Source organism: Mya arenaria, chromosome 4, assembly GCF_026914265.1.
Source record: "Mya arenaria isolate MELC-2E11 chromosome 4, ASM2691426v1".
Taxonomy (NCBI): domain Eukaryota; kingdom Metazoa; phylum Mollusca; class Bivalvia; order Myida; family Myidae; genus Mya; species Mya arenaria.
Genome location: NC_069125.1, coordinates 66,443,737 through 66,967,634, shown reverse-complemented (window position 1 = coordinate 66,967,634; position 523,898 = coordinate 66,443,737). Strand labels below are relative to the sequence as shown.

Here is a 523,898-nt window from a genome sequence, read left to right as displayed (position 1 = left end):
TTGATTGGTTCCGAGATCAAACACGAAGATGGTGTTCAAAACAGTTGCTTATTATCATCATAATACAAGCGTGCTACCAACGTTCTATATACGTGTGCAAGGCAGGCTACTCGTAATTAACCGGTTCAGTCTAAAACGCGGACTGCACACCTTAACATATCAACATCCTTTCTTCTTTAAAAAGATATGACTCTAATTTAAATGACATCTTACTAAATTGTACCTGTCATGTAAAAAGTTAAACAGACATACATTGAAACGTACCATTGTGCTATAGATCTAATCAAATCATAATACAAGTCTTTTCTTTTTTTTAACTCCTAAACTACACCAAAAATGTCTTCTAAAATCACTCAAGTAGTTCTAATCTATCGTAACCTGTATCTTTCTATTTTCCATTAGTCTTTCAAACATGTAATCAAAATTACCAATACTCAGAATATAATACAGTCTTAACTTTGATTGAAAACTTGCTTAACAAGAAAATATTGAGTCTGCTTCTTGCATTGATTTAATCAGTAATTACCAAAAAAGAATATTATGCCATTTCAACCAAATATTAACATAAATTTAAAAATTTTAAACTAATGCACATAACTAAGAACACAAGGGATTATTATGCCCTTAATAACACTGTGTTCTTGTTAACACTGATGCTTTTCGTTGAAAACTATTTCGCCAACTTTCTGGTACCCACTGGACATATAAGAAACAGTCAATACTAAAAACACAAGGGATTATTATGCCCTTTAACACTGTGTTTTTAGTCACACTTATACTCTTCTAGGTACTTGGGCGGTCTTCTGATTCGCACCGGCCTTGTCGTTATTTCAGTCGTTTCTGTCAGCGCCTCATCTGCATGAACGGTCGGTCTTGGTGAAACTTGGTCACTGATATTTGTTTCTCCACTCAGTTCAGGTAGTCTAACGGGAGACAAATCACGCATTCGAGTGTTTATTTCTGTAGGCCTAATGTGAACTCTATTTCTCTGGTATTCGGTACCTTCTGGATCTGTGACACCCCAGCAAACAATTGACGTTGGATAGACGTTGTAACAACGTCAGAAACTGACGTTGGATAAACGTTGTATATTGGTTGAAAATGAAAGTTTTTTAGACGTCGAAATCACGACGTTGAAACAACGTCAGAGTTACGACGTTGAAACAATGTCGGAGTTACGACGTTAAAACAATGTCGTGATAACGACCAAAATCCATAGCATAAATATGCATACCACACAGGTAACAGGTAATTAGGAATTACCGCAGCATTCACCTACATTAATTAACAAACAACTCAGAGGATGTACAAGTTTTATTTTCACAACAAATCTGTACAGACACTAAAAGTATTGGATGATAAAGGCACATTAAATTATTAAAATGACACATTGTTAATTTATAAGTTTAGAGATGTATGTTAATTAACTTGTGTAAATAGTTCGTCGTCCTCCACCTCCTTGTCTGTCTGGAGCGTACTTCAGACAGGATCCAATTGCCCCATCAACCTCATGTTCAATAGCAGTAAACATAGTGACACTTGCTGAAATACATAACAATCTTGTCAAAAAAATTTATATTGACTTGAAACTGCTGAGAGTTTTGATGTCAAATTCCACACAACAAAATTTCCCCAGTTTTGGTACAATTTTTGCTGTATTTTTTTCATTATCTTTTAATTGTTTTACTTATTTCAGTTACTGGAATCTGTGATCAAAGCTATCGCGTATGAAATCAATTCCAGTGAATCATTGCTTTGTTTTCCATGAGCGGGCACTAGTGGTATTTTTATAAGAGGTGAATGCACAAGATTATACCTGGTAGTCACTTTAATAATAACATAATTAAATGATTACCGTCAAGAAGCAGATTTGACTTGGCAAGTATTACCTTGAACACCTTGAAAAACTGCTTTTGGAAAGTCATTTTCTCCTTTTCCCCTTCACGGTAAAGCTAGGCATTACATCATCCGTCATAAACCTGTCAAAAAGGGGTACATAATAATATGAAATTAATAACAATATATACAATTTTGCTGGGTGACATTTGTAAAAAACATGGGCCTTTCGGACCCTGATCAAAGATGAAAATTACACAAAAACTAATAGTATTTACAGACATTATTCAAGAGAACAATTAACATTGTTTTCTCATACAAAAAAGTACAAATCGGCGCGATGTCAATTGAGGGCGAATCGGGTTGAATTACATGTATGCTAACATTTCATTGAAACAACCTTGTAAAACCTCATGAGCAATATGGCGGATCGAAATGGGTTCAAAATTGCGCGCGTCTATTTTAAGATAAGGAATTAAACATGCATTTTTTTAGGAATTATCTAAATGACATGATTAGAAGCTATCGATATAATTATTTATGCTATTTTTTGTTGAACAAGATGAATTTTAACAACAACAAAAAAAGAAAGAAAAAAGTATATAAACATGCGACACCATGCGGAAATTCCAATTACAGAAACCAAGGGCACAGACAAGGGAAGCAACTTGAATAATAACATGATCGAATTTTAATATTTATTTGCAGCAGTATCACGATTTTCGAGCAACTTCTTGTTACATCATGTGTACATCATGTATTAACTTGAAAAATACAACTTATTACAAACAATAACCAAATCACAACGTCGGTTCGATGTCTAATTGCGACGTCGGACTGACATCGTGATTTTGACGTTGATACAACGTTGTATTTAAGTCGCCGACGTCGCGACCTAAATCCAACCTATATCCGACGTTGATCCAACGTCATATGTTTGCTGGGACAATGTCGTCGTTCACTCGACTTAAGAATCAGTCCCTTTCGCCATGGTTCATGCGTGTATCTCTTGAAATACACTGACTGTTCTGGTTTCACTTTCAGCAGATTTTTGGATCTTTTGTCATAGTATTTCTTCACACTTTCTTTGCGCTTGAATCTTGATTTACACGGCTTCTCTGTTTTGCAAACACTCGGTATTTGAGTACGCAATTTTCTGCCGAACATCATTTCTGCTGGACTTTCACTTGTGTCTTTTCTCGGAGTGTTTCTCAGTTCCAGCAAAGCTTCATATGGATCTGATTTTGTGTTTACACATTTTATCATCATGTTCTTTGCTATTTTCACACCTGCTTCCGCCTTTCCATTCGACTGCGGGTGGTGAGGAGAGGTAATGTGATGCTGTATACCCCACCTACTGGTGAATGTCAGAAACTCTTGTGAGCTGAATTGAGGACCACCGTCACTGACGATCCTTGCGGGGATTCCGAAACGCACACACTGTTTCTTTAGTTTCTCAATAACACTTTTTGACGTTATAGCACTAAGCAGCTCTACTTCAATGTAATTCGAGAAATAGTCAATTGTCAACAGATAGTGTCTGCCTTCGATTTCAAACAGATCCATACCTACTTTTTCAAAAGGATATTTTCCATCATCATGCTGTTGAAGTTCTTCTCTAGTATTTTGTGGTTTTCGTTCCATGCAAGCTTCACACCTTTCAGCTAACTCTTGAATATCTTTGTTCATACCGATCCAAAATAAAGTGCCTTTCGCTTTTCTGATCATGCTATCGTGTCCAGTATGTGCACTATGCAAACGCGTCATCATGTCTTTTCTCAGTGCTTTCGGACCTAACACTGCTTCTCCTTTCAGGATCACACCATTGTTATGACTGAGTGTGTCACGCATAGCAAAATATGGACGTATCGCTGGATCTACTTGTGCTTTGTCTTCAGGCCAATCATTAATTATTGCATCAATCAACAGCTTCAAACTATCGTCTCTGTCAATTTCTTCTCTGATCTCAATGATTCGAGCATCAGGAATATGCTCAAATGTGCTCAAACCAAACACTCGAGTTCTTGTCAGTTCATCTTGTTCTGATTCTTCGAAATTACGACTTAACGCATCTGCGATCACTAGCTCTACCCCTTTTACAAAATAAAATTCGATATCGTAACGAAACAGTTTCATCAAAATCTCCTGAAGTCTTTTTGGTGCCTGACTGAGAGGTTTCTTTAGTATGGTTTCTAGAGGTTTGTGATCATTTTCAATCTTCACCTTTCTTCCGTAGGTATATTGGTCGAATCTCTCCAAGCCATAAAGAACAGCCAGAGCCTCTTTCTCAATTTGTGCCCATTTCCTTTCTGTCGGCTTGAGAGAACGGGACGCGAATTCTATTGGTCTACCGTCTTGCATGAGAACAGCTCCTAGTCCGTCTTTACTACTATCTACTTGTAGGGACAGTTCTTTGTCTGGATTGAAATAAGCCAGAACCGGGGCCTCCGTCAGCTTCTTTTTGACTTCACATAAAGCTTTCTCACAGTCATCTGTCCATTTCCAAGGGACATCTTTACGAGTCAGGCTTCGAATCGGCTCCAAAGTTGTTGACAAACTTGGAAGAAACTTGGCCATGTACTGAATGACTCCGCACAGACGTTTGACCTCGGTGACGTCTTTTGGAGAGGCCATGTTCAAGACAGAGGATATTCTGGTTTCATCCGGTAAGATACCCTCAGCAGTTATTTTGTGTCCATGGAAATGTATCTCTTTTCCTACTGCTTTCTTTTCTTCATTCAGCAGGATATTTCTCTCTGCACATCGTTTGTACAGTGCTTTCAGTTTGCGGTCATTGTCTAATTTTGCAGCGTCCTCATTATTGCCACATCCAACAATGATGATGTCGTCGGCAATGGTAAATGTACCATCCAATCCACTGAGCGCTTCATTCAGTTTTCTTTGGAAAATCTCACTTGAAACTTTCAGTCCAAGAGGTCAACGTAACCACCTATACCTTCCATAAGGAGTAATCATTGTGGTCAACAAACTTGACTCTTCATCTAGTTTGCAATGCCAGTATGCTTCTTTCACATCTAGTTTTGTGAACATCTTAGCATCATGCAATTCAGGAAGAATGTCTTCAAGCACTGGCAGCTTGTAGTGCTCTCTCATCAATGCCTGGTTGAGAGCAGGGTTTCCACATTTTTCTGCAAGTAAAATTCCAGACTTTTTCAAGGTTTTTTTACAAATTCCAGACTTTCTCTCAACCTTTTTTCACAGTTATTACAAGATAACATTTCAGTGAAATATTGGCCATTTTTAACATTTAATAAACAACTTGTTAAATAACATCAAATGTCATTTTCAAAGGGTTTTATTCTCAAAAACAAAACCTTTCACTTTCTGAACTTCTTAGACATGTATTGAACAACATGATTAACCTTTAGCATGCTGAATACTATTGACTTCTGTGAACAGTGTAAACACCGATTAGCTGGCATGATCAGGGTCTAAGCTACTTGGAAACTTCAAGGCTTACCTACTATCTGTGCATAGAGCAGTGTGGACCCTGATCAGCCAGACTGGTTTGGTGCCGGCTGATCTCCGTATACAGAATACCAATTTTCATAATTAGTAGATAAATGCATGCCTAAGGTAAATATAATCAAATATCACATTAAAAAAGTTTTACTCTCTGAACAAAAACTTACTTTCTCAACATTTTCTAAAGCTGCACTCTCATAGATATACTTTTTAACAATTTATTTTATTTTTTGTCTAAGATGGAGAAACTTTTGACGTAAATATCTGCAAACCAACGATAAAAGATTGCCGACAAAAGATCAGATCCCTGATTTTCATATTTCCGTTCGAAAATTTATGTTTATATGGTTGACTAACGGTTAAATATTTTTTTAACTTAAATATAAATATCTGCGATCCATTTTTTTGTCAGCAGTCTTATATAATTGGTTTTCATGGATTTTCGCCAAAATTGACTAGTTCCAAGACAAAAGTAAAAAAGTTGTCAAATTGTTCAATCCGTGAGAGGGAAGCTTTAAACATTTACTGAACAACTTGAACTCATAACATCCAGTGTCATTTTAAAAGAGTTATACTCTCTTTAAAAAAATCTACTTGCATCAGTGAGCATGCAATACAGCTATATCTGAACATCAATCTTCATTAATCCATGTTCTTTGCTTCAACTATGGGTGAAAATGCAAAATAAGTGACTTTTTTGCACAAGTTTAAAACTATTATGATGTCTACTGGCCAAAGAACTGTGGTCTTCTCAATGTCTATAAATTTGAGCAAGATCAGTCTAATAGATTCACACTTGAATAGCAAATATTTGTCAGGCTGTGTACATAGCACTTCGCAGACTAGTGCGATAATTGCAATTAGCATTCATGTATGTTATTGACAGCGTATGTAAAGTTTATTTTAATGAACTAGGGCCAATTTCACGTTAAAAATATCTTTCGATGAATGCAGAGATCGCTAATATACATGATCAATAGCATACTGTGGACTTAAAAGATCGTTGTAGCCGCTCTGATCAGTCTATTCAATACAGAACAGTGTCAGATGCAAGCGTCTAGATGATCGAGACTACTTACTTTTACTAGTTTCGTACCCAAAACGGTTCGAACTTTTATCGGAAAATTCAAGGCATTTTAACGACCGGGAACAGACTTTATGATATTCCCGACTTTTTCCCGTTTTCCCGGTATCGTGGGAACCCTGTGAGAGGCTGTGGATCGATGCACAGACGCAGTTTTCCATTTGGTTTTCTGACATCAGCCATCTGGCTCACCCATTTTGTCGGCTCTGTAACTTCTTTCAATATGCCACGTTGATCTAGACTGTCCAAATCTTGTTTTACTTGGTCTTTAATGGCTAATGGCACATTTCGGCAAGGCAATGCTTTCGGGGTAGCATCTTTGTCAACTTTTAAATGGACTTCTCCAAGATCACCATTGACAGTTGGGACTTTGGAGATGAATTTGTCAGTGTTGAAAATTACTAAATTTAGTTCTTGAATAGTTTTCAAACCCAACAAGCATTCATAGGTATTTGGCACCACCACAAAGTCAACATCATGGCTCTCGTCTGTTTGCGGGTTTGTCATGCTAAGTGTAGCACAACCCAACGGTTTCATTGCAGAGTTGTTCCACATCCGCAAATTTATGTTTGTGGCCTTCACTTGCTCTTTCTTTACATATTTTTGACAAATGGTATTGATATCGGCTGCAGTGTCTAACTGAAAGTTTATTTCACAATCATTCACATTCATTTTTGCCGATTCTTTTGCTTTGTTGTTATCATTGCTAGCCAACAATCATCACTGTCATCTTGAACATCAGGTTCTTCTTTGTTTACTGCATGTACTTTCTTACACATTTTCTTCAAATGATTTCTTCCTCTGCACGCATCGCATGTTTTCCCCCATGCAGGACACTTTTCTTTTTTCATTTCATGTTTGTACCCACAAAATCCACACGTTTTCTTCTGCGTATGATTACCCTGTTCTCTACGCGGAGTGACATAATTATCTCGGTCATTTTCTTTTTTCTTGTCATTTGTCACTTTATGTATTGTCTTTTCTCGAAGTTCACTGACATGCTTGTTTGATTGCTCGAACGCTCTGCATATTTTAATGGCCTTTTCAAGTTGCAAATCGTCTTCTCTTAACAGAAGTTCTTGCAATTTGCCATTTGCACTAAACACTATTTTGTCTCTCATCATTCTGTTTTTCTCTTTAAAATTACATGTATCTGCCCTCTTTCTCATCTCAGTCAAAAACTGTTCAAACCCAGAGGATATTTCATATTGAACCGACCAGAATCTGTGAGTTTCAAGGACTTCACTTTTGCGAGGATTGCAATACTCTTTGATTTTCTTGAAGACTCACTCAGGATCTTTTTTATGATCGTCATTTTCCCATTCAAATTGATCATAGATCTCTATAATGCTCGGACCCGCACAGTGTAAGATAACGGCTACCTGAGTTTCTTTCTCCTTTTCATTTACGCCACTCGCTGTCAGGTATACTTCCATCTGACGTTTCCATTTAGAAAAGTTCTGTGACACATTATCATCGGTGATATTCAGTTCGGCAGGCGCTTTGAACATGGAGGCCGCCATCTTGATTTTGCCTTATGTTGATTGGTTCCGAGATCAAACACGAAGATGGTGTACTGAGCCAAAGCGTTCTTCAGATATTGAATGTGAACCGATTTTCAACTGAAGGTCACCACGACAATGACCTTTGAAACAATATCCTGAAAATAAATAGAGAGTTTATATCATGGTCATGACCAACCTACGTAGAAACTTTAAGATCACTGGGGTCTAAGCGTTCTTTATATATTGATCGGTAACCGATTTATTTTCATCAAATGCCTTACATATTTTATTGTTAATGTCAATCAATGAACTGAACAAGTGACCAGGCAAAAACCAAGATTGTAACTTACAAAAGAAGATTATTGGCATGTAGATAATTGTAAACATATTTGAAGGCAATACATTCCATTCTATTTTCTACACAGCTAATTAACGAAATAAGACGATTTAAAAGTTTTAGTGTGAGTGTTTTCAGGATCAAAACTACTCGTAGTTTAATCGTATTTTATTGTATATAATATGTACGCACGTCATATAAATCATTTCGACAAACAACATAATTATACAATTGGGTTGGGCAACAAGTTATAACAACGTTAGAAAATGGCCCTCCCGGCAAACTACGATTTTATACCGTTCTCTTTCGTGCAAGCTTATCTGATACCTTGACAGATATTGTTATTGTTTTTCGTGTGCAGATCGCCAGTTTTTGGACTAAATCGGCAAATTTAGGAAAAAGCTTGCTGGTTCATTCTTACTGCTCTTTCGTGGGTCAGTAGAATGTATATGCATGACTATTTTTTTATGCAGAGCTTTAAAGACGCTGCCAATGTTTTTGAAACATGACTATAAGAATGCAGTTTACTAGCATACCACATTTGAGGTACCTGTCATTTTCCAGTTATTGAACGAAATCGGATTTTCAGCTCAAGGTCACCGCGACCTTGGCCTTTGAGAAACTGAGGTCTCTAGGCCTAAGCGCTTTTCAATTATTGATAGGAAACTAAGCATTTTCAGCTTACGGTTACAACGACCTTGACCTTTTACCCAATTACTTCAAAATCGATCAAGCGTTCTTCATGTATTGACCGGAAACCGATTTTCACCTTAAGGTCACCACCAGCTTGACGTTGATCTACTGATCTCAACATTAATATAGCTCATCTGCTGGTCAATACCAATCATGCTACCAAGTTTGCGGTCCCTGAGCCAAAGCGTTCTTCAGATATTGAATGTGAACCGATTTTCAACTGAAGGTCACCACGACAATGACCTTTGAAACAATATCCTGAAAATAAATAGAGAGTTTATATCATGGTCATGACCAACCTACGTAGAAACTTTAAGATCACTGGGGTCTAAGCGTTCTTTATATATTGATCGGTAACCGATTTATTTTCATCAAATGCCTTACATATTTTATTGTTAATGCCAATCAATGAACTGAACAAGTGACCAGGCAAAAACCAAGATTGTAACTTTCAAAATAAGATTATTGGCATGTAGATAATTGTAAACATATTTGAAGGCAATACATTCCATTCTATTTTCTACACAGCTAATTAACGAAATAAGACGATTTAAAAGTTTTAGTGTGAGTGTTTTCAGGATCAAAACTACTCGTAGTTTAATCGTATTTTATTGTATATAATATGTACGCACGTCATATAAATCATTTCGACAAACAACATAATTATACAATTGGGTTGGGCAACAAGTTATAACAACGTTAGAAAATGGCCCTCCCGGCAAACTACGATTTTATACCGTTCTCTTTCGTGCAAGCTTATCTGATACCTTGACAGATATTGTTATTGTTTTTTTGTGTGCAGATCGCCAGTTTTTGGACTAAATCGGCAAATTTAGGAAAAAGCTTGCTGGTTCATTCTTACTGCTCTTTCGTGGGTCAGTAGAATGTATATATATATGCATGACTATTTTTTATGCAAAGCTTCAAAGACGCTGCCAATGTTTTTGAAACATGACTATAAGAATGCAGTTTACTAGCATACCACAATTTAGGTACCTGTCATTTTCCAGATATTGAACGAAATCGGATTTTCAGCTCAAGGTCACCGCGACCTTGGCCTTTGAGAAACTGAGGTCTCTAGGCCTAAGCGCTTTTCAATTATTGATAGGAAACTAAGCATTTTCAGCTTACGGTTAGAACGACCTTGACCTTTTACCCAATTACTTCAAAATCGATCAAGCCTTCTTCATGTTTTGACCGGAAACCGATTTTCACCTTAAGCTCATCTGCTGGTCAAGACCAATCATACTACCAAGTTTGCGGTCCCTGAGCCAAAGCGTTCTTCAGATATTGAATGTGAACCGATTTTCAACTGAAGGTCACCACGACAATGATCTTTGAAACAATATCCTGAAAATAAATAGAGAGTTTATATCATGGTCATGACCAACCTACGTAGAAACTTTAAGATCACTGGGGTCTAAGCGTTTTTTTATATATTGATCGGTAACCGATTTTCAGCTGAATGTAATCTTAAGGTAACAACAATATTGAATTTTGACCAACTGTATGACCTCAACATTAAAAGGCTTTATCTGCTGGTCATGACACGCCAGTCTACAAAGTTTAAGATTCCTGGACCTAAGCTTTCATCAGATTTTGATCGGAAACCGTTAGGGTGTATGGAGGGACAGATGGACGGACGATCAGATATGACACCCTTTTGGGCAAAAAAAAATCCCTTGCAGGAGCTTAAAACGAACAGTTATACGATTCATGTATTTAGTCTTAGTGAAACTGGCTTTGAATGAATAAAGGAAATTATATACTCTTCCAGTTTATAATGGGTATGATAATATAAACAGGACCCTACTTGGAAAAAGAAATTCAAAGTAATTATAATCAGTTTAATGATATTTACTATAAAAATAAGCATTAATGCTAATAAAATCCACATGCTTGTATACTCCAAAATTAGCAAGAAAGAAATGGTTTGAATAAACAAACTGTTTTGTATCGAAGGGAATGTTAGAAGTACAATAGATCAGGGTCCGTGTTACTGGAGCATTTTTAGTAACTTTGAATATTTAAAATTAATTATAATTCATAAAAATGATGTATTAAAATCAAATTAGAACAGGATGTTTTAACTGCTTTAACATAGAACTAATAATAATATTGATGTTTTTATCTAAAATAAACCACAAGTATCGTATATGTTTAAAGTAATGTAAACCTATCATTGTATGTATATCCAAAAGACGTCTCTTTACTTTTCTTGACATTTTTAACTCCAGGTTGATATTTATTTTGCTTTTTTCGCAATAAAAACATGACAAAAAACAAAATTGTAGTCTAAATTAAGCACACATAACGTCACTACGATATTTTCCTATCACGTGACTTTCATAATGCAAAACTTCCATATTGCTATATATACAAATAATTTTCATATATTGAGAAGTAATCCGTTTCAATATTTTGTTCAACAAAATAATCATAGTTACACTGTTTATTTCATAAAAAATATTTCAATTGAAAACTAAATCATATTAATTTAAAGAAAAGGGAGATGATCAGACAATGATACGGTCATGATTATTCCGTATTTGGGTCGAACAGTTCCTACATGATATCATTTATACTGTTATATGCGATGAATGGTCACTGAATTCTCAAGTTTACCCAATTGTTTGAAATCAGATAATTTGACCCTTTATAAGTCAGTCTGATATGGAGAGGCGAACCTTTCTTCGTGGGCTTGTACAATAGTAATCATAGTCCCTGGCATTTCGTGACAGGTTTTCAAATATTCCTTATGCTATCCTATTAAAGAAACCAGCAAAATAACCCTTTTTATCTCCTGCCAAATGGCAAAGGGGATAAAGTAGTGGAAGGTGTGCGTGTGTGCGCGTGTGTGCGTGCGTGCGTGCGTGCGTGCGTGCGTGCGTGTGATAAAAGTATTAGTATATTGGATTATAATTAAGCTTGTGTCTTATGATGTGTATATTTGTCTAATCATTTACTTGTTCGCCAAAGATAATTGAGCTTACAAACAAACTTATCATATATTATTGAATAAACTCTTCTTCTTCATCATCATTATACGATATAGATTGATGCAAACATTTTTTAAATTTAATGCATAATTATTCAATGTATAATGCACTAAAATATGTTTTGCAAAAATCCTCTACATCAGGACCTTTTTTTTCAATCGTATTTCGATGCTCGCTCGTGTATACGTTTTATATTTAAATGCGCACAATATCAGTCGTTCTAGCGTATATTTTTTTGCGAAATTGTAAGTAGGGAAAATGTTCAGTCCGGAAGCAAAAAGCAGATTTTTGATTTTTTTTTTTTTTTGTATTTTTAAAGGATATTTTGACCTGAATATTCAGTGATATAAACCAATTTACCAGGTCTAATTACCTTCGTAAATACAAAAAGAATCCGCCATTTTGTTTTGCACGGAATATGCCCCACATTTAAAATTCCGCAAAAATAATTTACGTAGGACCCCCTTAATATCGGTTGATACAAAAAATGCACGACTTGTAGATTTGGTGGCATTGATTATGTTCTTCATGAAAAAATGTGTAGACCGATTTAAATTGTGAAGGAGTATTACCATATAACTAACAAAATATCCTCATTGTTTACCAGATATAAGGCCTCAGCAGATATTGGCTTGTGCTCCTTGACTAACGGACGAGCGCTGTCATCGGCAAGGTAAGTTCTTCTTCTCTGGTGATTCATTCATAGAATTAAAACTTAGTTTTCCAACAAAATAATTTTGCATGTTAAGATTATAAGTATCTTCCATGGCCGAGAGTGTAAGATAGGTTCATCCAGACCCGAGCGTAGAGTGTTTTGCAGAAAAGAGGTTTACCGAGTCTTACACGAGTGGCTATGGTAGATGCTTTTTCTCCCAAATCAGTAAACAAAATTAAAAATGCATTTTTTGCTGAAACTATTTTGTGCGAAGTGAAAATAAATGCGTATGGATATTTGATAATTCGTGGCGCGCAGTGATTCAGATTATGTTAATAGTCAAATCGGCCTTTAAATAGTTCTGAGGAGAATGAATCATTATTTCTTGAAAGGTGCGTGAAAACTTTTTTATGGAGATATTTGAAGCGAGAAATAATTAATTAGTAATCTAAATATTGCTACAAGACAAGGTTTCTATGATGCTACAGACGACAGTCTTCAACAAGGGAGGTAATTACAATGTGATGACCATTAAAAAGGAGTTCCATACGGGCGTTTATCTTTCTCCGTGGGCAAGATAAGGATTTCTAGCATGGTTAAAATTTTGGATCTACTTATCTGAGGTTGGAAAAATGTTGATATATCTAAGCAGAACCGCCAATACCCACAGACTTCTTTTAGCACTTCTTTCAACACTGTTATGTACGACGCTCACGTCACAAAATGCTCAGAAAACTATTGTGTTTCAACATGACTTTGAACGGCCAATATATTGGCATTTCAACCTATATGTACGGCACGTAAAACGTCGATCAATAAGAAGTCTTCAAGTCGAATATTTTGAGAAAAAAAACTGCCAACACATTAATTCAAAAATAATTTGAGCCATTAAATATACATGTCTTGGTTAATTAGTCATAACATTATTATAATTTTCTCTAATTGGTAGTAATCAACAGTTATGACAACATTATCAGACATACTATATCAGTTGTATATTTCAATAGAGCTGTATTTTTTGTTGTACGCATTTACCACTGGTGGCTGACGATGTCAAACCGCGAGCCGTTTCGTTACGAAGACAGGTATTGGTTTCGTTGTGAGTATATGTTTACACACACGCCTTACACACGCCTGTGGTTACTGAAATGCATAACTGTTCATATAGAGGTAAGAGTATTTGTGTGAAAATGTAAGCTGTAAATCTTTACCAATTGTTAGCAAAGCAAACATGTGACTAATTTGCAGTTTTTTGACCGTAAGTTGATTAAAATCAGACAGTTTCTTTTTTAATGTGTGGTTTTATACAGCAAATTCATGATAAACACAAGCATCCGTTATTAAATGTTATTATTTTGCTTAAACTTTCAGCTTTTGAAAACGAGTTCAACATATTTTTGGACTGTACATGTTCTTCATTTGATTTTATGCCTCTATTTTTACAAAAGTTGCCTTTAATACTCGGTCGTGTTGATAAGAAATGAGTATGGGTTTTCTCTCGAAGTCACCGCATTAGGTATGGGTTTTCAACTGAAGGTGTATGTGTTTTCTATTGAAGACATCAACAGAATATGCCTAGGTTTTCTTCTGCAGCCATTAGATAATTATACATGTGTGCTGATCTTTAATATAATTTAATTTGTTGTGTTTAACATTAGGGAAAGATGATTCATTCTCGTCTGTTTAAGTTTCACTTAAAAGCATTCGTCTTGGTAACTTTTTGCATTGATTAAGCATACATCTTTTGATGTATAGGTCTTTAATTATGTAATTAAATCCAAGTTAATCATAATTCCTTTTGATTTATTTCAACATCGATTTGATGCTTCGGCCTTATACACTCGTAAATCATCACTGAGCTTGGCTGTAGACAATCTGCATTTTCTTCAATCAAATGAAAGAAATTCATCCATCGTGTAAACGACCACAATCGACTAAATGAGTGGTAACAGATGGCAATAACGTTTTAAGTTGATGAACTACCATTTGAACAGTTTGTGTGTCCGCCATTACGGCATCAGGGATGTCATTTGCATTTTCCATTCGTTCATACTCCTCAATGTCGGGCTCTGAATCCGAATATAACACTGTGGTGTCCAACAGTTCTGATAAATCAGCAACTGAATTTGTTGCCTCAGTTGAAGATAAGTCTTCGACATGTTCTTGGTCGACTTCTAATTGTGAATATAATTGACGTTGAATTGATTTTGATGGTGTGTTGATTTTGTGTAGTTTTCGAACTGGGCTGTCGCTGGCTGTAGATTCGGTAGGTACTATCATTTTCCCAGATTGGGGGTCAAAACTGATTTCTTTGCCGGTAACATTAGACCCCAATACATTGTATGTCCTTTGGCGATTACTCCTCCCGTCAATCGACTTCCACATGTAGGACACCTTTTCTGCCGGGTGATCCTCAACACAATGACACACGGTGTCTTTTATGTTCTCAAATGTAAAGTCATAGTAGCTGCACATAAGATTCTGAAAAAAAGAAAATCGACTTTGTAACGAAAAACATACTATTTTGTTGTATTTCGTACGAAAACCTAGACACACTCTGTGCGAAACATAGACACAAAACTGATGTAAATTGCCGATTTAATAATGTTTTCGTAATAACAGAGACATCTTATTGTAGCAGGAACAAATATTCACTGATATCTCGACAAGTGACTATTTCTTTGATTATTTTATCTTACTTTTATACCGCTTTGCAAATAAACAAGGATTTGTATGTAACACATAGTAATTAAACACTAATAAAAACAAAAAAATATTTAAGAAAAAACAAAATGTCGCATATAGGGCATACACAAACATAACATACACATTAACTCACCATTTCTCTGTAACTATCCAAAGATCCACACCGAAAAAAAAAGCAAAATATATATTAAAATGTGTAAACCGCATATGAATGCCACGCTAGATGTAAACAAATTCTCACAACGAAAACATTACCTGTCTTCGTAACGAAACGGCTCGCGGTTTGACATCGTCAGCCACCAGTGTTTACCATATGTTTATTTTGTTGTAAAGGTATATCAATCAAAACAACCATTGTGATACATCATTAATTTATTGCAGTTTTCTATTCGGCTTTGCATACTATGCCAATACTTGCACCCGAACGTTGATTCAACCAATTATCGGAGAATGCCCTAAAAAGACGAAAGACGAAATTATTTCAAATCACGAACAGAACATTGCCAAGAACTGACGTACTATAACGGATATAGCATGAGTATAGTTATTCGTATTTAATACTGCGTGTTTCGTCGCATATGGTTTAGTTGAAAGAGTTTGTGTTGCGTTAAGGTATTTAAAATATCACAGGTCAAAGTTATCATTTGCTTACAGAAAAAGAATTATTTGATATGACCGTTATTCCGTCATACTAGTTTGGCAAACCTAGGTCATTAAACAAACCAAACTTGAGAGGCATAAGTGGGATTTTAATTTTCCTAAGACAAAATTCAGACCTGAGTGATGCGATGGCCAGTCAGGGTGAGCCCCAGCGGAATATATCCCACGGAAGTAGTGGATGCAGGGTAGCGCATGCGCAATGCCGTTATTGGAGAAGTCGTCAAACCTCTCAAACATGGCGGCCTCACTGTGCCCGTGGACGTGACACGTGTTGTCCGGGAAGAAAGAGGTCTGACAGAGGGATGTCGCCTGTAATAGAAGCGCCGATTGGTGTTCAGAGTAGAAAAACAACAACCTCAGAATCACCGGCAGAATAAGTTTTGTTTTAATCAATGCACGGGGGTGAGTGAGGGTGAGAGTGGTTAAGATTAGCTGCATGTTTTTACTATCAAATTGAAATAAGTACGTACATTGTATATTAAATTAAACTTATAAAATACGCGTATATGTGCATCTACAGTGTATGCCACTAAATCTTGATAAACGTACGCGGTTAGTGTAGACGGTGGTGTAGATGGGTTTGCCGGCCGCCAGGGCATGATCATAGCCGGCGTGCCGCATCCGGTCGGCTATCTGCGGGTGGATGATGTAGCCCACCTGTACAAACACAAACGTGCTCATCATAAGAAGAAGCATTTTTTTTAAAAAGTGAATAATTGCAGGTTATTAAAAACTAAATACTAAAAAGACAGACAACTTATATGACCTGGACATCAGTACTGTCGAATATATCAATCATGTGGTGGTTAGCGTTATATGTATTTCCCCGCCACGTGATGTCACTGGGTGCGCCGTCGCATATGCCCCAATGCCAGCCCATGGAGTAGTGTGTAAGCAGGCGACCGTTTGTCTGTTTTCCCGCCTCAAGAGTGATCTCAGCCAGGGCGTGAAGGTATTGTGTTCTCTCGGCATCAGACTTACACTTGATTCCGGCATAAGCTTCGTTGTTCACGGCAACGCCATCGAAACGCTCATTAGGATTTCCTGGAATAAGTTCATGGTAAATATTATCCAGCAGATTGCGATGTAATCTTGACAATACAGCGTTTTTGTTTTGTACGAAACTTCGTGTTTGACTTGATTCAGAATAGGCCAGCAATGCAGCATCATTATAACACTTATAACTACATGTATAAAGAATTTAATACTTGCACAGTGGTCGTTGTAGTGGACGATATACTGGACAAGACTCCTCTCGGACACGGCCAGGTCGCTTACTGCGTATAAACCGTAGATCTTCAGGTTTGGGACCTGGAATGTAATGACCAGTAGGTATACACAGACTGTTCTGATTAATCAACTTATAATATTCTGATAAGTGCTAAAATGCAACTTTATAAATTATTAGTCCCTAATTTCTGAGCCTAAATTATGCAAGTAAAACGTAAAAAGTAATCGGATCTGTACCTGACTGTGTCCCTCAGACAACATTAGTCTGACAGTAGAAATATCGGCACTGGAGCAGTCCCCTGTCTCCTTGGCTCGCTTCAAGTTGTGGTGGACGTCGCTTACAAAGATGGCGGATACTTCCCGCCCCGGCAGGTTGCACGTGTTCCACAGCCAGGCGCGCTTCTCTGCCGTGTTCCATGTGTGCGTGAAACACGGGCCTCGGGAGTCCCAGGCGAGGAACTCTGATAGACCACATCCGCTGACTCCCTTGTCGAAACCATCCGTCCACACATACATGGCGTACTTTTGACGAGGCGCCCGGACCCCCCGTTCACAGACGATCATCCCATTAGCCATCAGCAGCAGCAAAAAAGACAACAGGATATATCCATGTACGGAAATCATCGTAGTGGTCAGAAAGTTATCGTTGAAATATTCTGCCAATTTAAGACTGTCTTTGTGACATGTTTAGTATTTAATTCCTTTCATATCAATTTCTAACTATAACGAACAATGCTTCAATTGTCATACAATCTAGCCTACAGAGGTCAATGTCGTGTTACAAGATCTAGATTGGTTGATATGATAGTCATAAAGCAATACGGCTATTTGAAAAATAAAGGCGCACCATATATGTTGGTGAAACAAAATAATAATTTCGTTTTTTATGCATTAATATGTTTAACTCATTTGACTTAAATGATAAAAACAAAAAGCGTACTGCATGATGTGTGTACGAAAACAAAAAGATTAGCCTTAAAAATAATAAACTATTTTATTAATTATAGCTACGAAGCCACAAAGTCCCCAGCAAAAAGTGCAAAATGTTGCCAATATTTAAACAATTCAAACAAATGATTTAAACATGATTATGCATTATAATTAAACATATAGTTTTTGCATCGACCTATATGTGCGCATTTAACAAGAGCCAGTCACTGCAACCTTTATTACCGACCAACCAGTAAAACATGTTTGACTTGTTCACAGGGTTTTAAGGGTTTTAGATGAGTCTGAACATTCAATTTAATAGTGTGTTTGTCTCCCAGATAATACGCCACATGGAAGTATGAATTTTCGAGTTTCTTCGTAACGAAAATAATGTTAAAATTGTATAAACATCACAAATGGCAACTGATTTTTTATTCGACGCAGACGATTACCATTTAGTTTTGTGTAAGACGATTAACCATTTATTTTTGTGTAAGTACATATAATTATAAACCAATCTTGACTTTTGTAGTGGTCTACATTTCAGTGTGTAAACTTACTACTTAATAGGCCATCCACTGTTAATATATATATCCCTTTAACTGATTTCAATAAAGAAAACTGATTTACTCGAAAAATGTATTGGAAAACATGAGAAAAACTGCCTTTTATTATTATACAAGAATATATGCTTTCCGGTGATTTATACGGCTTACTAGTGAAACGAAAATGACATTTCACTGTTTCAAACAGAGAAATAACATTTCGATATTGTTCACTGTTTTGAAATTATAGCCCACTCTCACTTCAAAATCAAACGTCAGTGCGCACGGGGCTGGGACAATTTTCCAATGACGTCATCTACGAAATGACGTTGCGTTCGCATACAATTTGTCGCACTTTTCTGAATAACTACAAAAAAATGTCATTTTATATCCCTTTTACTAGTTTAGGCATATAATTAGAGGGAAAAGTGTTGCTTTCAGTGTAAGGTCGCAATATATATTTCACCTCGTGGACACCTAAAGTAAATATTTCACTTCAGGCCTCGCCACTCGTGAAATATAGCTTACTCGGTAAAATATAATTACAAAAATGTATTACGATCTGACACTGACACAAACTTTTATCACCTATTCCATTGAACAAAATAAATTGTTGACCACTAATACTTGTTCAATTCAATTCACTCAAAAAAGTGGCGAAAACAAGGTATAATCTGACATTAGGATAATTTCAAATTACGACTAAAATCGACTTAGTTCTTTAATGAAACGGCATCCTTTATGCATTGATTAAAATCATAAAAAGAACTTTCTTTAAAACGGTTATTTGATGGGCTTTTTTACATTACAGTCACTGCAGAATCATGTGCGTATTATTTGTCAAATCCGCTTCGTAATGCATTCAGTCTCAACTTAAGTTCAGCCTTTAATTGAATTTAATGTAGATATATCAACTGATTTGACGATAAACAACATTCTAAATAATCCGGAAATGTAACTTACTGTTTAAATGTTACTAACTGTTTAGGGAAAATGACATTTAAACAGTTGATACATAAAAACACCAGGACAATACATCGACTGGACTGGCTGGAATGTTGATTGGTTTACATTAATCCAGTGATCAATCGCACGCAATGTTCTTTTTTAGTAAATAAATTAAATTAAAAAAATATTAATACACACTCAATAATACTGTATTTATTCAAAACTAAATTAATTAATACCTAGAGACAACACGTAGTCATATTTTAAGTAATAAAGACCTTGATCTTGTTCCCACCAACCCAAGAGAGCAATCCAAGGCTAAGTCTTCACTTAATATACCTACACACCAAGTTGCATACATATCATTTTTCTATGTTTAGCAATAACCTATAATGTACGTAATCATACTCACCCATGTCTTCAAACAAGTATCAATAGTACACTCCAATCTTAACCTAAGCTATTGAGCGAAAACCATTTACAATTTCAACGACCTTGATCCCACCATCCGAAAAGAAATCCTAAGCTACGTCAACAATTACGCTTCTTACACAACAAATTTCACCACTATACATTAATTGTATACTATAACACTATAACTGTATACTATATATACAAAGCTACATCGCATTAAATAATCTTCAACTCAAGTTACCGAGTGTAAACATTAATTTCTAGTTTTGAACAGTAACTTTGACACAAAAAAACAAAACAAACTTAAGCTACATTTGCACAAAGCTTCCTTAAAACTAACTTTTATCACAATACATGATTTTTATTTAAGTAATTAAGTTGAAACCATTTTTCTTAGTAACGGCGACTTTGAGCCTATTGACCCAACTTATCAATTCTTAAACTAAAGTAATAGGGCATATTTAAACCACCTGTTCACGCCTCATCAACCGCGTACACAAATTTAATAACCACGATTTTTGAAATGATCAAACTATGATCGTTTTTAGTGTTTCATTAACAATAATTTACAACGATAAACGAACTGACAATTTTCACTGTCCTGATACAACATTAAAAAATATACTTTCACTTGTAACACATGCTAATTACCCTGTTCCGCGAAAATATACTGGTGACTTGGCTTGAATTTACATGTGACTGGGCATGACTAGTTAAATATTTGGCTGTAAATGATAAGTTTGCTCGGATGTTTATGTGAGCGCCTCAATGGGTATGAAAGAAATAAACGAGGTAACCTGGGTTATACAAGGACATTTATACCAGTATAACATAGATGATAATGTCCCTTGAAAAATTACTTCCTGCTTGAATGCCATCCGAACCGAAAGTGCATGCACTCTTAAACATATATATGTTGATTATTCTATTTAAGGACATGGAAATAGACGATTGAAAACCGGACTTTTAAACGGCACATCTGCACCATGTCGGATAAACTGCTTGTGGCGGCGATAGATTTCGGGACGACGTATTCCGGTTACGCTTTCTCATTTTCGCACGAGTATGCCAGCGATCAGACCAAAATACAGACCAATACATGGATAGGCGGTGGACACATATCCCTTAAGGTATGTATACCATAAGTCTTAATTAATTTATTGACACAATCACGTTGTCCATGATCTTGCCCTTTGGCTCACGCAGCTACAGTTTGTCATATTGAAACAACATATCAGTATTTCAAACAACACTGACTGTTACATTGACCTTCGCCTTATCGTAAACTTTAAGTGCATTTATTCGAAAGCAAACCGTACCACTGTATCACTTAAGTTATAGGATTCTAGGTAAAACATTTTTTGCTCAAAATTGTGCTGGATTCACTGATCTAAGAACAATACGCAACATCTTCTGGTCAAGGAGAACCTTACTCGAAAGATAATGTATATAGCTAGCACTTTAGTTGTCGAAACAAAACGAACACGGTCATATATCTGGTCAAATACAGCCTGTTGTTTATGCTTCATGTCAGTTTGTGCGGAATGCGTATTTTAAACAACATTCACAATGGCCTTGACCTAGACTTACTGACCCAAAATACAATCAGATTCATGAACTTTACTGATTAATTACAACAAATCAGTGACGTTTCACTGTCCTATGCTAAACCATAATTCATGTTCGGACAAAGATTGAAAACTGGTATTGGTCACGGCCTTTACCTTTGGCCTACTGGCACCCTAAACGATAGGTCATCTAACGGTCAAGGACACCCTTCCAGTGAATTACGATATCACTAGATCAAGGCTTACATAGATGTTTTCAAAACTATTGTTGGCTGTGGCATATACAGTGTAGTCAACTGATTCCCACAACGAAAGGGGTCATTTACTGCTTAATTGCAACCTACCATGTTCAATGTTTTGACTCCAGTTGTTTTAAAATTAGCATTCGGAAAATCATTGATTACCGACCAACCAATTGACAGACCAACATACATCTGCAAACCTATATATGCCCTTTTTATTTAAAGGTGAATATTTAAATTGATGATTTAAAGTACATGTACGTTGTATCATAGAACATATTTGCAACATTGGCACGATATTCACATGTGTTTAAGGCGCCGACGAGCGTGCTGTTCACGCCTGGGAAAGTGTTCCATAGTTTCGGGTATGAGGCGGAGGACAAGTACTCGGAACTGGCTGAGGACGGCCACCACGCAGACTGGTTCTACTTCCGCCGCTTCAAAATGATGCTTCACAACAATGAGGTACCAAGGAGGGTATCTACATGCATTTATCGATCCTAGTTTCTAATCTAGATATACTAAACGTAGAATTCTGAACTCTTTGTTGAATGTCATCTTCTTGCTAGTTGAACTATTTGAAACAAGTGTAAACGCACAATGTTTTGCAGTTTTTGTTTTTCTCAATATAGGCGCTATCCCGGAAGACACTGCTCGACGACGAGCACAAGAAGCCACTGGAGGCATTGACTGTCTTCTCCGCCGCCATCAACTTTCTGCGCGGGCACCTCTTTCAGACGCTTTTGAAACGCGTGCCTGAAATCGAGGAGGGCGACATCCACTGGGTTCTCACTCTACCTGCCATCTGGAACGATTCTGCAAAACAGTTCATGCGACGGGCTGCTGAAATGGTAAACACGTCGAATGAGATGTTTAAAACACGCGACTAATAAAGCGTTATATTGTTTGGAAACATATTTTTAAATCTAGCTTCCACATAATTATTTTCAATTTCTTTTGAAAGGGAGGTTTACGGAATGACCGTCTGATTCTAGCCTTGGAACCTGAGGCAGCCTCATTCTGGTGTAAAACACTGCCGGTAGAACGTCTCACCAAATCGGGAGGGATGGACATTTTCCAGCCTGGAAAGTGTTACATAGTCCTTGATCTTGGAGGTACACACGTTTAGTGTTTTTCAAGCATCTGATAAATATAATGTGATTAATGGCATAGAAATAAGGGTGAATGTGCATAGTGAAAAAGTATCATGGCAATATCTTCATTTTTGATAAATCAGGGGCACATGACTAATTTCTCAACCCACTGTGAACAATTTCTTACCCGCAATTTGAAAACTTTGCGAAGATTCATATGGTGGCATAAATATAACTGCCGTAAGATAATCTGTTAACGTTTGCGAATTGTTTCGTGTTAACCACTTAATGTTCGCGATAATTATCTAGCTAACTAGTTAATATACGTGTTACTTTTTTGGTAAAATAAATATCATAAGACTAAAACAGACTTGAAAATGCCCAGAAATGCCACCTATTACCTTTTTTAGCTGTACAACTATAACAGGTTCAAGCAGTAACTGGTTATCTAGTTATGGTTTTGCGAATTCCACTTTATAAGTAGCATACTAACTGGTTGACTAGATATATTCGTGTTACCACTTGATCTATAATTGCACTTTTCGCTTCAAGCATGGTTTTGCGAATTCCACTTAGTATGTAACATAATAACTAGCTAACTAGAAAAGATTCGTTTTACCACTCATCTATTAATGCACTTTTGGCTCCTAGCAGTAACAGTGGTTAACTAGATAACATATCTTTCCATACCAGTTAACAAAAGTCTTGGCCGTGCGGTTGTCTGAAAAGAAGATTTCCAAAATTGTTTCATCGAAAGTATCAAAGAATATCGAAAACTTGTGACCCCTGTGGCAGAGCCATTTTCCACCCCATGTAGATGATTCAAACTACCTTGGTTAAGGACCACTATATGAGGTTGCATATCAAATGTATAGGGCTGGGTCTTGCGGTTTCAGAGAAGACGTTCTCCAAAGATTTGATTTAATAAATATACAGAAAACATGTGACCTCTCGAGGCGGGGCCATTTCTGACCATATGGACAACATTTAAACAATATTGGTAAAGGACCACTAACTGAGGTTGCATGCCAAAGAAATCTTGGCCTTGCGGTTTCAGAGAAGACGATTTTTATAAGTACATTTTGTAGATTTTTTATAAGTACATTTTGTATATTGAAAGCTTGTGGCTCCTTGGGCGTGGCTATTTTTGACCCAAGGTACATGATTTGAAAAATCGTGGTAAAGGATCACTACATGAGACTGCATACCAAATATCAAGGGTTTTGGTCTTGCGGTTTCAGAGAAAAAGATGTTTAAAGATTTAAAATGTTGACGCTGGATGACGGACGACGGACATTGGGCGATCACCAGAGCTCACTTTGAGTACTTCGTGCTCAGTTTAGCTTAAAGTGTATGGCTAAGAATGAAATAAATATTTAGGACAATTACCTGCAAGTGTGACCTTGGCCTTTAAGTCACAAAAAGAATGCGCGACACACATTTTCATCGTTTGCTACAATTATGGGAAGTTTAATTTAAATCACAAAATAAAATCGGCCGTATATAGTGCCATGTAAGTGCACTAACCGTCGAAAAGAAAAAATAGGCAAAAAATCAATGAAAAATAGCTAGAATAGGTACAATAATGGTGTACTTTGACTAAAAACACAGTTTCGAGTCACGTAATTTTCTATTTTCACTTTGTTAACAAGCAATCGTTCAGCTTATATACATTCAATAACTTTTTTGTTAATGCCTCTAGAAACAGAAACATAGGTTAAAAAACTGATAGAAGCTTACACGTGTGGCCTCCGGGTAGGCGTATTTATATTGCGAGAAAAGTGATAAAACTTACTTACCAGGTGACAATATTCTCCCAAAATACCAAAATCTCTTTGAACACCGCCATTTTATTCCGCATCACACATTTCCCTCACACAAAATTCGGAAAACACAAAACACGCTGGACCCCCTGTTAATTAAGAGTTCATTTCTAGTAAAGACTTAGTAAATCCGACTGAATATATATTTAAACAATTTGTTAAAACGTTATATTCATTATTATATTTCTCACTTATTGTAAAATAAATTGGGTGTTTGTCGGTAAGTGCTTGAAATTCACTGAAATGATACATGTGTTTACCACTGTTTATTATTCATTACTGCTTCATATGACGATTTATTTTTGACCCTTTTTTTGCTATTTGAATGATAGTATACATGTGTGAATTGTATACATGTGTTTAACATAATTAACATGTTTAATTATTCATTAATACTTTATATGACTTGTTGTTTATCGTTTTTGATGATATTTGAATAATAGTATGTATACATGTGTGAATTGTGTAAAGCTGAATGTCAGTGTGTTTTGTTCTAGGAGGCCATTTTGAAAATTACTTCAGCATGTTAACGATATTTTGAACTTGTGAATCATTTTTAAGTAACATGACATGTTATCAAACTTAACCCATATGTTACATTCTCATGAAGGTTGGTAATTTAATGTAGCCACGGTTTTAACGAAATTTTGACGATGTACCCAACCCATTGATCTGACATAACCCATAGTCGAAACTGACCTAGGAAACAGTTTAAGGAAAACAAACATTTTCACCAAATTTCATAAAAAGTCAGAAGATAATTTGCCCCCAGTCATCACAAGGCATTTTAAACATGACTTGGCTAAGAATTCACGCACGCACGCACGCACACTTGTTTTTAATGCAGATTGGGTAGAAAGTGTGGTCATTGGTGTGCTTATAAGGTGTTTGAACAATTGATCTAATGATACATTTTCCCGCACAAGACATGTAATCAAATTTGGTTACCAGTACATTTAAAAACAACAGCATCATTCTTACTCAGACTAGGAGATTCGGGTTCTAGATGTTGACACTTTATTTAATTCCCTAGATTTACCCATAATGGATATACTAGTCGTTAAACTTCTGAACAGAGTGGGTCAGGATTGTGGCGTCTAAAGTGTTCCAAACAAATTGTGGACGACGCTGGACGCATCTTCAACGATCCTCATACCTCACCCAAGCCGGTCCTGTTCAGATGAGCAGAAAGTTCTCATTTATTGCTTTCTTTTTACAGGTGGGACCGTAGACATAACTGTGCATCAGGTACAGGGTGACGGCAGTCTGACAGAAGTGGCGAAGGCCAGCGGTGGCGCATGGGGCGGTACTCAGGTGGACGCACAGTTTCAGGCTCTACTCGAGGCACTCGTAGGAAAAGGCTTTATGACCGAGTACCAGAAGGAGTTCACCGGTGATTTTCTGGACATGATGAGAGAGTTTGAGGTGAAGAAGCGGACAGTTACCAGCAACAAGTCCGGGATGATTACCATGAGAATTCCGGCATCATTGGTGTCAAACTACAAGACGAGGAAGGGGAGACTACTCGTGGACGATGTAAGAAAAAGTGGTCATGCTGGCAAGGTCGATTTCAAGAGAGACAAGATCCTGATCGACGCAGAGGTTTTTAAAGGCTTTTTTGATAAATCTGTTCAAACAACAATCGCCCATGTACGGGAAATCCTCAAAGGTAATGACTTTCGATCAATTGATACGATGCTGCTTGTTGGTGGGTTTGCAGAATCTGAAATAGTACAGAACAAGATAAAAGAAACTTTTCTAGATAAGAAGATAATTATTCCAAATGATTCTGGTCTAGTTGTCGTGAAGGGTGCAGTCCTTTTTGGCCACAACCCGAACATAGTGACGTCCCGTATCAGCAAATACACATATGGAACTGAGATCATCAACACATTTGTTGACGGGGTTCACCCCGAAAAGTACAGAGTCTTTGAGAACGGAAGGTACAAATGTAGATATCTGTTTGAAATATATGTACGAGCCGGTGAAGCAGTGCCAGTGAATGCTGTCGTGTCTATGGATTTTATATCCGATACATTCGACGTTGCCGAAGGAGTTGGTATTTATGCATCCTCAGACCCAGACCCGCAGTATGTTACGGAGAAATCCTGCTTTAAGCTAGGAAGCATTGTTCTTGAGGAGGCAAGGCATAGACTTCTCAATGAAATGCAGTTTGGTGGCACAGAGTTCACACTGCAGATTACTGATTTAGAGACGGGGGTGAAGCGTATCAACTGTTTCGACTTCCTTTCGCATTAAAATCGAACCAAGCAAACTTATGTAATTTGTTTAAATTATATGCATTCATTTACTGTGTGTGCTGACCAAGAAGCAGACCAATTGAACTTTTTACGAACATTGTGTTATATGAACATAAAAAACATGTGTGATAATGATGAAATGTGATACTAGTAGCGTCGACAAAACAACCCTGTCTTCCACATTACACTGGGTTCTGTATCGGACACATTATTGTTCTAGGATGAACAGTGGTACAAAGTCTGCATTAACCTAGTGGAAGTATGTGCCACCCATATAACAGGGAAAATCAAGACAGCATGTATTGTGCACTTGTATCTAGTCATTATTCGAGGTAAATTTGCTAAAAAAGTCAACATATTGAAATTGATGCATTATTAATAAACACAAGAACACAGCAAGCAGATGCCAACACATCCCTGTTAATCTCAATTGACCAAGGGGAATAACTTAACTATCATTTTAGCCAGATTGATGTGCCTTGCTACAAAATGTTATTGTGTATACTTTTTTTGAGTAATAACTTCGGCTTTTAAAGGCTTTACAAAATATCACTGGAAGCTTCTGAACACAAATATACGTATTCAGCTAACAATTTAGTCATGCCAATTTTACATGTAACTGCTTTCAATGTGCTTGTATCAATAGTGTGCAAAAATAAAGACTTCTTAAACAGTATACAATTTTTAGTTGTCTTCTGTATGCCGGTGCGCTGTCGGCAGTAAGCGCTGTTGGCAGTAAGCGCTCATCTGATATAAATGTTATACCCCCAGCACTTGGAAGGGTTTTTTATATACACCCTGTCCCGTCCGTCGGTCCGTCCTATGCCATCGGGACAAGTTTGCTATTCTCCATAACTCCATATGCTTTTAAGGTAGTACATGTACCTTCAAACTTCATACACATATTGACTGTCTTGAGGCAAAGAAACATTATTATTTGTATGATACTTTTAGAAGTATTGCCCTATTATTTTTTGTACTTATTTTAAACTGGGAAACATCGACTTCATAGGTTTTTGAGGTATTGACTTCAAACTTCGTACACATATTGGCTGTTTTGAGGAAAAGTACTGTGCTTAAATAACATTATTTTGAATATGGTATTATTTTATTGTTATTGCCCTTTGATTTGCTTTATTCTTCTTTTATAGCTTCCCTTTTAATAACTCTACATGTTTTCGAGGTATTTGACTTCGTTAACATAATGACTGTTGAGGAGAATTCCTTCACTTTCTCTACTAAGTTTGTGTGAAATGTGAACAATATACTTGTTTAATAATGAAATAAAAACAAAAGTTCAAATAAGAGAATACTTTTACAAAAGCGTCGCCGAGCGAATGCCAACGCTCGTCTGTTATTTTAAAGTCGAAAACGTGAATAACTATAATTTTTAAAGCCAGAGTCAACCGAGCCAGAGCCAACGCTTTTGAAAATCCAAGATTTTTTAAAGCCTGGATTTAACAACATTCTGTTCAAATAATTATCTGGCAGTTGCGGTCTGTCGTGCTGTTTTTTTATCAAAGTAAAAAAGCAGAACTCAACTGCAACAAAGATTACAACAAGATATGTCACAGTCACTTGAGAAATGCCCCCGATTGGGCCTTGTCGGGCGGATAGCCATTATAAGCCATCTAATGACAGTCAATAAGTCATTTCCCATAAAATGTCTGTGTGTTAGCTATTGACCTGTTGGGTTTTTTGTTATTGGAATTGATGAGTTATAGTTTCAAGTGAAACATGTACGCATCCACCCAACAGTGGTGAATTGGTTAAATGGGTAATAGGTGGTTTAGACGAGCAAAACATTTTAGTTATTTATCTTTTGTTAAATACCTGCTTTGAGCGATGACCATGATTGTAGTCAATTTTACATACTAATGCTCGGAGAAGAAGGTAGTGTGGAAGGAACAGTTGCTGTACTGATACTGAATTTCGCTTGGTATGGACACCTGGTCTAAACAGAATCCTGTTTCATGAGATGTCTTTGGCTGCTTAAACTTGTAAGAATATTTGTTCAGCAACGAGTTTGATGCCCAAAAGTACAGTCCTAAGGCGTCAACAGTTGAATCTCACAATAACATTTAATGCTGTCCACCTTCATTGAACTGCAGCAAGCTTTCAAGGTAAGCCAATAGTTCAAAATTGTTTGAAACGGCCGATGATCTATATATCAGTCCACGGATGTACCCTTAGCAAACTGTCGAAATGAGTGTTACATAGCAAAAGTATAATATTATCTGGTGATCTACATGTCTTGACCAACCTCTCGAACAGGTTTGAGAAATGTTAGTCAAAGTGTCTGTTTATATTTATCAGACAGAGTTATTGTGTTCAAGGTCACTGAGACCTTGCTGACCACAAAATAGATAAGACCCATCTGCTGATCAGCCACTCTGCCAGGTTTGAGGACCAAAGGCCTAAGCATTCTTCAGTTATCGATCAGAAAAGCCTTTATGTGTCTAAGGTCACCGCAACCGTTGACCTACTGACCTCAAAATCAATAGGGGTCACCTGCTGGTCATGACCAACCTCCCTGGCTAGTTTGAGGACCATAGGGCCATAGGACCAAGCATACTCTAGTTATCAATCACACAAGCTTTTTATGTTCAAGGTCACTGCGACTTAGACCTTTGACCTACATACCTCTCTTCAACATTTGAGTACCTTGGAAGGCCATGACTCGTCTGTTCTTGTGTTTAGTAAAACGAGGTAAATAACTCATTAATTATTAAAGCCAGAGTCATGCACCTTGCTTTACATGTGCTCATCATTTCTGACAACATGTGTACCTAGTTTCATTTGAATATCTAGATCTTTTTTTAGTTGTGGCCAAGGTTAAAAACATGGAATTTTCCAAGTACTTATTTTCATTTTTTTAAAAACTGAGCTAAAAAAAACAACAACAATGTGTGATGTTTAGAAATTGGAAATATCCCTGAACAAATTATAACATGGCTTATGCAAGTATGCAATTAACAGTGATTAGAATCCAACTACTGATAAGACCACTTGAAATAAGATTTGAAATACCGTATAAACACAAGCTGCAGCCAGGACAAGCCAAAATAAAGGAATTTTTACCAATGACCATTTTGTGCGTTGAACTACTGATATGGGTCTTACAAGTTAATCTTAAAGCAAATTTCACCAGTGACCCTAGAGTGTGACCTTGACCTTTGACCAACAAACATGTTTCTTGCTGGTGGCACGCCACCTTGTCATGGTCAACATATGTGACAGGTTATTTTAAGATCCCCTGATGCATGGCCAAATTTAAGCCCGGACAAGCCAATGAATTTTGACCAACAACATTTAAGTGTGACTTCAGACCTGCATATTGCACATAACAAACCACTGTCTTGTCATGGTGAACATTTGTTCCAAGATTTTTTGTAAAAAACCTTATGCATGGCTGCAGCCTCAACAAGCCAAATTACACGCAATATTTCATAATCCCCTTATCCATGACCAAGTAACCACCATGTCACAATTGAAGACGCCAAGGCAACTGGTTGAACCCAACGTCATACCCAATTTAATTACCTAGGGCTTAGGAAAATTTGGTTAAATATCTGAACAGTAAAACTTGTTGGTTAAAGGTTGAACAACAGCTATATTACAAATCATAAAAATAGTTGTTTAGATTATTATAGGTGATGTATAAGTGCTTACATCTTTTTTTAAAGGCAGGAATATATGCCTTGGAGTCATTTGTATGATATGATACCTGTTCAATGAATGTCCAACTTTAAGCAACATTTAATTAATTTATGATATCATAATGAAAGCAAATAAAAAGCTTATAATAACACTATTGAGTCTGTCCATATTTAGAGACACCAGAAATGTAGCACCTGAAGTGGATACCAACACTTGTCCTTATTTGTCAGTTTCTCACTTGATCAAGGAGCAAACAAGAATTGTCTCAAAAGCATATTTTTTTATGACATATTCTGCAAGTGCATTTACAGTATACAGTATGGGCATATGACATAACAGTGTCTCATAAGAATATGATGATTTATAAAATACTTCTATATGTACAAAAAGGTAAAGGTTTTCATAACAACAAATAATGTGAATACATGTTTTCGTACTTGAGTCTTCAATTATTTTTATATTTTGCCAACTGAGACCTTCTAAACAAATTCCCCTGAATTCCATCAAAATCATTCGCTAATTAGCTATTGCATGACACTACCGCCTACAACAACACTTTGCTATATAATAACTTCTTAACAAACAACCTAAACAATAATATTAATAACTGCCATTTTTATTGTCATACTGCAGGTTCAGCCCCTAACAACTACATGTATAATTTATTCTTCATCATGTCTTGTGGAAAACCATTTGCGAGTTTGTTGGAAATGCTCCTATAACTTCACCATCTGCAGCTTTAAACTCCGGCAATATTGATGTGCTGGATTTATTCTCACCTGTCAAATAACATACTTATATATATCAAGCACTAAAACTTTATTTCAAGAAAAATTAAGATGTCTTTTCTTCAAGAAACTGCACTCTATAATATATCAGCAAAAGGTATCTTAAAGTGAGTTTTGATGTCTGATGATATTAATATCAAAGCAACAAAATACTTGCATAAGAAAATCTGATGACATCAGCATTTGAAAACGTATAACATCTTCAGTACACCGCATTTGATGAATAATAGTAGGTGCATAAATATTTCTTGCTGAAGTTTTTACAAGGACAACTCAAGGCTGCTGTATTGTACTTTCAGATTGTTGTAAACAGTAAATATTACAACTTGTCTGAATGTGTACCTGTAGCATGCTTGTGAATCTTCTCAGCAAGAGCAAGACCACTGACTGCAGCTCCTTGAATACAGGGGGAGGTCAGCCAGTCTCCACAAATGCCCACATTACATCTACCATCGAACACACACTCCTCCCCTCCCTGAAAGTGGAAATATGGAGCTTAAATATGATAAGAACTATACATTTATAAATAAGACTTTTGAATAAAAATTCTTTATAAAAAGCTTATTTGAAAGTCCTGAGAGCAAATACAACTTAGTCAGTGATACATCAAACAAAAATAAGAATCATGATAACAAAATCTTTTAAAGACTTATGATTTCATTTCATATTTTAAACCATACTACATTGTCTCATTTCTGAACTATATACCACAGAGGCACAGACCTGTAAGACATTGAGAGGGACAGCTGCACCCCACAGTTGTACACGGGTGTAGATGGGTTCCGGAAGGCAGGTCACGCCAATAACACGCCTCACCCCCTCCAGTAGGCGGCTCTTAACCTCCCTCTCCACCCCAGGTGGAATGTTCTCTTGAGAACACTTGTGCCTAAAACATTAATTCATTTGATTTTCAAACGTTTACATTAACATATAACTTACAACTTATGAGAGTTGGCTATGAGAAATGGTGAACATTCAAGACTACTAGTTTCCATAGACTTTTGACAACTGAATATTAATAAATTGTCAATCTCCTTTGGAAAAATGACGCTACTCAAAATTGGGAAAATTTACAGTGTTTCAGGTCTATTTAGGAATTTGCATGCCAAGTTGCTTTCAAATAAACCCTTAAAATTTGCTATAATGTAAAAAAAAATTAAGAACATGTAAGTACTGCTATTAAAAATACCAGTCTTACATTTACATTCTGAAATTATTTTTTTTATAAAAATAGTAAAGAAAATAATTTAGTTTTTTTAATGGTATTTTTTTCTGGTGATTGAGAAAAATATAGACAAGATTTCTTTGGGAATGGGGCCGATATTGAGTTCTTACAAAGGGGCTGTAAAAAAACTGAATATAGAATTTACTTGGTTCCAAACTGCCTTGTGCTGAAGACTGTCCAGCATTCTTGCTGCGGAGACTGATGGCCATTAGACAGTTTTGCTGTGTTGTTGGCCAACCAAGATATATCTTCATCATCAAACACATGTGCACCTGTTATCCAAATAACAACAGACTTGCAATAACATTGAGCGCTGCATTATTTCAAATACAGAAAACTGGAAAATTGTTGTGGGTTTCAGAGTAAGATCAGTAATTGCTGCAGATACTTGTCTTATATAATCATGAAATTTAACAAAGAGGTTCAAGTCCCACCTGGGCACTTTCTCTATCAGAGTCTCTATTAATGCACACAGGTATTGGTTTCTACCAAAAAGAGCAGACAGGAGCGTTATTCTATACAATATAAGGTTTGTCATAATATTAATGCGCTAATAAATATATTATAAATCATAGTACATGTAGAATAAACCGATCCGGAACAGTTAACATTCAGATAAAATGGCTACCTTCAAACTTGAGCTCCAGTGATTTGGGGAAGCATACAAGAAGGGCCCAAATTGAGCACAAGTGCATTCTCTTGTCCTTTGGGTTCAGTCTATCACTAAATCGCACCTGAGTCAACTTGTGAACAGCTGCTGCACCAGCATTTGACATGAGTTTATCTGCACATTTACCATTGTGTGCAATCACTAGATAATCAAACATGCCATGTCTGTCCACATTCCATTTTCCTGCAGTGCCTTCCCATACAACGTTTCCAGCCCAAGTGCCTTGTTTAACATTCAATGTCTCTGCTAAACATTTAGGAATATCCTCCATTCCAGTTTTCCCAATGAAGGCCTGTGTTAAGTTCTTATCTTCAGTAAATTTGCCTCTCTTTAATGTTCCAAGTTTTCCATGCCATATTTTTATAGCTCCTTTTCTGTCCAGATAGGAGACTACCTTGGCAAACCTATATTATACCAAAAAAATAAAATAAATATATTTAATTGTTAATTGTATTAACTTCCTTTTGTAATTGTATATTAACCTTAAATTGTTCATATATGGAAAACATTTAAGAATGATTTGTTTTAAATTCTTATGTACTTGGGCTAAAAAGACCCGTACAGCTTCCATTTCCATAAAATGTACGTACTGAATGCTACTCATATACCTTAAAAATGAATTCAATAGAATCATTCAATATTTTGTCATTATTACATACCTTGAATCACTTACAGTGAAGTATTGAGCTGAGTGGTCAAAGGTCTGTAGCCTGCCAGAGATGTTCACGTGCCGACTAGAGCACCTGCCTCCTGGGCCATGTCTACCTGTCATGGAAAACTGGCAGTAATCCATCAAAGTTATGTTATCTTCCATATAATGGAAAAAAAATAATTAATCTAGCTCTAATTTATTTTACACACAACCTCAATTTTTCAATTGCGACTACACAAACGTTTTAAAAAAAATTGTGACAGCATTTATATATTAAAAGGCGTAGTATGTAACATTTTTCATAAGGCTTCTTGTCAACACAGTGAACAATTTTATTTGTGAAAATTACCTTGACAGACAACACTGAACATAAACAATACATAAAAAATTATTTATCTACCCTACTTTTATGGCAGTGAAATAAAAAGGAAACTCTACTTTTTATCTAAAATTAGTTTGAAACTATTTAACAGAAGTTCAATTATTTGATATGACTTACCTGTGTCAAACACAACAACATTGGAAATACCAAGCTGAGCCAGTCTGTTGGCGCACACCAAGCCCGCTATACCTCCACCAATTACAGCCACGGAAGGTCCGCGACTCATTGTTTAAGTGTCTGCAAGACAAACAGATTACTTATGCCAATGGATAATCAAATAACAAATAGAGAATAATCCAAGTATATAAAGAAATCTACTTTATTACTAATATCAGATTAAAAACAATATTGGTTTGGGGTACCCCAAGTATTCGATTACACACTGCACTTCATCATTTCATTTGGACTCTTTGAATATCATCAAAGATTAGTTTGCAGTGGCCTTCACACAGTCCAAATAAGTGTACGTAAAGATAAAAACATCCAAGATTTTTAATAATGGCAAATCTCACTTTATCAGAATTAATCAAATCCACAAAATAGAGTCTGATTATTTAGACTAGCAGTGGTCTGCCAAGGAGTTGTTCTTTCAGCGGCCAATACTTCCATTACTTTATCTGACCTGACAACTGTACAGGTAAGGGACCACTTTGTCGCCTGTCCCAGTTCTTTGCTCACCCTGGAAATCCCCCGTTTGGCAATTTCATTATGGTACAATTGTTTTTTCAAACAAATGATAGTTTGTGTTAAAATGAATCTTCAACATACATGAAGAAGAAAACCTTATATTTTTCTCTGAAATAAGCAATACGATAAAAATATTTTGTTGTCAGCAGGGAACATTTTTTTTCAGATATTTGACAATTTTCTATACTAGTTCACAGGTGTCCGTTACATTGTTTTGACCCCCAACCCCCTTACAAGCCAACAGAAGAAATATCTGTTATTAATAATATTCTTTGTCACAGATCTATGGGAAATTGTTAGAAGTTGGATATAATGTCATATGGTGTACAATATTTGGGTATGTTTGAGAGATTTTGGATATCTTTTACTTGGTGGGTTGTAGATAGGGGGAATTAGTAGAGGGGGGCAGGGGGTCAAAACAACCCAACAGACACCTGCGTATTGATTGAAGGCACAAGTCTGTTCATTTACTGTTCTTTTTATAATAGCACAGAAATTCTTTTTTTAAATTAACAAACATAATCAATCTTATCATACTGATTTTTAGATCAGGGGTTTAACTTTTCCTTGTGAAATTTCATATGAATTATTTATTATTTTTCAAGTTATTCATGAGACCTACATTTTCAGTCGCAAGAGCAGCACTGTTTCATACGCTCATTAATTTACAGTAATGTATTTTCCATCATTTATTTGATATATATAACGTTAAATGCCAAATAGAACAGGTTACATAATAGTTTATTCATCTGACCAGCTGACCACTTACCAGGTTATGTAAAATGGAATGGTGGAATCAGCGAATAAAAGTTGAAAGAACGACACTTGCACTAGAATTAAATACACTAAATTAAGCAGATATCTTAAAATTTAATTTAGCCTGGGAGTAAGATTGTAATTGACCTAAAATTAAGTAACTCACTCTTCGCCGTTCTGTTATAAGTCGATGTAACTAACTTAAATGTAGCAATTTCCCGTCCTACGTCCGTACCGTATCAATTTGTCTGAGGTTCGCATATTCAGAAAATAAGGTCGCGCCTGTTTGATGGTTCAAGCATCTTAATTACGGCTGAAGTAGCAACACAAATACTAAAACATACAACTTATACAGTAATTACGCACCACGCCAGTAAATTTCATATGAACTGCGCATGCATACGTGCGCACGAGAAATCTATCGAATGGCTTTATTGTCGGTCATCGTGTATAATTAAATTGTTTTGAAAATGTGGGTGTAATTTCCTTCCTGAGACCCGATTTTTGTATAATTTGTGTGCGAGTCCTGAATACTACTGATTTTTCTAACAAGTCCTGAATACTTTTAAGCACATTTCTGTACATTATTAAACAATCGTGTATTCAATTGGAACACCTCAGCCATTATCGAATCGAAGCTTGCCGGAGATAGCCAAGCCGTTACGATTGGGGTATATATATATATATATATATAATATGTAGATAAATATATTTATATATATACCTTGAATATATTAAATATATTTATCTTAAATATAATATGTATTATATTTAAAGTAAACCGTTTGTCGTTTGTGGGGGTCAGCTTTGACTCATTTTTATTAAAAATTCAAGCATTTTCTATGGAAACGTGACTGCTACTCTTTCGCTCGGCACGTTGCACTCCTTGTCATAGCACTTGTCTTTGCAAATATGTAGAGTGAGATTTATTCTGACCAGCGGTGTCCTCAGACACAAATATCAGGACTACGGCATCACAGACTAGTAGCATAACCAATCCGATAATGTTTGGAATTGAGTCTAAAAGGTGCATATTACTTTAGACTGGCTCTCTGTACATGTAGCGCCATTTTGTGGCTAACAAGATCAGAGGTAATGAGTTAAAGTTGGTGGACTGAGGATAGTTATAATCTTGAAATAAGCCTAACATCATATTTCCCACACCTCGACATATAACATGCATTCTTGCATACCAGACAATTCTGGATAATGTTGGACTCAATCATTTAACCTATTTTATCCATATAAACTTGGACCAACAATCTCAGATAGGAATGCAACTATGTTACGACTTATGTGTCAGGGTATATTTAATTCACATAAGATTCTCAAACCACTGTCTCTATATTTAAAACTGTTGTCTGCTACTTTTTCGGAGGAGGCCGTTATAACTGAGCCGTTATAACAGAACACACTATAAATAAATAAAATAATAGAATTGTGGTGCTTTTTATTTTGAACCAAGAATTTTGTTCATTAGAGATAACTTATTTCTTTCGATTCTTTAAGATTTGGAATAAAACGTGCTTTAGCCACGGTGAAATACTTGGACGTATACTGGTGTATGTTTGAAAGATTTTCGATAAAACCTGAATGTGACAGAAAACTATATCACTGACATTTTATAAATGCAATCTTTGTGAAAAAACGCTATAAAATAAATAGTCAAGAAGATTTTATTGTGAAGTGTGATATGTGAATCGAAATGCTGGACCCATAAACAATGATATCCAATGGTGTTGATCTTAATTGTGCAATATTTACCATACATAAATGCATTCCATATATATTGTACTCATGCAGCCTGATATAAATGGCATCTTTCTCTAACAATCAACAAAGGCCTCAGCCATCACAGAGGGCAGTGTATTCCCCTAATAGAACACATACAGATATGTCTGATCCAACTTCGATTGGGTCTCGGTCAGCTCAAGCCATGGCTGCAGCGGCAATGTCCATGCGGGGACAACCTCAATCACACATGAATGATTCGAAAGCAAAAACTGTGTTGAAGGAAGCAGTAGATGCAGTTGTTAACAGTTTCGCAAAACATACACAAGGATATGGCAGAGGTAATTATAAATATTTCGTAATTTAATGTTCACTAGATTAACCCTGTCCTGATAGCCCATTGGTAGCTACTGGCTAAGGTCACAAATCTGAACACTTTTTGAGGTTTTTCACAGTTATATTGGAGAGTTTTTGTTGTAGTAAGTTAAAAATTCGTATGAAACATCTTTGGTTAATGTGACAACATCTGTCAAAGTACTGATTCACAATCTCATCAATTTTATGTCGAAAATCGTTCATTTTATAGACAGTAAATAACCCCTAAATTTATGCTATGGAGGGCACAAATACCGATCACATGCGAACCGAAAATACATGGTCATACAATTATAATTAATAAGTATGCTATATTAAATAAACACTTAGCTGTAAAGTTATTTATTGTTTCCGATGTTTTTCAAAACATACAATTCAAATGTAAAGCGTGATTTCTATTTATAAATACCTTGAATGTAGGTCAACATATCTGCAAAACCTAAAGATGCGCGTGCGCCCTCTGACGTCATTCCCCCATGTGCTACATTTTGATCTTTAAGATATAAACATTGAATGGCATTTTTTTAGAAAAATAATTAACAAAACAAGATGAAACTTCGCAAGTGTGACCAAGGCGAGCCTCTATATTGATCTAGATCATCGAATAATTGATCACGGTAAACAAACGCGTGTTTTAGCCGGTGTTCGGGATTTGTGCCCTGTTTGGAAATGTACCGTCAACCAGTACAGTAATGTGCATTTGGGGAACTTTTTAACATTTGGACAATCATAATATCCTCATTAATGCCACAAGTACACCAAATCATACAAATGTGAACTATATTCTTTGACTGTAATTACACTGATATGTTAAATAAACTAACAAAAGTTACACATTAATGATTTAGTAGCCAAAACCTTTTTCTAATTACACTAGATTTCCATGAAAACTGATACAGATTGGCTCCTGTCAACTTTTCATTGCTACTTTGGTTTACTGAATAAAATTTGTATTAGTGAGCTAATGAAGACTATAGGCATGTGTGTTATTACCGTAAGATATTCTAAGTGCTATGATTTCGGCTCAGAAAAAAGGAAGTCCACTTTTGTATAGAGTTGCCAAAAGAAAACATAAAAAGATTCGGAAGCAGCTGTTTTAATAGACTAGCCCAGGGAAGAGTATCCACTTGGTCAGCAGTAGGTTGATGGTTCTATTCAGGCAGCCTCATACCAAAAACTTTTAAAATGGTACTAACTGTAGCTCTCTTGCCTGTGTCCCAGGGCCCTTTTCTTTCATTTTTTTATATTTAATAGATTCAAAATTTCTCCCTCAGGATGAAAAATTAAAAAGTCCTACATACTATTCTCTCTTAAAGTGTGAAATTATATTGATAAATGTAAAAGCAGGAGAAATTCTGTGAATAATCATGATAATTTTTCTATTTTTAGTAGAAAATATTATTTTAAAAATTCCCCCATTCGAAATTCCCTCTTCAATGGACTGTGGCCCCTTTCCCTAAAGTAGGGGTGATGGCCTTGGTTGCTCAGTATTAGAGGGTAGTACTGGGAAATTTGGATTTCTAAGTATTGGTAAAATACACCTTTTATGATCATGTACCAGGAAAATATTATCGTTTGTATCCGTGCTATTTTAGACCAGTATGTCAAAGAACCAAGGGATCTAATTATCTATTTAAATCTTCTCTATTTTATTCAGCAAATGTCTACTGAACATGTACTTCCTGATGAAAAGTTGGATATTAATGAAACATAGATGAATAGATTAGGTTTTTACATTTAATTTTATGCCGACACTAAGGTGACTGAGCAAACCATCATCTATTATGGACTAGCTGTCTTTAATCACACTAGTAACTTAGATTTATAAAGATGCAGAACAAACTAATAGATATAAATATTGCTTCTAAGTAGTACTTTGTATTAATTTTTTTTTTTTTTAACTTTCCATGGTAGTTAGTATACGGTAATCATCTCGTAATCATAAAAAGGAATCAAATTATCAAGCCTGAAGAAATCCCTCATTTTGATAGGTATTTTTCAAGACATTCCAGAGTCAGATATTCAGACCCTACCTTGCGTGAATATTCTTTCAACAATCATTATATCATTTCCGCTGTTTGTGTAAAAAAATATTCTAGTTTTTAATATAAGCTTGATTTTTTTTTATAAAAGGTATTTTAATGAGTTAAATTGCATTCCTGTATGAGTCTTAATAATGTTAAGTAAAACCCCATCCATTCATGAAGCTTGCATGGTATATTATACTGTAACAAAACATGAAGATCTTGTACCACAATGACTCTCCATTCACAAAAGAGAACAGATTGCAAAACCATATAATAGCTATTGGGTGTCAGTTTTTATTGTCCTTGAATCAACACTGCTCTCTCCATATGAAATTTGAAACACACTCCTTTTTATGGGGAGATGATGTTTAAGTTTTTAACCATTTTAATGGTGATGAATCAGTGCATGTTCAGTGACCGAAAACTCCTGCAATCATTAAGAATTACTAATATGTATAATTATCACAAAATATTTAGCAACTGTTCCTTTAATATCTAATCTTACATGTATGTATTGTATGGCAAAACAATCAATTTTTATGTTTCTTAGGTCTTAAAAACCAGAAAAAACAACATATATTTTGTAGGTAATAATAATGAACTTGGTACTGTTAGTTACTGTAAGATGCTATAACTGTTATGTAACGTTACCATAATATTTTTTATACCATATGATGTACAAGCCAAGATACAGGAGTTATGTAGTGTGTTGTTTGTTTCAGTGAATGTTGTTGAGGCCCTACAGGAGTTCTGGCAGATGAAGCAGGACCGCGGGGCCGACCTAAAGAATGGGGCCCTGGTAGTTTACGAGTCCCAACCTGCAACCTCTCCACCATATGTGTGCTTTGTCTCTCTTCCTGGTGGAAGCTGCTTTGGCAGTTTTCAGGTATAACAGCATGAAACCCAATGAAAATCAGCATGTCTGAATTCTAACGGAAAATACCAGGGCTAATTGTGACTTTAAATTTTTAGATATTCATTTTTCAGACATTCTGTAGAATATTCAACACATATACCATTTGACTGTTGTCATGGAATCAGAATAGTCAATACATGTGTATAGTGTTTTTGCAAGACTTGAAAATGGGCAGAGGCTGCAGAATCAGGGCAGGGTACTTAGTGAGAAATGGGCTCATTGTATTGCACTGTCGGCCTGTAAAGATCCTAGGTATTCAGATTTTGACAACAAATTTGGAAATTGTGTTTCATTGGAATTATTAGTATTAAGGTTTACTAAGGTCAAATATGTAAAGTTTTTATGTACCCATAATCACACAAGTTTTTTTTTATATAAAAATGCTGTTTGATTATCATAAGCAATGAAGGCGAGAATAATTCTGTTAGGGCAAAAGGGTACACATCTGGGTCTAAAAGGGGGCTCAGGGCAAAAAAAGGGCAGAGGGAAGACATCTTCTAAAACTGCTTACCTGAAACCCTAACTTATTTACACACTAGCTAAAGATGGAGTGCTTGTTGATTTAAGGAATTTATTTTTGTTTTGAAATCATTGAAGGAATGCCAGTAAATTTTATGATTTTTTTGTCTTAAACATTTCTTACAATGCAAGTTAGATATTGGTCTTCCAGGATTAAGATGACTGTCAGTGATTGCGTTTAATACTAAATAGTTGAGCAACTTAACCACTGCAGGTAATATTACCTGTTGTCAATTACCTGAACATGAATAATTAATGAATTCATTTGAAATATTCCGGTACCATGAAAAACTAATCCTGATATTGTATACATTAGGCCACACAAAACTGTATTTCGTTTGTCAGATTAACATAGTACTGCACCTACATGTATTTTTCGGAAATTACCAAAAACAATTTTTTTTCTCTAATTTTCAGCTTTATGTTACTGCTAATGAAAATCAGGATGATAGGCATATTTTGACATACCTAAATACCCCCAAAACACTTTATTCCAAAAACCATTGTTGCATCAAATTAAGCAGGACTTTTTTGGATACGTACATATATTTATAACAACAGTGGTCAAGTTTGAAGGGGAGAATTCTTCAACAATTTTGTTCTGAGTAGCTGCTATATTGAAAAAAAGATTGATTGCTTTCGACTGCTGGTGTTTTAGATCTAAATGAGAATATTTAATTTGTATTCCTCCCACTCACTGCAATGGGTTTTTTTCAGCCAATATCTGTAGAATTTATTTGATAGTTTCTAAAGGTAACTTCAATTTAACATGTAATTGTTTGTATATACATTGTACAGGAGAAGTTCTTTGTAATTTCTTGGTTTAGTCATTCACATGTACTTAATGAAGGCCATGGATGAAACATTGGATACACATTACAGAGTAATGACATACTTTATTGACTATTTGAATTTTATCATACTTCTGTTAAAGTAAATAGATAAAAGTATTGGTCAAGTAAACAGTTGACATGACCAGAGGGATTTGCTGTAGATTATGTGTCGAAACTGTGGTCAAATTTGATAAAAGTAATCCAGGCAGAAAATTGCCAGTTGAAGTATGCATTAAAGTATGCATTAAAACCATACTGGCTTATAATAATGAATGCCCTGTCTTCTTTGGTATAAGTCATTTTCCCTTGCATTAATATGTTTAAAGTATTGCATAAAAAATTTGTTATATTATATGTACACAACCGAAAATGATATACCAATGCATGGAAATATTCAAACTATGAAAGGGAAGATTCAGTTGGAGACAGTTTAATGATACCTAATTGAGAGCATTTATTTATTCATGTCACAGGCGGTATTCAAGCCAGCTTTAAAGACATCAATAAACAAACCTTGTCAAAGATAAAACATGCCAGTGTGGATTAAATGAACTAAATTGACAAAAACTACCATCAAACATGAAAGAATGATAGAAATTCAAAAAAATGTGTATGATTATAAGATGTTGTGATTAATCTCTACCTATGGCAGTTTAGGGCAGAGATCTAGCTATTTCACCTCATTTATATTTGGACCTATGACAAGATATTAAATTTAAAATTAGGTTCATTATCATTGCAAATGAATGGAGAATGAAATGATTGAAACTAGCCTTATGTGCTATAAATCATTAGTTTAAATGTAAGGTATGAAGGACAAACTGAGATACATGGTCTAACTAATGTTAGGTCATATTGATATATTAATTGCAGCATGTAATGATGGTGTAATGATGGTGTATATTATTATAACCTTGAAACTGTTTACCTTATACTGGTACAAAATGGGCTTGCATTTGATCACTTAAATGTACATACCACAATTATATATTAACTTGTGTATATAATTATCAATCTTGACCAAGAATCCAAACAGAAAAACAGTGTCATGCATTATTATATTATATAAACATGTGTTGCATGACAGGGTATAATAACAGCATAGGGAATTCGGCCCCATTCCCCTTCGCAAAAGGTATATGTTTAATAAATAACAGCCCAAAATTCCCTTCTCAAAACTATTTAAAACACGTCATTTTGGGCTCAGTTGTGTTTCAGTGATGGTGGTTTCTATACACTGAACTGGTTAGGCAGGTTTCCTGTTTGAAAAGAAGTCAATATGTACTAAATGTACGGTATTTTGTAATTAATGTAATTAATTGAAATTTAGCCTTAAGAGGAAATCAACATGAAATATCCTCCTCAAAAGAGCACATGCACTAATCCCACTTAACTGGGAAATTGCTCTGGAAATGTTGACTGATGAAGAAGCACAACCCTAAGTACAGTACATGAACTTCGACAATGATCAGAATGCACACTAGAAAATTCATTGATTTATATCAAGCCAGGCTTCCATGTTTTTTGTACCTTACATTAGAATATAAAAAAATCAGACTAGAGCTTTTGCGAAAATCCATGGAAACCAGTTATATAAGACTGCTGACAAAAAATAGATCGCAGATTTTTATATTTAAGTTCAAAAATTGATGTTTTACGCAATTTTCTTAAACTGTTAGTAATGGTTTAAGCCATAAAACAATGGTTTAAGTCATAAAACATTAATTTTGGAATGGAAATATGAAAATCTACGATCTGATTTTTTGTCAGCAATTATATATCATTGGTTTGCAGATATTTACGCAAAAATTTGCTCTTTCCAAGACAAAAAATAAAAAAGTTGTAAAAAATGGTATACAGTTCTGTGAGAAAACAGCTTTAAATTCTGATTTTCTAAGAATGCTTTTTATTCATCTGCTAATAATAAAAGCAATAACTCCATTTCAGCATTGTCCAACAAAGGCTGAGGCAAGGCGAAGTGCGGCTAAAATTGCTCTCATGAACTCCGTTTTCAATGAGCACCCATCAAGGAAAATCACAGATGAGTTCATAGAGAGAGCTGTAAGAGATGCCTGTGCATCTTTCAAGGTTCGTGGTTTCTGAATTTAACAATCTGAATATCGAATAAACAAAAATATTAACCATTTCTTATCTTTTAGTAACAAAAGAATTGTACATGTACTGTGTTTTCTAGCTGACCATGAATTCCATACAATTATTTGCTCTAATAATATGCAATGTATACATTTTAGGGTAACTTGGAGGAGGCGGACAATCCAAACACTGGGATTGGAGCATTCCGGTTCATGCTGGACTCGAACAAAACTCGCACGATGCTGGAGTTCCAGGAACTGATGACTGTCTTTCAACTGCTACACTGGAATGGCAGCCTGAAGGCGATGAGGGAGCGGAACTGTTCTCGACAGGAAGTACTCTCACACTACACACACCGTGCACTCGACGATGACATGCGCTCACAGATGGCTCTTGATTGGATCGCCCGGGAACAAGAGAGCACATCCATCATCGAGAGGGAGCTTGAGATTGCAGAGCGTGAGTTGGAGAGTGCGAGGCTGGCTGGTCGGGAGCTGAGGTTCTTCAAGGAAAAGCGTGACATTTTAGTGTTGGCTCTCACGCAAATTGGGCCAAATGATAGCATGGCGTAAGCAGTAACATGTGAAACATACTGACTCGCAAATGCGAATGCCTTTGGTTGGGATGGACTTAGATGCTGAAGTTGTTGATAACACTATGCAGTTGGGACATCAATGAACTAAATAAAAGATAGATCTGATACAGTGAAATATTATGTATTTATTTAGTAAAATTGTATTGCTTTGTACATAATACTTGTGAATACAATTTAAGCTGCTTTCCTGATATGATTCATTTTCTGATACTTGGCAGGAATGAAATTGTTTGCCATGATATTTGAAGAATGAAATAAGATTATAAGATTTTTTAAAAATCACCTGTCAGTTCGGAATTTGAAATAACTTAAAAAATATAAAGAAATTGCAAAATAGCTGGCTAATATTTATAAAATTTTGAGCAAGCTTTGAAAACATAGTACCATTCCAGGGCTTTCAGGCTTGTGCTTATTTTGACTTTTGTACAAATGGCTTCTTTCCCCTTGCTTTGTGTACTGGTAGCTAGAATTCTAAATAGACTGTGTTCACAAAGTTTACAGAGTAAATTTGTTAAGCAATTTGATATTTGAAGTTCTAATGCCAGACAGTTGTGAGGCCTTCTTCTATATTGAGCAACAACTGTCTTTCACTAAAACTGCAGATTATATGTTTTTATGTGCATTGTCCTATGTTGGTGTAGAAGAAATATATTGGTTGTTAAAAACAGAACTTTTGAAAAATGTTTATTTTTTCATGTTCCTCTTTCGCTTAGTTTTAAAGGCTTAGTGTGTACAAAGAGACAGACTCATTCTTGATATCAGATTAGGCCCCTCTACTGGAAATTGTGACTAAACTCATTAAAAGTTTTAAATATTTAAATTGCTAAGTACACAAAAAAATATTGTTCTTCTATTGTACAGAGGAGCCATTTAAATAACTTCACCAAATAATTACATGTAGCCTTTCTCATGTACTGTATAGTTTGTGTATCTTTGTGAAGATATAATTGTGTAAAGCAGATTATAGATTTGTGAACAATTTGTTAATTTATAATCACTTTTTACCTTCTGCATTTATTACATTTTTTATGTATGATAAATCACTATTTACCGTCAACTATTGAAAGCATGGTGAATGAATTATGTTAAAATCATCATCAAAATTGTATAATGTGACAATGTCAGCGAAAATATCAGTAATTGAGTACGCCTCTTGAAAAGACTCAACATAACACTACTTGTTCAGAGAAAAAAGGAAGGGAATTTACTTTAAGTAAAACTTGCCATTTTTCAATTTGATAACATTTTCATAATATCAATAGTATAATTTATCCTTTATACATGTTATATTTCGTCTGAACTTTATATTGTATATAAGCGTATACAAATATATTCTTTCTGAATATTTTTGCAAATAATCATATTTTTGGTGTTGTGATTTTGATTGTGAATACTGTGTACTGTACATGATTGTATATTTTGTAGATGTACATTGTGATTTTATCTGCATTTATTGCATTTCTACAAACCATTCATATTGTAGCTGTCATTTCATCTTCCTATCCTCTCATGCATAATATATAAATAAGGATTATACTTGTATTAAAATGTTCAAGCTTTTCTGCCTTTCTCTTGTTTTTATTGCGATATTCATGTATTCATAATATAGCTTGTAGGTGCTGTGCTAAAACTATCAATAATGTTAATCATCATATGGTACTAGTACATAGTTAGTATCCAATCATCATGAAATTTGGTGACGGTGTTTGTGGGCTGTCTATGACGTGTTGATTAAACCTTTTTTTAGTTTAAACTAATTTATTTTACAGTGATTATGAATCAAGTTATAACTTATTACAACATTACCAGGTACATGTATATAGAGGATAATTGTTTGTTTCAGAGCAAGATTGAGTGAGCACCAAAGCTGTATTTCACATGATATAGCCACTCATGAAATATTGACTTTTGGTATTCACAAGGTGAAATATTTTGTGATCACAAACAGTTTTCCTTTTTAATACATGCCTAAAAATATATAAAATGACAAGTTATTGTAGTTTTTTTTGAGAAAAGGATGCCAAATTGATGTTTGATCTGGAAAAGAGAGCGAGCTAAAATTTCAAGACAGTAACAAATATTTATTTTCACTGTTTGAAACAGTGGAATACCAATGTACTTGTCTGGCTTGGTGACCAGAAACCAAACTGGCTAGGAATCCAACCTGATTCGACAAAGTGAAAAGCATGTGCTTTATTGTTAGATAAATTGATTCAATTACATAGGAGTAATTCCTCTTTTACATAATAAAACAGTGGAATACCATTTTTCTTTCACTGATAAATCTCTATAAATCACTGGAAAGCATATAATATATTCATTGTAATTCATTAAGTCATTTTTTCCTGGGTTTGTTTATAATTACAGCAATAATAACACTATAATTATTAATCACGTGTTTCCAAATTTTTCACCCTACAGTATACAGTTTCAATAAAAGAGTTAATCAAGGCAGTATTCTAAAGTTTTTTGAAGATGGCACCAGAAATATTGCAAAAAATAATGCTTCTAGTGTTCCCAAGGTTTTTCTAAGATTTGACTTGATGGTTAGTTTTTGACCCCATTTGACCTAGTTTCAAACTAAGCCAAGATTTCATGGAGGCAAATATTCTGATTAAGTGTCATTAAGAATATTGCCTCTGTTTGTCCAAAAGATTTGACCTCATTACCTAGTCTTTGACCCATGTGACCCACTTTTAAAGGCTCAAAAGATTACATCAACTGAACATTCTGACCACAGATTGAAGAAATTCTGATCAATCAATACCACTAAATGGTTCCAGACATGATTTTTCAAAGATATGACTAAGTAACCTAGATTTTGACCTCCTGTGACCCAGTTTCAACAAGTCAAAGATTTTATCAAGGAAAATATTCTGATTAAAATTCATAAATATTGGACCAGATATATTGCCTGATTTTTTTTAAAGATTTGACCTAGTTTTTGACCCAATGTGACCCACTTTAAATTGTGGTGAGTTTTCATCAAGGGTAACATAATCATAACAATCATAATCATGATGTGGTTCCAGACAAAATATATTTTTTATCAACTGTCTCAGTTTTAAATTATTCAAGAGTTCATCAAGTGATTAATTGTGAACCAAATATAATGCCTCTAGTGTGTTACATTTTTCTTCTAAGATTTGACCTAGTGACCTTGTATTTGACCCCGCATGACCCACTTTTACACGTGGTCGAGATTTCATCAAGTGGAACATTCTGACCCATTCAGATCAAATTTGAACATAATCTGTTAAAATCCTGCCATGATATGGTTCCAGAGAGAAAAAAAGACAGACAGGAGGGATAGAAAAATGAAAGCACAGAAGGATGAAGGGACAACACAAAACAATATACCCCTTCTGAAAATAAACTTTGTTTCGACAGGGGATAAAAGCTTTAAAAAATCTATTATCACACACAGACCGCAAGATTGTGAACCTTAGGACAGCCTTTGCTTAAACTGTTTTATTTAAAGGGACTGCACTCCGTATGATGAAATAGCGAAAAAAGAGAGAAAATTGTCGAAAAACTGACATAAATTTGATATAGATGTGTACAATGCATTGAAACTTACTAACTGAAGTACCACATAGTTTACAAATAATCTATTTTCGCAGTTATTTTGTTTTGTTTTCATTAAAAAAGATTACTAGGTACCGGAGTATGACTACCTAGTAGAATTAATTCCTTATGCGTGATAGGCTAGTCGATGTTAAAACATGATTTTACCAAGTTAGGTATATATAGCTTAGATATTACAACCGTTTAGGGTTAGCCTTCGTAGCACAGTGGATACACCACTGGATTGCAATTTTGGCGACACATGTTCGATTTGTTACAGAAAAAAATATTTTTGGTGCCAATCTGATGTATAGCTGCAAGGAACAGGCCATCTTTCACTATTTGGCTACATTGAAACAATAATTAATCTAGTTAGATGTATATAATGATTTGGAAATAGTTTGACAGGAGTGGTCCAATTTTTATTTCAACCGGTTGTATTTTGTATAGAAGGTTTGGATCATAAAGCAGACTTGGTTTGCCCGACATTGTTGTATGGGATCCTCTGGACTGTCTGTATCAATAGTTTAAGACCATTATTATTACAGGTATATCAGGTTCCATAACTCTCCCTCTAGTTTTACTGCAGCTATTCCCTCTTTCTAGCTATCAAATTTACAAAATAATCATACCAAAATGATACAAGATAGTAAAGGCATTCTATTTCTCAGTCAAAAAAGGGCCTAACTTAATAATCATCACTCAATAGTTATGGGACTTGCCTTAGATGTGAGTGTATTGTCTCCAGCAACATGCTTCATTGAAATATCTTTTAATGGTTTTTGAGTTATGGCAAACAAAGGTAATAAGGTTTTGGATAAATCCTGAAATCCCGAAATCAGGATTGAGAGCTACTGTACAGTTGTCAAGTTTGTTTTTGCTGGAATTTGGCACTTAATTAGTAAGAAGGATCTTGAAGTTGATATATGACTTAAGAAAAAAATTCAACAGAGGTCGAATTCTCTTAGCACTGCTTTGGGCCTGAATCCTTCATACTCAAACTAAATTGACAGGATTGGAATCTTTGGTCCGTTATCAACTCTGTGACCAAAATTCCAAGTTTTTGCATGGGACAAGGACACCAAGCTATGACAATATCAAACACAGATGACGTTAAAATTGCAAAATTGTTTTTTTATTCACACCTTTATTTTGTACAAATGCATGTGATACTGACGAATCAATGTTAGAAGGCACACATATTATCCATTTAACAACATGATTACTGAACATGTATGTATGTTGTACATGAAGTATCTGAAAGACAATAGTTATATCCATCAGTTCATGTTATCTGATATTCACACATCAGTTAACCTCATAAAACTATCATACATGTATACAGATTCAGAAGAAATGTACAAACAAGTATACACTTATTATGAATGTTTGAAAGTGATGTTTAATATAATGAAACTGCTTTATAATTTATTTACAAAATGATGCTTTCAAACTTAAAATGCAATTGCAAATTCTGACTCATAATTTTTTTATACTACATCCATGTGTAAGGTATAAATCTGAGTAGCAGATTCTTTAGAGAGCAATCCACCTCAGTCTTAATAATTTGAATACATGTAGAAATGCTCAACAGGCCTGACATTTTTAGAATACATTATTATGCAGTTCGCTCTCTAAAACATTCGGTCTGTGCATTTCACATACAGTAGAACTATAGAACTCAGTTTTTTTTTACAATATTTTTCTATGTTATTTAACAATTAACAATGAAATTTGAAGTAAGTATTTTTGGACCTCACAATTAATACTGAAAGAAGGTTGATAGAAAAATGATTTTCCAATTCAATAAGTAATAATTTAAGAAAAATATAAAACAAAAACATAACTTAAATAAAAATAAATGCATAACTTAGTGTCGAGCATCCTAAGACATTTGGAAAGTTTAAAATCATTTTGTCCAGTTGTTTTTGAAGAAACATTATTTCAGCCAATTTTCATAACATTTGATTAAAAAATATCACCAAAACCCTTACTTCTAAAACAATTTTGCTAAAGACAGCTCTACAGTATGTGAAACACACAACGGTTTTGCTGTAGACAGCTCTACAGTATGTGAAACACATGACAGTTTTGCTGTAGACAGCTCTACAGTATGTGAAACACACAATGATTTTGCTGTATACCACTCTACAGAATGTGAAACACACAACAGTTTTGCTGTAGAAATGACATGAGTACGTGTATGTGCTAATTTGCTAAATGTATAGCAATTCATAATTGTTTTTACATGTATACGCCATATTTAAAATTTGTATGAAATACAGCTGTTTTACAATAAAATATATAAGGAAAAAATTAACAGAACTACCAATTTTTTTTTATAGAATTGGTGAATATTGTTTGCAGTTCAAGTATGTACCAATATTCACAATCTTTGATAAACATATCATTACTATGTCCTGATTTACAAATATTTTCTCATAACTGCTTATATATAATGATATTGCACATTGCCATACATGGCAAAGTTTAAAACAAATATGAACACCTTAGTAACTAAATCTAAATCACAAATATCACGGCGTTTAAGCACAGCTTCCATTAAGAATTTAAAACTGACCCTTTGCAAATATCATTCTTAAAGAAGCAGCAATCACCAAAATGTGACAAGACATTGTTGATTGGGTAGTATTGACTAATTTGACACAAAAACATATATACTTGTATAAAAGCTTTTCAAGAAAAATGCAAATGCCTGATTGGAAATGAGGGAAAATCTTTTTCCATAAAAATTACTCAACTCTTAATCACAGCTACACATGTTGCAATAGATCTCATATAGGTTTTTAAGTTTTGAACCTAAAAATTATTTTTTTTAAACATTAATTGTTTTGGTTTTTGAAACAACTTTTGCACTGTAGAAGGCTCTTAAAGTAAGATTGGCAGCAGGTTTTTAATATGTTGAGCATCCAAGCCATGAATTCACCATTGTAAGTTTTATCCAATATCACGAAGGTTTTTGTACTTCCAAGGATTTTACTTTGAAAGTTTTGGCTTTTTTGGGGGAATTAATGTGGTGGCAATCTGTCTAAAACAGAAGCCCTGTGTATAAGTATCCCAATAAGTGTCCTTTTCGTTCTGTTGTGCTACCATCCAAACATGTATTCCATTGCTTTACTCATAAAACCAGTGTTTTTTCTTGGCGCTTGGCTGCTCTGTATCACCTGCAAATGTAGTAAAAGTTGTGTCAGACATATCCTTGTACAGTGTACAAAGCATGAATATCTACCTTAGCAAAGTTTTCATGAATTGATTTCCAACACAGAACGAAATGTGACGAATAGAAAGAAAATATATTTCCAGAGTAAGACAGGGGAGACTATGTAATGCCATTATACAGGTTTATACCTAATATAAGTTATGGTTCTATAAGGTAAAATCAAAATGAAAAAAAAAATTAAATGGACTACCTCATTTTCACTCTTTGCAGCTAGATAGGCGGCAGTCAGGGGGCGTATGGGCGTGTTCTTGAGTTGTCCTGGAGTTGAGGGGGAGGTGACCTGGCCCAGCCCAAGGTTGGGGACGACACCCGGGGTCAACATCAGGCTCTCATTTTCCTTCTCTCTATGATCAATTCCCATCACCTTCTGTATACACAGCAATGATAGCAATGTTAACTCATTTCAAATTAATGCATGGACTTGTTGCAACAAAGCATGTTTGTCATTGCAAGGGACAAATCTTGACAATAAACATCATGGAATTAAAACTTTAAACCATGGAAAAATGACAGATGACAGATGCATTATTACATCCTAAAAACAAGGCTCAACTTAGCCAAAAAATAGCCCACCTTGTCTATGCAGTGGGAGATTCCGACCATGATGTTGTTTCCTAGGATCTTGCCATTCTTACTGAGGGCCTTCTTGGCCTGGATCTTGGACTGGTAGTGAATGTGCATCCAGTTACCTTCACTCGATATCTGAAACATGCAATAGAAGTGGTCTTTTGGAAACATCAAACCTTGCAAAAAGTAAATACATTTTAGTTACATCAATTCCTTCTGAGCCAGCTTTTATTTTCTAAATAAATCCTTGGCAAATGATAGTTGAATGGCAATTAAGATATTTAAGAGGAATAAAAATTAAAGGCATGCTATTGAAAGAAGAGTTGAGACAAGGAAGAGGACATTCAAAAATAACAAAAATACATCTAAGTAGAAAAACATTAAAGAACCTGTCAAACTGAAAAATCTCCTGCTGTTGTCGGAGAACTGTCCCCACAAGCATTCAAAGCACAAGATGGTATAGATACTTTAAGCAGAGTTCTCAATAAGTTATGGTTGAACTGTTTCAAAAACAAGACAAACAGCCATAGTTCTTTAAAATATTGCAGCAACTGATAAGAAATGTGACTTTTTGCAACATACCCCCCATCTGACAAACCAACTGTATGGTGACTGCAATATAACTCCCTTCAAACTTTATTTGTTGAGGTATAAAATGCCACAAGATAAAAGATTATGTTCTTCCTTGTCAACTGTATTCGGATGATATACTTACAACATGTTTCAGTATATTTCCATACTGGGAGAACTGTTGAAGCACATAGGAGGCTGCAGGTGGTGGAAATCTGTATCAACATTAAACATACATGTGGTAGAATAAACAAATAGACTCACAAAATAGATGCATACAGTTATATGCTTCTAATGTCATAAAATACCTTTACGTTCTTTAATGGATAATGTAATGCAGCCTTAGATAAAGATACTGTTAAACAGGAGCTGCCAGTAAGACAGAGTGCTTCACTTTTAAACTGCTTTGTCTATGACAATGATAACCATGTATCTGCTTGCTTGTCTGATGGAATTAAACACTACAGTGAACTATTATATAAATTGCATGAAAGGTATTTGAGATATGACCAAAATTCCCTACTTGCCGTAAAACTTTTACCAAACTTTCTAAATCCAGGGCCAGTATTCAATATTGATCTTATCCTTATCCTTAGAAATGCTTCAGTGATTCCATTCAGCATAATTGTCAGCTAAATATACATGCCAATCAAAGCACTTAGTTTTTAATCTTAAATTTAAGTTCAATATAAGTAACAGTTTAAAGCCCCAGGGTCAGGGTCCATAACTTCAGATCAATGAGAAGTGCCAGGTATGTAACATATTTGTCTGAAGGCACTGAGCACTAGGGTAGAATGTCAATGTCTAAAACAAGTCATTCAGGGGCGATATTTGTATTGAGGATCTTATACGAGTTGCCTTACTTTTCTTATGAATGACCTTGAACATTTGTGTGACGTATCAGGTCAATTGAAAGACTGGTTTATGACAAAGATGAAAAAAACAACCTCCCTTTTAACTGTAAAAGGATGAAGGATGAGTATAATAGCACTTCTTATACATGTGTTTCAAAAAGTCGAGCTAAAATCCTCTGCCATATTTTTTTTTTTTAACTTTATTTGTGTATGTCACTTACCCAAACACTGTAATCCATGTCTCATCAAGGAAATCATCAGTGGTGAGTGACTCCCTGTAAATTAATGTGGCCTGTATTGACTACATGCATGACTGTATGTATGACAGGACAATGTCAAAATGTGTTGTTGTTTTTGTAAAAAGGACAGGATACCCTATTTTACGAGACCACAAGTAAAATTTATAAATTGAATAGCTGAACATGGAGGGGTGAAGGCAGAAAAGTTCAATGTGATATTCAAAAACGAAGGAGATAACACCTTTTCACTCGAAGCCCTTAACACAAGCCATGCAATAAACAAAATATTCTACAATTTTAATGGTGATTTGAGAGGAATAGAAACAAATTAATTTCATAAGCTCATTTTTAAACTCTCATGTCCAAACTCTAAATGATGCATCTTTGAAAATTTCCATACCCCTGTGTATAGAAAGGGTCGATCTGTGCAGGGGACATAAAGACTCTGGAAACGCCCAGTCCACCCTGGTCCGGAGTGTGGTATATAGTCTCATGCAGGTTCGCTGACAAACCTGCTCATAAAAAAGTGTTGTCCCAGCACTTAATTCAAAAGATACTAAAACTGGTATTAAGTACCAGTGATATATAATTCCAGTTGTGTACTCCAGATAGTCTATATCTTTGTTGCAACAAATCAATATAAACATGTATCATCAATGCAACCTGTTTTTAAACAACTAGACAATAATTTCAGTAAAAGTATGCCTATAAAATAAACTGTCTGGAGCTGATTGTGAAAATATCATATAGATGTTGCAGAATCCTACCAGCATTGGGAGGGGCAGTGTGAACACTTTGTTGTATCCCACTTGTAGTGGGTGGGGTTGGTGTAAACACATTTTCCAGTAACCTACCAGTATTGGGAGGGGCAGTGTGAACACTTAGTTGTAAGTTGTAACCTACCTGTAGTGGGTGGGGTTGGTGTGAACACTTTGGTGTAGCCTTTCTGTAGCAGGTGAGGTTGGTGTAGCATTTGCAGTAACCTACCAGTATTGGGAGGGGCAGTGTGAACACTTTGTTGTAACCTACCTGTAGTGGGTGGGGTTGGTGTGAACACTGTTGTATCCTACCTGTAGTGGGTGAGGTTGGTGTAACATTTGCAGTAACCTACCAGTATTTGGAGGGGCAGTGTGAACACTTTGTTGTAACCTACCTGAAGAGGGTGGGGTTGGTGTGAACACTTTTGTTGTAACCAACCTGTAATGGGAGGGCTTTGTGTGAACACTTTGCAGTAACCTACCAGCATTGGGATTGGAAGTGTGAATAAATTGCTGTATTTTATCTGTACTGGGAGAGGCTGGTGTGAACACTTTGATGTAAACCACCTGTAGTGTTCGGGCTGGTGTGAACATTTTGCCGTAATCTACCTGTACTATGAGGGACTGGTGTAAACACTTTCCTGTAACCAACCTTTATTGGGACAGGCTGGCACGAACACTTTGCTGTAACCTTCCTGTAGTGGATGGGGTTTATGTGAAAAAATGCAGTTATGTACCAGTTTTGGGAGGGGGAAAGTAAACACTTTGCTGTAACCTACCTGTAGTGGGTGCGGTTGGAGTGAACACTTTGCAGTTACCAACCAGTATTGGGAGGGGGCAAATACATGAAGCAGGTGAGGCTAGTGTGAACACTTTACTGTAACCAACCTGTAGCTGGAGGGGTGGAGAGGACAAAGCCGTTTCATACCTGTAGAGGAACCTTGTAACATAGCTTAAATAGGAGGGGCTGGTGTGAACTGTTTACTGTGGCCTTCCCTGGAGGGGCTGGTGATGATACAGTGCTGTAACCTACCTGTTGTTGAGGTGGTTGGTGTGGAAAATGGTGTAACCCACCTGTAGAGGGTGGGGATGGTGTAGACAATACTGTATCCTACCTGTTCCAGATGGGATGGTGTGCACAACGCTGTATCCTACCAGTATTGGGAGGGGCTGGTGATGATACAGTGCTGTAACCTACCTGTTGTGGAGGTGGTTGGTGTGGAAAATTGTGTAACCTACCTGTAGAGGGTGGGGATGGTGTAGACAATACTGTAACCTGCCTGTTCCAGATGGGATGGTGTGCACAACGCTGTATCCTACCTGTATTGGGAGGGGCTGGTGATGATACAGTGCTGTAACCTACCTGTTGTTGAGGTGGTTGGTGTGGAAAATGGTGTAACCCACCTGTAAAGGATGGGGATGGTGTAGACAATACTGTAACCTACGTGTTCCAGATGGGATGGTGTGCACAACGCTGTATCCTACCTGTATTGGGAGGTGCTGGAGTAGATAACACTGTAACATACCGGTAGTGGAAGAAGCTAGTGTGAACACTTTGCTGTAGCCTACCTGTTGTGGGAGGGGCTGGTGTTGATAATCCGGCATTTCTGCTGGAATACTGAAACATTAAACAAAATTCCTGAAATTTAGGAAGAGACAACTTTTCAAACATAAATCTAATTATTAACAATAACTTTTTATTAGGGATGGAAGCGAATATCCGAGTATCTGGATATCAGGATATCACTTAAGTATTCGGATACCAAAATGGGTATTCGAATATTCGTTAAGAATTAAAATTTCAATAAAATAGCTTAGCTGAGACATAGCAATTGTTATAAAACTTTTCAGATGAAATATTTCAGGTGATCAACAGTGTCTGTCGCGAAGCGGGTATGTGTCACAAATCGTCTGCTAATTGGGTGTTTGCACAAGGCGTGATATTGTGTCCTTGTGCAGCACCCTGTGAAGTTCTATGACCTTGTTTACAATGACAAGTGTTGTTTTATGATCTCAGATGTGCTTAATTGACACTAATTGGTACTAGTTGATATTAAACGGATTGATTATTAATCCGTCTGATCACAAGTTAAGGGTCGTGCAATCAAAGCTATTAATGACCAATCGTATTTTTGATGAATATGCATGAAGAAATTATTGCTATCTGAACAATAAATACAAAAACAAATTTGTTTATCTTTTCACTTTTCAATCAAATTTCCATCATTTGCATCTTGTAATTGTGTTTTGAATTATTAATCGTTATTCTTGTATCATCGCCTCAACAGTAACATGCTGGATGCTATCTTGTTTCTGAACAAGAACATGCGTTCGATTAAGAAAGATATCGAATGAAAACTGTTGTGAAGTATTCGAACATTTCGGACTTGAAAGTAGTGTGGGTACAGTGTTTAATTAAATTATCAAATATATTAATGATTTATTTCCTATTTAGTATTTATTCACGTTTTATTTTGTGTAGTGTATTTTATTTTTCATGCGATATGTAAACATGTTTAGTTTATTGATAAATAAAAAAAGTACACACATGTAAATGAAGAAAAATCAGATCGTCTTTTTGTCTTCTTATCTTTTCCGCAATTATATCCTTCATTACAAAACACCGCAGATATTGTAGGTATTGCATTAAATCAAACAATGTAATGAAATAAATTTACAATCGACTATTAAATAATCAAAGCGTCATTTAACATGAAACCTGCTGATAAATAACAAACTCAAAAGCACGTCACGTGACGTGGCAGTAACCACGCAACCACCTCAGCCGAAGTGACTATCAAATTCGTGAGTTGTTTATGTGGTATTCATCATGAGTTTTATGAAGTAAAATGAGTTGTTTAGCTTTGATTATAACATTATAAATTATTAAGACTGAGAAAGAATAAATGAAAAAGTGAAATTGCCATATAACGAATTATAAATTAAGTGCACAATGATGTCAAAAAACCGAAGGTGAATGACATATAATAGGAAATTTACTAATTATGAAAACAATTTGATACGAGTATCCGTATAGTATTCGAATACTTGATACCGATTTGGTATCCGGTTTCCATCCCTACTTTTTATGAAGAAAGAACACTTCAAATATTTATGGTAGTAATAAACTAAAACTAACATTACATTACTTCATTTACCTGTGAGGGTGTACTGAAAGGGCTTGCTGATCCGGATTGGGCAGGGCTTGTTGTCTGAAGCAGGCTTCTGATTGGTGGAGCACCTGCCTTCTCCTTCCCTCGAATACTTGTGTCCAGCCTTGGTTGCATAATTAAAATTTGTAAGTTATTCATAATCCAAAATTGATCATGCTACAATTGTACAAGTTTTTGATGTTGTTTCATGCGTTTTTAAAAGTACATGCAATCATTTTGCATTAAATATAGTGAAATAGATGTTAATTTTTCATGAACAAAATACTAACCATTTGAAAGTGTGAAAATGTGACAGTTTCTAGAACATTAAATTATGTAATGTAATACTATTTCAGAAGTGCTTTAAAAATATGGGACATTGCGAGTTGTAGGAGACAGACACATTGCATTGTTATATGACCTTTGACCTCCATTGACCTGAATTATAATCATGATGAATTCTCTCTAGACCATCTTCATAAGGTCTACATTGGTAATTTACTAATTTGTTTATTTAAATTTCAATAAGATATAACATTGGTCTACAAATTATCAAAAGCAAAATGTTATACTTTAAAACAAAATCCAATTATTGCTGTAAAGTAAATCAAGATCCGGCTATAAATTCACTGCACAAAAGCACACATAACACAAACTCACCTTGGTGTAGCATGATGGCTGGATGACTGGGAGGTGAGGGAACTGGGCCTATGTGATGAACGTGGGGGGCTTCCACTCCCACCAGACCACAGCCGTGAAGACACAGGCTGAAATGGGCCAGAGAAATATCACACAAAATATTATTCCTGAAATAAAAAGAATTCAGAAAACTATGGCTAGGTTCTGGTAGAATTATGTTTTTAATTTTTATGAGCAGTAGTTTTTTATGTTAAGCATTATATGTTTGACTCAGATGAATCATCAGTTAATTGTAGTATTTTTGCAGAACATCTAAAATAATTGACAAGGTATAATTTTGATCTACACTTATGTTTATGGTATGCATGGTAATAATACCCAATAACAGGGAGTTTATCTGTGTTTTATCTTACAGAGTGTGACATGGAGTCTCCCAGGAGGTAGCTTGGCAGGTACTGGGAGGTGTGGCCAGACCCTGGGCTGACAGGGCTCGTGGGCGTGCCCATTGCCATTGGCTCACTCCCATGGTGACCTGTTTAAACAAATACTATCCAGGTGAGTAGCAGGTACATGTCATGATTGATCGCTTACTTTCCATTTATCTAACCAAATTACCAATCTTGTGTGGCTATAGTCCTTTTAAAGCCCATTTTTAGGTAGAAAATGCTGTGTACACAAATACATTTTTGGCACTCTTGACATTTTGTTCCACTGCTATGCGACTTAAGCATTTTTTTTACACAGGACATTTTACAACATCCTCGGCATCCTCGCATATTCATAACGTATATAATAATATTTTCATACTATCATATGCATGTAGGTAAATCAGATATTAAAATTTGGGTCCTGGGTCCCGACAGTCCCGGGTCCTGGCAGATAAAAGCAGTATTACAGGGCTTGACGCTTATTCTAATACTTGGTTGCCCTTCGGGCAACCACCTAGCCATTTTCACTTGCCCGAATGGATTTTTTACTTGCCCATTTTTTTTGGGCTCATTTTGTTGTTATACTTCACATCAAAACCCATTTCCAGATTCAACCTGCACATCAGGGCTTGCTGTATTTGAAATAAATCAGTTGTCATGAAATTTGTAACTAATAGCACATACATTCAAATTATTAAGGATGAAATAAAATTGAATTATTAGAACGAACAGTCAATCTCTTATTATCTTAGCCTTGTAATCTTACATTTATTTTGAAGTAAATTACAATTTATCGCAATGTAAAGTGAAATCGTAAAGTTCCAAACACCGAGCATCCGAAAATTGGAGCAGTCCGAAAAATAGCCAAAATGACCATTCTCGCTGTGTCTGAGTCCAGGAAAATTGTTTCCCCAAGACTCGACCCAGCGTCGTTTTCGTTTCTTTTCATAGCTGGTCTTTTTCTCGGATGACTTAGCCGTTTTTCGTTTGAAACATCAAAAAAACTTGACAGTGTCGACTGTCAAAACACCATTTGTGTACATTGTGAGGGCATTAACTGGAATGTTAGCTATATGGATTTGGTGCAGCTCATGTGATTGGCCTACGGATCTAGACGGAATTACTCCAGCTCTATCTGAAAATATTTGGCAGTCTTCGCCATCGTAGTTTCGAATGAAAATGTCAGAGGAGCTCCGTTTGGCCCGATTTTTCGAGTCAACAACCAATGAGTGCATTAGTTTCGGTTTGATTAATACTCTCCAAGAAGGAGAGTACGGACTACTATTTTTTACCCGAAAAGTCGCCACTATGACGAGTTTTTTTTGTTACTGCCTGATCGGGCAGGTAGATTCTAAAAACTACTGCCCGCCTGCAAAAATTACTTGCCCAGGGCAATCGGGCAGTGGTTAATGTCGAGCCCTGTATTATCTGTCTGCTAGATATACTTAGCGCTCGGATAGGTGGGATCTTGGCTAGGGAAACACAGTTGAGTATGGACGCATAGTAGTCCAAATAATTGTGCATATACAGATTTTTTTACGATTTTTTGATATGGCAAATCTGTCACGTACAAATTGTTTTGAACCATAAGTGGGTCATTATTCCGGTCGGGATTCCGCATTTAAGCATATTGGGTCTATAAAATATAATAAAAACAAGACATATTACCAGATAATGTTATTTTATATTAGTTCCGTACAGAAAAAAATAAATATCCAACAAATAATTATGATGTGTTTTTCTCCATTCCATGCTGTCTAAACATAACGATATATACATGAAGGGCAGGTGCAAGGCTGCGGTTCACAGTTTTACGACAATCGGATCACTTTGGCCTTGGTAAATCTTATTTCTATATTCCCCCCTCCCCTGTTTTTGCACAAACCCGATTAGACGTTAGGGATTGGAAGAATCCCGTATAACAGGTCTATTATTTTAGACTAGGACGCATAGCATCGCAAAAGGAGAGGAAATTAAAATCACATGTCAATATCCAAATATCTGAAGTGTTTCAAATGACATGGTATGGCAGAACTGGTAGAAGTTTATGTACAGTACTGTACATGCTGTAAGATGCTGCCAGTTTGCTTTTTTTAAAGATCAATTCAAATAAATTCCAACGGCAACCATCAGTGAGAATAGATTTCAAAAGCTGACAGTTTTTATAAATAGGTTTTAAAAAATTACCATGTGAATCCGGAGATGTTGCCATCATATTTTATTTAGTAGCAGTTTTGTTTTTTAAACGAAAATGAGTATTGACTTTTTGATAAAATATTTAGATGTAAGAAAAGCAATCTTGTTCTCCGTGAATGTTAGATTCTATGAATACTAATCAAAATATCCATCCATACGCGGCTGTCTCCCCTTATAAGTAGGTTGTGGAGTTTTTCAAAATGTACGTTTAAACATGTCATTAAGGGAACCTGTCCACTTAAGATGCCATATAGCTTATAATTACCGTAGGTATTAATTAACTATGATTGCAATAATGTTCACAACAGAGGTAAGCCCATCAGCTGAAACTTAATGTGTTTTTGTTTAAAGTGACCATTGGTATACAGATTGTCCTTAAAAAATACTTCCTCACAAATTTACCCAGAACAAAACTTCAGTCCTCGGACGTATAAAGACCAACATGTGTAGTGCCGGTGGGTAGGGGTAGATAGATAGATGTTTTAATGTATTTCTCCAGCAATGTAGAACATAACATATTTATAACACATAATACATTAATATACAGTTCACATATAATTATAACATAGAACAGAATAGGTAAATGAAATGCATGAAATCAATTTCAGGGTACGTAACGCAAAGAATAGGAAATAATTGCCATGTCCCTACACTTAACCTACGTAGTAGATATATAGATCATTATTTCATTCCTGCATTTAGATACGAATTATGACAATGATAAAGAAGTGATATTTATGAGTGCAGTTAATACAGTGAAATAAATAGTTACTTTTACAAAAACAAACAAATTTAAAATTTCAAATGAGAGTATGTTCACACCCATTGTACATGTAATTAGGCTTATGTGGTGAAAAGGAGCATGTATCCTGCTGTGAAAATTTTGGTGCCGTCTCAGTGAAAATAATTACTTGACTATGGCCGCAGAGCGTAAATGATTGGAAATTGGACATCGTTTCTATGAATTATTCTAAATAATGCATATGACCAAATTTATCATACTGTTTTGCTGAGAATAATAACATTTCTAATAATAATAATAATGTCTGCTGAAAATCCTGTCCCGTCCTGCAATATTTGAGTTGCTCACGATATATTTGATTGAGACTCCATATAATACATGGTGGTTTTTTGTTACTAATGGAGGAAAACAACCCAAACTGTCTCTATAGCCCTGATAGATTTCTTAACGAGTTTTTTTCACGTACACGTCTCTTAAAACATACCATTTTGGGATCGGGGAGAAATCCTGTCATTTGACGTATTATCAAGGAATTCATGAAGTCTGTACATAAACATTCGATTAATTTTTTTCACGGAGTCCAGTTTACAAAGTGTCTGAAGAACAAAAGTTTTCGTTTGTCTCATGATTATCATGAAAAATTCATCAACGATAATTGACCATATTTATACAAATTGTATTAAAAACGTGCTTAACGTTCATGTAACACCATTGTCATTAAGTAATCAGTTTCCAATATGTTTCACTGGACATAAGATAAATAATTTCAAATGTTTTGAACGAATTGATCACAAAACGATATCTTACCGATGTTTTAAGAATTTCAATGAACAATCATTTCAAAATGATCTTATCTCATCAGGAGTTGATATGATTGAAACAATAGTCAATCCGAACGATGCTTTAAATGTATTTTATTCTATTGTAAATCAAGTTTTATCTAAACATGCTCCTATTAAGCAAAAAAGAGTAAAACATGATTTTCAACCTAACTGGTTTACTGATATAATAAAAGCAATGATATTTGAAAGAGACAAGTACCATAGAAATGGTGAACACGACAAATATAAGATATTAAGAAATGAAATTACAGCCTTAATTAACAAAAAGTAAGAAGGCATTTTTTAATCAAGCGGTGAAGGATAAAAAGGATCCAAGCTTTATCTGGAAGAATTTAAAGGATATTTCTCATTTGAAAAAAATAGCAAGATAATTTTACCGGAGCAACTACAAATTGGTGATAGAGAAGTTTCTGGAGGACTCGATATTTTTAATGAACTTAACATTCACTTTACCAATATATCAAATATAATAGAAAAAAACGCCCTTTACACCCGAACGTTTTAGTAAACTGAAATATGACCTAAACGTTAAATTAGGGCACAAAACGTTCGAATTGAATTATATATCACCACTTGAGGTAAAACAGATCATTGATAAACTTGATATAAGTAAATCAACTGGGATAGATGAGATTGGCCCAAGAGTAATTAAACATTTTGGTGACTTCATCACACCATGCATTTCGTCTATTATAAATATCAGTATCATGAACGGAATATTTCCTGACTCCTTGAAAACTGCACGTGTATTACCTTTGTTTAAATTAGGATGTAAAGATGATCCAAGTAATTATCGTCCAATTTCGATATTGCCAACAATATCAAAAATATTTGAAAGGCACATTGCAAACCAAGTTCAAGATTACTTCCATTCTACAAACATTATACACACTAAACAGTCTGGATTTAGGAAAAACCATTCCTGTTGTACAGCGTTAACAAGTTTAATAGATGCATGGGTAAAAGATATTGACAGTGGCAAATTTGTTGGTGCTGTCTTTCTAGACCTACGAAAGGCATTTGATCTAGTGGCTCATTTAATTCTACTACATAAATTAAACTTGTATCATTTTTCTGAAAATTCGATAAAGTTTTTTAAATCCTACTTATCTAATAGAAAACAATTAGTTAAAGTCGGAAACATACAGTCTGGCTTGCTTCCAATATCATCAGGAGTACCGCAGGGATCCATGCTAGGTCCACTGCTGTTTCTTATCTATATCAATGACATTGCGCTTTGTAAAACGAATATAAACATCGATTTATTTGCAGATGACTCAACATTGCATGAAACCGGTAGTAATGTAAACATCATTGAAAGTAAACTACAACGACATCTTGATCTCGTTGTCGATTGGTGCCAAATAAATAACATGTCATTGCATCCAACTAAATCCAAGTGTATGGTTATTGGAACTATATATAAAACAAAAAAAAGTTAGTAAATTAAATCTTACAATCGATGGAACAGCATTAGAAAATGTGACTGTGCAAAAACTACTTGGAATCTATATTGATAATAACCTAAAATGGCGTCCGCAAATAGAAAATGTTCTGGTTTCTGTTTTTTTATTGCCCAAATGTTCAATCATACAAACATTTATAAATGACATAATTATATATGTATACCATTTAATACAAACCGTTATACTAAATAATATCAATGTAAACAAATAAATATTGATCTAACTCTTTGTTTGAAACTCCTATTAGCGTTTGGGACTTGTTTTCAAATAAAAAAGGTAGACAAAAAAAAATGGGAGAGGTGGTGTGTATTTGATGTTTCGGAATAGTGTTCCTAATATAAATGTTAAATTTAAAAATGAAGAAAAAACACCTTCTAACTTTAAAAAACCTACTTGCTTTAAAAAAATGGATCTTATAAAGTACAGTTCTTTGGTGGATATTTCATTCAAATGCGCTTTACAATACTACTATATACTGGAGCTGTTTTACTAAGATAATAAGTGCTCTAATTGTTGCCATCGTCTATTATAGGTGTTGATTTTATTCTTCATTGTTGCTATTGTTTTCTCTATTTTTAGTCGTTTATTGAGATATTGGACAAACATGGCACATGTTGGTATTTTTCCTTCACATTTTGATTTAAAAATGAAATATTTTCCTAGAAGTATCATAAAATTTATTTGATAACCAAATTTTTCTTTGTTTGGCATTAAATCACAAAAGCTAATGGTTTTATATGATAGTTCTCTAAAGCTCAATTCATTGAAAGAATTTGTTATGAATGTTCTAAATTCACCCCAAAACGTCTGCGAAATATGACATTCCCAAAACATATGGATGTTTGAGTCGATGTTCATTACACAAAAATCACATAACCTTGATGCAACAATATTGTACGTGTAAAGCTTATCATTGTTTGGAAGGATATTCATTATGTATTTATATTGAAATTCCCGAAGTGTCGTATCTATTGTTAGTTTGAGCGCCTGTGTGTATACATTTTTCCATTGTATAGAGTTAAGATCAAATTGAGATTCCCAGTTTTCTTCTCGAGTTCTATTTTCAGGTTTAAGTTGTATAATAAGATTCTTGTAGACTATTTTACTAATTTTTGTATTTTCCTCCATTTTATCTACAAAGTAAGTCGGTGTGTTATATGATATGCCTTCATTTTTCAACCGGGTTTTCCAGTCATCAGGAATACTGCTGATTAAAGCATGGTATTTCAAAAAAATCATGTGTACCAAGATCGTATAGTCTCGATAAGTCGTTAAAGTCATAAAAAGTTTTTTTTCTGTAGTCATACAAATGTTCGACATATTTTAGACCCCTATTATGCCATTCTTTGTAAAAAAATGTTTTATTATTAGGGAGTTTTATTTTGCTGTTGTTCCATATAATTTCTTTTGCTACGATCGCAGTATCCGTCTTATATGTAAACGATGCCCATGATTGTATGACTTCTGTGAGAAAAACAGATTTTAAACTAAGATTTTGAGTGCTTTTCGGATCCATACAACTTTTAAGAATTAGATCTTCTCCAACTGTTTGGTCATTTGCATATATAATTTAACCCATATAGATTGTTTGTTTAAAACAATTCTTTTTACCCAGCTTGCTTTAATTGCTTTGACAAAATAGATATATTGAGCATTTTTAAACCACCATTTTCATATTATTATTTAAGTGGACCTAATCGTAAAACTGCACATTTAGCTTTATTAAATGTTAACCCTGAAACTTTTCCAAAATCGTTTAGACTAATCATAAGCTCTTCGAAAGATTTTTGTGTTCCATCCATAAGGAAACTGGCATCATCAGCAAATAAGGTTTGTTTCAGTTATGTATTATGTACATTTATACCTTTAATATTTTTGTTTGTATTGATTTCAACAACAAGCGCTTCTATACAGATAAGGAATAAGTACGGAGATAACGGGCATCCTTGGCGTACACCTTTTTTAATGTTGAAAAAGTCAGAAAGATAACCGTTGTTGGTAACACAAGCCATTGCATTTTTATAAAATAATCGAACCCATTTAATTATATTTTCACTGAAATTAAATTTTCATTAAAAGACATTCAAACATAAATTTGTGACCTAAGCTGTCGAATGCTTTGTTAAAGTCTGAAAAAAATATGAGCCATTTATATCATTTTCATTTACAAAATTAATAGCTTCTTGTAATATACGAACATTTTCCCCAATATATCTTCCTTTTATAAATCCTGTTTGTTCATTACCGATTATATTATTTAGCAGGGTTTTATCCTATTAGCAATTGCTTTTGAAGCTATTTTATAGTCAATGTTTAATAAGGAAATAGGTCTCCAGTTATTGATGTTACTTGTGTCCTTGTCTTTTTTTGGAAGAAGTGTTATGACGCATTGTCTAATGAAAAATTGAGAGAGGCTTTTAGATAAGTTTTTATTTCATTCCAAAACATTTTGTAAAATTCTGCAGTCAAACCGTCAGACCCTGGGCTTTTATCAAGTTTCATATCTTTAAGAGCATTATAGCATTCAGTTTCAGATAAATGTTCGGGATGCATGTTTTCTTCAGTAACAGTGTTTGTAATATTTGTCAGAAATCGTGAATTAATAGATTCTTCTATATTTTCGTCCTGTCTGTAGAAAGATTCATAATACGACTTTACATACTCTAATATTTTATGTCTATCAGTTTCAGTATTTTCATTAATATTTAATTGTGTGATTGTTTTATGCTGTGCACGTTTCTTTTCTAAATTAGCGAAATATTTTGTGTTCTTTTCAAAACCTTCTATCCATTCTTCTTTAGACCGTAGTAATATACCTTTTATTTTTTCTTCATTAATTTTATCGAGTTTTTCTTTTTCTTGATTAAGTTTATCCAGTATTTCGGCGTTGTTCGATTCCAGAAGTTCTTGTTCAATTTTAGTAATGTTTTTCAAAATTTCATGTTCTATTGTTGTTTTCTTTTTATTGCTTGAATACTTTATAGATTCATCACGGATGCGGCCTTTAATTATTTCCCATAGGGTATTTGGGTTTGATTCTCTATTTAATTCTACGATCTCTGTTATACATCGCTTGATTTGATTTTGAAAATTGTTATCTGCAAGGATTGAGTTATTAAATTTAAAATATCCTGGACCTCGGTTATTTTCATTTAAATTAATTTGTATGCTATTTTCATTTAAATTAATTTGTATGCTTACTAGTGAGTGGTCAGATTTAAAACCTGGTTTTATTTTGCATGCGATAACTTTATTGAAGAGTTCATTTGATGCCAAAAAGTAATCAAGTCTACAAAAAATTGTTGGTTTGCTATTAGAGTGCCATGTGTACCTCCGTTTGTCTTTATTTTTGACGCGCCATATATCACACATATCATAACTTTCTAGTATGATGTTAAGCTGTCTCCTGCAATTGTTATGCGTTGTTATGTTACCGTTAAGTTGATCTACTTTAGGGTCTAAAACAGTATTAACATCACCACCTATTAAAAGTGTTTTATCCTTGTAGAGGTCAATATGTTCTTCTAAAGTTTGTATAAATTCTAAATCATCTGAATTCGGACCATAAACATTAATAACTATTATACTCATATCATTTATTTTGATATTTAGAAGCTGTAATCGGCCTGGTATTATTTCTTTATATTCTTCAACTGTAATTGATGTTTGTATTTAAGAAAATTCCCACGCCCTTACTATTTGTACTGTCTCCACTAAGAAAGCACTGGCCTGCCCAAGGTTTCTTCCAGTCATCATCATTATTTACTGTATGAAAATAGAAAATGTTTGCAAAAAAATAAACTGTAAAATCTCACGTTTGAAACGTCTATTGTTCTACCTCCACGATGAGATGAAACGTTTGTTTTACAATGCATATATCCTTCCAATTTTAGATTGTTGTTGTCATATTTGGGGCAAAGGAAACTCAAGTTACTTACATAAAGTTAAATCCTTGCAGAATAGGGCTGCAAAAATCATTCTTTAAATTCCTAAACGATCATCTTCAAACGGATTGTTACAAGAACTTCAGTGGCTAACGTTAACAGACAGGTGTAAATATCACTGTGCAACCCTTGTCTATAATACCCTTAGTGGAAAGGCTCCGAGGTATATGTCTGAATTGCTAATCTTTGCAAATAATGAACACTATTCTCTAAGATCAACTTCAAAACAAGATTTAGTTTTGATACAAACACCGCGAACTAACTATTTCATGGATTCCTTTTCGTACTACAGTATGAAGGTTTGGAAAACTATTCCGGATGAGATACGAAATACAAAAAAGTTAAACACATTTAAGCATAATTATAAAGTGCACCTCTTGAAATGTGCATATCATTAGTTTCAAAAAGGTATATCATCTTTTCATTATCTTAAAGATTGAAATAACTGTTGTTTTATAAATTGTTGTGTTTTATTGAGTGTCTGTCGGCGTGTACATGATGTATATTGAAATAATTGTTATGTTAATTAAACATTATTTGTATAGAATAATTATATTCAAAACATCAAAAGTGCTTGTATAGGAATGTATAAGTGCGATGCAGATGTGTTATGATTTGCCAAATACATTTTGTTTTTGTTTGTTAATTTTTCTTCATAGAAGGCCACATTGAACATATGATGTTGTTATGGTTGAACCTGTAATTATGTCATAATGTGTTTATACCTTCTCTAAATAAAGATATTATTATTATTATTATTATTATTATTATTATTATTATTATTATTATTATTATTATTATTATTTAGTTAATAGATAAAATACCGATAAAGCCTAGTGCCACGTCTGATCTACATGCACGTGAACATCATTCAATCATTGTTTATGGACACGATTAAGGGAGTTTATTTGTGTTTAAACTACGATAATGTTCCAAAACTCGCAATCGTACAAAGCCTTTGGAAGAACTATGTTTCATGGTAAGGGAGTGGATACTTCTGTCATCTGATGCTCCGCAACATGTAAGACTGAACTAAGTTTTTCTTAATTTACTGCATGCATCTTCTAAAATTTTATTTAAGTTCATAATTATACTTGTCGCATAGAACCCCAAGATGCACGTAACTGACTGTTTATTCTAAACAGTCGGTTCCTAAACATCACGATCGTACACTACGTGAGATTATAGACTTTGACACGTTTACTACAACTACTTTTGTTTTACTAACATTATACTGATATTGTCCTTTGATTGAATTAGAATATCAAATGTCCATAAGCTCGCTCAGGCCACTTTTGCTGAGTGAGAGTAGTACCATGTCGTCGGCGTAACTTGGACAACCTACACTGTCATCTAATATAGTCGAGGAGTTCCTTGATTTCTAAATTGTGTACATAAGATTAATAATTTCAAGGAGATTCAAAAAATGGACTCTGAACAGCATTGGCCCAGCCTCGTTTATTGCTGTAAAGGGAACCATTCGGATACCTGTATTCATTGTATTCGTACGAGAACTATTAACGTTCTAGGACACATAAATGCAAACTTTTAACAAATATGGGTTGACAACGGCATCGTATATCTATGTATGCAGAATTGTAAAATTAACATGATTAAACGCCTGATCGACATCAAATGAGCACGTATACAACTTACCATTGTTTTCCCTTGTAAAATATATGCTAAAAAATGGTGTCATGATACAACTAAAATGTTTTTTACGTATATGACATAGGCCAGAACGAGGGTGTGTAGTCAAGTCTACAAAAAGCGCAACTTCTTGTCCAAGTCATTCAATCGAGCGACTTGTCAAGGTGCATTGAAATCCTGTTTGAAGGCAGATCTCAATTATCGAATCACTGTATGGGAGATATAAAAACAATCACGTACGATGGCAGAGCTAAAATGTATCCATTTATTATTAATTGTGCCACATGATCAGTTTTTAACTCATACTTAATTCATGTTCTAAGTTTGAAGTATTTATCTTTGATAAATGCCAATATCAGATTTCGTTTTCGGATACATATTAATCACATTTGTCACAGTTTTTGGATGAATATACATCAGATATAATCGACCCTCTTATTCAAGTTTCTTCGATACGGTGCATGCACCTTACGACTGAGTTACTTTGAAATGAAAAGTCCCCAAACTGTTGATAAATGGTTTCTTTTTATATAAAGATATCTTATATTAATGACAAGAAAGTCGCTGAAACATTTTTTATCAATCTCATGCCCATCCTTTTGCGAAAACATCGATCGGTATATCAGCATACATTAATCATATCAAAATACTAGGTCACCGTTTTACCTGTTTGAGTTTTATTAGCTTCGCCTCATTTTCATTAAATTAAAAGTGTATAGTTTCTAAAATGAAAACAAACGCTGAACTGAAAATTTTCAGAAATTTACTGGATAGGGTACCTAATTTTTAGAATTTTTAGATCAAATTCGCATGATATGAACGTGTTTTTTTTTACATCCATATATCTTCAAAACTGAGCTTAAATGATATATATTTTTATGTTATGGATACCAGAAGTTCGCGAAACGATCGCCTTACCAATGCACAACTTTTGCATTAACTATCGTTAGTCATTGTGACCTTAGTATGACCTTATTTCGTCTTTTTCTAAGGCAACACATGCAACAAATCGTTATTCTTATTAAATATCCCATAAAATTACCAACCATAATATGTCAGTCACTGATGTTTGCATAATCGTTTTCATTGTAGTTTGGTTTCTATAAAGACCATTTATCGGTCAAAAAACTGTTGTTGCAAATATTTATAAACTATATAAACTTGGTTTAGAGGGAGGGGCGCATGTTAAAAGCGTCCACCACTAAGCTACGTCCCCTTAACGTCAAATCCTTAACCCATCCCGTATATCATGATATAATACTCTCTTTTTCAAATAAGAGAGCGAGGGTTATAGGTAGTTTCGCGATACGTGGGCGCTAAATTTGGATTTTTTTTCGGATTTGTTGCATGTTTGTTATTGCGAAAATCATCCTTGGGGATAAAAACCCGTTTAACGTTACACCGTTTATATATTATTAATTATGGTTTAAAAATCCTCAAACTGATCTCAATAATTATTAAATGTTCTCCTCAGTATTGATGTGCGATATAATAGATGATGGGGCATAGGACACCACATCGGGTTAGAGGAAAGCTCGAAACCACCTATATTTTTTTGCCCCGTATATCCAATTTCGGGTCACGTACTAACCCCGTAACGTATATATCTCATCAATAAACAGTTTGCATTGATCAAGATGCCATCACTATCTGGGATATGTTTTATTTATTCGTCGGGTCGGAAAATAGAGGCCATTTTGGTACGATATAAAGATGAGCGACCCAATGTATGGGGTTACCGCGAGACCTGTTCTAACCAAACGCGTTACGTCATTCACGTTGGAGGCGTCAGATATACTGCGATACGGTACAGATTCGCTTTGCGAAATATTGATTCTTTTTTAGTATAGAAAATTAATACTGCGTCATTATTTTACCCGTAGTCCTGAGTCCAGTAATACAAGAAAGGCATGAATACGTCTTCCAAACAGTTATTTATTGGCATAATGTAGATAACTAACAGTTGCTGTAATTACAACAAATTTTATATTGCCATATAGTATGAACAAGTCAATGGTATACAACTATAAACTATGTTTGTTCCAACAATTGTGAGTAAGTATTGTTGCGATGTCAGACGGATGGTACTTTGTCCAACTACGACGAATTTGATCTTTTTTGTATCTAATACGGATTGTTATAAGTAAGATGATAAAATCCACTATGTATAAAATACACCGCAGATATATAATAAGCATTCAGGGCTCAACAAAGAGATGTTTAATATATTTCTACACGAACTTTTTTTTAAACCAGATCACATATTGTAAGACTAAACACGGGCTCAAAGAACATATGTTTAATATACAAGCCAACACATATAAGTTAAGACTGAACTTGCGCACATTTACACAAGCTGTATTCAGAAACCAAAGTGTTTTTCCGTAGCCAGCCCTCTATCTAGTGGTATATGGTACACATGATTTCCTGGTATTCCAGACGAACGAGGGAACGGTCGCTCAACAGCCTTTCTTCATAACATTTTCAAACTCTCCCCTATCCATGAAACCAGAGCCATCCGCATCCGCTTTCTGGAACTGTTCGTCTATCCTCTGAATATCCTTATCAACTGAAACAGAAATAAACTGTTTTATATGTAGTATAATTGCACAACATTTTTAACGATCAACTGAAACACAGTGGAATAAAACGTCGTTTGAAACAATTATACTCGTCAGTGCCTTCGATTAAGGTGTCTGTTATTTTTCATCATGATGAATATAATTATCCGTACAGTTATTTTTGATAAAAAAAGAAAACGTGCTGCTATCTCGAAACTATCAAATTAAAGGGCATATAACATTTGAGCTTATATTAATGGAAATAAGATGACTGAATTGGACTTACGAGCTCCAGTTTCCTTAAGGTAGTTGATCATCTCATCCCGGCTAATTTGGCCAGAACCGTCCCTGTCCGCAGCCGCAAAAATATCGGCCACTGCATCCCTATATCGATGTAGATATTGGCGTTATCGGTGTATGAAACACGTTGTTTTTAAGATATGCATAATGTTTTGTGTCTTTACTGTATACGTTCACGAAAAACGTTTACACAATTATTTACAAGTCAGAGTAAAATATGTCATTTCAAGCATAACTAATTACAAAGCAACGAACAACTCACTCTCTCGCTTTCTTGCAGACTTCATCGACAAATTCGTGTCTGCTTATTTTTTTGTCGCAGTTTTTATCAATGTCGGTGAAGATGCTCTAAAAAATAAAAGTATTTTTTTTAAATCTTGATCAATGCTGTATGGAACTTTCTTTTGACTAATCATAGATTATGGATAAATAATATATGAAGATGCAGATAACGAAAGAAATACAAAATCAATACTTACAATGCACTTATCCTGGCTGTAGCCGCACTGTTCGAGTTTGTTTATCAGCTCCTGGATACTGACTTCATCATTACCATCTGTATTAACCTCGTCGAAAAACTTATTGGCCTGCTCTTCACTGGGAATTGGACGGGCCATGCTGATTTTTCCTGGATAGGTAAGAAAGAAAAAAAACCAGTCGGATTAGTGCGTGTCTATCATATTAAATATTTTAAAAAAACTTCCGATCACTTCAAATATGCATCCCAAATACATCTCAAACAAATAATGTGCCCATCGCTAGTTTACAGTTTGATATTGAAATAAGTTTTTTTATCATCTCGGACCTGTGTAAAATAAAACGAGCGCAGACAAAATTAATTTGTTTTTTATTAGCAACGCGAGACTTAAAAAGTATGCTGTGGGCGTTTAAACGGGTATATCGAGCTTTAAGTCAAGGTGCATTTACGCCCACGTACGGTAGCATTAGCGGTACAAAATGTGAAGCCTTATATATTTCTAAACACCAGAAAATAGCAACCAGTTTCTAAAATCACTTTATTTCCAACTGTTAATAAGTGAAACAGATGTAATAGGCCTCAACTGTTACTTCATTAAAAAAGCATACTTAATGACTAAACTTGTACTTAAAGCGGAGGGCGTGACCGCTCGACAAAATGTGTTTTTATTTCTAAACATTTAAAATACGTACAACAGTAAACATGTACAACAGTATATAACACATACAATACAAACAATATGGTTTACTATTAAAATGCCAAAAACTATCATTTTAAAAAAAAGTACTGTAAAAGTTTACTTACTGATAATGCGCAACTCCAAAATAAAACACTGAATGCGTCAACGATCAGGTCTAGAGTGAACCAGCTAAGGGCGCAATAAATTGTTCACATCCATCCACGCAGTGTATAGATCATAGATGGATGGTTAACCACTCGCCCCTTTGCTGTCTGAATGAAACGGAAAGTTTTCAATGGACGTATGTTACGACCTTACATAGTTTCACGATTACAAATTTTACGTGTTGTATATACCAAAACCACAAAGGCGTGTAAAATATCTTCTCAATATTCATCTATTTTATGCGATCGGTTTTGACAAATTGCCAAAACTGAAAATGAGTAGTCGATATTTCTGTCTGACCAGAGGCATTCGGGATTGTTTTGGGGCAGTACTTTCTTAATGAATTATTTTATCATTGCGCTCTCTCAAATCGGCGAAGTTCACATATTGGACAAGTAGCACGAGCAGCTTTTAGATTGGAATGGGCACGTTCATTATCATAAGCTAGTATTTATCACAGTGGCTTGATGACAAAGGCTCATTAAAGTCACAATAAATAATTTCAACTAGCCAAAATTATATTTTATACATACTTGAACATGTATATCACCAAAATAATACATTGCCATAAACATAAACATTGCGTTTCTGCAAACAAATTTTAGGTGTTAAATTGCCTGCAAGTAATGCTGCTATCTATGGTGAACTTGGAAGACGCCCGCTATTCATAAATATATATTATAGAATAATAAAGTACTGGTTTAAGTTGCTGTGTTCAGAGAATTGCATAATGAACACATTATATGTATGTTCCTTGAATGATTTACTGAATAACAAAAATAACTGGTTGTCAAATGTGAAAAACTTGTTGTATATATATGGTTTTGGTGAGGTGTGGGAACAGCCATATTTAGTTGATAAAGATATATTTTTACTAAGCTTTAAACAAAGATTATATGATTGTTATATGCAAAACTGGAGAGATGATATAATGAAAAATTCAGTATTAAATGTGTATAAGGAAATTAAGGTTAGCTTTGAATACGAAATATTTCTTAAAGGTAATATTCCCCACTATCTGTTAAAATTATTTACACACATGAGAATATCATGTCACAGTCTAAGAATCGAAACTGGGCGATATGGAAGAAATCGCATTGACAGAAATCAAAGATACTGTGAACTATGTGATACTGTGGACATAGAAGATGAGTATCACTTCTTGTGCATTTGTAATAAATATAAAGTTATACGCAAGCGATATTTACCCAAATATTATATTGAAAGACCTAACATGATAAAATTTTTAGAGTTGATAAACACAAGAAATGAGACACTCATTCTGAAAATAGTGACTTTCATAAATTGTGCGCGTAAAATACGAACTAATTTGTTAACTCAATGATGTGTTGATGTTGTTTCGTTGATATTGCTTTTTTGTATCATGTATGTTTCATAAAAATATGACTTAAAACTATGCTATATGCTCATAAATTGAATATTTGTTATCATTGATACAAGTATAATATTTCCTTTGATAATATGTTTTGATGCATGTTCTCCTTAGTAATAGTATATATTTGATATGTTTGTAATGTATTCTAAATGTAATACTAAATGGTATATTGACTATTGTATATATGTATGATCATGTTGATGGATGATGAACTGTATGTTTAAATCCAAATAAACTATTCTTCTTCTTCTTCTTCATAAAACGAGATTTGACAAAATTCAAAAATACCATATATATGGTATTTTTGAATTTTGTCAAATCTCGTTTTATGTTTATGGCAATGTATTATTTTGGTGATATACATGTTCAAGTATGTATAAAATATAATTTTGGCTAGTTGAAATTATTTATTGTGACTTTAATGAGCCTTTGTCATCAAGCCACTGTGGTATTTTTTGTTCGATTATATCAATCAGACTATGAGTAAAGTTGGCCGTATGTAAAAGCTCAATTCCATGTCAGACCGAAAGGGGAAAGCGCAGACATTCTGGTTTTGAAATAGAACCAGTTATGTATGATTTTGTTGTAGTAAAAACAAAACAACAAAACACAAAACAACAAAAATGGCATAGTATAAGGATTAACATGTTGGATAAACCGGATGTAAACTATAACAATAAAGTTGATGTAGGACCAGTGCAATATGCAGTATAATTTGCATGATGCAACCTGCAGTCATTAAAAAGGCATCGGAAGAGGTGAGCACAATCTCATTTCATTAGCATATAAGCAAGCAAATTGTAGCGTTATTTTGGGTATAATATATAGATCTGCACACATCCGATTGAAACGTTAACCAGCAAAATCAACCAAGATGGTTCTTTAGAATGTATCATAAAAGATTAGCATACAAAAAATTCACGTGTTAATAAGCATAATTCAACATTTTGTATAGATACTTATTTACAGATGATCACACAATCAATGCTCATTTAAATTAGCAAACTCTAAAGTGTTTTATAAAGATGAAAACACGACCAATGCCCAAATAAATAAGCATAATTTACTTCTATGTATAGGTTCTATATGTTATAAACGATAAACTCACAATTAATGCCTATGTTAATCAGCTAATTGTGTAGATAGTAGATACACTCATAAATCAGCATATTTCATCATATTGTAGAGAAACTTATTATACAGATAAACAGGGCCTATGTACAGCAGCATAATTCAGCAAATTGTATAAATTCTTAGAAAGATGAGCACACCGCTTATGATGCCCATGTAATTTACCATACTTCAGCAAATTGTCCACACGTAAATACTTTAAAGGTACAATACCAAGATAACCATATGCCCATGTAAATCAGCTGGATGCAATAATATGTATATAAGAGTATATCTGAAGTATATTATACAGATGAATGTTAAACCAACGCCAATGTAAATTAGCATACCCTAGCAAATTGTACAGATATTTATCGGTATCCGGACCAGAAACGGCACACTGGTATACAGCCTCCAAAATATTTCATCTTATATACTGGTTAAACATAAGAAAATATATACTAGCAAAAAAATATATCCATAACTTTTGGGAAAAGACAAACAACCGATGCCTCAATAACCATTCATTACTAAAGAAGGAATGGACATACAACTGAAATTTGAAAATGTATTCAGAACATGATCAGGATTGGAAATAAGCACTTAATTAACACACATCCGAAAATCCATGATAACCCAAATATTCATCCATTTTGAAAAGAATCACAACCGATATCCTAAAATCCATTGTACATAGGCACACAGCCGTAATCCGACAGTCCATGCATAATTCAGTTATATATGTCGGTACATAAAATATAAGCAGTAAAAACCGAAATTATTGACTTTTGTCCTAAAACGTATTTAAACAAAAAGGATATGTGTGCTGTAGAATTCGAAGTGCATGCCGCGCAGCAAAGAGAACAACATTTTGTATGTATGCTATAAATTGTAACAAGAGTAGCAAGAGAGACATACATATGCAATTGACATCAATTTATAAATGCTTATATGAAAAACTACAGAAACAAGTACAGTAGTCGAAAGTTTAACCATAAACCCCATTTAATGGCATAGGGTCTACGCCAAAGACATTGAACACAAAAACAACCGCAAACCAGAAACATGGAACAACAGCACACTATTACACAAACAACACACTACATCACCGCCTTGGAACGATCAGTAAACTGTAAATTTACTGGGGGCCTAAACTAGTCTGTGTGCACAACCTCACTCATAAAAGACTTGCATAATGAGATACTATATTGATCAAACCATGTTTAAAGAATATAATCGAAGACAATTTATATCGTTGGGTAATAAACATGTGCCCTGCAGAGAAACAGAAGAGATCATACTGCTAAAACCAGCAGTGAATGCTGCCAGATGTAAAGTGCGACTATTCCCTGTTGAGCTGTTTTCTTATCTATTGCCAGTCTAGTTCTGCCTGTAGTGTCTGAACGATATATGATATATGGATTGGGGTGTTTCTCATCTTAGGCCATATTATGCGAATATACATCAGTGGTAAACGGCAAACATGCCATATTAACACTGATACACTCTTCTTTCAGTAAAAAGTAGAAACAATAAATAAAGACATATACAGTAGTGGCAAGCCATTTATGAAATGTACATGGTTTAGGTAATCATACTAGAACCCTGTGAAAACATTAAACTACTGTTACTTATATCTTTTTGTGTATTTACTTTAACATATAAACATTAATATGTGTGACTGGACGACCTAAAGGCCTAGTTTAAGGATTGTTTGGCAGGACAATCCCCTGCTGTGCATCTCCTGCTAATTGCACTGATATCACAGTAGGGGCCAATTTCCCGTTTAATTGTTTATTGGCTCAGGGCCATTTAGGGTCCATTTCTATAATAAAACCCCCAAAACTGCACAGCAGGATATTCAGATCGGAGATTTGATAAGATAATTAGGCAATTAGATTTAGATCAATACACAAAGGTTGTGTACAATACACGTTTTTTTATTCTGTTGTTACCGAAACGTTAGGAGTAACTACCTTTGATCATTTGTATCGAAGTTTTGAAATTTGCTTTTTTCTTTATAGTTTTCCAAACATCAGGCGATGACAGACAATATTTAAATCCAATTCATTTAAAGGGATACTGAAATAAACTATAAACCGTTTAATGTATTTTTTTGTATAGTGCACGATTCCGTTCGAAGCATTAAAACCACGTGTCTAATATTAGCCAATCAAGGCACTCTTACTCCATCACTATTCGTTGATATATAAAGCGGAACCACGCTAAAATTTTGGAAAACCACCTCCTCCTCTCCAACTGCATAAGACATTGGCTCGCCTCACTTTTTTATTATACAATTTATATTTGCGCTCTCACAACCGAAGTTGTAACAGCTATTGGATTGAAAAGGGCTGGTGCATTTCAGTGGCGTCGTTTGGCCAAAATTAATGTTTAAGCCCCGTTGTTCTAGGGCCCCCGGCTCCCCCCCCCCCGAATAGTTTTGAAATCCTATATCGCCGCAGCTGTATTTTGGGGCATTTTTGAGGCATGTTTTGAAGGAAAACAAATTTTATTATTTTGCACTTTTTGGAAAGCTTAAAAGTATATTGCATATATGTTTTACAGCAGTTCAAATTTTCAACCAAAAATAAATTAACGATAATTGAAAAACTCTCCGTACTGTATTCAGAATTATTATTACATGTATTAATAGCAAAGGCCGGCTACACTTGCTTCAGTAAAAGTTTAGCTTCCTGCACTTCCTTGAAGCTAATGTATTTATATCTTATTTAAGATGACATCCTGTCTGTGCTCATGGTCGACCGCAAAAAGTTCTTGATTCGCTTCATACAGTAAACGACCTTTCGCATGATGCTAATGTCGCTGGCATTGTCAACAGTACTCCGAAAATGCTATAAATACTCGGGTACAAATCTTTGCTCGTTTCCGCGATATTCCACCGAACTCTCCACCTCGCAACTTCGTTACCGAAAGCTTCAAATGGATGCTGGAGATCTGGAGCATATGCGGCATATATGGACGGAAGCATTTCATCTTGTAAACCTGGCAATCGGTTTGGCAGAAGATACTGTGCCGCGGGGCGTTCTTCGGTGCTTAAAATGCGGGTCTCCATCAGTTCCAGTATCAAATGGTCAAGGAATACATTGAACAGTGTTATTCTCCAATATTCGGAAACTGTATCTACATCCTGCCTACCAGCTCTTCTTTGTCTCGATGGGAATAAATCAAATTTCGCGGCATTATTTGTAGCTTTTTCATAGAGAGCGCCCCGCACGTCTGGGTCGTTTCGCTCATTATTCATTAGCTGAATGACGACCTTAGCCTCACCAATTGCATGCAATAGATCATTATCATCTTTTTCCAATAGGTTTGTTAATGCAACCGTGGAACTTAAGCACATATTCAGCCACAATCAATGCTATAATGAAGTCAAAGCAAAGTATTCCTGCCAGATTTTGCCCTGCTTTGTTATCTCCGTCGTCATTTAGTGTTTCAAGCGTATGAACTACAACGGGAAATGCGTTATTGAACGTCGCCAGGGAATTATTGACATCATTGTTCGAACACAAGGAATATTGGAGCTGTGAACCAACGCGAGATTTAGGCAATGAGCTTTGCAGTGTACGTAATTGGCATACGGTGATCTTTCACGAACAAGAGCCTGAACTCCTCGATATTTCCCCGACATGTTTGATGTCCCATCGTAACACTGCGCTCGATCTGTTAAGACATCAAGGTCGTCTTCCTGTAGAAATGACATAATATTGGCACAAAGTTCAATCCCTTTGACAGAGGCACACTGATCCAAGGCTAAAAAATTCCTCTCTTAATGTACCCTCATTGTCAACAAATCTGACACAGAGCGACATCTGTTCTTTAGTTGATTTGTCGGAAGCTTCATCTTCAATTATTTCAAAGTATGGACAGTCGCTTAGAATCCTTTCCTTGACCTATTCAGTGCAAATGTCAATAAGTTGTTTTGGATGTCAGGAGAAGTGTATTTGGCATTATGTTGTACTCTAGCTATGTGCTCCAACAGAATTTCATCATTGTGTGCAAATGCAGTAAGTATTGCGTAGAAATTACTAGTTTCATCTGTATGCCCTCGTAGTGGTATGTTTTGCTTTGCACAGAGAACTATTATTTTAATCATTTTATTAAAGAAATGTCGGTTGTTGAACTGAGTTGTTAAACTAGTACATCTTAATTTAACACAATTGTTTCGTAAGTAAAACAATAAACATTTTATTTTTCAAAAATGAAATAAAATAGATCAAATGCAAATTTAAATTAAAATCCTCAATAAAAGCAGCAGATACATATTTATTATGAGTGTTGGAATTATTTTATATCAAGCGCTGTTCACACGTCGCAAGGTCAGACGCATTTATTTTAAAACTATGACACAGAAATGCAGTAGGCATTCCGGAATGGAAATGGGTGGGATAGACTAGACGACCAGGTTTCAGTCAGAAGACGTCGCTTTGTTTCCTCATCAGTGACACAGAAGCTAGAACCGCCAATATCCGGATATGCAGGGTCCTGGTCGGCCATGTCACGCATGTCAAACGGTTACAATTTAAAATCAAGCGCTCAAAAAAACTTTGATCTGACTTCCTTGGTTGCTTGGAAGTCTCGTTACAACACTACTTCGAACCAGTTCTGAAAAGCTTCGATATTTTTTAAATTGTGTAATAAAGCACGGAGTTATGTTCATATTCGATGGGTTCGCTGCTGATCGAAACTATACCCCTTACCCCCTCACGCTTCAATTTTTATTGCATTTTTGATTTTTTTCATTCTTGAGAAAAATGTGCAGGCACGTGCCTGCAGTGCCTAAAGGAAGCTACGCTTTTTTACACCAGCCAATATTTATTGTATGATTATATAATTAAGAATATGAGTGAAACAATAAATACAAGTCCCATAAAGTTGGGCGTACAAAAATTTGTTGGTGGTTTATTGGCTGTCCAGATATGGAAATATAACTTAAAAACGGCATTCTAGAATAATTCAATTCCAACACGTGGTGTTATTATTTCCATACATAGTGAAACCAGGTTATCCATTACACCGGAAACAATAGAACATAAACAAATTTGATACAGTGTATCGTTTGCGAACCAAACGGTCCCTGCGTTTATAAACAGTTAAATAAAAATACTGCATCTTTCATATGCTATTAATTATATACTGAAAAATAATATAATAAACAAAAATGCCGCAATGAAACGCCATACTGATTTGTGTAAAATATTTCGTTTTGACTGGTTTTAACTGGGTGGGCGTAAAAGTGGTACGGGCGAATAATAGGTCGCTAACCAGTATGCATATTTTTATCATATCTTACGAACTGTTTTTATTTCTTCCATAGCTCTACTATACCAAAGTGTTTTTACTTGTAGTTTACATGATAATTTGAATAAGTTATTAACTATGTTATCAGTGTTGTTGTTTTTTCGATAAAAATGGCCAAGGAGTTCCAAATGATAAAGTAAAATATTATTAAATGCGTAGAATCTGACCGGTAAACTTATTGACTGGTTTCTAAATCATGTAAAATAAACGTTAACATCTACATTAAATTATTGAAGTCCATTCGAGAGGTGGTGTCGTCTGTTCCAAAGCAAGGACAAAAGTCGCCAAAATGCCAAAGAAAAACAAAGAAAAAACTGTTTCATCTGTAGAGAAGGCGGAAAAATCAGACCAATACATGTCATCTTCTCAAAACAGCGACCAAAGTAATAGTCCATTACGAGGTAAACTTCATTCAATTATTTTTGCGTAGATCTAAAGTCTTAGTCTAGCCACAATATAAATGCGCGTTTAGGGAACTTTTTTAACATTTGGATATTCATTTTGTTCCCTAAACGCCACAAGTCGACTGATCCATATCAATGTAAAATATATTCTTCAAATATTACTCCACAATACTAAACACTTCACTGTTAAATTGAAACACAAAAGTTTCCAGTTGCCTAATTCCGGATCAATTTTGAAGTTTTCTTAAAATATTGTCATAATTACTGAACATAAGTGCATGCAATTTTAATAGAGAAATGTTGAGTCCTATATCAACGAAAATGGAAAAAGAATAAAAGAAAAAACACAATTAATTATAATACAATATTCAGTACGAAATAACGGCATAATCGACGTCCAAAAACCTGATTCAGTGCCTAAATATTCAGATTTTTTCAAAGAACAAAGTAAACATCATCAAGTCAATATACAAATATTAAAATGCCATTTAAATGAACATCATGTATTACATGTTTAACCTGTATATAAATTTTATACTTCTCTGAAGTATTTGTATGTGTATTTTCGGCGTATCCGAACTACTAATTTGTCCGAATTTGCAAAATTTTGAAAGTACAAATCTGCTTCATTTTTGCTTCATTTTCATATCAAATGTTGCACAACACAAAACAATGACATCGTCAATTTATTTACTTTATACGTAATTGGCATTGTATTTCGTGATAGACGATAAGTCATAAACATCGTATAGAAGGTCTAGTGTTTAAAGATAACCCTGTCGAACCTCAATATAAAAGCTCGCGCTGTTTGACGTCATCTCCCACGTGACTAAATATTGACATTTGGGAAAGCGAAAGTTTAGAGGTATTTATTTTGGGTTATACTCGAATAGCAGCACTTTTGTGTTGTTTCTGTTGCTATGGAGGTCAGTTGCGTAGACTGTGATCATTCTAAATTGATCACGGTCGCCGAAACGCTTTTTAAACGATTACCGAATATTTAGACAAATCCGGAATTAGGCAACTGCCCAGTACACTTAAATTAGTTTAGCCAATACCTTTTACTTATTACACTTAAGTGTTTAATGCAACACAAATAATTACTTAAATTTAGATCGACTTTTGTCAAAAAAGCAATCTAATTTTGAAACCATCTAGCAGGTGCCCGTTATCTTTCTGCTCAATATACTTAGTGCTGGGATCTGTCATTCTTGGCTAGGAAAACAACAAGTGGGATATGGACGTGTAGAGTCGCCAAATCACAATCGTCAAAGACCCTGAAGCGTCTGTTTATATGGACTAGTCTTATTCCAAATAATTTGTACGTTGACAAATTTTTTTACGATATTTTGATATGGCAAATCCTTAATGTACAAATTGACTTTTTACTCACAATTTTTTATTCTTACTCGCATTCGATCCCTGGTTGTGTTTACTAGAACGTTAATGGTAATCAGTTGTTAAGTCACCTTGGAACACGATACTTTAAAATGGTCTGGTGAATTATCAATATACAGCATTATAAAGACTTGATCATAAAGCCTGGATAGAAATAACAGATCCATCCTCTGGCTTTCAAGTCTGGCTTTTATGTTAGGCTGAGCTACTTTTGCTTGGAAAAGCCCTCCTTTCCCCAAATATTTTGTAAAAATAGTTTGAGAAATAATGTTTTTTTTTCATAAATGCATTGCTTGAAATAATCAAATGCTTGATCTCCATGTTAATCAAATTCTAGTGTGTTTGTGTATAATGCAGAAGCTGATGCTTAATAATAATCGACTGGCGGTAGGAATGGACTGTTCAAATGGCATTTGAAATGGTTCAAATAAGGTTTCATTATAAGGTTTATAGAGTACCTTCCTCGTTGTTGTTGTCAAATTTAGTTAAAAATTCAATTTCAGTTTCATTCATATACTTCTGAACTTGTATCCTCTGTACAATTGCTGTTTACAAACATACTTGTCTTTTTTGCAGGTGAAACACCAATGGTTGTTGGTAAAGGCAAAAAAAGAGCATTTGACCAAGCTAATGAAGAGCCCGAGGAATTTGGGTGTGTAAAATAATATTAAATTTATTTATATTATGTAACTGATGGCCATAAATTTAATTAAATGAATCAAATTTAAGAAGAAAAGAAAAACAGAAAATATAGTATGGATTGAAATTCATGTATGTATACAAGTCATATTTGCTATAAATAAAAAAATACTTTCATGCTTCATATAAGGCTAGTCATCCTGAAGAAAAAAACAACCTCCCACCCCCAAATAAACAACAACAACTAAACAAATACTGAATGAATGACATCCTCAGAGGAATATAGACACCAGAGCCGCCTTAGTTCATTCTAGGGAATTTTTTGGTGCATCTATTAAATACAGGGTTACAATCTTGTTATCAGTAATTAATATTTTCCATAAAAGCATTATTTAGTAATTAGTCAAAGGTTATAAAAATCACTATATATGTATCACTTAAAGTGTGTTGATCATGGGAATCGAACAGAATTTTTTAATATTAAATGCCAAGAGCACTTACAATTGTAAGTACAATGTAATTTGAAGCAATTGTTGTTGTTTGCACTTCTTTGAAGTCGGAATTTGATTATAGTAAAATGAAAGTAAAAATATTTGGCAAGAATGTTGATCATATAAAATGGATAATTTTTCAATCCGCAAGCCCAAAATCTATCTGTCCTCGTACGCTAAACATAAAAACAATTCGGTCGCAAAAGTTTGTGGGGTAAGTTTCTGAAGTTCATGTTTACTTTCGTTTTGAGGATCAATCTCAGGGCTTTTTCTATAGTACCCACGGGTCCGACTATCGGACCCATTCCCAAAGCAAAATATAAGATATTTTTCCCAATCTTCAGAAAAAAAACCCAATCCAAAAAAAAATTTTTTTTTTTAGAAATTATTTTTTCCTGTACTGGTTCATTTTCAACATCCTAATAATTTATGTCATGTGAAGTTTTTTTGGTAATTGAACTCAGAAATCATTGATTTTCATCACATTCAGAGATCGGAAATATGAAATATTATCTGTCATGATTTATTGCAATAGATATTTACACCCCAAGGATTGATATTTCAGCCATTGCGGGTCTTTTAAAGGGAAAAAAAAACTAATATTAAATCATTACCTATTTCGCAGGAGACTAGACAGCTTTTTCTTTTAACTGTAAAATTTCCCAATTTTGGCATTTTCACGACGCAAAATTTCCCAAAATGTCTAGGGTCTTTTTCCCAAAATGGGCAGAAAAAGCCCTGTAATCTTTTTCAACAGTTAAACAAACATCCTTGTGAAAAGTTGAAAAAAATATGACAGAAGATTTTTAGCAGATTTTGGTCCAAAAAGCATTTGCATCCTCTATTGCTACTAGCATTTAACATTATTCCATATTTACTAGGTCACATAGGGTGAAGTGTGAGGCAGTGACCACCATCCCAATAATTCAGTTGCTGCTGCGTTATTTTCATTTCATTTAAAAGAAAGATGAAAATCTTTTTGCATTTTTCAGACAAGGATTGCAGAAGATGCTTGAGTGTTTCGGAAGTAGGTATTTACAAACATGTGTTTTAATTGTCAATAGACCTGAAGAATAATGCTGTATGATCATTATAAGTCACTGACATTCTCAGTGGGCAGGCAGATCCAGTATAATCCGATATGATATATTTGATCAGCCTGATTTAAGTTCAAAAGGCCTTAGTGAAACTTTGAAACTTTACAGCTTACACTTACCAAAGTTCTAACACATCATTTTGTTTTCTTTCGTGAAATGTCATATGAACAAAACAGTATAAATAAGAAACAATAAAAAATATCATAGATAAAAAGAAAAAATCAGCGATCTATTGTGGTATTGACCGAAATCGAAAATCACAAACAAGTTTAGCCTAATCTGAACCACACAGATGATTTTTTTTTCCATATGTAAAGCATTTTTTTCAATATTATTTTTGTCAGTATTGGGTGTGACCTTCCCCCTCTTTTTGACCAACTTCAGCAGCGACTTCACATAGACATAGTAATTATGGAATTGAAAAGCTCTAGTTGCATTTGTTGTTTATATCATTTTTGCATGCTGAAAATGTTAAACATGCACTCTTTATAGTTTTATTGCTTCAGTATGTTTGAGGTGGCAGTGGAGAAGATAGGAAAGAAATTATGCTATAAGACAAGATATCTGCTTTTTCATAATTTGAATTAAAAACAAATCCACCAAAACTAGATGTGTCAAAACCTGTTGGTGAGTGAATACGCCATTAGAACACTTGGATCAAATACAGAAAATCCAGTGTTTTACATAGGAGACTTGATATACATGTGTAATTACATGTAATGTAATTAAGTTAATGGTTAATAGTTTATCAGGGGTTTTGGATGCTTCCTTTGGATAAGATTATCAAAAGGAACCAAAGTCAAGGGAATTTGGTGTAAGGTCAAGGTCTTTAATTGTCGGAATTGTCTGCTTGCTTACTAAAACAGTTATTTCTGATTATCATTTTACTGAAACTTGATATATGTACATTGATAAAGCCAATCCATATAGAGTGTACAATAAAAGGCAGAGTGTGGTTAAGTACTTATTAGAAAAAGAAGAGTGGCTTATGACGAGATTGTTCAGATGGTTTTTGCCACCCAGATAGATGGAACTGGAGGTTAGAAATAAGTTCCGCACATTACATTGTACACAAAATCACGTAAATTAAATGCATGTAGAACATGCACACACATGAAACTTCATAGGAATGTTGTTCAGCATAGGAAATTGAGCTCAAACCATTTCTGTGACATTTATCTTCGTCTTTAGAACAAAAGTTTTGGCCCTTTGTCCGTCCTGCTTTTGTGTCCTGTCCATAACTTGTTATTCATTGTGGGATTTCCAAATTATTTTGCAATAGTGAACACCTTAAGCTAACGACATGTCATACCCTAAACCAGGTCCCTAGCTTCAAGGTCAAGGTTCTTGCGTACCTCAGAACTTTGCAGATTTTATATATAAGCCATACCAGGGCTTGATACTAACGTTAACTGAAATGGTAACAAGGTTACCCCTTTTTTGAGCACTGCCTACTGATAACAGTGGTTCATGTCCAGTCAATAGCATTGTCATACATAGTTTGATTTCAAAATAATTTACATTAATGACCACCAAAAAATAAACATCTGTCACACGCAAGACCTTGGACAGTAGCATCAAGGTCACCTTTTAACATTGTTGGTTTTGCTATTTGAGCTTTACAAATAATAGTAGCTTGTTTCTGGTCTTTATCTTTGTCATTCATGGTGGGTTTCAAAATAATTACTAACCACAATGAGATGAGGACATGTCATGCGCCACACGCGAGTTCCTAGCTTCAACATCAAGGTCACTTTGCTCCTCTTGGTTCATGTTTGGTCCAATACAACCATTCATAGTTCTCAAAATCATTCAGCATAAGTGACCACCATATGAAGACAACATCCTGGGTCTTATAGGGACTAGACACCGGAATGATGGTCCCAAAATAATCAAATACAATATTTCCGCAAAATAAGCCAAGATTTGTCAATACAAGGTAGAATGTGGACGATAATATATCACTTTACATGGTTTACAAAAATATACACAACGATCATGTTGTCTCACATGCTGTCTCTGCTGAGTTTCTTTATTTAAATATATGTGAACACCTTGCAAGTCACGTGATGTTTCACACACTCAGGGATCAAGGAAAATCGTCAGTCCAACTGTCCTGACAGGTAAATTTGGACTCGGTGCAACTTTAATTGTAATGGATTCGGTCTGTCTGACCGACAGTTTTCACATTCAGATGTAATAAAATAAAGAAGCTGTAATGTTCCTCAATTATTATACACTGTTTAAAAGTCTTTTCTTCTAAAAAAATACATTTTTTTGTAAATGATATTGTGAATGAACTATTTGATTACTATCCCAATATCTTATTTGGTAAAGTGAAAATGTCAGATGCTTAGTGCACTAGTCAAACATTATGCAACACTCAAATGTTCCGAACTCTAATCTTACCTTTTGGAACATGCTTTTTGATTACTAAGTAACAAGTACAGGTGCGAGAAATACACATCGCCACAAATTCAACCAATCACAATTTAAATTAGTCAGTGCAAGACTGTCCAAAAATGGCAATGTTAAAATTTTACTTTCTGACTGACAAATTTCCAGCGACTGTTGGACTGAATGACTGATTCTTTTTTAAGTTTGGCGATGTCAGCACACTAACCTGTCAATAAACGTTTTAGTCAACATGCTGTCATTTTAGCTGTGGAAATCACTTTTAAGTCTCCATTGACCAATTTCATCACCTATGTAAATCTGTCGGGTCTGTGTCTATGTTGTTTTGCTGCTTCACAGTAGTTTTCCTCTTACTAATGCACTGTCCTTCCATTTGGGAACCCATGTTGTGTATATATTTGGCATGTGAAATACATGCAATGAGTTTCTTTGAATAAAGCAACATTTTTTTTTTAAACTTATTGGGCAAAATCTGCAAAGACAAATGTTTCGTGAGCGATGTGGTACATCAGCAAGTATTAAAGATTCAATGCGTTGAACACAACAATATCAATTTTATGGAAGTTTTGGTAAATTTTCTTTTTTTCTTGCAATTTTCTCAATTAGTGTTTTGTTTCTTTAAGCTTCACGGTCATGGTCACTTGTATGGCTGAGTCAAGGTCAAGAATTAATATCCTTCATAAAATCTTTAAACATACATGTTATGAATTTATTTCAATAATTTCCTGAGCCATCACTTCTGCAAAGCTCTAGTGTTGTTTTTCTTGAAAACACATTGTTCTTAAACATGTGCATATATGCACAGTTTTAAAATTGATTAACGGGTCATTTGTTGTCTCTATGATTACAATTGTTCCACTGACCCATTAATATGTTTTCATGCACCAATGACAATAAGTCATTATTTGTTTAATCTTCAAATGAAACTCATGGGGTTTGACTCTTTCCTAGAAAACAACAATTTTTACTCCAAAACTAATTTCTTTTTGTTTTGTTTTAAAGGTGATTACATAAAGAATTCTCTTAACAATAAGAGAAAGCGCCTGGAACAGTTGACTCAAGGAGCTTTGCGAGCCAGCAGCAAAACTGTTGATGATATTTGGAAGGTCCAAACAAATGAAAGGTAATTGCATATACATGTATTTATATCCAATCCCTGTGACTGCATAGCGGCATTTATATATATAGCCCTTTTTAAATCATTAGGTTTAAAACAAAATGGCTATGACTGAGAACTCAAAAACAAAAAAGAATTCTATAAAGTTTGTTTCTTTACTACAACTCTTCCATATAAAAACAGTTTGTGGGTCCATTTTTTATGGAAAAAAAGCTACAACAAGGAAGCATACTATAGGTAATTCTTTTACACATTTGGGGAAAAAGTATATAATTATATATATCAGCTTATAGCAGTGGGAATTGGGCTGAAACTTGGCTGCAAAATGTTAAAAAAAAACCCAACAATCTTCACTCAAACATTATTGATAAAACCTATTAATCAATCTATGTTAAGCATGTTACATTAAGTGCATAGGCAATACAATTGGGCTAAAATAATCAATATATTTACAAAAGGTAAAAAATTGTGTCCATAATGGTCCATGGTTTCATCAGTATAGTCAAGTGAAAGAGTTCCTAGAATATGTTTTGACAAATATTTCCAGATAAATTAAGGATAAATTACAACATTTGAAATGCATAACTTTTGTTGATATAATTCCTTTAATAAATTGATGACAAAGAGTTAATTTTTTAACATAATCCCCATTAGTAAACAGGTTTGGCAATCAAAACTTAGTTATCTACTAATTTGTTTGTTTTTGTTAAAATATTAGAAAATGTTGAATCACTGCGGAGTTTGTGTTTAGACTTTTACCAGTCAACATGACCATTCCTCCTCTATGGTGATAGTAAAAACATTATATGAAATGGGATTATTTTTTATAAATGTGCCATTGGGAACAATACAGACTAGATTGCTTCTGGAATAGGGATGATATTGGACCATACACAAGGATTGCATTTGGGGTAAGACAGTCAATGCGAAAACTTTTTCTAGCTCATAGGACATTGCGACAGACAAGGACCAAATTTTTACCTGTTGCAACAACTTTTTACCTGTCGCAACATTTTTAACCTATCGCGACATTTTTTACCCGGTCCGACAACTTCTACCCAATACAATTAACTCTTACAATACTGAATGCATTGCTTATAGCAGTTACAGTGACAAAGACTAATAGACTATTCTAAATTATTTCATTTATTTCATATACACATAATTTCAAAAGATTTTCTTCAACACTTTGATAGTCCGCAATCTTATCCTCTGAGTCTGTTTCCCCAAACATGTCGCTGATTTCATCCTCCAACAGATCTGCCATGGCCTGCCTTCTTTCCAAGATGAAACAAACTTTCTGTGTCTACAGGGGGTGTTTTCTTTTGCTCTGCAGATGAAATTTGCAATTTACGCCCTGGCTGAGCATCTTTTGAATATTTTAAAAAAATCATCTGGAATGCTTAATTGTAATCGTAGTTCGAGAAAACACTAAAATATAATTATTTCAGAACTGTCAAAAAGTTTGTCTGGAGAAATTGTCACTTGCGTCTAAAACGTGATTGTTTCTATTAAGATCCTTTTAATTTAATAAATAACACAAGCTAATGACAAAAAATACTTGCTTATTAATACAAATTAAGACAAACACACTATAAAATAACTAATAATAGATCGAAAAATACAACCTTTTACTTCGATTGACGTGACCTCGGTGATTTTGACAAAGACAAACAGAGCGGAACGCATATGTAATAAAAATAACGATTGGCTAAGAAAATGTCCGTGAACCAATGAAATACAGCGACGCTCTCGCTTTCATGCTGAGCTAGTCGTAACCGAATGTGAGCGTAGTTCAAACAGAGCTAGCTTTAACGCAAACGTAAACATGTGACATGAGTGAATAAAAATAGGTAAAATGCAAATCTCACTGAAATGAAAGTGTTTTTTTTCATCAGGACATATAAAATTTCCTGACAATAAATGTCCGATTTTGATTTCTTTTCACTGCATTTTTTTCACTGGAAATATTTTCGGCGGAAACAGAAATTTCAGCCGGTCATCACCGAAAATTACCGGACATGACCGACTGTCCGACGGACATTGGCATTGACTGGTATGTGGGTCAACGTAATGTTTACTAAACATAGAAAACATATTTTAGCTCAAGACACTTAGGAAGGCCTGATGTACATGTATAGTGATGAAAATTTGTATTGCATTTTGGGTCTACTGGGTAAAAAATTAAGTTTGCTGTTACAACAAAAGGAAAATCAGTTTCTGCTCAATAAATGAAGTTGGTGTTGAAGTAAAGTGATAAAACAATGTGTGTGGCAACCTAATGTGAAATCTTACCTTGGGATTTTAATGCCTAGTTTCAAGCAATTGAATGTACTTGACGCAAATGTATATGATCCAGAATTCGTTGTGACGGAATTTCTGTTACATCTCAAAATGTTTGGTGTCCAAAATTTCATATATAGCCTATGCTAAAAATTAACATAAAAAAATATTTTGAGGAAGTATACTTAAAGTTTTTGCCAAGCTGGCAAGGTAATACAAGAAAGGCTTATCATTTAAAAATTCAATTTTGTTTTCCACAAATTTTAGAGATGTAACATAGACTACACAGCATTTGTATTGCTATAGATGTATATTTTGGTATATTTTAGAATTTCTAATTATTAATTACATTTCCTTTAATGCTCATCTACAGAATGAATTCTCTTAGCCCTTGTTGTGAACTGCCAACATATTTCAAAAGATGCATTTTGTTAAGAGCTGATGTAACTGGACATCAAATCAAATATATTTTTCATGACAATCTCATCTGAAACACACGATTTGTCAACCTTATATACTTACTTCTATTAGCTTTTGAAATAGAGTGATATTAAAATTAATATCAGTTATTTTAGAAGTTAATTACAGCAACCAAGCAACAGAATTGATAGAAAGAAGATGTAACGGTGGACACCAAGAAACTGGTATGTTTGTATTTTGTGTTCTTATTCAATAAATGCATGCTCTCCCACGATATGGATTGCTCATCATTTGTTAGACTGTCCAAGTATTAGTATTTAACATTATGTTCTACCATTAAATGATCGAGAAATGGTCGATAGGGCGTAAAACCCAACCAAACCAACTAGCCACAGTAGCTGCTGCTAGTAGACTAATAGATTTATCACTGAAGGTGGTTAATACCCCGAAACACCACTTGGCCCTATATGATCAAGATGTGATGTGACATGATGACATGCATGAATCACATAGTCCCACTTCACTAAGTGAACCGGGGGGTATAAATACAATTTTCAGGTGTGACAGTTATTCCTTTACTCCATATATACGCATTTTAACGCATGTGCGACCAGTGTAGATCCAGATCGGCCAGCACATCCATGCCGTCTGATCTGGATCTGCACTGGTAGCATATCGGTTATAAATAACCTAATGAATCTAAAAGGGAACAGTGTAGATCCTGATCAGACGACACAGATGTGCCGGCTGATCAGGATCTATTCTGTTCGCCCAGGCAATAAAGGTGTATCTATGGAGTGAAGGGTTAAATTAGCAATTTATCACTGAACTCACCCAGAGCTGGTTTCCGATGGCATAAACTGCTCAAAGTCCTCGGAGGTTTTCTCCACTGGGTCTGGGATATCATGGGGTTGCTCTTTGAAGACATCTGGGGCTCGCTTCTCCTTGGCATCTGGGGATGGCACATCAGGGGTCTCTGGGGCTTGACAGTGAACGTCATGTGGAACTGGAAGTCTGGTGATCTCTGTTACTATATCTTCAGAGATTTCCATCTCTGGCTTATCTGCAGTATCATGGTTCTGCTCTTCAAAGACATCTGGGGCTCGCTTCTCCTTGGGCTCTGTCGATGGCACATTAGGGGTCTCTGGGGCTTGGCAATGAACGTCATGTAGGACTGGAAGTCCGGTGATCTCTGTTACCATATCTTCAGAGATTTCCATCTCTGGCTTATCTGGCTTATCATGGGGCTGCTTTTCAAAGACATCTGGGGCTCGCTTCTCTTTGGCCTCTGGCGATGGCACATCAGGGGTATCTGTGGTTTGACAATCAACATCATTTGAGACTGGAATTCCAGTGATCTCTGTTACTATTTTTTCAGAGACTTCCATCTCTGACATGTGTACATCTAGATCATGAATGGCTTTCAAAATGGTGTCATTAAAGGGGTCATCTTCCTCATGCACAGATGAATCCAATATATCAAAAGCGCAATCAAGGTCGATGTCTGGTGTGCTTGTTAATGGCATCAGTACAACAAAGTGATTCACTGAAAACTCTTTTTCAGGTACCATTACTCCATCGATGTGCGTCCACATGATGTAGACTGGTTCTTTTTCACTTTTCTTATTTTTGTCTGGGTAGAATACTCGATGCATATCGTTGCGGACAGTGTGACTTCCGTACTCCGGATAAACAGAAAATACAGGGCATGACAAAATGTTGGCAAGACTTGCCAACTGCCACATACCCATGTAGGTTCCATTTTTGCAAATTGACAAAGCCTCTTGCTCATATAGTTTTCTGATGCTTTTTTTTATTCAATCGAGTCCCCATGTAAATACTGGAATATGTAGCAAAAGTTTTTGCCACATCATCATTTGGATTCATTCCACCCTCCAAGTACGTATTATCTAAATACAACTCTTCATTTTGAACCATTTCACACACTATTCTCTCTCTCTCATTTCCACATAATGGTCCTCTGTTCCATATGCTAACAAACTGGCTGAACGAGGCAGGCAGTTCCCGTCCGCTTGAATTGTAGCTGGATATAAGCTTTTCGGAATATCACCAGGAACCAAGGTCATGCTGTTTTTGTCAATAGTTTAGGCTGTGTTGTAAAACGTCTTAGTCGTGTTCTGAGGCAGAGGTTCGAACCTTTTCTTTGCAACAACATCTCGGAGATCTTTCATTGTTGAGCTATCCGATATATTCAGCTGATCTTTTCCAACTGACTGTTTTCCTTTGCTCTGTTTTGTCTGCTTCTTATGCTTATTTCCAACTTTATTTTCTGTCTGCTTTTTATTTCCCTTATCTTTCATTTCTTTAATCTGATGCTTAATTCTCTTGTCACCTTTAAAAAGGCTATGGGTTTTCCATTCACCAACATACTTTTCACTTGGGCAGTTATCTTTTACTTCACCAAGACACACATGGCAAAAGCAACTCAAATGTCTAGTTTTTACAACTCCAGACTCTACTCCTCTGACAGAGTGTACCTTCCGAGTTCCTTTTATTGTCTCAACCTTCCTATCAGGTTCCTCTCTCAAAACCTCCTCCTGATAGAAAATTACTCTTTTCTTGTGTTCACATTTAGAGCCTTCATGTATTGTCAGATTTTCCTTGCAGTAATCAAATAACTGCTTAGCATTCTGAATAGTTCCTTTTCTGCTCTTCACATGCAATTCTGCTTTCTTCTTCATTTACCCACCCAACGCATCACATGGTGATTTGCCATGCCTTGAATCGAAGTAGGCTCTTTCCATACTGTGTGTCTTTGTCTCAGAAACATGGAGAAATGGTACTTTTGATTTGAACTGAGAAGCCGAACCATCAGAAAACTGAATTTCTTTAGAGACAGGTACATGCTCTTGAACGTGTTCCGCCATTGTTTTCGAGAACTGGTCAGCTGCCTTTGCATCATGAGTCAGGTCTGGGGATATGAAAACTGCAGACCCTTGCACTACTGAATTCTTACAGTCTGGGCATCTGTAGTATCATATCATTGAAAAATCTGTTACCTGGTTGTAGTTGTAGTATGCAGACTGGATTTCATCTTGATGTACACACCGGTAGTTTTCCGCAAAGTCGGCTATAGTAACCACAACCCCTTCTGGAACTGACTTGGACAGATCATTAAACTGTTTATATTGCCATCTGGCAATGAACAGGTGGTTAGCAAGAAAATCTACACCCTCTACAAATTCATCAATCAATTCACTCAAAGTCCCACTTTGCTCTGCTAATACCTGTCGTTTTACTTCCTTGCCAGCGGCAGACCCCACTATTCCCAGTTTCCATCTCTTCCATACATACACTCTACCAGTATCAATGACAGCATCAACAAGCGGATTGAGGTAAGTTTTCATCTTTTGTTTCCCGCAAGCGCCACATTCTCTTTCCAAACATTTACGGTCATGGAACTCATCATTTTGCTTGTCGCAAAGAGTAATGTCTACTGCATGGTATTTGCTTTCAAAGGTACTTTCAATGCCATGTGATTTCAATGCCTCATTGATAACTTCCAATTTAAATTGAACATTAAGACAATACTCACACAAGCATGATGCAAATTTCTGTTGTTTAACAGTAAGAACCTCTTTTGGTCGTAATTTACGGAAGTGACTGAGCGACACTTTCAACCCTGGATTGTCCTGTAGGAAACGTTTGTGTATTTGCGGCAAAGTTTCAGTTAACACTCTCTTCTGCTTCAGTGTCTTGCTACTGACGGTTCTTTTCATGGGTAGAGTGACCGATTCGTATTCGTAAAATCTCTCAATATGTTTCACTGTATCTTCATTGAATGCATCTGTCCTTTTGGCATTCTCCAGCCCATTCTTTTCAATTTCTGACATGCGCAACCAATGTTCCCACTTAATTTCCAAGGCTTTCCTTAAACTGTGTTCAACAGCATACTTCCCAACTAAAGTGCGAGTTAATAACTGATCACGACTTCTACCTTCTTTTCAGTTCACTTAAAGCTCTTTTAACTCGAGCAACTATTTTTGAATTTGTCTCATTCTTAACTTTTGCCTCAGCTGAAGGAAATAGACCTGTTTTCAGCAATGCATTCTTTCTTCTTGGGGTTGCATTTTGCACGGCATGATTAATCCTTTCTGCAAATTTCTCTGGTTTTATAGGTTTGTAGTTGGAGGACTTTTTTGGAGTTTGATGTGAGGGAATATCTTTTGGTTGAGTGTCAAAGCAAAGTTTCCTTTTTGACGACTTGTACCTTTCTCTTCTTTTTTCCTTTTCTCTGCCCTTGGCTTCATCCGACATTTTGCTTCTCTGTTCTCTCTTCTTTCGACGCCAGTACTACCGCATCTTGGCAATCTTTTGCCGGGTGGCAGGTTTCTCAACAGAACCTTTCTGTTTCAGACGTTTGAGATTTCTTCGATATTCCATATATTATACTCCTTGGCTGTTTTTCCTGTTCTCTGGTTGGAAGGCTTCTCACTATCTCCCGTTTCTTCAGATTTCAATTTCACCCGAACGCTGTATCTGTAAATGCAATGAAAACACACCATGATTAAGCCCTTCATAATGCCGCATCAGGCAACAAGAGGTGGAACCGGATGCTCCTGTTTGGGGACAAAGTTAAGTCTATAAAATAACTAAATGAAATAAACAAAATTTTGTCACTGGTAATTTTTTTGTTAACAAAAATAATCAAATTTACTATAAATGCTATGTTTTGAATAATGAAGTTGCCTATTATAAGCTTTAAAAGATGAAAAAACGAAAAAAACACAAGACGTAACATTGACGTCATGTTTTGTATCCATGTTACATCTCGAATTAAAACATTAAAACCAACAAAATTTACCATAAACATTTACAGATTACAGACACAGTAGCATGTATTGCTCTTGAAATACTCAAGTACAATTTCATTTAAAAAAAACTGTGTAAAATAAAAACAAATTAAGCATTTCTAAAATAAGATGTAACTTGGACGTTCGTAATTGATTTTGAACGTAACAAAGACACCATTTTGGTTTCCCAGTTACATCCTGAAAACATTTAATGAAAAAAATAAACTAAATTCAATACACAGATTCAATTATTTTCTTTAACCCTTTCGGCGCCAAATAAATAGTCAAAAGTTCCTCTCAGTGCCAAATTAATTCCTGGAAGTCTAAGAGAATTCTACCAAGGTTATTCACTTGACCATAACTTTTTTATTTATAAAGCTTTTCTCTTCAAATTTTCACAGTAAATTAATTAAATAATATATTAAACAAAAGATCAAAACAAATATGATTTTTTGAAATTTTATTATACAAAATATTTAATAAATTACATAATAAATTTAAAAAAATGTCATTAAGTTCATAAATATTTAGTGATTACATTTGTGTACATATCCTTTCTTTACTTCTTATACAATAGAAAAAATGACTATGTTAAAATGAAAACATTTTTGCTTATAAACAAATCTACATGTGTACAAACAACACATCTAGATAGTTATGCATCAACATTATGGAGCACGCGTCCAGCTTCCTGAAAGTTCTTGTTTGTGTGAATGACACGGGGCTGCCCACATAGGAATGTTGATAGGAATGTTGCACTTATTGCATTTAAAATATGTTTGTTTTATACTCCATCCAGGAGTCTGTCTGTCACTTCGCACTGCACAATCTGGTCGATGCTTCTTCTTTTCGAAATCCCCTCTCCCGATCGCTCTACCTTGTCCCCTCAACCTCTTGTCCGTGGTCTTAAATAAATAATAAATAATTCTATAACAGTCATAAATCAATATAGGCATATGTTTAATTATCAAACTGCATTATAAATTGAGAATTTGATCAAAATAAGCAGCCAGAACTCAAAAACAGACGAATTTGAAGATATCATAAAAAAAACGACGGCCAACCTCTCAACCTACTGGGAAAAGTTTCATCCATATATTTTTTTTAATTTAGACTTTTTTTATTTATATTATATTGAATTACTTAGCTGCCAAGTGCTTATTTATTTATGGTATATTTGACATTTGCATGGGGATAGAACATCAATAATAACAGAAAAAAGCATTATTCAAACTAACCTGAAGGTGTTTGTGGTCTGGATGACGGATTTGAAACAGTTTTCTCACTAATATCGTCACCCGAACTTTCATTTGACATATCCGAATCCAATTTCAATGTCCGGAATATTACTATTACTGTCATTTCAGATCGTATTTAGCACTTCCTTGCAAGTATAAGCCCGCTTCCTTTTCCTGGAAGCCATCTTGAATTGTCCAGATCGCTCTGCGATTTTAATTCACTTTAGAAGACTGTAATTAATTAAATTTTACGTGAAAAATTATTTGAGAATGCGGAAGTAACATGAAAAAGCCTCGTTCTGAATCGAAAGTAGAAATCACTCGGCTCTGTAATAATATTTGAGCGTAAAAATAGCGAAAACACTACCCTATCGTTTTGTCGCAAATATGCGACTTTGGCGGTCAGCCTAGTTGTCACAATTATGCGACTTTGGCGCCGAAAGGGTTAACAGCATTTAAGAGTGCCAAATCAGTTTCAATATTACATGAATACACAATAAATGTAAAATTATGAACCTAGACTTTAAACAAATATGGCAAGACGTAACTTTGACATAATCAGTTAACTGAAAACATAACAGTGACGACATTGTCAGTGTCAGTGTTACCGCTTATATGTGATTATAATTTTCAACATAAATTTCAATGTAAATGCACTATTTCTTGACTAAACATGGACAACATCTGGTAACTTACTCATAAAATCAAATTTCTTAAATTTCCAAAATGTTTTTTTTTAAATTGAGTATTTATCCCTATGAGATGTAACAAGGACCCTATTGCTTACTTGTCAGACGTAACATGGACATTAATTTCTAGTGTCCAGTTACATCCACTGGCTTAGACATCAGAATTATACATGTTTTGTCAAATTCATTTCTTTTAAAACAGTTTTATTACAGTAGAATGTTACATGTACTCCGATAGTATTTAAATTAACAATAACACCTGAATGCATGGAAAAAGATGATGTGTATATTTAAGATGTAATTTTGGCATCAAAAATAGAACTTCTCAGTAACAAAGACACAATTCATGGTATCCATGTTACATATAAGAAAAATAGTTTTAGAAGTACAACTTGTAGTTGATTTTGTTTTGAAAATAAAAGAAAAACTATTTTTCAGGCAGAAATGGATTGAAAATTTCATTAATATTTTGTTCTTATATATATATGAGCCAACATTTACTTATTCTAAAACATGTGATGTAACTTGGACACTGCTGTTTTTCTGACTCAATTGTTGTCAAAGTTACGTCTGTTTAAAAAATGCTTATGTCTATGAATATTGCAATTTTAATTCCACGTATTGAAGTCATCTTTCATTTGTTTGTGAACATAATCAACACAGGCACATATGCATCAGACAACATTCGCCATAGTATACAACAATTACAATTAATGACATTTTCATTTGAAAGACGTAAAATGGATGCAAAGTAAAGATTGATCATCTTCACTGAAACTTTCATTTTTCGTCGTCCTGTATACATTCACATCAATTTTCGGACAAATATCACACAATATTTTCGTAAACTTTAATTCAAAACAATAAAACATTAGGTAAAGAGTGTCATGCCACTGAAAAATAGGTATAATCAAGGCTATGTACAGTTATTTCAGACGTAACTTTGTTTACTTACCGCGCCGTCTGTGGAAAGTCGCCCATATTGATAGCTGTGTGTAAACGTATGGTGTCGATGCGTTCTACGTCATCAATTACTGTGTGCAGGTACTTTTCGGCGCGCTTGTTTGGAGGCGCAAGTTCGTGTAGACTGGTTTATCACAAATAAATCGATCATTAAAGACGTAACTTTTTTGGACACAAAAGGCCACCCGTTTTTTATGTTCAAAATAGCCGAAAGGTTATTGTGACTGCCAAATAAATTTATACTTATGAAAGTTGTTATTTTGAAGGCAACAAGGTACCATAGTAAGCAATGAGTAGCCAGAGACCTTTGTATTAGAAACGTATGTTCCTACAGACGTAACCAATTGGACACTAAAGTTACGTCACGAAGAGCAAAATTAAAAATCTAAATTTATTAACCACTTTGCAGAGGCTCTGTTTATTTGTAATAATTTTTTAGGAAAATCACCTCTTTATTCAAAATACTTCATTGTTTGAGATTACTCGGAGTTCAGATCCAAAATTCATTTAAAATGAAACTACCGTATTATACCATGTATAGGACGCTAGCATAGAATATAAGGACGCAGGCAAAAAAATAGTTAAAAAACGGGTAAAACCCTTTAATATATAAGATAGGACGCAGAGGAAAAATGTCAAAATCGGAGCCGAAAAATTGAGGTTGGTAAATTATTTATAACATATATTGGAGTAAAAAAAAAATGTATATAAGGCATATTTCGATAACTGTCTTGTGTATTTCGATAATTATCGTCGTATTTCGGTAATTTAACATTTCGGTAATTTAGTGTACACAACAACAGGGATAATTCTATGTAAGATTTTCAATGAGAGAATTGCTACCATTTGTCCAAAATTGGTGAGAGAATTTTAATTTCAGTGAGATTTTTATAATACATGGATAACGCATTGAAAAATTAATGCATAACAGTAACTTTATTCATAAATATCAATACGGTATATTTACAAATTTACAATATATAGATATATAGATATGATATATACATTTGTTTGCCTAGAAGATAACGCTTGTTAACAGTTCCGTCATCATGAACATTCATATCTCATCATACTTGAGCAAAAAATAGGATTTAGCCATTTTAGCTGATAGGTGCATTGACTTTTTTGGGGGGAGATGAAGGCTTTCCATTTTTGTTTTCATTTGAAGCTGGTATTTTATTTTGGTCCAGAGACTTTTTTCAAGGAATGCAAACAACGTTTTCTGATTTGACATTTTGACGCTTCCGATATTGTAGACGCCTTTAAAATGCAGTGGCATGGACCTATAAACCATGGATTGGCAACTCTTGTCTGTGTTTATGCGATTAGCTCAAACTCACGCGTGCAGCGAGATTTCATTCCGAGAACTTACCGTGTGGTCATTTTCGAGACTACCGACATCGGCTGAATATACATGTAGGAAATATTAATTAAAACTAAATATAAACTTAATCAGGAGCATATTAGGTCCTGATTAATTCTTCGATAATTAAAGAAAATACAATAACGACAAACTACAAATATATTACATGGGACATGTCGATCGGTGTTAAAAAATAATTATCAGCAGAGCTGGCGGAAATAACCGAAGATCTCCGATAATCACCGATCGGATATTTGGCGGAATTTTTCGATATTTGCTGAGTGCCCGCTAAGGATTGTGGGTAAATCATTATTTCTTATCGTTTCACCAATATCGGGCAGTTGCCAATCCATGGTTTATAGGTCCGTGGCAGTGGTAACCTGTGTAAACAAAATTATTCCGGGTCGCAAAACGCTTGAAAACAAGTGCGTGGACGATATCGATTAAAACATTCGATAATACAAATGCGTTCAATGTAGGGGAGGCAATTCGTCCGTAATTCAATTAATATAAACAAAAAGCCATCAGCATTTACAATGCTTTATTTTGTAAAACAACAAAAGGGAAAAGACACAAAATACACAAACTGCGATCAAGCGCGAGAATATCTCGCATTTATATGATTTGGGTGCGATTTGAGCGATTTTTATGCGAGAAATCGCAGAAATCGCTTACTAGAATTATCCCTGAAACATCCCTGATATAAGTCTTGGCATTTTGAGAACATTCACGCATATTATAAGACTTATACAAATGCTGTAATAGTCCCGACACGCCTTCTGACTGACAGTCAACCATTGCAATAGTTCCGACATGCCTTCTGAATGACAGTCAACCGTTGCAACCGTTGCAAAACTGTGTAGCGTCAAAACTGATGATTGTTTTGATAAGGCTTGTCGCTGCGCGGAATAAAGCATGTCGGGCATAATTAATGCTAGTCGGTAATTATCCTTACCAGCGGAAGGCACGACGGGTAATGTGATAACAAACAACCATACGGTATGACCATCGCAATAGTTTGTTCTATTGATGTTTTTCTAATGACAGATAGCGGGTGTTTTTCACACCTTTGCACATTTAAAAAGATTTGATAGTGACAATAATGCTACTTTGCGTTATGCACATTCCTTTATTAATTTTTTAAAACAGTATCGTACAAAAAAAAGTTTTGTAAAATATCAAAACATTAAAATCATGAACAACGATTAATTGATATTAACCTCCTTTCCCGATTTTCCGTTGCCGTTATAACTCAATCCAGTTAAAGTGCTGACTCACATCGAGTTTTTGTAAGTAGCGTTCCTTTTGTAAAAAAGTAAACACTCATGTTTGTTTTCAATTTATTTTTCAATAAATCATTTTAAAGTAAACATTCAATATATTTCTGTGTGTGTTAACTTGCGTGGTTTAACCTATGTCAGTTGTTCTCTTTGATGACGCAGTACAGATACCTACTATTACCGCGTTCTTCCCCGGTCCGATATTTTCGACGTGAAATGGATTTGGAAAAAAACAGATGAAATTCTAATACCATAGAAAGGACGCAGGCAATTTTTAAGACGAGAATTTGGGGTAAAAAAGTGTGTCCTATGCATGATATAATACGGTACATGAAAAATTTATAAAAAAAAAATGTCCCACTTTTCATCACCTAATGTGAATTTTTTTACCGATTATGATAAGCATAAATAATAAGTACACTCGAGAATATTCGTCATTTATTGCTGTTATCAATGGAATAATAAAATACATGCACAACCAACAGGAAGTTGAGGTAAACTGGGATTCTTTGAGATGTAACAATTATTTGGATTAAAAGTCACTGTTTTCGCTGGTGCGCACGTTCCGAAAAAGCCATATTATATATAATATAATTTATTTGTTATATTATTCATGAATCTAGCGGTGTTATTTCTGTAGTACAACGCGATTTTAATATTGTTCTGGTAATGGCAATCTAAGCGAGATAACTCACAAAAGTCACTCTACTTGCTTATAAAAGTTGTCTGTGCTCTATAACTTCAATATGTATATACGTTCTGAATAATATTAATACTGTAGGACTTGATCAATTTTATCAAAAATGAACGTTAGGCAAAAAAAAGAAATACCTGTGTTTCCGGTGACCCAACTGACCCTATTTTTTCCTCGCCGACCCTAATCTTATTTTTAGACATAAAAGTAAAAAAAAAAAAAATTATATCGTTTTAAATATATCGTCATTATGTCGTTCTTTGTCTTTTTATGTACCCGGAGAATAAACTTTCATTCCTTATTATGTATTACTGAGACACTATGTCAAGAGGAATACAATATGGCGGAGGGCGGCGAACCCTGTCCGATATCTTCAAATTGGCAAACGCATGTTACGGTCCAAACACGTGGTTAATCACAAGAGACATATTTTGCAGTCTTTAATATCAAAATATTTAGGATTATAGCTCGCGGTATTAATTATTCATGTCCAAAATAAAACTTTCTTTTTACGATTAGGCATTGCGTATATTCAATTCAACATTTTATTGCATTAAACATATCAGACATGTTTATAGCAAATACAAAATACATACATGTGCAAGGCATGGATTTAGACACAAATTGTTTTAACAGAAGAGCAAAACATTTGTTTATGGATACAAACAACAACATACTTATTAGTTTCTTAAGATGTTTGCATAGTATATAAATTTTGATAGATTAACTAGAGATTTATTTGAATTGTTAGATAACAAATTAATAAACTTTTGCTTTGTTGGCCACGTGTAGTAATATCTTTTAATATATTTGGCTCTTAAGTCTGCGTATTTCGGACATATTAGTAAAAACTGATATTTATTTAAATCATTCTTTGGTTGCAGTAGATGCATAATCTTTGAGATCTAGGTGTATAAACGTATCTACCAGGTTCAATTTGTAGATCATGTGATGAAACTCTAAATTTTGACATTGCTTTTCTAAGTTTTGAATCTTTTACATCATAAAGGTAATTTTCTATCCGAAATGTATGTTTAAACAGACAAGATGTTTCAAGACGTCCTGAGTTATTTATAGATGAATACCAGCTTTGGTGATAATTATCTAGTATGCGCTGTTTTATAACACTTAAATCGATAAACATATTAAACTGATTCTTCCAGAAATAGCCAAGCCCGTGTTTATAGAGAATCTGTTTAACTCTGAATGCCCAGTTACATCCCTTATAGTTAAGTTCATTATTAGTATCATTTTTTAGCATATTATATGTTTTATATATTAAGAAGTTCTCATTTAAAGTAATTAATCTTATCCAGTACTTTATAAGTAGTATTTTTCTGTGTATTGACATCGGTATTCGACCAAGTTTACCATACAGAGCCTCGCGATTGGTAGAGCGTCTCACACCTAATATTTTCCGACAAAATTTCAAGTGCAAAATTTCTACATCCAGTCCCTCATAGTAGCCCCATACTTCTGCCCCATAATTTAGTGTTGGTAATATATCATGCAGGCTTCTTACGATTAAGCTTTGCTCCATCTAATGCAGGCTACTTGCCAGGTTCCAATACACATTTCACTAATCGTTACATTAATTTATCCGCAATTATCAATGGTTATTTATTTCGCCTTATTAAAAATAAGTCCCATCAACTGAAATCCAATTAAAAACCTTCGAAAGTTAATGACACATTTGTTGGAATGTGTCAGCTGCAGATCAAACGGTACTATTTGTGACGTCAGTGTACGAGCAGTGATAATATCAAAGGCTATGGTTTGTATTTAATTCGGTCAGTCGGATACCGTACGATCCCATTTGATTGCCAAGATTTCGCCTAGGCTGGTAAGAAAATACCATACTATCGAAAAAATAATAATCAATAATTGTCGTCTGGGAATCTTATAACAATGACCGAAATGTTTGAATTCACTATAAATATGAATGAAAGTTTGATTGTACGAAAATAAGATAAGTAAAATAAATCCATATCCGCGTTTACTTGTTCTATTTTTAACCTACCTCCACTTGAAGGCCTACTTTAAGGAGCTCACAGTTGACAAGAAAATCGGCGATTTTCCTCATGCAAATTAACAAATTAGTTGATAATTGACTGTTTGGGTAGAACATTATCACAGATCTGTAGAAATTGAAGTGCTGGATTTGTTTTCTAAAAACTGATCGCGACTTATAAACGAGTATTGTATAAAACACCAGATTTCATGGGCAAAATTGGCGGGAAAATACGGTAGTCGAAGGTGTTTTTCTGTGACTTTTTGTAAATTATGAAACGCTTAGATATAACAAAATTGTTATGATTCAACAGAAAATTGCATGATATGGAAACTGTAAAAAAAAAAAAAAAAAAAAAACAATCCTGACTGACCGACCCTATTTTTTTTCGCCATATCACCTGAAACACAGGTATATTTTTTTTTTTGGCCTTAGTAAAAATACTTATAAATGTTCAATTCATACAAAGTCACATAAGTTATATGTTTGCTGAGTGATTATTTTATCAAGTAGTTCTTTAATGTAACTATTGTAATTACTTCAGTTGAAATTGAGATTTATTACTTTAGCAAACGTAACATGGTTCTGCACTGAACAAAGTCTTGACTCAGACTGACTGCCAACAAAAATCATGGCGCTTTTATACTCGCACAGTTGGCGAAACGCTACTGCCAAGAAAATGTTGGCAATGCCACCCAAAAAGTTGGCAGTGCCAAGAAAAATGATGGCAGTGACAACGATTTGAATGGCAGTCATGTGACTGCCACAAAATAGAACGTTTATAGGAATCAAAGGCAGCCATCTTGAAAAATATGTAACTGATACAAAGAAAGGCTCTGAACATAGCTGTAAGTTTTGGAATGTAAACATAAACAAATCAAAAGGATGAGTCACCTTATACATGACTGCACTTGACCTTAAAAGAGCGGAAGTTGCGCAGAATAACAAAATGGCTGACATTGTGCGAGTACAGAAACTTTACGATAAATAATGCTTGAAATATGGATATAACGTCGCACCAGCGGTGAGGAAAACAAATGCATTTTAACACCAACATATCGAGAAAAGCTATTGTTGAACGATTTAAATTTAAAAGCATGCATCTGTTGAAAAAGTTCACTAAATGCTTACAATTACCTGGTGGGGTATAATTTATCTGAAGTGCACTTTCGGCAAATGTAAATACAGAGTCAGTTCATGATACTTTTACCACTCCGAATGTCATCATGTTCTGAATAAAATCGGGTAAGTGTTAAATAAGATAACTTTAAATATAATAGGTTACATTTATAATGTTTAGATTTCCTAAATTTATGCCTTTTATGCCCACTAATAAAAGGGATGCTCCTGCAGCCTTCAATTTTTCCTGTTAACATGTCCCTTCATATGCTTAGTGTTCTCCTTATCAGTTATCTGCTGGTCCAGATGATTGACTGCATTCAATTCTACAAAGCTCCTTTTTTGTTTCATCCAATGCTTTACAAACCCTCTGAAACCCGGAGAGGAACACTGTGGTCTGTGCCTTTATGGCTGTAACAATGTTCTTTTCCATCGAAGCCATAGCCTCATGCAGTTGCGTTGGTCTTTTGATGTTGTCTGCTTGGTCTTCTCCACATGTAGGCGTTTTCCCAAGAAATAAGGGGTCAGTCAAGTCTTGCAATGCTGGCATTACAAGAGCCTGTTCCGTAGGCCTTTCATCTAGACAAGGGGTAGGTGCAAGGTCAACTGCCTTTCGCTTCCTTTCATAAGAGGGAGTACGTGTTTCTGTCTGCGGCCATTCTGTCTGCTTAAAGATGGGATTTTTAGGAATGTCCCCAGCAGTTTGGAAGGGCGGAAACGAATTTTCCATGAAGTCATCGACCTCTGTTGACGGCATTTGGATTCGCTGATCACTTTGGGAACAATATCATACATTAAGACAGGCTCAGGACCAGTATAAGTCAGGCCATTCTCTGGGACATCATATGGTTGTTGGACATCGCTGCTGATAGCAGGGACAGAATTTTGTCCTGACTGTAACTGGACTTTCGGTCTCTCCTGTGCTGGCATCTTACTAGCTAAATACTCCTTTAATGGGACTGCTCCAAAGTCGGGCACATTCACAATTGGCTGAAGTGCAGGCCTGAATGACAATAACGAAGACACTTTCGGTGGTGGTGGTCCCTTGGGGCTTGGCGCAGTCAACTCGAATGTGTGGTCCTGTCCGTTGTTGTTATGAAACAGGTCCTCGTCAAAACCTACGACATGTGGTGAAGGCACATCACAATCAATCATGACCATGCCCTTGTCCGTAACATACCAAGGATTCGTTGATGCCCTTAGAATGTCCTTCAGCTCACCTGTTGGTCCGTTATTCTTGACCTCATTGATGTGTCCCCTGTAGCGTTCCGTGTGGTTCCACAGGGTGTTTCTGTCCTGGCATCGTTTGTCTGGATCTGTAAAATCAACAATATTTTCATAACTCTTTATATACATTCTCTGGAAGACTCGCTTGATTGCCTTTACCTCACTGAGTATATACGCAAAAGTCGTACACGCTATTTTGTTAATCGCATATGTTTTGTTTTTGTGTTTTACAACAGAAATGTGTTGTTTTATTCCTAAAACGTTCCACAAAATCTGCCGGCTGGACGCTCGTTTCACCATTATTTTTTTTATTTGTTTGTACTCATTTATTACTCTTTATGTGCATCTAGTATGTACATTTACAGTTTTCACAACAATATTCAACTTCTTTTATATGTTAACGGTTCAACAAACTTTCAGCTCATGTATGATGTTTGCATGTAATACACCAATTAACACTGTTGTTGAAGTAGAGTCTTGAGGTCCGTCACCCACTTAGAGGGGGACCTCCCCTGGTACAGCTTCAATTTGTCATGGTTAAACACTTTAGTGGAGCGGAGCCCTGGTCAGTGTGGATGCTTATAGGAGTGCCCCATCTTGCCACTATGTCATTAATTATCCTTTCTGCACACACGACTGGCTTCGGACCGGCCACACCTCAACGTACTTGGTAAAATGATCAGCTGTGACAAGCACGTAGCGGTTTCTGCGTGGCGTAACCAGAAGTGACCCCATAAAATCCAATGCGAGGATGTCCCATGGAGCTCCGGCCCCAAAATGACCCATAGGTGCAGGTGGCTTCTTCTTGGAAAGTTTGTCTGCCTCACAAACATCACAAGAACTGACGTAAAGCTTAACGTCATCCTTCATCATATACCAATAAAAGCTTTCTAAGAGTTTTGCCTTAGTGGCCTTAACCCACATATGCCGGTCAATCCATTATGGACAAGCCGCATGACTTCATTTCTGAGTTCATTTGGTACAACCATCTGCGGTTTCTTTTCTGGAGACTGTTTACGGAAAAGAACACCATCAACTAAGGACAGATTTTCCCAGATAATATCATAGTGCCTTGCTGCCAGGCTCTTGGATGCCATCTCTTCTCTATTTGGTTGGCGCGCCTCTAGCATCCCAGTGTAAACCAGTTCAAGATCACAGTCGCGGGATTACATGTTGGCGATATCTGCAGCTTGGTAACCATCTAACCAGTTGCAAACAGCTGTGGGTTTTGATGGTTCGGTGGATGATGTTGACGGCTTTTCAGCATCCACCGCTTTGACCACCAATACAGCGTTTTGGTCACCAACATCTGGGGGTTCGATAGTTTGGGCCCTTCCGGAAACGAATGATTTCTGGGCATTGATCTCTTCACCTCTGACTGGAAATGGTGGCTCTAAGCGCATAAGCTCCGCCCGTCATTTGCACTTTGAGTATGGACCGCATTTAAGTGGCTTGTCGGCGTAAACTGCGTCGCACATGCAGTCGCTGGGAACGAGACATCTTGACAACGCGTCACAATGACCTTGAAGACGACCAGGCCTGTACTCAATCTCGAATTGATAGGGCGCCAATATTTCCAGCCATCTAGCCACTTTACCATTAGGCTCCTTCAGCCTGAATAACCAAACGAGGGCCTGGTGGTCTGTTCGAACCCGGAACTTCTGGCCTAACAGGTATTGGCGAAAATACTGAACAAAAAAGATGACTGCCAACAACTCCCGCTCTGTTACACAATAATTGTGCTCCGCTCTGTTCAAACCACATCTTGCAAAAGCTATAACTCGTTCTCGACCATCTTGCAATTGAGCCAGGACCCCACCTATGCCAGTACTGGAAGCGTCAACATCTAATATAAATTGTCCAGCATCATTACGAGGGTAACCCATAATATCGGGACTTGTCAGACACTGCTTCAGTGTGGCAAAAGCCTGTCGATTTTTGTCAGTTCGGTCACTGGATGGACGATCTTTGCGAATTTTTTCTAAAAGTGGCGGTAATAAGACCCAGTGGCTACAAATTGTTTCACTTGTTTAGCGTTGACTGGCCGCGGCCAAGCCAGAATTTTGGCCACATTAGTCGGGTCTGGACGCAAACCCTCAGCAGAGACCACATGTCCGAGAAATGTTACTTCCATTTGCAATAGCTCCTCACTTCTCCGGCTTTAACTTCAGTCCGGCTGCTACAATGCGGTCTAAAACCTCTGCTGCTCTGGTCATATGCTCTTCAAAACTGCGGCCAAAGACGATGATGTCATCTATGTATACCAGACAAGTGACCCACTGGAGCCCTTGCAGTGCGAGCTCCATAACCCGCTGAAAAGTCCCGCTTGCATTAAGCCAAAATGGCATACGTACCATCTCGTAGTGTCCGTATTTACAGCAAAATGCTGTTTTCGGGATGTCCTCCTTTTTTTACTGGTATCTGAAAATAGCCACTTGTAAGGTCAAAACTACTAAATATGGTGGAACCCGCAACTGCGTCGAGACAGTCCTGAATTCTAGGCAAAGGGAAGCCGTCTGGTTTCACCAGCTCATTGACCTTTCTATAGTCTACACATGGTCGTATTGCACCTGACTTCTTCTTAACAAGGACAATTGGTGAGGCCCAAGGGGAAGTGCTTTTGCGTATGACACCCTTCTGGAGTAAATCCTCAACTGCCCTTTTCTCTTCATAAGCATTCGCAATTGGAACTCGTCTGGGTCGCTGTTTTACTGGCGGGGCCTCACCTGTGTTGATAGGGTGCTCTGCTAAATCAGTGAGACCCAAATCTCATTCATGTTTAGAAACCGCGCCCTCGTACTTCACCAAAAAACCTGACAATATCTCTTGTTCCCGCTGACTTCTGTCTGTCGCCGACCTCTCAAACAGAGATTTCAAGTGATCAGGAACCTTTGCAACTTCACCCCGCATTTTCACACATACTGGCTGCACATCAGTCGCGCTTCTGATCTGCACCTTTCGGACCCGGTCCGCATTACTTTCCTCCTTCGCATCTTTCTTAGGAGCCAAAACACTTACTACAAGCTCTACTCGCTCAGCCACTCCTATCTCTGCATCCTGTTTAAGGGTTGTCGCAGTAAGGAATGGGTGAAGTATTCTCACCTTGCAGGTCGTAGAGCCGTTGATGTCAACGAGGGTAGATGCCATCAAAAGCGGGGACCTTGTCTTGAACAATCTGTGGCTTCCACAATGTAGTTTGCCCTCTCGTCCAGGTCATCCTTCTCTATCCTCTTAACAAAAACATCAACCACGGCTTCTGACTGCGCCGGCAATCAAATGTCCTCTGCCACTACAACTTTCCTCACCTTTTGTAGATTACCTTTCCGCAAGCAAGGTATCTCGCACCCATTAAGCAAAATAAGGTATTTTCTTATGTCAGCCGGGCCAACGTTACTGCCAACCAGCACGTCATAACCAAGAAGCGCATTGTCTTCTATCTCCGCCACTGCGAGCTCTTTCTCCATAACTAGTGGTCCCAAGGTAACCCTAAACATACCTTTACCCCACTCCCGAATAGGAGCACCGCCCGCCCCGCGAAGAAGAGTAGACCCCCTCAACACCGGTCGTTCTTGGTCACTTATCTTGTTATACAACTGATGCGATACGATTGTTCTCGTCGCCCCGGTGTCTGCAGTGAATGTAACTGGAACACCATTCACCTCCACCGGATGTATGTACCATCGCCAAAGTCTGTATGCGTCTCTCCGCTCTTTAGGACCCCCGCCTGCAAGCTTGCATTATCTACAAAAATATGGCCTTTGACTACATTGTTCTTACTTAACTGGACCCCCCTCTGGCCGCGAGAGACGGTCCCTGCCTGTTTAACCCTTTCCCTCATGTCAAATCAGCCATATTAGGCCTGCCACTGCATGGCTTATCAGTACATTGATAACCAGTAGCCAATAGATAATAAGCCCCTATAAGTACCCCTACTGCATAGGAGATTATTGGAGAATATTGAAAAATTGCCCCCCATGCATTTCAAACTTATTTTTCTAGTATTTCTTTTGGTTTAATCAATTATAGTTCAATATAGAGTTTGTTGGTAAATGAATTTCCAATCCAGTGGTATAATTTTTATTATGTTGTCTAAATTATTTGGTTGAATATTTATAGAAAAACAACTCCAGTGAAAAATTGAAGATGTTTCAATTGATTTCATATTATACTATATTTATTTCAATTGACACCTATGCATAACAACTTTAATATGTTGTAGTATTTCTTTTGATTAAATTAATGGTAGAAATTCAAATAATGAATATAGTATTTGTAGTGTATTAAATTTCGAATCTAGTGATCATAGTTTAATCGAAAAAGGTTTTGACAAACAAATATTCAAATCACAGAAATCATGCATTGTTAAAAAATAAACACAATTTTATTGGGCAAACAACAAATGTTATTTCTGATTATTGTTCTCATAAATAAAATTTACATGTCCGTTGTTTTGAAATGAATTGAAAAATATTGTAAATATTAAACTGGCAGTTTGAAAAACTTTGGGGACGTACTAGATATTGCCCTCAACAAGCCGAACAACTCGAATTTTTAATAGTCAGAATAGCTGTTTAAATTAAATTTAGTGATTCCGTAATAATATAATAATTAAAATCTGTCAACACAAGGCAATAAATCAAGGTCTGAAATGCATGGACAATTACGACAACATTCTTGTGTATTTATCGAGATCGAGAGAACACACGTTTTTACAGCTGTCAAACTGGGTCATATCACATATCCAGTAATATTATTATTATCCGTGTATTCACAACTAAATACTAACTTTGATTAACAGACGTAAGGGGACATTTTTATTACCGGATTAACATTCCATTTTTGGAAACAGAAGTGACAAATGACATGTGTTTATTCAAGCCAGACTCTTGTTTACTACATCGTAAATCAGCCATTTTTACACATTTCTAAAGCATGACAGGTGACGTCATTAGCGCGTGATCAATAGGATATATTAATATGATATTAACCCTTACCATGCTGCAATGTTGTAAGTGTAGTTCAGTGCTCACTGCTGAGTTGTTTTGAGTGAATGTTAAATATATCACCCATTGACTTTAAAAGAATACAATTTAAATAATACTTGTTCTACAACATTCAAACTTTCAGACAGTGATATTGAAATGTTAAAGTTTTAATTAAGCTATCAGTAATTGAAATTGATTCCACGGTAACCATGGAGACAATTTCTTGTCTAAAAATTATACTTTTATTTTGCATATGCTATTGTTTTTCATAAAAACACATTTGTGTTCATCAATAAAATCCATCAATTGAAGAATTTTTGGGTAAAATGAAGATTCACATTGATATTGAACGCAATTAAATGAAAACTTATGTTATTGTTTATTTTGGACAACATTTGTTATATGGCGTGTGCTACAATATAATTGAAAAACAGCTGTTTATTGGAGAGAAACAAGCAAATATGTCAATGGTCATTCATTTGTTTTTTCTAGCTTTAGTGTTCAGATCAAGAATACAATACTATGAAGCAACAAAAACCTTTGTGAGAAAGTTATTCTGCATGTTCCCATGGCAACCAATCTTCTTTATTTGATATTCATACCAAAGTTAAAGAATTTGACCAATGTTCAGGTTTTTTATTGACTACATTACCATTATTTTATGAATATGTATCTGCTTTATCTAATTTAATGTCATAATAAATAATTTTCAGCAAATAAAAATTCACATTACGGTATTTTAGTGATGCTTAGCTATGGAAAGAAGAACAGTTAACAATATACTAATGGCACAGACCTGATACCCTGTTTAAAGGATCACAAAACAATAGTCCAGTATGAAATTGATATTACAATATTACTGAATGGGAGCATGATTGATAAATAAACATTCCACAATTATGTATCTTTCAGTCATTTCATTTCAATTTTAAAAGGTTGCTATGGAAACATCAACTATGTTTTTTTTTTAAAAGAACAGTATACCAATAAGATACGATTCTTAAGTTGTAGTCATTTGAGACTGCATAAACACAACATGAGACAATGAATCAAAAACATGCTTTTGACCAGTATTAATTAAATATTATAAGTACAATCATGTTTCTTAAAGGAAACAAATGTTTATATTTGTTATTTCCAACCAGCGACTGAACTAGTCTTCTTTAGTAGCAGTACTCAAGACTTGGTTATAAGGACAGTATCAAAAGTGCATATGGTATATAATTAAATGAGCTTTAAAATAGTGACAGGATAGAACCAATACTTAAAAACAAGTTGCCCATTGTACCCACTGACTGCACTAGTGGGGGATGTGCACCAGGCAACGCCCCTCACATTGTTCAAATTTACTTCTTCTATATCAGAGAAATAAGATAAAAAGTAATTTTATACATTCAAAATGCAACATCTCAGACTACAAATTGCTTACATTTTTTGGGGTGGGGTGGGGGGGGGGGGGGGAAAGAACCCATTTTATGCCATCCACCCTGGTACCATTGTAAGTAGTTAATTTTGTAATTTATTGAATTCATAAAGGGAGTGTTAGTTAAAACTTATTTATTTTCACAATTGTGAAACAAGTATTTGCAACTCTCATTGGCACAATGATACCAGAGAGTGGGTCTTGTGTACTAGGGGAAACTGGAAACCCCGGAAAAGAAGCCCACTCGTCCAACTTGGTGACCACTAACCAAACTCACACTCGCCTAGGCTGGGAATTGAACGCAGGTTCTCTATGAGAGAGGCGAATAGGAAATTCCTATCGAGCCCATTGGTATAGTTCTATACATAACATATCATATAGCTTTCTTATTATTAAACATGCAAGTGTTACTTTATTTACAGTTTAAAAAATACTTGCTCTGCCTTAACAAATCAAATAGTTATAGTTCTTGGATGGCTGTGCATAAATAATTTCATTGTAGGACTGTATATTCTAATACATTTGATATTATTTCATCTTATGATAACATTAAAACAGAGAGAGATATACATAGAGAGATATACATGTTGTAAGCAAACTATCATAATTTTTATACTTTAACTATTTAGTTATCAGGTGGTTTAATGTTACCGAAGGGCCAACAAAATAAAGCACCCATTAACATGTCTGTATTCTCATGTTTCAACACCATACTGTTTGTACATATTTATAAAATGCAATGTAAAGTTTGGTAAAAATAACTGCAACTTTGAAGAAATAAAATGTATCCACCTTTCTTACAATTATGGCAGAATGTTAAATCACATCTCTGCTTAAAGTTACTTGCCATTTATGCAATGATTTAACTTGTCATTAATCTCAGAATTCTTGTGCATGTATGCAAAAACATAATTTTGGTTCATATTGTAAATGTTGATGAAAAGCTCTCATGAGATGCAACATGTTTTGCCTTTTTTATTTAATAACAAACATTGATTTTAGTGACAAAGAGTGTGATTATTTCCTTTTTTTATTTATTTTTTTAAATAAACATGTAAATCCATATTATGTAAGGTAGTTTTTTTCTGTGTTAAAATTCCTTAATTAGCTGTTATCATATGACATATATAATAAATAAATTCATAAGAATGGTAATTGCCAATTACATTTTTTACATTTGATTTTTTTATTGATAAAAGTAATGTTTCATTTTCTGTATAAATAACACTATTGTACATCATACTCATAAGGAATACATTTATAAGTGACAATAGAGGTGTTTTGGTTAAGGGGTGTTTATTTCATGCTTTGGTCCTTTTTTCCCCTTGTAAAACCTTACAGGTATTTTGCCACCTGGTGATTGGGAGGGGGGTGGGGGCACATTACAAAAATAAGCAGTGTTAATATGGTGTTTTGTTTGAGGTGAAGTTGTCCCACATCCTTATGTGTAAGCTTGGAGCCTGTAATTAAGGTGTACCTTAATTGGTTTGTTAAAATTAAAATCTACTCTACTGTAACATTCTCCAGATGACAGCAGCCAAATGTATTAAACCAGTTAATTCGTTTTAAGTTTAAAATGAGTCGAAATGTTTATTAATTGGTCAACATTCATCAAATAGGCACTGTTCACCAATTTAATTATAACTATCATGTGTAAAGTAACCAAAAGATTACATGCGGATAATTGGCCCCCATATGACTTGCGGATATGTAAAACAGCATCCGATTAAAGTAAAAACTTGTGACATTTTTGAATGAACTATTGTTCTTTTTCGACTAGGGCTAAACGATAGCAGTCATATCATTCTTTGTATAAAATAATTAATTAAAATATGCAGGAGTTGTTAAAATAACAATAGCAATAAGCATTGACAAATGTAACAGCCGACACTGGTAAACAATAACTGTCACGTGATTGTTGTTTTATCCCCGCCAATTTAGGTCATGCAAATATTGTTGTTTATAGATAAAAAATAAAAGTGTCAGCGGCTGCCATCGAATATGTAGACACAAATATCTGTAAATTATGTGTAAGAAAAACATTTTATAACATTTTATGGTTAAATATCAAATAACAGTGCTCTAAGTGTGAGTGGTGAAATCGAAAGTAAATTTTCTAAGTTGACACCGGTGACCTAGTTTCACAATTTAATCTCAATTTCGGACGGTGGTGTTTATGGATTTTAAATCACAGAATGGTTTGGAAATACTTGTCATTGAGTCAATGTAAAGCTTGTGTTTATTCTAAATTACATGTTTATTCATGTTTGAGTTAATATAGTGTAAAAACAATGAAAGAGTTGAACACATACAAGTGTCATTGACATTTACTGATGCCGGGATTTGTAACTGCATAACATTTAGATAAAACAATACGGAAAACTATTTTGAATACGTCCATTACAATTTGTAATGAACTTGACATTTCACTTTAAGTGAGATTTGTTGTTGTAATCAAGGAATAGTCTTTAAAATGAAAAATAAACAAGCATAAAGTATAGATGCCCTGTGAACGCATACTCAAAATGGCGGAGTTGGGAGAAAATAAAAATATCCGATACATAATTATGGATTTCTCTGTCAGTTTACTATTATTGGTACATAAAATTAAGTCACATGCTAGATTTATTATTTTGCTATGTGATTTTTATGTACTGATGTGGTAATTTGCTGCAAGATTAGAATTTGAAGTGGATTTGTTGAACATCCCATGGTAAATATCCCGGTCCGAAAATATCCGGACTTAGCATGGATCGGGTTACACACAACTCGGTCCAAATATAATCGGACCCCGCATGGTAAGGGTTAATTATTGGTAGTTTAAAATAGCTAGTGACGTGTATGGGGATTTTCCATTAAAAAAACGAGACAGGCACGCGTCAAGCATGCGCTGTGAACTTTGAAGGCATGTTTGACCTCTGTCTCTTTTAGTCGCGATTTTCCGAAAATCTTGAATAATAACATCATCTTTTTTCATTATTTATTTAATTATCGATGTTTATATTACACAAAAATGCATTTGTTGCGAAAAAATAAGCAACAAATATGTTAATAAATGACCGTAAATAAGCATGGCACATTTTGGAACAATCATGCGGGAATCGATAGAGGGACATTTTGGAACAATCATGCGGTAATCGATAAAGGGACAATTTGAAACAATCATGCGGGAATAGATAAAGGGGCAATTTGGCACAATCATGTGGGAAAGGGTTAAAGCCCTGTTTTCTTGTTTCTCAGTGTCCATACCCCTCTTTTCTTGCTTCACCACACGTTTGTTTAGGCACTCCCTGGCGTAATAACCTTGCTCATGACAATTGAAGCACTCAACGTTGTTGCTTCTCCTCCGTGGCCGATTTTGCCTCGAAGCCTGTTCTAAATGTTCAACTCGCTGCAACAGTCGTTCTAGAAGCTGTTGCTGGTTGTCAGGTGATGCGGGTTTGCTCTCATCCCTCCGTTTTGCTGTCTGGGCTTAAGGTCACAATGTCTTTACGTCCGCTGTTTGTCGTAACTGTAACGTAACTCTTCACTCTCACCCCATAGCTCGTCAACGTCAAAAGTGCGTCTGGCTGCATTTCTGCCCCTATCACCCCTCACTCCAGCCTTCATCTGTATCCAGCTCACCACGTGGAACACGGTCTCATCTATATTGCGCGGCTCCTTGTTAAACTCTAGGGCAAACCTAGCTTCTTGATCTTGCAAATCGTTAAAGAATCGCCTAGTGAGAGCTTCGTCCCGTGTACGCCTGTCCCTATGCCGATGGGCTTTGTCGTAAAGACGCTTTAATTTGGACGCGAAATCTTCAGCGGTCTCACCATGTTTTTGGTATCGTCTGCTGAATCTAACAGCAAACAATTGTTCTGTTACGGTATAGACTGCCTGTTAATTCCCCGACTAGGGCCTCATAATCACTCGGAACGTCCGCTGATATCTGAGAAAACACAAACTCACTTGTCGCCCCTTGATCTTCGGTAACAAATTGTCTAGGTGCTCTTCAAAGTCCCAGCCTTATCGGTCAGCAATTGTCTCGAACTTCGTTAACCAGGCGGTCCAGTTTTCTTTTCCCGTAAATGGTGGCAATTTAAAGTTAGGCTGGTTTTGTCGCCTGTCTCTAGACGCGTGTCTCCTCGCCTGTCTTTCAAATGCCATTTGCCAGTCCAGCCTCTCGACGCCATAGTCGTTGTCCATGTGGCGGGCTCTCATGTGCTCGGGGTTAACAACCTCACCCCGTCGGATGTTATGGGATATATTTGCATCAGCTCCCCATCTGTATTCATGTGCGGCTACTTCTGGTTCCGGGCCTCTCATCGGTCAGTATCTCTCGCTGGTATATTGCGCTTCCCCTGGCACATGTGCACGCTGCGCCTCTTTTAATACCCGTAGCTCGGTGACCACCTCTTTCAAAACACCAGCCATGTCTGACATCATTGCTGACATTTGCGCCTGGGTTGGTTCACTTACGTCAGGATGCGTATGCCGCTCATCAGAATTTGCGTTGCGGTATGGGCTGCAGTCGCCACCCTCCTCTTGTCCACCGGATTGCTCTCGTGCTCCCATCCTTGTTGGGCTTCTAGTTCTGGGGAAAGAACCTCTTCGTCGCTTTCGTGGCTTGCCATGTTATGCGTAGATGCGTTTCACTGGAATGGTATAGAATAACCAATCCCACTTCTGACACCAAAATGTAGGGGGCTCGCCCTAGTTTCACGCTTTTGAATGTACTTGAAGCAAATGTATATCGCAACTTGACTTCAACTTCTTGTGGGCCGTGCGAACAAGCTCACCTTGGCTCTCAAGTAACCAGCTCAACTCTGATATTACGCAGACATTCTGTAGTTCGTACCAATTTCAACCACGTATTGAAAACAGTTTATAAGTTTTAACAGTTTTATTGCATTAATAAAGGTGGAACATCACTCGAACTGGGTACAAATGTTTATACAGAAATATTATGTATTTATATCATAATATTTATTAAAAGTCACTATGTTTTCGCTGGTGCACACGTTCCGAAAAAGCCGTATTATATATAATATAATTTATTTGTTATATTATTCATGAATCTAGCGGTGTTATTTCTGTAGTACAACGCGGTTTTAATATTGTTCTGGTAATGGCAATCTAAGCCAGATTACTCACAAAAGTCACCCTACTTGCTTATAAAAGTTGTCTGTGCTCTACTGGCTAAGGTCACAAATCCGAACACTTTTTGAGGTTTTTCACAATTATCTTGGAGAATTTTTGTTGAAGTAAGTTAAAATTGCGTATGAAACATCTTTGGTTAATGTGACATCCTCTGTCAAAGTACAGATTCACAATCTCACCAATTTTATGTCGAAAATCGTTCATTTTATGGACAGTAAATCACCCTTAAATTTATGCTATGGAGGGCACAAATACTGAACACTTGCAAATCGAAAATACATGGTCATACAATTATAATTAATAAGTATGGTCCATTAAATAAACACTTAGCTGCAAAGTTATTTATTGTTTCTGATGTTTTTCAAAACATGCAATTCAAATGCAAAGTGTGATTTCTATTTATAAATATCTTGAATGTAGGTCAACATAACTGCAAAACCTAAAGATGCGTGTGCGCCCTCTGACTTCATCCCCCATGTGCTTCATTTTGATCTTTAAGGTATAAACATTGAATGGCATTTTTTTAGAAAAATACCTAACAAAACATTAGATGAAACTTCGCAAGTGTGACCAAGGCAACGCGTGTTTTAGCCGGTGTTTGGGATTTGTGCCCTGTTCGGTATAACTTCAACATGTATACACGTTCTGAATAATATTAATACTGTAGGACTTGATCAATTTTATCAAAAATGAACGTTAGTAAAAATACTTATAAATGTTCAATTCATACAAAGTCACATAAGTCACATGCTTGCTGAGTGATAATTTTATCAAGTAGTTCTTTAATGTAACTATTGTAATTATTTCAGTTGAAATTGAGATTTATTACTTTAGGAAACGTAACGTGGTTCTGCACTGAACAAAGGCTTGACTCAGACTGACTGCCAACGAAAATCGTGGCGCTTTTATACTCGCACAGTTGGCGAAATGCTACTGCCAAGAAAATGTTGGCAGTGCCAAGAAAAATGATGGCAGTGACAACGATTTGAATGGCGGTCATGTGACCGCCACAAAATAGAACAGGAATCATAAACAAATCAAAAGGATGAGTCACCTTATATATGACGGCACTTGACCTTAAAAGAGCGGAAGTTGCGCAGAATAACAAAATGGCTGACACTGTGCGAGTACAGAAACTTTACAATAAATAATGCAAGAAATATGGATATAACGTCGCACCAGCGGTGAGGAAAACAAATGCATTTTAACACCAACATATCGAGGAAAGCTATTGTTGAACGATTTAAATTTAAAGCATGCATCTGTTAAAAAAGTTTATTTAATGCTTACAATTACTGGGTGGGGTAAAGTTTATCTGAAGTGCACTTTTGGCAAATGTAAATACAGAGTCAGTTCATGATACTTTTACCCCTCCGAATGTCATCATGTTCTGAATAAAATCGGGTAAGTTTTAATTAAGATAACTTTAAATATAATAGGTTACATTTATAATGTTAAGATTTCCTAAATTTATGTCTTTTGTGTCCCAAGATCTTACTCCAAATAATTGTACATTGACGGATTTTTTTACGATTTTTGATATAGCAAACCCTTCACGTACAAATTGTTTTGTACAAAAAGTGGGTAGTTATTCTGATCGGGATTCTGGGTTAAAGCATATTGCGTCTATAAAATATCATAAAAACAAGAAATATTACCAGATTAGATTATTTTATATCAGCTCCGTACACAAAAAATTAATATCCAACGAATAATTACGAGTTTGACGGGTTTTCTTCATTTCATTTTGTCAAAACATAACGATATATACATGAAGGGCACCTGCAAGGCTTCAGGGCACAATTCTAAAACAATCGGAACATTTCGGCCATGGCCGAGTTGTTACGATTGTAGTAACAAAGTCTACCTTGCAGCTTGTCGGAGTTGGCCGAGTTATTACGATTGGGTCAAGTTGTTCCGCTTGGCATAATTGTTGTCTGTATCGTCAACTTGCGTTTTATTGGAATTTAGGTAAATAATTAGAGGTTTATACACGGCGTAGCCGGACTGTTGAGTGATAATTGGCCCGAGTGACTCATAATGGCCTGAGATCTAGTTGAGGGACATTATGAGCACGAGGGCCAATTTTCACTCAACGGCCCGGCTACGCTGTGTATTAACCTCTTTAATACATGTTTGTTTTTCTTATTTTGCAAGTTTAAAGTTTACCTGCAATCCAGTTGTGCATTCTCATTTCGCTTGACTACGATGAGATAACTCACTCTCAAATTAAATTGACTTATTATTATTAAGTTTTTGAGAGTGAGCCAAACAGCCAAACAACATTTTGTTGTCACATTTATGTATTGTTACTGAATAAGGAGTGGCTGGCCATGACAAGTTCAACTAAGTGGGAGACGTGAATAATAAACCACAGTCAGTGAAAAGGACATTTATTCAATGTCAAAACAAAATAATAAATACAAGTTTGACATCCTCGTAACATATTATTCACGACTAGCACATTGGGCGTCCAAATAACCGCCCAATAATGAATAACCGTGTAACAATCTAACCAAAATATACTAGAACAAATGCCTAAACATGTATATGTTTAAAGAAATGAGTTGATTGCACTACGAATATACAACATAAATAAATGCATAAAAATAATATATACATAGATTATTTGAATATGTATGGAGGTGGATTTGGGAGGTGGAGGAAAATTATGCAAAATATTTTGCTCAAAATATGCAAGCATGTATCTCAGAAGATTTTTCTAGAATGGCTGACGCGGGAGGCTAGCAATAGGCTGACACCCACCACGTGACCACTGGTCACGGCTTGGAACGCTGATAAGCCAAGCACACACCACGTGACCACTGGTCACGGCGTGGAACGCTGATAAGCCACGCTTTAGATGTAACCGGTTAAACCCGCACATTTAGCAAGGGGTGATTCAGTACAACCCGCAGATCCATAAAACATTTTATGTCGGCATAAAATTATATTTATGTATTGCTACTGAATAAGGAGGGGCTGGCCATGACAAGTTCAACTTAGTGGGAGACGTGAATAATAAACCACAGTCAGTGAAAAGGACATTTATTCAATGTCAAAACAAAATAATAAATACGAGTTTGACATCCTCTTAACATATTATTCAAGACTAGCACATTGGGCATCCAAATAACTGCCATAAGTGTAACCACACGACGCCCAAAGAGAGGATTGTTGGCATGGCACTGCGCCGTAGATGTTGTTAAGGATGGTTAGCTTATGAGGCTGGGAACCTAATCTGTGTGAATTCAATTTTAACATATACGAAACCAGTTTAATTTATGTTTTCCTATATAACGTGAAAAAAGAAAATGAAATGAAAATCTATCAAAAGAAAAACACTTTGACAACGTACTTGTTATAAAGGCTACGGCATAGACATGTTAGATAACATAGCAACACTACACACATATGTACAAGTTACAAGCAAAAACAAGTGAATACAAACAGTTTTCTTACACAGTACACAATAAAATAGAACCCCCGCTTTTCACGATGGGCAACACAGTTAAAATTGGACCTCCGCTTCGTAACGGTAGGTAACACTGTTAATAAACATATTTATATAGAACCTCCGCTTCGTAACGGTAGGTTACACTGTTAATAAGCATAATATTATTGAAAGTAGGACCTCCGCTTTGTAACGGTAGGTACCACTGTTAATGAACATATTGAAATAGAACCTCCGCTTTGTAACGGTAGGTACCACTGTTAATAAACACATTGAAATAGGACCTCCGCTTCGTAACGGTTGGAAACACTGTTAATACAAATATTAAAATGGGACCTCCGTTTCGTCACGGTAGGTAAAACGTTAAAATGTTTACCCCTACTTTATCACAGTGAGTAATAGACATAGTTTGACCCCCCACTGGGTCATTGTAGAAACAATAGGAACAGGTAATGGCACACTGAAAGTCAGGGAGCAAAATGGCGACCCCGTTCCCCTAACTGGTAATAGGCACTGGTTTCGGACGGATGTACTTTAGATATGCATTAGAACGCCAGCGGCCATGTTGTTGAATCTGTGTTGCAGGCATATGCAATAGATAGGCGTGAGTAGTGCCTCCGATCTGCAGAGAATGACTCGTAAAGCGTTTTGGGTCAAGATTACATTTTATAACGCATTGCCTTAAAACCTGCGACACGCAGATGTAGTTATTGGAATGCCATGGGGGTGATGAAATAGGGGGCCCTGATAAGCGCATGAGCGGCGTAGATAACGAGTTACAGCCCGAACCAGACAGAGTGATTTTAAAGGCTGTCGGGACAAGGGAATCCTGGCGCCCCGACCCTCGGAGTGTTTATAAGCTTGTAACTCAACCTGAACACCGGATACTTTACCGTTTGGGTATTCAAACTGAATGCCTGCCTTTTGGATCAAATTGTTTTGACCTAACTTTGATAATGCCAATTCGCCTATGCGGAATAGACCGAAAAAAGCAACCAGTATCATAGCTTTATATAACACCGCATAATAGCCGTTCACGCAGACGGATGGTAAATAAGAAATTGTTTTCTAGGTCGTTGAGGCAGAACGCGAGCCGTTTGTCTTTCGCACCATCACGCCGAAGACCGCGTAACAATTCGGAAAGTTTTGAATTTTATTAACAAATGCAATAGCAGATACGTATGATGTGACTGTAGAAGGTTTGAGCTGACGATGTTGACAAGTGGCAATAAACTGTGTAAGATGTACTACTGGTACGGGCAAAGGAGCGCATTGTGGGTAATACCGTTGGTGAAAGGCCATGTAATGCTTCCAAGCATTTCTATAGCTATTCATCGTGGAGGGTGCCAGAGACGTATTAAGAAGGGTACACACCCTGTAGTTCAGAAAATTGTGGTCAGGTGTTCTGGCACCAGAGTTGCACCAGAGTTGAGTCTATGTCCATGTGGGGCGCTAAATGACGGAACTTGTCGACCTGAAGGCGAGAAAGTAGACCAGGTAAAACATTTTTTTGCCTGGAATGTGCTCCGACTTCACCAAAATATTGAACTTCATACACGCTATTACCATGCGACGGACCAAAACCATAATATTCGAAACTTTATACGTTTGTCTATTAATTATATGTGTGACAGAAATGTTGTCAGTGTGTAACACAATGCAACGATTTTGTAACTGTTGACCTCATAGCTCCAAAGCCAAAACAATAGGAAAAAGTTTTTTTAACGTTATGGCTGTGTTTGTGCAGATACTGTGTTGAAAGAGGTACATGCCATTAACCAAAATTCTGTGTGTAACCTGTCCCATGGCAAAGGTGCAGATGCTCGGGCCATACGAAACTGGGTGTCGTAGAAAGCAAATGCAAGACCTGGGCGCTGTGAAGCGATATCCCGAACTATCTCCATATACTTCATGAGCTGGGATGTCCATGACTCAATGGTAGTAATTTTCTTAGCTTTGTGTGGTGGTGAGATAGATATATTGGATTGATTGTCCGCATGTAAAGAAAATGTTGGAGATTGGTGTTGATTGATTGATGCCGGCAGAAGCGAAGCTATGTCCATATATTTATGTGCCCAGATAGCTTTTTGGACCGACTTCTTTATTTGCGACAGGATTGGGGAGCTAATAGGCTCAGAATATTGAATTGGTGTGCCATTACCTGTTATTAATTCCGAGTGTTGGCGAGAAGGGTAGTCTGTGTCTTCCACAGTGTCGCTAGTCTGAAGTGTCGCTTCCAGGAATATGAACAGTCTGAACACCTCCAGGAGGGATAGACATTGTGTGGATGGTTGATCTTCTCAGACGTGAACTGTTAGGGTTCGGAGGGGCTCGGATGACTATCTCAGCTTCACTTTCGGAATCTTCATGAGATAATGCTATGAAGTGATGATTGTTCATCGATGTAGAAGATACAGACGGATTTGCCAGAACCGGTGCTTCTGCCTCCGCCTCACAATCAAAATTGTCATGTGACAGCAAAAGCCTAGTATGTTTTGACACGTTTGGAAAGGTATCTGGAAAAGCTGTGGCGCTGGCCGTTTTCTTACTTCTAGGCCGTCTAGTCCGCCTCTCAGTTGCCACCTTCTTATTTCGTCCTGCAGTCAGGGCATGACGAGAGTTGTCTCGACTTGTTCCATGTAGTGGAATTGGTGCTTCTTTGTTAGTGTCTGTGTCGGGGCAGCAAGGACAACTAGATACTGTGGCAGCCTTACGTTTTTGACGCCGCATCTGAAAAATATCAAAACCTATAGAAAAGAACCATGCACCGCACAAAGCAACAGAAAAAATGTCATGCTGCACCGAAGAAGGTTGACCCGCGCCACAACGTGGTCACAATGTGCACCGCACAAAGTCAAAAGATGTGCACAATGAACTGAATAAAAACATGACCCGCGCCACACCGTGGTCGCAATGTGCACCGCACAAGGTAAAAAAATGTGCACCGCACAAAATAAAAAAGTTGACCCGCGCCACACCGTGGTCGCAATGTGCACCGCACAAGGTCAAGAAATGTGCACCGCACAAAATAAAAAAGTTGACCCGTGCCACACTGTGGTTGCAATGTGCACCGCACAAGGTCAAAAAATGTGCACCGCACAAAATAAAAAAACTGACCAGCGCCACACCGTGGCCGCAATGTGAACCGCACAAGGTCAAAAATGTGCACCGCACTAAATAAGGTTGACCCGCACCACACCGTGGCTGGAATGTGCACCGCACAAGGTAAAAAATGTGCACCGCACTAAAAAAAAAAAATGTTGACCCACGCCACACCGTGGTCGCAATGTGCACCGCACAAGGTCAAGAAATGTGCACCGCACAAAATAAAAAAGTTGACCCGTGCCACACTGTGGTCGCAATGTGCACCGCACAAGGTCAAAAAATGTGCACCGCACAAAATAAAAAAGTTGACCCGCGCCACACCGTGGTCGCAATGTGCACCGCACAAGGTCAAGAAATGTGCACCGCACAAGGTCAAGAAATGTGCACCGCACAAAATAAAAAAAGTTGACCTGTGCCACACTGTGGTCGCAATGTGCACCGCACAAAATAAAAAAGTTGACCCGCGCCACACCGTGGTCGCAATGTGCACCGCACAAGGTCAAAAATGTGCATCGCACTAAATAAGGTTGACCCGCACCACACCGTGGTTGGAATGTGCACCGCACAAGGTCAAAAATGTGCACCGCACTAAAAAAAAAAATGTTGACCCGCGCCACACTGTGGTCGCAATGTGCACCGCACAAGGTCAAAAATGTGCACCACACTAAATAAGGTTGACCCACGACACACCGTGGTCGCAATGTGCACCGCACAAGGTCTAAAATGTGAAGACTGCAAAAATAACAATGACCACACCGTGGTCACATTCCAAAGCCACCTGCGGACACCTTGTGCACCACACAGACAAGAACATGAGCATACCCCACTGAAAACAGTGAAATCATGCCGCACTGTGGTAACAAACAATATTATTCAATTAATAAAACTGTTAAGATGTATTTTCAACTAATCAAACTGAAATATCAAGCATAAAGCTTATCGTAATGGAATATCATTGACGAAGTTGAATATTCTTCATAAATTAAAGAAATGCAAAGCTATTCCAAACTTTTGCGTAATGTACCAAGCTAGTTATTGAAACATAAAAACTTAACTTGCGTATCACTTGACTGTGGTACTGAAGGCTGCAACTATGGCTGCCCGAAGATTAGACAAAAGTTTGAACTGCCCGTCTCTGGAAAGGTAGCAACCATCCGAACTGAAGTGTTTTGCCTTTGCCTCTGCCGACCAAAATCCCTTGAATCGCCATAGATATGCACGCCCATGAAAACGGGAATGCAGATTGATGTGAAGTTGTATGTTCAAAGCATCCACTCGATCATTAAACCACTCAATGTCAACTGGGTAGCGGATTTGCACAGATGCTGGACATCGATGTAACACTTGGCATACTATGACCTGTGTAATGTTCAAAATATGAAGTGCACTGTCAACTATATCACAAATTTGATTTGTAATGCCTTGCACGGTTAATTTAGAGTTATATACGTCATTAGTGCCAATCAGTAATATGAGAACATCCGGAGAAAAGTCGGCCACTCTTCCAATTTTAGTTTTGAGAACCGCTGCTGAGGCCCCAGGAAAGCCAGAGTACTGTATCATGGGTCGTCCGTGTAAACCTAATCTTTCTCTCGAATGAAAGTTCGAAGTCGAGATACAAAAGAATGTCCAAAAATTTGCCCTTTCATGGGCACGGCCATTTTAAATCGCTTATGTCCTTACGACACACATGTAGGTCAAAGACCCTTACATCCACAGGCTGAGTAATCCGTTTTCTAAATAGCGCAAACCGTACAATGTTTCACAACGTTAAAAGGCATCGGAAGGTTGAGTCATGCAAATAATCGCGAAATCCCTGTACAAATGTGTTACTTTATATATGTATTAATGTGTTTTAATGCATTAAATGCTTGTTTTGTGCAAAATAACTTTTCACTTACATGGTAAAATATGAATATAAACCTTCATGATCGATTTCAACCATAAAATACTTCACTTGATACAATTTCAATATTTTTCAAACACCCCCGGTTTTTGCACAAACCCGTTTAGATGTTAGGGATTGGAAGAATCCCGTATAACAAGTCTATTATTTTAGACTACCCAAGATCTGGGCACAACAATATTTAAGGCTTTTAAGTGACTGATTCAAAGGTGAAAATTTACACAAATTCAGTGGTTGAAATTAACACAAGTCCACAAGCCCTGCACTAGTAAAATGTCTTCCGGGCTTGCTCAAATTCTGAATTTTATATAGCATGGCTTGTTAGAAAATTTGATGCCAAGCTATAGCATATGAATTCGGGCTTGTTCATCCAAAAGTCTTATTTCAATGACTGCCAATTGGACTTATTCATAATGACAAAGCTAAGTTATGGATAATTGTACTAAAACACACACTTAACAATAAATATACAATAAATAGACATTTAATTACAACAATGAGAAAACCACAAGCAAATTCCAAAGCCTACCCATATCTTACCCATTTCATGAAATGAATATATTAATTTTGAACTCATTACTGTAGATCAAAGTTGTGACCTTAAATGAAAATAAACAACACTCAAATTATCCAGAATGCTTGATCCTACAGTCATTAAACTGATTGGAATAATGATTGTGAATTATCATGCTCCCAAAAAGGTGAGGCCAATTGATTTTGAGGTCAGTATATCAAAGTTCAATGTTGTGAACTTAAATTGAAAAAAACAAACTCAAATTATCCAGAATGTTTGATCCTACAGTTATCAAACTGAGTAGGAATAATGATCATGAATTGTTATTATCCCAAAAAGTTGGGGCCTATTGATTTTCAGGTCAATGGTCACTGGTGAAAGTCATTGTGACCAATTAAATAATTGCAGAATTATTGTCTAATCTTCAAAAACACCTCCATAATCCTAGTTTATAATGATATATCATATGATGATATATATTCATGTATTGGTAGAACAAAAATGTATCTTTAATCTAAAACATGTTTTGCTAATCCAACAGAACCATTACAGTATATAGTTGATATGACCAGCCTTTTAAAATGCTCTAAATATCACATCCTTTGCAGGCAGAGACTACAGGAAGAGTACTACAAGCAGGTGAATGCAGTATTCCAGCAATGGGAGTCAGACTTGGACAAAACCAAGGACCAGGAAGGAAAGCTTGCGGTATGCAAATATGCAAGATAAGCAAGTGTTGGTAGTCTTTCATTTTTTTAATCATATTCTAATTCATTTTTTTATGAGGGCATAAGTTGCTATATATTTTAAATGTAGCCATTGAAAACACATCTTTATTTTAGATATTAACATTTAAAGTTATTGTTACAAATACCATTCACAATATTCTTTTACAGTTGCTCTTCAAACAGCAGCAGAAATTATTTGAACAGGCGAGAGCAGTCCAAAGTCAGAGGCTGAAAACAATCAAACAGTTGCATTCCCAATATGTGAAGGTATTGCTGGTCTTGCAAATGATTATTCACACAAATTATCTCCAAAGATTTACTAATAAGTGTTTATAATAATTAAAGAATTGGCATTGCTGCAATCTTGATTGACGTTGTCGTAATCAATTATTTAAAATACTATAGAGTTGTTGATCTTTGATTTTTTAACCATTTGGATCCAATTATTTTTTTCAATATATGATTACTTTCACCAAATTTATATTCTCTTGTAGATACTGCAATAATTTATCAAGGCTAGATAAATGAACAAGTCAGAATATGTATACACACAATCATGCCATATTTTTGAGGTATTTTGTTCAGAAAAGCAGGGGATTTTGACTTAAGCGAAAGGGATTTTTAACTTGTCTAAAACACATGCCGCCAACAAGGGTATTTTTCCTTCTCCGATCAAGCATGGTCACTTATTTTGGTTTAACTACTTTTAAAAGCATTTTATTTAAAACTATTTCTTTTTAACTGAAAAGCAATGTATTGAACATGTATGATTTGCTTTTTTTATGCCTCCCTTCGAAAAACCGGAGGTTATATGGCTTTATACATGTTGGTTTGAAGTGGAATTGGTTAGTCAGCGGTATTCCAATTGATAACTAGAGAACGCTTCGACCTAAGGTCAAGAAACTTAGTAGGGAGGTTTATCATGAACAGCATATGACCAATATTGATCAGTGGTCACAGTCATTCTGACCTTGAACACAAAAAAGCCTGTCTGATTGATATATAGAATACGCTTTGTCCTACAGGCAGGGAGGTTGGTCGTGACCAGTAAATGACGCATCTATTGATTTTGAGGTCAGTAGGTCAAAGGTAACGGTTGTGATGACCTTGGACTCATAAGTTTGTCAGATTAATAACTAGGGTATTCAGGGTCCTATAGGCCTAAAACTTGGTTGGTTATTGACAAGCGACTGACTCTGATTGATTTTGAGTTCAAAGGTCACAGTCTTGGTGACTTGAACACAAAGGAACTTGCCCATTGATACATAGAGCATGCTTGGTAATATGATCCTGAAACTTGGTAGTGAAGTTGGTCATGACCCATATTGATTCAGTCATCGAAATTAAGCATTTAGATGAACAAGCCCGAATTCTTATACTTTTGCTTGGCATCATATTTTTGAACAAGCCCTGCTATATAAAAGTCAGAATTTGAGCAAGCCCGGAAGACATTTTACCAGTGCAGGGCTTGTGTTTATTTCGACCACTGTTGATTTGGGGTCAAAGGTCACTCATGGTGACCTGAACACAAAAAGCTTGTCTGCTTGAAACTAGAGTTTGCTGGGTCCTACAGTTCTCAAACTTGGCACAGAGGTTTTTCATGACCAGCAGATGACCCCTATTAATTTTGAGTTCAGTTGGTCGACAGTCTCGGTTGTGGTGACCTTGGACACAAGAATCTTGTCCATTTTATTCCTAGAGTATGATTGTTTATACGGTCCTCCTGGTAGGAATTGTGGTCATGACCAGCAGATGACCCCTATTGATTTTGAGGTCAGAAGGTCAAAGGTTACTGTGACCTTGACGCAAAAAGTTTGTACAATTGATAGAGTTTAGTTTGTTGAACAGGCTATGGTCCCAAAACTTTGTAGGGTGGTTGGTCGGGACCAGCAGATGACCCTTATTTATATTGAGGTCAAAGGTCATGGTGACCTTGAACACAAAGAACTTTTCCAGTCGACAGCCTAAAGTATGCTTGGTCCTACTATCCTTGAACTTCTAGCCATTTTGATCATAACTTTAAATTAACCCATAGATGTTTAATGCAAAATGACGAATTGGTTGCCAGGGGAACATAAAGATGTTAAACATCATTTACCTCTTGTGCTCTAATAACGACTATCCATCCGATAAGGCACGATTGGGGCCATTTGTCAGGTGACTGTGACAGCAAGACTGGGAAATGGATAAAAATTCTAGGGTATTTTTCTCCACGATGGCGGATATGCCATGTTTGTGAATATGGAATGAGTTGTAATTATAAAATTATGCGATCAAAATGGAAATGAGGAGTTAAATGTACATGAAATATTTGATTATTTATCGATCATTAATTGCCAATAATCGGTGTTCAATCTCCGATAATCAGTAGTAAAATTTGTAAAAAAATTTAAACCTAATTCCCTCGCATTATGACTATTTAGCTACTATTATAGACTGTATAGCTGGATGAATTGCAAGTTTTTATTACATGAAAATGGTGGTGTTATAAAATTTCATACATGTGCATACATGTAACCCAATTTTTAGCTCACCTGTCACGTAGTGACAAGGTGAGCTTTTGTGATCACTCTTCGTCCGTCGTCTGTCCGTCCGTCCGTCCGTCCGTCCGTCCGTTCACAATTGCTTGTGAACACAATAGAGGTCACAATTTTGACCTAATCTTTATGAAACTTGGTCAGACTGATCATCTCTATAAAATCTAGGTCAAGTTCGATATTGGGTCATCTGGGGTCAAAAACTAGGTCACTAGGTCAATTAGTAGAAAAACCTTGTGAACACAATAGAGGTCACAATTTTAGCCTAATCTCAATGCAACTTGGTCAGAATGGTCATCTCTATAAAATCTAGGTCAAGTTCGATATTGGGTCATCCGCGGTCAATAATTAGGTCACTAGGTCAATTAGTAGAAAAACTGTGAACACAATAGAGGTCACAATTTTAGCCTTATCTCAATGCAACTTGGTCAGAATGATCATCTCTATAAAATGTAGGTCAAGTTCGATATTGGGTCATCCGCGGTCAACAACTAGGTCACTAGGTCAATTAGTACAAAAACCTTGTGAACACAATAGAGGTCACAATTTTAGCCTAATCTCAATGCAAGTTGGTCAGAATAATCATCTCTATAAAATGTAGGTCAAGTTCGATATTGGGTCATCCGCAGTCAATAACTAGGTCACTAGGTCAATTATTAGAAAAACCTTGTGAACACAACAGAGGTCACAATTTTGACCTAATCTTTATGAAACTTGGTCAGACTGATCATCTCTATGAAATCTAGGTCAAGTTCGATATTGGGTCATCTGGGGTCAAAGACTAGGTCAGTAGGTCAATTAGTAGAAATACCTTGTGAACACATTAGAGGTCACAATTTTAGCCTAATCTCAATGCAACTTGGTCAGAATGATCATCTCTATAAAATTTAGGTCAAGTTCGATATTGGGTCATCCGCGGTCAATAACTAGGTCACTAGGTCAATTAGTAGAAAAACCTTGTGAACACAATAGAGGTCACAATTTTAGCCTAATCTCAATGCAACTTGGTCAGAATGATCATCTCTATAAAATGTAGGTCAAGTTCGATATTGGGTCATCCGCGGTCAACAACTAGGTCACTAGGTCAATTAGTACAAAAACCTTGTGAACACAATAGAGGTCACAATTTTAGCCTAATCTCAATGCAACTTGGTCAGGGATGTTCCTTGCATGAAGCTCTACCAAAGTTGTTCAAAGACATGGATTCCATGCGAAACTCTGGTTGCCATGGTAACCGATAAGAAAAACTTAAAAAAAATTCTCCTCCAAAACCACAAGGCCTAGAGCTTTGATATTTGATATGTAGCATCACCTAATGGACCTCTACCAAGATTGTTCAAATTATGCCCCTGGGGTCAAAAATGACCCCGCCCCGGGTCACGTGGTTTACATAGACTTAGATATGGAAAACTTAACAAATCTTCTCCAAAACTAGAAGTCCTAGGTCTTTGATATTTGGCATGTATAATTACTTTATGGACATCTACCAAGATTGTTCTAATTATGCCTCTGGAGTGATAAGAGGCCCTGCCCGGGGGTCGCAAGTTTTACATAGGCTTATTTAGTGAAAACTTAAAATCTTGTCTAAAACCACAAGGCCTAGGCATTTGATATATGGTATGTAGCTTTACCTTGTGGTTCTCTACCGAGATTATTCAAATTATGCCCCTGAAGTGATAAGAGGCCCCACCTAGGGGGTCACAAGTTTTACATAGGCTTATATAAGGAAAGTGTTTAAAAATCTTCTTGTCTGAAAATGCAAGGCCTACGCATTCAATATTTGGTATGTATCATAACCAAGTGGTCCTCTACCAAGATTGTTCAATTTATGCCCCTGGGGAGAAGAGGCCCTATCCTGGGGGGAGTCACAAGTTTTGCATAGGCTTATATAGAACAAAAAACTTCTTGTCTAAACCAACAAGACATTGGCATTTTATATGTGGCATAACCTAGTGGCCCGCTACCAAGATTGTTCAATTTGTGCACCTGTGGTGAAAAGAGGCCTCACCCTGGGTGTCACAAGTTTTACATAGGCTTATATAGGAAAAAACTTTAAAATTTTCTTGTCTGAAGCCACAAGGACTAGGTCTTAAATATTTGGTTTGAAGCATTGCCTACTGATAGGGTCATGTGGGGTAAAAAACTAGGTCAGTGGGACAAATAAAAGAGTGGCCTCTAGGGGCCATACTTTTCATTGGATCTTTATGATAATAGGTCAGAATGTTCACTTTATTTAGCAAAGCTACAGGTGAGCGATACAGGGCCATCATGGCCCTCTTGTTAGTTATTTGTTTTTATTAAGGATTAGACATTCAGTAAAAAATATATCTAATGCGAGGTCTACAGTCTAATATATATGCTATACACCAATTAGGGTCTTGATGAGCTGGAGAAGAGCCACCAGAACCAGGCTGCTAGTGCCAACGTGGAACTTAAGAAGGAGATGAGTCTGCTTCAGAAGAAGATCCTCATGGATACTGTAAGTTGATATATGTGTGATACTGTAAGTTGATATATGTGTGATACTGTAAGTTGATATATGTGTGATACTGTAAGTTGATATATGTGTGTCCTTAAAAAGTCCTGTTTCTTCAAAATACTGTGAACCATACATGATATAAAGAAAAAGTAACACTTATTTGTATTATGAATCCATTCTTTTTTCATAGAAATAACTTATAAAATCAGCAATTGTATAACGTTTAATGTCAATTAATGTTTCAAAAACTCTCATACTTTTGTATGACGGAAGAAAGTGAACATTGATATCGTTATTTTATTCATTTTTATTAACAAAGATAATTTGTGTTTTTTGAGGATGCTTCCTGTCACTGTTATTAAAAAAAAATGTTTCATTTATTTTTCAGCAACAACAAGAGATGGCGAATGTGAGGAAGTCCTTGCAAACGATGCTGTTCTGAACCCACTCCATGATGTTATTAATTAACTCCTGCTGTTATGTTTTATTTTATGGCGGGACTTGTATGCAACCATTCGAAAATCGCATTCTAATTGAAATGTACATTTTGATTCTATGAAACATAATTAAATTAGATAAGATCATGTGAAACGAACTGTTGTTGATGTGTACATATAATGCAAAACTGGTTGTTATTTATTTTTATGTTGTCCTGTGTACCTTTGTTTAAGATGTTAATAAAAGAGTTAAAATCAATCGATGAATGAGTCGTACATGTTTTATATTTTATTAATGATTTAAGATTGACGTATGATTCAGAAATTTCATTTTCATGGTATATACATAGTGGAAGTAATCATCGCAATACAGTTTGTAGATTAACTATTCCAAATGTAGGAACTTGGGTGTGACGAATCCCGATCAATGCTTATCGATCTACTTGATAAATACTCGATGAACATTTGATATTTCATTTTCATGAAGTTATTTCTGCACACAGTAATTATTAGTCGATGAACCTAAACTAAACGGACTTTAAACTACCTTGTAATAAGGTAAGAAACAAAACGTTTTCTATAGATTAGCGTTAATATTTCTGCCATATACATTATATGTCATGTAAACACTTGCTGATTTAAGGGTGAAGTTTAATTCACCAAACCCAATGTTATCCTTCTGGGCTACCTTTTTGTGTAGGCGTCATTAAATACAAATGTCAATACAAAACAATTTTCTATCATCGACCTAACTTTTACGTTTGCCAAACCATTTCTTAAATTATGAAAATGATACACAAGTACTCAAAAGAGTGGTCCTTTCATTAATCTAGTTTGCCCTGAATCTATGATGGGGGACCAGTACCACCTTAAGTTCGATGCCTCAAAGGGCCAGGCGGTGGATGAGTACCTGGAATATCGCAGGTTTAGTAAAACAGCAGTTTCTTACATGAAATACAGTATTCAAATTGATGATCTCACACATAAAAATGAAGGCCCGAATAAAATGTTTATCTATTTCAATAAATTCATACCGAGTATCCAGTACATGTATATTTTACAGAGAACTTCGCTTTTTTTAGGATTGTGGGTGAAGATGATGGGGGTAAACCCTTTACTCCAAAGGAGTTCGAAGAATACAAGAAAAAAGTTTTACCAATGGTATGGTTTCATGTCCGGTTGTTTTGTAATAATTGCGGAGTAACTCTTGTAATGGATTAGAATTGATGTATTAAAACAAGTGCACTTTCGTTGGGTTATTTCTGCCGTATACCCCACCCACTATAAGATTTCGTGTTTATTTTTGGGTTGCAGCGTATGAAGAATCGACTCTACACGGCCTTGGCCGGCCCTACAGGGATGGACTGCAAGCTGGTAGGACCCGAAACGCCCTGCTTCTGCAAACACAGGTGAGGTGCGACCTGACGGACTCAGTAGATACAGTTGCAGTTTAACTAAAAAGATATACTCTGTAATGTATACGATCTAGTTTACTGTTCATTTTAGTTCACTATTCAAAGTTCCCCCATCATGTGTTCACCTACACATTTTGTGGTGCTGGTGGTGTTTTGTACGAAAACATTATTCGTGTAAAGTATAAAGTATGTTGAGTAACGATGTATATTTCCAAATAATACTTAACTGAATTGGATTTTGTGATGCATTACAGATACAAACAGCATAAAACCGACTTCGAAGCGATTCCAAAGGAGCGGCCAATCAAGCTGCCTTGCCGCGCGGCGGGCTGCAAATGCGCCAGCTACCACTACGTCCCTCTCAACGGCAGTCAACCGATCCGCTGTCACTGCAAACATACTGCTGACGAACACAAGGAGTTCGGCAAATTTGTTTGCACTAAAGGTAACAATGGTTATGGTCACTACTGTGGTGGCGGGTTTCGGAGCAGAAAAATGGTCGTCGGGTATATGCAACTGTACAGCCAAAACCCGTACACAAAAATATAATGCAGCATGGCAGTTGATATACCATGTAAGAAATTTATGCAATTAGTTTGCTAATTTTGTGATGTTAGAAAATAATATTCATTTGACCCTGAATATGAATATTTGGACGACTGACCTTACAGCCGGTTGTACAAAGTGCACGGGATTCAAGAGCTCGTTCACATGCGGTTGCGGAGCGCCGGTAAGCAGTCACACGATGATCGTGGAGACGGCCGATGAGCGGGAGGCGCGCGGACATCCGCTAGGGGAGGCAACCCCATACGCAGCTATGGGCGGCATAACTGGATTCTCTTCTATGGCCGAAGGATACATGAGATTGGATCCAAGTGGCAAAGGTAAGTTTTAAAATGATCGTTTAAGAAAAACATTGGTTAAATTTACATAAAACTTACGGTACGCATGTTTACGGGACCATTACTTGCATAAGCATGTGTGTAACAATGGCCATATCTTAAGCTTTAATAAATTTGAGTGATGTCCCTTGATCGACTGGATAACAAATAATGATCTTCTGGTGCCTTTGTTGAACGTAGACCTTTCCGAAAGTTCATGTACTTGCTTGTTTATAATGTGAAATGGTTTATAACATACCATTTTCTAGGTGCGCCGAACAAGGGTTTCCTTGAGCAATCGGTGACGTCGGCAGACAACCCATTCTTACGTTCCAACGTACAGGCCATGAAGCAACATCAGATGAAGAAAAATGCTGCAGGTACGTACAAAGGCATGCATTGAAATCGCGTGTTTGTTTTCCTTATAACTTATAACATACTGCGCACAAATCGTGTAAATGCAGCGAACTAAGCCCTTGCATCAAACTGCCAGAGCTAACTTATAAGCGTGACAGGGGGTGTAGGAAAGCATCCTCGTCTATGCAATTTTAATACACAATCTCAAAAAAGTCATTTAAGCTGAAATAACATAAGAAGCAAGATTCATAAACGCTTTGAAATCACTTGAGATAGGGTATTTTGTTCATAAACCATGGCTGTGCAATGATAATTAAGTTTGATGTCTGTTCCACTGACAAACTTTGTACAAATTATGAGTACATGTATTTGCTAGATATCGAGCGAGGATTGAACCCATCATTGTTGGAGTCTTCCGTGCGAGACAGTATAAACGCCACCACATTTGAAGTTTCATCGATACGATACGCTGAATTTAGCATACCTTACTTTATAATTGTAAAATTCTATACCAAGAAATCGTTTTAAAATTAACGCTTATTCCGCTTGTAATCTTGGAAGCTTTAAAGTGACACCGATTGGTATAAAATTGTGATTAATCGCGGTTGTAATATGCAAATTCATTGTTTTCATGACATCCTGCATTTTATACCAGCATGTTCGGTTATGCATTTTGCAATTAATTATTTATTTACTTTGTTGTCTTAACTGTATCCAATCGCTAGCTTAGAATAACTGGTTTATTTTCATTGACGTTGATGTTACTTAAGATGTAGTAAATGTGTCTTCATCAGTTCAAGGAAATCTGAATATTGTTCTACTTAATCAGTGCGCGATATGAAGACACCATGTTGATACTTAAAAATACTTTAGTACAAGTATTTGTGTTTCTTACAACAGTTTATTGAGTCTGATAAAGTTTCATCTCATGTGTTTTCCTTTTTGGGCGTGGAGGGCGGATAGAGTTTTTATGGTCCACTCGCCTCGATCATGACTGCATTATGACTTGACCCCCCCCCCCCCCCCCCCCGTTTAGAAGCCTTAAAAAGGGGGATTTACTCTCACACTTGAATGACATCCGGAAACGTGACACAACAGAGATCAGAGTAGATAGAGAATCAGCCCCGGTTTAATGGGGACCGACCGGAGGTGGGCGCGTCACCTTGGCACCATAGACTATATATCCTATCCCATGATAATCTGAGACGAATGATGCGTGATAATTGTTTTCCGTTTTAGAAGGTTCTTAACCTTAGAAGAGTCAAGTCAATTATGAGCTTCCGCTATTTCGTCAGAATGTATTTCCTGACTGCAGGTCTGACTGGTCCCGACGATGAGATTTTCGACGACCAGGCTGAACGCGTGTCTGCCATGAGGAGACCGGGAGAGGACGACATGGCGTATTACGAACGTAGACACCAAGAACGGGTAACGCACGGCGCCATTGGCGAAGTCTTGTCAGAGATTACGCATAAATAACATCACTTGCATTATTTTAATATCCAGTAATAATACTTGAAGGACAGAGGCATATAACGTAGACACCAAGAACGGGTAACGCACGGCGCCATTGGCGAAGTCTTGTCAGAGATTACGCATAAATAACATCACTTGCATTATTTTAATATCCAGTAATAATACTTGAAGGACAGAGGCATATAACAAAGGACGTCAAATAACAAACTTGTAGTTTTATTGTTCCAAACATGTTTACGGTACTTTGTGTATACTAGTTTACAATTCAGAAACGAAACAAAGTATTGTGTAACTATACAAGCTAAATGTTTATTTTGGTACTGGTAAGAAACACAATTTACAGAAAACTGGAAAGTAAAAATGCAACAAAACAAATGGAATTGAAGTATGTGTATAACTGTGGTTTCAGAAGGCTGCCGGTGACATTGGTGGAGCACCGGAAGTACAGATGGGCAGATTGGAGATCGGCTCCCGTAATGTAGTACAGGAGAAACCAAGATCCGGAAGGAAACACTGAACCCATCAGACAACATATCTGGAGCAGCCTCATATAATATATGCACTAAGTTTGGACTTCACTTGAAGAGTTAATCTAATGGTATTTTGTATGAAGAGCCACCATGTTAATCAGAATTGTTTTTGGTTTACATGTTATGTTTATTTCTATTTGTTTTTATTTATTATTTTATAAAATATAAGTAACTATTAACATGTCATAGTCGGTTTTTATTAAAAATATGGGGTTACTTGTCTTTCATATTTTTAAAATAATGCCCCATAATATTTAGCATTTCATTGTTCAGTGTTATTCACTGATAGAATATATAATTATTCTGGGACCATCGTATCAAAGGGCGGACGATGAATATGTGTAAGATCGACATATAGATAAGCAAGTGTAAGAAATCGAATTATGATTTAAACAAGTAAATTCAAAATAAACCTAGTGTAGCATTTTCAGTCTGACTATTTGTACCAAAATATATCTCATTACGACCGGTACTAAACGGACGGACGTTGCCATGGAAGGGATTGTATGGTCCCATTCTTCATAACCTTTGAATGGTTTGGAATAAAAAAGACTACTTTTTGTGCATGGTGACTGGTAATTTTCTGCAATTCGTATTGTTACTTAATCGTATTTTCATGCTTCATTGTTTCATAGTATGTAATTGTATAAGATTTTATACGTCATGTTTAGTTTTTAAACCGTAAAGAGGTGAAAGTAGAAGGTACAGCGTGACAAATGGAAACAGTTGATACTTATAATTATATGAATGATTAATCAATTGTGAATCACCCTTTTTATGTAAATTGTTTGAGGTGTACATACTGAATTTCTAATTTCATTTTTCTCAAACACATAACAATTGGTTTAAGTCACAGTACGATGACACATTTTGCTTCAACATATTGTTTCAATCACGGTTGTTTTTTTACAATATATGCTAACTTGAATGGTGCTCTGTTTTTGTGATATACATTTCTTTAGAAATAAAACAAGAACATTTAATTAATAATACCATAATTTATTAATTGTATATCCGATGTGTAAACCCTGGTCACTTGGTAATTAACGTGTTCTAATGATTACAATTAGCTCGCCGTTCGCGAGAAACAACCAAAATTGAAGTACGACCAGTGTGATAAAAAAAAAATCCGAAGTTTCAATCACTTGCCGACAAACACACTTAATTATATGCTTGGAAAACACACACACTGTATCCCGACTTGTCCATTGTTGAGCATCGACGGTATCTACAAAAAGTCGTTGAAAATAAATAATACAAGAACACTGCCGAATAGATGTAACCCAAAATTGAGCGAGATGGATGATGCTACGCCAACAGGTCCACCCTTCGATTGATCTGATTTGCCGTCACGTCCTTCGTCGCTGGAATCAGTTGTTTGAGGTGCTGCCTTAGTTGTAGTTGCTTCCGTTGTTTTGGTTATAGGTTTCGGTGTTGTCGTCTTTTCAGTAGTGGACAGAGGAGCGATGCTGAGGTTTACGATTGGAGTCGGCTCTGTGTGTCCCAGTATCTCTGCGGGTTCTGTCACAAGCAGTGGAGATTCAGTTCGTGTTGTCATGTTCACTATTTCTCTGAAATTGTAGCATGGTCGAACCATTATGGTTTTGCGTCCCATAATATCCTCAGTTTCCTGCATAAAGTAATAGGAGCAGGAAAACTTGGAGCTCCTGAACCGGCATTTTCGAAGAAAAGACGACGGCATCGTTGGAAAATCATATACAAGCTTAAAATTTGCCATGTTTGAACAAGTGTTTGGGCAAGCCATTATAAACGCCTTACATTCCGCGCACTCTCTGTATGTATTGCAGAACCCAAGTGAATGGGAAACTTCGCACGTGAAACCAGAAAACCCGGTTTGGCATTCACAAACTCCATCCCTACAGAGTCCACGGCCGTTGCATGGATTTTCATTAAAGGTGCCACACGCAAGATTTTCGTTAATATTGTTTTCTCTTCTGTTGTCAGAGGATCGAACATTATCATTTTGTGAAGACGGTTCAGTATTCGGAAACACATTTTCACCGAAATTATCCCCAAGACCAAAGTCTCCGCTTGGTTGAGAGGGAAGCTCCTCTGCATTTTCGGCTGTAGTGGGCGCAGTAAACCCAGAGAAACCTGTTAACCTAGGCAAATCAAACCCAGATAACATTGAATGTTGATCGGCTAAATCTGCCCCATTCACCTCACATTTGAGTCCGTAACGGCCCGGGTTGCAGGCACAGATGCCGCTAAGACACCGACCATGTCCGTTACAGGGCTGACCATTCTCTCCACGACACAGTGTATTCCGATATAAATCCTGCAGTGAGCTTCGCAGGTCTCCGTGCCGTTCAGAAGACCCGTGGGTCGGCCCATGTGACACAGCGACGCACCAGCAACAACATGTCACAACAGAGAATAAACCATACAATCCCATTGTCAACACTTTCCAAACGGTTTTCACCAACAGTAATACAGGAATATAATATGAACGTTACTTTTTATTGATTTCTATTTTCTATCTGTAATTATTTCTCTACATTGTCTTAAGAAACTTTTAAAACGAAATGAATCGAGCTTCTATTTCAGTGTCTGACGAGTTAATTGCGCGTCTGTTTGATTAATGAAGTTGCGGACGTATGCGTACGTACAAGTAAGTGGTGTGTGAAGAAGCGGCTAAACAATAAGTAGATGGTTTATATCTTTATAAATTATGGCCTGACATTTAAAAGAAGACTTATTATTGGATTTTAAAATTTCATCGTTTTTAAGCTAATCACATTTCGAGACACTGCACGTGTGCTAAAGTAAAGTGCACAAATAAGTAGCCGGTGATTTAAAAAGGTTAATTAAGAAAAGTGCAGCGAACATTCTTTGAATGCTTAAAAATCAGTAAAAATAGTGGCTTACAAATACCGAAATGGAAAATGAGTTATTAATTATAGGATGAGAGAAGCCAAGCGCTTTTGTGATAAAGTGCTGCGAATTTAGAAACGCGGTTCCAATACTGTCGGGTATGTTTTTAATCTCAATCTGAACTAATTTTACCACATCGCATTAAAAATAACATATGAATTTAAGACATTCTAGCATATAATATGCTGATGTATGCCTTTGGTCAGGATTCCAAGCGAATACTATTTTACAGCCAAACATGTACTATATTTGAGTACAATTCCTTGCGGTTTTTTTACAACTACTCAAGAATATGTTTGGCTCAGGAATTAAGTTTCTTTGAAATATTGACAAAATCTTTTAACAACAAATTCTTTGATAAATACGTTTTCAAAAATTATAAAAAAAACATGCAATATTTTAAATCATACTATGTTTTTATGTGGTAAATTGAGTTGAGGTTGAGACTTGACTTGAGTATTTTTGTGATATTGGGGCCTGTTATTTCGCTGTATCGTGACATTACTAGGGTTACACAGGGCCAGTGTCTTAAAGTATCGTAGGCCTTGATTAGCTAAATTTGGTCGGCGTTACGAATGGCCACTTTTGCTGTCGCAACTTGCGTGGTATCGTAAACAGTTACCGGCTGTGCTGTATGTGCAATAAGAGTTCCTCCTATCTCTTAGATAACCGATCATCATCATTCCATCCACACTTTATCATGAATTTTGCAATAATACCAATTTATGAAAAAAACAACATCGAGACACTTTTGTCACCGTGATTTATATACATGTATATATATATATATATATATATATATATATATATATATATATATATATATATATATATATAATTATAGTAGTCTCAGATGATCTCGGGGTAACAACCGTGTTAACACGTATATACTATCTTGATAACAGTTTTATGGCTTTTGAATAAATGCCATTTTTACATTCAGTCTACGTGTTTGTCACAGACCTTTAGGTCCGTGGTGTTTGTCTTTTTTCTGGCTTCATCAATACGAGTTCACCTTGGACTTTTGTTTTCGTTCGAACCTCGAAGTTCAATATATGAATAGTAGAGGCTAACCACTAAGCGGTGCCAATACAAAAAGTTGCTTTGTTTACGTTTCTAGTAATAGTTTGTCAACTTCTTTTACTTTGGTGTTTATACAGAGAATGGCGAATGACAGTGGCCAGAAACTGTTGCGATCTTTGAAAAATCAATATCCTACCTATGTTAACTTTGTTAATAAGTCTGGTAGAATGGTGTACTTATTTTGGTTAGATTATCATGGCAAACTTGTTCGGTACGGTCACATTCCACCGAGAAAAGGCACATCAATGGACACGTACGTGACCCATCCCTGGATAGCACTTGACGCAGTTACAGGGTACCCCTTGATGCTGAACGGTGAACGGGTGTTTCACCCGCAAGTGGAACGGAACGGGAACGTATATCACGATAGAAACAGAGAAATGGTCGACATTCATATTCCTGGTAAAGTTCTAATGTTCTGTGCATGAGTATGTACAATGCAGAAACAGTTTGGACTGTTTTTTAATGTCACAGCCGTCATGTGTTTAAGATATCAACGATCATTCAATCCAAAGATCGCCAAACAATTGTTTTACGCGTATTCAAACTTATTTTGATGCTAGATATTCATTAATCGTGACGATGTTATGCTCGATGTTTTTGAGATTGGAGGGTTATTCTTTGTATTCGGTAAGATTGGGACAGGGGCAGGAATAGGCTTTATTCCTTGTACGTAATTAATATGGCGCTCGGTACCCGTTCTTGTAAAAGTAGTTCGGTTGACACATTGAGAGGAACGACTAACGTTCTTGTAACGGTCAATAAAGAATGAAAATAAAACCATGTATACATTGTTTATACTAGGGATTTACTTTTATGTGTAGCATATTTCTCATCAATTTCGTTAAAATGGTATCAAATCCCTATTCTTCTAATAAGCAACTCTTATTAACATAAAAATATGTGTTTTAGTTTAAAATATTAATTTTACAACGATTGTATAGGCCCAACATTATATATTAATCACCCTTGATGGCACGATTTTACGCGAGATCACGGTCTTGTGTTGTTGGGGAAACTGGGAGTACCCGGAGAAAACTCACTTGGTCAGTTTTTAACCACAAACCAATGTGTTTATCAGTCACTGTCATAGTAAAATCCAAGTTTTTGTTTATCTACCATTCATCTTCCCAAAACACTTTACTTCAAATAATTATATGTTGCAGTTTACTCCCTGTACCGTCGGTGCCTCGAGTCGGTGTATCTTAACTTTCGATCTGAAGATATCGCCGATGCCAACATCCCTGCACAAATGAAGGATATCCTTGCCAAGATAAAACCGACGCGAGACTTTACCAACTATGAACATTACCATAGCATTCATTACGAGAACTTTGGTGACAATGGTAATGATAATATACCTGAAGATGTGGACGAACATGATTTCGATGACAATGTTAGTGACAGCAGCGAAGATGAAGAGGAAAATGGTGCGTTGTACAATGCTTAAAATTGTGCAGGAATAATTACAACATAGACCTGTATTATTTGTGATATTACTGTTCTAATAAAACATATTTAGGGACCCGCAAAACATGCAGGTGCCATAAAGTTATCAACCGTTCGTCCATCCGTCTGTTCTCATGTTCTCTTAATAACTTAAATAACTGTTCATACATTTGATCACAGTATGAACATGATCAGTTAAGTCAAGTAGCATAACTCTTACATAAAAGGTGACATATGTATGGCCATTTGTTAACTTAATATTTTCAATTGCAATGAAACTTGAAACATAAATTGACGGCGATGTTGCCTTACACATTTAAATAACCATAATTCTGTGAACGGTTGTTCCAAAACCATAGTTCTAAAACCCATAGGTCCCATGGCTACCTTCCTGTCATATGTAATATGGTTTGAGCTTGCTAACCCGTGTAAGGGCTTAATTTAGAAACTGTATTGGTATTGCCTTTGCTTCCAGAATTATAATATACAAACATTTAAACTTATTGTATTATTTGGAATTTTTATTTGATATGTATGTCCGTTATTCATGTCGGAAAATAGTTCATTGAGCTAATGTTTCTTGTTAACACGTACCCGACTTGATTAAATGTGTATTGATTGTACACAAACGAGTTGCATATAAATAAATACCAAAAAGAAATAACATTTTAGAGAAAAAGTTAATTATCTATGAGCAACATTTTTTATTGTTTGGCCCATTATTGCATAGTCGCCCAATTTGACGTTTTAACATACCTGCATTGTATATAAGATCGTTGTTTATAATGTTATACGATATAAAAAAAAACAATCTCAACAACATCATTCATATTCGTTGCTCTGTTTCACTTTCAACATGACTTCAAATACCCACCCTGTCAAACATGCTATTATTCGTGGCCCTTGTTTAATTTACACTGTTCAGTAAAAAGGTGCAACAATGTATTATTATTATTGATATTAAACTTTTGTTATTGATTTTAATTCCTAAGTGCAATAAAACTTACAACCAGATCAAGTTCTGATTAGTCATTCCCTGAATAGTCTGTACAGTAATGTAGATCCAAAAAGATGGGCAAGTTATAACCAGGTCCGGTATATATCACATTCGCTTTATGAGATTAGTTCACGTTCGTTTTAAGATAATAGTCTGCAAGAAATACATATGCCATGAACAGTCTTCTGTCAACTCCGGGTGGAACGCAGAAGTGATGACGTTTCCTTGTTTAGCGGCCACAATGACGTCGTCCTCAGCGTCTGGTGCCCTTGTTGTTGCAAGAACTTGTACGTCCGAGCTTAACACTTTCACGATGGCTGGTGCTCGAATAAATACGCCTGGAAACGTGTCATATCCTGTAACAACGCTGAAATGTTTGTCTGTTATTGATACTGGTGCCTCGAAACTTTGCAGTTGTCGCCCAAAGAAATTTCTTGATACGTCCATGTCCATAACCCCAAGCTGAAAAAGTAGCATGTTTGCAACATTCACAAATGCTATCTGTTACGAAAGTGATAAATATACTCGTACTTCGTTAAGCAATGCAAGTTAATGTCACCATACTTACCGAAGTTTGTCCTCCGAGCTTTTGGTTTTCGGTGACCTTTGCCAGCAAAATCATTCCTGCACACGTGCCCCACGTAACGTGGCGCTCATTGAGAACCCACTTTCTCAGAACATCTTCCATATTGTTACGTTTAAGGTAAATGCTTATTGTTGTGCTCTCCCCACCTGGAATTATTAATCCCTCCAGACTGTCTGTTATGTCACCTGCCGTTCGAATCCCATGCACGTGGATCTCGAGGTCCAGTGAACTGGCGGCCTTCTGCAGGGAGACCTTGTGCTCCATAAAAGCCCCTTGAACTTCCAGAATGCCGACGTTCACCGGAGAGACATCGGTGTGACTAGTGCCCGCTAGAGGCATTGTACTCGATCCTGAAATGTGGATACAACCAGTTATTAGGTATGATTAATAACCATTAATGATGGTTAATGTTCATACTGAAACATCATTTGCAAAGCAGCTCTAGTTATGAGTCATTAAGCACACCTTTTATTGACGACGAACTCGTAAATATTTATACTCATGAAGCATTCATATATTTCCGAAAGTTAATAGTGATAGTATCATTACTATAATTATAAGAACAACAACAACTTTATCGAAAATAAAGATATGACTTGATGAGTAATATTAAATAACTTACTTTAAAGACGAAATCAACTGTATAAAGCTTGTTCTAATTATACACTGAGGTAATTGATCTTTGTGGCTGGTTCAATCCTGTTTCATACACCTTGTTTGATACTTTAGAATGGCTTTAGTGGCATAGAGAAGTCTTTCATAAGACTTGTTTATCACACGTTTTAATCCTGACATTTGGTATATATCAACAAAGTTGGCTTATGTAACTGCGTTCTTAGTCCTTATATAAGCTAGGAATATTTATACAGGTTTCGCACTGATACTGACCATTCTTCATTCGGGACGAACGGATACCAACCGCAATAATGACTGAAAAGATAACTAACGGTAAGTCTTGTTTCAACGTTGATTAAAGCACATAAGTTCTGAATTTAATTTTACATTCGTCCGAGTACAGATTATATTTATTGATTTGCCGATGGTCTCCTATTAGTAATTTATGTCTTAGTAATTTCCATATTACTTCGAATGTCTATAAACCAGCGTACATGTGAGTAGGGCATGATGAATGTACATGTACATTGTATGTATATAACGGTTCATTTTGTCCAAAGTACGTGATGCTTGATGATAAACAATAATTAATTGGCAGGGCACGTAGGAGTTAATGTAACAAACTTGGTGCCGTCGGCAGAAGGTGGGCGGGGTCGAGGTCAAACGGGGACGTTCAAGGTGAAGGCGGGCCTTGCACAGATGACCAAGGGCGGCATTATCATGGACGTCACGACGGCGGCGGAGGCCCGCATCGCCGAGGAGGCCGGGGTGAGTTTCAATGTTGAATTCGGTTGGAATTAATACATTTATACGACGCACTATGTAATTGTCGAGTGTTCGAGTGGGAACACTTGTAATTTACGTAAAAAATGATGGAAATATATTTTCTTCCAGGCATGCGCTGTGATGGCATTAGAGCGTGTTCCAGCTGATATCCGTCGTGACGGTGGTGTTGCGAGAATGTCAGATCCCCAGGTGAGGTTTTAACCAGTCTATTTCAACAATAATATACAATTCGTGGTTCTTTGTTGTCGCTTTAAAACTAACAAATAAGAGGGTGATGAAAAGAACAATATTTTTCAGACGAAATTTTCGTACTACAATCTTATGCACCAGTCATTTGTAATCACGCACCCCCACCCTCCCCCAGGTCCAGAGAATAGCGGGGACTTTGACTTTCGGTCCAGCCAAGCCCGGGCAAAGTCTCCGCCCTTCGGGGACAATTTGCTGGTAAAACGCCCGCCAAATGTCCCCGCACCCAAGACCCTAGATAAGGCAAATTTCCCGCTAAATTTGGCGTGAAGACAAAACCACGACAGTCAACCGGCAATGCGGGGCCACCTGGAAAGTAAAAACACGGCCCATTTCCCCGGCTATCCCCGGTATACCCCCGGACCTGTTATAATCGTTTTGGAAAATATTGTTAAAAAACTGTCAACATTAATCTATTATTAATAGGCCTAGATAGTGAAGTGTTTCGAATGATAACTTTCTTAAATTAATTTCTACTAATTGACCGATGCAGTGAATTCTCATATACATGCATATACTTTGTCATAGATGATTAAGGAGATTATGTCTGCGGTGACGATCCCGGTGTTTGCGAAGGCGCGGGTCGGCCACTTCGCGGAGGCCCAGATTCTCGAGGCCCTTGGGGTCGACATGGTGGACGAGTCGGAGGGTAAGACTCCAACGACTCTAAATAGTCTTCTAGAAGTTCATGCGTATTCCTCAAAATTGCCTTGCTGTATTATTGTTTGCTTTTCCACCATATATACATATTTTAATATATGCCCCTTTTGCTTTATAATAAATGAACATCAGTAACACATGCTAGGATATGACAATTGTGTATGCACCTTTTATGCCGATGTTTTCTGCTGTTTATTATTGGTGTCTGGTATTTTGCCATGGTAGAAATTGTATCATGGAAATCGCTTTCTTCAAATTATTGTTTGACACGAAATTTCAAATATGGTTGATCCTTAATATTCGATATTTTACCTCTAACAAATGAAAACTGCAGTTTTGACGCCGTCTGACGAGGACAACCACATTAACAAGCACGCATTCACGGTGCCGTTCGTGTGCGGAGCGCGAGATCTCGGGGAGGCGCTACGCAGGATCGCAGAGGGGGCCGCCATGATCAGAACGAAAGGTCTGGCTGGAACAGGTAATTTTCGTTTGACATGTACAAAAGTAAGAATACGTATTGTTGTTTTTTATTTTTACAACAAATCTGGCATAAAACATTTTGCTTTTCACGTTTTCTGCCTATTCCCCTGGCCTGGGTCACTTGACTGCTACATGTATTATAATGGAATATAGTAAAATTAATCTCGTGCCTTCAGGTGATGTAGCAGAAGCTGTCCGTCACCAGCGGATGATTAATAAGCAGATCAAGGTTGCACAGGCGCTTGACGCAGACGAGTTGTATAGCTATGCCAAGGAGCTTCGAGTTCCCATCGATCTCCTGCAAAAAACCGCTGAGCTAGGTCGGCTGCCTGTGGTCAACTTTGCCGCCGGAGGCATTGGTAAGTTTCAACGAATTTGAAGCTGTTGTTTTATATCAATTTGTTAAAACTTTTGTTCTCGTTTATTTGTCCACATAGAGTACAAATCGATATATACGTATCCTTTTGTATGTTAAGCACGCACACGCACACACGCACACACACGTTCGCAAATTGCTAGTTCTGCTTAGCTTGTATCAGCACTGCCTGGGATCTTGTAAGAAATATAAGCTGATTTAAGTAACTGCGTAAAAAATTACACTGGTTTTTGAATAACGTATGAAAACCCTACCTAAAATATGTTTAATTTCTGAAAAGGGTCGAACATAATTCGGAACCACCTAATATTGGTGCTTTGGTAATTTAAACAGTATGGAAGTGAAAAACATTTAATCATCAAACTTTATATTAATTTGTGACCGTGAAGTGTATATCATGCAGTTCTTTTTTATAATCATTATAATTGATTTTTAAGTATACATGTTTGAAGCAAGTAATTTAACTGATCATTCTGAACCCTTTCCTCGTACAGCCACACCGGCGGACGTGTCGTTGATGATGCAGCTCGGTGTTGACGGTGTGTTTGTCGGCTCCGGCATCTTCAAGAGCTCCAACCCGGCCCCGCGGGCCGTCGCCATGGCCCAGGCCGTCACCCACTACAAGGACGCCAAAATTCTCGGAGAGCTCAGTACCAACCTTGGAGATGCGATGATCGGCGAGCCGCGCAATGAGGCCATCAAAAAGTATGTCAACAACTACACGAAGGGAAAGACGGACATGAGCAAGATCTGGAACGCCACACTGGGGACCCCAGCCGTGTTGGACAATGCTTAGCATTATTTTAAGACCGAGTAAAATGTGATAATAAGTTGATTTTGCTCAAAGTGCAAGTATAAGTTACTGTTAAGGAAGGGCAGACAATTGGTTCTTTCATTTTGACAGCGCTGACAAGCAGTGGAAACGATTTTACTATTTATGTTACTTGTACAATTGGACTGAAAGAATCTCTGTTTACTTATTTTGCTGTACAAGCAAAACTTATTTTAATAACATGTTGATTTACTGACGTATTCAGAATGTCTTCTTAGTTTCAATTGTAACAAGATATGTATGTCAATCATTATGCCCCATAAGCGGCGCATGGTCAGTAATATGTGGAAGATTGAATAAAGGTGTTAAGAAGAAATACTTTGATTATTAATAGTTCCCATCAGTTTTCAACATATATATCATATAGGTTATGAATACGCTGGGATACGAAGAATGGTTTTCATTAAAGTGAATACGAACATTTGGACATTTGCACTGCGGACCAAAAAATACATGATTGTTGACCGTGACGTTGACATGTGACCACTAAAATGCAAAATATACGTTGGAATGTAAGTATGTTCACCAGAAACAGTCTCAGGTTCTCGTAACAAGAAGGCCTTACTTGATTGCCACACAATTCATTACAATAGTTTTTTTAGATGAAAGTTGAACAAGATATCATTCTGACCGAGTTTTTGGAAATTCGGGGAAATGTAGCATCTACCGTTTATGCCATTTTTGTCGTGCCGGCTTGCGGAGAGCTCCTGGTGAGGCGACTGGACACACAGGACCAAGGTCTGTACATTATTGCTCAAGGCCGCACTTACCGGTCAAAAGTTGAGATAAGTACTGATGATAGTACTGCCTATCGTTGGGTCGCCTCTTTGTCAAGCATTACAAAATTTACAAGAAACTCAACATAAATGTTTATGAAGATGAAGTGGCGTGTTGCATACAAGTCCCAGTTCTGTACCGCAAAGGTCAAAGTCACACTTAGATGTTATATGTCGAAATGAGTCTTGTCGATAGGACTAGTCTAGAGTGAACCTAGACCGGGCTCTATTTTCACTATCTGCATTATAGGATTTTCAAAAATCTTACAACGGAGGTTTACCTTGATGAGGCGGAGTGTCGCAGGATCCACGTGTGTGCGTCAGAATCTGTGCATCCGTCGTTTTGTTTAAGTGCATATCTTTCTTATTGGTTGAAAGAAGAGATGTCCCTCAATATTTAAACCTACACCTCTAAACATAAAGATGCACCTCTAAACTTAATTAAGGTGCATCATTTTATATAACACCTAGTGGAATGCAACCAAATTATATGTCAAAATAAACATATTTAATAGTATCTGCTTATTGTTCAACTCCATGTTATTCTGTTTTGTAAGTGTATGGAGGAGCATTATGACTGCCAAAGGCTCTTTCAACAGGCTCGACATGTCGCCATGAGTTTTACCTTATTCACCTCGCATTTTGACTAAGAGCTTAATTTGACCTACATTTCTTTGAAACTTATAGGTAGGTAGGTCGGGTTTATATTTTTATAATGCAAATTGTTTCTGGAGATTTTCCGTTACCAAAAGCTATAAGTATATGCTTAGGAACATCTATACAATCAGTATTAGCATCACTTCATTTTTAACCTTTGAAATAAAAGTCAAACAAATGATAAAAAATATTTCCCAAGGCAATAAAAAGGTTTAGTGTCGGTCAAAAAAAAGGTAGGTCGATCACCTTGAAACAAGCATTATTATTTTAGCCTAATATTGACTTACTTTATTACTCTTCATGAATCATAACCAAATCTGCCAATGTTTCATTTTCGTGAAAATTGAATGAACAAATTAGATTTCAGAGACAAACATACCGACTAATGACTAAACTTGAAGACTTGACATAAGAATGTTGCTTCTGGTGTTGACAAGTAAACAGATGATGACACACAGCAACAACATGCTCACCCAGAATGTGCACCAAAAAAGCTATGAATTTAAACTTGTATTTCACAAACTATTATTTGTTCAGATGAATATCAGAGTCATTTCTGATATAAAATCTACCTGAAAGACACGGAAACAAGCAGTCAACTTTGGTCACTATTTTATTAAAAGGCATGCCACTGTGTTAACAAAACAATGTACAGTGAGTTAAAACAGATAGTTACGTTTTTTTTCTATAACAACTACATGAAGATCACTGTTAAAATTTAAAACAACAGTCTGTAGACTATAATTTACAACAAAAATATCATATGCCAGCTCCGACATTACCGGTGTAATCAAAAATTGATGAATAATTTACCTAGCATTTTTATATCCTTTCATTCAAAGTACAATGTTTACATTTCTGACATTTTTTTTATCAGTCAGGACGACTTATAGTATTAATGAATATATAAATAAATTAAACATGCACTTGTCCAAAATTGAAATAAACAATAACATCTAATCAGTCTTTATACCACACTTAACAAAATGTCAAAGGTCCACACTAAAGACAATTTTTAACAAGCCGGACTGCAATAGTGAAACAGTCATCGAAATTAGACTTTTGGATCAACAAGCCTGAATTCTTATACTATTGCTTGGCATCAAATTTTTTAACAAGCCCTGCTATAAAAAATTCAGAATTTGAGAAAGACATTTTACCAGTGCAGGGCTTGCGGGCTTGTGCCAAAATCGACCACTGGTGAAAGTATGTAATATTCATAACTACATGTGCAGCCTCTTCAGGATGTATCTAAAGGGAGAGCAATATTATTATCTTTTTAATTAAAACATTTCATTTGTCTTTAATTTTCGCAGACTACTAAAAAATTTACAACAAATTTCATTTCTTATTCTTTTAAAAATTGCTCTGGTAACATTTTTGTAAAATGTGATTTGAACCCAATAAAGGCAAAATATAAATAATAATCGGCTTTGTCCAGACAATTCTAACGTTTGTAAGATATCAATCTATGTGTACATGTACAAGTATACAATATACAGTGCGAACACTTAAAAATCAGTCAAAAAAAAAAGTGAACTTATAATCTATATTCACTTGAGATATTATTTTCGAACAACCAATACATTAAAATAATGCAATATTAGTTTATCATTTCATTTAAACTTTTTAAGATAAATAATCAACAATTTTTTTACATAAAAAAAACTATGGTATTATTTTTAATATTATATGTCAATTGTGTGCAATCCAGTCAACAAAAAAACCTTAGGTAATTAACTTAAAAATGTTAAAACAAGGTAATGAGCTACTTGTTATGATGTATGTATATAAATAAATAAAGGACACACCTCTTGACATGGAAATATGTAAACAATATACAGAGGATAATGGTTTGTTTCAGTGTGATAGCAATTTATTTCTGTGAGCACCAAAAGTTACATTTCATAAGTGGCTATGCCACAAGAGAAGTATTTACTTTTAGTGTTCAAAAGGTGAAATATATTGCAAACTTACACTAAAACAACTTTGATTATCACTTACAATTCATCAAACATAAAAATTTATCTTTAATTGGAAAATTACGCCAAATGTAAGCCAAGGACGTCGTACCTGAACTGACATCATTGAATTTTCTGTCTAAAATATTTTTTTGTTCTTTTCTGTAAACATCAAGACATACAAATTAAACATACACTTACAACAAATCATACAAAATGAACAAATTGGTTCGGCTGCAAATTATAACAAAATTATTTTCAGAAAAGATTTCTTCCCACCACTGCATGCCCTTAAGTTAAGTGTTACAGCAAAATCAGGGCTAAAATGAGAGAAACCATAAACTCACAAGGATTGTTATGTCCCGATTTAATCAGGATATAATTCACTGTTATTTTCAAAAAAACACTGAAAAACATAGACAAAGCTAACATTTACATTAAAAATCCACATTATATTCTGACATCTATGTTATTTAATAAAAGTTGTCATCAAGTATGGGCATTTTATTAAAAATACCTGGACAGTTATCAAACAATAAATTCTAAACAAAGCATGCATCCCCAAAATAATATAAGAGTTTGAAATAAGATAGAAATAAAGGACTGTCACAGTGCCTTATTATACCCTCAACTTTCAATTCTTATTTGCAATGACAATCAACAACAATGCAATTTGTTCAAATTGTGCAAGGCATAAAAACAAAAAGTGATTTGTTTCCATATGTCTCTGTTAAGCATTATCATCTATGTTGCTTTTGTTGGGGTATATTGATATTTACTTCTTCACCAGACGTCCCAAACCTTATTTTCATTAATTTGGGACAGACCTTATTTTGCACCTGGATTAACCTTCTGCAGCTTGATTCACTGCGTACCTTCCCCTTGTGCTGGGGGTTTGGTCGGAACTTGGTACAAATAAGTGGACTTTCCTCTTCATCCGAGTCACTGGCATCACTCGAGTCTGGTGACGTTGGCAACGAGGATTGGGGGGATTCCAGCTTGAAGTGAACGCCGTCTGAAGCCTCAGTGTTCTTTAATTCTTTCATAAGCTGTGGGTCTTTCCGCATTTTAATTGTTATTTTCGGAACCTTTGGTGACATGCCTGCAATTATTTTTTGGTATGTTTTTACTCTTTCATTAAGGGAATTAATTCTTTTTTCAAGTGGTTCACTGACATCTTCTGAGCTATTATTACTAAAGTTCAATTTCCTCTTGCGTTCCCTTGAGTTAGTCCTTTTGTTTTGTGTAAGGTCATTTAACGACCTTAGGCTGCCATTAAATGTGACACCATCTCCAAGTCCTTCCACGTCCACATCTTCAGTTTCACTCTCACTGTCAAACCCGTTATCACCAGAATTTGCGCAACCAAAACGTTCAAATACATTGTCATTCTTGAATGAAATCTTTTCTCTCTTTGATCTGTGTGAATGTTTTCGACTCATTATTTTCAGACATCCATTCTTATGACCTGATTTTAAGATGTGTTCATCTTTGATATCAACCTTGGGGTGGTCAGAAGAATTTCTCTCTTGTTTTTTGTTCCTTGGGCTTTGCCTCAAAGGTGACTGAATGTTTTTTAAGTTTTTATTTGTTCTTGTGCTACTGCTCACAGTTGCATGATGATTGTCTTGATGCTGCGATGATTTGAAAGCTTCTAGCTTAGGCGTAACCCTGCTGTTTTTGAATGAGGTATCTGACTCTGGATCTGTGTCATAGGGGGTCAGGTGTGGCATATCAGAGGGTCGGGATTTCAAATGTCCGAGTAGGGTTGGGCAGTGCTGCCTGATACTGTCAGAACTGTTACTGAGGTCTACATTGTCATAACTGTCAGCTGTTACACAACTTTCTTTTTCTGTTTTCACATCAAACTGTAGCTGAGTGAAAATGTTTCGTGAATCTTGTTCAGATTTAAGATTAAATATAATGTCAGGATCCCCTGTTTCCACAACACTTATATTTGAATCAGACCTGCTGATTAACTGATTACTAATTATGTTTCCATCAGCAATACTGGAGTCTTTGTTCACAAGTCTTGGACTATGCCTTAGCCCTGTCCCTGGTGAATCACCATGTTTGTCCATTCCATATTGAGCACACTCGACATCAATTTTCAAAGGCTTAGCAAGTTTGTGTTTCTGAGATCTTCTAGAATATGTTGAATGACTATGTACAAATGAGCTTATATTAACGGCTGATTTAGAATGAGTATTTCTACCATGACTTTTTGATTTTCCTGCAGTTATGTCCCTTAAAGGATTGGATTTTTCTTGTGTATTGTCTGACATGTTATTTAACAACTTCTTTTGTGTTTTTTGTCTCTCTTTACTGATTGTGGAGTCAGGTGAGAGACTTTTCAGGTAGGACTGAGAAGACACATGTTTTCTGGGAGATAAACGCAGCTCAGACACCTTGATGGGTTGATGTTTGTGTACCATAGCCGGTATCTTCCCTCCTAAGTCAACTTTGGGCTCGGGAAGGCACTGTCCTTGGGCGAGGATGATTTCTGCATCATACCGGGTGATCCCCCGCCGCTTCAACTCGGCCTTGGAGAGAAGGTGAGCCTGCTTTTTCAGATTCCCATCTCTAACATCCCAGTTTTCTAAACAGAAGTATTTTTTTTAAATAAACATTGAAAATATCAAAATGAAAATGTATGGTATATCTAAAAGACTTATATCTATGGCCAGTCCAACAATGTTGACCAATCCCACTACTATGGTTACATATAACATAAATGATCACTAAACTTAACATGATCTGAAAAACAAGACATCTTCAGCACACAGAACAATGTGCCAGTTTTACTGAAAAAATAAAGACTACCTGTATTAAAAGATTAAACTCAATCGTTTTTTGGCAAACAAACAAACCAACCACATCCCATGAAAGGTCTCCATAACACTTCCTATATACCAAGATTGGTCACAAATCTTATTGAAGTTATTCAGTACCAACCATTTTTCTCTTAAGTTGAAGTGACCTTGACCCTTCGACCCCTAATGCAATTCCATGAAAGGTCTCCATTAACTCAACCTAAATACCAAGTTTGGTCACAATATGTCAACCCTAACAAAGGTATTCAGTACCAACAGTTATCTATTTTTAGTAACAATGACCATGACCTTGACCCTAGGGGGTCAAAACACAATCCCAAGAAACATCTCCACAACTTTTTCAGTCGATCAAGGGCCATAATTTGTATTAAGGATAAAATGGAGTTATGTAACCTAAGTGTGTGATGGCTGTAAACAACTATGTTAAGTATATAGTCAATTGAATAAAGGATATAGAAGTAATTAGTGATCAATTATTGTGTAAAGTTTGAAGTCAATTGAAAGAAGGGTAAAGAAGTTATTAGTAAAAATCCCAACTTGCTTTAAACATTAACCTGACACAATTAGCCCTAAAACTTTAACATAATTTCTTAAGTCAATCAGGGGCCATTATTTGTATTTATGATAGTATGGAGTAATGTAACCTCATTGTGTGGTGGTCCTGAACAATGGTGTGAAGTTTTAAGTGAATTGAATGAAGGGTATTGGAGTTATAAGTGAAAATGCCAACTTGTCCTTAAACTTGAACCAGACGCAGATGCTAGGGCAAGTTGTTTAGCATCCTTATTCTTCAAAAAGTTAATCTTAAAACACACCATTATTCCCCATTACTCCATTTGTATCTCCATATTCCGTCTTGCCGAAATGGGCCTGGCTCTTCATCCTCTGTAAGCGATCATCGGTGTCTCTAAGTCTGTAGCCTTTTTCCACCTCTGGACTCCGCGGATCTGCTCGCCTAAATGCACCCATCTTTCGCCTGCATTGGAAAGTGAAATTAATTTCATGATTTTTTTTCTGTAAAAATAACTTTAACAGCTTAATGTTACTGCGTTCATATTATGTTTTCTTTTTCAAAACAACAAGCCCTATGAAAATGATCAAATCGGGGTTCTAACAGCTGATAATTGTCAATCCTGATAAATAGAAGGGAGCTGCAAGTGAAGGGAAAGTCACATTTTGGCACTACAGAAACCTTTTAAGATCCCATCCCCCCCATTATATTAACATCAATCTCAAAGAGCCCCTGAAGCCTTTAAGTACGGAATTTTTAAACCTACTAACACATGTGATTTTCGCTGATTTTCAATTTTAACTGCTGTAATAAGTCAATTGGGTAATTCTGAACCTGATAGAAGAAACAAAGAATAAAATGTTCATCAATAAATAATCAGGGGGTAACAGTGATCTTCCAATCACACTGACCTCTCACATGTTTCACATTCACACAGACTGTTACAGTCCCCGAAGAAGTCCTCCCCGTAGAAGCAGGTGATCTCCTCCCCAGCCTTTATATCCCTTAGAACCTTCACACATGCTGTGTCTCGACCAGTGGATACAAACTGTAACACACAAAACTTATTATGCTGAATAATTTATTGGTATACAAGATTTTAAGATGTGGTCATGTCACAAGAACATATTAATTATATTTTTAGAAGAGAACAGATTACAATCAGGTTAGCCTCTATCATAGTACTATCTGGCTATAGTAAATTCATACCGATTCGGCAAACCAGCTATTTTCACATCCTCCCTCCCCCCCGACCAAAAAGGAAATAAATGCTATATTTGCTAAAAGTGTTTTCAACATGATTATTTCTTTATATATTCTTCAGAGGAGATACACAAAGCAATTTATCCAACCTTGCAGTTTGCTCTGCAATCATGGTTGATGAAGGATGCAGGGCCCAGCCAGAGCTGTGCACAGTTTTTCCTGCAGGAGAACATGACACTGAAGTCATTCACGCCGGGAGCCAGTAAGTCAGCTTCCTCTAGCTCTGTCAACTCAGCAATACAGCCAATTAGCATCTCTATCTTCTCATGCTTTTGCCTGGGACAAAAAAGTTCAACTATCAAAAAGAATTACATGAATGTGTATATCACCAATTGAATATGAATATATACAACTAGAACTAAAACACAAAACTTTTGTTTGTTGCATTTTATCATGAAGACAAGCAATAACCTCATAAATTATTAACAGTGTTTTACAATATATGCTGCTTTGCTTAATATTGTGAGAATCAAAGTTGTTCCTACCAGACAGAAAATAAAATAGTACCAGTCTCTTGTTGCACATATTTTGCCTCCCATGTGGCCCTCCATTGCATATCTGCTACAAGTCTGAATTTCAAACCCCGATCTCATGTCAAACATCTTCAAGTAGCGGTGAATCTGCAAGGAAGAGATTATACAACTATTTATTTCATGCTTTTGGGTTGTTCATTGAAAGATAATGGTGAATTATATCCTGATAGACTCATTTACGCAACAGTAAGTTTATCGAAATATGATTTCACTGCTTTACTTTTTTTTAGCCCATTTCACAATAAAAACATGCATGTAATCCATACAACTTTCTGGTGTGGCTAAAAATTGGCTTCAAATTCAATATCAATCATTTATTGATTGAATGAAAATGTTTGTTTTAGTGAAGGATTATCCTCTACATCATACAAATTGAAACTTGATATACTTCTCAAAAGTGTATAGGCTTCATTTTATGAAAAAAACGGAAAAAAAAATAAAACTATACAGAATGTATATTACTTAATTACAAAACTTATATGCCCTTGCAAACAGAAAATAAACAAAGGTGTTCACATGGTTTTTAAAGAGGTCTTGTTCATGGTCATCTTTGTCCATAAGGAAGTTGCGAACCACATCAACAGACAACATTTCCATGTAGGCTTTTTCATACTGTTGATGTTTTTTAAAGCGTTCAATAATTGTCTTGCATTCATAGTCCTGCTTCTTTTTTGGTGTTTCATATCTGGAAGTAATGAAAGAAAATGACAATTTTCATAATTTATCATAATTTCTGATAACAATGACTAATAAGTACCATTTATAAGTGCAAGACTGAAAAAGCTTTAACCAAGTAAAGCAAATAATTATATCTCTGGTATGGGATGTTTGGCATTTCTACTTCTACGCTGGAGATCCATGCAGTCATTCTTGACTATGTGTGTTTCTAATACTATACAGACTGACATAACTTAATCAATGTGTCTATTCTTTGAGCGCACTTAGATCAGTCATATTATAGAGTACATTGACAGTTTTACCTTGTGTTCATCTTATGAGTTTGAAAGCCAAGATAAGCATCCAAACAAACAGCATTTGCCAGGTCATCATATTCACAGAGCTGTCTTGACGTCATCCCTGTGGTTGGCGCATGTCTCGCACCACCGCTATCAATTCCCATGATTCTATAAACAGAGAAAAAAGGAATTGAAATACAACATTTGCACATTTGCAAGATGCAGTAAAAAAACTATGCTTAGATATTATGATTGTGTCTGAAAAAGATAGGGCACACAATTATGATTAAAAAAACTGCTGTTCAACTGTACTAATCTTTAGATTTTATTTCGTAAGTGAATGAGGCATGTAATCCCACATGATAGTCTCAACTTTAAGATGAACGAGTCAATAATAGTAATGTTTAAACTCTCGCAAACATGGAAAACACAAATTGATAGGATACTTTTGTTGTGGTTGTTTGATAAAAGACACCGTTAAAAGAAGGAAGTTTTTTTTCATATCCTGCTGAATACACGATATATTCTTCACCTTCCAGGCACAGGTAAATTTCTTTGGCAGCGGTCAATTCAAATGTATTTTAAAATGCATTTTATCTGACACTTAAAGGAAGATGTTACCTCGATTATTTCGGAGACACGGAAACAGGAGTGAACCTAGTGCTGAGGTTTATTTATTCATGCGCGATACAATATAGTTCTGTACAAATCCATATTTTGATCTTTCCTTAACCTCGTTGAAGATTTTTTTACCAATAAAGAGTTTATCACTTGTCAACCCAAGTGCTTGGCGTATAAAACGAGCATATTTTTAATGGACTTACCTGTTGTAATAATTTAAAAAATGTGATACGGTCACCAATAATAAATATGGAGGGAAATTTGATTGTTAATACAACATATTTATCGTGTTTAATTGTTAATTCGTAGTCTCATGGATCTTGTTTCAATTTGAAACGATTGTGCTTAACATTTTTTTCATTCAAATTCTTACAAATATGAACAGTTGTCCTTGACCTTCATGTAGTCGTGTGCTGTGCTTGATACGACCTACTTTTATAATGCAGTATTGCATTATATGATATCAATTATTATATCTATCTGCTTATGAAAGTCTGATACTGACCAATCCTTTTTCGTCAATATGCTTTAAAATTGAACTCATTATGTCTCCCCCTCTCTGGGGGAGACATATTGTTTTTGCCCTGTCCGTCAGTCCGGTAGTCCGGTAGTCCGTCAGTCCGTCAGTCCGTCCGTACGTCACACTTCGTTTCCGATCGATAACTGGAAAACCGCATGACCTAGGATCACCAAACTTGGTAGGGAGGTTGGTCATGAGGTGTAGAAGATCCCTATTGTTTTTGGGGTCACTAGGTCAAAGGTCAAGGTCGCGGCGACCCCCAATGTAAAAAACATTTCCGCTCAATATCTTGACAATGGTTTGACCTAGGTTCACCAAACTTGGTAGGGAGGTTGGTCATGAGGTGTAGAAGATCCCTATTGTTTTTGGGGTCACTAGGTCAAAGGTCAAGGTCGCGGCGACCCCCAATGTAAAAAACATTTCCGCTCAATATCTTGAGAATGGTTTGACCTAGGTTCACCAAACTTGGTAGGGAGGTTGGTCGTGAGGTGTAGAGGATCCCTATTGTTTTTGGGGTCACTAGGTCAAAGGTCAAGGTCGCGGCGACCCCCAATGTAAAAAACATTTCCGCTCAATATCTTGAGAATGGTTTGACCTAGGTTCACCAAACTTGGTAGGGAGGTTGGTCGTGAGGTGTAGAGGATCCCTATTGTTTTTGGGGTCAAAGGTCAAGGTCGCGGCGACCCCCAATGTAAAAAATATTTCCGCTCAATATCTTGAGAATGGTTTGACCTAGGTTCACCAAACTTGGTAGGGAGGTTGGTCGTGAGGTGTAGAGGATCCCTATTGTTTTTGTGGTCACTAGGTCAAAGGTCAAGGTCGCGGCGACCCCCAATATAAAAAACATTTCTGCTCAAAATCTTGAGAACGGTTTGACCTAGGTTCACCAAACTTGGTAGGGAGGTTGGTCATAAGGTGTAGAAGATCCCTATTGTTTTTGGGGTCACTAGGTCAAAGGTCAAGGTCGCGGCGACCCCCAATGTAAAAAACATTTCCGCTCAATATCTTGAGAATGGTTTGACCTAGGTTCACCAAACTTGGTAGGGAGGTTGATCATGAGGTTTAGAAAACTCCTATATTTTGGGGGGTCACAAGGTCAAAGGTCAACGTCGCTGTGACCTCTAATGTAAAAAAATATTTCCGTGCAATATCAGGAGAATGCTTTGATCTAGGTTCACCAAACTTTGAAGTGAGGTTGGTCATGATGTCTAGTTGATTTTGCAATCAGTTGGTCAAAGGTCAAGGTCACTGACCTTGAGGTGAAGAACCGGTTTCTGCTCAATAACTCAAGAACGTTTACACCCAGGAACTTCATACTTGGTATGCCAGTTAGTCATGACTAGTTGATGGCCCCTATTGATTTTGGGATCCATCATTGATTATTTCTCACCTACGACCACACAATGGGGGAGACATGCGCTTTTTCTAAAAAGCAATCTCTGGTTTTTTTTGTAAATGTATTTATTTTGTACATTATGAGAATTATATTCAACCGGTAGACCTAGAGCTGACAGTTGTAACAAGCAAATTATCTTTTTTTTATAATAAAATTTATATAGATCTATTTATATAGTCAAACAACACCTGGAAAGTGTCCTGTAGCCAAATACATTTAAGATTGTTACCAGTAGCTATTAAACCTTGCCCAGTATCACACAAATGAGAAATACAAGTCATATATAGACACAGTACTGGGCCACTACTGGTCAAACCCAGGAAACTTGGCTCCCATGAATCTTCTTTTCTTTTCTTTTTCTTTTAACTATCAGCACATTTAAGCACAGTCATTTGATAGGAATGAACCCCTTTGATAAATCTGAAGAATTTTTTTTTAGGCTAAATGTCACTTTATGTTTTTCATTTGACACCAAAGCTGGAGTTCATTCCTATCAAATGACTGCGTTTAAGAATCAAGAGTTCTGTTCGAAAAGAGCTGCATGGTTAACACCCGGATCCGTCACTAGCCCTATCTCACTCGATATGAATAGAATACACCTGGAAGCACTATTTCAGACTAAAAATAGCCAAAAGTGTCATGGGTGAGGCCTCCCTAAACACATGCATAACCACATATCGTGCATTTTTTCGGGTTTGGGTGAGTGGGAGTAGTTGGTGTTACTGTACATGTACACCCAATTAAAGTTGCGCTCAAAAGTTACACCCCCTGTTTGCTAAATCCTGAAGTGAGTTTAAATAACTTTAAATAATAAAAAAACTACCTGGGAAAGTGATTGTAACAGTTGTAGGCTCTGTAGTGTACGTTGTATTACAGAAATGCCAAGCAATGTAGAGATCAAGGCCCGAGTAGCGGATGTGGAGAGACTGAAGCTTGCAGCCCGGGAGTTGAGCGGCGCTGACCCGGTCCTCATCCGTCAGGAGGACATATTTTTCAATGTTCCTTCTGGCAGGCTCAAACTGAGGAAGTTACAGGCGAGTTTGAATTTATAATATGTAACATCATTGTCAGCAAGTGGAGGTTTTAAGGCTAATAGTACTGGCTTTTTGTGCAAGTAAGGTTTCTTTAACAAGGATATCTATACTATATGAATGTATACAGAAGTTTGGAAAGTTATCATTAGGATTTGAATTGCAGGATACGCAGTTGTTAACATATTCAGATGGAGTTCTGTTGATGTTGTTGAGTTTATAAAGGTCTGCCTGCGCCCTATAGTAGATGCATTATGGCGTGACCCCGTCAAATCCCCAAGTGGGACTGAAACCTATTTTTGAGGCCAAAGGGGGAGTTTTCCTGACAGCGTTCTCACAGGTTCATAGTTTATATATCTGTTACGGGTTCAAGTTTCGGGATTTGCTGAAACTAATGTTGTTGTAACTTGTAGTCCAACCAATTTGTTCTTTTCGTGTGATTTGATTGTAAGTGTATGTTTCATTTATATCTTTGTGATTACAGTACAATATGATTAAACTAAGTTTCGGGCTACTGAAGGGGCATTTTTGTAAGTGATCGGTGCGCAAAGTGTGTTTCCTCTGGTCATGCAATGTATGCACTGTTCTCAAGTTGGATCACGTGCAATTTTATTTCAAATAAATTCTCATTTTAGGACCAGAAGTCACAGCTGATTTTCTATGAGAGGAGTGATCAGACTGGTCCAAAGTTCAGTGACTACTGCATTTCTCAAACAGATGAACCGGAATCACTTCAGGTTTCTATACTCTATCTATGCAGTTATAATAATAATACATCAATATTTTAAAATCGCATTCTTCATCAGTTTTAAATATTTATCTATTTTGTCCATTTGCATCACCATAATATTGGTTTCTCAACATGCAGGCGACGCTGGTACGGGCGCTGGGCATGAAGGGCGTGGTGCAAAAGGAGCGGCTGCTCTACATGGTTGGGCAGACCCGCGTGCACTTGGACAATGTCCAGGACCTCGGAGACTTCATGGAACTTGAGGTACATGTTACATGTGCAGGGAAAGCATTGTGATAGTCCTTATCTTGTGGTGCAGATCTTTTTGTTTTAAGAAATGGGAATTCGTCGACCGGCACGTTTGTGCGGGGTTGTTTTATATACAGTCATACTTGATCATTACAATGCTTAGATCAGAATCCTAACTTTTGACATTTACCATGTTAGTTTATGTGTGTGTGTCTGATTGCAGGTTGTGATGCAGGAGGGCCAGAGCATGGAGGAGGGAGAGCAGATTGCCGCCCGCCTTATGGAGCAATTGGGAGTTGCCAGGGACCAGCTCATCTCCGGGGCATACATGGACCTCATTCTCAATAAACAAACTAAAACTTATGCTTTCTTATTTTCCTTGTGTATATAAATACTACCATTAACCTAATAAGTACCTTACACTACAATAGCCTAGTAGTGTGTATGTTAGTACATGTAAGTCAATTTTCTGATCATGTCATGTCAAGCATTTTTTGGGATTGGCCGGTCACCACAAAAGTTTTAATCCCCAAGTGATTGTGTGCCATGCATCACACCATAAATCAAGATCAACTCGGCCTAGTGGCTGTTGCTGCCCTAATAGGGATTTCAAAGGAGTAAACGGTGTCTCGGTCATATTTCAAACTTGACAGAATTGTAGGGCACTATGAATGTTTCTGTGCACCATATTGGTTTTCCAAGCTCAAAATTCACACCTGGTAGTCCACATGAATCAAAATTTAAGAACACGCAAAAATATAAATGCGCAAGAGTGATTAATGAAGTTGTCACCATTCATTTTGCTCTGGTTTTCTGATCCTAGCCATGTTACAGCAAGACAACACTATTTGAGCCGTTAAGAAAACTGAAAGTATGGTTGGAAATGATCTATAAATAATGCAGTTCAATTTGAAATATAACCATTTCAGCAATTAACAGTTTACCGCTTGTAAATGTTGGAAAGAAAACAACAACAATATAATATAAGAGCATTTATTTAGTATAATATGACCTATAATGACAGGATGATGAGGCCGAATATGTTTAACAATACATATACCTAGAACAGAATTAACAACAATTATGTTTCTATAACAAGTCAACATTTAAAACAACAGCATCAATAGTGTTTATATTATAAATCATTTCTTGATCCCTTACTAAGTATACCAGCAACATATTGTATTTTATGTAAGCTGTCAACAAATTAATTCGGCAAACTTAACGGCATAACAAATAACCTCAGATAATAGCATATTACTAATTCCGTTAGTAATACTGATCTTAATGTGATTTAATAAGTTCAATTTAACTAACAAAGCTACAGCTGTGTAATTTCAATTATAAACTTACAGCACTAACTTGAACCCTTTAAATGATTTTCAAAACTACAATTAACTGCTGCTTTGGAAATTGCACATGCTCATTTGCGTACAGTTAACTTTTTGAAACCAGAAAATTTGAAAATGATATTTGCAGCAAAAACAAACAATACATTATGTGTATGTTAATAAAGCATCACAAGTAACACAGAATTTGTATATTTAGTGTGTTTTTTTGGTATAAAAGCACATTTATTATGTAAATTCTTACTCTTTGGTGAGCGAAGTTCATGTAAATTTAGTATCAGAATTTGGAAAGGAAAGGTGATAGTAGTAATATAAAACAGGCATTTTATTCCTGCCAAATTGCACATTCATACAAATACTTTCCACTACAAAAGGAATACAAATACTCGTAGACCCTTTTCCATAAACATGCACTGTGCCAATGCACACAGCTTTTGGAACATAATAAACAATGATATTGACACAATAAATGTAAAGGTCAAACATGCTTTTGAAAGGATAAAACCAGATAACTTGTCCTGCAAAAACACTTGATCTTTTAAAAAAAAAAATACAATTTCACAATCAATGGTATATGAACGATGGTCATCATGTTATTTGATGAACACATCCTACTTTTTAGACCTGTAAGGCAACCATGTCAATAACCTACAGTATACAGTGTACAGTCAAGCACATAGTATATTATTTACTGAAAATAGTGAGCCCTGAATGTTCAAAAAGAAGTTGAGGAAATACCTTTCAAGACAATCAAACCACATTTATAAAACATGTTCACAACACAGGGTTTGCGAACTTGAAGAATCTGAGTATTGGATATACATAAAGTCTGTTTGGTGTTTACAATAGCAGTCAGCTTTAAGGCAACATAAATCAGTAGCAGCAATACAATGCTTAAATAAGCAAGTTAGCAGTTTTCAGCTCAATAGACTGTCAACAAAATATTTCTGAAAGATTTTTTACATGCTTTATTTGAAACAATTGAGCAAAGTAACTATGGTAACCATTTATGTTACCTGGCAAAATAAAGTATACAAAATGATACACAATTTACAGTAATGGAAAGGTACTGTTGAAAGGACAGAACAATTAACTTTCTGAACATTTGCAATAACATCTGCTAGGTAACGACATTAGTATTAAACATTGCCAGGTACATTATTTTTGCCAAACTATAACAAACCTGAAAAAGAAAATTTGCTGGGTTCCAACCCATCTAAGTAACATTATAAAACTCTTAGGAATATGAGAATGCCAATATGAACGATACCCATTATTATAGCTTTACTGTTCAAGATAAAAATATAATATTCAAGTTTGTAAGAAAAATTTAACAAGAGCGCAAAAATATGTCCGTCCTTGTTTTAGGACACCAAGTTTGGCAATAACTGGTTCTATGTTAGCTAAATTTTGAGAGTGAACACTGTTAATAGTTTTGCCAATGCAAGGGTCATAAATCTAGAGCAGTTGAGGCATGGCTGGTTATCAAACGTGACCAAGACATTCTGCCCATTTATATTTTGACCAAATTTGGTAATGATTCGACAAAGGCTTCTAAAGTTATTGATCTTGCAAGACCAATTTTAGGTAATTTATATTATTAAAGGGTGATAACTCTCCAGCCGTCTGGCTAGTGATTAAACTTGTCTGAAATATTATGCAAAAATTTGATGATGATTCGACAAAAGATCCTAAAATTATTGATTTGGTGAACATACTAGATGTTGACCGCCGCAGGTGAATCTGTTATGTGTCTCATTCTATGAACGAGCCTATAGAAATACATCATGTCATGCTCTATTTAGAAACAATATTATTAATAGGCATAGTAATCAATAAACAAATTATGAATCAATTAAACATTTGAAGAAATGCATCACATTATCGAAGTAATAATAAATACAGTAACTCTTGCAAACCAAACTTAACTACATTGAGCACAATCAACTCGAATATATAACATGGTATTATAAAGAACAGTGACTAGTTACAGCATAAAAAAAAGTATAAGACAAATAAATGCATGCATGAACCAAGTAACGTATACATGTATACAAGAGAACAGATTAAATGCCGATAGCCTAGCCCCCATCAATACTAGGCTCAATATATGCCATAAAACCCTAGCCTCTACAGCTCTTGTTGCTATCTGTGCCAAAAAACTCTAGCCCCCACAACTCGAGGCACTTTTAAGTGCCAAGAAACCCTAGCCCTGTCTTCACTAGGTGCTATATGACCCATGGAACCCTAGCTTCCTCTACACTATGCACTTTATGTGCCAAGAAACCCTAGCCCTGTCTTCACTAGGCACTATATGTGCTGTGGAACCCTAGACCCATCTACAACAGGCAGTATATGTGCCATAGATCTCTAGCCTCCTCTACAGTAGGCCCTGTATGTGCCATGGAACCCTAGACCTCTCTACAGTAGGCGCTATATGTGCCGTGGAACCCTAGACCCCTCTCTCTACACCAGGCAGTTATGTGCCATGGAACCCTAGCCTCCTCTACAGTAGGTGCTATATGTGCCGTGGAACCCTAGACCCCTCTCTCTACACCAGGCAGTATATGTGCCATGGATCTCTAGCCTCCTCTACAGTAGGCGCTATATGTGCCGTGGAACCCTAGCCTCCTCTACACCAGGCAGTATATGTGCCATGGATCTCTAGCCTCCTTTACAGTAGGCGCTATATGTGGCGTGGAACCCTAGCCTCCTCTACACCAGGCAGTATATGTGCCATGGATCTCTAGCCTCCTTTACAGTAGGTGCTATATGTGCCGTGGAACCCTAGCCTCCTCTACACCAGGCAGTATATGTGCCATGGAACCCTATACCCATCTACACCAGGCAGTATATGTGCCATGGATCTCTAGCCTCCTCTACAGTAGGCGCTCTATGTGCCATGGAACCCTAGCCTCCTCTACAGTATGCGCTATATGTGCCATGGAATTCTAGCCTCCTCTACAGTAGGTGTCTACAGTAGGTGCTATATGTGCCATGGAATTCTAGCCTCCTCTACAGTAGGTGCTATATGTGCCATGGAACCCTAGCCTCCTCTACACCAGGCAGTATATGTGCCATGGATCTCTACTCCACAGTAGGCGCTATATGTGTCGTGGAACCCTAGACCCCTCTACAACAGGAAGTATATGTGCCATGGAACCCTAGCCTCCTCTACAGTAGGCGCTTTATGTGCTGTGGAACCCTAGCCTCCTCTACAGTAGGCGCTTTATGTGCCGTGGAACCCTAGCCTCCTCTACAGTAGGCGCTTTATGTGCCGTGGAACCCTAGCCTCCTCTACAGTAGGCGCTTTATGTGCCGTGGAACCCTAGCCTCCTCTACAGTAGGCGCTTTATGTGCCGTGGAACCCTAGCCTCCTCTACAGTAGGCGCTTTATGTGCCGTGGAACCCTAGCCTCCTCTACAGTAGGCGCTTTATGTGTCGTGGAACCCTAGCCTCCTCTACAGTAGGCGCTTTATGTGTCGTGGAACCCTAGCCTCCTCTACAGTAGGCGCTTTATGTGCCGTGGAACCCTAGCCTCCTCTACAGTAGGCGCTTTATGTGTCGTGGAACCCTAGCCTCCTCTACAGTAGGCGCTTTATGTGCTGTGGAACCCTAGCCTCCTCTACAGTAGGTGCTTTATGTGCCGTGGAACCCTAGCCTCCTCTACAGTAGGCGCTTTATGTGTCGTGGAACCCTAGCCTCCTCTACACCAGGCAGTATATGTGCCATGGAACCCTAGCCTCCTCTACAGTAGGCGCTTTATGTGCCGTGGAACCCTAGCCTCCTCTACAGTAGGCGCTTTATGTGCCGTGGAACCCTAGCCTCCTCTACAGTAGGCGCTTTATGTGTCGTGGAACCCTAGCCTCCTCTACACCAGGCAGTATATGTGCCATGGAACCCTAGCCTCCTCTACAGTAGGCGCTTTATGTGCCGTGGAACCCTAGCCTCCTCTACAGTAGGCGCTTTATGTGCCGTGGAACCCTAGCCTCCTCTACAGTAGGCGCTTTATGTGCCATGGAACCCTAGCCTCCTCTACAGTAGGCGCTTTATGTGTCGTGGAACCCTAGCCTCCTCTACACCAGGAAGTATATGTGCCATGGAACCCTAGCCTCCTCTACAGTAGGCGCTTTATGTGCCGTGGAACCCTAGCCTCCTCTACAGTAGGTGCTTTATGTGCCGTGGAACCCTAGCCTCCTCTACACCAGGCAGTATATGTGCCGTGGAACCCTAGCCTCCTCTACAGTAGGCGCTTTTTATATGCCGTGGAACCCTAGCCTCCTCTACACCAGGCAGTATATGTGCCGTGGAACCCTAGCCTCCTCTACAGTAGGCGCTTTTTATATGCCGTGGAACCCTAGCTCCCTCAACACAAGGAACTATGTGCCACGGAACCCTAGCCTCCTTATTTCTAGGGGCTTAATGTGCCTGGTACCAGTCTATACCATGTATGCCTTGTAACAAGTGGCCTGGTATCACAGTCAAGTTTCTGTACATATTGATAACGCATGTGCATAATATTGGTTCTCAAAATTGCCAAGAGTATATTCTATTGCATTTTCATGTAAACTGATGATTATTTACAAACATGAAATGTACATGAATATGATGTACTGCACCATTTATCAACTACATCTTTGAAAAATGACAACAATCTCAATCTTTCTTAAGTATAATCTCTTCTTTCTATTTATTATGTATGAGGAACACTAGAGTTTCTAGGTTCACTATTGCCTCTTGATCTAAATCTGAACAAATATTCAAAATAACTAAATATATATCTTTGGGTACATAAGCACTTTCAGTTATATATCATCTGGGTTATATCACTGAACTAATCATTTACTGCTGAACATAAATAACTGATTTAATCTTAAATGTACATTCCAAATAATGTAACTAACAGTAATTTTGTAAAGGCTATAAAAAAAACAATGATACAACAATAACAAGAGGGCCATGATGGCCCTAAATCGCTCACCTGAGTAAAAGAGTTTAACCTTTGTAATCAATATAGCTTAATATTTGTTCTCAAAGAATATTGGCTGGTCACTTTTCATTAAGTTAAATGGATGTTGCACTAATTAGTACGCCATTCAATATCTCTGTACGGTTCCATCAATATGCAAATATGAAAATAAAAGAGACCAAACAAAATTATTTTAATACATTTGAGAGAAGTCTATGCAAGGGTGCTTCAGACCAAATTTGGTAAATATCCATCAAGAGGTTCACAAGAATAATCGTTTTTTACTCTATTTTTAGCTAAAAGGGGCCAAACAAAATTATGTGAACAAATTTAAGAGAGGTCCATGCAAGGACACTTCAAACCAAATTTGCTGAAGATCTATCAAGGGGTTCATGCGAAGAAAATGTTAAGTTTTTTTTTACTAATTTTAGCTCTGGTGGCCCTTAAAAGGGGCCAAACAAAATTATTTGAAAAGACCTGACAGAGGCCCATGCTAGGATGCTTCAGACTTGAAGATCCATCAAGCAGTTAATAAGATCAAGTTGTTTAAAGGTTTTTCTATTTTTTGCTCTGGTGACCCCTAAAAGGGGCCAAACAAAACCATTTGAACAAAGTTGAGAGAGGACCATGTAAGGATGCTACATATCAAGTATGGAGTCATTCTGACCTTTACTTTCAGAGGAAAAGATGTTTAAGTGACAAGACAATGTAAAAACAAATGACCCCTGAGCAAGGCCAATTTGACCCCGGGACAATAAGGTAACCACTAAGGTCCACTAGGTAACACTATATACCAAATATGAAAGCTCTAGGTCTTATATTTTGGAGAAGAGGATTTTTAAAGTTTTATTATATAAGACTATATAAAAATATTGAAAACCTAAGCCTATGAACACGGGGCGTGGCCAATTTTGACCCCAGGGCTAAAGTTTGAACAGACTTAATAGTGGTCTGATAAACAATGCTTCATACCAAATATCTAATGCCTTTGCCTTTTGGTTTCGGAGAAGAAGATTTTATAAGTTTTCATCATATACATATATAAGGAAACCCATGACCGCCCGGGTGGGGCCATTTTTTGACCCCAGGGTCAAAGATTGAACAATATTGGTACAAGTCAACTAGATGATATATCATGCCAAATATCTAAGCTCTTGTCACTACTTGATTTTACGTGTGTATCTATATATGTATATTTGTTATTAATTGTTGTATGTGGCCCATATTGAAAATTGGTATGTGTACTAAATATGTTATCCAGTTTAAATTAAGACGTTACTTGTCTTTGTGAGTTCGGAGAAGATTTTTTAAGTTTTCACTATAACACATATAGAGAAAACCCATCAGCCCCGGGGTGTGGCCAATTTCGACCCCAGGGCCATAATTTGAACAAACTTTGTAGAGGTCCACTAGACGATGAATCATGCCAAATATCTAAGCTCTAAGCCACGTAAGTTCAGAGGAGATGATTTTTGAAGTTTTCACTATACACATATAGAGAAAACCCATGACCCCCGAAGGGGGTGGGGCCAATTTTGACCCCAAGGCCATAATTTGAACAATCTTTGTAGAGGTCCACTAGACGATATATCATGTCAATTATCTAAGCTCTAGTCCAAGTAAGTTCAGAGGAGAAGATTTTTGAAGTTTTAACTATAAACATATAGAGAATACCCTAACCCCCCTGGGCGGGACCAATTTTGACCCCAAGGCCATAATTTGAACAATCTTTGTAGAGGTCCACTAGACGATGAATCAAGTCAAATATCTAAGCTCTAAGCAACGTAAGTTCAGAGGAGATTTTTGATTTTTTGATTTTTTTTAATATAAACATATAGAGAAAACCCATGACCACCCAGGGGCGGGGCCAATTTTGACCACAGGGCCATAATTTGAACAATCTTTGTAGAGGTCCACTAGACGATGAATCATGCCAAATATTTAAGCTCTAGTCCAAGTAAGTTAACCCTTTACTTCATAGATACGCAATTTTACTTATCTATCCATAGCTTCATAGATACGGATCTTAACGTTTTATCCATAGCTTCATAGATACGTAATCCTACGTATTCGTAATGTAGGGGCATTTATTTTCATACCTGATGCTTGTTTATGGGCTATAAATTCATATTCATGAAGTATAAACATCGATAAATACAATGCACTAAAAAAAACACTATGTTACTATTTAAAGAATTTCGGAAAATCGCAAAATAAGGTCACTGGTATCAAAGATGCGTAAAACGTTGACTGCGCAGGTTTGTGGGCATTCCTGTCTCGTTTTCCTCGTGGAAATTTACACAATACTGCAAGTTATAATTAACTACCAATAATACAACTATATTTTATTGATCACGCGCCTGACGTCACAGGTCATGGTTCGAAAACGTGTCAAAATGTCGGCCATGTTGGATAAACAAAAAATCATCTGGCTTGTATAAACAAAGGCCATAAATCATTATATGGGACATATGTGTCACTTCTGTTTCGCTAATCCGGTCATAAAAATGCGCATCTGCTTCTACAAATTGAAAGTAAGTACAAATGTGTTATAAAATAATGACTATCCCTATTGTTAAACTTTGACATGACCCAATTTAACATCGATCAGCTGTTGAAACACGTGTTTTCGAATACACAAGAATGCAATGTAGAGCTAATTTCTGCCCTTGTTAACTTCAGTTTAAAACAACATTCCTGAATGATGTCATTTATATTTCAGTGTTTGTCTGACGAATCGGAACATTCTGGCTTCAATTAAAATGAGTTTGAGACATTGAGTACGACGTCGAGAATTCAGACCTCGGCGTCACGCACACAAGGATACGAGAAATGAGGATTTTTAAAATCAAACCCAAATGACAATACATGGACATGCAATAAACGATATAAATTTAGTAAACAATAACATGCAGGCCTCATTTAGTAGTTGAATAATAACTTTATTTGTTCATTGTAGTGTTAAATAACCGAAAGTTATACGTACTGTGACAGTTGATCAACTTTTTTTTTCTTCTGTATCATATATATAAATATACCGTGCTTCTTTGTTGTGAACTATTTTTTAATTCTGTCCATCTTTGTTTCAATTCAGGTTGCATTAAATGAATTATAAAAATATGTTGTTTATATAATATTTCGTGTTATGTTTGATAAATAAAAGTGTAATAAAAATTAATTTTCATCAAATTTGACATATTTTTCTGTTTGTTTATGAATATCATGCGGAAATAATTTAGATAACAAAATAAAATTTATATGACTGGATTGGAAATTTAATTCTCTATAAACTTTACATTGATGACTTATTGATTAAACCAAAAGAAATACTAAGAAAATAGGTTTGTAATACATTAGGGTTAAAATTCCAATAATATCAATAATCTCCTATGAAGTAGGGGTACTGATAAGAACTGATAAGCCATGAACTGGCAGCCTGAAATGGCTTAGGTTTACATGAAGTAAAGGGTTAAGAGGAGAAGATTTTTGAAGTTTTAACTATAAACATATCAAGTATACCCATGACCCCCCGGGGCGGGGCCAATTTTGACCCCAAGGCCATAATTTGAACAATCTTTGTAGAGGTCCACTTGACGATGAATCAATCCAAATATCTAAGCTCTAGTCCAAGTAAGTTCAAAGGAGAAGATTTTTGAAGTTTTCACTATAAACATATAGAAAATACCCTAACCCCCCGGGGCGGGGCCAATTTTGACCCCAAGGCCATAATTTGAACAATCTTTGTAGAGGTCCACTAGACGATGAATCATGCCAAATATCTAAGCTCTAGTCCAAGTAAGTTAAGAGGAGAAGATTTTTGAAGTTTTCACTATAAACATATAGAGAATACCCTAACCCCCCGGGGCGGGGCCAATTTTGACCCCAAGACCATAATTTGAACACTCTTTGTAGAGGTCCACTAGACGATGAATCATGCCAAATATCTAAGCTCTAGTCCAAGTAAGTTCAAAGGAGAAGATTTTTGAAGTTTTCACTATAAACATATAGAAAATACCCTAACCCCCCGGGGCGGGGCCAATTTTGACCCCAAGGCCATAATTTGAACAATCTTTGTAGAGGTCCACTAGACGATGAATCATGCCAAATATCTAAGCTCTAGTCCAAGTAAGTTAAGAGGAGAAGATTTTTGAAGTTTTCACTATAAACATATAGAGAATACCCTAACCCCCCGGGGCGGGGCCAATTTTGACCCCAAGACCATAATTTGAACACTCTTTGTAGAGGTCCACTAGACGATGAATCATGCCAAATATCTAAGCTCTAGTCCAATTAAGTTCAAAGGAGAAGATTTTTGAAGTTTTCACTACAAACATATAGAGAAAACCCATGACCCCCCGGGGCGGAGCCAATTTTGACCCCAAGGCCATAATTTGAACAATCTTTGTAAAGGTCCACTAGACGATGAATCATGCCAAATATCTAAGCTCTAGTCCAAGTAAGTTCAGAGGAGAAGATTTTTGAAGTTTTAACTATAAACATATAGAGCATATCCATGACCCCCCGGGGCGGGGCCAATTTTGACCCCAGGGCCATAATTTGAACAAACTTTGTAGAGGTCCACTAGACGATGAATCATGACAAATATCTAAGCTCTAGGCCAAGTAAGTTCAGAGAAGAAGATTTTTGAAGTTTTCACTATAAACATATAGAGAAAACCCATGACCCCCCGGGGCGGGGCCAATTTTGACCCAAGGGCCATAATTTGAACAATCTTGGTAGAGGACCATTTGGTGATCCTACCTACCATATATCAACGGCCTAAGCCTTGTGGTTTGGGAGAAGAAGATTTTTAAAGTTTTTCCTTTCCATTGCCATGGCAACCAGAGTTCTGCATGGAATTCAATTCTTTGAACAATTTTCAAAGGGGACCACCCAAGGAACATTCCTGTGAAGTTTGGATGAAATTGGCTAAGCGGTTTATGAGGAGATGTCGTTTAAAGTAAAAGTTTACGGACGGACGACGGACGGACGGACGACGGACAAATTGTGATCACAAAAGCTCACCTTGTCACTATGTGACAGGTGAGCTAAAAACAGTAAAAATGTGACATTCAGTGGCAAATGCATTAAACTGATAACAGTAATAATTGATATCTGGATTAAAAAATATCTGATCTTCTTCAATTCGACAAATAAACTTCCCTATTGTTATATATTTCATCCATACAGTTTGAGTTTTGCCAATGTAAAAAGGTTGGTTCTGAATCTTGGATATGAGGTTTCAAATGACATCATTTATTGAAAAAGTAAGTAGATATGAGTTGCATGAAACATATTGAGGTGACCATGTCAGCCATCGTGGTTGTTGCTGCAGACAGTATTAGTGAGTATTGGTTCAGCAATAATGGTTGTTATTGCAGAAAGGTTGCGACTGTTTTCACCATCATGGTTGTTGTAGCAGAAACATATTTGTGGTAGTTGAGTCAATCATCATGGTTGTTGTTGCAAAATGGTATTGGTGGTGACTATGTCAGCCATCATGGTTGTTGTTCCAAAATGGTATTGGTGGTGACTGTGTCAGTCATCATGGTTGTTGCTGTAGAAAGGTATTAGTGGTGACTGTGTCAGCCATCATGGTTGTTGCTGTAGAAAGGTATCAGTGATGACTGTGTCAGCCACCATGGTTGTTGCTGTAGAAAGGTATTAGTGGTGACTGTGTCAGCCACCATGGTTGTTGCTGTAGAAAGGTATCAGTGGTGACTGTGTCAGCCACCATGGTTGTTGCTGTAGAAAGGTATTAGTGGTGACTGTGTCAGCCACCATGGTTGATGCTGTAGAAAGGTATTAGTGGTCACTGTGTCAGCCACCATGGTTGTTGCTGTAGAAAGGTATTAGTGGTGACTGTGTCAGCCATCATGGTTGTTGCTGTAGAAAGGTATTAGTGGTGACTGTGTCAGCCATCATGGTTGTTGCTGTAGAAAGGTATTAGTGGTGACTGTGTCAGCCACCATGTTTGTTGTAGCAGAAAGGTATTAGTGCTGACTGTGTCAGCCATCATGGTTGTTGCTGTAGAAAGGTATTAGTGGTGACTGTGTCAGCCACCATGTTTGTTGTAGCAGAAAGGTATTAGTGGTGACTGTGTCAGCCATCATGGTTGTTGCTGTAGAAAGGTATTAGTGGTGACTGTGTCAGCCACCATGTTTGTTGTAGCAGAAAGGTATTAGTGGTGACTGTGTCAGCCATCATGGTTGTTGCTGTAGAAAGGTATTAGTGGTGATTGTGTCAGCCACCATGGTTGTTGCTGTAGAAAGGTATTAGTGGTGACAATGTCAGCCACCATGTTTGTTTTAGCAGAAAGGTATTAGTGGTGACTATGTCAGCCATCATGGTTGTTGCTGTAGAAAGGTATCTGTGGTGACTGTGTCAGCCACCATGTTTGTTGTAGCAGAAAGGTATTAGTGGTGACTGTGTCAGCCATCATGGTTGTTGCTGTAGAAAGGTATCAGTGGTGACTGTGTCAGCCACCACGTTTGTTGTAGCAGAAAGGTATTAGTGGTGACTGTGTCAGCCATCATGGTTGTTGCAAAATGGTATAGGTGGTATCTTAGCAGTCATCATGGTTGTTAGTGCAGAAAGGTATTTGTTGTGACTGTTTCAGTCATCATGGTTGTTGTTGCATAAAGTATTGCCATCCTTCACCATTCCCAAAGCAACAGCTGCTTCAGATATCTGAAATAATCATCAAACAGTTGGTACTATGTTGTACATTTATTTAGAAAACATGTAAAGATCACAAGATAGTGACATAATACTTTGGCCCTTCAAAAAATATATAGATAGTTGTTTGCTGCAGTGTAAGATTGTAATATATTTCACCGAATAAGCACCAAAATTTAGATTTCACGAGTGGCGTAGCCACGAGTCAAATACTCACTCTTGGTGTTATCGGGGCTTTTATTACCATAGTGAGTGACAGAAATGTATTTTTCAGAAAAAAAGTACTATAAATTACATGCAGGGTAAGAGATACCTCTTTTTGAATCGTTTAATGTAAAAAGTTTAAATTGTCATAGAAATTAAATTCATGTTGTTTTTATAACTTAAAGGGCAATAACTTTGGACTCACTTCAGAAAAAACCTTGCATGAGCACCATAACACTATCTTCATATACCGGTATACACATTTCCTATAAATTTCATTAATTTCTGTCTTGTATTTATCCGGACGAACAGGCAGAAAAAAGACGAACAAAACAAAACTTATACCCCCCTGGTGGGGTATAATTGACTACAGTTGTTTTGATATAATATGTGATATATATCTTAATTAAACATGTAATTCTTTTCTTTATACAAGACGCATAAGAGACCTCTGTACCTCCGGGGCTGTATTCATAAAGAATCTTACTTAAACTGATCAAGTTAGCAGAAAATTGCATTTCTTTTCAAAATGCTTACAATGTTTTTACACCAAATATATGAAAAATAAGCCAGAACATGTTCTAAATAATAAATGCATGGGAATAATTTTAATGAAAGGTAGAGTATATTTGAAATATCTGTAATTGATAAAAATTAAAACATTTTATGAAATCAAAACTTTTCTCTTAAAGATGTTTTGTTGATATATATACATACAGCCCCTATTTTAAGATCAGCCTGAAAGTAACCTGTAATGTTCATAAGACTGATGCACCCTATATATAACCTTTTATAATACAGCTTTTAACATCATCCTGTCTAACATCAACCTTTATACTACATTCTAACCTGTAACAAGAACTGTGTGAACATGGAGTCTGCACCTGTCAAAGGTTACACCTGGGCTCATAAGATGTCTTACTTGTACACCATGCAATGTCTGGCCTATACCCTCATGTATATCTGATGCCTTACCTGTCGCAGGTACTCCTGGCACTCCTTCTTTGCCTGTGCCAGCAGGTCTGCCTGACCCTGCAGCACTCTTATGTTCCACGCAAAATTCTCTATTGCCTGAAACCATAACAAGATGATTGAGGGTATTTTAAATAAAGATCACATCATTCTGTTACTTTTTCCCACTGAAGAGACGAGAAAGTACCGTAGGCTTATTGATGTGATGTATAACAGAAATGATGTTGATAATAAAATGACCATCTTGTGCTGAAATGTTCATAAAAATAGTTGGTTTTAAAACTTCTGTATGCTTTAATGCCATACTGTATATCCACCTTTTAACTAACAGTCATTTTAAACTCACACGGAAAGTATGTATTGTTAACAAATAATAAACATGTATGTTTTGCTATCACTTTCAATTCCATGCATGTCTTTTGGTAGCAATGTCTTAAGGATATATTCAACTTAATGTTATAATTATAGTTAGAACATTTAAAATATTTTGGGTTTGGTGGAGCGAGCAAGCCCTTCTTCTTTTTAAGACTTCATATAATATGTTCTTTAGTCTTAGAATAAGGCATGTTTTCAATTGGTAGGGAACAAATTGTGATGTCATGTCTGTTAAATTGTAATATTGAAATTCTTAACGATTAAGCATGGCACCTCCTGGAAGCACATTGGTGAATTGCCTTGAAATGTAGGTTATAATCTAGGGCAGTTATGAGCATGGGAGTGTATGATATCCATACCTTGGAAAGTTTCTTGCCCTTAAGTCCAGCCTGCACGCTGACTGTCTCCAGTTCCTCGTGCCACTCAAGACCTGCTCGCTGGCTCTGCAGCAACTATAAACACGCAAACAACGCATACTAGTTAGCTCTTTTGTTTATTGACACATGCTAATATATCAATGTTATCTTCAGATGTACATAATGGATAATTTATCAATTCTGGTTTACTCTCTGGAAAGAGCTATTAAAGAATGTACAACAGGTTCACTTACTCTTTCATAAACACCATCTGCACTGTCTATCAAACTCTTACAATCTGCCACCAACTGCAAGAAAAAGAAAGTCATCACCTTTACTTAAAGTAATTCAACTCCATCAAAACAATATGTTCTTTAGAATGGTATACCTTTGACAGGTCCTTTTTTCACAAATGCCCAATTTCGCAAGGTTTAATATTTGCAATGCCATTTTTCAATCAATAGCAAACGTCATTTCTAAATTAAAAACATAAATAATGAATTTGAAACCCTTTATAAATTAAACCATAGCAAAATTTAACGAATGAAATAGAGCTAATACCCAGGAGCGAATACGCCCACAAGCTGCCTTGACACAGGAGTGGTATACTATTTCTTTGTAAAAGGGGCAATAAAACATTGGTGGATTGTAAACAGAGTCAAACTTAACCTGTTTTTTGTTTATAGTTTTATACATGTGTACCTAATAAAAACTGGAGTCCATTGTATCTGTCATGATTTTTCATCTGGACACCAACTTTTGGCAAATTGTAAGTAGAAAAGGAGCCATTAACAGTAAAAGTTTGGTAATTTGTGAACAAACCAAATCTGACCACTATTATATGATGTTAAACTGGATAACAAAAATCACTTAAATCTGCAACCTTTAAATGATTTAATGTCTGGACAGATATTTTTGATAGTCTACAGTAACTTGTATTTTATCATAAACATCATGTAGATATGTTAAAGCTGCACTCTCACAGATCAAACGTTTTGACAACTTTTTAATTTGTCTTGGAACGAGCCAATTTTTTCGAAAATCCATGGAAACCAGTTATGTAAGACTGCTAACAAAAAATTAGAGCGCAGATTTTCATATTTAAGTTAAAAAATGGACGTTTTATGCATTTTTCTTAAACCGTTAGTAACAGTATATGCTATAAAACATTAATTTTTGAACAGAAATATGAAAATCTGCGATCTGATCTTTTATCAGCAATCTTATATCATTGGTTTGCAGATAATTACGCAAAATATTTCTCTTTTTAAGACAAAAAATAAAAAAGTTTTAAAAACGGTTAATCTGTGAGAGTGCAGCTTTAAAACCATAACCTAATCTAGTCATTTAACTAGATTCTAGAAAAATAATCTCTTTATGGTAAAACAATGTGCCGTATTTCCCCGACTATAAGGCGATCTGCTTATAAGACGACCCCCTAACTTTGCCCATGAAATCTGGTGTTTTTGTCTAGACTTGTTTATAAGACGGGGTCTATTTTTAAAGGAAATCCAGCACTTGAATTTTTCCAAGTCTGTGTTAATGTTAAAGCTAAGCAGTCAATTATCAACTAAATTTGTTAAGGGTTTATTTAAAGTATCATTTTTTCTTACAGCCAAATGTTCATTCATATTTGTAGTAAACTCAAATATATTGGCCATAATTTGAAGGTTCTCAGACGAGGATTATTGATTATTATTTTCCAATCATATGGTATGTTCTAACCAGCCTAGTTGCAATCTTGGTAGTAAAATGAGATCATACGGTTAAGACTGACCTATTTAAACTACAAACTATTGCCATGCACCTTTGATCTTTCCACAACTCGTGCTGTGACATCTCAAATTTTACCGCAACTGACGAACACGACACAGTCCATTACATGTGTTAATAAGTTGAATTTTCGCAGTTGTTTGTTTGGATTGCAGTGAATGAAGGGACTTAAATTAGGAGAAATAAATAACCATGATGATTGCGGTTGAATTAATGTAATGATTAATGAAATATGTATTGAGACCTGCCAGTTAGTCTGATGGGTGTGATCGTGTCACTTTTATTGGGGCGTCATCAACAGACAATAAATCAATCGAATACTGTATGTTGAATATTCCTGATTCTGACGCTATTCTTTCTGAGTTTCTTAAAGCCTGGCTTATAAGACAGGCCCCCTACTTTAAGGTTAAAAATAGGTACTCAATTTCCCCGTCTTATAGTCGCGGAAATACGGTACTATCATATACGTTTTCAATTTAAATTAAGACAGTTTAAAGGATCCTAAGATTCATCAAATACAGTCATATCCATAGTGTACTCATATTATCAAAGGAAATTATCGAAGGACATAAGCCATAATCCTCGTGTACTCACATTATCAAAGGACATTAGAGCTTTCTTGAGGATGTCTGGCAGGTTACCCTCTGCATCTAACACTGGATACTGAAAGCAGGAAAAACGTTTATTGTATTATTATTATTTTAAATAACCGCCTGATATATTGAGTCAAAAACACCATTACTAACACAGCTTAATAAGTTGCTTCATTAATTTTAAATGAGACTCCTGGGCAAACATGTGCAATTTAATATTTATTTGGAAACAGCTGTACAATTTACATCCATGTCCACTCTTGGAAGTCAGGATACACATATCAAAAAACAAAAACATCTTTCAAGCCCAAAGCAATTAGCATAATTATCATAAATTAATACTGACTACACATGTTAGTCAAACGCTGTATATTTCTGTACCTCTCCTTGCATGTAGAGGTTTAGCACTCCCTGCTCAGATGAGCTGGAGACTCGTGTGTTGAGGAGGCGGATGCACTGTTTCAGGTTGGCAATGGGAGATAGACCACACATTTCCTTGAAGTCTGCCAAGGCCGTCTGTACATTGTCTCTCAGGTCCGTGCCATCTCTCAGGGGCTGGATGGCAATCTGGGATACACGAGTACAGGCAGTCTCACTCAATGTTTTGTTTGGATAACAGTAGATGGACTGTTTACATTAAGAAGATGTAATGATAGAAGCAAATAAGACTACAGTCATGTACATTAATTGCAGTACACATGTCTGAAAGTGAGCAGATGTAAAGAAGAGACTATTAATTTCTTAATGGTATGGTCATTTTTGTTAAAATCTTGTTTTTTTCATGAGTGTACTTTTTCTCTTGGAAAAAACATTGTCTAATGTCAACTGACGTTACGACAATACTCTCCCACAAGGACTTTTTTGTGTTTTGATTTCCATAAAGACTCTAATTAAATGACAACTTATACAATTTTGATTGCTGACAAAATGAGCCACGCCTAACTGAATATCTTCTGCTTTTTTGTAGAACAGAAAAACCTTAAACAAACCTTGAATGTTTCATCAATACTTTTTACGCCAACTGCTTTCATGCTTGCATAGTCTCGTTTTCTTTTGGTCTTCTTCACAGACATCCCCCTTTTATGTGCCTTCTACAGTGAAATTATGGAGAAACATTTTATTTACACTTGCGTAGACACATTATGGTTAAGAGAAATACATAATTTTCACATGGGCAGCTCAGAATAAAAATATAATGAGAAAACTCATCCTTTCTTTCAGCAGGTACTTTGACATACTTCTATTAATAAATTCTTGTCATGGAAATTGTCCTAAATTGTTTTCACATATATACTGTAGATAAATGTAGACATCCTTAAGCAGTGCACACATTGACATATTACTGTAAAAGTAATGTAAAAGGATTAAGTTTCCCCCTTAGCTTACCCCGCCCCCTCTCTTGTTGGTGATGGCAACATGGATGAAGAGACAGCAGTTTTCTATTGGTTCCCCTGTGTTTGACAGCAGGCGGATGTGCCGATAACCTGCACATAGGCAAACATATTTGTCTATGGGATTGTCAAATACTTGAACATTTGTATAAACATAAAATTGTGGCTACTATATCTGTATAGGTTTAGGCCAAATGTAGTTATTGACACATCATGACAGTTAAATCTATTTCAGTGAAAGAGTAAGCTTTTTGTTTCCAAATCGAAGCTTTCAACATGGAGCCAAAAACCACTTCTAGCAATAAACACTATCATAAATCAGCTTACCTGTCTGCATGCATTCAAATGGTATGGTGTACTGTCCGATGAACTCATCACCAATATAGTCATCATCCAGCACAGAGAAACGAACTAAGGCAAGCTCAGGCAAGTTGATCTGGAACTCAAAACTCTCATCAAACACCGGATTGTAGCCTGAAATAGCAAACATCAGTATTTAATCTTCTGATATGAAACACCAGGTAATCAGCAATATCAATTATCAAGATGTAATCTGTAAAGTCATACAAGGGTTGTAACCGCTTTAATATGTGCTTAAAAGGCAAGCCAGCTGAGTAATTCTTCTAAAAGGCTTCTAGCAACTGAGCAAAAAAAATACATAGCGTAAAATCTTTATAGCTTTACATCAGATTAAATACAGAGGCACATCATAAATCACATTGTGCAAGTGATGCACACCATCTGCTCATTACTAAAATATTAAAGAGCAAGATTCAAGAAATACCGCTGGAGTAGAGTCCAGACATGACACATCTTTCTCAATACTTCAAACAATTTATTATTTGAGATAGATGGCAGTATCGTCTTAAATTATTTTTGTTTCTCTTCAGCAAAAAATATTCTAAGAAAAGCTTTATATCAAACTCAAGTAAAGATAACAAATGAATCAGACCTCAAGAAACTTAGCCTTCTAAATTGAAATCATGTTCTATAGGTGAAAGTTATCCATTGAAAAGCTTAATCCAGAGCTCTCAACAGAACAGACAGAGTTGAGAAAATTAGAATTCTCTTAAGACTAATTGCACAAAATGTTTAGTTTAAACATATTTATTTTACAACGATTATGAAACAAGTTATTACAACATTATATTAATCACTCTCGTTGGCACGATTTTACGCGAGAGTGTGGTCTTGTGTTGTGGGGGAAACCGGAGAACCCAGAGAAAACCCACTTGTCCGGCTTGGTGACCACAAACCAAACTCACATGCGCCCAAGCCGGGAATCGAACCCGGGTCTCCTAGGTGAGAAGCGAGTGCGCTAACCACTGCGCTAACCGGACAAAATGTATGTGACATTAAGATGGAAATTGAGCTAATTTCGAGGAATACCATGAGAGTCAGAGAAAAATCCAAGGAATGTATCAGATCCCAAAGGAAAGCAAGCATAAGATAGATGGTATTAATGTTAACAAAACAAGCTTCAATTCTAAGATGACATTAGAGTTAACAATGCACGCATCAGATCGAATATGACATGAGTGTTAACAATGCAAGCATCAGTTTGCTGATGACATGAGTGTTAACAATGCAAGCATCAGATTACTGATGACATGAGTGTTAACAATGCAAGCATCAGATCGAATATGACATAAGCGTTAGCATAGCAACCAAGCAAGCATCAGATTGGGTACTACAGTTCAATAGTTTTTAAATACTCAATACTCCATTAAAACTAGTGTTGATTTTCAATGAATCAATATTTAAAAAAAAAGGAAACTAGAGCTGGCATAGAGAACAATGCCCCAATTGGGCATGGATAGCAATTATTGGAGTGCAAGAAATGTTTGTAAATCTTCCCTTATGGCAGTAAATTAATCATTTCACATTCAATATCTGTTGAGTAATTTAAGGTTATGACTAACTGCATGACCAGGCATATTATAGCTATCCATTGAACAAGCTTTTTGCGTTCAAAGTGTCCATGATCTTTGACCTCCAAATCAATGGGGGTCACCTGCAGGTCATGACCAAGTTTCTCTAGTTCTCAAACAGACAAGCTTTTTGAGTTCAAGGTCACCTCAACAATAACATACTAACCTTGAAACGGGCTACACATGGTCTACCGACCACCCAACCGATAGACTGACATGTAGCAATAAACCCATGCTTTCTCAAAGTGGGTTTAATAACCAAAGACAATGGCTAATCTTTTGTCCCAATCAGCATGTTTAGTGCGTTAAAGCGATCAGACTCACCATTATGTGGGACGGTTTTGGTCCTCTCCTCTGCACAGTCTGCTGGAATACCGAATATCTCTATGGTGATGTATGGGTCAGTCACGTCACCACGAGCACCAGAACCTTTTGGCTTCGGGAAGTATTGACCACTTATAATCTATAATAAAGTGATACATCTGTACTACAATATTTTTTTATTTCAGTGTACAAAGTTCCCTAGAAATAAATCTAATCAGTTTTGTCTCAAACAAAGTCTTATGATCAATTACAGATGTTTTTCCCTGGATTATCGAAAAAAAGAGAGAAAAAAAATCTATATGTATTTAGCTTCATGTTGTTTCCATCCAGATTATAAGATCAGCTTACATCAGATGTCAGTGTTCTCTTGTTCATATCTCAGAGAGGAAGCAAGACCAAATAAGTTTGATAAGGTCAGAGAACGCAAACAGGCAATTAGTACACAGACAATACTAACTAATGAATCACCTTCAGTTCAGCTTTATATCTGTTTTGCATTGTATTAATAATTCTTTGTTTTACCAAACCTTATCACAACTTTAATTGCACTTTTAAGTGCACTCATCTGCCTGTGTTTCAGCATCAAATCTGTCATAAACAGAACACCTTACTTTTGCCCATAAAATATATTCTCATACCGTATTATATCATGCATAGGACGCACTTTTTTACCCCCAATTCTCTTCTTAAAAATTGCCTTCGTCTTTTCTATGCTATTAGAATTTCATCTGTTTTTTTCCAAGTCCATTTCAGGTTGAAAATATCGGACCGGGGAAGAACGCCGTAATAGTAAGTATATGTACTGCGTCACCGAAGAGAACAACTGACATCTATAGGTAAAATCACGCAAGTTAACACACTCAGAAATATATTGAATGTTTACTTTAAAATTATTTATTGAGAAATAAATTTAAAAAAACACGTGTGTTTACTTTTTTATAAAAGGGACGCTACTCACAAAAACTCGATGTGAGTCAGCACTTTAACTGGATTGAGTTATAACGGCAACGGAAAATCGGGAAAGGAGGTCAATATCAATTAATCGTTGTTCATGATTTTAATGTTTTGATATTTTACAAAACATTTTGTTGTATGTTACTGTTTTAAAAAATTAATAAAGGAATGTGCATAACGCAAAGTAGCATTATTGTCACTATCAAATCTTTTCAAATGTGCGAAGGTGTGAAAAACACACGCTGTCTGTCATTAGAAAAACATCAATAGAACAAACTATTGAGATGGTCATACCGTATGGTTGTTTGTTCGCACTTAATCCGACGTGCCTTCCACTGGCAAGGCTAATTACCGACACGCATTAATTATACTGACATGCTTTAATCCGCGCAGCGACAAGCCTTATCAAAACAATCATCAGTTTTGACAATACACAGTTTTGTTGCGATTGCAACGGTTGCAATGGTTGACTTTCATTCAGAAGGCATGTTGAGACTATTACAATGGTTGCAACGGTTGACTGTTAGTCGGGACTATTACGGCATTTGTATAAGTCTTATAATATGCGTGAATGTGCTCAAAATGTCAAGACATATATCATTGTTGTGTATGCTTAATTACCAAAATACGACGATAATTATCGAAATACACAAGACAGTTATCGAAATATGCCTTATATATAATTTTTTGTTTGTTTTTTACTATAATATATGTTATAAATACTTTACCAACCTCAATTTTTCGGCTCCGATTTTGACATTTTTCCGCTGCTTCCTATCTTATATATTAAGGGTTTTTACCCATTTTTTTGCCTGCGTCCTATCTATGCTAGGGTCCTATACATGATATAATATGGTATGGTGTTGTTAAAAAAGTTTTCACCTCTCTCTTAAGAAAAAGAAACAAAACTTATTGTAGAAAGTATTTGATATTTATGATGCAATCAAGTGAATTTAAAAAAACAACACAAGTGCTTTTAAACATCGAACCACACACAATTATTCTGAAAATTTGTCAGAGCAAATGCAAAGAATAGTCTTATCATGATAAAATTCCAAACTGAGAATCAATCCACTAGCTGCCTGTGTCATACTACCAACCTTTATATGAAGAATCTGTGGCGATACACCAGGAATGACATCCTTAGTGTTTGCGCTAAAGTAGGCTATCTCTTCCCGCATGATAGCAGGTTTAAGCACAAAGCCACAGTTGCCATTTTTATGAAACCAGCCATTGTACAGGTCTATCATCAGGCCGGGTGTCTGGTAGTTCAATGCAACTGAAATAGGGAGTCATTCTCTTGAATGGCAACTTCTTTCTTAACAATGCCATGTTAAACTATTTAAACAAATTCTTTAACAGGAGATTAACTTTACAAATAAACATTCTTCATTCTAAACAAAAAATGACAATTTACATTTGGTGGTATTACACTGAACAAAACTCAGTAATAAAACATCTGCTGAAAATTCCCATAAAACGCTATGGAACTGTTTTAATAACATTACAACATAACCATGTAGCTAAATAAAAAATAATTTACAAATTATTGCCATCACTTTTTATTTAATTTTTCAAACTGATAGAGCAGTTATCAAAATAAGCTTACAATTCTGTAGCAGACAAAAGTTTGAAGAGTTTTCTCAAAATCTGAACTAGACATAGCACATAAGAAAGTATTACAGCCATAATGCAATGTCTTATTGGTTTTAACAATTTCTTAAGTCAAGTTAAAAACAAGAGGCACATCAGTGCCTGTGCTCCACTGGCCAAAAGGTTCAAGCAAAGACCACCTAACGAACATTTTCGTCAAGTTTCATAGAAATACAATCATCAATTTTTGAGGAGAAGTTATTTAAAAAAAATTTTTACTTTAATAGCTCTGGCTGCCATGTTGTGCAGTGGACCGAAATGAACCCAAGGAACATTTCTGTCAAGTTTCATCAAAATCTGATCATCGGTTAACATTTAATCTGAATAGATTATGAAGCAAATATCTAACCTGAACAAGAACTGACGAGATAGAATCGACTTGGTGTTTCACTTACACTTTTCGGCCATTTAAGTTACTAAAAATAGCTGTTTCATAAACTTTCAGAATGTCACTTAAACGAAAATTAATGTTCAGTCTATATATACTTTCCTATGTATAAATGTAAGGTTTTTAAATTGATCTTTTTGTGAGAACTTTATGCTTATATGTTTACTCATAAATTATTATTGTTTAAAAATTATTTAAAGATGCTATACATGAAAAATTAAGACATTATTTTTTTTTCTATTAAAGGGAGGTAATTCAGTAGTAAAATGTAATCAAAGCTATTAAAGCATGGCATTTCTTTTCTAACCATGTTGATATTATTACAGTCTATTCAAGCAAGATGCCTTTTGTTTTTACATAGTACCCATAGGTTCTGAAAAACAAGGAGCACTATTCCCAACAGAAGGATGTCACTCCCTATCACTGCATGAGCATCATAATAAAGAAATGTTTACTCAAACTGCAAGCTGCTCAATTGAAATAGGTATTTACCTCAAGCATACAGTTTTATAATGTGGCAAAATAGTCGGACTACTAGATTGTCATTCAGACTAGTAAAATATGCCATTATGCTAGTCCAACTGGCTAGTAGGTTAAAATGTTTTTCGTGAAGACTGCGGACGAGAAGTCCTTAAAGGTTTTTCTATTTTTAACTCTCGCAGCCATGTTGTGCAGCGGACCGGAACCATTTGGGCAATTTTGGTTAAAGGGCATTCCGATGAACATTTATGTAAAGTTTCATCAAAATCTGATAATCGGTTTCTGAGAAGATGTAGTTTAACGTTTTTTTCTATTCTTAGCTCTGGTGCCCATGTTGTGCAGCAGACCAGAACTGTTTGGGCTATTTTGGTTAAGGACTACCCAAGTAACATTTCTGTCAAGTTTCATTGCAATACGATCATCGGTTTCTGAGGAGAAGTCGTTTAAAGGTTTTTCTATTTTTACCTCTGGGGGCCATCTTGTGCAGTGGACCGAAACCATTGAAGCAAATTTGATAAAGAACCATCCAAGGAACATTTCTGTTAAGTTTCATCAAAATCTGATAATCGGTTTCTGAGAAGATGTAGTTTAACGTTTTTTTCTATTCTTAGCTCTGGTGCCCATGTTGTGCAGCAGACCAGAACTGTTTGGGCTATTTTGGTTAAGGACTACCCAAGTAACATTTCTGTCAAGTTTCATTGCAATACGATCATCGGTTTCTGAGGAGAAGTCGTTTAAAGGTTTTTCTATTTTTACCTCTGGGGGCCATCTTGTGCAGTGGACCGAAACCATTGAAGCAAATTTGATAAAGGACCATCCAAGGAACATTTCTTTTAAGTTTCATCAAAATCTGATCATCGGTTTCTGAGAAGATGTTCTTTAAAGGTTTTTCTATTTTTTTGCCCTGGCAGCCATGTTGTGCAGCGGACCAGAACCATTTGAGCAATTTGGGTTAAGGACCACCCAAGGAACAATTCTGTCAAGTTTCATCAAAATCTGCCTATCCGTTTCAGAGGAGATGTCGTTTAAAGATTTTGCTATTTTTAGCTGTGGCGGCCATATTGTGCAATGGACCAGAACCATTTGAGCAATTTTAATAAAGGACCACCCAAGGAACATTACTGTCAAGTTTCATCAAAATCTGCCGAACCGTTTCAGAGGAGATGTCGTTTAAAGATTTTGCTATTTTTAGCTCTGGCGGCCATATTGTGCAATGGACCGGAACCATTTGAGCAATTTTGGTAAAGGACCACCAAAGGAACATTCCTGTGAAGTTTTGTCAAAATCCGCTTATCAGTTTCAGAGGAGATGTCGTTTAAAGTAAAAGTTTACGCACGCACGCACGCACGCACGCACGCACGCACGCACGCACGACGGACAATCTGTGACGACATAAGCTCCATGGCCTTCGGCCAGTGGAGCTAATAAAAAAATCTGGCTTCTTCAGCATAAGCCTTATTCAAGGCAGTACACACAAAAATTATGATAATGGTAGGTTTTACATTAAAGCACCGCTTTTCAGAATACCGTTTATCCAATATTATCACTATTTCTAAACAAAAAATTGGTCCTGATTTTATTCCTTCTTTTATTTTAATCAATAATAATAGAAATCGCTATTTCGAAATAATAGCTGTTTCGAAATAATAGCTGTTTCGAAATAAAATCTACGGTCCTGATTTGGTATTTCACACCAATATATTAATATTAAATATGGTAATTATTGTCACATGGATTGACCAAGGAATTTTTTTAAACTTGGAGTTACGTCCTATGGTACCCACAATATTAAATAGATTCATGAATGTTTGAGTATTTGATTGGTATGAAGAGGTCCTGTCACAGCATGACCACTCACCCATCTGGCATCCACAGTTCCACAGGTCCTGGGGGTTATAGTTGCTTGAGTCCACCCGCATACCATTAGGGTAAATACGAGACACAAAAGTCTTGTTGTGGTTCACAAACTCCTCTGGACACGAGATCGCAAGCTTCAACGCCTGAGACTCACTGAATGAACACATCTCCCAGAAGTGTTCTGAAAAGCAAGGAATTTCATAATTATGGTATATTTTAACAATTGCAATAGATCACGCTTTTATATGTGTGCTAAATTGTGTATTTGTTCATTCAAATTTTGTGTACAAAATTATTTTCCAATAAAAATGCTAATTCCTTTGTGCTTCCTCATATCACATGTGTCAACTTTCAATCACCTCAAATCATATGTCAATTTTAAATCACCTCACATCATGTGTCATTTTTAAATAACCTCATATCATGTGTCAACTTTCAATCACCTCATTTCATGTGTCAATTTTAAATCACCTCATATGTCAATTTTAAATCACCTCACATCATGTGTCAATTTTAAATCACCTCATATCATGTGTCAACTTTCAATCACCTCATTTCATGTCAATTTTAAATCACCTCATATCATATGTCAATTTTAAATCACCTCACATCATGTGTCAATTTTAAATCACCTCATATCATGTGTCAATTTTAAATCATCTCATATCATATGTCAATTTTAAATCCCCTCACATCATATGTCAATTTTAAATCACCTCATATCATATGTCAATTTTAAATCACCTCATATCATATGTCAATTTGAAATCACCTCACATCATATGTCAATTTTAAATCATCTCACATCATGTGTCAATTTTAAATCATCTCATATCATGTGTCAATTTTAAATCACCTCACATCATGTGTCAACTTTCAATCACCTCATATCATGTCAATTTTAAATCACCTCACATCATGTGTCAACTTTCAATCACCTCAAATCATATGTCAACTTTAAATCACCTCATATCATATGTCAATTTTAAATCACCTCTTTTCATGTGTCAATTTTAAATCACCTCATATCATATGTCAATTTTAAATCACCTCATATCATATGTCAATTTTAAATCACCTCACATCATATGTCAATTTTAAATCACCTCACATCATGTGTCAATTTTAAATCATCTCATATCATGTGTCAATTTTAAATCACCTCACATCATGTGTCAATTTTAATCACCTCATATCATGTCAATTTTAAATCACCTCACATCATGTGTCAACTTTCAATCACCTCAAATCATATGTCAACTTTAAATCACCTCATATCATATGTCAATTTTAAATCACCTCTTTTCATGTGTCAATTTTAAATCATCTCATATCATATGTCAATTTTAAATCACCTCACATCATATGTCAATTTTAAATCACCTCATATCATATGTCAATTTTAAATCACCTCATATCATATGTCAATTTTAAATCATCTCATATCATGTGTCAATTTTAAATCATCTCATATCATGTGTCAATTTTCAATCAACTCACATCATGTGTCAACTTTCAATCACCTCATATCATGTCAATTTTAAATCACCTCACATCATGTGTCAACTTTCAATCACCTCAAATCATATGTCAACTTTAAACCACCTCATATCATATGTCAATTTTAAATCACCTCATATCATATGTCAATTTTAAATCACCTCTTTTCATATGTCAATTTTAAATCACCTCACATCATGTGTCAATTTTAAATCATCTCATATCATGTGTCAATTTTCAATCAACTCACATCATGTGTCAACTTTCAATCACCTCATAATCATGTCAATTTTAAATCACCTCACATCATGTGTCAACTTTCAATCACCTCAAATCATATGTCAACTTTAAATCACCTCACATCATATGTCAATTTTAAATCACCTCTTTTCATGTGTCAATTTTAAATCATCTCATATCATATGTCAATTTTAAATCACCTCATATCATATGTCAATTTTAAATCACCTCATATCATATGTCAATTTGAAATCACCTCACATCATATGTCAATTTTAAATCATCTCATATCATATGTCAATTTTCAATCAACTCACATCATGTGTCAACTTGCAATCACCTCATATCATGTCAATTTTAAATCACCTCACATCATGTGTCAACTTTCAATCACCTCAAATCATATGTCAATTTTAAACCACCTCATATCATATGTCAATTTTAAATCACCTCATATCATATGTCAATTTTAAATCACCTCTTTTCATATGTCAATTTTAAATCACCTCACATCATGTGTCAATTTTAAATCATCTCATATCATGTGTCAATTTTCAATCAACTCACATCATGTGTCAACTTTCAATCACCTCATATCATGTCAATTTTAAATCACCTCACATCATGTGTCAACTTTCAATCACCTCAAATCATATGTCAACTTTAAATCACCTCACATCATATGTCAATTTTAAATCACGTCTTTTCATGTGTCAATTTTAAATCATCTCATATCATATGTCAATTTTAAATCACCTCACATCATATGTCAATTTTAAATCACCTCATATCATATGTCAATTTTAAATCACCTCATATCATATGTCAATTTGAAATCACCTCACATCATATGTCAATTTTAAATCATCTCATATCATGTGTCAATTTTAAATCATCTCATATCATGTGTCAATTTTCAATCAACTCACATCATGTGTCAACTTTCAATCACCTCATATCATGTCAATTTTAAATCACCTCACATCATGTGTCAACTTTCAATCACCTCAAATCATATGTCAACTTTAAATCACCTCATATCATATGTCAATTTTAAATCACCTCATATCATATGTCAATTTTAAATCACCTCTTTTCATATGTCAATTTTAAATCACCTCATATCATATGTCAATTTTAAATCACCTCATATCATATGTCAATTTTAAATCACCTCTTTTCATGTGTCAATTTTAAATCATCTCATATCATATGTCAATTTTAAATCACCTCACATCATATGTCAATTTTAAATCACCTCATATCATATGTCAATTTTAAATCACCTCATATCATATGTCAATTTTAAATCATCTCATATCATGTGTCAATTTTAAATTATCTCATATCATGTGTCAATTTTCAATCAACTCACATCATGAATCAACTTTCAATCACCTCATATCATGTCAATTTTAAATCACCTCACATCATGTGTCAACTTTCAATCACCTCAAATCATATGTCAACTTTAAACCACCTCATATCATATGTCAATTTTAAATCACCTCATATCATATGTCAATTTTAAATCACCTCTTTTCATATGTCAATTTTAAATCACCTCACATCATGTGTCAATTTTAAATCATCTCATATCATGTGTCAATTTTCAATCAACTCACATCATGTGTCAACTTTCAATCACCTCATAATCATGTCAATTTTAAATCACCTCACATCATGTGTCAACTTTAAATCACCTCAAATCATATGTCAACTTTAAATCACCTCACATCATATGTCAATTTTAAATCACCTCTTTTCATGTGTCAATTTTAAATCATCTCATATCATATGTCAATTTTAAATCACCTCATATCATATGTCAATTTTAAATCACCTCATATCATATGTCAATTTTAAATCACCTCACATCATATGTCAATTTTAAATCACCTCATATCATATGTCAATTTTAAATCAACTCACATCATGTGTCAACTTGCAATCACCTCATATCATGTCAATTTTAAATCACCTCACATCATGTGTCAACTTTCAATCACCTCAAATCATATGTCAACTTTCAATCACCTCATATCATATGTCAATTTTAAATCACCTCACATCATATGTCAATTTTAAATCACCTCATATCATATGTCAATTTTAAATCACCTCACATCATGTGTCAATTTTAAATCATCTCATATCATGTGTCAATTTTCAATCAACTCACATCATGTGTCAACTTTCAATCACCTCATATCATGTCAATTTTAAATCACCTCACATCATGTGTCAACTTTCAATCACCTCAAATCATATGTCAACTTTAAATCACCTCACATCATATGTCAATTTTAAATCACCTCTTTTCATGTGTCAATTTTAAATCATCTCATATCATATGTCAATTTTAAATCACCTCACATCATATGTCAATTTTAAATCACCTCATATCATATGTCAATTTTAAATCACCTCATATCATATGTCAATTTGAAATCACCTCACATCATATGTCAATTTTAAATCATCTCACATCATGTGTCAATTTTAAATCATCTCATATCATGTGTCAATTTTCAATCAACTCACATCATGTGTCAACTTTCAATCACCTCATATCATGTCAATTTTAAATCACCTCACATCATGTGTCAACTTTCAATCACCTCAAATCATATGTCAACTTTAAATCACCTCATATCATATGTCAATTTTAAATCACCTCATATCATATGTCAATTTTAAATCACCTCTTTTCATATGTCAATTTTAAATCACCTCATATCATATGTCAATTTTAAATCACCTCATATCATATGTCAATTTTAAATCACCTCACATCATGTGTCAATTTTAAATCATCTCATATCATGTGTCAATTTTCAATCAACTCACATCATGTGTCAACTTTCAATCACCTCATATCATGTCAATTTTAAATCACCTCACATCATGTGTCAACTTTCAATCACCTCAAATCATATGTCAACTTTAAATCACCTCACATCATATGTCAATTTTAAATCACCTCTTTTCATGTGTCAATTTTAAATCATCTCATATCATATGTCAATTTTAAATCACCTCACATCATATGTCAATTTTAAATCACCTCATATCATATGTCAATTTTAAATCACCTCATATCATATGTCAATTTGAAATCACCTCACATCATATGTCAATTTTAAATCATCTCACATCATGTGTCAATTTTAAATCATCTCATATCATGTGTCAATTTTCAATCAACTCACATCATGTGTCAACTTTCAATCACCTCATATCATGTCAATTTTAAATCACCTCACATCATGTGTCAACTTTCAATCACCTCAAATCATATGTCAACTTTAAATCACCTCATATCATATGTCAATTTTAAATCACCTCATATCATATGTCAATTTTAAATCACCTCTTTTCATGTGTCAATTTTAAATCACCTCATATCATGTGTCAATTTTAAATCATCTCATATCATGTGTCAATTTTCAATCAACTCACATCATGTGTCAACTTTCAATCACCTCATATCATGTCAATTTTAAATCACCTCACATCATGTGTCAACTTTCAATCACCTCAAATCATATGTCAACTTTAAATCACCTCACATCATATGTCAATTTTAAATCACCTCTTTTCATGTGTCAATTTTAAATCATCTCATATCATATGTCAATTTTAAATCACCTCACATCATATGTCAATTTTAAATCACCTCATATCATATGTCAATTTTAAATCACCTCATATCATATGTCAATTTTAAATCACCTCACATCATATGTCAATTTTAAATCACCTCACATCATGTGTCAATTTTAAATCATCTCATATCATGTGTCAATTTTCAATCAACTCACATCATGTGTCAACTTTCAATCACCTCATATCATGTCAATTTTAAATCACCTCACATCATGTGTCAACTTTCAATCACCTCAAATCATATGTCAACTTTAAATCACCTCACATCATATGTCAATTTTAAATCACCTCTTTTCATGTGTCAATTTTAAATCACCTCATATCATGTGTCAACTTTCAATCACCTCAAATCATGTGTCAATTTTAAATCACCTCATATCATGTGTCAATTTTAAATCACCTCAAATCATGTGTCAATTTTAAATCACCTCATATCATGTGTCAATTTTAAATCACCTCATATCATGTGTCAATTTTAAATCACCTCATATCATGTGTCAACTTTCAATCACCTCAAATCATATGTCAATTTTAAATCACCTCACATCATATGTCAATTTTAAATCACCTCTTTTCATGTGTCAATTTTAAATCACCTCATATCACGTGTCAACTTTCAATCACCTCAAATCATGTGTCAATTTTAAATCACCTCACATCATGTGTCAATTTTAAATCACCTCATATCATATGTCAATTTTAAATCACCTCATATCATATGTCAATTTTAAATCACCTCACATCATGTGTCAATTTTAAATCACCTCATATCATGTGTCAATTTTAAATCACCTCACATCATATGTCAATTTTAAATCACCTTTTTTCATGTGTCAATTTTCTATGTCATCAAGTCATGTGTCAACATTCAATATCCTCATATCATGTGTCAATTTTAAATCACCTCATATCATGTGTCAAATTATCAAGTCAATCAGTCATTATGTCACTGTTTTTTAATAAAATCTCAGTTTTATGATGTCAGCGGTCCATATAGTATTTTTGCAGGTCTGGATCTTTCCAAAAATATATGGACCGCTGACGTCATTAAACTGCTGAGAGCTTGGTATAATATAAGACATATGACACACCACTTCGGACCATATGCCATCATAAGGACAGGCCATTCAGCCCCTGAATGTGAATGGACCTTGGCTAACACCTCAGTCATATACACTATGGGATGCTGACTGGCCCATCATTATAATGGCATATGACTCTCAGTGCTCTCTGATATTTCTTAAATAAGCTTATTCTTGTTATATGACACCAATCCAGACATGCAATATCATCTGAATAGAAATAGATAGGTGGACAACCGATATTGAAATCTTGGGACATTTTAAGTCATCGATAATGGGTTTTACTTGAATCTGGTGACAAAATATCAGTCTGTTTGTGTTATTTATCTTTTATCCCTTCCTGCTCTAAAACCATACTTAGGATTTTTTTCCCACTTATACTTAGGTGCTCAAACCGATATGTGTCTAAACTAAGACTAAAAAAGTATGTTAGCAAGAAATCCAAATGTCTGAGAAATTTATTTTTGAGTAAATCATGGCAACTTAAACTCAAAAGGTTTAAGACTAAATTTAAATGTCATATTGAATTATATTATTTTAGCAATGCAGAAATGCAGAAGAGCATTATGAAAATATATGGAAAAAGTGAGTCAAGTCAAAAGCACTTAAAAGCAATTCCATCTTATCAAAACATAACAAGAAAAAAATGCCTTCTTCAAAGTCTTACAGTCTATAGTTGATGTGAGTTTTTTCCCCAATATTAATCAGAGCCTCTCGTTCAGTCATATTTACTATGGTATGGTAATCTCTTCTGGCTTTCAACCATGTCAGGAGAAAACTATTAAGTTCCACAAGCTGTCAGATCTAATCATAAAATGTTATGTCATAAACCAAGAAGGCCAGTAAATGAACAAGGAATTAGCATGCTGTGTACTTACGCTTCTGTACGGAGACTTGGAAGTCCTCAAACCGTGTTGAGACGAAGTAGTTTACAAGGTCAGACAACTCCCTGGCTAACTTGTGACGCTTTTTTGCTCCTTCCTAAAAGTACATGTATGTGTTAATAATGTGGCATTAATTCTTTACATCTCATTTCATAAGACATAATATATCAATATGTGTTATAAAATTGACATTTCATTCTCAGAAAGATGAATTCTAGATGGGGCATGTTTGCATGAAAACTAGCCACATTTTGTTTAGGAAAAACATTCATCACTTTCAAAAATTATCTATATAATTTTTACCAAATAAAACATGGACTAAACACTTGCTATTCACAATTTGATTAAAATTGACAACACTAGGAGACAGGAATGTTTTTTAAAGATTCAGCGACACCCATATGCATCCTTACTGACCTAATGGATAAAATAATTCCAAACAATTTTGGATAAAATCCACCAGGCAGTGCATTCAGCGTAATTGGGGAATTAGAATTGCAAATGACATTGAAAGTCTTTATTCTGCCAATGCTATCTTCTCTGTTTTTCTGCAAGTTTCTCCGTATATGCCATCTTACAAATTGCCATTAATAAGTTGTCCATGACTTTAAATTAGAATATGAGAACAGTTCAAAGGGGAACTAATAATAAAAGAGCTTGGAAAACAGCGTTTAATCACAAGAAGAGACTTAGTAGTCAGTAACTGACAATGTACTTCATCTCTTTTGAGAATTTGTATCATGTGTTCTGATTTTTATGGAAACTTGACAAAGACAATATATAAGGTTATTCCCTAAAGATGTTTGATACTTTCCCCAATGAATAAGGATTTTATTCCTGATCAGTCTTACTCCATTTTACCCTGTCATGGTTAACATGCAACAACAGGACATAAACAGAGCCATCAATCAAGAGAATCAGAAAACCTTTCAAAGCCTTTCCTGATGATCGATAACTGCTACCTGTCTATTAAATGTTTAAATCATTCAACACATCACACTCATTGGAATGAATGTTGTGAGATTTTTTTCACTGGATTTTGATACAATATTGAGTGCTTCAGATTGTACACCAAACACTTGTCTTTTGCAAACAGGACAATTATTAAGGTCAGAGTTATGGGCCTTGCTTAAAATATGTACGTATTGTCCTTCGTATCATTTATTTCAAGTTTCATTTGAATATCAGACCACCATTTTGCATCAGAATACTTAAACCAAAACTAATAGATCATCATTTTGCATCATCGGCCTAAACCTAGTTTAAGAAATGTAAGAAAACAATCCCCTGCTGTGCATCTCCTGCTAATTGCACTGATGTCACAGTAGGGGCCAATTTCCTGTGTATTTGTGTATTAGCTAAGGGCCTTTTAGGGTCGACTTCTATTATAAAACATCCAAGACTGCACAGCAGGATACTCAAGATCGGTGATCTGATAAGACAATTAGGCAATTAGATTAAGATCAATACACAGAGGTTGTTTACTATACACGTCTAAAATATGAGCAACAGGAGACTAAAATGACAAATAGAACCCCTTTACTATAACAAAATATCGGTGAAGGAAAAATAATTTCATATGATTAGCTTCTTTCTTTTCATCACGTACATAATAATACCAATTGTTTACTCAAAGACTGTCCATTTTAGGTCATGTATTATATCCAAATAAAATTCTATTTATTTACAAATGCATTGACTATGCATATTCACTGCTATTAGACATATGTTTTTTTTGTATCTAAACTGTAAGCACATGAAAAAACTAGAGCTATCACTGAATGTGATTCATTACCCGGACACAGCCCTTATAAGAAATGGCAGTGAGATATTAAGAATCCCACCCAAAACTGACAATGCCATAGATACAGTTATTGTTCATGTACAAAGCACTTCATCTCATTGTGTTTTACCATTGTATGGAGCTTAATTGAATTCCATCCAGTAGATTGCACACCAAAGTAACAAAGGGCAATAACTCTGTAATTAAATTAAATAGAGTTATTATAAGTTCCTGTACACTGCATTTCCTCTCATTGTGCTTTACCACTGAATGAAGTTTTAATAGATTACATCCAGTCGTTTTCAAGTTATTGTCCATACAAGAAAAAGTAACAAAGGGCAATAACTATGAAATTAGGTGAAAAATGTGTTATGGTTATTGAACAATGCAATTACACTTATTGTGCTTTACCATTGTATGAAGTTTAATACAACTGCATCCAGATATTTCACGCTATGCTCCAGACAAGAAAAAATAACAAAGGGCAATAACTCCGAAATTAGCAGGAATAGAGTTATGGTCCTTGTACACTGCACTACTTTTCATTCTGCTTTACCATTGTATGAAGTTAATTAAATTCCATCAAATAGTTTTCAAGTTAAGCTCCGGACAGGAGAAAGAAACATAGGGAAATAACTCTGTAATAAGCTGAAATAGATTTATGGTTCTTGTACACTGCAATTTCTCTTATTTTGCTTTACCATGGTATAAAGTTAAATGAAATTTCATCTAGTTGTTTTCAAGTAATGATCGGGGAAAGAAAAAGTAGCAAAGGGCAATAACTCTGTAATTAGTAGAAATAAAGTTATGGTTCTAGTACACTGCAATTACTTGCATTGTACTTTACCATTGTATGAAGTTAAATTCAAGTAGCTTTCAAGTTATGCTCCGGACAAGGAAAATTGCAACTGACAGACCAACCAACCAACTGACTAACCACAGGGTGACTCCAATATATCCCCTCAAGCTTAGTTGGTCTGGGGTTTAAAAATGTCTTTGAAAAGAGAACTTTATTGATTTAAGGCAAAGATAGTTTAGATCATATTTCATTTAAGCCATCAAAGACATTAGCTGTTGGATGAGAACTTATTTAACCATTGGAAGTAACAGAAGATACTTCATTGGAAATGAGAAACTCAATAATTATGCAAGATGCAAAATATCTCTTCTGCCTGGAGACAATTAAATGAACATGGTACCTTGTGAACTTGACAATGTAATTAGTTCCATTAGAATATTAAACTGGCATAATCACCATAGTTTTCCTACAAATATTCGTGATCTGCTTTAATGACTGAAAGTTTGCTATAATTATTTAAATATGATTGACAAGTTCATCTAAATGTCTCTGAATAGTCCTTAACTAGGTTTAAATATACTACTGACAGGGACCAGTTGTTCTTGTCAGGAAAATTCTGTATTTCATACACTTTAATAATGCTGCTTGGTAAATGTTATCTTCATTACGTGTAAATTACCAAAGAAACAATCTTATGAAATGAACAATCTAGTAGATGTAGTAATGAACTATTTCAGAAGATATATAACAAATTATATGCTATTAGTCCAGCCAACAGTGACATTTGTACATTTAAAGACAAAGAGGTTTATTCATCAGAATCAGAGGCTCAGATGGGAATGATTTTGAATATTATGTTCTGCCCTTCTTACCCCATGTCTTTCCTATCAGGGAACCTTATCATCTCATGTCCTTATTCATCCACCTTTTATAACTTATATCTATTTCCATGTGATGCAGAAACTCCCAAGAAATGACAACCATTATCATAATGCAAATCTAAACATCAAATACACCACCCATATTTCAGTCAAGTACACTATACAATTGCCCATATTTCAGGCAAGTAAACACTATACTTTTATCCATATTTCAGGCAAGTATACACTTCACAATTATGTCAACAGGAATAAACACTTTCTTTTTCTTTCCTTGTGAGCAGCGTTGCACAAGCGAGTAAGCATATCATACCTTTTTGCTGTTTTTCCGTCTTTCAGATTCACCCCCCTCATCTTCGTCTGTGACCTCTCCCTCATCGCTCAACTCCTCTGCTGGCAACTTCTTACCCTAAAGCATCACAGAAACCTCAGAAAATATTTCATCTATTCGCAGATTTTCACTATCACGGTCAACACAATGAATTTATAGACTGTCTGTGTTCTACAGAGTTTATAATTTTAGGCCCTCGGAGGGTGATCATGCAACCAAAAAATTATGAATGTTTAATCCTTCAGAGAGGTTAACTCTACGAAACTCTGCAAAAACTTGAAATGAATCTATGTTAAAATAAATTTTGTTTAAATAGAAAATTCAGTCAATAATGATGGCTACAGTAAATTACTGTTATCATTTTTCCTCTGCCCTTTTAATTTATTTTTTAGATCCACTTCTGAGAAAATGATTGATAATTTTAAAGCATATAATGTGTATAATGTAAAAACAAATAACTTCTGAAGAAGAAATAATTATTTCTTGCTAATCTCATTAAATGCTAAGTTCTGCTGCATGGTCATAAAATGGAACAATTTCCGACGCTACTGTTTATATCAAACTCTGCAGTAAACAATAAACACGGAGGAACTCTGCGGATTTTCAGTGAGGGAAACAGTTTAAAGCTCAGAGGAAATCATCGACTTTATCCCCCAGAGTGAGCGAGGAAATTGGGTCTAACTCGTTGAGTGTACTGTACGTTATGTTAAAGTGCCCATTTACCTTTATAAGTATTTTATCTCTGAGATCGTGTGGACTAGGCAGGGCAGTCCTGGACTCGTCAATCCTCTCTGTGTTGAGTTTGTCACCGAATATTGCGATCATGTGAGCAACCATCACTTTCTGCTGCTTCACACTACAGTGATTCTCAATGGACAATATCACAGGGTAGCTGAAATATACAGTATGAAATGGCTAATACCTTCGCACAATATCACAGGGTAGCTGAAATATACAGTATGAAATGGCTAATACCTTCGCACAATATCACAGGGTAGCTGAAATATACAGTATGAAATAGTTAATACCTTCGCACAATATCACAGGGTAGCTGAAATATACAGTATGAAATAGTTAATACCTTCGCACAATATCACAGGGTAGCTGAAATATACAGTATGAAATGGTTAATACCTTCGCACAATATCACAGGGTAGCTGAAATATACAGTATGAAGTGGTTAATACCTTCGCACAATATCACAGGGTAGCTGAAATATACAGTATGAAATGGTTAATACCTTTGCACAATATCACAGGGTAGCTGAAATATACAGTATGAAATGGTTAATACCTTTGCACAATATCACAGGGTAGCTGAAATATACAGTATGAAATGGTTAATACCTTTGCACAATATCACAGGGTAGCTGAAATATACAGTATGAAGTGGTTAATACCTTTGCACAATATCACAGGGTAGCTGAAATATACAGTATGAAGTGGCTAATACCTTTGCACAATATCACAGGGTAGCTGAAATATACAGTATGAAGTGGTTAATACCTTTGCACAATATCACAGGGTAGCTGAAATATACAGTATGAAATGGTTAATACCTTTGCACAATATCACGGGGTAGCTGAAATATACAGTATGAAATGGTTAAAACCTTCGCACAATATCACGGGGTAGCTGAAATATACATACAGTATGAAATGGTTAATACCTTTGCACAATATCACAAGGTAGCTGAAATATACATACAGTATGAAATGGTTAATACCTTTGCACAATATCACGGGGTAGCTGAAATATACAGTATGAAATGGTTAATACCTTTGCACAATATCACAGGGTAGCTGAAATATACAGTATGAAATGGTTAATACCTTTGCACAATATCACAGGGTAGCTGAAATATACAGTATGAAATGGTTAATACCTTTGCACAATATCACGGGGTAGCTGAAATATACAGTATGAAATGGTTAATACCTTTGCACAATATCACGGGGTAGCTGAAATATACAGTATGAAATGGTTAATACCTTTGCACAATATCACGGGGTAGCTGAAATATATAGAAAGAAATGGTTAATACCTTCGCACAATATCACGGGGTAGCCGAAATATATAGAAAGAAATGGTTAATACCTTCGCACAATATCATGGGGTAGCTGAAATATATAGAAAGAAATGGTTAATACTTTCGCACAAATAAAGAAAATAGACATTTAGCCAGTAACAAACTTAGGAACTGAGACTTGCAAGTCACATGCTGTACCAACTGACAAGACTTAAACTGCCCTTCACCCATATCTTGTACCTTTCAGACCAGCAAATTACTACATTAAGATACACTCATTACTGTGATAGAACCATTGTATAATATAAGTTCTTACTGTGAGGATTGAAAGGCATGTTTATTGATGGCCTCTATCACATATCTGAAGGAGATTTTGGAAGTGAGGGTGTGGCCATGGTAGATGACCGGCTCATCATTCGCCCCATCCCAACAGTCCACTGGAAAACATAGCTGATGTGTTTATGGGTGAAGTAATACAAGGCATGCAGTGTTAATGTTAGGAAAACATTGTGTGGGGTAAATGTCAGAAGATACAAAAACCTTATACATTTTAATGTCACTTGAAGTCTTCTGGCATTGACCTCACAAATCATTGTTTTATCATTATGTACAAAATAAAAACACAGATTTAAAATGATGACTTTTTACACTTTGCTTAAAGTTTCAGAAATTAACGTCAGCTGAATTGAGAAATGTATAACAAGAAGCATTAAGATTGTATCACTAAACCTTAAATATTGAGGCTTTGTCAGCAAATTATGTGTAATTATGTATATTCCAGAATAATTCAGCTTGGGACATATTAAGACAGCAGACAGACAACAATGACTCCCTAAACCAAAATAGAAGAAAACAAAATCCTGGAAAAACTCATCAACCAGCCCAGACCAACACAGCTCTTTACATGCTGCAATAAAATTATACAAATTTGTCAAGAGGTCATTTTTACTGCTCTATTTGTGAGATTTACCAATAAAGGCCTGCAACAAACAGCGAGAGAGACCGTAGGATAATACCCAATGATTGGCCATGGCTGAACTTTCCATTACTGTCACATGAAGTTAATCATAAACATAAGCCATGCTCAGTAAACATTTGAGTTCTATTTTGGGTTCATAATTAACACCAATAAACCTAGCATTCAATGGTGCAACACAAAGAGTTGCTTTTTTTTTGCACTCATATTAATTATTAATATTAATGGGATAATAGAAGTGAGCGCTACAATATTCAAAGGTTGATTTTTCTTTATTGACGTAACTTTATCTCATTGAGATGAAGTTTATTATGCCATAAATAAGGCTTGAATTTCCATGCCCTGAAACTGTTAAGTGTACCTCTGAAAACTATTAAAACAATACAAATAAAACAAAACAAATCAAGCTGAAAATATTCTGCGAAAAATCATTATTCTCTTTCATGCTTGCATTTGCTTTACCAAGATTACTCAAGCAGTAATAATCAAAGAAGACAGGATCATTGGAAAACTGACAAAGAAAGTAAGTGAATTCACCTCAAGTTATCAGGCATAATAAAAATACAAGTATGAGCTAAAATTAGTCGGTTTGAGAAAAACTGAAGAAAGTGGAGAAAAAAGAAATTTGAAAAAAACAACATGTTGCTTATTTCACTTATTTTTAAGGGCTTAGCAATTTCCTGATCACAGCTTTTGAGTGTAGTGATTGGGACTCACATTCGATGCACCTGCAGCCCTTGTCAAGGACTCGAATGTACGCCTCTACACTGGACGGTCCCTTCAGCTGGTCCTCCAATAAGTATCTGTAACACACATAATACATATATGAGGGCTGTTCATAAAGTTTGTAGATCAGAGCTTATTCATTCCACCAATTTACATATTACATATATAGTACCTGCAACACGCATAATACACATATATTACCTGCAACACACAAAATATACATATATTACCTGCAACACACATAATACACATATATTACCTGCAAAATACATAAAACACATAAACTACCTAGAACACACATAAAACACATCAACTACTTGCAGCACACATAATACACATCAACTACATGCAACACCCATAATACACATAAACTACATGCAACACACATAATACATATCAACTACTTGCAGCACACATAATACACATAAACTACCTGCAACACACATAATACATATCAACTACCTGCAACACACATAATACACATCAACTACCTGCAACACACATAATACACATCAACTACCTGCAACACACATAATACACATCAACTACCTGCACCACACATAATACACATCAACTACTTGCAGCACACATAATACACATCAACTACCTGCAACACAAATAATACACATCAACTACCTGTAACACACATAATACACATCAACTACCTGCACCACACATAATACACATCAACTACCTGCAACACACATAATACACATCAGCTACCTGTAACACACATAATACACATCAACTACATGCAACACGCATAATACACATCAACTACTTGCAACACACGTAATACACATCAACTACCTGCAACACACTTTATACACATCAACTACTTACATAACACATAATACACATTAACTACCTGCAACACACTTTATACACATCAACTACCTGAAACACTCTTAATACACATCAACTACCTGGAACACATATCAACTACCTGCAGCACCCATAATACACATCAACTACATGCAACACACATACCGTATTATATCATGCATAGGACACACTTTTTTACCCCCAAATCTCATCTTAAAAAGTGCCTGCGTCCTTTCTATGCTATTAGAATTTCATCTGTTTTTTCCAAGTCCATTTCAGGTCGAAAATATCGGACCAGGGAAGAACACAGTAATAGTAAGTATCTGTACTGCGTCACCGAACAACTGACATAGGTAAAATCACGCAAGTTAACACACTCAGAAATATATTGAATGTTTACTTTAAAATGATTTATTGAGAAATAAATTGAAAACAAACATGAGTGTTTACTTTTTTACAAAAGGGACGCTATTCACAAAAACTCGATGTGAGTCAGCATTTAACTGGATTGATTTATAACGGCAACGGAAAATCGGGAAAGGAGGTAAATATCGAATAATCGTTGTTCATGATTTTAATGTTTCGATATTTTACAAAACATTTTGTTGTATGTTACTGTTTTAAAAAAATAATAAAGGAATGTGCATAACGCAAAGTAGCATTATTGTCACTATCAAATCTTTTCAAATGTGCGAAGGTGTGAAAAACACACGCTGTCTGTCATTAGAAAAACATCAATAGAACGAACTATTGCGATGGTAATACCGTATGGTTATTTGTTCACACTTTACCCGTCGTGCCTTCCGCTGGCAGGGATAATTACCGACACGCATTAATTATGCCTGACATGCTTTATTCCGCGCAGGGACAAGCTTTATCAAAACAATCATCAGTTTTGACAATACACAGTTTTGCAATGGTTGCAACGGTTGACTGTCATTCAGAACGCATGTCGGAACTATTGCAACGGTTGACTGTCAGTCAGAAGGTGTGTCGGGACTATTACAGCATTTGTATAAGTCTTATAATGTTCTCAAAATGTCAAGACTTATATCATTGTTGTGTACACTAAATTACCGAAATACTAAATTACCGAAATATGACGATAATTATCGAAATACACAAGACAGTTATCGAAATATGCCTTATATACATTTTTTTTTTTTTACTTCAATATATGTTATAAATACTTTACCAACTTCGATTTTTCGGCTCCGATTTTGACATTTTTCCGCTGCGTCCTATCTTATATATTAAGGGTTTATACCCGTTTTTTCAACTATTTTTTTGCCTGCGTCCTATCTATGCTAGCGTCCTATACATGATATAATACGGTAATACACATCAACTACCTGCAACACACATAATACACATCAACTACCTGCAACACACATAATACACATCAACTACCTGGAACACATATCAACTACCTGCAACACACATAATACACATCAACTACCTGCACAATATCATACACTCAGCAACTACCAACAATATGCATCAACTCCTTCAACACAGATCAACTACTGCAACATACAAGTCATGTATGTCACATTTAGGAGTCAGACAAATGGTAGAATGAAAATATCACAATATATTCAATTTCTAGTTTTTATTCTTTATACCAGCAGAGTTTTTTAGTATTGCAAGTTTTTTTTCAATTACATTAATTTTATATGCAATTTATTTAGAGTGATTCAGTACCACACTGGCAGAATTACTGTCAGCTCACTGTGAAAATAAGAGATTTATCAAGAGTTGATTAAAGTCACACAATAAAAGACTTTGAAGAACTTTGTCACCTTTAATGCATAAATAGAAAAGCTTACACAAAACAGCTAAGCCTTCCGTCTAGTTTTAATTAATTGTGAACCTCAACAGGACATTGTATTTCCATGAGGAGTGTTATCTGTGACTTACGTGTTGTGAGAACTCGCGATGAAGTAGTGGCAAAGAGGATGCGTCATGTCTTGGCAAACAATGTGGTGGTCCGGATCAAATATATCACATTCATCAGATAACAGGTAATACGTGAAACCTGCACATACAAATATGGATTAATTACAGAACTGACAATATATTTGGTTCCACATCTTATACTTCATACTTCTTTACCATTTTTTTTGAAAAAGTCAAAATAATGTCAATATTACCAAAAAAAAAATATCAATAGAAAGAATTATTGAGTTAGAATATCAAAGATACTTCAGATAACATTATACACAATTTCAAGACAGTATTGTGTAAAATTAATGTAGAACAAGGAACAGTTTACTAGAAGCATGTCCTGTGAACAGTTATGTCATGTGAATAGGTATATAAAGCCATCCAAATAATTATTAGAATTTACATAGCTATTTTATATTTACATTGATTGTTACGACTACATGTAAAATTCCAATATTTAGGAGCAACTTTATTTGACAATATCTCATTCATGTTATTAAATATTTATTCTTTCTGTGGTGTCATCAGAAGAACACCCACCAAACTTACCATCAATGCCAAGTCGGCCTTTCCGCTTCCCTTCTTTCGATGGCTCAAATTTATTGATAACTTCTAAACACTTCTCTTTTGTAACTCTTTGCATCTGAAGGAAACAAATTTTAAGATGAGACATGTGGTTTAAGTCATAGAATTACACTTCAATGTATACACTTTATAATCACACTTTAAGATCAATGACTCTTTCCACAGGTAAGTTCTGAGAAATTCTGAGAAAGGCCAAGAGTTGTCCTTGGGGTGGGAAAAACAAAACATGCTGATGTAGATTAAAAAAATGCATGGAAACATTATCTGTGGTACCCGCTATCTTGTTTTATTAATCTTGTATCAAAGCAACAGAAATAATGGAAGGCAGACATTAATCATATTCTTTACATTAGGCAGTCACGAAGACAAATGGGAAAATATACACAAAAAACTTCTGAAATGCATCCAACATAAGTTTCTCACAATACTAAACATTTTCTGGAAAAAAATGTACCAGGGTAAGTAAGCGAATTAGTCTTATCTCTAGACCTGAACATCAAGGATCAGAAAGTGGCTTACATGAACAACCACATGTTTCTGCAATTGATATGATCTGATAATCTGATTTTTGTACAGACAAAAAAACTTTTTCTTACACAAAAGGGACAAGGTGCTTTTCCCCTGATACATTATACATACAAACACTGTCACCAAGTTTCATCATTATTGGATAATAGATACTTGAATTATTGTCTGCACAGGACATAAACCTATCACTCTAGAGTTACTGCCATGATTCACCCCACAATAAAACTTAACCAAAAGATTAAATGTAAACAAACACTGCCGTCAAGTTTTATGATGATTGGATAAAAAAAAGCTGCCTTAATGAGACTGAACTTTCTAGTTTGTAACAAATATGGTATAACCTTGGAATTATTATGTTATTTATCCAACAATCAAATTTGACCAAGACATAATGCCCACAAACACTGTCACCAAGTTTCATAATTGGTAAGATAAAAAATGAAACGTAAAAGGTAAAGTTAAGCAAATGTCTACACAAGACACAAACCTACTATTCATTAATGTAAAAGGCGCATAACTCTGGAGTTATAAGGTGATTTACTCACGATCTAACATGGCTGACACAGTGTTCTCAATAAGAACCGGCTGCCGGCCAAAATGGACAGTTCAAATGGCAATAGGGCCAGTTCAAATTTGGAAAACTAAATGAATTTTCAGTAGAATAAGTAGAAGCTGGTCGGTTACTTTACCATTTGAGACGGTTTAACCGAAACTTATTGAGAATCCTGCTGACACATATACCCACAAACACTGTCACCAAGTTTTATCACAATTGGATAATAAATATTAAAGTTATTGTCTGCACAACATTTTGTTGATGCCTCAGACACTGACGCCTCAATGTACACCATAAGAAATACCTCTAGGTCGCCTGATATGTACTTTTTTTAACTATTCACTAATACCAATCTTTCAAATGTACATAATAAATAATAACTCGAAATTGCTTACTGAAAAACCGCTCGTGTGGTTCTTGCTGAGAAATAATGATGGATATGAAGTTTGTACTTTTGGACTGGAGACGAACCAACAGTGACCTTGAAGTTTGGCTGATCTCAAAATTGAGGGTCACCCACCGGCATACCTAGTATGAAGTTCTTTGGTGCAAGTATTCTTTAGTTATTTAGCAGAAACAATTTTCAGCTTAAGGTCATAGACAACATATTGTTTCACCTGAAGTTTTCCACAATCTTGACCTTTGCCTATCGATCTCAAAGTAAAAAAAGGTCATGTACTAGTCCTTTCCAAGTCGCATACCAAGTATGAAGTTCCTGGACCTAAAAGATCTCCAGTTGTTGTGTGGAATCCGTTTTTTCACCTCAAGGTCAATGCAACCTTGCCCTTTGACCTACTGCTCTCAAAATCAATAGGCGACATCTACTGATCATGAACAAGTGTAAAGTTCCTGGGCCAAAGGGTTTTTACATTTTTGAGCGAAACCGTTTTTTTCACTTAAAGGTCACTGCAACCTTGCCTTTGGCCTACTGATCTCAAAAGCATAAGGATCATCTACTAGCCATGACCAACTAGCATACCAAGTATGAAGTTTGTGGGTGCAAGCGTTCTTTAGTTATTGAGCTGAAACCATTTTTCAGCTTAAGGTCACAGACAACATATTGTTTCACCTGAAGTTTTCCACAATCTTGACCTTTGCCTACCGATCTCAAAGTCAATAAGGGTCATGTACTAGTCCTTTCCAACTCGCATACCAAGTTTGAAGTTCCTGGACCTAAAAGATCTCCAGTTGTTGTGTGGAATCCGTTTTTTACACCTCAAGGTCAATGCAACCTTGCCCTTTGACCTACTGCTCTCAAAATCAATAGGCGACATCTACTGATCATGAACAAGTGTAAAGTTCCTGGGCCAAAGGGTTTTTATATTTTTGAGCGAAACCGTTTTTTTTTCACTTAAAGGTCACTGCAACCTTGACCTTTGGCCTACTGATCTCAAAAGCATAAGGATCATCTACTAGCCATGACCAACTAGCATACCAAGTATGAAGTTTGTGGGTGCAAGCGTTCTTTAGTTATTGAGCTAAAACCATTTTTCAGCTTAAGGTTACAGACAACATATTGTTTCACCTGAAGTTTTCCACAATCTTGACCTTTGCCTACCGATCTCAAAGTCAATAAGGGTCATGTACTAGTCCTTTCCAACTCGCATACCAAGTATGAAGTTTCTGGACCTAAAAGATCTCCAGTTGTTGTGTGGAATCCGTTTTTTCACCTCAAGGTCAATGCAACCTTGCCCTTTGACCTACTGCTCTCAAAATCAATAGGCGACATCTACTGATCATGAACAAGTGTAAAGTTCCTGGGCCAAAGGGTTTTTATATTTTTGAGCGAAACCGTTTTTTTCACTTAAAGGTCACTGCAACCTTGACCTTTGGCCTACTGATCTCAAAAGCATAAGGATCATCTACTAGCCATGACCAACTAGCATACCAAGTACGAAGTTTGTGGGTGCAAGCACTCTTTAGTTATTGAGCTAAAACCATTTTTCAGCTTAAGGTCACAGACAACATATTGTTTCACCTGAAGTTTTCCACAATCTTGACCTTTGCCTACCGATCTCAAAGTCAATAAGGGTCATGTACTAGTCCTTTCCAACTCGCATACCATGTATGAAGTTCCTGGACCTAAAAGATCTCCAGTTGTTGTGTGGAATCAGTTTTTTACACCTCAAGGTCAATGCAACCTTGCCCTTTGACCTACTGCTCTCAAAATCAATAGGCAACATCTACTGATCATGAACAAGTGTAAAGTTCCTTGGCCAAAGGGTTTTTATATTTTTGAGCGAAACCGTTTTTTTCACTTAAAGGTCACTGCAACCTTGACATTTGGCCTACTGATCTCAAAAGCATAAGGATCATCTACTAGCCATGACCAACTAGCATACCAAGTATGAAGTTTGTGGGTGCAAGTGTTCTTTAGTTATTGAGCTGAAACCATTTTTCAGCTTAAGGTCACCGCCAACATATAACATTTCACTTAAAGGAAGCCACGAACCCTGACTTTTGGCCTAAAGATCTCAAAATATGTAGGTGTCATTACCTACTCATGACCAATACTCATACCAAGTATGAAGTTTCTGGACCAAAAGGATCTTCAGTACTTGAGTGGAAATCATTTTTTCACCTCAATGTCACCTTGACCTTTGACCTACTAATCTCAGAATTAATAAGGGTCAACTATTGGTCATGACCAATACTCATACCAAGCATGAAGTTCTACAGTCCAAGCTTTCTATAGTAATTGAGCTGAAATGAAGTGTGACATACAGATTGACTGACTTACTAACTGAAAGGGCAAACACAAAATGGGGGAGACATAACTTTTCATTTGGTCATTGCTTTATTCTTTAGGACAAATCATAATAATAGGTTATATGTAATTCTAAGCCTTTCAAGGGCAAATGATAGCTCACTTAATAATAAATAAAAAGCTTTCAATTCAAATCCTTGATCCTTTTCTCCGTTCCATGGATGGTGAAAGCATCCTGACACAATATTAGATAGAACTGAAAGTGCTTCTACATTAAATAATTATGAGAACAGCATAAAATGTCACTTTTATGGAGGAAAAACATGAACATGTCTGTAGGAATCAATAAGTTTTGGAATTATTTTACTGCTTTTCTGGAACAAAAAAATTGGTGAAGAAATTAGACATAAAAGATATGGGAGATGTGTTTGCTGACTCTGAACATTGCCTTTACAATTGAAGTTATCAAACATACCAAAAGATACCTATTTTCTTTGAGATTAAACATCATAAAATTAAATCCTACCAACGTGTCAAAGGCTATACATTTATGAACCAATTGAAGACCTTATAAGAAGCCTGTGATCTGCACATGGCTGCCTGTTACTACAGCATCCTAAATATCACAGGAGACAGCATCTTGGACACATCATATCTTTGATTAATTGAGAAGCTTAGATCAAACATTCTCTCTTAGACTCACAAAGCCTTGATTAAACACACTGATAAGATTATTTACTGAAATAGGATTTTCTGTATTCACAGACCTTGTGGCTCCTTTATCAAAATGATTTCTGACATCTTCTAGAATAAATTCCCTTTTTAAAATGCCTTTTATTTGGCATGTTTCTCTTTATAAACAAAGATAATAATTCCAATTTTTTTTAATTCTCCATGCCGTAAAATAAGGTTTATCTTTCAATATATAAAAGCTGCAGAAAGTACTAACCCCTTGTTCTGCTTCTAAAAATAGCAGTAAATCATCTGTTGAAAGATAATCTGCATTACTTGCATATCTGAAATAAAAAAATATACATGTTGCTATTATCTGTTTGACACCTTGAAAGGAAACAGCAGGAAATTTCATATAAAGATTACCAAGCTTGGTAAACAAAAGGGTCACGGAGCGATTGTCAATGCTTGTCTGTTTCTGTTTATTGAAGCTTAAAAAGGGGCATAACTTGAGAAAATTTAAAGTCAGGTGTATGGGTCTTGGCAACATGTACATTTGTATATAAAGTTTCATTTGAATATCTTCAATCCAAAACCTCAATTTTATTTTTTGTAAATCAGATGTGCTAAAAATACACAACTGATGCAAAAAGAAAATGGAAATTGTCCTCATGCTTTGGATTTTTCCAGTTAACGCACTTTGTCATGAGCTTTCACATGCCATATGACTGAGCCTTTTTTCTCTTCTTATTTCTCTATTTTCAGAGAATATTCAATATGATGGCATCACAACCAATCTTTAGTTTGTGAAATTGATTTGAAACTAGCTTGACAAAGATCTCACACTCACAAACTATATTTACATGATATTGTCTGAAAAGTTGTTTATTATGAACCATGGCCTGTTGTTGAAGGAAGAAAATGTGAGAGTTTATGTTTTTGAACTTTCATAATTAGATAAAGAGATTGAAACAGAGTGCTCTAGTTCAACTGGTACAAACATCTATGTCAATATTAGAAAGAAGTACTATGTATGCAACCAGGGGCAAAACTGGGGTATTTTGAACTGTACACCTGGACAATCTCATGCCAAGTGTCAACATACAATGGTCTTTCTTTACTAAGGTCAAAATATGTTATATGGGATAGAAGCAGGGGGTGTCCCATGACTTGTTTTTGAAGAATGCAGTTATAATGGAACTATTTTCATGTATCCTGAACACTGATATTCAGTCATACTACGACAAACTTAACCAGTAAAAAGAATATATAATAAGTAGTATACATGAACAGCCAACACCCCCTTAGGCTTCTATTATAACTTTTGATTTCGAAATATTTGCCATTTCGATAGAACCTAAAATCATTTGTACACCCAGGCATACTGGAGTATGCCTAGGTACGCCCCTGCATACTCTTTCCAAAGGAGTATCAAATAAACTTGAAACTGGGAACATACACATGTTAAAAATGAATCTTAAAATTGTGCACACAGTCATGTTGGTGCATGCTTTTGCATGGATCACAAATGGTTTCATTATTTATACTTACGGTAACAGAACATTTTTTTACCTGACTAGAAGGAAGTATATTTCTGGCCGTGTGCAGATTTCCTTGAAAAGTGAGATGAACTCGCTACTGCTGAGGCGGCCCCTTTTGTTCCCTTCATCTCGAGCCAGCTCCATCTCCTGGAAATAATGTAACATTTTATCATTACATGTCTCATACATATTTTTTCAAATCTATATTAGCTTCATTATGAGGACAGCTAGTCGATATTAATCAAGTCAACTATGTTTTCCAAGAAGAAATCAGTGTTCTTGTGTCCTTTTTGAGAGGACAAGAGAACATATCCCTGGTGGGTCTGGCACCTACAACTAATTGAGTGAAAGATGAACATATTACCATATAGACCACTCTCATCCTTTGCTTTTTAATACTGACATTGGTCATATCATATATTATCTGAAACACTTTACCTATTGACTTTATTTTAAATACATCTATTAACGTTAAAAACACATACTTTTCCTTTAATGTGACAGTGAAATTTAAAGTTAGGAAATGACTGAAGATGTTTTGTGAATATCGGCCAAGGTTAAGTTATATACAGATTAGAGTTATGAGAGCTACAGTCCAGGAGTAATTAAATAAATATTCCTATAAATATTTACACTTCACAAAACCAAACAATGTAAGTGCATGAAGAAGGTTTGTTTTTCTTTTAAAGAAACAGTGCTTTATATGTTCCTGTCTATTCCCTATCTCTCCACAGTGATCAGTCTGACACAAGAGTACATGAAGTTGTCCAACATGACAAATATATTACTAGGAAATGTTTGTGCCATCAAAAGTCTCAAGTAGTGAAGACTAAATGTACGTTAAAGTACAATCTAAAAACGGCTGCTGTTTTCTGGAAAATGAATATATCATGATAGACTGCTCAATTCCAACAGTTTCTCTAAATATAAATCTTAACATTTTATAATCAAATACATCAGTAGATATAAATGTGTTCCTACCAGACTGTTTTATTCATTCTGATTGTTTAGAGTGTAAACGTTCCATCTTCTTCTTCATTTAACTGTCACTTAGAACCTTCTGGCTTTCGCCACATGAATTATTCACACAAAATAATGCTTAAAGGGACTAGCTCATGGTTTGTAAAATGCACTCTTTTAACTATTACGAAATAAAGTGTGGCAAATCATTAGGAGTGTTAAAACTAAGATACTGACACCTGGAACCATTCAGCAAAAGGTAATATTTGCTCAAATAGTCTTTGAAGACCACAATTTTCAATCACGTTATTAACAGCATGAACAATTTCATTGTTGCATAATTGGTTGATTGACATTATCACCTGATGTTATGAATGTATTCTTAAAAGGTCAAAATATACATATACTGCCGTAACAGTCCTATGGCCTAATGGATTAGGCATCGGTCTTCTATTTTTTCGCATCCTTTCCAACGTGGGTTTGCACCACACTAAAACTGATATATTTAATACTGTAATTGTATTTTTTTCAGCATTTTTTCCTATCATAGACTAAAATAATGATAAAATAAGCTTTTTCAGATGAGCGAGTCCCTTTAAAAAATGCATAACATTGTTACAATTATTGCACTCAACTGGAATGCAATATTATGCTATGCCATTTGTATCTGCAATCAATCAATCGCTAACAAAGATACCTTCAATTTCGTGGTAATTCTGGCAGTCGTTACGTTGTTATTGAGTTTCTGCATGAGTCGAATCACCTCATGCTCCGACAGCGTGTCTTTGTCGTCGTTAGCTGCAGACGTGAAAACCTCATTCAACCAGCTGATTTGAGTTAAGCAAATTTTTCCAACAACTAAACACGAATTCCCCATATTTAATATGTTGCCTGCTTGGAGCTACAACGTTTTGGAACAAATTATTATTAAACGTAGGACTAAGGTAACTAGAGAAAAATGTTTAACTATTAAACTTGATGAAGTTAGTTCAAACATGTTACATAATAGAGGTGGTCATATTTGAAAATATAAGGGCAGTATTTCCAAAGGGAATGTTACAAATATTTGATACGAAATTATTGAGTATACAAGGTGAATATTTGGACAAATAAAGGGATGTAACACATGATTAAAAGGTGTGATGAAGTTGCTTATTGAAATCAGCACAGATATTATGCATATGAATATTGGGACCACATTTGGTAAGGATAGGATAACAAATGCACAAGTTAAAGAGCAGACAAAGTGTATTTGTCAAGCTCTAACAATTCATGGGTCATAACTCTTACATAAATAATGCGATCTGGTATTTTATACAAAACAAATGTGATATTACCCCCTATTATCCCCATAGTAAGAGAATAAACAAATTGAATTTGGTCATATTTTGTCAACTCAAGGGCTATAACTCCAGAGTAAATGGTGTTATCTGATTGTTGTTTGAACTTGTTCCAGATGTTATGACTTTAAACATTGTTACCAAGTGTTGTAAAGATTTGATAACGAGGCTTATATAAGAGAGCAGACAAAAAAGATACAATTTTTTTTGGACAAATCAAGGACCATAACTCCAGATTTATTAACACAAACTGGCTTTTGATCGAAATCAGTCGAAATAATATGACCATAAACATTGTAACAAAGTTAAGTAAGCATTAAATAAGTGATGCTCAAGTTGACTTTGGTCAAATATGATAATCCAAGGGTCATTCCTTATGCAATCCGGTTGTTGAGATATTACGGTATGCCAATTAATATTGTAACCAAGTTTGGTTAAGAATGGATAAGATATGCTAGTTAGAGACTGGATATGAAAGTGTAACGCCAGCTAGACTACAATAATGATGGTGGCAATGATGATGGACGAGATGATCTCCATATACTTTTTTTTAATGAGTTTCAACTTATAAATCTATATGCAAATCATTTAAAAATACAAACAAGAGCAGCACTAATGGATGTTAATGCTTAATTAGTTATTAAAAGAAATTTAATCCGCATAAAAATAAAAAAGTTGAAAAACATCAACAATTGTATATCAAAAATACTTTTGTTTCAACTTAACATACATGGATAAAATTCATACAATGTACAAAGTAATTCAATACAAAATTATCTCAAAAAGGTAATAGTTAAGATCATGAATTTGTTTATGGTTGTCTACTTATGTGATTGTAATAAAATATGACTCCCTTTGGTTCTTATTAACTAGTTATACCCTTAATATTAGCAAGATCACATATTTCTATACGATTAACACTCAACTTCTCAAAAAAGTTTTCAGAAACTGAAGGCAAAGACCTCAATTTGAAATCCATAAGGAGCCATTTAGAATGTAAAGCCTTTGAGTCCAATCATTCACATATTGACTTTTTTGCCCAAAACTTGGAAAATAATGGCTCACTCACTGTCAAGAGTAAGGCTTGCCAATGAGCTTACAATGTTTCTCATTTATCCAGAAGTAATTTTTCATACTCCATTTAAATTAGTCGGCAACAATTAAGATAACCACTGTGATGCACAATTCCATAGTACTCTCTACATGGTTCAGTTTTGATTATAAAAAAAATGATGAATGATTGAAATTATCTCTCTGATTATTGCCAATAATCAATTATGAATTTTCATTCCCCAGTTTACTTAATAGGAACTATATTGCAGATATTGCCAAGACAAACTTTTAACAAATATCCTATTTCTGAATTTGACCTTTGATCTACCGACTCAACATCAACAGTTCAAGGGCAACTAAAGGTGGACATAAATATAACGAAGGGCCATAATTCTAGTCTAAATTGATGCAGCGAAACATCCTTTCTTTTTGGTCTTCTGCATATGATGCTTGATCAGCTATCAAAGTTGGAAGCACTAGCGTTAAATCGATTCATCATTCAGAATGCACAGACAGACTCTATAAAAAAAAATATTATGACACCACAACTTTTTTTGTGAGGGCTTAAAAAAATACTTTTTTGGATAAAATGTGACAAACACTTTTTATAGGTCATATCATGAAACTATAAATTAATTTAAGCTTACATCCATAAACTAGATTTATCGATAGCATCCTTACTGCAACTCCCACTAATGTCTGTATAAACAATCTCACACTTCTATAATGTTAGGAGAAATTTTATTGCAGAAATATCTGCAAAAGATTTAATTTAATGCTCAAAGAGGTAAAATTTCTTAATAATATTAGACGATATTTGGCATACAGAATATGAAAGGCGTTTCTCGACAGGGCGTACCAAATTTGCAGCCTTCGTCTATCCAATCTGTGAAAAAAGGAACCACCTAGATAAAACAAATTGATGGAATTTGAAAAATTTACAGATACATCAGATATATTCAAAAGTAGTGATAATACAAACTCATACAAAAATAATGTTGCCTATTAAGGAATATTTTAACAACCAAGCTAAAAATAATACTTGAAATTTTCACGAGTCTCCAGGCTCTGCATTGGTAAAATGTTTGCCTGGCTTGCTCAAAATATAAAGTTTATTCAGCTAGGCATGTTATAAATAACAAGAGATGTTTGTCAAACATTATGCCCCACTGAGCGCCATGTTGTCAGGATTATATGGACAATTGAATGAAATATGCATGGACCGAAATGACAGCTGATTTGTCACTGACATTAGACGCCGTTGAGGCAGTTTTAAGATTATGACCATTCAAAGTGTGAGGATAGAATGTGTTATGACCATGACCTTAGACTCTATGACCTCAAAAGGTGTCATCAGCTGGTCACAAAAAATCTAAATGTCAAGTTTGAGGGCCATGGACGCAGGCATTGACAAGTTATCACACAGACAAGTTTTTTTGTTCAAGGTCACTGTGACCTTGACCTTTGACCCGATGACCCCTAAAATCATAAGGGGTCATCTACAGATCAGACGCAACATCAAATCAACTTTGGGAGCCATGGGTGCAGGCATTGTCGAGTTATCACTCGAAACATTTTCGCATTCAAGGTCACTGTAAACTTGACCTTTGACTCGATGACTCCTAAAATCAATAAGGGTCATCTTCTGGTCAGGCCCAACTTCCATGTCAAGTTTGATGATCATAGGTTCAGGCATTGTTGAGATATCACTGGGAGAAGATTTGTTAAATTTTTTGCGTTAAATGTTACTGTGACCTTGACCTTCCCCGATGACCCCCAAAGTCAAGAGGGGTCATCTACTGGTCAGGCCCAACCTTCATGTCAAGTTTGATGACCATTGGTCCAGGAATTGTCGAGTTTGCTTTCAAGGTCGCTGTGACCTTGACCTTTGACCCTTTAAATCAATAGGGGTCATCTACTGGTCAGGCTCAACTTTCAAGTCAAGTTTGAGGGCCATGGGTGCAGGCATTGTTGAGTTATCACTCGGACAATCTTTTATCATTTAAGGTCACTGTGACCTTGACCTTTGGCCCAATGACCGCTAAAATCAATAGGGGCCATCTACTGGTCAGGCCCAACCTCCAAGTCAAGTTTGAGGACCATGGGTGCAGGCATTGTCGAGTTATCACACAGACAACCTTTTAACATTCAAGGTCACTGTGACCTTGACCTTTGGCCTGATGACCCCCAAAAACAATAGGGGTCATCTACTGGTCAGGACCAACTTCCTTATCAAGTCTGATGACGATAGGTGTAAGCTTTGTTGAGTTATAACTCGGACAAGCTTTAAAATTATTTTACCATTAAAGGTCACTGTGACCTTGACCTTTGACCTGATGAGCCTTAAAATCTATAGGGGTCATCTACTGGTCATGCCCAACCTTCATGTCAAGTTTGATAACCATACGTCCAGGAATTGTTGAGTTATCACTTGGACAAGCTTTGGTCTACCGACGGACTGACAGACTGACCTACCGACCGACCGACCGTCTGACATGTGCAAAGCAATATACCCCTCTTCTTTGAAGGGGGGCATAATAAAAATACATTCATATTAAAAAAAAATTAACCTTAAGTGTGTTTTTTTTGGCCCCCCTTAAAAAAAATCTGAAAGTTTCATATCAAATAATAAATACTACGTATTTACTTGAGTATAATTAATATGAGCTTAGCTACATTTGTCGAAAGGATACTCATCTCTCATTTGCTGCATCTCTTCAATGGCCTCTGGGGCTGAAATAAACAATGAGATCATAGAGATTACATCATAACGCTAGCACTATCTTCCTGTCATCATGCCAATGAGATCAAAACATATTACAATATTAGACAGTCTTTTTATCTGGAGTCATGCAGCTCATGAGTGAGGTTTAAGCAGGAAGGAACACTTGATTTGTACAGTCCAATTAAGGAAACAGGTACTTGACGGAGGCAATATCTTACTAGTTAATACACAAGTATGATGCTATAAGCAACTTTTTCAAGCATTTATTCGGTTCTGAATTTTGTAACTCACTTTTAAAAGTGATTTATTTGATAATGAAGAGATTTATTTGATAATGTAAGAGTAATTTGTGACAGTGATGTACAAGAAACCTACACATTTTGTTAGCATTTATAAACTATAAATCATGAATAGAACTAAGTCAACTATACCAGCTCTAAGTATTAGAAGTCAATAAACAGCCATAACATGATGTGGTAAGGGATAAAAATGATCGCATATTCGACACAAGAAGAAATTTGAACGCAAAGCTCAAATTGAAGGGTCCTCTAAGCAAGTAGAAGGAAATAGACACTAATTATTGATTAAAACAGTTGTCCCTTTTGGTGTTCATTAGCAACCGGCTGCATGCACACTACAATAGTAACAAAATGAAAAAAACCAACAGCCTTTAACAACGTTGGCATTAATATTCATTTTTTTTAGGCTAAAAATAGGAAAGTATGAATCTTCATGTCTTAAATAATGAAAGGGTTTGCAATATATGACTGGTCAAAAGGAGTTCAACAATAATATGAATCATGAATATTGCATTGACCCAGTCACCTACAGTTATAAGTAGGTAAAACAGTCTGTAATTGAATTGATAGTTCATAGATTCACCAGAAGAAAAACAAGCCCATCAGACCATTATACAAAATCATACTATTGACAAATTTTCTTCTATCAGAAATCAAACTATTTTTGGTATGTGGGAGTTTCTGTTAAGCATGGACAATTTCACTGATCTGTCAACAAGATCACTTTTTTCCATCTTGAAATGTATTGTATTTGAGTTTACTTGTATTGTAATGTTGAAACATCAGACATTACCTCATTTGCACCAAACCTTACCTTTGATTTGGTTTGTGAAACTATTTTGAGCCTATCAAGGCAGCTAAGAGTTTAATGAAGTTTCATATGTAACCCTAAAACATTCTTTGAACTCTTCAAGATATCAAACCAACAAGCATCAAACAACAAATTACATTTCTACAGCTGTTTCATCATTTTAGCACTACTTACTGCTGGTGTTGCAGTTGCTGGAGCGAGTGCCGGTGTTGATGAGACAGGTGAGGCCCGTTACCCAGATATTCGCCTCGTCCGGGGTGTTGGCAATCAGGTCCATCGAGTCAAAGTTGTCTCCAAACACAATAGAGAAAGCGCACTCATCCGGGTAGATCCCTGCGATCTCCTTGTTCTTCAAGGCATCTGTGGTCTTACCACTCCGCACCTCCTTAATGGAGAACAGCGGGACTGAAAAAGAAATTGAGCTGCGATGAGTCTTAGAGAGAAAACCAAGTTTATATATTTCATGTTCCTGGCTTCAGTCTTTGTTCCTAAAGCCCCGGTCACACCAACATTGTGAATGTGATGGGCCATCTTCACTACTGATTATATTTGCAACAGACTGGCTATTGCTGGGACTGGTGCAACTACTTCTGCCCATATTTCGGATTAAGTGTCGTTGATCATTCAGCCATAGGTTTTGCAACTTCCCAGTAATTAAAACAGCAACATATCGGCTGTTCACCATAAAAACGGTAATAGGCTTGAAATTGATCAAGATTGATCAGTGACTAAATGGGGACTGTTCGATGACTAATTGTCGATCAATCAGCAATCAAAATAGAATGCATATAAAAAGATGTCTTTCATAATCAAACCTATTTTTGCAATAAGATATTAACAGCAGAACTATTTATTACTGCATGTGTCTAAATGCAAATTCTACGGTTGATATCATGATGGAGTGCATACTTTTTTCTGGCTTTTATGTAGCACACGGATTGGAAATAATTGATATAATAAAAAGTTGTTCATGTGAACACTGTAAATACTTGTGCCAAAATGATGCTGTTGTGCCAGTTTATACATGTTGATCAACAGCGAATAATTGGCACATCCTTAAGCTTGGAAACCACTGAAATCGATCCACAACCAGTCACCAAAGAAGTGATGGATGGTTACCATTTTGATCATCACCAATCAATTTCAGATAGGTCGCCACAAGAATGCAAAAGAGTCAACATTCCTGTCTGCGATTAAAATATAACCACTTGGAGACTGTAGAAGATGAATGAAACCTTTGATAGACCAATTTGGTCACAGCCAGTCTTTTACATTATTAAACTAGAAGGGCCGCAATGCGACAAAACCAGGTTTTTGTTATGGGCAATCAGAAATTATAGCCAATTAATTTGTTGTATGAGAAAGTTCAATCTGCAGCTTCATATAAGCTATATTCACACTAAGATTCATCACTATCCATCAATTCTAACTAAGTTGTTGGGCAGAAAAACATTTTTCTATTTTTAGGAACAGTGACCTTGACCCCACCTCCCAAGCTAGCTCTTCACATAAGCTACCTTCGCTCTAAGTTTCATCCATATCTATCAATGCTTACTAAAATTATTGGGCAGAAACCATTTTTCTATTTTTAGCAACAGTGACCTTGACCCCACCCCCCTCAAAAGAAATTCCAAGCTTGCTCTTCACATAAGCTACTAGTACCTACACACAAAATTTCGTCAATATCTATCAATCCTAACTAAATTTACTGGGCAGAAACCATTTTTCTATTTTTAGTAACAGTGACCTTGACCTTAGCTCCATCCCCCTCAAAAGCAATCCCAAGCTAGCTCTGTACATAAGCTACCTACACACCAAGTTTTATCAATATCTATCAATGCAAACTAAACTTATTGGGCGGACACCATTTTTAAATTTTTAGTAACAGTGACCTTGACCTTAGCCCCCCTCAAAAGCAATCCCAAGCTAGCTCTTTACATAAGCTACCCACACACCAAGTTTAATCAATATCTATCAATGCTATCAAAAGTTATTTGGCAAAAAACATTTTTCTATTTCAAGTAACAGTGACATTGACCGTAGCCCCTCCCCACTCAAAAGCAATCCCAAGCTAGCTCTTCACATGCTACCTACACACCAAGTTTCATCAATATCTGTCAATCCTTACTAAAGTTATTGGGCGGAAACCATTTTTCTATTTTTAGTAATAGTGACCTTGACCTTAGCCCCTCCCCACTCAAAAGCAATTCCAAGCTAGCTCTTCACATAAGCTACCTACACACTAAGTTTCATCAATATCTATCAATGCTAACTTATGTTATTGGGCAGAAACCATTTTTCTATTTTTAGTAACAGGCGACCTTGACCGTAGCCTCACCCCCCTCAAAAGCAATCCCAAGCTAGCTCTGTACATAAGCTACCTACACACCAAGTTTCATCAATATTGGTCAATGCTAACTAAAGTTATTGGGCAGAAACCATTTTTCTATTTTAAGTAACAGTGACCTTGACCATTTTTCTATTTTAAGTAATAGTGACCTTGACCTTAGCCCCTCCCCACTTAAAAGCAATCCCAAGCTAGCTCTTCACATAAGCAACTTACACACCAAGTTTCATCAATATCGGTCAATGCTAACTAAAGTTATTGGGCAGAAACCATTTTTCTATTTTAAGGCCTAAAAAAAAAATATACATTTGGTTCGGGTTACCCGACCCTACCTACGGAATAGGCGCCGACCCTAACGTTTTTATAGTCAAAAAAAAAATGAAAAACTATAAAAAAAATAAAAAAATAAAATAAAAAAAAATTCTTTTTTTTTTTGCTTTTCAATATGTAGTTTAAAACCTTGATTATATATTATATAGAAGATAACTTTAACACCATTCTCCAATGATGAAAATGACATTCTTATATAAAGCCTAATAAAAAAGAAAAAATAAAAAAATAAAAAGCCTACCTACCCTACCTATTTTTGAAAAGGATGTAACCCTAACCAAACAATTTTTTTTTAGGCCTAAGCAACAGTGACCTTGACCTTAGCCCCTCCCCCCTCAATAGCAATCCCAAGCTAGCTCTTCACATAAGCTACCTACACACCAATTTTCGTCAATATCTATCAATCCTAACTAAAGTTATTGGGCAGAAACCATTTTTCTATTTTTAGTAACAGGCGACCTTGACCTTAGCCCCACCCCCCTCAAAAGCAATCCCAAGCTAGCTCCTCACATAAGCTACCTACACACCAAGTTTCATCAATATCTGTCAATGCTAACTAAAGTTATAGGGCAGAAACCATTTTTCTATTTTAAGTAACAGTGACCTTGACCATTTTTCTATTTTAAGTAATAGTGACCTTGACCATAGCCCCTCCCCACTCAAAAGCAATCGAAAGCTAGCTCTTCACATAAGCAACTTACACACCAAGTTTCGTCAATATCTATCAATGCTAACTAAAGTTATTGGGCAAAAACCATTTTTCTATTTTTAGTTACAGTGACCTTGACCTTAGCCCCACCCCCCCTCAAATGCAATCCCAAGCTAGCTCTTCCCATAAGGTACCTACACACCAAGTTTCATCAATATCTATCAATGCTAACTAAAGTTATTGAACAGAAACCAATGTCTGAAGTCCGCCCGCCCGCCCGCCCAACGACAACCTCATTCTAATAACCCGGTTTTCGTTGAAAACCTGGTTAAAAACTGGCTGTGACCAAATGCTGTGAAACCTTGTAGCAACCTCAGCAAGTTAACCTTTCAGATACCTCTGAAGCCTCTTTTTTGTTGAAAAGGTCACTTCACAGTTGTAATGTTGGTGTGACCAGACATTAAAGGACTTTTGTTTCATACAGTTGTTCACCCACCACACATACAAGACAGGCAACAACACCATTGCCCTTGTTCATATACAATAAAGACTCTCTTCTAGACAAAACACATTAACCATTAAAACTATTTAAAGTTATTGCTGCAAAAAAATAAATTTGGCTACAAAAACTTCATGCATATCTTAATTGTTTCTCCAGATTATATTATATGATGAATATATTTGGCTCACAGGAAATTATTCATATTGCCAAAAAATTTCTCCCCAAAGAGAATGATTAAGTAGGCAGGAGTACAAATAGGAGATATATTTTGCAATACAATAAGAATATCAGTTAGAATGATGGAAAACAATTTAAGAACAAAGTTGCAGTGGATATTGTGTTAGTTTGAAATCCATATTGTGCTTAAGGTTTTTTGCCATTGGCATTCAACCTATGAGCAATCTAGGCATTGAACTGCACATCCACTGCACTATTGAATATAAATACCTGACCTTTGATAATCTTTGTTCGACCTTTACCATGAGACCACATCCTGAGGCATATCACTCCTACGCACAGGGTACAGAAGGAAGAAAATTCAGCTCTCTATATGCTTATCAAATAATACCATGAGCCAATTTCTGACCACTGTGCGCAAGAGTGATATGCTCTGATATTTCAGTTCCATTTAATACCTTATATGACCTTTACCTTGACCCCACAGGCTATTGAGGCATAACGCTCTGATATTTCAGTACCATTTGATACATTGTTCAATCTTTACCTTGAACCCACATGCTAAGGAATAATGCTCTGATATCTCAGCGCCATTTGATACATTGTTTGACCTTTACCTTGACCCAACATGCTAAGGAATAATGCTCTGATATCTCAGCGCCATTTGATACATTGTTTGACCTTTACCTTGAACCCAACATGCTAAGGAATAATGCTCTGATATCTCAGCGCCATTTGATACATTGTTTGACCTTTACCTTGACCCAACATGCTAAGGAATAATGCTCTGATATCTCAGCGCCATTTGATACATTGTTTGACCTTTACCTTGACCCAACATGCTAAGGAATAATGCTCTGATATCTCAGCGCCATTTGATACATTGTTTGACCTTTACCTTGACCCAACATGCTAAGGAATAATGCTCTGATATTTTAGCACCATTTGATACCTTGTTCAACCTTTACCTTGAACCCACATGCTAAGGAATAATGCTCTGATATCTCAGCGCCATTTGATACATTGTTTGACCTTTACCTTGACCCAACATGCTAAGGAATAATGCTCTGATATCTCAGCGCCATTTGATACATTGTTTGACCTTTACCTTGAACCCAACATGCTAAGGAATAATGCTCTGATATCTCAGCGCCATTTGATACATTGTTTGACCTTTACCTTGACCCAACATGCTAAGGAATAATGCTCTGATATTTCAGCGCCATTTGATACATTGTTTGACCTTTACTTTGACCCAACATGCTAAGGAATAATGCTCTGATATCTCAGCGCCATTTGATACATTGTTTGACCTTTACCTTGACCCAACATGCTAAGGAATAATGCTCTGATATCTCAGCGCCATTTGATACATTGTTTGACCTTTACCTTGACCCAACATGCTAAGGAATAATGCTCTGATATTTTAGCGCCATTTGATACCTTGTTCAACCTTTACCTTGAACCCAACATGCTAAGGAATAATGCTCTGATATCTCAGCACCATTTGATACATTGTTTGACCTTTACCTTGACCCAACATGCTAAGGAATAATGCTCTGATATTTCTGTGCCATCTGAGACCTTGTTCCGCCTTGACCCCACATGCTACAGCATATGCTCTGATATTTTTTAATGCCATTTGATATTTTTTTACCTTAACCTTGACCCCACATCCTAAGTCATATGGTGTGATATTTCAAAATGTTTCCTGCCATTGAAATAGCTTTTTTTAGCCTTTGGTATTTAAGAAGACAAATACATTTAAGGTCATGTGGCATTTAAAGATGCACTCTCACTGATTGACCATTTTAACAACTTTTTTATTTTTCGTCTTGGAAAGAGCAAATATTTGTGTAAATATCTGCAAACCAATGATATAACATTGCTGACAAAAAATCAGATCGTAGATTTCATATTTCCGTTCACTTTTAACGTAAATTCTAAGTCCATTAAGGGGCATAATTTTGTCAAAATGCTTGATAGAGTTACCTCTTCCTGTGTAAAGGTTAGAGGCGTGATGGTGAACAAGTGTGCAAAGTTTCAAAGACAGATGTCAATGGACTTTGAAAATATTTGAGGTGGTACGCAAATTTTAACATAAATTCTTAGAAGAAAAAGGGCATTTGTTTGTCAAAATGCTTGATAGAGTTACCTCCTCCTGTGTACAGGTTGGGGGCATGATGGTGAACAAGTGTGCAAAGTTTCAAAGCCAGATGTCAATGGACTTTGAAAATATTTGAGGTGGTACGCAAACCTTAACGTAAATTATAAGTCGAAAAAGGGGCATAAATTTGTTAAAATGCTTGATAGAGTTACCTCTTCCTGTGTACAGGTTGGGGGGCATGATGGTGAACAAGTGTGCAAAGTTTCAAAGCCAGATGTCAATGGACTTTGAAAATATTTGAGGTGGTACGCAAACTTTAACGTAAATTCTAAGTAGAAAAAGGGGCATTTTTGTCAAAATGCTTGATTGAGTTACCTCCTCCTGTGTACAGGTTGGGGGCATGATAGTGAACAAGTGTGCAAAGTTTCAAAGCCAGATGTCAATGGACTTTGAAAATATTTGAGGTGGTACAAAAACTCTTACAAAAACTTTAATATAAGTGGTTACGCCGACCTTCGGGTGACTAGGATAGCTCTCCTTATTCTTCAAATAGTCGAGCTAAAAATAAAAAAATTGTCAAAACGTTCAAATTGTGAGAGTGCAGCTTTAACAAGACAGAGACATTTCTAGTCAATCTGTGGCACTGAACAAGACAAATACATTTCAGGTCAATCTTAGGCATTTGACAAGGCGGAGACATTTTCGGTCAATCTGTGGCATTTCACAGAACAGAGACATTTCATGTCAATCTGTGGCATTTAACAATACAGAGACAATTGAATTCAGGTCAATATGTGGCTTTTAACAGAACAGGAAATTTCAGGTCAATCTGTGGCATTCATCAAGACAGAGACATTTCTAGTCAATCAGTGGCATTTAACAAGACAGAGGCATTTCAAGTCAATATGTGGCATTAAACAAGACAGAGACATTTCAGGTCAATCTGTGGCATTGAACAAGACAAGACATTTCTGGTAAGTCTTCTTGGAGAAACTCTCAACACCTATTGACATAACTTATTGACAGCAACATAAATCATTCCTGTCATTAGCCCTGGTCTGCCTTGTTGTGGTAATGCATTAAAGGGACTAGACAACAGAAGGTCCCTAAAATGGCAAATACAGTACTGTACTGTGAAAGGACAATTTCTGTGGGTTCATAAGTTCGGGGATTTTCATTTTTATGAAAAAAAAAAAATCGAAACTGCGATCCTAACAACACTAAACTGTCAGTAATTGTTTAAAAACTCGCTGTCATTTTCAGTTTCCATTGCTCAATTTCATCATTGAAGTTGATCTTTCGGGCTCTGTGTCTACGTTGTTTGGCAGCAGTATTCTGCTTCTTTGCAATGTCCGTTCTTCTGGGAGACATGAAGTGTGCAGCATGTGAAAGTCACATGTTTAGTACAGATGAATATACCAACGATATTTACAAACTTACTGAGATTAACGTGGTAGACAACCAAAGTTAATTTTAGAATTGGAATAATTCGCAAAAACTGCAAAAGATGCATATGTCAACATCTGCATCTTTTGCAGTCTTCCTGAAATGTGCCGGTCCGCCGGACATGTCCGGCAAATTTTGTACAGGTCCGGCAGATCTTCCGAAAATGACGGTCCGGATGACCGACATATTTTGAGACGACTAAATAGTGAAAAGGTATTTGAAAGGGAAATGTCTACAAAAACTTTGGCTGATTATTTGCCTTTGCGGTAGTTAGTCGATCCCATACTGATATTGATGTCACATAACATCGCCAAAAGTCGGTCATTTCGGATTTCCGATATATGATGATATGCGATCATGATGTTGATTCCCGGGGATAAACGAGTAAATACGATTCATCAGTAACGGCATTTTATTAAAACAGTTTTGATTGGTTCTTGGTTTGCAACAAAGTACAATCTTAATGGCGGCGGTGTTTAAATATTTTTTTGCGAGACCAAGTGTTGTTTTATTTACAAAACCACATGTCAATGTAAAGTTTATATGTTGTTGTTTTTTTGTGAACTAAATCAGGAAAGCATTAAAAACAGTTCACATTCATTTTTTTACTCTTTATATATACTATGACATATTTGTTCGGACAGGCAAATATTTTTTTGGACAGGCAAAAACTTCCAAAATGCCTGTCCCATGGACAGGCAGAATTTTTACAATTTCGGGAAGACTGATGTTGTAAGCAATGTGATACATGAGTAAGTAAGATTCAATGCATTGTACACAATGATATCAATTGTATGTAAGTTTTTGTCAATTTTCTTTTCTTTCTTGCATTTGTATGGTGTCTGGAAAGCTGGTGTCTAGTCCCTTTAACAGCAGAGCAAACAACTTGCCAGCCATAATTGTCAACATAGAGACTTCCTTAATATTCATCGACTCTTGAAGGAAGAGGCAATTATCTCTACAAGTGACCAGAGTGCAAGCATTATCTGCTAAATTGCTAGATAAAGATGGCTAAGTGCCATCCTAAGAAGACAATACAAATTGTCATTGTCAACACCTTTTACTGTACAGAGAATATAACAAGTAGTTCTTACAATTTGACCTTTCTGTCAGATTTACAGTTGCCTGTGCACACCATAATGTAGACATTAAATATATGCCCATTTTCAATGAAAAGGCAGAAATTGTAATGTGCTGGTATATTGGAACGGTTTTTGCATTATTATACACTTTTAGTCTAGTTAAATAAATTCAAAACAAGATATAAGCAGGTAGAGTTCAACCAATGAAATAAACAAGAGCTGTCGTAGGACAGTGCGCTCCACAATACACCGCTTTGTCTTAGAAATGAATACAATAATGATGTAAAATATGTGCCTGGTCAAATTATTTCTAACCTAACTAAAATTATTCAATAACATAGATGAGTTTGATGCCGCCCTCCCGCTAACTGCCCGAACAATGATGTACGTCATTCCTGGTTAAAAGATATATAAGTTTGGTCACAATATGTCAACCCTAACTAAAGTTATTCAGTACCAAACTATTTTCTTTTTTAGTAACAGCTACCTTGACCCTAGGGGCCAATAATACAATCCCATGTTAGGTCTCCATAAACTCTTACTATATAGCAAGTTTGTTGTCAATATATAAACCCTAACACTATATTCTGTTTTTGGTAAAAGTGACCCTGACCATGACTCTCGGAGCCCCAAGAACTATCCCAAAATCCTATGAAAAGTCTCTATAAACTCTTTTTATATTACAAGTTTGGTTGCAGTATGTCAACCATAAGTAAAAGTTATACAGTATCAACTGTTTTTCTATTTTTAGTAACAGAGACCTTGACCTTGGGGCCCAAAGCCCATGCAATCCCATGAAAGGTTCAAAAACTCTTCCTATAAACAAAGTTTGGTCACCATATATATAAACCGATCTAAAATTATTCGTAATCATATGCGAGTTTAACGCCACCTTCGTGCCGGTTTAGGCTCCAATGTATTTCCGTGTGAACGGGATTGAGTCGTTTTTCAGCCGTAAATTTTTACAAATTTGCATAATGGTTAACCGCAACAGTCACATGATTAAAAAGTGTGCGAGAATTCTCCATTTTGTGTATAGTTAGCGATGGTGGATTTGTCAGGCAAACAGTCTGAAGTGTGGCAAAATTTTCCTAATTTTAAATAAGATGGTCGTACGAAGCTTAAGTGCAACTTCTACGGAAGGAACTTGATGGTCTTTACTATATTTAGTAGTATAGTAGCCAAAGCCTGGCAGCATTGTTTTAAGGGTTAATATGGAGTTATCTAACCTCATTTTGTGAAGGTACTGAATAACTGTGTGAAGTATTAAGTCAATTGATTGAAGGGTATTGAAGTTATAAATGAAAAGGCCAACTTGAACTTTAATTGGACAGAGAAGTAAGCCTCAAAATTCTTTGTATAGTCAAGCTAAAAAAGGAAACTGCATAAATATGCATGGTGCACAGCACTACCTCTCATTGCCACCTATCTACATTTGAAGATTCATTTCAATCCCTTTAGTATTAGCCAAGGTATGGCCCTAACAAGCACCAACTATGAAAAAAATGATTGAGGGAAGCTAACTTAACAAGAGATGTTCGTCAAACATTATCCCCCCCTAAAATCTATAGGGGTCATCTACTTGTCAGGCCAAACCTCCAAGTCAAGTTTGAGGGCCATGGGTAAAGGCATTGTCGAGTTATCACTTGGAGAACGTCTTATCATTCAAGGTCAATGTGACCTTGACCTTTGGTCGATGAACCCCAAAATCAATAGGGGTCATCTACTGGTCAGACCCAACCCCCAAGTCAAGATTGAGGGCCACGGGTGCAGGCATTGTCAAATTACCAATCGAACAACCTTTTATCATTAAAGGTCACTGTGACCTTGACCTTTGATCCGATGACCCCTAAAATCAATAGGGGTCATCTACTGGTCAGGTTCAGCCTCAATGTTAAGTTTGATGACCATAGGTCTATCCATTGTTGATTAATCACTCGGACAAGCTTTAAAATTCTTTTTCCATTTAAGGTTACTGTGACCACTGTGACCTTGACCTTTGATCCGATGACCCCTAAAATCAATAGGGGTCATCTTCTGGTCATGCCCTATCTTCAGATCAAGTTTGGTGACCATCCGTCAAGGAATTGTCCAGTTATCACTTGGACAAGCTTTGGTCTACCGACGGACCGACCGACCGACCAACCAACCGACATGTGCAAAGCAATATCACGGCCTCTAAAAGCCAGCTCCACCACTTTACGGTGGTGCAAAGAAAAAGAGCTGTCGACACTTCCGTGGTGGAGCTGTGCCCTATGTTTACATGAACAAACATGAGTATGATTTATATTTTATTTGATAATTTCATTTAACGGACATATTTCGAAAATCGAAGAATGTGGTACCGTGTAAGAACACTTCTACTGTTGGCTGGTTACTATTTCGTTTCAATATTGTGCAAACTGTGATGTCGGCAACTTTTCTCCCGAATCGGAATTGTGCATATTTTGAGATCTGATTGCATAGCAAGTAAATTTCGGTGCATACACACCCCGTAGGAACATTCTCAAGCATGCAAACATAACTGTTATGTATAGTACCTATGCCGGAACACAACAAAACTGATAAGCACATCTTAAAAAGGAAAAATACACATATTTATAAAAGTGGTGGCGCTGTTGCCCTAGTGGTGGCGCTATCAAGTATGTTTTGCGCTTGAAGTAATATAAAAAGTAAACGCTTTTGGAATGAATACAAAAGTTGCTATGTTTATCATTCATTGAACATTATGCTGGTTATGCATACTACTTGCGGAAACAAAACTCTACGCGAACTACCTTAACCTTACTGAAAACAAATCCAGTTCTGGATCAGTTCATTTGGTCAAAATATTTTACAGACACTTGGAGAATCGCAAATGAAGAAGAATATTATGGATAATATGTAAAAATATTGGTAACTTGACACTGACCAATAGAACCAGGAGAAAACACTTTTTATTAAATTTCTTCAAAATATTTTTGTTTATCACTATACAATAGCAGATATTCTACTGAACTAGATTATCATACATGAAGAATGTGAATCCTGCAGTGTGAACAGTGACATTATTTTTTTATCTTACTTCTAGCCTTGTGTGGTTTCTTTGACGTTGGCTGCCATCTGACCTCGGTCATGTCTGAATTGAGGGAGAAGATGCGGTGGTACTGTCGACTGTTGGAACGCACCTTAATAAGCTCGCTCCCTGCCTGCATGTACGACAGGCAGTCCTGGGCTGAAAAGTAAACAGTAAATGTGAACATTTTGAATATTAAAAGTAAATAGTCACTTAAACTTTCTCTTCCCCTTCCTTAAAACTGCCTGCACACAAAATCTAAATGCTGCTAGCTCAATAATAAGGAAATTAAGAATCGGAATGTTCTGCTAACTTGCCAAAAGGAACTTTTTTAATGCTTTCTAAACTTCAGTGCTATATTGCAGTGAGGAAATCAGTATGCTTGTAAAATTTTGTCAAAACAAGGTTGCAATCCACCAAAAAAATGAAAACGCTGAAATTGTTGAAGCATGTAGGCGCAAAAAGGCGCAATTTTACTTTTATTTTGAGTGGCCCCAAATTGTCACATATAAGTGTCTGTCATTACTGGTACCTAAGAATAGGTAAGGTAAATTGATGAATTTTAAATACACTTAACTAGTTTCATATCAGTAACTGATAAACCTATATGTACTAGGATATATCAACATTGCTTTCATCTCTCAAGTGCATGCTAGTATAAAGTTAAATAAATGAAACCAAATATTGGCTGAAGACATTTTGACTAATTATAGTAGATAAATTAAGGCAAGGACTTTTAGTCAACACAATTCCATTTTTCTACATAATTATCTATAATTATCTATTCCCCTTAGTTCCTTGTTTAAGATTCCTTGGCTCACTTTCAAATTCATATTAATGTTGCAATCTTATGAACTAATTTAAATGAAGAGTTTTTTTAATTTGCACTATTTTAAAACGCATAGCATCATACATTCCATTTTCTAACCCCAGCACATTAATACTTCTAACATGTCAAGAAGTAGATCTGACGCTACCTGTTTTTGATTTACGGTTCTGTAGGCCATGAAAGAGCTTGTTACAATTATCCAGAGCATTTTTGTTTTTAGAATTTGGAGCTGAAACATAAAATATATATTCAGCTCTTTAAGACAAAACTACAAAGAAATTCAGAACAAATTCCATTCTTACAGATTTAGCTACTTTTATCAAAGCATCAAGATATATGTAGCATCTCAATGGACAAAGATGTACCTCACAAACACTGTAAAACAAATAAGAATGGGGGTATCTAAGTGAGTGTCTCCAAACATGAATATTCAATGTTGGAGTACTACCAAGTAATCCTAGCAATATCTATAGAAAATTGAATTGATCCAGAGATGCCAAAAAAATTGCTTAAGACTTGCTCCTGCCAGCATTTATTGCAAACAGGCAGACATTCCTGCAAATAAAACAATAATATTGCAGTCAAAACTCCCCTTGATGAACAGATATGCCAAATCAATTAAAGTTTGCTAAATTATTTAGGCTAGACACCCTAATGCCTTTTATCTCAATCATAACTTTCTTTAACACTGTTTATATAATGCACCAGTCAATTGTTACCACGGCCCCCCCCCCCAGGTCCGGGGGTATACCGGGGATAGCCAGGGAAAAGGTCTGTGTTTTTACTTTCCAGGTGCCCCGGCAGTGCCGGGTGACCGCGGTGGTTTTGTCATAGCGCCATATTTAGCGAAGAATGGGCCTTATATAGAGTCTCTGGGGTGCGGGGGCATTTGGCCGGGGTTTAACCATCAATTCGTCCCCACAGGGATTTTACCCGGGGTTTGCTGGACCGAAAGTCAAAGTCCCGGCTATTCCCCGGACCTGGGGGGGGGGGGGGGGGGCGTGGTTACAATTGACTGGTGCATAACACAAAGGAAAATATGCATTTGACAAAAACTATGAGCATTTTTTTAATAAAAAACTGATATCTCCGCTTCTGCTCAACATCTAAATATGGTGAACATTTTTGGCAAGTTTTTACAAATCTTTCAAAGGATTCGAGAGGTATAAAGCAGACATGAAATTAATTTATATGACCTTGACATTTTAGTGCCACCTTGACTTTGAACTGAGCGTTGTCAGATGTGCTCTGCACATCGTCTCAACTATAATGGTGAAAAATAGATAGAAAATATGGTCATATTATAGTCATATGACCTTTAACCCTCCAATCTGACCATGACCTGAGACCAAACTGGTTGTAACATGCGCTCTGCAAATCGTCTCAATATGGTGAAATTTGTGATGAGTGATTTCAAAACCCTTCAATTGGTTCAAGAGATATGGGACAGACACAAATTGTAGTTGTACTACCTTTGACATCTATGTGTGACCTTGAACCTAGCTGGTTCTGACATAGGCTGTGCACGTTGTCTTAACATAGTGAACGTTTATGGCCAATAATTTCAAAATCCTTAAAAAGGTTAAAGAGGTTTGGAGCAGACACGAAATGTAGTAATATGACCTCTGACCTTTAAGTGTAACCTTGACCTTGAAACAAGATGGTTGTAACATGCGTTCTATGTATTATCTATTATTGGATGGGAATGTTTTTTAAGGAGCGGTTTTTAATCTGATTGACAGTTGTTTTTTTTGTTATTCTATTATGATTTAAAAAATGCAAATGGATGGCCATAGCATGGATGTTAATAATGCTATTGATGGTTAAAAAGTTTGTCTTCAATTTATCTTCGAAACATTATTTCAGAAGAACGACAAATAAGTTTAATAACTGTTCCCGATTCGATTACGTTTTCCGATTGGTTACCTGTAATCATGTGCCGGAAATGTTAAATGGGTGGACCGCTAATCATGTGAATGAGAATAATTATGTTCTATTTTGTGTTGTTATGTTTACTGAATTAGTAAACCATAAGCTTAGATATTTTTTTTAACTTTATCGATATCGGAATTAAATGTTCACCTTACTTTATTTGTTAATGTGTTGAAGGTAACATTAGTAAAATTTCATAACGATTGTCCCAAGTTGTTTTAATTAAGAACAGTACACAGTGAGCGCACAAAATGATTGGTTGAGTCAGTCATGTGATACATGAGGTTTTCGCGGGAACTTCATAAATCTTCATTGTTTTTAAACATATAACAAATGCATAAACTATTAAACAGTGCCCTTTGATGCTTTGCATCAATGGTCTTTGTGTATGTGGCAAGTCATTTCAAAATCCTTCAAGCATCAAGAGATATGGAGTGGACACAACTTGTGACTGATAGACAGTCGGCTCAAGCAAGAACTACACATTTGTTGGGGAGACTTAATACAAGCTTATGACATGGCTGGCAAACATAGGAACCACAACATTATTTTGTTACGCTTATGAAAATACTCCAACATGTCTTCTATTTCAGAGCCAATGAGTGGATGTAATAGTTGAGTATGGGCTTTTACTTTTCTATTTCAAAGGTTTAATTAGGAGTTAAGTTAAGATCCTGGCTAAAACTACAAAAAGACAATACACGTGTGATAAACAAATTATAATGCATGGTGTTCGCTTTTTGAAAATGCCATTACTTCAATCACATAATGTTAACAAATCCAAGAAGTTTGTCTTGAAACTATTAAAGAGAACACTTACTTTCTAAAAATTGAGTTTATCTTCTTCCTTTATCACCCAGGGTAATGTTTTTCTTATGTTTTTTCTTACACTAAATAGGCAAAACATTACATGCTATTACAAAATAACGCCTATGTATCCAATAACCAGGCCTGACAAACTTAAACAAAAAACAACCTTTTTTGAAAGAAATAATTTTACTTATTTTGACTGAATAATTTGTATTATATTAAAATTATGATGTATGTATCGATTATAGACATGTTTTTCTCAAAATACTTACTAGTTACCTGAGTAAACATGCATATGGTTTCCTATATATTAGCAATCGGAAGGCGACCCAGATTATACAGACCATGTGACTAGTCTAGAATGCTTTTTACCCAGAATTACATTCATTTTCAGAACACCCCAGGTGGTATAACAAGACAATGGTTTCAACCTTGGATGTTCAACAATTAAGAGTTATTTATTCCACTGTTTTAAGGAGTAAAACAGTAGGATCTAGTGACTGTCTAAACTAGTGGTGCAGCATTCCTGGAAAACAATTATGTTGAATACCAGATACCATAAATGACTGGGTATAAGACGATAGGGGGTATAAGACGCAGGCAAAAAAATCTGTGAAAAATCTGAGAAAAAAACTTTTAATCTATATTTTGGGTTAAAGGACGCAAAGAAACAAGAGCTGTCACAGAGACAGCGTGCTGGACTATTCCGCCGCTTTTCAGTGTAAGGATTGAAAAGTTTTGGCAAAACATGCATGGATCACTGTTAGATTAGATTTCAATGCAATACTTGATGTGCGGAGATATTAACATAAATGTGGTTACATGCAAAATTTTAACCTGAATTTTTAAGTGTAATAATAAAGGACCATTATTTGCAAAACACAGTTATCTAACTTGATTATTCAATTAGGTTGGGTGGTTGAATACCATTGTATAAAGTGTCAATGCAATACATCAAGTAGTTGCTGAGATATTATCCTATGTGTGCTAACATGCAAGACCTTAACCAGAATTTCTAAGTCGCATAATAAAGGGGCAAAAATTATATAATATGAAAGATAGAGTTATCTTACTTGATTAAATAAGAAGGTTAAATGGTTGGGAGCCTGTGTGTAAAGTTTCAATGCAATACATGATGTATTTGCTGAAGCATTGACTTCAAAGTGGTTACATGCAAAACCTTAACCAGAATTTCTATGTTGAATAAAAAAGGGGCCATTATTTGAATTTAATGCAAACTAGAGTTATCTTATTTAGTTATTAAAGTAGATTGGATGGTTGAGTACCATTTTATAAAGTCTCAAAGCAATTCATTCAGTAGTTGCTGAGATATTAACCTATGTGTGCTTACATGCAAAACCTTAACCAGAATTTCTGAGTTGTATAATAAAGGGCAATTATTTGCATTAAATGCAAACTAGAGTTATCTTACTTAGTAAATTAAGCAGGTTGGATGGTTGAGTACCATTGTATAAAGTCTCAATGCAATACCTCAAGCAGTTGCTGAGATATTAACCTATGTGTGCTTGCATGCAAAACCTTAACCAGAATTTCTGAGTCAAATAATAAAGGCCTATTATTTGCATTAAATGCAAACTAGAGTTATCTAACTTGGTTAATTAAGTAGGTTGGATGGTTGAGTACCATTGTATCAAGTCTTAATGCAATACCTCAAGTAGTTGCTGAGATATTAACCTATGTGTGCTTGCACGCAAAACCTTAACCAGAATTTCTAAGTCAAATAATAAAAGGCCTATTATTTGCATTAAATGCAAACTAGAGTTATCTTACTTGGTTAATTGAGTAGGTTGGATGGTTGAGTACCATTGTATCAAGTCTCAATGCAACACATCAAGTAGTTGCTGAGATATTAACCTATGTGTGCTTGCACGCAAAACCTTAACCAGAATTTCTAAGTCAAATAATAAAGGCCTATTATTGGCATTAAAAGCAAAGTAGAGTTATCAATCTTGGTTAATTAAGTAGGTTGGATGGTTGAGTACCATTGTATCAAGTCTCAATGCAATACCTCAAGTAGTTGCTGAGATATTAACCTATGTGTGCTTGCACGCAAAACCTTAACCAGAATTTCTAAGTCAAATAATAAAAGGCCTATTATTTGCATTAAATGCAAACTAGAGTTATCTTACTTGGTTAATTGAGTAGGTTGGATGGTTGAGTACCATTGTATCAAGTCTCAATGCAACACATCAAGTAGTTGCTGAGATATTAACCTATGTGTGCTTGCACGCAAAACCTTAACCAGAATTTCTAAGTCAAATAATAAAGGCCTATTATTGGCATTAAAAGCAAAGTAGAGTTATCAATCTTGGTTAATTAAGTAGGTTGGATGGTTGAGTACCATTGTATCAAGTCTCAATGCAATACCTCAAGTAGTTGCTGAGATATTAACCTATGTGTGCTTGCACGCAAAACCTTAACCAAGGGGTGACGCCTACGCCGACGCTTGGGTGAGTAGTATAGCTCTCCTTATTCTTCGAATAGTCGAGCTAAAAATGTCAAAATCGTCTGCCGCGATCGGCCACCATGTTTGTTGACAGTGACGAAAAAAAATACAATACTTATACAAAGCAAAATATGTTTCATTGTTTATTCGTTTCCTGTTATATAAAAACAAAAATTTGTATCTGGATGGCACTGAAAAGTACCTTTTATGAAAATTTGTAAGATTTCTTTCTGACAGTATATCGTAAACGATAACCTGTCAAGAATAAAAAGTTTAGTAATGCAAAAACCTTATATTGTACAGGTTTGTTCTCAAAATGTCAACACCTACAGAAAAGAATAGAGAATGTGGCAAAGTGCGAAAAAACAAGACCATTATCGCAACAGTTTGTAGTATTGGTATGTTTAACAGCTTAAAGGCAGTGCGAGTTTTTCACACCTTATCGTACAACTGACAAAAAATATTTTGACAGTGCACAGCTTTGCTTCTTTATATGCATCTTTAATTATTGTTATATTCAAAATAATACTGAACAATTTTAATCGTACAATATTATTTTTTTAATTATAAACGTCTTATGATATACCGTATCCCGATATTCAACCCGTAAATACTCGATCGATATGACACGAGTAACATCCCTTTCTACATAAGTCTAAACAAACGCTGGTCTGAAATCGACCTCAGAAAAAAAAATTCAAAAGCTTGTTACTGGTTATTAGACGCAGGCATTCTTTACATCGAAATCTGAGGGAAAAACCTGCGTCTAATACCCAGTCACTTACGGTAAATGGCTATTCAATTCAATTACTCCAAACCCTAAGTTTAAAATGTAGAGGTTTTGCACAGACATAATATGAAAATACATGCACAAGTCCTGAGCACAGTAATAATGCACAAGACAAGAGCGCAAAATTTATCTGAGTCAGTCAATGTGTCCAGATAATTTTAATAGCATTTTCTAATACATAATATTTATGGTTAAAATTGTAAAATGTCACTTCAAATGGAACATTGCATCTTTTTATCTCATATTTTTGGCATACTGGTATTTTTAATGACAATGCAGAATAAAAACTTTAAATACAGTCACAATGTCTTTTCAAAGTAATTGTGTATAGGATAGACCCTGATATTCCGTCACTTTTGACACGTCAAGGAAATACGCATTATTATCTATAATGGCATTCAATAGAAATGTTCAAGACATACCGCAGACCAGTAAGGGTAGAAGCGCAAAGTTTACATATCCCATATCAACAGATGAAACATAAAGTTATATCAGGACTTCGGTTGTCAACAATACAAAATAATAAGGAATAATATTATACTAGCTTTACATGATTAACTTGTCCAAAATAACGATCTAATAATATGTGCTCTTGCAAGATCTTCAGTACTTTTATTACCTAGCTTTTACACTCAGACTAATCCCTAAGGTATACTTGTTCCAAACCCCTAAATCTCTAGCTGGGATGGTCAGATTGTCTAATTTCCCCATGGAATTATTAATAAAAGAAGCATTCACCTCAGAGATACATTTAGTAAACAACTCAAATTCTGTTGCAGAAGATTATGGTTGTCTGATTTTATTAAATATAAAGAACACATTGACTTCAAAAAAAGTTTTGAAAAGTTAGCAGGCTTATATGCCTTGGATGGGTCTTAATATGAATAAAAACATGCCATATCCACCAACACCTCATGTGCACGGACATTCTTCTACATTGGAATAATTCCCACCAGTTGCAGCCAGACAATTGCTTTGTAACTATTACATATTTGTGACACCCTGCAGCAGATATAAATATTTTAAGGAAGTAAAATTGACAGAGGTCCATATATAGAGTTGGTCATCAATATTGGAACACTAATGGAGAAGCCTAGTAAGCCGTTCTTTATTTCAGTCTGGAAAAAGGTTCCAATAGATCAAGGAATTCAATAAAAACTTTGTCCAAGAAACACTGAGTGAGTTTCCCCATTTATTTTTATGATAATTTGAGACGATTTACAGTGATGAGTTAAGGTAGATTTCATAATCGCATTACAATGTTAGTAAATGAGCATAAAATGGGTGCCAAAATTAGACTCTCATGTCGAAGAAAATATGCCTCTGGGTTTGATCTTAGATATAAATACAAGAGATGTATATCACTGGCTGTTGATCTGCTAACTTGGGAGCAGGAGAGGAAAATCGTGAATGGAAGTAACTGATTTCTCATGATATGAATGAGTCAAATTTATAAAATAAATCCCTTGTGTATGCTCTATAATCTATTCAAGTTTTAAAGTTCATCTTTGGAGAAACAGCACTTTTTCAGGTACCTCTTGCCCTGCTGCACTAAGAACACTCCATCTTTACTTTTAAAACACTTTGATAGGTGGATGAAATGTTGCCGCAGCCATATGACCTTGATCCTCAATCCCAGGTACAGACCATAATGAAACCATGGCTACCCGTCTTCCTTTCATGACTTTTAAATGGTCATAAGAAATGAAGATCAAATGTTGCTTTATACTTTACCAGAGTTGTACACAGAATTAACCACTCTTTGAACAACAATGAAATAGGATTTCTGTAAAGTTTGGTTGAAAATGGCCAAGAAGTTTAAGTTGGGAACTTTATGTTCAGGTGAGCTAACACAGTTGTTCACACATGCTGATGTCCATAGCCCACTGGCAGAAACCTAAAAAGAAAAAAAACACCCCTGCCGTATGTCAGATCAGACAGCAGTGAGTTCTACATGTGTTTTGAAACAATGACCTCAAAAGCTTTCCTTTGACAGAGAGGGAGCAATAACTTGTTGGAGACATGGAAACACAGAATGAGACAGAAATCTTAACACTGTGACACAAAGCCAAAGGTGGTGCATATTTGTTCAATATACAGTCGAACCTCGTTGTGTCGACTTTTTCGGGACCTAGTGAAAAAAGTCAAGATAACGAAAAGTCGACACATCCGAATTACAAAAAAATTACCAATCCCAACACGTTTGAGTTGGATTGTATAATGTTTACATCCACAATTGAACGGTCTTGTTAAATATTTTCTTCGTGAAAACAGCAAACTTATTATTGAAAAATAAAGTGAAACAAAAGAATTATTTGTGTCAAATTTATTTCTTTTACGTTTATGGATCACACAAAACACATATAAAACCACAATTGCATACATTTGTACATTGTAAGATTTTATACCGGGTCCTTCTCTGAATTGGTCGACCAGAGCAGTGGAACTAACATTTGACATTTTGAAGTTATTCATTCTGTTCCAATTCGGATTGATATCTAATCAATAAAATGTTCATGTTTTATACAATACCAAAGAGCTTGAGCAATAAATGTCTCTTTAATTAAATACATAAACAAACAACTTTAATTATTCGCACTTACCAATTACATTTTTGTATCCCCCAATCATGACAGCTTGTTATATTGACAAGCACGGTATTTTGCGACATGCCGCAAACCGTCATGAATATTTTCACACCTACGTCTCGATCTACAGTTCGACATAAAGAACATAGGAAATGTGTGAAATTCGACCACTGGGACTGAAAAACGAGGTCGACATAGCAAAAAAGTCGAGATAAAAAAATCGACACAATCAGATTTATTTTATATAGAATAAGAAGGAATAAATTCCGGACCGGAAAAAAAGTCGACATAACCGGAAAGTCGACTTATCCGACGTCGACATAGCGAGGTTTGACTGTATTGTGACAATTAAGTTTCCTAAAATGTTGTTGAATGATTTTGACACAAGAGAGTTTTATCAATAAACTTGAAGAGGGTCTGCATTCAAGGCAGGATTTTAGTGTTAGATATAAGTGAGAAATTTCAATTTGTGATAAGAGAACAGGATCTAAGAAAAAGAAAAAAAAACACTGATAAAGACAATGATATGTATTCATAACTGGGACAAGAGATACTGTTAACTATATATTGCAACAAGAAATCATGACAAACTTGATCAATAATTGAAACAAATTGAAAAAAAAACAGAGCTTCCTGTTCATAAAACCAAGATCTGATGATTGCACACTGACTGAACATAAATATACATCCTTGAGCTTAAATAAGATTTCCACTGGAATTGGCCAAAAGATTACACAAAGAGCTTCCCCATTTATAAATACATTATTGAAGGGGCTGCCAATTGTTTGACTCGCAGCATTAAACAAAAGATACTGACTGCATGCAGGAACAAGTGGGACAATATATGAGGATAGCCCATGGAGGCACTCAGGGAGTGATGCTCATTGGTTCAGAGACCGGAAAAGGCATTCCCATTGATTGAGAAGCTGGAGAAGGCTGCCCATTAATTTGGATACTGGAGACAGCTGACCATTGTTCGAGATAATGAATAGTGCTGCCCATTGGTCAAGACACTAGGGATGTTTGTCCATTCATTGAGGCATTGTAGTTGGATCCCAATAAGTTCAGACACATAGAAGGATTGACCATTGATTGAGGTATTGGAGAGGCTGCCCATTGATTGAGGTACTGGAGAGGACTGCCTTTTGATTGAGACATTGGAGGGGCTGCCCATTGATTGAGATATTGGAGAGGTTGCCCATTGATTGAGGTACTGGAGAGAGCTGCCTATTGATTGATAATTGGAGAGGGCTGCCTATTGATTGAGACACTGGAGAGGCTGCCTATTGATTGAGACACTGGAGAGGCTGCCTATTGATTGAGACACTGGAGAGGCTGCCTATTGATTGAGATATTGGAGAGGACTGCCCATTGATTGAGACACTGGAGAGGCTGCCTATTGATTGAGGTATTGGAGAGGGCTGCCTTTGATTGAGACACTGGAGAGGTTGCCCATTGATTGAGATATTGGAGAGGGCTGCCTTTTGATTGAGACACTGGAGAGGGCTGCCTATTGATTGAGGTATTGGAGAGGGCTGCCTATTGATTGAGACACTGGAGAGGTTGCCCATTGATTGAGACACTGGAGAGGGCTGCCTATTGATTGAGACACTGGAGAGGTTGCCCATTGATTGAGACACTGGAGAGGGCTGCCTATTGATTGAGACACTGGAGAGGGCTGCCTATTGATTGAGGTATTGGAGAGGGCTGCCTTTGATTGAGACACTGGAGAGGCTGCCTATTGATTGAGGTATTGGAGAGGGCTGCCTTTGATTGAGACACTGGAGGGGTTGCCCATTTATTTAAATATTGGAGAGGGCTGCCTATTGATTGAGACACTGGAGAGGCTGCCTATTGATTGAGACACTGGAGAGGCTGCCTATTGATTGAGATATTGGAGAGGGCTGCCTATTGATTGAGACACTGGAGAGGCTGCCTATTGCCTATTGATTGAGACACTGGAGAGGCTGCCTATTGATTGAGACACTGGAGAGGCTGCCTATTGATTGAGACACTGGAGAGGCTGCCTATTGATTGAGACACTGGAGAGGCTGCCTATTGATTGAGACACTGGAGAGGCTGCCTATTGATTGAGACACTGGAGAGGCTGCCTATTGATTGAGACACTGGAGAGGCTGCCTATTGATTGAGACACTGGAGAGGCTGCCTATTGATTGAGACACTGGAGAGGCTGCCTATTGATTGAGGTATTGGAGAGGGCTGCCTTTGATTGAGACACTGGAGAGGCTGCCTATTGATTGAGACACTGGAGAGGCTGCCTATTGATTGAGACACTGGAGAGGGCTGCCTATTGATTGAGACACTGGAGAGGGCTGCCTTTGATTGAGGTATTGGAGAGGGCTGCCTTTGATTGAGACACTGGAGAGGGCTGCCTATTGATTGAGGTATTGGAGAGGGCTGCCTTTGATTGAGACACTGGAGAGGGCTGCCTATTGATTGAGATATTGGAGAGGGCTGCCTTTGATTGAGACACTGGAGAGGGCTGCCTATTGATTGAGGTATTGGAGAGGGCTGCCCATTGATTGAGGTACTGGAGAGAGCTGCCTATTGATTGATAATTGGAGAGGGCTGCCTATTGATTGAGACACTGGAGAGGCTGCCTATTGATTGAGACACTGGAGAGGCTGCCTATTGATTGAGACACTGGAGAGGCTGCCTTTTGATTGAGATATTGGAGAGGACTGCCTTTGATTGAGACACTGGAGAGGGCTGCCTATTGATTGAGGTATTGGAGAGGTTGCCCATTGATTGAGACACTGGAGAGGTTGCCCATTGATTGAGATATTGGAGAGGGCTGCCTATTGATTGAGACACTGGAGAGGTTGCCCATTGATTGAGACACTGGAGAGGGCTGCCTTTGATTGAGGTATTGGAGAGGGCTGCCTTTGATTGAGACACTGGAGAGGCTGCCTATTGATTGAGGTATTGGAGAGGGCTGCCTTTGATTGAGACACTGGAGAGGTTGCCCATTGATTGAGATATTGGAGAGGGCTGCCTATTGATTGAGACACTGGAGAGGGCTGCCTATTGATTGAGGTATTGGAGAGGGCTGCCTTTGATTGAGACACTGGAGAGGCTGCCTATTGATTGAGGTATTGGAGAGGGCTGCCTTTGATTGAGACACTGGAGGGGTTGCCCATTTATTTAAATATTGGAGAGGGCTGCCTATTGATTGAGACACTGGAGAGGCTGCCTATTGATTGAGACACTGGAGAGGCTGCCTATTGATTGAGACACTGGAGAGGCTGCCTATTGATTGAGATATTGGAGAGGGCTGCCTTTGATTGAGACACTGGAGAGGTTGCCCATTGATTGAGATATTGGAGAGGGCTGCCTATTGATTGAGACACTTGAGAGGGCTGCCTATTGATTGAGGTATTGGAGAGGGCTGCCTTTGATTGAGACACTGGAGAGGCTGCCTATTGATTGAGGTATTGGAGAGGGCTGCCTTTGATTGAGACACTGGAGGGGTTGCCCATTTATTTAAATATTGGAGAGGGCTGCCTATTGATTGAGACACTGGAGAGGCTGCCTATTGATTGAGACACTGGAGAGGCTGCCTATTGATTGAGACACTGGAGAGGCTGCCTATTGATTGAGATATTGGAGAGGGCTGCCTATTGATTGAGACACTGGAGAGGCTGCCTATTGATTGAGACACTGGAGAGGCTGCCTATTGATTGAGATATTGGAGAGGGCTGCCCATTGATTGAGACACTGGAGAGGCTGCCTATTGATTGAGACACTGGAGAGGCTGCCTATTGATTGAGACACTGGAGAGGCTGCCTATTGATTGAGACACTGGAGAGGCTGCCTATTGATTGAGACACTGGAGAGGCTGCCTATTGATTGAGACACTGGAGAGGCTGCCTATTGATTGAGACACTGGAGAGGCTGCCTATTGATTGAGACACTGGAGAGGCTGCCTATTGATTGAGACACTGGAGAGGCTGCCTATTGATTGAGACACTGGAGAGGCTGCCTATTGATTGAGGTATTGGAGAGGGCTGCCTTTGATTGAGACACTGGAGAGGCTGCCTATTGATTGAGACACTGGAGAGGCTGCCTATTGATTGAGACACTGGAGAGGGCTGCCCATTGATTGAGACACTGGAGAGGGCTGCCGTTGATTGAGGTATTGGAGAGGGCTGCCTTTGATTGAGACACTGGAGAGGTTGCCCATTGATTGAGATATTGGAGAGGGCTGCCTATTGATTGAGACACTGGAGAGGGCTGCCTATTGATTGAGGTATTGGAGAGGGCTGCCTTTGATTGAGACACTGGAGAGGCTGCCTATTGATTGAGGTATTGGAGAGGGCTGCCTTTGATTGAGACACTGGAGAGGTTGCCCATTGATTGAGATATTGGAGAGAGCTGCCTATTGATTGAGACACTGGAGAGGGCTGCCTATTGATTGTGGTATTGGAGAGGGCTGCCTATTGATTGAGACACTGGAGAGGGCTGCCTATTGATTGAGGTATTGGAGAGGGCTGCCTTTGATTTAGACACTGGAGAGGTTGCCCATTGATTGAGATATTGGAGAGAGCTGCCTATTGATTGAGACACTGGAGAGGGCTGCCTATTGATTGTGGTATTGGAGAGGGCTGCCATTAATTGAGACACTGGAGAGGCTGCCCATTGATTGAGGTACTGGAAAGGTTGCCCATTGATTGATACACTGGATAGGCTGTCCATTGATTGAGGTATTGGAGCGGTTGCCCATTGATTGGGGGTACTGGAGAGGTTGCCCATTGATTGGGGTACTTGAGATATTGCCTATTGATTGAGGTACTGGAGAGGGCTGCCTATTGATTGAGGTACTGGAGACACAGGAGATGTTGCCCATTGATTGAGATATTGGAGAGGGCTGCCTATTGATTGAGACACAGGAGAGATTGCCCATTGATTGAGATATTGGAGAGGGCTGCCTATTGATTGAGACACAGGAGAGATTGCCCATTGATTGAGATATTGGAGAGGGCTGTCCATTGATTGAGGTACTGGAGAGGTTGACCATTGATTGGGGTACTGGAGAGGTTGCCCATTAAGGTACTGCATGGAGAGGTTGCCCATTGTTTGAGGTACTGGAGAGGACTGCCTTTTGATTGAGGTACTGGAGAGGGCTGCCTTTTGATTGAGACATTGGAGGGGTTGCCCATTGATTGAGGTATTGGAGAAGGCTGCCCATTGATTGAGGTACTGGAAAGAGCTGCCTATTGAGGTATTGGAGAGGGCTGCCTATTGATTGAGACACTGGAGAGGTTGCCCATTTATTTAAATATTGGAGAGGGCTGCCTATTGATTGAGACACTGGAGAGGGCTGCCTATTGATTGAGGTATTGGAGAGGGCTGCCTTTGATTGAGACACTGGAGAGGTTGCCCATTGATTGAGATATTGAAGAGAGCTGCCTTTTGATTGAGACACTGGAGAGGGCAGCCTATTGATTGTGGTATTGGAGAGGGCTGCCATTGATTGAGATATTGATGAGAGCTGCCTATTCATTGAGACATTGGAGAGGTTGCCCATTGATTGAGGTACTGGAAAGGTTGCCCATTGATCGAGACACTGGATAGGCTGTCCATTGATTGAGGTACTGGAGCGGTTGCCCATTGATTGGGGTACTGGAGAGGTTGCCCATTGAGGTACTGGAGATACTGCCCATTGATTGAGGTACTGGAGAGGGCTGCCTATTAATTGAGGTACTGGAGAGGGCTGCCTATTGATTGAGGTATTGGACAGGTTGCCCATTGATTGAAGTACTAGCAAGGGCTGCCTATTGAATGAGGTATTTGAGAGGGCTGCCTATTGATTGAGACACAGGAGAGGTTGCCCATTAATTGAGATATTGGAGAGGGCTGCCTATTGATTGATGTATTGGAGAGGGCAGCCTTTGATTGAGACACTGATTGGAGCGGTTGCCCATTGATTGGGGAATCGTAGAGGTTGCCCATTGATTGAGGTACTGGAGAGGGCTGCCTATTGATAGAGACACTGGAGAGGTTGCCCATTGATTAAGATACTAGAGAGGTTGCCCATTGATTGAGACACTGGAAAGGGTGGCCCATTGTTTACGGAACTGGAGAGGTTGCTTGTGGATTGAGATACTGGAGAGGTTGCCCATTGATTGAGACACTGGAGAGGGCTGCCTTTGATTGAGACACTGGAGAGGTTGCCCATTGATTGAGATATTGGAGAGGGCTGCCTTTTGATTGAGACACTGGAGAGGTTGCCCATTGATTAAGATACTAGAGAGGTTGCCCATTGATTGAGACACTGGAGAGGGCTGCCTTTGATTGAGACACTGGAGAGGTTGCCCATTGATTGAGATATTGGAGAGGGCTGCCTTTTGATTGAGACACTGGAGAGGGCTGCCCATTGATTAAGATACTAGAGAGGTTGCCCATTGATTGAGATATTGGAGAGGTTGCCCATTGATTAAGATACTAGAGAGGTTGCCCATTGATTGAGACACTGGAAAGGGTGGCCCATTGTTTACGGAACTGGAGAGGTTGCTTGTGGATTGAGATACTGGAGAGGTTGCCCATTGATTGAGACACTGGAGAGGGCTGCCTTTGATTGAGACACTGGAGAGGTTGCCCATTGATTGAGACACTGGAGAGGGCTGCCTTTGATTGAGACACTGGAGAGGTTGCCCATTGATTGAGACACTGGAGAGGGCTGCCTATTGATTGAGACACTGGAGAGGTTGCCCATTGATTGAGACACTGGAGAGGGCTGCCTATTGATTGAGACACTGGAGAGGCTGCCTATTGATTGAGATACTAGAGAGGTTGCCCATTGATTGAGATACTAGAGAGGTTGCCCATTGATTGAGATACTAGAGAGGTTGCCCATTGATTGAGATACTAGAGAGGTTGCCCATTGATTGAGATACTAGAGAGGTTGCCCATTGATTGAGACACTGGAGAGGCTGCCTATTGATTGAGGTTCTGGAGAGGTTGCCCATTGATTGAGACACTGGAAAGGGTGGCCCATTGTTTACGGAACTGGAGAGGTTGCTTGTGGATTGAGATACTGGAGAGGTTGCCCATTGATTGAGGTATTGGAGAGGTTGCCCATTGATTGAGACACTGGAAAGGGTGGCCCATTGTTTACGGAACTGGAGAGGTTGCTTGTGGATTGAGACACTGGAGAGGGTGGCCCATTGTTTACGGAACTGGAGAGGTTGCTTGTGGATTGAGACACTGGAGAGGCTGCCTATTGATTGAGGTATTGGAGAGGTTGCCCATTGATTGAGACACTGGAAAGGGTGGCCCATTGTTTACGGAACTGGAGAGGTTGCTTGTGGATTGAGACACTGGAAAGGGTGGCCCATTGTTTACGGAACTGGAGAGGTTGCTTGTGGATTGAGACACTGGAGAGGCTGCCTATTGATTGAGGTATTGGAGAGGTTGCCCATTGATTGAGACACTGGAAAGGGTGGCCCATTGTTTACGGAACTGGAGAGGTTGCTTGTGGATTGAGATACTGGAGAGGTTGCCCATTGATTGAGACACTGGAGAGGGCTGCCTTTGATTGAGACACTGGAGAGGTTGCCCATTGATTGAGACACTGGAGAGGGCTGCCTATTGATTGAGATACTAGAGAGGTTGCCCATTGATTGAGATACTAGAGAGGTTGCCCATTGATTGAGATACTAGAGAGGTTGCCCATTGATTGAGATACTAGAGAGGTTGCCCATTGATTGAGATACTAGAGAGGTTGCCCATTGATTGAGATACTAGAGAGGTTGCCCATTGATTGAGACACTGGAGAGGTTGCCCATTGATTGAGACACTGGAGAGGTTACCCATTGATTGAGATACTGGAGAGGTTGCCCAATGATTGAGATACTAGAGAGGGCTGCCTATTGATTGAGACACTGGAGAGGTTGCCCATTGATTGAGACACTGGAGAGGTTACCCATTGATTGAGATACTGGAGAGGTTGCCCAATGATTGAGATACTAGAGAGGTTGCCCATTGATTGAGGTTCTGGAGAAGTTGCACACTGATTGAGATACTAGAGAGGTTGCCCATTGATTGAGGTTCTGGAGAAGTTGCCCATTGATTGAGACACTGGAAAGGGTGGCCCATTGTTTACGGAACTGGAGAGGTTGCTTGTGGATTGAGATACTGGAGAGGTTGCCCATTGATTGAGACACTGGAGAGGGCTGCCTTTGATTGAGACACTGGAGAGGTTGCCCATTGATTGAGATATTGGAGAGGGCTGCCTATTGATTGAGACACTGGAGAGGGCTGCCTATTGATTGTGGTATTGGAGAGGGCTGCCTATTGATTGAGATATTGGAGAGGGCTGCCTATTGATTGAGACACTGGAGAGGTTGCCCATTGATTGAGACACTGGAGAGGCTGCCTATTGATTGTGGTATTGGAGAGGGCTGCCTATTGATTGAGACACTGGAGAGGTTGCCCATTGATTGAGACACTGGAGAGGCTGCCTATTGATTGTGGTACTGGAGAGGTTGCCCATTGATTGAGATATTGGAGAGGGTTGCCTATTGATTGAGACACTGGAGAGGTTGCCCATTGATTGAGACACTGGAGAGGGCTGCCTATTGATTGTGGTACTGGAGAGGTTGCCCATTGATTGAGACACTGGAGAGGGCTGCCTATTGATTGTGGTACTGGAGAGGTTGCCCATTGATTGAGATATTGGAGAGGGCTGCCTATTGATTGAGACACTGGAGAGGTTGCCTATTGATTGAGACACTGGAGAGGGCTGCCTATTGATTGTGGTACTGGAGAGGTTGCCCATTGATTGAGATATTGGAGAGGCTGCCTATTGATTGTGACACTGGAGAGGTTGCCCATTGATTGAGACACTGGAGAGGGCTGCCTATTGATTGTGGTACTGGAGAGGTTGCCCATTGATTGAGACACTGGAGAGGGCTGCCTATTGATTGAGACACTGGAGAGGTTGCCCATTGATTGAGACACTGGAGAGGGCTGCCTATTGATTGTGGTACTGGAGAGGTTGCCCATTGATTGAGATATTGGAGAGGGCTGCCTATTGATTGAGACACTGGAGAGGTTGCCCATTGATTGAGACACTGGAGAGGGCTGCCTATTGATTGAGACACTGGAGAGGTTGCCCATTGATTGAGACACTGGAGAGGGCTGCCTATTGATTGTGGTATTGGAGAGGGCTGCCTATTGATTGAGACACTGGAGAGGTTGCCCATTGATTGAGACACTGGAGAGGCTGCCTATTGATTGTGGTACTGGAGAGGTTGCCCATTGATTGAGATATTGGAGAGGGCTGCCTATTGATTGTGGTACTGGAGAGGTTGCCCATTGATTGAGATATTGGAGAGGGCTGCCTATTGATTGAGACACTGGAGAGGTTGCCCATTGATTGAGACACTGGAGAGGCTGCCTATTGATTGTGGTATTGGAGAGGGCTGCCTATTGATTGAGACACTGGAGAGGTTGCCCATTGATTGAGATAATGGAGAGGTTGCCCATTGATTGAGACACTGGAGAGGGCTGCCTTTGATTGAGACACTGGAGAGGTTGCCCATTGATTGAGACACTGGAGAGGGCTGCCTATTGATTGAGACACTGGAGAGGTTGCCCATTGATTGAGACACTGGAGAGGTTGCCCATTGATTGAGACACTGGAGAGGTTGCCCATTGATTGAGACACTGGAGAGGGCTGCCTATTGATTGAGACACTGGAGAGGTTGCCCATTGATTGAGATACTGGAGAGGTTGCCCATTGATTGAGACACTGGAGAGGGCTGCCTTTGATTGAGACACTGGAGAGGTTGCCCATTGATTGAGACACTGGAGAGGGCTGCCTATTGATTGAGACACTGGAGAGGTTGCCCATTGATTGAGACACTGGAGAGGGCTGCCTATTGATTGAGACACTGGAGAGGTTGCCCATTGATTGAGACACTGGAGAGGGCTGCCTATTGATTGAGACACTGGAGAGGTTGCCCATTGATTGAGACACTGGAGAGGGCTGCCTATTGATTGAGATACTAGAGAGGTTGCCCATTGATTGAGATACTAGAGAGGTTGCCCATTGATTGAGATACTAGAGAGGTTGCCCATTGATTGAGATACTAGAGAGGTTGCCCATTGATTGAGATACTAGAGAGGTTGCCCATTGATTGAGATACTAGAGAGGTTGCCCATTGATTGAGACACTGGAGAGGCTGCCTATTGATTGAGACACTGGAGAGGGCTGCCTATTGATAGAGACACTGGAGAGGTTGCCCATTGATTAAGATACTAGAGAGGTTGCCCATTGATTGAGACACTGGAAAGGGTGGCCCATTGTTTACGGAACTGGAGAGGTTGCTTGTGGATTGAGATACTGGAGAGGTTGCCCATTGATTGAGACACTGGAGAGGGCTGCCTATTGATTGAGGTATTGGAGAGGTTGCCCATTGATTGAGACACTGGAAAGGGTGGCCCATTGTTTACGGAACTGGAGAGGTTGCTTGTGGATTGAGATACTGGAGAGGTTGCCCATTGATTGAGACACTGGAGAGGGCTGCCTTTGATTGAGACACTGGAGAGGTTGCCCATTGATTGAGATATTGGAGAGGGCTGCCTATTGATTGAGACACTGGAGAGGTTGCCCATTGATTGAGACACTGGAGAGGGCTGCCTATTGATTGAGACACTGGAGAGGTTGCCCATTGATTGAGACACTGGAGAGGGCTGCCTATTGATTGAGATACTAGAGAGGTTGCCCATTGATTGAGATACTAGAGAGGTTGCCCATTGATTGAGATACTAGAGAGGTTGCCCATTGATTGAGATACTAGAGAGGTTGCCCATTGATTGAGATACTAGAGAGGTTGCCCATTGATTGAGATACTAGAGAGGTTGCCCATTGATTGAGACACTGGAGAGGTTACCCATTGATTGAGATACTGGAGAGGTTGCCCAATGATTGAGATACAAGAGAGGTTGCCCATTGATTGAGGTTCTGGAGAAGTTGCACACTGATTGAGATACTAGAGAGGTTGCCCATTGATTGAGACACTGGAGAGGTTGCCCATTGATTGAGATACTAGAGAGGTTGCCCATTGATTGAGATACTAGAGAGGTTGCCCATTGATTGAGATACTAGAGAGGTTGCCCAATGATTGAGATACTAGAGAGGTTGCCCATTGATTGAGATACTAGAGAGGTTGCCCATTGATTGAGGTTCTGGAGAAGTTGCACACTGATTGAGATACTGGAGAGGTTGCCCATTGATTGAGATACTAGAGAGGTTGCCCATTGATTGAGACACTGGAGAGGTTACCCATTGATTGAGACACTGGAGAGGTTGCCCATTGATTGAGATACTAGAGAGGTTGCCCAATGATTGAGATACTAGAGAGGTTGCCCATTGATTGAGGTTCTAGAGAAGTTGCACACTGATTGAGATACTAGAGAGGTTGCACACTGATTGAGATACTAGAGAGGTTGCCCATTGATTGAGATACTAGAGAGGTTGCCCATTGATTGAGGTTCTGGAGAAGTTGCACACTGATTGAGATACTAGAGAGGTTGCACACTGATTGAGATACTAGAGAGGTTGCCCAATGATTGAGATACTAGAGAGGTTGCCCATTGATTGAGGTTCTAGAGAAGTTGCACACTGATTGAGATACTAGAGAGGTTGCCCAATGATTGAGATACTAGAGAGGTTGCCCATTGATTGAGATACTAGAGAGGTTGCCCATTGATTGAGGTTCTGGAGAAGTTGCACACTGATTGAGATACTGGAGAGGTTGCCCATTGATTGAGATACTAGAGAGGTTGCCCATTGATTGAGACACTGGAGAGGTTACCCATTGATTGAGACACTGGAGAGGTTGCCCATTGATTGAGATACTAGAGAGGTTGCCCAATGATTGAGATACTAGAGAGGTTGCCCATTGATTGAGGTTCTAGAGAAGTTGCACACTGATTGAGATACTAGAGAGGTTGCCCATTGATTGAGATACTAGAGAGGTTGCCCATTGATTGAGATACTGGAGAGGGCTGCCTATTGATTGAGATACTAGAGAGGTTGCCCATTGATTGAGATACTAGAGAGGTTGCCCACTGATTGAGATACTAGAGAGGTTGCCCATTGATTGAGATACTAGAGAGGTTGCCCATTGATTGAGATACTAGAGAGGTTGCCCATTGATTGAGATACTAGAGAGGCTGCCTATTGATTGAGATACTAGAGAGGTTGCCCATTGATTGAGATACTAGAGAGGTTGCCCATTGATTGAGATACTAGAGAGGTTGCCCATTGATTGAGATACTGGAGAGGGCTGCCTATTGATTGAGATACTAGAGAGGTTGCCCACTGATTGAGATACTAGAGAGGTTGCCCACTGATTGAGATACTAGAGAGGTTGCCCACTGATTGAGATACTAGAGAGGTTGCCCATTGATTGAGATACTAGAGAGGTTGCCCATTGATTGAGATACTAGAGAGGTTGCCCATTGATTGAGACACTGGAGAGGTTACCCATTGATTGAGACACTGGAGAGGTTGCCCATTGATTGAGATACTAGAGAGGTTGCCCAATGATTGAGATACTAGAGAGGTTGCCCATTGATTGAGGTTCTAGAGAAGTTGCACACTGATTGAGATACTAGAGAGGTTGCCCACTGATTGAGATACTAGAGAGGTTGCCCATTGATTGAGATACTGGAGAGGGCTGCCTATTGATTGAGATACTAGAGAGGTTGCCCATTGATTGAGATACTAGAGAGGTTGCCCACTGATTGAGATACTAGAGAGGTTGCACACTGATTGAGATACTAGAGAGGTTGCCCAATGATTGAGATACTAGAGAGGTTGCCCATTGATTGAGGTTCTGGAGAAGTTGCACATTGATTGAGATACTAGAGAGGTTGCCCATTGATTGAGGTTCTGGAGAAGTTGCACACTGATTGAGATACTAGAGAGGTTGCCCATTGATTGAGATACTAGAGAGGTTGCCCATTGATTGAGATACTAGAGAGGTTGCCCATTGATTGAGATACTAGAGAGGTTGCCCATTGATTGAGATACTAGAGAGGTTGCCCATTGATTGAGGTTCTGGAGAAGTTGCACACTGATTGAGATACTAGAGAGGTTGCCCATTGATTGAGGTTCTGGAGAAGTTGCACACTGATTGAGATACTAGAGAGGTTGCCCATTGATTGAGGTTCTGGAGAAGTTGCACACTGATTGAGGTATTGGAGAGGTTGCCCATTGATTGAGGTACTGGAGAGGGCTGCCCATTGATTGAGGTTCTGGAGAAGTTGCACACTGATTGAGATACTAGAGAGGTTGCCCATTGATTGAGGTTCTGGAGAAGTTGCACACTGATTGAGATACAAGAGAGGTTGCCCATTGATTGAGGTTCTGGAGAAGTTGCACACTGATTGAGGTATTGGAGAGGTTGCCCATTGATTGAGGTACTGGAGAGGGCTGCCCATTGATTGAGGTTCTGGAGAAGTTGCACACTGATTGAGGTATTGGAGAGGTTGCCCATTGATTGAGGTTCTGGAGAAGTTGCACACTGATTGAGATACTAGAGAGGTTGCCCATTGATTGAGGTACTGGAAGGGTTATCCATTGATTGGATGGTACTGGAGAGGTTGCCAATTTATTGAGGTATTGGAGAGGGCTGCCCATTGATTGAGACACTGTAGAGGTTGCCCATTGATTGAGGTACTGGATAGGGCTGCCTATTGATTGGGTACTGTAGAGGGCTGCCTATTGATTGAGACACTGGAAAGGGCTGCCATTGTTACGGTACTGGAGAGATTGCCCATTGATTGAGATACTGGATAGGGCAGCTTTTTGATTGGGTACTGTAGAGGTTGCCCATTGATTGAGATACTGATTAGGGCAGCTTTTTGATTGGGTACTGTAGAGGTTGCCCATTGATTGAGGTACTGGATAGGGCTGCCTATTGATTGGGTACTGTAGAGGGCTGCCTATTGATTGAGACACTGGAAAGGGCTGCCCATTGTTTACGGAACTGGAGAGATTGCCCATTGATTGAGATACTGGAGAGGTTGCCCATTGATTGAGACACTGGAGAGGGTTGTCTATTGATTGAGACACTGGAGAGGGTGTCCATTGATTGAGACACTGGAGAGGGTTGTCTATTGATTGAGACACTGGAGAGAGTAATCTATTAATTGAGACACTTGAGGTTTGCCCATTGTTTAAGTTAATGAAGAGGGCTGCCCACTGATTGAGACATTGGAGAGGGTTGCCCATTGTTTGAGGCACTGGAGATGAGATATTGGAGAGAGCTGTCTATTCTTTGAGCTTTTGAAAGGTTTGCCCATTGTTAAAAACACCAGAGATGTAATCCCATTGATTTACACAATGGGAAGGGTTACCCATTGATTGCGTGAGACAATGGATATGTTTGATCATTTATTGATACACTAGTGATTGATGTTGATAGATTGGGTAACTGGATAGGACTTCCTCTGATTAAGAAACAATGACTACCCATTGGTCAAGAAACTGGAAAGTGTTGCCCATTAAATTGAGACACTGAACAGGGCCTTGTTTTAAAGACTCACGACAGGGCTGCCCATTGATTAACACTGGAGAGGGATGCCCACTGATTGGAACACTAAAGAGGGCTGTGCAGTTATAAAGGCTCAACATTAACAGTTTAACCTAGTTATCCGAAACAAATTTTTTTTAAGGATCACCACAGACAATTTGCTGGGCCTCCAACAAAAACTCAAATAAACAGGAAACTCTGTAGTATAGATTGACTAGCAATCCCTCCTAAAAAATTCCCAAATTTATAGCAGACGCACACAACCAATTGTGACTTCATCTGACAGTTGAACTAAAATTCAATCTCCAGACCGGTGTCCTCCAGTTAATTAAAATAACACAGAAAAGCCGTTTTCAGTTCAATATGCTACTGTAAACTACATTATTTGGTATTTTTATGATTATCTGATGTGTAAGATAATTTTATGAAAAATCAATAATTAATGAATGAATTAATTTTCTTTTTAAATTAAATCAAAACAAAGTTAACAGAGACTGGGTTTGTGCATAAACAAATTCTGTCACTCATTTTTGCAATTTTGAAATTCATAAGCAGTGCGTCAAAGCAGACCCCTCATTCTGCGTTATAGAATATTTCTAAATAAGATGTAAACAATACGAAAATGTACATGCACATTAATTGAGACACTGCAGATGACTGATCACTGATTGAGACACTGGAAAGAGTTGTCCATTGATTGAGCCCTGAAAAGAGTTATCCATTGATTATGACCTGAAAATAGCTGTCCATTGATTATAACACTGGAAAGGGCTTTCTTCCATACCGGACGTTGTTTCCGTTCATGTGACCAGTGCTGGAAAAACCCGTCTTACACCCCCAATGTAAGATGAGTCACGCGCAACAACGCGCCACTTTTTATTTCTTTTATTGTATGGTTATGAAAAGTATTGTATGCCATTTCAATAAAGCGCAATAAAATATATAAGTATGGAAGACTTTTAATTAAAATTGAAAATAAATAATCATAAAAAGGCGACTTTTAGAGGAACTATTTGACGTTGATATTGCACTTCATGGCGTCAGTAAACAACGTCGCACATGCTTTTTGGTGAAATGTACCAAAATCTGTTTTCCATTAAGTCATTTTTTCCATAATTTGATAATTTGAGATATGCAAGAAAAAATATCAATCATGTTTTTCCGGTTAGGATAAAAAATCTGACCCTCGGGCACGCTGTGTGGCCAGTAACTCGGCGAGCCTCGTTACCAGCTTACGCCTGTGTCCTCGGGTCAGATTTTTTTCGGAAACACATGATAGATACTTATAGTCCATTTATTGAGAGACTGGAGAAGGCTGTCTATTAATGAGATACAAATGCCAGCTGTCCATTGACTGCAACACTGGAGACCGCACAGAAAAAATGTTATTTTCTATTCTTTATATATAAAACAATCATTATTGGCAATCAAAATATTCAAATAATAAATTCTTCACTGGCAAAAAATCAGAACGCAAAGCGGGAAGCTTAATGTCCTCTTATTTTCTTACTGGAAAGTGGAGAAACCATTGCCTAAGTTTAAACTGTCAATATCAGCTGTATTTTGGGAATGATTGATCTTAGTCAGGGGGAACATGGCCATCTAATGCCATTTCTCCAGGAGTTTTTCCAGCCCAGAAATAACAGAGCAAGAGTATTTGTCAAATTAATCCTGTGGAAGTGGTGCAAATTGATAAGAAATTATTTACTGTTGGTGAGTGACCTCAGTCCAAAAAGTGGCAGGTTAATCAAAAAATGGAGACAGTTCATCAAAATATACCAAGATTATTAACTGATCATTGATTGCCCTCCATAGAAACTATTCGTGCATAATGGTGAGATACCAAAACAAACAATGTTTCTGAAAATGGTATTCTCGTTGACCGCGTAATATTTCTCTATATATAGCAATATTTCCAGCTTATTTCTAATCTGGGTACTATCTACTTTAAATAGCTTTATTCCATAAAGATGCCTCTGAAATCACATTGAATGAGAAAGACTCTGAATGATTTCTTTAAGAATTTCTTTTTATTTGCCTATTTTTTATTGACATACATCATTCTATTGCATTTTGGAAAATGTTCTTAGGGACTGTACACCAGATTGGCACCAAAATTATTTTTTCTGTAACGAATCTCAGGTCAATTATTTAATAAAATGTTTTACTCTTTGATACCATAATTGTAAAAAAAATACCAAAATGTAAAAAAAACTAGAAATGTGTCCATAGGACACGAATGCCCCCACTTCGGTTTTTTGTCACAGAAAATAAGCCATAATGATTTTTGAAGTATTTTTGGCAAAAAAGGGCCGTAACTCCTAAATGACTAAAGCGATTTCCATGACTATCGAACTTGATCAAGATATTATGGTCACAAACATGTGTTTAAAGTTTGGTGAGGATTGGACAAACAGTTTTCAAGAATTAGATCGGAAACAATCTTCGGGACGTATTTTTCCAAGTCTTTTTTTGCAAATAAAGGGCCGTAACTCCTAAATGACAAAAGCGATTTCCATGGCTATCGAACTTGATCAAGATATTATGGTCACAATCATGTATGTAAAGTTTGGAGAGGATTGGACACATACTTTTCAAGAATTAGATTGGAAACATATATTTTTGAAGTATTTTTGGCAAAATAGGGCCGTAACTCCTAAATGACTAAAGCGATTTCCATGACTATCGAACTTGATCAAGATATTATGGTCACAAACATGTGTTTAAAGTTTGGTGAGGATTGGACAAACGGTTTTCAAGAATTAGATCGGAAACAATCTTCGGGACGTACGTACGTACGTACGGACAGACGTACGTACGGACAAGGGCAACCCTATATGCCGCCACTTTGTGGGGGCATAAAAATCGAGTCAGAGATCGGGTTCGAATCGGTGTCGCCAAATTGCAGTCCACTGTGCTACGAATGCTTACCCTATACAGTTTGAATATTTAAGCTTTAAACCTAACTTGTGCTACGAATGCTTACCCTATACAGTTTGAATATTTAAGCTTTAAACCTAACTTGGTAATATCACGTGATAACATCGACTAGCCAATCACGCATAAGGAATGAATTCTACTAGGTAGACATACCTAGTAATCTTTTTTAATGGAAAAATATGAAAAAACTGCAAAAAATAAATTGTTAACTATATGGTACTTCAGTAAGTAAGTTTCAATGCATTGTACACATCAATTTCAAGTTTATGTCAGTTTTCGAAAATTTTCTTCTTTTTTTGCAATTTCATCATACGGAGTACAGCCCCTTTAATGATCATATAAAATACCAAAAATATTTAAAAAAGTACTGATAATGCTACATAATGTTGTTGCAGTTACGTATGAGACTGGCTCGCTTTCCTAAACCTTCAGTATGAAAACGTGAAAAATTAAAGACCTCAGACTATGTTCTGAGAAACCATCTGACATTGAACCATCCAACTTGTTTAAACATTACTTTTTTACATTTAATACATATTTCATAGACCTCGTCCTGTGTTGCACAATTTAATGCTTCAATGTTCATATAAACTATTGGGCAATCACATTACCAGAACAGTAACATATTTTATTATATACAAAATGTAGACAATAAATTGTTGCATTACACCTTCAGGGAGAAGACATAGTGCTGGGAAGTCTAGGTACATTGATACTGGTTTTGAAGTGTCTCTCATGTTGATGCTTGGAGTTAAAACAGCTGTTCAAACAAGGCTATCATTGGAAACAATTGTATGCTGCCTAACGGGGTTCAAATTTGAAAGGAGAGCACAAAATAAAAAAATAAAAAATTTAAACTAGTTTGAATGTCATAATGGAAGATAGCAAAATTTTAGTTTATTGAGCCAAAATGTACTGGTAATATATGTGCATCTCCTCTTGTAAGTAAAGTTTCTAATAAAGCTTCATTTAATTGAAGCCAGTAGTTGCTGAGGCATATCCCGGACACAAATGGACCTATATTACACCAATATAATTTATATTGTACAAAAAACGGCCACTACTCTAAGACCATGAACTGGAATGGCCCAACAATAAGCGTTCTTGTCAGTAAAGCTTCCTAAATTTAATTGAATTCAAGCTAGTAGTTTTATATCACTCTACATAGAAATAAAAGGGCCATAACTCTATAAAAGGATGCTGGTCCATTTTTCTTTCTTATATTTTTGGATGTGTAACGATTCAGATGTCATCCATAGCTTTTCGTAACACATAAAAAAAATATATATATTAATTGTTCTACGATTCAGCTTTCTTAATTCATGATCATGCCTCACCCACTGTTGAGGAAAAACTTCAAGATGTTTTAGGCTTTTAAAATTATCTTTAACATTGCACAAGGGATGTGGCACTCAGCGCCCACCTTTGACACTCTATAACACACCAACAGTTTGAGAATTTAATTTTTTTACAGGGGATTTTTTATTTTTTTCTGTTTCCAGAGTATACTTACATTAAAGTGCGAAATTGTTATTGCTTCATAAATTTATAAAAATGTCTAGACCTAGTGAACAAAATTATAACCAAAAACGACATCGAACTTAATATAAAAATTAAATTATTTTTTTTGTGTTTTTTTGTGTTTAAAACTTCTAGACAAGTTCAATGGATCAACATACACAAACAGCTCTGCATGATAACATTCAATGACTGATTTTAATAGGGCACACCTTGTCGTCAAATGTAAAGTTAAACCATTTCTTGAATAACTGAAATTAAATAAAAATTGTAATATTAAACTTAGATATTTAAAGATTAATTTTATATTGTAAATTCCCGACTAAAACCGGTAAAAATTTTATCCCTTTATTTGATTGATAATTTTTACAACTGATATGAATAATACTACATTTTTTGGTTGAAAGCTTTTGATATAATTTTTGCACATTTTTTTTTAATTTCTCAGGCATCATGCCAATTGCTATCATAAACAGCCTGTCAGATCTGTAATCATTTATATCATCTCACCACTGGCACCGGATTTTCAAACTCAATCATTTTTTTAAAAAATCAAAAAAAAATCTTATAATTCTAACATGTCCATAGATTGCGATGACTGTCAATCTGCAGAAGTTCTTTTGAACTGAGTAATATGATGATTACGTGACCCGGGTAGAGAAACGTTCAATACCATGTTAGTATAATATACAGTACAAAGTGCATATTTATTAAAAAAAAAATATTTCAATAATTTTTCACATTTTCTGTATTATAATTTTTAGTTTAGAATTATAATATTTTTTTTTGATTTTTAAAAAAAATGATTTAGAGTTTGAAAATCCCGTGCCAGTGCATCTCACATTTAGAATAAAATTTACATTTTATTTGGTAAATTGTATTTTAAATATTTGCATTTTTAGATGTACTAAGTTTATCATTTTAACCAGATTTTAAAAAAGGACTGTGGGTGCTGCAGCAGAGGAACAGTGTGCTAAGGCCTTAAAAAAAAATTGTGTGGTTCGAGTCACCCGACCCTACCTGGAAAATACTGCCGACTTTACTGTTTTTTGGTGGGACTTGTGAAAAAAAAAAAATTGCCATTTGGTGCCCGGTACGGAACTGTACGGTACTGAACGGGCGTTATGCTCGGCACGTCGCAAAAAAAAAATGAGTTGTGCAAATCGCTACAGCAAAAAAAAAAGCTGTGCGAATCGCTTCACAACAAAAACATGGCGACCAATTCCGCCGTCATTAAGATCGTAAAAAAGGCGTGTGGTCGCCATAACACTCCAGAACGTCGGGAGTTTAAGCTCATAACACCCAAGATGTGTTTCAAAGATAATTTTTTTGTGCGAGCCATGTCAACATCCGACAAGGGGCCATGGACCCGTTTGTATGAAAAACAGCTGTACGACATTTCTGTTGATTGAATGTCGTCTAATTTTAATATACCCCACCCACCAAGACATGACCCTTTTTACTTGTCATGTTTTTATCCAATGATGCAATCATAAAAAAAGTAGTTTAAATAAAATAGCAGCTGGGCAAACATATTACTAGTATAGAACGGAAATATAAATTTCTGAGAGTTCTGACACAGGCTGATGCCTGACAAAATGTCTTTATTTTAACTGGGACTGAAAGCTGGGTCTGTTGCCATTTGTACAGTTTATAAAATATTCCTAACTTCACTTCTTGGAGAATGGCAGAGAAATGTTTTTGAGATGCTGATGCAGGTCAGTATTGTCATTTAATTATCAATATGTTTTGCTTTCAGAAGGTGTATAACGAATGACAACGAAACTCGGCTAGCTCAGTTGGAAGATCGCCAGTCTATCAATCCGGGAAAATCATTGTTACTGAATCTTTAGCCCAAGCAATGTCCTAATGTAACTGAAAAACTGTTGAAAAGGGACAAAAACAAACCATGTTATGCATCAGTGAATTGTAACCACGGCCCTCCAGGTCCGGGGGTATACCGGGGAAAAGGGCCGTGTTTTTACTTTCCAGGTGCCCCCGCAGGGCCGGGTGACCGCGGTGGTTTTGTCATTGTGCCAAATTTAGCAGAGATTGGGCCTTATATAGAGTCTCTGGGGTGCGGGGGCATTTGGCCGGGGTTTAACCATCAGTTCGTCCCCGCAGGGCGGGGATTTTACCCGGGGTTTGCTGGACCGAAAGTCAAAGTCCCGGCTATTCCCCGGACCTGGGGGGGCCGTGGTTACAATTGACTGGTGCATTACCCTAACCACACAATTTATTTTTTTAGGCCTAAGGGAGAAAAAAGTACATTTTAAAGGGCTAAAATTAATTATAAATTTGACAGAAAATGTAAGGGATTGTCTTCAATTGTAAAAAAGTATTATTAAATATAGGGTTCAATCGGTACCAAATAGTACAGGTTTGTATGCATTTAAAACCACAAACGAAAGAAATATTTGATCATCTTAAGCATTTAATTCTACGAGGGCAGGAAGGTGGTAATGCTGGTATCCATGAGGGCAGAAGGGTCCTACCAAAAATGTAACACAGTGCAACACTCTTCAAGAACTATGCACTGAAATAAATGCCTGAACTTCATAATAATAGTTTGTTTTCAAAGTAAAAAGGAGTCTTATTAGTGTCTCTTGCTATATAACTCATTATAAATGTAATTAATTAAATAAATGAACATCATGACCTAAAATTCTTCATGAATATGACTTGATTGCTTGGCTGCTTACTGTAGTAATAGCTAATGAGGATGTCTTTATTCTACACCTATTCAGAGGTATTTTTGATAGAATTAAGAGCTTAAAGGGAAGATATTAATTTGTATTTGAAAGTATAAACTTGGCTACATCAGTAAAGCTGTAGGCTTCGATGCAGTACTAAATTTCATCATTTAATATAAACTACATTTTTTTTAATTTTGTTATTTCGTATTGAGGAAGTCAAGATCAGTAACCATTAGTTAGAGAAAACAAACCAGAATGTTCAACAATAATTACAACATATTTAACTGTTTGAAGTGTACAAGGTGAATGCAACATGATTGACTGTTCAAATTGTTCTAGGCGAATGCTAATTAATGGGATCAGGTAGTTGTCTGTATAAGAAAACACACCTGGCATTCTCTATAAGAACCAGTCCTGAACATTTGGAATGCCACAAAAATGCAGTATTTTAACTACAAATGTTATAATAAATGAACAAATACTTCACTCATATTATATTAATTGTGAAGAAGGCATAACATTCAATCAATCGAAGCATAGCAAAAATGATTGATTTTTCAGATAATTTATAATCTGCTGCAAAAAGGCATCATCAGAGTCTACTACTTTCAATTGATATCACAGTCAAGAATGATCAATGGACAAATATCAGATCTAGTTGAATTAATCAAAACACACTTGTCCATCAATACAGATTTGTGTCAGCATCCAATCTTTCAATGATATATGAGGAAACTCATAATGGTTTTCTAGAAACCCTTTAGATTTCCATCAAAATGTATCATTTTCCAATCTCAATGAGCTGGCTAAATGGCTACTGTTGCAGTTATGTGTTTGCAAGTCACTCTATGACATCTATATTTAACAAATAAGATTTCGAACAATTAGAAGGCTACAAATTAATATATAAACAAATATTACAACTCGTACAATTCAGAGATCAAAATCACATGTTGCCCAAGTCCTCAAGTCCAACACTGGTACAAGTAAATTGTTCTGCTGGTTTTGATCAAGTAATAGTCTCTCTTTTTTTAACACAAAGATAGTTATTATATATTTACTTACCTTAAAATACAACTGCTATTTAATACTTACTGGTTAAAAAGGTTTAGAAGACAAAAAAAGTAATAACTTTCTTAGTGTTTGGCACAAAATGTATCTTCACTAGCCAGCATGCATGTCTCAGTCGCTAAACAATTCACTAAGTAAAACCAGTTTAAGACTAAATGGCATATTGGGTGCTCTAATCAGAAGTTTTCGAAACCATCCCATTGGCAAAAACATAAACTTAAAAACGAAAATGAAGAAGGTAAGTAAGAATTTGTGTTTGCTCATGCAAAAGTCAGACATGTAAACCTCTGGCTATGCCAGAACTGTAGATTTGTTTCTCCCGAGAGGTAAATTTGAGCTTAGAGAGGTAGATTTTACAGAATGGGCATCATCCGCAATCTCTTTAGATTTTGTGTCTTTTTGTGTGTTTTAAGATGGGAACAAATTAAGCGGCTTCTGTTTTAATGATCTGGGCCTTTTTACTCAATGCAGTTCATCAATTTTACACTTCATACCTTTAATGGATGTACATGTAATGAAAAAAAAGGACTTAAATAATTGCCGAAATCTTATACTAATTGCCAGGGTCATGGGACTGACCATGGTGTTAATATTTGCTCATCAACAACATGTGACCAGTAGACTGCAATTACATTGCGACAATTTCATAACCTTACTGTAAGTAAAATGCAATGTTAAGGCCGTTTTTTGGCATTGTTTTTTTTTAACAGTAGATTTTATCCAGAGAGTGATAGGGGGGTCTCAAAAGCGGTAGATATAACCAATCGCCAGTACAGTTAACATGTCTGCCAAAGTCTAATTTCCATAACTTGGAGAAGTGCATAACAATAAAAAGTAATAACAAATTCCTGTGTTTGATTCAGGAAGTTTAAAAATCATCAATATAAAGCCTGACGGAAACAAATGTGAGAATTATAAAGTCCTCATTTACATCAAACCTTTTTAAATCCATATATTAGCAGATGAAACCTTAATACACACATTAAAGCTAATGTGTTTAATCAGAAACAAAACCAAAAGACTCATAGCAAAATTCCATATTTGGAAGGCACTAATAAAATTTTGGAAGGCACTAATAAAAATAAATGCAAACTTATTTGCATAAATCATGTACAGAAGTCAATCAGGATGTTTCAGTACTGCTTAATTTAAAATTAAAATAATGCCAATAGATAAGTCAAACCCTTTAAAGCAGTTGATAGTCTGTTTCAAAATAAAAAGTAAGACCTCTTGCCTTTACATGCAACAAAGATCTTTTGTCAATCAAGCAGTGTAAGACTGCACTTTATTCAGTCTTAAAATGCTGTACCAGGTAACTTGGATTGATTATCTTTGATGAAAAGAACACCTGTAATTAATAACCTGGTACATGCCATACATGGACTTTATAATAAGCTGATATAGATCAATATAGAAAAAAATGAATAAATGTATCCAATGTTCAAAAATGGATATATTAAAATAGATTTTGTGCACTAATAATATATATTTATTCACATGTTTCATTTAAAAAATGTTTGAATAATATTGCAACTAACATAATATTGCAACTAACAGTTTAACAATATAATACCTTAAAATGTATAAAATTTTGCTATTTAACAAAATCAATTGATAACATTATAAAAAGCAAAATCAAATAAATGATAAGTTAAAAAATAACACAATAAAATGTGTTGTTCTGAGGAACTTTCTTTTCAACATATTGCTCTTAATGACGCAAATTCTGCAAGTAATTTACAGTGAAATGTAAAAAGTGTTTTTAACATCAAATGTTAATGGTAAATACAAGTAAAATGAACCCATCATACATTTCCAGAACTCCTGACGCATGCTGCAAAGCAGGTCCCTAACTTGTGTATCTGGTGTTGATAGAAATCTTGCTTTAGATTTTTTATATCCACATCAGAAGCACATGAAAGATACATTTGCAAAGTTGTTCTGTCAGTAAGTTTTGTCTATTAGCAATGTATACCCACATTTTGTTTCTCCTTTAGGATTTTTCTACACATTATCCAAGCCAAGCCTTATGAGGTCCTTACAGCAGGATTCAGATGTAGATGCACATGGGTGGTGAAACATGGAAATTTAGATTAGACTCAACTAGCTACCAACCAGCTTGTTTTTTAACGTATCAGCAAGCGGATGCATTCTGCAGATTACAAATATAATGAACAGCACCCTAATGCTTAAATGACATAAAAAATTGAATTCCCTATAATATACCAACCAGTCGCAATCTTTCTTTCTGTAGGCATGCTGCTAAATGACACTGTCTTTTTCCTGTTGTGATTTCGTCGAGAGCCATCTCTACTCATAAAACTGCTCTTTCGTGGTAAAGATTTATCCGTTTGCAGTGAATCACTATTTCCAGATTCATTTGAACACTCAGGCTTTGTTTCATTTTCATTATTTCCGTTGACAAAAACATCACTATTTTGCTTTTCCTCAGGGTTTGGATTTTCATCCGTTGTTTTCATTTCCTCGTCCGCCATGATGTTTAATTGGAATCGCCTCGAACGGGTAAAGTAGCTATTCCATTACGTATAAAATCGGAAAGGTAGTGACCATTTAATTGATTGTTAATGTGAGATGATATTTTTTTCAGATTTATGTTTTCTTACATTTTTAGTGTATAAACAACTAGTAAACTATACTTGCAACCTGTCTACCCTAAGAGATCAAAGTTGGATGAATCCATGTGAAATTGCAAATGGCGGCAGTCATAAACAAGAAAAAGATTGCATGAAACTAAAGGTTTTAACGCATTATCTGTTGTTATTTTCACTGTCACTGTCCCTTTAACTGTCGGATTATTACATCACTTTCGTCAAAACTTATTGACTTTACTTTGTTGTTGATGAAGTTTTCGTAAAATTTATATAAATGAACTGGTCATTTTAATATTGCCATTTCCATTTACGGCATGATTTGCTGTTGACAGTGTTGAGTTAGGCCTATCCATCGTGATTGGCTTATCTTGACTTTTTTGTTCAGAATTGAGAAAGTTGCTTAAACAGTTAGAATATTTAAATAATCATAGGGAATACACTGCTGGTTGACTATTTCAGCTCATCATTTGCAGTATTGGTTTTGATTTAAAATTATGGCTCCCAAAATTATGAGTCAGATTTCCTTTAAGGGAGTCATCAAGTTTAAATTGAATTATGTTTAAGTTGTTAACAAGTTCAATTTTTTTCTCAACACTCAAATTAAATTTCAGTTGCAACAAAAATTCCCAGCCAAATGCACTTTGGACAATGGAGAAGTGTGTTCATGTTTCCAAGATACGGCCAGCGTGGGACCATTCTATACTGATACCAGAGAAGTGGCTCTGCTATATATGCCGAACCACAGAGAGTGTTTGGGTTAGAAATTTTATTGCACAGCTGTTACAACTAACTGTTTGATTTTATTTTTTTGTCTGCATACACATAAGTACCCCAAAACACTTACAGAGGTAAATCAATCTTTTGCTAAACCCAATAAGCAAAGAATGACATGGAAGATTTTTATAGCCATGCAAAATCATTGTCGGATAACCCTGGTACTCTAATACGCTCTGCACGTCATCATGTTTTGTGAAACAATTAACTGTCAAAATAGTTTACCCTGCAAGATCTAGATTTTGATGTTTCATCAAACTTTTCTCTGATACTTCATTTAAGGAATCAAATGCATGATTGATGTCATAATGTATGAAGGTTATTAGGTTGGTTGAAATGAAAGCCTCCAGCCAAACTGCTTTCATATCCCCCATAATGACATCAAACATGCAATTCATAACTTATTTTACACCAATCAGGTCAGTATTTATTTCCAGGTATATAAAAAATACTTGATTTCATTTAAAATACTTGATTTCATTTATGAAAACCTTACAGTAATTCTTTCTTACCCATTCTGTTAATTATCAATATCTATATTAAATAATACGCGATGATTTGCGATCCCAACATAACATATTATGTTGCATTCATCCGAAAAATTTAGCAATTGCCGAAAGAATGTTCATTTGGAATGGAGGTTGAGGTGTCAATATAGCTCATTCAGTAGCACTTCTGAGTACTGACTGTGACGCATGAAGTATGATTGCCATAAGAAAAATGTTGTCTTCACATAATATTTGGTGAGAATATAAACTAAGGTATTCTTTTAAAGGAACTGCAAGAAAAATAGACATAATGCAAGTGACTTGATTGTTAGAACAATTAAGTGCCAAGACAGAGCACATGGTTTAAAAAGAGGTTTGTATGAACCATAAATGCTTTAGTGATTAAACATAATTATATGCATGCGTTAAGGTTACGAAACTTTGAAACTAAATGCACTAATACATTATTGGTATTTAGTATAAGAATTCTAAAAGAAACTGAACCAAACTTTCTTAGAATCAAGCTTTGATTACCAAAGTGAGTGATTGAAATGATGACATTCAACTTATGGACAAAACAGCAATTGTTTGTATTTTTCATAAAAATCACATTTCTGTAAATCTTCTTGCCATACATCACCTGTTTTAAAATATATCTACACCAAGCAAAAACAACATACTAAAATAAAAATTAAAAGAAAAGATTTTGACAATTTATGTGGTATGAGTAAATGTAACCAATATAACTATTAAGATGTTTGATGTACAATGTCTACATATTTTTTTTAATTGCCCTTGCATCATAGGTTTGAGTTACATCAGAAACACAATATTTTGGCAATTCCATTTACATAGATTGTTATAATTGTCAGTCAATTATCCAAAGGTACTTTTGTAGTGTTAACAGAATGTGTACGGTACCGCGGATGCTGATGATGAAACACTTTGTACACAGTTGTCTTTGAAAAGTCCAGTGTACAAATATGTATGAATGCATTGATTAATTAAAATAAAACATTTTTAAAACACAGATATCCTGAAGTATACTTCTACAATGTAGATTTGTACATGTTTGCTGGTTGTAATGGGTAATTGCATAACTACATGTACATGTATCTAAAGGAATGGTGTTATATATACTGATTCTTTTACAGGCATGTCTTAGCTGCCCAAATGTGGCGTGTGGGCGGTTTAATGAGAAACATGCCCTCCAGCATTACCAGGAAAGTCATGTAAGTACATGTACCTGCGTATAATCATAATACACAAGGTGTGGCGACAAGCCACATGTTGTGATTGAGCTAATTAGGTGCTGTATGAGGTGTTGTTACCTGCATTCAGAAACTGTTAACAGACTCCCATAATTTGTGAAACATGGTAACCATTAATTGAGAAATGTGGCGGCCAATATAGATTATAATGTCTTTTTGTATGAATTTAGATGTGGAGTGGTAGAGACATTTACCTTTAAGCAAGATTGATTTGTACATTAAGTCATAATTCTGTTTTAACTATATATAAAGTATTTAGATATTTTTCTGAAGGGCCTATGTTATACTTCACCATGCTTTGACTTTCTGAACATCCTCTGAGGATTGAGACTGTTAGATATGCCGGAAATCTAAAGCCTCACGAAGAAAGATATTGTTCGGTTTGTTTTATTGTAGATATTGAAGATGAATTCATTTTATATGTATATGTTGATGTTGTAGTGATCTTAGAATGAAAAGTTTAAAACCTTGTTACTACATGCATCCTTCTGAACTCATTTCTACAATTAGTGAAATCAAATGTCTCAATAATTAATCTTTCAGTGTATGTTAAAGATGCTCTGATAATTAGAAATACCTTATTAACTTTTGAGAGGTAAATGTTTTATTCAACCTCCAGTTATTATAATTTCAAATTGCTATACTTTTGTATAATAGACTGTTATACAACATTTGTATATAGGTTTACCATTGTACCAGTATATACACATTGACCAAAATATATGAAAACCAGTATAAAAACCTGTATGTATTGATTTGTTGACAGTGTACATTGCAGTGTGTATATACGATGTGATAAATTACGTCATATATGCTATGTCTGAAGGCAGCATTTAGCTTAAAATGAACACTTAAATCAAAGATAACTTTTCTTTTACACCACCATTTAAAATGAAACAAGGGGCAGTCTATGCCGCTTAAAGAGCCCCGCATTTGTTTTATTACTGAAGTTTGATAAAGTCATTAGTTTCATCAAACACTTCGACAAACCTGTTTCCAAAATCATGTTTTGGCAGTGCTCCGTCAGACGGCCTTATTGTGAAAAGGTTTGTCGAAGTGTTTAAAGAAATTAAACTCGCAATCAAACTCTGGTAAAAGGCCGAAGGCAGGGCTCCGTAAGCGGCATAGACTGCGCTTTGTTTCATTTAAAATGGTGAAGATATAGTGAAGTTATCTTTGTTTAAAGTCATTTTTCAAATCAAAATATTGCCTTCCGACGTAGCATTTATGACGCAATTTATCACCTGGTATACACACACTGCATTGTACACGTCTAAAGAAAATGTCTGTTCTGTTTATATAATTGTCTAAAATTATATCTATGTGCCGTTTTATGCTGTGAATTAAGTTGTGTGATACTTCTTCATTTGGAATTAAATTTTGTGTTTTAAAGATCATTCAAACTAGGTATGTTCATATTGTACCCTTCGTTTACTGGAACCACCTCAATTTCTATCATTTTTCTTTCAGCATCCAATTAGCATTGAAGTTAATGAAAAATATGTGTATTGGTAAGATCTTTGTTATCCCTTTATATATGGTACAAGAGATAGAATCGTTTAATAGACATCTTTAAAAACTTCAAAATTAAACCTTAATTTCATGCAAGCATTTTTTTAATAAAAAACATTTAACATTTATAATCATTCTGTGAAATAGTACGGTAGCAGTAGTCTTGTTTACCTTAATGTTTAGCAATAATATCTTGTTATATTATTGTTTTGCATTAAATCTTATTTGTTGCAGCTATGTGTGTGATGACTATGTTATGAATGACAATGCTGCTGGAGACATCAAACTCCTGCGGACTGCACTCAGTGCCATTGCAACACAGAAGTTCACACACATTGACATGCGTGGAAAACGCTTGCTCCGATCTTACTCACACTCTGGTGTTGTGCAGAGGTGAGATGTCCTTAAGTTCTTGCCTTAAACAAGGTTTTCATGAAACTTATCATTTTGATAGTAATAACTGTTTTTAAAAATCATATTGAACAAGAATAGCATTGCCTCATTGGCCTGATAAAGAAACAATACATATATAATTTATTAAATTCTTTTGGATTCAATACAGATATTTTTTAATGGACTTGGAAGTTTGAACAGTTTGAAGGAATTAATGTTTTTTTCAAGAGCTTTTTTAAATCCTTTAAAAAAGCACCATCTTATTTGCAGGGACACAGCAGATGAGACAGACAAGTTGGCCACTGCGGACTGGCACTTCAGGTATAAATTGGATCTGTTTAGACTGTAGCCTGTTTATTATGTGGCTTGTCTTTCCTAAAAGCAAGGCTATAGTATTTCAGGCAATGAAGCAGTCTTCATAATGTTGTCAGCAACTTAATTCCAACATTTTATCACCTGCAAAGCACATTAATCATAGTCAGTAGATGACTTGAAGTCAAGTCAGGTCATATCAATATTTGTTTATTGTCGGATATTGTGTAACATATAAACATAAGCTATGTATAGCTTTTTACAGAGAGTTTCATGTAAAAAATAACATCATATAAAATATGATATCAGGACTCGCCTTAAATAAGTAAGCGTGTTCTTAGTTTGTAGACAAGAGCAATATCATTCCACCAATTATAAATGAAAGCAATATAACATATTCAACAGGTCATTAGATATAATGTGAAGAAGTATTGAAAAATAAAATAAACAAATTTTATTGGAAACACTTACTTAGAGTAATTTTTAACAACTATCTCTTTCGGCATGGAACACTTTGACACATCATGTTGTTGTGAAGTAAAAAATGCAATTTATTTTAAAGACTTATCTGCCCAGTTTGCTATGCTTTATCTTATTGTGTGTTTTTTTTTCATAATTTTATGTTATGAAACTACGAGGATCATTTAATTGTACAAATAATCTTATGTCTCATCATGTAAGTTAAATTAAGGTTTCTCAATACACATTAAAGAACAGTTTCAATGTCAGAAACCTTTCGTTTTAAGCCATCATTGGATGAGATATACCTAATTTGGAGATTCATATGCACATATATATCAAATAAAGAAACAATTAGTTGTAATCGGTAAATGTTAGGAATAAACTGCAAAACATTAAATGACGAGGAATTTGGCTCCATATATAATGTCAATTTTATGTTTTGAACATTTCTATTTTTGCCCATGAGTTTCTCAATCTTAAAATCAGATTTTGTACAAGGTTTCAAGAGGTATTCAGGTTACCTAATACTAATTTTATGTTGAGTTTCTTATATGTTTCTTATAAAGTTTGTATCATGCAAACTTTGTTTTCAGTTTTCTATGACCCAAAACATTTTCAAAGTGCTCCATGTTCCATACCCTAAGTTTCCTTAGCATCGTATACTAGAATACTAATGGTCACACACACACAGCCTGCGTCTTAAATGATCTGAAATATGTGATTGTTTGAAAACTAAAATCAACATTGGATAACAATATTGATATTTTAAAATACAAAGCCTGTCCACGAACTTAAAGACCAGCCCTCATATATTACTGTAATGACACTGAATGATGTGCACATTGAACCGAGATCATAACAAAGATTAAAATGGCAAGTTTTGTAGGATATTCACAGATTAGTCAAACACATGCGGTTCAGAACTAATAAGATGTTTTAAAGTGCTCATATAAGTTAAGACAAAGTATAACTAAGCTCATTTATAGGTATGCAAAACGATAAAATATTATACAACCAGGTAAAATTAAGATGCCGTCGCTAATCATACGGTATCTTAAACATAATCAAGACAAGGACAGTAAAAAATTAAAATGAGAACAACAATGCACTAAACACACAATTAGGAATTGATTTAAAAAATAATATCACCTTGATAGATCGTAGATGAACTGATTAGCAACAGCTTCTTAGGGTACATAAAATAGTAGTTATAGTAAGAAATAGAAATTAATTACTTTAATAAAACAAGCTCTTTCTATTATTATATAGCAATGAGGCAAAACATATACATGTATCTAGCTAAGCTCTAATCTAGACAGACGAAACAAATATCTAATGCAGGTAGCATACAGATAATACAAAAAGTACAGATTTATGATATATAATAAAGCATACAAATGGGATGTACATTAAAGCAAGCAACAACAAACATCAAACTATGAACAAGAGGAACAGCACCTCTCTCTATCCCATGAGTTGATTAGATTTTTTAAATGCTGATAATTAACTTCTTCGCACATGGGGGGAGTGATTTCCAAAGTTTTGGGGCACTGGAACAGAATGAGTTGCTGCCTTAACAAGTTGGTAATATTCTTGTTTCTATAATTTAAAAGATGGTGTATTATACTAACAATATTATATAAATACGTAGGTTCTTGTTGATGTATTATTGAGTGTGTTTTTAATCCTGTGCTTCTTAGCCTTCTAAGTTTGAGTGCGTGTAGCTTTGACCTTAAAATAGGGGTGTCATAATCTTAGGAATAGTCCATTTGTTTTGGGTTCAAAAGGTCACTTTCATTGTGACCTTTAAATTTAAAAAAAATGAGCGCTCCTGACTGGCAACACTTTCTATTTGCGGAACTCTAGTATCCTTATGCAACTTGACAACAAACACTGCTAACAAAAATAATTGCAATTAATGTTTCTGTGACTTTGTGCTCTGGCAGTAAATTTGTCTTGTTTTGAAATTAAAGTTTCTGTGACCTTGTTCTCTGGCAGTAAATTTGTCTTGTTTTGAAATTAATGTTTCTGTGACTTTGTGCTCTGGCAGTAAATTTGTCTTGTTTTGTAATTTTCAGACAGCGATTGTTGGCCCATGTATTTAGTGCCTGGAGAAACTTCATCAGACATCAGAAATTGCGGCGGAAGCCCAGCCCTGGTCAGGAGGCAACAGAGTCGAGGGTCATGGTTATGAGAAGAACCATTATTCCAGGGGTGACCGGGCTACGTAACCTGGGAAATACATGCTACATGAACTCAGTGCTACAGGTCCTCAGGTATACATAACTGTGACATTTCTTGTTTTATTCCTGTTGTGCCCCCATATCATTTTTGTATCATTTGAAGGTTTTATTTGTAAATATTATACTTAAAATCATATTACAATCACACTGCTCTAACATTGAAAGGTTGCTGAATCATTTCCAAATTCATTTGGAATAAACTTGAACAAAATAATGAAATATTTTTATAAAAATAGTTTGTCAGATGAATACCTTAAAGTTCAATTCACAGAAATTTATATCCTGACTAAAGATGAAAATATGACACTAAGATGCATGCTACTTTAACTAATGACTGAAATTTTAATTAAGAAGGCCCTTGGACCTTGCAGACCAAAACAAGAAGTAAAAAAATCATTTTGCTTTGAATAATGAATCTTTTATAATAAATGCTTTAAACGTTCTGTATATCTGGTAGTCAATTTCATAGCAAAGTACTTGCTCAAAAAATGGAAACCATTTTTATCAGTATTATTATAAAAATGAAAAAGAATACATTGGTATACTTAAATATAACCATTTCATGCATAGCCACATATTATAAGCATTTTCTTGTTTTAGTCACATTGAGGCATTCAGAGACTATTTCCTGAAGATGAACTACAGTTTTGATGCGAGTCCGGACGGTTCACCGCACGTGAAGCATGTGCCACCTGCAAGCACTAAGTCCTCTCCTTCCGGGCACTACACTCGCCAGTCCACCATTGATTGTTTCCAGGTATTACCAGTTATTGTTTCCAGGTATTACCAGTTATTGTTTCCAGGTATTACCAGTTATTGTTTCCAGGTATTACCAGTTATTGAAAACAAAATACATGCATAATGTACATTTTCTGCACTTCATCCTTTAGTTAAATCTTATTGACAGTTAAACATATTTAAATAGCTAGTTTTAAAAGTGCACTAAAATGTTTAAAAATTTAAAAACATTACTGGTTTTCGTCTCAGTGTAGTAACTTGAGCATCATAATCAATGTTTAGATGAATTTGTGCAATGTTGTAAACTAGTATTCAATAATTCCTAGCACCTGATGTCATCTACACCTTCTGTTAAGAAGAGGCAGTCTGGGGGACTGAACGGGGGATCAACAGTCTCCACTCCTGTCAAATCACATCTCATATGTAATGTGGAGTCACAGAGCAACAAGGGGACCAATGTGTAGGGCATAATTTTCTATATTTGATTAATTCGTAGGCATGTCTGTATTTCTCAATTACATTTGAGGAAGTTTGTTTAATACTGCCTATATTATGTAATAGCTTGAACGAGTAGCTGCCAATGCTATTAAAATCAAGAAAGGCATTTACTCGGTGAAAAAAAAATCAACACTGATAATAATAAGTATTGTTTAAACTTTAATCAATTTCTTATATAGTTTAATGTTATATAGTTTAATGTTATATAGTTTAATGTTATATAAATATTTATAAACAAGTAAATGTAAAATTTAGTAATATTTCTTTTCATTAATTATCCATCTCATTTGATTTTGCCCATACTTTGACTGATTACTAAACATTGATACATGACTCTCCTTGTCTGTATTTAGGTCCCTCTGTGGGGAGCTACACGGGCTGTTCCGGGTTCTGTGGTCGGGCAAGTGGGCCCAGGTCAGCCCTCACGCCTTCCTGCGGGCTGTATGGCAGGCCATTCCAATGTTCAAAGGATATGCTCAACATGATGCTCAAGAATTCTTATGGTACATGTTATACAGTATATGGCACCTATTATACAGTGTATAATACCTATCATATAGTATATGGCCCCTATAATACAGTATAGGTCCAAATATTGTGCAATGGTAATAGTTGTTTGTGTGCAGCTGTTTCTTTAAAATAAAATATTGATTTTAAAACTGCATCTTGAATTTTTGAAATTGTTTGGGTAAAAAATCATGTTAAGTTATGGAATTTTGACACTTGTGTATTCTACATACCTTTTACATAGTTTTATAGTTTATACCATTTTACCTGGATGGTCATTTCTCAACACCCATGGATGTAGTGTAGATGCCTCGTTGTGTTTATTTCCCACCAGTGAGTTGCTGGACAAGGTACAGCAGGAGCTGGACTCCCTCTCCCCAGCCCCCAAACTGCCTCCGACCCCTGGACAGCGAGACACGCACTTCCTCTCACTACTCTTCCAGGGACAACTTGTATCCAGGGTACGGATCATTATCATAGTAACTTATTGTAGAACACAAGAATTAAATTCTAATCTAATTAAGAAATATTACACACCACTGAGGGTCATATGACATTATAAAGACCGGCCAGTCAGCCAGCAAAGGTGTATATGGACCGAGGCATTAGCCGAGGACCATTCACCTTCGGGGGCTGACTGACCGGTCCTTATAATGCCATATGGCCCGAAGTGGTGTGTTATATTTCTTATATTATACCGAACACTTTTCATTACAAGACAATATTTTTAAAGCGATTAAAATATGTTTTATTTAACAAACCTGATAATGTTTACTTGCAACAAATTTTCGCCGTTGTGAAAATAGCAAGCCGCACTAACCAATCATATGACATCAGCGGTCTGGACCGGCCAAAAATATAATATGGACCGCTGACGTCATAAAACTGGATTTTCATCAAAAAACAGTGATCGAGATTATATATATAAAGAAGGGATAAATTTATGTGAGGTATAATATTATCTTTATATTATTCTCTTAAAAACTTCTTGCTTTCTGTAGAAAAATAACACTTCAATAAGAAAAACCAGGCTTAGAACAAGAGTTCACATTTAGATACAGCTTTTTTTATCTTTAATACCACTTGTTTAAACAGGTTTTATGAATTTTTATATTTCAATTATTTATTCTGTCAATGATTGAAAGGGCTAGACCAATTGTATTTGGTTTTAGACCTTTTTTATTATATTCCCAGTTACAGATCAATTTCAGTAAACAAATTGTTGCTACTTAATTTATACAAAGCATGTATTGAGAGTAACAACAAGAGAGAACTCAACTTCTAATTCAGGTGATCTGCCAGTCATGTGGAAATGAATCTGAGACGTTTGAACCATACATGGACCTGTCACTCGAATTCCCGGACCGATACCAAATAACGAAGCAGAATGCACGAGTGGCGGAGGATATCTGTCACATCACAGGTACAACAGTGGATCACAGGTTGTTGTCTTTAGTGATCATGCAAAACCATTGGCTATAACTCAAAAGACATTCGCAGACAGTTTATTACAAATATTCCCTCCGACAATGTGTGTATGTATTATATGATAAGCTAGTCCTGTCACACTGTCTTAAGCAATTTTGAAGTTGTACCCCTTTGCCAACTGAGATTTGTTCTTAAAGGGTCTTCTTTCCATGCTACTTGGATGATTTTATTTCTTCAAAAAAGGAGCAGTATTATTACACGCTAAGTCTTGGTTCATATGTAAGCTGCAAAATATAGCTCTAATACTGTGCCTTTTATGTAAATGTTTACATTATAATACTATTAAATCAGTGTATAATGTTGGAAGTAGTTCAAATACATAAAAAAATGGTGTGCTTTATTAAACAATCTGTATGGCGTGTTTTGCATGATTTCAGAGATGCTGGCAAAGTTCACAGAGGTTGAACATCTGGAGGGCAACATCTATGCATGTGAAAAATGTAACAAGAGTAAGTGAGATCATATCTGTAATAGTCACTGGAGCCATCTTAATCAAGTGCTACCACACAATATTGTAAGATCAAGAATCTCGGTTTGATACTATGGTAGTGTTACTAATTTAATTGAAAGATTTACTAATGTATTTGAATAATCTTTGTCTTGCTTCTTCAATCTTATCATCTGTATCAGAATAATTTTATGTTTAAAATTATTTATCATTACGACTCAGCGATGCTGATTTGAAAAAGTAACTGTAGGATTGATAAGATGGTACCAGTGTTTCCAACTCATCAATTTGTAAGTTTGATCACATCAGAGATCATATTGGATAAAACTAAATGGCCTTATATAAGAGCAAATGATTCAAAGCATGTTATCATTGTTTTTATATGATGTGCAATCTTTATTAAGAGACTATAATCATGTAAAATGCATAATTATCACATTTGAATTTCAGACCGAAGGAAGTCTTCCACAAAACTATACTCAGAGGCCACTAAACAACTTCTGATCAACAAACTGCCCCCAGTTTTACGCCTCCACCTTAAACGCTTCAGGTATTACATGTGTATATATATATACAAAATAAGGGAAGCTCTAGTCATGATAAAACTTCCAACATATTCAATGTATATTGGTTTTACTTTTGACATTTCTTAATTTTTTAGCTTAACTAGAATAAGGAAGGCTTGACAACACGTCAGCGTATAATTAATGTTTAAGGGCAAGTTGGCATTTTAGCTATTATCTCCAATACCCTTCCTTCAATTCATTTTATATTTCACACATTTGTTCAGGAACCTCGCAAAAATAAGTTACATAATTCCATATCATCCTAATTCATTCATTTATGGCCTCTGATTGACCTCTGAACTTTAATAGATAATAAAGTTTAATTAAGGGCACATTGTTTCTACTCATAACAAGTTAGGATTTTCACTAATAGCTCCTTCACCCTTCATTCAATTCACTTCATACTTCACACAGTTGTTAAGGACCATCACATGATTAGGTTACATAACTCCATATCATCTTAAATTCAAATTATGGCCCCTGATGGACTTCGGAATTGAGGTTAAAGTTTTAGGTCACATTGTGTCTGCTATTGGAGTAATAGAGCAAGTTTGGGAATTTCACTAATAACACCTATACCCTGTATTCAATTGATTCCATACTTCACACATTGTAGAGGGTCATCATACAATTAGGTTAGATAACTCCATGTTATCCTAAATAAAAGTCTGGTTAAAAGTTTTAGGGCAACTTAGGGTTTTAACTCAAATCTCATTCAATAGGTTATAGTTCACACAGTTGATCAGGGCCATCTGGAGCATAACTTGAAAACAACTGGATTCAATTTAATTGCACATCGTCAATGGTAAACACAATGAGAGGAAGTGCAGTTTACAAGAATCATAACTCTATTTCAGCAAATAACAGAGTTACAGAGAATGGGTATTGCCCATTGTTAATTTTCCTTGAACTTGAAATTTAACTTGAAAACTACTGGATGGAATTGCAGTATATGAGAACCATAACTCTATTTCTGCTAATTACAGAGTTATTGCCTTTTATTACTTTTTTTGTCTGGAGCATAACTAGAAATCAACTGGATGAAATTTAATTAAACTTCATTCAATGGTAAAGCAAAATGAGAAAAAGTGCAGTTTATGAGAACCATAGCTCTATTTTAGCTAATCACAGAGTAATTGCCCTTTGTTACCTTTTCTTATCCAGAGCATTACTTCAGAACTACTGGATAGAATTCAATAAAACTTATTACAATTATAGAACATAATGAGTGATAGTGCAGCATGCAATAACCATAACTCTATTTTAGCTTATTACAGAATTATTGCCCTTGGTTACTTTTTCTTGTCTGGAGCATAACTTGAAAACTACTAGAAGCAATTTGATTAAACATCAACCTGATACTTTGGTAAAGCTCAATGATAGGAAGTGAAGTATACAAGAGCCATAACTCTATTTATCTAACTGCAGAGTTACTGCCCCTTGTTACTTTCCTTTGACATCTCTTGTTACATTTACTGTTGATCAAAAGTGAAACATTTTTTTTTCACTTTGAGCAGTGTCTTAATTTCTGCTTACAAAGAAGCTATAAACTATAGCAAAATAAATGATAATTTCATTAATTTAAGATTTGACATAAATGTTTAAACTTTAACGCCTTGTTAACCAGGTGGTCAGGGCGTACCCATCGTGAGAAGATCAGCACCCATGTGGCTACTGACGAGAAGCTGGACCTGGGCCCATTCTGTTCGGGGAGCGCAACAGGGTCAAAGGAGGGGGCTGATGAGATGACCACTGCTCACTACCAGCTTTTTGGGGTCATAATCCATCATGGCAAGGGCTTTGGCTCTGGCCATTACACGGCCTACACTTGGAACAAGGAAGCAAGTAAGGATTAAGTGCATTTCTGCTGTACTTCATTGTATCAGGACAATATAAGCCATCTCTAAGTTGTTTAATGTTGATATACTGCTGCAAGTGATCTACATATTTACAAATTTTTATCTCATGTTTGTTTATTGTTTTATTGTTAAGTAGATTAGAGATTAATGACATGTTCACATTGCAGGGTCTTGGGTGAACTGTAATGACTCTAGGATGATCCTGTCCAGTTTGGAGGAGGTGCTCACTGCCCAGGCCTACATATTGTTCTACCATACTGTTGGGTCAGATGCCCCATCCATTTACCCCACCACGCCTATCAGCAGGGCTTCCTCAATGCACAGTCTCAAGTCAGAAGCTACTGACATCCTTTCTGACTCGGAAGAAGTCCCTGTTTCAGTGACTGCCTCTGACTGTTTATTATCAATGCCAATCATGGACTATTGTCAGAGCCAGTCTTCTGGAGGAACTGAGAAGTATTCCCTTAAAGTGGATGGGACTCAAACTATGACTGATTCCTCTTCTGTTGACACATCTGTTTCTTCAGCCTCAGATTCCTCACTGCATATAGTGAATGGAGAAATCCCTTTTATGTTTAATGATTCTCCGGGTGTTTCACACAAAAATGAGACTGTTTCGACAATAAGAAATATCAGCAGTCCATTAAAAATGAAAACATCTGGGTCCTCTAAAACAAGAAGTGGTAGAAATTCGAGTCTGACAAGGGGTAAAAGGCGTATCTCTGATAGTCAGTCCGACGGCAACGAGCCTTCAAATCCAAAGAAGGCCCGCAAGCTTTCATTTGGAGCTTCAGTGTTTTATACCTCACCAAAGAGAGATGGCTCAGGTAGAAAGTTGCGTAGATCTTTAAGATTGATAAAGCTGAACCAGGGATTTGCCAAATTAGATGATATTCTTGCAGAGAAAAGTTCAAATGAGGAAGAATCTGAAAAACACATTAAAAGAAGAAAATCAACATTTTGGTGATGTTCGCTGATTATGTTAAGCTTGGATGCTTATAGATTAAGTGCTTTGACAGTGTTTTATCATGTCTGTGATTACAATTACAATTCAAAAACTTGTAAATAACATTACTAAGAGTTTATGTTAGTAAGATGTTACTTGTAGAACCACAAGATTATACATGCAACTGGGTCAGTATTCCAGTATTCATGATCTGTAAATCTGATTATATGTTACTTTGTAGATACAAGTCAAAATTAAATAGGAAACAAATATTTTCATGGAAGTTTTTATATGGTGGGATTTCCATTAAAACCTCAAGGATCAACAGATGGTACAGATTGTGTCTCTAAGATAAAGACATACTCTCTTCATGCATGGATATTATTTATGTATTAAACTCACCGGTTAGATTAAATGCTCAGGAATCATTATCATTTAACATTTCATTTCATTATGTATTTCAGAGTTATATTTATAAATTTCAACATTCTGTTCAATGTGCATGTACATTCAGAAAGTATGTGAAGGAGTATATGGTAACTTGCATAATTATAATAGGGAATGCATACAAGTAGATGATTTAAACAAATTATCAATTTTGTGCTCTCACCATTTTCTGTAACAATATAGGATGTCAGTGTCATAAAGTCATGAAAAACTAATTAATGAGCAGTTTCTTTGCATGATAGCTGTATAGTGTACACTCTTCACTTTTGTAAACGAAATGACTATTCGAGGGTTGTCCAGAATGTTCATTCACACAGCTGTACAGAAACTTAACAATTTCCTGTTTGATTCAGATTTAAATGCTATGTTGAATTATTCCTCTTTATAAAAAAACAAACATATTAAGTTTTATTTAACATTGATTGTTGCTGTAGCGTTAACGCCCTTAAGCATACTTAGGAGTTAAAAGGAATATGTTTGTTTCCGGTTTCATGCCCCCCAAAAAACAGGGTTGGTAGGTCTGAAAACAAGTTTTTAATTTTAATGTTGTTGTCGTTTTTAATTATTAGGCAAAATGTTTATTGACATTTTTCTGTTACCAAAAAACTACAAATTATATGCTTACCAACACCCATACAATCAGTAATAGCAACATTGGAAATGTTAAAAGTAAAAAAAAATCATTTTGAACAAATGATACAAATATTTCTCAATGCCATAAAAAGGTTTACAGTAAGGTCAAGGCAAATAAATAGGGTTGTCTGGGAAAACATGTAATGTAAGAAATCAGCAAAGACATATGAAAATTAACTCCAGTCATTTTATTAAATTGTGTATGAATGAAGACATGTGTTAAAGTATTTACCTTTGGAGTGGGTCATTATTGTAATTGAAAAAAAATAAATAAAGTAACACAGAAATAGAACTGACAAGAATGAAAGGGAAAATGAAGCAGTTTATAACATACAATGCAAAATTATGTCATCATGCGTCACATTTCAGATCAAAGTGGTATACAATGGCATATAGGTGTCGTTCAAGATTCAGCATTTCATCATTGCCGTAATGAATGGAATTAATCCAAAAAAAATTGTAGCTTTTAATAACAACAAAAAGGAAAATACATTACTTATCATGGACTTTTTGGGCAACCTTTTTTTCGATAAATGAAATCATAGATACCATACATATATCTCCCCACACACACTGGCTCTCACACATGTCATGCAGGCATTGCACACTGGCTCTCACACATGTCATGCAGGCATTGCGGACTAAAACAACCATCTAGTTTCTTGCATTCTTTTAAATCAGTGTGATGATGCTATGTGTACCAGATGTTGTATTTATCATCAAACCTCTGATGAATGAAAGCGATTTCTTGTTGTTTTATATACCTTTATCAATGCAAATGGAAAGAAACTATTGTACATACATGTTTAATTCATTATTTAGATATATCTGCATTGAAAGAAAGTTATTCTTTTAGGTATGTTATTTTTTTAGCGAGTGATAGGTCCACCTATGGTATAGGTATAAATAAATTCATGTTTTTATTTTAATGTATTCATTATTTTTGTATTAAATATTCATTAATTTGGATTAAATGTTTTCATTATTTTTGTATTAAATATTCATTAATTTGGATTAAATAAATTCTTTATTTTTGGATTAAATGGTTTTGCACATCAACTTATGAAGCCTACTGGTGCCATAGCAAACTATATCTAATGTTCTATGCAAACTTTACCTTCACCATTGAGACATCATTTTCTGTTTTGTTTTAAGAACTAACTCCCATGCCATATCCAAAATGTTTAGTGTTACTAAAATATTTTAATTTCATTTTACACAGGGTACTCAAGTCAAATTAATTGTAATAAAAACATGAAACATTGACTTAATAATGCTTCTTTTTTAAACTAGTGTATTTTTCAACAGACAAGAAGTTATTGTCAAAGCACAGTTGTCAATTACAGCAATCTCATCATCGTAGTTTGTTAATACCATTATTGGAGACTGTCAAGGAATGGAGTGATGTAACCCAACTTGGCAAGACAGCCAATTTTTAGCCAAAGGCCAGAAGAGCTTGTGCGATGGTAATGTGTACGTAGCATGTGCATCCGTGTGTCTGTACTAGATAAACAATTGCTTGTGAACATGATTCAGTCTTCAGTTTTGATTGTATCTCGATGAAACTTGTACAGTATTTAGGTATCCATTAGAGCTCAGTTCCTTTTGAAAACCAGCCAGATCTGCCCATGCATGCCTAGATTATGGGCCTTGAAAGTATAAAAAATCAGTGGATCTGTAAACAATAGCTTGTGAACATGATCCAGTCGTCAGTTTTGATTGTATCTCGATGAAACTTGTACAGTATTTAGATATCCATTAGAGCTCGGTTCCTTTCTAAAACCAGCCAGATCTGCCCATGCATGCCTAGATTATCATAAAAGTATAAAAAATCAGTGCTTCTGTAAACAATTGCTTGTGAACACGATGCAGTCTTCAGTTTTGATTGTATCTCGATGAAACTTGTACAGTATTTAGATATCCATTAGAGCTCGGTTCCTTTCGAAGACCAGCCAGATACGCCCATGCATGCCTGGATTATGGGCCCTGAAAGTATAAAAAAAATGCTATTGTGTAAACAATTGCTTGTGAACACGATGCAGTCTTCAGTTTTGATTGTATCTCGATGAAACTTGTACAGTATTTAGATATCCATTGAAGCTCGGTGATCTGCCCAGCCAGATCTGCCCATGCATGCCTAGATTATGGGTCTTGAAAGTATAGAAAAATACTATTCTGTAAACAATTGCTTGTGAACACGATACAGTCTTCAGTTTTGATTGTATCTCGATGAAACTTGTGCAGTATTTAGATATCCATTGAAGCTCGGTGATCTGCCCAGCCAGATCTGCCCATGCATGCCTAGATTATAGGTCTTGAAAGTATATAAAAATGCTATTTTTAGCTAAGTCTATTTTTAGCCAAGTCTACATGAGCGAAGTCTATATTTGCTTGTCAAATGTTTGTTCAAATTATGCCCCTTGGGTCAAAACTGGCACTGCCCCAGGGGTCACAAGTTTCCTTGAGACTTATTTAAAAAATATTTTCAAAATCTTCTTGTTTTAAACCACAAGACTGATACCTTTTATATTTGTTGTGGAGCACCATATGAGCAAAACATTTGAAATTATGCCCCTTGGGCAAAAGCTGGCCCCACCCCTTTTGACTTACTTTTCAATTTTGAAAGCTATAGCAATGAATTTTTTACCATGTGTACAGTTTTGCAAACGAGCATCAATGTTGTCCTAGGATGTCCTTAACTTTGATCTTTTGACCAACTTATTTTATTTTTAAAGCTACAGTAATGAAATTTTGACCATGAGTACAGTTTTGAAAGCAAATATTTTTTTAGCCTCAGATTACCTTTACTTGGCACATATTTAAATAGTTCATGCAACTAATCTGCTTACAACACTTTCTGTCCTCAGATGTTGAACGTGCAGCGTTTTCAGCTAACCCAAACACAAAACATTTGCTTCCTATTACTCATACGTACATGCTCTGGATTGAAAATGACCATAAGAGCCATGCCAGTAGAGCATAGGCCCTCTTGGGCCTCTTGTTTCAATTGGTTCAGCACGCATTGGCTTTTGAATAAGACAATATTAGCGACTCATCAATCTCCTGAAAGTGATGGTGGGAATGGTCTAGTGATATAGGTGTCTGGAACTCTCAAAGAGCTTGAGGGCTCGATCCCTACTAGGGGTACATTTTCATGGCCCTTCAAAATGAACACCAGTACTGGTTTCTATCAAGGAAATGAGTGATAGAGTGATTCTATAAGTGATTTGCTTCTTTTACAATCATGTGTCAAGAGTATAAACGAAACTGATCTCCTGTAGGGAAAACATAATTTCATTGAAGAATATTGTTGCTTTGTAATTTTGGCCACATTGTGTGTGCACTGCATACATCATAATTATGTTTTCGACAGATTAGCAGGGTCAGTGTAACACATTTTGGCCAAATGTCCTAATAGCCATTTTGTGTCCTCCACATAAACCATCAAACCCTTGAAGGATTTCAAAGTAACTGAGCGCAAATGACTAATGTTCACCACACCAAGAATATGTGATCCTACCATATACATGCACCGTCAAGGTCAAGGCCAGACTAGGGTCATACGTGAAATGACGTTATTTTGTTTGCAACTACTTATATATAACTCCAAAACCTCGTGAAGATTGTCAAAACAATGTTATGTATATTGAATGAATTTGCAGAACACAAACTTGTATATTTTCCAAAGTTATCAATTATAATTCAATCTTATTTATTTTAACCATTGCATGTCAGTACAAAGTCTATGAAATCTCTATCAATGTGTGCTTCCCTTTCTTCTTTATAATACGAGAGCTTACTGTTTAGCATTTCCAACAATAGCATAAGAAAAAGAACAGCTCTTATTCATACAATGAGGATAACAAATTATTTGAATATTTCAATTCTAACAAATTCGTTCTTATCCGTTATTCATTAAAAGATAGCTCTCATCTCGTTAATGTGGTCTTTAATTCAATTTTTGAGAGAATCAATAACCCTAAAAAATAAATTAAAGACAGCTTTGAACAGCTTAATTAATTATTCAATTAATGCTCAAGTAAGTAAACTGAATTGTTTGAAGAGCTCTTCAAACAAGTTGATTTTATTTAAATTGCAGAGCACGGAAAGACTTTAATTCTGTTATTAAGATGTATTGGAAGGTTGGAGTTAATGTAATTTTGGCGTTTAATAAACGTATTTTTAATAGGTGTAATCTTGTCGAAATGTACGGAATGCCGTTAGGGCCATCGCCTATGAGTGTGTTGATCTAAAACGCGATACTCGATAGTACGATGAAAACGCGAAATCTCGCAACTACGATGGTGAAAACGCGACAGTACGATAACGAAAACGCGATGATACGACAGTACGATGAACTATCGTGTTTTCACCATCGTACTTTCGCGTTTTTACCATCGTTTACAAAACGCGATAGTACGATGATGAAAACGCGATAGTGCGATGATAATAACACGACAGTACGATGATGAAAACGTTATAGTACGATGATGAAAACGCGACAGTACGATGATGAAAACGCGAAATCATGATATCACGATGGTGGAAACGGGAAAGTACGACGGTGAAAACACGATGATATTTTATTTCATTATCATCATCGTACTGTCGTATTATCGCGTTTTCGTACTGTCGTATTTTCATCATCGTACTGTCGCGTTTTCACCATCGTAGTTTCGTGATTTCGCGTTTTCATTATCGTACTATCGAGTATTGCGTTTCAGATCAACACATTCATAGACGATGGCCCTAACGGCATTCCGTAGAAAACACGATAGTTTATCATACTAACATCATCGTACTTTCTCATAATATTGCGTTTTCGTTTTCGTAATGTCGCGTTTTCATCATCGAACTGTCGCGTTTTTACCATCGTAGTTTCATGAGTTCGCGTTTTCATTATCGTACTTTCGAGTATCGCGTCTCAGATCAACACATTCACAGGCGATGGCCCTAACTGCATTCCGTGGAAATATATTTAACTCCACTCACCGACTACATCTCTTTGTTGTCAGTGAATGGTATTACCCTATGATATGATAACAACGTATTTTAAAGTGCACAGATAGTGGAGAGAATGCAATGAAAGATAAATCAGTTAAAAAACAGTTGTCATAACAAGCTTGAAATCCCTTAAACAATTGTGTTATCTTCTCGCAAAATATGGCGCGTTTCAAAACGGGTTCTCTATTGTTATGATTCATCAATATTTCAAATTTTAATGTACTTGGATGTTCATATTTTTATCCTATTGTGTAGTTGTTTTTTGTAAAATGTGAACATACACAAAGATAACGATATCTGCTATTAATTAAATAAAGAATTACTTGACAAACTCAAAGGTTACAATAGAAGTTTTAAATTCTCTTGCAATATTATCAGACATTCTTCTCTCGATTCATACTTATAAATAGCAAATAGTCAGAGCTAAATTCGAAGGTAAAAGGAACCCTATACTGAAAATGATTCTTATGATATTGGAAAAGTACATGTGTAAATATGGTACTTGACCGTTACGTCAACGATGACGTCATCTCTTTCAAAATGGCGACATAAACAAACATTGCTTACTTTGTTTGGTCGCTTATTAACTTCAGCTAACCGTTTTGTTGGTACTGATAACTGAACATCTAATTTAGCAATATTATAGGTATGGAAACCTGAACAACCCTCAATAGTGGTGCAGACTTACTATGTACAGACAATAGTGGAGTAAGACCGGCTTAAGCTTTTTGTCATTGTCAACCGCAGGATCGTATTATTCAAGATAGATTGTATCCAGCAGCGAGAAATGTTTTTGTATTGATAACTATTATATTCTACTAAATAACTACATTTTTTTTATTAAATTAACTTGTCATTTGTTTGTATACATATATTCTTAGATATTCCTTGGTATTTTTAGGAGAAATACAACCGGTGGATTTACTTTCCCCGGACATGTCCCAGATGTGAATCGAGGACTTCCCCGTGTATCACCATACTCTATCTACCTACCATATCTTATTTCCCGGGATGCGAACCGCTATCGAAGCCCGTACACCCTCACCAGCCGCACGAAATTCGGAGCAGGTCCTCATGGAATCACAGGCCTCATGGGCTGCCATCCACGGATGCACTGAATTAGACTGTCCCGTGCATGCGTTATTTGGTATGAAAGGAAATTTTGGAACTCAAATAAAAAATGCCGATGAACTCGATCAAAATTTACCATTAAAAGACGGCGGAAATGAAAAGTGCACCAATTTGGCTGATGGAAAATATGCTATACAGACACACCACATTGATTTTCTTTGCCCATATTTGAGGGAAAAGTACGATGTCCACAATTTTCCGTTATACCAAAGTTCGATCAAAAGTTTCATGAAGTCCTTTGATTGTAACAATAACATAGAAATAACATCTGCCTTAGCAAAGGAACTCTGGAAAAGTCCAACAATTAAGGAAGACGATTGGTCAACGACAAAGCCATCATCCTGTGATAGCTATTTTGACACTTCTTCATCCAGTGATACTTGTTTGTTAGAAAAACTGGAAGAAAGGCTTAAAGGTATCAAAGATGTGGATATTTCAGACCTTATCGACCGTTACAGTTTCCTTTTTCCGGCTCAACCAACAGAGCATTCTGTCGAGCACAGTTTGTCAACAGGTATCGCAAGTGACACTCTTACAGAAGCTTCACGAAATGTTTTTGGTCTGCATGGTCAGGCTTCTCCTTCGGCATCTCGCGATGTTTCTGATCTTCAAAATATGTTGATACAAGCTGTGTTCAGTGCACAGTCAGTTAGGAATAATGGTTCGACTCATGGCCGAGGCATGTCACTGAGTGCATCTATACATGATACATTAAACACTTTTCCTTTAGCCAATACTGGTTTGTGTTCCGGTCGTCCGTCCTCATCGCATGACCGTGGCCCGAACACACCCATAGAGACGACTCCCGCTAGCGCGTGTCTCGATTGGGGCTATCAAACGCCGGGTTCTGTGGCATCTCCATCCATCCAACAGCTGTTAAACCGTCAACTGTCGCCGGCGCATAAAGAAGCCATAAAGGGATCACCTCATACATTGTCGCATTATGCCAACGATCAGCTAAATTACCGGCACCAAACAGTGTCTCCTCTTACTAAAATGGACGAAGAGTCGCCTTTTGGTTATGCATCGCCCGGCGATAACAATGAGTCACCATTTCACCAGTGTCAGGATATACTGAATGAATCAAGTGGAGAGAATGACGCCGAAAAGCTATCCCCGCCTGCCCCTGTGGTGTACCAGTCGACGTCTACGACGGGAGTAGTGTACGACTACAGGGACTGTCCGGTTGAGACTTACAACAGACAAGGGCCTGTGAAGCTCTGTCCGGATTACAACTACAACTGCATTCAAGAGGAAATACCTGAATCCTCCGAGTTGCCAACACGTTTCCGCAATCTAAGAGACGCTGTTGGCTATAGCAGTGAGGCTGCATCTAAAATGGCAAACACAATTGATGTCCAATCCAGCTGTCTCGAAACATGTTCATATCAGAGCCAAGAGGTCTGTGTCATCGCCGACAAGGCGGGGAGCCTACTGGGGGAAGTACAGAGGACGACATTTGTCTATGACAGTCTCTCACCTCGCACAGCCAACGGTTGTTCAGACCGGGTGGACCGGTATGCAAACAGGCAAGTGCTTTGTGATTTCGACAGAGCGAGCGAGTCAATATCGTCAAGCACCGTCAGTTCAGAAAGAACGTCCCATTATAGTGAGGACGCGCATCATTCGGATCAAGGTCATAGACGAAGCAATGTGACCAGACAGACAGCAGACATTCTGAGAAAACGATCCCAGGGACGTCAAAGGCGTCGAAGTCCTGGATCAGATGCCTTCAGACGGACTCATAATGTCGATGTAAAGTATCGGTGGATGTTTTCTTCACAACCATCAACTTATAGGGGCCGGTCGCGGTCACCAGCCTGCAGATCACCGTCGGAAACGGGACGAAGACGGCGGTCGCGGTCCCGACGCAGTTGGTCAAGGTCACGTGGTTACTATACATGGCGATCATGCTCAACTGACAGAAAATACCTCAGCAGAAACAGAGATTATGGATACACTCAAGGGAAACACAAAAACCATCGCTGGAATGAGGATTTCCGGTCAGATAGTAGAGGAAGCAAAAACTACAAACAAAGAAAATACTGCAAAGAAAACTACAGATTATAGCGCAACACTGGTGAAGCTGACGATTTAGATACTACTAAATATGGGCAAATATTATAAATATTAATTTAAGTCGGTATTTAATAACGAATAAGTGCTATAGCATAAATATATATACATATCATACTCGAGTGTCTTAAATCTAGTTTTTAGCTCTACTAGCCAAAGGCCTGAAGAACTTATGCGATGGTAATGTGTACGTAGTATGTGCGTCCGTGCGTCTGTCAACAATTGCTTGTGAACACGATACAGTCTTCAGTTTTGATTGTATCTCGATGAAACTTGTACATTATTTAGATATCCATTAGAGCTCGGTTCCTTTTAAAAACCAGCCAGATACGCCCATGCATGCCTAGATAATGGCCTTGAAAGTATATAAAAATGCTATTTAAGCTAAATCTATTTTTAGCCAAGTCTACATGAGCGAAGTCTATTTTTAGCCAAGTTTACATGTAAAGTCCCAATTGCTTGTGAATGTTTGTTCAAATTATGCCTCTGTGGTCATAACTGGCCACGCCCCGGATTCACAGGTTTGGTATACTTAAATTGGGATATGTTTGAAAATCTTTTTGTCTGAAACAGCTATGCAGACCCTTGCTATTTTTAATAAGGCTTAATTTAGTGGTCCGCTAACATGGTTGTTCAAATTATACCCCTGGGGTCAAAACTGGCACTGCCCCGGGGGTCAAAAGTTTCAAAGAGACTTATTAAGAAATATTTTCAAAATCTCCTTGTTTCAAACCACAAGGCTCATACCTTTGATATTTGTTGTGGGGTATCATGTGATGAGCGTCTACCAAAACAGTTGAAATTATGCCCCTTGGGCAAAAGCTGGCCCCGACCCTTTTGACCTACATTTTTGTTTTTAAAGCAACAGCAATGAAATTTTGACCATGTGTACAGCTTTGCAAACGAGCATCAATGGTGTCCTCGGATGTCCTTGACTTTGACCTTTTGACCAACCTTTTTACTTTTAAAGCTACAAAAATGAATTTTGACCATGAGTACAGTTTTGAAAGCAAATATTTTTTTCCTCAGATGACCTTTACTTGGCACATGATAAAATAGTTCATGCAACAAAGCTGCTTACAACACTTTCTGTCCTCAGATGTTGAACGTACATTGTTTTTATCCAACCCAAACACAAAAGTGAACTATATGTTTGTTCCCTTTAACCCATACATACATGCTCTGGATTGAAAATGACCACAAGAGCCATGCCAGTAGAGCATAGGCCCTCATGGGCCTCTTGTTTATTTATTGTTTTAATGTATACATAAACTGTTCAGAAACTAGAAATTTTTATAATATCAACATGAATAAAACAATGTTGCAGTACTTCTTGTTTTATTGCTCTTTTTAAAAACATATTGTGCACACTTAAACAACCCTTAATTGTATTTACTTATTATATAAACTAGTATATATTTTATTTGAAAATGCTACGTAATGTACAATTCAAAGCCCACAGCAAACCATGGATGAAACTTACGTTTCGGCACATATCACAGGCCGAAGTTGGGGTATGGTAGCAGCACGGGCGATTTTAGATTAACACCTATGACACAGCAATTAAAATAACTGTTGTACAATATATGTATTTTATCCCGTAGTTATAATTGATAAGAAAAGTCAGATAATTGCCAGATATTTGGCTAGGCTGTTATCATGGGTCCATAAAAGACCCGAATGTTGTTTTATTAATTTAAACGCATTTTAGCTAATTAATACTAACTGACTTTGTGGGTTATTTAGCACAGGAACAATATTTCAAAAGACAAATTGCCAGTCGAAGCATGTAGCACACGATGGCACAGAGCTGATATCACTGTATGAGTATCATAACAAATATATTCCACATTCAAAATACATTTACAACATTCAAAATACACTGAATCTATAATAACTATTATTTATGATATCGGTCGGACGGATTATGACAAGGATATAATCTGCTTAAAGATAAACTATTATTCTCACGAACATCACTTTATAGATATACATATAAAATCAACACGCAATGAGCAAGGAATATATATATAAAACATATTTTCATATTTTTAAATACTAATTACAAAATTGATTAAGCACCAAAGCAACACAGGTATAATACAACAGTCAATCGTTGAGTGTGTGAAAACAATATGTGCCCGTACAAAGTGATTCAATGATCCTCAACTGTCACTGATGAAGATGCACCTCCACATCTGGAATGTTCTATGTGGATGCAAACCGTGACACCATGTGTGTAAGTTTCAACTTAGTATAATGACTGGAAGTTTGGCTCAGTATCATGAGCATTTGTCTGGTTTATTGCTGCTTGTTCCTCCATGGGGAAAATTTCACCGGGCCCTTAGGCTTAAGCCCCTTAATTTCTTCAAAATGGCCTCTGAAAATATAATGCATGTGTTATAAGTTCATATTCTGTTTGTCACCGGAAAAATAAATAGACATGCTGCGATGATCTATGTTAAATGATCACCAAGGGATCCGTCAGTACTCCCCAAAAATGATGATGAAATTATTCGTCCGTCCGTCTTTCCATCAATCCATCCCAAACAATTTGCTTGTGAAAACGTCAATTACCAGGGTGTAACTAAACCATCCGTCCTTTATTAATCTGACCTAAACAACTTGCACGTCAACATGTTAACTATGGTCAAACAAACCGCCATTTTCTCAATCTGACCATAACAATTTGCATTTCATGTCCTTCTATAAATTTAACCTTAGCGACTTGCTTACATGAAAATGTCAACTACAACCCAACCATGCATCCTTCCACGAATCCTTCCTGATCGAAATGCTTATATATGAAAATGTAAACGTGACGACTTAACCATGCGTCATTTTAAACAACTTGCTTGTGAAATTGTGAATTACGATCCTAAACAACTTGCTTGTGAAAATGTAAATTACGACCAAACCATCCCGGACCTTCCATTAATCTTTCCGAAACGACTGACTTGTGAAAAATTCAACTGCAACCAAACCATCCGACCTTCATTCATCTTACCTGAACGACATACTAGAGCGTCTAGAAGATGGCGTTACCGTCATTATTGTTGTGAGACGTGTTACAGTAAGATTATTCACTAATAATCAGGATATATTATACTTGTCAATAGCAAAGTATTTGCTTACGGCAAAACTGTGAGTTGAAGGTGATTTCCGGCGCTCTTGATGAGTTGGTGGGCCTGCATGTGGCTCAGCTTGTCGGCGCTCGTCCCCCCGATAGCGATGATAGCATCCCCGTTGTGCACGTTCCCCGCCGCCGGCGTGTTCGGTTCAACCTGGAAACACATTCAGCGAAGGGCTTGGAATTAGAACGTTTCTCATATTGCATCACGAACAGCAAAACCCAACTACATAACGCGGCTGCAAACCAAAGAAACCCCGCTATCATATCCATGAAACAATGATAACAGCCCTAAAATGCATACAATCGAAGTTCTGCGTACACATATAATAAGTACATGTTTGATATGATCATTTTTACGTCCAAAAATGGATTATTTGATAGTTGAACTATTATCACAGTTACATTTTTTAATAAATAGGTAAAACCAAAATTTAAATATAATTAGAAGCGCGGTACGTGTTTGTGGAGCTTTCTGACAGTATCATGACATTGTATATACAGCGCTGACGTAATTATCCAGTTTTTTTTTCTTAAAAATCGCATTTTTGCATCGTTTCTTCTGGTATTACGCAATTAATACTCATTTATAAACTCGCTTGCCAAAATCAAAATTAAATTAAATCATAAAAGCGATAGCACTTCAAACCGATGAAGAACTATAAATGTTGGAATGCTTTGTGTTGCTAAATGTACTCGTATATGACGTCATCAGCGAAAATGAGTCCTGTTTTAATTGTTTCGAAAAGTTGTTCCTGATAAACAGGCGTTCATAGCTACTTTTTAAAACTTATCTCTGTATCAATGTTTCATTGAGGTTTTCAATGGTTAAATTTCGTCTTCATTTTGTCGACAACGTATTAAATAAGAAATGCTCCAAAAAAGATCGAAGAGTACGTTGAAACCAGGACCTGTTATAATCTACACTGAGATTCTATGTGCTGATGGCGGCTGGTAAAATGGCAGACTCAGATAGGAACAAGAACGTGCATGCATTTTTTTCTACAAACAATGGCTTCTTTCTCCAACTATCCATCCACACAATTAGATCATATCTATTATATTAATAAAACGAAACCATACCTGGCAAATTATGTTATTGCAAGTCCTTTTTTTTCAAAATGAACCATTTTCTGTACGAAAAAGACCCGTCCTGATAATGAATAGGGTATTGAACATATATCAATATTATCAATTCACATAGTACCCCTCGCCGTTAGTGTTTGAACGGTCAGAAGTTTCTGATTACATTATGCACCAGTCAATTGTAACTACGCCCCCCCCCCCCCCCCCCAGGTCCGAGGAATAGTGGCGACTTTGACTTTCGGTCCAGCCAAGTCCGGGTTAAATCCCCGAACTGCTGGTACAGTCTCTGCCTTATGCCCCCGCACCCCAGGGGCCATAGGTTAGGCCCTTCCCCATTTTTTGGCGCAAAGACAAAACCACCGCATTCAATCGACACTGCGGAGCCACCTGGAAGGTTAAAACACGGCCCAACTTCCCGGCTATCCCCGGTATACCCCCGGACCTGAGGGCCTTGGTAACAATTAACTGGTGCATTAGTATTAGTAAGTACCCAAAGCTCCTACCCATCTGTGCAGTGTCTCTTCCTGTTGCCTATCGTGCCCCTAGATGTAAGTGTCCGGTTCATTGTCATGACTATGAAATCCGAAACGCGTTCTAGCTGACAACGGTTGCCAGTGTTTTGCCAAGATGTGAATACCTATATAACTATTGTCTGTTGTCTGTTAGCACATAGATGATTAATTAGCAGCGACTACTCCCTACTAGATCTGCTGCACAGGAATGTATGATCACAGAACGTATACCGTCAGATGTATGGTTACAGTTAAAAGATGGATGGAAAATTGATTATGTATTCGAATGTGTAAGTAAGGTTCGAAACATTTGACAATACTTGTCATTACCATTCTTCTTATTCGGAAGCAAACGACTATACACGACATTATCAAACTAGTTCACAAAAGTATTCGAATTAAAAGTAAAGTAAGTATGGTAAATCAAGAAAATAGAGGCGTACCTTTTTCACCTGAAGCTGCATGCGGAAATCCCGACCCCCGCAAATTTTCATGCCCCAGGGTTGGTTAACGGACTGTCGCTGAATGTTCACTGTCTGCTCTGTCGCCATTGTCCCGTATAGGAATTAGCCCGGGAGTTCAAACGGAAAGTTCCAACCACTTTAACCACCTACTGTTAGCATGTATTTTGTTTTGAAAACGTTTTTCAGTATTTATCAACGATCAGCAGGTGTTATATTTCCAAATTTCGTGAAACTCTAGCACGGAAGATTATCTCTAGCGTTATCGCCGTATCAATGCCGAGCGCGGTTCCACTGATGGGCAAGGTAATTCCACAGCACCGCGATCTCGAGCCTATGTTTTCGCCAAGAAAACAATGCGGCTCGTCAGGTAAATGATCTGAGTATATACGTTTTCCAGGTAAGTTTCCCATTGCCGTTTGCCACTGCCAACATTCCTGACGTCGTGTGAGTAGTCTGGCACCACCAGTTACAAGGGATAGACAGCAATGATGTCATACCAGGAATAACCATGTTTATTCTGATAGTAGGGTTAAAGTAAAACATTTCTTAAGACACAAAAAGGTGAAGGTGTTTATATATATATATATATATATATATGAAAATCATGTGGAAATCATCTGATATGAATGGGTTTTTTAAGGGTTTTTTTAGTTTGTTATCCCACCTCGAAACCACCAAAAGCGAGAATATTTGTTCACTTTTTTATGTACTCTTCCACCGTCCATTTGATATCGAAACTGATATATCTTTAATAATGACAATGCTATTTTCTAGAGCTTTGGAACTAGGAGAAATTGCGAATAGTTACCTGAAGTTCCTGGCACCAGCCAAAACTACGAATGTAATATTCTAACATCTCTCGATTAGTGTTCAGTATTGCTACGTGGGATGTTTGCCTGCATGTCACGGTGAAGTACTTAGCTTTGAAAAATCGGCTTCGACAACTTTATTACAAACACCTTACATAAATTCTGTTCAAGGTCATGTTTTCCTATAATGCTAATAGGTTCTTGTTTAACTACCGAAGTACATTGCTTTCGACAGTCGTTTACATAGTTAATATGTTTTGCTATATAAAAGTAATTACCATACTAGACAAAAAGTAAAATGACGCTTTATCGATGACAGCATCTTCCTTTCTCCACACATTTTTTAACATCTTACACCGGGCTTTTAATCAGATGTCATGAACGTAAAATTTGACGTGACGTCGAATTTCGTTTGACGTTATCATATGACGTCTGTTGCCACGGTGTCGGTGAACAGTCACACAGGATCCACAAACAATTTTAGCTGCGCGTCCATGACTGCGTGTTATTAGCAGAAAGTGGCGGGACGGACGCTGCAGACGTTGCTACGGGGCGGCGAGTATGAAGAGCTGGAGGACGTCGTCATCGCAGAGGGAGAGTTTGTCGAGGAAGATGATATGCACGTGCCAATCAGGTAACACGAGTTCGTTCAATTGACGGTAATTTCAACATTTTTATACAGTCGAACACCGTTGGCTCGAACTCCCAGGGACCGGGGAAAATACCTAGAGCCCCGGAAAATTAGAGCCAAGCGGGAATTCTTACCTTTCAGTATAAAGAAGTCGGACCTTTACAGTTGGAGCAAACGAAGAATTCAAGCCGACCGAGTTCGAGCCAACGGGGTTCGACTGTACACTCTTTGATTGTCTGAAGAGATTCAAGCCGTGAAACTTTCTTCAGTTTACTACGGATTGAGAACACGCACGAAGCGATGAAAATGATTGTAGAAGCAGATGATATTTTGAATACTTTAACGTAAACAATCATCAGAGTATTTATTTCTGTATATTGTAATATTCCTGTGTTCCAGACAGCTAATTCTGGGCATGACGCCGGTCTTCCTGCTGTTGGCCAGCCGCCACATCCGAAATTACAAGACAGACCCGGAAGTGTACTACGACACAGAAGTGGACCCGTTCACGGACGGTCTGGAGCTGTCCGCGGTCTGGCCAATATGTTTCCTCCGCATCTCGTATTCGCGCGTGAAATATCAGCTTACCGTCAACTTCTATAACAGGATCAGGTTAGTGAATAATTACCCGAATAATGAATGGGTCAGTCAATAAAATTACAATGTTGCTTTGGGAAAAGGCATGCCCATTTGTGTTAATGATAAGAAAATAACTGTTTTCCTGTTATAGTATGTGAATGAACGATAAATGCAAAAGTGCCATAAATATACATTTGCATGCAGTCATGATTATTACTTCAACAACTGTCCGTATTTGTCCTATTAAAAACAGGCTTATTGTTTTTATAGGTACTACGAGATGACGACGACGTGTTTCAATGGCAATCTAGAAGAGACGTGGGCGCGCTGGGTGGAGCGGGTGGACTACATCTTTGCGGACCCGTACCGCTACATCCGGGCGCAGTTCGACGCCGTCTGCCTCCCCTACCCAGAGTACTATCTGGAACAGGACTCTCAAGCTACCGTGGGGCACGGGCGGGACGGTGATCGGGTCGCGACACAGAAGGGCGAAAATGATGAAAAGAAGAAAACGAAACGAAAACAACCTAAAGAAAATGCTAAGCTTGATAACCATTTCGGATCTGTTGAAGACATTGTGGATGGTAAAAGTAAAGAAGTAAAACGTAAAAAATGGTTCTTCGGTAAGAAATCACAGAAGACACGGGTAGAGCCTAATGGAATGACCACGTGATACATTATCCATGCACCTACAACAAAACATATCAATTTCACAAGTCTTACACGTTTGTCATTTTTTTATTCGACATTGAGTTCAAGCTGTTCGTATCCATCATAAAAATGAATGAGCTGTCTTTCCTTTGAATAATGGCATTGTTTAGAACAAAGCATTAACTACAATACTGGTTTCATCTGGAACAGAATATTGCACAAGTATACTATATATGCTCCTCCCCAGAACTTGACATGTACATGGTAGCAAGCATCAATACAATGCTAGTGTTGTCAAACTTTTAGAATATAATTATACATGTATAAGTTTCAACTAGAATTTAGATAAAATTTGACCTAAATCTCATCTTACTTTCTAATAAAGTTTTATGTCTTGGTATAAATTGTGGCCTCTTAAAGGGTTGCTTTTTTTGTCTCTGACTTACTTTTTTACCACAATCCATATGTGACCAACCGTGAACTCGTACATGCATGAGTTTCTACCTAATTTCATGAAGATTGGTTAGAAGAAGGGTATCCAAGATTATATTGACTAGAACTAGTGATAGACCGTTTTTGACGGAGACGGCCTATAATCAAATTTACCTACAAATTGATTGTATTTATAAACAAGCAAATTCGTTGAATTGATATCCCCCGTCAGATTGGGCTAAGTCAAGGAGTGGAAATCAATTGTTGATGAAATATATATATTTATATATATGCAGCTGTTTAAAATAAAATAAAAAAATAAAAAAATAGTGTAAATAATGTAACAATTAGAATTGACCAAGAAACCTAGTTTATTACTCCATGTTACCCAGTTCCAAACTATTCTAAGATTTCATCAAGGCAAACATTCTGATCAAGTTTCATGAAGATTGGTCCAGATATATTGCAAAAAATATAGCCTCTTGAGTGTCCACAAGTTCTTCTTTAAGATTTGACCTACTAGTTTCAAACTATTCCAAGATTTCATCGAGGCATTCTGATTAAGTTTCATGGAAATTAGAGCAGATGTATTGCCTCTAGAGTGTTCCCAAGATTTCTGTAGGATATGACATAGTGACCTAATTTTTGACCCATATGACCCACTTTTAAAATGCAGTCGAAATTTAACCCAAGAGAACATTCTGACCATTTTTTGAACAAAATCCGACCAATCACCACCATAAAATAGTATCGGACAAGATTTTTGAAAGATTTGACCTAGTGACCTAATTTCTTATCACATGTGACCCAGTTTAAAACATGTCCAAGAGTTCATCAAGGACAACATTCTGATTAAGTTTCATGAATATTAGACCATACATATTGTCTCTAATGTGTTTCAAAGATTTTTCTAAGATCTATCAAAGTGACCTAATTTTTGACCCCATGTGCCCCACAAGCGGTCCATATTTCATCAAGGGGTACATCATGACCAAGTTTGAACATAATCCGACCGATCATTTCCATTCCGGCCAAAGATTTGACCTTGTGACCTAATTTTTGCTCATATGTGAACCAGCTTAAATTAAGTCCAAGATTTCATCAAGGAAAACATTCTGTTTTATGAATATTTGACTATGTAAAATGCCTCTAGTATGTTCCAAATATTTTTTTTAAGATTTGACCAACTGACCTAGTTTTTGACCCCATGTGACCCACTTTTAAGTGGTCCATATATCATCAAGTGGTACAGCATGACCAATTTTGAACATAACTCGACCAATCATTACCATGATATGGTTCCGGCAAGATTTTTCTAAGATTTGCTCTAGTGACATAGTTTTCAATCATATGTGACCCAGTTTTATTAACGAGCAACAGTTCATCATGGAAAACATTCTGATGAAGTTTCATGAATATTTGATCATGTATCGTGCCTCTAGTATGTTCCTAAAATTTGACCTAGTGACCTAGTTTTTGACCCCGTGACCCACTTTTTTAATTGGTCAATATTTCTTCAAGGGTTACATCATGACCAATTTTGAACATAACTTGACCTATCATTACCATGATATGGCTCTCGACTAGATTTTTCTAAGATTTGACCTAGTGACCTAATTTTCTATCATATGTGACCCAGTTTTAATTACGACCAAGAGTTCATCAAGGAAAACATTCTGAGTAAGTTTCATGAATATTTGACCATGTATAATGCCTCTAGTATGTTCCAACGATTTTTCTAAGATTTGACCTAGTGACCTAGTTTTTGACCCCATGTGACCCACTTTTATAAGTGGTCGAGATTTGATCAAGATGAACATTCTGACCAAGTTCGAACATTTTCTGATCAATGCCTACCAAGATATGGTACCGGACGGATGGAAGGAATGACGGACGGACAACGCCAAAACAATATCCCCCACCCGAAATCTTCGATTCGGCGGGGGATAATTAAAAGCAGTCTGATCAATGTTCATAAAAATTGGTAGAAACCTATGGCTAAATAAGGTTTACAAGGCTTATGTTATTTGACTTAGTGACATGCCTTTAACCGAAAAAAATATGTATGGTAAAAAAGAGATTCTGGCTATGTTTCATGAAGATTGGATAGAAAATCTGGTTTCGAGCGTACAGGGACATTCAAAAAGTAATGTAACTTGTTTTCGTGTGTATAAATTGTTCACTGAGTCAGACATTCGTTTCACGTCAACCCTTTAAAGTATTCCCCTTCACAGATATACACCTTTAAGTATTGCTATCCACGACCTAAATGCTGCGAAGTGGTCCCCCTTTGGTATATTGTTGAGACACTGAACAATTGCAGGGCCAATGGAACTTCTAATAGCACGAGTTTTATGGGAACATTTTTTAAGCAAGTGAAATAGGAAAATGTGTCACAATTGAAATGCTTGACCATTGTTCCGGTTTCAAGTAATAATTGATTCACGTGGCACACTATTAAGCTTCGTTAATTTCAAACAGTCAGGCAGAATATAATGGGCGGTCCCTCCTGAAAGGCCTAGATTATAAGGTAGCTGGGAAATAGTATGTTTGTCATCTTCATTTACCATAGCTCTAACAGTGGTAAGGTTTCCATTTGTTGCTGCAAAAACAGGCCCACAAGGATGATTACTGTCTTGCAGGCTATAAAGGCCCCCTTTAAAAAACAACCAAGCGAAAAACAGTTTTCAACGTGAACGTAGAACTACCAAAAAGTACCATGTATGCGACACAGCTCAGAATCCTTTGAAGATTCGCGCTGCATTTTGACTGATAATGACAGGCAATAGATCTTAACCTCATTTTATACTGAAAAACATTCTGACCACCTTCATAGAATTTGGATAAAATATGGTGCCTATTGGAAATAAGTTGTTGTTTTAAATACTTGACTATGTGACCTGCTTTGACTGTAATCAAAATTCACCCAGTAACAATAGAGACACAAGTTCTGACCAAATTTTTTTTATAAATGATAACAAGCAACTGGAAGCGGTGTCCTTGGGCTCAGAGGAGATAAAAACAAGCAAACAAGCATAACATTCAGTTCTTTATATAAAAGAAATACCCTTGAGTGAAAACAAGTGCAAACATCATTTCATCAACAATCTTCAATGAAGATCTTTAAAAAAAATAAAAATGAAGACAATCATAATTGAAGTAAACAATACAAAACAACAAGAACAAAAAACAGCATGTCAATGTCATTATTAATCATAATTTTCATTGAATAGAGTTTCTTTACAAACTTGGCATGTTCAAAACATGAATCATGCAATTAACACATTTCCTTTAGAGTTAAAGCAAATATAAATGTTATTAAAAACAGTCAAAACTGTAAAAGAAAATAAATTTGCTCAAACAACTTTTATCCTGATTTATTATTCATTGTAGTTTTAAGTCAAACATGAATCATTGGTTGGATGCTACATGGTGTCTGTTTAGGACATCGCTTGCCCAATACAGTGGCCTCAATGACCTCTCTCACAAGTCTGGGACCACCTGGCTGTCCATATCAGCAGCCAGGAAACTGTCTTCTAACGGGTAATGCTAAAGCATATACAAGGCATTTCATTCATTCATCAATTAATACTTTATATTTATACCGAAAGATACTTATTTAAAGATGCACTATGGCTCCCAAATAAGATCTAACACATTAAATACAATTGTTTTAATATATACCAAAAATGATGAATAAATGTCGATAACAATGATGCTAATGAAGGATTCCGAGTTTAATTAAAAAGAAATGTGCAGAAAACACGGTATTGCTAACTTATGAGACCATAGTAGATCACAGTAAAAATTTTAGCATTCACCAATCATTTAATATGTTTGAGTGTTCAGCTATTAAATACACAGTTATAATACTGTCAATAGTAATTAATATTTTCCATAAATGCATTATTTAATAAGTAATTGAGGGTGTATCACTCAAAATTAATGTTAGTTTTACATGTGTATCTATTGATTTAGAATAAGAGTGTCACTTTAATGATATCATGCTATAATTTCTAGCTTCAAGGACTGCTCTTCACTCGAGAAACTTTTTTGATTAATTTGATGTAAGCTGTTTTCAGCATTTATATGAAAGAACATTGCAGAATAATGGTGAATATAACTATCATTATATGAAAAGTGCACTGTGTAACATTAAAAACAGCAATATTCAAGGTTATGGTCACACTTGTGGGTCAATGGTCACCATTTTGTATTCACCAGATAACCTACTCTTAAACTGCAATTCTAAGTTGTGTTCCTTTAAAAGGAGACTGGATGTTTTGTCAATTAAGTGACTGAAACAGGAACCTTTTGTCTGGGAGGTAAATATATACTGTCCCTCTATGTATACCTGTTTGTCATTGGCGTCTGTGTAGAACACGCCAAGGTCTTCGTAGCCAGTCACAAGGGCGAGGGAGAATCCGTCCACGTCAAGGCCATGGGAAGGCAGATCCATATCTGGCACCTCTTGGGAATCGTCTGCCAAGTATCCACCATCAACAGCTGTTGAACAGAAGAGTGGTTAGTTTTCCATGAAAGGCAATAAATGACCCTTTCTTAAAGATCACAGATTCCATTCACAAACAAATTCTTGTACAATGTCAATGAATGAGGGCTATTCCAGTAAAACATATGTCCCACCCCAGGAAGGCACTTTCAAAATGGACCATCCCCCTTCAGAAGTTTATTTGATGAGAAAAGAACCCCCTTTAGAATATTTTTTGAGCAAATTCGGACCCCCTTGAGAAGTTTATTTTTTTATACGTCTATATGCAAAGATTATTTGCAATTACTCTTTTGTAACTCTTTGATCAGGTGAGCTATATAGGACCTTATAGCTCACCCTAGTTTCTAAGCCAATCATCACCCAGAGATTTTCAAATCTTTGCTCGAATAGGTTTCATATAAGATCACATCTGCATCCAATAAGTTAATTATTATAACTAGGTCAACAGACATGGCGCGCGCCAAATGAACTTCGAGCAGCCAATGGGCACGCTGTATACGGCCTTGTTCGATGATTGGCTTAGAAACTAGGGTGAACTATAAGTCGGTTACAGCTCATGTAATGGAAAATAACAAAACTTATTACTGGGCTTCGCTTGTAATAAATTTTGTTATTTTCCATTAATAAATTTGGTTATTTTCCATTATATGGACTATAACCTACACACCACGGTTCTCTTGTTTCTTCATATGTTGCTATAAGTGCATATTAAGCCACATGAGGCTGAAACTTTCACCCATGTAATTATATACAACCTTAAAATAACTTGTGGTCGAAATGTTAAGGGGACGAAACATTCGGATTTATAACATTTACGCAATACGTACAAATTATGATTTCTAATAAAATTCTAGACAACTGTTGTCAATTTCAGGGGTCGACACTAACCATTTTTCCAAGGGATCCCGAAGGGACACCAACATTTGAAATCAGGTGTCCCTTCCTGAAATTAGGAGTCCCTTCCACTTTTTACATTTTTTCATTGTTGAGCCTGTTTTAATATTAAATTCAACATCCTTTTACTTTTCAATTTGTAATGCAAGTATAAACCACCATAATTATTATACATGTTTTCAGCAGCATGTAATGACAGGTTAGTAGCACTGAATGGCAGTGAGGTATATTTTGGTCGGTAGATTGGGTTCAAAAGCGGGAGAATGTCTAAGTCCCTTTTGTTTTCAGTCAAAAACAGAGATGGATACAATGTAAACAAAAACTTGATGTTGTTACTATTTTTAGATTTTTGGAAAATACGCATAAAATACATCATGGTTCAGGGTCTTGTCAAATGTCGGTGCTTTTCATTAAGAAACTGTAGGCATATTACATCTGGCTTGTGAAAACTCCAATCAATATTTAGTAGAGCTGTTGATAAATCAATCAGACTGCCCAACAGTCGTAGTGCATACTGGAAGAGCAGACGACCAAAAATTGTGTATACATGTTAATTTTCGCGCCAAAAAGTCATAAAATTTTATAAATTTATTGAATTAATGAATAAAACCCTGCAAATTTTATTTCTATTATTTTTTATCAAGGCATAAAATATATGTCTTTAAAATTAACAAAGAATATTGATAAGTTGAATGCCAATTAACAAAGAATGCTGAATGTAGGATGCAGTTCTTTTGTGTCGTAAATGTTACTGTAAATACTCAAAGGTCGCATCATATTATATAAAAGGTATCAGCAGAGTTGGCATCTTTTTGGGCGGTTCTGACACATAAGCAAAACAATTCCACATAAGTATTTTACCGATAATAAATCTCTGTCAGCTCTGACCTTGTTTAAAATGTAAACAACAAAACGGAAGCGTTAACCTGCATGCGCCTGTGAAATGACCTGTTTATTTATAGATTCATGACGTAACTATAGTCAAATAGTCAGCTATACTTTCGCTTTGATGAGTCCGATAATGATAATTAATAATATTGTTTTGACATGTGCTGTCAAGAAATTTAGGGAGCCCGAATTTAGGTAATAAATTAATTAAATGCTACTTATTTATTGATATTTAGCGTTTATCAGTCAGAAATTTAAAGTGTCCCGACGGAATACCGGACTTCGAAGTTCAGGTGTCCCTCCTGAAAAACTGGTGTCCTCGGGATCCCGTTAGTGTCGAACACTGCAATTTGGTATACTTACCACGAAACGTATCCACACATGCGGCGCAACTATTGGTTTCTAGCCAATTTTGTAGGTTGGTCTTCGACCACGACTTTACAAATTCTGGCGCCTCCGCCATCTTGTTGTCAAGGGACGCAACTTCTTCTGATTTCCGGTACCGCGGAACCGACTCGTAATATCACGAAAATTTGTATCCAAACCAATTCTGTACACGACGTTCGGTAAAATATGTTATATGGATAAAAAAAACCGGTATTTCACCATCGGGCAGTGAATATAAATGAGCAGATACGGTCAGAAGCAAAAAAGACAAGAGATGTTTGTCAAACATTATGCCCCCTGAGCGCCAAGTTGCCAGAAATATTTGGACAATTGAATGAAATATGCATGGACTGAAATGACAGCTGATTTGTCATTGGATGCATATGAGGCAGGTCATCTACTGGTCATACCTAATCTTCATGTCAAGTTTGATGACCATAGGTCCGGGAATTGTTGAGTTATCACTCGGACAAGCTTTGGTCTTCCAACAGACCGACCGACATGTGCAAAGCAATTATATAACCCCTCTGCTTCGAAGGGGGGCATAATTAAACTAGATGTTCACTGAAAACTGATACTTCAACTCATGCATTTAGTGACATATAAATTTCTACTGTCTACTATATAAGAAAATAAAATATGGACAATCAGAAAACCTTTTTTCAGCTTACAGTCACACTGACCTTGACCTTTGACCCACTGACCTCAAAATCAATAGGGTTCATCTGCTGGTCATGACCAATAAGCCTACCTAGTATGAGGTCCCTGGGTCAAAGCGTTCTCAAGTTATTGATCGGAAACCGTTTTTCATGTTAAGGTCACACTGACCTTGACCTTTGACCTCAAAATCAATAGGGTTCATCTGCTGGTCATGACCAATACACCTACCAAGTATGAGGTTCCTGGGTCAAAGCGTTCTCAAGTTATTGATCGGAAACCGTTTTTCATGTAAAGGTCACACTGACCTTGACCTTTGACCCACTGACCTCAAAATCAATAGGGTTCATCTGCTGGTCATGACCAATAAGCCTACCTAGTATGAGGTCCCTGGGTCAAAGCGTTCTCAAGTTATTGATCGGAAACCGTTTTTCATGTTAAGGTCACACTGACCTTGACCTTTGACCCACTGACCTCAAAATCAATAGGGTTCATCTGCTGGTCATGACCAATACACCTACCAAGTATGAGGTTCCTGGGTCAAAGCGTTCTCAAGTTATTGATCGGAAACCGTTTTTCATGTAAAGGTCACACTGACCTTGACCTTTGACCCACTGACCTCAAAATCAATAGGGTTCATCTGCTGGTGATGACCAATACACATACCAAGTATGAGGTCCCTCGGTCAAAGCGTTCTCAAGTTATTGATCGGAAACCATTTGGTATTCCGACCGACCGACCGACAGACAGACAGACCGACCGACCGACCGACCGACCGACATGTGCAAAACAATATACCCCACTTTTTTCAAAAGGGGGCATAAAAATGACGCCCCCCTATAGAAGCGAAATTGGACTTATCACCACCCCCTACAGTAGCAAATTAAGAAAAAGACCTACCCCCTACAGAATTTCTTTATTTTGCCGTCCTGGGGTGGGACATATGTTTAACTGGAATAGCCCTGAGTCAAATTTATCATTATACCATTCAAAAAAGACAAGAAATGAATGTTATTGTTTTAACCTAATGTTGTTCAACATCCTGAATTGCCTTCAATCATTGTTTATTATACTCATACCAATTTTTTACCTCTAGTTCTTAAAAATGGCAATAAGACTTTTTTTGTTTAGATTGTTTCCAATATGCCGGCCCAAAACTATAGAGTAGGTGGATCAAGATTTTGTTTTGTTGTTTTATGTGAAATTGTGTCTCAATTTCTAGCTTCAAAATTATTTTTTTCTGCTGGCATTTTATAAAACATTGACGGTTGTGTTCAATAAAATACGGTTAATGTCCAATCAATCTGCCATCTAATATCCACACTCACAGAGCTGAGAGTCATGCAGTCCATGAAGTGGTTTAAGGTCAATGGCCTCAAGGTCTGGAGACAGCGTGTGTGCATGTGAGGGCATGTCAAGGGAGGCAAGACGGGCATACATGGTACGTTCTTCATCCCCCAGCCCCTCCCACATAGCGGCCACTGCTAGGGCAGCATCTCCATCATACATGACCTGCATAGACTGGATGTTGTGCTGGTAGAATAACAGGTACCTGCAAGAGTATATATGCATAGCTTGAAATATGGCTGAAATATACCATGTATAGTGATGAGAAGCCATGCTAGAAAACAACAATAATATAGGTGGTTTTATCTCAAACATTTGATATTTTTTTATAACATGTAGTATTTGTTTAATTTTAACATGATTTCTTATGAGATTATGAAGGATTTAAAATATAAGGTTGTAAAGTGGTAAATGACCATAACGCTAAATGACCATATCACTAAATTTATTTAAAAATGGCTGGGCATACCCATCAAACTCCAGACAACTGGTTTCATGTGAACCCTTGGGGACTTCTTGGTCTCCACCACTCGAACCATATGCCCTGAAAACAATACTTTTTTTGAAACAATATTTACATACTATTTTGTGTAATTTCGAAAGAGATCTCTACATTCAAGATACAAGTCACTAAAAATAACTGTCAAGACATAAGATTTTTATCAATGTAGGTGACAATTTTGTGAAGTGCAAGTCCAGTAACAAGGATACACTTGTACCTGTCAAGTCTACGCCTGCATTTTCTGCCCCTATGCTCCCGTCTCTTCTTACTGCTTGCTTTACCACTGAAACAGCAAGTACAATCAGGATGGGCATTTTCTGCAAACCAATGTATACTCAAGAAAAACTCATACACATACATATAATTTACTTATTCTAAAATGAAGCTATCAAATAAGTACAAAATCATGTAAAAGAAAAAGTTTTCTTTGATAAGGCCACACCAAATTGATGTTTCCTTTTTTTTTTAACTTTTAGAAAAAAACATTTTTTTTTTTGCGGGCACCTCTAGTTTAACCGCCAACCAGATTTTTTGTGGTAATTAGACTTTTGAAAGATAAAATATAATCAATTAAAATTTGCTTAACAATAAATGTGATGTGACCATGCTCGAAAGCCATTGTTCATATCATTCTATGCACTATAGAATATTAATTATGCAAAATAATGGATACCTGATAGTGATACTGGTAGCCATAATATTGCGTAATAAGTGATTCTTAATTTTTGGATGAAAATCAGAGCGAGAAGAAATGACACAATTTAGTATTATTTGATTTGATCAAGTCATGATACTTGTGACTAGAATTTGACCTCATGACCTCGATGCTGTAGAAGACAGCTTAACTCAACAGGAACATGTTTCATTGTTTGGTCTAAATTGATGTTTCAAAGTCATTTTTGACCAAATACAACAATTGCAAACAAATATCTGTTCACAAATAGCGATCAGTATAGAATGGAACACTGGTTCTGATAGACCAAAAAATGCGTAAGCCTTACCGTAGATAATTAATCCTTAATTTCTGTTTTACAGCATAATCTGGGAGTAATAAAACAACATCCTGACCTAAATATTACTCTGGACATACCATATACTTTTCATTTTGGGCAGCACATACATTTACTGTGTTATTAACAAGAGCTGTCATAGAGACAGCGCATTCGACTATTCCGCCACTTTTCAATGTAAGGATTGAAAAGTTTTGGCGAAACATGCATGGATCACTGTTAGATTAGATTTCAATGCAATACATGATGTGCTGAGATATTAACATAAATATGGTTACATGGAACATTTTAACCAGAATTTTTAAGTCTAATAATAAAGGGCTATTTTTTTGCAAAATACAGTTATCTAACTTGGTTATTAAATTACGTTGGGTGGTTGAATACCATTGTATAAAGTCTCAACGCAATACATCAAGTAGCTGCTGAGATATTATCCAATGTGTGCTAACATGCAAGACCTTAACCAGAATTTTTAAGTCTCATAATAAAGGGGCAAAAATTATATAATATGAAAGAGTTATCTTACTTGATTAAAGAAGAAGGGTAAATGGTCGGGAGCCTGTGTGTAAATTTCAATGCAATACATGATGTATTCGCTGAGGTATTGACTTAAAAGTGGTTACATGCAAAACCTTAACCAAAATTTCTATGTCAAAAAGGGACCATTATTTGAATTTAATATAAACTAGAGTTATCTAACTTGGTTGGATGTAGGTTGGATGGTTGAGTACCATTGTATCAAGTCTAAATGCAATACCTCAAGTAGTTGCTGAGATATTAACCTATATGTGCTTGCAATAAGTCGAATAATAAAGGCCTATTATTTGCATTAAATGCAAACTAGAGTTTTCTAACTTGGTTAATTTAGTAGGTTGGATGGTTGAGTACCATTGTATCAAGTCTCAATGCAATACCTCAAGTAGTTGCTGAGATATTAACCTATGTGTGCTTGCACGCAAAACCTTAACTAGAATTTCTAAGTCGAATAATAAAGGCCTATTATTGGCATTAAATGCAAACAAGAGTTTTCTAACCTGGTTAATTAAGTAGGTTGGATGGTTGAGTACCATTGTGTAAAGTCTCAATGGAATACCTCAAGTAGTTGCTGAGATATTAACCTATGTGTGCTTGCATGCAAAACCTTAACCAAGGTGTGACGCCGACGCTTGGGTGAGTAGTATAGCTCTCCATTTCTTCGAATAGTCGAGCTAAAAACGAATTTAAGTCTAGAAATTAAAATGTATATAGAGTCTGTTGTTTAATGCTGCCTGTGTGAAACTTCATTTTTTAAACATCTTAAATTAATCATGATCAACGTCTAATTACAGGTAGATTTATATAAGAAATGTTTTAAACCTTTTCCTATAGCAGGTTTATTTTTTATTATGAATGATCAGCATACTTGTTTATCTTAGAAATCTCATTTATTTATATAATGGGTTTACTTAAAAGGGATGAATAATAGTATGTATTCAACATTTTTCCTTTGTCCAATAGAGATTCAGTCCATGGGTTAAAGGGCAATTAAACTGAACATTTTTTCTAATTTATATTTATAATTGTTATAAGGAAAAAGTATTTTTCGCACCTTGCAGGACCTATGAAAACCGACAAAATTGTATTTTTTTTGTTTTGCTCGCTCAATTTTTTTTGCAATTCTCAAAGGAACAAAACTTTAATTTGGTGAGGCCTAAACTGCAACTGAATCTTCTAGTAGTATTTCAAGCAAAACTCAAATTGTTGTTGAAAATACTGGAATTGTAATAAACAATGCTTACATTATATATTCACATACCTGACCAGTACACTTCCACCTTCCTTATTCTTGTGATTTTTATCAGCGACTGGTTCCTGGCATGATGTCCTTAAATACACAACATTTGCCAAAACCATTCTGTATTGTATTACAAATTTTCAAAACTTTGTGCTGATTTTTAAAAAAAAGATTAAATTAGTTTGCATATCAATTTATTTGTTTAAGTTAAAGCAAGAAAAAAACAACAATATGATATAGAGTAGAACTTACCCATTATGACACACTAAATCAAAATTACAATTTATTTCAACCCCTTACATATTTGCCTCGAGGTCGATACTGTCGATGGACTCTGTACACAGCAGACTGGTGCCATCCTCATCCTCTGACAGCTCAAAGTTCTCCATGGCCTGTAGACAGCTGCTCCCAGGGGTCTGGTGGAAATGGGAAAGGTAAAATCAAGCAGGAAAGTAATATATGTAAGCTCACTGGTAGAGCATTCTGAAAAACTTTTGTTAAGACCCATTCAAGCTCTTCAAAATCCACCTTTTTCCCATTACCTTTATTGTTGAAATGGGGCCATATGCATGCACCAAGGTTAATATTTAAAACATTCTTGCCAAACCCTACTTTGAACAAGTGCAAAAAAGTTGAAATTTTAATTTATAATTCCTTCAATCAGTTTAAAAAATATCTGTTGCTGAGTATGTGACTACCTCTGGCATGGAAAAGCAGCTGAATGGTGAGCCAATCAGGGAAATGTTGGGGGTAGTGGGTGGGGCCATGGTAGGGTCTCCTCTGTCCAGCCCCATGGGCAACTTCACGGGAGTGAACCCAGAATGACCATCCGTACCCCTCACTGGTGTCTTTTGCTGACCATTGAAGGATAGCTGCAAGAGTTTAGAGGTATCAGTTTTTCATAGTTCAGTACAATGGTTTATGCCTTTTTGTATTATCTTGCTTATAGTTCAGTACAATGGCTTATGCCTTTATGTATAATCTTGCTTATAGTTCAGTACAATGGCTTATGCCTTTTTATGTATAATCTTGCTTATAGTTCAGTACAATGGCTTATGCCTTTTTATGTATTATCTTGCTTATAGTTCAGTACAATGGCTTATGCCTTTTTATGTATTATCTTGCTTATAGTTCAGTACAATGGCTTATGCCTTTTTTTATGTATTATCTTGCTTAAAGTTCAGTACAATGGCTTATGCCTTTTTATGTATTATCTTGCTTATAGTTCAGTACAATGGCTTATGCCTTTTTATGTTTTATCTTGCTTATAGTTCAGTACAATGGCTTATGCTTTTTATGTATTATCTTGCTTATAGTTCAGTACAATGGCTTATGCCTTTTTATGTTTTATCTTGCTTATAGTTCAGTACAATGGCTTATGCCTTTTTTATGTATTATCTTGCTTATAGTTCAGTACAATGGCTTATGCTTTTTTATGTATTATCTTGCTTATAGTTTAGTACAATGGCTTATGCCTTTGTGTATAATCTTGCTTATAGTTCAGTACAATGGGTTATGCCTTTTTATGTTTTATCTTGCTTATAGTTCAGTACAATGGCTTATGCTTTTTATGTATTATCTTGCTTATAGTTCAGTACAATGGCTTATGCTTTTTTATGTATTATCCTGCTTATAGTTCAGTACAACGGCTTATGCCTGTATGTATAATATTGCGCATAGTTCAGTACAATGGCTTATGCCTGTATGTATAATCTTGCTTATAGTTCAGTACAATGGCTTATGCCTGTATGTATAATCTTGCTTATAGTTCAGTACAACGGCTTATGCCTGTATGTATAATCTTGCTTATAGTTCAGTACAATGGCTTATGCCTGTATGTATAATCTTGCTTATAGTTCAGTACAATGGCTTATGCCTTTGTGTATAATCTAGCTTATAGTTCAGTACATTGGCTTATGCCTTTGTTTATAATTCAGTACAATGGCTTATGCCTCTGTGTATAATCTTGCTTATAGTTCAGTACAACGGCTTATGCCTGTATGTATAATCTTGCTTATAGTTCAGTACAACGGCTTATGCCTGTATGTATAATATTGCGCATAGTTCAGTACAATGGCTTATGCCTGTATGTATAATCTTGCTTATAGTTCAGTACAATGGCTTATGCCTGTATGTATAATCTTGCTTATAGTTCAGTACAACGGCTTATGCCTGTATGTATAATCTTGCTTATAGTTCAGTACAACGGCTTATGCCTGTATGTATAATATTGCGCATAGTTCAGTACAATGGCTTATGCCTGTATGTATAATCTTGCTTATAGTTCAGTACAATGGCTTATACCCTTATGTATCATCTTGCTCGCAATTTTCTTTAGAAATCTTGCATCATATATAAAACAGAATACATAGATTAGGTGTACATATGTTAATATAAATGAAAGTTGACAAAGTGTGGAAATGCACAGGCAATGAACAAGATTATACCTTTTTGCATGCTTTAGATGGTGTTTTTTGTGAAGTGGTCCTATCCTTGCTGGTAATACTGGGAGTTGTGCTTAAGACTGGTTGAGCTGGAAGGCTGTCTGACCAACCCCTAGGCTTGGCTGGAGTGAGCAGATAGCTGGTCACATCATCCTGCTCATATTGATTGTCCCACTCTTCATCAGCATCATAACTAATTGTAGACTACAATAAACAAAACTGTGAAGAAGCTACGTATTTTGGTAACTTTTAAATAACATGTTTACCTTTTACAATATTTGGATTATTATCATAAATGACTTATAGTTATATTCAGACAAATAATGTATTTAGATGAAATTATTTCGTTGATTAATCCAAGATTACTCTGAGGTCAAGAAAAAGAACATTTGTTTAAACGATTTGAAAATCTGTGTTACATGTCTAGTTATTTTTAAATAAAGCTGACCAAATGACTTTTATTTAGACATTCTTACCTGTAGCTAGCTAGTAGCAAATGCATTCAGACCTAACTTGCAGTAAGACATGTGCCCTATTATACAAATATAACTTAAATGTTAAAAAAACCCAAAGCGTAACAAAATATAATTCTTAACTACCAAAGGTTTGTTTAACATTTTTTAAAAACAAAATGAGTTCACAAGACCGGGTTGATCAGTAAATGAGGTTCATCATTTTCTTCGTCAGTGCGAACACTAATGCTCGTCTGTTTATTTTTTGTTATATAAGTTCAGATGGCAGGTAGAGTAGGCTAAAGATTTTTTGTTTTGTTTTTAAGTCCAGTCAAATCAGCAAAGCAAGTCAAGGAAAGCTTACCATGAAATTTCAGTATATTGTGTATTCAATAATAAATACTTGATGTTACAAATGGATTGCAAGGTCAACAACACTTTATAATCAGTTTTTTTATATATAAGGTTGAGTTTTTTAAGCCAGTCAAAAAAGAGAGCACCTGACAATGGTTGTAATATCTGTTGAATATCTGTAATATCCATTGAAGACAGAGTTATGGTCCTTGCTGTACTAGTTCATATTGTCTCTAGCATCATGTGTACGACATTTCATGTGAATATCTTGAACACTTTATGGAGTTTGGGCCAAGGTTGAAGTTATTGCATTTCAACAATGATGGCACCACCAACACCAAAACTATGACAATACCTTGATTATTTTTATTGAAGAAACAGATGAGCTCGAAAAAAGTAAAGTTATGTTACACTGTTTTTAGTAACTTATCCTGAAGTATTGTGGAAAGTAACTTAAGCAATAGTTGTAGTTGAGGGGCAAGGTCAACCTTTTTAACAGAATCCTTAAGATTAACCTATGCACGCTGACAGTGCAATAGCTATTATTTTATGGTCTTCTTATAGTGCATACAAAATAAGGGCAGAAATGCCTAGTTTCAATTAGGCCCATAATTCTAAAATTATTAATGAGGTCTGTTCGTTTATGGCTAACAGCTACTACATTATGCCGATGGTCACAAAATTAAGTGCATTTAGGAAAAAATAAGTAAGCCTACTAAGTGAATAATGGCCACCTGTTGGAACAATCGCAGTTTTACTGAAGTGATATTTTGACTTTTCAAAGGCAATAATAGTTTACTCCAGAGGATTGGTGTGCCCTGGGTGTCTATCAAACCTGGTTGGTATATAATTCCCATTAACATTGTGACCAAGTTTTACATCAAAGATTGGATCAGAAATGATAAAATAAGGGAGCAGACATGAAAGTCTGACCCCGCTTAACATCTGCCATGCTCATGCAGGCAACATAATAATATTAACCTAGTATCAATATATTAAACATGCAAGATAACAACAATTCGGCTCTATTCCTCAGAGCATAGAAAATTTGGATGCTTAGATATAAGCATGACACACACATACCAATAAAAAAGGGTCTCAGTTACTTAAGCTTCTTAAAATGCATTTATTCATTTTTATATATCTAGGAAATGACAGAAACACAGAAAAATCACAAACAATGAACCACATAAAAATGCATTTGGGAAGTAAAATAACAATGAACACATATATGTACAAATCATCCTTATATGTAAGCTATCAGTAGTTGTTGATGTTGTAGCTTTATTTCAACTTCCAATATTTTCTGAGGATTTTAGTAAAATCAGCGAGTTTCCTCTAATAAATCAAGCTTTTTCCTTCTATATTCATTGTTTATAATTTCTAAACATGCCATATCCCTGGCGGGTGGAAATACCCCTCCCGGAATTCTGACAGATGATCAATATCCCCTGTAATTAAAAAAACTTGATCAAGGTTGACAGTGGAAAGCCAGTGATTTTTACCACCTGTGCCTTGCAAATCGGGAAAAAAGTCGACTTTGGGAAAAATACAAAATCAGGCCAAAACAGCTAATATAATGGCAAATATACATGTTTTAACTTTTTTATGCATACATTATGCTATGAAAGACTAAGTCTAGTCAAGATTTTGTTTATAATTCAAGAAATCCATTGCTTTTTCATTCACTAATGTAATCTGCATTTATCAAATTTGGAAAAAATTGAAAAATTTGGGAATTTGGGGGAAAATTGACAGTTTTTGCAAGGGGAAACAGCCTTTAGAAGGCAGTAAATTGCACCAAAAAAATCACTGAAAGCATCCATAATACTTTGAGTGTAAAGTTTAATGAGCACACTATCTCTTGTTGGTTCTATCAAAGAACATGTTGACCCCCCCAAAAAATGTTGTTATTAGAGTGTGTTGCTGGAATAATTTCATGATAAAAATAATAGTGAAAATATGTTATTATCTTTCTCAGTGCTATAAGAATTGACTGAAGTGAATGTGTAAAGTTCATAAACATTCTAGTGCTTTTCATTCACAATGTTTTGTTCTACTTTACATAATGCTGATGTTTTATATAATTATGTTATGAATTGACATGATGATGATTTTAAAATATTTATTTATTCTTATTTTGTATAATAATAGAGCAATAATCAAATGTGAGTACCTATATACTCATTCTTATTTCTGTATTTAGTCTAAAATTAATATGTCAATATTGTGCTTAATTTCACAACACATGTAAATATCCCCTTGTCCAATATCAAAATCCCCTAGAATTGAGACCAAAATCCCCTGGCAAGCCTCTCAGAAATATGACATATATAAACTACACTCACTTAAATGATTGCTTCTTGTTGTTTTAAATGTCAAGTCGTTTCTTTTAAGTTATAACAATTCTTTCGAACAAAGACTGAGAAATTATGATCATTTTGTTTATAAGTATTTGAAAAAAACTTCAACATTGTGTTTCAATCTAAAACTATTGTTTGTTCAGCATGGTGTGTACGGGAATCCTTGTAAAACCCTTATGATTTTGAGGTCAAAATAACAAATATTGGATGAACTGATAAAAACAGGTAAAAAGAAATGAACTATTTCTAGTAATTATGATACATTACATAACATCATGTCAGGGCTAACATACTAGATGTCACATACATGTAAAGATGGTATAATCCAAGATAGAATAAAAAACGTGCTTGTACAAAAATACAGAAAAAAAAGAGATTGCTTTTTTGAAAAAGCGCTGGTCTCCCTCATTGTGTGGTCATAGGTGTGAAAAAATAAATGATGGAATTGAAATTTGTACTTATGGAATGGATATGAACAAACATAGGGGTCATCTACTGGGCATGACAAGTATGAAGTTCCTGGGTCCAAGTGTTCTTACGTTATTGAGTAGAACGAAGTGTGACAGACGAACTGGTGACCAACAAATTGTTTTCACTTAAAGGTGACTGTGATCTTGCCCTACTGATCTCAAAACCATACCAAGTATGAAGCTCCTGGGCCCAAGTATTCATTAGTTATTCTGGGGAAACTGTTATTTTACCTCAAGGTCACCATGACTTTTGACCTACTGGCCTGAAAATCAATAGGGGTCATCTACTAGTCATTACCAACTGACATACCAAGTATGAATATCCTATGTGCAAGCATTCTTCAGTAATTAATCAGATCTTTTTTTACCTGACAGTCACTGCAGTCTTTACCAGAACCTTGAACTTTGACCTATTGATCCCAATTCCAATTGGAGCCATCTACTAGTCATGACCAACTAGCATACCAAATATGAAGTTCCTGGGTGCAAATGTTCTTTAGTAATTATTGGAAAATGTTTTTCCCCTCAGGGTCACTGCAACCTTGACCTTTGACCAACTGATCCTAAAATCTATAGAGGTTATCTACTAATCATGACAAATTGGCATATCAAGTATGAAGTTCCTGGATGCAAGCATTCTTTGTATATTTAGCAAAAACTTTTTTTTTTCACCACAGCCTTGACCATTGACCACCTGTTCCCAGAACTAGCATACCAAGTATGAATTCCTGGGTGCAAGCGTTCTTTAGTTATTGAGCAGAAACCGTTTCTTCACCTCAAGTTCATGGTGACCTTGACCTTTGTCCTACTGATTTCAAAATCAATAAGAGTCATCTACTAGTCATGACCTACTAGCGTACCAAGTATGAAGTTCCTGGGTACAAGCATTCTTTAGTTATTGAGCATAAACCATTTTTAAGCTTAAGGTCACCACCAACGTAAAAATTAAATTGTCTTTCTAAAAAGAATACCCTTGCATAGGTATTAAGGTAAAGTTAAAAATTGTCCCATATGTTTTTGTACAATACACATAGTTATTTTTCATTAAAATTTATTTGAATAACACTAATGTTCATAAACACTATTATGAGTATAAGTTCAAGCACTTTTACAAAACATGCATTTATTCTTTATATGGAGAATGCCAGCACATATCAAGGGTGATAAGAAAAGTCTTCGCTTAGTTTTGACAATAAAAAAAGTAGCAAACAAGATTACTTGTACAAACTTTTACAGCAAATATAAACAAGATGGCCAAGATGGCCCTATATCACTCACCTGATTGGACAAAGGGTTCTAAAGTTATTGATCAGAAATCATACTGAACACTGCCCACGTGTATGCCATAGGTGAAACTATAATACATCCTTTTTTTTTTAAACAGACATAAAAAACCATTGAAAATATGTATTCATTTTAAAAAGTTATGAATGGCCATAACTTTTACAACGCATTGTTACGATAAATTAGTTTATGAAGTTTGAAGTTGATCATCTTCAATGATTTTTAAACAATAAAATAATTACATATTTTATTTCTTCAAAAAATTAAAAAAACTATATATATAAAAAAAAATATTAAATTTTTATTAAAGGTTCACCTTAGGAAAATTCCTGTGAAATATTTTGAATTTAGGCTACTGGTTTCTAAAGAGAAGATTTTCGAAGTTTTCCATAAAGACATATATTGAAAAGTAGCCCTGCCCCTGGCGGCCATGTTTTTTTTACGAATCAACATGGGGTGAACAAATTTGATAGAACGTTTCTGTGAAATAATTGTTTATTGAAGGAATCTGGAAGAGGACCACCCAAGGAACATTCCTGTGAAGTTTGCTTGAAATTGTCGCAGTGGTTTAGGAGGAGAAGTTGTTTGAAGGAAAATGTTGACGACAGACAATCACCCTATCACAATAACTCACGATGAGCACTTTGTGCTCAGGTGAGCTTAAAACATAAGAAAAACTATGGTGTTATAAAATATGACTTACATGCAGTAATGTTTGTTCATGATTTTATCATTATATGTAAAGCAGAAAGACCATAGCGGCCATATATTGCTCACACTAAGTCCTAATGCTCATTTGCAGTAAACGGCAGGCAACGACCACAGGGCGATTATAACAAAGGCTCACCATACATGAAGAATGCATGCTCAGGTAAGCTCAAAAGCATCAATAAAAAGTAACTTACATGACAATTTGAGCATGAGAACCACTTTAACAAAGTTTAGAAAAACACAGTAATAAACACCATGCTGTGTACAAATGTGTTTTTCACTAAAATTATACACATGTTAGAAAGATTAACAAATTACTACAAAACATGTCTAGAAAACATCAGCTTCCATATACAAAATGTGAGAATTATTAATTATCTAGTAAATCTGTTTTCTAATGGGGATGTTGGGATCTGCGGCAAGGAGCATTTCTGAAATCTAAACAGACAGACAATAAGCAATTAATGTAAATTCTAATTGTTGACACCCCATCAGATCATGGTACCATCATTTGAGGGAAAAGAAATACCAACAGATATAACATGTGAACATCTGAATGTCATTCTGTGAAATGTAAATTTTAGTATCCTTAATGTTATGATGTACATAAAGAAAAATCCGATCTGTAAAATCTGAGGTACACAGTTATACCATGTACACAGTTATAACGTGTTCACAATTATACCATGTTCACAGTTATACTATGTCCACATTTAAACATGTCCACATTTAAACATGTTCACAGTAAAACATGTACACAGTTAAACATGTTCACAGTTAAACATGTTCACAGTTATACCATGGACACAGTTAAACATGTTCACAGTTAAACATGTTCACAGTTATACCATGTTCACAGTTAAACATGTTCACAGTTAAACATGTTCACAGCTATACCATGTTCACAGTTATACCTTGTTTACAGGTATAACATGTCCACAGTTATACCATGTTCACAGGTATAACATGTCCACAGTTATACCATGGGCACAGCTATACCATGTTCACAGTTAAACATGTTCACAGTTATACCATGTTCACAGTTATACCTTGTTTACAGGTATAACATGTCCACAGTTATACCATGTTCACAGGTATAACATGTCCACAGTTATACCATGGACACAGCTATACCATGTTCACAGTTATACCATGTTCACAGTTATACCATGGACACAGTTATACCATGTTCACAGTTATACCATGTTCACAGTTATACCATGTTCACAGTTATACCATGTACACAGCTACACCATGTTCTCAGGTAAACCATGTACACAGTCATACCATGGACACAGTTATACCATGTACACAGCTATACCATGTTCACAGGTATACCATGTACTCAATTATACCATGGACAGTTATACCATTGACACAGCTACACCATGTACATAGTTATACCATGTACACAGCTATACCATGTTCAAAGTTATACCATGTTCACAGTTATACCATGTACATAGTTATACCATGGACACAGCTGTACCATGGACACACATATACCATGGACACAGCTATACCATGTTCACAGTTATACCATGTACATAGTTATACCATGGACACAGCTACACCATGTTCACAGTTATACCATGGACACAGTTATACCATGGACACAGCTACACCATGTACACAGCTATATCATGTTCACAGTTATACCATGGACACAGTTATACTATGTTCACAGTTATACCATGTACATAGTTATACCATGGACACAGCTACACCATGGACACAGCTATATCATGTTCACAGTTATACCATGTACATAGTTATACCATGGACACAGCTACACCATGGACACAGCTATACCATGTTCACAGTTATACCATGTACATAGTTATACCATGGACACAGCTACACCATGTACACAGCTATATCATGTTCACAGTTATACCATGTTCACTATTATACCATGTACATAGTTATACCATGGACACAGTTACACCATGGACACAGCTATATCATGTTCACTGTTATACCATGGACACTATTATACCTTGACAGTTATTTCATTGACACAGTTATACCATTGACATAGTTATACCATGTTCATCAGTTATACCATGTGCACAGTTATACCATGTTCATCACTTTTACCTCCATTTTTTAGAATTTAAAAAACTTTTCTACTAAAAGCTATTCAACCAAAAAATCAACAATAACTGTATCTCATGGTGTTGAAATGACAAAGATTACAAACCGTGACTTTAATGAAACAGAGTTGACTTGATTATTTTTTTTAATTTATTTAAGAATATAATAACTGTGGTTAAATACAGTGCTCACTAACATAAATAATTTTCCAGTAATATGACAGTTGACATAAATAATGATACCCAATCAGTTTTCAGATTACCAGAAATATTACCCAAGGAATGAAATATCAGACAAACATTAGACAAATAACTTTCCTGCATGCAAAAACATATAAGGAATGGTGCATGCTGTTAACTTAACATCAAGTCAGTTTTAACCAAAATAATTATAAATTTTGGGAAATATTTGAGAAACAATGAATCCTTTACCAATGGGCATTCCTTGGTCAAAAGGAATGAATTCTTGTAGAATTCTGGGAAGGATGTCTTGATTTCTTTGTGGTCGATGGTGACGAGACTGCAGGACTGGCGACTCAGGTTCTCAAGACTTGTCTCAATGTCAGAAGGCACATTGTAGCGCTTCTTCCCCGTGTTGGAGCTGGTCACACTAGATTAGGGTCAAGCCAGCGCATAATGTGAAATATTATGTGTGTAATATCATGTTGAACAGGCATGTTACTCTAATGTAATCTGATTGTGCATAACATTTGCCAAGTATAAAACTAATGAAGTCAAATGTGGTTAACTGTGCCGAATGAATAATTGAGTTATACAAACAATTATGAATACTTATTTTCAATCCAGAAGTTGGTGAAGCTCTACACAAATATCCAGGCCTGATTTTATTTACCTGAAGAAAAAGCATTGTTTGATAGCGAAGTCATGCCTGATGTCATCCAGTGTGGCTGGACTGAGGCACCGGTTGTCGTTCTCAATCACAACTGCCCTACCACACTGTGGAGCTGAAGTTTAGCACAGTACAATTGACAACCAATGAAATCTACTTAATTATATACTCAATGTCAGATTATACACTTATTGAAATCTGCACAGTCATGCCTTTAAGCCTGGGCTCATAAGAAATCTAGTTTTTGTGTTATATGTTTATATATTTGGGCATATGGGTTATAATCTGATATTGCATGAATGTATGTACCCAACCACGCATTTACTAAACAAGTATCTAATACAGATTCAAATGTTTTATACATTTTACAGTGAGACATATTAATTCCAGTACTGTTACCTCTAAGCTCCAGCAACTCTTTCAGTTTTCTCTCGAGACAAACTATATGCCGTTCTGTTTCTTTAAGTGTCAAAGCCTGCATATAAAGTCACAAATATGTAGTGTATAATTTTGTTTCAAATACAACTAACACTTCATTTCATGGTGATTATTGCTATTCAATTCTCTCTTTGACACAGCTTTCATTTAAATAATTATTTATGACGTTGTTAAAAATATCAAGGATTTTTATGCGGTATACATGTATAAACATACCGTTAATGTTGAAACAAATATTGATTAAGATGAAATAAGGCATCCACAAAGTTGGAAAAAGAAGAAAATATTCCCATAATTATATCATGCATTTAATACATTGATGGAAAATCTCAATTTAAATATATCAACATAATAGTGAAGAAATATATCACCTTAGAAAGTTTTCTTTTAGATGTCTTGCCAATTTTCTTGGAGTTAGGAATAACATTTTTCATAATGTTGTAACACATTGCAACACTTGCTCTCCATTTTGCATCACTCTGCCTTCTCCTGACTCTGACTGGTGTCACACCTCTTGGCATCGCTAGCTTATGAAAACCTGTAAAACAGATCTCCAGCATGCAAATATAAGAATCAAGCATGTGTATGGTGACTTCAATGGACTGGTACATAAATTGAAAGTGTATCTTTGTTCTTTTGGGGAATTTAGCTCGATCTTTGAGAATACAAATAAATTAAAAAATAATCTAAAATTAGTATATGCCCTACATTGTCAGCTTGTGAGGTGCACTAGATTTTTTAAAAAGTTTAGTTTCTTATTTGTGAAAAATCGCTACTTATTGATGAAGATGACACATTATGATTAAGTAAATCATAATAATTGTGCATGCGCATATATTATATAAGCTAAGCTACTGTTTACTTCAGTGTTTCAGTGTTAACGCTGATTTAAATGTCACAATATCTTGCAATGATTGACAGGTCTTTTTGACAGGCGCATGGCTTAATTTCAAAGCTGATGCAAATTGGGAGAGGCTAAACACTAAGTAGAATTTATTCAGTAATTATTTCGTGAATATAAGAAACAAGCATGACTGTTTATGGTGTCTGTGGATTGGTTAACTATTTACATATTTGAAAGTGTATTTTTGCTCTTTTGGGGAATTTATTTAAGCATCTTTGAGAATACAAATAAATTCCTAAAACAATCTAAAATTAGTGTTTGCCCTTCATTGTCATCTAATCAGGGGCACTAGATTTTTTTAAAGTTTAGTTTCTTATTTGTGAAAAATCGTAACTTATTGATGAAGAAGACTCATCATGATTTAGTAAATTGCTATATTTATATCGTGAATAAGAAGCCACGGTCTACATGTATTTGTTGTGCTCCGCTTCATTACATTACTTATTCACAAAGAAATTACTTCATAAACTCTAACTTACAGTATACATAGAACCTTTGAAGTGTTTTTACATTTTATTAATGTGCAAGTCTATAAAAATGTTAAAAACAATCAGTCAAGCCAGTTCATTGCAACTTTGATTTCCTAAAGGTAACAAAAATTCACCTGGTATGTTTGTCAATTGTTTATTTGAAGGCCACGATACAAACATTGTTAGGATTTCAGTGAACAACAACACCAAGAACTTTGTCGCTATTCATGCTTAAAGTAAAATTTACAAACTCATTCTTTGTGAGAACAGCTATTGACTCACTGGAACAAACTAAGTGACAATATAGTACACTCTGATTCAGTGAACTCTTTTAAACTGACATTAACAAAAAGTGATTAAGCTCACTCCCTCCTAGCTAAAGAACTTCAGCGAACACGTTATATATGACCTTTTTTAATGTGTTGTTAACATAAAAAAAAAATATCAACATTAAAGTTATGGAAGCCAGAACTAACTCCTTCCCCGTGGTGCTAAAGCCAGTGTTGGACTCTACCATGTACCATTAAGATTCAGATTCAGAACTTATCTGCGCTACTTTTATTGTAGCACTTTGAAAGGTTTGGGTGCGAATCTACCTACACGATGTTCAGCGTTGGGTACGAATCTGCCAACACGATGTTCAAAATATTCCCGGTATTCAGACTTCGGAATTAAAACTTGATCGGTGTATTGAAAGTAAAAAATACTGTCGTTTCCGATAAGTTAACCTATTAAAAATGAAATAAAATAAAATAGTAATAAAATGAAAAATAAACGAATATTAAAACAGAATAGAATAGACACCTTCTGATTACCGCGTCACGTCAAGCTTTTTACAGTGATGCTAAAGCCCCGGTATCCGGTATTTATATTTGGAAAAGCCGGTATCAAAGTGTGTGATACTGGTCAGGGTTTATGTGTAAGTGTTCACAAATTTAATTTTCATGTCGATTATAGTTTCTGCCCTTTCAGAACACGTCGATTTAGCGTATTGTACATTGCTTTGTTTACGTTTATCCATAGATATTTATGTGTGTGTTCATTGAAATCAAAAATACATAAACGGTATTACAAGTGTTTGGTTTAAATAATACTATTTTTCGTGATAAATACACTTTCACTGCCTTTTTGTACTTCCTTGGCAAGTGGAATAGGAAAATTGGTTTAAACCCTATGTAATACAATAGAACATAAAGATACACACATTTAATCACAATCAAAGGATTTACTGTGTTGACAATACAGGAAAATAAACGAGTGCGTACAGAACAAAATTATGATGATATACGTGTAATTGAGTAAGGAGCTTTGGAGTTTATAGTTTGCCTCTCTTCTGTCTCTCTTTAAAATTGCTTGTTTCTGGTGTTAAGGCTGTTATGATTTGTAGAATATTTTTACGTGTTATTATGTAGAAACATAAGTTGAAAGGTGCATGTATACCAAATGTATCAAGCAGTTAGTGGTACGATGCGTTGGAAGTTTAGTTTAAACTTACCCACTTAAACTTATTTATTTTACAACGATTGTGAAACAAGTTGTTACAACATTATATTATTCACTCTCGTTGGCACGATGATACGCGAGAGTGTGGTCATGCGCCCAAGTGTGGAAGTAGACAGAAGTTACAGAAAAGGAAAGAAACAGAGATATGGAGGTCGTTGGGGAAGGGCGTGAACGTGGTTGATTACCGTGTGTTGGTCAGTAACGTGGATTTTTTTTGGATCCAAACAGTACTAGCAGAGGTGACAAAAAACCTGATAGCAGATAATTGGTCGAATAGATTATGTTTTCGAGCACGATGAATCGGAAGGTGACGAAGGAATGGAAGGTTTCCTCAATTCTTCCACGTTGGAAATTGTGGCTGTTGACAATTTTTTAGAGAACACATTTTCATTAAGATTACTAAAGTGCGTTTGTTGCATTGCATGAGTGACAATCAATTTGCGTTCACCCTTATAGTAAAATGAGGAACTGATCTTGTATTCTTGTTAAAATTATACTTAAAGGAGGACATGGATGGAGGACAACGAACTGTTTCCGGTAGTTTTATTAAATTACACAATTTAGATCATGTCAACGTGAACTTCAATTTAAGGGAAAACAATATCCCACGATACGAAACATATATTGCAATGTTTGTAATTTAAAGTTGAAACATAATATCATTTAATAATAATATGTTCATGTTTAATAATATAAGGTCTGCATTCCTTCCATATGTGTTTGTTAAGAATCCAACAACCATGAAATGTTATTTCTTGATGCCAAACAGGAACAAGTCCTATGTTAAACATTTAGCATGTTAATTATTCTGCATTAAATCGTGGAAAGGATTTATTATTATATTAAATAGATGTAATTCAAAGGTTGTTGGAACTGTGAAAAAAAAGATAACTGACTATGTTTTGTGCACAAAATTTATTTTGGATGTTCATCCATATTCTTTGTGTCAGGAGCCAGAGGCCTATATCACACTTAACCACCTCGGCCAGTATCCAACGAGACTTGTCTATCTCGAAGCTTGCCGGAGATGGCCGAGTTGTTACGATTGACTACAAGATTGTCTTGTATTGTCCTGAAAAGCACTTTCACTGAATTGTACAGCTAAGCCCGAATGAAATGGGGCTAAATAATCGTTATGACAGAACAGGGTGAACATATGGTTTTATTAAAAAAGTATATTCTAGGACCTTACGTATCACATGGATAACACTCAACAAGGGTAGTGTACGGTAATATAACTGACATATTTGGGAACTGACTTCTTATAAATAGCACAGACCTCAGCCAGTTTCCATTTGTTTAGTTCTTTCCCGGAGCGAAAAGAGTAATTAAAAGAGGTCACGAAGGGGCTCTGAAAATTTAGTTGCCTTCTACTTTAGAACTTTCTACTTAGCTATCTACAGAGTTCGTTCCGGTTACCTAAGTACCAGTTGTCAGAACATTTATTGAGCCTATAACTACTCTACTGTAGACACTTTCAATATCAGAACCTGAGATATGTATCGTTATTCTATTGCTCGTCCGGAATTTCCGGGATTTCGTCTCAATCATTGAGATAGTGTAGGAGTTCTAGGATAGAAACTAGTTACAAAAGCAAATGCCTGAGAGTTTAGGGCGGATAACAAGATACCATTTCCAACTTGCCCCTTTTATTTCGATAGGGCTTTACTAGACCGGGTCGTTTGAGCTGTTTTGAGATATACTGTTTGGTATAGCCTGATGGGTAGAGTTTTAATGAGTAATATTTTTTTAAGAGTAAAATGCATTGAAACTTAAGGAACCCATAAGAAGTGTGTGTTTTAAAACATACTGGCTGATTTTACGTAAAAAATGGGAATATTTCACCGTTTCAAAAAAACAAGGACAAAAGAGTTTAGAAGAAAATTTATAAGTCATAAAAGGATAATTTGAGAACGCAGTAAGATAATTGTTAACAATAAGTAGGAGCTGTGAAGATCATTCATTCAAAAAATCTTAACATATGTTAGTGGCAACCGACATAAAAATTGCCAGGACCTAGTAATTTGGGGATATTTTCATTTTTGGTTTATATTTTTAATCTGATGACAATTATTTATATCATAGAAAATTGCATTATACGTGTTTGTTATGCTTAGAAAAAAGCGTTTTTATAAGACGATTTTGTTTGTGCTTTTTGAGTTTAATGATTGTTTGTCAGGGAAATATTCAAATGGCCAACACGGAAAAAAGCCAAAATATTAAGAGGAAGTTGAGCAGCTAGAACTGCTAAAAAGTGATAACGCAAGAACTAGAGAACGAAATTGGAATACAAATACAAACGAATATTATTTTAATAGTCTTACCCAACGGACTTCAACTCATAGAAGGGCAATAACTATAAAATAAATACACACAAAGTTATGTATCTTGTGCACTGCACTTCTCCTAAATGAGATATATCTGTAAATGAAATTTGAAGTAGATACCTCAACTTTTCGACTTTTCACGTAATGCTCTAGTATATTTGGAGGTTTTTTTATAGAAAAAAATAGGCATAAAAATAAACAAATGGCGATACTAAAAAAAAACTGCAGCCAGTTTTATTGTTCCTGTGCACTGCACTTTCTCTAAATGAAAGCTATCTTTATAAGAAGTTTATAGTGTCAATACCTCAAAGACTTTTGAAGTTATGTTCCGGACATGATTGCCCGCGCACACGCACACACACGTGCGCACACACACACGCACGCACGCACGCACGCACACACACACACAAACACACAAACGCAACATGACACTAGTAACTTTGATATGAATAAAATTGTTCATGGCACTGATTATGTATATTATTATGTGCACTTCAACTCCGACAAATAAAGATAACCAGTCATATTTTATAATAGTGTTCAACGTGTTCAATAAAACAGTAAATAAACAAGACCCTACATATTCATGTTCACTTCAATCACTCTGTGACACAAATAGACAAAACACTTTGAAGCTGTTATGTTTGGCCTTCTACAGCCAATTTGTATTGTGAAAGACCCTAATCACAATTATGCGTAGTAGGTCTCCTAAAGATTATTGGAATTACATAAACAGTTTAAACACTAGAATTAAGACTGATGATGTTAACCTTGATGTATTTTTTGATTTCTTTAAAAGCTTAAATGCTAATAACGTTGATGCAAATGAGCATGTTGAAGCTGAATTTCCAAATGTGAGCATAGATCATAATCTTAACAATGAAATTACAATTGATGAAATTATTGTTTGTATAAATAAATTAAAGATTGGCAAGACTTCTGGGGAATCAAATGAATATATTAAAGCGTCTTATGATCTTTTAATGCCTCTGTACCATAAGTTATTTAACATAGTCTTTGACACGGGTTGTATCCCTGAATCTTGGCTAATTGGCGCCATTAAACCAATTTATAAAAATAAAGGAGATAAAGATGATCCCCAAAACTATAGACCTATCACAATTTTAAGCTGTGTTGGAAAAGTATTTACTGCTGTGTTAAACAATAAGCCAAATACTTAGATGTTATAATCTTCTAAATGAAAATCAAGCGGGCTTTAGAAAAAAATCACTCTACAGTAGACCTGCATGATGTGTGTACGAAAACAAAAAGATTAGCCTTAAAAATATAAAAATATATTTTATTAATTTATAGCTACGAAGCCACAAAGGGCCCAGCAAAAATGTGCAAAATGTTGCCAATATTTAAACAATTCGAACAAATGATTTAAACATGATAATGCATTATAATTAAACAATTAGTTTTTGCATCGACCTATATTGTGTGCATTTAACAAAAGCCAGTCACTGCAACCTTTATTACCGTAAACGTAAAAATAAAAAGGTTTTCTGTTGTTTTATTGATTTCCAGAAAGCTTTTAACTCTGTATGGAGAACCGGACTTTGGAGTAAATTAATGTGTTATAACATAAATGGAAAAATGTTAGCTATTATAAAACAAAATATGTATAGTGGTATCAAATATTGTATTTCTGTTAATAATTAGATGTCAAACTTTTTCCCCTGTGCTAGAGGTGTAGCCAAGGCGAAAATCTTTCACCGATACTTTTTTCTCTGTTTTTAAATGATCTAGAGAATTAATTATTGACAAAAAATGACATAAGTTTAGTCTTAGCTGATGACAATTTCGACATATGTATAAAACTGATTGTTATATTATATGCTGATGACACAGTACTTTTTGCAAACACAGAGGAGGATCTGACTTCAGTGCGTAATACTTTTAACGAATATTGCACACAATGGAAATTAGATATAAATTTTGACAAAACTAAGATAATGGTATTTGGAGATCGTTTCCGTAGAAAAAGAAACTTTATCATAAATAACCACCAAATCGAGGTGGTGGATACATTTAAATATCTTGGGATTATTTTCTCTAAAAACAGACAGTTTACATTTGCTAAAAACGTATAGCTGAACAGGCAAGGAAAGGCTTATTTTGTCTATGCAGAAAAATAAGAAATCTAGATTAATCTATGGATTACCAACTTAAATTGTTCGATTCAACTATTCTTCCAATTCTTACTTATGGATGCGAAGTTTGGGTGTACTCAGACGTTAACCTGTTAGAAAAAGTGCATACAGACATTATGAAAAACATATTACATGTTAAACGTAGTACTCCTCATATTATGCTATATGGAGACCTTGGGAGATATCCCATTTCAATTGTTATCAAGAAACGAATGATTGGCTTTTGGTATAATATGATATCAAATACTGATAAACATTCTTCGTTGTTTTATAAATTCATGTACTCAGACTATGTTCATAATTCTAAAATGTATAACTGGTTAACATTTGTGAAGTCTATTCTAGATGAATGTGGTTTAAGCTATGTATGGATAAACCAAATGTTTGATGGTTCTAGAGAGATGTTGTTAAAGAAAATAGAATCAAGTTTTCAAAATCAGTACTTACAAATATGGCATAGCAATGTCTTTGATTCCAGTAAATGCCTTAATTACAGTATGTACAAACACGAACATAAATATGAACAGTATTTTGATAAATTGTCACCTTACCTTGTACAACAATTAGTTAATTTTAGAATGTGTAACAATCATCTTCCTATTGAAAACCTTAGATGGGCAAATGTCCAACGTAACGATAGAATTTGCAATGTTTGTAATTATGGAGAGGTCGGAGACGAATTTCATTACTTATTCAAATGTAGTTTTTTTAATCAATTACGAAAAACAAATTCCAGAGCGATGCCAATGAAACACAAATTGTCTTAGTTTCGAATTGCTTATGAATGAAAACAATGAACAAACACTTCGTCAATTAGGCATTTTTTTGGCTATTATATTAAAACATTTTAAAAACCCACCCGTTATTTCAAACACACAAAACGTTAGATAACCATAGAAGCATGTATTTTCCTTTTGATAAATGTCTAGCCACTTTTCCGCATTATTTCTTCCTTCTGATAGTAACAACCCACAGCCTGGTTATTGTAGCTATTAGTATACTGTTGTATAACCTTTTATCACATGTATGTATGTGCTAAGTGTACCTATAAACTTGTAAACAATTTTACAAGCATGTTTTTTTCGGTGTATATTTTAATAAGATGTACTGTGGTTATTGCTTATACATTGATAACCACACAATGCAGTCAATCACATTGTTTTAGATATTTAACGAATTTTATTTAAAACAAATTTGCACAATCATCTTACAATTTACATTCATCATAAGTATCGTACACCAAGCCCGCGAATATTGGGTCAAGTTAAAACATCATTACGGTTTACCGTTCCGTGGAGCGAACACCAATTAACGTTTAACGCACTTTTTGATTTATTTCTGTGTGCAGAACACCGAAACGAAAAATCAAATTGAAAATGAATTTAAAATGAAATCTACATTGTATGGATGACTTTCAGTGGGCAGTCACATACCGTAATAATGCCTCCAAAAACTCGTTATATAACGCGCTTTCGCATTATAAAACCTTTTAAAACTTGTTATACCGACTTCTAAAAACGTTATTACGCATTTGTTCGCGTTTTCATGCACGTGTTATCAGAACAGAACAAAACAGAACAGATATTTTATTAGACTTATACAATTGTACATCGTCTTAATACATATAGTTATACATAAGTTCATGTCATTTCTCTAAACAAACTAAGAGGATTTTTTAACAAATTTAAGGCATGTTGTCAAGCAAAAGTCAAGAATTGATTTCTAAGTAACTAACCTTATAGTATGTATTACTTGATAACATTGGCAGTGAGGACAATTATCTTTAGTAGTGTACTTATGTCATGTTATTAATTATTGAGTTGCGTATAACAAATGCTTGTTTCATATATTTACAGACATTCATAATTTCAGTCTTGTCATACGAAGTCAGTAATTTATGAAACTTAAAAACAGATGGATTTACATAATACAGTGGTTTTATAAAAAGTAACATAACGCATTTTTGCGATATTGGGACTTTTGAACGTCGTTCTTACGCCATATGCGTTATTACAAGTTTTAAATATTTTATTTCAGAGGCCCTAAAATAGTTGTGGTTGTGTAATTTTGCGGCCATCATTGTTACACAACCGCTGTTTGACCTTGAGGGTCAATCTATAAAGAAAAAAGGATCCCCATGAATAAAGAGCACTTGCACATAAAAATAGGACCAATTACCACGGACGTAAAATTAAATCAGAGGTTTCATAATTGCAAATACATGTGTATATGATTTGTTATACTTTTCTGTCGACAATGTATTTTTTACGTGTTTCATATGTTATATAATGAAAGTTCATTATGTGCCGAATTAACGTTATTTTATTACACATACTCGTATGTTATCGTAGGTTTTCATGGATGTGTTATAACACGGAAAAAGAAGTAGTCCGCATTTGAATGTTTATTGTTATTGTTATGAAAAATGTTTTGGTGGACCGGACAGTTATTAGAAGATGCTACTAACAAAGTTATCATTTTTGCTAGTTAGTAAATGGGTACTGAAAAGCTTTCAAAAGACATTGTTCAAACCTTTTCGACCGTTAGGCCGTCTGAAATCACTTTGACCTCCTGTGAAATTCACAAAAATGAACTGAATAAATTAAGTTTTTCATTTGTCAATGCCGTCGCGTGGAAACGAGACGTCCGATTGTTGAATAGCTTCGATGTTGTACCCTGGAGGGTCACGTGGTCAAAATGGACCAGCTAACATTATTGTTGTAAAATAATACTATAAAATATGTTTGATAAAAAACAACCTTTATGAACAAACAATTGCATAAACTGATTAGAAAATCATTAAAGACACACAAATCGCATGAATTATACCATTATTGCAAACATTTGCACACTTTTAATGGGTATTCAATTACATGTCCCCAATACTGGTTGGCTACAGGTTTTTATAGATTGGTTTACAATCCTAAGGACAATATTTAATATCTTAATTTTTGAATACAATGATACGAATTGAACAAGGAATAAAATAATACACACGTGCTTACTAACAAAATATGATTGCTAAATAATGTATGTTCTAAAAGGACAAAACAATAACTTTTCGAAGACGTTGTGTAAAAAAAAAGGTCATTCAAACCCGTAATTTCATAATGTTTGTCCCTATATAACCGCCAAAATCCTACATAAAGATAAACAAAAACTAATACTGTATTTGAATGTACTCATATGGTAATATTTATTCAAATTATATACGTATCGGATGTATTATTTAATAAATTGGTACTAATATTCAAGCCAATCACTTGTACGTATCAAGTCTCATTCAATTGGCGACTTGTGTATTTTTATAAATTGAAATGTTTATCGCTTTTATTCAATATTTCCGGGTCATTAAGAATGTTGTTTATCGTTTAACCAGTTGATATATCAACATTTTATGGTTATTAGTTTACGAGGGGTATCAAAAAAGCATGCAATGTCAGAAATGCAGAATTGAAATTTATATATGCATATAGGCGTACCAGTGCCGTAGTCTATAGCAGTTTGCTAACATTGTCTTCGCATTATTTTGTTAAATTAAGGACTTACTTAATGAGCACACTAGGTTGATGCAAAAAATCAATGCTTTCTGATAGCATATATATATATATATATATATATATATATATATATATATATATATATATATATATATATATATATATATATATATATATATATATATATATATTGTTGTATCAACCTATATTTACGGTGGCACAGATGTGACTTCCGCAACACTTAATTTATGCTGTGGCCACAAACTAGTAAATTGAGGCCACAACTTATTAACTTGTGGCCACAACTTAGTAAATTGTGACCACGACTTAGTTTTGCCAATCAAAACAGCCGTTTAATTTTTGTCGCTTTATGGTTATAACACAGTAAGCACCCCTGATACTAAAACGCTTTTTGTACCCAGCAAAAGTGAATAATATGGACGAAGACAAGGATAGTCTTATATCAGATTACTTTCAGGAAGGCCTTTCTTATACTTATATTGTAACCGTTTTGATGAAAAGCCATATACATGTACTAGTAGTTCAAATAAGTGTACGTCCTTTGCACAGAGTACTGAGATCGTTGACGTTAAGACGAGGAGAGTACAGTGACACTCGTTCTATTTGTGACTTTGTTGACAACATTATCGAGAATTCTGGACGTAATCATTGTAACAGAATTATGCGACAACGGTGCTTGGCGAATGAATTGAGCGTTAGGTTTGAGTTTATCATCCATGTCCATAACCATGATTTGCAAGCATGACATCCTCTTTCTTCTTCCTATTGCTTCCATCAGGACTAAATAAAGCCTGTTTGTTCAGGCGAAATATACGGGGTATCCATAGCACCGTTCTATCACCGGTACACCCCCACCAAGAAGTGTGGTGTGGGCTATATAGGAATCACCTTGTCCCGTCCGCCCATCCTTCCTTGGACATCGGGACAAGTCTACTTGTGACTTTAAACTTCATGTACGATTGGTCTCATTGATGATAAATGCAGTGCACAAGAACTAAAACTCTATCTATATTTATTTTAGTTATTGCCTTTTGTTAATTTGCATACTTATTGTTTGTCCCGCATTTTTGAAAAGTCTTTGAGGTATTTACTTCTAACTTCATATCTCATTGAGAAGAAGTGCAGTGCACATGCACCATAACTCTGGCTGCAGTATCTTTTTAGTTATTGTCCATTGTTTAATTGTAATCCTTTGTTCTAAGGCGAAGTTAATAATGTTCATAATTAGGCGGATGGTATGGAGGATTATTGTTTGTTTCAGTGTAAGATCATAATATATTTCACTGGGTGAGCACTAAGCCACGTCACTCGTGAAATATTAACCTGTGGTGGTCACGAGTCGATATTCAATGACGACTTTGCCAATAAACATTAAACCTTCATATTTTTTGAGAGATTATATCATATATTCTTAAAAACACACTATAAGATTCTAAGTACTTACTGTGATATACTTATTATGAGATTCTTAGTCCTATAATAAGATAATTGTCCTAATTAGAACTAAGTCCAAATGAGGATATATTAGCCATAATAAGGAGATACTAAGTTCTTATAAGGAGATCCTTAGTGCTTAGTCCTTAAAACGAAAAACTGTCCTAATTAAGAGATACTATATTACTAAGTCCTTATTACGAGTAAGTATCTCCTAATTAAAAGAGAATTCATTTGAAAATACTATTTTCAAAATAGTATAACAACAACTTATACAAGTAGACTGTGTGACTAGGGTGCTTCCATATCATACTGATATATTATAATTTGCTATAAATTTGCTTAATATTTCAATTTAAAAATAAAATAAAACAGCTATAAATGACAATTTCGCCCAAAAACACAACTCTTAAAAATTAATAGAATGGTCGATTCATCTAAAAACCCAATAAAGGTTGTAACGAATCGTGCATGTTACTTTCCAAATATCCCTTTTGCCTTATTAACGTTTCGTCTCATTGACTATTGCCTTATTAATGTTTCGATCCTGTATATTACACATTGACCCATGAAGGCTAGAGCGTACCAGTATGACTCGAATGATATGAACAAAACAAAATTATCAACAAGTAGCGTATTATCGACAATGTCATTTTGTAAGAGCATTACAACGATACGTGTAAAAGCCGTTTGACCGTCATGATGTCTTCAATTCATGTTTGCATACCGTGCTGTTTATCATTGCTCTTGCTGACGACACAAATGGCTGGCGGAGTTATCCAAAACAGATGTGAACGGAGGGTTCTCACGCCTCGTCAGAAGTACGCAATGTATGTGTGGACGGACGGCTTTGACAGGGACGTTAGCGGATGTGGTCTGACTGAGTTCCTCGCCTGGGACTCCCGAGGCCCGTGTTTCACGCACACATGGAACACGGCAGAGAAACGCGCCTGGAATACATGCAACCTCCCGGGGCGGGAAGTATCCGCCATCTTTGTAAGCGACGTCCACCAGAACTTAAAGCGAGCCAAGGACACCGCGGACTGCTCCAGTGCCGACATTAATACTGTCAGACAAATGTTGTCTGAGGGGCACAGTCAGGTAAATATCCGAATATTATACACATTTTGATCTTATAATATAGACAAAGAATTTTATGAGAATAATAATCAATTTTGAAAGTTTGATTTCTCAAATGGCATTGTAACGTGCGACGTCAAAGACCCAGCGGACATGAGCATGCTTTTCTCTGAAGGGATCTGTTGGGTCTTACAGCGGACCGTTACAGCCACAGGCATCTGAATCATTGTTTGTCACAAAGTTTCTTTTTTGTATATCAAAGACACTAAATATCTTCTGGTGTGTTGTTTATCTCATTGTATGTACCCAAAATGGTTTTAAACAACATTTTAGTGACAAACAATGATTCAGATGCCTGTGGGTAGTATATGATCGATAAAGCTATGTTTTCATTGTTATATATTTCATCGTCATTGCTGTTCCTGTCGCAGTAATAAGCACTTTACCACGGGACCGTCTGTAGTTCTGGACATATATTACAGGTCCCAAACCTGAAGATCTACGGTTTATACGCCACAAGCGATCTGCCTGTGTCCGAGAGGAATCTTGTCCAGTACATCGTCCACTACAACGACAACTGTGCCAGTAAGGCTCCATAACCATGATTACTATGTATATAAAGAAGCACCAAGGGTATTCATAACAGGTTTTGTATTAACGAGTCAAACAATGTTAATTGTTTCGTACAAATATAATCTGTTTTTAAGACGAAATAACCTGGCAATCTGCTGATATTCGTCAAGGTAATCCAAATGAGCGTTTCGATGGCGTTGCTGTGAATAACGAAGCTTACGCCGGAATCAAGTGTAACTCTGATGCCGAGAGAACACAATACCTTGATGCCCTGGCCGAGATCGCGGTGGAGGCGGAAAAGCAGACAAACGGTCATCTGCTTACGCACTACTCCATGGGCTGGCATTGGGGCATATGCGACGGCGCGCCCAGTGCCATCACGTGGCGGGGAAATACATATAACGCCAATCACCATATGATTGATATATTCAACAGTACAGATGTTCAGGTAATCGCGGCAAACTTGTTATCAATCAAAATGTATGAAAACGTATCATGATTAAACAAGAATCCGGTTAACAGTGTAGACTGATGCATGCTCTGTTTTGTGTTATCAAAGTTTGAATGCTTTTTGTATAATTTCTCATGTTGTCACATGAGCCAACTAAAGACAAACACATCTTTCCTTATCCAGGTGGGCTACATCATCCACCCGCGGATATCTGACCGGATGCGCAGCGGAGGCTATGACCATGCCATGGCGGCCGGCAAATCCATATTTACTACTGTCTATACCAACGTAAACACTTATCAGTTAAATAACATCATATGTATATGCCATATTTAACATATTGCATTATATTAGAACGGCAATATCCGTTTTCTGGTAGGAAACCAACACAACAAGCGTCAATCTTGAGAGACCAGGAACGTAATCCTGGACAAACCTACTTTACCAACTTCATTTTCATTTATGTTATTGGAACTTACTCTGCTTGTTTTCTAAGTATTACTTTTACTAAGTGGTTTATACCATTTAAACTATGACGCCTCAATTCAGCCGACGTCCCTGTGTCAGACCACTTTCTTTCCTAACGGCACGTGTTTCATCCAAGGGCACAGCGAGGCTGCGATGTTTGAGAGGTTTGACGAGTTCTCCATTAACAACATTACGCATGCGCGACCATGCATCCATTACTTCCGTGGAATATATTCCACCGGGGTTCACGCTGACTGGCCTTCGCTTTACTCGGGTCTGTATTTCCTAATAAATTACGATCATCGTGTATAGCCAGCCATTCACTGACTTATGTACCAGTCAATTGCAATCACGGCCCATCCGGTCCGGGGAATAGCGGTGACTTTGACTTTCGGTCCAGCCAATCCCTGGTAAAATCCCCGTCCTTTGGGGTCAAACTGCTGGTAAACCCCCCGCCAAATGCCTTCGCACCTCGGGGACATCCTAGATAAGGCCCATTCCCCGCTATGTTCGGCGCGAAAACAAAACCACCGCATTCACTCGGCACTGCGGGGCCACCTGGAAGGTAAAAACACGGCCCATTTCCAACGCTATACCAGGTATGTCCCCGGACCTGGGGGGGGGGGGGCGTGGTTACAATTGACTGATGCATTAAGATTGCCAAGTTTATGACTGAATAACGATCACTGATCATTATAAATGTAAAACTTAAATTATTATTTAAATAAACATTATATAGGACGCACGTGACGTCGTAGGTTGAATGTTCTTAATGTTCTTATCCGATTGACATGTTAGTTTGTCATCCAAAAAAAATATGGGGTAATTTTTTTATTTTTATTTTTATTTTAGGCTAATCTCCGATTATCGGCTGAATCAACGTCGAGATGCCAGTCATTCTGATAAAGTCATATGCAATAAATGATAACTGATCACAATGGTTATTGTTTTATTGATAAACATTTTACAGCATAATGAATATTAAGCGCTTACAGCAAATAAATAAAGCTCAAATACAACATAGATTATAGGTCATGGCCGAATTTTAAACTATATTATACGAAAAAAATAATAATTAAAATTAGAAAACGAGTAATTATTTAAAGACATAACTGACAGTATACGTGAGCAACAATTGCATTTGTGCTCTAATAAAATGTAATAGTACTAGATTCAATAAACATTATTGATGATTTGAGGTAAAGTACTTGAATGTTGCTACGTTATTATGTAGAACGTGCAGAAACTTATGTCTTGTAATACAGGATAGATAACACAATCTGTCTGTCCAGCCAACGACATCGCCAGTCGGCTTTCGTTAAGTACATTGTGGCGTTATGTTACTGGTAGCATCTACTACTTTAAGTGCGTCCCCTCCTCTTTAAATGTAAGCATCCCTGGAAAATCGAAATGGATTGCACTTATACTTTTAACCACAGATACCAGTAACTGGTCACTTATTCAGCGGCATTATGGCCTCCGTACACTTCCAATGTCAGTTTCGCGCTTTGCACGATAACGTCACAAGTGCGTAGTTTCAAACTTTTGCTCCAGCGTGTCCCAGTCGCCCGCCTCAACTAGGTCGCTGATTTCCGACCTGACGTAATCAGCGTCCACGGCTATGATGTCATACTCGTAGTAGACCTTCTTAGCACGGGTCCAGCTGAACGAGTTGTCAAAAACAAGCTTGTCTGAAAGTGGAGACATGAAATTCGTCATTACTTTAATAGAACATAATGGGTCTAAACATATATTTGACCTAGAGACTTTACTTTGAGCAGCCTACGAATAAAAAAAAAATACTTACTTGGTCATATATCGAAAACAAGATATCATTTTATTTTTTTTTTGTTTTCTAGTGTGTAAGTCTAAACTATTTAATAGAACAAAGTTGTATACATGTCCCTGGCTGGTCACAAACGACGGCACCATCCTCGGCGACCAAATGGCTGTTGACACGCTGCAGCGGTACCAGGAAGTGCGCCTTGCCGCTGTCCTGCACCAGTTGCACGCCGAAACCCATGTCGTATTCCTCCGACCGGAACGCCCAACTGTGGAAGTTACAGTTATGCCTATCATTAAATTAATACTGATTACAATACAGAAAGGGCTGTTTCAAACATTCTACAAGAGGAAAGCCTTGACCTTTGTGTGAAATGTCGAACCCAACCGGTCAAAATATCCCTGATATGGAGCATGTGTACGGCCACATACAGCTCCCGTCACGTCGAGCTCCCCGAGAAGCTCTATACGTCAATAATAAAACCACAAAGAGCGCCCGTCAAAAACAGCTCCCGTCACATGGCATTCACCGAAAAGCTTTATGCGTTGATGATAAAACCACATTAGGCTCCCGTCACATCGAGTTTGCGTCACATAGAGTTCCTTTCACGTCGAACTCCCATCTCAAACCGCATCAGTCACATAGGGTTCCAGTCAAAACGAGCGCTAGTCATTGTAACCTCCGCGAGAAACTCTATGGTTGATGATAGAACCATAAAAAGCTCCCGGACCACCGGGCTCTCGTCATAGCAAGCTCAACTAGAAGCTCTATAGTTGATGATAGCTCCATAGAGAGCTCCCGTAACATCGAGCTCTCGTAATAGTAAGCTCCACGAGAAACTCCATAATTGATGATATAAACATAGAGAGCTCCCGTAACACCGAGCTCTCGTAATAGCAAGCTCCACGAGAAACTCCATAATTGATGATAGAAACATAGAGAGCTCCCGTAACACCGAGCTCTCGTCATAGCAAGCTCCACGAGAAACTCCATAATTGATGATAGAAACATAGAGAGCTCCCGTAACACCGAGCTCTCGTCATAGCAAGCTCCACGAGAAACTCCATAGTTGATAATAGAACCATAGAGAGCTCCCGTAACATCGAGCTCTCGTAATAGTAAGCTCCACGAGAAACTCCATAATTGATGATATAAACATAGAGAGCTCCCGTAACACCGAGCTCTCGAAATAGCAAGCTCCACGAGAAACTCTATTGTGGATGATAGAAACATAGAGAGCTCCCGTAACACCGAGCTCTCGTCATAGCAAGCTCCACGAGAAACTCTATTGTGGATGATAGAAACATAGAGAGCTCCCGTAACACCGAGCTCTCGTCATAGCAAGCTCCACGAGAAACTCTATTGTGGATGATAGAAACATAGAGAGCTACATGGAGCTCCTCATAGAGTTTCTGTCCTATAGGAGCTTAATGTGTTAATACTTAATAACTTAATATGCTCGATGGTCGCGCAGTCAGCACCACTCTCTCTCTCAAATATCAACAAAAACAACAACATGATGACATTATATATGTAGTAATGTACATATCAGATATCAGCGTGAGCTCTATGTGTCAGGACGCAACGCATAGTGCTCTAGGTAACGGAACATCAGGCGTCTTTACAGGCTCCTTCAAGCTTCTAACCTGGAAAGGACTCTTATATTTATCCAATAAGCTTTACAATCTAGCTAAAATAAATAAGTATAAACTAGTAAAACTTATTATTACGTGAGTGTTGCACCAGGCTGATTGACAATGACTTCGCGAGTATGGACGGTGCCGGCGGCGATGGTGACGGACCCCATCTGCTCGTACAGCGCCCGCACGTCTTGGTAGTACTTCTCTGGAACATCGCCGCCTTGGCAGATCTGACACATACCAACAGGAAGTATTAGATATATTATCAAATGTTTGATGATACATTATCAACAAACCGTACTAACAAATTAAACTGCATTACATCAGTTGGAGATCTGCGTTATTTAAAATGAACAAATCTCCTATAATATGACAAAGAAAGCATCCTGGATTGACACTGTTTGAATGTTGGTTACAATCGATATTGAGTAATATTTCAGAACAAGAAATAAATTATAAACAAGATCACCACAAGCCAACGCGTTTCCATATAGTACCCAGTTACGTTATGGGCGTAATAAAGAAATACAAAGTGTAACCATGTTGTCCATTACTCCGGAAACAATGGAACATAAAGAACATAATTTATTATCAGAGTTATGGGATTTACTGTCCATGTATAATTTCAAATAAATTTAATTATTTAATTTATTAAATTGTCACTATGCGAATGTCTACCAAGTTTCAAACTAACAAGTGGTATGGCTTTGCGTTATGGTAGAATATTTTGCACCGACATTGACACATCACCAAAGCTATGAAATACATGTGTACCTCAAATTGCAAAAACAGGCGAGCTAAATTAACAATGGCGCCTACCATAGTTTTGCACCTCGGGTCACCGTCCGGGTCTGTAAGAGTACCGCCCAGGAAGGCCGGCAGTTGATCTGCGTCTATATACTTTAACAGATCGTTCTTGTAATTGCCTGCAAAAGGAATTTGAATTTGGTTTGCAATATGTTCTGACCATAAGTATCAAAATGAGTCATACAGATTTTGCTTCAGTGAATATTTAATATCAGAACCCTGCCTCCATTTGATGCATTATGACCTGACGGTGTCTATAAACAAAAGGGTCATAATGGCCCTAAATCGATCGTTTAACCTTTGTAATCAATATAGATTGATATTTGTTCTCAAAAAAATATTGAAAAACATACTGATCAACAGGTGCCTGGTTAACACTGACATGACTTGTCACAGTTGTCTGCACTCTGACAGGACTTGTCACAGTTTCCTGCACACTGGCAGGACTTGGTGATTGACTGCACACTGACAGGATTTCGTTCAGTTGCCTGCACACTGACAGGAATTGATGATTGACTGCACACTGACAGAATTTGATTCTCATACCTGCACACTGACAGGACTTTGTTCAGTTGCCTGCACACTGACAGCACCTGGTACAGATACCTGCACACTGACAGGACTTTTTTCAGTTGCCTACACACTGACATGGCTTTGTTCAATTACCTGCACACACACAGGACTTCGTTCAATTGCATGCACACTGACAAAACTATGTTAAATTGCTTGCACACTGAAATAACTTTTAGTATAGATACACAAACAACAAACAGTGCACCATTTGGCATAACACAAAGATCAGATCGCAGATGTTCATATTTCTGTTTGAAAATTAATGTTTTATGGCTTAAGTAGTTTCTAACGGTTAAAGAAAATGCATAAAACATCAATTTTTGAACTTAAATCTGCAATCTATTTTTTGTCAGCAGTCTTATATGACTGGTGTCCATGCATTTTCACAAAAATGGCTTATTCCAAGACAAAAATTAAAAAAAAAATGTCAAAACGTTCAATCTGTGAGAGTGCAGCTTTAAGCTCTAAAATCAGAACACATTCAGCACCCTCCACTAATATCATTGCTTCTTCCATTTAGGTCAACATCACCTTCCTTCGCATGTTTAAATTCAAAATTGTCTTTACATATAATAAGGCTTATTCACTGTCCACACAGAAGATTAGATTGTAGCTAAGAATAATATACATGAAGTTCAATGGAAAAGTCTGATCATTAAATTTAAAATTGGGTAAAAATGAAATTTCTTCGAAAGAATAAAGTGTATTATAATTATTTGAATCTATGAACCTAAAAAAAGAATAATAATTACCTTTAAGTGACTATGTTGAAGACTTAATAAAATTTAAAATCTATTCCCTTGTTACTAAAATAGAAAGTAGTGGAATCTCCAACAAAAAGGGAGACCATATAGCAAGACTTGCTGCCCTTGCTTCAAGTGTAAACTTTACATAACTATCAGATTTTAACATTTCGGCAATTTTGTTGTTGTTGTTGTTGTTGTTGTTGTTGTTGATCAATCGTGACCCCTTGTTGTATTTTAGTAGAGGGTAACACAAGGAAGCTTTCTGTAACGTTTAATTGAATTTGGAGTAGTAGTTTCAGAGGAGATGTATTTTTAAGCAAAACAGGAAGTCAGTCATTTTGTTGTTGTTGCTGTTGTTGTTGTTGTTGTTGATCAATCGTGACTCCTTGTTGTATTTTTGTAGAGGGTACCCAAGGAAGCTTCCTGAAAAGTTTCATTGAATTTGGACTAGTAGTTTCAGAGGAGATGTTTTTAAGCAAAACTTGAAGTCGGCCATTTTGTTGTTGTTGTTGTTGATCAATCGTGACCCCTTGTTGAATTTGTGTAGATGGTCACCCAAGGAAGCTTCCTGTGAAGTTTCATTGAATTTGGCCTGGTAGTTTCAGAGGAGAAGTTTTTTTGAGCAATTGTTGACGGACGGACTGACTGACTGACGGACGGACGCCGGACAAAGACCGATCACAAAAACTCACCTTGAGCACTTTGTGGAAACAGTTAACTCGATGACTGTTTGTTAATAAATCCGCTTCATCCATTCCAGAGGCCACTATTTCAAATTGGTGCTACAGAAATAGTTGACTTACTTCCCAGTACGTGTATCTTGTTCCTCATCTCGTCACTGATGAGCGGTCTAGCGAGTTTGTACAATATTGGAAAGATTGCTGGAGCTGAAATACACCGAGTCTTGGTATCAGTTTCACATACAATATAGTCACTTATCACATCCTTAACCGAGACTTTGTACGAGTTTTATGTACAATAAATAGTTATGTAACTGTTATTTAATGCATTTGAAATGATGTATGAAACAACAATACCATCATTGGCACCGATTTTCTAGATATTGACAAACTAACAGAACTATCTGTTAGACATTTGTGCGTGTGTCGCGGCTTTGTTGTGGCAATATCAAATTTGCTGGGAAATGTTGCACTTTCTGTGAACACCTTACCGTTGATAACAAAGAGACGCTTTAACATTTCAGGGTAGTTGTCCTCCAGAACCTTCACCAAGTGCAGGTACATCTGCATACCTGGGACATGAATACATATAATACGTATAAAGTATGTTTGAGTATTATGAAATAACACGAACATGATAAAAACACAATTATATTTACTGACACGTTTATATTTTGTGACGTCTAAGCAAAGAAAATTTGTAATTTTTCATATTTTTGTTAAACTGAAGCATCAATATGGTAACAAATTTTGATCGGACAGTGTAGGAATTGTGGCGTTAACTTTTAATTCCCGTGTACGGACAGTAACGGTTTGATAATGATGTTCATTCCCTACCTGGCCGCCACATCATGCGCGTGGTGACGCCCTCCATGTCCATGATGACCGTCAGTCCGTCAACCCGTCGCCCCAGCTGTAACACAATATACAACATCCGGTCACATATCGAGTCTACTACTATCAGTTATCAAAGATATGACTGGTGTGACATTCTGCACTGTTGCCCGATGCTTTAAACCCTGCGAAAGTTGTCCCTTCACCCTAGGACAACAGTTTTGATTGCCCCCCCCCCCCTTCCCGATACATCTCATCAACTATTTTTAACTTAATATTGGTGAAAAAGATTTACCCCTTCAACTGATGTCATTTCAAATGAGGCCAAATTATTTTAAAGCATAGCAAAGTTCATTTACAGCTGCAATAAGTTGTAAATAAATAAACAAATATAACAACAAAACCTTATAGTTTGGTGCTATTTCCGGATAAACAAACATTTCAGAAGAAAGAAATTACAATTAATTAAACACTATTTCAAAACGCTCTCTCTTACGGCTGAAGTTAAAAGTGATTCTAATAAGTACCCTAGGTACCGAGAACGGCTATTTAATTGGGAATAATGACCCGCCCACCTTTTCGCCCATGCGTTTCCATTCCTGCACAGTCCACTCACACTGCATCACCTTGGTCTTCTCCAGGTCCGACCGCCGACACGACGCCATCAGACCTTTCAAAGACATGGGCGGGACAGTTAGTTTAAGGACAAACCATATACATTCAAACATTATATTGCATCTTCGAGTATACCGATCATCATCATCATCATCATCATCATCATCATCATCACCACCACCACCACCACCACCACCACCACCATCATCATCATCATCATCATCATCACCGTCAGTATTGGTAATTAAAGTGATTAAGGCGAAAGAAAATACGTTTTCGTTCTGGTAAGATAGACTATCACGAAAGTTTAAAAGTATTTTCTTTACAGTTTTGTTTGTTACTGATTTGTTAAGTTATCATACGGTGGTAAAAACGCCCACCTTTCATGTCGAGGTGCCCATACAGCTCCACCCTGATAGGGGAGCCGTCCTTGTCGTGCCCGCAAAACCCACCCGTCAGGTACCGCTTGACCACCTAGCCGAGGAAACATAAGACATGCAAACGGCTGTAGGACAAAATCCAGTCCATCGCTTCACGCTTAGGCGAAGAAGATCCTTTGTGATTTACAACATCTTTGTTGTTTGAAGAAAAAGGGTTACAATAAAAAATGAAATAATTATGTAAACAAATGATAAATTTTAATTGTAAATAGGAAATGGGGTGGGTGGATTGTTTCTGCACTCATGCGAACATTGGTGAGTGATGGAGGGACGTGGTGGGTGGGGGCGTTTTCTCCGTAGCACATACAGTTATTTAACAGACATATTTTACCTTTAGCTTCTACTTATTAACTTTACTATATAATTATTATCTGCGTACTATGTTTTTGGTTTTAAAAATTGTTTTCGTCTGACACGAAAATGCAAGTACAAGAAAGTGACAAAACAGGGACAACACATGTACAATGTCCTATCATACCGGATGTACATCCTGAAATTGTAAAAATGAAATTTTAGAATAATAATAATAATAATAATAATAATAATAATAATAATAATAATAATAATAATAATAATAATTTGAGGCCTCGAGGACCCATTTACTTTACCCCGTTAAATGGACCATAGGGACGAGGCCATCCCCATGGTCCCTTACGCCATCCATTTAATCTGTCGAGATCTTACCTCTGGTTTTTCGTACTCGGACATCAAGGTTTCTACTTTTATTTTCTTCTTGTAGGCTGTGCTCTGAAAGTTTGAGACGGATGAGGTTAGCAAATGGTAAAATATAAATTATCCTCAGCAGCCAACTCACAGCCTCCCTTAAGAGACATTTATAAGAAGTTAAAATGTTATTGTTTTCTTACGTAAATAAAAAGGTAACCTACATTTCTGAACATCAGCTCCGCCTTGTCGACATCAAAACTTCTTGCTGTAGAAACGAAAAGAGGTCGTGAATTAGCGAATTGCGTTCAAAGATGACTCGAACTTCTAGCAATAACAGTAACTGTATAACAGGTATCGTTCATGTTTGCACTCGTCGAGTATAGAAAACATGCATATTTTAACGTATTTTTCTTTTATAAATTGAACTTGTTTGTATATGCATGGTAGTTAAATAATTTTATTTTTGAAAAATACATTCATTCATTGTCTCGACTCATGTAAATACTGAATGCCACACTGACAGAGCATAAGGATGCACGTGTGTCCCGGGTCTCTCTGGATACCTTTGAGCCATTTCCGTAGATCGTAGTCCTCGTACTCCACCTTCAGGATGTCATGTAGCCGCGACCGCAGCTGAAATACATCAGCGTATCAAGGTACCAAATTTAGGAAGGGTCTTTCAACATTCATGTACAAAATAAGTAGTAGAAATAAGTTCCATAAAGGTCATTTTGTAGGTGCATGTGGATATAGTACCGTATATTTTACCATCAAAACAAGTACACGTAATAGCTATATGTTAGTGAAATTAAGGCACCGTGGGCATTAAAACTGCTGTGTGTGATTATGCAAACACCAAGAGGATCGACATGGAAAACTGTTATAGCCAACGTGCTGGGTCTTGCAACACATGAACATAGTGAATTGCCGTCAGCGATACCTCTCCTTCCCACACTATCGAAGTGTTGTGCTGTCATGCAATCAGATTAATCAGATTAATTATATGTTTGGACAAAGGTTGCACGCCATTCACTATACTGTGTCTAAAGAAAGAAGATTCCATGAGGCGTTCCTGATGCTTATGGTTGATTCTAAGTCTCACGCACCAGTAATTGACAACTGACATGTCACTACTGACAAGATGCTCTCATTCAATTTGTCACTTGAATTATTCGGGAAAGGCTTGAGACTTCAAAACTGAAGACATCAATATTTATATTTGTATACGTATAATTTTTAAATGAGTGAGACAGTTATATCAGTCATTTTACGAAAAAGGGTATCCGATCTGACGGGGTAATATATAACCGCAACAAAGCATATCTCTATAACATGCACTTTCAGAAAATGCGCCCTCCCCTAAGTAGTGAGCGATATAGGTAACTTCGACAAGTAAGTTATTGTATAAATGTGCAGTCATTATATAGCTGGCAGGGCTATTTAAGACACTATTAAAAAATAAACATGAAGAAGATCGCGTATCATTTTAAGGCATGGTTTACATACCGTCTAACTTGACTTTGTGGTTTCTATTTATAAATCAATCCCTTTGTCCAAACCTATTACTGCAAGACATTGTCAACCATTTCGGAGTTACTCTCGATTTCCCATCTTGTCACAAATTGACTGCGGAAGCTTGGCCGTGCAAATATAAAATTGGACTAGTGTATTTTGCCCCACTTTAATAGTGCAGAAAAGTGCCAACTCACATGTTTGCAAAAATGCCTTTTTGGCATATTTCAATACAGTAACATTAACTATGAATTTTATACTTATAAATTATACCTGAAAAAGATCACAAAAAAAGAACAAAGTTATAAACCATAAAAATATTGGTGGAAAAAGTACTTTATGACTTATGGCACCTTTAAACACTGAACAATATGTTTTGGAATGATGAAAATGTTTAGGGTGTAAAGGTACCATAGGTCATATGGCACATTTTAGCATTCAGTAAATAAGAAAATGCTTGAAGTATAAAGGTACTATATGCACACAAAAGAAAAGCACCGGTACGTTGATATTAGTAGAAGATGTTTTTAATCTTTTCATTTTTTTGGTTTTTGCCTATCTATGTAAACGTCAGTTATAAACATGAACGAAAGCATCGAAGGACTAAAATGCAACGACTGTAAAACAACCCTGTAGTTTAATTCTGTGCAGTACAGTTTACAGATTTCATATATAAGGTTGTATTTTTGTAACAGAACTGAGAAATAAAGGTTTTAATATTCATTTTGGTAAAAAAGTAGGCTTTGTTGGTTCTCTGTAAACAGAATAAGATATGAACTAGTGTATTTTTCACATTATCTCATAATAAGAAAAGTGTTTCACTCACCTCTGCAATTTTCTTCCTTTCCTTTTCTTCTTTGTCCTTCGGCATCCTGTACCTTGGCAACGGCGAGACCCGATCAAAGTGAAACAGAAGCCTGGCTACCCGCAAGCAACGGCGACGTCAGCGTCCACTGCCACACTGGATACTTGATAATGGATGATGCCGGGAAAGGGGTGCTTTCACATCACTCCACAGAAGACAGGCATGGCAGGTTTTCGCTGTTAACAATCAATGTACATCGTCGCATGTCGAGATATACTCTCACTCTCTGGTGATATTGTGAAATAAGAGGCTTTGCCACTAATTAATAATGATTAGGTTTGCAACGTATGATACTACGACACAAGCAATACTAGTATTTATGAGCCGACTGCTTTATTCTGTACGTACTTTGACTATGCCTCGTCAACATCTTCATTCAATTAGAAGGAACCAAATAAGCGATGTTGAAAGAGCATCCATGGTCTTTTACGTCAACTGACATCAAAGTGTTTCAGGGGCGTTTACAGGCAGGTATCGTTGATCTATATCAATCAAACTGATCATAACTGAATAATTTGCTCTTTCTTTCGAAGAATTCTACATGTTAAATTAAATAAAAAATGTAACATTCTTCGAAAGAAGTTACATTTAATATATTAAGCGTTAATATGTGCACTTACATATTCTTATATAAATCCCACCTGTAGTACACGAAGCTATTATATCCTCAAAAAATGAATGCGCTCAAACTGTAACTTCTGGATTCAGTCGAATGTTCGATTTACTTTTATTAAATATATATATAATTAAATAATTCCGTCACAGTTATGAGCAGAACAAAACATAAAATCCACCACAATTATGAATAACTTTTTAAACGTTTGAAAATAGTACTAAAATACGTGCATACCACAGTAGAGAACAGTGAAGCGCGTATGTTTTGTAGACCAATACGACACATTTGATCAACTATGGTTTGTATTTGTTCTTTTAATAGCGCATTAAACCAACTGCGTCTAGTCCATCAAGCTTGCAACTATTTTATAACAAAATTTCTAGTCCGTCGGATGTTTAAGGAAATATGCATTTTTAGTAATTTAGTACGATTTATTTATTTTCTTTTTTCCATCACAAATGAATACACATGCAGACGAATATACAAACTGAATGTGGTATTTGTGCGGTGACATGCGTGTTATTTATTATCTCGTTTAAACGACTTTCTTACGCTTTCTCGTTAAAACGACTAGGAATCTCGTTTAAACGACTTAGTATCTCCATTAAACGACATACGTTATTTCGCTAAAACGAATTTCGTTAAAACGATCTACGTTATCTCGTTGAAACGACTGACGTTATCTCGTTGAAACGACTTACGCTATCTCGTTAAAACGACTTACGCTATCTCGTTAAAACGACTTACGCTATCTCGTTAAAACGACTTACGCTATCTCGTTAAAACGACTTACGCTATCTCGTTAAAACGACTTACGCTATCTCGTTGAAACGACTGACGTTATCTCGTTAAAACGACTGACGTTATCTCGTTAAAACGACTGACGTTATCTCGTTAAAACGACTTACACTTTCTCGTTAAAACGACTTACGCTATCTCGTTAAAACGACTTACGCTATCTCGTTAAAACGACTTACGCTATCTCGTTAAAACGACTGACGTTATCTCGTTAAAACGACTGACGTTATCTCGTTAAAACGACTTACACTATTTCGTTAAAACGACTTACGCTATCTCGTTAAAACGACTTACTCTATCTCGTTAAAACGACTTACGCTATCTCGTTAAAACGACTGACGTTATGTCGTTAAAACGACTTACACTATCTCGTTAAAACGACTTACGCTATCTCGTTAAAACGACTTACGTTATCTCGTTAAAACGACTTACGCTATCTCGTTAAAACGACTTACGTTATCTCGTTAAAACGGCTTACGCAATCTCGTTAAAACGACTTACGTTATCTCGTTAAAACGCCTTACGTTATCTTGTTCAAACGACTAACGTTATCTAGTTAAAACGACTAAGTAACTTGTTTTAAAAGAATACGTAAGTCGTTTAAACGAGTTACTAAGTATGTCACCTCAATGCCTAAATCACGTGTTATGTGTCTACCTTTCTGAATCTTTGTTGCTGTTGTTTTAAATGTTCCAGATTGTTTCGTTCAGTGTTAAACGTGTTTAGTGGGATTTATGTTGAAGCGGAGTATTTCATTTTGACACTGTCGCTTTAAGCCAGACACTGTTTTGTCCAGACAATGAAATGAGGGTGAATTCAAGTTCAAGTCATCTCGGGTTTAACGCCATGTTCAGATGGGGTAAGCATAACAATCTATTACGAAACCTTGGACAATCTCAATAAATGTTTTGTAATACAATATTTCAGAGAGCCATATAAGGCCAGGTGGCATTAATTCTCATCATGTTACCCCATATGTAAATGTAAATCCGGTATTGATCACGTTCCGGCACAGTTTACATGAACTCCATAGCTCCCAAACAGTATTACATTCATGTAAATTAAACTCGCCTTTTCAAGTTTAAATATAATAATCAGAACTTTAGAAGATATTTTAAAATATCCGGTATTTATATATAAAAACTTTCTATCTCACCAAATTCACTGATCAACGTTTATTGATATGGCCATCGAGTGACCCCCGCCAGCAAAAATAATAGTCACATTTATGGAAGTCTACCGTAAATAATGTTTATGGCTTCAGCTGTTTCTATAATTTTATGATGTTTGCCATACCAGAGGATAATGAAATCAGCCCAGCCTGTATGACTTATTAAGAACCGTACATCACGGATCGCGCCAACGTTAACAATTGCAAACATGCATATTCTTTGTTAATATGAAACACACATTTTGCTTCATGTAATTTTATAACACAATGATAAAATGACTTCTAGACAAAAGTATACACTGCACAGGGGTGTTAACAAAAGTCGGTTACTGGTACGAACATCTTCAAAATTTGAACAAATGATTCAAGGGTGACGGACATATCTTTTATCTCCATTTATTGCGGAAGGTGAAATTAGGCTACTTTTTTAAATGTTTAACCTTAAAAGTAGAGATGAGTTGACAATTTCAACATTCCACCAGGGATTTACTTTACCCGTCTGCTGGCCGTGCTCAAGCAGGTCAGTGACCGTTCAAAAAGCAAATCCGTCTGCTTGGTCGCAGTCCAAATTGACCGCTGTCCACCACCGTCAGTTGATAAACCAGTCAGGCGTTCAAAACATGTATTTGTCATATATTTTAATATCGTCTAATAAAACACTAAATTCAATTATTTTTTTCACTATTTTAAGCAAAGGAACAAACCAAGTCAATATGTATAATGTTTATAAATACTTGGATGTTTAAGCCATCTTTCACATTGCAAAAAAAAATGAAATAAAAACATTTAAAGACAAGGCTGAAATTTGAAGTTAATCAAATAAATATTAACATACAAAATTGACTGATAACATTTTATTCAAAAGTTATCATTTACATTCTAGGCAACAGCAAACACATTGAAATGGATAACAATAACTTTAAATCATAAATGACAAACAAGTTCATATACATGTAAATAATAATTATACTGACATTGCAGCAGTTAAACGATATATCACATGTTCCTTTAACGTTAACATAACTAGAGCTGTCACAGGAGTGACGAATACCCCCAAATGCCCCTGGACACAGGAATGGCAAACCATTCCTTTGAAAAGAGGCCATAACTCCAAGGTTACTGCACACTGCATCTTCTTTTATCATGCATGTATTGTTTTATTTAAATCTGTTGAGTAATTTAGAAGTTACACTGCTGACAAGAAAAACTAGCTGATGCTCTAGCTGATCTCTTCCGAAATAAGACATCTAGAGCATTCACGAGCTTTTCTTCCAACACGATCATCATCAAATTTTACAAGTACATATTTGGGCTTGAATGCATCCTTATCCACCTGGGAATAAATCCCGGGACTGTTCCTGTAGCCGAATTAACAAGTCCATCTGACAGGTCAATATTAGTAGTAAGCACTACTGTGGCAACTATGCCATACTTAAGTTCTGCTGGTATTCTACTGGCATCTGGTTCAAATGAAGCATGCCGGATTTGTTTTGTTTGTTCATCTTTCCAAGTGTCAATTACTTTAAAGGTAAATATTTGCTCATTAAGTTTTTGAAGGATCTATTGAACTTAACCTGTATCTTCTGATGTTACACCTGTGTACCAAAAAAAATTCAAATCTGTCAAGCCTTTCATGAGTTATCTTCTGGAAACCATTTTTCTATTTTTAGTAACAGTGACCTTGACCCCACTAGCCCCAATATCGAAATTGATCTTATCTTCTGATGTTACACCTGTGTACCAAAAATTGTTCAAATCTGTTTAGCCTTTCATGAGTTATCATCCCGAAACCGTTTTTCTTTTTTTAGTAACAGTGACCTTGCCCTTGGCCCCACCAGCCCCAATATCAAACTTGACCTGTATCTTCTGATGTTACACCTGTGTACCAAAATTTTTTCAAATCTGTCAAGCCTTTCATGAGTTATCGTCCGGAAACCGTTTTTCTATTTTTAGTAACAGTGACCTTGACCTTGGCCCCACCAGCCCCAATATCGAACTTGACCTGTATCTTCTGATGTTACACCTGTGTACCAATTTTTTTTTAAATCTGTCAAGCCTTTCATGAGTTATCGTCCGGAAACCATGAAAACCGACTGACCAACAGACCGACCGACCGACAAGTTCACTAACTTGATCTGTATCTTCTGATGTTACACCTGTGTACCAAAAATTGTTCAAATCCGTCTAGCCTTTCATGAGTTATCGTCCGGAAACCATTTTTCTTTTTTTAGTAACAGTGACCTTGACCTTGGCCCAACCAGCCCCAATATCGAACTTGACCTGTATCTTCTGATGTTACACCTGTGTACCAAAAAAATTTCAAATCTGTCAAGCCTTTCATGAGTTATTGACCGGAAACCGTTTCTCTTTTTTTAGTAACAGTGACCTTGACCTTGGCCCAACCAGCCCCAATATCGAACTTGATCTGTATCTTCTGATGTTACACCTGTGTACCAAAAAATTCTCCAAATCTGTCAAGCCTTTCATGAGTTATCGTCCGGAAACCGTTTTTCTATTTTTAGTAACAGTGACCTTGACCTTGGCCCCACCAGCCCCAATATCGAACTTGACCTGTATCTTCTGATGTTACACCCGTGTACCAAACAGTTTTCAAATCTGTCTAGCCTTTCATGAGTTATCGTCCAGAAACCATGAAAACCGACAGACCGACTGACCGACAGACCGACTGACCGACAAGCTCACTCCTATATACCCACTCAAACTTCGTTTGTGGGGGTATAATGAAGAAAAAATATGTGATTCTTAATGTATATGGAATTGGTATAAAAATTCTTGTGTATATATAAAAAATATGAATTCTATAACTATCTGTAAATGGGGACTTCAACAAAACCACCTGCATGGAGGTGAAAATACACATAAATCCAGTGTGAAGAATAGAAATACAACTGTATAATGGTAGTCATACATGATTGGGTAAACAATGAAAATAATTCAAAATTGTTGTAATGAATTATTAAGATTTATCACTAGGCCCAAGGTTGTCTATTGTGTTTTTTAAGGTGAAAGAGTGGAGTGGTACATGAAAATTATAAAAGCAGATGTAAGGGCCTTGCTTACATGTGTGTATTGTCTCAGGCAACATGCTTTTTTTATATAAAACATTCTTTCAAATTTCATTTCACATTCTACCCAAACACAAAGTTTTTATTATTTCCATGTACAAATGTAGTAAAGAAAATAAGTGAACAATTATAACATACATGCTTACTTTAACAAAAAGAAAATATGTGAACAATTAAACATACATGCTTACTTTAACAAAAAGAAAATATGTGAACAATATTAAACATACATGCTTACTTTAACAAAAAGAAAATATGTGAACAATTAAACATACATGCTTACTTTAACAAAAAGAAAATATGTGAACAATTAAACATACATGCTTACTTTAACAAAAAGAAAATATGTAAACAATTAAACATACACGCTAAATTGAACAAGTATGGTACTGTTGCATTGTTTGTGCACTACAGCGATGATAGTTTTTAATTGAAATAAAAATACTAAATACTACAATAGCTAAGCATATCCAATAACAATTAACAAAGATATTGTACTAGACAATATCCTGAGTAAAACAACAGGTGGGCCATGAAAGTGCTATATCACTTACCAGAGTACCATATATTTGAATAAGAAAACAAGCTGTCAAAATAACTTAAAACTAGCTCTGGGAAGAAAATATGACCTCGTGTTAACAAAAATGTTCAAACATTTGATCTTTTGACCTTTTTCTTACCAAGAATTAACCCATTTTCATTTTTCGTAGGCTAATTTTAAGTCGGACAATCATTCTGACAAAGTTTCATAAAGTTTTATTCAGAAAAATGTGGCCTATGGTCAGTTTAATTATTTTTTTTCTCTCAAATAATTGACCGAATGACCTACCTTTTGCCCTACTTGGCCTATAATTGACCTTGACCTTGTTATATAGACATTCAATTTTATCTAGTAACATAAAGATTAGGTAGAAAAATTGTTCGTAATTTTGTTTTCATAAAGCAAATATAAAGCAAATAAACTGTACATAACTAGACATTACCCATAATTCAATAATTATTGCTTCTGAATTAAATAAAAACAAACGACCTAGTGACTTTTTACTCCACATTTCTACTATTGAACTTCACCCACTTTCTGACCAAAATTTGTGAAGACTAGTTAGATAATATTGTAGCCTCAGGGGTGTTTAAGTTTTATCATACATTTTATCAAGTGTTTTACCTTGACAATAACAGGAAGAAAATTTGGCCTCTGGATTTTTCAAAGAATTTCCGAAAATTTGACCCAGTAAAAAACATTCATTTAAATTCTATTGGCCTTCACATTCTGACAAAGTTTCAAAAAGATTGGATAGCCTAAAATGTTGATTCTAACCTAGAGTGTTCACAAGGTAAATGTTGACATTAGTTGACTGATGAGCCAACTATGAGCTAAGTAAAACATAAACTAGAGACATCACAGGATGTTATAAGGCTGACTGCATCTTTGACAGAGACAGCAATAAGTCAAGGAGTTATGGTTTCGGTGTTACACAAACATTCCTTATATAATATTTTGATGCTTCTAGTCAAATTCAATTTCTTTGAAAAGTTTTGCGGTTGTAATAAAAAGTGAATTCATTTGTTACGTTTGAATATTAAAATTTACAAAGGGCTATTAATCAAACAATATTAATGATAGACTTATGTTACCGGTACTTGTCATAAAAAGATGGTAATGTTACTGTGATCTATTGTATGAAGTTTGAAATTGAATTCTTCAATGGTTTAAAAGTTGTTAAAAAACAAAGACATAACAAATGTGGATGGATGGATGGACAAACAGAATGATTATTTAAGTATAGGACACTATCAAATGTTTTGCAACGCCCTTATAATGTAACTATAAAAACAAAACTGAAACGCAAGTACAAGAGAACTTGAATACTCACAATTGGAACATAATGAATGTGTACCAGTAACATCGTAAACAAAAAAACCTCCGACACACTGACCTAACTTTTCACAAATATACTGATATAATTAACATACAATGACACATGGAAAATGCATTTACCATACAACTGTAGTCTCCTCTTTAATGTATATCCCAATAATGTTACTGAACTTTTAATGACTGTAACCTGACACTCTTATTCAAAATCAATACATACACATCCATAAAAAACATAGATTTTGAGTGATAAACCTTTTACTACTTACTAAATAATGCATTTATGGAAAATATTAATTACTGATAATAAGATTGTAACCATGTTTTTACCATGCTATATATTTATTAGCTAAAATCCTAAAAATATTAAATGATTAGTGAATGCTAAAAGATTTACTGTTATCTACTATTGTCTCATAAGGTAGAGAAACTCTTGTTTTGTGCAACTTTATATCAAATTAAACTTGTGGTAAATCTTATTTGGGAGTAAGAGTGCATACAATGACACATGAAAAAAGCATTCACCATACAAATTTTGTCTCCTATATAATGTATATCCCTATAATGTTACGTGAACTTTAGATGACTGTAACATGATAAAAAGATGCTACCTGAACATGCATAAACTGTGTCATATATTCACTCACAGCTAACATGGAGCAGTTGGCATTACAAAAATATAGATACCCGGTAGTCAGAAGTAGGGTAAATACTTAAAAAGAGCGCAATACTCTTCTGAACCAGTTGGATCATATTTCATATTTGTTCTTATAGTATCGTTATTTCGTTTTTGTCCAAACTGCAGTATAAGTATGCATAATACAATACCTTGATGAACAAGTTTTTGGTGAACTACCTTAATAGTGAGGGAATACCAGCACAGTGTCCGAACATGACAGTGCTCAATTTTGGCAATCTTCAAACAAGATAATTTTAGTATGGATAAGAGAAGCAGCAATTACAAATATTATCAACCATCCTAAAGTGCCTTACATAACTAAAGTGAAACTTCAAATTGAAGGAAATCAAGTAATACATGTTGGGCATAAGCACAAACTTCATTAAATGGCCAGAAAGGCTTAAATCTGGCAACAAACTAATCTAACAACAAAACAATCTGCAAGTTGTAAAGACACTGGCAAGTCTTTGTGTTCTCTTGCAAAAAACAGTATTTATTTGTTTAGCTTTACAGTAATGCCCAGGGCCAGTATTTATAAAACATATTCAGTCATTTTGTATCTTAAGTCAAATTCCTAAATTGTTCATATTCAAATTTAAAGAAAAGGTTAGAATATTACAAACAATTAATGAGAATAAGGTATTTTAGATTATATCAAGTTATATATCATATGACTAGTGAGATACATAACTCAGGAAAATCACTTACCGCTAAGTTAGGAAATGACTTAAATGCTTTAAGAAATACCAGCCCTGGACAGTATTTGCTTTTAAGAAATGAACAAGGGGAGACAACTTTACAACAAAATGCTCTCTACTTATAACTCTTGCACTTGCACAACTTCATATTGCCATTTATCCATGTTCCAAATAAATTATTTTTTAGTAGTTTACCAGTTCTGCTACAGGCAAAATTTGGTGAGAAGAAGTGTTAAAGGGGAGGGGAGACTGTAAAAATAATCTGCACAAATAAAATGAGATAATAAAACTGATCACTGGTAAACAAATATGCATATCTTGCCATTCATTCATGTTCACCAGTACTTTTTTCTAAATAAAAAAATATTAAGGCTGTCTTTCCCACATTATTGTACCAATAGCTTGTCTTCTGGACAAAAAACACCTCACACAAAAGTTCTTCTAATAACTGAACTTCTAAATAGAACTTGATTACTGGCAATGAAGGTAATTGCAGGCTACCTTTAACAACAGTATTTTAAATATTGATACTATATTTTTTTGTGCTTAAGCATTGTATTCTCAGCATTGCTATATGAGGAGGGTTTCATAAGTTGTGACAACATAGCTGCAAAATCACAGTTTCCTAATGCACATACATGTGAAGCCTTTTGAAATTTATATATGTTTCGGCATGCACAAATTGATGAATTTTGAAGGCAACATAGCTTTTTAAGATACGTTTCCTTGTTTAAAGAAGGGCGTTATAAGATGAGACCCTGCCCATCCTTTTCCCCATGGGATTTGACAAAGACATTGGTACTGTCAAATCTGTAGTAGAGCAAAATGCCTTTCTTACAGTGAAACATATCAGGCATAAATTCATCAGTGGTGTATTTGATTTTAAAGGAATAGAAAAATTATGCAAGGTATGCTCACATTGGTACCCCACTAGTTGAACCCAGAACAGAAACTGGAACACATTAAAGACATAGGCATTGCTCTCTAAATATGAAGACAAGGACTCTCTGTGGATAAGCACAATTGTCACGGGTGATGATACATAGTTGTTGTTTTTTGTTTCTGTCAGCAAAGAAAATAACAGAATAGGGTTGGGTGAAGATAATGAGCTTCCATTGATAGCTAGGCATAGAAGTTTCAGGTGGGTCATGTACACTCTTTTTTTTGATAATGACAGGATTGTAGCCAGAGTCTCATAACCTGAGCACAGTCCGGTCACAGGGCATTTTTTTATAGGGATATGTTCTTTCTGCTGTTATTGACCACTACACCACAGAGCGCCAATGTACCGGTCTGCAGTGTGTGAAGATACTAATGCACCCTGGTATTGCTTTGCACTCGTTACAGAAAATTTGCAACAGCACAATCTCCAACTGTTGCACAATCCACCATACATCTTAGACCTCTCATTTTGTGACTTAGGGTTGAATAACCACATCAGGTTGTGTCTACACAGGCATTGTTATGAGATGTGCAGTGCCGTTGGATGTGTCTTATACCAGTGTAAAAACAGTATACCAAAAGTGGAGTTTGCAGACATTTTGAGACTGGATTGTGAGTGTGGATGCAAAGGGGAAATACTTTGAGCAAATCAAATAGACATTCTGCCAAAAAACAAGCTATAGAGATAACGTTCCTATGATGCCACTTCTTATAATACCCTCCTTGTATAAAGACTTCACCAAGAGACATTTCTGTTCATATATACTGATAAATTACTATAAAAACAAAATAAGATAAAAATTGATAAAACCTTAAATCTTTTAAAATATCATTTAAATGATCATTGAGAGCTCTTTCTTATCTATATTTATATTTATATATGAACTATATTCACAATCCCAATGGTCGATACAGCTACCTATGATTGACATGTTTCATATTTTCTTACCGTCATGTATTGCTCATATGCACCAAAACTATAACAAAGTACACTTTTACTCATCCTGTACAATATTGTTTTACCCTGTTTTAGGCTTTCACAACTTTCTTAGATTCTGGTTTGATTTTGACTGACCTTTAATTTCACATTGACAAGGTAGAGATCACAGATTCTCATTCATTATTATTATATACTTAACATTTTTTTTACATACAATGCACCTGTCAATGTTTTGCGTCTCTATGAGGGGGAGGGAGCTTTGAGCAGAATTAGGACAGTGCATTATTCCCGAGAATTTGACAGATCAAGTGTGACATCCAATTATAAAACATATTTTTCTGGATTTTCTTTGATGACTGGAACACCTCTGACCCAGGCCTTTTTGTCTAAAACACCTAGGTGTGCCTGCCAGCTAAGTGAAAAAGGTGCATAAGTGATTCTATAGTGCTTGTATCAATGCAATGACAAAAATGTTACAAGAATTTCCAAAATGAGTTCAAACACATTAATTGATTGTATATTAATTGATTGCACATTAATTGGTTATACATTTTAAAACATATAATCGCTGATTAACTGTATGTTTTTAAACTTGTTAATGTAGGTAACATTTATTTATAGTGATATTCAAAAATATTTCCCATATTTTCATGACAACAATAGGGGTTTTAATCTACATGTTGAGAGCTTGGCTAGGACTGGCATATATCTTCCTGGGTTGGTGCTGCCTCTGCCTGGTTACTGAGACTGCTGCTGCTGCTATTCCTGGTCGAGACCTCAAGTACTTCTATTAAGTAGTGAAGCTTCTTACTGCGAGCCCAGCTGTATGTGTTGTCAAATCTAACAACATCTGTAAAAAAAATCAATTACAGTTTACATGGTCGACCAGAGTCATAATCAAAAAATATTATATATGTCTGCGCTTGACAAAACAAAGGCCATTACAGCAATTTTAGTTTTTTTTAAAATGACAGGCTTAAAATTCATCAACCTTACAGGGCTTGTCATTGACATTTTTGATATATAATATCAACAACAAACTATGTCAGAGAACGTACAGATTCCCGGAATGTCACACTCAACGGCCCCGTCTTCAGGCACCAGGTGACTGTTGCTGCGCTGTGTAGGAAGCACCGTCTCCATATCTCCCGCCTTTAACCGCTCTCGGGAACTTTTCCGGAACACACCGAATCCAACATCATAACCCTCAGTAAGAAATTCATACCTGAATTGAATCAGGAACAGAAAAAATGTAATTTGGTCTGCAGAATTGATAATTCAACATCAACCGAACACCCATATTTAATAATATCTCATTCTGAGTTTGTCATTCTGAGTTTCAGACTCAGACTTGGAAATGAAAAGTTTTAAATGTTAAAACAAGAGTTGTCACTGTAAGTGATGAATGGCCCCCATGTGGTATTAAAAAAATTATGGAAAGGTCAATTAGTAATTATGCAATTACCAATATGCATACATTTAGAAAATAACCCCATAAACTTTAAGTATACATGAAGGATCTCAAGTGCAAAGGAGCGATGAAGTACGAGTAAGGGACCTGGGACACATCCAGAGATAAGGACCTATGTCTCCAACATGACAAGAATTGTGCCACATTAAAAATGACAGCCGTCATGACCACCTTTTCTCTATGTGCAGTTATGCAGCATTCCAAAATGATTATAAATTATTATATAATTATTATATATATATAATATATATATATAATTTATAATGATCAAGCATGACTGTGATCTTTGGGTAAGAGATGGGTCTGCATGACACGTCACCTTTGTGTGTCTAACATCTATGCCAGGTAATTTCCAAATGGCACTATGTATGGTAAAGTTAAGGCAGAAGACAAGATAGATGCACAGACAGATGAACAGGACAGTGCAATTTTGGTAGAATTGAGAAAACTTTACAGAGAAGTGTGTGTTTGCAAGGCGCATAAGAATATCATTGAATATTTACATGGTCCCGATTAATAGACATTATTTTCAAAAAAAAAAAAAAAAAAAAAAAAGCCTGCTCCGAAGATTGGACTCTAGAAACAACTGATATCTGTCACACATTTTCACGATGTGAATTATGTCAATAGTTTTTAAGCTGCAATTCGCAAGTGGTGTTCATGGCTGTAAACAGTCTAGGACCTTGAGGCTTGGCAGAGGTGAATCTAGACAGCCATTTGCCTTAATTCACAATTTTAGAACAATTCATTAGACCATACCTGAGAGCACTATTTGGTTTATGAACCTCATATTCTAGCTGCAGGGTGGATCCCCGGCCAATGGTTGTACACGTCATTGCACTGTGGGGAACTGCCTGGTTGTAATATTCCTTCGGGATTATACCACCCTGGTTGATCTATGGGTAAAATTGTCTGGTTAGCAAGTAATTGGGTGGTGTGTTTTTTTCATCAGTTATTTAAAGGGGCTGTACTCCGTATGATGATATAGCAAAAAAAACTGAAAATTGTCAAAAACTGACAAAATTGGTATCGACGTGTATAAGACATTGAAACTTACTAACTGAAGTACCACATAGTTTACAATTTATTTATTTTCGCAGTTTTTTTTTCCATTAAAAAATATTACTAGGTATGCCTACCTACCTAGTTGATGTTATCACATGATATTACCAAGTTAGGTATATAGCTTAAATATTCCAACTGTTTAGGGTAAGCCTTCGTAGCACAGTGGATACAACACTGGACTGCAATTTTGGCAACAACGGTTCGAACCCGGTCTCCGACTCGATATTTTTTTACATTTTGGTATATTTTTACAATTATGATATCAAAGAGTATAATATTTCATTAAATAGTTGTCCTGAGATTCGTAACAGAAAAAAAACTTTTTTGGGTGTATAGTCCCTTTAAAAGACCCATAAAACCGTTTGTGTAGTTAACTGAGATAAAATGATGCTCTCATAAAATTAGAGAAATATTCTAGTGAGTAGAACAGTTACAGTTTTTAACAGGGTGACATTGGGTAATACTTCTAAAAATGTGTCTGCAATTCTCTAATTTAAATGGCCATTTTATTATGCAAAACTAGCGATTATGATAACTAAGCAAAGCCTGTGTACATGTGTTCTACATCTTGGGTCACCATCAGGGTCCGTGAGAGTCCCACCGTAACACATGGGCAGCTGGTCAGCATCTATCTCCTTCAACAGGGCCTCCTGGTAGTTCCCTGAATAAACAATCCAGTTACATATGAGCCCTCATTGAACAAAATACCACTGCCAAGTCATGCATCTATCAAAGTAGTAATATTGAAAGATTTAAGATTAAAAGGTTTAAGCAATAACACACTCTAAAATTATCATAAAGGTATGTCATCTATAGTTAATCACTGAACCAATTCAAATAACTGAAATACATTTTTGTACTTTTCCTAAAAATTGATAAACTTGTATACATAATGAAATAACATTTAAGACATGCTTTAATAAAATGGTTTGCTAGTTTGACAATTTACCTGCAAGCACCGCAACCTTTTTAGCGGTGTTTTCATGTAGAAATGGTCTCACAACTGACCAAATCACTGGAAACATTTTTGGACCTGAAAGAGGTTAAAACATATATTATGTTGTATACTTGAATGATTAAGCGCCTTGTTAATAATTCATATACGCAGTTTATCTACAGTAAAAGAATATGATCTAAATTGCCTCTATTCATATTAAAAATAAGTGGGTAAAGTTTACATGTATGATTTTGTTCATTTTTCACAAATTAAAAGTAAGCTTACAAAGATACAAATTATACAAAAAAAGCCTGATTGATAAGCTATTTTGTTTGTATATGAGATAATGTTTATAAAGCATAGACTCACTGTTAATGACAAAGACTTTCTTGAGAACCTCTGGGTACTTGCTTTCAGCAGTCTCCACAATGGTTAGGTACATGTCTGCCGCTAAAACAGTTGCACATCAGAATCTTAGCACAAAAAGGGGAACGGGACCAACTGGATATCTACATGTACATTCAGTATAAGATGCTTGTTTCTCATTTTAGCAACAAGATTGTCAAATTGAAACTGTAGTACTTAAATTGAACTCATTGCATTGCCTTATTTTCAAACCATCTTCTTTCAATATTGAAGAATGCAGACAGGCATTTAAATGGAGTTTCCTGAACAACAATCTCAACGAAGAGGGAGTACTTTAATTGTTTCTGTTTATTCCTTTCTATGAACAAGTAGTTGCTAGAAATATTTTTCAAAGATTGAAGTATTTCATTGAATCACTTATCATTACTCATCATTACTTGTATTCCTCTCTAATATATAGCTATGTTAAAACTTACCAGGTAATGCAAACACATTGATAGAAAGTAAAAATAAATAAATAATAGTTTAACATATTACAGACACGCAATAAAGTACAAAAAGTGAGAATGGAAGAAAGTGCAAAGCCAAAGCCATAGGGAATAAAAATGTTCAGTGCAAAATGAAAGAATGATCTGAAAATATCAGTCCTCATTGAGCTTTAAAACTATTGTTTATATACCGGGCCTGATGGTTGTGGTCTCTTTTATTGAGGTGTAAATGACAAACCAGGTTTGTGTATTACAATATTGACTGACTTAGCTGTTTTGAATTGAAAACAGAAAAACAAAATTCAGACCAATTTTTAAACAATTTTCTGTTTTTGAAATCGGTCCGGCGTGGTCAAAATCGGTCCACACCGGCAAATTGTCGGTTTTTAGAAGCCCTGTACTGGGGTACATGTAGTAAACAAGAAGTCGATCAATGAACATTTCAGCCATTGTATTGCCCACATTTATTATGGGACTAGAGGATATTTTGGTGCTGAAGGCCTAGGTGTTTGAGCATATTGCTGCGTGATTGTCTATGATTATCAAGTAGAAGTATCAAAGGAGTGCCACAGGATAGATTAGTAACTCCACATGTTGCTTTGTTAAAAGATTTAATCTTTTTTAGTTTTAGACATAATGGAAGAGATAAAAAAATACATTGTATTGCATTGTACCAACGAGTCGGACATGACTCATGGAAAATAAGGGCACTTGTACATTCCATAGTGAAAAGGAATTCCAAGAATTCGAACAATCCCCAGCAACAGGCTGCCAAACCTTTTTCCATCTGACAGGGAATTTCAGTGTAATGGCTTAAGAAAACAAACAACATTTTCTACACTTCTTTAACATGGTACAAACACAAAACCCTAAATTTGGTCACCATAAATCTAGTGACTTTGTTATACCACTGCAATATCAGTAAACTTACACATAGTACACAAATTTTAGTACTTTCTAGACTAAACATGCAAGCCGGTGAGTGTTTATGCTATACATACATTCACGTGCCAAGAGTCGCAAGCTGTACCCTTTCAAATCATATATAATCGTCAATTCTCCTATGTGCTTTCCTTGCTGTCAAAAGATAAACACAAACAAAATGCTACATTTAAATATTATAATTAAAATGAAAGGTTTCAACAGCTGAGTCCAACAACATCTGAAACCAAATATTATAACATAATTAAGAAAATTGGCATTTAAGCAATCATTTTTTTTCAAGAAAAAAGAAAATCTATTTAATGAATTACATGTAGTTGCCATCTACAAAATAAAATAAGTATAACCAAACTATCGCATAGCTTCACAAAAAAATAATAACCTACACTATATATACAATCAATTAAGCAGTCCCTATTCATGCTTAAATGTACTCGCAAAGCATAAATCTTCTTTAGTTTGTTAAAAAATCTTTTATTCAATACCAAAATTGTGACATGGTTTTATGCTTTACAATGTACAGTACTATCATAATCAAGCATGAAATGGACAAGAGGCAAAAATAAACAAGAGTACCGTAAGATAATGTTTATGCTAATTGATTTTTTCCTGATCAAGGACTAAACCTAAAGAAGTATTTGAGCCAGAATTATGTGACCTCCTAAACATTGAGTTATCTCATAGAGAACAACTGATCCAAGTTTCATATTGATAGTTTCAAAAGTTTCAGTTTATTGCAAAAAAAAGAATGTTAATGCACCATAACACCAAGCTCAGAAAGACCTCAACTTATTTTAAAAGAAAAACTAGAAGGTTGTTTTTGTAATCAATGCACATCGCCGCAATATGTTAAATATAGTCATATGACCTATGATGTCTAAGTGTTACCTTGACCTTGAACCAAGTTGTTTGTAACATGCCCATTGCACATTATCTCAATATGGTGAACATTTAATGTACGTTATTTTATTTTTTTAAGTGGTTCAAAACATACGAAGCGGACACGAAACTTAGTCATACGACCTTTGACCTAAGTGTGACCTTGAATTTAAACCTAGCCTTTTGTAACATGCGCTCTGATAATCACCTTAATAGGGTAAACATTTGTGGAAAGTTATTTCAAAATCCTTGAAGCGGTTCAAAAGAAATGGAGCGGAAAAGAATTTAGTCTTATTACCTTTGACATGTAAGTGTGACCTTGACAGTGTACCTACATTAAGCTGGTTGTAACATGCACTATGCACATGAGTGTCTCAATATGGTGAACATTTGTGGGCAGTAATTTCAAAATCCTTTAAGGGGTTCATAAGAAATGGAGCAGAGGATTTTAGTTTTATTACCTTTGACCTGTAAGTGTGACCTTGACGTGTTCCTACATGAAGCTGGTTGTATCATGCCCTCTGCACACTGTCTCAATATGGTAAACATTGTGGGCAGTAATTTCAAAATTCTTAAAACTAAGCTGTTCAAGAGATATGGAGTGGATATGATCTGTGATGGACAGATAGACATATGGCCGGCCGATGGACGGACAGATAGACAGAAAGACAACTGGAGCAAAACAAAATGTCTCCCCATTTATTTGGGGAAACATAATTTCCTAAATATACAATAACTTTTCACCAAAAATATGTGGTTTCATTTATTTTAACAATGTTAAGACAAAAACAAAGGATGCCCTTATCTTAATGTTTTTATTAGTTTCCCAAATGACAGCAAACATAAGCAAGCACAAAGCAAAAGCTAGATTGAAATATTCCAGTTTAGAATATTTACTCAGAACCTAATGTTAAACATAAATGTTTAAGATTAACTAAACTGAACCTTAATGTATAAATACAACATATTTGGCATAGTGCTTTGTGGTACACAAGTCATTGTGTTTTAATAAAATATTTTTTTAAATAAAACTAGAATTCCACAGAAAATGTTGATGTCCTATGCATGGAGTGGCTTCTTTACTAAAAAGTAGGAATTAAGTTACTGGAGTAATCAATATTTCACTATTGAACTTGATGAAGTTCAAAGATATACTGCAATCTATGTAAAGATGGTCAAATTAAACTTGGTCAAGGTGTGTTAATTCATGCGTCATTACTCTAGAATGGATTATAAGTATCTATCATATGTTTCCGGTACGGATAGAAAAATCCGACCTTAGGGCACACGCCTAAGCAGGTAACGAGGATCGCCGAGTAACCGGTCACGAAGCGTGCAGGAGGGTCAGATTTTTCGATCGGTACCGGAAAAACATGATTAATATTTTTTCTTGCATACATAAAGTTATGAATTTGTGGAAAAATTGACGTAGAAAACGCACTTTTGTACATTTCACCAAAAAGCGAGTGCAACGTTGGGTACTGACGTCATAAAACGCAGTAATTTTAAATCACTATCGACGTCAAATCGTTCCTTTAAAAATCACATTTTACGATTATTTATTTTCAATTTTGATTAAAAGTATTGTATACTTATATTTTTGATTCCGCTTTATTGTAATATACTTTTCATAAACCTTTAATACGATTAAAGAAATAAGAAGTGGCACGTTGTTGTGCGTGACTCATCTTACATGGGGGGTGTAAGATGGGGTTTTCCAGCACTGGTCACATGACCGGAAACACACGTCCGGTATGCAAGAAAATGTATTCTGACTGTTTATTAAAAAGTGGACATGGGCAAATTTGGGCAGTTCAAGGGCCATAACTCAAGAGTGAACAGTGCATTCTGACTGCTGATCTAATCGTTAAAGAAATTTTATCCATGACGTTGTCAAGGTTGGAGAGAACTTTTCAAGTATGAGAGTGACTTTGGTCGTATATTGATGAATCCATATCTTCAGTGTAATTTGAGCAATCTGTTTATTGATCAAATTTAATTGAGATACATTAACGTTGTAATAAAGTTTGGTTAAGATTAGATAAGAAATGCTCAAGTTAAAGAGATCACAATGTGAATTTGGTAAAACTTTTTTACCAATCAAGGGACATAACTACAGTGAAAATGATAATAGTTGAGCTATTATGCTAATAAACATTGTGACCAAGTTTGGTAAAGATTGGATAACAAATACCCAAGTAAGAGAGCAGACTTGAAATTGTGATGCTGCGGATACCAATGCCAGACGACGTTATATGTATATGTCTGACAAGGTACACAAGCAACATAATAAAAAAGTCAAATATTAGATTTCTTAGTGGGTTTTTAGGCACTACATGTACAGACATAAAGCGTGCTATGAAACGTATACCAGAATAAATAATATCAAATAAATCAAGCAGCTATGTCATCGTTTTACCCTTCTACACTTATGCAAATCAATAACAATGACTAGTGTACCAAACACACATGCCGGAGTGCAGTGCTGGCCCGAGGGTGGGCAAGACAGTTCTGTGTTTACCTGGTTTCGATATGTGATTCCAGCCAACCCCAGATAAATCATATATCACCGTTAAGGCGTTTACTTTTCTGCCACACTAGAAAAATTTCACAAGATTTCTACAACACTTAGATTTCAGGGCAGAATTGTCAATAATTCAGAGGAAGTGTACATTTTTTTTTCAAATACATATATATGTTTCCATAATCTTTAATTAAGTTGACCGCAAAAGGCAAATTCAGAACCACTAGTAGCTACAATGCATCAAGATACAATAGATTATTCCAAATTACTGAAACTCTTTAAGTGGTTCTTTGACAGACCTGTCATCACGATGCAAACAGTAATTAGTATCACACAAATTGGTTTCTGTATAAGATATAATTGAAGTGTCACAACAATGTCTGTCCTTTAAAAGTGCATTGTCATTGAACACCTTGGTAGTTTCAGTGTCCTTGAAAAAAAAGGACTTGAAACACTAACTGCAAGCAAAGGTTAAATCCCGATCATTCTTTCAGTGGGTCAACTAACAAATTAGCAAGAGATATTGGTTTCCTGCATGGCTTCAGACTTGAGGGAGAATGTGTACCATTATTAACCAAATTTCATGTTAATATCTCTAACCATAAAGGTTTTTGAGATATGGCCAAGGTTAATGATTTTGCTGACACCAATGCCAATGATGCAGACACTGATCAGTACTCTATGGCAATACTATTTTTTTTCTTTGAAAAACAGACAAGTGCCACCAATCTTCTTTTTACAATGTGGACAATAAATATTACCAATGTACAAAGATCAAGCCTGATCTTTACACTAGAACTAGAAGTGTACCTTTTTTGACTCCTCCTCACACATCTTGTCCACTGTCTCCATAACGTGCACAAACTTTCGCATTAAATCAATCTTTTTAGCAGACCGCAACAACCCTAAAAATATATCATTATTTTACATTTTAATGACTTTTCTGCTATTACAAATGTGCAAAGCTATGCTAACACAACTTTGCCTTACAAGCATTACAAAGTACACCTGCAATAGATCTAGAATGCACTATTTTGAGCAAATGTCGAATTAGACAAAAGGGATTTTTTTAACATATGTTAAAATATGTTTAACATTTGTTTTTCCAGCATAATGTTGAATTATTATAGTATTGGGTTTCATTGATGTACGCAAATGATTGTCCAGTGCATTATAATCAGGCTTCAAAGACCCTGCACTCTTAATATGCAATAAACCCCTATACTTAGTAGAACAGTTAAAATGTTTATATTCTACAACAGTGAAACACTGGTGTTCTCTAAAACATAATTTTCAAAAAGCTTTGATTAGCTGTACTTAATTTTTTTTTCCAACCTTTAATATCAATGAGTCCATATGGATCAATGTAGATGGGGCAGCCTGACTTGTCTCTACCCAGCACACCACCAGTGCGGTATTTCTCTATCACTGGAATCTCTTGGTACGTTTCCAGAATTGTGTCCGCTCCCAAAGCTGCCCGCCATTCCAGCGCCTGAAGGTAAAAATCAAGATGTCAGTTATTGTTATATTTATTTGATTCTCTAAATGTTATGACAGGCCTTTTTTTAACTTTTATATGAATTTGAAACATGGCCTCCTCAATGCCATTTTAACACCCTGATATCTGGCGCTTGGATTCTTAAATCTGGATCACCATGGAGCGTAGAATCCAAAGTGAATCTAAAATACTTATATGTGGAGCTTTTGTCTGTGAGGTACCTTGCGAAATTATTGACTTCCACCAATGATCATCTGCCATAAACAATTGTGTTTAGATAACAGTAATGCAGACATGATCCTTGTGGTCCGTCAATTACAGGAAAAGGGAAACTGACACTTTCTGAAGACAGAACGAAATGTTATTTCTTTTCTTAATTAAAATTTCTGTTAAAATGTGTCTTTCTGATAAAACACAAATTGTTTATACGTTACTTCAGCTTAAAATCAGTAATATCTTAAGACATAAGTTGAAATGAAATATGCCAAATAGCAGATACAAAAAATGAACAATTAATTCAATTTTCAAATAAGAGAGAGAAAAAACTTATTACACTGCAGCAGACAGGTGAAAAATATGTATCGTTTTTATCTTGTTATAACTATTAACGTTTCTTATTAAAATAACTTTATAACTCATTAACAAGGTACATTAGTCCTTTATACAAGATAAAATAAATAACATGTATTTCACCGTTATGCAACAGTAGGCATGAGAAATTTCTGACAAAACGAACCCCATGAAGGGGGTGATTAAGCTTTTGCTCAATCAAAATAATGCAAGATACTTCTTCATTTGTTCAATGGATAAGTCATACTTTATCATAACAATTTCTATAATATACGCACGAATCATTAGTCAAAGTGTCATCTTATAAATGCAATACATTAATACCTGTATGTATTCAGAAAACAAGTGTTGTAATTACCTCACTATGCATCTTCTCAGCTTTCTTTACATCGAAGTCTCGTGCTATGAAAATAAAAAAGACATCATCAAAAAAAAAATAGAAACATGATTTACAAAGGCATTTGATGAGTTTATCACTTATCTACATTTAAATACCAATTTTTAATAAAAAATAAGACCCAAAATGTTTGTTATGGATGTTTGTTATGAATCTAAAGAGATTTTTTTTAAAGCCACAAGCATCAATACAGTTTTGAAAACAAAATATGTACATGTAATAAAGAGCCATTTACCATTTCTAGATAAAAACCAGAACTTATCCCTGACAAATCTCAAAGTGGGAATCAAACCCTGGATCTGGTGATCAAGATTCCAATATGCAACCTACATGGCCATTGCCCTCGATATGCCTTCCTTCAATGATTGGAATGCCTTGAATGTCATGTAAATGTATATACTGTAAGGTTAAATCACCTCTAAGCCAACGAAGCAGGTAATGGTCATCATGTTTTGGCTTGATACTGTCTGATACTGCTTTCCGAAACTGAAATAAAACAAACAATTACTGGTAAGATATGTATCAGGATTATAAGTGCTATTATAAAAAACTTTAAAAAATCAGATCTTTACTGGGCAATTACCTAACTGGTACCTGAATCTCGGCCAACCCTTCTAGATCGCTTCCGAAACCTTTATGAAATTTTTAAACAATACCAACAGTGAGCATCTAAAAAGCCTTGTATGATTGCTGTTAACATTTATACATGTATATAACAACACTTTGTTTACATGTTGTCAAAGCAGATGGAGTAGAGACATCATCCTGGCCAATTATTATGAGCAGTCTCAAGTCCAAGTTAAGACTCAGAAAAGCACTTTTATTAAATTACAAAGGATCCTCTATATTCCGCTGGCTTTATAAAAAATAATATCATAAGTTCACTATCTTAGTATCTATATGAATTTATCCTAAATATGATAAAATGACCTTTCACAAGTATATGCTTTAATAAACTAATTATGCTTCACATTATTATAAAAGCAATAAGGAATACCGTAGCTTTTACATGTAAAGGTGACTATAAATTAATTGCTAGATTTTCATTCCTGTCTCCGCCCTCTTTTTCCGCTGCCCATTTAATTATATTGATTCAAAAAGAGGTGTTAAACTGTAGTATGTATTTAGGTACTTGGGTATCCGTCTGGTACTATCCAGGAACAGCATTTATTCATACCAGCCGGTGTCGATGTTAACATTCACATGTAAAAAAGGATAATTTTTATGATGGTTTTCGTAGTTCTATCTTGAAACACTAGTATATTGGTCCCTTATGCAATAAGAAAAAGCATGAACACATATTCAATGGTGAAAAAGTCATTTAATAAAAAATAAAAGATCAAATGTTACTGCCCGCCCCAATTTAAAAATATTTTGGATGAAAATCTAGCAATTGATTTATATTGCCATTAATCTCATTAATCTCATTACATGTTAGGAATATATTTTTTTATTAATTTGACATTGTCTCCATCTGAACATCAAGAAAGGCCTTTACATTAAAAAGTATCATATAAAATAGCTTAAATGGTTACTAACTGTTAAAGAAAAATGCATAAAACATCAATTTTTGAACTTGAAAATAAAAATCTGCAATCTGATTTTTTGTCAGCAGTCTTTTTTTTACTGGTTTCCATAGATTTTCCCAAATTGGCTAGTTCCAAGACAAACAAGAGCTGTCACAGAGACAGCGCGCTCGACTATTCCGCCGCTTTTCGGTGTATGGATTAAAAAGTCTTGGCGAAACATTCATGGATCACTGTTAGATTAGATTTCAATGCAATACATGATGTGCTGAGATATTTACATAAATTGAATGAATAATATTTGAGGTGGTACACAAACTTTAACGAAAATTCTAAGTCGAAAAAGGGGCATAATTTTGTCAAAATGCTTGATAGAGTTACCTCCTCCTGAGTACAGGTTGGAGGCATGATGGTGAACAAGTGTGCAAAGTTTCAAAGCCAGATGTCAATGGACTTTGAAAATATTTGAGGTGGTACGCAAACTTTAATATAAATTCTAAGACGAAAAAGGGGCATAATTTTGTCAAAATGCTTGATAGAGTTACCTCCTCCTGTGTATAGGTTGGGGGCATGATGGTGAACAAGTGTGCAAAGTTTCAAAGCCATATGTCAATGGACTTATAATGAACATATATGAGGTGGTACGCAAACTTTAACATAAGTGGTTACGCCGACGCCCGGGTGAGTAGGATAGCTCTCCTTATTCTTCGAATAGTTGAGCTAAAAATAAAAAAAGTTGTCAAAACGTTCAATCTGTGAGAGTGCAGCTTTAAGGCATGAATATCTAAAATCTGTTACAAAAAAATCATTAATTGAGTAAATGATAAAGCAGATTTAATACAGTTATCAAAACAGTGAGAATCAATACATTCTCTTTAAGCTCCTTAGTTTACAGAAGATTTAATATTTATTTTCAATGGATACGGCTAAGAAAGATTTAATAATTGCAAAAACACTAAAAATGTACTAATTGTATGTACATGTTTAGCCAGAACATGGATTAAGGTACGGTAAACTTAGCTTAAAACATATTTCAAATGTAACTATTGGAATAGTGTGCTCTGAAAAATCAGCGTACGGGTATATATAGATAGTGACAGAGGTTTTTTCAGATTATTTTAAAATTCACCAAATTATATCAACAATACACTCGAGTAGAAAGAAAGATATAATGAATTGTTAATAAGCAGTTTTGCCACGTAAATCTGTACTTGAGACCGTTAAATCATGGCCCCAGGTTTATGCACAAATTTGGTAGTGTGCCTGTGGCAAAATAAAAAGTTGATCAATACTGTTATAGGATCATGTCAGCCTTTATGTTTATATAAGCATTAATTAATTATTGACTATTTAATAAAAAAAATAAAAAAAAGTTGCAATTTAAAAGTTGCAAATATTGAGGCACTGTGAAAAGGAACAGTTGATTTTCCTGGCTACCATTAATTTTGTTTGTTTTTGAAATAAAGTTTTGTTTTCTCCTTCATGAGTGAAGTACTAAATATAGTTTGTGCCAATTTTCATGAAGTCTGTTTAAGAATTAGAAGGAAATTTAACAAAAACATTAAAAAGTGGCCGGATGCTGTTATTCAACCAGTACAGCAGTACCACCTATTTTCTTGTAAGTCGCTCCCCTTTCACTGATGATGTCGCTGGTACTTAGCCGCGCTGACAGGCCTATATACGGATATTGTAAATACCATAATTTTCCTCATCATATATTATACATTAACAAGATGATTATCTTTTTTCCATTTGATATCCTATAGGGTTTAGCTAGGTTTAAAAAAGAACAGGGTGCTGATGAAGATAGAAAAGCCCTAAGAAAGATATGGGCACATTGTATCAGATGAAGATTAATTAGAACATTATTAAAACATTAGGAATTGTGTTCAACTGAAATTATACTACCGGTAGGTTTCAAATGCCAAATATGTAAAGTTTGTAAGTAATTATAATCAAATAATAGTTTTATTTCAAAACAAAAGGAATTTTGACAGTCTAAGGATTTTAATTGTATGAAGGCAGGTGGGTATCCATGCTGGTCTCTATGACAGCATAAAGGTGCTACCAGAAAAGGACAGGGTGAAGCAAGTTTTTATCTAATCTAGCCAATTTTAAGCCAAAACATCAAGATGTAATTCATTCACTTCATGGGTATATCATATGTTTTTTGATGTTTATCAAAGCAATAAGCTGCTCTTGATTAATGTTTTTCAAGTAGGTTTTCAGTTATGATTGTTGAAGAACAAATGAAACAAATAATGGAATGTGCGTGAACTTGTGGTGTCAGAAGAACGTATTTCATCATGTACATGAATTATCTTTGTATATGTGATCATTTGTCATGGCAGTGAACCATTTGGAATAAAGTATTTCATTGCCATAATAAAGTAACCACTAACTATAATATTGCTTAATTATACACTCTCATCGAAACATGAAGCTCTGTAAGGGGTCTCAAGGGTACAAATGGCCTCTCTTTATGCCGCTTTAAAATTATTTTTTATTACAGTAAAACTAAGATCATTTGACGAAGCCAGGGCCTGATGTCTTGAACAACCCAAGTTTCCATTTAGTCCGTTATACTGGTTGTTTACTTCTGCACTATTTATGTTTTGCAGTTTGGAAATCGCTCATATGTTCAAAGACTGTCATATACTAAATTTGTAGATGTAAAAAGTAAAACAAAACAGTGAATGAATAGCAAAATTAATATTTACATTATAATTTGTAAGTTCTTTCTCATCTGCAATATTACAAAGCCAAGTGACAATAAGGAATTCTTTTTGGAGATTCCGATGTTGGACTGTTATGATAGGGTTTTATTCATATATGTTAACTACTCATTTAGATTTCTCAAAATTAAATTCTCATCATTTATTTCTCACAATTATCTTCTAAAATGCCCTTGTTACGTGATAGCGGTCATGCATTAAAAATTATAATCGGTTTTCACATCTAAAATTTCCTTTCATCAGGAATGTGTGAATAAATGACCTCGACAAAACCAAAACGTTTTGCACATGATTTGTGTTTTGGGGACCAGCAATGGTGCTCCAGTACATAAATTAACGTAAAACATAAATTTGTAAAAACGGATTATTAAAATAAAACATGCTTTGTAAAACAGGACCAACAGGAAATGCCAATGGCTATTAAGAAAGCAAGACAGATGCCATTTTATTCCTGCTTGGTGCTGCAAAGATGACACAGTGATGAAATCACACAGTCTCATTGCGGTAAAATTTATTGACAACTCTGCAACACCCTTCCTGCCTCTTCTTACCCAATAAATTATATCTTGTTTCCAAAAAATAACAATTAAAGACAAGCGCCAACCCCACATTAAAAAAAATTCTACCAGACTCACCAGGTTCAAAGCCATGGGTATTGGAGATGTCTGCTAAACTCAACATGTCCACATTAATTATTTGGCCCATATCCTATCATAAAAGCCTACTGTAAATAAGAGTAATCAGTATGCCTGCTAATTGAATCAAGAAATTTCTTTGATCAGTTCAGAAAAGATGTTTTATCGCAGACATATAAATTTATAGGTCCAAGGTTTCATTCGGTCCCAATAGACAAAAGAAATAAATTGTCAATAAGATGTCATGTTCCTCAAGAATTTCTATCAAAGCCATTGTTCTGCTGAAAGTATCAATCACTCCACTTGCGTTGAAAAAAAATGGTTATATTGGTACCATTAATTAATCACAACTTTTTGTTAAATCAGCACCTCTTAGGTGTTAGAAGATTTGCCGAGGGTAAAAATAATTATTATAGCCTATGTAAATCTAGGGGATGTTCACCTTTGACCAAAACTAAAAACAATGGAGAACCAATCTACGGCCAGTATCTAAATGCAAGCCACCCCTTCTACGTTAATGTACAGCACTTCCTCAGCCTTAATTGAGTATATCACTATATATGGCAAGCGCGCCGGAGCAAATGCCAAACACTCATTGATTTGTTTTTATTGAAAGTTTAAAAACAATGTAATGTTAATAAGGACCAATACATCTAAAATGATAAAACGTTTTCCACACACCATTTATCATATGATACATGTACATCTTCAAATCAAAGGAAGTAAATAGCAGAATGCCGTCTGTTGTGGACAGTCAACATTTTACTATGACAATTTTCATTGGTACCTCTTGCAAAGCATTTTCCTGTTTCGGTGACAAATCACCAACGTATCCGCTCATCTTAGCCTAAGGAAGATTTCTTAAAGGTAAATGCTTATTATCCTATAATTTATTTGTTTTCGTGTGCTGTCAACCTAAACATAACCTTTGAACTAACAGTGTCCATTCGGAAAGCCTCGGCCATTTTCCATCCGTGTACGATAATTCCCGTACATTAAAATACCAAACAAAATAGGTCCAGACAAAATAGTCAAAACGGCCATTATCAATCTGGTGAACAATATTTTTTAACGCAGTGATCCCTGCTTAAAACTATTATCGGAAAGTGTGTACAATACCTTACATTCTCAAATTTTATCTTAAATGCTTGGAAATTAATTAACCTTTTAACTTGATGTATAAATAAGCATATACATCATGTTTACACGCAGGGCAGTTCTCTATTATTTGTATTTTCTTTAATAACCTAAAGGTTAGATTAATTTTACTTTTAAAATCATGAACAGGAACCGCTAGCTCTGAATAGCTTTCCCAGCAATCGACATACATACATTTTCCGTTTTAAATGCTGCCATACATATGAGATCAAAAACAAGATTTTCAATACCTTTATCATTTATAATTTAAGAATTCAGGTTCATATACTATTACAACCCTACAGAACATTGAACATTAGTCTGCCCTGTTAGCCCCATCGGTAGAGCGTTAGACCGTGAATCAGACAACCCGGGCTCCATTCCCGGTCGGACCAGGTCACTCCCGTTGTGATTGGTTATGAAATCCTTTCTACGACCATTCACACTGTACCACTGCCCCTGGCATGTACAGAAGTTGTCAGTTCTTTGCAGAGGTGAAGGCACCTAGAACTGGTTAACTGCCCAGATGTGCGAAGGTTGAACTGTCACTGTAGGACCCTTCAATGTGCTCACGCCGGGACCTGGAGTATAAACTACTAACACCACCAGAACATTGAAACGTTATATCTACTATCTTGATTAAGTAATAGTTTCAAAATAATAATCTTGAATCCAGATTATATACATATTTTGTTGCATAATTTTATGTGAATATATTGTATTTTTATGTTTGATATGCCCTTGAGTACAACTAAAATTAAGTGTTCTTCGGATTCGAAAGTGTATCCTCCAAAAATATGTGACATAACGCTACAAACGGGCAGTGCTTCTTTTAAAACAACTGCATAATGTACTTGATGTACGTTGGCGCCAACAACACCGACATGATCTGAGCAGGGATTGAACCAATGACCTCTGATCAAGTGCTAGTCATTGCAACTGATAATCTCATTTACAGTAAATCCATTATTTAAGTACACTATGTATAATGAACAATATTGACAGTCAGGCTACATTTTAAGGATTTTTATGTTAAGACCAATACATCTAAAACCCATGCAAGATTGGTACAATTTTCAAGTGATATTGGTTGCTGATTTTCACACTATAAATGGCCAAAAATAGAGCTTAGATATCAGTTTCTTTCTGATAATTAATTTGCTATTGGTGTTATTGTACTGAACATTAACACACCAAATTAACCAAGTTTGTTCATAAACATGTATTAACCACATTTACAATGCATTTAAAGGATACAATTGTACATGGTGTTGTAGTAGCCCAGGTTTTAAATGAATGCAAATTTCATCAGCAGAAAACCCTATAAGATGACTGGGCCTTACAATATCCATTCTGGTACTGGGGCTTTTCAGACGTAGCTCATTTACCCCCATTAATAACGATCTATACATGTAGGTACATTTTAGATGTTTGCCCTACCAGCAAATTTAAAGAACATTTATTTTAGCAAGTACAAATAAACTGTGTTTGACCGTCACCGATGTTGGTGTTCTCTTAGACTCTCTGGCCTAGTAGGCAGGTAACATTTTACATAAATAACCCATTTCAACGAATTTTACTTTATTCTTCATACAAAATAAAAGCATGTTTACACATTAAATCATCAAACACAATCAACAAGTACGCGCCAGTGTAGCAGCATATTGTATATATATATATATATATATATATATATATATATATATATTTACGTGTACATGTACATGAAGAATAACTGATAATTTCATTTTCAATATAAATATTAAAATATTCAGATAATACATTGTTTAGTTTAATTCCAATTTCACAATATGATCATAAGCAGCGCGACACAACATACATTACCAAAACAGTTAAATACAAGGGTAACCAATACAAGGTCAACAAATACATAAACAACACCATCTTTTAGTAAAATTTACTCCGGAAATTGTGATTCCACCTGTCCTTAGTCCGGCAATGAGTAAATAAAATATTACCAACATATTAACACCATCCTATTCAATAAAGTAATGTTACTGGGTATGACATATTGTGAAACTATGGAAAATGTCTCAAGAGCTGTAAGAATAACTAATAACACATACATTTGTAAAAGGGGCCTTCTCCAGGAATGTGAGTATTTTCCAAGAACCACTCCCTTCAAAGTATATGTACTCATTTTGTTTCAAATTTCAGATCTATGTTAATCTTTGCAAACAAGACTTGCACCATTTAATAGCTTAATACTGGTACCAATTTCTAGAACACAATTTCTGAAATCTTTCGAACTCTTTGAACAGTATATTCTTTTTGCTTTACAATCTTATTCATGTGCAAGCAACTAGATGTCATTTTCTTGTTATACAATTTATAAAAATACTAAACAAATGAGATTTCATTCAGTGGAAATATGACACAACCAATAGAATGCAATATCGAGTATGGATAACAAACCAGTACTTGTTACACAACCACAGACTGAAGACGAGCAGACAAGAACAAAACACATGATCACTTAAGTTAAGATATAACACAATTCTCAGCAGGCTTATCCCCATCAGTTTCACCCCTAGGGTCATTGTGGGTGGGAGTGTCAGCCTGGAACACCTCCCCTGTGTCCACAGAGGACTCCATTTCAGGTGTTCCCCCACCCACCGGGGACTCAGAGCTGGATCCCAGGCTCTCCTGGCCTGACTGATACTCGCTGTCTGACGGGGAAGTGGCACTGGCTGGGGTATTGCTCACTCCTTTGGAACTTGCATTGTTTGTGTTTCTATCACCAACTAAATGTAGCGGTGGCAAACTGCCTGGTCTTCGGAACACAGTGCTATCATCATTTATTTCTAAGGTCAGCTTCCCTTGCTCTTCAATATTAGTCTTTGTTTTTCTTACACCTTTTCGTAACATGGCCTTGTGTTTTTTATCCACTGTCTCGATGATCTGTTCAGTTTCAAAATCAGACAGAACTTTCCCCCTTGATGAGATAGGGTCAGAAAGTGAAATCTTCGATTCTAGTACACCGTCATAGTAGCCGCTGTCACGGAAACCAGCAGAATTGGACATGGAGTCTGCCAGTACAGGGAAAAACTCACCATCATTGCCAAACACCTTCTCTGATTCTTGAGCCAGTTCTTAAAAACAAATACAGCAACAAGATTTATAAAGGAATTTAAATATTGAGCAAATGTATGCAATATTAATAATTGAACATGTATAGTTGTATAGTCATTCTTTCAAAGATATTGACTGAATACCGAGGTGAGGTTACCTGTGGATATACTGTCGACAGTTTTCACCCAGTCTTCCACGAGGGCCTTGGGGTCAATCCGTTCAGCCCCTGTGGCTAGAACCTTGTCCTTTGAGAGCAGAGGGCATGGAGGATGGAACTCTGAAACATTGCAATGCATGTACTGAAATATTAAGTGTAAAAAAAGTTATTCAGAACAGACACCTAGCTAGAACCATCTTTTAAAATAATTAAGGACAATGCCCCGGTGATGACACCAAGACTTGACAAGAACATTATATTTTTTTAGTGTTTAGGAACACTTTCTAAGGGAGTTACCTGTACCTATGATTCACCTATAGTCGTGTTGAAAATTTGAACATGTGTGGTTTGGCAAGCGCTTTTACTCATTTGGTGTATAAACAATTTATGTTTATCAGAATATAGACATGGATTTTAAACAGTGTAATATAAACTCTTTATAAAATTAAATAATCACACAAGGACCAGACAACCTGAATTATGCCTAGAAGTCAATTTAGGGTTAATTCAATGCCCAAATCCCATTCAATTATTAATAGAACATGTACATTCAATCATAAGTTTTAATAGTACATTAAATGGTTACAACTGTGTCAAAACACAGAGTGAATTTTTTTATGGCAAATATATGGATGGATAATGAATGTTTGTGTTGTGAAAAAGGATACAAAAACATGCACAAACTTAAAAAACAATACTCAAACAAGCATGCAACTATCAAGTAATAAATCATTCACATACCCACGTCACATTCCAGCATCTCCATAGTCTCCATTTGAGGCAAATCTACGTCAAGCTTTGAAACCTAATTTGATAACTTTGATTGTAAGAGAAAAAGCATAGTGTTGAGATGATTTCAGACCTACAAAATACCAAGATTTAACAAAAGTATGACAACTTGTGTACATAGACGTCATTGAAGAGTGAGTACTAATTCCCCACCCCATTTTTCTTTATACTCTCTAAGCTTTAGACCGCTCATTTCCACTTCTATCCTTATTACAACAAAAAAAAAGACTTTTGTAAGCATAAAAGCGTTTCTTTATTCATAGTAACAATGCATTAATAATTGAAATTATTAATAAACAGCAACATAAATAAATTACATTTATAATAGTCTGTACAAATTTACATGTAACAAATAATAAAAACTCAAAATTCATCAATTCTTTTTACTGGATTCTTGAACATACATTCAATTTTTATCTTAGAAACTGTCCCTTTTAAATGGCACCAGTGAATCTTCTTGATTAAATCAATTATCTTCATTTAATGTTCACATACTTAATTTTTTTATTAATAGATTTATTTCTTTTTTGACATCTGGGAATGTGAAGAATACACAGCGTGAAAATATATGTAACATATTACTATTAGGATACAGATGGTAATGTCTGATGGAGTCTAACATTATATGACAGGGATATTGCAGTGACAGAAGATATGTGTACTTACTTAAAATGAACTAATCTTTCGCAAGGCATCATGATGTATTGCATAGAGATCTACATGTTTATATCGTTACACAATCAGCTACAGTGAGTGCAATGACCCTACTCTGGAAGACTGTTTACTATTGTTTACGAACTACTGTATAAACATGACCATCGGGAAATTGAGATGAAAAACATACACTTACATTTAAGGAAATAACAAAGGGACAAGCTACAAAGCAAACCCTTTTTTTCTTAGGAGACTGAATTTGCAAAATGTGCAGATAAATGCTTTCAAGAATATCAGTTACATAATTATGTTTTAATGCCACTTCCAATAGAGTGAGTGCTTTCATTTCTATTGTAGAGCCGAAGAGCTAAATAACTTCTATGGTATTGAGGTAGAAAGACATTCTGCTAAAAATAATAACAAACAGAAAATTTGCATCTATAATGCTTATAGAAAATTCTTTAAGGTCCTCAAAAATCTAAAGCCAAATTCAGCTGTCAGTACAATTCTCCAGAATTATTTCAACAGCATAACATATACCACACCATGACAATTGCTTTAACTTATGTAAGTATTATCACAGTATACATGGAGCAGTGCCCTTCTTCACCATAAGGAGTAAATGCCTCACAAACACAGGCAAAACACAATGCCACAGGTCACATGGTAAACAGGTCATAACTTCACAATAACATGAAACAGTTACCTTCTTTCGTTAAACCAAAATACTTATTTCATTTCTGACACTAACCGTGAACAATCATTGCTACGCTAATTAACAACCAAACATAAATGGTGTTTCTATGATATATCACAAGACAGCAACTGTTACAGAGAAAGCAACCATAAACATGTGGATGCTATATGTAAGTTTCCCAGGATTGCACACATCTTCCCTGGAGTGACTGGTAGGTTGGACGGCAGGCATGTCTTCTCAGAAAGTTTCTTCATCATCACACTGTTCTGTCATGTGGCCAAACTCTGTATACGGAACCCAAGAATGCACACAACATGAATTAGTAGGCAAATGAAATGTGTATATATCAACATGCAGACTACAATTTATGAAAAATACTCTAGTACTATAGCAAGATTCAAAGTATACCAAAATGGCCAAAAATAAATGAGACAATAACTAACTGATCCATGAGAATACAATGTTTTCTATATTAAATAAATGTGGTTGCAGTCCTGTTTGGTAGACAATAGATTTAGTATAAATAAACATTTGTATGTGTATGTATGAATATAATTAATTTATTTGGTTCTCTAATAAATGTCTACCAATTCATGCAAACTATATACTAGTAACCCAAATAAAACACAGTCTGAGAACAGTAAAATACATGCTGAAATATGTAGGAACTATAGCTCACCACAACATGTCAACATCACATGCAAAAGAAAAACTTAAAGGTTCTGTGCTTGATATGATATGAGTCAATGTGTGATGTGACAAAAAGTGAAATGAATTGGATTTTGTCCTCAGTAAATCAAGGGGGATAAGTCAAAAATTATAAAAACCAGAGTTGTGGGGACTTGTAACATGTGTACTATGCTTCATGTGAATTTCTTTAACATCTTTTTTAGTTATAGCCAACATTGAAGTTTTCTCATGAGGTCAGGACCTATAACACCTAAGCTATGACAAATCAAAACTTCATGTTTCCTGTTTAAGGATCCAAAGATGAGACGTTGTACCTTCACATATATCACAATAGGGTCGTATCTGGTGCCTGTCGCCGTGGTGTTTGGAGGGTGGGGGACTGTCTGACATTTCTTGCTGTGGGCAGTCCTCTGTCTCATGCTGGTCAAACACATCACAGATGTCACAGAACATACGAGGGGCCGCTCGTTTTGTCGGAGTCCTGAATAACACCAGCATTATCCTTATGTACAGAGTATTAATGATAAAGGTAGTTTTTCTTCATTTAAAAATCTTACTTTAGCTTCTCAAAACCAACAATTTGCCATTCTGGACTGATTTTAACCTTACCTGACCGATTACAGTAACAGAATATGGCTTTAAAATCAGTCCAATTTTTTTTCATTTTTTTCCAATTTTGATCCCAAATGGATAAGTCAGTAAAATATGTAGAAATTGTAAAACACAAACAGTGTTTGTCATTCACACATCAAAATACCAGGGGACATCCTTTAGGGCTATTCGTGTGATACCTTCTGTGTTAACGGTCTGTTTTATTGACTTCGCTGTTTTTATTACTTCAAAGAGATGGCGATTAGCTGTCTTTTTCTCATGTAAACAATTGTCGGGATCGGGGTCAACGGGCTTTGACCTATTGAGATTTCAAACTTTTAGATGCCCTGATAATTAGTTATAACATTTAAAAACATGACAATTTCCCTTTATAAGATATATCTTCAAATTCAACAACAACAAAATGTAACCTTAAAAGTACCCATGACCTGAAAATACATCGCACTATGAGCACTGTACTTCATTTAAGTAGATTGAGTAACAGGACTACGACGTCACATTTGTTTATGTCACATTCTCTTTAAGACCTATTTTTACTTGTAGGTAAATTGCATGCATGATGTGAGCCTTATTTGAATATCTTACTGCGCTGCCATGGAGCTGTCCTGGCCGTTGGTAACGCCGTTCTCCATGACCTCAAGGCGGACCTTGAGCTCCTCATTCTTCTGCTGCAGGTCCACAATTACAGAGTTCAGGAACTCCACCTGTAATATAAATATACTGTAGCCACTACATTCAAAACATATTCCCTCCTGGGTTAGTGAAAGTGTAATCATATAGAACAGATGATGCTTATATGAATTTCTCATTATTTACGTCTTTAACAAATAAACCCAGCAATTTCAGAAAGTCTTAACATACATTTGTACATATAAGTGCCCTTTTACACATTTTACACAACTAAACAATGCCACTCACACAGTCACCCATGTGCACATTTACTTAAATCTAGATTTGACACCCCACAGTCATGTATTCTACAGAAAACACAGACAGTATGACCTTTAATACACATCAAACGTGATTTTATCCAAACTCTACCACAAGCACTAATTACAGTGACACACATGATTTTAACTTACAAACTGATTTATTTCTCTCTTCCTCACTTTTGCAAATACTCTCTTACACTAATAAAGACAAGCCATACTATGACATTAAAACAAAACAATTTACAAACATAGCAACACATATATCAGTGTTTAAATCTTCGTAAGGGCATAGTCGGTTATGGTCACCCAAGTGCCAACAAAAATGATAACTTTGTTTCTACCAACAGCAGTTTCAAGATAATAACATTAAACTTTCAAATATCTAAAACTTTTATTTTAATGTTGACATTTTTCAATTTGTGCTTACCAGGTATATCTTACATAAACCCTCTAACAGTAATTCATTTTCTGTCATTTGTTTTCTAACTTACTGTTTTATTATAACGGTATATTTTCAAAATTTATTCTTTAGTTCTTCTATAAATGCATGAGAAATTAACAGTACAAACCTGTCCTTGGGCATTGCCATTTTCCTCCCGCAGTTTTTCAACAAGAGCATTAGTGCCCTCAGAAGTGACTGCACCAACATTGTTAACAATGTTAGCATTGTTGTGGGACTCGGACAGTTTTGTTTGCAATTGATTCACTTGGTCTTTCAGGCCTGCTATTTCTTTTTCTAACATTTCATTCGATGTCTTGTAGGTAGTCAGCATTGAGTTCCCTTTTTCCATCTCTGTAATCTACAAGTATTAACATATCATATTCTGTACCAGTTCTGACACCATTTAGCAAAGATTATATTGGATAATTTTTAAGTTAAGTTATACACATGCATTTTTTTATGGTAGAACATCATTAAGAACATAATCATTAGCAGTGTTCCACATCAATTCAAGTTAAGGTGTGATAAAAGAAGATGTAAGATATAGTCTACTGTTCATTCCTCTACAGCACCCTGTCTATACCTGTTTAAGCTGCTGCTGAATGTGCAAGTCTTTCTGCTGTATCAAGGTAGTGGAGCTGTCAATATCCGCCTGTAGACTGGTATGTTGTGATTTCAGGCTCTCAACCTCACCCCTGTGTCTGAAATATGAGCACAGTCTGATATCACCCAAGATGATGAGAATGTAAATGAATATAGTTTTCTTATTTTCATTCTTTTGTAAAATTGGTCTTGAGGCTATTAATAAGCAATGAAGTAAAATGTTAACGAATTGGATTTTTTCCTACAGTAATAATATGCCATACTTTTAATCATTTGAATTCAATGCTTAACAGTTAAAACTAGAGCTATCACAGAAGTATTGACGACCCGCCCCCACAGTGCCTTATTACAGGATTTTATTGCCTGACTCAAGCAAATATTGAAATAGAAATCACAATAGATGTTTTAATATTATACCAAGGAATGTAATTTTTATTATTCACAAGATCAATCTAAAATCTTAGATACAGCCAAAGCATTAAACTGCTCAAGGGCACAAAAATTTAAAAAAATGAGTCGGCCGGGGTAAATGATCAAGAGATAAGCCATGGGTCAAGAACAAGAGCTGTCATTGTTAGTGAGGAATGCTCCCTGAGTGCCATCTAGTTCAATGGATTATGCAATTACTATTATTTAATATTATCATGGTCATAATGTGTACCAAGTATCAAGCGTGACAGCTCTAAAACTGTGCAAGTATTACTCTGTACAAACTTTTGCAAACAGACCAACCAACCAACCACTGTATGGTGACTCCAATATAACCTGCTACAGACTTTGTTAAGGATGAATCAAGATATATATATATATATATATATATATATATATATATATATATATATATAAAACATACTGAATGTAGGCTCACAAAAGGATAATTTAATGTACAACATAGCAATGACTATGACACGAAAAGTAAATAAACCCGAGATATAGATAATGATGTACATGGACAAGCTTGAAAAGTCCTACTGAGTCTGACATGCAAAACGAAGACCTAAAATTGCTTATATTTCCACTTAAACAGATGAATTGATTTCAGAAATAACAAGGCATCTTCGATCTACTGAAACAGACATGCTTTTGAAATAATAAACTTGCAATAGAGGTCAACTTTTGTGACTGGATGTATTTAAATAAACACTATTGTTCTAAGAAGCAACACATATCACAATACATACAGGCAAGAACAACTCTTACCAGAATCAAAACTGTTTGTCTTTGGCATCATAGGTAAAACATAAGAAGTATGGTGAGTGGTCTATTTTCAAAACAATTCATGCAAAAAATTGTATATTACCGGTATGTGTTGAAAAAGTTTTTTTTACATATTAATTGTATAGATGTATGGTTTTCAGAAAAAAAATGCTGTAGAAATTGAAATAGTAAAACCGTGTAAATACAAATACTTACTTGTTCTTAATGCTTTCAATCTCCTCATTAAGCTTCTGGTTGAGTTCCAATACCTAGAAAAGTAACACAAAGGTGCCAGTATCAGTATACATTTAGGCCATTTCCAGAAAATAGTATTCATGAACACCAACTCACCACTCATTGTTTCTTTATACATATTGAACAGTTTGAAACATTCCAAAATCATGACCAAGATTTAACAATGAAATTGAATCTCTGTCACGGTCAACATTAGCATCAGCATCAAGAAAAAGACAGTTATAGTTTATATATATTTTTTTTATGCTACAATACCGGTGGGGTAATAATAACTATACCTTGTCCTGCTCCCTACGGTTCTCGAAGGCTCCCTGTAACTGACTGGTGAGATTGTCCCGCTCCTTTTCGAGATCCTGTACGCTGTCCTCCAATAGTGAAACTGCCTCCTGGCTCTCCTCACTGCAACCATAACCCCAACATAGATTAAACACAAACACAACAACCTGCAAACACACCCCTTTAGCTTTCAGGTTTCTAACTATGCTTTAAGGCAGCTGAAACTCTGAGACAATAGTGAATACCAAAATGTTTTTTGAACAATGCTGTGAGATAATTCTTAACAATAAAGTATTTAGGATGCCACAAAAGAATCCACAACATCAGATTAAACCATCATTTATCTGCATCATATCCTTTTTTTGGAAAAGATATTATTTATTTTTCTCAATGAAAAGCATACATACAGTTCAATTTTCATTGTCCTCATCTCATCCTTCTGAGTGGAGGTGGCCTTCTGTAGATCCTTGATTGCAGTCTCCTTCTCACCAAGCTGCTTACGGAGGCCATCTATCTGGGAGGTCTGCTCTGCCATACGCGCGTGGAGGTCCCCTGAATCGGAGGTTTGCTGCATGAGGCTTGTGATTGTCTCCTGCTGCTGGTTGGTTGTGGTTCTCAGCTTCTCCAGTTCCTTTTGTAGCTCCTCAACCTGACAAACACATGGACATGTGACACTTGTATTTATGACATATCAGATATTTGGAATCTGGCCACTTCAAATTCATCTTCAACTGGAATACTTTAAAAAGAAAAATCTACACAATTAGGCATCTTGATAATAATTATTTCCAAGCAAATCCATGAGAAATCTCATTTTTGGCTATAATGACACCAGAATCTTGCTTCCATGATTAAGACTCCAACCTGCCCCTTTTACATACCAGTATATCCCTCTGCTGTATGGCAGCTCTGTGCTCCATGGTGTCCCGCTGTAACTGGTCCCTCTCTGTACAGGCCTTTTCCTTACCCTCCTGCAGGTCATCACGCTGCTTCTGAACCTAGACATTCACAGCAATGCTTATTCACACTTCTGTTTGCAAATGAGCTTAGCATTTAAAGTATTTGATGCATTGAACGGTCGTACCTTTAACTGCCCAAATCAGACGTTAATTTCAAATAAAGTGTAAAATCTATAGCTATTTGATAGACTTCCCACATCGAAGGAAACTGACTACAGTCAGTAGCTATTTGGCATATACTTATCACCATGAACTAACTACAAAAGAGGTGGGCTCATACCATACATTACCAGTTACAATCAATTTAATCATAGTTTAAAAAATGCTCATAAGGATGGCACAGTTACAAACAAATCTAAGAAAGTCCTGAAAACTTCCTGTACAAAATAGCGTTTGGGGTGGTAAAAATTATCTGTCTCTTCGTAACAAAATGCCCACAGAACATGAACTGATTTACGAGTTAGTGAAAGAGGAAACCTCACATGTTCGTTACCAGAATGCACAGGAAAAAAAAATATGAAGAAGTGTAAACTCTGTATAAGATTGGTAATTGTCTAATCATATATTGCAACACCTAAAATAATAATACTTATAGATCATAAACCACCTACCTCAGCCAGATTTTTCTCCAGTTGTTGTTTCTCATCCTGGAGGTCTACTATCTGATCATCTAACTGTCTGCGTCCCTGAAGGTACTCCTCAACGGTGGCCTGGGTCCGGCTGGCCTCGACGCGAGCAGTGATCAGCTCCCCGCTGGCCGTGTCCCGCTCACCCTCCACACGTTTCAACTGCTTTTCCAGCTTATCACGCTCAAACTAAAAACAGGATATACATCTTCTCAAGTTAAACATAACTATCATTTTCATAAAACAATGTTACACAATAAGACTTCTTATTACGTAGAGATAAATTTTCATTCTAAATTGGTACTGTATGAGAGAAGTTGGATGCCAAAACTTGAAAATCACCCTCCCTGACATTCCATCAAGGCCTTCTTCCCATTATCATAAACATTACTAAATGTTTCAACAGTTTCCTACCTGTAATGCCTCCTTCTCGAGTGTGATCTTGTCTAAGACCTGTTTGTGTGCCTGTGTCTGTATCTCCTGCTGGCTTGCGTTCTCTGACGTCGCCTCCAGCTGCTGTTTCAGCTCTGTGATCTCCCCGTCCTTCCGTCGTACTAGATCGCTCTTCTCACTTGCAAAGTCTTGCTCCATGCTTATCAATTTGGCTTTAGATTTCTCAAGTTCCTTTTTCTGTAATTGTTGTTTTGTACAAGTTTGATGATACAGCCTTGAAGAGAGCAAAACTTCTCTTTTTTGGAAATACGTATAATTAATTACTTTTTTTTCTGCCATTTTTGATTGACTACTGTTTAACCCCAAAGAAGAAATATTATATACCTTTATATTGACCATCTTTTTTAACACGAACATTCTGAAATTCTGAGGATTTTTTTTTTTTAAAGCGATAATTGATAAACAAACTCTGCACATTTGACTAAAATTTTACAAGAATATCTCACTATACAAATGAGAACAATATATAGGAGACAACTTACAATATCATCCATGTCACTGGTTAGCTGTGACCGGATGCCCTCGTGTTTGTTGTTTAACATCTCAATTTCCCGATCCTTCTCCCTCATACTCGACTCTAACTTATCATTGAGGCTGTGCCATTTTTGAGTAGAAGTCGACAAGTCGGCTTGTAGATCCTCGATTTTTCTGAAGGAATATTTTCCACAATTTATCATGGACTCTTACTTGTTATAACTTTAAAAAAGGAGATAACCACATATCTTATTTGTCCACATGTTAATTCAATCAAGAAAATGTGCATCACTGAAAATGAGGCTTACTTTGTATATTCTATCCCATTAACATAAATTATAAAACATATCCAATTTCAAAGACAACACAACTGAATTTTATTTAAATCTCTGGTCTGCAGACAAACACTGAGGCCATAGCATCAAATAGATGTTGTAACACTGATGCAAAAAAAGACCAATTATTGGATTGAGGTACACATCCATTTACTCATTAATAGGAGATTTACATTTGAGATTAGATCCACAAATGACAGCCTTAAACCTCCTTACAACACTGGCCTCTATTACGTTTTCTTGTTTTATCCACTCTTTTTCTAAGAAAAAATTGAAACAGCTAAATTGTTGTTATCTTGTATTGAACGCAGGACACTGGCGAAGTTTCAGGATCTAATTTGTTTCATGGAACATTCTTATGAAAATGTGTATGTGTTATTATACTATCATGTACATGTTGAATTCAGTTGAGTTACATTCATAATCTGTATCAGAACTGAAGTATTTTCAAAAGCATTTCAAAATATGAAAAGCAGGATGGAATATCATGCAGCTTTCTAAATCTAGTATACAATTGCATCAAGGTCATATCACTGACAAAAAATAAATATTTTTTTTTTTAATCTTTGTATTGTTGAAACAAGATAATAAACTGAATTCACTTTCAAATTAAAATATATTTGGCAAATCTAAACCTTAATACTATATGTAAACGAAAAACAACAGGTTAAATTAATGACCAATTCTTAAGAATGAAGTTGTGAAAAGAATTTTGTTTCAGTTTGTAATATCTCTTTTACAAATTTCAGCTCCAATCTTATGAGAATCTCTAAAGGTATAATAAACCAAGTCTCTTAAACATTTAGTGGCATTACTAATATATATCTATATATTTACTGGCTGTAATGTTGTAAAGGAGCTCTATATACTACTATACAGTACACAATAAATTATAAAATATTACAATTCATTGCCTGAACAACCTACACCATCATCTGTCAGCCAGTCACCTTGTGTGGGAGGGGACAAGGTCATTAGGGGCCCCCAAAACTAACCTATTTTTCTGGCCTAGCTGTTCGTTGAGCATTGACAGCTGATGGGAGCTATCTCCGGAGTTCTTCATCATTTCCGTGACCTGTAGGTCCTTTACAAGAGAAAAACATCTAGTGTCACATACGATGTAATATAGAACCTGTGTGCCTATTCTTGCTCTACTTTATTTTTCTGTGCATATATTTGCATTATATATATTTAGCTGTTAAAATAGCTACTACATTTATCATTTTTAAAAGCATAAATTTTGTTTAGTCTTTTTAACATCATTTTAGATAGTGCCCACATCCAGTAATTTCCACTCAAATGGCATTTTATCGTATTTATAATACAACATTTTTATATTTCTTTCTATCTAAAACATGTAAAGCTAGGGCAAAAATAAACTAACAATATGGATGAATTCAACTTAAAAGTGCAACATATGAACCAAATTGACATTAAAAATAACATGATCAAAACAAGCCAGCTAGAAACAAACTTTAATCTACATTTACAATGGTGTCAATTTGAAATTTTGATGAGTATTAGTTCTGACGATGTGGAACACAAGTTAAAATGATTGATGTTTGTTTTATGACAGTTGATGTAACATGAATATGATAGGCACATAGGTTCAAGCCGACAACATCAACATTCAACAAAAAGCCACACATGAATATGGGATACATCAGTCACTTAATTGTAACAGATATCATTGAACCAAATAAGTCCCATTCATGGCTTCAAATAATCACACGGTGGTACAATATTTAAGGCACAAAAGCCATGACATTTTGCAATAATAGCCGAACTTAGTAATGTAAAATAGCTTTCAAGCATTTTCATACAAAACTGAACATGAGAACTACTCAACAACATGAAACAAACAACACTTTATTTCCATTTATCATGGACCTTAGCCAAAATAAGTAGCATCTACAATCTAGGGCAGGTCCTGTGCTGGTATACAATGGATACATGTACAATATATAAAGCCTGTATATGAGGTGGGTGGGGTAGCTTACCAGCTGTTTTTTCTCTTCAAGAAGCTGATTCGATCTCTCCTCACTGCTGGCCAACTGTCGCTGAGTCTCTGAAAACATGATGGTGATATCGGTTTTTAGTATACATGTAATGAGGTTGTCGTATACTGTGATATATGCAATGTAAAATATGCACAATAGAAAAAATGTTAAAACTTTCCAAATTGAACCAGATTATTCATATCAATTCATCTCACTATCCTTATGCTTTAAATGTACAAACACAAATCCCTTCATATATTCAGTGATGATAATTGACTGAAAATCTCAATCCTAAAACATAAATTTAAGTCTATGGGATTCCAGTCTAAAACAAGGTAAACAGGCTTAGACCTCTGTTGAAACTGTTTTCAAAGCCATCTATACACGTAAGATTATAATAGTTACTTGAATCTGTTTTCCACTCCTATCATTCACCACCTTACCTGCATTCAGAGACTTGAGATTCTGCAGCTGGGTGTTCAGATCGTTGTTGCCCACATCCATCGACTTCACTTTCTCATTCAACTCTGTGGATGTCATCATATTGTTTGTCAGAGACAGTTAATGCTTAAAAGCAACAAGTTTCTTCATAAATCTTTTGAAATTCACACTTATAAGTTTAGTCCAAAGTCATTTAGCAACTAGCTTACCGTCAAAATTCTGTTGTAGTTTGTCAAATTTGGCACTCTTGGATTCAAACTCGTCTTTCTGTAAAAAAGAAAACAGAATGCTTAATGCAAGTCTTTGACAAAACTAAGCACCATCAAAGGATTGAATGAATTTAAATAGCATTTAGCAAAGCAAATGAACAAGTGAGCAAGAAAAACTGTGTCTATCTTATTCTGTGGTAACTGATTTCATGAGTATGATGTCAACCCGCCCTGATTTAAATATTTATAACCATACCAAAGAAAAAGCTTTCAGAGTACTGGACAAATAGACAAATGAAAAACGCTTTTGGACTTTGATTAAATACATCACTAAATGCGTCACCATATAGTCATGAACGTAAGAGGAGTTGCGAAGAAACCAATTTTAAATGTAAATAAAAGGCAATAACTCTTTCAAAAATGGCCGAATCGCGAAAGCCCAACAATATGCGCTGTGTCACTATATAGTCATCAATCTGTGAAAGTTTGGTAGAAATTGCATGAAAAACGTTAGAGGGGTTGCAAAGAAACCAATTTTAAATGTAAAAAAAAAGAGGCAATAACTCTTTCAAAAATGGCCGAATCGCGAAAGCCCTACAACATGGGCTGTGTCACTATATAGTCATCAACCTGTGAAAGTTTGGTAGAAATTGCATGAAAAATGTAAGAGGGGTTGCAAAGAAACCAATTTTAAATGTAAAATAAGCAAAGGGCAATAACTCTTTCAAAAATGGTCAAATCGGGAAAGCGCGACAATATGCGCTGCTTCACTTTATGATCATCAATCTGTGATAGTTTGGTAGAAATCGCATAAGAAATGTAAGAGGAGATGCAAAGAAATGAATGTGGGACGGATAGACGCACACACACGCACCGAATCGTGCCTGCCATTACTATATCCCCTCGCCTTTTCAAGGCGGGGGATAATAAAATATATGTTAAATAAACATGCTTATTGCATATGATGGATATAATCTGATTGAAGGGTCATGTAAATCAGCAACTTCACACAAGTTTGCATTATGACACCAACAATCATAGTAAAACAAACCCCAATCTTAGTTTTTGCCCACATACCATCTCAGCAAGCTTGTCCTGTAGCTGGCGCACCTCCTTGTTCTTGAGTGCGAGAAAGTCTTCCAGTTCTGACACACGATTGCTCTTCTCCTCCAGCTCCAGGCCTACCTGGCTAGTCTGTCAAAGGAAACATACATGTACCTCTGATGAGTCTTAAACCATTGTTATTCAGATATGTTGACTAATAAGAGTAAGATAAAACAAGAAAAATAAAAATTGTCTAGCTCAAACACTACACTTAACTAGTGAAGGCATTGCATAATCACACAACTCTTGCAGGTATCATAATTATAAGCATATTTTCCCACAAATTGATTGACAATTTATCAATAATGAAAACATCAATACAACTTAAATCTCATAACAAGACCATTGAGGCCTCAGGTTGACAATTACACATACCTTGGCCCCTTCCTCAAGGCGCGACTCATCATGGTCCCGCAGCTTCGCCTCAGCCTGCGAGAGTTTGTGTGTGAGTTCCTCTATCTGGTCGAGGTATGAGGTCTGTGTCTCCTCCAGTGACTGCACCTCCTTCTCATGATGCTCCTTCATCATCTGTACGATAAAGAGAGAGATGGTTATTAGTTCATTCTGCTATGTACATGTAGCTCTCATGAGTTAGGGTACAGCTTGAACAAATTAAATTATATTCATTATGTCAACTTGAAATCAAAGAACAATAACACAAAATCATTAAAAAAAATACAACAACATTTTCCTCTTTATATTTCACACAGTACTGGGTGTACTAACAGATCATTAATGTTGCACATATGCATCATTCAGAGCACACATGCCAAATATAAGCAAAAGCTGTGCTTCTTGAAAGCTTAATATTAAAAGCTGTGCTTTTTTGTAATTTGATCAAGTTTCTTTAAATTTTAAAAACAGGCTAAATATTTTTTTAGTAAAAAAGCTGCTTCCCAATAGGTGTGCTTTTCTAGCCAATATGCCCAAAATCTGTGCTTAAAATCACATCATTTCAAGAAGAAACAAGAGCTGTCACAGAATGTGACGAATGCCCCGAAAGTGACATTGACCTATGACAATGTCAGTACATGAAAAGTTGATCTTGCCTTTATGTGTCAAATACATACGGCAAGTTATTTTAAATTGCCTCTGAACATAAAAAATACCACCCATACTTGACAATCTACACTGTTATGTCCTTATATACAGCATTCCATTGTGAATAAACACTAAGTGTATCTTTCACCTTAGAGGTAGGGACATGGGTCTTGTACGCTACACCTTGCCTTGGTGTGTCAAACACATGGGGCAAGTTATTTTAAAATCTGTCCATACAATAGAAAGTTACAGCCCGAACACGACAAACTATACTCTGTGTCCTTATATACAGCATTCCATTGTGAATAAACACTAAGTGTGACCTTGAAGTTAGAGGTAGGGACATTGGTCTTGCACGCGACACTTAGTCTTGGTATGTCAAACACATGTGGCAAGTCATTTTAAAATCTGTCCATACAAGAGAAAGTTACAGCCCGGACACGACAACCTATACACTATGTCCTTATATATGCAGCATTCAATTGTGAATAAACACCTAAGTGTGACCTTGACCTTAGAGGTAGGGACATGGGTCTTGTACGCTACACCTTGCCTTGGTATGTCAAACAAATGTGGCAAGTTATTTTAAAATCTGTCCATACAAGAGAATGTTACACGCCAAACTATACTCTGTGTCCTTATAAGCAGCATTCCATTGTGAATAAACACTAAGTGTGACCTTGACCTTAGAGGTAGGGACACAGTTCTTGCACGCGACACATTGTCTTGGTATGTGGATCACATGTGGCAAGTTATTTTAAAATCTGTCCATACAAGGGAAAGTTACACGCCAAACTCGACAACCTATACTCTATGTCCTTATGTGCAGCACTCCATTGTGAATAAACACCTAAGTGTGACCTTGACCTTAGAGGTCGGGACACGGGTCTTGCACGCGACACATTGTCTTGGTATGTGGAACACATGTGGCAAGTTATTTTAAAGTCTGTCCATTTAAGGGAAAGTTACAGCCTGGACACGACAACCTATACTCTTTGTCTTTATATGCAGCACTCCATTGTGAATAAACATCTAAGTGTGACCCTGACCTTAGAGGTAGGGACACGATTCTTGCACGCTACATGTCGTCTTGGTTTGTGGAACACATGTGGCAAGTTATTTTAAAATCCGTCCTTACAAGGGAAAGTTACAGCCTGGACATGACAACCTATACTCTATGTCTTAATATGCAGCACTCCATTGTGAATAAACACTAAGTGTGACCTTGTCCTTAGAGGTAGGGGCACGGGTCTTGCACACGACACGTCGTCTTGGTATGTCGAACACATGTGGCAAGTTATTTTAAAATCTGTCCATACAAGGAAAAGTTACAGCCCGGACACCACAACCTATACTCTACGTCTTTATATGCAGCACTCCATTAGGAATAAACACCTAAGTGTGACCTTGACCTTAGAGGTAGGGACATGCGTCTTGCACGTGACACGTCATCTTAGAATGTGGAACACATGTGGCAAGTCATTTAAAAATCTGTCCATACAAGGGAAAGTTACAGCCCGGACACGATATGCAGCACACCATTGTGAATAAACACTAAGTGTGACCTTGATCTTAGAGGTAGGGACACGGGTCTTGTACGCGACACGTCATCTTGGTATGTGGAACACATGTGGCAAGTTATTCTAAAATCTGTCCATGCCAGGGAAAGTTACAGCCCGGACACGAGTTATTGAGCCAGACATACAGACGGACGGTGCGATATTAATATGCCCACCTTCGGGGGCATAAAAGTGCAGCTCCTTCAAAAAGCTGTGCTTATGTAGCCAATAGCACCAACATCTGCTTTTTGTTTGAGAAACTACACTTTTTAAGTTAAAATACAGCTTCATCACAAAGGCTGTGCTTCTTCAAAAGCTTTGCTGTTGAAGTTAACAGGGCAGCTCCTTCACAAAGCAATGATTTTTGGTCAATACCGATCTGATTTTTGCCCCCTCAAATTTTTTTCAAGTAGCATTACATGGCTTCTTTGCAAAGGCTGTGCTTCTACAAAAGCTTTGTGCTTCAAATAAAAATGACAGCTTCTTTGCAAAACAGTGTTTTTTGTCAACACCAATCTGCTTTTCTGCTATCCACCCCCCCCCCCAACATTTTCAAGTAAAAATTCACAGCTCCTTTTTCATCAGACTGTGTATTTTCATAAGTTCAGTTCCTTTGCACTGTGTTTTTGGGCTAATACACACAGCTAAAAGAACTGCTTAAGAGAAGCTTTTACCAGCAAGTTTTAGCCGAAAGTTTACCCTGAGAGAGATGAGCTCGGTTTCAAGTTTCTCAGCCCGTTCCTGCTCCTTCTTCAGGTTCTTCTCAAGGTCGCGAGTCTTCGCTTCCTCTTCCTCTGTACGACTCTACAACAAGCCAATATCATCATTTATATGGTGGGTGTGGGAATGGACATCCAAGCTAATAAATGATCGGGAAAGGTAATGATATTGTTTGTATGGAGTTCTGAAGCAGTCAACTTTAATTGGCATCTGGTGTTTAAAATTCCATGCAATTCAGAACATAATAATGTCTATTTCATGCATTAACAATTGCATTACTGGTTAAATTTTCAGCATTTTTAATACATAACAGCATATGTAGTATGATTCAATTTGCATGAAACTTGCAAAACATTCAAACATGAAAACTGCTACAGTAACTGCCATTGAGAATACATGTGTATTTCCAATGTATTGTGCTAAAACTACAATGAAACTGTTGGTTATGTAAGAAATGATTATTTAATTATGTACAAAAATGTAGCTATCTAAACAATATATTTTTATTTTTTTATATATATACTTTTCATGCATATAAGATTATGGTGTTCTTAAAATTTGATTTAAAAAACAACATGCAGTGGTTATAACATGCATACTTTTGTTAGTTTGCAATGACGAGTCAACATGATGGATTAAATTCAATAACATGAAATATTACTCATTTAAAACGCACAATAAATATCTGTTTACAGGAGCGGAACAATTTGAAAAGTATTAAATGATCGTTTCCATCTTAAAGTCACAATAATTTTTTGTATCAGCTATTCTAGTCAAGCGATGAACATACACCTAAAAAAGCCTATTACAATTAGCAAATTTATATTTTCCTATCAAAGTATAACAAAATGTTTCTATAACTAAAATAACAAAATAAGAGTTATTACTATTAGTTTCAAGACATTGTCTTGCGGCTTCTTAGCAATTCCCTCAGTCCTCATTAATTTACCCAGAAAAGATGTATTGGTATTTGCCAGGAAGACAATGTCTGAGGTATAACTATGGTGTTTGTAACTATTAGTAGGCAAGTTAGATGATTACCTTCACAGACTGTAAACAATGAAAATACTTTTTATCAGGTGTCCAAGTCATGAAGCATACAATAATTCATTTTTTGAAGTATAAGTCTAGTTTTGTTATATATTATGCCCTACAAGAACCACAATTGCAGAAACTTGTGTACCATTGGACCAAGGTGTTTTAAGAAAAAATGCAGTCAGTATTATTATTGGTTGCACATTTTGTTTATGAAGTAAAAATTTCAATTTCAAACTTTGAACTGTGGTCAGAGTTTTCATGACACTGTTGAATTTGACCTTTGATAAACTGACGACCCTACCCAAATAGGGGTCATACTAGTAAAGTTTAACTTAACACTGAAGTTTCATGGTCTTAGGTCACACAGTTCTCGAGTTATCTTGAGGAAAAGGTTTTATAAGACATCAGCTGTGGTCATCAGCTGTTCAAGGGCAACCTAGGAACAATGGTTCTCAGGTTATTGTGAAAACAAAGTGAAGTTTTATAGTCCTAGGTCAAACTGTTCTAGAGATTTTGTGCAACAAAGTCTTCCAAGACAATTGGCCATGACCTTGACCTTTGACCAGCTGACCTAAAAAAATAATGGGTTAATCTGCATGACATGGTCCAGGGAAACAAACCACTGATGTTTCATGGTTCTAGGACAAACCATTCTGGAGGGTTGTCAGGACATAGTTTATCAAAACTGTTGACTGTGATATTGTTCTTTGACCTACTGACCTCAAAACCAATAGGGGTCACCTATTGGTCAAAAGCAACCTACCAACGAAGTTGCTTGGAATTGTGTCAAACCATTCTCTAGTTATAGTACTGCTTAATCGACACTAATTTTGCCAACATATATGTTCCTTTTTTGAAAAGACAGCATAAAAACATCTAATATGTGCAGTTTAACAGTTCAATTCCAATTATTTTCCGTTACATCATTATCCGTTACATCATTATTCAAACAGTGCAGGCACATTCTAGGAAATGTTGCTAGGAATCACACTCTGAAGGTGTAGGAAACTTACTTCTCCCGAACTCTAAATTAATTCCACATATACAAACATAATTACAACAAATAAATAAACACTAAATCCATTTTAAACAAGGAAAACAATGTGAGAAAAATAATCAAAATTGAATTCAAAGAAGAGGATGCCAATGCTCATCCATTGACAAAAGGGCATGTAAATATGTATGGGTTTCATAGTTATAGCCAGCAAAAAATGTGGACAACAAGAAAACACCAAGGCTATGACGATTACCCTGATTTTATTCCTAGAAAATATGATAGACTTAAGAATAAAAACAAATATGAATTAATGTACAGTTAAGTGTTTAACTGCATTCTGTTTAACCAACAAAAACAAAACCACAATAGCAACATGCACATTAGATATGAAACATTCACTTGGTATTCTTTTGTGCTGTATGCCTGTGATAAACATTAATACTGAGAATGTTATTCTTTAAAACTAAATATATGAATTTCACAATCCCACAGTGCATATACATGGCCTTTTTCATTTTCACAATTAATTACCACATGCTTACTTTGCCAACACACAAAATCTAAAATTCCAACCAGCGGCACAGACAGACATTTTTCTCTACCCCAAAATCCGCAGGTTCAGGAAATCATGTTCTGTTTCTATGGTTACACCTACCTCAAGGTCATCCTTGCTGATCACTTCCTCTTCAATACGGAACTGAAGGTCCTCAACTTTCCTGAGAAAAGGACAACAAAGGTATGATATAATTACTATTTCAAAATCAAACAGACAAAGTACCTCCACAGCGTACTAAAGTCCATGTTCATAAACAACATAAATACACTGAAAGACTATGCATGCATCTATTTTTTCAGCTGTTAAAATTGTGAAATGAAAACTGAATGCACTGGATGTAAAATCCTAGGCACACAAGAGGATGCTTTTAAAAAATCTTTATCAACTAGATGTGTTTGTACCGTTTTTCATCATCCAGTTTCATCTCAAGGTCCCTTTTATCCTGTACAAGCTGCTGCATGCGGGCTCGCAACTGAACCATGCCCTCCTCATTCTCCTCCTAGAGATAATACAACATGACATTTCCATTAAAATTCATTCCTCTATGCATGTGATATGATGTGAAAACTGTAATCGAGCATTAACATGCGTGAAAGTGAGGAGTTTGAAAACTACATGAAAATTTTACTGCAAAGCCCTGGCTAGGGGTCCAGGTCCTGAAGCAGTCAATGAGCACTGATGAGATATAACTATCATAACAGAAATGAACAACTATTTCCCACTATGTTCGACTCTGTGTGTGCTGAGCAGTATTCAATGCATTTTTATGAATTAAATTTGAAACTCACGAAAGGGGATCAGTCAGATCAAGACCCCTCTGCCCCCTATGAAAATCTCTGCGGATTTAATAATTATACATTTTGGAAAACAACCTCTTTGAAGGCCTTGAAAACAAAATCCCGTCATAATACAGAAAATTTTCTTCAATGCATTAACAAGAAGACCACTGTTTGTTTTAACTAAATCTTCTACATGTTAACAACACTACAGTGGTAACCAGGTTCCATACCAGTAGGCGTTCCTTCTCCACCTGGATCTGAGTGAGCTGGTTCTGGGCTTCATCCACCTGGGCGGCTGCCCGCGCCACATCTGACCTCTCAAGGTCACGTTCCCGAAGCAGCTGCTCAATGTGCTCCTCCTTCTCCTTCAACGCTTTCTGTGAGATGAAGATGGAAAAAAGTAATAAAGGTAAAACGCTTTGTTTTGGAGCATCAACTTTATTTTTTTCTCCAAGGAATGCTCTAGGATTGATACAATTTTTTCAGTATCATGGTTGGAGCATGTTGTTCTTTAGATCCATGCTTGTTTTACTCATATACCAGTAAATATTGTTTTTTTAATTAAATGATAAAGCCTTATAAGGACTTAATGACTGCCTTATATTGCACATTCCACTGTTAACACATACCCAACTGCTTGTACATCATATTAAGTCTAGTTTGTACAAATTACAGCAATGAAAACAAATAATATCATGTTCCAATTTCCAGACATGTTAAGGCATGTTAATAATGCTCTAGTCAAAAGGATAAAAGTTATACACAATTATAGACTGATGTTAATTATGAGACAAGATGTTATTAATGTTAATATGAAAATAATAAATCACATTGTATTGTTTTCCCAGGATTTCACTGCAATATGCAGCCACAGTAATATTTATGAATATCACTGATTCTTACCATATGGCATTAACTAATAACAATGTTTTTTAATATGAGAAGCATAGAATAGATGATAATAGCAATTAAATAAAAGTGCTTTTATATATTTATAATATGTGTTTTGATATTCTGAATAGTTTTGATAACTTTGGCATGCATTGGTATTGTAAACATACTTCAAGACTTAAGAATTCATTTGACTTTTTCTCTTCTCCTTTCTGTAAAAAAGTATTCAACATCAAAATTCTTGTATCTAGAGAATGTGCAACAAACAAATTCCCCTTTAAATCCTCGTCACGTCATTGAAGAACATGCCAGCTCAGAAATTCAAACATTTGATGGACTTTTACAAATCCATAGAATTATCAGGCTTGACATGATCATTCACATTTAGAATATTTATAAATTTCCAGTCATTAAAACTTTTGTTTATATTACACACAGAACATATTCATCACTTTATTGAGGGTACACTTTCATTAAAAAACAACAACATTGATGTGCATGTAAGTAAAAAATCTTCAGAAGTTCTTTCATTCATATAAAAAAATTTTTTTATATACATTCTGCTTATTTCATGAGCTGGCATATGTGCATCCTGGAGCCCTTACTCACCTGGAGTGCGGTGGTGGTGGAGATATTGAGGGAACCTGGGCGCTGTCCACTTCTTCCACCCGTCGTTGGCTGCTAATACACCAAAGTCCACATACAATACACCACTGGTTAGTTAACACACACAGAGTGCAAAGAGAGAGAGGGAGCGAGGCAGCAAGGTTAGGGTACAGCAGATAGCTAAATAATTATCAACTGTCCTGCACTGCGTCTAACTGTAGTACCATTGAAAGGTTTTAATGCTGGTGAAATATTGAATCCGACAAGTTTGCTTAAGTTTTTAAATGCTCAAACTTTTACATAGTGCATAACAGTTAATGAAAGCATCTTGTATGGCATGTGTTAATGTGAAATATTGAATCCGATAAGTTTGTTCAAGTTTTTAAATGCTCCAACTTTTATGTAGTGCATAACAGTTAATGAAAGCATCTTGTATGGCATGTGTTAATGCTGTAAATAAAACATATCTACATACATGAAATAGTATTTGATTTTCAAGACCTAATTTAATGGCTGCTTAATGTTAAAATGTACTTTCAAAGATCCCAGATTTACTAAATTAGTTTTGTGCTAGTGTCATTCGGTTGTGATAAAAAGAATCATAAAGCTTACCATTATATCACTCATTTTCCCTGACACATAGCAAGTAAGAACTAGGGGTACAAGGAGCCTTATTCTAGCAAATCTGAACGAAATAATCATTACACAAACAAGTTCTTCAGCATCAAATGAATTATAGATTACATTAGTCTGACACTAGAAAATACAATGCATCAATTACCAACAAAGAAACATTCTACGAATACTCACTGTCTGCAAATGAACTTAGCATTTTAAGCTTTTATAGCCTTAACTGATCCTGACATCAACTCACTTAAATCCTACAAGTGATTTTCAAATCCGGTGCAACATTTACAGCCTATCGATCCATTCAACACTTCAAAGACACTGACTTCTAGCATCAGCAATTGGGTATATAATTCTACCATATTGCATGAAACTAACAACTGAAGAGGTGGGCTCATACCACAGCAAAGCACATGTTCAGTTTGCATTGGTTTCACTTTAATTATATAATAACATTTAGGTAGCTAGAAAGAAAGGCACAATGTTGAAACTGACTGTTTCAAAGCTCTGTTGGGTAGTACAAATAGAATGTCTCTTCGGTGCAAAATGGCATTTTTATCGTGCTTTTTTTACTGACTGAGGAGTATGTTTTGCTAATTTAATTTGCAAACAGTAGTATATTCTTCATGCAAAACTATTGCAGCTTTTCAGTGACACTAGCACTGTACAGTTAGCAGTAAAGTGCAGCCAAATTCAATTCTGGTGTTATTTAGCGTTGAACCGTAAAAATAATATCCAATACATACATTCAATACATCACTATACACTGAACTACTGTAAATCAATTCTATGTGAGCTAGTTTAAAAAATAAGTCTGTGAACTCTTCAAACTACATGAATATGCAAGAGGCAGAATGTATTACTCTATAATAAAATATTTCTGTATGTATTATAGTAACAAAAATACATAGAGTATACCAATTACTAAATATAAAATTACATATTTAGTTCTGACACCATGTTAAAATTATTAAAGCATTAATTCTACTGTAATTTAAATGCCATCTTGATTAATTTTCTTTTTGTTTAACTTCAAAAAAGTAATAATGGTATCAGTAATATTGACTTATATTCAAATGATGTATGATCAAAGAAAAGATCGTATAATAACATATAACATCATTACATGATTTGTATACACATATAGGACAGTAGAAGTACGCACTGTTCTCTGTGAGTAATTCCCATTCCTTCACACACATAAAGCAGCCACATGCATGCAGTTTACAGATGCAATTGGTTTGGAAGTAATGTTTCACTCTGATTTTTTGTGATTCGTTTTAGCCTACAAGACTTAGAGTATCCCCTGGCAGAAACATGACATATGTTTTAATGAAGGTCACCAACCCACAAAATTTAGAGAACTCCTATTGTTCTTATGATGCGGCACACGGACAATAGGAAGACAATATCTTGTTTCTAAGCCAGGGAATAGTATCGTGACAAAACTTGGAGGTCTCTGTGTTTTAAAACAAAGCTTGAGCGCTGCAGTGTCAAGGGAATATATGATGTGGGTTATGTAGCGAACAACATTCCATGTTAGCAACATGATTTAGAGCAAATTTCAGTATATGCAGCAAATTAAGTTCTGTTAGTTTGTGCCTGGGCCTTTTTACAGTTCTTTGCCGTAGCCAAAACCCAAAGGCAAGACCCTTTTTTTTCCCAATGGCTTCTGAAATTCTCTATTTTCCAAATAAATAAATATATATCCATAATTTTTTTTTTTTATATAATGACAACCTCATGAATCATGATGTTGCTGAGTGATTTATTTACCGTGTTATTGATATAATACTCCATTTGTAAAAGTAAATTGTTAGAACTTGGTACTATGAGAATTTTTCTCAAAACTCTGCTTTTTTTCCCCACAAAAAGGGTTAGGGTGTCTTCCCCATCACTGGTAAAAAAGCCCTGTGTGCTATGAAAACATGATATAAATGGGTGTATCAAATCAGAGAAGTACATAAAACTATGGAGATAAAAATACGGAAAAGTAAAATTCTATTCGTATGTTTTCACTCATTTCATAAAACTACACACATGCAACAAGCAATAATGAAACACTAACAACACAAATGAAAGAGCTGTTCTGAGAGTTTCTGAATGAGTAAAGCCATTTAGGTTGACAGACAAAATGAAAAATGATAAAATAATCTTTCAGCCAATAAAATAGTATCAGTCATTTAGTAGGTAATGCGATGAGGAATATTAATTAAATCAAACATAACGTTTTTTTACTTTCAAAGTCTACAAATGAAACTACAAAAGAAACACTACCACCATTCACTGATTTCCTTCTGTATTCCATTTGCACTGTATTGTTAGTAACATTTTTCAACAACATGGCACAGAAGTGTTTGACCCTGCAGCGCTCACTTAAGAATCTAAAATTTGGGTGGTTATGTTTCACAACACTGAAATGCACTTGGTTAATCCTGTGAGAAAAGTAGCAGATTTATGTTTACATAATGAAACTGAAGTCAAAATGCATGATTATGTATATATCCTAATCTTAAAGACACATTTCATGTAAAGAAATGAAGAAAAAGTATTGACAAGAACATGGCATAGCGATCCCAACACTCGTCTGTTGTTTCCAGTCAAACAATCATAAAAGCCAGAGTTATGGGCCTTGCTATGTATAAGTATCAGAACTAGCAACATGTGTACCAAGTTTCATTCAAATATCTTGAAGAAATCTTTAAGTTAAGCCCAAGGTTTCAGTGCACAACCCTGCCGGTGACGACGTGGCAACTACACCAAGGCGATGAAAATATTTTTTTTTCAAAAACAGATGAGCTCAAAATGGTAAGTCTTCTTATAGAAATTATATTTAATACTGCTCACAGGATTAACCTTTCACTCAAAATTTATGAATAAAAAATTTATGAAAAAATAATACATATTGACAAAAATTCTTTCTCAAGAAAAAAGTAACAAATGGGGGGTCTGTGTATGACAACAAGCATCAGTAATCCTGCATGTACCTGGCTGTTCCCAAGGCCCGAGACGCCAAGCCTTACCCGCGGGCGTGAGGCGCTGGAAGTTGCAGAACTCATGGAGCTGACAGACTCCTGGCTCCCGCTGCGCTCCCGTCGGAGTCCTGTGCTACCCATCGAGCGTGACATGGAGCTTGGACCAGGGGTTGATGGCACCGATGTCTTCATTACTTTGTGGATGGGTGCAAACAACCCATAGCGAGGCCGACAGTCAAAGTACCTAAATACAATAATGAAGTTTCTTTAAAAAAATGGTCTTTTAAGTAGTTTTTCACACATTTTATTAAACATGCTACATTTCCACTCTTTACTTAATGACTTGTTTACACAGTCACTCAGAAATCAAAGGCATTTTGGCTAAACTGCTTAAATATATTACTGAATGGTTGAAAATTATTTACACAATATGTTATCCCATACCTTTTTCCAGCCACAGCACCATCATTTTTGCCTACAGGATCATCTAGTTCCACACCTGCCCAGTCTCCTTTTGCAAAGTCTGTGGGCCCCAAATACCTCAACGTCCCCAGCTTGGAGCCACTCACCAATACCCTATCACCTAGTTTCAAGTTAGTTTTAATACCGTGTGATGCCATTGGTGTTGAAGTCACTGGGCCAGATTTCACTTTAGTTGGGGCATGCCCCTTGTCCAGACTGGCACTAGAACTTGAGAGAGATTTATGAATAGGTCTAGGGAGACTTGGTGTGGTTGGGCGGGCTATTCCACTCTCCCGACCATGACTGGGCGTGGTCGGCCGCTGCTGCAAACTAGGGGTTGTAGGACGTCTCAGTCCTGAAGCTCCATTACCATTCACAGGTACAGACACTTCAGATGTTGCATCTTCTGAGTATCTCTGTCCACCTACTATACCTGGAGTCCTTGACAGCTTAGAAATCCTACAGAACACACCACGCTTTGCTTCACACTGGAAGTACTTGACACCACTCACAGAGCCATCATTTTTGCCGATTGTTTCATCCAGCACCACTCCCGCCCAGTCCCCTGGCGCAAACTGTGTCTCCCCCAAGAAAGCTATGAATCCCGGTTTTGAGCCACTCACAAACACTCTGTCTCCGATTATGAAATCATCTGGTGGCGGAGGCGGGGCATTCAACTCTTCCTCACCTGAAATAACATTCCCTTTTTACAGAACATCCTTACATAATTAATAAAACACCTTGTTACAAAGAAACACCTTGTTACAAAGTAATTGTTGTTTAATTAAAGGAGACCTAATGGTGCGAGAAAATAATGGCATGCAAACTGTACAATCCTTACGAAAATAAAGAAAGAAACAATAACCACAATATTCAATGAACACTAGACTAGTAATAATGAATGTAGTAACATAACAAGAGCATTTTAATTCACATTTCCTGTATCACTTTATTGATTATGATTTTATGATACAGCATTAAAAATGCGCATGCCTTGAGTTAGTATAATGATATGAATAAAACAAAATAAAGAACGTAATAAAGATATTCAGTTTGGAAATCAATATGACAACAAAGTTGTACTTATCACTTTCTGTAATTGAAGTACCACTTGTACATATTTCCATTTTATAACCTTAATGTATTTCTAACCCTACTACTTTCTACATCAATGTTCTACTAAAGAATCTTAATATCTTGAATTATATTCAACTAACTTCAAGTTATCCAGCATCCTCACTCCTCTTAAATTTAGTCTAGTTTATAGTTTATACAAATTTCATTTAGCTTAATTGTGATGAAAGCTGATGGCTTATAGATTCAGGCTAGAGTCAGTTTTCTTGGTACCTATGATATATATCTACAAAAAGAAGATATGAAGTTTTCTTACAGGCTTCAAACACCAAGTCAAACATACTTACATGTATGTTGGCCAATGATTCCGATATTAAACCAATAGAAGGCCAAGTAGAATAGAGATATTATTAATGCTTATAAAAGCTGTCAAACAAATACATGTACTGTAACATCTTTCAAAATGATGTCACATTGATTTCTATCTCATTTCATTCCAACCATGTCCCATTTGAGTCTATCCAATTGAATTTAAGGCCACACCAAATTGATGTTTCGTTCTGCAGATTTCCCGCACTTATTTTTTTGGTGTGACCGCACCAATATTTTTTTTTATCATGAACCAGATTTTTTGTGTTGGTGGGCTTTTTTGAAAGCTGAAATATAATCAAATATTATTTTCCTACACAGTTCTGTTGTGATTTGTAAAGTGAAGTAACCGATTCATGGCCTTTCTATACTGTTTATCAACCTGTTAAGCATTGGTTTCAATGAATTCAAACAAAATTACAGCTTCTGGTAAAACACTGTGGCTCAATCATCATCATACTTAAAATATGTCATAATTATTTTTTTCATAATTATCTTAGAAATTTAGTTTATCAATATAATTATTGTGCTTACTAAAAACGGATGAATAAAATAGTATGAAATCGAACAATTTTCCATTGTCCAGTAGAGATTAAGTTCAGGATTGTAATGGGTTAAAGGGCAATCATATTGAACAATCTTTCTTTCTTAAATCTGAGGAACAAAATATTAATTTGGTGTGGCCTAATTTGATAAACAGAAATACCTGCAAATGCATGTGCTGCGTTGGCCGCATATTTATCTGCCAGCGAGGAGTTGATTCCAGCTGCTCTAGCACTCTTGGCTATTGCATCTGCACACAAAAATCAACAAACCATGCTACAACACATCTACATGCTTTCACTGGCAAGCAAAGAAAAAATTAAATAAATATTACATATTAGAAAACTTTTATCTTCACAAACAGAGATGTAAAGGAACTCTTGATAATAATAATAGGAGAACATTAATAAAGTTGGTGAAAATGTGGAATGAGCAATACAAATTAAAACAGAAAACAACCATGCAATCAACCTCATGCAGCAACACAAAGAAAACTAATTGGAAATCAACAATGAACATGAACAGAATATATATATATATATATATATATAAACTTGTTAAGAAAACAAACTATTTGGCATTAACAGGAACAGCCAGTCTCAAATCCAGTCACTGTTTTTGAAGGAAAAAGTAAGTGTAAAAAGATGGTGAAAATCCCTCACACAAATTTCCTTACCCTTTCTCATTGATAAAGCTGGACCTAAATCAACATGAACACCAACTCTTAGGAATGAAGTAACTCATCATATCAGTAAATATTTGGAATCATTTACTATAAGTCTTATTCAAATGCAAATGTCTGCTATTAAACTCTAGTCGAAACACATATTGTAATTCAAACAGACTGCAGTATATCCAAGCACACAATCATTTTCACCAAATGTTTTATATTTTGCCACATTCTAGGACGTGAAAGAATCATTACGACTTCAAAATCCATTCTGGCGATACATATTACGCAGAAGTTTTATAGACTTCAGACAATAACCTTCCCATGGTATGTCTGGCAATTCTACAATGAACTTCAGAGTCAAAGATGCTATGAGAATATAATTCTGCTACTTACAAAACATAATAATCAATACATTGTGTCATGCCTGAAGATCAGAATTATGGCATATGATAAATAACTACTACCAATGAAAAGTACAGATGAACATCAATACAGCGTTGAAGAGATCTCTGAACACAGTAACCTATTTGTCCATTATATAAAACACACACAACATAACAAACTATAAATATTTTGCCAAACAACAGGGGTTCTAAAAGCTGGTAACTGTCAATCTTGAAACAATAGTCTGGTGTCTGTTCCAGTGTGAGGGATTCATGCTCAAAGCAGGGTCAAGGGCTTTGACCCTTTTTTAAATTGTTTCAAAAGTGTTTTATATTCATTCAAGTACTTGTTAATGCTTATGATGCAAATCTCTGAGCAAAAAAAACAACAATCTAACAACTGTACATTAAGTGTGAAGTTTACAGCTCTCAATTCTCATTTCAGGATTAATCCTCACATTTAGAACCCTACAAACAAGCAATACTAATAAATGGCCATTTTTTTTCAAGCAAAATCCAAACATTTATATTACAATACAACATCGCTTTCATTTGTTCTTTTTACACTGGTTACAGGCATAACTGGTTCAGAGACAAGTACAAGTTTTCGTACTTAGTTTTAAGTATTTTTTTTTATAGATTCATAGTTAAGAGATATATCAGCTGGTATAAATCGCTCTCAAGGCTGTTACCTGGATAGAAACCAGAACTTGTGTCCTTGAAAGGCCAAGAAAATATTCTCCTGATGGGGCTTGAACCTAATTGACACTTTCAACATTTGATAAATTTTGGATTTATCAATATTGTAATAAGCTCATGAACATGTATAAATAACCAGTATTTATAAATCAATCAGTCTGAAGACTATTTTGCCCTTATTGGTGAACATGATTTGTTTACATACTCTGTGCCCTAGAGAGGGAGCCAGGCTGCGCAAGCCCAGATTTCTGTGGGATGCCGGTACTTGGCCGTGCCAGTTTAGAGCCCGGAGTCTTCATCCCTGTCGGCTTTGGCAGACTCATCTGGAATCAATAAAGAGATAAGAACATGTCATGTTGTGGAAACGTGAATGCACTCCCAGATCTTTCTTTTATACAAAATGCTTCCAGGGATGTTAATGATGATATTGGTCCTATTCTGGAGCTACATGTACATAATACTTCTGAAGTTCATACTCATGAAAATAAACCCACATATTCATTTACATCATATTTAAAAGCAATCTTTTTTTTAATATAAATTCATCATATTCAATACATTCAAAGTGTCATTTGTCTCATTGTTCAATATTTCTGAAGTTGAAAAGCATCATACAAATATTACAGAACAAAACAACCAAAGGTGATGATACATTATAATATTATGTATCCTAAATGCTATATAAGATTGGTTTACTGGCTGAGGGCACAAATCTGAACATGTTAGTTTTTTTACATTTATCTTAGAGAGTGTTATGTCTAAATTTATGTCTGAAATATTTTTTTTTTTAAGTGTCATCATCTGTCAAAGTACATTTTCACAATCATATAAATTTTATCTCGAAAATCATTCATAGCCTAACAAACGAAAATCTAACAATTCATTTCATTATAAAAGAACGATTAGAACATGTTATTCCAATAAAGACAATGAAACAAAGGCTGTCACAGAGACAGCGGGCTGAACTATTCTGAAGTTTAAGGATTGCAAAATTTTGGTGAAACATGCATTGATCACTGTAAAATTAGATTAAACACAAAACCTTAACCAGAATTTCTAAGTTGAATAATAAAGGGCAATCATTTGCATTAAATGCAAAATAGAGTTATATTACTTGTGTTATAAAGTAGGTTGAATAGTTTGGATCACATGTATAAAGTTTCAATGCAATACATGTCTTTGCTGAGATATTGACTTAAACATGGTTACAAGTCATGCAAAACCTAAACCAGAACCCCGCCTCATGGGGCATTTTTTGTAACGAAAGCCAATCAATGGTAAGGGTAGTTTCTCAGGAACATAAGAAATGCGTAAAATTAAGAAAGGGCAATAACTCTTTCAAATACGGTCAAATTGCAAAAGCCTGACAATATGCGCTGCATCACTTTATAGTCATCAACGTAAGTGGAGTTGCATAGAAACCAATTTTAAATGTAAAATAAGCAAAGGGCAATAACTCTTTCAAAAATGGTCAATTCAGGAAAGCCTGACAATACGCGCTGCGTCACTTTATGATCATCAATCTGTGAAAGTTTGGTAGAAATTGCATGAAAAACGTAAGAGGAGTTGCGAAGAAACCAATTTTAAATGTAAAATAAGCAAAGGGCAATAACTCTTTCAAAAATGGTCAAAGCAGGAAAGCCTGACAATATGCGCTGCTTCACTCTATGATCATCAATCTGTGAAAGTTTGGAAGAAATCGCATGAAAAAAGTAAGAGCAGTTGCGAAGAAACCAATTTTATATGTAAAATAAGCAAAGGGCAATAACTCTTTTAAAAATGGTCAAATCAGGAAAGCCTGACAATATGCCCTGCTTCACTAAGAGCAGTTGCGAAGAAACCAATTTAAAATGGTAAAATAAGCAAAGGGCAATAACTCTTTCAAAAATAGTCGAATCGGGAAAGCCTGACAATATGAGCTTTTTCACTTTTTGATTATCAATCTGTGAAAGTTTGGTAGAAATCGCATGAAAAACGTAAGAGGAGTTGCGAAGAAACCAATTTTATATGTAAAATAAGCAAAGGGCAATAACTCTTTCAAAAATGGTCAAATCAGGAAAGCCCGACAATATGCGCTGCTTCACTTTATGATCATCAATCTGTGAAAGTTTGGTAGAAATCGCATGAGAAATGTAAGAGGAGATGCAAAGAAATGAATGTGGGCCGGCCGGACGCACACACACACACACACACACACACACACACGGAATCGTGCCTACCATTACTATATCCCCTCGCCTTTTCAAGGCGGGGGATAATAATTTGCATTTTATGCAAGATCATAAGTATGTTCCATGGCCGAGATTGTGAGATAGGTTCATCCCAACCCGAGCGTTAGTTGCATTGCAGAAACAATGTTCACCAAGTTTCAGCAGAACACCCTCCACGAGGGTTGGGATGAACCCATCTAACACGAGCAGCTATGGTAGATGCTTTTTCTCCCAACTCAGACAACCAAAATAAAGAAAAACTGTATTTTTTGGCTGGAACACTTTTGTGCATAGTGAATATTGTTTGAGTATAAATTTGTGAGAATTTATGGTTGTCATGGATATGCACGCAGTGATTCAGATTATGTGAATAGTCAAATCATTCTTTAAAGGGGCTGTACTCCGTATGATGAAATAGCCAGAAAAAAGAGAAAATTGTCGAAAACTGACATTAACTTGGTATCGATGTGTACAATGCATTGAAACTTACTATCTGAAGTTTTTTCGTATTTTTCCATTAAAAAAAGATTTCTAGGTATGTCTATCTTGTATAATTCATTCCTTATGCATGATTGGCTAGTCGATGTTATAACGTGATATTACCACGTTAGGTATATAGCTTAAATATTCCATTTGATTTCAGTAAGCTTTCATTGCACAGTGGATACACCACTGGACTACAATTTTGGCGACACCGGTTCAAACCTGGGCTCCGACTCGACTTTTTTTTACATTTTTGTAATTTTTTTTACAATTATGATATCAAAGAGTAAATCATTTTATTACATAATTGTCCTGAGATTCGTTACAGAAAAAACCTTATTTTGGTGCCAATCTGGTGTACAGTCCCTTTAAATAGTACTGAAGAGTGCAGCATTATTTCTTGAACGGAGCAACTTATTGTGCCATTTAAAGCATGAAATAGTAAATTTAAATTTTAAATATTGCCACAAGACAAGGTTTCCATGATGCTACAGATGACGGTCTTCAACAAGGGAGGTAATTGTGTGATGACAATAAAAAAAGGAGTTCCATACAGGTACTTGTTTTATCTTTGCCCGTGGGAAGATAAGAATTTCCAGCATGGCTTGATTTTTGGATCTACCTATCTAAGGTGGGAGAATGTGTTATTTAATTAAATTGATTAATGAAGTAGGTTGGATAGAAAGGAAGACATTTTCTTAGTTTCAATACAATAAATGATGTATTTCCTGCAATATTAACCTAAACATGGTTCCATGCAAAACCTTGACCAGAATTTCTTAGTTGAATAATAAAGGGGCATTATTTGCATTCTATGCAAAATAGAGTTATCTGACTAGGTTATTGTTGTTTACTAGACCGAAGGACTGCCTTCTAGAATAAGGAATTCCAAGCACCACTGCCATTGGCTGGTTAATTCCTAAAGACTTTTTGATTGGTCAGAATTCCTAATTCCTAAAATCCAAACTGACTGTCGAGTATATAAGGCAGCACAATCTTGCAGTGAATCTATCTTATATTTTGATCACTCAACTATTAAACTTTCTTAAACAATAATATCTGAGAGATCCTAAAATGGCATCGCCATATATAATTCCAAAAGTGGTAGGCACTATAAACACAAACTGATTATAGTCTACAGTTACATTGGTATTTAAAAGCTGATATCATTTATTTACCAAGAAGATAAATAGCTGATCATGAATACGCAGACATAATAAGAATTTCGAGTCAACTAATAAAGGCCAATAATTTTCATTATAAATGTTTTAAACAGTATTATCTTACTTTATTAACAAGAGATGTTTGTCAAACATTTGCCCCCCCCACCCCCCCCCCCCCCCCCTGAGCGCCATGTTGTCAGGATTATTTGGACAATTGAATGGAATATGCATGGACCTCCAAGTTTTAGGGCCATGGGTGCAGGTAGTGTCAAGTTATCACACAGACAAACTTTTTGCATTCAAGGTCAATGTGACCTTGACCTTTAACCCGATGAACCCTTAAATTAAAAGAGGTCGTCTACAGGTCAGGCCCAACGCCCTAGTAAACATTGATGATCATAAGTCCAGGCTTTGTTGAGATATCACTGGGAGAAGCTTTTTTTAACTTTTTTTGTTAAAAGTCCCTGTGACCTTGACCTTTGACCCGATAAAACCCAAAATCAAGAGGGGTCCTCTATTGGTCAGACCCAACCTTCATGTCAAGTTTCATGGTCCAGTAATTGCCGAGTTTGCCATCAAGGTCACTGTGACCTTGACCTTTATTCTGATGACCCCCAAAATAAAAAGGGGTAATCAACTGGTCTGGCCCAACCTACAAGTCAAGTTTGAGGGCCATGGGTGCAGACATTGTCTAGTTATCACTCAGACAACCTTTTATCATTCAAGGTCACTGTGACCTTGACCTTTGACCCCTAAAATCAATAGGGGTCATCTATTGGTCAGGCCCTATCTTCATGTTAAGTTTGATGACCATAGGTCTAGGCATTGTCGATTTTTCACTCAGACAAGTTTTAAAATCCTTTAACCATTTAAGGTCACTGTGACCATGACCTTTGACCCGATGACCCCTAAAATCAATAGGGGTCATCTACAGGTCAGGCCCTATCTTCATGTCAAGTTTGATGACCATACGTCAAGGAATTATTCAGTTATCACTCGGACAAACCTTAGTCTACCGACCGACCGACCGACCTACCGACCGACCGACATGTGCAAAGCAATATACCCCTCTTCTTCAAAGGGGGGCATAATTAAGAAGGTTGGATAGTGGTGAACACATATCTTAACATATCTTAAGTTTCAATGCAATACATGATGTATTTGCTGAGATAATCGACAAGGTGAGTGAGCACTAATCTTTAAAAAGTTGAGCTAAAAAAAGTTTTTCATTTCTTATTTATTTTGATATGGGACTATTGGCATTGACGAGAGTATTCCAGATTTTTCACTGAACAACATGCCAATTTCTTAATTTCAAAATGCATTTATCATTGATTTTTTGAAACAGGAGCATTATTTTCTTTATGTGAAATTTCATTTGACAATATTCTGTATTTCTCAAGTTGTATATATATGCAAAAAAGCATGGAGGCTGAAACTGCCCAGTACATGAATCAGACAACGCGAAAAAAAAATTTTCTTCACAGGACATTGCGACAGGTAAACACTGAAAAGTTACCTGTCGCACCAAATTTTTACCTGTCGCAATGTTACAAACAGTATTCAGTTACATCAGCCTAAACCTTGATTTTAAGCCTCTTATTTAAATAAGTTTTGTAATTACCCACTATAACAGGTTTATATCTTCTTGGTTAGATGTGTTCTACTATTATAAATTACACTTGAAAAAGAAGCTAAACATCGGGTAAAAAAAATAAATATTTCGGATCTAAGTCATTATTTTTTTCCTCCCTTTACTCCCAAAAAAACTCATATCCGGTTCGTCTACCCATGGAGCAGCCAGATCTTACTCTTTTAATTCAGCTTTAAATTTAAGATATAGTACGGTTAAAAAATACTACAAGTCAAATTCAGACACAACATTTATATTAAATGCAAAAACGAAAATAGACTTCTTGTTATTGGTAATGTTAAACAGAGCGGAAAGAGTGTCAGCTCGGAATATTCATCATCATATTTAAATTAACATGATTGCCGGGAACCACTTTGCCGAAAAAAAAAATACATACGGAATTTTGTAAGGTCCGAACATTTCCGTAAAATTTCGAACTGAAATCGGAACCTTACGTGTTTTTTCGGCTTTTACAGAAACATGTGCAAAACTGGGTTTACAAATAGTGATACACAGATTAACACGCTGAATTATCATGATATAATAGTTAAAAATAACTCTGAACATTTATTTAGAAACTGAAAGTAAATTTTCCGAAAATTAAACGGTGCTGACTGTAATTTTTCACCGGACATTGTGACCGACCAAAACAAAAGTTCCGTCGGTCAAAATGGAAATATACCAGACATGTCCGACTGTCCGACGGACATTCGCATTGTCTGCATGAATGTATGATTAATAATATTGCTATCTTAATTTACACTAAGCTGCCAATTATTTTTTATGTAGGTTTTCAAAAACACTTGATTCTATTTATAAATATCTTAAGGACTCTTTGATGTCAGTGTGACCCCCATGCGCTACATTTTGACCTTTTAGCAGGGGAGAACAATGGCGGTTTTTTTTTTTGAAAACAACTCAATAAAATAAGTTTTCTAAGGCAAGCATCCGTATTGATCTTCATCATCAAATTATTAATCACCATAAAAAATCATGTGTTTTAACAAGTGTTTTTTTAACAGCGTTCAGGTTCATCCACCAATCAGTATATCTGAAATAAGTTAGCTTACCTTTGACTTGTTGTTGATTTGATGTTGTTTAGAGTTTCAGTAGCCTTGATGTAGTGTCACATAACATTGGTGTAATTGCTCTTCTAAATGATATCATTCTGTCATTTGTGAAACATTCTTCTCACTGAAACAGTGTATAAACATGTGTCATTCTTTGTGAAACAACTGTGACATATCATACCAATGTTGACCACAATTCAATTAGAAGCTATACAAACAAGAGATGTTAGTGAAACATTTATGCCCCCTTGGGAGCCAAATTGTTAGTAGGATTTGGACACTTAAATAAAATATGGACAATCAGAAAACCTTTTTTCAGCTTACAGTCACACTGACCTTGACCTTTGACCCACTGACCTCAAAATCAATAGGGTTCATCTGCTGGTCATGACCAATAAGCCTACCTAGTATGAGGTCCCTGGGTCAAAGCGTTCTCAAGTTATTGATCGGAAACCGTTTTTCATGTTAAGGTCACACTGACCTTGACCTTTGACCCACTGACCTCAAAATCAATAGGGTTCATCTGCTGGTCATGACCAATACACCTACCAAGTATGAGGTTCCTGGGTCAAAGCGTTCTCAAGTTATTGATCGGAAACCGTTTTTCATGTAAAGGTCACACTGACCTTGACCTTTGACCCACTGACCTCAAAATCAATAGGGTTCATCTGCTGGTCATGACCAATACACCTACCAAGTATGAGGTTCCTGGGTCAAAGCGTTCTCAAGTTATTGATCGGAAACCGTTTTTCATGTAAAGGTCACACTGACCTTGACCTTTGACCCACTGACCTCAAAATCAATAGGGTTCATCTGCTGGTGATGACCAATACACATACCAAGTATGAGGTCCCTCGGTCAAAGCGTTCTCAAGTTATTGATCGGAAACCATTTGGTATTCCGACCGACCGACAGACAGACAGACCGACCGACCGACCGACCGACCGACCGACATGTGCAAAACAATATACCCCACTTTTTTACAAACAAGAGATGTTAGTGAAACATTTATGCCCCCTTGGGAGCCAAATTGTTAGTAGGATTTGGACACTTAAATAAAATATGGACAATCAGAAAACCTTTTTTCAGCTTACAGTCACACTGACCTTGACCTTTGACCCACTGACCTCAAAATCAATAGGGTTCATCTGCTGGTCATGACCAATAAGCCTACCTAGTATGAGGTCCCTGGGTCAAAGCGTTCTCAAGTTATTGATCGGAAACCGTTTTTCATGTTAAGGTCACACTGACCTTGACCTTTGACCCACTGACCTCAAAATCAATAGGGTTCATCTGCTGGTCATGACCAATACACCTACCAAGTATGAGGTTCCTGGGTCAAAGCGTTCTCAAGTTATTGATCGGAAACCGTTTTTCATGTAAAGGTCACACTGACCTTGACCTTTGACCCACTGACCTCAAAATCAATAGGGTTCATCTGCTGGTCATGACCAATACACCTACCAAGTATGAGGTTCCTGGGTCAAAGCGTTCTCAAGTTATTGATCGGAAACCGTTTTTCATGTAAAGGTCACACTGACCTTGACCTTTGACCCACTGACCTCAAAATCAATAGGGTTCATCTGCTGGTGATGACCAATACACATACCAAGTATGAGGTCCCTCGGTCAAAGCGTTCTCAAGTTATTGATCGGAAACCATTTGGTATTCCGACCGACCGACAGACAGACAGACCGACCGACCGACCGACCGACCGACCGACATGTGCAAAACAATATACCCCACTTTTTTCAAAAGGGGGCATAATTACAATACATGTGCATGTGGTTTCCATGTTTAAAGATGACTTCAAAGGTGATATATCCAAGACATGTATACATAGTGTTTTTGCATAAATATTTTTCCCCTTAGTTTGTTGAGATCCCTAAAACAAAGGAAAACTCCAGCTTGATGATTCACTTCCCCATAGACAGCTACTGTACAGTTTGAAATGCATCACTTTGAGTCATAGAAGCAGAGCAAAAATCAATGCAGTTACAGCATCTCCAGGTTCCCCAGCATTCTGGCTAACATTCCTTTATTTGCCCAGATCATTCCATTCATTATTCATTCTGTGAATAATTAAAAGTCTACCTAAACATGTATGTCTGAACCTCATTCTTCACAATGCCTGTATGTTTACATGATCACTGACTGATGACATTCCTTAGATGTATAACATCTTTTGAGGGCACTACTGTAATGAATTAAACAACCATATGATACCTTACAACATTATCCTTTCATACATTAACCTGTCAGGAGTATATTATATCACATCTATTTGGTTAAAGTAAGTGAGATTATGATCATGGAGTTAGCAAACAATGTTGACCCTTCAGTTGACATTATAGAGTAACTGACAGTAACTGAGAGTCACCCAGAGTGGGTGACAGCTACAAATGACCACTTAGGCTGGGTTCCCCTGTCCATCTGCACCATTCTTTTCTGTATCATTAATTATAGAAGACAGTAATTACAGTAAAAAGTAATGTATATACATTCAGAGTTTTGTTGCCAGTTAATTATGTAAAATTTTCATTCGGTACCAGGAATATGTCAATGGCAATAATAATTGCTAGAGATTCCATTCAACAATAAACTGAGATCCAAGTGAATACAAATGTTTGATGTAGCATAAATAATACATTTAATAATTATCTAGATGGAGCATATATAAAATAGATGATCTAAATGCCATTGCAGTATGTAAGAATACAAACTTTTAAGTAAATCCTGCATCGCTTTCAATCTTTATCAAGATTAGACAAAATAATGCCATATACAGAGAAAAACACACCTTTAAACATTGTCATATGGTTAAATATAGAAATTGTTCATGTACATGTATATCAATTAAACACTCATATCTCTGCATATTACTCATACAGGATAAATATACACATCATACCGGACAATATTTTGGAGTTTAATTCCTGTAATAAGATCCAGACACAAGAAAACAATTAGAAGTTGAGAGAGAAATAATCCAAGCTCCATAGTTGAAACCATGCCAACACTGAAGAGCAACTGTCAGTCATTACATGAGAACATTTACATGAAAACATACATTTACAGGTTTAGGGTCTGAGATACTGAGGGTACTGAGGGTATGAAGATTATTACATCAATACTAGTGATCAATGATCAGGGAGACTCCAAACTTGGTCCTATTAGTATTTTGCATTTTTCCCTTTATTATGAAATACAGAACAAAACATGATTTAAATCAATTTTCTCCTTAGTGTACATTGCATCTTGATCTCTGTACACAACTAGTATATAAGACTTTATTTAATGCTGTTTTGAAAAATCCCTATCATGAAACTGTCATCAGCATAAGTAGTATATATGCGTTTACTGATACCTTTTACACACTACTGTTTATTTTACACACTACTGTTTATTTTACACACTACTGTTTATTTAAAATTTTTACATTATTAACATACTGTTTAATAGCATAATTATATTCTCAGGTACAAACTATATCCCCTAAAGAAATTATTTTGAAAGTATTCTATTGATGATTTGTTTTAATAGTCAAGAAAATGCCAAAAAAAACTCATTCGATTTATTTCCGGGAAATGTCTAAAATCTAAGTGCACTTCTTTTACATTTTGATCAATTTGTGGATTTTTTTTAGTAAGTTCCTCAATAAATTATTTGAGTTGAGTGAACATTATTGAGTTAATCATTTGACCATTTCATATTTTTTATTTACAATGGTGATATACCCTGATATAGGTCCTGGGGTTTGGTACAGAATCCCGGTTTACTTCCTACCTACCCTATTGCTGTGAAGTGGAAACTAAGATTTGTTAGTTTTGGCCTTACGATAAGACCCTTTTAGAGAAACCTGTATCAGGTCTTGTTTGGTGTATAAATATGCATCCATCAACACAGAGTAGAATACACATTTATACACTGAACTCAACGTGATACAGGGTGTCAGAAACGCATCACATCATCAGGGTTTCCGCCAGCCCTTTATGGCTTGTCGGGCCCGACGTGCCTTCCGCTGGCAAGGCCAATTACCGAGACGCGTTAATTATGCCGACATGCTTTAATCCGCGTAGCGACAATCCTTATCAAAACAATCATCAGTTTTGACAATACACGATTTTGTTGCGATTGCAACGGTTGCAACGGTTGACTGACAGCCAGAAGGCGTGTCGGGATTATTACATTTGTATCAGCCATTCAGGATCGACGACAGCATGAAGGCGTGTCGGTGAGGTTCAACAGTGCCAATTAACCAAACTCCTCCTATTCTTTATCAGAATGGGAATGTGTGAAAAACACCACTGTCGTAATTGCGACCTTCATCCCTATAATCATCTATGAACGCAGAGTAAACAATAAGTGTTAATTGATTTCGGTAACATAAATCATGTGTCGTTTTATTTTGTTTCTTAATCCCGAGTCCGTTTGTTAACCAATCATTAAATTGAGAACCGTGTTAAGATATCTGTGTTATTAACAAGGGTTATGCTATGTCGTTGTAATTAATTGAGTCTTTAGTTTAAAAGTGTAAAGTTATATTTTGTGTTGCTTATTATTAACCTTTGATTATTTTATCGTTCTTTTAATTTATTTAGAAAAAGATAAATAAATCTGAAAATACACATTACATTCCCTTTAAGTTATTATTTAGCCAACCCGGCTTTAAAAATATTAGCTGTTGCAGCTTTAAATACGAATACACGAGCAGTCGCTTTGCTCCGGGCTCTTTTGTGTTCCAGCATGCAGCGTGCTTTACACGTTTTGCTGTGACGTCAATATAAATAATACCCGCACTAAACGAAACATGAGTCGATCAATATCGTCGATATTGTATTGTCGGAAAACTTGAGAAATACCAATAATCAAGGAAGAGAAACCATTAAACCTTTTCACAAATATGTTTAATGTTAATCGGACTTGAGTTGTTAATTCTAAATCATGGGAACATAACTGTAAACTTGTTTAAAATGCAGGAAATTGCACCATTTTGGATACGAAAATAAAAAAAATCGACGTACGGAGGGGACACCCCTCCCAAACCCTCCCCTTCCGACATGCCTTATGAAATTCCTGGCGGAAACCCTGACATCATAACATCCCTTATTTCTATACATTGTATATCAAACTGTATTATACCTTACATAAATGTGTCCCTTCTTTGTGTATATAAAGTTGATTGGTCCATATATCAATGTATTTTAATAAAAATTATTATGACGTCAGCGGTCCATATCCTGTTTTTGGCCGGTCTGGACCTCCCCAAAAATATAATATGGACCGCTGACATCATATAATATGGACCACTGACGTCCTAAAACTGGTGATTGCTGCTTGCAATATTCACAACGGCATTTTTTCCAAAGTAAATATTAGTAGTCTGTAGATTTGTTTAATAAAACACATCAAAGGCGCTTTAAAATTATTAAATGTTAAAAAAGTGTTAGGTATAATAAAAGAAATATAGCACACCACTTCGGGCCATATGGCATTATAAGGACCAGCCAGTCAGCCCCCAAAGGTTAATGGACCTCCGCTAACATATACTAATACACCTATTATGTCATATGACCCTCAGTGGTGTGTAATATTTCTTAAATACATGTTTAAACATTGAACTCGACATGATACGGTGTGTCAGAAATGTGTCATATCATAATTAATATCCCTTATATATATATCAAACTATACATGTGTATGCTTTTTAATATGACATAAAACTCAGCAACTCATTTTGTTTCCTACCTGTTGACAGCAGGATACAGTTGAAAAAACAGTATTAATTGTGTGCACAAAACTATGCCTTTTTCATGTGACCAATAGTTATGAAAAATGCAAGTCAATAGAGTCATTCAAACAGAATTGAAAAGAATCACTAAGCCCTAACAGGATCTGCTAGTCAACTAGAACTCCGCAAATTGGACATTTCACCTGTCCAGAGTGCCCAACATTGTCATACCAAATTTAGCAGTTGGAGTTATAAGTGAAAAGCCAACTTGCCCTAAAACAATAACCAGACGCCGAAGCTGGGGCGACTTTAATATCTTTCTTATTCTTTGAATAGTTGAGCTAAAAATTAAAGCCAATTTTTGATTCCATTGGATAAGAATTGAACTGCTAAATTTAGGGAGTGGAAAGAGTAAATATGTCAATGAATGAGACCCCTCCCCCCAACTAATTTCAAAAGTTGACCATTTTCATAAAAATTATATTTCTTTGATAAATCTATTTCTTTGATTATGTGGAATAGAATTTCGCATACCAATTCTTTTTTAGGGAATAAAACAATTATACAAAAATTATTGATTAATGTCAATAACAAAGAGTTTAAGGGTCATCTGTTTTTGCCTTAGTGGAGTTCATTTGATAATATTCAGGAATGTAAAAAAAATACAGGTTGAATCAGGACTCTTAAATATTTCTTATTTATCTGGAGCCGACTAGCTGATAAGGAAAGCTGTCAGTACAAATGATAGCTTTATTTTGTTTTATGTTCAATTGATATTCCCTATAACAAAAACAAAAACTTTCAAATGTTGACAAATTATGTAGCCATTATAAAATTTGTTTATAAAACCCAGCTGGGTATATGTCCCCAGCTGTGCAGTTGAAAAGGTCCCTGATTACAGACGCAGATGTACTAACTTTGATGACTACTGTCTTAACCTCTATTTTTCATCAGGTCTATTGAACTTATTTAATTTCAAACCGTCTATATTTTACATTTGATAAAGATAAAAAATATGGCAAAAAACCAACAATACCTCAAAATGGACTGTTTTCTCTAAGGGCAGATTACTCCAAATAGGAAGTGGATACGGATTTTATTCAATGTTACATGTGTCATTTTTTGCTAACATAATGACACTTTTAAATCAAAGCATGGTCATTCAAACTCAGGAGATGGGCTGCTATCAATTATTAGACATTTTAACTTAAACATTTTTGTTTGATTTTAGTCACTTTTTCTTTCATGAGCATGAAGGTGTACAAATGCATAATAAAATTATATACTTTTCATGGAGGGGAATGGGGCAAAAAAATTCAGCCCAAACAAACAGCCCTGAAAATACACATTTAATATGCTGGGTCTTCTTGGTTTACTTCAGTTTATTTTCACATTCCAGTAGGGAAAACGAGGGTCCAGCCCCCTCTCCTCCTTCATATATATATATATACTCAGAGCCCCTCTCCTCCCTCATATATATATACTCAGACCCCCCTCTCACAAGTGATATCAAACTGGATATCAATTAAAGCATATTCATTCTGGTTGCATAATCGTTTTGCTTCAGCTTTTTTGTCCATTTTAGGGAAAAGACCCTTGACTTTTTAAGAAAATTTTAGTTGCGATCAATGCCCAAATTGGGAAATTTTAAATTTAAAAGAAAAGTTTTTCCGTTCATCTGCAAATGGGGAAATTATTAAATATTAGTTTCTTAAAAGACCTGAAACGGCTGAAAATTGGGGTGTAAATATCTATTGCAATAAATCATGACAGTAATATTTCATACTGATCTCTGAATGTGATGAAAATAAGCCATTTTGACTTTGATAGGATTAGCAGTTTGTGTGTCTTTTAAAGCAGTTATGGGATGATACGTACATATGTAGTACTGGTCATGTTTTGTCTTCGATGTTTTCAGTTAATTTACGTTAGAGAAAAGAAGTGTGATAAAGATACATTAATGTTATATCTTATTGAATAAAATGTACAGATAAAAAAGTAATTAAATAACACTGTTTAAGTTATTAATCTATCCAAATATGATGCAAAATGCTAATTTCTGTAATTATCAAGGTATATGAAAACAACATGTGTCAAAAAAAGATATTAGAATCAGGCCTAACCCTTTCTGGTACAGACCTTTTTGGAAGTGGGCCTTTTTGACCAGCATTCACTACAGGCATTGGATTCATTGTAAGTGTCATAAACGTAAAATTATATCAAATAATCATTTCGGGTTTGTATAATGACACCAAACAACACAGATGAGAATATAGAATGCTCAGAGTGCTGACACATAATTAACTTCCAGACAAAGGAGTATGATACCTCAATCTTGTTGAAATATGCATTGATCTGTAAAGACAAATGCAAATTTGTCTTTACACTTTGGATTATGTTATTACCTCTATCAATAGGTTAAGTTGGTACCAATGCCAATGATGGTCTGTCAATCGTAACATTAAGTGAAAATTATTGGCGATGTAATTGTTTTTAACCACAATGTCAAAAAATAACAAACACAAGCAATTAATTAATAGCCTGAATTAAGACATAAGTTCAAACAACACTTATTCAATTATCTTTAAGAAAGAATTTAAAAAATGTATAAACTTAAACTTGTCAGTAGTTTATTGCTATTTAGGAATACATTTCAGCATTTTTTATTTACAGAGAATGCAATCAAATCTTCATAAGCAGTTTATAATCAATAATTGGGCTGAACTATATAATATCCACATTACTATTAGTATATTTATCAAAACTCATGGAAGTTCAATCAAATCAGATATACCATTTTTACAACTCTTATAACATGAATGTATGTATTTCTTTAGACCTTGCAGTCAACAGTGCTCCAGCCAGGATTTGAAAAGGGCAGGGTGGAGTTTTGAAAAGGGCAAGCTACATGAGTGGTGTAGAGGCCATTGGGGGTGGTGGTGGGAGGGGTCAATCCCTGTCACAAGGTTGTTTTTGTTGTTGTTTTTTTAGGGGGGGGGGGGTCTGCCTCTAGAATTTGTTTTGTTTACATACTCAATTTAAATCATTTTTCATGATTTTCAGACTTATACAAAATGGTGTTGTTTTTTTTCTCTAAAATTAGAAGGGTGTGTTTTAATATCAAACTTACAAGAGATGTTTGTCAAACATTATGCCCCCCCTGAGCGCCATGTTGTCAGGATTATATGGACAATTGAATGAAATATGCATGGACCGAAATGACAGCTGATTTGTTGCCGTTAAGGCAGTTTTAAGATTATGACCATTAAAGTGTGAGGACAGAGTGTGTTATGACCATGACCTTTGACTCTATTAACTCAAAATCCAGAGTCATCAGCTGGTCACCAGAAACCTAAATGTCAAGATTGAGGGCCATGGGTGCAGGCATTGTCAAGTTATCACTCAGACAACCTTTTATCATTCAAGGTCACTGTGACCTTGACGTTTGGCCCAATGACCGTAAAATCAATAGGGACCATCTTCTGGCCAGGCCCAACCTCCAAGTCAAGTTTGAGGGCCATGGGTGCAGGCATTGTCGAGTTATCACTCTGACAACCTTTTACCATTCCAGGTCACTGTGACCTTGACCTTTGGCCCAATGACCCCTAAAATCAATAGGGACCATCTTCTGGCCAGGCCCAACCTCCAAGTCAAGTTTGAGGGACATGGGTGCAAGCATTGTCGAGTTATCACTCTGACAACCTTTTACCATTCCAGGTCACTGTGACCTTGACCTTTGGCCAGATGACCCCCAAAAACCATAGGGGTTATCTCCTGGTCAGGCCAATTCTCCAAGTCAAGTTTGAGGCCCATGGGTGCAGGCATTGTCGAGTTATCACTCTGACAACCTTTTGCCATTCAAGGTACATGTGACCTTGGCCTTTGGTCCAATGACCCCAAAAAACAATAGGGGTCATCTACTGGTCAGGCCCAACCTCCAAGTCAAGTTTGAGGGCCATGGGTGCAGGCATTGTCAAGTTATCACTTGGACAACCTTTTACCATTCAAGTTCACTGTGACCTTGACCTTTGGCCTGATGACCCCCCAAAACATAAGGGGTCATGTACTGGACAGGCCCAATCTCCAAGTCAAGTTTGAGGGCCATGGGTGCAGGCATTGTCAAGTTATCACATGGAAAACCTCTAACCATTCAAGGTGACTGTGACCTTGACCTTTGGCCAGATGACCCCAAAAAACAATAGGGGTCATGTACTGGACAGGCCCAATCTCCAAGTCAAGTTTGCGGGCCATGGGTGCAGGCATTGTCAAGTTATCACACGGAAAACCTCTAACCATTCAAGGTGACTGTGACCTTGACCTTTGGCCAGATGACCCCAAAAAACAATAGGGGTCATGTACTTGTCAGGCCCAATCTCCAAGTCAAGTTTGGGGGCCATGGGTGCAGGCATTGTCAAGTTATCACACGGAAAACCTCTAACCATTCAAGGTGACTGTGACCTTGACCTTTTGCCAGATGACCCCCAAAAACAATAGGGGTCATGTACTTGTCAGGCCCAATCTCCAAGTCAAGTTTGGGGGCCATGGGTGCAGGCATTGTCAAGTTATCACACGGAAAACCTCTAACCATTCAAGGTGACTGTGACCTTGACCTTTGGCCAGATGACCCCCAAAAACAATAATGTCTTCTAATGGTCAGGCCCAACCTCCAATTCAATTATGAGGGCCATGGGTGCAGGCATTGTCGAGTTATCACTCGGACAACCTTTTACCATTCAAGGTCACTGTGACCTTGACCTTTGGCCCGATGACCCCCAAAAACAATAGGGGTCAGCTACTGGTCAGGCCCAACCTCCAATTCAATTATGCGGGCCATGGGTGCAGGCATTGTTGAGTTATCACTCGGACAACCTTTTACCATTCAAGGTCACTGTGAACTTGACCTTTGACCCGATGAGCCCCAAAAACAATAGGGGTCAGCTACTGGTCAGGCCCAACCTCCAAGTCAAGTTTGAGGGCCATGGGTGCAGGCATTGTCACGTTATCACTCGGACAAACTTTTATCATTCAAGGTCACTGTGACCTTGACCTTCGGCCTGATGACCCCCAAAAACAATAGGGGTCATCTACTGCTCAGGCCCAATTTCCATGTCAAGTTTGAGGGCCATGGGTGCAGGCATTGTCGAGTTATCACTCGGACAAGCTTTAAAATTATTTTAACATTAAAGGTCACTGTGACCTTGACCTTTGACCTGATGACCCCCAAAATCAATAGGGGTCATCTACTGGTCAGGCCCAACCTTCATGTGAAGTTTGATGACCATACGTCCAGGAATTGTTGAGTTATCACTCGGACAAGCTTTGGTCTACCGACGGACGGACCGACCGACATACCGACATGCCTGTGCAAAGCAATATACCCCTCTTCTTCGAAGGGGGGCATAAAAATTTGTCTTTTTGTCTGTGGTAGTATGATTGTACTTGTTTGGCATCTTCTTTAGTGCAATGTCACATATTTCTCCTAAAAATTATGTTAAATGAAGAAAAAAACAAACACAGTTAAACATTTGAAGCAATCAAATAAATAAAAACCAAAAAAAAGATATATGTTGGGGATGAATCTTAGTTTGGTACGATTGCGATTGGGTACGAATGTTACATTCAGTCTGGCTGTTATTTAATTGTCTTTGGTAAAATAACATTTAATATGCTGATGTTTTAGAATAAAATGACAATAAAAATCACTTCCCTGGTTTAAAAAATCACTTATAAAACAGAGCATTGATAAAATAACTTCGAAAAATGTTCTGACAAAATGGCGGTTTCGGCGAATTTTGACAAGATCGTGGACATGGTAAATAAATGCTACATAAACATCAACATATTTTTGTGGGTAACAAAGAAATTTTCATCATGAATATTTTAGAAATTAACTTTCAAAACTTTTACTGAAAAGGTGATGTATTTGATTGTGTCAGGGCGACCTTTCTTATGTTTACAAATCGGCAGTAACCGTCTGCTTCAAATCAACAATTTTTAATTAAAATGGCGAGTATCATCAGTACAATACAATTAACAATTATTTTTAAAGATTTGTGCTTGACAACTCTTTTCACCATCCCTTCACATTTTCTATCGCATTTTATGAACTTTCATGATTGAATGAACGAGTTCTCAATGTATATTCTGATGGGCTGACGTTAAATAGCCCTGCCTCCTGCCGATGTTCCCGTATTTGGCTCTTCCTAATTATTGGATTAGAAGATGACCAATTATGAATACACAGGTCGTCTGCTCACTACACAAATACACACTTAGCTGTCATATGACTTGGACAAGGCACATGGGAAGATGAAAGGGCAGTACAGCATATTTTAAGCAGACAATGGGGGCATGGTGACGCCTAGCGGGATCAGTATTATTATAAGTATTACGTAATTTGTCTAAATTATGACATCGGATTAAGGGCTGCTGCTCTTTCATAATGATTTCAATAGTAAAAAGGGCACTAACGGAATAATTGGCCCTAATAGAGTATTTGTGAAAAGGGCACTACTCAAAAAAAGGGCAGGGCGGTAAGAAAAGGGGCACGGGCGCTGCGCCATTGAAAAACGGGCTAGCTGGAGCACTGGTCAAGGATAACCTGTGAAAGTGCAAGCACTTATTTCTAACAGGGTCCTTTGTTTTTTGCCGAAGGAACAGCATGCTGAACAGAAAGTGGTGGGATACAAGGAAGTTCGGGTGCGATACCCTAGCTTTTTTTCGAAGAGACCCTTTGGTTCTTTTACGTCCTTGGTGTAAAGCACCGATACACGGGGTACAACTTTCTTGGGTTAAACCAGTACCGAGTACACCACTTTTCCAAGCAATACCCTTTAAATGTTGAGCGCCAGGCAAGGTAGCCACTTGTACCATTTTTTAGCGTCTTTTGGTATGACGAGGCCAGAGATCGAACCCACGACCTCCCGCCCCTTAGGCGGATACTTAACCACAATGCCACAGAGACGGTTATGAATCTTCATGTAAATATAGTACAGTTACGGATAACAAATTATTAAACAACATATATAAAGTATAATATAGTGTATCTGTTGCCATCTTCCCGAATCAAAATTAATCTTAACTTTTCTTGCTGACTCAAAATAAATCTTTTCTTTTCTTAAAGTCCAATACATGTAAATCTGACTACTGGGCAGTTGCCTAATTCCGGATCAACTTTGAAGTTTTCTTAAAATATTGTCATAATAACTGAATATAAGTGCATGAAATTTTAATAGAGAAATGTTGGGTACTATATCAACCAAAATGGAAAAAGAATAAAAGAAAAAACAATTAATTATAATATAATATTCAGTACGAAATAAGGGCATAAACGACGTCCAAAAACCTGCATTCAGTGCCTAAATATTCTGATTTTTTCGAAGAACAAAGTTAACATTATTAAGTCAATACAAATATTTAAATGCTACTTAAATGAACATCATGTATTAAATGTTTAACCGGTATATAAATTTTATACTTCTCTGAAGTATTTGTATGTGTATTTTCGGCGTATCCAAAATACTAATTTGTCCGAATTTGCATAATTTTGAAAGAACGAATCTGCTTCATTTTTGCTTCATTTTCATATAAAATGCTGCACAACACAAACAATGACATCGTCAATTTATTTACTTTTTATGTAATTGGCATTGTATTTCGTGATTGACGATAAGTCATAAACATGGTATAGTAGGTCTAGTGTTTAAAGATAACCCTGTCGAACCTCAAAATATAAACGCTAGTGCTGTGTGACATCATCCCCCACGTGACTTAATATTGACATTTAGGAAAGCGAAAGGTTAGAGGTATTTATTTTTTGGGTTATACTCGAATAGCTGCACTTTTGTGTTGTTTGTGTTGTTTCTGTTGCTATGGAGGTCAGTTGCGTAGACTGTGATCATTCTTTATTGATCACGGTTGCCGAAATGCTTTTTAAATGATTTCCGAATATTTAGGCAAATCCGGAATTAGGCAACTGCCCAGTATCGACTATTATACAACAACATATCGTGATTTAAGAACTTTTTGTTCATGCATACCAGCTTTACATCGCACTAGTATGATTTCCACGTAAGTGTTATAAAAGCTAACACATGTTGCTGTGTATTGTACACAAATTATTAAATTCTCATTTCAACATTTGCAAACGTCTAAAAATCGGTTGTATGTAACCTTTCTTCTTATTTTTTAAGACAAAGTTAAGCTCAGCTTTAGTTGATGTCAATGTAATAAATAATGGGAATCAACAAAACCTGTTTTAATCCATCAATGTGTATGTCACTGCAGATAGTTCCATGCAAAATGTTTCTTCAGATGGAAATTATTATTACGATTTGACAGGATTCATCATCGACTTAGATGCGCATGCGCTACAAGAGATAACAATAAATTCCGAAATGCTCCACTTTTAATGAATCTACAGATGGAGCGAAAAGTAAAACCGATGAACGATAAATAGATAATCGAATATTTTAATGACTGTACTAAATCTTTCATAAATCTTTCATATTTGCTTTGTTATTTCAGTTTGTTTCAAATAGTCTTCATTCAGTCATTCATTCAACACATATATTTAATTTAAACAGTATTAATTGAGAGAAAATTATAATTATATTAAATTGAATAAAAACTGGAGTAGGATATTGTTATTGGTCCCAGATAAAAATGAAATAAAATTTAACCTATCGATCATTTTTGTCGGGATTCGGTTCTTCTTAAAGGCCTTTTTTAAGGAATGTTTGGCTTAAACTAGGCCTTTAAGAACCCTGAAGACCTGCTAGCAAAAACTGTCGACAAAAATGATTTGCTTTGTTCTATATGTATATTGACAGTTTTCATTTCAATTTTGACAATATCAACCACATTTCCACAAGTTGTTTATGATAGTTTTAACTATTGAATAACATGTTTAATTACACCAAAATAGCAATTGCTTGGCCATTAAATAGTAACAATATGAAGAAAAAACGGGCGGAAAAAAACAGTTAACTACTTTTATTCAAGAAGTATGCTCATATAGGCATCAGTTTAAGAATAACTCCCAAAAAGTCAATACCAAAGATACATGATAATAACAACATGACAAGTTCAGCATGCAATCGTATATTGTGAATTCATTCAATTCGCGGAAATAAGATTTTGATAAAAATCTGAAAGTAGGGTACGTTGGTTTTGGCGAAAATATTTTTTTTGACAATAATGTATTGAGTTTTGACTAAAATAAAGTTATTTTCGCGAAAATCAGATTTTGATAAAACTCTCAAAGTAGGGTTAGTTTTGGTGAAAATAACCTTTTTGACAAACATATGGTTAGTTTTTGGATAAAATAAATAGTAATAAATAATAATTTTCGCGAAAATAAGATTTAAAAAAAAAATGAGAAAATACCTTCTTCTGTTGTCGTAAATGACAATTTTTAATCAAAAATATTAAAACAACACATACACATATTCTGTTCTGTATTTATACGATATAAATAAGTCAGTCATAAACACTTCTGTAATTGCATACATCGTGTAGGTTTACAGATAAAGAGAATGAAGGTGGAATTTATTAAATACTTGCATGCAAACTAAATAATCATTTTATGTCCACTAAAGGGAAGTCAATGCGTCGGATATTGTTAGGACATAGTAATGGTTGTGTGTGGCCAGGGTCAGACGAGCGACTTTATTTTTTTTATCCAATAATAATCCAGTATTTATTCATTTCTTATTACAATATGGAGTCCATGCTTGAGAAATCTATATTTGTTTGAATAAAAATGTAAAGATTTACTTTACCGATCAGTTTTCCCCCTCTGTTATTGTTTTGTTATGTTCATTAAACATAATTTTCACAGTCCACAAAATGAAGTCATCAATCCCTTTGAACATGGTTTTGTAGACCAAGAAAATAATTGTCTATAGTTTGTTTGAAATCCAATTATCATTATATTAATATTAACTTGTAAAATTTTAATTCACCGTTCACTTTATGGTTAATTTAGCAAGTTTGCGAATGCAAATGAGAAATTACTGACTGTCGGAGAGGAAACTTTTTATCACTAACATCTCGTAAAAATTTTGCCCACACTAAAAATGTACAGACTGATATATAGAATATGCACCAGTCAATTGTAACCACGGCCCCCCATTCCCCTCCGGTCCTTGGGGAAGGCAGGGAAACTGGGCCATATTTTTACCTTCGAGTTGCCCCCTGCAGTGCCAAGTAAATGTGGTGGTTTTGTTTTCTAGCCAAATATAACGGGGTATGGGCCTTACCTAGGTGTCCCGGGGTGCGAGAGCATTTGGCAGGTATTTTACAAGCAGCTTGATTCCATAGGAGGGATTTTACCCAGAATTTGATGGAACAAAAGTCCCTGCTATTCCCCGGACCTGGGGTCTGTGGTTACAATTGAGAGGTGTAATAGTAACTGATTTATAAAAATGATGTTTTTTTTTAAACTTATCTGACGTTTACTGTTTGCTTTATAGTCCTATTTTATAACATGACTTGAGTAAGCTGTGAGTGTCTGGCTTTAGATTGGTCTCCAAATGTTATATGGGGAGGAACATGTTTAAGAATACACTTTTTTATGATAGCATAGTCCGCAAAACCTCCAAGTCCACTGTTATACTTTTGGTCTGACTAACAAGAAACCTCTATCCTGCTGCCCTAATTTTTAGCAACTTGTATTTTACATTTATATATAATGGTTTAAAATTCATTAGTATATATATATATACTGAAATTTACGTTATGCCACTTCAATAAAGCACAATTGAATGTATAATTACTTTCAATAAAGAATGAAAGTAAGTAATCCTTGTGTAACTATTTGACGTCAACATTTATCTAAAATTAGTGTGTCATTATGTCAATTAACAATGTTTCACATGTAATTTGGTAAGATGAACAAAAATATATTTTTTAATTTTTCACACCATAATATCAATCAGGTTTTTTCCAGCATGGCTTGGAAAATCCTACCCTTAGGCACACTGCATGGCTGGTTAAATTGGCACGCCTTTATATGAAAACGCTTCAAAAATAGTGTTTCTTTGGGATACCAGCTGTATGACGAGTCAAAACAATATTGCAAGGTTCCACCAAAAATTTGAAAACTATACAATGCTAAGATACCGATAATTGTACTCAACAATTTATTCAAGGGCCTTAGCAAACAACGCATTTTTTCTTATTTTTTGTGTGAAATAACAGTTTGAAAAAAACCCAGGCCTTATGATACTGAGACAGTTAAATACATGAAGTATAAAACAAGGTTTAAGAAGAATGTGTCATTATGCTGATACCACCCCATAATAGAGTATATTTTGACATCTACCATGTACATTTCTATTTTTAATTTTAGTAAAGAAGAATGGACTTTTTTGAAGATGAGGCTGAAGTCTCTGACCACAGCAGTAGTGCTTCGGCATCTGATGCTGGGTCAGACTCAGATGTCTCAGATTCAAGTGTGAAACAGAAGAAGGTAAAGAAGGACAAAAAGAAGAAAAAGGTCGTTGTATCAGATGATGATGATGACGACGAAGATGAAGATATTGGTAAGTGAAAAATGTCTTTAAACCATTTGTAATGCAGTAAGTAGCTTGTTCATTGTTGACATTATCAGCAAACCTATGTATGCCTATAATTTTACCTGTTATCCTATTGTATAACTAGATGAGGCAGCAATTGCTGAGGAGATGAAGGATTTTATTAATGAGGAGGAGGAAGAAGAGGGTGGAGAAGAGGAGGAGGAGGGCCCTGGCGCAGAGAAACGCAAACGTGAGTCTGAGGAAGAGGAGGATGACCAGCTAGAGGATGAGGATTACGACCTCATTGAGGAAAACCTCGGCATAAAAGTGAAACGGGTAAGTATTGATTTTGCATTAATTTTAAACCAAAATAAGTCAATTTTTTTCACCATTCATCTTTTTTCTTGTGCTCTGGATAACTTTTAATCTATATTTCCCTCTCGTGATTTTTGTTTCATATCTAATATAAACCTTTTCAAGAAAGCAGTGTGCGCTAAATGAATTAATTTCATTGGTTCAAAAGAAAACTGAAAGGGCCATTTAATATAAAATGTAAAATATGTAAAAGGCCATTGGGCAGGAATCATTTTAACTTTTTACATAGGAGAAATTCTCTCTGACTTTTGATTGAGAAAATGGTCTATACACGTTTTAGTAAGGACAATTAGTCAATAGTTCCATTTTTTGTAGAAAAACGTTAATTTAACTAATTTACTTTTCAACAGTCCAAAAAGTTGAAGCGTATCAAGCGTGTGGTGACAGATGATGAGGACAGTGAAGGAGAAAGGGAGCGAGGTGAGGACGAGAGGGAGAGGATCGCCAATGAGTTGTTTGAGGGCGACGAGGATGATGGAGAGGAGGAGGACGATGCTCGGTCCCGTATGACCAAGGCCGAGACTGAGGTGCAGGACCTCACTGTGGAGGGATCAGAGGAGGAGGATGGTATGGCTTCATATTCATAATAATTATAAATTATATAGATCTTAGAAGTTGATATTTTGTGACTGGGTTGCTTTTGTGTTTGATAAGTTACCTTAATCTTTGGATCACACCTTTGAAATTATCTTGTAACAAACTACTTTGGTTATATTGTGTGTTGCACAATACATGTTACATGTTAATAGCTAGAAAAGTTTATGTTGCAATGAATTATATACTTGAGCTAGAAAACAATGATGAACAAATTTAAGGTATTGAATACATGATGGGATTCCTGACCATTTTACAATTATTATTTTTAGCTCTACTGGCCAAAGGCCAGAAGAGCTTATGCGATGGTAATGTGTTCATAGTATGTGCGTTCGTGCGTCTGTAAACAATTGCTTGTGAACACGATACAGTCTTCAGTTTTGATTGTATCTTGATGAAACTTGTACAGTATCTAGATATCCATTAGAGCTGGGTTCCTTTCGAAAAGCAGCCAGATCCACCCATGCATGACTAGATTATGGCCCTTGATAGTATAAAAAATGCTATTGTGTAAACAATTGGTTGTGAACACGATACAGTCTTCAGTTTTGATTGTATCTCAATGAAACTTGTACAGTATCTAAATATCCATTAGAGCTCGGTTCCTTTCGAAAACCAGCCAGATCCGCCCATGAATGCCTAGATTATGGGCCATGAAAGTTGCAAAGAAATGCTTTCTATTTTTAGCCAGGTCTGCATGAGCGAATTCTATTTTTAGCCTAGTTTACATGTACATGTAAATTCAAGTCTAGAGTTAAGGGAGACAATTTGCAAGTCTAGGATTTTGAGAGACAATTTGCTTTTTGCTTCTGCAGTTGATTTTGTGAATTACTCTGCCTTGTTCTTGTTGAAAGCCCAAAGGCCATTTTTTAGCTTTAAGTTCTGTAGTTTTTGCATTCATCTTAACAAAATTGGTTGTGAATGTTTAAGTTATGCACCTGGTGTCATTACTGGCCATACCCAGGGTTCACAGGTTTGGTAAACATAAATCTGGAAAGGTTTGAAAATCTTTTTGTGTGTTCGTGCATCCATCTCAGCACAATTGATTGTGAATGTTTGTTCAAATTGATCAATGTTGTCCTAGGATGCCCTTGACTTTGACCTTTTGACCAACTTTTTTTAACTTTTAAAACTACAGAAATTTTTACTATGAGTACAGTTTTGAAAGCATTTTTTTTTTTTGTCAGATGACTTTTACTTGGCACATATTAAAATAGTTCATGCAACTAATCTGCTTACAATACTTTCTGGGCTCAGATGTTGAACGTGCTACGTTTTCAGGTAACCCAAACACAAAACATAAACTATATTATGTCTGTTGCCTTTTACCCATACATACATGCTCTGGATTGAGATGACCACAAAAGTCATGCCAGTAGAGCATAGGCCCTTTTGGGCCTCTTGTTTAATAATGTCATGCAACTGCAATGTCTTTGTCAAGTTGTTTTTGTAGAATTTAAAAGCTTTAGATAGCAACTCAATATTTGTTTGCAGAATTGGATGATTTCATTGTTGGAGATGATGGTCAACCCATCAGGGGGAAGAAAAAGAAAAGGCACATCATCCACTCAGATGCGTAAGTGTTCAGTCCTTTATTTTACAAAGCTTTATCTAACATTATCTTGCTAAGTAATGTATGAGATAAAATATGTTTACATAGAAATTGTATGATCTTAATTTAGTAAATGATTTACAATAAAGAACATTAGTGTTGATCAAAGGTATATACTGACTATTGTGTTGATTACAGCCTTCTGCAGGAGGCCCAGGACATTTTTGGTGTGGACTTTGATTTTGATGAGTTTAAGGAGTACGCCGGGGAGGAATCTGAGGAGGAGGAAGATGAGGTGAGAGACGGGAAATGTAGAATTGCTTTTTATTTCATCTTCTCACTTCGAAAAAGTAACTGTAGTCTAGTATTTTGGAAAGTTCGGCAGTCCTAAAAGATTAATGAAACTTGAATGTTCAGTGAAGATTCTTCTTTAGGGACTAATATGCAGGCTCTTATGAAATGCTTCCATTACTTAATGTAAGGATAAATGGTTTGAGTATGAATCATTTGTATGAAATGTATTGATCATGTAATTGTGATGTAATTTTTTGTATACCTTGGTGACTTGATTATTTCTTTTGGTGTTTTACAAGTGAACAATCTGGTAAATGCAGAGCCATGTAAGGTATAAACTGAGTTACAAATGATCAAAATGCAAATCAGTTTCGTATACAAAAACTTTTGAAACCACAAGTTGAGTCCCCCATGGTGTGATATGCTTTATATCGCATCCTGTACTAAATCATCTGGGGAAAAAATGCATTTTTGGCTTGAATTAAACATATTTGTTTATGAGTATGATTCCTGATTTCTGCCAGAAAATAATGGTGTCCCGACAGGATACTTGACTTGGAGGTTCAGGCATCCATCCACATAATGTTGTGTCCTTAGGTGTCCTGGCAATGTTTGCATCAAAGTCTGTTCACAACTAGCTCTAAACGCACTATATCATTGATAGGCGTTATGTCTCATGTTGATAGTCACAGCATACAAAAGTGAGATTTTTTTGTGTGTGCTGAATGATTTTGTCATGAGATCTGTAAATTTTTTATTATTTTGCAATTGTTAATTGATCGAACATGTTGTTATTGTTCAAGTACGAGGAAGAGGACATGGATGAAGAGGGGGGCACACAGAAGAAAGAGAAAAAGACTCGACCAAAGAAGGGACTCAAGGCCTCCGCTTCTGTAAGCAGACAGTATATGTCTTTGTTGTTTTAAAATATAGTTTCTTTAACTTAGTATAATTAATGTATTTATGCTTGTTAGCAGTGTAGTATTTCAAAGAAAATTTTAGGTTTTGTCATAGCTTTGTTTTTTTTCAAAGAATGTCATTCCTTGCAAAAGCTTGTTATGATGTGCATAAATCAAAACTTGTAGTAGACTTTCCCATCAAACTTGATTCACCCTTACACACAGACTTAATAATTTCAGACAGGAGTTATGTCTGTTAATGTTATCTAAAAATTAAAAAATCACCTTTAAAAAAGATAAGTATTTTAATTCTTGTTTTTAAATTTGATTTTTCTCACACTGAAAACAGTATGAGCCGGAGGCATTGAAGAGGGCGTTTATGACAGAGCAGGACAATGTTGTCCGAAACACAGACATGCCCGAGCGATTTCAGCTGAGGACCACGCCTCTGAAGGAGACTGAAGAAGGGGAGTTGGAGGAGGAGGCAGAGTGGATTTACAAGCAGGCCTTCCGTGTACCACCCATATCCACACAGGTAGGATTGTTTCCAAAGTTACTCTTTGATGTGTGTTGACATTAAGGATTTTCTTACAAGAATTTTCTATCATGTGTGTTAAATTCCTACAGCAAAATGCATCTTATTAAATTTGACTTTGACAACACACAGATATTATTTAGACTCTTATCCTTAAGAATTGTGATGTATTGATGTTTTCTTATTATGCCCCCCTTCGAAGAAGAGGGGTATATTGCTTTTCACATGTCGGTCGGTAGGTCGGTCGGTTGGTCAGTCCGTTGATAGACCAAAGCTTGTCTGAGTGATAACTCAACAATTCCTGGACATATGGTCATCAAACTTGACATGAAGGTTGGGCCTGACCAATAGATGACCCCTATTGATTAAAGGGCTCATCGGGTCAAAGGTCAAGGTCACAGTGACCTTTAATGGTAAAATTATTTTAAAGCTTGTCCGAGTGATAACTCAACAATGCCTAGACATATGGCCATCAAACTTGATATGGAAGTTTGGCCTGACCAGTAGATGACCCCTTTTGTTCTTGGGGGTCATCCGGCCAAAGGTCAAGGTCACAGTGACCTTGAATGATAAAAGCTTGTCCGACTGATAACTCGACAATGCCTGCACCCATGGCCCTCATACTTGACTTGGAGGTTGGGCCTGACCTGTAGCTGACCACTATTGTTTTTGGGGCTCATCCGGTCAAAGGTCAAGGTCACAGTTACCTTAAATGGTAAAAGGTTGTCCGACTGATAACTCGACAATGCCTGCACCCATGGCCCTCATAATTAACTTGGAGGTTGGGCCTGACCAGTAGATGACCCTTATTGTTTTGGGGGGTCATTGGGCCAAAGGTCACAGTGACCTTGAATGGTAAATGGTTTTTCATGTGATAACTCGACAATGCCTGCACCCATGGCCCCCAAACTTGACTTGGAGGTTGGGCCGGACCAGTAGATGACCCCTATTGTTTTGGGGGTCATTGGGCCAAAGGTCACAGTGACCTTGAATGGTAAATGGTTTTTCATGTGATAACTCGACAATGCCTGCACCCATGGCCCCCAAACTTGACTTGGAGGTTGGGCCTGACCAGTAGGTTGCCCCTTTTTTTTGGGGGGGGGTCATTGGGCCAAAGGTCAAGGTCATAGTAACCTTGAATGGTAAAAGGTTGTCGGAGTGATAACTCAACAATGCCTGCACCCATGGCCCTCAAACTTGACTTGGAGGTTGGGCCTGACCAGTAGATAACCCCTATTGATTTTAGGGGTCATGGTCAAGGTCACAGTGACCTTGAATGGTTAAAGGTTGTCTGTGTGATAACTCGACAATACCTGCACCTATGGCCCTCAAACTTGACTTGGAAGTTGGACCTGACCAGTAGATGACCCCTATTGTTTTTAGGGCTCATCGGGTCAAAGGTCAAGGTCACAGTGACCTTGAATAGTAAAAGGTTGTCCGATTGATAACTCGACAATGCCTGCACCCATGGCCATCAAACTTGACTTGGAGGTTGGGCCTGACCAGTTGATGGCCCCTTTTGATTTTAGGGGTCATTGGGCCAAAGGTCAAGGTCACAGTGACTGAACGATAAAAGGTTGTCCGAGTGATAACTCATTAATGCCTGCCTCCATGGCGCTCAAACTTAACTTGGAGATTGGGCCTAACCAGTAGATGACCCCTTTGGTTTTTGGGGGGTCATTTGGCCTAAGAGGTCAAGGTCACAGTGACCTTGAAAGCAAACTTGACCATTCCTGGACCTATGGTCATCAAACTTGACATGAAGGTTGGGCCTGACCAGTAGATGACCCCTCTTGACTATGGGGGTCATCGGGCCAAGGTCAAGGTCACAGTAACCTGTAATGCAAAAATGTTAACAAATCTTCTTGCAGTGATATTTCAACAATGCCTGAACCTATGATCATCAAACTTGACATGGAAGTTGGGCCTGACCAGGAGATGACCTTTATTGAATTTAGGAGTCATAGGGTCAAAGGTCAAAAGTTCACAGTGACCTTGAATGCGAAAATGATTCAAGTGATAATTCAACAATGCCTGCACCCATGGCCCTCAAACTTGACCTGGATTTGTGTCTGACCTGTAGATGACCCCATATGATTTTAGGGTCATTGGGTCAAAGGTCAAGGTTACAGTGACCTTGAACGAAAAAAGCTTGTCTGTGTAATAACTTGTCAATGCCTGCACCCATGGCCCTCAAACTTGACATATTGGTTTTTGGTGACCAGCTGATGGCTCCTATGGATTTTGAGGTCAAAGGTCATGGTCATAACACACTCTATCCTCAAACTTTGAATGGTCATAATCTTTAAACTTCCTCAACGGCATCCAAAGTCAGAAACAAATCAGCTGTCATTTCGGTCCATGCATATTTCATTCAATTGTCCATATAATCCTGACAACATGGCGCTCAGGGGGGCATAATGTTTGACAAACATCTCTTGTTAGTTTTTATTTTGGAAATCTAAATAATCATAATTACCGTTGTGAAATAATTGCTGAGTGACCTACATACTAACATGATATTGCATGTACAATCTTATTTTATTTTTGCAGACATTCTCAGAGCAGGATGGGGGCAGTTTTGGTTACAACAAGAAAGGCCCTACCATGGTAGAGAAGATAAAAAAAGCAGTGGACTTCATGAGAAACAAACACCAAGAGGTTAGTTGATTGTGATATATAGGATTTTCATGGATTTGTATTCTTTTCATGGTTGTTGTAAGTTGACTGAAGGTTTCAGTGATTAGAATGTGGGTATTTATTATCAGCAATCTGTGTTATTATTTTCAAGGTGCCGTTTATTGCTTTCTACCGCAAAGAGTATGTGGAACCAGATCTGAACATCAATGATCTATGGAAGGTGTGGCACTGGGATGAAAAGGTAGGCATGCATGTGAAAGACCTCTCCTTCCATTTGATTGAATCAGATGGTTCTTTATCTCTGTAAGATAATGCAATTGATGTGTACTTAAAGTATTATACATCTCAAACACGTTGTCAGTGTCAAATTTAATTTTGCAATTTTTTGCAGGAAAAATATCTATTCAGGCTTGAAGAGAATTTCAAATTGTTTGCACATTATACATAATTGGGCTTTATGATTTTTGTTATTTTACCATAGAACATGACAATTTGGTCCAGTGCTTGGAATCTGTATTTATGTTTGGTGTGATCTCTTTTGTAGTGGAGCCAGTTACGTACCAGGAAGCTGAACCTGATCCGACTGTTTGAGCGCATGCAGTCTTACCAGTATGAGGTGAACTCTGACCCGGATAAGGTTCTTGCCACCAACGTGCGGACACTCACAGAAGAGGATATTGATAGGTCTGTGAAAGAATATAAAACTACATTTCAGTGCAAGTCAATCAGTTGTGTGAGCAACTGTACTAGACCTGTCATTGTTTCAATTGATTGCTGGCAGAACAAATATTTTGACCTCATTCCTCAAGTGGCTTATTTATTTTTTGGTGCAATTTACTGCCTTCTAAAGGCTGTTTCCTCTTGCCAAAAAATGTCCATTTTTCCCAAAATTTTATATTTTTTTCCCGATTAGATTAATGTAGATTACGTTAATGAATAGAAAAAAACAATGAATTTCTTGAAATATAAACAAAAACTTGACAATACTTACTCTTTCAATGCATAATGTATGCATAAAAAGAACATGTATATTTATATATTAGCTGTTTTGGCCTGATTTTGTACCGTATTTTTCCAAAATTCAACATTTTCCCCAATTTGCAAGGCACCTGTGGTAAAAATAATTCCAAAAAAAAATGGGAAATGTTTAAACCTTATTAATTTTAGTATCTGGCAATACTAGTTTCTACTTGTCAACTGTTGTATGTGGGCCCCAGTAGTACATGTATGTTAACCATCCCCACATATTGCAGGGTGCGTAAGGTGGAGAATATGGATGAGCTGCGTGACGTGTACAACCACTTTCTTCTCTACTACGGCTCCGACCTTCCCAAGATGCGCATCCTGGAGCGAGAAAAACGGCGTGAAGAGCGTGAGGAAGGTGGTGAGGGACGGGATATTGATGATGAGGGAGACACGGTGAAACACGCCTCCCGCAAGTCTGGATATACTATCTGTGTCAACAACAAACTGGGTGAGTATAACTACTTATGTTTTTTTTTTCTTGACAGTGATTCACCGTATTGGATATTAAATGAACACTTGAATTGATCTGATATATTGTTACTACATTGCCTTGGACATTAAAAACTGTCCTTGTGTTCACACTTGATGGCTAGTTAAGAAGTCTCTCTCTTCTCCATTAACAAACTATACCTTTGTCATTCAAAAATCATTCTATTGTAGATGAGATAGCCTTGAGGTTTGGTCTAACTCCGGAGCAGTTTGGTGAGAACATTCGAGACAACTACACAAGGCATGAAGTAGATCAGTGCCCTATGGAGCCACAAGAAATGGCCAAAGACTATATCTCTGGGTAATCAAGCTGAAAGCATTAATCAAAATAAGCACAAGCCTGAAACAACTTGGGTTTGAACAAATAAAATATGTTTAGATATACAGTCCAAACTCATCATGTCGAAGTCGCCTGGACCTAGTAAAATACTGTGAGATAACGAACATTCGACATATCCCAAATACAAATATAGCACCTAACCCAACACATTCAAGTCAAACAGATGTCTGATGTACACATCCGCATTTAAATTGGTCTTGTAATATATTTCCGTTGTGAAAACAGCAAGCTTATTATTGAAAAAAAAATCCAAGTTTTTGTCAATTTTATTTAGTTCATGTTTATTGATTACACAAACACAGATATAAAACAAACAAATACATGGTTTAATAAACAACGATAAAGCACATATGACAGCAACTAGTATAAAACATGGTGATGCCTTCGTACTTTTCATTATATGATTTTGAATACAACTCCCTATTGCTGATCCAGATATCTGACATTTTGAAGCTCATTCTTTATGTGCCTATTCTCGGATTTTTTATTGAATCTGGTCTTGTTAGTCATTTTATGTTTTTTAGCACATAGTGCACAGACAAAATGTATCCCTGGTATGAGCTACCCTGGTTCATGCTTCAATGTATAGCACTGTCACATGGGCCCCAATTAACGTCCCTCCCAGAAGACGATTTGTAGTTTTTTAGGCGGTGCCCAGGAAATCGAACTTGCAACCCCAGGATTGACAGTCAAGAGGATTACCACTAGACTAAGGATCCGCCACTGAAACAATAAAATCTCTTGAGCAATAAATATCTTTATTAAAAACATAAAAATACAACTTTAATTATTCAAATTTAGCAATTATCCACCAAATTATAACAGATTTGTTAATTTGACACACATGCTAATGTAGTGACATGTCACAAACCGTCATGAAATTTTCGCACATTCAGTTAGATCCACAATTGGACAGAAAATTTGTGATGTTTGACCACAGGGACTGAAATATGACTTTGATACAGCAAAAAAGTTGAAATAGGTAAATGGACATAAGCAGAGTTGTTTTATATAGAAACAGAAGGGATAAATTCAGGACTTGGAAAAAGTTGAGATATCAGATATAGACATAGCACGTTGGGACTGTATTACCTTTTTCAACAAAATCTCAATTTCAATGACTTTGAAAGGCTTTTTTATATATTGCAAAATACAGATTTTTGGTCGTTTTCATTTGCACATCCGAAAGTGGCTGAATATTGTGGAATGTACTGGTTTCTTTTGAATTGTCACTGAAAATGTAAGTAACCTCAGTTTATTGCGTGTGTTTTTTCAGTCAATTCCCAACAGCAGAGGAGGTGTTGCTAGGAGCTCGTCACATGGTTGCCATGCAGCTGTCACATGACCCTATGGTGCGTCAGGCTGTCCGGGCAGCATTCTTTGAACGGGCACGATTACATGTTGTCCCAACAAAACAGGGAATAAAGGTCAGTTTGACTTTAAATGTTCTTATTATGCTGTTTTTAGGAAATGTACTGGGAGTACATAAAGCAATTGAATACTTAAGACAGCAGTTAAAACAGATGACCTTCATTTTGGAAATTAAAGAAAGGTACTTAGATAAAAAAATAGATAAATGCATTTTTCATTAGTTAAAAAATACTTTCTGTAATACTCTGTTTATGGCTTTGTGCTTACATGTTTATGTACATATTTGTCGGACTGCTGATAGGTGATAGATGAAGCCCACCCATGCTACCCACAGAAGTACCTGAAGAACAAGCCTGTGCGTGACCTGAAGGATGAGCAGTTCTTGCGACTCGTGGAGGCAGAGGATGAGAAACTCCTCACCATCTCCATCACCATGGACGAGGACACGGACAACCCTAACATACAGAAATACTTTGAGGAGATCAGGAACCTCTACTACAGAGTAGGTCATTGACACAGTGTTTTGAACTTGTCTACTTAATACATGTATGTATAGATACAATTATTCTGTTTTTAGCTTGACTATTCAAAGAATAGGTGGGCTATACTACTCGCCCCAGCGTCGGCGTCCGGTTAAAGTTTAAGGGCAAGTTGTGAGTCCAATACCTTTCATTCATTTGAGTTAATACTTCACACAGTTGTTCAGGGCCCCTGATTGATTATGAAACTTATGTTAAAGTTTTAGGGCAGGTTGGGATATTTATAAATAACTCCTATACCCTTTGTTCAATTGACTTAATACTTCACACAGTTGTTCAGGACCATCACACAATGATGTTACATAACTCCATATTCTTAATACAAGTTATGGCCCCTGATTGACTTAGGTTAAAGTTTTAGACAAGTAAAAGTTGAGGGCAAGTTTGGATTTTAATAAAAAAAACTTCTATACCTTTCATTCAATGCACTTAATAAAATTCAAAATTATTTACGACCATTTTACATCAAGAAACATAACTCCATTTTAACTCTAAATACAAATTATGTCCCTTAAATATATATATATATATTTTTAGTTTCTTTTGACAGGCACATTTTTACATTCTTAACCAGTGTTTTACCAAGGGAAAACAAGGAGGGCTATACTATATGGCCCTTGAATTTTTTTTATTTTTATTATTTTTTTTTTAAATTTGATTTTAATTTCTTTTGAAAGGCATATTTGTATATTCTTTACCACATTTTCATAATGGGAAATCAAGTTATTTGAATAACTGGCATCATTTTTCGGGTGGTGGGAGGGCAACATCAAAGTCACCTTATGTATTGAATAATTTTAGTTAGGTTTGACTTAAATAGACCAAACTTGGTAATATGACATTGTTATTGTATTTACTTCTAAGTCAAAGCGGCGAAGTCAAGCGCGCTGTCTTACGACAGCTCTTGTTATTCAAACATTCTATATAGCATTTAAATGTTTTAATAGCATGCTCAAATGAAATAATGCTAAATTAGCTTAAATTATAAAAAAAAACAATGTATTTAATAAATAAATAAAGGTTGATGCATGAAAGAACAATGATTTCTAGTTAATTCCTGATTACTTGTTGTACATACCAGGATGAGTTCAGCCACCTGGTGCAGCAGTGGAACACACAGCGAACACAGGCCCTGGAGAGAGCCCTCACCAAGATCCTGTACCCACAGTTTGAGAAGGAAATCCGCCTTAAACTCATTAATGAGGCTAAAGAGGGAATTCTCAAGGTAACCAATACTTGCTGTCAAAGTTGAGTTTCATGTACAAGTTACCTTATGAATAAATGTATGAATAATGGAAAGTACAGCATTTGACAAAACAGCACAATAATTTTGTAAAACTGTTCATTGGTGTAATATTTGGGCCTACATGTACATGGCAGTGTTACTGGTACAAATATAATATAGTTTACTTTGTTTTTGCAGGCATGTTGTCGTAAGCTGTACAACTGGCTGAAGGTGGCGCCCTATGAGATGGAACAGCAGATGGATGATGACTACGACCTCGATGATAACGACACTGGCGTCAGGGTCCTTGGCATTGCTTACATAGCTGAGAGGTATAATTGTTAATGTATATTTGAGTGTCATTTTGAATGCATACAATGATAGCATGACTTTGAGTCAAACTATGAAATTACTTTGATATTTTCATTTGATCGACAAAAGCACACGTAGGTCTATTGTTCAAATTGACTTCAACTTGGAAAGTACAATGAGTTATACATTTCAATGACTTGTTCATGTACATGTTTGTACTGCAGGGACACAACAGCTTTTGGATGCATGGTGAACGGGGAGGGGGATGTATCGGACTTCATCCGCCTGCCCAACCTCACAAAGAGGATCCGCTCACAGAGATACATGGAGAGAGAGGAAAAAGTAATTGGCTATATATGTCATCCTAGAAAATGCTCCTCATAACCGATGATTCACCTTACTATGCAAAAGTTATTTTGGGCAAAACTGTAGATTAATTTATTCTTTAAATAGTAATTTTTCATATTGAATATTTCACTCTCTTTACATTGTTTCCATGTAGAAAAAACTAGAATTCGATACAGAAATACATATGTGCTATACCTTGAAGGAAAAAGACATGGAAAGATTGAAGACCTTCATAGAAACCAAAAAGCCACATGTGATAGCAGTTACAGCTGAAAACATGTAAGTTCTTTTTACCATTAAACTATGAGGGAAAAATGGTGCTCTAACCTTATTTGAATGTTTATCAAACTGTCTAATAAACATGAAAGGGTACATTTCAGATTACCAATATGTTTAGAAACAATACTTTCTTTTCCTTTGAATAAGCTAACATGTTTTCAGTGACTCATCATGAAAACAGACAGGTCAAGTCTTTTGACATGATTTAAACTAGCAATACGTTAGATTGAGTGCTGACCTTTTATTTCCCCCTTCCTTATAGATGAGTTTCAATGTACTGATTAATCTATGTCCTGTACCTTACTGATGTTTTGTTAGTTACTATTATATACCTCCCATCGCAGTGATGCATTGATGATCGTTGATGACATCAAGAAGGTGATAGCTGAGCTCGAGCAGGAGGCCCAGATGCCGCCCATCAACGTTGAGCTTGTAGATAACGAGCTAGCCCTTGTTTACGCCAACAGTGCTCGTGCTGATGTAAGTGGGAATGTCTTGCATGTCTGTGTGTCTGGTTAAAAGAATAATATCAAGCTGAAGTACATTGTAGAAAGTTGTAAACTCCATGAAATTATCATACAGAATAGCCATGATAATACAACTTTTTTGCTTGAGCTGTTTCCAAGAAAGCGCCAGCACAAATAATTTATTTTATTTTTTACCTTATTCATGTACATGTATTTACTGACTTAAGATTATACATGAATGTGTATTTACTAACTAATGATTATACATGTACGTGTATTTATTGACTAATGATTATACATGTATGTATATTTTTATCATCTGTCCTCTCTATGCAGGAAGAGTTCCGTGAGTATCCACCCGTGTTGCGTCATGCTGTGTGTGTGGCTCGGAGGTTGCAGGATCCTCTCATTGAATACGCCCAACTGTGTAACCAGGACGATGACATACTCTGTCTCAAATATCATCCCATGCAGGTAATACCAGTTTGTCAAATGTCAGGAAATTGTCTTATGATGGAAGGTAATGTTTTTTTCAGTTTGTATTGAATAGTAATGATTGTTAGTCTGTTAAAACAAATGGAAAAAAGTCCTCTTAGACAGTGCAGTTGCAAATAAAAAAAAATGTTTCAATTTAATATTTATTCAAAATGCCTTCATTAACTGCAAAACTGTGGACTCCATAATCGCACAACAATTACTGCTTTCAGGACTCTCTGCCAAAAGAAGAGCTGTTGAATGCGTTAAACCTGGAGTTTGTGAACCGGGTGAATGAGGTGGGCGTGGATGTGAACCGGGCCATAACCAACTCTCACACTGCTGTCCTTGTGCAGTTTATTTGTGGCCTGGGGCCAAGGAAAGGGGCTGCTCTCCTCAGGGTAAGCAGAGGGCTTTAGTTTTATAAAATAGTCTACTAGTAAAACTTAAGAGGTGTTTACTTTCATTAATTGCCATTGATTACCATCAACGACTTTTCGTTTTGTGCATGGTTTTGTTCACACTTATTTCACAGACATTGCCACAACTTATTTTAACAGGTTTGTGAAATTTGATTATAGTTATTTGGAAAAGTATACTCTCCATTTATACTGCAAATTAATATTTTCCCAGACATTACGCCAAAACAGCACTCGGCTGGAGAACAGAACTCATCTAGTCACCATGTGTAGAATGGGACCAAAGGTTTTCATCAACTGTGCTGGATTCATCAAAATAGACACCAACTCACTTGGTGACAGGTATGAAGAGCTTGATTTAAATCATTTTGATAGTTTAATCAAGGACAACCTTGCAAATGTCAAATGTTCAATAGATTTGAATTTAACTTTCATGTTTTTAGCTCTACTGGCCAAAGGCCAGAAGAGCTTATGCGATGGTAATGTGTACGTAGTATGTGCATCGGTGCGGTCGTGCGTTCGTGCGTCTGTAAACAATTGCTTGTGAACACGATACAGTATTCAGTTTTGATTGTATCTTGATGAAACTTGTACAGTATCTAGATATCCATTAGAGCTGGGTTCCTTTCGAAAAGCAGCCAGATCCGCCCATGCATGCCTAGATTATGGCCCTTGATAGTATAAAAAAATGCTATTGTGTAAACAATTGGTTGTGAACACGATACAGTCTTCAGTTTTGATTGTATCTCGATGAAACTTGTATCTAGATATCAATTAGAGCTCGGTTCCTTTCGAAAACCAGCCAGATCCGCCCATGAATGCCTAGATTATGGGCCATGAAAGTTGCAAAGAAATGCTTTCTATTTTTAGCCAGGTCTGCATGAGCGAATTCTATTTTTAGCCAAGTTTACATGTACATGTAAATTCAAGTCTAGAGTTAAGGGAGACAATTTGCAAGTCTAGGATTTTGAGAGACAATTTGCTTTTTGCTTCTGCAGTTGATTTTGTGAATTACTCTGCCTTGTTCTTGTTGAAAGCCCAAAGGCCATTTTTAGCTTTAAGTTCTGTAGTTTGCGCATTCATCTTAACAAAATTGGTTGTGAATGTTTAAGTTATGCACCTGGTGTCATTACTGGCCACACCCAGGGTTCACAGGTTTGGTAAACATAAATCTGGAAAGGTTTTAAAATCTTTTTGTGTGTTCGTGCATCCATCTCAGCACAATTGATTGTGAATGTTTGTTCAAATTGATCAATGTTGTCCTAGGATGCCCTTGACTTTGACCAACTTTTTTTAACTTTTAAAACTTCAGAAATTTTTACTATGAGTACAGTTTTGAAAGCATTTTTTTTTTGGTCAGATGACTTTTACTTGGCACATATCAAAATAGTTCATGCAACTTATCTGCTTAAAATACTTTCTGGGCTCAGATGATGAACGTGCTACGTTTTCAGGTAACCCAAAAACAAAACATAAACTATATGTCTGTTGCCTTTTAGCCATACATACATGCTCTGGATTGATATGACCACAAAAGCCATGCCAGTAGAGCATAGGCCCTTTTGGGCCTCTTGTTTAGCTTTAAGTTCTGTAGTTTGCGCATTCATCTTAACAAAATTGGTTGTGAATGTTTAAGTTATGCACCTGGTGTCATTACTGGCCACACCCAGGGTTCACAGGTTTGGTAAACATAAATCTGGAAAGGTTTGAAAATATTTTTGTGTGTTCGTGCATCCATCTCAGCACAATTGATTGTGAATGTTTGTTCAAATTGATCAATGTTGTCCTAGGATGCCCTTGACTTTGACCAACTTTTTTTAACTTTTAAAACTACAGAATTTTTTACTATGAGTACAGTTTTGAAAGCATTTTTTTTTGTCAGATGACTTTTACTTGGCACATATTAAAATAGTTCATGCAACTAATCTGCTTACAATACTTTCTGGGCTCAGATGTTGAACGTGCTACGTTTTTAGGTAACCCAAACACAAACATAAACTATATGTCTGTTGCCTTTTACCCATACATAAATGCTCTGGATTGATATGACCACAAAAGCCATGCCAGTAGAGCATAGGCCCTTTTGGGCCTCTTGTTTCTACAACTTGTAATGTGATAAAAACAATAATTGAAGGGTACCACTCTAGCCACACCAAATAATTTTTTTAGCATTTTTAATTGTTCAGGTATTATCATTCTTATAGTGAAAAGATAGTTAAGCCCGCTTCTGTTTGAAATAAAATTGAAAAATATGTTTATTTTGCCTGCTTACTAACATCTTTCCTTGCTAAAAACAAACAAACCATTAATTTGGCATGGCCTTGATATTCCATTCACTGTTGCAGCACGGAGGCATATGTGGAGGTTTTGGATGGTTCTCGTGTGCACCCAGAGTACTATGAGTGGGCAAGAAAGATGGCTGTCGACGCGCTTGAATATGACGACACAGCGGAGGATGCCAATCCAGCCGGGGCCCTTGAGGAAATCCTTGAGAGCCCAGAGAGGCTTAAAGACCTTGACCTTGATGCCTTTGCAGAGGAACTTGAGAGACAGGGCTATGGTGACAAGCACACCACTCTGTATGACATCAGAGCTGAGTTGAACCACAGGTATAAGGATTTACGAACCCCCTACCGATCACCTACCAATGAGGAACGATTCAACATGATTACCAAAGAAACACCAGACACATTCTACATAGGTGAGTATTTCCACATCAAATACTCCTATTGATTTTCATAAAGAGTTTCATAAGACATATTGGAAGTCTGTTTTTCTACAGTACTGAAAGACAATAAGAATAACTGTGTGCAGTTATACATTAGATTTCCACTCAATTGACTTGATACTTTATTTACAATAGCTTCAAGAGCAAGCAATCTTGAAACCCACTTTTCTCCAAAAGTTTATGAGCCAGAGTCATAAAATTTACAGGATTGTTTAACAGCAAGGGTTTTTTGCTGTTGCCAATGAGTGCAGAGTTATGGCCCTCGACTTAATGAAAATATGGCATACAGAAAATGCCATTTGTGTCATGCATATTTGCAAATGTATGAGAGCCATGATCATGAAACTCTACAGGAATTTTAGCGAGCATGTTGCAACATGGGTGTAGTGTGTAGCCTTCTTTAGAAAAGTAGAGTTATGGCCCTTCACTTAAGTTAAAAAATTGCACAAGAAGCATGGAACCTTAAGCTTAAAACATGTTTATGCTTCATTTAGTGTTATTACATGCAAAAGGTATCTTAAACTAGAAACACATACATGCTTTATATCTTTCAATCCTGTTACAGGCAAGCTTATGTTAGTGCGAGTGGTTGGTATCGCTCACCGGAAACCCCACGGTGAGCAGCTGGACCAGGCAGACCCTGTCAGGAACGAAGATACTGGTCTCTGGCAGTGCCCATTCTGTAACAAGAATGACTTCCCTGAGCTCAGTGAGGTACGACTTTAATCACACTGCTTGCAAGCTCAAGTGAAATCTACCACATTTTTTGACAAGGGAGCACTCATGTGGGCATAATGTTGGGCAATATGTGTATTTATAAAACTTAATGTATTTATGCAAAAATGTAGTTTATGATGTATTGGTAGATGTCAACATAAAATATATGGTTTCTGATTACAACATATACCTTGGAAGAAAATTCTGAAGAATGAAACTGCACAAAAGTGAGCCAATTCAGCTTCAATTCAGATAATTGAATAAATCAATTAAAATACATGTCAAAGTCTATATACATGCTCTTAATTTGTACTCATAGTTGTTGTACGAGTGAACTCTTCAGTGTTGTATTCATACACTTAAATTTTAATTTTTCAAGGTATGGAGTCACTTTGACAATGGAAGTTGTCCTGGCTCTGCAGTTGGGGTCCGAAGTCGCCTTGACAATGGCTGCACCGGTTTCATACACATCAAAATCTTAGTGACAAAACTGTTACAGACCCGCTGGAGAGAGTTAAGGTAGGAATGATTCTTTGTAGTTTACATATGAATGGACGTTCATATAGGAATGGATCTTCTTGTTTTATAGCTTTTATGGTGGGTTAACTTCATTTATTTCCATTTGTGAAATATTGCATCATTTGTATAAATATAAAATAATTGTCTTTATTAACATCTTGCTTCAATCTGATGTAATTTGATGTAAAGTTAGTTTGGTTTCTGTGTTATAGATCGGAATGACTGTCCATGCACGAATCACAAAGATTGACATTGACCGCTTCACATTGGATCTTTCCACAAAGACTTCGGACCTACTAGACAAGGACAACCAGTGGAAGTAAGCAATACATTTAGATGTATTGAACTGTATTCATTATTTGATTAACTTTTATGTAAATTGCACAGATTTGATTAATAATTACATTTTTCCTGTGTCAATATGTTTTTGCTTTATGAATGAAACAGGGTGCAAGTACATAAAAGCTTGTATGTAATATTTGCAAAATGAAAAGTAACACTTCATGCTTTTTTACCAGACCTCCCAAAGACCTTTACTATGATGCTGACAAAGAGAAAAGCGAGTTAGAAAAAGAGGATGAGAAAAAGAAATTGCAAGCCAGACAGAGTAAGTTGCTTGAATCTCTGGAAATGGTCATGTATATAATATAAGTGAAAATGCATCTTTCCAATGTTATAATTGATATGAAAACTAAGTTTTTACTTCATTTTATTGCCTTTGTAAGATTGAAGCAGTGTATATATTTCTTTACATATCCACCACGTTTCAGCATACATAAAGCGTGTGATAGCGCACCCTAACTTCCACAACATCAGCTACAAGGAGTGTGAGAAGATCTTGGCCAACATGGACCAGGGAGAGTGCATTATCAGGCCCAGTAGTAAGGTAAACTGAGTAATTGTAGAGGTCCATGTAGTGATGCAAGGCTTCAAAAAGCATTACAAAAGAGGTCTTGTATTGTATGTCTGGTCATGTTGGCAATATTTACACTCTGATTGTGTTTGAATCCACCGCGTTAAGCTTTCTTTTACAATTGCTCTGGTCCTTAAACATACCATTCTTAAGTTACTGTGAGATCATCTTTCTGTAAAAAAGTGCATGATTGTATATTTTGCCAGGGTGCAGACCACCTGACTGTGACATGGAAGGTAGCTGATGGGGTCCTACATCACATAGATGTAGTGGAGCAGGGCAAGGAGAATGCCTTTAGTCTCGGCAAGTCCCTACTCATCGGTAATGAGGTATGCAGGTTTTCTGAAATTTGCATGTCATTTGTTTTGTTCCATTTAATTAGTAAGAATTTATAAGGGTTTGTGAGTTTCAATGGTTATTGTACCTAAAATCTACAAATTGTCTAGAGGCTTTCTTGTACATGGTTAAAGATTGTGTTCCTTTCATTTTATTTGGTACTCCTACACATGTGAAAAACAAATATAGCAAGTATCCTTTATGGTGTGTTTTTCCTTTTGTAGGAGTTTGAAGATCTTGATGAAATCATAGCCAGACATGTTCAGCCCATGGCATCCCATGCCCGTGACATTCTCAACTTCAAAAATTACATGGACATGGATGGAGGAAAGAAAGAGGTTGCAGAAAGGAAACTGTACGAGGAAAAGAAAAAATACCCATCTAAGTAAGTTACTCCATTTTGACCTATAAGCATGGGTGGGGTTTTATTCAAAGCAATTGATTAGTGAAATGAGTCATAACAGCAATAGGTCATTCTCTCGTAATTTCTGAGAAGAAATATAAAAAGAACAATGAAAAAATATATAAGAGATTTCCCCCAACAGGATTCCCTATTACCTGAGTGCCACAAAGCAATATCCCAGCAAGTTCCTGCTGTGTTACATGCCTCGAAACAAGCCACGTTCAGAATACATCAGCGTGAGCCCGGAAGGCTTCAAGTACCGTCACAAGAGCTTCCATTCCCTCAACTCAATGATGCGCTGGTTCAAGGAGCACTTCCGGGATCCCATAATTGGCATGGGTACACCCAGTGGTAGAACACCCATGGTTGGCCATACTCCAAACTTCAGCATGCAAGGTGAGTCATTTTATGCAAAATGAGGTGTCAAATTTCACCAAAGATTAGTGGGCATCTCCTTGCGTGTGTGTAAACAATAATTACATATATTGAACTAACTTGACATCACTTTCAGGTCCTTTTGGTTTTTTTATGCCCCCAAAGGTGGGCATATCAAAATCGCACCATCTGGCCGTCCGTCTGACTCAATAACTCAATATAATGGACAGATCTTAGAATAACTTCCCACATGTGTTCGGCATACCAAGACGACGTGTCGCGTGCAAGAACAGTGTCCCTACCTCTAAGGTCAAGGTCACACTTAGGTGTTTATTCCAATGGAATGCTGCATATAAGGACATAAAGTATAGGTTGTCGTGTCCGGGCTGTAACTTTCCGTTGTATGGACAGATTTTAAAATAACTTGCCACATGTGTTCGGCATACCAAGACGACGTGTCGCGTGCAAGAACAGTGTCCCTACCTCTAAGGTCAAGGTCACACTTAGGTGTTTATTCCCAATGGAATGCTGCATATAAGGACATAAAGTATAGGTTGTCGTGTCCGGGCTGTAACTTTCCGTTGTATGGACAGATTTTAAAATAACTTGCCACATGTGTTCAGCATACCAAGACGACGTGTCGCGTGCAAGAACAGTGTCCCTACCTCTAAGGTCAAGGTCACACTTAGGTGTTTATTCCCAATGGAATGCTGCATATAAGGACATAGAGTATAGGTTGGCGTGTCCGGGCTGTAACTTTCCCTTTTATGGACAGATTTTAAAATAACTTACCACATGTGTTCGGCATACCAAGACGAGGTGTCGCGTGCAAGACCCGTGTCCCTACCTCTTAGGTCAAGGTCACACTTAGGTGTTTATTCACAATGGAAAGCTGCATATAAGGACATAGAGTATTGGTTGTTATGTCCGGGCTGTAACTTTTTCTTGTATGGACAGATTTTAAAATTACTTGCCACATGTATTCCACATACCAAGACGATGTGTCACGTGCAAGACACATGTCCCTACCTCTAAGGTGAAAGATACACTTTGAGTTTATTCACAATGGAATGCTGAATATAAGGACATAAGAATGTAGGTTGTCAAGTATGGGTGGTATTTTTTATGTTCAGAGGCAATTTAAAATAACTTGCCATATATATTTGTTTGATCTTTAACTTTTTATGTACTGACCTTGTTCATAGGTCAATGTCACATTCGGGGGCATTCGTCACATACTGTGACAGCTCTTGTTTAATCATGTTTTTAATTCATAAAAAATCCACAATTTTTTGTATTATTATTATTATACCACAGTTATTTAGCACTTTTATCACAAAATATATACGTTCAAAAGTGCTTAACAAACAAATATACGTATACATACAAACAATCTATAGAAAGAATCCATGTCAAAAATACACATGGTAAAAAGCAACACTATTAAAGTCTACATACAAAATAAGATAAAAAGCAACATTTAAACTGAACTTAAATGATATGGACAGAGTTAAGCAATCACAAAGTATACAAAAACATATTAAAACTGTTCTTTAAGATATCCCAAAAGTACAAATACTTATGATCTGATAGATCATGTACAACTTGTTTACTATCTTCATATGATAATACAAATACTGTCATTCATTTGTTCCTTATTGCAATAAAATGCTAATAGATAATTTGCTGGTTCATAGCTAAAAATGGTGAATTGAAGTTCAACAGGATCCTTAACATGTATTAGTTTAATTTATTGGTATTAAGCAAATGGTACACTACCAGTATTCAACTATCTAACATGAAACATGGTCTGAGGTATGTAACTTTAAACCAATAGTCTCCTTATTTATAATTATGGTTTCTTGCAATCAGGTGTGGATGCTGCAGCCATTCATCGTGCAGCAAAGGGTCTTCCCAGCAATATTTACAACACGTTGGCCCAGGTGGCGGGCGTCACTCCTGCTGCTGGGGTCACACCAAGGGTCACACCTGGATTCACACCCGCAGGGTTCACCCCCAGGACGGGGTTCACTCCACACACACCACAGGCTGGCACCAGTGGATACAGGGTACGCTGGTCTCAAACTTCTATGTTTATTAATAAAATACAATACAATGGATACTGGTTAAATAAACACACTATTATCATTTTTAGTTAAGATGGCAGTCAATTCAAATGAATACGCTAACTGTATATTGTTGTTAGAAATGCTGGGTAAAGATTCTCTCTTGGCCTAAATTGGACCTTATTGAATGGCACCCCAATTATAATGAAAACATCTTCAAAAAGCTGCTAGACACTGCTCTCCAAATGGGCTACATTTACAATGAAAGCTTAATAGTTTTAAGAATAAATACTAGCTCTGGTATCGGCATTATGCCCAACAATTCCTTATATCTGAGATACTTCCTTTTTGCTGTTTATATTAAATAATAGTACTTGTATCTCCCATGCAAACTCATTCAGGCATGATTTGAATAAGCTAATGGCTGTCTTTGTAATTGAGTGAAATGAAAAAACTAAGAATAAACTTCCTTCTTTCAGTCTGGAGTAAGTGTGACCCCACTGCTGACCCCAGCAGCTGCTGCCACACCCTCCTATCAGCCAACCCCGAAGGCCCAGTGGCCAGGTGCTACACCCAGGACCCCCCGCAGCAGTGGACAATCTAGTATGTATCAAATACTGTTTACGAGGGGTTTTCAAAAGTTCTGTTATGAGTAAAGCATATATTCGTTTTTTTTTACTCTAATTTTTGTTGGAACATTATTTGGGGCAGGCATATAATACTGCAAATTACATTGAAAGTCAAATATGGGTTTACAACAAAATAAGATTGTGGATCTAATGTGGTCAGCTTAATATTAACCTGAAGATGTAACTTTTTGAAGGACTCCGGTATATATTGAAAAATCCGGTGCTAGTTAAATGAAAGGGTTATAACTTTAGAAAGAGTACCTGATTTGTTTTTATGTATTTGCTTAATTTCCTTTATATCAGTTATGATGGCCATCTTTTATATGATTATATATTATTTACTCTTAACTTACAGGTAGCAAGGCGGGCACAGACTGGGCAAAGGCTGCGGAGATGTGGGCCAAGCACAAAAAGTTGGCCCCAGGGACCCCTCGCAGTCCCGCAGTGCGTCAGTCCCCCAGGGGTCGCGTCGGACAATCTCCCGCGGGAGACGCCACACCACTGTTTGATGAGTGAGAGGAGATGGGACTGGCAGATGGATAAAATACGTGGACGAGAATAGAGCAAATATGATTGATTAATGGCCAAATCATGAAAGACCATATTGACAAAAATCAGTCTTCTGCATGTGACATTGTGTGGATTGTGTCAAGCAGTGTATTAAGAATTTTACCTTTGGTATTCGATCTGTTCAATTTAAGTGGATGCCAGGTTTTTTCAGCAATTTTCTCAATCATGAGTTGCTTTGCCTATTAACAGTGTGAAGTTGATTGTTTTACGTTAAAATGCATGAAAGCATAGTGTCAGAGCAAAGTATGCGTTTGTAAAGTGTCTCTTCCTCATCATGATAGAGAAATTGTATATACAATGTAGATTTTTTTATTTGTCTTATTTTATTTACAATAAATATTTAAGATAATGTTGATTATGTCAGAGGTTTGAAACCGCACTCATGTCATTATTAAGTTTTATATCTGCCTTCTATATAGCGTGGGGCCTATGATAGAAAGTATGGTAGCAAAGTATGGTAGTAAAACAAAAATACTTCCATACATGCACGTGCATGTACAATATGTTAATGTGCAGTATGGAAATACTACATGTGTATGTACTGAGGACTACACTGATAATTACCGTGAGTTGGAGAAGCTGCATTTTGTATAAAGGTGGTTTATTCGTACATTCGTACGGTAGTATAGGCTTATTCTGATGCTCGTTGTGGTCGCACGCAATATGGATGACAAATGTGGCAATTGTTCAAAGTGTTACTGCATCTTTTGGCCGTAGAAAACAACAAAAGATTTGTGTAAAACTGGTTTAACATAATAGTACAAACAGTGCTTAAGTTCTTAATTACTATGCTCTTGCTTATGTAAATATGGCTGTTTATGATTGAAAATGCAATAAAAATGAAAAAAAAAATGTATTTTCTCTTCCTACTGCTTGCCAGTTAAAGCGACCTACTGCTTAACCATGGAAACGGGAGTTAACTCCAGTATATTCAACAGTAGGGCAGTGTATTTACAATGATATTATGTCACAGATAAGGTTTTGATGCGAATGCATAAGTTACCAAACTTCATGTACTTGAAAACAAAATATATGAATTGTGTGCACTGACTAACAAGTAAAACGTGCAGCTTTGACGCTTCACAAGGATGAGTGGACGACTAACAATAACAGTGAATGACATTTTAAAGGCTAAGAACAGAATCCACTCGTGTGTTCATACCACACCTGTGTTCACCAGTTCAACATTTGATGAAAGTTATGGCAGAAAGTTTTATTTTAAAGCCGAAAATCTTCAGAAGACCGGGTCGTTCAAAGCCAGGGGGGCACTTAACGCGGTGAGTTTCAAACAATATTTACTTCATCTGAAATATATCAACTGGCGTGTACCTCATTGTACGAAACAGATTAGTCAACTGTTTGCAATAGTATACCTTCTATGTTAATGCTAGTGTAGTTTCGGTCACTGGTGATAAATAGTACAAATATGAACGATATATACTACATGTAAACGTATGCAGGAATACCCGGCATACATTGACCTTGAAAATCCATTCTTTTCCAGGTGACGGTGCTAAAAGAGGGCGAGAGTCCACCCAAGGGCGTGGTAAGAGCGGACAACATTGATCTTAAACCCACTTTACCTACATGTAGTATTACTTCATTCGATGCGAATGGCTGAACCCTACAAAATATCAGTATGCATATAACTCAAATATGTTTCACCACTAATATTGAGAGTATTCGTATATCCATGTTTTTCTGCTAGAAAATAAACGGGTGCTTTTTACTTGTAGGTAACGCACTCTAGCGGGAACCATGGGCAGGCACTGGCTTGGGCGGCGAGGATGCGGGGACTTCAATGTGCCGTGGTGGCCCCTAACAATAGCCCCAACGTCAAGCTGGATGCCATCCGCGGGTACGGTGCCGATATCGTCATCTGTGATCCAACACCTACCTCCAGGTCTCATATGGTTTTACTATCAAGATGTATTGCTTCATATCTACCTTTATCCAGAGGTACCTGACATCTCTTTCAAGATAATAATGAAAGAAAAGTATATTAGCATTAAACTGTGTGACTAATGTTTGTTTTTATGGCTGTTCACAGCAGAACCATGACATCTTATTTCACACAGACAGGAGACTTGTCATCGGATAGGGCGAGAAAGAGGCTTCCATTTTGTGCCGCCATATGATCATCCGGATGTCATTGCGGGACAGGTATGCACCCAAGCTCTATACATGTTGTCCTTAAGATGTATAACCAGTTTAAATGATAGTGATACATATGATATTTAAACGTCCGACATGTCGGTAATACGAACCCATAGATATGCATTTTAGTCAACAATGGGTTCGTTTAGTACGTAATTTCGTATTATATAATATATATATATATATATATATATATATATTTATATATATATATATATATATATATATATATATATATATATATATATATATATATATATATATATATATATATATATATATATATATATCTAGACGTTAACAATTGTATAGCACATATATTATTCAGGGGACGTTGGGTGCCGAGTTTCTGGAGCAGATCCCTGAACTGGACGCCATCCTGGTTCCCACGAGCGGCGGCGGCATGGTTTCCGGCATTGCTATCGCCGCTCAAGCCCTCAAACCCGATCTCAAAGGTAATATCTTCATACCGAAGATGTATTCAGTCGTTTAGTAAACAGATTAATACGTTTTTCATAATCTTACATTGTATTTGACAATATGGTCATTCGGATCAGGACGAATGTAACCGTTTGTATGGTTTGAATATTTTCAGTTTTCATAGTGGAGCCCAATGGAAAGGATGTTGAGAAATGCTTACGGGCAGGTGAATAAAGTTTTGTACAATTACGAAAATAACTTAAAATATAACGCTTGCAGTGTATAGTTATCTACTCCATTTTCTTGTCATAGACTTCTCACACTTAAACATAAAATTAATATTGCCGATCTGCAGGTGAGCGCCTGTGGCCGAACCCGCCTCGCTTCCTTGAGACGATCGCGGACGGCATCCGACTGCAGCAGCTCGGCCACGTGACCTGGCCTATTATCCGAGAACTCGTGCAGAAAGATGTCTTCTCTGTGGTATTAAGTTAATATATTGACGAGTTCTCAAAAAATATAATATTTCGGAATTATTTGTAAATATACAGTAACGAATACATGTACACAGATGTGTGTTTTCTCTTTCAGACGGATGATGAAATAATGAAAGGAATGAGATTTGCTTTCGAACGAATGAAGGTGTGTTGTGCGGCTTATACATTCAAACTTTGGACTCGAGTAACTGAAATATAGATGTTTTTCGTTACATGATACAGAAAAAAGCTAAACAAGCTACATGTAGTTGTATGATTATCCATGATAACCCAGATAAATGCGTTTTGCTACATGTGTTGGAATGGTACACTAGTATATAACAAATTAGTTAATACTGGAATAAAGTTTGACGTAGCCATGCGTTAGTCATTTTTTTATTCAAACAATAAAATGATAAAAAGAAAGTGCCATAAACGTGTTTTTATGCATTTCCAGCTGGTGGTCGAGGCGGCGTCGGGTGCTGGTATCGCTGCGGCCATGTCTGAGCGGCTGCGGCAGATGGACGCGGCGCTCCGGCACGTGGGGGTCATCCTGTGTGGTGGCAACACGGACATCGACCGCCTGCCTTGGTACCCAACACCAGCACACTCCTGATCGCTCCTCAGATGCAAACACGCAACACGTTTCAATGATCGAAGTGTTCAAATGTTTCATTCTTTTACGTATTTTGTACAAACTTTATTTAGATGGCCTGTTTTCTGATGATAACACGCCAGAAAACTTATCACAGTTTTAAACACGTATTCAAACAGTATAATTATATTAGTGTTGATATTATGTGTACTTTTATTCACAGTTATTTGATATTAATTAGACAACTATATTACTGATATTTTATGTAATAACTATGTATTAAAATGTTTAATAAAGAATCAGGAAACCAACTGTGTTTAATAAGAACAAAATTCCGTTCCCAAATGTTTAAGCATTATTATTCGAGAGGTCTCTTACATTAATTTCTACTGCTGCAAGTACCTTATCTCCTTATCTCGTTGATACTTGTGAATGTATGCGGATCTGATTATTCAAAGAACTTCAGTCTATGAAAACGATGCGCAATATGAACATTGCGTTTTTCTTTACTTGTTTGGTCGGATTTTTCATCCGAGGCCATTATGGGATGTACTTTGCCGTAAGCACTTTCATAATCATTAATTATATGGTGTCTTTATCAATCATGTATATAGCACAACATTGTGTTATCTTCTTTCAACATAGCAATTGATGACTATTGTTAAAATCAATATAATGAATTAATCATGTATACTTTTCGCAAGGGTGAGTGCGACATGAGTAGCCTGAGTACGCGGCAGGCCACCTGTCCTCCGGGCTCCTGCTGTTGTAGCGACCCATCGGAGCCCAATGTCAACTACTGCAAGCCAGTGAGTGGCGAGGGCGGCCCCTGCTATGCCAAGGCGGTGGAGTGGCCCGGAAGCTGCCCCTGCCCCGTTCACATGACATGTGTGCCCAATCTACAGGTGCCAACGTGGACCTCGACGTACGGGCGCTGTCAGAACGAAACGAAATAGTAATTCGATTGCCATGATTAGACAGTGTGAAAATGAACATTTCCCGGTTAATACGTTCCCATCGAAAGTGTGTTCGCTTTTCTTGTAAAAGTGTGTATCCACAGTATTGCAATATTTTATCAAGGTCATATGTAATAAATCCTTTTATAAACGCTAACTGTTGTTCATTCGATATATTTATACAAACAATCAGTCTTGAAAATCGTAGTACTTGACAAAAGTGTGCTTTTTATAACAATTTCACAAAACCAGTGCTGAACGTAATGCTTAAACTATAAATGAGTGTTTTATATTGTCAGTGTCCTGTTTTATATCACTAGTGTCGTTGAGCATGCCCTGCTTCTCCTGGAACTGTCATATGTGTATTTGCTGGGTATATTCTAATGTCATCGTTAAATTACGTGTGTCACAAACTCTTTAGACATATAGATTTTTCAATCAGTCTGAATTGATGTACATGTATCCACTAGTTTTAGTAACAAAAAATAATATTTTATTGAAACCTGGACGGTACACGCATTCCAGTGCAAAACATAAACACAATCAACCGCAGCAACAATTGCTTTAAGTTTTATAAGTATAGGACCATAGCAAATCGTGGACAGATAAGTTTTGGGCTTCCCGATCGAAAAAACAACAACCCATTTTACATGATCAACGATCTTGCCGAATATATTTGGTTTCCCTTTTCCATAAAACCGCCTACAGAACAAAAGTGTAAACAACATTAATCATATTAGTACTGGTAATTTTTGGCATTTGATATCAGAAAATGATAAATTTTGTGTGGGAGCTGTCGTACTAAGGGTTGGCGCTTAAACGTAAAAACAATTTGGTATGACCTTAAGTATGGGTCTCTCGTTACGTGCATCCGGCACTTCAAGACTAAACGGGAGATCCATACAAGATACAAGAATCTTTATTTAAAATGGGTGAATTATAACATGTCATAAAACATTAGCCCATCAAGCTATTTTCCGACATGAATAACAAACATACATAATAACATAACTAAACAAAACAATGAACTGGTGACTTGAAAATTAAAGCATATAGTTTTAAATATGTTGCATGTTTGGAAAAGCCGTTTCTTATTACATTCATGCAGACAATTGCAAAAAGTAAGACGTAGGCTAGAGCACTGTATACAATGATAACATCAACTAGTTTTGCCGGCTGTACGGCCAGTCCACACGTGCACGGATCCGCTAGTTCACATACCACTGTAAAATGGTTAGTTCTTTAAAGAGTATAAATTAAGAATAATAATGATATACATTTTAAACAGCCAATTTGTAAGCAGCATTATGAACATGGGATTTACACCATGGGATAATAATGTGTAGTTGGTAAAAAAATGTTTTAACTTATTTCTTTTTTTACTTCAGCTTGCTAGAAAAAATATTTGTAACCGGTAATTGCTTTAATTAAAGAGGTGATTATTAGGACAAAGGATACAATATGTTCCGGTGAAGCACCTCTTAATTCTCAATTTCTTTTTATTTTCAATTTATAAAATATTATTTACAAGTGAGCCCTGTCCAAGTGCGGATCAGCCTTCTAAATTCCAGGTAGTTTTGAGAGCAACATATTTCATTTTGGAGGCTGTTCCATACCTGACTTGCCTCAAAGTTGTTCTTACTGATGGCAAATGATGACATCTACACAGTTTTCATATCTGAGATTAAAATTATAAGTTTTAAAAACTGAACATATTCTAGTGAAATAGCGTACAGGCATTTGTAAGTCAGTTAAATAGCGATGACTCTTATCCTTCTCAGATCTGTGATATTGACAATTGAACTAACATATAACATAACAAACAAAATGTTTATGTTTCGGTGTACTATTTTATAGATAATAATTTCATCTGTTACAAGCAAGTTAGTTTCTTTCATAGTAACATTTATGACACATGTACTATTTTAGCAGCATAGTAATCAGTCTGGGCCGGCTGATGATACAACTCGCGGCACTTTCCGGCGCCACTTCATCATTATTAAATAATTTTATTTTATTTTTTCAGATCATTTGTGTTTTTTTCCATTGCATATCCAAAGTATTCAGTTAGAATGAGTGCTGTGAACATCTATAGGTTAAATTAGCAGCAATATTTAAGGAACATAGCTTAACTACAATATTCTGGAAATATTTGACCGACTTTTTCTACGCCGTTATAACATAAAATAATTACTGTTTTCCTGCTGACTGGTTCCCTGTAAAAGTGTCGCAGTGCATGGCGGTACTTGCTAGGGATTTTTGGGTAAGTTTTCCCAGTGTTCCTTGTCAAAAATGAAAACAATGGTCCTGGATCCTAAAATGTTTGTTTTGAGTTGGCAAAGCTGTCTGATTATGCAGCTGAATTGTTTTATATAAATGGTACATTAAGTAATTGAAAAGATTAAGCTTAGTTATTCAAAATGGCTTCCGTTACTGAGGGCAGGTAAAACTAAAAGAATAATTCGTAACCAAAGCATTTGGTTGACCTACTTTCGGTTTGATTTCTCATTTTAAAATAGGTTTTGCTGTATTTTGATTGTCTAGAATGTTTGTCTAGTTAATTTGTTCTTCTCTAATTTATTGATTTAGGGTAATCATTTAATTTTTGCAGTCGAACGAAAGTTAGCTGTAAAACATATTTTCGTAATCAAACTCATTCACACTATTCTTGATTCGCTCTGCTTTGGAGTGAATGATTTTTTAAGGTATACAATATTGCTGTTAGAATGTTTCTCCTTTAAACAATGGTGAATGTATTTTGTTGTTTTAATCTTTCAAACATGTGTGTACATAATTTTAAATCCATTAGCTTTAATATTTTTCTAGCCAGTTCATATTTGTTATTATACCTCAAATAGGCCAGTACAGAAAAGTGTTAGTACGTGTGTGCTATGGAGGAACTACAGGAGGAGGGGGAACATGACCTCATTATGTCCGAACTCTCACACCCGGACATCAAACAGGAGATACATGATGCAGGAGAAGCTGTTAGCATTAAAGTATTATGTAAGTTGAGTTGACTTAACTTGATTTTCATGAATACAGAATGCTTAATTATCTATTGCAATTACTAACAACGGCTGGAATTACTGATACTATGTTGCATATGCAAAGTTGTTAACTTGATTCATTTTAAAGAACATTCCTTAGAATTATATTTAACATGCTTTCACTTTTCAGGGAGTCATGCAGATAGTGATTCACAGTTGGAGACCATTGAGCTGATGCCGGAGAGTATTAAGGTTTATAAGTCATCCAGCACAGATGATGAACAATCCCTGGGAGGCCATGACATGGAGGCTGGCGGAGATCAGATCTTAGGAGAGGAGGGAGACCTCTCTGTTCACCATGAAATAAAGGAAGAAAACGGTTCGTTGATTACATTCCAAAAGCTTCTTGTATTCTATAATATGATTAAAAACAAGTTCAACTTAAATTATGGACTGAAAATCTGAGCTTTCCAGCTAAAGAATATTACTTTTGATCAAAAAAAAATTTAAGATATAACAGAAACATTTACTTACATTTCTTTTAAACAAAGGAGAGGAAACTTTGTTGGGCTATGTTTTTTTTAATGCATTTGGCATCATTAATGTAAATCCTTTCTTTATTCACTGTAACAGTAAGTATTTCATGTTATTGTAATACCTTTCTTATTAAGATGGGAATGGTCACAGTATGTTGACAACCGGGGAGTTGTCAGACAGCCACATCTTGCCAGTGGAAGGGAATGAGCCGACCATGCTTACTGAAGAAAATGGAAGTATTGCAGTGACGGCTAACCTGCCCAGTGACATGGCTGGTGCAACTGACCATGATGTCATACAGTTCTTGATGCCAACATCTACAGATGAGGTACTTAAGTAAATGATAAATTTATTGTTGTGTTGTAACATGTCAGGAGTTCTTGGACAGATTGATATTGCTCGACATCCTGAGCAAAGTATTATTATGTGCCAGAACATGTGCATATATTTTCATATCAATTTGATTACCTTTTTAGCTTGAATATTCAAAGAATAAGGAGAGCTATACTACTCACCATGGCATCTGCGTCTTCGTTAAGGTTTTGTATGTAAGCACCTTAAAGTCATTATCTCAACAAATACATCATGTATTGCATTGAAACATTAGATATGAGGTCACATTCATCAAATCCTATATTAATGAAGTTAGATAACCTTTTTACGAATATAATGCAAATATGGGCCTTTATTATTCAACTCCGAAATTCTAGTGAAGGTTTGGCGTGTTAGCACTCATAGGATAATATCTCTGCAACTACTTGATCTATTGCATTGAGACATTATACAACATTACTCAACAATCCAATTTACATGAATCACCAAGTGAGTCTTAGACTTTACTAGACCTGACCAAATTACAACTAGATCAACCTAGCCTAAAAATAGGACTATTTTGTTAATCTGATGATTGATGTTTTAAATGAAGTAAGATTTCTTAGAAAAATGCCTTTACGCTTTTGCTTTCAAGTAATTTTCTTTTCATTCTCTTTTACTCTTTCTTTTCCGTGACTTATCAGTCTTTGGGTGTTGTTTTTTTAAATCAGTATTTAAGCAGTTCCATTTTAAGTATCATCTACTAAAAAGGAACATTTTAACAATTTGAAAACCAGAAACTAGTGTTGTAATATTTGGGAAACCTGAACCTGCTCACACATAAATAATACATTTGTTTAAATTTGATCTGATCAAACTGTTTTGTGACACATTAGGACTCAAGTGTGCAGTGCACAACTACATTTATAAAGAGCCGTATGCATGTTTCACCAAACTTTTCCTATCCTTAAACTTATAAGCTGCAGAATATTTGTGTGCGCTGTCTCTGTGACAGCTCTTGTTATTACATATGCTTCCAACAGAAATAAAAACAGTCAAAATTTTCAATTGAAATAGTTTATTTTAGAAACAAACTGTGAAAGGTCATAAATTATATAATATCAACAAACTTAAAACTAAAGTTCAGCTCTGTGGGAATTATAAAACTAGGCTGCTAATGTCATCGCTAGGGCTGTCACTAATCTAATTATTATATATGTATAACTCTACTTTTCCAAAACATGGGTTTGCATTAGTGGCTGATCATTTCTTTTGACCTGTTTCCAAATCAGCCTATGTTTTACAATTTCTACAATTTAAACACTAGAATTAACAGTGTTTAAACTAAAAAACAACTAATTTGATTACAAAATTCCAACAAATTTTTATTACATCATTGAATGCCTTTTGTAAGTCACTAAGTGGCTTGAATGCTTGAGGCAGGAAATCATTTGATAAACAACTAACAGAAAAAACTCTTTTAGAAACAACTGCCAGGAAAAGTGAGCTCTTTTAAAAAAAAAACTATCAGAAAAATACTTGCTTTAATGATTTACCTTGTTTCAAACAAATGATTTATTTTTTATTTTTGCATAAGTTTATACATGTTATTTTGTTGAAGTTGCCCTTAAGTTGGTTCTTGTGGTTACGGTGTTCCAGGGTTCTGAAGCAGGTCATGCTGGTGTCCAGCAAACAATTAATCTTAACCTGGATTCTGTGGGGCTTGCTGGGAGCCAGGTGCTAGCTCAACCCACACAGACTGTACAGGCCATTACTCTCGCTGACGGAAACACCGCCTTTATACAGCACCCTTGTAAGGAAACTTTCATTTTAGTTTCTTGATAAAATTCCTTTCATTAGAATTAATTCATAGAATTTTTGTGTTGATTGGCATTTAATATGAATTGTCAAAGATGAGATGAGTATTTAAAAAAAGCTGGTAAAAATAAGTCTTATGTTGACAATAATTCTATATCTGGTTTTTTGTAAGAACATGTACAATTTTGTTAATTTAGTATGAATATTTCAGCTGGAGCTAAATTCCTTGAGGGTCAAACAATTACACTGGAGGATGGAACTACAGCAGTTGTTCAGGCGGTTACTAGCCAGGGTACCATTTATTTTTTGTCAGTCATAGATGAGTAGTTAAGAATGACAGATTATTTCCTTTTCATTGAATTTTCTTTGTACAAGTTAATTATTTTGTTGATGTTAGAAATTGTAAAGAGTGTCTGTTCAAACTGACTGTGGTAGTTGAAATCATATGCCTTGAAACAAGCACACTAAGACACTGATTGTTTGTGTTTGCAGTTCCATCCTTGAACCTGCTGTCCTCCATGGGCGCTCCTTCCATGGGATCCGGTGACCCTGTTTCAAACCCTGTTGTTTCCCAGCATGGCTCTCTGGAGGACCCTGCTACCTCATTCATCAATCAAGCAGTCAAAGGTACTCACATACTTTTGATGGCTTTTCTGCTTTTCCCATTTTTTTTAAAAGAGATTTGTAAGCAGATCATTAGTGACTAAGAATTGTAGTTTATTGTAATGAGTTTTTTATTTTGATTTTTTGTTCATTTAATCTGGGCAGATTACTTGCTGATTTTATTAATGTATTTCAACAATGGGTGGAAACAATCATCAATATCTTTTTACTAAAGCAGTTATTGAACCTCTGTCAGTCTTTATCTAGGCTGGCCACATACCAAATGTATCCTGATATTTGAATATTAAAGTTCGCATTGCTGCTATATTTATGCCTCTGAAGAGTGGCGCATAGTTACAACTTCTTTGTGTCCTTTCTTGTTTTTTATGCACAAATGTTTATCACATTAATATGTGTTGGGCACAAGTCTGACTTTGGGGCAGTTCTCATTATGAGTGATAACTATGTTTTGAATCAATATACCACTGCCGTTGTTTCAAGATGGTCTGCAGGCAATTATATTGGAAGATGGTACAACAGCATACCTGGCGACCCAGCCTAGCCCACTGGGTGGTCTTGTTGAGGGGCGGAGCTTTGAACCGACCACCCTTACCCTTGACCAGCTCACTACACAGGTTTCTGCAGTCCAAGGGGTACTCTCAAATGGCATTCTTACTGTCGACCCCCTCAACAATGATAATTCTCAGGTAATACTAGTCAAAAAAGGATTTTTTGAAGGGAGCAAAGAAGACTGTAGTTTTGCATGTTTCATACTGATAAGAAGACATGGTAATGTTTATATTGTCTGTATAGTATTTAATAGTTTACACTGTACATGATTGTAAGAACACAAAATGACTAATGCAATGGGATTATAACATTTGACAAATTCATATAATTTAGACTCTATTTCCCATCTATTAAATTATTACTTTAGAGAACTGATATTAACACTGAATCTAAAAAGTTTTGAATACTCAAATTTCATTCCTGTTTGTTTTGCAAGGTTGGCCATGTGGCTACAGTGGGGGCCTTCCAGGAGACAGTATCTAACACTGGAGATGACAAGAAGCCTGGGCTCTCCACAACCATTGTAGGGAATGTTCTAGTTCATATGCTATACAAATGAATAACTGTAGTCTCATGTCAAGATAAAAACATGTTTACTTTACTGTTCTTATTGAAGACTTTACATTTTGTGTAGATTCAGCTTTAATCTCTTCATTGATATCTTATTAAGTTATATCCCTTTACCTGCAAGTTTTTTCTTCAATAGCATATCATTTGATGTCTAAACTTTTAAGGAAGTACCAGTATTATCAATGTTTTTTCCCAAAAGCTATATTAAAATCACACTGTCTGTCCTTCTGTCCGTATTTCATGTCCGGTGCAGACCTACTTCCCAACTTTGAAGGTCAAGGTCATACGTAGAGGTTAATCTGGTTAGAATTCTGCATGAATGCAGATGTATTATAGGTGGTTGTATCCAGCTGTGACTTTGCTATGCACAGAAAGGAATTTTGAACTAACAAGTCACAGATGTTTGAAACATAAAGACGACATGTCTGGTACAAAACCCATGACCCTAGTAAGAATGTCATGGCTGAACTTTTTAATATTTCAAGCAGGTAATAGTAAATTTGAAGCTTTCCATTGTCATTTAAGTAAAATTATCAAACAAAACATATGGCTTCATTATAACCATGTCCTTCCTTGGTGTTCCATGACGACAGAGCTACCTTGTTTGTTGCATACCGGTATACACATTAATGACAGAATATTAGACAAAAGTGTTAATATTTCTTAACAAATCATACATCACAAGTACTTGATTGATTTTGAACAGGCAGTTGATATATTTATTTAAAACAAAATGGTGTCTGTCAGATATCTAATCCTGTCTTAAATATGCTCTCCTATTGGTACATTTACCAACTGTAAAAATGACGTTGGGTACATGTCCAATATATTCAAAGCCTTAAGTTAAATGTGTACATCCCAGGTACAGAATTTTGATGGTGACAAGGTGAGCCAGCTGATCCTGGAGAAAGGTTACCGCTGCAAGTTTGAGGGATGTGGGCGATACTACACTACCCTACATCACCTAAGGGTGGGTACTGGTGATAACATTATTCTTTTTAATATAGGAAAACTTCTTAAACTGCTGTTTAGATATAGTCGAATCGGGAATGTTTTCAGCATTTATATTGCATTTGATGTGTTTCTTACAAAATGTTTTCTGGAAAAACTAATTTAGATTAATAGTGCTTTGAAAAACATCAATCGGTTATTGTCTAAAGGACTGTAGTAAAAATAATGTGCAGGTACATGAGAGGTCACACACAGGAGACCGACCGTTCAAGTGTGACTATGAGCACTGTGGAAAGGCATTTGCCACAGGATACGGACTCAAGTCCCACATGCGTGTTCACACAGGCGAGAAACCATACAAGTGTCCACAGCAGAACTGTGACAAAGCATTCAAAACATCTGGCGATCTACAAAAACATGTTCGTACACACACTGGTATGTGCATACAGTTCATATTTTATAATTCTACAATGTGGATTCAAAGTTCTGCTTGTTTTTAAGAATAGTTTTGTGATATTTGTATGATAACTAACAACTACAATTAGTCTGCATAGTTCAAGAGGAACAAGTTTCATGTAACAAGGAACAGAAATTAAGCTTAGTTCAAAAATGAATATTACATTTTCAATATTTTGAATTTGCAGGTGAAAGGCCATTCAAATGTCCGTTTGTTGGTTGTGATCGGTCTTTTACAACCTCAAACATCCGGAAAGTTCACATTCGCACTCACACTGGTGAACGTCCTTACATCTGTCCTGAGGAAGACTGTGGCAGATCATTTGCATCGGCCACAAACTACAAAAACCATGTGAGGATACACACAGGTAAGTCTTATGGGATATTTGTATTATTTACATTTTTTCTTCAAATACAGTGTTATGCAGGAACGAGAAAGATGAGTTGTATGGTAAAGTTAACCTTATAAATTTTAACTGCCTATCATTCTTAATATATACAATATTGTGTTTGCAACACTTTACTTAAGTAGGCATGACAAATGTTAAATATTAATTCTGTATTACATATTCCAGGTGAGAAGCCGTATGTGTGTACAGTTCTTGGTTGCGGGAAGAGATTCACAGAATACTCGAGTTTGTACAAGCACCATGTGGTCCACACACACTCAAAGCCATACACATGTGACCGGTGTGGCAAGACGTACCGCCAGACCTCCACACTTGCAATGCACAAACGCACCGCTCATGGGGAAAATGTGACCGCTGAGAGCGAGGCCCTATTATTCCAACAACAACAACAACAGCAGCTACAGCAGCAGACAAAAATGCAAGAAGAACAAATGTTAGGTTCGTCTTTCAAGATTTAACCATTTGAAGTAGGAATGTTTATGTTCTAAAGGTTAAGTACATTGTTTTTAGATATTGGTTTATTACATGTTGAACCTCAAAATTATTATCGCACTTACTGTAAAACCCAATTACATATGTATTAAATTTCAGTATGAAATGTTTGAAGATTTTATTATCTTCAAAATTAGGTTGAGATGTTTAGAAACATAAAGCACGAAAGCAACTAGTCTTGAAATTCAGCCTTTTTTAAAGAACATACAATGATAAATCACAATGAGAACGTCACAACTTTAGTTTGTCAGGTAGCAACCAATTCCATATTTATTACAACTAACACAGTGACACACATGTAGTCATATACAGCACTTTATCTGTATAACTAATCAGATACAATCCAGCTATAAAGCCTAGCTTCTACTGCTGTTTGTCTGTTCAATAACAAGGTTTGTTAAAATTGTTATTACCAAAACTGCAATTAATTTAACTTTTAAAACCTTTTCACAGGATGTTAGGAGAAGAGTTATATCTTTAGCTACAATGTTAATTATTTTCCAATTTGGTTTTAAAGCACCATTTTTATAAGGCTAAATTTTGCACATTTAGGGAAATTTTAGCTTTTACACCTATCAGTGCTTTTCCCAACCAGGCTGTGGAGGTGAACTTAAACTCACCCCTTGAGCAGGGAGATGTCAAAATCACCGGAATCTTCCTCACATCAAAAATCCTTTGAATAAAATCCAGCAAAATATATTTCCGTTTTAGGTCCTGACATAGAATCTCTTGAACCTCTTGAGAAAAGACCTCGGCTCAACTTCATCAACACACATGAACAGACAGATGAGGGGGAGGGTGCATTGGTGATAAACACGTCAGAACAACAACAGGTTGCACAACTAATATTGATGACTCATTTAATATTTGTTATTTAATGACCTATGTTCATGAGCACATTTGTTTACTTTCACTGCTATATGATAAACAACATTACTAATTAAATGTAGATTTAGTGTTAACCAGGATATTTTATACTGAACAATGTACATGTTAACAGACACCAGAATTCCTCCTTTGGACATGCTCAAATTCTTATTAAAATCAGAATTTGAACAAGCAGGCAAACATTTTACCAGTTGAGTGATTGCAGGGTTGTACTTATTTCAACCACTGTTGCAATAGCTTTTTCGTCACAAAACATGCGTGTGTAAACCATAAGAATGTTTAATTAAACTGTGATGCTATTGTTTCAGTTTGCGTTTGTTGGTGGTGACGGCGGGGTAGGAGTCCTGGCAAACCCCCTGACAGACCATACCCTCCTTCAGCAAGGGGGCCTGGCATTTACCCTGGGAGACAACACCCAGCAGGTGTATGTCATCACTGACCCCGCGCAGCTAGAGGCTTTACAGGTATGAACACTCTTGTGTTGAGGCTTGTCTTTACTTTCACATTTAATGATTTTCATGATTCATTACACTTTTTAACATGGAGGAATAATGACTTTAATATGTGTTTTTTTTGTTTGTTTTTTCCCCATATGTTAAGGAAGATGTTTTTGAGGAACTGCTATAATCTGGTAAAACAACTATGATCTGTCCTTTAATAATGTTATCATGTTGACTTTTTGCAATAACTCTGCTGATAACAATGATAAAGATAAGTGTTTAATTGATAGACTCTTAGTGAAAGAACTCAAAGTGAAACAACAGTTCAAAGCTTATTTAGTTATGTTGTTTGTTTTTTTTGTTAAAGTTTGGCCTATAATTTCAATTTGTCACATTGATATTACTTGAAAAAATATTTTGAAATCAGTAATGTATACAGTTGTTAGGTTTTCTTTTGGTTTAAAATGTATTTAGACATTTTAAATCTTTTAAAGCAAATTATAGAAATTGTTTCTACCAATTTCTATTGTTTTCATGGAAAATCATTTTTGTTCTGGTTAAACTTCAGTTTATTTTTCTGGCCCTTTTTGGGCCGGAATTTGGCTCCAAAAAGTATATTTTATTCCGCTACCTAGGCTTAAATATCCCCTTTGGAGGAGGACCATTGAACCCTAAACATTTAGCAATTGTAGCAATAAAGTGCCATCCATGAATATGTCAGCAGGTTTGTTAAATAAAAGGTTTGAAAACAAGTTGAACATTACATGAATCATACAGTATTTTTCACCTTTTTGCCCACACAACACTTTTTCCCCTTTCTGAGGCCCCCGCCATTCCCTTGAAAGCTGAAAAAAAGACTACAGTAAATTAGTTTATCAAAATTAACCGTGTGCCCTTTCAGCCTGTCCGTCCCTCCATCCATGATTTTTTTGTAAATGACTTATCAGCCGTTCCAGATATCACTACTACTACCTTCTTGAGTTACATTGATATTAAGTATATGTATATGATGATCAAAAGATAGATTTGTGGTTATATACTTAATAACATGGCTTCAAATTGCAACCCCATGCAAATGTGCCACCATTTGGGCAGCTTATCACTCTTGTGATGGCTCTAGTTCACTGCAACTGATTAGGAATGATTGAATCATCAATTACTGTGAACCATCATATTGACTGCATTGCCTTACTCATTTCTCCTCTTCAAACCCTTATCATATCAATGCAAGATTTTCATATAATTATTAAATGCAATATTTCAGCACAATATTTGTGTGTCCTTTATATGGAAAAGCAATTTAAAGGATGTCTTATTATTAATTATTATAAGTTTATAATGCATATTTTACATCATTCTTTTCTCACATTAAAATTGAGTTTGAGGGTTGATTTTTCAGCAAATAGCCAAGCACCAGCTGGACACGGATGGAGAAGATAATCCCCTATTGACCCCTGTGACCTCCTCAGTCCAAATGCCCCTGGATACGACAGGCATGACCATGGTTACAGAGATTGACATGGGCACGACCAGTCAGTCAGACATTCCACCATCTGCAATCATCAACTCAGCAGCACCGTCTGTGACTTGTATAGACAATATATGAGGAGAAATAGCAATTCAAGACAATGTTTGTTTCTATTGTGTGAATGAGGATTGAAATTCAAATCCTCACTACAAACACACACACACACATGAAATATAATCAGCATTATGTATGGAAAGAACTGTAGTACTGTGCCCTGACAGTTAAATATTATCTGTTTTCAAGTGTTGTTTTCTGGCTGTGCTGATTTAAGGCACAATTCATACTATTGAAATTGATTTATTCCGGGGAATGAATAATCTCAATAAAGTTATAAAACACAACCAATTGAAGCAGAAATGTTGACATGTGCAAAAGTCAGTAGTGAGGGTTGGTGATTTACACAGTGAGCCAAAGGGCTCGATTCTGTATTAGTATTTTACATGACAAGAAGTAAATCGAGGTAGCGCAAATATTTGGTGACGTCATGATGTACAGTTATTTTATTCATACTTTGTAAGTATCTGCCATAATTAACTGCACATGAAGAAGTGATGTTTTTTCTTCAAATTAGATGCACATGCCATCGTTCATAAGAATGTCAAATGTATGTTTTAACTAAACTGAATGTTAGCAGAATATAAATTTAAGTCATACAAGTATGTAACACACACAACAGAAGATTGATAGTGGTCTATTAATTATAAAATTATATCAATTTTGCACAACTTTAACCTTGGCAATAACTTTAAAAAACAGTTCAAGATATGCACTTAAAACTTTGAATCTTTTTGTGTTCACTGTTGCCAGTGACATGAAAGAGGGAATGAAATATGTTTCCAAAATGTACATGGATCCTGTATCCATTCCTGGTCATACTTTTGTTTTGAAAAGTCTTGGTACATACATGTTTGTTTATTGTTCTACTAAAAATACAGATTGTAGATTCAAATAAAGGAAAATTTACCTACATTGGTTTATCCGTGATATTTGTTTTGTATTTGAATTGAAAGCAAAGTTTTTTAGTTAAAAGTTAATGGTTGCTTTTACACCGCATAAAAGTGTTTGCTTTGCCATATTCAGATTGCGTTTTTAGGCCCTGTGAATGAACATCAATGCCTTGTGAGAACAGGAGTATGCAATGTCAAGTTACGCAACCCGATGAATACCTGTTGAGAATATTGTCTGGATTGCACCACTACAAGGTCTCACAACATACAGAAAAGTCGCCTAATTATGGATTTTATAGGCAGGGTGTGATGAAGGTGTGAGATGGTTATAGACGGGAAAACAATAGAAAACTTTTCACATAGTTTCATAATTGAGGGTAATTAATTGTTGACAATGTGTTCAGAAATTAAGTAAAATAGAGCTCACAGGGTTCTTTGATAAGCTTGACCAATCTCATGTGTATTTTACCTGGGACCAATAACAAATCCTACTACCTGATTTTTTGTTTTTTAGGCTTGAGTTTTAGCTCAAGACTTTTGTAAAATTCAACTGAGTCTGTTTGGAGTTGAAAATCATACTCCAATTCAGTTGTGAAACATGCCTAGAAAAATGTTTCATTTACAGAATACCTTTAAGTTTGGTTAGAAGTAAGAATGTATAAAAGATTTTGTATATTAAAAGTAAACACACTTAAAAACACAGACATGAAAGGGAAAACTCCTATATACTGATAAACTCCTGGTTCTGATTTTGCCCTCATTCGAACTATATTGCATAATAATTATATGAATAAGATGCTAAATGGATGGTAAATCAGATAAACAATACATAATTAATTCCCCGTATGCACTGCTCTAGCAGTGAAATTAGCTACATGGAAGAAATATACCCAGTAGCATTGTTGGTTATATGGAAGAACATAATATTCTATATCGTTATCCATTATTATGTACCTCAGATTATGCTTATCAACTTACCTTGGCTTTCATACTCCACCTTCTTGGTAAGCGGAGCTATTTTTCTCTACATAGCTATGTATTTTGGCACAAGTACAAAAATTATCCACCTTTGCTAATGTAAATTCTTAGGATTTATGAACATTTTAATGAGCCTTGTTTCCATAATAATATTGCTACGGATAATTGGTCTAAATATGTAAACTCTTTGTAATACTCTCTATGTTCGGAATAGAAACAGTATTTTCTACACTACAATTGTGTTCTAATTCTCATGAAAATGCAGTTGGTAAGCATAATAGAAAAACACACAACTGCGATTTGTCTCTCTCGTGTGCCTTTATAGAAATTATTAAACCATATACAATGCTCAGTATGTTAAGATGTTCTGTCAGCATTCATTCAGTTTTTCAAAGTCAAATAACTTGTTTACTTTTTATTTAATAAATTAATGTGTCAAATTGTATTTAGTATTGTTGTATTTTATAAATGCTGCTGCTGCTGATGATGATGAAGGCAGCGGTTGCAGTGGTGGTGTTGGCTGCGGTTGTAAAGGTGATGGCAACGGTGATGGTGCTTTTATGTTAAAAAGAAAAAATCGTTATCTGTCAAGCCGTATAGCACTTTCAGTGCATTGATTTGTCGCTCATTGAAGTTGATGAACCCTTAGCTGAGTTCATGAAATAGTAGAATGTATCCTTTCATATTCATAAATGTTTCTTTCGAAACGACTTCATTTTTTTTTACATTTCTTCCATTAAGGTCCACATCGAATGTTTATCATTTGGCTATAAATTCGTAACGGAGCATATTCAGGTTCATAAACATACACTTGTCCCGGTGCGGGGTGATACAGGAATCCAGTGGATTTCACGTGAAATCCACTCAAAACGTGAAATCCACTCAGAACTCAGTTATTTTAATTATTATTTTTTTGTATACATATTGGAAACAGCCTCATAAAGGGTTTATATTTTAAATTTTATTGAAATTGGTCAAAAAATGACGAAGTTAGAGCAATTCTTCGAAAATAGATCGGAAATCGAGGTGAAATCCACTTTTCGAGAAGTGAAATCTTCTCCTAACTCAGATATATTAATTAAAAAAAAATTTGTATACATTTTGGAAAGTGCCTAGTAAAGGGCTTACATTTCAAATGTTATTGAAATATATCAAGAAATGAAGAAGTTAGAGCGATTTTTCGGAAATCGAAGTGAAATCCACTTTTTGAAACGTGAAATATCCACTCACAACTCATTTATTTTTAACATTTTTTTTTTTGTTTAACAAATAATTTAAAAGGCTTCATAGTGGGTTTATATTTCAAATTTTATCCAAATTGATCCAAGAATAAGAAAGTTGTAGACCTATTTTGAAAAAAGATCGGAAATCGAAGTGAAATCCACATTTTGAGACGTGAAATCTACTCATAGCTCATTTATTTTTAACAGTTTTTTTTGTTAAACAAATAATTGAAAAGGCTTCATTATGGGTTAATTTATATTTCAAATTTAATGCAAATGGATCCAAAAATAAGAAAGTTGTAGACCTATTTTGAAAAAAGATCGGAAATCGAAGTGAAATCCACTTTTCGAGAAGTGAAATCCACTTTTTGAGACGTGAAATCCACTCATAACTCATTTATTTTTAACAAGTTTTTTTTTTGTTGAACAAATAATTGAAAAGGCATTATCATAGGTTTATATTTAAAATTTAAATGGAGTTGGTCTAAAAATGAAGAAGTTAGATAAATATACTGAAAATATATCTGAAAGCGAAGTGAAATAATTTCTAATAAGTATACAAAAATAGAAAATTTATTAAAATAAATGAGTTATGAGTGAATTTCACTTATCGGAATCTGGATTTCACCTCGATTTCCGATCTATTTTTGAAAAAAATATATGAAAAATTGCTCTGACATCTTTATTTTTTGACCAATTTCAATAAAATTTGAAATATAAACCCTTCATGAGGCACTTGCCAATATGTATACACAAAAACGGTATGACTAAAATACGAAAATAACATATTTTCGCGAAAATAGCTTTTTGACTAAAATACGAAAATAAGGTTATTTTTGATGAAAATAAAGTTATTTTCGCGAAAATAAGAAAATAAAGTTATTTTCGCGAAAATAAGAAAATAGAGTTAGTTTTGGCGAAAATAACATTTTTGACCAAAATGTAGTAAGTTTTGGTCAAAAATAAGGTAATTTTCACGATAAGACTTTGAAAGAAATATGGAAATTGAGTTAGTTTTGGCGAAAATAAAATTTTTGACCAAAAAATAGTAAGCTTTGGTCAAAAATAAAGTTGTTTTCGCGAAAATAAGATTTTGAAAGAAATAAGAAAATAGAGTTAGTTTTGGTGAAATTAACATTTTTGACAATTGTGTGCTTGGGTTTAATTATATTTTCTTAAATTTTAACTACGAAAGAAATTATTTCCCATTGCTCAAACAAAGGCTACGTGATCAGTATGTTCAAACATGGTTCGATATTGTAAATTCACAGAGCAAATTAGAATATTATGTTAAGTTTAAAAAAGAATTTAAATTTGAAAAATACATCGATACCATCGACAAAGAAAATCATCGAATTGCTTTATCCAGATTCAGACTGAGTGCCCATTCCTTAGAGATTGAAACTGGAAGACACAATAACATTATTAGAGAAGATAGAAAATGTAAACTATGTATTATCAATATGGTTGAATCAGAATATCACTTTTTATGTATTTGTCCATTATGGACCTTAGAAACAAATATAACATAAACAGATCGTTTAACACTATTGAAAAATTTGCATTTACCTTATCTAGTAATAATTCAAGGACTATCTGGAACCTAGCGAATTTTTTTTTTTTGCCATGTCCAAACGAAACGATGTACTTGCTGCCGGTGGCTCTTGATTTGTTTAGATGTTACATACAGTAGCATTTTGATTGTATTAATATATGTATGTATCTTATATGTGTGAATGTGAGCATGTGTGAGTAACCATGTGTAGCCTAAAATTATAGTTATCAAATACTTATATGTTTATATGTTGTTAATTTTCTCATTTCTTTTTTTGTGGCCATCTATGTGATATTTGATGTTAATTTTGGCCAAAAGCATGTATTTGCTGATATTGCCAATAAACTGAAACTGAAACTATGTGGTTAGTTTTTAAATAATATAAAGCTTTTTTTGCGAAAATAAGATTTTTTTTTTTTAAAAAATGAGGACAATACCTTCTTTTGTTGCCGTAAATGACAATTTTTTAATCCAAAATATTGAAAAAACTTTTATTTGGTCTACATAACACAAGAGTTTCAAGAGTTTATTGGCGAATCGGCATGTTTGCCTTTGGCCATTTACAAACTATCTGATTATGGCCAAAACACAAAAGTATATTGATTTATAAAGCAATTATGTGATAACATTACATATATATTCACAAAAGCAATATCCTAATAATATATACGAAAATATAACCAATAGAAGCAGCTAAACTTCTAGCTTAATTTCTTAACGTCTTAATTTCATAGCACTATATGTAAACTTGGCTAAGTTTTGTAAAAATAAATCCCTCTTTACTGACATCAAATATTTAAATTTAGCCATATTTGGCCAATTAAATTTAATATGATATTTTTTTCTAAGATCTGAATAGGCTGTACAACAAAGTAGAAAATGGTATTCGGACTCCACAGTGTCATGTGAACAGAGTTTACATTTTCTGTTTTCTCTGTTAATATTCGTATATCGACCAGTCTCTATTTCCAGTGAATGAGATGACAGTCTGAATCTTGATAATTCTTTTCAAAACACATATGACAGGTGCATTAGTGTTTCGAAACAATTGTGTTTTTAGGAAAATTGAACAATGATTATTGATAGTATTTTGACATGCTTCTGTTGATCACACCTCTTTCCGAAATGTGCAACATCAAAGCGGTTATACACACTTGTTTGTCATTAAGCGGATTAAGTTAATGACAAAGACCCATAATTATAACTATAACCCACTAATTCTGTTCTGTACTAAAGGGAACAATCAAAGATATGTGCTACATCAATAGTAGTCTTAAATCACTAATTGCTGATAGTATTGCTCATCCCGATTTTTATGGTAAAGTTTTTAAGAAAATTCGTAAAATTAAAATGTTTCCAGCATGTAGTTGAGCAGATGGACTTAATGAATTACTTGGATTTTATTTAAATCGTGGATATAAAGGCACTTGAAGAGCACTTGCCTTCTTGTTTTTGAAGATGAATACCTGAAACAAAATATTAGGTTGAATATAGCATCTTTTCATAACTAAACTTTCAGTTCTTTGATTTTTATGAAGATTTTGCTAATTCATGTTATCTTTAAAACCGTATTTGGCGAACACGTTTTGGCATGTGACTTCATTTTCTTCAAATCTTTTACATTTCCAAATCATTTAGGAGAGATTAGCAAATACAAGTCGCTTTTATTTTTAATAATGTTTTTCATTATTTGTTCCCAGTTTTAGTACAATGATGCTTTTGATTCTTGATAAACATACCAATTATATATATATTTAATTATATAATTTTGTGCTGGTCTATGTTTCTTGTTTGTGATTTTGTGTTCTATGTCTTTGGCGTTTGCCCAGTGCCACTAAACCGGGTTTATGTTTAAACTTTTGCTACTGAGCTCGTTTCTGTAGCTTTTTGCATAAATATTAAAGGAGATGTCGACATGCATGCCTATGACAGGCTGAGCCTAAAATGTAATTTTCGCCAAAACTTTCAAGATTTTTACCAAAATCTTATTTTCGCGAAAATACCTTATTTTAGCCATAAATTAACTACATGTTTGTCAAAGATGTTATTTTCGCTAAAACTATCCCTATTTTCAGATTTTTAACAAAACTTATTTCCGCGAAAATAACTATTTTTTATCCAAAAACTAACTACATATTTTTCCAAAATGTTATTTTCGCCAAAATTTACCCTATTTTCAGAGTTTTACCAAAACTTATCCCCCCCCCCAAAAAAAAAAAAAAATAATAATAATAAAAATAAATATATATATTTTATCCAAAAACTAACTACATTTTTGTCAATAATCTTCCTTTCACGAATATTCATAAAAAATAACCTTATTTTCGTATTTTAGTCAAAAAAAGCTATTTTCGCGAAAATAGCCTATTTTCGTATTTTAGTCATACACCAAAAAAATAAAATTATTAATTAAAATAACTGAGTTCTGAGTGGATTTCACGTGAAATCCACTGGATTCCTGCAGCGCGTTCAGTAAAGATGTTTGCGGCGAACGTTCGCTGTTTGGTTTCCCGCTTAACGTGTATGCGCTGCGTTTGCAACAGGGATACAAAACAAAACGTTTGCTTCAAGTTCAAGTTTTTATTCGTCAATGCATATACTATGCATGTGACATAACAAAACAATGAAACACATATTAATTAACATCAAATAAAACAGTGAACAAACATGTCAAACACAAGAAAAGAAAAAAGAAGAAATTTTTCTAAACGAAAAACGCTCGCCCTACTGAACGCACTGCAGTATCACCCTGTACCACACTTGTCCTGGTTCCCTGTCTACTACAGTGAGCAAAGATAATTATCGGTCGATACAATTGGTCGTTACAGGAATGACGTCACCATTACGTCATATGTACTTCCGTTGTGTGGAAAATTCTCAATAAAAAAAAATGTTCTTATGATTGATAGACATGTTTTCACATGCTCAATACACTGTAAATCAAAACTATCATTATTCCTGAAACTTTTATACCTTAAGTATCTATTCTTGCTTGATTTATCATTGAGAGTAGAGATTAAAGCATAATCCGCTGCCGTATAGTTGAAAGGTCATTTTGGAAGATCTGTCAAGGCGGACGGTGCAATTTTTAGAGTTTGTTTTTCAAGTGGAGTGATTTTTCTTAGGAATAACTTGACCCCCCTTTTTTATTGGCTTAAAAGGTAATTTAAAGCTTTTACTTTAAGAATATATGTGGTTATCATAGCCTGCATTCGCTCGAAATGCCTTTAATTGTTGTCTAAAAATCATAATTTTACATTGAATTATATAGGGAATAACAATGGTGGTGTGTAACCACTATTGGTCGCCAGCTTTAGTCTGGAGTTCCTTCCCCTAACACTATCGTACTGTATGAAATATCAGTAAGCAGGGAACCAGACTACTATTCCGATAGCGCGATTGTAAAGGGGGTTAACTCCAGTCCAAACAAACACCGGCAAACATGGTAGCTGATACCGTACGTGCGATTCTCGGCTCCTATACGGAGAGTTTTGCTGTAATTGGAGGGCTAACTGTGTCTTTCTTTGCATTGAAGTTATGTTTCTCAATGTTGAAAGTATTGAAGGTGTATGCCCTTGGAAGACTTGCAGGGATAGGTCGATCGTTGAAGACCAAAGGAGAGTGGGCAGGTTTGTGCGTGAATAACAACTGAACCATTCATGGGGTGAAAGTTCAACCCGTCGACACTCTTTATTCGAGACGGAAAAAATGTTATTCTATAAGTCTGTTTATTGATTGCTGTAGTCATTGGCAGCATGTTAACACGGGCCTTTTTGACCCGCAATCCCTCCGGCGGTTCAACATGTTCAATGAGAGTATCAGCTGATCATAAGAATCATTTGACATTCTTCATTCTTGATTTTATTGTAAGGTTTTGTAAAAATTTAAGTGTTAACATGCTGCCAATGACTACAGCAATCAATAATCAGACTTATAGAATAACATTTTTTCCGTCTCGAATAAGGTATGTCGACTGGTTGAACTTTCACCCCATGAATGCGGGTCAAAAAGGCCCTGTCGGTGACTTCCATAAAGGCCCTGTACCAGAAAGGCCCAGTTTGATGTTTTATCTTTGATAACTGTCGTTATCTTAGATATATAGAAATGAATATTTATTAAAAACGGCATAATGTCTTTAATAATCTTTTAAATCATTTCAGGAATTCGAAATTGCACCATTTTCAGTGGGTACAGAAAAATTCAACGGCGTGACATTAACATTTTTTTATTGACAGACATAATAATGCATTTTTCACAAGGTTAATGTGTTTAACAATGATAAATAGTATGAATATATCTTTATCACACTTCTTCTGCCAAACATTACTTACCTTGAAGTATCAAAGACACACCGCAACTGATAATGTGAAACGATAATTATCACCTTATTAAAGACAAACATCGTTAATCCTGTCAAAGTACAACACCCTCAAACACAATACAGGTGTTTCCTTTGATTTAAAAGTAGGCCTTTCTGGACCAGGCCTTTCTGTACCGGGCCTTTCTGGTACTGGGCCTTTTTGACCCGACTCCGCCGGAGGCCCAAAACTCGGACTGTTATAGTTGTTATCTGTATTAGTTGCCTGATATTGACTATAGTCAATTTTGCACAACTTTAACCTTGGCAATAACTTTAAAAACAGTTCAAGATATGCACTTAAAACTTTGAATCTTTTTGTGTTCACTGTTGCCAGTGACATTAATGCACTAGTCAATTGTAACCACGCAAAACCACCGCATTCACCCGGCACTGCCACCTGGAAGGTTAAAACACAACCCATATTCCTGGTATACCCCTGGACCTGGACCTGGGGGGGGGAGTGGTAACAATTGACTGTTGCATAATATGCACTTAAAAAGGCCATTAACTCTGGTTTTAATAAATTGTTGAGTATCTGCATTGTATTGATCAGCTTCATAATCTGTTTAAACTTGTTCAGTATATATCTAAAATTGTTGTCCAGATATTCACATGAAACTTTGTACATACATTTCCCAGTGCGAAGGAAGACTCATGTATGTAGCTGTAGTTAAATGATAGTGAAAAATCCAGCCAATTTCAGATACAGGTTAAAGAGCAGTAGTGGGCAGGAAAAAATCCAGCCAATTTCAGATACAGGTTTAAGAGCAGTAGTGGGCAGGAAAATATAGCTATATTTAATAGTTTGACATGGAAATTAGCATTATTTGTATTCTGTCTTCATGTGGTTTATTTTTGTGTCTGTCAAATTGCATGATTTTCTTTAAAGCGCGCAATTATCATCACACTTTTGCTATGAATGAGTGTATTTGTGCTCAAGTCAGGATGAATTGGGTGTTACATGAGAAATGCTGAGTACAGCTTCTCACGATGCATAAATTGGATCTGAGGTGCCCCAATTTGGCATGAGCTCTTGACATGACAAACTTTAGACAATTGTACAACATGAATCCCTAGTTTTGATTGTTTCCAGTAAGGGAATGCATTATTTCCATCAATACTGCTCTGAGGAGAAAATCTGCTAAACACTGCTCTCCAACAACTAAAAACAAAGCCCTTGCCTTGTGGATGGGCATACTATTGTGGTTGAATTTAATAACTTTGTAGACCATTTTAGTCTTGCTGGAGTTATGGCCCTTTATATGACCAAATTAAATTCATCAATTGACTTTCTTATTTTCACAACTTTTTCCATATTTTTTTACAAACTAAAAGACAGTGTTTATAGGCATTATAATGTAAATGGCTTTTATCTATTAAAAGCCAAATGGCTTTACTCACTCCTGATTTATGGTCCGTTAATAGTTTGCAACTGTTGACTTTGCAGGGCTTTTCAGTGTAAAATTGGTAGAGGGATGCCCTTTTCATTACAGAAATATTGACATGTAAAAAACTCAAATTGGGAAACTCATTCATTAAAACAAAAAGCAATTGACATATTATTAGAAACAAACACAATTATAATATCAGTGCAAACAATGAGTACATGAATTGTATTATTATTATTTTTATTTATCTTTTTTTGGGAAACGTGTCTTATAATTGGGGAAAAATACTAAGCCCTATTCTAGGGCCTGCTAAAGAAGATGAGAAAGCCCTGTTATGGCCACTTTATTGGCAAATGATGCAAAGCCTTGTGGCACTCTTGTTTGATGAAGTCCTTTAATATATTATATTTGCTATTTTCTCTCAGATATTATTATATAAATGATATAACATAAATTTAATGACTATTAGACTAACGAAAAAGGCAAAAGGTTGCTCAGTTCTAAGTTGCATGTGTGAGTTACACTTTACATCTTTATTCTAGTTATTACTGGTGCCACAGATGGTATTGGTAAAGAATATGCCAGGCAATTGGCAAAAAGTGGGATGAACATTGTACTGATCAGCCGAACGCAGTCTAAACTTGATGACGTTGCTGCTGAAATAGGTAAGAATAGGTTTCATAATTAAAAAAAAAATATATATTGACATTGTAGTATTTTTAGTTTATGTCATAGTCTTTGTGTTGTCACTGTCAGCAGCATGAGAAACTGTTAAAAGTATTTACATTAAACTCATTGTTTAATGTTTTATACCCCTAGTACTCCAATACACTGCCCTCTGTCTTCATGTACCATAACACAAATGACAGTTAAAATCTTGTTTTCACTGTAAGTAAATCATCATTGAGGTTTTAATAGCTCTTCAACTACACATTTTTACAAGATTTTATTGTGTAATCCTTGATTGCTCAGTTTATAGCGCTTTTGACTGTTGGTTGCGAAGAATATTGCACTGAAGGTTATAATATCAGCAGAACCTCAAACTTCCGTAAATTTACTAACTTTAAAAGTAGTGCTAACACAATGTGTACCGTGGCTACACCAATGAGTAAAACTTGGTGCACATCTCGACATAACCTCTTGTGCTTAAATTATCATGCGGGTTACAATAAAAATGGCCTACTTTTTAATTGTGCTGCTTTACCTATTTAGAAAAAAGGATGAATGTTTGCATCTGCTGTGGTGATTTCAGGTAGCCTTAACAAATAATGCCTACTTTTCCAGGAGGTGTGTCCAGAGTAAAAACTAAGACGATTGCAGCAGATTTTTCTCAGGGAACCAGCATTTATGATAACATCCGTAATCAGTTACAAGGTCTTGATATAGGCGTGCTTGGTAAGTAATCTATATTAGATAGGTTTGTAGAAAGTGATTTGTTCATTACAATATTATGATAGTTACATAATGTCAATTATTATTTACCTGGGGGTATAAGGAATTGTTAAACATAGAGACTATAAAGAATATATTATCAAGAATTATCTCTTCTGTGTCATCAAATTAATTTATGTACAGATTTGTGCTGAATACTAAATACTTATAAGTACCTCATTATTTGTTTTCTTGTGTTTGGTTGTAATGAGATATATTTTGAAGTACATATTTTGGCTGGAAATATACCAGATACACTAATTTGTTTGAACTCATTTATTTTTGTCTGGTGATATTAAGATGGACTCTAAAGAATCTTATGTACTTTTATATCGTATCATTTTAAAATCATTCTGCTCTGAGCAGCACGAACGTTGTATATATAAATATACAAACATCTAAACTAATAGATGACCCCTATTTACATTTATATTTCAGTAAATAATGTTGGTCTATCTTATGAGTACCCAGAGTTTTTCCTCGATATACCAGATAGGGAAAAGGTAAGAGAAATCCTTTCAGAATCAATAAAAAAAGAAAATTAAGAAGGGAAAAAGATACCCTTGTGGACTATAGAAAAAAACAACCTTTAAATTAATTGTTGAAGGTCAGTTTCAGTACCTTATGTCATAAACATGTATATTTATAGTTTTATATAAATATAAATTACAAATATATATAATTTGCAAGGTGGTTAAAATGTTAATTTAGAAAATCTTACACATGGTTTATGTAATTCATGTATTATAACTGGTTCATTAATAAATCTAAAAAACTGGTTAATTCTTTATTTGGGTCAAAAAGTTTATTGTTTGGTCAATATTTATTGATTTATTCTGTTAAAAATGGGAAATTGCAAAAATATAATTACATGTATAGAACATTGCTTTATATAATTAATTTCAAGAAAACTACCTTTAAAATGAATGTATTTTTTTCCAGCTCTTCATTGACTTACTGCATGTTAACTGCACATCGGTGACAATGGTATGTAGGTAGTGGTTACAAAGCTTGTGTTTCTTAAATCAAGTTTGTCATGTAACGTGCATGTGATCAGCGTGATAAAATGACACAATTGAGAGTTTCATACCAGCCGGCAATTTAGTGCAATTGCAAGTCAAAATGTTTGAAGGAAACAACATATTTTACGTCCAGATTATCTGGTAACCTGTGTATTATACATACAACGGTTATGTGCTGTTTTGTATTACTGTCAATCAAGCACTAATAATTAAAATTAAATGTTAACAACCTTACAGTCGTTTATGATGTGACTTTACTTTAAGAAATGCATGTACTTTAAAACACTGACTGGTCTGCTATTGCAGGTTAGGAAGTATTTTAAGTAACAACATGATTATTTAGATGATGCTTTTAAAAGGTTTAGGGTTGAGATTCATCACTGTTAATTGTTTTACCTACTCCTGAAAATGAGATCTTATTCAAGATATTGCTTTCCATATATATTTTATACATCTTCATTTGAACACTTCCCCTTCAGTATATCAGTAAATTTTTATTATGGAGATGTTTTGCTGGTCTTTTTTAGACACATAGTGACAAGGTGAGCTTTTGTGATCACAATTTGTCCGGCGTCCGTCCGTCCGTAAACTTTTACTTTAAACGACATCTCTTCATAAACCGCTTAGCCAATTTCATCCAAACTTCACAGGAATGTTCCTTGGGTGGTCCCCTTTGAAAATTGTTCAAAGAATTGAATTCCATGCAGAACTCTGGTTGCCATGGCAACCAAAAGGAAAAACTTTAAAAATCTTCTTCTCCAAAACCACAAGGCTTAGGCCGTTGATATATGGTAGGAAGGATTACCAAATGGTCCTCTACTAAGATTGTTCAAATTATGGCCCTTGGGTCAAAATTGGCCCCGCCCCGGGGGGTCATGGGTTTTCTCTATATGTTTATAGTGAAAACTTCAAAAATCTTCTTCTCTGAACTTACTTGGACTAGAGCTTAGATATTTGGCATGATTCATCGTCTAGTGGACCTTTACAAAGATTGTTCAAATTATGGCCTTGGGGTCAAACTTGGCCCCGCCCTGGGGGGTCATGGGTTTTCTCTATATGTTTATAGTGAAAACTTCAAAAATCTTCTCCTCTGAACTTACTTGGCCTAGAGCTTAGATATTTGGCATCATTCATCGTCTAGTGGACCTCTACAAAGATTGTTCAAATTATGGCCCTGGGGTCAAAATTGGCCCCGCCCTCGGGGGGTCATGGGTTTTCTCTATATGTTTATAGTAAAAAAATCAAAAATCTTCTCCTCTGAACTTACGTTGCTTAGAGCTTAGATATTTGGCATGATTCATCGTCTAGTGGACCTCTACAAAGATTGTTCAAATTATGGCCTTGGGGTCAAAATTGGCCCCGCCCTCTTGGGGGGTCATGGGTTTTCTCTATATGTTTATAGTGAAAACTTCAAAATCATCTCCTCTGAACTTACTTGGCTTAGCGCTTAGATATTTGGCATGATTCATCGTCTAGTGGACCTCCACAAAATTTGTTCAAATTATGCCCCTGGGGTCAAAATTGGCCACACCCCGGGGCTGATGGGTTTTCTCTATATGTGTTATAGTGAAAACTTAAAAAATCTTCTCCGAACTCACAAAGACAAGTTACGTCTTAATTTAAACTGGATAACATATTTAGTACACATACCAATTTTCAATATGGGCCACATACAACAATTAATAACAAATATACATATATAGATACACACGTAAAATCAAGTAGTGACAAGAGCTTAGATATTTGGCATGATATATCATCTAGTTGACTCTAGTACCAATATTGTTCAGTCTTTGGCCCTGGGGTCAAAAATTGACCCCACCCGGGCGGTCATGGGTTTCCTTATATATGTATATGATGAAAACTTAAAAAATCTTCTTCTCCGAAACCAAAAGGCGAAGGCCTTAGATATTTGGTATGAAGCATCGTTTATTGGACCACTATTAAGATTGTTCAAACTTTAGCCCTGGGGTCAAAATTGGCCACGCCCCGTGTTCATAGGCTTAGGTTTTCAATATTTGTATATAATAGAAGCATTAAAAAAAATTCTCTCCGAATTCACAAGGACTAGAGCTATTTGGCATAATACATCATTAAGTGGACCTCTACCTTTATTGTCCAAACTTTGGCATTGGGGTAAAAAATGACCCAGACTTCTAAAAAACCTTAACTACTTTGAACCATCCAGATTTCTTATCAAACCAATGTGCAATATATCACAGGTGAGCGATTCAGGGCCATTTGGCCCTCTTGTCTTTAAAATGATATGAATTTTAAATTTATGAATGTCTATTTATTCTATCAGTTACTATAAGATTTCCTGTCAGAGTACTCAAACAGTATTTTAATTGTATTGGAAAGTATTTATCTTATGGTGCAGAATCATAGTGAAATTGTTTAATAACACCAGTCATATCATAAAACTGCACACATAAAAGTTGGTAGGACTTTGTTCTATGCACATACACGAGCACATACATGTATTCAGTTGCCAACATAATGTATTCCAGATGAGTAGCATAGTGATGCCAGGCATGTTGAAGAAGAAGAAAGGTGTGGTTATCAACATTGCATCTGCTTCTGGGGTGATACCCACACCCCTTCTCTCCGTATACTCAGCCTGCAAGGTATGGCATCCAGGTCGTGTCACTGAATGACATGATTATCCTCTTACTCTTCAATATCATGAACAGATAAAAGAAGCAAAAAAGTGATTGTGCTGTAAAAATTGAAATTTGCATTATATATCAGTCATCAAAATTAGTCTGTTGGATGGGAAAGCCCAGATTCTTATTCTAATGCTTGGCATTTCATTTTTGAACAAGCCCTGCTATATAAAATCCAGAAGCCCGGAAAGCATTTAACCAGTGCAGGGCATGTAGGCTTGTGCTAATTTCCGCCACTGATATTATATTTGATCTTATTGGCATTTCAGAAGATGAAATGTTAATGTAGGAATAAGTAACATTTATGCAGCATTACAATGGCTTTAGAACAATTTTATGTTAATTCTCTATGGTTTCGCTTATTACAGGTGTATGTGAGGTATTTGTCAGAGTGTTTGAACTATGAGTATGTTGACAAAGGAATTAATGTGCAGGTAACTTTTATTTCTAACATTGTTAGCTTGTCTGTTTTAGAAAGTCTGCGTATTATCATAGCATTGTTGTTATCATTTTTTTTGCGCCATAACTCAAAAACTGTAAAAAGATCTTAAAATGAAATTTTGAACAAGTTTACACAATGCACAGGTACAGCAAGGAACTATAACTTTGACTCTTATAATTGTCGAGTAACGTCCCTTGTTAGACTGTCAGATTTATCATAAAAAAAACTGTAGAAAGCTGTTCTCTGTTATTTTTTTTTAAGAAACATATTTTTTTTTTCCATGTCTTAGTGTGTGCATCCATATTTTGTGTGCACCAACATGACCAAGATGCGTAAATCCAGCCTCTTCATTCCTACTGCCTCCACTTTTGTGAAGTCAGCGCTGAATACTGTCACCCTTGATGCAGTGACATGTGGCTACCTTCCACATACTTTTATGGTAAGTACATGTAGATATCTGGCTGTGGTTCAGTATATCACCTAGTTTTCCAATATTATTCTGTGCTTTATAAAACCACATTGTCTTTCCTCAGCGTAATGTGCATATTAATTAACCAGGCACCAGTAGCCAATCATGTATTTGGCTGATCAATACATCAGTTTATTTGTGAGTCGATAAAAGCACATGATAAGTTCAATTCAAATCACACTGGTACATGGTTAATTGCACTCACTCTGGATTATACCCAGTAGTTTAGCTAGATCTTTGAGTTTCTTTGCAATTTCTTTTTCACATTAAGCTTATGTAGTTTGTTTATCCTTTCCTAGCACACACTTAGCATGCAGAATGTGATCTATTTCCCCACCCAATAGCCTACCTTCTGCAACTAAGCAATTCTCGTTTGTATAAGGTGACCTTTGGATGATAGATCCATGTATAACTAGTAGATTTTGCTTATTGCAGTTGATCAATTACCTTGCAACTTAAATTACAAATGGTATAATTGGAATGTTTTGTAAGGAACCTCTTTCTAAATATCTTATTATCTTCTGATTTTAAAAGCAAATAGTTATAAATGTGAGTAAGATGTTCTGTTAAAATACGAAAATAGTCTGGTGTAATCCTGCCTGTTACGTCAATCTCCGATCTTCTATAAGGGAATATACATGTATAATGGCTCCTTTTAAGCTCGACTATTTGAAGAATAATGAGAGCTATACTACTCACCCTGGCGTCGGCGTCACACCTTGGTTAAGGTTTTGTGTGCAAACACATAGATTAATATCTCAGCAACTACTTGATGTATTGCATTGAGACTTCATACAATGGTACTCAACCATCCAACCTACTTAATTAACCAAGTGAGATAACTCTAGTTTGCATTTAATGCAAATAATTGCCCTTCATTATTCAACTTCGAAATTCTGGTTAAGGTTTTGCGAGCAAGCACACATAGGTTAATATCTTAGCAACTACTTAAGGTATTGCATTGAGACTTTATACAATGGTACTCAACCATCCAACCTACATAATTAATCAAGGTGGATAACTCTAGTTTGCATTGAATGCATATAATTGCCCTTTATTATTCAACTTCTAAATTCTGGTTAAGGTTTTGTGTGTAAGCACACTTAGGTTAATATCTCAGCAACTTCTTGAGGTATTGCATTGAGACTTTATATAATGGTACTCAACCATCCGACCTACTTAATTAACCAAGTTAGATAACTCTTGTTTGAATTATATTCAAATAATGGCCCCTTTTTTATTTGACATAGAAATTCTGGTGTTTTGCATGTAACCACATTTAAGTCAATATCTCATATCTCAGCAAATATATCATGTATTGCATTGAAAGTATACTCACAATACTAAACAAGTAAGATAATTCTATCTTTCATATTATATAATTTTTGCCCCTTTATTATGTGGCTTAGAAATTCTGGTTAAGGTCTTGCATGTTAGCACACGTAGGATAATATCTGAGCAACTACATGATGTATTGCATTGAGACTTTATACAATGGTATTCAACCACCCAACCTACTTGAATAACAAAGTGAAATAACTGTATTTTGCAAATAATGGCCTTTAATTATTAGACTTAGAAATTCTGGTCAAAATTTTGCATACAACCACATTTATGTTATTATCTCAGCACATCATGTATTGCATTGAAATCTAATCTAACAGTGATCCATGCATGTTTTGCCAAAACCTTTCAATCCTTACACTGAAAAACGGCGGAATAGTCGAGCGCGCTGTCTCTGTGACAGCTCTTGTTGAAAAATCATGTTCATAAAGTTCACTTTCCAAGTTCTATTGCAATAGTATTAATAAGTAACTGCTAGTTTTGTAAAATTTGTAGGAAAGTGCCTTGGGTATCATTCCTCGTTCCTTGGCTGACAAGTTTCAATTTAACAACTTGTTGTCGGTATCCAAACGCGCTAAAAAGAAGGCTGCTGCAAAGAAATCCAGTTAATTAAACATGTAAGTTTTGGATTTGTAAAGTGATTATATCTCATTTTCTAGCAAGGTAACATATTAATTTTCCTCACTATTTGTATGAGTTTATATTATGTCAATATAAGAGGTATTAGATGTATTTGAAGAAGGGGAATTCCAGTTGTGATCACTCAGTGGCATGCAATGTGTGTATTTTCAGGGAAGTGACTCTATATTCTGGTCTGCCGCCTCTAAGAAGACATAACAGCAATTCTTGAATAAAAGCTTGTGTGTTGAATGAGAAAAGAATAACAATGCATAATCAAAACAGTTAGACACAGTTATCATGTAACATATAATTTTTACTTTGCTAGCACATATTCTCAGGTGACTTGGCTAACCCTTTTTTGCTTACTCAATTTTACTATTTTCTATTTACATTTTAAACTCTAAAAATAATTTTCCAGTAGTAAAACCTATACAATTACATTTTATCTTGAATTCCTCTCCATAATTCAGAGGAACCAGGATACTCATAATTTGTATAGATGAGCTCTGGTTTATAATAAAATTGAACTAGACACAAGTTCACCACCGTGATACGTTTTTGACAGGATTTGATTACATGCTCTTTGTTAGAACATTTTGTGAAATTTCCAAACACATGTATATTGTAGCCAAATTCTCCAAAATTTTGTTTAGTAAATATGTAAAGCCTTATATTATGGAAGACAACAATGTTCAAGGAATCAAAATATCTATCCGTGAAGTGATTGCTGGTCCTTCGATATTTTTGTAATTCTCATGCCAAGAATACCAAGTCTCCGGAGAATGCTGCAGATGCTACTACAGCCGCTTGTCTTCTGTGTGATAATGTACATTAAAGAGCTGATTTAAAACATATTTATACATCTATAATTAAATAGGTAGTTTTTGGTTTTAGCGGTGATACTATTTGGAAACATTCAGTTTAAACTTATTAACGGTTATGAAGGTCAATCTTATTTTGTTTAATGATAGAATAAAAAACCTTAGATTATCTTCCGGAGCTGTTCAGATGTGTGTTCATTATATAGCTAATGATTTTTTCCTTCCTTTTATAATAGCTTACGTTTTTAGCTCGACTATTCGAAGAATAGGTGGGCTATACTACTCGCCCCAGCGTCGGCGTCCGGTTAAAGTTTTAGGGCAAGTTGGGATTTTCACTTATAAGTCCAATACCCTACATTCAATTGACTTAATACTTCACACAGTTGTTCAGGGCCATCCCATAATGAGGTTAGATAACTCAATATTATCTTTTATACAAATTATGGCCCCTGATTGACTATGGAACTTAGGTTAAAGTTTTAGGGCAGGTTGGGATATTGTTTAATAACTTCTATACCCTTCATTCAATTGACTTAATACTTCACACAATTGTTCAGGACCATCACCCAATGAGGTTACATAACTCCATATCATTAATACAAGTTATGGCCCCTGATTGACTTAGGTTAAAGTTTTAGGCAAGTAAAAGTTAAGGGCAAGTTGGGATTTTAATAAAAAAAACTTCTATACCGTTCATTAAATGCACTTAATAAAATTCAAAATTATTTACGACCATCTTACAACAAGAAAAATAACTCCGTTTTAAGCCTAAATATAAGTTATGGCCCTTGATTTTTTTATTTTTTTTTTAATTTCCTTTGAAAGGCATATTTGTATATTCTTAACCACATTTTCATAATGGGAAATCAAGTTATTTGAATGACTTGCGTCATTGTTTGGGCGGGCTGGTGGGAGGGCAGCATCAAAGTCACCTTATGTATCAAATAATTTTAGTTAGGTTTGACATAAAGAGACCAAACTTGGTATTATTACATCGTTATTGTATTGTAAGTCAAAGCGGCGTAGTCGAGCGCGCTGTCTTACGACCGCTCTTGTTTAAATAATTTTGTTTTAGATTATCACTTTTATATAGAATAAATAGTAAAGTACATGTGTAGTTGCTTGATTAACATGGTCACATTGTAAGCACGGTTTCTTTATTTATAATATATGTTGTAATGTGCATGCATGCATTTTAGCCCAACTGAGCACAGCGTGTATGGAGAAGTGTTATACTTTTATTGAAGAGGACGGCCTATTATTTGAAACTGTTTCAAAGGTACATATATGTTAAATTGGTGACAATGCCTGTTGTGATTTGTAATGAAAGCGTTGATAGGTTGTAAGCGTGACAAGGCTCATTTTACTTTGTTTATATACACGACCGTGTTTCGACCAATCCATAACCAAATCCTTCCATTTACCCAACGTAATCTGACCATAATACGATCGATCAGTTCGAATTGAGTTTAATGTACTTGTATATTTATAATAATGTTAATGTTCAATGAGTATTTAAATATTGTAAATAAACAAAGTAATGAATCCAAACTCGTTGCATTAATAAAATTGTTCATAAGAAAAATCAAATGCTAATGCCTTTATAGGTAGTGAGGTAAGAAGGCTCGGACATTGTTGTCAAGAACGACAGATCTATTGATTGAATGGTGCACTATGTACGCACGAACACATACGTTAATATTGCATTTCATATCGCATTGCAACATAGGCTTCTGCACTCTTTCGTGTACCAGAGGCAATATATTGTTTTGTAATTCTAAATTGCATTTTGCAACGTTTGCGACTTTGCGTTCCGTTAGGGTTCTAGTTAAACTCGTATTTTAGAAACATTTTATAGAACAATACGTGCACACACGAACACTGAAGTTGAAATATTTTATATAGTTTCACATAATAACATTAACCGACTAAACACGATGTATTCAAACGTCGGCATGACGTCAGAAAACCGACGTTGGTTTGATTTTCTATGTTGTCGGTATTCTTACGTCGACGCTTTAGTTTATGAAGACGTTAACACTGTATATTGGCTTCGTAACGACGTATGTTCTCACAAATATCGTGAACGAACAGTTGATACAAAATTTGAACTAAAATAATTTGAAAATGAGTAATATGTTGAAACTATGTAATGAACCGAAACAACGTTAAAGTTCCACATTCAACGTTGCTCGCCTAAAGCACAAAGCTTCTTTTGCAAACAAAGGATCACTTTAACATGTCTTGTCTCTGCTTGAGTTCAATACTGAACTTTATGAACTTGTACACATACGGATAGGTAAAATAATATCGTTTAACATATTTTCTTGGAATAAGATCAAAACATGTACAAATATAATCAAATTGAATTATTCGATAGCTCCTCAATTACAAAATTAACAGTTCCTTTCTTCACGTTGAATTTGATTACAGCTTCAATTCGTATAATATGGACTGAAAGTTAACTTGGATAACATTCGGAGCTCCTCGGCCATTTTTATCGAAAACATAAAAATGGCCGAGGAGTTGCGAATTTTATCCAAAGATCTATACCATTCATGCGTAAAACAGTTTTGAATCCACACAAGAACGATTTCTCATTCATTACAGTAGAGTATGATCATTCTATTCGAAACGGTACCTTAGTAATTGGTATCATTGACAACCTCAATATAGGTTGGCCATTTTATGTCCAATTTTCCGTAGAGGACCGATAATAATAGTGATATACGTCTTTTTTTATTGCCGACGCCGTGGCCGATCCGACGTCGTATTTCTGTTGTGATGCTATCATCATGAAACTGGGGTAAATGCTCGTCTTTTTGAAATCTAGGAGAATTGTACTATGAAATATGTTGTTCAAAATCTAGGTACGCAATTATTATTGAAACTTCATAGTCGTCGCCTACATGTAGTTCTACCAGTGTACTTTTTTTATCGCCAACAAATTCTAATCACTGTCAAAGAAGTCGTCATTTTGTTTATTACCTCCTGGCATCTTCCATTGATTCTATATAAGTTTACATTGGATTTAAACATTGAAACTGAAGTTCGGTTATGTGCCATCGGTGTTCGACTTTTCGTCCGTTACAATTTGGTTTTAACAACATACTATAAGCATACAGATATCATAGCTTAATGTTTAATACGAATTTATAATCAATACATTACTCAGTAACTTCTGGCAAGATTCCAAAATATGTTTACGTAACTCATTGCGTTGCTGTTCTCACTTCATTTAATATATTGACGACAAGAAGACTTTACAGGTCTATTTTGGGTTATGAAATGAACTGGCATTTCAAAATACATTTCGAGGTACTTTTCCGATAGTCTGATTGTTTTCTGTTCGGGATTACATGGGGCTAAAACAAGAGCACTAGGTCAAATCTCAAAACATTATTTGGAACTAAAAGAGGCATTATATTTGGTCAAATATTTAAACTTAATCAGAATGTTTCCCTTTGGTCTCTGAGTCAAATCTTATATTTTTTGTTTGGAACCATCGGTAAGGATTGGTTTTTATGATGTTCAAACTTGGTCATACTGTTCCCTTTTAACCAGTCTCAGTCGCTTGTAAAGGTCGATCACATGTAGTCAAAAACTAGGTAACTAAGTCAAATCGTTGAAATACACTGGAGGCATCATATTTGGTCCATTATTCACCAAACTCAGTCAGAATGTTCCCACTTGATGAACTGTTGTGCAAATGTAAAACTGGGTCACATGTGGACAAAAACAGGTCACTAGGACAAATCTTCGGGTTTTTTTTGTCTGGAACCATCATGGTAATCAGATTATGTTCAAACAGAATGTTACCCTTGATAAAATCGAATCGTATTTCAAAAGTGGGTCATATTGTGAGGTAAATAGGTATAATAGGTGAAATCATCGAAATGATATTTATAACGTATTAGAGGCAATATATTTGATACATTTTTTTTAAAACTTAATCAGAACGTTTCTCTTGATGAAGTCATTCACATGTTGGGACTGAGTCTTAAAAGGTGAGAAACTAAGTCATTTAAAAGAAAGAAAAAAAACCTTGTCTGTAACCAAATATTGGCATTGATTGATCAATCTTTGTTTAAACTGTGGTCAGAATATTCCCCTTGATGGTATTTTGGTAGAAATTAAGAGTTTTTCCTGGGTCGAAAACTAGGTCATTAGGTGAAATGTTAGAGAAGTCTTGGGAAGAAACAGTTACAGTATATCCACAATCTTCATGAAACTTGATTAGAATATTTTGCTCGATGAAATGTTTGATTACTTTGAAACTAGGTCGCATCGGATCAAAAACAAGGTGACCATGTCAAATCTTAAAAAAAAAATTGTGAACATTTAAGAGGCTATAATTTTGCATTTATTTTGTCCGATTTTCATGAAACTTGTACAGTATTTAGATATCCATCAGAGCTTGGTTCTTTTCGAAAACCAGCCCGATCCGCCCATGCATGCCTAGATTATGGGCATTGAAAGTTTTAAAAAAATGCTTTTTTAGCTAACCTGTATTAGCCAAGTCTGCATAAGCAATTGTCTATTTTTAGCCAAGTTTACATGTGAAGTCAAGTCTAGGATTAAAGGGAGACAACTTCCTTTTTAGTTCTGCAGTTGATTTTGTGAATTACTCTGCCTTGTTCTTGTTAAAAGTCCAAAGGCCATTTTTAGCTCTATTGGCCAAAGTGTCTGTAGTTCGCGCATTCATCTAAACAAAATTGGTGGTACATGTTTGTTCAAATTATGCCACCGGGGTCTTTACTGGCCACGCCCCAGGGTTCACAGGTTTTGGAATACTTAAATTGGGAAATGTTTGAAAATCTTTTTGTGTGTTCGCGCATCCATCTTAGCACAATTGCTTGAAAATGTTTGTTCAAATTATGCCCCTGTGGTCATTACTGGCCATCCCCCGGGGTTCACAGGTTTGCTTTACTTAAATTGAACTAATTTAGTGGTCTGCTACCATGGTTGTTCAAAGTATGCCACTGGTGTCAAAACTAGCACTGCCCCGTGGTCACAAGTTTCCTAGAGCCTTATTCAAGAAATATTTTCAAAATCTTCTTCTTTCAAACCACAAGGCTCATACCTTTGATATTTGTTATGGAACATCATATGATGACTCTCAAGCGAAACAGTTGAAATTATGACCCTTTGCCCCACCCCTTTTGACCTTTTTTATTTTTAAAGCTACAGCAATGATATTTGGACCATGTGTACAGTTTTGGAAACAAGCATCAATGTTATCCTCGGATGACCTTGACTTTGACCTTTTGACATTTTATTTTATTTTTAAAGCTACAGAAATGAAATTTTGACCATGAGTACAGTTTTGAAAGCATTTTTATTTTTGTCAGATGACCTTGGCGTGGCACATATTAATAAGTTCATACAACTAATCTGCTTACAACACTTTCTGTCCTCAGATGTTGAACGTGCAACGTTTTCAGGTAACCCAAACAAAAAACGTGAACTATATGTCTGTTGCCTTTTACCCATACATACATTCTCTGGATTAAAAATGACCACAAGAGCCATGCCAGTAGAGCAAAGGCCTCATGGGCCTCTTGTGTATAGATTAAATGGTTGAAATAGCAATTAAAACACATAACGATATCTTTTTTTTAATGTTCGATATGTCTTAAAATTGTACAATAAGCCGTGATTGTTTTTTTTATCAAATTTGAAACATGCATTTATAGGCTCTGACATTGTGAATCAAAACAGTATTATGCATATTAAACATAGTATAAAATTACGTTTTTGCAGTGTGTTTGCGCAAGATTTTTTATCTTTAAAGGCGCGTATACAAGACATATTAGCGGTTGCCATATGTCTTAAAACTGTCGACTGGCGTCTATTATTGGTATTTCAACGTCATACATTCATAGAATGGTAGTATATAGAGGATATTTGTTTATTTCAGTGTAAGATCGTATTTTATTTCACGAGTGTCATAGAAAAAACATATTTTCACGAGTGGCGAAGCCTGGAGTGAAAATGTAGTTTTTTTTATGATCACGAGTGAAATTAAATACGATCTTACACTGAAATAAACAAATTTTCTATTTCTTTTATGCTTATTTTCGGAGTTTTATTTGTTTTTTTATTTATTTCTGAATTACCCTCTTTTTGAAAAGGGTGGGCTTTACGCCGCTACCCATGGAGCGCCCCGCATGCATAATTATAGCTGTCAACTTTTCTACTTTCGGTTTGCTGAGAAATAGTTCTCTGCTATTCATTCTTATAGCTTAATATTCGCTCGTTTTTTCTTGCAAAGCTTTATGAACAGTAAAAAATGAAGTATTATTAGTGCACAAATGTTCCAAAAAATATTGAAAACACTTTATTTTAACCAAATTACTACGCCGCTATTTATAGAATGAAAATTTGGAAGGTCAAATGTGTTAGCAAAACAAATGTGGATACTCATTGGATTTTAACCATTCTTCTTAGTTTAAGACTGCATATACGCGTGTTTTTATAGAAAGTTAATATTCAGTCATCTTACTGTCAGAGACCAGTCTGTTTCGCTTTAAAATGTTTGTTTTCCAGAAGAGTATATGCCACGCTAGTTTGTTGACACATTTTGAGATGTGGGTGGGGTAAAAAATATCGGATCTATCTGTAAATTGTTGTGTAAATTCTCCAGGAAGCTCATTTTACGTACTCCAACGGTTAACAGTTCAAAATACATTTGAATGATGCTATAAAATTTTATTTATGTTCGAACAGTTGTTTTTGTCTTTAATTTGTTTGGAATGAAAGCAAATGTTCGAACATTCAGCTTCAAAGATCAGTAAAATGTTTGATAAACGGGATAACCGGTAATAAACGGTAAGTTGTTAATTTCCAATTATATATTTATTTAAATTTATAAGGCAAGTACTGTACATGTAACAACAAAGGATTTTAAAAGTAGTTCTGAAAATTGATATTTTCACTTCTTATTTTGCAGTGAAAATATCAAATTGATATTTTCACTGTTGTTATTTCACTGTTTAAACCCCATATTTCATCATAAAGCATGAAAGAAAATAGATTCTTTTACGACGTCTGTACATCTTTGTAAAGTTCATTTTCATTCACTTTAGACAAACAACTGTTAAATAGTTTCTACTTCAAAAACTCTATACTGCATGCATGCTACGTATTTATGTAAGGAGTTAATATCTCGCTCATCACAACAGTTAATATTATTTACTACAAAATAACGATAATGTTCAATAATCTGACCGAAGATTTTAGTAAATGGATTCAAAATAAATATGAATATGGTGATGAAAATTTATAATTTATATATGTTAGTTTTCCAAAATAAAAGTACACACCGTCTATAATTGTTAAGTTTGTGTTCTAAATCTTAAGCTTTACGCCTCTTGTAAATAGCATAAGTACAAAAGTACGAGTTGTGTATATTCATGTGCTGCATGTAGGATCATGTTTCACTAGTCTTGAACTATATGTCTTACGACTTTAAACAGGGTTGAAGTTTTTTTCTTATTATTATTTACGTGCAAACCGAAAATAAATACTATTTAAAATGGTTTCCATAGCTTGATTCACAATACCATATACGGCTCTAAACAAGAAATATTTTCATTGGTGTCATTAACGCCATGATGGCGTTCCACTTGACCTTTTCACGTGATATGATTTACCTATGCTATCAAACCTGGCAATGAAAACTGTATTTATTTTGGGTCAAATGTCGAGGTCATAATGACCTTTCCTAGAACAAATATTGGCGACACCAGGGGCGGCTCAAGGATTTTATTTTAGAGGGGGTGTAACTTAGGGGCGTAACATTTTGATTTTCGCCCCCTTCCTCAGAACCCAAATTAATTTGGTTTAAAGTGTTGACAGGGGTGTTTTTTAAAAACATTTTCTAGTCCGAAATGGCGCATTTCCGGCGTATTTCTGTACTCTTTTTCTCCTGTATTGAAATAAAAATATACTTTTAAGGGACTGGGGGTATCTGTACATAATTATCTGTTTATGTTTGGTCCTTTTATTTTAAATAATTGGGTTTAGGAAACACATCCTCGGATAACTTAAATGGGGGTGTGCTGTATATAAAGAGGATATGGACAGGAAATGCCCTTTTACGAAAGTTCATTCTATGTGCTTTCGTATAAGTGAACTTTCTGTATAAAGACATGTGTAACTTGTTCTTCAAACATGAACCTGCTTATTTCCTAGCACGGACGGTGTTTCATTCCAAGGAGCGCACATTGTTTGCGTGCATTTCCTGCCGTTAATTGATAGTATTAAATATAATTCAGCTTACAAAATGTTGTTTGGTAAAGAGTGTTATGATTGTGCGAATTTCATTTTTTTCATCAATTTATCAATTTCTTTCTTGAGTCGTTCATATTTTATTTTTGAAAAAACAATACGCCTTCTTGTCAGGTCTATTTAATACTTGTTATGTTACAAGACCGTCACATAGGAAGTTTTGATGTTGCGATGAGCAGCATATATCAGGCCACAATAAAAATCAACAACATTGGTTTATGCAAATATGTATGTGCATTTACAGCATTTTAACTGGAAATAAAACTGAAAATTAATTCGGTCATCCGCGATAAACTGGCTCAACGATTGGGGATGAAATCCACGTTTCAGCACGTACTGCAATCCAATTGCCCCCCCCCCCCCCTTTACGCTCTTCGTTCGGTCAGGACAGGATTTGCACGTGGACGGAATATTTTACTATTTTTACATGGTTAATCCTGTTTTGAACGTCTATTATTTTAGACAAGACAGGATGTACATGTATAATCAAACCTGCTTCAAATGAAGAGAAATAAAATAAAATCGGAAAATCCCGCATCGTTTGGTAAATTAAAGCGCTTCTAGTGCTGGTAGACTCACAGCATGTCGATTAACATTTTTAGCTCGACTATTCGAAGAATATGGAGAGCTATACTACTCACCCAAGCATCGGCGTCGGCGTTGGCGTCACACCTTGGTTAAGGTTTTACATGCAAGAACACATAGGTTAATATCTCAGCAACTACTTGAGGTATTGCATTGAGACTTGATATAATGGTACTCAACCATCCATCCTACTTAATTAACCAAGTAAGATAACCCTTGTTTGCATTTAATGATAATAATTGCCCTTTTTTATTCAACTTAGATATTCTGGTTAAGGTTTTGCATGTAAGCACACGTAGGTAAATATCTCAGCAACTACTTGGGGTATTGAATTAAGACTTTATACAATGATACTCAACCATCCAACCTACTTAATTACCCAAGTTAGATAACTCTAGTTTGTATTATATTCAAATAATGGCCCCTTTTTAGACATAGAAATTCTGGTTAAGGTTTTGCTTGTTACCACTTTTAAGTCAATACCTCAGCGAATACATCATGTATTGCATTGAAACTTTACACACATGCTCCCAACCATTTAACCTTCTTCTTTAATCAAGTAAGATAACTCTATCTTTCATATTATATAATTTTTGCCCCTTTATTATGCGAGTAAATTCTGGTTAAGGTCTTGCATGTTAAATAGAACACATAGGATAATATCTCAGCAATTACTTGATGTATTGCATTGAGACTTTATACAATGGTATTCAACCACCTAACGTAATTGAATAACCAAGTTAGATAACTGTATTTTGCAAATAATGGCCCTTTATTATTAGACTAAAAAATATGGTTAAAATGTTTCATGTAATACATTGATGGTAATGTCTAAGCACATCATGTATTGCATTGAAATCTAATCTAACAGTGATCCATGCATGTTTCGCCAAACCTTTTCAATCCTTACAATGAAAAGCGGCGGAATAGTCGAGCGCGCTGACTCTGTGACAGCTCTTGTTGAAGATCTGCGCTGAATATTGTTATTGCCTCCATTATTCCTTTCCTAATAGCCGTGAGGATAAAAGTCGCCGTATTCACAACCCAACACTGTCACACCTTTTTACAGATAAATAATGTTTTGTTTTGTTTTCGATCATCGAGATCTTCATTAATTCCACTATATTTATATGCAAAATTGGATAAATGTCCGTTTAGTTTAATTAATATGTTTCAATTTTCTAATATACTTAAACATGCAAACTGTTTGGATATGATACTCAGATGTGTTCGCTTGCAAAATTAACCTCAAAAGTACGAGATTTATTTATTTATTTTTGCATTTTATTTTTGTTATGCTTAATGGTAACGGTTGTTTTATATTTGAATGTTGAGTAATTTTATGATGTTGTCTGTTTCAGGATTGGGTTTTGCATATGATGCCTCGGATTGCTCACGTGATATTGCGAGCAGAAACACTTCTCAGAGTCAAGAAACACATGACACAGGACCTAAAATATGTGTAATCACTATGTGTTGTGTCTCATATGTTTTGACTAATGTGTTTAATGACTTATTGAGCTTGCTTTTAAAATTTCTGTTTATTTAAAATACATTTACGGCGAAACCGACATGGTGCACGTGTATATATGAATACAGAAATATTAAGGGAATCATTAAGGCCTTTGTTTTATTTAAATAACAATATGTAGACAAGTAAAAATATTCTAATCGGTCACTCTTCAAATTCCATTATAATTGAAGATGTAAATAGAAATTAACTCCGAACAACATAATGAAGATGGCATGTAGTTTCTACAGCATACCTACTGAATGTTTGACGTTTCTTCGCCAATTTTATCGAGTAATTATGTGCAATGTACTGGAGTCGTTTATATTAAAGCTGTTTCAAAGTTTATTGTACACTCTGCACTTATAATACATGTGATACGAGGTTTACAACAAATAAACATACAAAAATTAAATCGGTCAAGCTGTGTAAGTACTTAGAAAAGACTTCTGGAGTAAACTAAGACAAATATAATAAATATATTTATTCAAATTTGTAACAATTTATAGTAAAATTGAGGTAAGTGCTAATTAGCCTGGTGTATTTATAAAATAATCCAGTATAAACTTTAAAAAAAAAACTACGCTAAATTTTATTAATTTCTTTTCATCTGTTTCATTCATCATTTTTTATACATAATTGTGTTATAGCATCAATAAAGTGAGTACATTTAAAAATATAATGAAATTCGTCACCGACATCGTTTGATTGAAAGCTGTCATGCAAGTATTAAAGATAGTACGAATTCGAACAAGCAAGAAACATGGAGAAACAAACATCATAATAATTTCAAATGCGAATAAAATAAAAAGTATGAGGTCCTTTGTGAGTGTAAGCCTAGGTCTATTTTCACAACGCATTATGGAAAAATCTACAGACTGCATGGATTGGTGTGCTTTTATGCTCGATGGAGAAAGTTCATGACAAATCGCGCCAGTACAATAGTAAATGAACTCTGCACTATTGCATGGGATTCTGAGTGTGTCCATTACCACTTGTCTCGGTGGAAAGCCTCGGTGCACGTCGACCTCAGCTGAAAACGCAAGACAATATAAACATAGCCCGACCTGGGGACAATTTGTGTTTGTGAGGAAACGGATGACGTATGTCTTCTCGAGATTTCGCACTTCACCATATTAAGATGGATATTGGTAGGGAGCTTCGCAGTACACCTGTGAGCGTGTATGTGCTGTTCTGGGCCATACATGCTTGGATTTTGAAAAATGTCTGGGATAAAGCCAAATTAACTGTTTTTGCCAGTATAGAATAAGAGTATAGAGTAACTGTAACCTATAATCACCGTTTTCACAAGTAGTGGTGCACATTGAGTACATAGTTTGTGGGAAAACATGAGCCCTCGTAACATTATAATGCCATCCCAACAAACAGAGCCACATCAGTTCTTGTCGCCGTGTTAACTTATTAAGTTTTTACACATCATATCCGCGAGACGAACCTAACGTTCAAGCCGAACATAACGTTCAAGCTTCGTAAAGTCAGATACTTAGAGTGACTTGATTACATTTTCAGGGGCTAAAGACTTTCCTAGTGCAATTCCATACTTGATGCGCGATTTCGTTAAAAACTCAGATGTTAAAATATTTCAATAAGCTAAAATTTTAACTCCTTAAAAGTAATTGCAAAACTTGTAATATGATTGAAGGGTTGCCCAACTTTGGTTTGTACCATGTTTTGGACATGGATTTATAGCCAAGAAAAAGAAGCTGATATTACCAGCCAAAGTGTTTATTGGTGTTGTATTTTATTGAAATTCTATTATGCCCCATGCGACTTCTGGTTGTTACCATTTATATGTACACATTTGTATAACCATTACTGTGAGATCCAAATTCCACAAAAAATAACTCCCTTGATATCTATTATGTTTTTGAAACACTTTATTGGTGCTATTTTTGTTTGGAAAAGATAACAATGTGAACTGGTAGACAATGTCTTTTTTTAAACGTATGTGTACATGCAAAATTGCTGTAAATTATATTATATTGTAAATTTCTTTTTCATGGAAAGGAATTAATCTAATTTATTTAACTTGTTTTCCAATCCATTAATCATCATGTTCATGTTTTGTACCTACTGTCTGTACAATTTTGTAATAAAATATTGTTTAAATTAAACGTACATTTTCATTGATTAATTTTCTCATATCGTTAGTTTACTAGAAATAAGGTTTTTGTTTATAGTTCATTACAAATGACAGGTAAGAAATTATCTCCAGGACAATGCTTATGGTCTTAGAGCAACATATTACTGCATGACCGTTATTTGCATAATTGTCACGATTGATTTTAACATACGCCTTTAAATTGCTTCCCCCTTTTCATGCATATGATGTTATTCGGGACTCTTTCACAACCTGGGGTATATACGTGTTTTAATATCATGTTGGTCAATTGGAGCTACCTCTCAGGAACCTTAAAACAGTTTTCGCAATCGCATATATAGATATGTTCACCCTTTTACGTTAATACTTCTAAAACTATGTGTATCAATACTTAATTCCGAAAATGAGTTGTAAAAGACAGTTCTAGTCATAGTGTCTATTTTTTAGGTTTGAAATGAATCTTCAAACCATAGCATTAATTTGGTTGCCCTTATTTTTTAGGAACTGAGTGATCACCTTTTCCGAATATGTGTAGATCTCAACTAAAAAAAAACAATAATAGCGAATAAATAACAAGACCTCCGTTTTCCCTTTTGTGTTTTGATAACCAGAGTATTGTTCAGTATGGTCAATTATAACTGCAAAGTAACATCACGACCACAAATAGAGTCACTTGGAACACATTTATCTTGGGAACGGGCGTCAGCACTGGTACATGCCCAACAATAGCTGTGGTCATTTGCGCCCGGTCGAGGTCAGATGGGATGTATTGGATGATGACAGGGTTGGCACCTAGGATATTTACGACCTGTTAGGCAAGTTTTATGAGCATTAAGGATTGTCTCATTCGTGCAACTCAGAAGTAAAATTACAGACTATTGCAACTGCTCATAATAGAAAAAAGATTTAGTTTTCCAACGAGTGTTGACAATGGTTATCTGGTTGGCTCACCTGGCCCCTTTAAGCTTGACACTTTTGTTTCATATTCTGTATGTTGATATTTATGTTATGGGTATGGGCAATGCACACCGCTAAGTCAGTGCTAGGACCTGTACATAGGGCCGACAAAAACAACAACAACATGATTACAAGTGAAGCAGACTTTCAATGGTGCCAACCATTTTCTTGACTTTATGTTTATGCCGACTTACAAAATCTGCAATTTATGCAAATGTTCCGTACAATATATCACTCTGCAGGAAGTTAACAACGCCTACAAACACTGATCGATCCCTGCACGTGACATAGTGATTTGTCTGAGGGCATAATTAGTGCCGAATTCATCTTAACACGTGCATGTAATGTAAAGTGGTGTTTTTTTCCTATTAGGTTCGTGATCACTACAATGTTCTGTGCACCGTAAGAGCGAACAATATTAACTTTTGCAACAATTAATTGCATTTAATTACGTTCTTTTACCAACACAAAGTCAGTTATAAATTATTGTTTATGTCATTATTCTTGGATGTGTATAAATAAATGAGTGGTAATGTGTCAATCTTTACAATACTCTTGAATGCCCTTCACTTAACAATTTACATATTTGTAGTTTCAAGAGGGGATTGACCACTGGCCACTTCAACAGGACAAGGGAACATAACGGTTCAGTAGCACTGCAAGAGGAGAATCAGTGTCATGCTGTAACTCTTACAATTGTCAGAAAACAAGCATTTCATACAAAAGCCACAGAAAAAGAAAATTGTTTAGGAATTCGTCGTGTCCATCTTCAAAACAAAGGTTCATTTTAAACTGAAAGGGTAAAAATAAAACAAAGTTGTATCCTTTCGGGGTATTGTTTGGCTTTGTTTGGACATAATATGATCTAAATGAGTAAATGTTTGATTACAAATCTGTTTAATGTTTCTTGTCCTGATAGGCATCCGACCCAAGTGACAAAAAATAAGTTCCTTTTATGTTTTACATTTAAAACGACATTAACGCCACTTAAAGAAATGTTTTAAACACGAGTGCCATAAAATAACCTGGTTTGTATAGTAACGAGATGCAATAAAATTCTCATGAACATTTAACAATAAAGTTGGTTTCCAATCTTATTTTCAAACTGGTCCAACTGTCAGAATTCAGCTGTTTTGGGGTGTACTTCAAACTGGTCCAACTGTCAGAATCCAGCTGTTTTGGGGTGTACTTCAAACTGGTCTAACTGTCAGAATCCAGCTGTTTTTGGGTGTACTTCAAACTGGTCCAACTGTCAGAATGCAGCTGTTTTGGGGTGTACTTCAAACTGGTCCAACTGTCAGAAAATTCAGCTGTTTTGGGGTGTACTTCAAACTGGTCCAACTGTCAGAATTCAGCTGTTTTGGGGTGTACTTCGAACTGGTCCAACTGTCAGAATCCAGCTGTTTTGGGGTGTACTTCAAACTTGTCCAACTGTCAGAATTCAGCTGTTTTGGGGTGTACTTCAAACTGGTCCAACTGTCAGAATGCAGCTGTTTTGGGGTGTACAGTTTCATCATAAATATACGCAGTATGAAAGACATGATATTCAGTTCTGAGATAGATAAGATCAAAACGTGTGCATGACTTCGAAAACAACGCAAATGCACAAACGACGAAATCTATTTACCTTCACTTTACAGTTACTTTGTATTCCCTACATTGCATTGGCTTAGTGAGTTTTTTTTTATAAAATTAAACGCTTTCAGTCACTATAGCCAATATTTGCGATTACTGTTTACATGATCTTTCTTTGGGTGTTTCATTGAACCAAATGATGATATTTAGTATTTGCATATCTGACGCTCAAGCTTCATTTAATTATCGGTCAGTCAACAAAATGTGGTCATAAATTGCAACAATGTATTCAGAAGCGGACTAAACAATGTCTTTGCCTTTATAATAACCGTCAAGCACAAATTAACATTCCCATTTCTTACGTCCAAAGCTAATTATCTAAAGTCATTGAGAAACAATACCTTGTTTATGGACAGATTGTCACGTCGGACGTAAATTGATGTAAAACTTGGGATCTGTAGGATTGGGCCCCGCCCCCGCTATTGCTTTACACGGCACGGGCCACCTGGGAATACCAACAATGGCCCTTGAAGGTCCAGCGGGAGCAAGGCCGATTGTAAATGGCCGGACACGCCCACGTTCGGAATGGAAACCATGCTCACAATGGCTCCAACGGTTTTCACAATTGGCCCCATATCTTGACACCTCTATCCTACTTGAGACCACTCACGCCATGTACCCACTATCCAGTCTGGTCGTTAAAATGTTGGAGCTTTTGGTCTTTAAATGAATACACTTTTTCGTGAGTTTTGTGTTTTAGCTGCTAAAGAACATTATGCATTGAAACACAAACAATTTATAGTTTTCTTGGGTTGTTGTTGGTTAACATAAATACAGGTTTTATTTCCATATTTTTAATATAAACCGTAACTTGATTTATTCTATCAAGGAACTGCTGTAGATGGAAAATTCAAGCTTTGAATTAATGCGCTTGGATTGCTCTAAAATATTACCCGCAATTGATTGCCGTATAATGGTAAATAAATATCCTGATTAAGTTCCCTTTAAATCATTTCTCAGAAAATATAAGAGACGTTCTCAATCTTAATACGCTTGTTATTAAATTTCGTCGTTAATTCAGGCAATATAGTCGAATCCATGTGACACTTTTCTCACTGGAAAAGACAAATTTCTAATATTTATACCTAACAGCAATGCTATTCATTTTGCAAGACGCAATTAGGCACTCATTTCAGCGTATTTAAATTCTTTGATAGCGGTATTTAGGGAACAGCCTGTCCAAACCAAATCCCCATCGTTGATGTAGCAGTAATTAAAATACCGTTTCCGGGGGGAATGAGTTTTATTCTCTCCGGATATGTCGAGTAATCCACTTCTCACTGCGGCATTTCCTTTCTTATTTCCCCGTGTTTTTTTATTAAATGTTGATCATGCTATCAGAGACATTTAACAAGAAAGAAACGCACTCCCAATGAAATGAAAGTATGTTGAAACCTAGGGAAATAATTTAAGGAACTTAGTGGTAAACGGAATCAGTGTTACTGAAAATCCAAGTTCCAAGAATAACTGCCCAATTAAAAGATTAGTCAAAAATTGCGTGCTTAGTTTGTTATGCGAATTAAGTTTATCCATGTTATATACCAAGTGAACTATTTCCCGAAAATGGTATTTCTTATTTTATAGTTTTACACATACTCCATGTCTTTTGCTATTAGACAAGACATTGAAAGAAGATCTGGCACGAGTCATCATATAAAACACTTTTGGAATTAACTTGTTAGTAAGTGATACTTTTTATCTCATGCCTTCTCCGGTCATTATAACAAAAAACGACCTGTAAACCTGTTTCAGCTGCGACGCTGATTAACCGACCATCACAGTGACTATTCCCGCGCTACATGCATTCCAGACATGTATTATGCGGAAGAACTTGAAACAAGTTTTAATTCCGTTTAAAAGTGAAATATGATAGTCAGGCCCCCCAAATAACGTAAAATCGCATTCTCGCATAGAATTTGTTGATTAAACAACTTTGGTGAAGATTCCAAAGAAAAACTAATCTGCAGCAAAAATATTACTGAGTACAACTCATTGTTGATGTTTTTTGAATTATTCAAGTATATCTTTTTCTTTAGCTTTAGTTTTCTTTCAAACATTGAAAAAGGTTTTTAGCAACATATTTTACTACAAAATACGTTTATAAAAAACGGAAAACCTAACATATTATGAAACATATGCGATCATGTGGTAAAATAAAAAAATAAAAAAATCAAGACAATTTTGCTGAAATACATACATACATACATACATACATACATACATACATACATACATACATACATACATACATACATACATGCATGCATGCATGCATGCATGCATACATACATACATACATACATACATACATACAGTAGTGAACGTGTTTTTAAAGAAATCTTAAGAAATCAGGTTATAATATACAGTAGAGAGAATATTTGTTGATTTCAGTGGTTCGCCTCTCGTAAAAAAATATGTTTTCCGATTAAAACCGTGAAATAAAATACGATCTTACACTGAAATCAATAATTTTTCTGTTTCTTATATGCTTGTTGTCAGATTTGGTATTGTAATTTATTTTTCTAAATACACCCTTTTCGAGAAGAGTGTTTGCTACGCCGCTTCCCATGGGACGTCTCCCACGCAAAATTGTGATCGCCTATGGGTTGGTCCTCATTTCTACACCAGTTCCTGAAGAAAAAGTTCTCCAAGATTTTTTTATAGCTAAGCTTAACTCATGTTTTTTTCTGCAATCATTTAATGAACATTCATCAATGAACTTTTCTTAATGCAAATGAACACAGTTAATGCACGAAAGTATTTTTTTACATCACCAAATTACACTGGTCTCAATTTACTGAATGAAGTTGGAACTTTTGGCAACATCTACTGGTTCATAAGTGATGTGTTAAGTTTTGAGAAAGGGGAAGCAACTTCATTTGATTTTAAAAGATTGCAGTGGGATATCAATTTCATTGTTGTTATAATAATACAAATATAAAAATAAATCTTGGATTACTATTTCTCCACTAGCCGGCGTTAAAATGACAGCTACGTCATCAGCGATAAAAAACTTGAGGGCGTGAGGGGCGCCACACGGGTTGCAGCGTAACGAATGTGTTTTCAAAAACGGGGTTGTTTCTAAAAAATAAATTAAAATATCAATGAAACTCAAAAAAAGTAAAAAAAAGAAACGAAAGATGTTGATTTCAGTGTAAGAATTTCATTCATTTGCGATCATAGAAACTAATATTTTCACGAGTGGCGAATTAAATACGATCTTACACTAAAATCAACAAATATCCTCTATTTCTTCGTATGATTTAGATGGGTATACTTAATTTGATTAAACCTTTTTCGTAAAACATAAGATGAGAACTAAATATATACATAACTGGATGGTTACCAATTAAGCAATTATGTTTTCAAATGAAATGGTTTAAAAATATTCAAAATTATTTATTTTCGGCCAAGTCAAAATTAAGCGAAGTTAAAATACACAAGTTTCGTATTAAATATTCGTACTTATTATAGTTAGCCGGTAAAAAGTGGTACAATGTGATGATAGTATTTACATTCACTTATCATTTATTTAAGTCTATGTAGAACTAATGAGCCCCGGGATGGAACCAATCCACAGCGGAGAATGAACGAAAAAAATATATAAAAGCTGAGGTTCACTGCAAGTATTAGTGAAAACGACACCACTTGCAACACTGTTTTGGTACATGAATTACCATGTGGTCAACTAAGGAACAATTCTCTGTGAAATTATTTCTATATTTTGGTCAACATTTTCTTTAACAAAAAGACTGTCCCGTTTTTGACGAATCCCAACGGTTATGGCAACTTTGGGAGATGTTCTCCCAAGAACTTATTCTGCAAAACTATTTCAAAGTAGTGCCAATGGTTAATGACAAGAGCAGTTTATTTCCGTTTCCGATTAATAAAAATCGTGGAAAGAGTAATTCCCGTGATTAAAAAAGCAGTTTAAACGACAAACAACGACAGATAACTGGTCTGATATAAGTTCAAGTAGCTGATAATCAGAGGATGTATTTTAAAGTCTGATATAGGTTCAATAAGCTGATAATCAGAGGATGTATTTTAAAGTCTGATATAGGTTCAATAAGCTGATAATCAGAGGATGTGTTTTAAAGTCTGATATAAGTTCAATTAGCTGATAATCAGAGGATGCATTTTAAAGTGATATAAGTTCAATTAGCTGATAATCAGAGGATGTATTTTAAAGTCTGATATAAGTTCAATTAGCTGATAATCAGAGGATGTATTTTAAAGTGATATAAGTTCAAGTAGCTGATAATCAGAGGATGTATTTTAAAGTCTGATATAAGTTCAAGTAGCTGATAATCAGAGGATGTATTTTAAAGTTAAGTAGCTGAAAATCAGAGGATGTATTTTAAAGTCTGATATAAGTTCAATAAGCTGATAATCAGAGGATGTATTTTAAAGTCTGATATAAGTTCAAGTAGCTGATAATCAGAGGATGTATTTTAAAGTCTGATATAAGTTCAATTAGCTGATAATCAGAGGATGTATTTTAAAGTGATATAAGTTCAATTAGCTGATAATCAGAGGATGTATTTTAAAGTCTGATATAAGTTCAAGTAGCTGATAATCAGAGGATGTATTTTAAAGTCTGATGTAAGTTCAAGTAGCTGATAATCAGAGGATGTATTTTAAAGTCTGATATAGGTTCAATTAGCTGATAATCAGAGTAGGTATTTTAAAGTCTGATATAAGTTCAATTAGCTGATTGTGAATTAGAAAGAAAACACCAATAAAGTGTTCACACCATTCCGTTTATAATTCCATTCGAATATTACAGGAAACTAAGGCTAAGAAATTCTATAGCTTACGCGGCAGACGAACAAACACACAGAGTCCGGATCAACATCATTAGCAGCAATGATAACATTCCGCACAATAAAAGACCGATACATTTTCAAAATTGATACACAATCAAAAGCCTTTCCTGTCGCAGGTGGCTTGAGAGAGATTTGCACTTTGATATTCGTTTAAAAATCGAATAACTGTCTATTCAATACATTTTTATTTCGAATTCATCATCTGCTTAAAGCTGCTCGTGTGCGCTGTTCGTATTGGCAGTAATTACAAGTTTGATGATATTGGCGGATTTTTTCATTGCACGCTTATTCTCTATTTTTTCTCTAACATGTAACCCAATATTAATATATGAATACCAGGCAAAACCTTTCAGAAAAACTACAACCTTAGTATTATGAAATCTTAATAAAGGCATTCATTAAACTTTCAAAAAACGGAGTGAATGTCATTAAGTAGCGAATTTGTCGACGTTTTGTGGAGAACACTTTAGTGTCGTATCAGGTGTCTGTATAATTTAGACGAAATCATGTCTGAATGTAACAATACGGCAGTAAATATATTACTGGGTTACATTTGTTATAAGTTAAAGGTCAACACTGTGAACAAAGTTAACTACTTCTTTTATCGGAATTAATGATTCCCTTCCTGATATTTGAAAGAAGCGATGGCGATTAACACTTTTGTGTTTCCTAATCTACCATGGAAAAATAATGGAATGGTTCTTTTATACGTTTGAAATACCCGGCAAAGACTTGACGATAAATTCACATCTGAAGATGCTTAATTTTGTTATGGTGTTTAAAAATACTCTGAAAGTTTTTTTCTTGATAGCCTTTATCTTTAATTTTGTGTAATTCAATTTAAATTTGACTTCAGTTTCTGATTAGAAATCCAATAGGACGTAATTAGCAATTCGGCACCATCCTGACATCTAATGAAAGAACCAATATGAATCAATCTGATCAAACTAACTTGTAGCGCAAAACCTTTAATAATGGCAGATGCTTAGCGTATAACAGTATTAGCGACGAAAAAGAGCAAGGTATGGGATACCGAAAACAAGCTAAGCTGCCTGTATTTTGCACCTTACAATTACTGAGACACTTCTTAAAGACACACACACACACACACACACGCACACACGCACACACACACACACACACACACACACACGCACACACACTCGCAAATACGCACACACACTCGCAAATACACGCACATACACTCGCAAATACGCACACAGTTTTGCATTTCTGTAAAATATTGCGAAATGAATTAGGATAGTAACGATACTAGGTATTGTAAAGGCCTTGTACCATGAAAGAAAGGAATCAAGAGCAGCGAACGAATGAGCAATGATCTTATTTAAACACCCATATAATTCAACCATTTTTTGACAGTGTCTGTAACAAAAAAAGGGAAAAAAAGACTCTCACAAAAAAGGTCTCCCGATGATGTTGAATCTGAATGTCAAAAACGGGAAAGAGTGCGACGCTCTTGACCCGAGTGCTTAAATGTACTCAAAAAGATGGTATAATTGTTGTTCTACAGCAGTGCGTACGCCTCATGTCAATCATGTTACGGTTGGCTGTGGACGTCAATTAGGCAACCGTGATTTGGATACTCTTGCGTCATCAGGGCCGTCATTGACACGAATATTAAAACCTAATTTGTGTCAAAGTTTTTAAGCGAAACAAATGTGCAAACAATTAGCTTTCACTTTTTGTAGGACTTGCGTAACGTTGGCAACATTTTTCTGTCCAACTCAATTGCTTAGAATTTAATAAATCTAAAATTTAAAACGGTTATTTGAACAATGAAAAATGAACTTCGTGCCAAATCTGGCTAAATAAGGCAGTTTTATTTCTTTCTTATGTCGGTCACGTTCGGTCAAGAACATATTGTCTGTCTTTTTCCGATTCAAATATATTTAATTGCTAATTATCACTTTTCTGAGTTATTTGTCATTTTATCATCCTACACTATTGCTAACGTTATATTTGGGTACAAGTAAGAATTGTGTAGAAAGAGAATTGGGGCCGTGCTTAGGGGATTGTCGAAACTAGACAATTCAGGGCTGTATAAACGTTTAAGTGTATTATACATTTTTGCACGTCATATCAACAACATGTATGTAAATATATACTTTTGTTTGCTTCACGCTTTGGTTATTTCACATGCATTTAAGTAGATAACATTTAACCTTTAAAGACTAATATTCCTTTCGATGAAAGTATTTTTGATCTGACTATTCGTTTATAATACCTGGCCTGTCAAGCGTCACGCCACATCTTATGCTACTTTTATTTCTCTTGAATACCTAATGTAAAATAAACGAAGATTTATAACCTTTTGACAAAACCTGAATAACTGATTCATCTTTGTAAACCTTGATAACCCATCGTTTAAAATTTAGAATGCAACAAATTGACACCACAGCGAATGTAGAGCTTATAAAATAAAGCAATGGATCATTGCGGGTTATTGCATTGGCGGATTATTTATGCACAGAATATCAGCAGTTCCAGTAAAAGTTCGGCCTTTTTGGTCAATGCCTTCATTAATATGATGAAAATATTAGTTTCAAAATCACAAGAATCAATTTCGCTATACAAATATATTCAACAACGTGAAGCGCTGAATGGTTCCATCGGGTTGGCCATGCCACTTGTTTCCTCGGCAAAGGTATCAAAACTATTTAAATTAACCGTATAAACAATATCGTCCTCATATTTTATATACATACTTTACAATTCTATCAAAACTGTTGATAAATATGTGCTGAAAGTATAATAAATACAACATTCAAGAACATATGGAGGATCTCCTGGCTGTCCTTACATTAGTCTTTGCACGCTTTACCGCCCTTAGCAAGCGTGGATATGCATCAATATTTCTCCTCTGCATCGATGCAGACATGCACACTGTTATCGACTTTTATGTGCAGTCACTTGGCGGCAAAATCAAAACTTTCTTGTAACTTTTGAGCGGGAAATTCAAGTTGCCTAGATGCGTTTTTTGATCCGTCTGCCTTTCATGAACCATCAACACTACAAAATTAATAATATTTTAATGAAATACCTAATAAAGCATGTACGGAGTATGACAGTTGGCAAAGATCAGCCCTTTATGCACCCTAGATGCATGATAGCTGCTCGCGTCGGAGTTTTTCTAAGACCACGTGTTCCGATCAAAGTGAAAACGATTCCAGCTCTTTCACACAATAAATGATCACACGCAATATTCAAACATGTATTAAACTCGTTGCACAAACAAAGAAATGGAATTGAAACGACTTAATTCAACAGATCACCATGTTTCAAATCTACCAATACAGCTGCCATGAGTGCGTAATACACGTTTTCGTCAACAGTTTCAAGATTTGCAATGCAGTTCTTTGTCTAATAGGCTTTTATCGAGACAAGATCTATACCAATAGTTGATGCAATGAGGCTTTAAAATGATTTCATAACGCAATATTCTTCTAACAAAGATTTGCAGCTGCACAGAGGGGTCTTTTTTAGCCTGGAAATAGCCGGCAGCACTGCATCTATGGCTCATATTTTTGCACCATTTAGACCTCCAGCTGCTTAATGTAATGAGAATCAGCTTGAAATAGATAAATAACGGTTCTGATTAACCGCTTTCATATGCACATCTCGACAATTTTGTAAGAGGAAGCGCCTTCCTGAGCTGACTATCAATTTCAGCGGTTCTTTCGCGAGTGTGCCTCACGTCAGCCATACAAGACTTTGCTGTGTTTTTGCCATATTCGAAGCACTTCTTAATTACAAGTCCTTATTGCTCCTTTTGAAATGGTTGTGCGTCTTATTGTAAAGCCTTTTAAGAAATTCCACGTGTTTGTCATGCGAAACATGCACCCCCTTAGACAGATGACGAACGGATTTCTAGGGAGCGGAACTGCAGGTTTGCCTAATCCTTGCGGAGCGGTTGGCACCAAGAACCGCCAACAATAACAGGGAAATTGGCCTCTGATCCTCCAAATGTTGCCTCAATACAAAACCGTTTTTTCATGAGTAGACTTAACCTTAAGGTCATTCGTGATTGTAAAACAGGAGCGACATTGAAACGGTACCACGATTCCTGACAGCGAACCGCTCCAGACCTATTAGCAGAACTAGAGTCATTATGAGCGGCATATTGCTAACTGCGTCTTAATAACTAGACCATAGAATACTGTAATTTGTAAAATAGAACGTTCATATAATTTTCGATCGTTTCTCGTAATTTCCGTCACATTATTTAAAGCATTTCTAAAGAATGTGGAAACAAAAAATTATAACACCCATTTACTTTAAACAGGTTTTCATACTTTTAAGGACCACCCACTGATGATTTACACTATGCACGTGGGTGGTATCTTTTGCCAAGAACTATTGTACCCAAAGTCAAAGTCGTATTTTCCCAGGTTAGTGCATCATTAAGGCATCATTTTTATGTTAATTCTTTTTTTCTCGTTTTTTTTTCTTTACAAATCCAATTGCAATGAGAAAAATGTCTCACAAAGGGACAACACTTTTGTTGCCAGTCACATTTGTCAAAAAACGCCAAGCACTTCATACGGAGGCTTCGCTCAGACTGAATGTAAAAGAATCATAATTCGAACATATAAACCGACTGAAACAGAAATCATCATACATACGGTTAAGGACAGATTGCATAGTTTATAAACAAGGCGCATTCTCATAGAATATATATTTGTGTCTGTATTAAAAGAATAACAGATTAGAAATATCGATAAAAATACGATGAAACAATGATCTTCATGACAACAAAAATACATTATGACCATCTGCCTCCTACGAGCAGACAAAACCACCCATATAAACGTTAACCGTATTATCGCAATCATATTTGTCATGTACCTTCACATCAAAGGAGCGGAGAACATCCAGTAACGGGATGGTGAGACAGCAGGGTTATACAATGTCTGAAGGACAGTGTTCTGTCAACTGAGGACCAACAGTCTCGTGACCGATGAGGTAATCAGGTGGCGGGGCACAGCAGGAACCCTCACATGATACCATTATAATGGTTCAGTCTTTTGAGGACCGCTACACTGAGGTTTTCACATATTGCTGGATATCATTTCAGGAACAACGTCTTAATGAGTGTGATGCCGAAAACAGTTACTTTAACACTGGTCGTCTGTTAGGTTGAATGACAATAGATTTCATCAATTGAACTGTTACTTTTTTGTTTTTGTTTATTTTATTGTTACTTTACAAAAGTGGCAAACATAGTACCAAGAACACAATTGGGTCCCAACTACATACATACAAATATTTAAGAAAGTACCTGTAATGTAATAACCGTAACCGTTATTGCGCAAAAATAGTTCCTGCAACAAACACCGCCGTTGTTCTTCCAAAATAATGTTTTCCACAATTATAATTGTAAGAAGACTCCTTAAAGACATTTATATGATTATTTTGTCTCATCTTTGTTTTTTAATATGTCTGATATTTCTGGTTTTGTGACCTTACGCAACAGTGAAACCTACTGTGACCTCATAAATCTCATATATTCGAAACCATTTACAGCACTAGCGAGTAGCAATATGTAGAGTTCATAGATATTGAAAAAAATATTTAAGATTGTGAACTTATGGGAAGAAAATTAAACAATGGTCTATGGCCATATGCACAATATATTGTAAAATTATAGATACAATACAAGATTGCATGTAGGTCAGCTTGTTGTAAGTGATTTGGACAGCTCTGTATGCATTTTTCTATCAGTTTACGTAAAACATGAAAACTCAAAGAAAACCCAATAATGCCCCATGAGGAACTACAGACATTTGCTTACGAAGATCTTCCCTTCGGTAAGTGTTAGCTTTGGAAGAATCGCTCTTCCAGACCTGATTTATTTCGTAAGGTATCCGATGTACAATTGTGTGAAGTTAAGTTGCCTGGTGACGTCATACTATTTAGGCATCATTCCAAACGTTTATATGTGTACAAGAACAATATGTAAAATATCATACCAATCAAAAATGAATTTTTTGGCCTTGAAAGATTGTTAGACTGGTCACATTCAATTTAAGTTGAAATGAGAAAAACAATTACAATATGCAGTTACTTTATGTATGTACTTATGGTAATCACCAAGCAAAACCATTCAAATAATACTTACATTTAACATTGACCATAAAAACGTGTTAAAATTCATAACAAATTTGATAGGGGACAATTGGTAAATGCTGCCCACCAGTTAGTTCAGCTCTGGGCCAAGAAGATATATTCCTTAAACTGGCATCTCCCGTTTTGGAGTCGATATGCTCAGCACATTTTCGTGATAACGTCAAATAGATGATTGTTGGCGATATAAGGATCGATATATACCAGCAGAATGAAGTACTTGTGAATGCGAAAACAAACTGGCTTTTAAAGTTCGTCAAAACTTAACGATATATGTAATCTAATTATAAAAGTGCCACATGAATGCATACCCTAATGAGCTATAGAATTGCATTACAATGATACAGTAAGGGAACTCCGACCTCGGCGATTTTGTTGATGATCAGGTTTTGAAACTGTGTTGTTAATGAAAATGATTTTGGAGGAGTTACAAAAAATGCTTCGTTCATTTTTATGTTTTGTGGTGAACCCCCCGAAAGTGAAATAGAATAGATGATAATATATATATATATATATATATATTGCCAAACAAACTGAAACATATAAGGCGTCCTATTTAATGCATTGAAGTTGAGTTTTCACATGTAAAGTAATTTTATCATGCTGTCCAAAATGCTCGAAATGGATATATTCTAACGAAACTAGTTTAATCGAATCCTTTCTGTTATTCACCATGTTTTGAAAATAAAAACATGCAATGGAGGAAATATATGTGTATAGATAATGGAAATGTGTTGACTAAAAGACCCTGTCTTATACAAATAGTCAAAACGTCCCCAGCAAATATCGGGGTTTATTTAATTAACTTTACACTTATTTACAAAAAACTTGCCGTAAAAATGTTCATATATTCTGGTACACAAAGGTTCATCAGTTACTGTAATAAACTAGCTTATTGTATTAAAAATATCAATTTACGTTACTTATTTGACATTATTGGTTACAGTTCAGGGCCACTTAAACGAAATTTTGGGTTCGATTTTTTATTGCCGGTGAACATAAAGGTAAAAAAGTTCAATCCTACAACCTTCCAACGCTTTCAGCGCTTTCATTTTTGTTTGTGGGAAAATAATTTCGGATTTTATAGACTTTTCTCTCTTGATTACATGAGATTCACATATCGGAATATGCTTACAAACATCAACATGTAAACGTATTCATTTATGTATACTAATAGAAATTTTGACAAAGTTATTGTAGTCTTATCGTGTTTTTTTCACCGATGATGCATTTTCGAAGAACGAATATATTAATAAGCTTACATGTGAAAAAAGCAGTCATGTTATTCAGATCTATATTCGTGATTTGTTGTCATTAAAACAACAGTATAAGTCACTTTCAAGTGTCCCTGAATTGCACAAGTTCTTGTAACAGCTTGTAAAATACGAATGGGCTTCATATAATAATATTTAAGTATAATAAAAATATATATGTAGTGTGTGTTCACAGCACTTTGACACCAGCATAAATATGTTTCTCTTTGCATAGTCCACTGGTTTATATACACTTTGTCATTTTATTTCCTTTATAGGGTTTATGTTGTGCCTGTGTATCGTGTTGCAGATTGTTCGTTCAGAGCCGCTTGTAAGATAGGCCTTATGGTGTCTGTAGTATTTACACAATGTGTTTAAGCCATATCCTTTGGTTCAGTTTGGTCCCATATTAGGGTCGATCTTCTAGAAATATATGATAGTAGAATCAGTAAAGTATATAGTAAAAAAACTGCCAAGAACGCCAACATTGTATAGTGGACATCCTTTGTAAACAACATGAATCGTGATGGCAAACCTGCTGTATAAGGCAAATCAAAGGAAGTGTTAAAATAAGGTCCGGGTTAAAGCTTCTCAAGACTCATGAATATGTTTTCCAAAATTAAACAAATTGAAATTTCAAATGATACAACAGGCGATGGAACTGCTCGCACGTTTACCGGTTTACCGGTTTGAGGGCCGATTTGTCGAAAATACTTAAGATATAACAGGATTAAGCTAAGCTCATTTATTTTGTTTCTTCTATAACTTGTGCAATATTTACTTTTTAGATTATTGAAGTTATCCGTTTGATTGTTACAAACAACTAGGGCAAACATGACCATGTATGGAAGCACAAGGCTAAACATTACCATATTAAGAGGCACCAGGTCAACCAATACCATGTTTAGAGGCACCAGGCCAAACATGAACACTTTTAGAGGCACCAGGCCAAACATGAACACTTTTAGAGGCACGGGACCAAACATGACCATGTTTAGAGGCACCAGGTCAACCAATACCATGTTTAGAGGCACCAGGCCATACATGAAAACTTTAAGAGGCACCAGGCCAAACATGACCATGTTTAGAGGCACAAGGCTAAACATGGCCGTGTTAAGAGGCACCAGGCTTCTCATGGCCATGTTTAGAGGCACAAGGCAAAACATGACCGTTTAAGAGGCACCAGGCCAAACATTACCTTGTTCGGAGACACCAGGCCAAATATGACCATGTTTAGAGGGACCTGGCCAAACATTACCATGTTTAGAGTCACCAAGCCAGACATGAACACGTTTAGAGGCACAGGACCAAACATGACCATGATTAGAAGCACCAGGCTAAACATGACCATGTTTTGAGGCACCAGGCCAAACATAACCTCGTTCATAGGCATCAGGGCATATATTACCATGTGCATAGGCACCTGGCCAACCATGACCATGTTAAGAGGCACCAGGTCAAACGGCCTTGTTTTGAGGCACCATGCTAAATATGGCCATGTTTAGAGGCCCCGGCCAATAGAGTCACCGGGCTGAACATGGCCATATTAAGAGGCACCAGGCCAAACATGACCATGTTTAGAGGCACACGGCCAATCATGCCCATGTTTAGAGGCACCAGGCTAAACATGACCAAACATGAACACGTTTAGAGGCACAAAGTCAAACATGACCGTATTAAGAAGCACCAGACTAAACATGACCATGTTTAGAGGCACCAGGCCAAACATGACCATGTTAAGAGGCACCAGGCCAAACATTGCTTTGTTCAGAGGCACCAGGCCAAACAATACCTTGTTCGGAGACACCAGGTCTAATATGACAATGTTTAGGAGCACCTGGCCAAAGATGATCATGTTTAGAGGCACGGACACAAACATGACCATGTTTAGAAGCACAAGGCTAAACATGACCATGTTTAAAGGCACCAGGCCAAACATGAACACGTTTAGAGGCACGGGACCAAACATGACCATGTTTAAAACCACAAGGCTAAACATGGGTATGTTTAGAGGCACCAGGCCAAACATTACCTTGTTTAAAGGCACCAGGGCAAACAAATATTACCATGTGCAGAGGCACCTGGCCATTATAACCATGTTTAGAGGCAGCAGGTCGAACATGACCTTGTTTTAATGCACCATGCTTAATATGGCCATGTTTAGAGGCACCAGGCCAATAGAGTCACCGGGCTGAACATGGCCAAATTAAGAGGCACCAGGCCAAACATGACCATGTTTAGAGGCACACGGCCAATCATGCCCATGTTTAGAGGCACC

At 35.9% G+C, this 523,898-nt stretch overlaps 27 protein-coding genes and 1 long non-coding RNA gene across 51 annotated transcripts; 14 read left to right on the top strand and 14 right to left on the bottom strand.

The window, feature by feature from the left end:
* Positions 1-1,332: 1,332 nt before the first annotated feature.
* On the bottom strand, positions 1,333-2,402 carry LOC128232449 (uncharacterized). Of its 2 annotated transcripts, none has more exons than XR_008260534.1 (3): positions 2,237-2,402; positions 1,890-1,979; positions 1,333-1,542 (listed from the first exon to the last, which is right to left on the bottom strand). It is a non-coding gene; the product is annotated as an uncharacterized LOC128232449 (long non-coding RNA). The 2 variants fall into 2 exon arrangements; XR_008260533.1 differs by having other exon boundaries at positions 2,221-2,256.
* An 11,469-nt stretch (positions 2,403-13,871) lies between these two features.
* Positions 13,872-20,429, bottom strand: LOC128232447 (uncharacterized). 3 transcript variants are annotated; one of them, XM_052945997.1, is made up of 8 exons: positions 20,028-20,429; positions 17,429-17,774; positions 17,170-17,272; positions 16,728-17,005; positions 16,511-16,618; positions 16,078-16,270; positions 15,557-15,756; positions 13,872-15,076 (listed from the first exon to the last, which is right to left on the bottom strand). In XM_052945997.1, exons 2-7 carry the CDS (start codon positions 17,765-17,767, stop codon positions 15,734-15,736), a joined length of 1,044 nt encoding a protein of 347 aa, XP_052801957.1. In that variant the 5' UTR covers positions 17,768-17,774; positions 20,028-20,429; the 3' UTR covers positions 13,872-15,076; positions 15,557-15,733. The 3 variants fall into 3 exon arrangements, with proteins under 3 accessions (XP_052801957.1, XP_052801956.1, XP_052801955.1); XM_052945996.1 differs by having other exon boundaries at positions 17,429-17,768; positions 20,028-20,428; XM_052945995.1 differs by lacking the exon at positions 20,028-20,429 and having other exon boundaries at positions 17,429-20,012.
* Positions 20,430-20,680: 251 nt separating this feature from the next.
* LOC128232446 (heat shock 70 kDa protein 12B-like) lies at positions 20,681-27,875 on the top strand. 2 transcript variants are annotated; one of them, XM_052945993.1, is made up of 6 exons: positions 20,681-20,820; positions 20,963-21,158; positions 22,154-22,303; positions 22,471-22,689; positions 22,803-22,953; positions 25,975-27,874. In XM_052945993.1, exons 2-6 carry the CDS (start codon positions 21,015-21,017, stop codon positions 27,012-27,014), a joined length of 1,704 nt encoding a protein of 567 aa, XP_052801953.1. In that variant the 5' UTR covers positions 20,681-20,820; positions 20,963-21,014; the 3' UTR covers positions 27,015-27,874. The 2 variants fall into 2 exon arrangements, with proteins under 2 accessions (XP_052801953.1, XP_052801954.1); XM_052945994.1 differs by having other exon boundaries at positions 20,698-20,800; positions 25,975-27,875.
* A 2,175-nt stretch (positions 27,876-30,050) lies between these two features.
* Positions 30,051-36,002, bottom strand: LOC128232387 (uncharacterized). The gene is made up of 8 exons (XM_052945903.1): positions 35,850-36,002; positions 34,511-34,630; positions 34,019-34,124; positions 33,318-33,763; positions 32,835-32,961; positions 32,188-32,350; positions 31,807-31,939; positions 30,051-31,455 (listed from the first exon to the last, which is right to left on the bottom strand). The coding sequence occupies exons 2-8, from the start codon at positions 34,617-34,619 to the stop codon at positions 31,349-31,351; spliced, it is 1,191 nt and encodes a 396-aa protein (XP_052801863.1). The 5' UTR covers positions 34,620-34,630; positions 35,850-36,002; the 3' UTR covers positions 30,051-31,348.
* Positions 36,003-37,227: 1,225 nt separating this feature from the next.
* On the top strand, positions 37,228-46,485 carry LOC128232127 (protein limb expression 1 homolog). The gene is made up of 4 exons (XM_052945504.1): positions 37,228-37,908; positions 40,692-40,855; positions 44,185-44,325; positions 44,490-46,485. Exons 1-4 carry the CDS (start codon positions 37,650-37,652, stop codon positions 44,901-44,903), a joined length of 978 nt encoding a protein of 325 aa, XP_052801464.1. The 5' UTR covers positions 37,228-37,649; the 3' UTR covers positions 44,904-46,485.
* A 3,121-nt stretch (positions 46,486-49,606) lies between these two features.
* Positions 49,607-61,254, bottom strand: LOC128232681 (nucleoporin NUP35-like). The gene is made up of 11 exons (XM_052946380.1): positions 61,129-61,254; positions 58,927-59,045; positions 58,535-58,641; positions 57,881-57,998; positions 56,292-56,340; positions 54,365-54,476; positions 53,947-54,000; positions 53,017-53,086; positions 52,308-52,436; positions 51,925-52,101; positions 49,607-51,678 (listed from the first exon to the last, which is right to left on the bottom strand). The coding sequence occupies exons 1-11, from the start codon at positions 61,154-61,156 to the stop codon at positions 51,601-51,603; spliced, it is 1,041 nt and encodes a 346-aa protein (XP_052802340.1). The 5' UTR covers positions 61,157-61,254; the 3' UTR covers positions 49,607-51,600.
* Positions 61,255-71,694: 10,440 nt separating this feature from the next.
* Positions 71,695-74,149, bottom strand: LOC128232436 (uncharacterized). Its single transcript, XM_052945980.1, has 5 exons — positions 73,925-74,149; positions 73,122-73,270; positions 72,905-72,990; positions 72,629-72,726; positions 71,695-72,350 (listed from the first exon to the last, which is right to left on the bottom strand). Exons 2-5 carry the CDS (start codon positions 73,257-73,259, stop codon positions 72,241-72,243), a joined length of 432 nt encoding a protein of 143 aa, XP_052801940.1. The 5' UTR covers positions 73,260-73,270; positions 73,925-74,149; the 3' UTR covers positions 71,695-72,240.
* Positions 74,150-82,065: 7,916 nt separating this feature from the next.
* Positions 82,066-134,405, top strand: LOC128232465 (synaptonemal complex protein 3-like). Its single transcript, XM_052946031.1, has 8 exons — positions 82,066-82,193; positions 84,171-84,246; positions 85,717-85,751; positions 89,239-89,359; positions 128,592-128,691; positions 128,880-128,978; positions 133,623-133,727; positions 134,116-134,405. Exons 1-8 carry the CDS (start codon positions 82,082-82,084, stop codon positions 134,167-134,169), a joined length of 702 nt encoding a protein of 233 aa, XP_052801991.1. The 5' UTR covers positions 82,066-82,081; the 3' UTR covers positions 134,170-134,405.
* A 168-nt stretch (positions 134,406-134,573) lies between these two features.
* Positions 134,574-139,815, top strand: LOC128231309 (protein FAM221A-like). Its single transcript, XM_052943956.1, has 9 exons — positions 134,574-134,722; positions 134,998-135,088; positions 135,247-135,325; positions 135,479-135,573; positions 135,834-136,024; positions 136,251-136,463; positions 136,730-136,840; positions 138,133-138,245; positions 138,703-139,815. The coding sequence occupies exons 2-9, from the start codon at positions 135,012-135,014 to the stop codon at positions 138,808-138,810; spliced, it is 987 nt and encodes a 328-aa protein (XP_052799916.1). The 5' UTR covers positions 134,574-134,722; positions 134,998-135,011; the 3' UTR covers positions 138,811-139,815.
* Positions 139,802-141,448, bottom strand: LOC128231307 (integrin beta-1-like). The gene has a single exon (XM_052943954.1). It carries the CDS (start codon positions 141,237-141,239, stop codon positions 140,052-140,054), a length of 1,188 nt encoding a protein of 395 aa, XP_052799914.1. The 5' UTR covers positions 141,240-141,448; the 3' UTR covers positions 139,802-140,051.
* A 129-nt stretch (positions 141,449-141,577) lies between these two features.
* Positions 141,578-150,138, top strand: LOC128231308 (pyridoxal 5'-phosphate synthase subunit PdxS-like). Its single transcript, XM_052943955.1, has 8 exons — positions 141,578-141,816; positions 146,703-146,781; positions 147,047-147,216; positions 147,343-147,423; positions 148,009-148,129; positions 148,475-148,621; positions 148,800-148,982; positions 149,494-150,138. Exons 2-8 carry the CDS (start codon positions 146,760-146,762, stop codon positions 149,793-149,795), a joined length of 1,026 nt encoding a protein of 341 aa, XP_052799915.1. The 5' UTR covers positions 141,578-141,816; positions 146,703-146,759; the 3' UTR covers positions 149,796-150,138.
* LOC128231312 (von Hippel-Lindau disease tumor suppressor-like) lies at positions 142,661-145,264 on the top strand. Its single transcript, XM_052943959.1, has 2 exons — positions 142,661-143,203; positions 143,968-145,264. Exons 1-2 carry the CDS (start codon positions 142,882-142,884, stop codon positions 144,249-144,251), a joined length of 606 nt encoding a protein of 201 aa, XP_052799919.1. The 5' UTR covers positions 142,661-142,881; the 3' UTR covers positions 144,252-145,264.
* On the bottom strand, positions 145,271-146,586 carry LOC128231311 (pyridoxal 5'-phosphate synthase subunit PdxT-like). 2 transcript variants are annotated; one of them, XM_052943957.1, is made up of 3 exons: positions 146,456-146,586; positions 145,816-146,183; positions 145,271-145,709 (listed from the first exon to the last, which is right to left on the bottom strand). In XM_052943957.1, exons 2-3 carry the CDS (start codon positions 146,170-146,172, stop codon positions 145,377-145,379), a joined length of 690 nt encoding a protein of 229 aa, XP_052799917.1. In that variant the 5' UTR covers positions 146,173-146,183; positions 146,456-146,586; the 3' UTR covers positions 145,271-145,376. The 2 variants fall into 2 exon arrangements, with proteins under 2 accessions (XP_052799917.1, XP_052799918.1); XM_052943958.1 differs by lacking the exon at positions 146,456-146,586 and adding an exon at positions 146,299-146,391.
* A 1,721-nt stretch (positions 150,139-151,859) lies between the features above and the next one.
* Positions 151,860-160,009, bottom strand: LOC128231844 (histone-lysine N-methyltransferase KMT5B-B-like). The gene is made up of 8 exons (XM_052945071.1): positions 159,944-160,009; positions 159,347-159,490; positions 158,883-159,051; positions 158,341-158,453; positions 157,923-158,109; positions 157,482-157,618; positions 156,875-157,035; positions 151,860-155,824 (listed from the first exon to the last, which is right to left on the bottom strand). Exons 2-8 carry the CDS (start codon positions 159,484-159,486, stop codon positions 153,966-153,968), a joined length of 2,766 nt encoding a protein of 921 aa, XP_052801031.1. The 5' UTR covers positions 159,487-159,490; positions 159,944-160,009; the 3' UTR covers positions 151,860-153,965.
* LOC128231012 (uncharacterized) lies at positions 159,789-164,260 on the top strand. Its single transcript, XM_052943436.1, has 5 exons — positions 159,789-159,867; positions 162,736-162,893; positions 163,526-163,627; positions 163,759-163,884; positions 164,093-164,260. The coding sequence occupies exons 2-5, from the start codon at positions 162,738-162,740 to the stop codon at positions 164,258-164,260; spliced, it is 552 nt and encodes a 183-aa protein (XP_052799396.1). The 5' UTR covers positions 159,789-159,867; positions 162,736-162,737.
* A 5,617-nt stretch (positions 164,261-169,877) lies between these two features.
* LOC128232384 (inactive phospholipase C-like protein 2) lies at positions 169,878-267,988 on the bottom strand. The gene is made up of 26 exons (XM_052945899.1): positions 267,698-267,988; positions 233,266-233,415; positions 221,736-221,966; positions 220,420-220,459; positions 216,031-216,160; positions 214,405-214,520; positions 213,110-213,176; positions 208,334-208,427; positions 207,758-207,875; positions 205,004-205,089; positions 203,627-203,747; positions 202,006-202,174; positions 201,265-201,360; positions 197,486-197,588; positions 190,118-190,297; positions 186,839-187,017; positions 184,785-184,923; positions 182,857-183,003; positions 182,525-182,622; positions 182,128-182,229; positions 181,520-181,705; positions 181,140-181,208; positions 179,027-179,080; positions 178,776-178,868; positions 178,045-178,140; positions 169,878-176,877 (listed from the first exon to the last, which is right to left on the bottom strand). The coding sequence occupies exons 1-26, from the start codon at positions 267,960-267,962 to the stop codon at positions 176,803-176,805; spliced, it is 3,204 nt and encodes a 1,067-aa protein (XP_052801859.1). The 5' UTR covers positions 267,963-267,988; the 3' UTR covers positions 169,878-176,802.
* Positions 267,989-268,142: 154 nt separating this feature from the next.
* Positions 268,143-284,930, top strand: LOC128232385 (ubiquitin carboxyl-terminal hydrolase 44-like). Its single transcript, XM_052945900.1, has 16 exons — positions 268,143-268,224; positions 268,691-268,835; positions 270,496-270,573; positions 272,083-272,123; positions 272,359-272,517; positions 272,788-272,838; positions 275,370-275,567; positions 276,135-276,291; positions 276,599-276,732; positions 277,124-277,273; positions 277,612-277,738; positions 278,568-278,700; positions 279,143-279,214; positions 279,664-279,763; positions 281,407-281,624; positions 281,806-284,930. The coding sequence occupies exons 2-16, from the start codon at positions 268,728-268,730 to the stop codon at positions 282,603-282,605; spliced, it is 2,526 nt and encodes an 841-aa protein (XP_052801860.1). The 5' UTR covers positions 268,143-268,224; positions 268,691-268,727; the 3' UTR covers positions 282,606-284,930.
* An 8,266-nt stretch (positions 284,931-293,196) lies between these two features.
* On the bottom strand, positions 293,197-297,433 carry LOC128230058 (PDZ and LIM domain protein 1-like). The gene is made up of 3 exons (XM_052942054.1): positions 297,047-297,433; positions 295,011-295,159; positions 293,197-294,255 (listed from the first exon to the last, which is right to left on the bottom strand). The coding sequence occupies exons 1-3, from the start codon at positions 297,152-297,154 to the stop codon at positions 294,177-294,179; spliced, it is 336 nt and encodes a 111-aa protein (XP_052798014.1). The 5' UTR covers positions 297,155-297,433; the 3' UTR covers positions 293,197-294,176.
* Positions 297,421-299,810, top strand: LOC128231011 (uncharacterized). Its single transcript, XM_052943435.1, has 5 exons — positions 297,421-297,434; positions 297,842-297,908; positions 298,389-298,510; positions 298,907-299,119; positions 299,357-299,810. The coding sequence occupies exons 1-5, from the start codon at positions 297,421-297,423 to the stop codon at positions 299,757-299,759; spliced, it is 819 nt and encodes a 272-aa protein (XP_052799395.1). The 3' UTR covers positions 299,760-299,810.
* A 3,395-nt stretch (positions 299,811-303,205) lies between these two features.
* LOC128232698 (uncharacterized) lies at positions 303,206-324,127 on the bottom strand. The gene is made up of 13 exons (XM_052946400.1): positions 323,972-324,127; positions 323,562-323,637; positions 323,166-323,277; positions 322,745-322,922; positions 314,586-314,786; positions 312,837-313,010; positions 312,439-312,554; positions 312,160-312,228; positions 309,572-309,637; positions 309,322-309,396; positions 308,834-309,057; positions 304,524-304,675; positions 303,206-303,718 (listed from the first exon to the last, which is right to left on the bottom strand). The coding sequence occupies exons 1-13, from the start codon at positions 324,119-324,121 to the stop codon at positions 303,653-303,655; spliced, it is 1,659 nt and encodes a 552-aa protein (XP_052802360.1). The 5' UTR covers positions 324,122-324,127; the 3' UTR covers positions 303,206-303,652.
* Positions 324,128-336,677: 12,550 nt separating this feature from the next.
* Positions 336,678-339,381, top strand: LOC128231010 (uncharacterized). The gene is made up of 6 exons (XM_052943434.1): positions 336,678-337,016; positions 337,478-337,580; positions 337,739-338,016; positions 338,203-338,307; positions 338,569-338,761; positions 339,340-339,381. The coding sequence occupies exons 1-6, from the start codon at positions 336,678-336,680 to the stop codon at positions 339,342-339,344; spliced, it is 1,023 nt and encodes a 340-aa protein (XP_052799394.1). The 3' UTR covers positions 339,345-339,381.
* A 58-nt stretch (positions 339,382-339,439) lies between these two features.
* LOC128231212 (retinal-binding protein-like) lies at positions 339,440-350,559 on the bottom strand. 4 transcript variants are annotated; one of them, XM_052943726.1, is made up of 14 exons: positions 350,499-350,559; positions 349,610-349,824; positions 347,835-347,904; positions 347,493-347,536; positions 347,290-347,352; positions 346,546-346,639; positions 346,126-346,220; positions 345,554-345,629; positions 345,208-345,288; positions 344,840-344,923; positions 342,730-342,836; positions 342,001-342,140; positions 340,387-340,538; positions 339,440-340,178 (listed from the first exon to the last, which is right to left on the bottom strand). In XM_052943726.1, the coding sequence occupies exons 2-14, from the start codon at positions 349,652-349,654 to the stop codon at positions 340,009-340,011; spliced, it is 1,221 nt and encodes a 406-aa protein (XP_052799686.1). In that variant the 5' UTR covers positions 349,655-349,824; positions 350,499-350,559; the 3' UTR covers positions 339,440-340,008. The 4 variants fall into 4 exon arrangements, with proteins under 4 accessions (XP_052799686.1, XP_052799683.1, XP_052799684.1 ...); XM_052943723.1 differs by lacking the exon at positions 350,499-350,559 and adding an exon at positions 350,269-350,488; XM_052943724.1 differs by lacking the exon at positions 350,499-350,559 and adding an exon at positions 350,290-350,488.
* A 1,146-nt stretch (positions 350,560-351,705) lies between these two features.
* Positions 351,706-377,419, bottom strand: LOC128231211 (SEC14-like protein 2). Of its 2 annotated transcripts, none has more exons than XM_052943720.1 (12): positions 377,275-377,419; positions 372,008-372,077; positions 371,553-371,596; positions 370,462-370,618; positions 369,937-370,031; positions 369,124-369,199; positions 364,297-364,377; positions 363,940-364,023; positions 363,545-363,651; positions 362,685-362,821; positions 361,513-361,679; positions 351,706-361,304 (listed from the first exon to the last, which is right to left on the bottom strand). In XM_052943720.1, exons 1-12 carry the CDS (start codon positions 377,326-377,328, stop codon positions 361,147-361,149), a joined length of 1,230 nt encoding a protein of 409 aa, XP_052799680.1. In that variant the 5' UTR covers positions 377,329-377,419; the 3' UTR covers positions 351,706-361,146. The 2 variants fall into 2 exon arrangements, with proteins under 2 accessions (XP_052799680.1, XP_052799681.1); XM_052943721.1 differs by lacking the exon at positions 369,124-369,199 and adding an exon at positions 365,783-365,858.
* Positions 377,420-379,252: 1,833 nt separating this feature from the next.
* On the bottom strand, positions 379,253-431,277 carry LOC128232212 (CAP-Gly domain-containing linker protein 1-like). 14 transcript variants are annotated; one of them, XM_052945634.1, is made up of 32 exons: positions 431,157-431,277; positions 417,174-417,297; positions 410,820-410,937; positions 409,536-409,559; positions 409,023-409,109; positions 406,856-407,561; positions 406,424-406,655; positions 402,813-402,884; positions 401,543-401,689; positions 400,935-401,032; positions 400,633-400,693; positions 399,994-400,005; positions 397,922-398,026; positions 394,998-395,150; positions 394,596-394,712; positions 393,519-393,576; positions 393,312-393,395; positions 392,869-392,936; positions 391,864-391,952; positions 390,542-390,707; positions 390,021-390,236; positions 389,592-389,795; positions 388,903-389,019; positions 388,429-388,670; positions 388,024-388,144; positions 387,707-387,759; positions 386,274-386,385; positions 385,818-386,048; positions 384,902-385,020; positions 384,019-384,185; positions 380,875-380,994; positions 379,253-380,737 (listed from the first exon to the last, which is right to left on the bottom strand). In XM_052945634.1, the coding sequence occupies exons 3-32, from the start codon at positions 410,935-410,937 to the stop codon at positions 380,127-380,129; spliced, it is 4,710 nt and encodes a 1,569-aa protein (XP_052801594.1). In that variant the 5' UTR covers positions 417,174-417,297; positions 431,157-431,277; the 3' UTR covers positions 379,253-380,126. The 14 variants fall into 14 exon arrangements, with proteins under 14 accessions (XP_052801594.1, XP_052801590.1, XP_052801593.1 ...); XM_052945630.1 differs by having other exon boundaries at positions 379,254-380,737; positions 386,274-386,391; XM_052945633.1 differs by having other exon boundaries at positions 379,254-380,737; positions 386,274-386,391; positions 402,813-402,881.
* Positions 431,278-432,611: 1,334 nt separating this feature from the next.
* On the top strand, positions 432,612-458,691 carry LOC128231817 (transcription elongation factor SPT6-like). Its single transcript, XM_052945017.1, is given in 36 exon segments — positions 432,612-432,669; positions 434,258-434,450; positions 434,569-434,759; positions 435,149-435,365; positions 436,887-436,968; positions 437,143-437,239; positions 438,042-438,131; positions 438,487-438,672; positions 441,226-441,333; positions 441,464-441,553; positions 441,857-441,996; positions 442,566-442,786; positions 442,999-443,128; positions 444,444-444,594; positions 444,840-445,040; positions 446,159-446,302; positions 446,501-446,634; positions 446,839-446,956; positions 447,165-447,241; positions 447,586-447,721; positions 448,045-448,182; positions 448,416-448,583; positions 448,816-448,943; positions 450,947-451,302; positions 451,895-452,043; positions 452,426-452,519; positions 452,522-452,565; positions 452,778-452,884; positions 453,084-453,172; positions 453,336-453,451; positions 453,685-453,807; positions 454,039-454,199; positions 454,360-454,613; positions 456,465-456,661; positions 457,138-457,261; positions 457,643-458,691. Coding segments are annotated over 35 exon segments (5,106 nt in total). The 5' UTR covers positions 432,612-432,669; positions 434,258-434,266; the 3' UTR covers positions 457,804-458,691.
* A 143-nt stretch (positions 458,692-458,834) lies between these two features.
* On the top strand, positions 458,835-462,618 carry LOC128232241 (serine racemase-like). Its single transcript, XM_052945689.1, has 10 exons — positions 458,835-459,134; positions 459,362-459,403; positions 459,594-459,760; positions 459,936-460,020; positions 460,343-460,469; positions 460,610-460,660; positions 460,790-460,917; positions 461,026-461,076; positions 461,368-462,064; positions 462,210-462,618. Exons 1-9 carry the CDS (start codon positions 458,946-458,948, stop codon positions 461,524-461,526), a joined length of 999 nt encoding a protein of 332 aa, XP_052801649.1. The 5' UTR covers positions 458,835-458,945; the 3' UTR covers positions 461,527-462,064; positions 462,210-462,618.
* Positions 462,619-464,672: 2,054 nt separating this feature from the next.
* Positions 464,673-475,993, top strand: LOC128232623 (zinc finger protein 76-like). Its single transcript, XM_052946288.1, has 16 exons — positions 464,673-464,724; positions 465,320-465,467; positions 465,642-465,830; positions 466,123-466,316; positions 467,960-468,113; positions 468,330-468,410; positions 468,611-468,745; positions 469,223-469,428; positions 469,728-469,814; positions 470,724-470,831; positions 471,046-471,247; positions 471,457-471,636; positions 471,844-472,116; positions 472,882-473,003; positions 473,367-473,522; positions 474,898-475,993. Exons 2-16 carry the CDS (start codon positions 465,353-465,355, stop codon positions 475,102-475,104), a joined length of 2,409 nt encoding a protein of 802 aa, XP_052802248.1. The 5' UTR covers positions 464,673-464,724; positions 465,320-465,352; the 3' UTR covers positions 475,105-475,993.
* Positions 475,994-483,126: 7,133 nt separating this feature from the next.
* On the top strand, positions 483,127-505,180 carry LOC128232250 (very-long-chain 3-oxoacyl-CoA reductase-like). Of its 2 annotated transcripts, XM_052945701.1 has the most exons (10): positions 483,128-483,358; positions 486,020-486,142; positions 486,762-486,872; positions 487,347-487,411; positions 487,851-487,895; positions 490,441-490,557; positions 490,965-491,030; positions 491,328-491,477; positions 493,347-493,468; positions 493,644-495,404. In XM_052945701.1, exons 1-9 carry the CDS (start codon positions 483,172-483,174, stop codon positions 493,458-493,460), a joined length of 978 nt encoding a protein of 325 aa, XP_052801661.1. In that variant the 5' UTR covers positions 483,128-483,171; the 3' UTR covers positions 493,461-493,468; positions 493,644-495,404. The 2 variants fall into 2 exon arrangements, with proteins under 2 accessions (XP_052801662.1, XP_052801661.1); XM_052945702.1 differs by lacking the exons at positions 493,347-493,468; positions 493,644-495,404 and adding an exon at positions 504,532-505,180 and having other exon boundaries at positions 483,127-483,358.
* The last annotated feature ends 18,718 nt before the right edge of the window (positions 505,181-523,898 follow it).

Coding starts and splice junctions, on each gene's coding strand:
- LOC128232387 (XM_052945903.1), bottom strand. CDS start 34,619: ATGAGTCGCGGACCTTCCGTGGCTGTAATTGGTGGAGGTATAGCGGGC. Junction 33,764..34,018: donor TTCACTGTAAGTGATTCAAG/GTATGTAATAAT, acceptor GGTATAATATAG/GTTTGCCAAGGTAGTCTCCT. Junction 32,351..32,834: donor ACAAGGCAGTTTGGAACCAA/GTAAATTCTATA, acceptor TTAATGTTTTAG/GCACAAGTGTTCTCAAGAGA.
- LOC128232698 (XM_052946400.1), bottom strand. CDS start 324,121: ATGCCAAGAGGTGTGACACCAGTCAGAGTCAGGAGAAGGCAGAGTGAT. Junction 309,058..309,321: donor AGTTGTCTGGAGTTTGATGG/GTATGCCCAGCC, acceptor ATACTCTTGCAG/GTACCTGTTATTCTACCAGC. Junction 304,676..308,833: donor ACTGCATGACTCTCAGCTCT/GTGAGTGTGGAT, acceptor TCTGTTCAACAG/CTGTTGATGGTGGATACTTG.
- LOC128232385 (XM_052945900.1), top strand. CDS start 268,728: ATGGAGAAGTGTGTTCATGTTTCCAAGATACGGCCAGCGTGGGACCAT. Junction 276,292..276,598: donor CCACCATTGATTGTTTCCAG/GTATTACCAGTT, acceptor AATAATTCCTAG/CACCTGATGTCATCTACACC. Junction 278,701..279,142: donor GGATATCTGTCACATCACAG/GTACAACAGTGG, acceptor GCATGATTTCAG/AGATGCTGGCAAAGTTCACA.
- LOC128232127 (XM_052945504.1), top strand. CDS start 37,650: ATGGCATCTTTCTCTAACAATCAACAAAGGCCTCAGCCATCACAGAGG. Junction 40,856..44,184: donor GCTGCTTTGGCAGTTTTCAG/GTATAACAGCAT, acceptor ACTCCATTTCAG/CATTGTCCAACAAAGGCTGA. Junction 44,326..44,489: donor ATGCCTGTGCATCTTTCAAG/GTTCGTGGTTTC, acceptor TATACATTTTAG/GGTAACTTGGAGGAGGCGGA.
- LOC128232241 (XM_052945689.1), top strand. CDS start 458,946: ATGAGTGGACGACTAACAATAACAGTGAATGACATTTTAAAGGCTAAG. Junction 459,761..459,935: donor GATCCAACACCTACCTCCAG/GTCTCATATGGT, acceptor TATTTCACACAG/ACAGGAGACTTGTCATCGGA. Junction 460,021..460,342: donor CGGATGTCATTGCGGGACAG/GTATGCACCCAA, acceptor TATATTATTCAG/GGGACGTTGGGTGCCGAGTT.
- LOC128231211 (XM_052943720.1), bottom strand. CDS start 377,328: ATGAGCGGATACGTTGGTGATTTGTCACCGAAACAGGAAAATGCTTTG. Junction 363,652..363,939: donor AAAGGTTGCGGTGCTTGCAG/GTAAATTGTCAA, acceptor TTGTTTATTCAG/GGAACTACCAGGAGGCCCTG. Junction 361,305..361,512: donor GTGTGACATTCCGGGAATCT/GTACGTTCTCTG, acceptor TTTTTTTTACAG/ATGTTGTTAGATTTGACAAC.
- LOC128232446 (XM_052945994.1), top strand. CDS start 21,015: ATGTCGGATAAACTGCTTGTGGCGGCGATAGATTTCGGGACGACGTAT. Junction 21,159..22,153: donor GTGGACACATATCCCTTAAG/GTATGTATACCA, acceptor CATGTGTTTAAG/GCGCCGACGAGCGTGCTGTT. Junction 22,690..22,802: donor TGCGACGGGCTGCTGAAATG/GTAAACACGTCG, acceptor TTCTTTTGAAAG/GGAGGTTTACGGAATGACCG.
- LOC128232447 (XM_052945995.1), bottom strand. CDS start 17,815: ATGATTTCCGTACATGGATATATCCTGTTGTCTTTTTTGCTGCTGCTG. Junction 16,271..16,510: donor CCACCGTCTACACTAACCGC/GTACGTTTATCA, acceptor CTTCTATTACAG/GCGACATCCCTCTGTCAGAC. Junction 15,757..16,077: donor CTGGCCATCGCATCACTCAG/GTCTGAATTTTG, acceptor TCGTCTTTTTAG/GGCATTCTCCGATAATTGGT.
- LOC128231312 (XM_052943959.1), top strand. CDS start 142,882: ATGGCGAATGACAGTGGCCAGAAACTGTTGCGATCTTTGAAAAATCAA. Junction 143,204..143,967: donor GGTCGACATTCATATTCCTG/GTAAAGTTCTAA, acceptor TATATGTTGCAG/TTTACTCCCTGTACCGTCGG.
- LOC128231212 (XM_052943726.1), bottom strand. CDS start 349,654: ATGCCGAAGGACAAAGAAGAAAAGGAAAGGAAGAAAATTGCAGAG. Junction 342,837..344,839: donor CAAGATACACGTACTGGGAA/GTAAGTCAACTA, acceptor TTCCTTTTGCAG/GCAATTACAAGAACGATCTG. Junction 340,179..340,386: donor TTGTGACCAGCCAGGGACAT/GTATACAACTTT, acceptor CTCCACTTTCAG/ACAAGCTTGTTTTTGACAAC.
- LOC128230058 (XM_052942054.1), bottom strand. CDS start 297,154: ATGGCGACAGAGCAGACAGTGAACATTCAGCGACAGTCCGTTAACCAA. Junction 295,160..297,046: donor TGCAGCTTCAGGTGAAAAAG/GTACGCCTCTAT, acceptor ATGTGTTTCCAG/GTTGAACCGAACACGCCGGC. Junction 294,256..295,010: donor CTTCAACTCACAGTTTTGCC/GTAAGCAAATAC, acceptor TTATATTTTCAG/AGGCCATTTTGAAGAAATTA.
- LOC128232250 (XM_052945701.1), top strand. CDS start 483,172: ATGGTAGCTGATACCGTACGTGCGATTCTCGGCTCCTATACGGAGAGT. Junction 491,031..491,327: donor ACAAAGGAATTAATGTGCAG/GTAACTTTTATT, acceptor TCCATGTCTTAG/TGTGTGCATCCATATTTTGT. Junction 491,478..493,346: donor ACCTTCCACATACTTTTATG/GTAAGTACATGT, acceptor TAAAATTTGTAG/GAAAGTGCCTTGGGTATCAT.
- LOC128231012 (XM_052943436.1), top strand. CDS start 162,738: ATGCCAAGCAATGTAGAGATCAAGGCCCGAGTAGCGGATGTGGAGAGA. Junction 162,894..163,525: donor TCAAACTGAGGAAGTTACAG/GCGAGTTTGAAT, acceptor TTCTCATTTTAG/GACCAGAAGTCACAGCTGAT. Junction 163,885..164,092: donor GAGACTTCATGGAACTTGAG/GTACATGTTACA, acceptor GTCTGATTGCAG/GTTGTGATGCAGGAGGGCCA.
- LOC128231308 (XM_052943955.1), top strand. CDS start 146,760: ATGACTGAAAAGATAACTAACG. Junction 147,424..148,008: donor CGAGAATGTCAGATCCCCAG/GTGAGGTTTTAA, acceptor ACTTTGTCATAG/ATGATTAAGGAGATTATGTC. Junction 148,983..149,493: donor CTTTGCCGCCGGAGGCATTG/GTAAGTTTCAAC, acceptor TTCCTCGTACAG/CCACACCGGCGGACGTGTCG.
- LOC128232465 (XM_052946031.1), top strand. CDS start 82,082: ATGCCAAAGAAAAACAAAGAAAAAACTGTTTCATCTGTAGAGAAGGCG. Junction 84,247..85,716: donor GAAGAGCCCGAGGAATTTGG/GTGTGTAAAATA, acceptor TGCATTTTTCAG/ACAAGGATTGCAGAAGATGC. Junction 89,360..128,591: donor AAGGTCCAAACAAATGAAAG/GTAATTGCATAT, acceptor CATCCTTTGCAG/GCAGAGACTACAGGAAGAGT.
- LOC128231011 (XM_052943435.1), top strand. Junction 298,511..298,906: donor GATATGCACGTGCCAATCAG/GTAACACGAGTT, acceptor CCTGTGTTCCAG/ACAGCTAATTCTGGGCATGA. Junction 299,120..299,356: donor AACTTCTATAACAGGATCAG/GTTAGTGAATAA, acceptor TTGTTTTTATAG/GTACTACGAGATGACGACGA.
- LOC128232436 (XM_052945980.1), bottom strand. CDS start 73,259: ATGGCCCGTCCAATTCCCAGTGAAGAGCAGGCCAATAAGTTTTTCGAC. Junction 72,991..73,121: donor ACAGCCAGGATAAGTGCATT/GTAAGTATTGAT, acceptor TTTATTTTTTAG/AGCATCTTCACCGACATTGA. Junction 72,727..72,904: donor GTCTGCAAGAAAGCGAGAGA/GTGAGTTGTTCG, acceptor ACATCGATATAG/GGATGCAGTGGCCGATATTT.
- LOC128232384 (XM_052945899.1), bottom strand. CDS start 267,962: ATGGCGGACGAGGAAATGAAAACAACGGATGAAAATCCAAACCCTGAG. Junction 214,521..216,030: donor GAATTACCACGAAATTGAAG/GTATCTTTGTTA, acceptor CATTATTTCCAG/GAGATGGAGCTGGCTCGAGA. Junction 179,081..181,139: donor CTCTAATGTCCTTTGATAAT/GTGAGTACACGA, acceptor TTTTTCTTGCAG/TTGGTGGCAGATTGTAAGAG.
- LOC128231309 (XM_052943956.1), top strand. CDS start 135,012: ATGATGGGGGACCAGTACCACCTTAAGTTCGATGCCTCAAAGGGCCAG. Junction 135,574..135,833: donor CCCTGCTTCTGCAAACACAG/GTGAGGTGCGAC, acceptor GATGCATTACAG/ATACAAACAGCATAAAACCG. Junction 136,025..136,250: donor CAAATTTGTTTGCACTAAAG/GTAACAATGGTT, acceptor CTGACCTTACAG/CCGGTTGTACAAAGTGCACG.
- LOC128231844 (XM_052945071.1), bottom strand. CDS start 159,486: ATGGGAATTGATAGCGGTGGTGCGAGACATGCGCCAACCACAGGGATG. Junction 158,110..158,340: donor ATATGTGCAACAAGAGACTG/GTACTATTTTAT, acceptor TTTTTGTCCCAG/GCAAAAGCATGAGAAGATAG. Junction 157,619..157,922: donor ATTGCAGAGCAAACTGCAAG/GTTGGATAAATT, acceptor TGTGTGTTACAG/TTTGTATCCACTGGTCGAGA.
- LOC128231311 (XM_052943957.1), bottom strand. CDS start 146,172: ATGCCTCTAGCGGGCACTAGTCACACCGATGTCTCTCCGGTGAACGTC. Junction 145,710..145,815: donor AGCTCGGAGGACAAACTTCG/GTAAGTATGGTG, acceptor CTACTTTTTCAG/CTTGGGGTTATGGACATGGA.
- LOC128232212 (XM_052945630.1), bottom strand. CDS start 410,937: ATGAGTCTGCCAAAGCCGACAGGGATGAAGACTCCGGGCTCTAAACTG. Junction 393,577..394,595: donor AGGACAAGCTTGCTGAGATG/GTATGTGGGCAA, acceptor TCTTTTTTACAG/AAAGACGAGTTTGAATCCAA. Junction 387,760..388,023: donor ACCGTAGGGAGCAGGACAAG/GTATAGTTATTA, acceptor TTACTTTTCTAG/GTATTGGAACTCAACCAGAA.
- LOC128232623 (XM_052946288.1), top strand. CDS start 465,353: ATGGAGGAACTACAGGAGGAGGGGGAACATGACCTCATTATGTCCGAA. Junction 468,746..469,222: donor CATCAATCAAGCAGTCAAAG/GTACTCACATAC, acceptor CGTTGTTTCAAG/ATGGTCTGCAGGCAATTATA. Junction 473,523..474,897: donor CGCAGCTAGAGGCTTTACAG/GTATGAACACTC, acceptor TTGATTTTTCAG/CAAATAGCCAAGCACCAGCT.
- LOC128231010 (XM_052943434.1), top strand. CDS start 336,678: ATGGCTGGCGGAGTTATCCAAAACAGATGTGAACGGAGGGTTCTCACG. Junction 337,017..337,477: donor TGTCTGAGGGGCACAGTCAG/GTAAATATCCGA, acceptor CATATATTACAG/GTCCCAAACCTGAAGATCTA. Junction 338,308..338,568: donor TTACTACTGTCTATACCAAC/GTAAACACTTAT, acceptor GCCTCAATTCAG/CCGACGTCCCTGTGTCAGAC.
- LOC128232681 (XM_052946380.1), bottom strand. CDS start 61,156: ATGATGGCAACATCTCCGGATTCACATG. Junction 58,642..58,926: donor GAGACTCCATGTCACACTCT/GTAAGATAAAAC, acceptor GGCCCATTTCAG/CCTGTGTCTTCACGGCTGTG. Junction 52,437..53,016: donor GAAATATACTGAAACATGTT/GTAAGTATATCA, acceptor TGCATGTTTCAG/ATATCGAGTGAAGGTAACTG.
- LOC128231307 (XM_052943954.1), bottom strand. CDS start 141,239: ATGGGATTGTATGGTTTATTCTCTGTTGTGACATGTTGTTGCTGGTGC.